General features: G+C 47.9%; 190 protein-coding genes across 190 annotated transcripts in view; 99 read left to right on the plus strand and 91 right to left on the minus strand.

Moving 5' to 3' along the window:
• The first annotated feature begins 3560 nt into the window (after positions 1-3560).
• LY89DRAFT_181611 (uncharacterized protein) lies at positions 3561-4497 on the plus strand. Its single transcript, XM_018205614.1, has 2 exons — positions 3561-3975; positions 4032-4497. Exons 1-2 carry the CDS (start codon positions 3686-3688, stop codon positions 4198-4200), a joined length of 459 nt encoding a protein of 152 aa, XP_018077764.1. The 5' UTR covers positions 3561-3685; the 3' UTR covers positions 4201-4497.
• A 3124-nt stretch (positions 4498-7621) lies between these two features.
• Positions 7622-8326, minus strand: LY89DRAFT_181632 (uncharacterized protein). The gene has a single exon (XM_018205615.1). The coding sequence runs from the start codon at positions 8167-8169 to the stop codon at positions 7750-7752; it is 420 nt and encodes a 139-aa protein (XP_018077765.1). The 5' UTR covers positions 8170-8326; the 3' UTR covers positions 7622-7749.
• Positions 8327-8748: 422 nt separating this feature from the next.
• On the plus strand, positions 8749-9409 carry LY89DRAFT_181603 (uncharacterized protein). The gene has a single exon (XM_018205613.1). It carries the CDS (start codon positions 8861-8863, stop codon positions 9248-9250), a length of 390 nt encoding a protein of 129 aa, XP_018077766.1. The 5' UTR covers positions 8749-8860; the 3' UTR covers positions 9251-9409.
• A 1851-nt stretch (positions 9410-11260) lies between these two features.
• Positions 11261-13430, plus strand: LY89DRAFT_777167 (uncharacterized protein). The gene is made up of 7 exons (XM_018222116.1): positions 11261-11435; positions 11700-11843; positions 11894-12034; positions 12089-12367; positions 12424-12662; positions 12725-12993; positions 13044-13430. Exons 2-7 carry the CDS (start codon positions 11714-11716, stop codon positions 13111-13113), a joined length of 1128 nt encoding a protein of 375 aa, XP_018077767.1. The 5' UTR covers positions 11261-11435; positions 11700-11713; the 3' UTR covers positions 13114-13430.
• A 638-nt stretch (positions 13431-14068) lies between these two features.
• LY89DRAFT_728163 (uncharacterized protein) lies at positions 14069-16342 on the plus strand (the record flags this gene model as incomplete). The annotated part of the gene is made up of 1 exon (XM_018219239.1): positions 14069-16342. One exon carries the CDS (start codon positions 14069-14071, stop codon positions 16340-16342), a length of 2274 nt encoding a protein of 757 aa, XP_018077768.1.
• A 1732-nt stretch (positions 16343-18074) lies between these two features.
• LY89DRAFT_728164 (uncharacterized protein) lies at positions 18075-18616 on the minus strand (the record flags this gene model as incomplete). The annotated part of the gene is made up of 3 exons (XM_018219240.1): positions 18075-18255; positions 18331-18471; positions 18531-18616. 3 exons carry the CDS (start codon positions 18614-18616, stop codon positions 18075-18077), a joined length of 408 nt encoding a protein of 135 aa, XP_018077769.1.
• A 1371-nt stretch (positions 18617-19987) lies between these two features.
• On the plus strand, positions 19988-21461 carry LY89DRAFT_663853 (uncharacterized protein; the record flags this gene model as incomplete). Its single annotated transcript, XM_018212730.1, has 7 exons — positions 19988-20157; positions 20376-20548; positions 20679-20710; positions 20760-20833; positions 20911-21003; positions 21099-21239; positions 21350-21461. The coding sequence occupies 7 exons, from the start codon at positions 19988-19990 to the stop codon at positions 21459-21461; spliced, it is 795 nt and encodes a 264-aa protein (XP_018077770.1).
• A 2522-nt stretch (positions 21462-23983) lies between these two features.
• Positions 23984-26005, minus strand: LY89DRAFT_573950 (cryptochrome; the record flags this gene model as incomplete). Its single annotated transcript, XM_018208712.1, has 2 exons — positions 23984-25442; positions 25503-26005. The coding sequence occupies 2 exons, from the start codon at positions 26003-26005 to the stop codon at positions 23984-23986; spliced, it is 1962 nt and encodes a 653-aa protein (XP_018077771.1).
• Positions 26006-27805: 1800 nt separating this feature from the next.
• On the plus strand, positions 27806-28471 carry LY89DRAFT_181803 (uncharacterized protein). The gene has a single exon (XM_018205617.1). The coding sequence runs from the start codon at positions 27929-27931 to the stop codon at positions 28388-28390; it is 462 nt and encodes a 153-aa protein (XP_018077772.1). The 5' UTR covers positions 27806-27928; the 3' UTR covers positions 28391-28471.
• Positions 28472-31862: 3391 nt separating this feature from the next.
• LY89DRAFT_181763 (acyl-CoA N-acyltransferase) lies at positions 31863-33230 on the minus strand. Its single transcript, XM_018205616.1, has 5 exons — positions 32927-33230; positions 32765-32847; positions 32479-32700; positions 32193-32385; positions 31863-32026 (listed from the first exon to the last, which is right to left on the minus strand). The coding sequence occupies exons 1-5, from the start codon at positions 33178-33180 to the stop codon at positions 32014-32016; spliced, it is 765 nt and encodes a 254-aa protein (XP_018077773.1). The 5' UTR covers positions 33181-33230; the 3' UTR covers positions 31863-32013.
• Positions 33231-33323: 93 nt separating this feature from the next.
• On the minus strand, positions 33324-35240 carry LY89DRAFT_777170 (FAS1 domain-containing protein). The gene is made up of 2 exons (XM_018222117.1): positions 34120-35240; positions 33324-34066 (listed from the first exon to the last, which is right to left on the minus strand). The coding sequence occupies exons 1-2, from the start codon at positions 34933-34935 to the stop codon at positions 33425-33427; spliced, it is 1458 nt and encodes a 485-aa protein (XP_018077774.1). The 5' UTR covers positions 34936-35240; the 3' UTR covers positions 33324-33424.
• Positions 35241-36178: 938 nt separating this feature from the next.
• Positions 36179-38327, plus strand: LY89DRAFT_181885 (glutamate decarboxylase). Its single transcript, XM_018205618.1, has 4 exons — positions 36179-36319; positions 36379-36617; positions 36685-37939; positions 38003-38327. Exons 1-4 carry the CDS (start codon positions 36302-36304, stop codon positions 38156-38158), a joined length of 1668 nt encoding a protein of 555 aa, XP_018077775.1. The 5' UTR covers positions 36179-36301; the 3' UTR covers positions 38159-38327.
• Positions 38328-38843: 516 nt separating this feature from the next.
• On the minus strand, positions 38844-41955 carry LY89DRAFT_713883 (uncharacterized protein; the record flags this gene model as incomplete). Its single annotated transcript, XM_018218086.1, has 1 exon — positions 38844-41955. The coding sequence occupies exon 1, from the start codon at positions 41670-41672 to the stop codon at positions 38844-38846; it is 2829 nt and encodes a 942-aa protein (XP_018077776.1). The 5' UTR covers positions 41673-41955.
• Positions 41956-42855: 900 nt separating this feature from the next.
• On the plus strand, positions 42856-43794 carry LY89DRAFT_663858 (uncharacterized protein; the record flags this gene model as incomplete). Its single annotated transcript, XM_018212731.1, has 1 exon — positions 42856-43794. The coding sequence occupies one exon, from the start codon at positions 42856-42858 to the stop codon at positions 43792-43794; it is 939 nt and encodes a 312-aa protein (XP_018077777.1).
• Positions 43795-44912: 1118 nt separating this feature from the next.
• LY89DRAFT_713885 (family 3 O-methyltransferase) lies at positions 44913-45996 on the minus strand (the record flags this gene model as incomplete). Its single annotated transcript, XM_018218087.1, has 2 exons — positions 45154-45996; positions 44913-45017 (listed from the first exon to the last, which is right to left on the minus strand). Exons 1-2 carry the CDS (start codon positions 45841-45843, stop codon positions 44913-44915), a joined length of 795 nt encoding a protein of 264 aa, XP_018077778.1. The 5' UTR covers positions 45844-45996.
• A 401-nt stretch (positions 45997-46397) lies between these two features.
• LY89DRAFT_680180 (uncharacterized protein) lies at positions 46398-47581 on the minus strand. Its single transcript, XM_018214026.1, has one exon. The coding sequence runs from the start codon at positions 47568-47570 to the stop codon at positions 46644-46646; it is 927 nt and encodes a 308-aa protein (XP_018077779.1). The 5' UTR covers positions 47571-47581; the 3' UTR covers positions 46398-46643.
• A 1473-nt stretch (positions 47582-49054) lies between these two features.
• Positions 49055-52138, minus strand: LY89DRAFT_573562 (uncharacterized protein; the record flags this gene model as incomplete). The annotated part of the gene is made up of 3 exons (XM_018208691.1): positions 49055-51163; positions 51246-51609; positions 51669-52138. The coding sequence occupies 3 exons, from the start codon at positions 52136-52138 to the stop codon at positions 49055-49057; spliced, it is 2943 nt and encodes a 980-aa protein (XP_018077780.1).
• Positions 52139-59669: 7531 nt separating this feature from the next.
• Positions 59670-61418, plus strand: LY89DRAFT_182220 (uncharacterized protein). Its single transcript, XM_018205619.1, has 2 exons — positions 59670-61258; positions 61309-61418. Exon 1 carries the CDS (start codon positions 59807-59809, stop codon positions 61031-61033), a length of 1227 nt encoding a protein of 408 aa, XP_018077781.1. The 5' UTR covers positions 59670-59806; the 3' UTR covers positions 61034-61258; positions 61309-61418.
• Positions 61419-61588: 170 nt separating this feature from the next.
• Positions 61589-62873, plus strand: LY89DRAFT_777177 (uncharacterized protein). Its single transcript, XM_018222118.1, has 4 exons — positions 61589-61686; positions 61742-61814; positions 61863-62460; positions 62511-62873. Exons 1-4 carry the CDS (start codon positions 61629-61631, stop codon positions 62742-62744), a joined length of 963 nt encoding a protein of 320 aa, XP_018077782.1. The 5' UTR covers positions 61589-61628; the 3' UTR covers positions 62745-62873.
• Positions 62874-63273: 400 nt separating this feature from the next.
• Positions 63274-63664, minus strand: LY89DRAFT_728175 (uncharacterized protein; the record flags this gene model as incomplete). The annotated part of the gene is made up of 3 exons (XM_018219241.1): positions 63274-63361; positions 63417-63538; positions 63590-63664. 3 exons carry the CDS (start codon positions 63662-63664, stop codon positions 63274-63276), a joined length of 285 nt encoding a protein of 94 aa, XP_018077783.1.
• A 1409-nt stretch (positions 63665-65073) lies between these two features.
• LY89DRAFT_182388 (uncharacterized protein) lies at positions 65074-65878 on the minus strand. The gene is made up of 2 exons (XM_018205620.1): positions 65307-65878; positions 65074-65262 (listed from the first exon to the last, which is right to left on the minus strand). The coding sequence occupies exons 1-2, from the start codon at positions 65648-65650 to the stop codon at positions 65208-65210; spliced, it is 399 nt and encodes a 132-aa protein (XP_018077784.1). The 5' UTR covers positions 65651-65878; the 3' UTR covers positions 65074-65207.
• A 288-nt stretch (positions 65879-66166) lies between these two features.
• Positions 66167-66597, minus strand: LY89DRAFT_574250 (ribosomal protein S30; the record flags this gene model as incomplete). The annotated part of the gene is made up of 3 exons (XM_018208732.1): positions 66167-66190; positions 66245-66349; positions 66538-66597. 3 exons carry the CDS (start codon positions 66595-66597, stop codon positions 66167-66169), a joined length of 189 nt encoding a protein of 62 aa, XP_018077785.1.
• Positions 66598-66940: 343 nt separating this feature from the next.
• Positions 66941-68340, plus strand: LY89DRAFT_635727 (uncharacterized protein). The gene has a single exon (XM_018211456.1). It carries the CDS (start codon positions 67195-67197, stop codon positions 68035-68037), a length of 843 nt encoding a protein of 280 aa, XP_018077786.1. The 5' UTR covers positions 66941-67194; the 3' UTR covers positions 68038-68340.
• Positions 68341-68871: 531 nt separating this feature from the next.
• Positions 68872-70374, minus strand: LY89DRAFT_550042 (uncharacterized protein; the record flags this gene model as incomplete). The annotated part of the gene is made up of 6 exons (XM_018208292.1): positions 68872-69386; positions 69437-69699; positions 69758-69938; positions 69986-70084; positions 70135-70197; positions 70248-70374. Coding segments are annotated over 6 exons (1248 nt in total), but the record flags the coding sequence as incomplete, so codon positions are not given.
• A 1424-nt stretch (positions 70375-71798) lies between these two features.
• On the minus strand, positions 71799-73735 carry LY89DRAFT_680188 (uncharacterized protein). Its single transcript, XM_018214027.1, has 3 exons — positions 73665-73735; positions 73538-73610; positions 71799-72927 (listed from the first exon to the last, which is right to left on the minus strand). The coding sequence occupies exons 1-3, from the start codon at positions 73710-73712 to the stop codon at positions 72023-72025; spliced, it is 1026 nt and encodes a 341-aa protein (XP_018077788.1). The 5' UTR covers positions 73713-73735; the 3' UTR covers positions 71799-72022.
• A 191-nt stretch (positions 73736-73926) lies between these two features.
• LY89DRAFT_777183 (uncharacterized protein) lies at positions 73927-75010 on the plus strand. The gene is made up of 3 exons (XM_018222119.1): positions 73927-73960; positions 74011-74358; positions 74414-75010. The coding sequence occupies exons 1-3, from the start codon at positions 73958-73960 to the stop codon at positions 74516-74518; spliced, it is 456 nt and encodes a 151-aa protein (XP_018077789.1). The 5' UTR covers positions 73927-73957; the 3' UTR covers positions 74519-75010.
• A 497-nt stretch (positions 75011-75507) lies between these two features.
• Positions 75508-79060, plus strand: LY89DRAFT_635734 (uncharacterized protein; the record flags this gene model as incomplete). Its single annotated transcript, XM_018211457.1, has 4 exons — positions 75508-76151; positions 76259-78080; positions 78129-78590; positions 78651-79060. The coding sequence occupies exons 1-4, from the start codon at positions 75957-75959 to the stop codon at positions 79058-79060; spliced, it is 2889 nt and encodes a 962-aa protein (XP_018077790.1). The 5' UTR covers positions 75508-75956.
• A 356-nt stretch (positions 79061-79416) lies between these two features.
• Positions 79417-81526, minus strand: LY89DRAFT_663868 (uncharacterized protein; the record flags this gene model as incomplete). The annotated part of the gene is made up of 2 exons (XM_018212732.1): positions 79417-80762; positions 80818-81526. The coding sequence occupies 2 exons, from the start codon at positions 81524-81526 to the stop codon at positions 79417-79419; spliced, it is 2055 nt and encodes a 684-aa protein (XP_018077791.1).
• An 884-nt stretch (positions 81527-82410) lies between these two features.
• LY89DRAFT_680191 (uncharacterized protein) lies at positions 82411-84140 on the minus strand. Its single transcript, XM_018214028.1, has 2 exons — positions 83968-84140; positions 82411-83804 (listed from the first exon to the last, which is right to left on the minus strand). Exons 1-2 carry the CDS (start codon positions 84127-84129, stop codon positions 82734-82736), a joined length of 1233 nt encoding a protein of 410 aa, XP_018077792.1. The 5' UTR covers positions 84130-84140; the 3' UTR covers positions 82411-82733.
• A 1930-nt stretch (positions 84141-86070) lies between these two features.
• Positions 86071-88123, plus strand: LY89DRAFT_182589 (MFS general substrate transporter). Its single transcript, XM_018205621.1, has 2 exons — positions 86071-87352; positions 87505-88123. The coding sequence occupies exons 1-2, from the start codon at positions 86287-86289 to the stop codon at positions 88077-88079; spliced, it is 1641 nt and encodes a 546-aa protein (XP_018077793.1). The 5' UTR covers positions 86071-86286; the 3' UTR covers positions 88080-88123.
• A 455-nt stretch (positions 88124-88578) lies between these two features.
• Positions 88579-91972, minus strand: LY89DRAFT_182616 (uncharacterized protein). The gene is made up of 5 exons (XM_018205622.1): positions 91629-91972; positions 89934-91579; positions 89659-89885; positions 88851-89610; positions 88579-88780 (listed from the first exon to the last, which is right to left on the minus strand). The coding sequence occupies exons 1-5, from the start codon at positions 91802-91804 to the stop codon at positions 88704-88706; spliced, it is 2886 nt and encodes a 961-aa protein (XP_018077794.1). The 5' UTR covers positions 91805-91972; the 3' UTR covers positions 88579-88703.
• Positions 91973-93832: 1860 nt separating this feature from the next.
• Positions 93833-94799, plus strand: LY89DRAFT_663872 (alpha/beta-hydrolase; the record flags this gene model as incomplete). Its single annotated transcript, XM_018212733.1, has 3 exons — positions 93833-94428; positions 94486-94537; positions 94677-94799. 3 exons carry the CDS (start codon positions 93833-93835, stop codon positions 94797-94799), a joined length of 771 nt encoding a protein of 256 aa, XP_018077795.1.
• A 3315-nt stretch (positions 94800-98114) lies between these two features.
• Positions 98115-99149, plus strand: LY89DRAFT_182686 (uncharacterized protein). The gene has a single exon (XM_018205623.1). It carries the CDS (start codon positions 98157-98159, stop codon positions 98979-98981), a length of 825 nt encoding a protein of 274 aa, XP_018077796.1. The 5' UTR covers positions 98115-98156; the 3' UTR covers positions 98982-99149.
• A 1392-nt stretch (positions 99150-100541) lies between these two features.
• LY89DRAFT_680196 (uncharacterized protein) lies at positions 100542-101217 on the plus strand. Its single transcript, XM_018214029.1, has 3 exons — positions 100542-100809; positions 100858-100913; positions 100965-101217. The coding sequence occupies exons 1-3, from the start codon at positions 100632-100634 to the stop codon at positions 101058-101060; spliced, it is 330 nt and encodes a 109-aa protein (XP_018077797.1). The 5' UTR covers positions 100542-100631; the 3' UTR covers positions 101061-101217.
• A 51-nt stretch (positions 101218-101268) lies between these two features.
• On the minus strand, positions 101269-107166 carry LY89DRAFT_713899 (uncharacterized protein). Its single transcript, XM_018218088.1, has 6 exons — positions 104598-107166; positions 104141-104259; positions 103405-103857; positions 102591-103335; positions 102407-102492; positions 101269-102314 (listed from the first exon to the last, which is right to left on the minus strand). Exons 1-6 carry the CDS (start codon positions 107157-107159, stop codon positions 101393-101395), a joined length of 4887 nt encoding a protein of 1628 aa, XP_018077798.1. The 5' UTR covers positions 107160-107166; the 3' UTR covers positions 101269-101392.
• Positions 107167-107680: 514 nt separating this feature from the next.
• On the plus strand, positions 107681-108430 carry LY89DRAFT_182733 (uncharacterized protein). The gene has a single exon (XM_018205624.1). The coding sequence runs from the start codon at positions 107866-107868 to the stop codon at positions 108376-108378; it is 513 nt and encodes a 170-aa protein (XP_018077799.1). The 5' UTR covers positions 107681-107865; the 3' UTR covers positions 108379-108430.
• A 5009-nt stretch (positions 108431-113439) lies between these two features.
• LY89DRAFT_755348 (uncharacterized protein) lies at positions 113440-114474 on the plus strand. The gene has a single exon (XM_018221348.1). It carries the CDS (start codon positions 113619-113621, stop codon positions 114342-114344), a length of 726 nt encoding a protein of 241 aa, XP_018077800.1. The 5' UTR covers positions 113440-113618; the 3' UTR covers positions 114345-114474.
• A 900-nt stretch (positions 114475-115374) lies between these two features.
• LY89DRAFT_777195 (uncharacterized protein) lies at positions 115375-116628 on the plus strand (the record flags this gene model as incomplete). Its single annotated transcript, XM_018222120.1, has 4 exons — positions 115375-115407; positions 115554-115613; positions 115663-115967; positions 116106-116628. The coding sequence occupies 4 exons, from the start codon at positions 115375-115377 to the stop codon at positions 116626-116628; spliced, it is 921 nt and encodes a 306-aa protein (XP_018077801.1).
• A 2131-nt stretch (positions 116629-118759) lies between these two features.
• Positions 118760-120140, plus strand: LY89DRAFT_182767 (uncharacterized protein). The gene has a single exon (XM_018205625.1). It carries the CDS (start codon positions 118980-118982, stop codon positions 119664-119666), a length of 687 nt encoding a protein of 228 aa, XP_018077802.1. The 5' UTR covers positions 118760-118979; the 3' UTR covers positions 119667-120140.
• LY89DRAFT_693556 (acyl-CoA thioesterase-like protein II) lies at positions 120007-121169 on the plus strand (the record flags this gene model as incomplete). Its single annotated transcript, XM_018216643.1, has 3 exons — positions 120007-120117; positions 120176-121069; positions 121119-121169. 3 exons carry the CDS (start codon positions 120007-120009, stop codon positions 121167-121169), a joined length of 1056 nt encoding a protein of 351 aa, XP_018077803.1.
• Positions 121170-121736: 567 nt separating this feature from the next.
• Positions 121737-123054, plus strand: LY89DRAFT_574468 (uncharacterized protein; the record flags this gene model as incomplete). Its single annotated transcript, XM_018208745.1, has 2 exons — positions 121737-122287; positions 122337-123054. 2 exons carry the CDS (start codon positions 121737-121739, stop codon positions 123052-123054), a joined length of 1269 nt encoding a protein of 422 aa, XP_018077804.1.
• A 943-nt stretch (positions 123055-123997) lies between these two features.
• LY89DRAFT_777199 (tannase and feruloyl esterase) lies at positions 123998-125912 on the plus strand (the record flags this gene model as incomplete). Its single annotated transcript, XM_018222121.1, has 3 exons — positions 123998-124318; positions 124365-124614; positions 124774-125912. The coding sequence occupies 3 exons, from the start codon at positions 123998-124000 to the stop codon at positions 125910-125912; spliced, it is 1710 nt and encodes a 569-aa protein (XP_018077805.1).
• A 181-nt stretch (positions 125913-126093) lies between these two features.
• On the plus strand, positions 126094-126745 carry LY89DRAFT_182810 (uncharacterized protein). Its single transcript, XM_018205628.1, has one exon. The coding sequence runs from the start codon at positions 126275-126277 to the stop codon at positions 126644-126646; it is 372 nt and encodes a 123-aa protein (XP_018077806.1). The 5' UTR covers positions 126094-126274; the 3' UTR covers positions 126647-126745.
• Positions 126746-126924: 179 nt separating this feature from the next.
• Positions 126925-128306, minus strand: LY89DRAFT_728197 (uncharacterized protein; the record flags this gene model as incomplete). Its single annotated transcript, XM_018219242.1, has 3 exons — positions 126925-126982; positions 127047-127066; positions 127578-128306. The coding sequence occupies 3 exons, from the start codon at positions 128304-128306 to the stop codon at positions 126925-126927; spliced, it is 807 nt and encodes a 268-aa protein (XP_018077807.1).
• A 990-nt stretch (positions 128307-129296) lies between these two features.
• LY89DRAFT_182802 (NAD(P)-binding protein) lies at positions 129297-130965 on the plus strand. Its single transcript, XM_018205626.1, has 3 exons — positions 129297-129568; positions 129626-130292; positions 130393-130965. The coding sequence occupies exons 1-3, from the start codon at positions 129404-129406 to the stop codon at positions 130596-130598; spliced, it is 1038 nt and encodes a 345-aa protein (XP_018077808.1). The 5' UTR covers positions 129297-129403; the 3' UTR covers positions 130599-130965.
• On the minus strand, positions 130966-133028 carry LY89DRAFT_182803 (uncharacterized protein). Its single transcript, XM_018205627.1, has one exon. It carries the CDS (start codon positions 132922-132924, stop codon positions 131332-131334), a length of 1593 nt encoding a protein of 530 aa, XP_018077809.1. The 5' UTR covers positions 132925-133028; the 3' UTR covers positions 130966-131331.
• A 3942-nt stretch (positions 133029-136970) lies between these two features.
• Positions 136971-137665, plus strand: LY89DRAFT_606300 (uncharacterized protein; the record flags this gene model as incomplete). Its single annotated transcript, XM_018210417.1, has 2 exons — positions 136971-137474; positions 137532-137665. Coding segments are annotated over exons 1-2 (624 nt in total), but the record flags the coding sequence as incomplete, so codon positions are not given.
• A 1475-nt stretch (positions 137666-139140) lies between these two features.
• LY89DRAFT_755374 (uncharacterized protein) lies at positions 139141-139892 on the minus strand (the record flags this gene model as incomplete). Its single annotated transcript, XM_018221349.1, has 2 exons — positions 139141-139702; positions 139765-139892. 2 exons carry the CDS (start codon positions 139890-139892, stop codon positions 139141-139143), a joined length of 690 nt encoding a protein of 229 aa, XP_018077811.1.
• A 2873-nt stretch (positions 139893-142765) lies between these two features.
• Positions 142766-144124, minus strand: LY89DRAFT_183063 (uncharacterized protein). The gene is made up of 3 exons (XM_018205629.1): positions 143814-144124; positions 143074-143752; positions 142766-143008 (listed from the first exon to the last, which is right to left on the minus strand). The coding sequence occupies exons 1-3, from the start codon at positions 143849-143851 to the stop codon at positions 142994-142996; spliced, it is 732 nt and encodes a 243-aa protein (XP_018077812.1). The 5' UTR covers positions 143852-144124; the 3' UTR covers positions 142766-142993.
• A 1080-nt stretch (positions 144125-145204) lies between these two features.
• LY89DRAFT_183107 (uncharacterized protein) lies at positions 145205-146408 on the plus strand. The gene is made up of 4 exons (XM_018205630.1): positions 145205-145528; positions 145595-145719; positions 145795-145879; positions 145945-146408. The coding sequence occupies exons 1-4, from the start codon at positions 145414-145416 to the stop codon at positions 146142-146144; spliced, it is 525 nt and encodes a 174-aa protein (XP_018077813.1). The 5' UTR covers positions 145205-145413; the 3' UTR covers positions 146145-146408.
• Positions 146409-146420: 12 nt separating this feature from the next.
• Positions 146421-151068, plus strand: LY89DRAFT_777205 (putative ABC multidrug transporter). The gene is made up of 4 exons (XM_018222122.1): positions 146421-146670; positions 146720-147060; positions 147091-149700; positions 149832-151068. The coding sequence occupies exons 1-4, from the start codon at positions 146455-146457 to the stop codon at positions 151030-151032; spliced, it is 4368 nt and encodes a 1455-aa protein (XP_018077814.1). The 5' UTR covers positions 146421-146454; the 3' UTR covers positions 151033-151068.
• A 21-nt stretch (positions 151069-151089) lies between these two features.
• LY89DRAFT_183129 (MFS general substrate transporter) lies at positions 151090-153230 on the minus strand. Its single transcript, XM_018205631.1, has 5 exons — positions 153180-153230; positions 152502-152951; positions 152385-152422; positions 152129-152297; positions 151090-152060 (listed from the first exon to the last, which is right to left on the minus strand). Exons 2-5 carry the CDS (start codon positions 152939-152941, stop codon positions 151148-151150), a joined length of 1560 nt encoding a protein of 519 aa, XP_018077815.1. The 5' UTR covers positions 152942-152951; positions 153180-153230; the 3' UTR covers positions 151090-151147.
• Positions 153231-155684: 2454 nt separating this feature from the next.
• Positions 155685-156838, minus strand: LY89DRAFT_183208 (uncharacterized protein). The gene is made up of 2 exons (XM_018205633.1): positions 156256-156838; positions 155685-156107 (listed from the first exon to the last, which is right to left on the minus strand). Exons 1-2 carry the CDS (start codon positions 156561-156563, stop codon positions 155792-155794), a joined length of 624 nt encoding a protein of 207 aa, XP_018077816.1. The 5' UTR covers positions 156564-156838; the 3' UTR covers positions 155685-155791.
• Positions 156839-157114: 276 nt separating this feature from the next.
• LY89DRAFT_693563 (uncharacterized protein) lies at positions 157115-158464 on the minus strand (the record flags this gene model as incomplete). Its single annotated transcript, XM_018216644.1, has 1 exon — positions 157115-158464. The coding sequence occupies one exon, from the start codon at positions 158462-158464 to the stop codon at positions 157115-157117; it is 1350 nt and encodes a 449-aa protein (XP_018077817.1).
• Positions 158465-158947: 483 nt separating this feature from the next.
• On the minus strand, positions 158948-160375 carry LY89DRAFT_183206 (uncharacterized protein). Its single transcript, XM_018205632.1, has one exon. It carries the CDS (start codon positions 160337-160339, stop codon positions 159170-159172), a length of 1170 nt encoding a protein of 389 aa, XP_018077818.1. The 5' UTR covers positions 160340-160375; the 3' UTR covers positions 158948-159169.
• A 155-nt stretch (positions 160376-160530) lies between these two features.
• On the plus strand, positions 160531-161749 carry LY89DRAFT_777210 (uncharacterized protein). Its single transcript, XM_018222123.1, has one exon. The coding sequence runs from the start codon at positions 160734-160736 to the stop codon at positions 161400-161402; it is 669 nt and encodes a 222-aa protein (XP_018077819.1). The 5' UTR covers positions 160531-160733; the 3' UTR covers positions 161403-161749.
• A 420-nt stretch (positions 161750-162169) lies between these two features.
• Positions 162170-162973, plus strand: LY89DRAFT_713916 (uncharacterized protein; the record flags this gene model as incomplete). Its single annotated transcript, XM_018218089.1, has 1 exon — positions 162170-162973. Exon 1 carries the CDS (start codon positions 162215-162217, stop codon positions 162971-162973), a length of 759 nt encoding a protein of 252 aa, XP_018077820.1. The 5' UTR covers positions 162170-162214.
• Positions 162974-163032: 59 nt separating this feature from the next.
• LY89DRAFT_777212 (uncharacterized protein) lies at positions 163033-164155 on the minus strand. Its single transcript, XM_018222124.1, has 2 exons — positions 163448-164155; positions 163033-163397 (listed from the first exon to the last, which is right to left on the minus strand). Exons 1-2 carry the CDS (start codon positions 163672-163674, stop codon positions 163133-163135), a joined length of 492 nt encoding a protein of 163 aa, XP_018077821.1. The 5' UTR covers positions 163675-164155; the 3' UTR covers positions 163033-163132.
• Positions 164156-164793: 638 nt separating this feature from the next.
• Positions 164794-165674, plus strand: LY89DRAFT_183245 (uncharacterized protein). The gene has a single exon (XM_018205635.1). It carries the CDS (start codon positions 164824-164826, stop codon positions 165586-165588), a length of 765 nt encoding a protein of 254 aa, XP_018077822.1. The 5' UTR covers positions 164794-164823; the 3' UTR covers positions 165589-165674.
• On the minus strand, positions 165609-167892 carry LY89DRAFT_183235 (FAD-binding domain-containing protein). The gene is made up of 5 exons (XM_018205634.1): positions 167360-167892; positions 166870-167294; positions 166181-166811; positions 165843-165964; positions 165609-165797 (listed from the first exon to the last, which is right to left on the minus strand). Exons 1-5 carry the CDS (start codon positions 167763-167765, stop codon positions 165630-165632), a joined length of 1752 nt encoding a protein of 583 aa, XP_018077823.1. The 5' UTR covers positions 167766-167892; the 3' UTR covers positions 165609-165629.
• A 1032-nt stretch (positions 167893-168924) lies between these two features.
• On the minus strand, positions 168925-170136 carry LY89DRAFT_557271 (LIP-domain-containing protein; the record flags this gene model as incomplete). Its single annotated transcript, XM_018208393.1, has 1 exon — positions 168925-170136. A coding segment is annotated over one exon (1212 nt), but the record flags the coding sequence as incomplete, so codon positions are not given.
• Positions 170137-172014: 1878 nt separating this feature from the next.
• LY89DRAFT_183361 (ApbA-domain-containing protein) lies at positions 172015-174767 on the minus strand. Its single transcript, XM_018205636.1, has 4 exons — positions 174470-174767; positions 174374-174414; positions 173879-174311; positions 172015-173826 (listed from the first exon to the last, which is right to left on the minus strand). The coding sequence occupies exons 1-4, from the start codon at positions 174613-174615 to the stop codon at positions 172134-172136; spliced, it is 2313 nt and encodes a 770-aa protein (XP_018077825.1). The 5' UTR covers positions 174616-174767; the 3' UTR covers positions 172015-172133.
• Positions 174768-182495: 7728 nt separating this feature from the next.
• LY89DRAFT_183389 (ATP-dependent RNA helicase) lies at positions 182496-184040 on the minus strand. Its single transcript, XM_018205637.1, has 3 exons — positions 183475-184040; positions 182759-183425; positions 182496-182707 (listed from the first exon to the last, which is right to left on the minus strand). The coding sequence occupies exons 1-3, from the start codon at positions 183740-183742 to the stop codon at positions 182659-182661; spliced, it is 984 nt and encodes a 327-aa protein (XP_018077826.1). The 5' UTR covers positions 183743-184040; the 3' UTR covers positions 182496-182658.
• A 904-nt stretch (positions 184041-184944) lies between these two features.
• Positions 184945-185982, plus strand: LY89DRAFT_680219 (Rpr2-domain-containing protein). Its single transcript, XM_018214030.1, has one exon. It carries the CDS (start codon positions 184983-184985, stop codon positions 185508-185510), a length of 528 nt encoding a protein of 175 aa, XP_018077827.1. The 5' UTR covers positions 184945-184982; the 3' UTR covers positions 185511-185982.
• Positions 185983-186076: 94 nt separating this feature from the next.
• On the minus strand, positions 186077-187058 carry LY89DRAFT_680220 (uncharacterized protein). Its single transcript, XM_018214031.1, has 2 exons — positions 186972-187058; positions 186077-186918 (listed from the first exon to the last, which is right to left on the minus strand). Exons 1-2 carry the CDS (start codon positions 187042-187044, stop codon positions 186134-186136), a joined length of 858 nt encoding a protein of 285 aa, XP_018077828.1. The 5' UTR covers positions 187045-187058; the 3' UTR covers positions 186077-186133.
• Positions 187059-187150: 92 nt separating this feature from the next.
• On the minus strand, positions 187151-188080 carry LY89DRAFT_183436 (uncharacterized protein). Its single transcript, XM_018205638.1, has one exon. The coding sequence runs from the start codon at positions 187950-187952 to the stop codon at positions 187209-187211; it is 744 nt and encodes a 247-aa protein (XP_018077829.1). The 5' UTR covers positions 187953-188080; the 3' UTR covers positions 187151-187208.
• Positions 188081-189463: 1383 nt separating this feature from the next.
• Positions 189464-191472, plus strand: LY89DRAFT_777221 (Rhamnogalacturonase A; the record flags this gene model as incomplete). The annotated part of the gene is made up of 10 exons (XM_018222125.1): positions 189464-189680; positions 189728-189827; positions 189882-189988; positions 190044-190056; positions 190110-190174; positions 190226-190263; positions 190344-190472; positions 190532-190616; positions 190668-191112; positions 191164-191472. 10 exons carry the CDS (start codon positions 189464-189466, stop codon positions 191291-191293), a joined length of 1329 nt encoding a protein of 442 aa, XP_018077830.1. The 3' UTR covers positions 191294-191472.
• Positions 191473-191906: 434 nt separating this feature from the next.
• LY89DRAFT_606318 (uncharacterized protein) lies at positions 191907-195882 on the minus strand. Its single transcript, XM_018210418.1, has 2 exons — positions 195264-195882; positions 191907-195199 (listed from the first exon to the last, which is right to left on the minus strand). The coding sequence occupies exons 1-2, from the start codon at positions 195476-195478 to the stop codon at positions 192001-192003; spliced, it is 3414 nt and encodes a 1137-aa protein (XP_018077831.1). The 5' UTR covers positions 195479-195882; the 3' UTR covers positions 191907-192000.
• Positions 195883-196442: 560 nt separating this feature from the next.
• On the minus strand, positions 196443-198047 carry LY89DRAFT_680224 (alcohol oxidase). The gene has a single exon (XM_018214032.1). The coding sequence runs from the start codon at positions 197977-197979 to the stop codon at positions 196492-196494; it is 1488 nt and encodes a 495-aa protein (XP_018077832.1). The 5' UTR covers positions 197980-198047; the 3' UTR covers positions 196443-196491.
• A 1746-nt stretch (positions 198048-199793) lies between these two features.
• Positions 199794-201371, plus strand: LY89DRAFT_728223 (uncharacterized protein; the record flags this gene model as incomplete). The annotated part of the gene is made up of 8 exons (XM_018219243.1): positions 199794-199841; positions 199980-200090; positions 200138-200174; positions 200222-200242; positions 200347-200396; positions 200454-200738; positions 200799-200890; positions 200939-201371. The coding sequence occupies 8 exons, from the start codon at positions 199794-199796 to the stop codon at positions 201369-201371; spliced, it is 1077 nt and encodes a 358-aa protein (XP_018077833.1).
• A 14-nt stretch (positions 201372-201385) lies between these two features.
• Positions 201386-202563, minus strand: LY89DRAFT_606323 (alpha/beta-hydrolase). Its single transcript, XM_018210419.1, has one exon. It carries the CDS (start codon positions 202513-202515, stop codon positions 201514-201516), a length of 1002 nt encoding a protein of 333 aa, XP_018077834.1. The 5' UTR covers positions 202516-202563; the 3' UTR covers positions 201386-201513.
• Positions 202564-203181: 618 nt separating this feature from the next.
• LY89DRAFT_728225 (uncharacterized protein) lies at positions 203182-203610 on the plus strand (the record flags this gene model as incomplete). Its single annotated transcript, XM_018219244.1, has 2 exons — positions 203182-203431; positions 203489-203610. The coding sequence occupies 2 exons, from the start codon at positions 203182-203184 to the stop codon at positions 203608-203610; spliced, it is 372 nt and encodes a 123-aa protein (XP_018077835.1).
• A 1308-nt stretch (positions 203611-204918) lies between these two features.
• Positions 204919-206039, plus strand: LY89DRAFT_728226 (uncharacterized protein; the record flags this gene model as incomplete). The annotated part of the gene is made up of 2 exons (XM_018219245.1): positions 204919-205372; positions 205426-206039. The coding sequence occupies 2 exons, from the start codon at positions 204919-204921 to the stop codon at positions 206037-206039; spliced, it is 1068 nt and encodes a 355-aa protein (XP_018077836.1).
• A 2091-nt stretch (positions 206040-208130) lies between these two features.
• LY89DRAFT_183606 (uncharacterized protein) lies at positions 208131-209180 on the minus strand. Its single transcript, XM_018205640.1, has 3 exons — positions 208958-209180; positions 208754-208901; positions 208131-208701 (listed from the first exon to the last, which is right to left on the minus strand). Exons 1-3 carry the CDS (start codon positions 209095-209097, stop codon positions 208267-208269), a joined length of 723 nt encoding a protein of 240 aa, XP_018077837.1. The 5' UTR covers positions 209098-209180; the 3' UTR covers positions 208131-208266.
• An 870-nt stretch (positions 209181-210050) lies between these two features.
• Positions 210051-212250, plus strand: LY89DRAFT_777227 (uncharacterized protein; the record flags this gene model as incomplete). Its single annotated transcript, XM_018222126.1, has 4 exons — positions 210051-210789; positions 210861-211056; positions 211120-211433; positions 211472-212250. 4 exons carry the CDS (start codon positions 210051-210053, stop codon positions 212248-212250), a joined length of 2028 nt encoding a protein of 675 aa, XP_018077838.1.
• Positions 212251-213307: 1057 nt separating this feature from the next.
• LY89DRAFT_663913 (uncharacterized protein) lies at positions 213308-214732 on the plus strand (the record flags this gene model as incomplete). The annotated part of the gene is made up of 3 exons (XM_018212734.1): positions 213308-213834; positions 213908-214511; positions 214559-214732. 3 exons carry the CDS (start codon positions 213308-213310, stop codon positions 214730-214732), a joined length of 1305 nt encoding a protein of 434 aa, XP_018077839.1.
• Positions 214733-215384: 652 nt separating this feature from the next.
• Positions 215385-217794, minus strand: LY89DRAFT_663914 (uncharacterized protein; the record flags this gene model as incomplete). Its single annotated transcript, XM_018212735.1, has 5 exons — positions 215385-215968; positions 216027-216301; positions 216354-216590; positions 216701-217297; positions 217595-217794. 5 exons carry the CDS (start codon positions 217792-217794, stop codon positions 215385-215387), a joined length of 1893 nt encoding a protein of 630 aa, XP_018077840.1.
• A 1001-nt stretch (positions 217795-218795) lies between these two features.
• Positions 218796-221468, minus strand: LY89DRAFT_606326 (serine/threonine protein kinase-like protein). The gene is made up of 4 exons (XM_018210420.1): positions 220602-221468; positions 220128-220552; positions 219464-220077; positions 218796-219415 (listed from the first exon to the last, which is right to left on the minus strand). The coding sequence occupies exons 1-4, from the start codon at positions 221245-221247 to the stop codon at positions 219058-219060; spliced, it is 2043 nt and encodes a 680-aa protein (XP_018077841.1). The 5' UTR covers positions 221248-221468; the 3' UTR covers positions 218796-219057.
• Positions 221469-222739: 1271 nt separating this feature from the next.
• On the plus strand, positions 222740-223555 carry LY89DRAFT_680230 (chaperone/heat shock protein-like protein Hsp12). Its single transcript, XM_018214033.1, has 4 exons — positions 222740-222950; positions 223003-223127; positions 223179-223328; positions 223381-223555. The coding sequence occupies exons 1-4, from the start codon at positions 222937-222939 to the stop codon at positions 223419-223421; spliced, it is 330 nt and encodes a 109-aa protein (XP_018077842.1). The 5' UTR covers positions 222740-222936; the 3' UTR covers positions 223422-223555.
• A 46-nt stretch (positions 223556-223601) lies between these two features.
• On the minus strand, positions 223602-226323 carry LY89DRAFT_713936 (HET-domain-containing protein). The gene is made up of 2 exons (XM_018218090.1): positions 225698-226323; positions 223602-225647 (listed from the first exon to the last, which is right to left on the minus strand). The coding sequence occupies exons 1-2, from the start codon at positions 226050-226052 to the stop codon at positions 224014-224016; spliced, it is 1989 nt and encodes a 662-aa protein (XP_018077843.1). The 5' UTR covers positions 226053-226323; the 3' UTR covers positions 223602-224013.
• Positions 226324-226923: 600 nt separating this feature from the next.
• Positions 226924-228546, plus strand: LY89DRAFT_777233 (uncharacterized protein). The gene is made up of 2 exons (XM_018222127.1): positions 226924-227516; positions 227803-228546. Exons 1-2 carry the CDS (start codon positions 227033-227035, stop codon positions 228093-228095), a joined length of 777 nt encoding a protein of 258 aa, XP_018077844.1. The 5' UTR covers positions 226924-227032; the 3' UTR covers positions 228096-228546.
• A 23-nt stretch (positions 228547-228569) lies between these two features.
• On the plus strand, positions 228570-229232 carry LY89DRAFT_663918 (uncharacterized protein; the record flags this gene model as incomplete). The annotated part of the gene is made up of 1 exon (XM_018212736.1): positions 228570-229232. One exon carries the CDS (start codon positions 228570-228572, stop codon positions 229230-229232), a length of 663 nt encoding a protein of 220 aa, XP_018077845.1.
• Positions 229233-231836: 2604 nt separating this feature from the next.
• Positions 231837-234618, minus strand: LY89DRAFT_183696 (uncharacterized protein). The gene is made up of 2 exons (XM_018205641.1): positions 233835-234618; positions 231837-233781 (listed from the first exon to the last, which is right to left on the minus strand). The coding sequence occupies exons 1-2, from the start codon at positions 234232-234234 to the stop codon at positions 232091-232093; spliced, it is 2091 nt and encodes a 696-aa protein (XP_018077846.1). The 5' UTR covers positions 234235-234618; the 3' UTR covers positions 231837-232090.
• Positions 234619-241146: 6528 nt separating this feature from the next.
• LY89DRAFT_680236 (uncharacterized protein) lies at positions 241147-242153 on the plus strand. The gene has a single exon (XM_018214034.1). It carries the CDS (start codon positions 241165-241167, stop codon positions 242125-242127), a length of 963 nt encoding a protein of 320 aa, XP_018077847.1. The 5' UTR covers positions 241147-241164; the 3' UTR covers positions 242128-242153.
• Positions 242154-243989: 1836 nt separating this feature from the next.
• On the plus strand, positions 243990-245384 carry LY89DRAFT_728239 (uncharacterized protein; the record flags this gene model as incomplete). The annotated part of the gene is made up of 3 exons (XM_018219246.1): positions 243990-244451; positions 244599-244933; positions 245054-245384. 3 exons carry the CDS (start codon positions 243990-243992, stop codon positions 245382-245384), a joined length of 1128 nt encoding a protein of 375 aa, XP_018077848.1.
• A 1249-nt stretch (positions 245385-246633) lies between these two features.
• Positions 246634-247962, minus strand: LY89DRAFT_755431 (alpha/beta-hydrolase; the record flags this gene model as incomplete). The annotated part of the gene is made up of 4 exons (XM_018221350.1): positions 246634-247132; positions 247189-247322; positions 247369-247835; positions 247932-247962. 4 exons carry the CDS (start codon positions 247960-247962, stop codon positions 246841-246843), a joined length of 924 nt encoding a protein of 307 aa, XP_018077849.1. The 3' UTR covers positions 246634-246840.
• A 1431-nt stretch (positions 247963-249393) lies between these two features.
• LY89DRAFT_635790 (GMC oxidoreductase) lies at positions 249394-251773 on the minus strand. The gene is made up of 2 exons (XM_018211458.1): positions 251385-251773; positions 249394-251308 (listed from the first exon to the last, which is right to left on the minus strand). The coding sequence occupies exons 1-2, from the start codon at positions 251481-251483 to the stop codon at positions 249590-249592; spliced, it is 1818 nt and encodes a 605-aa protein (XP_018077850.1). The 5' UTR covers positions 251484-251773; the 3' UTR covers positions 249394-249589.
• A 989-nt stretch (positions 251774-252762) lies between these two features.
• Positions 252763-253362, plus strand: LY89DRAFT_728241 (Isochorismatase hydrolase; the record flags this gene model as incomplete). Its single annotated transcript, XM_018219247.1, has 2 exons — positions 252763-252968; positions 253083-253362. 2 exons carry the CDS (start codon positions 252763-252765, stop codon positions 253360-253362), a joined length of 486 nt encoding a protein of 161 aa, XP_018077851.1.
• A 298-nt stretch (positions 253363-253660) lies between these two features.
• On the plus strand, positions 253661-255698 carry LY89DRAFT_713942 (uncharacterized protein). Its single transcript, XM_018218091.1, has 4 exons — positions 253661-254548; positions 254600-254717; positions 254767-254828; positions 254888-255698. Exons 1-4 carry the CDS (start codon positions 254008-254010, stop codon positions 255244-255246), a joined length of 1080 nt encoding a protein of 359 aa, XP_018077852.1. The 5' UTR covers positions 253661-254007; the 3' UTR covers positions 255247-255698.
• LY89DRAFT_184010 (uncharacterized protein) lies at positions 255397-256107 on the minus strand. The gene has a single exon (XM_018205642.1). It carries the CDS (start codon positions 255904-255906, stop codon positions 255547-255549), a length of 360 nt encoding a protein of 119 aa, XP_018077853.1. The 5' UTR covers positions 255907-256107; the 3' UTR covers positions 255397-255546.
• A 507-nt stretch (positions 256108-256614) lies between these two features.
• LY89DRAFT_574453 (fumarate hydratase) lies at positions 256615-258136 on the plus strand (the record flags this gene model as incomplete). The annotated part of the gene is made up of 3 exons (XM_018208743.1): positions 256615-256813; positions 256869-257892; positions 257944-258136. The coding sequence occupies 3 exons, from the start codon at positions 256615-256617 to the stop codon at positions 258134-258136; spliced, it is 1416 nt and encodes a 471-aa protein (XP_018077854.1).
• A 1676-nt stretch (positions 258137-259812) lies between these two features.
• On the plus strand, positions 259813-260496 carry LY89DRAFT_184039 (uncharacterized protein). The gene is made up of 2 exons (XM_018205643.1): positions 259813-260434; positions 260489-260496. Exon 1 carries the CDS (start codon positions 259987-259989, stop codon positions 260326-260328), a length of 342 nt encoding a protein of 113 aa, XP_018077855.1. The 5' UTR covers positions 259813-259986; the 3' UTR covers positions 260329-260434; positions 260489-260496.
• A 3859-nt stretch (positions 260497-264355) lies between these two features.
• LY89DRAFT_184077 (uncharacterized protein) lies at positions 264356-265221 on the minus strand. The gene has a single exon (XM_018205648.1). It carries the CDS (start codon positions 265044-265046, stop codon positions 264576-264578), a length of 471 nt encoding a protein of 156 aa, XP_018077856.1. The 5' UTR covers positions 265047-265221; the 3' UTR covers positions 264356-264575.
• Positions 265222-265245: 24 nt separating this feature from the next.
• LY89DRAFT_184048 (uncharacterized protein) lies at positions 265246-266170 on the minus strand. Its single transcript, XM_018205644.1, has one exon. It carries the CDS (start codon positions 266000-266002, stop codon positions 265445-265447), a length of 558 nt encoding a protein of 185 aa, XP_018077857.1. The 5' UTR covers positions 266003-266170; the 3' UTR covers positions 265246-265444.
• Positions 266171-267334, plus strand: LY89DRAFT_184049 (uncharacterized protein). The gene has a single exon (XM_018205645.1). It carries the CDS (start codon positions 266339-266341, stop codon positions 267227-267229), a length of 891 nt encoding a protein of 296 aa, XP_018077858.1. The 5' UTR covers positions 266171-266338; the 3' UTR covers positions 267230-267334.
• Positions 267335-268674: 1340 nt separating this feature from the next.
• LY89DRAFT_184052 (uncharacterized protein) lies at positions 268675-270690 on the plus strand. The gene is made up of 2 exons (XM_018205647.1): positions 268675-270310; positions 270383-270690. Exons 1-2 carry the CDS (start codon positions 269090-269092, stop codon positions 270527-270529), a joined length of 1368 nt encoding a protein of 455 aa, XP_018077859.1. The 5' UTR covers positions 268675-269089; the 3' UTR covers positions 270530-270690.
• A 493-nt stretch (positions 270691-271183) lies between these two features.
• LY89DRAFT_184221 (uncharacterized protein) lies at positions 271184-272538 on the minus strand. The gene has a single exon (XM_018205649.1). It carries the CDS (start codon positions 272117-272119, stop codon positions 271295-271297), a length of 825 nt encoding a protein of 274 aa, XP_018077860.1. The 5' UTR covers positions 272120-272538; the 3' UTR covers positions 271184-271294.
• A 1938-nt stretch (positions 272539-274476) lies between these two features.
• LY89DRAFT_728246 (putative extracelular cellulose binding protein) lies at positions 274477-275766 on the plus strand (the record flags this gene model as incomplete). Its single annotated transcript, XM_018219248.1, has 2 exons — positions 274477-274567; positions 274616-275766. The coding sequence occupies 2 exons, from the start codon at positions 274477-274479 to the stop codon at positions 275764-275766; spliced, it is 1242 nt and encodes a 413-aa protein (XP_018077861.1).
• Positions 275767-277214: 1448 nt separating this feature from the next.
• LY89DRAFT_713947 (Pkinase-domain-containing protein) lies at positions 277215-281453 on the minus strand (the record flags this gene model as incomplete). The annotated part of the gene is made up of 6 exons (XM_018218092.1): positions 277215-277423; positions 277475-277791; positions 277842-278147; positions 278198-279990; positions 280052-280783; positions 280834-281453. The coding sequence occupies 5 exons, from the start codon at positions 281451-281453 to the stop codon at positions 277568-277570; spliced, it is 3675 nt and encodes a 1224-aa protein (XP_018077862.1). The 3' UTR covers positions 277215-277423; positions 277475-277567.
• Positions 281454-281962: 509 nt separating this feature from the next.
• Positions 281963-282845, plus strand: LY89DRAFT_680251 (uncharacterized protein). Its single transcript, XM_018214035.1, has one exon. It carries the CDS (start codon positions 282384-282386, stop codon positions 282552-282554), a length of 171 nt encoding a protein of 56 aa, XP_018077863.1. The 5' UTR covers positions 281963-282383; the 3' UTR covers positions 282555-282845.
• A 118-nt stretch (positions 282846-282963) lies between these two features.
• LY89DRAFT_713948 (P-loop containing nucleoside triphosphate hydrolase protein) lies at positions 282964-286874 on the plus strand. The gene is made up of 5 exons (XM_018218093.1): positions 282964-284352; positions 284401-285300; positions 285350-285422; positions 285471-286212; positions 286261-286874. Exons 1-5 carry the CDS (start codon positions 283027-283029, stop codon positions 286643-286645), a joined length of 3426 nt encoding a protein of 1141 aa, XP_018077864.1. The 5' UTR covers positions 282964-283026; the 3' UTR covers positions 286646-286874.
• Positions 286875-287028: 154 nt separating this feature from the next.
• On the minus strand, positions 287029-289281 carry LY89DRAFT_635807 (malate synthase). The gene is made up of 3 exons (XM_018211459.1): positions 288521-289281; positions 287257-288466; positions 287029-287202 (listed from the first exon to the last, which is right to left on the minus strand). The coding sequence occupies exons 1-3, from the start codon at positions 288879-288881 to the stop codon at positions 287145-287147; spliced, it is 1629 nt and encodes a 542-aa protein (XP_018077865.1). The 5' UTR covers positions 288882-289281; the 3' UTR covers positions 287029-287144.
• A 685-nt stretch (positions 289282-289966) lies between these two features.
• On the minus strand, positions 289967-291857 carry LY89DRAFT_777246 (uncharacterized protein). The gene is made up of 7 exons (XM_018222128.1): positions 291616-291857; positions 291379-291532; positions 291307-291329; positions 291113-291262; positions 290758-290983; positions 290675-290704; positions 289967-290617 (listed from the first exon to the last, which is right to left on the minus strand). The coding sequence occupies exons 1-7, from the start codon at positions 291692-291694 to the stop codon at positions 290080-290082; spliced, it is 1200 nt and encodes a 399-aa protein (XP_018077866.1). The 5' UTR covers positions 291695-291857; the 3' UTR covers positions 289967-290079.
• Positions 291692-292684, minus strand: LY89DRAFT_184368 (uncharacterized protein). Its single transcript, XM_018205650.1, has one exon. It carries the CDS (start codon positions 292469-292471, stop codon positions 291926-291928), a length of 546 nt encoding a protein of 181 aa, XP_018077867.1. The 5' UTR covers positions 292472-292684; the 3' UTR covers positions 291692-291925.
• An 857-nt stretch (positions 292685-293541) lies between these two features.
• LY89DRAFT_184426 (uncharacterized protein) lies at positions 293542-294692 on the plus strand. Its single transcript, XM_018205652.1, has 3 exons — positions 293542-293646; positions 293832-294476; positions 294532-294692. Exons 1-2 carry the CDS (start codon positions 293638-293640, stop codon positions 294312-294314), a joined length of 492 nt encoding a protein of 163 aa, XP_018077868.1. The 5' UTR covers positions 293542-293637; the 3' UTR covers positions 294315-294476; positions 294532-294692.
• Positions 294693-296557, plus strand: LY89DRAFT_184407 (alpha/beta-hydrolase). Its single transcript, XM_018205651.1, has 3 exons — positions 294693-295075; positions 295133-295417; positions 295467-296557. The coding sequence occupies exons 1-3, from the start codon at positions 295015-295017 to the stop codon at positions 296249-296251; spliced, it is 1131 nt and encodes a 376-aa protein (XP_018077869.1). The 5' UTR covers positions 294693-295014; the 3' UTR covers positions 296252-296557.
• A 44-nt stretch (positions 296558-296601) lies between these two features.
• Positions 296602-297788, plus strand: LY89DRAFT_755455 (kinase-like protein; the record flags this gene model as incomplete). Its single annotated transcript, XM_018221351.2, has 2 exons — positions 296602-297162; positions 297226-297788. Exons 1-2 carry the CDS (start codon positions 296937-296939, stop codon positions 297786-297788), a joined length of 789 nt encoding a protein of 262 aa, XP_018077870.1. The 5' UTR covers positions 296602-296936.
• A 35-nt stretch (positions 297789-297823) lies between these two features.
• LY89DRAFT_606355 (phosphoserine phosphatase) lies at positions 297824-299138 on the minus strand. The gene is made up of 5 exons (XM_018210421.1): positions 298999-299138; positions 298849-298925; positions 298225-298697; positions 298042-298129; positions 297824-297992 (listed from the first exon to the last, which is right to left on the minus strand). The coding sequence occupies exons 1-5, from the start codon at positions 299092-299094 to the stop codon at positions 297917-297919; spliced, it is 810 nt and encodes a 269-aa protein (XP_018077871.1). The 5' UTR covers positions 299095-299138; the 3' UTR covers positions 297824-297916.
• Positions 299139-299262: 124 nt separating this feature from the next.
• On the plus strand, positions 299263-301128 carry LY89DRAFT_680258 (FAD dependent oxidoreductase). Its single transcript, XM_018214036.1, has one exon. The coding sequence runs from the start codon at positions 299291-299293 to the stop codon at positions 300656-300658; it is 1368 nt and encodes a 455-aa protein (XP_018077872.1). The 5' UTR covers positions 299263-299290; the 3' UTR covers positions 300659-301128.
• A 272-nt stretch (positions 301129-301400) lies between these two features.
• Positions 301401-303178, minus strand: LY89DRAFT_755458 (putative cytochrome p450; the record flags this gene model as incomplete). The annotated part of the gene is made up of 4 exons (XM_018221352.1): positions 302994-303178; positions 302832-302883; positions 302059-302784; positions 301401-302004 (listed from the first exon to the last, which is right to left on the minus strand). The coding sequence occupies exons 1-4, from the start codon at positions 303172-303174 to the stop codon at positions 301401-301403; spliced, it is 1563 nt and encodes a 520-aa protein (XP_018077873.1). The 5' UTR covers positions 303175-303178.
• A 1800-nt stretch (positions 303179-304978) lies between these two features.
• Positions 304979-306089, minus strand: LY89DRAFT_728256 (uncharacterized protein; the record flags this gene model as incomplete). The annotated part of the gene is made up of 3 exons (XM_018219249.1): positions 304979-305078; positions 305128-305253; positions 305305-306089. 3 exons carry the CDS (start codon positions 306087-306089, stop codon positions 304979-304981), a joined length of 1011 nt encoding a protein of 336 aa, XP_018077874.1.
• Positions 306090-307922: 1833 nt separating this feature from the next.
• On the plus strand, positions 307923-310587 carry LY89DRAFT_184506 (uncharacterized protein). The gene is made up of 4 exons (XM_018205653.1): positions 307923-308187; positions 308260-308286; positions 308416-309269; positions 309319-310587. Exons 1-4 carry the CDS (start codon positions 308056-308058, stop codon positions 310454-310456), a joined length of 2151 nt encoding a protein of 716 aa, XP_018077875.1. The 5' UTR covers positions 307923-308055; the 3' UTR covers positions 310457-310587.
• A 554-nt stretch (positions 310588-311141) lies between these two features.
• On the plus strand, positions 311142-313165 carry LY89DRAFT_184650 (ZIP zinc/iron transport family). The gene is made up of 2 exons (XM_018205654.1): positions 311142-311765; positions 311820-313165. The coding sequence occupies exons 1-2, from the start codon at positions 311497-311499 to the stop codon at positions 312730-312732; spliced, it is 1182 nt and encodes a 393-aa protein (XP_018077876.1). The 5' UTR covers positions 311142-311496; the 3' UTR covers positions 312733-313165.
• A 785-nt stretch (positions 313166-313950) lies between these two features.
• Positions 313951-316426, minus strand: LY89DRAFT_703952 (uncharacterized protein; the record flags this gene model as incomplete). Its single annotated transcript, XM_018217351.1, has 4 exons — positions 313951-315456; positions 315487-315543; positions 315577-315751; positions 316329-316426. 4 exons carry the CDS (start codon positions 316424-316426, stop codon positions 313951-313953), a joined length of 1836 nt encoding a protein of 611 aa, XP_018077877.1.
• Positions 316427-316908: 482 nt separating this feature from the next.
• Positions 316909-318175, plus strand: LY89DRAFT_680263 (uncharacterized protein). The gene is made up of 2 exons (XM_018214037.1): positions 316909-317801; positions 317858-318175. Exons 1-2 carry the CDS (start codon positions 317347-317349, stop codon positions 317964-317966), a joined length of 564 nt encoding a protein of 187 aa, XP_018077878.1. The 5' UTR covers positions 316909-317346; the 3' UTR covers positions 317967-318175.
• A 763-nt stretch (positions 318176-318938) lies between these two features.
• On the minus strand, positions 318939-319719 carry LY89DRAFT_777256 (eukaryotic translation initiation factor 5A-like protein; the record flags this gene model as incomplete). The annotated part of the gene is made up of 3 exons (XM_018222129.1): positions 318939-319251; positions 319379-319616; positions 319687-319719. The coding sequence occupies 3 exons, from the start codon at positions 319717-319719 to the stop codon at positions 319097-319099; spliced, it is 426 nt and encodes a 141-aa protein (XP_018077879.1). The 3' UTR covers positions 318939-319096.
• A 2840-nt stretch (positions 319720-322559) lies between these two features.
• LY89DRAFT_713960 (uncharacterized protein) lies at positions 322560-323448 on the plus strand (the record flags this gene model as incomplete). Its single annotated transcript, XM_018218094.1, has 3 exons — positions 322560-322669; positions 322726-322912; positions 322967-323448. 3 exons carry the CDS (start codon positions 322560-322562, stop codon positions 323318-323320), a joined length of 651 nt encoding a protein of 216 aa, XP_018077880.1. The 3' UTR covers positions 323321-323448.
• Positions 323449-324342: 894 nt separating this feature from the next.
• LY89DRAFT_680266 (uncharacterized protein) lies at positions 324343-324985 on the plus strand. Its single transcript, XM_018214038.1, has 2 exons — positions 324343-324639; positions 324710-324985. The coding sequence occupies exons 1-2, from the start codon at positions 324368-324370 to the stop codon at positions 324900-324902; spliced, it is 465 nt and encodes a 154-aa protein (XP_018077881.1). The 5' UTR covers positions 324343-324367; the 3' UTR covers positions 324903-324985.
• A 342-nt stretch (positions 324986-325327) lies between these two features.
• Positions 325328-326756, minus strand: LY89DRAFT_574175 (cora-domain-containing protein; the record flags this gene model as incomplete). The annotated part of the gene is made up of 3 exons (XM_018208724.1): positions 325328-325805; positions 325861-326492; positions 326544-326756. The coding sequence occupies 3 exons, from the start codon at positions 326754-326756 to the stop codon at positions 325328-325330; spliced, it is 1323 nt and encodes a 440-aa protein (XP_018077882.1).
• Positions 326757-327377: 621 nt separating this feature from the next.
• Positions 327378-328788, minus strand: LY89DRAFT_635836 (uncharacterized protein). Its single transcript, XM_018211460.1, has 4 exons — positions 328680-328788; positions 328174-328630; positions 327808-328127; positions 327378-327761 (listed from the first exon to the last, which is right to left on the minus strand). Exons 1-4 carry the CDS (start codon positions 328758-328760, stop codon positions 327396-327398), a joined length of 1224 nt encoding a protein of 407 aa, XP_018077883.1. The 5' UTR covers positions 328761-328788; the 3' UTR covers positions 327378-327395.
• Positions 328789-328921: 133 nt separating this feature from the next.
• Positions 328922-330030, plus strand: LY89DRAFT_680269 (uncharacterized protein). Its single transcript, XM_018214039.1, has 3 exons — positions 328922-329050; positions 329100-329832; positions 329891-330030. Exons 2-3 carry the CDS (start codon positions 329417-329419, stop codon positions 329985-329987), a joined length of 513 nt encoding a protein of 170 aa, XP_018077884.1. The 5' UTR covers positions 328922-329050; positions 329100-329416; the 3' UTR covers positions 329988-330030.
• Positions 330031-331024: 994 nt separating this feature from the next.
• On the plus strand, positions 331025-331276 carry LY89DRAFT_728267 (uncharacterized protein; the record flags this gene model as incomplete). Its single annotated transcript, XM_018219250.1, has 2 exons — positions 331025-331045; positions 331103-331276. The coding sequence occupies 2 exons, from the start codon at positions 331025-331027 to the stop codon at positions 331274-331276; spliced, it is 195 nt and encodes a 64-aa protein (XP_018077885.1).
• A 1199-nt stretch (positions 331277-332475) lies between these two features.
• Positions 332476-334623, minus strand: LY89DRAFT_663947 (uncharacterized protein; the record flags this gene model as incomplete). The annotated part of the gene is made up of 1 exon (XM_018212737.1): positions 332476-334623. The coding sequence occupies one exon, from the start codon at positions 334621-334623 to the stop codon at positions 332476-332478; it is 2148 nt and encodes a 715-aa protein (XP_018077886.1).
• A 1193-nt stretch (positions 334624-335816) lies between these two features.
• LY89DRAFT_680273 (uncharacterized protein) lies at positions 335817-342752 on the minus strand. The gene is made up of 5 exons (XM_018214040.1): positions 342378-342752; positions 342009-342320; positions 338359-341964; positions 336425-338312; positions 335817-336357 (listed from the first exon to the last, which is right to left on the minus strand). Exons 1-5 carry the CDS (start codon positions 342422-342424, stop codon positions 336190-336192), a joined length of 6021 nt encoding a protein of 2006 aa, XP_018077887.1. The 5' UTR covers positions 342425-342752; the 3' UTR covers positions 335817-336189.
• A 605-nt stretch (positions 342753-343357) lies between these two features.
• Positions 343358-347955, minus strand: LY89DRAFT_728270 (P-type ATPase-like protein; the record flags this gene model as incomplete). The annotated part of the gene is made up of 3 exons (XM_018219251.1): positions 343358-344213; positions 344267-347445; positions 347497-347955. The coding sequence occupies 3 exons, from the start codon at positions 347953-347955 to the stop codon at positions 343358-343360; spliced, it is 4494 nt and encodes a 1497-aa protein (XP_018077888.1).
• A 1646-nt stretch (positions 347956-349601) lies between these two features.
• LY89DRAFT_635843 (uncharacterized protein) lies at positions 349602-351708 on the plus strand (the record flags this gene model as incomplete). Its single annotated transcript, XM_018211461.1, has 3 exons — positions 349602-349750; positions 349847-351029; positions 351079-351708. The coding sequence occupies 3 exons, from the start codon at positions 349602-349604 to the stop codon at positions 351706-351708; spliced, it is 1962 nt and encodes a 653-aa protein (XP_018077889.1).
• Positions 351686-352978, minus strand: LY89DRAFT_777267 (vacuolar ATP synthase subunit E). The gene is made up of 4 exons (XM_018222130.1): positions 352913-352978; positions 352689-352833; positions 352118-352626; positions 351686-352067 (listed from the first exon to the last, which is right to left on the minus strand). The coding sequence occupies exons 2-4, from the start codon at positions 352719-352721 to the stop codon at positions 351917-351919; spliced, it is 693 nt and encodes a 230-aa protein (XP_018077890.1). The 5' UTR covers positions 352722-352833; positions 352913-352978; the 3' UTR covers positions 351686-351916.
• Positions 352979-353107: 129 nt separating this feature from the next.
• On the plus strand, positions 353108-355152 carry LY89DRAFT_635850 (uncharacterized protein). The gene is made up of 2 exons (XM_018211462.1): positions 353108-353261; positions 353317-355152. The coding sequence occupies exons 1-2, from the start codon at positions 353220-353222 to the stop codon at positions 354820-354822; spliced, it is 1548 nt and encodes a 515-aa protein (XP_018077891.1). The 5' UTR covers positions 353108-353219; the 3' UTR covers positions 354823-355152.
• A 1160-nt stretch (positions 355153-356312) lies between these two features.
• On the minus strand, positions 356313-357115 carry LY89DRAFT_728274 (SRF-type transcription factor; the record flags this gene model as incomplete). Its single annotated transcript, XM_018219252.1, has 3 exons — positions 356313-356594; positions 356647-356781; positions 356870-357115. The coding sequence occupies 3 exons, from the start codon at positions 357113-357115 to the stop codon at positions 356313-356315; spliced, it is 663 nt and encodes a 220-aa protein (XP_018077892.1).
• Positions 357116-357223: 108 nt separating this feature from the next.
• Positions 357224-358304, minus strand: LY89DRAFT_185143 (uncharacterized protein). The gene has a single exon (XM_018205655.1). The coding sequence runs from the start codon at positions 358163-358165 to the stop codon at positions 357332-357334; it is 834 nt and encodes a 277-aa protein (XP_018077893.1). The 5' UTR covers positions 358166-358304; the 3' UTR covers positions 357224-357331.
• Positions 358305-359278, plus strand: LY89DRAFT_185285 (uncharacterized protein). Its single transcript, XM_018205656.1, has 2 exons — positions 358305-359216; positions 359274-359278. The coding sequence occupies exon 1, from the start codon at positions 358443-358445 to the stop codon at positions 358947-358949; it is 507 nt and encodes a 168-aa protein (XP_018077894.1). The 5' UTR covers positions 358305-358442; the 3' UTR covers positions 358950-359216; positions 359274-359278.
• Positions 359279-360874: 1596 nt separating this feature from the next.
• Positions 360875-361659, plus strand: LY89DRAFT_728275 (uncharacterized protein; the record flags this gene model as incomplete). The annotated part of the gene is made up of 3 exons (XM_018219253.1): positions 360875-361040; positions 361095-361330; positions 361387-361659. The coding sequence occupies 3 exons, from the start codon at positions 360875-360877 to the stop codon at positions 361657-361659; spliced, it is 675 nt and encodes a 224-aa protein (XP_018077895.1).
• Positions 361660-362956: 1297 nt separating this feature from the next.
• On the plus strand, positions 362957-365680 carry LY89DRAFT_185494 (kinase-like protein). The gene is made up of 3 exons (XM_018205658.1): positions 362957-363891; positions 363942-365434; positions 365488-365680. The coding sequence occupies exons 1-3, from the start codon at positions 363187-363189 to the stop codon at positions 365564-365566; spliced, it is 2277 nt and encodes a 758-aa protein (XP_018077896.1). The 5' UTR covers positions 362957-363186; the 3' UTR covers positions 365567-365680.
• A 1378-nt stretch (positions 365681-367058) lies between these two features.
• LY89DRAFT_185482 (uncharacterized protein) lies at positions 367059-369335 on the minus strand. The gene is made up of 7 exons (XM_018205657.1): positions 369134-369335; positions 368940-369045; positions 368700-368887; positions 368347-368648; positions 367989-368291; positions 367779-367931; positions 367059-367726 (listed from the first exon to the last, which is right to left on the minus strand). Exons 1-7 carry the CDS (start codon positions 369198-369200, stop codon positions 367514-367516), a joined length of 1332 nt encoding a protein of 443 aa, XP_018077897.1. The 5' UTR covers positions 369201-369335; the 3' UTR covers positions 367059-367513.
• Positions 369336-369678: 343 nt separating this feature from the next.
• Positions 369679-370095, plus strand: LY89DRAFT_680282 (uncharacterized protein). The gene has a single exon (XM_018214041.1). The coding sequence runs from the start codon at positions 369760-369762 to the stop codon at positions 369991-369993; it is 234 nt and encodes a 77-aa protein (XP_018077898.1). The 5' UTR covers positions 369679-369759; the 3' UTR covers positions 369994-370095.
• On the plus strand, positions 370083-373844 carry LY89DRAFT_777274 (uncharacterized protein). Its single transcript, XM_018222131.1, has 10 exons — positions 370083-370666; positions 370724-370751; positions 370807-371045; positions 371196-371434; positions 371481-371522; positions 371576-371636; positions 371686-372250; positions 372305-372393; positions 372448-372670; positions 372724-373844. The coding sequence occupies exons 1-10, from the start codon at positions 370524-370526 to the stop codon at positions 373711-373713; spliced, it is 2619 nt and encodes an 872-aa protein (XP_018077899.1). The 5' UTR covers positions 370083-370523; the 3' UTR covers positions 373714-373844.
• Positions 373838-375026, minus strand: LY89DRAFT_713974 (NAD(P)-binding protein; the record flags this gene model as incomplete). Its single annotated transcript, XM_018218095.1, has 2 exons — positions 374496-375026; positions 373838-374439 (listed from the first exon to the last, which is right to left on the minus strand). Exons 1-2 carry the CDS (start codon positions 374686-374688, stop codon positions 373838-373840), a joined length of 795 nt encoding a protein of 264 aa, XP_018077900.1. The 5' UTR covers positions 374689-375026.
• A 52-nt stretch (positions 375027-375078) lies between these two features.
• Positions 375079-376504, minus strand: LY89DRAFT_635860 (uncharacterized protein). The gene is made up of 2 exons (XM_018211463.1): positions 376377-376504; positions 375079-376310 (listed from the first exon to the last, which is right to left on the minus strand). The coding sequence occupies exons 1-2, from the start codon at positions 376446-376448 to the stop codon at positions 375210-375212; spliced, it is 1173 nt and encodes a 390-aa protein (XP_018077901.1). The 5' UTR covers positions 376449-376504; the 3' UTR covers positions 375079-375209.
• Positions 376505-376586: 82 nt separating this feature from the next.
• Positions 376587-377735, minus strand: LY89DRAFT_185625 (uncharacterized protein). The gene has a single exon (XM_018205659.1). It carries the CDS (start codon positions 377313-377315, stop codon positions 376656-376658), a length of 660 nt encoding a protein of 219 aa, XP_018077902.1. The 5' UTR covers positions 377316-377735; the 3' UTR covers positions 376587-376655.
• Positions 377576-378591, plus strand: LY89DRAFT_680284 (nucleic acid-binding protein). Its single transcript, XM_018214042.1, has 3 exons — positions 377576-377700; positions 377771-377849; positions 377916-378591. Exons 1-3 carry the CDS (start codon positions 377680-377682, stop codon positions 378287-378289), a joined length of 474 nt encoding a protein of 157 aa, XP_018077903.1. The 5' UTR covers positions 377576-377679; the 3' UTR covers positions 378290-378591.
• A 128-nt stretch (positions 378592-378719) lies between these two features.
• Positions 378720-381154, minus strand: LY89DRAFT_713977 (WH1-domain-containing protein). Its single transcript, XM_018218096.1, has 3 exons — positions 380591-381154; positions 378847-380524; positions 378720-378794 (listed from the first exon to the last, which is right to left on the minus strand). The coding sequence occupies exons 1-3, from the start codon at positions 380798-380800 to the stop codon at positions 378763-378765; spliced, it is 1920 nt and encodes a 639-aa protein (XP_018077904.1). The 5' UTR covers positions 380801-381154; the 3' UTR covers positions 378720-378762.
• A 309-nt stretch (positions 381155-381463) lies between these two features.
• Positions 381464-382120, minus strand: LY89DRAFT_680285 (uncharacterized protein). Its single transcript, XM_018214043.1, has 2 exons — positions 381989-382120; positions 381464-381881 (listed from the first exon to the last, which is right to left on the minus strand). Exons 1-2 carry the CDS (start codon positions 382013-382015, stop codon positions 381651-381653), a joined length of 258 nt encoding a protein of 85 aa, XP_018077905.1. The 5' UTR covers positions 382016-382120; the 3' UTR covers positions 381464-381650.
• An 81-nt stretch (positions 382121-382201) lies between these two features.
• Positions 382202-385182, plus strand: LY89DRAFT_777280 (DNA repair protein; the record flags this gene model as incomplete). The annotated part of the gene is made up of 2 exons (XM_018222132.1): positions 382202-382380; positions 382429-385182. The coding sequence occupies exons 1-2, from the start codon at positions 382333-382335 to the stop codon at positions 385180-385182; spliced, it is 2802 nt and encodes a 933-aa protein (XP_018077906.1). The 5' UTR covers positions 382202-382332.
• A 229-nt stretch (positions 385183-385411) lies between these two features.
• LY89DRAFT_635872 (FAD/NAD(P)-binding domain-containing protein) lies at positions 385412-387349 on the minus strand. The gene is made up of 5 exons (XM_018211464.1): positions 387141-387349; positions 386979-387083; positions 386392-386926; positions 385724-386328; positions 385412-385642 (listed from the first exon to the last, which is right to left on the minus strand). The coding sequence occupies exons 1-5, from the start codon at positions 387186-387188 to the stop codon at positions 385583-385585; spliced, it is 1353 nt and encodes a 450-aa protein (XP_018077907.1). The 5' UTR covers positions 387189-387349; the 3' UTR covers positions 385412-385582.
• Positions 387350-387617: 268 nt separating this feature from the next.
• Positions 387618-389718, plus strand: LY89DRAFT_606417 (cytochrome P450 monooxygenase pc-bph). The gene is made up of 7 exons (XM_018210422.1): positions 387618-387778; positions 387834-387937; positions 388003-388108; positions 388158-388511; positions 388569-388686; positions 388737-389404; positions 389455-389718. Exons 1-7 carry the CDS (start codon positions 387695-387697, stop codon positions 389602-389604), a joined length of 1584 nt encoding a protein of 527 aa, XP_018077908.1. The 5' UTR covers positions 387618-387694; the 3' UTR covers positions 389605-389718.
• A 698-nt stretch (positions 389719-390416) lies between these two features.
• On the minus strand, positions 390417-393977 carry LY89DRAFT_663965 (uncharacterized protein; the record flags this gene model as incomplete). The annotated part of the gene is made up of 6 exons (XM_018212738.1): positions 390417-391574; positions 391626-391762; positions 391901-392243; positions 392300-392864; positions 392917-393889; positions 393947-393977. The coding sequence occupies 6 exons, from the start codon at positions 393975-393977 to the stop codon at positions 390417-390419; spliced, it is 3207 nt and encodes a 1068-aa protein (XP_018077909.1).
• Positions 393978-394447: 470 nt separating this feature from the next.
• On the plus strand, positions 394448-395462 carry LY89DRAFT_777284 (uncharacterized protein). The gene is made up of 2 exons (XM_018222133.1): positions 394448-394904; positions 394956-395462. The coding sequence occupies exons 1-2, from the start codon at positions 394694-394696 to the stop codon at positions 395378-395380; spliced, it is 636 nt and encodes a 211-aa protein (XP_018077910.1). The 5' UTR covers positions 394448-394693; the 3' UTR covers positions 395381-395462.
• Positions 395463-395799: 337 nt separating this feature from the next.
• On the minus strand, positions 395800-397980 carry LY89DRAFT_680290 (ALDH-like protein). Its single transcript, XM_018214044.1, has 3 exons — positions 397728-397980; positions 397506-397677; positions 395800-397455 (listed from the first exon to the last, which is right to left on the minus strand). Exons 1-3 carry the CDS (start codon positions 397784-397786, stop codon positions 395857-395859), a joined length of 1830 nt encoding a protein of 609 aa, XP_018077911.1. The 5' UTR covers positions 397787-397980; the 3' UTR covers positions 395800-395856.
• A 338-nt stretch (positions 397981-398318) lies between these two features.
• On the minus strand, positions 398319-400801 carry LY89DRAFT_713984 (DNA glycosylase). Its single transcript, XM_018218097.1, has 2 exons — positions 400477-400801; positions 398319-400124 (listed from the first exon to the last, which is right to left on the minus strand). Exons 1-2 carry the CDS (start codon positions 400580-400582, stop codon positions 398551-398553), a joined length of 1680 nt encoding a protein of 559 aa, XP_018077912.1. The 5' UTR covers positions 400583-400801; the 3' UTR covers positions 398319-398550.
• Positions 400802-402067: 1266 nt separating this feature from the next.
• On the minus strand, positions 402068-403897 carry LY89DRAFT_663969 (Amidophosphoribosyltransferase; the record flags this gene model as incomplete). The annotated part of the gene is made up of 2 exons (XM_018212739.1): positions 402068-402110; positions 402162-403897. 2 exons carry the CDS (start codon positions 403895-403897, stop codon positions 402068-402070), a joined length of 1779 nt encoding a protein of 592 aa, XP_018077913.1.
• Positions 403898-406677: 2780 nt separating this feature from the next.
• Positions 406678-409346, plus strand: LY89DRAFT_185769 (S-adenosyl-L-methionine-dependent methyltransferase). Its single transcript, XM_018205661.1, has 3 exons — positions 406678-406805; positions 406880-408711; positions 408788-409346. Exons 2-3 carry the CDS (start codon positions 406937-406939, stop codon positions 409224-409226), a joined length of 2214 nt encoding a protein of 737 aa, XP_018077914.1. The 5' UTR covers positions 406678-406805; positions 406880-406936; the 3' UTR covers positions 409227-409346.
• A 343-nt stretch (positions 409347-409689) lies between these two features.
• LY89DRAFT_185842 (uncharacterized protein) lies at positions 409690-410631 on the minus strand. Its single transcript, XM_018205662.1, has 3 exons — positions 410538-410631; positions 410171-410234; positions 409690-409980 (listed from the first exon to the last, which is right to left on the minus strand). The coding sequence occupies exons 1-3, from the start codon at positions 410551-410553 to the stop codon at positions 409728-409730; spliced, it is 333 nt and encodes a 110-aa protein (XP_018077915.1). The 5' UTR covers positions 410554-410631; the 3' UTR covers positions 409690-409727.
• A 272-nt stretch (positions 410632-410903) lies between these two features.
• LY89DRAFT_635883 (60S ribosomal protein L14) lies at positions 410904-411684 on the plus strand. The gene is made up of 2 exons (XM_018211465.1): positions 410904-411040; positions 411098-411684. Exons 1-2 carry the CDS (start codon positions 410915-410917, stop codon positions 411410-411412), a joined length of 441 nt encoding a protein of 146 aa, XP_018077916.1. The 5' UTR covers positions 410904-410914; the 3' UTR covers positions 411413-411684.
• A 328-nt stretch (positions 411685-412012) lies between these two features.
• On the plus strand, positions 412013-413070 carry LY89DRAFT_680296 (nascent polypeptide-associated complex, alpha subunit). The gene is made up of 3 exons (XM_018214045.1): positions 412013-412265; positions 412435-412493; positions 412548-413070. Exons 1-3 carry the CDS (start codon positions 412029-412031, stop codon positions 412885-412887), a joined length of 636 nt encoding a protein of 211 aa, XP_018077917.1. The 5' UTR covers positions 412013-412028; the 3' UTR covers positions 412888-413070.
• A 284-nt stretch (positions 413071-413354) lies between these two features.
• LY89DRAFT_680298 (ATP synthase D chain, mitochondrial) lies at positions 413355-414489 on the plus strand. The gene is made up of 4 exons (XM_018214046.1): positions 413355-413392; positions 413540-413935; positions 414001-414087; positions 414145-414489. The coding sequence occupies exons 1-4, from the start codon at positions 413381-413383 to the stop codon at positions 414172-414174; spliced, it is 525 nt and encodes a 174-aa protein (XP_018077918.1). The 5' UTR covers positions 413355-413380; the 3' UTR covers positions 414175-414489.
• LY89DRAFT_606432 (alpha/beta-hydrolase) lies at positions 414418-416086 on the minus strand. The gene is made up of 2 exons (XM_018210423.1): positions 415889-416086; positions 414418-415759 (listed from the first exon to the last, which is right to left on the minus strand). Exon 2 carries the CDS (start codon positions 415648-415650, stop codon positions 414517-414519), a length of 1134 nt encoding a protein of 377 aa, XP_018077919.1. The 5' UTR covers positions 415651-415759; positions 415889-416086; the 3' UTR covers positions 414418-414516.
• Positions 416087-416291: 205 nt separating this feature from the next.
• On the minus strand, positions 416292-418521 carry LY89DRAFT_635892 (P-loop containing nucleoside triphosphate hydrolase protein). The gene is made up of 4 exons (XM_018211466.1): positions 418248-418521; positions 417168-418161; positions 416682-417118; positions 416292-416633 (listed from the first exon to the last, which is right to left on the minus strand). The coding sequence occupies exons 1-4, from the start codon at positions 418482-418484 to the stop codon at positions 416319-416321; spliced, it is 1983 nt and encodes a 660-aa protein (XP_018077920.1). The 5' UTR covers positions 418485-418521; the 3' UTR covers positions 416292-416318.
• A 121-nt stretch (positions 418522-418642) lies between these two features.
• On the plus strand, positions 418643-420054 carry LY89DRAFT_777294 (YIF1-domain-containing protein). Its single transcript, XM_018222134.1, has 3 exons — positions 418643-419062; positions 419115-419642; positions 419693-420054. Exons 1-3 carry the CDS (start codon positions 418781-418783, stop codon positions 419852-419854), a joined length of 972 nt encoding a protein of 323 aa, XP_018077921.1. The 5' UTR covers positions 418643-418780; the 3' UTR covers positions 419855-420054.
• A 426-nt stretch (positions 420055-420480) lies between these two features.
• LY89DRAFT_185947 (uncharacterized protein) lies at positions 420481-421149 on the plus strand. Its single transcript, XM_018205663.1, has 2 exons — positions 420481-421049; positions 421103-421149. The coding sequence occupies exon 1, from the start codon at positions 420565-420567 to the stop codon at positions 420925-420927; it is 363 nt and encodes a 120-aa protein (XP_018077922.1). The 5' UTR covers positions 420481-420564; the 3' UTR covers positions 420928-421049; positions 421103-421149.
• A 1999-nt stretch (positions 421150-423148) lies between these two features.
• LY89DRAFT_777296 (uncharacterized protein) lies at positions 423149-425318 on the plus strand. Its single transcript, XM_018222135.1, has 2 exons — positions 423149-424335; positions 424390-425318. Exons 1-2 carry the CDS (start codon positions 423357-423359, stop codon positions 425025-425027), a joined length of 1617 nt encoding a protein of 538 aa, XP_018077923.1. The 5' UTR covers positions 423149-423356; the 3' UTR covers positions 425028-425318.
• LY89DRAFT_777297 (long-chain fatty acid transporter-like protein) lies at positions 425209-427580 on the minus strand (the record flags this gene model as incomplete). The annotated part of the gene is made up of 7 exons (XM_018222136.1): positions 425209-425270; positions 425450-425631; positions 425679-426595; positions 426648-426702; positions 426749-427265; positions 427313-427438; positions 427571-427580. 7 exons carry the CDS (start codon positions 427578-427580, stop codon positions 425209-425211), a joined length of 1869 nt encoding a protein of 622 aa, XP_018077924.1.
• Positions 427571-430291, plus strand: LY89DRAFT_186042 (HET-domain-containing protein). Its single transcript, XM_018205665.1, has 3 exons — positions 427571-428598; positions 428654-429409; positions 429464-430291. Exons 1-3 carry the CDS (start codon positions 427956-427958, stop codon positions 430147-430149), a joined length of 2085 nt encoding a protein of 694 aa, XP_018077925.1. The 5' UTR covers positions 427571-427955; the 3' UTR covers positions 430150-430291.
• An 835-nt stretch (positions 430292-431126) lies between these two features.
• On the plus strand, positions 431127-432257 carry LY89DRAFT_680304 (uncharacterized protein). The gene is made up of 5 exons (XM_018214047.1): positions 431127-431172; positions 431257-431310; positions 431374-431855; positions 431904-432097; positions 432161-432257. Exon 3 carries the CDS (start codon positions 431549-431551, stop codon positions 431795-431797), a length of 249 nt encoding a protein of 82 aa, XP_018077926.1. The 5' UTR covers positions 431127-431172; positions 431257-431310; positions 431374-431548; the 3' UTR covers positions 431798-431855; positions 431904-432097; positions 432161-432257.
• Positions 432258-433560: 1303 nt separating this feature from the next.
• On the minus strand, positions 433561-435235 carry LY89DRAFT_186085 (uncharacterized protein). The gene is made up of 5 exons (XM_018205666.1): positions 434802-435235; positions 434499-434741; positions 434097-434444; positions 433850-434041; positions 433561-433783 (listed from the first exon to the last, which is right to left on the minus strand). Exons 1-5 carry the CDS (start codon positions 435080-435082, stop codon positions 433708-433710), a joined length of 1140 nt encoding a protein of 379 aa, XP_018077927.1. The 5' UTR covers positions 435083-435235; the 3' UTR covers positions 433561-433707.
• Positions 435236-435960: 725 nt separating this feature from the next.
• Positions 435961-436558, plus strand: LY89DRAFT_680305 (uncharacterized protein). Its single transcript, XM_018214048.1, has one exon. The coding sequence runs from the start codon at positions 436228-436230 to the stop codon at positions 436450-436452; it is 225 nt and encodes a 74-aa protein (XP_018077928.1). The 5' UTR covers positions 435961-436227; the 3' UTR covers positions 436453-436558.
• A 442-nt stretch (positions 436559-437000) lies between these two features.
• LY89DRAFT_606444 (uncharacterized protein) lies at positions 437001-438254 on the minus strand. The gene is made up of 3 exons (XM_018210424.1): positions 437853-438254; positions 437661-437799; positions 437001-437610 (listed from the first exon to the last, which is right to left on the minus strand). Exons 1-3 carry the CDS (start codon positions 438111-438113, stop codon positions 437024-437026), a joined length of 987 nt encoding a protein of 328 aa, XP_018077929.1. The 5' UTR covers positions 438114-438254; the 3' UTR covers positions 437001-437023.
• A 1094-nt stretch (positions 438255-439348) lies between these two features.
• Positions 439349-440971, minus strand: LY89DRAFT_693618 (glutamine synthetase-like protein; the record flags this gene model as incomplete). The annotated part of the gene is made up of 4 exons (XM_018216645.1): positions 439349-439379; positions 439427-440116; positions 440165-440483; positions 440536-440971. 4 exons carry the CDS (start codon positions 440969-440971, stop codon positions 439349-439351), a joined length of 1476 nt encoding a protein of 491 aa, XP_018077930.1.
• Positions 440972-442674: 1703 nt separating this feature from the next.
• On the plus strand, positions 442675-443534 carry LY89DRAFT_573887 (NAD(P)-binding protein; the record flags this gene model as incomplete). Its single annotated transcript, XM_018208707.1, has 3 exons — positions 442675-442761; positions 442811-443362; positions 443409-443534. The coding sequence occupies 3 exons, from the start codon at positions 442675-442677 to the stop codon at positions 443532-443534; spliced, it is 765 nt and encodes a 254-aa protein (XP_018077931.1).
• A 2352-nt stretch (positions 443535-445886) lies between these two features.
• On the plus strand, positions 445887-446805 carry LY89DRAFT_186203 (uncharacterized protein). The gene has a single exon (XM_018205667.1). The coding sequence runs from the start codon at positions 445976-445978 to the stop codon at positions 446636-446638; it is 663 nt and encodes a 220-aa protein (XP_018077932.1). The 5' UTR covers positions 445887-445975; the 3' UTR covers positions 446639-446805.
• Positions 446806-447229: 424 nt separating this feature from the next.
• LY89DRAFT_680308 (uncharacterized protein) lies at positions 447230-449417 on the plus strand. Its single transcript, XM_018214049.1, has 4 exons — positions 447230-447282; positions 447354-447565; positions 447672-447721; positions 447803-449417. The coding sequence occupies exons 2-4, from the start codon at positions 447551-447553 to the stop codon at positions 449259-449261; spliced, it is 1524 nt and encodes a 507-aa protein (XP_018077933.1). The 5' UTR covers positions 447230-447282; positions 447354-447550; the 3' UTR covers positions 449262-449417.
• A 632-nt stretch (positions 449418-450049) lies between these two features.
• Positions 450050-450957, minus strand: LY89DRAFT_693620 (uncharacterized protein; the record flags this gene model as incomplete). The annotated part of the gene is made up of 3 exons (XM_018216646.1): positions 450050-450127; positions 450380-450746; positions 450812-450957. The coding sequence occupies 3 exons, from the start codon at positions 450955-450957 to the stop codon at positions 450050-450052; spliced, it is 591 nt and encodes a 196-aa protein (XP_018077934.1).
• A 1650-nt stretch (positions 450958-452607) lies between these two features.
• On the plus strand, positions 452608-453692 carry LY89DRAFT_728312 (alpha/beta-hydrolase; the record flags this gene model as incomplete). Its single annotated transcript, XM_018219254.1, has 4 exons — positions 452608-452997; positions 453077-453191; positions 453241-453394; positions 453443-453692. The coding sequence occupies 4 exons, from the start codon at positions 452608-452610 to the stop codon at positions 453690-453692; spliced, it is 909 nt and encodes a 302-aa protein (XP_018077935.1).
• Positions 453693-455105: 1413 nt separating this feature from the next.
• LY89DRAFT_663989 (uncharacterized protein) lies at positions 455106-455731 on the plus strand (the record flags this gene model as incomplete). The annotated part of the gene is made up of 3 exons (XM_018212740.1): positions 455106-455120; positions 455175-455286; positions 455355-455731. 3 exons carry the CDS (start codon positions 455106-455108, stop codon positions 455729-455731), a joined length of 504 nt encoding a protein of 167 aa, XP_018077936.1.
• Positions 455732-456998: 1267 nt separating this feature from the next.
• LY89DRAFT_714003 (uncharacterized protein) lies at positions 456999-459034 on the minus strand (the record flags this gene model as incomplete). The annotated part of the gene is made up of 6 exons (XM_018218098.1): positions 456999-457081; positions 457121-457824; positions 457878-457945; positions 458001-458147; positions 458327-458395; positions 458765-459034. 6 exons carry the CDS (start codon positions 459032-459034, stop codon positions 456999-457001), a joined length of 1341 nt encoding a protein of 446 aa, XP_018077937.1.
• Positions 459035-459473: 439 nt separating this feature from the next.
• On the plus strand, positions 459474-459771 carry LY89DRAFT_186231 (uncharacterized protein). The gene has a single exon (XM_018205668.1). The coding sequence runs from the start codon at positions 459513-459515 to the stop codon at positions 459693-459695; it is 183 nt and encodes a 60-aa protein (XP_018077938.1). The 5' UTR covers positions 459474-459512; the 3' UTR covers positions 459696-459771.
• A 1324-nt stretch (positions 459772-461095) lies between these two features.
• LY89DRAFT_728315 (uncharacterized protein) lies at positions 461096-462063 on the plus strand (the record flags this gene model as incomplete). Its single annotated transcript, XM_018219255.1, has 4 exons — positions 461096-461107; positions 461211-461355; positions 461438-461783; positions 461844-462063. 4 exons carry the CDS (start codon positions 461096-461098, stop codon positions 462061-462063), a joined length of 723 nt encoding a protein of 240 aa, XP_018077939.1.
• Positions 462064-463573: 1510 nt separating this feature from the next.
• On the minus strand, positions 463574-465278 carry LY89DRAFT_186246 (Pal1-domain-containing protein). Its single transcript, XM_018205669.1, has 2 exons — positions 464564-465278; positions 463574-464515 (listed from the first exon to the last, which is right to left on the minus strand). The coding sequence occupies exons 1-2, from the start codon at positions 465090-465092 to the stop codon at positions 463674-463676; spliced, it is 1371 nt and encodes a 456-aa protein (XP_018077940.1). The 5' UTR covers positions 465093-465278; the 3' UTR covers positions 463574-463673.
• A 2695-nt stretch (positions 465279-467973) lies between these two features.
• LY89DRAFT_574205 (SOH1-domain-containing protein) lies at positions 467974-468410 on the plus strand (the record flags this gene model as incomplete). Its single annotated transcript, XM_018208727.1, has 2 exons — positions 467974-468054; positions 468141-468410. 2 exons carry the CDS (start codon positions 467974-467976, stop codon positions 468408-468410), a joined length of 351 nt encoding a protein of 116 aa, XP_018077941.1.
• LY89DRAFT_680313 (DNA-directed RNA polymerase III subunit RPC10) lies at positions 468332-469301 on the minus strand. Its single transcript, XM_018214050.1, has 4 exons — positions 469195-469301; positions 468841-469142; positions 468507-468787; positions 468332-468451 (listed from the first exon to the last, which is right to left on the minus strand). The coding sequence occupies exons 1-3, from the start codon at positions 469202-469204 to the stop codon at positions 468752-468754; spliced, it is 348 nt and encodes a 115-aa protein (XP_018077942.1). The 5' UTR covers positions 469205-469301; the 3' UTR covers positions 468332-468451; positions 468507-468751.
• Positions 469302-469509: 208 nt separating this feature from the next.
• Positions 469510-470802, plus strand: LY89DRAFT_186324 (uncharacterized protein). Its single transcript, XM_018205670.1, has 3 exons — positions 469510-469700; positions 469793-469964; positions 470029-470802. The coding sequence occupies exons 1-3, from the start codon at positions 469656-469658 to the stop codon at positions 470520-470522; spliced, it is 711 nt and encodes a 236-aa protein (XP_018077943.1). The 5' UTR covers positions 469510-469655; the 3' UTR covers positions 470523-470802.
• Positions 470803-470826: 24 nt separating this feature from the next.
• Positions 470827-472587, minus strand: LY89DRAFT_186357 (Osmotin, thaumatin-like protein). The gene is made up of 2 exons (XM_018205671.1): positions 471852-472587; positions 470827-471799 (listed from the first exon to the last, which is right to left on the minus strand). Exons 1-2 carry the CDS (start codon positions 472314-472316, stop codon positions 470981-470983), a joined length of 1284 nt encoding a protein of 427 aa, XP_018077944.1. The 5' UTR covers positions 472317-472587; the 3' UTR covers positions 470827-470980.
• Positions 472588-473093: 506 nt separating this feature from the next.
• LY89DRAFT_186437 (actin-like ATPase domain-containing protein) lies at positions 473094-476104 on the minus strand. Its single transcript, XM_018205672.1, has 4 exons — positions 475314-476104; positions 475162-475266; positions 473741-475112; positions 473094-473688 (listed from the first exon to the last, which is right to left on the minus strand). Exons 1-4 carry the CDS (start codon positions 475845-475847, stop codon positions 473489-473491), a joined length of 2211 nt encoding a protein of 736 aa, XP_018077945.1. The 5' UTR covers positions 475848-476104; the 3' UTR covers positions 473094-473488.
• Positions 476105-479679: 3575 nt separating this feature from the next.
• On the plus strand, positions 479680-481777 carry LY89DRAFT_680317 (actin-like ATPase domain-containing protein). The gene is made up of 2 exons (XM_018214051.1): positions 479680-479759; positions 479808-481777. The coding sequence occupies exons 1-2, from the start codon at positions 479709-479711 to the stop codon at positions 481320-481322; spliced, it is 1566 nt and encodes a 521-aa protein (XP_018077946.1). The 5' UTR covers positions 479680-479708; the 3' UTR covers positions 481323-481777.
• Positions 481778-482422: 645 nt separating this feature from the next.
• On the plus strand, positions 482423-485483 carry LY89DRAFT_680318 (uncharacterized protein). The gene has a single exon (XM_018214052.1). It carries the CDS (start codon positions 482613-482615, stop codon positions 485259-485261), a length of 2649 nt encoding a protein of 882 aa, XP_018077947.1. The 5' UTR covers positions 482423-482612; the 3' UTR covers positions 485262-485483.
• Positions 485484-486509: 1026 nt separating this feature from the next.
• Positions 486510-487910, minus strand: LY89DRAFT_186636 (uncharacterized protein). Its single transcript, XM_018205673.1, has 4 exons — positions 487707-487910; positions 487622-487659; positions 487129-487569; positions 486510-487077 (listed from the first exon to the last, which is right to left on the minus strand). The coding sequence occupies exons 1-4, from the start codon at positions 487707-487709 to the stop codon at positions 486639-486641; spliced, it is 921 nt and encodes a 306-aa protein (XP_018077948.1). The 5' UTR covers positions 487710-487910; the 3' UTR covers positions 486510-486638.
• A 974-nt stretch (positions 487911-488884) lies between these two features.
• LY89DRAFT_186836 (uncharacterized protein) lies at positions 488885-489924 on the plus strand. The gene is made up of 4 exons (XM_018205677.1): positions 488885-489289; positions 489346-489426; positions 489481-489561; positions 489619-489924. The coding sequence occupies exons 1-4, from the start codon at positions 489010-489012 to the stop codon at positions 489774-489776; spliced, it is 600 nt and encodes a 199-aa protein (XP_018077949.1). The 5' UTR covers positions 488885-489009; the 3' UTR covers positions 489777-489924.
• A 2224-nt stretch (positions 489925-492148) lies between these two features.
• On the minus strand, positions 492149-493436 carry LY89DRAFT_186705 (uncharacterized protein). Its single transcript, XM_018205674.1, has 2 exons — positions 492675-493436; positions 492149-492491 (listed from the first exon to the last, which is right to left on the minus strand). Exons 1-2 carry the CDS (start codon positions 493355-493357, stop codon positions 492401-492403), a joined length of 774 nt encoding a protein of 257 aa, XP_018077950.1. The 5' UTR covers positions 493358-493436; the 3' UTR covers positions 492149-492400.
• A 1653-nt stretch (positions 493437-495089) lies between these two features.
• Positions 495090-496453, plus strand: LY89DRAFT_186742 (uncharacterized protein). The gene has a single exon (XM_018205676.1). The coding sequence runs from the start codon at positions 495254-495256 to the stop codon at positions 496232-496234; it is 981 nt and encodes a 326-aa protein (XP_018077951.1). The 5' UTR covers positions 495090-495253; the 3' UTR covers positions 496235-496453.
• LY89DRAFT_186741 (auxin efflux carrier) lies at positions 496454-499007 on the minus strand. Its single transcript, XM_018205675.1, has 4 exons — positions 498256-499007; positions 498042-498208; positions 496792-497996; positions 496454-496743 (listed from the first exon to the last, which is right to left on the minus strand). Exons 1-4 carry the CDS (start codon positions 498551-498553, stop codon positions 496674-496676), a joined length of 1740 nt encoding a protein of 579 aa, XP_018077952.1. The 5' UTR covers positions 498554-499007; the 3' UTR covers positions 496454-496673.
• A 356-nt stretch (positions 499008-499363) lies between these two features.
• Positions 499364-499384, plus strand: part of LY89DRAFT_187092 (uncharacterized protein) — a 691-nt gene continuing 670 nt past the window's right edge. The window contains exon 1 of the mRNA XM_018205678.1: positions 499364-499384. This exon is cut by the window's right edge and continues 474 nt beyond it. The gene's annotated coding sequence lies outside the window, so the exon portion shown is untranslated.

Raw genomic sequence — 499384 nt, forward strand, 5'->3', positions numbered from 1 at the left:
CAGGGGCGTCGTGCGTCGTGTTGCTTGCCAAAGGTTCGATAGCGAAGTAAAGCTAGATATGCATTCGTCGATCGAAAGATCCAATTTGGATCCACTTGATTCGTCTTTCGTAGTGGCTTCAGTTCCATGGACCCATCATGTGCCCACATTATCGCCAAGCAGAGCTGTTCTAACCAAACGCTTGCAGTAGATGTTCAAGCGTCGTATCGTTTACTCAATCGCCAGCGTGCTTTTTGCTTGTTTCGAAGGTCTTCAAACTCTCGCCCCTCGCCATGAGAAGCTGCAGTGCGTCCTTTCAATTCTCAATCTCTGGATTGATTGTCAGGATAGTTTGGTTGATGTTTAGAACATCGCAGATTGACAGGCAGAACCAGCAGCTTCAGTTTTGCGGCGCAGTTGTGAAGAATGGCGACCTTTCGAAGATCTCTGGCTTGGTTGCACTGCTATATGAGACGCTTCAAACTTCAGTAATAGGTAGATTCATCACCGTATGGTGATATAGATGTGTTGGAAGACAAAAGTGATTGAGGTAGCAGGGAACATTGTGCTTGTTGAGTCCGATTTTCTGGCACTAAACATTGGACATGACTCCCATCTCCAGACCAAGTATGGCATCAGCCTAACCCCTCAATTTCTAGCTTTGGAGATGACTTTAAGCAAGTGAACCCTCGATAGGGTCGAGTTGAAGGGGCGAGCTGGGAGTGGACAATGCTTCAAGTTGCTGAGAGAGGCAAGGAGGTAGTCGTGCAAGCTCGCAGGTGCTCCGTCGCTGCGTACATCTCCCCCCAGCTATCCAGTCAGGATACTCATCATTCAGCTCTGTTGAACACACGCTTGATGCCTCAAGACGAGAGCAGGTGTTTTGCTGGCAGAAGCATTGACGGCAGAAGGCATTCTTCAAAGTTAGCAGGCACTTCTCGGAGACCTTGCAACATAGCGGCATCAAAATGGCACGGCTAGACAGGAGGATTTTCTCGATTGATGCGTGGTATTTGGAAGACACCCTCCTCGGATGGGAAAACAAGTTGGATGACTGTTGCTTCTGAGAGATGGTGGACAAAGGTGTCGATTAATGCAGTGTTTGGCCTTCTGCGAAACAGAAAAGCCAGCGATTCGACGGGAAAACCAAACGATAGGGCGAATTGGAGTTCAGGACTTGGAGCTGAAGCTACAAGTCTCTTGAAGAAGGCAATCCTGGTTGGCTGAGCTTGTTCCTGAATCTTCATAGCACTCCTTTGAAATGAGGAAGGACATGAGGCACGGTCGGGAAACGTGGTAAGATAATGTGCTTGAGCAGTCGTGGCTACCGATGCGTGGCAGAGCTCCATCCTAGTCCCGCTCAAAATCATATCTAAGCTAAGAAATGGTGGTTTGGGCACCTCCAGCGTTGTGGAGCTCAATGTGCATCAACTCTGCTGTGAAGAATGCACATCATCAGAGCTTCTCCACCAGACTTCTGCATGCGCCGGCAAGGCTCGGGCTTATGTTATTATAAGTATGATATCTTGCTCCTTTGGAATTTCTTTCAAATTGACCTTGCGAAAGTTTTTCATTGGCCAGTCAGATCTTCGGACATTATCTCAAATGAAGTTAGGGTATTCCATTCGCCCAGCACCGATTAATCAGGCTATTTTCCCCTTAGATGAACTTTCTTCCTACTTTTGCTTTCTCCTAACAAGGACATTTCCTAGTCTTTTGTTGCTACCTCTCTTTTCCTGTTTGTTGCTTCTTGAGAACGCAAATCTGTCAGATATCACATCATACAGGTTGCCTGAGAGCACACAGTGAAGCGGCAATTCAAACTCTTGGATTGGTCTGACGCTCGACCTTCCACAAAAAAGAATTATGCCACGCACTGGGATGGCGGCACCGCAAATGGCACACTTTTTCGTACAAAGATGCATTTCGCCGAATGCCGTTGAGGATATCCTTGGTCGGACACCGACTTTCCGTAACAGCGCAATTGGCAGTGGTCTGAGATGAAAAGGATAAGAGATATTTGGGCTCCGGCCACGTTCGAGGGAAATAAAATTAATTCTAGTATCCCTTCGAAATAATATATTTGGGGAAAAGAGCTTTTGAATTGCATTATAATTGTCCAAGATTTTGACAACGTCATCTCGAACAGGATGTGCTCCGACAAGAAAAACTGGATACTCATAGCGAAGGAGTTGCTTGCTTGCGATACTTGGTACGACAAAGGATTCATGGCTGGACACTCGATCCTGGTCCCTGCATCGCCGGCGAGCTGCTTGCGATAGCAGAGGAAATCATGGATGGCTGCCTTTGGTGAGTCTGTGCGATCACTAGATCATTAGATTCACAAGATTCATTCAATCACTCATGCACTTGGAGAGCCGAAGACTAGCTATTTGTATCTTGGAAAGTCCTAGCAATCAAAGTCTTTCCGTCGCAAAGTCCTAGCAGATTTTCAACTGGGGCGACCTATGAGCACGGCCCTCTCAAAGGATTCTCAGTGAGAACTTCTCACTGCAGCCGGGCGTCTTCATGCCAGGGAGTGCAATATTTCTTAGGGATTATGGTCACGCTTGTCTACTTCCAGTCTTGGATATGCGTTTGAGAGAGCTGGTAGTGCCATCTATTGTGAGGTCTCTCGAGACTTTGAACAGCAAAGTCATGCACATGTTAGTTATCGATGTTGTCCTTAGACCGCGTTGAACCTCATAAATTTACGCTTCATCTAAGGCCATCTCCACCAACGTTGAAAAGCATCTATTACATTGCCAAAACTTGTTCGTAAGGTGAGAGAGCCTTGGGTGTGGCACACTGGATTTACTTGCGCGACTGAGTGTTTCAGTCGAGGATGTTAAGTTTTTTCTACCGCTGATATAATTTTCATTATTCACTTCCGGGCTATCTAATATGCATGACTTCTGCCTATGTCTTGGTAGGTCATTGAGGCAGAGCTAGACGCTTGAAGCCAGAACCTTCTTCTTAGTACTGCACTCCCACATACTTCGCAACAGAATCCTTCGAAATTAGATTGAAAGAGATCAAATGACTATTAAGTGTAGCTTTGGATTCAACATACGAGAGGAGACGTTCAAGGTGAGATTTAGTAGAGCACTTTCTGCTTCGTAAGGAAAGAAGAGGAGATCTAGAACTTGATGTTCAAAGACAACATGTCAGTTGTATCCGACTATTTGTAGCACAGATATCTCCACCTCCAAATCGAAGCTGTCTTCCGACTTACTCTGGAGGGGCTCAATTTGATAGACACGGACCAAATTTGTTGTCGTTTTACCCCACTACTGTATCACATACCCTCCAAAATCAAATTTGGAAGTGGAGGAGATCATATTGAAGCAATTATGACGTACCAAAGCTTCTACTGACATTTTGAATTTGGTCCCGCTTCATTTTCTGGCCCCCACTCCGCCCCACAGTCTGTTTCTCAAGGCAGCAAAGTCCTAGTAACTATTATTGGAACAAACATCCAACAACAACTACCAGCATGCAACATTCGATAGCCCAATACCAGAATGGCGGGACGACATCCCAGCTAGGCAGTCATCGTTTCACATGAGGTGTCTCCATTTCCCGCCAACATCTATTCTTACATCCACGACTGCTTCCTACACTTTGATGTATAAACATCTCTGAGCACCACAATTTCTTTGATACTGTGTTTTCGGGGCTCACTTACCCCGCAAGACTTCACGCCATGCTGGTTATCAATTCCGTTGCCGTTCTTGCATGTCTCTGGGCCACTAGACCGGTATTTTCTGAGCAATGGAATGGCGCCAATGCTCAACAACCACTACTTCCAACGTCTTCATCACCAGCCCGCAACTACAGCGTCGGGTTCAGCCTGTCATCCTCATATGGAGCAGCAGCAGTCATAATCGATGATGTCCTCGATGGAAAGAAGACCATGACATGGGTAGTGCATGGTGACACTGCGTATCAGAAAACCATGGCGAGATTATCTCTGGAAGAGTCAAGATATCTTGCGTAAGTGCTTCCCAAGCCATTCTTTCTCGTAAGGGTGCTAAAACTTCTCCTCCAAGACCACCGTATGATGATATGCAAGATTACTTCAACAACGTTCCTCGCGTGCTGGCCCGCCGAGCTCTGAAAGCCAACATGCAAGTCCTATTTGGGTATGCCATCACGAGGAATCAGACCTGGTGTCGGGCTGACCTGGTTAGGGAATGCTGTGGGACGACACAACCCTGAGTTGAATACTTCTCGCATGGATCTTCTGTTTTTCAAACTGGGTCAATGGCTCTTGGAGATGTTTCGATGATACGGATCTCATACGAGAAGTAAGCTACTATATTCTCATTCGGATTCAATCACAACCTCAATATGATTCCTGAATTCCTGCTTGCTTCTATACATTGTTCAGATCTGCAACAAGGCGCTCTGGCGAGCCAATTTCATTGCAAGGGGTTTTTCGGAGCCGTGTCCATCACGCGATAGTCCTCAACAGTTATGCCACCCGAAGCAACCTCCTCGACTTTCACCGTAGGATATGCACCGCTTATTTTCGTCTTCGTGATATAAGCTGCTTATTGTCGGCGTGTCGCGATAAGCCTACTTCCGGCCAGCGTCATACATTAGAAGGAAGGAAGAAGCATAGCTGAGGCTCCAGAATGAACAAGAACCAAGGTCCACACAGCGAGCACTAGCATATTCTGAGGCTCGCATTTCACTTAGCGCCCTAGGCATCCAGAACACAGGAGACTGTTTGGTGCAGTTAGGTGGCTGGAAGTATCATCGAAGCTTCGACGCCTTCGGTAGCGATCTTTTATCCTTGCTGAGAGGCTGATGCGATACTTGCAGGCCCTTGCAACCCACGACATGCGGGAATGGTTGGTGGCTGAGACTGAGGACACGCTTAATAATCATCAACACCCAGCCTTATTGGCCACAGCTTTCTGCTTGCAGCGTCTGAGCACTGAGATAAGGCTCAACGAACAGGCTCCAAATATACCACGGTAGATACAACGCATCCTGGCCATGAAAGAGGATTTTCTATACCCGCGCGCAACGTCTCGACAATTTCATAACATATTCCTTTCCTTTCTGTTCTCAAAAGACTGGAGGACTCGTTTGTTAAGGCCGAATCGCGTGTCATTACCAAGCCTCAGCCAACACTGACTAGGGCTACAAAAAGTTCTTGCCAGCGACAGAACCACTTCGCCAAAGATAGTGTGATTGGGCGCAAGTGGTTAGGCTGAATCGTCGCCATCATCTATCACCATCGCAATCCAGAAATAACGAAAGACACCATCACCCACAACACGCTTGATCCCAAGACCAACGCGAAGAAAGAAGCGGTTTTCTACGTGGTCTTAATACACGTTTCAAAGCTCTTCGGCTAAGAGGTATTTGGCAGCACACACAGAACCGCCTTTAGGACAAAATTAAGGCTGATAGGATCAAGCTTTGCACGCTGTATCCAAAGGTCGAACCACTCCTAGTATTAGAGATGGCAATACGCAAGAAGCGTATAAGTGACGAGAGTAAGGCGGAAGAAACCGCCAAGAGAGTGGTAAGAGAATTCTGTCTCACAGCTTCGCATATCACTGACTTCGTTTTAGACCAAGCGAAAACAAATTCAAATTGATTCAGAGCCAACGGAAGTTCTACGTGGATATCCTCAATACCCTGTTGGAGGGAAGGATCATGATGGTAAAGGAAAAATTTACGCAGTCATTATCTTCGAGAAATATAGTGAGGTAGGCTATGTGACTGCCTATGAAGAATGTTTTGATACTGGGCCTAAACAGAAAGGCATCACGGTAATCTGTTTAGAGGATGGGGAAGATTGTATGATTGATGGAGCCATTGTGAAATTTATTCGATAAGAGCCGAATCTTATTGCTCGTCGCGAGGCACATTTTGACGAAGATGTCTGTATCCTGGCCATGTGAGGCTGAGCATAAACGTATCAAAATGTATTGCTGGTGTCTCCATGTGATTTTCCCTTGATACAACGCATGACACCTGGTATTCCATATAGTCGCGGAACTCTTCCATTTGCAGCGTGAATAATGCCATCACGATCCGCACCTAGTCTAAATTAGCAAAATCAGGCGATGGGAGGTAAAGGGTTTATTACAGTCTTCATCCACATAGTTGCGATTCGAAGTGGAAGCTTTCGCTATCACATACTTTGTTAGACGCCTGTACTGCGGCCAGGTAAATACAAAGGTGCCGATTGATAAGTTTCCAGAAAATATAGACAGTTTTGGGCAGGACTCTCCACCCCCTGGTTCTCCCCTTGTTATATACAACAAGCGACTCTTCTCTCCAAGTCCTTCAAGGGAAGTGTAGAGGCCTTTCATTTTGAGGATTAGGAACTCCACGAGCGGGTGCTTTCCTGTAGCTCTGTTAATAACTGCTTGCTATTCTCAAAGTAGATAATCTTGCTTACCGCTTCGCGCCTTCGGAGTCTGAGGCAGTATTGATGGAGCAGAAATCTGCAGACTTGGAGACCATGACTGACCGCGAGAAGCTTCCGTACAGTGGCGTTGACCTGTCTCTGATCAGCATCGCATTCCTCACCAAAGATGATGATATACTCACTCGAGGTAACTGGATTATGAATAGCCTCAGAAGCTACAGGTCCACCATCCCATAAGATCGGGTCTGGCAGTTGACGTTGGCTTGTGTGTGGACTGCGATCGTGTTGTTGCGGTACACTCTTCTCTTGCCGAGTTCCTTAGAAAGATAGGTGGGGATCCGCCTCATTGAGTATTGACTCTGAGTTCAATGACTTTCAATGTGGGTCTATTATCTCAGTCTTCGTCGATAGATAGGTTTATAGTCAAGCGGAGAACAGTAAATCATTGACTTTCTTCACGGCTTTTCATCTCTACTAAGCCAGACAGAACATATAACTCTGCAAAACCCCGAATTCCCTGCAAGAGAGAAAATAAATACATCAAGGTACATGAAAGTTAATACTTACCCTACAGCATAGAGGACCGTCCGCTTTGATACTTTCACTGTTCACTGAAGACAGCTACACAAAGCTCCTGATATGCCATTATTTCCCTGCAGTACACATGATCTGATCCCACATGTCCTTGGTGACTTGCTCAAGCTGACGGTGGCTCGAAGAAGGAAGATAGGACCACGGTTTATGGATATCGTTTGACCATAAAAGAACTTCACTAACCCCAAATCCGGTCTCGTTTTCCATTCCCACCACAGAGCCTTGTCGGGCAATATACTGTTTGCCGACAGCCCCGCTACTTCCTATCATGACTTGCAGACTGACTCTGTATATTTAAAGCTTCGTGCTCGTCAGATCGCAGCACGGTAGGCTGAGGGAGGGTAGTATCGAAGAGAGGAGAGATTGACGAAGAGATTCTTCTGAAAAAGAAGATCGTGAGACATCTTCAGAGATCGTCGTTCCTGTTGGGCTCTTCATCCTACTAGATGTCAGGTTACGCTGGTGCGTTCCACGATGTTCGACTGCTTGATCGTAGATTCGTGCTATACGTCTGCTTGCCATGTGAAGGGTAGGTTGTATGATATAGCCGGCAAGAAAGCCAAGCTGGTCGTTTGCGTAGTGGTACAGTCTCGGAGTCGAAGACGGTGTTGATGAGACCCAAGGGGTTGGCTCAACGACGATTGTTTCGTCCAAACTGGAAGATGTCGCTCAGACTCTCTGCGAAACGTTTGCATCAGGACAGATGATGGAAGTTGGGTATGATGTTTGGCATAGCTGTTTCGTTCCTTGGTTCTATTCCGAAACCCAAAAGTATTCTCCTAAGTGACTTGATGCAGATTGAGATACTGTCGAAAATGTAAAGTGTTTTCTGAATCCGTGAACATCTCAAGCATGTAAGCTCGACTTTGGCACCGGAGAACGTTGCGAGGTCTGCCGCATATTTCGAAGATGACTTGGAGATCCGTATTGGTGACACGATACTCGACCGCGAGATATTTGGAGGTAGTTGATGTAATTTCGAGATAATCGAGATCAGAGAAGATTATAGTTAGCTGTATTGCCAGTACCACATCGAAGATACATGAGCCGAAAGCCAGAACGCGTTTGGAGAAAGAAAAATTGACAAGTCTGAGACTAGTTCGGATGATGGCGAGTGATATGTGTTTTGGCCCTTGCCTTTTGCCTCCACTTTTGTCTAGAACAAAGCAGAGCAGTATTCCCAGAACTGGAATTTCCATATCTTCCAGCTTACACTTCCTCCTCTTGATCCTGCAGAGCTCTCCAAGAGAGCTGATGCCAGGGGTAATGGAGCCGTTCACCCTAGAACCCGATGAGGCTTGGTAGTACGAAGATCAGGCGCAACATGATAGGTTTGAAAGCCACACCCTCACTGCCAGCCGAAGTCCTAAGGCAAGCAATCGTGGATTCGAATCATCGGCTCGGCAGCGAGCATTCCAGGAGATATAAAGGGGAGACTACTAGTCTTACTCGCAAGAAAGTCGTTGTCTCCGGATCACCGAAAGCTCTCCACGAGAACGTACAGAAACAATAATGCTTCGAATTATCGGACGGTATCCTTTGGCTTGGACGATGGAGCGTTCATTGTTTGAGCTGGCAGTCGCGGAGCGAAAACACCTTTCTCCTTCGGCCCTTCGGCGCATTTGCTGGCAAGAGCCCCCAAAAAGCATAAAAGCTCGCTCATCCATACAGGATCTAAGAGGGGAGTGATGGAGGACAGTGTTCGTTCTTGATTCGAGGGTTTAGAGACCATCACTCATTAGCCACGCGCTCGCTGCCTGTTGGTTTGAGGGAAGAAGCGCCAGCATTCCGACATCATAAATACTTGCCTTCCCCTCTGCCGTCTTACTCCTCCTTCTACAGAAAAAATCTTACTGCAACAACGGAGAAAGGATCCTAAAAGGAACCTTAATGGAACGCTCAGGGGCATCCCGGAGGATTCCCGAGATAGGCAAGCCGAATTACCCCTCTTCTTCCGCTGATGTTCGACTTCTTTTACAGAAATGCTGCCGTACATGGACTTTGGAGCTTTTTTCTTGCCGCTGGATGAGGACGGTTGTCACTTTGCTGGTCAAGTTGTGCTTGCAAGTGTTACGTGTTGGTGCACCGTTTGCAAATCCTCAGTGGGATTGGTTCAAACCCGATGTGCTCATGCAATCTATTCTCGATCGGAAAACGCCTGCAGGTGCTGGCTTCAAATGGCAAGTCTTCAGAGCGTTTGTTTCAACCGTGTGGGATGGTTCCTTGAACCTGCTCGTGGGGGTTTTCTGTTCAGGCTTCTACCACTCGGTCGCGATTTGACAGCCTGAAAACTTATTTTCTTTTTTTCACCCTCGTGCCATGCACATTTTTATGCACAGGTATTTGAACTTGAGGACAAAGAGGTCGATTTCCCCAGCTCCAAGAGTATCTTTAGTCAGATTCACGCTCAAGCTTTTGTAGCAAAGAAGTGATAGCCGTGTCAAAGTTTATGGCAGGTCACTCGACCTTCGAAATGCCTACTATCTCAGGGTATAATCACGGACAGCGACTTCGACGTGCGACACAAAAGAAAATGACTGAGGAATTTCCAAAAACTTCAAACACGGACCAGATATTTGTTTGAGACAGCAGGTCCGACTATAAATCTTCTCTTTCCTGACCACAGTCGTCCCGGTGGACTGGAGTCGTCTGGAGTAGCAGTCCTAGCGGTTCCGAGAGCGGCATGAAGGCTCGACCCGTCGAAGAATTTATGCAGCAAAGCCGGGCGTAGCTCGCCTCGCAGCAGTGCTCTATCAATTGCCATGATCTGAGCGCAATCAGCAGGCAACAAGTCAGCTGCTTGACTTCACGATGGTTGGCCGGCTGCACCAAGCACTGTTCCAATTTCTCTCTCTCGGTACAGTCGTGAGAGGCATTGTAATTTGCTCCTCGGTGAGTGTATCCAAGTGACATACAGCATCGGAGTCTCGCTTTTGTCCAGCAGTCTGCAGTGTTTTCCCTAGCAGATTAGGTCAGCCCAATAATTCAGCACTTCGTCAGGACTTGAATATTCTTAGCGACTCTGGACTCTCCTCGATATCCTTTGCGTTGTCACACAAGCTGGGTTTCCTTTCAGGAGATTTCGAGTCACTTCACGGTCTCTTACTTCAGTTGAAGCTCAATTTGCCCCCCTCACTCTGAGGCCACAGAATACTAGGTCAACTCCATGTCAATATCACGACCTTAGAGTGTGATTCTGTTCGCCTATCGTAGCCTCTTTATCACATCGTCCAGAAACACTCATCAGCTCTATGATCTCGTAGCTTCTTCGCTCGGGCGTCGACACTCTTTCTCCAATTGTATTTTCAACCTAGAAAAACATCCTGAGACTGAAAGAACAACTATAATCGGTGCACTGTCTTGGCTTGGGTGGAAATTGTATGTAAGTAAGAATTTCCAACTTCCACAGTTCGGTTGGCCATATAGCAGCGGTGTGCGGTGTCATTCTCGAGGAGGCTGAACAAGTACATTACGTTTCGCTTCTACGCCAACGACTTGTTAATGAATTCTACACTGAACAATTGACTGACGATGCAGGTAGACAACACTATATTTGCTTCAAGTATTATATAGAAGGGATTTGCTCATCCAAAAATCGCTCTTTACGACCAGAAGCTCGTCACCTTTAGATCGTGGGAAGTGAAAATACAACAAACACAAGCTCCAGCATATGGAGATCTGAAAATGCAGTCAAGTCAGGTACCGCTCGTGTGTGAAGGTAACATCGAACCTGGATCCGGAGATCCACCTCCAGTGCGTCTGACTACTTCCAGTTGTCTCTTCCGTTGCTAACGAGAGAAAGCCCCCCGACGATCCGAAGCCTTCCAAATCAAAGAAACAGCTAAAGGAGTATGGCGCAGAGAAGCAAGATTAACCAAATGAACATAGTGGTTAGCACTTTTGGAGTTTTGTTCTTGGTGTAACAAAGCGGGTCGTTCTTCTCTTTGGTGGAGGTATCATGTTAGTTGAAGTTCTGGAACAGCTTGTAATTAGAGGTAGTTTAAGTAATAGTACGAGCGAATCGAGGCATCAATATGATGTATTGTGGCATACTAAAGAATGTGAGCTTTGATAATAATATGCAAGGGACAGTGAAACGATATCATGCAATACACAGAACAGACTTTCTCGTGATGTCGCATCATTCGGCGAAATTAGCCTTGCGATCCAGGGCATGCCATAGGGAAACTTTGGGTCGCCCGTCTAAGCCTATGTGTCGTACAGCGCTTCCCTGAGTACATAAGGCCTGCCACCTCCCCTCCGAAATGTGGAATTTCTGCTTCGTTTTATCCGCCCAAATCACGCCGTCACATTGAAACTTGAACCCTGCCCTCTGGTAACCAGTCAGAGTAGGGTGAAAGTACCCATAAAATAAATCAACAGCCTCGCAGATAATTTGTGTTACAGTAATAAGCTCTAAAGGTGTCTTGACTTGATTTGTTCGTTTGTGAAAACTTCGACAAAGGTGTGTGTGCTACATATTCCAATCTTCCACGCCTCACGATACGGCCTTGGGCAGAGAATATCACCGTGATTCAGGCGTCAACCCTTTAGATGACCCATTGCATTGAGAAAAATCGCTATAGACGATATTGCGAGTGCAAACATGTCTCTTAAGAGGTCATCACGATGTCTCTTCTTGCCCGTACGACCACGGGAAGCCATGGCCCACAGCCATTGCTAGAAGCTTACGCCCCCAATCATGACAGCGCTGAAAGAGCAATCCCAGTTCCTTTACAAGACATGCAGCCCGATGTGGGGGTACGGCAACGACACCCTCTAGGACAACCCGTACAAGTAGCGGAGGAGCTCGACACTTCTGGACGCTCTGAGACGACTTTGACATCGGAAAGCAATACCTTGGGAGCTTCAGGTGAGTTATTATGCGTCACCTTATGATCAACGATTGCTCATACATAGAAGAACCCGCGTCGAAAAGTTGGTCGATCCTAGGAGCCGGCCGTCAACTTTTGTCGAGACTAACCCATCCATTCCACCACCATGATTCAGAGCCGCCGTCAATGATATGGCAACAAGAGTATGAGAAAGTCAAGCATAGGAAAAGTAAATAATTATAGCACACCCTTGCAGATTTTGAAGACTGCTCACAACCTATAGTCGAGGATTCCCCACCATACATGCCACGATTGGCGGCTTTGCAAGATAGCAACGATAGCTTTTGTATCTTTCGCAGATTCGGTCCCGCAGCAGCCCGTCTCCTATTGAACAAAGAAATAGAATTGGACGATATATCAAAGAAGTTTGACGCCCTCGACCATGCCGACGATAGTGATCCGAACAAAAGATACAGGTTGAAAGGCATCGAGCATCATGAAAGCTGGGACGATGAGCAACAGAAGTTATTGAAGGTACTCGAGGAGAAGCTCAACGTATATTGTAAGATTCATGTTCATTACTCGCTGAATTCTGGCTGACAAGATATTCATTGACAGATGATCTCTTGTTGAAATATAGTGATGTCAGGGATCTCAAGCCTGCTGGTTTTCGCAACCATCGATCTGTTTACAACTATGTCGTCAGAAATAGACCGTTGTACGAAAAAGAAGCCGCTTTCCTTCACGACGTCGACGACTTCGTCTCTATGAAGAGATCTAGCAGCAATGAGACCCATAGCAGAGTTGAACAATGGCTCGAATCATACATTGCTAGACGACCACGAACTTGGCTTCATGTAAGTTCCATACATCTTGGCGCGATGCTCTCAATAGTGTGAATCATCCTGACCTAATCCAGAACTTTCTCAAAAACAGTCCCGAAGGAAGGAAGAGTTCAAATCAACTTGTTCATGGCTTTTCTAAGAATCGCCTTGCGATACTCGCAAAAGTCGTCGTAGCCTGCTTGGCCATGTGCACGCTCTTTATCCCAATACTCCTGATGTTTCTGGCAGACCTGACTAGAACCAAGATGGCCTGTGTTCTGGCAATCTTCGTATTTATCTTCATGATTCTGATGTCGGTTCTCGTTGATTTGACCCCTCACGACTTTTTCATCGTCGTCGCAGCGCAAGTGTTCCCGCAATTCTCTCTGAAGTCTTCATGCTGATGGAACTCAGTTACTCTGCTGTCTTGGTGGCACTGCTTTCCAATCTGACTCAGGGCTCCGCATCTAGCGCCTCCAAATAGGGGAACTTTGCAGAGAGCAGCATTTTCTGCCATGGATTAGGACGGTACGTCTAGGCCTTGCTTCTCCCTGAGTAGGAAAAATGATCGAGGCGGCCCTGTTACGGCTATTGAAAGCTCAGAGATGTTGAGAGTCTGCACAGAATCGAGGTCTTTGAGGGTCTAGCGTTGAAAAATCTGATCGTTGACCGCCTTCGCTGGAAGGCGTCCAGCATCTCGGTCCTGGCTTTGTCATTATGTCACGGTTATGGAGTATAAAAGTCATGATGTTTTCGGACTTTGTCAAAGTCTTTTGATATTAGATTCCTGGATACTTGAGGTGATTGTCGTTGAAAGAAAGAGGAGACTAGTCACGAATCAGTCCCACTTGGTCGATCACGTGTTGACTCCCTTCAAGTTCCAGGTGAACTTCTCAAGTCTTCAGTTTCAAGATTCTATGATTCCTTCTTTGTATATAGTTAAATTTGGATCTAGTTTCACACGTTTCTACGGAGATCAAGAAAATCCATACGCCAAGTTGTATATTATTCGTGGAGTGCAGAAGTGCACAAGATATTCACTCCCTTTAGCGAACATGGGAATAGCAGCAAAAGTGGGGGCGGTGAGTGATTTAGGGGCGGCTAAATATATCGCCTTCCTGTTCCGATTCAGATCCTCGCTTTCCTTCAGTATCTTATCTACAAGTCTCTGCATCCACGATCCTAAGCTTGGTCTTCTTGCCCTCACGTTACATCAAAGATGGAGTTCATAGGCAGCGAACATATTACATTAACTTTCTTCCCCAATTGCTGATATGCGCGCGTATGATATCTCGTGTTGCAGGGGCCTAGTAGACAACCATGTCAAGCTATGATAGAAAGAAGTCCTTATCTCAAGTGAAGATATTTGAACGATTTCTCGAATGGTCGCAAGTTATTTCGGCCATCTTTGTACGGTCACACAATACAAAACCGCGAACATGTTCAAGAGTCGTTTGTCAAGATGCTTTTTACTTTTCGCCAGTGCCCATGCATACATTGATCGACGGAATTTCAACTCAACCTTGTTTTCAAACGGTACGCTTACAGTAGTTGACACTGGGATCGAGTATAAAGGAGAAAGCTGGACAGCGTACGAAGATCTTACCAGAATCGATGGTCAGCTCTACTTCGTATCTGCCAGCGGGCTGACCAGAAATCTCACCCGTCACCTCGAGCAATCTTATGACCCTATCCCTGGCACCGGATCAGTCCAATTCTTTCTGGGTCTCAATCAAAGCGAAGTGAACTTGGCTCTACCCGACCTTCTCGCAGATGAGTTACTCAAGGACGGTGAGCCTGTGGAAGCACATGTTCGTGATGCGGTGCCACAAGTCATTTTCACTTATCAGTCGTTTGTTGGGAACGTTCAAGCCAATGACACCATGTTCATCGATGCTTATGGATCAACGAACAACGTTGCTCCTCTCCACGGGATGACTATCCAGTCGCAATCTTACTGGAACTACTCGTATGATGGCCTTGTTGGTGGCTGGCAACCCATTGTTCGAAAGCTTTGGCGACTATCACCAGATTCTGACAATTGGCTCGAAGTCATCGCGTTCGGAGACGCCGATTCAGTTGAACCTTTTATTGTCAAGACTTGGTTCCGATCTACCCTCGTAATCGATGGGAAAATCCAGCAACAGCAATTCTCACGAGAGTATCCAGCCTCTCTTCCTGCTCGGCCCAGCCCTCAGTCTCATGATTTTTACAGTGCTTTATTGCGCTCAAGCGACTACTGGGACAACTATCTGGAGGATATGTCTGCTCTCACACTTCCTGATCAAAGCTGGGCTGACTTTACGAAACACACATTTGCAGTCGAGCTTCTTGTACGATATGGTGGCAAATATCCCAAGTATGGGTTTTATGATCGTAATTATGCGGGATCTGAGTACGATGGCTTCCAAGATATTTTCACGAGCTCCGTCATGGCCAACTTGCTCTGGGGTCGCTTTGATCAGGCGCAGGCAGTTATCGAGAACTACTTTGATTGGTTTGTGAGTGATACTGGAGACATCAATATGAGAGGACCAGAAATCCCACAATTTGGTCTTTCATTATCATTGCTTGCTGTGTACTCCCGATATACGGGGGACGCAGCATTGCTCTCCAAATACGAGGCTAAGATACTCGCCTGGGTTAGCATCCTTGAAACACTTCACGACGAGAGCTTGACTTTGTCAAAGATGGATCCGAACTACGGTCTCATCGCAGGATGGAGCGAGTCCGACTCTTGTCTCTCCAGCAACTATACCTTTTATATCGCTCCTTACTGGAATAACAATATCAACGCAGCTCGTGGTCTCAAAGACCTGAGCACCCTTTCGTTCTTCAACTCCTACACTGCAGAATGGTCAACCAGAGCATCCACCATGATCAACCAAACTATTTCCACTCTTTTAAGCGTCGTAGACTACAATATGACCCCGCCGTATGTTCCCGTCCTACCCATCACCAATGGAACTGTCAGAGAATGCATGCAAACCCAGTCCGAATGCCAACAAATGTGGTCCCATCGCGTTTACTCCGAGATGCTGCAACCTGGCATTCTTCCCGCAAATCTAGCGAACATGACAATAAACTCCATGCGCGCAAATGGGATCACATCTCTTGGCATAGTCGCCAACGTTGGTCTAATCTCCCCTGACTCCCGAGATATCCTCGGCTTTATATCTTATGGTTACGCACAAGCACTCTTGCTTCTTGACCGCTCAGACGAATTTATCTTTTTCATGTATGCTCATCGGTATCATGTCCACTCGCGCGGACAGTGGATAGCTACCGAGGTTGCAGGTACTGCTGGTGGAGTGGGAGATGAGAATCCATTCTGTGTGCCAGCTGCGATGACAGCCCCGATTTTGATGAGATTGGCACTGGTTATGGAGGATCCGGATGAGGAGATTCTGTATCTTGGGCGAGGAGTTCCAACAGCTTGGTTGGAGACTGGGAAAGAAGTTAGCACACAGCAAGCGCCAACGAGGTGGGGGAGGGTTGATTTCTCTATTCAGATGAGTGAGAAGTTGGAAGCGAAGATCAGATTCCAGGGAGCTCCGCCACTTGAAGTGCGTGTTAAGATGAGGTTGCCGAGGAACCAAACTCTGAGCTTTGTTACTGTCAACGACAACGCGACGCTACCATATGCTGAAGAATTGGTTCTGGACACGAGAGTCTTTGCAGAGCCAATTGACATTCAAGGCATTTTCCAATAGAGCAAGCATTGCAACAGAGTCAATTAATTATCCAGTCTTAGCTCAAAGGCATGGCCATGAAAGTATGACGGAAATGATCTGTCCTAGCCTATAAGGCTTCGGGCCGTGAAGGAGAAATAAGCGACATATCGAGTTACATGCTATTATCACCTTCCATGCTCTAATGATCCGAACTTAGATGTGACTAGGATGTCAAGATCGTGCTGAGTAGGGTAGTGACTGTGTCGCCAGTGTCAAAATTTAAAGCAAATCATTCCAATTATTTATGTGCAATAGGAGTTCGACTTTAGCTATACGTATATTTAGAAGTTAAGAAATTCAACAGACAGGATTCTGATTTATTCAAGAAGTACTGAAACAACGAACCTTGTAACATAAAGCCCAACATAGTATTTGTGCTATCAAGAACTGCCGTGTTTTCCTGGGTTATTTGCTGGCAGGTCTCTTCTGACCTCTTCAAATCCCAATTCCTGAACTCGGTCTGTCTTTTGTTGATACCAACTGGCCTCGCTTGAGGTGGAGCCGTTACTATACCGGCACATGGCAAGTTCCCAGTAAGACATATCTCAGCCACCAGCGCCATCGCCGAGCAACTTGGTTGCGTTTGAGACACAGTCTTAGATATGTGTTACGTACTACGTGCTATTTAAAGAGACATCGGCGCCTCAAGTCCAGGGTCTCTGCGCTTGTTCCTAGAATTCGAGATAACGCATTTCTGTTGTAATGTCTTTGATTACCAAACCTGGGGATTCTAGTGTAATTTTCTTGGTGGAGGCTAGGTCGAATATGTGGATTACTATAATAGTCCTTTCACTTACAAATCCCTCCATAATTATTTTTACTATATAAATCTCAAACAAATTTCATATGAGTTTACTATAAGATGTTTGTTATTAATGTAGACCCTTCATAGATGCTGCTGTTTGGTATGCTTTTCTTTGATACTGTAGCGGGGTAAGTGCGGGGTAATTTTCACACGCGCAACACCTTCAAATTGACAATGCGACAGTGCTTTTAGCTCGACAACAACAGCAAGCAATGTCATACCAGAACTGAAAAGTTGTTCAATGAATTAGTCTGGAGTCTGGAGTAAGATTGTGAAGCTGCTAGAGACACAGAATAGAAGCTTTTTCACCAGATTTCTCTGGACACTTCTGAACGTCTTTGGTTATCGATCTCAGGCTTAGCACATATTCTTGCAACATGTTCTATAATTACTGTGTACAGTACTTTTCGCGAAATAATTGATAACAGAATTGTTACTTATCAAGTCTTAGGTTCAGCGCATATTTTCGCTAAATGTTCTATTATTGCTATATATTTCTTACGAATCAATTACAAGGAGAGTTGTCAATTATAGGTCTTAGGTTTAACACATATGCTTGCGATATTCACGCCATATGCTCTATCATTGCTACTTACTTCCTACGAATCAATTGCAAACAATGTTGTTAAGTATCAGTCTTGAGCTCCGCACATGTTCTCCTTATATTTTCTGTCATTGCTATGGAGTCCTTACGAAACAATTCTCATTAGAATGGTTGAAAATCACAGTCAAGAATTCAAAGCGAGTGTCCCAGTACGTAGTCTCAATTTATAGTCCCTAATTGTCCGAAGCTATTTCAGGAACGGTTTCTCCTCTCTGCATCTTCTCGATGAACAAATGGCATTCAGCGACATGGCTGAGCAGTTGCTGGTAGGTGCCAGTTCCTGGGGCGGCGAGAGCGAGTGTTTACTTGAAGGACGTATAATAATCCAACGGCGGGTCGTTCTCTTGCTCCTCGTCCTCCTCGTCTTCTTCTGCCTCCTCTCCATCCTCTACTTCTTCCTCGTCATCCTCCTCGGTTTCTTCTTCGTCCTCGTCCTCGACTTTAGCAGCCTTAGTAGCACGGAGACGTGCGCGCTTAGCCTGGCTGTTAAAAAGTTAGCTATTGTCTTATCCCTGTAATGATAGAGGTCATTCAGGAACTCTGAATATCTGAACATACGCCTTCTTTTCCGCCATATCCTTGAACTTTACCAACTTTGTGGCTTTCTTCTTGTCGGAGCGGAGTTGGAACTTCGGATCCTTCTTCAGAAGCTTTGCAGCACGGTACCGAGCTGTGAGGTCGGCTTGGTGGTCATTGTATCTACAACAAACATCAGAAACTGCTCAATATCTTCCTTGATATGGATAACGGAAACATACTCCTGTGTCTTCTTGGTCTTGGACTTGCTGGCGGAGACGGAGGCGGCGCGGGTGACCGCGGAGCGGGAAGAGGATGTGCGAGTCATATTGTAAGAGTGTGTCTATCATATTGCAACCGGTCAGCTTCCGTCTCGAACAATCTCTCCTAGGAACGCTCTTTAGAAACGACGTACAATTGTTTGCTTGATGGTTTGACTTTGTGAATGACGGAACGGAAGCTATGCTCTGTCAGTCAAGCTTTTGTTCCTTGTTGAGGCGGAGTCCTACAGTTCGTTGGTGTTGAAGAAAGAAAATCCGGACTTGAGGAATCTGGGAGGTAATATAGACCTAGAACTAGTGTGAGTGCCTCGTATTGTCGGCCACGAAGTATCGCATCGTGGATGTGAGCTATGACGCGAGTAGGAAGTAAGGCTAGGCTCTTGCCCCAGACTTTGTACCTTATATAGTAGAGGGGGAACTATGACGCGAGCAGGAAGTGAGGCTACGATCCGCGGGATTCCGCTGAGTTCCGGTGCTTGAATTTCTTTTGAGACTTATCAAACAGGTATCTGTCTATTGCAGAGGGTCTGAAATACATATCTCACTGTGAGAAAATTGAGTACGACCCAAGTCGAAAGGTGTTTTGCGAGTTTGATTGGTAAATAACTATAGCAGAGTTTCTCCCACTACTGACAATAACTTCTCCTATACTACCAGTATGATGAGATTAGGATCCCGCGGTGGATTCCTGATATCAGATGTCCTTTTGAGAGTTAGAACCCGGGGTTCATGTTTGCACGGGATCCAGAAGCCCTATCTCATGGTGAGGACACTAAGTCTAGTCCAAGTGGCAAAGTATTTTGCGGATTTGAACTATAGACAACCTTTCCCATCCCCGACAGTGACTTATTCTGTTCCACCAATATAATCAGACCGAGATTCCACCCTAGATATCTGCGCTTAGGTTTTTTGAGGTTGAATATACTGGAGCTGGATTAGTACACTTAAGATATAAAATTACGGTTCTACTCCGAGGACATTGCTCCCTCAATCAAATGTGAGCTATTCTGCGAATTAGATCATAGGCAATATTACTAAAGATTTGTATGTACTTTTTTGAAGTAAACTACAAATAACCTAGGGAGTGAGACCGAATTTGAGATTCCACTATGTATCTCTCCCAATACTACAGCGGGATTTGTATTTTATCTGAGTTATAGAGTCACGGTTCTAATATGAGGACATTACCTTACATAGATAGCGGAAGAAGAACACACCAAACTCCACAGTTGTGTAGTACCCATCATCAACGTCGAAAACCCAATCAGATCAACAGCATTACATTGCAAAATCGTGATTGTCACTCCAGACGTCAAGACGCTTAGCAACACGATGGTCAAAGACATGAAGACGCTGTTATATGTTATCCAATACAATATAATGGTCAAATGCAGCGCTCTGAGGCAATTTGAAACTCGATGCAACTTTCGTTTCAGGCTGCTGTCGAGATCAATCACTGGCAGAGACACAGGTTCACGAATAGTGGCTCCAACCAACTCCTCCTTCTCATCACGTCGTACCATAGTCTCCTAGTTCTTTGGCTTCAAGTTGTTGAGGCTAAAAATCGTACTTCAGTTCCAACGATTAGGTTGGAAAGTGTATTCCGCAGAGCTGAAATCCTGTGCAAAATTACTAAGTTTTCCTTCTCCATCAACATGGGCAGAGTCCATGAATCAAGACCTAATAGATCAATGATAGTGTATACTATGTGAGGCTTTAGTAGATCCAAGACATCTGGTCGTATGGTGCCGTAGTCAATGGCTATCTCTTGCTGATCGAAAGTTGTTGAAAACTCACTAATCCCAGATTCAGGGGCTCGCTTCGCCGAAGCGAGATCCATGCTCACTTAGCTACCAACCTACCCGACGATGGAGAAGATGCTGTCCGTCCGATCACAGAGTATCTCGAGAATACCAATCGCGTCATAATTTATCAAACGACACGACATCATCTTTCGGAATCGGGGCCGACGAAACCAGGTATCGACTTTTCCTTGCTAACTCAAAATTTTTTCCTTCCCTTTCTCCTCTTCTTTTCTTCAGCAACAACAAAAGCAGTCGGGATCCTCACCCATCCCACCTCAACAGAACAAGGGCTGATATAGTATAGCTTCGTTTACCGTCTCAACGTACACAATCAGCGTAAGTTATTCCAGAACAAATTGTTCGTCCGCGGACGAAAGCTGACCAGATCCGTCTGATATTAGCAACCAATCAACTACAACATCCTGATCGCGGAGGCAAACCTCGTACTCGCAATACCTTGTAAGTTCGTCTGTTCTTTGGTTCATCGAAAAGCTCCTTGGTGACAGACAATAGCTAATTGAGATCTCCTACCGTAGGCCGGGCTCTGACCCCAACCGCGGCCGTGCTCGCACCCCTTCGCCTTCCCCTCCTCCTCCTCCACCTCCTATTGTGAGAGGTCGCACCGGCCGGTATAATACACCCTTCCTTTCTCAATCTCAGACCAAGATATAAAGCTCTGAACGAAGACGGCGATTGAAGGGAGGATAATGCTGACCATATACAGGGACAAGGAGAGAGAGAATAGAAACCAACGCCGCCACCGGGCACTCGAAAAGCTGCGAGTGACCGACGAGTACAAGGCGGCTGACGACAAGAAGAAGAAAGAGCTGGAGGAATTGGAGAAGTCGTGTGCTGACTTGGATCAGTAAGTAATTTATAACTTTCTACTTGAATATTCTCCAGACCGAGAATAGTTTGAGGTTGTATGCTGGGATCACGATTTGCGAGTCCACAAGCTAATAATTTCTGGTATAGCGCACTGGCAAAGGGAAACAGGACGAGAGAGAGAAACGCTGCCGCCGCTGCTGCCGCTGCTGGGGAGGAGAACGACGACGAGGAAGATGACGGAGAAGATGACGAAGAATGATCTCTCGCGAGACTAGCAGTAGAGCAATTGAATACCGGTTCGTGGGCCACATATTGAATACTTTGTGAATTACGGACGTGATGTGTGACTTTCGGGGACTTGAAGTGAAGTGAGGCGGAAAAAAAAGTCTAAGTTTCTGGATAATGATTCAGGAGTTTTATAACAACTACTTTGTGAATGACGGGACACAAATTGTGACTTTTAATAATAAGAAGTGAGGTAAAGTAGAAGATAGGTTGGGCTCTATGGAGACCGATTCTTGTGCCACACAATACTTCTTTTGTCAAGTACGAGACTAGAGTTGAGACTTCTAGTGAAATATTAGTGAAGTGAGGTAAAAATTATGGTCCGGTACCTCGATACCGGTTGGTGCGTCGCACAATAACTTCTTTCTCGATGACGGGCCATAATTTGTAGCTTTTGATAATATGAAGTGAAGTGAAGTGAAAGAAAGTTTTGGGTTGCTTAGATATAGATTCATGGCCCGAACAACAACTACTTCATTAATCACGGAACTTGATGTGGAATTTATGCTAAAACTATACTGCAGTGAAGCCAAAGACAGATCTAACTTCCCTCAAGACCGCTTCTCAAGCCACACAATGTGTATTTTGCTAATTACGGAAAACAAGTTATAATCTAGAATGGGGCATCCGCAATGACAGCAATATCTCAGCTATCGACTACAAGTTCTACCAAGGATTTCATTGATGCGAAGATTGAGAGAATCTCGGCCGATCTCCCCGTCAATGGCAAGTTCCAAGAAATTTTTGAAAGCGCCAAAAAACGCAAGTAAAGCGAAGCAAGATAGTGAGATCAAGTGTTTGCATACTGTTTTCTGAGCTATACAATGATTGTGTTGTTAATCACGGACCGCGATTTAGAACTTTTCCCAGCTTGAGATAACGTAAAGGAAAAGACAGAATTAGGTGCCTAGATACTAATTCAAACGCTTAACAAGGATTACTTTATCAATGACGGAATGTGATCCATAGATTTTTATATTTCGAAATCAGAGTTAAATTTGAGAATTCCCTGATTGTACTCTCAGACTTCTCACTAAGACGAAATTATCAAAATTAGCTGGGCTTTTTATGATATAGCAGTAGCTTTAGCAATGAAAATGTCGGTAGCTTAAACAAAGTTAACAACCGGGAAAAAGTTGGTAATATAAGAAACAGTTACCGATAAAGAAAGTCTTAGCAAAATACCAAAGTTGGTAACAAAAAATAGTCAAAACCAATCTAAAAAAGTCTTTAACCTGCCCATCAATCTAATAGTCAGTCTGCTTATTAAAGCTAGTGAATACTTAACCTACCTACCTCGTCCTATCCTCAAACATGTCCGACACCAGCTACCAACATTCCCCAACTAAAAAGTTCTGTCCTTGACTAAAGCACTCACAAACTTGAGTTTCTTTCATATCACTTGCGTTATTATGCACGGAATAAGTGGAAACAACGGACTCACCTTGACCATCGCATCAAAGCTTCGAAATACCTAAACAACAAACCCCGAGTAAATTGTCTGCCGTTATTTTGTACACTCACCACACTCAATTCTTCTCCAAACCCTATACTCCTTATAAATTCCAAGTCAACTGAACCAACATTCCACAAATTCCAACCATCCAATATTGTCCACTAAAAAACAACATATCACAACCACATCTTTCAACCTCTAATCACATACTCTCTTTCCAACCACCTCTTCCACCCCACCAGCGCACACCAGCAAGTCGTATACCCACTCTGAACGTCCTCCCAACTCGCACGATGTCGGACCGCAACAGAAACCATGTTACCTTGTTATGTTGGAACTAAGATATAAATACATTTAACCCACCAAACTAAACAATTCCCCACTAGACGCTCCCTCCTTTCACCCAAACCCCGTCCCCCACTTCAACTTCTCCCCTCTTTACAAGAACTATCAACTCACATCTGTCCAAATACCACACACGAACATTAACACCCAAAATCCCACATTGGATTGATGTAGAATGCATATCAAAAAATTTCAAGTCCTCTTCTCGTCTCCTTCGAACTAAGAAAGAAAGAAATTACCCCGCCTCCTTTTTTAGACGAGAGGGTCACGTGGACGGCTGGTTGTGTTTGTTATGTCAAGGAGGGAAGGAGAATTGCTTTTTCTTTGGTGAGATTTTCTGACGTATGGCAAGTTGGGTGGTTTTTGCACTGTGTCTGGAAGTGAGGAAGATGGACGAGTGAAGATATTTTTGAAGTGGAGAGTTTGATTGATGCTATGAAAGAGATTGTTTGTTCCATACGCAGAACAGAATTTGAGATGCTTGGATTGGAAGAGATAGACAATGAGCAAGATCTGACTCTATGTTTATTTGCTAAACTAAAGCCATTTGTGTTTTCATCTAGCTATTTAAGCTGTTTCATTTCCTTGCCAGACGCCCAAAATCGCGATCCCCAGCCCCAACTCCTAGCAATGCGATTATGCGTCGACACATACCTTCATACAGTATCTCCCCCAAGTGATGAGACTACTCAGACTCATTGATACTGAGCCTGCGCGTACTCCATAGTCCGAATCTCTCGATCCATCATCCCCATTCTCCTCTCATCTCTGCCACCTCGACCACCATAGAAGCCTCTAAAGTAGCCTCTCGAGGACCCATATCCACGGCCACCATAACCACCCCGATACTCACCACCTCGACCACCTCTTCCATCTCCAAAGCCACCACCGCCTCTAGGGCCTTCATTCGCACCCCCTCTTCCACCCCTATCATTCCTATCACCCTGACCCCTCTCGCCCCTCTGACGTCCAGGATGTCTTCCCCGCCTATTAACCGTAAAATCAATCCTCAACAACGGCCTCTCCACCCCCACCAACCCCTCCAATCCCAACTCCCCCCTCCTCTCCTCCGCCACCGTCCACGGCTGAAAGATCTCGCTCGGCTCGCTCAGCGCCCTCGTCTCCTCAACCCACATCTTGACGTACTCGCCCTGCGCATCATAGTCAAACGACTGCTTCACCGGATTAAAGATCCGTGCTTCGCCGCGAGGATCATTGCCTACGCCTGCTAAGTACTGCCAGTTACCCCAGTTGGACGACAGGTCGTAGTCAACGAGCATACTCTCGTACCACTCTGCGCCGATGCGCCAATCGAGCTTGAGGTGCTTGGCCAGGAAACTCGCGACGTTCTGACGAGCGCGGTTAGAGGTGTAGCCCGTGTGGTACAGTTCCCTGAGCGAGGCGTCAATGAGACCCATGCCTGTAGTACCATTGAGGAAGCGCTCGATCTGCTCTTTGATCTCTTGGGATGAGGCGCTGCGCGGTTGAGAAGGTGTACGCCAGCGTTGGTCGTCTTCTGCTTTGAAGCCGGACAGGTTGAAGAGCTTGGGGCCGAATTTGCGGGTGCAGAGACGCATGTAGTCGCGCCAGAGGAGCTCGAAGCGGATGCTGTATGTGCCGCCCTTTTCGGGCTCGCCTTGGCCGTAGCCTTCGATGGACGCGTATTCTGGGTTTGTGCCGTCTTCGAATGCGAGGAGGGAGGAGTGGATTTGGCGGGATGTGATGCAGCCTAGGGCTAGGTAGGCGGAGAGCTTTGTGGAGAAGTCTTCGCCGAAGAGGCCGTTGCGGGTAATGTGGTAGGTGGTGATGCTGCCGCTGGTGATGAGGTGGTTGAGGCGGGCTAGTGCATGTGATTCGCCACCTTCGAAGGGATGGGCAGATTTGGCTCCTTCAGGGTATGTTGGCGGATCCTTGATCAAGTCTTGGGCATTGAGAGGTTTGAGGAGGGCATTCTTGATACCGTCGAGGGTGGTTGGGATTGTGAAAGGGGAGTACTGGTTTGGAATCGAAGACTCGGATGGGTATTTCGGCAGCGAGCCCTTTTCAGGAGTAGGCAGAACAGCTCGAGGATGGTTGCGCAGAGGTTCGACAGTCTTGCGGTAGGTGGTGAAGATGTCGGAAAGTTCTTCGATGTTATCCAGGGGCAAGTCTCGGCTATTATTGGTCAATTCTGGTGGCTTGTGTGCCAGCGGCTGGTGAGAAACAAAAACTTACTCATCGATGAGATACTTTTCATCGTTGAAGAGCTTGAACTCAACGTCTGCTTCTCCGCAGGCGCTCCTGACTGCTCTCTCCTCACGATTTTCCTCGACTCCTTCCTCTGCGACCATCCACACTGCTCCAACTTTCAAGTCCGACTCGGTCAAGAACTCGTTGATGACTTTGTCAGCAAGACCAACGCGAACACAGAGGCCACTGTCAACCTTCTCTAGTCCGGTCTTCAAGTCCCAAACACACTCTGCTAAGAACTTGGCTCGATGTGGACCACAGCGCCAGAATCCGCCAACTTGACTGCGTGCTTCACGGTATGGGCTCTTAACTCCTGCACCCTCCTTCATGAAGCCAGAGGTCTCTAGCTGCTGGGCATTGAATACATACAGAGGGAGGAGGTGGGTGAAACCATGGTCCTTGTTGGTTGTGAGAGAGTGGAGGATGGGGTTATCAGACACGCGGAGGTCTCTTCTGACCAAGTAGATTAAGAGCTTCGAGTCAGACATCTTGCGTGCTTGGACGTGTTTTGTTGAGTGCAGAGCGTGGATTGGAGTACTGGTGAAGGCCCTTTGAACGCTGCGAAACATATAGCGGTCAAGTGATGCGTGTAATTGTCCTGGACAAGGAGAAAGAAGAAATAGTGATTTGTCGTATGCCGGTTGTGGGACGAACAAGGAAGACAGAGGCGGTGACTTGTAAGGTACTGGAGTGAAGAGGCAGAATACTGAGTTCTTGACGAGCTTGAAGGATCCAACAGATTGGAAATATTTATGCGTGTTTAGAAGCAGACGTGACACGTACAAGGACTTCTGAAGTACCAGACGGCGGGATGATGACGAATGTGTCAAGAGCGTGCTGGAAGACTCAAATAAGGGTAAACAAAGACGTAACCGGACAAATAGACGGATGTTGCAAATGTCCTAGAAGACACAAGCAGAAGTCGATATGGCTGAGGCTGTCCTAGAAGACACGTTCAAAGCGTGGGAACTATTGCCCTAGAAGACAAGAGTACAACAGCTTTGAATTGGAGGTGGAAGAAGAAACCAACGAAAAAAAAAATTTGGTAGGGAAGATGGACACGGAAAATAGTTATCGAAACACAAGGGACCACGATGGCGGAATGGCGTGCATGTGGGGGGTGGGTCGTGTGTGGTGGGCCAGGAAGGAGGGAACCCCGGCAGAAATTCAGTTGGTTGGTTGAAAAGGGTAATTAATGGAGCGGTGTTGGTAGGATGAGCGTACGACTACTGGTAGCTGGAAGATGGGATGGAATTGCACGACTAGGATTGCTTCGAACATGGGAAAGACGAGAGGAATACAAAGTCATGAACGCATAACTGATTGAATTGGGTTTAACTCGATCTTAGAGTACCCGCAGCTAAAGTGTACCTACATCTTCGAGTCTCCACACTTCCCTTGTATCAAGCGTATACTCTTTAATCGCCGACGACAACAAGCGCATTTAGAGGATGTTAGGTTACCAAGAAACTCGCTCGTTTCGAGGGGCTCAGCTGCACCCATTCGAGCATTCCCAAGATAGATACCTTGATGCAAGTTACTTCAAGAAACTCACTCGTCTTCATGGTATGTCTTACCCACCTTGTCTCTTCTGCATTGCGGCAGGGACGTGCGTAGACAGTTAGACACTCGCACATGCATACATACACATATATACGTACTGTACATGTTTGTTCCAATCGCAACTGAATCTTGGTACGAGTACGCGACGCTCTCCATATATGCGAATGCGACGTGCTTTCTCAATTCAGCAATATGTTCATGTTTTCATTCGAGCAGAGGCGGTCAAGCGCAACTTCTGATGGCTGTGCTAGCCTCTGATCTCCAGCCCATAATCGATGTTCTTGGAATCGCCGGACACTAACCGATCTGGGCATAGACGATCACTATTTTAGCTCGAGATCCTAGCGCCATCGGAATTCCTGATCGAGCGAACCTCTGTCACGATCTGGGCTGGGGTTGATCCAACCACGAAAAGCTTCCCTCTTCTATCCTATCCATTACTCGTGCAAAGATCGCATACCATCATGTTCTATACAAAACGAGTATGGGCAACTTTTTCCCGGCAACTTTCCCGCTTTCCAACTGAGTAATGCCTCTCTTGTGAGACAGTTCAGCCCGGCAAGTTCCTCGCTATCAGAACTTTCCTCCTCTCTGGCGCACATCCACACCACATGCGGCGGGGTTGATGCGGGTACAGTAACCTAAAAAGAGCCCTGCATCGATCGACAGCTCACTTTTACCGTCCTCCAGCATCGCAAGGCTGACAGCCTCTAGGACCCCCAGCAATGGTGACACCAGCGCCCGTTACCACCAAATGGCAGGAGAGGGACAATGGATCTCGAGGTTGTGCTGCGCCGTATGTTGCCAATCTCTACCACGCCAGAACAACTCACAAATAAGCAACAACCATGGCGTTGGGATATGCTTCCTTCCATTGGAGCCGGTCTATTCATATCCGCTGTGCTCCTGCACAAAATGCAACCTCTCTTCGTTACCATAGTTTAAAGGAAACTCCCCCACTCTACCGACGCAGAAGTGACAGATCGACCTCTCATGCAGACAAATCTTTTTCTAATCAAATCCATCAGCTGCATCCGAATTGGTTTCGACAAAGAATGCTTCTGTACAACGTCGCTACGATAACCAACCATTTCGGAACGGACTCACCGAAGGACGTCTTTTCCGCGAGTCGCACTTGGCGGCTCGTCCCATATTATTTGTGGCATATGGTTCTCCCTGCAGGATTTTCCCTTCCAGAACCCCATGACTGCCGATATGTCGCAGCTTTTTGCGCCTCAAAGGCGTATGTTTTGTATATTAGCGCCAAAGTTCGCTATTCGAGGTCGTGTCTTACAATGCCGGCGGTCTGAGAAGCATCGGAGGCCGGCACTGAGGAGTGGCTTTGCCCGGACAACACAGCATAAACTCGCATTTGGTGTATCTATTCTGGAGGTGGCTTTATATGCATATCCGAAAAGGCCGGCATCAGATAACCGTCCTTGAAACCGACACAAGATGTACCGAGCGTCTGGTTACTCCACTTTCCTGTCTCTCACAGCCCCATTGTCACTCGAGAAACTTTTCCAATGGGGGTCACCACTGCAGCCGAAAATTTTCTGGGGACTCTTTAAGCGAAGAAGCCACCGAAAAAAGGGGCGTGCAAAGAAGCGAGAACTACTCAACCTCATGTGCAATATCTCTACTATATTCTGCGCCGTATTCCGCGATACCTGAAGAACAATGCTCCTTTCTTGGTCTTCGACGATTAGGAAAGCATTGACTTGGCAGGTGCACTGCGGAATTCATCCTTGGCCCTCCACGAGGTACCAACATGGACACAGTGCAACGCTCAACGCCATTGTTACTCAAGATGGAAACCGAAACCTCGATACCAAACTTCGAGGCTACCAATATTTCAAAGGATCAAGCCACTTGACTAAGTGGCAAATAAGGTACACCCGAGCAATCAGCATGCCCTGCCTCGAAGACATTTCCATGTCTGATGACAGAGAGGGAAATGAGAGAAGAATTCCAGATTCCATGTCCAAGACTTAACCTCCTGACACGCACGTGGACACCATATCACTTCAAAGATCTATTGATCAACACTCATCACGATGTGCCTGCTGATCTCCCGCAAGGAACCATTCCCTTGGGATTCGGGAGCGTTGTACATGTACACAAGACACGGCACGGCACATGTGCTACATACTGCATCTGCATCTGCATTTACAACCACAAGTACCTTCTGAGTGATTTCGAAAAGCCACTCTTCGTACTTGGTCCTGTCATTGTCTCAATACTTCTTTTGCAGGCCCATGGTAGAGGGCCAAGCCAAATCTAAGCTGCTCCTGCATCTCTTTTCAGCTCCATCTCCGAAGCTGGACCACTTGTCACTCTTGACATAATTCATGTTCGCCATGCTCCGTGCAGCTGCTTCAGAGCCAAGACACTGCAGCATCCAGGGTCCAATGCATTTTCCTACTTTTAAACACCACAGCATAGCCAACTCTCCTCTTCTTCAACCTAGTTCCTACTTGTTTCAAGCTTCTAATATCGGTTTCAAGTGCTTCCTCTACACCCTTGATCCCTGGCTCTCGGGTGATACAACAGCGTCATTGAACCAGACTATCAAGCATTATACTTTGCCAAGTCCTGCACACGTTCTCGTTGAGCCTCGACAATGCCCACAAGTGGTCAATGTCTCGTCCTAGGTTACAAGCGTACCAGACATCAGGTCATTGCGGCGAGTTTTATCAGCCTCCATCCATACTACTTGCTATCTTATCTCTATTTTCGAGCCTCTACATCCCCTCTTTTCAGCTTGCGCATGTACGAAAAGCGCGGACATCCACTCCCGCCCTCATTCCTAGGCTGGTGATGCGATAGTTGCAGCCTGGAATGAGAGCATTGTGATAATCTCTATTATTCTGCACTTTGGTTTTGAGCATAGAGTGTTTTGTTCTGCTTTCCATGTTTCTTCCCGGGTCTCCGAGCATCAACGTATGCAAACCACTACACATGTATGCCATGCAAGCAATCATTGGCGCTATAAGCTCAGTTAATATCAGACCATAATGACGAAGTTAGAAGTCAATCTATGCTCACTGTCTACCATGGCTCCTTTCTTTCTCGCTACTTCTTACCCCTCCGCAATTCTCTCTCTATCACAAGTTTGCTTCTAAGTCAAAAACCTCCATCTCAACAAATCCCTACACCGCCAGACGAGATATGATAACGACAAAGCTGCCATTATCGCTCATTCCAACCGAACCAAACTCCATGTCAACCCAACACCACCAACCCCTCTACCTCAAGCCTCCAAGCCACCGACGCGCCTGCACACCCATCCATCCACAACAGCGTTACAAGCGCAACAGACATCAGACCATTATGACGACTGACGGTTCAGCCACGTGCAATTAATCTATATTGTGTTACCTTTCTCCACAGCAAGCACGTGCTTGTCCTCCTTCACACAGACATTCATCACACGTGCATATCCCTGGCTAAGTTAGTATGGAAACACTGTGGCAAAGTTTCGAGCCGCATGCAAGCTATTTTCGGTATGCTAGTAGTTAGCTCTGAGATCTGCCTTATAATGAGCTGAAAATTTATACTTTTTCACGGGTTTTCAACGTGCAAGTAGAGCACTTTTGGGAAGAACCTGTTCTGATTTCAGGTACAACAATGAATTTTCTTCAAAGTCTACCTAATTCTAGAACAATCAAATCTCTCTCAATCTCCATCTCCAAATTTATCATTCCTCAATAAAAACACAAACTAAGAATCGACAACAGAAAACCAGCTTTACAACAACCCAAACAACCGCACGCTCTCATCACCGCCAGCCTCTAGCCTTGAAACCAGCCTAATCCTCCACCACATAAGCAGTGTTCCCGGCTCCATGTTCCCGGCTCCATATCCTGCCTCGACATCAGCTCTCTCGACATCAGTATTCTGTGTATCTATTCGTAAAAGAGCGCTCTATTTATGGGTACGATTCCCGCTACTCACCATTTCATAACGAACTCCTTCTTATCCATTCACGCCTTTCCAACAGATCCATTCCTATTCATTCACGCTCTTCTACTATTCTTCTTCGTTTTTACACCCCCGCTGATTCACCCTTGTGTTTCGATACCACTCCTACCAAGTCCCCGGCTCCACACCTGCTCTCTGGATAGTAGGATTGTTGGCTTCTATTCGTAGAAGAGAGCAGAAAGAGAGCGTGGTCTATTTATAATTACGTTTCTTGCCACTTACCATTTCCCACTGTCCTCTTTTAAACCAATTCAAAAATTCACGTATATTCAACGTCTACTTTCTTCTTCATTCACCATTTTCCAACGAACTCCTTCTTCTTCATTCGCCAATTCCCACCGTCCTCTTCATATCAGATTCACCTCTTTTCGTCGTTTCAATAATTCACGTGATCGATTGAAAGAAGACGATAAATAGACCTCCCCCCCTCTCTCTCTCGCCAGCTTCTTTGCCAGCTTAGAGGTTTCAATGGCATCAACGTTGGTGGCGATGCGCCGGGGACAGGATGCTGCTGTCGTGACCCCGGGGCCCTGGCAAGAAATGGTGGGTTGCTGTTAAAGGAGCGTCACGGGAGGAGGGGAGGGGTGGTTTGTTGTTAAATATTGATTTATCCTTCTCTCTTTGGGGGAAAGAGCTTTGATTGTCCATCTCAAAACCAAGTCTTAGCAAGAGAGTAGTTCTTTTCAACAATCCAGACTTTATAACCAAAGAAAGTCTCTAGACACGCCAAACAATCTCTTAGTACCATAGTAAGTCTGGTCTGGTACTCATCTTTATATAAATCCCAAACCCACTTTCCAGCGAAAAAGAATATCTGTCAACAACCCAGACTTCCCAACCTGCACAAACTCTTCGTTCGCACCAGACTATCTCCCAATCCCATTGTAAGTCAGGTCCGGTGCTCATCTTTATATCAATTCCAAGATCAAGTCTCAGGGGGAGGGTATTTTCAACAAAACAGACTTCCCAACCCAAACAAAGTCCCTGTTCACGCCAGACATTTTCCTACTCAAAAGTCTAGTCCAGTGCTTATTTTTGTATCAGTCCAAAAACTAATTTCCGAGCAGAGAATATCTGCCAACAACACCGTCTCCCCACCAAACACTCCCCTCCCCCTTCCCCCCTCACCTCTCCTCCCCCGGCCTATCAAACCTCCAACACACAACCTCCCTCTCCACCTCCCCCCACCCCTCATTCTTCCAAGCCGGCTTCAACTTCACCACCCCATCACCCCTCTTCCCGCCACATTTCTGCAACACCCTCTCACTCGCCTTATTCTCCGGATCCGTCTTCGCCACCAGCCATTTTACGTCTTTCCTTTCTGCGTCCATCCATCCATCCGTCAGCCTCAGAGCAAACACCGAGAAGGGGATCGGGGAAGGGAAAGCAGAGAGGAAGAAAGAAAAAGACATACGCGGCAGTGTCCAATAATATCCAAGGAACAAAGAAAACGCTTCGGTTGCGAACCCATGGTTCCAATAAGAAGCGTTGAGACAATACCCCGTCTCCAGCCCCTGCGGCGACGGCCGGTTCGTGCCTGTGATGCCGATGCATTTCGGTTCGCCTTTCTCGTTCTTTACCGCCACTCCTAATTTACGGGTTTCTTCTACGTCTTTTAGGAGGATTGCGAATTTATCTTTTTTTTGAGGTTTAGATTTCTATTCCTTTTTTTTTTTTTTCTTTGGAAAGGGGGGATGAACCAATATCGGGATTCTCCTCATTCGGCAAAATTTTCTTCATAAACTCCTTACTCTCTTCCACGCTTTTCATTACTAACCTGGTCCTAGCAGCCTCAAATTATTAGCTTGACCCCGTTGTTAAGGAGAGAAGGGAGACAGGGAGAGAGGGAAGGGGAGACAAACGACCATTTAACAGCTTCTTCGCTTGTCCAGAGTTCGTGGAAGTCGGAGAGATGGGTTAGGGATAGGGGTTCGAGGTATATCCTTTCTGTTTGGATGGAAGAGAGGTTTGGGTGTTGGGTGTCCATTTTTGGGGGTTTTGGTTTAGTTGGGTAGTTGGGTAGAGGAAGGAGAGGGGAATTTGGGAGAGGTGATGTTAAGTGTGAGTCATGAGGATCTATCCGGGGAAAGGAGAAGGGGATAAGCGGACCCTGCATGAGGAAGTGATTTGTGATTTGAGGGTGTAGTGAAGGATCGAGAGAAGGGCGTATGGGCAGCTCGTATGGGGAAAGTGGGGGAGGGGTGGTCACGTGGGTGGTGGGGTTGAAATGGGAGCCGTTGGATTGTTCGAATGGAGTTTACTTTCCAACTATCCTATCCAATGCTAGATATCCTATCTTTGTTCGTATGAATACTCCCTAGTCAAATTTTCTCATATCCTACAAACCCTCACCCATCCACCTACAACTCCTTATAAAAAACCTCCAACCTCTCCTTAAATTCCTCCAAATCCATCTCCTCCTCCACCATCTCACTAGCTCCCCCAGGTGTCTTGGGCGGAATCAAGATACTAGACAAAATATGAATAACCCCATCCCTCGCAATCCCATCCTGGACCGCGACACCCGAGAATCCATTAATCTTAATAGTAATCCAGCCCCCATACCGCGCGACATCGATCGCGAGACTCTTATCCTCCAACAGCGTCGGGAGATCAACATGAAACCTGCCCTTTGGGATCTCTTCTCCCTCAAAATCCATCCCCTCACCCTCAACGTTCTTCGCTTTGTAAAATGCATCGGAATACAAAGTCTGGTTGGCCACAACGTGGTATTTAAGCAGAGCTTTCAGGTACTTCTCGCCGTATTTGGAGAACAGGAAAGCGTTGATCTTGGGACCGAGTTTCTTGAAGGCAAAGTTTGAGGGGGCGAAGAATGTTCCGCCGGTGTGGGGCGCTTCTTTGAGGGCGTCGAAGAGGCCGGTTTTTACGAGGGCGAGTTGCAGGGTGGAGAATTCGCCGGGGAGGAGGGAGATGATTGTTGTTGCCGGGGGAGGGGGAAGGAGGAGGGAGTCGATGCCGTGGATTACGCCGTTGCTGCCGAACTGGATTGGTTAGTTAGTAGTTGTAGTTTAGAGGACAGGGAAAAGAAGCTTACGATATTGATAGCGATGATTTTGCTGTAGAAGTTGATGTTTAGGCCTTTGGGGATACCGAACCCGACGCGCAGACGTTGGGGCTCGCCACCAAGGGCATCTTCACCGAGGATGGTGGGAATGGTGTGAGTTACCAATACTCGGCCAGCGGGGTAGTATTCGGGAGAGACGTGGTAGGCGAGAACCTTTTTGATCAATTCTTTGGATGGCTTCTTGCCGTGTTTAGGGATCTTTTCGAACGCAGCATCGGTGGGAGCGAAGACGGTGTAGTTGGCAGCGGTACCGTTCAAAGCATCAACGAGATCAGGGTATTCGTTGATGAGCTTAGCAAGCTTAGTAGTGTACTTGCTCTCTGAAATGAGCTGGTACACGGTCTTATTTGCGTGCCCATGCTTGTGGGGAGGATGACCACGGTGTGGTTTGTGAGGACGACCATGGTGTGGGGGTTTATGGTGACCATCGTCTTCGGTCCATGGAATGTCAACATCCTCCACCGTTGAAATGGCAGAGTCGAGCCAGCCTTGAGTATCGAATTTGGTCATGGAGTGATGGCATTCGAAAGTGTTCTTTATTTGCTCACCGGCCTCGGAGGCAGCATTAAGAGCATTGTCGATGGCATTTCCACCGAAAGCAACGGCATCTTTGAAGCTCTCTTCGACGTCGGACCAGACATCTTCGACGCCACCTTGTAGCCTGTCGAGGAATGTTTGAGATTCCTTTTGAGACTCGAGGACAAGTTGGCTAGCAACCTCTTCATCTGGAATGACGAAGGCAGAAGTGAAAGCCGCAAGCGGCAATAGAGTAGTGATTAACTTCATACTGATGATGTATTATCACGATTGATGAAGTTGTTGAAGAGATGGAGGGAAAGAAGGAAGCTTTGAGACGTAAGAGAATAGACTAGCAGTTGGATGACGCTTGTCGCCAGTTTAAGGTGTGATGGCGAATGAGCTGATACAAGCTTGTTTCGTCAGCTCGGGAGCAACATGATTCGCGGAACGGGAGGGACAATGCATAAAATGTGAGTATACCAAGAAAGAGATTGGTTGCAGCAGTTGGCTTCTCCTCTTTTTCGTAGAATAGATGTCTCCGAACAGCATTCCTCATCCATCATAACTTGAGGCTTCCTCAGCTTGCGCGGCTTCAACTTCCAATGGCATCGTATCATACCATCACCGACGGATTCGTGTGGAGAGGCGTTGTAGATCCCTGTTACATTACCCCTCGATCGGTGTAAACTGACGCCGACGGAAGGGATGGTCATCGTAAGACTCTCTCGTTTTCGTGTAAAAAGCATGAATACGATTGACGAATGGGAAGGAAGAGAGATGAAGTTATAAACCTTGGAAGTTGGAGATTTCATGCGACAAGAGAATGGAGACAAACGATGTGTGGAAAGACGTCTTTTAAAGGCGTGGCCTCCGTCCTTTCAATGACTTACTTAGAACAATACATCATCCCAAATATCGAAAGATGCTATTTAGAGAATGGCATGTTGATTGATATCTTTTCCTCATCCCGGAATTGCCGGGGGAGCTTTCTCAGCTCTTATCGCTATCAGCACCAAATGTGGGGGATCACCAGATAAGGGAGGGATGAAGTGGGGACCCATCAGGGGAAGAACAGGAACAGGAACAACTTTCTTCGGATCTCATATTCAGTACCAACCCATCGGATTTCATATTTCATCCAACCCTTTTCTCATCTTTTCAGCCCCTCGAAAAACATCCTCAACTCGACTCGACTCGACTCGACTCCAAAGTCACGTTTCAGACCCAGTCAGCCAACAAGGATCAGAACCAAGCTTTTTCTAGCGGGGGACCTGACATTACGTCTTGGCTCCAGTTCGAGAAAAGTAGCAAACGCCGTTGAGTATTTTGATTCGGTATGGGAGGCATTGAAGCTGCCACAGCTTGAGGGATTAGTTGTCCATAACATGCAGAATGCCACATCAGTTCCACATTGCTATGCTGTTCTGTACTCCAGTAAATGCAGCGCGTGGTAGTGGGGTTGCTTCCAAGCGATTTCCTCTGTCGTCATAAGCTCAACGCTGTTTGGACCTGATTCAAAAGCTGTTCCTACCCCACATCTCCTTTCTTTCACTCTTCGTTTTTCAGAACTTTTCTTCTTTCTCTTTCACACAGAAATAGTTGATCTCAAGAATCATTCTAGATACCATCCAAGATGTCTCTCGCAAAGCACGTAAGTTCCAGCGCTCCAAGCTCATCTATTGTATGAGATTCTAATGATTCTCCCTTCAGGTCGATCCTGATGAGATCATCAGTGGCCTCCAAAAGATGCAGATGAATGAAGGAGGTCATAATCATGCTCACACGAAAGGCGGAACCTCACACATTACACCCTACAGCACTCGCTATGCATCCAAGCAAGAAATCTCCAAATTCATTATCCCACAAGAAGGAGCTCCAGCAGATGCAGTTCACCAAATGCTCAAAGATGAGCTGGATCTTGATGGCAGACCAAACTTGAATCTCGCCAGGTATTCCACTATTCTCTTCACCTATTATATGCTTGAAGCAAGATAGAGGTCTGACACAATGATACAGTTTCGTAGGAACATACATGGAAACCCACGCCGAACAACTCATGTTCGAAAACATCTCCAAGAACATGTCCGACGCAGACGAATACCCCGCCATGATGCAAATGCACGCCCGCTGCGTCTCCATCATCTCCCACCTGTGGGGCGTCCAAAAAGGCGAGAAAGCAATCGGATCCGCCACCACCGGCTCCTCAGAAGCCATCCACCTCGGCGGTCTCGCCATGAAGCGCCGCTGGCAAGAGAAGAGAACGGCAGCAGGAAAAGACACCTCGAAACCCAACATAATCATGGGCTCCAACGCGCAAGTCGCCCTCGAGAAATTCGCCCGCTACTTCGAAGTCGAAGCACGCATCCTGCCCGTGACCCAAAAATCCAACTACCGCCTCGACCCCGAGCTCGTCAAGCAGAACATCGACGAGAACACCATCGGCATCTTCGTCATCCTCGGCTCCACCTACACGGGCCACTACGAGCCCGTCGAAGAAATCTCCCAGATCCTGGACGCCTACGAGGCGGAAACCGGCGTCGATATCCCCATCCACGTTGACGCCGCGTCCGGCGGTTTCGTGGCCCCTTTCACGCACGCGAAGGCCGGGGGCCCGAAATGGAACTTCGAGCTACCCCGCGTGAAATCGATCAACACGTCCGGCCACAAATTCGGGCTGGTCTACGCGGGCGTCGGATGGATCATCTGGCGGGACGAAACGCTTCTGCCCAAGCACCTAGTCTTCGAACTGCATTACTTGGGCGGAACAGAGGAATCATATACCCTCAATTTCTCGCGGCCAGGAGCGCAGGTCATTGCGCAGTACTACAACCTGATCCATCTGGGTTTCAGCGGCTACCGCCAAATAATGGAAAACTGCATGTCGAACGCGCGCCTACTATCCAAATCCCTCGAAGCTACGGGGTGGTACACCTGCATTTCCGACATCCACCGCAAGAAAGGCGTCTTCACATTCCCCGGCGTCTCCGCCGCTGTCTTCAGCAAAGAGAACGAGACGTCCGCTGATTACAACGCCGGGTTGCCCGTCGTCGCATTCCGCTTCTCGGATGAATTTAAGCAAGAATTCCCGCACATCAAGCAAGTGGACGTGAGCAACCTGATGCGAGCCAAGCAGTACATCATCCCGAACTACCCGCTGCCGCCGGATGAGGAGAGCACGGAGATCTTGAGGGTGGTGGTGCGGGAGAGTATGTCGTTTGATTTGTTGGATCGGTTGATTTCGGATCTTTGTGCTACGACGCAGGGGCTTATTGTGAGTTCTCAAGCCCCCCCTTTCTGAAAATATGGAAATAAGGAGAGCGCTAACAACAAACAGGATAACGATAAAGGAGACCTCTCCATCCTCGGCGGGGCAAGGGATAACAGCGCCGAGAAGAAACACTCGAGCACGGGCTCTCAGCCTCATAGTAAGGGCCAAGGACACGGTGGCAAGAGACCGATGACTGAGGGTGTTCATCGTGCTGTTTGCTAGAGCGTTGTGGCGTTGAACCGATGCTATGAGAGGAATTTGGGGGAGGAGAGGAGGGAAGCGAAGTATCCAAGAACAAAAAGCAATGCCAGATATTCCCCAATTACCTACCTATGTTCTGCCATTCTTCTTCTTGCCTCCTTTTCTTCAATGCCTGCCGAACTTATCAGAGTGTGTTTGGCTCGAGCTCGTATGCTAAAGTGCATGCACCATACAATTTGAAAAGGGTGCACTCACACAAGAAAAGCTTCGCACTTTAGGTAGCTTGCATTTTTGAAGGTACTGTACAGAACCTTTTCTCGCATCCTTGAACGCACGATACACATCTATAGTGCGGGAAAATGGCCCATTTTCGAAAGAATGCGCACTTGTTCCACTTCGTATCCTCGGAAAATGGTACTTCAAAATGCGAGCCATTAATTGGTCCTAGTCGTACTCTCAATCAACTATTTCCCTATGCACCAGCACTACTTCCTAGCTCGTTTATCCAGTTTATGCCCCTCGTTGCCGAGCTCTATTCCTATCATTATCCCCATCCGAAACTACTATTAGTAATGCTCTATCCCTTGATACTCCATACAAAGTATCCCATCACCTCTTATCCCATGCCGCGCCAATAGCAGCTTCAGATTGATCCATAAAAAGACCCTTCAGCTCCACAAAGACAGTTCCAGTACTGTGATGCCTCTCACACCAACTCAAACTCCCTCCCCTCCAACCCCATCCCCATTCCCCAAACTTGCCCCTCCATAACTCCATGCACATAACACTCCCCCACAACCTCCCACCCACCCTCTCCCCTCCCCCTGACCACAGTAGGAGTCTGCATCCCCCCAAAAACCACCACCTGGTCGCCGACCCTCGACACCGGCGGCACTACCCCAATAAACCCTTTCCGAGTAACACAAACGCGTCTCCCACCCCAACACCTAATCAACGGATGCGAATACGCCGACATCTGCACAAATTCCTCCTGTTCCCTCCTGTCCATCACCACATTCCCTCTAACCCTCTCCGGCTCCCTCGCAATATCCGCCCAGAACCGCTCGTACATCTCGAATTCCCTCACCAGGGTGGTCGGAGCAGGGTTTTCCTTCAAACTGCGATTCCCTATCATGGTCCGCCAGAAGGCTTCTCGCAAGCTTTGGTTTGGTACGCCGGAGTAAGGTTCTTTGGTCCAAGGGGACCAGATGACTAGGTCGTAGGACTCTTTGAACAGAGCTGGTTTTTCTAGGATGAGGTCTGAGGCGTTCCATTCACCGGCTAGAAATGGCGAGACGTTCCAGATGGGACCGAGCTCCATTATGTCGTCGAAGAGAATACCGTGTACGAAGAGACTCTTCCTTTCGACTCGGGCCTGCACTGGACCGGGTCCTCCTGCTTTATAATTCATCTTTTCGTTACAGAAAGATAGCGGCGATCCTTCTTGTATGATGGCCCAGTTTGGAACCCACGATGGCAGCGATGTAGTGGATTGTAGATCATTTTCGGGGATGGAACCAGAAGCAGCGAGCATCTTGGCCGCATCGCCCGAAGATACTAGGCATTCGGCTGCATTGATATAGACCTCTTCCCACGTTTTGTTGGTGCTTTCGGTTGGCTTAAGTAGTCCTTTTGGGAGACGAGAGCACATACCACGAATTGCGAAGAGCTTATCCTTAGGCTCTTGGGCAATGAAATGTCGACAGGTAACAAGCAGTTCTCCAAGCGATCGATCTTCATTCTTTTGAACAGATTGCCGAATTCGGTCCATCCGTCCGATTGTCGTGCAAGCAGCTGGTGGTGCTACTCGAGCGCCCACAGAATCTCCCTGTTCTAGCAATGGGCCACTTAGCATTGGGTTTTCGCCAATGATAGTAATGGCGTCTACCAGATGAGTCCATTCGATCTCAAGATCTCCATATAAGATTCGCAGTGAAGGCGGTAGTGCTACCTCTTGCACGACCCACATCCGTTCAAACCAAGGGTTCGTCAGAAGCTGTCGAAAAGCCTTGACACGCCAGGAAAATCGTTGCGGGCCATATATTTTAACCCAGGCAAAATGATTCGACTTATTTCTGACATTGGAGATGCGAAGATCGTCCAGAAGATCTGCCGCACCTGACACCATATGATGTTTGATCATCTCGTTCTGGTATTCGATTACACCTGGACTCGTGGCCCTGTTGGTCCATCGATCTCCTACCCAGTCACCCAGAACTTTGCGAACCTCTTCCTTGAAATCCAGCGCATTTGGATCTACTAGAAGAGCAGCAGAAACAATGTATGCTTTGCGATATATGTCTTCCATGAGCTCAATCTGTAGGGCCTTTTCGATTTGATCATCTTGATTGATACACACGGAATCGAGCCAAACTAATTTGGGTTGCCAGAAAGAACTTCGGTTCTTCAGGACCTCAAGAGCGTTTGGAGTCACCATGACGATACGTCCATTGACGGAAATACTCTTGTCTGCTCTTTTGTCACCCCAACGATATGAGATGGCCTCGTAACGGGGAACAGAGGATAGCGGAGTCTGAAATAGACTGCATATTATTGGTCCTTTGGGATGTCGTGGATGAATGAGCAGGAGACGGATAGTGTCTTTTTCTCGAATAGGTGAGCACTCGAAAGGCTCGAGTATGGTGACTTCAGGTTGCCGCCTCGTCCGATAGCGAGAAGAACGCAAACTACCCTTAGCAACTTGAAAGGTTGTGAGCATAGTGTACCAAAGGCTGGGAGTACCCCAATATTGCATCTTGTAGAACACCTTGCCTCGAATAAGGATCCAGATATTATTCAACACGTACATAAGCAGTTGGCCTAGCACGTAACGCTCAAAATTCTTGTAGAGAATTCGTCCAATCAGACGACAGATGTCGAATCGTTTTGGCCAGATCCAATCCAGAAACTCGAAGAACAGTAGTCTAGCCAGGGGCGTGGTTGCACGAGACGCAATGTGGAAATATCGCTGGACAAGGAAAAAGGATTGCAGCACAAAATCGGTACCGAACTCGGTCATGGGCAATAGCTTGAAGATAGCGATATGTCCCCAAAAGAACGTATCATTCTCAAACGTTCTGTCTATGAGCTGGTTCAAAGGCACCATAGCCAATGGAGACGAATGACGATGTAAGATGAGGGTTATGGCGAACCAAAACAGGATTGTCTTGATGAAGTCGATAGCTTCTGAGAAGGCTTTTTGGAATTCTTTTGAGTTCTTGCGATTGGCCTCTGATAGCCATTCGACTTTCAAGAGAGGTCCAAGCTGGTAGGCGATCATATACAAGATGTATACGGGATTGTCAGCCATCAGAGTGAGGGTTGTAAAGTTGGAGATATGGAGTTGGAGACACCAGGCAAGGCGGCCTAGAAGCTTAGCAGTCACTCTATCCAACAGAAGTTTCAAGGATGCGAGATGGATCAGCATTCGTAGAGACGATGGTGGTTGTATTTCCATAGACGCAGGCTGCTCCTTCATAGCTGGTGGAGGCTTCTGCATACTGGGGTATTCCTCATCTGGCGGTTGCTCCTCCATAACGACGATTCAAGGGGTCGAAACGATGCCTGCGAAGAACAATAAGAATTAGATTTTAGTCAAGGACACTCGACAGTCGTGTGATCAAATGTTGGCCATAACGAGGGAAGGTAGAGGAATCGAAAGCCTTGCAGTGGGCATTGCAGCTGAGCCACGCCATGACTGATAGCCTGACAGGTGCAACAACTCCATTTGCGATGTTTTAGACCCTGTATGACTTGAAGATTGAAGCATGACACTAAATCTGGAGGAAAACACGCAAGAAGAAAAGGCTTGATTCACTTGAAAGTATCTATGTAAAGCCTCAAGATGCGGAAAGAGCGTTGGAGCTTATGTGGGTAAGGTAACTGCCGAACACCACGTGATTGGAACTCTCGTCGTGCATGAAGGGCAATTGTTTCGTGCGATGCTTCTAGATTCATCTACAGTATCAAGTTAAAGTTCGAATATTGCGTGAACAGTTTCCCAAAGCTCTAGGGTTTCCACTGTATTAAGAACCTCAGCAACCTCACCATCCCCCGTCACAATCTCCTCATTCAAGGAAACCCCCCGTCCACCAAGAGCCTCAATCTAGATTTCATCTCTCAGCGGCTCCCTCATCTCTAAAACAAAAGCCTTCTACCTATCTCCCACCCTACCAGCCCGTACGTGTGGGCATAAACACCCAGCCATCCCAATGGATTCACTCTCGGCACTTTCCAAAGCAGAACCATCCTCCGGACAAACTCATTACCGCAGCCAGCCTCCGTCAAGAAACAAACAACGGAACGCATAAAAGCGCATCTCGGATCACGGTTCTCCATTGGGCTTCCTGCCCTGGCAGCAGATCATCGAAAATAGTGTCTGAGCGCTACGACGTTGAAGGTTCGGGTAGCGAATTAGAGGTTTCTTGCCCTTGGCCTTGCATCAATCTTCGACCCCTCCATGCAGCATCAACATGCATGGGAAGGAGGAAATTTCGAGCATGCATGGGGAGGGGGGTGTGCACGCGCCGGAGATGCATTTGTAGAGGATCTTTTTTTGTTTGGTTGAGTTGATTATTTTTCTCCTTACCCCGCGCGTTTGGTTTTGAAGTTCGTTGATTTTGAGTTTGGTTGTTCTTCTTGAATTTGTTTCTAAGCTTGATTCCTGGTTTTGGTGAGATATGTATTCCTCGTCGTAAGAGTTCTGCAAGCGAGCGAGGATGGGCGAAGCGCGAGATGGGGACCAGAATTGTTTCCCCGGCGCGTCGTCTTTCTATTCTGCTCGATTACTGTGGAAAGTTCTTTCTCAGACCAAAGCCATTGTCTCGGTGCTGAAAGCTGAGAAAAATGGAGTGAAGAGGAAGATTTCTGTTAGGAAGACGAGGACGAGAGAGTGGGTTGAGAAAGGCGGTTATACGGACCCCGAGAAGAGGAGGAGAAACGTCAAAACGAGTTGTTATCTCTGCAAGTTCGTCTCAATCCCCTCTTTCTTTCACTTGGTCTTTTCTAACGAGAAAAGATTACGCCCCTTAAACGCCTCAAATTCAACCCTCGATTTACCATACTTTTCCCCAGCAAACTATCCTCCTTACCAAGAAAGCATCACCTACCTCCCCATAACTCGTTCTCAACCACCGGCCCTACCTCGAAGATCGACGTCTCTACCCTATTACAAGATCTTGAAGCAACTAAAACGTTTACAAATCGTCACCGGACCACATCCCCCACTTCTGGATTTTCGACTCCGAGACATGGAAGAGGGATTAATCTGGCGGAGCGTTGCTGAAAACAAAGCTAGAGACGAGATCTGGAAATTGGCACTGCAAATTTCCCATGAGGAAAATTGCGTGAGGGAATTACTTCTAGCAATCGGGAGTTCGCGGGGGCGGGAAAGGCATTGTTTGCACGCATTGAGAGAACTTCGAGCACTCCTCGCGCAAGGAAGACGGGTCTGGGAAATTTCTTTCCTTTCAATCTATTTGCTCGCGTATCTCAATACCCTTCTTGGAGACAGGAGAGCGGTACGGTGTTGGATGAGGACGGCGTACCGGGTTTTAAAAGGCGCTTTGAGGGTTTTTGGTGCGGATGAGGAAGGGATGAGGTTACCGGAGATGATGATTGATGTTGTGGGTGCTTTTCGGAGGTTGGAGTTGAGGTGAGGTATTTGGAGTTGGGAAAGTTTTTGGATGACGGGCTATGTGCTCCTGACTTGTGGAACTCGGGGCGTATGAGGAACGTGGATGGGCTTTACGTTAATGTGGCAGAATGACCTTAGAAGCTCTGATCCTTGGAAGCTTGTTCCTGGGAATGCCACCAAAGATCTAACATAATGAACATAAATTTGCGGATACATTGGGAAGGACTTTTCGGTACTTGGAATAGCACAGCTCAAGTATAGACAAAATGAAGTAATGTCAACGTTTGTGGAGAGCGTTGGAGTCCCATCTGAACCCGCGAGATTCCACCATCAACTTCTCAACCTTAATGCTAACATAAGTATGGGCCAAGCTATTGGAAGTAACTTTGGCTTGCGTTTGATTGCTCTTTTCGCAGAACTTCCTCTTTGTCTTGCACTTGCTACTGGCTAGGTACCGTTCGGAAAAAGCACGAGTCTTCAGCTATTCTATCTCAAGTGCATTTGGGGTTAGCAGATTTAATGTTCGATTCATGCCTAGAGAAAGCCCCTGCTCTTGAACTGCTTAAGTCTTCCTTCGTCAATCTCGAATTGATACATTGGATCTCTTTCCTCCTTGTGAATGTCATCCTTGGCGAATTTACAACTGTCTAACTGTCTATGTTAAGCTACTTTCATATGCTGTCTTTCCAGAGGTTAGTCAAAGTGTTGTCTTTCACCTTCTCACCATTAGGGCCCCCTTCCCCTCTCATCCCTCACAAATCCATAAAATCCTGCAAATCCATTAATCTGTTCCTCTACCGAAAATGATAAGTTAATCCTCTATTCAAGCCCTATCTAAACTTCTGATCGCGCGTTTTAGTAATCGCCAAAAGGGTTGTTGCTTCACATTAGAAAAACCCAAGTTTCTGCACCAAAATTTTCAATTAACGTGCAAATAATTAATTAGCTTCACTGCGACGTGCAACAAAACTCTCTTGAGCGTGTTCACGTGAACGTGCTCAATACAGGTGGTGTGTTGGGCTGTATAGATTTCCAATGCGAAGGATGCATATTGTCGATTTGAATCGATATCTCTTGCAAGTTACTACATCCATCAAGTACGGCTTCATGGCTATGTTTGGCACAAGATTATCGACCTTTCTAGACTATGTCCTTCACCATCTGCCATGCTTTGAAATATTTCATTGAGTCCTCGAAGGCCTCCAGCTTCTTTCCCTTCTTCGCCCATTCATCAGATCCGAGACACTGGAGCACAAACACGAATGACAGCTGCAGATTCAAATTTGAAACTCAATCGAATTCAAAATTTTAAGTAAGTCAAAGATCAGCATTAACTCGAAAACAGTACATAGCATAACAGTCCACCACCTCATTCACTCACTCCCTCAACAACCACCGCAACAGCAAACCCATCCCACCCCTTCGGCCCCACCGTCTGAATAGCCGTAGCTTCCAACCTCTTATTCCCCCCCATCCACTCAAAAGCCCTCCTAACCCCCTCACTCGCCGCGTCCCCATCTGCAAGCACCTTCCCCTGCCTCACCACATTATCAACCACCACCAATGTCCCCACCTTCCCAAGCTTCACCGCCCACTCCAGATATCTCACGTTATTCTCCTTATCCGCATCAATAAACACGACATCGAACTCCCCCTCTCCCTCCTTCCCCATCTTCTCTAACGTCTCTACCGCTTTCCCAACCCTGATTTCGACTACCTCTCCAAATCCCGCCTTCTCGAAGTTCTTTCTAGCAACTTCCGCATGCTTAGGACTCAGTTCGAGAGAAACAACCTTGCCGCCCAAAGGTGCAACCGCTTTAGCGAACCAGAGCGCGGAATAGCCGCCTAGGGTGCCGATCTCAAGGACGCGTTTCGCCTTGGCGAGTTTGGTGAGGAGGTACAGGAGCTTTCCTTCGTTGGGGGCGACGTCTATGGCGTCTAAGTGGGAGGCTTCGTTGGTGGCGAGACAGGAGAGCTGGGCGGAGGATTGGTGGACGAGGGAGGTTTCGATCCAGGTGTGTGTTTGGTCGAATTTGGCGTATTCTGAGGGGTGGAATTTGTGGGAGGGCATCGTTGCGGGGGAGTTTTTGTGATGAGAGATTTGTTTGGTCTGTGATGGTTCTTTTGAGAAAGTGTTGCACTTGTGTTGAGGGTGGGTGGTACTGGGGCTTTTTGACTCTTTATATACTTCGTTCACGATGCTTCGGGTCGGAAAATACAAACATATCTCCGTCTGCAACAATTTTCCGAGGAGGCAGACAACATTTTCGTCAGCTGTGAGTCACTTGAGTTTGTCTCCATGTTTGCTTTGCAGAAAGAGGAAATGATGAAGTACGGAGTTCGAGAGAGTTGAACTCCGTACTTGGAATAACCAATTGTAGGCGAGCGAGAAAGCCCCATGACGATCTGAAATGCTATTTGCAGGAGATGGGAGATTGATAAGATAACATGACGTGACATAAATAAGCTTTCTGGAATTGACTGACGTGCAGTAGCTTTACTCTTGGTAATCCAATGGAGAGCAATTGTGATAAATTGGCAAATAAGGCGGTGTCACTTGACTCCGTGTATAAGCATTCGAGTTAAAAAGAAGTGGCATAGAAAACATGCCAAGTTCAAGCTGTAAGCAACTCTACGAGACACTCTCATGAATGTCTGATCATCCATCACGTAGTAAAGACGGCAGCACTTGGCTCTGTATACATACAATCAAGGAAAAACCAGAAGTGGTATAGAACACAAACCAAGTTCAAGCAGCAAGCAACCCAACAAGACCTCTAAAAGTGTTTGATCTCCCATCACTCACAAAGACGGCATCACTTGACCCCACCCCAACCATATCATACAACCTCCCTCCCTCCATCTCCCATCTCAAAACTGCCCCCCAATCTCCCTCGTCCTATACCTCTTAGGAACCACAAACAGCGCCTTAGCCTCCACACAAACCCTCCCCTCCAACGTCTCCAACCGCGCCGTAACCCAACACTTCCTCTCCGCCTCGCCCTCGACCCTCGGGGTAGCCCTCACCACATAAAACGAATTCGTAACCACCGGCTTCAGATAATCCAGCTCCAAATTCGCCGTAACGCCCGTCTTCTCTTTAAACCGTCTAATCGCGCACCTTCCTAGACTCTCATCCATAACCGTCGCTATCACACCCCCATGCGTAACGCCCGGCCACCCCGCCAGCGCACCACCCATCCAAATAACCGTAACCGTCTCCCCGCTCTCCTTATTAAAGAAAATCCGTTGATAGCCGCCGATGCCTCGAGCACCGGCTAGAGGACCCGTTGTCAAGCGTTTCGCGCGCTCGTGTTCCGGGAGGGAGGTGTAGGCGTCGTGGTGCGTCCAGGCGGGGTCGTTGGACAGCGATTGCACGATCGGGAGGCGCGAGGCGCGGTTCTGGATCATGGAGACCATGAGGTTGTCTTCGGCGGTGGAGGGGAGGGGGAGGGGCGGAGGGGCGAGGACGAGAGAGGTGTATTGGCCGAGGAGGGTGCCGAGGAGGAAGAAGGTTGCTGCGTAGATGTAGGGTTTCAGGGAGCGTTTTGGGGAGGGGGGCGGAGGGGGGTGGTTTTCTGGGAGGATGGACTGGAGGTTGGCTGGGTTTTGGGGGGATTCGAGAGGAGGTGAGCCGGGAGGAGGGGTGTAGAATCGGGTATGTTGAGATTTGAGCAAGAGTTGTCGTGGAGCTGTTGGCCGGGACTTAATGTGGTGGGTACATCGTATTGCAGACCTTGATACAGGTCTTGAAGCTAGAGATACTAAGCGTATCCTAGTTGGTAACCGTGTGATCATATTCGCGTTGGATAGAGCAGTGAAAGCTCTCGCGGACGTTGAAGCTTTTGATAAGTTTATCGCTAGAACTTCGGCAAAACTCAGCTCATCTCAAGCCTCACCTCATTCCCACAGACCAAAACACCGCTTCTTGTCCACTCGTCACCATAATCAATCTTGCTCAAGCTCTCAATCTAATACTTCGTTTTTAACATGATCCCCTCAATCTCCTCAACCCTCCCCTTCCCACCCAACCAATCAAACCCAACCAAATCCACCAGCCTCGCCCCAAAACTCCAATCCACTTACGCGAAAGCTACAGCCTCGTGGAAAAGGAGAAACATTTATCTAGCGAGCCATACAGAGACAAGACCGCTAAGGGACGTGGTAGATTGGTTGAAAACAAAACCCAGAGGCGAGATTACTGTTAAGTTCAAGCTTCGAGAAGTTTATGTCAAGCAGTGGATGGAAGAATGGGAACGGGAGGATGATTCTATATATGAGTGTGATATGATGATCTCCTAGACTGGATGCAGGGACTGGATTGGATCGTATATTTGAGAAGGATAGGCTGGGATGCGAGAGCTCTCGCGATATTAAGAAAGGGTGAGACTGGACGGGACCGAAACTGTCTGTGGTGACAAGTCGATACTTTAATATGACATCAGAGAGATAGTGAAGCAAGAACAACATAAAAAGATGTTCAAAAGCATCAAACCAAATGATAAAACACCACCCAAATGCACATGAAACCAAAAGACCAAAGTAGTAGGAGTGTGTGCGTTAGGCAACATCATTAATATTGATAATCGATCAACCAGATCAGCACTATATTACCCTCTCTTTCCTGTCTCTCTCCACTCTAGCCACATTCAGCCTCATATATCCATCCATCCATCCAGCACATAAATAAACCCAGGTATCTAAAAAAGATAATTCAAGGTATCATATGCTACCCCACATTCATCCATCATAAAAGAGTTTCCCAAAGCCCAAGATCCTCGTCCCTCAAGCCCCATCCTCCCTCCCTCGTAGTGCTTCATCCAAAGAACCTGGACGTGTCTATCTTGCTAGAAAGAGCATTCAAAATGTACCCCAATGCCTTGCCAGAACCGCAAGCAAAAGATCCCGAAAACAAACATCCTGCCTGTGTGAAAAAAGCGTAGCCAGAGCATAAAGCTAAGCAAACGATGGTATCAAAAGGTGTCTGTCCGAGAAAAACCCCAACAAGTAGAAACAAGACGTAGTAGGCTTCCTCCCCGTTTATAAACAATAATCGAAAAATAAGAATGCGAGCAGTAGTCGTCACCGATCCGATCCCAGCCTACCAATCAAAGCACCCAATTGCAACCCCTGTATAATCGCGCCTCGCAATAAAGATATATATCAACAACGTAGCCACCCACTCGCGCCGCGGAAAGCAAAGCAGGAAATCTTCAAAAACGCCATGCTTCCTGAGAGATGAAAGCGCGAACGAGAGGGAAGAAAACGCAATGCAACGCAAATCACAGACTCATCGTCAACCACTCCCACTCTTGAGGTCCAGTGCCGGCGCCCCCAACGCCGTTCTGGCCCATCACCATGCCAGGAGGAGGTCCACCCATGCCGCCCATGCCAGGCATCATACCTCCTGGTCCCATCGGTCTCTGTGTCATACCGAAGCCGTTTGCGAGACCCATATTGGTCATACTGCCGCCTGAACCCATCATACCCATTCCCATAGCTTTGGCCGCCTCGTTGGAACCAGTTGAATTTTCTGGAGAGTCAACATCCATACTCTCGATGGCGCTGACGCTTTTGCTGTGGCGTCTCTGCCGTTTTGGTGCAACAGCAACATTCGGTCTCGGAGCACTAGAAGCTGCGCCAGGTCCAGGAGTGGCTTTGGGCGGAGCTGCCGCTATTGGGATAACACCCTTTCCACCACTAATTCCAGTCGTGCCAACAGAAGATCCTGCAGAGCCGTGATATGAGGTTGGCGTGCTCGCTGTACTACCACCACCTCCTCCCGATCCAGAGACTGAAGGAGGACTTTGGCTTTCGTTAACGCTTCTTGCACGGACACTTGTAGGCGTTGTAGCTTGGGTTGGTGGTGCAGTAGTGGTAGTAGGCGTCACAATGGAGTTCTTCCTGGTATTTGGTCCGCTGCTCGGTGGTTGAGCGCCCATCTTTTTTGAAGCACGAGTAGCAGCGCCACCAGATCCTCCAACAGGTAAGGAGGCACCTGAGCCACGATTACGCTTCTTGATAACGTCTGTCTTCAAAGAAAGGGGACGGACAACGCCGTGGAGCTTCAAGAAAAGACCACAGGCATTGCATAACGGGTGACCCTCTGGATTTCGTCGCCATAAAGGTGTGGTTTGAGTGAAGCAGTTCGTACATGTTGTTGGAACTCCATTCTCTCCTTGTGCAGCAGCGCCAGCGAGATTAGTCGCAGAACCATGTTTTGAGCCTCCAGGTGATGATGGGCGACTTGGAGCAACAGAAGAGAAGCCTGACATGTTGCTAGCATCAGGTGGGGAATTCGGATTCGATGGATCCATATGGTCGAACATGCCATTTCTCTGACCCATCAAAGCAGCATTGGGAGTCGATGCTGTTCGAGGAATCTTCTGTCTCCTATCAGTTCTCGAGCGGTTATCCGAAACGGATTGGGTAGAATTGTGCGCTCGACCGAGTGAACCTCCTGACCCGTCCCATTCCAAGGAAGAGCCCATATCAGCAGTACCACCGATAGTGACTTGTTTCCTAGGAGGACCTCCAGGATAACGAGCAGCTTGAGTATTGAACTGTCCCGGTAAGCTGGCATCCCACTGTAATCCGCCAGGACCCATTTCCATGTTAGGATCCTCCATTGGTGATTGCGCGAAGTCGTGTTGCATCATCAGTGTGCGATCAGCAAAAGCTGCCCCTTCTTCATCCTCGTTATCGGAGTCACCACCAAACGTGAAGACATTCTCATGGCCGACATGAACTCCAGGCGACCTCGCTGGGTGATCGGACTGGAAGACTTGCGATGGATCGATGTGCTGGTTCATGAACGAACCGGGAGAGGTGTAGGAATTCGAGGGACCAGCGCTCGTAACTGCGGTGAACATCGAGCCACCGTTGGCATTATACATGTATTGTGGTGCCATTGAGTTGGACAGACTCGAGGGACCATGGCTGAACGTGTGCGGCCTTTGATGGCGCATATCCATCCCATGCTGGAAGTACATCTGCTCGTTCTCTGGAATTGGCTGCGGTGTCGAGACAGCGGATGGATAAGCACTTCCTGGAGGAGAATAATAATCATTTGAGTTCAGGGAGGAAGAGCCCATCGAGGCGCTATTATACAGGTTGGAAAATGGGCCGTGCTGCACGAGGGGGGAGTGTGTGGGCGAGAAAGAGAAGTTCTGCTGGAAAGGTCCCGCAGAAGTGATTATCGGATCGTGTTCCATATTAAAAGTATCGATATGGAAAGGCATCCCGTGATGATTGTGATGATGCATTTCAGGAGGATGTGGTTGATCGAGAGAGTATTCATTCAAATCGGCTTCATGATCGGGTTCATTGGGTATCATGATGCTGTTCACTGCTGGTACTTGGGGAGAGAAATCCGCCGGACGCTTCCGAGGCTGCTATCGTCAGTACCTGCTATCGCCAGTGGCGCTTACAAAAAGCAACTCAACAAAGTGGACAAAAGAAGCATCTACTCACGCGTCTCTCATCAATGCTCGTCTTTCGAACATGTCTTTGCACATAATTAAACTCTTCGTTGCTGCGAGGATTATGGTGCGGGACAGGTACAGATTGGGGCACGGCGAATTGGGACGACTCCTTGCGCATCTTAATAGGTATCGCAGAAGCTACAGCATTAGAAGACTTCTCAGACTCCTTCTTGGCAAGCTCTGGGGAGGGCGATGTTCCAAGCCCCGCAGGCGTTGAGATATTATCGGAGAATATAAAGTCATCGAGGTTCATGGGATCTTGGCTTTCTGTTGTCGCAGATGGTGTCTGATCGGAAGATTTCCTCAACTGTGCAATTCCACTCGGCGCGGGCATACTATTCTGCTTCAACAATCTAGCAGAACGAATTAGAACATGTAGCTTCTTCAATTGTACACCGCATATGGAACATACCGAGCAGCTTCCTCCTGTCTGCGTTTTCGCAGACTCATAGCCATCATGCGCCAAGTCAAGTTCTCCATACGCTCTTGATTAGGGAGTTGCTTCTTGGTCTTGCTATATAGTCGCCATATTTGTGTCGCGAGAGGGTCTTTCTTTTGCATCTCATCAGGACTATCGAGTTCTTCGCCAGCGGCATCGTCTTTCCATGCTGGAAAGATGGTTTCGCGCAGCAATTCCTTGCGCGCACTGTTGGCCACCGAGAAATCCAGCTTGCCCAAAGCACTCGCGCTTATCTCCCTTGTGTTCGTGCTTGTGCTGGTCGTGGTGTTACCGGGTTGTAGAGTGACGGTGGAGGAAGAGGCCTCTCCCGATTTCTGAGCGGCGGTGGGTCTTCGAGGAAAGCGGAAATCGTGCTCTGTTGTAGAAGTAGAAGTCGATGATGTCGGGTTAGACTGAGCGTCTCCACTCGCGCCTGCATTCATTGTGTCTGCGGAAGGGTGTTGTTCTGCACGATGGAGAATCCCCCCCACGATGTCATATTGGGGTGCTGCTGCGCCAGACATATCTGGGAGCGACACCACACTGGACAGTGCGTCCCTCGTCCCGTCGAACTATTCGAAGGTAGCCGGAAGCCGCAGCCAGTTTGGGGTTTTCTTCTTGCCGTCAGGTGTGAGGTCGAGATTTTTTCTTTTTTTCCTGGTGCTGCTTCTCTTCCACAAGCCGACAAGAGGAATCGTGAAGTGACGCTCCGACTCGGCGAACGAGGGGGTTTTGGCGGTTGGTTAAGTGAGATCGCGAATGAATCGAGGCTACCCGAGGTGTCTCGTCGCAATGGATGACCCTTCCCTTCCGCTGTCGAAAAGCGACTCCGGAAATCCTGTGTAACGGTGGTATTCCTGCTGGAATGGATGCGCAGCGCAACGCAAAATCTGCTCATGCAGACACGTCGGTAGTAGTCGTGAGTAAGTACAAAGTACAGTACCGTACCGTACCGTCCAGTACAATACAAAATACCGTAGGATAGGTAGGGTAGCGCAGGTGTGAAGTTTGTCGGATGGCTTGGGACGGCGAGGAGGTAATTGGGGTCTCGACCAGTGCGTCAGGATGGACCTGGCCTCATCTTGACATGGATGGGGATCGGTACGGTATGAAATGGAGATGTCGCCGCTGGAGGTCGACTTGCTTGCTTGCGTGCCCAGTGGAGTGGAGTGGTGGGGGAGGGTAAACGAACGTAGGAGGAGCTACTACAGTAGCCGCTACTTTCTCAACTACTTATTTTCTTCCTGTGGTAAGGTACTAAGGTACGACTACACGAATAGGTCCGGTCCTGTATGTAGCTGCGCTGCAGCGAGCACTTGCAGCAAGCAGTAAGAAGAAAATGCTAGCCTTCTCTTTCCACCTCTTCCACTTCCACTTTCACTTCGATGTCCTCCGTTTGCGCCAGTCATTCGCTCGGATTTTATTGCGGTGGAGTCGCTCTTATGGAGAGGAAAACCGTCTTTGCTGTCGTCTGCTCCAATCGACACGGGCTCCGAGTGTCCCACCGAGGCAAACCATGCCTGTCCGCTGTCGTTTAGTGCATGCTGCCAGTAGGGGGTGGTGTCCAGCGGCGCTTTAGTGGTTGTTGATGCAGATGCAGAAGAACATGCTGGGCTGGCACGACTGCGACTGCGACTGCGGGCATGGACAAGGGCCCAGTAGTGCCGCTGGTACAGGAGGCGACGGAGCCAGGCCCAGAACTTTTGGGCTCTTTTCTTACTACCGCCTTTTACCTTTTACACCCCATCTGGGCTGGCGCCGCGAGGCCAGCAGGTGAGACTGAGACCTGTCCTGGAGGATGGGGATGCGATGGATGGGATGGGACATTGGGATGGGGGATCGAGCGCGCTCAGAAGGGCAGCCGCTCCTGCGATGCATTGGGGGAATGGGAAAATGGGGATGGATCAAGGCTGCGGGAATGGGGAAGGAGGAAATTGCGAGTGGGATGATGAGCGTGTGAGGGAGGGGAGAAAAAGATGGGGGGCAACAGCCCGACACGACTTCACCTGCCCATCTCATGGTGAAGAAGACGAGAGATGCGCAAGCAGTCGTGAGATCTCAAGACTTCAGACAGAACCCGCATAGCCAAGCAGGTCGGATCCAACCTTCAGCGATATTGCACCGCTATGGTAGAATCGAGCCCTGATGTTCTTCGACATATCATCACATACATATGCAACGGAGCTCTTCATCCATCGGCCGAAGACAGCTTCCTGACTCGAACCTCCACGACGGCCTCCAGCATGGGAGTCGTATATCTACCGTCCCGCCTGCATTCAGACGCCGACCTTAACGATGCACCGCACAGCGTAATATATTAAGGAACGCACTTCTGATGACGACTCTAATGACAACACGGTGCATTCTCATATGGTCATGAACATCATCTATTGTTGCCGGAGAGGCCTCCGTTCGCAGAAGAACCTTATTGTTTCGCATGATGTTCCCACCAGAGCGAGAGCTACTTTTAGTGTACGCCTGTATTCCATGTGCGGAACCAGCTCGGGACATGTAATTCGCGCGGCCTCACTGGTGGAGGGGCTTTGTCTCAGAACGGAGGGGTGTGGGTGAAAAGGATCCATGCTCCCATGCTTCTTTGCAGGTGGTGGGGGCAAAAGTGGGTTGATCTGGATCAGAGTCGGAAGAGGCCAACAAGGCTTCAGAAGCACGGCTGCGATTCTCGTCGTTGGTACTCCATACCAGCTGTCACTCTGTCACCCCAGGATCTCCCCTCAATCCTCGTGCCAAGACCGACCCGAAGTATACGAGGGTTGAGGTTCTGACTCGTGCTTCACCGATTCTCTCGAGTTGAGGAATTGTCTTCCATAAATTGTACGTACTTCAGTAGCAAGATTGAAGATTTGAGGTGCCTCGAGACGAAGAGGTTAAAGAAGAGTACTACCGAACGGCATCAGGTTCTGTGCAAGAGCCACGGTCCACCTCTCGCCAGTGGTGGCGCTGTTCTTCAGGGTCTGATACGCTTGATAGGTACCGGGATGAGGGAATGGGTCTTGATTGGGCAATGCCCGCATTCTGACATCTTGGAGAGCTTCTGGAAAGGTCTTACCTCTTGCCTCCCGTCTTTCGCCGTTCGCATTAAAGGCGAATCATACGTTAAGCAGATGATGATATTGGGTGCGCTGTGTGGACGGCCGAGGGAATTTTAAGTTCACCAGTGCTCAAGAAAAAGAAATTTTCTCGATGTCTCGCCACAGACTTGAACGGCAGCTTTCCAGCTCGTGGCTGTACCGTTTTCTGATCAGTGCAGGTTTGGTGGGCCGGTCTTAGCTATCCTGCATCGGCGTTTGGAGGGGGGAAAACTTTTGCAGCCGCAGCCGTTCTCCTCATCACAGCTTGGCTCAACGTACATCAGTCCAGCGTGAGAGATGTCTTGTCACTTGTAACTTTGCGCACCGAGCTCTTGCATGTACCTCAGATGCAGAACTCGGGAAATCTCCGTGCAGCGAGCTCCACAGCGGAAGGCTAACCAAGGTTAGAAGACAAAATAGAAGCGCCGTTGAAAATCCAGAAGCCGCATCAAAGCCTCTTCAGCGAATAAACTTCAAATTTCATTGAATTTTGGCGTAAACCTTCGTGCTAGTGTGTTCCGTACACGAACAATCTGCTCTACGTAATTGTCCCAAACCAAACTTCGTACATTTCTCTGGGAGGACTATGTTTCGACGCATGGCATTATTTCGGACCTGCTCTCGTGAGGCAAACAAATATGACGGATCCCCGAAGCGCTGGATGCGCTCACAAAGTAGAACATTTGAGAGACATTGACGTCAGTATGCGCCGGATCAATTGAAATCGTGTTCGCCAAATCGGATGTCAGTTCAAACCTCGAGTTATGGGCGTGGGGTGGCCCCTGGAGATGACCCTTGAACCTGAACCTTGCGGCGATGCGTGAGGTGGTATGGGAAGCACGAGCAAGCATATTTGTGTTCCAAGACCCCTCACTTCTATTTCAGAATAGCCTGAACGGGGTGAAGCCGTGGCCTCCACGAAGCCTAATAGAACTCCAAAGTTCGGTAATTGGCGGTGTAATGCTCAACCTTGAGTCGCGCAGAAGTCGAGTGTTGCATCGACGTCTTCATCCTATAATTTCTTTCCGTAGGGTAAGAACGGCTATTAGAACGTGTGCGTGGACCTGGTACATTCGTTCCCTCGATGCTCTGCTGGCACGCGATCGGTGCAAGCCTCTTACCGTGTGGGAATGTCAGCTCGAGACGAGCTTTTGGCTCCAGGCGGGATTCATCTTAGAACTGATCGATAATTGATCGGTAATCTGGCTCGTTGCGTAGTAGTTCATGAACTATGGAGCAGTGGGTGGCAGATCTAGCTTAGTGAAGCATTAAGTCCGTGTTTAGGAACAACCAAAGAGTCAGAATCCCGAACAGACCCGAGAGTCAAACGGATCCTTCATTACGAAAGTAAGCAGTCCCGAAGTGCCTGCGAAATGTGCAAACACCAAGCCGCTGCGAGCACGCGAGTGCATCCATTTGTATCCACATTAGACGTCGAGGTTGGGTCCGCAGAGTGGTCGCAACATGAGTTTGGCGAGGCTGATGAACATCATCAACGCTGAAGAGGTGGTTTCCGTGGAAGTGGATCACTCAAGCTGACAGTGGAGTACTAGGACTAGGTAACTCCTGGCCTCGAAGGACCCCTAATTCCGGTGTATGGCAAGCATCTAGTCAGTACTGGTATTCGAGGAGTCTACGTCCTGATCATGCGCTCTGCTCTCAGTGGTACCAAAAGTCGAATCACAAGAAACAAATGCCGTGAACGTACAGTATGCTTGGCTGAGATGTGACCGATTTAGCAGGTGCCAAACGCTGAATGTTTGTAATCTGTCGATGTTACGAGTCATGTACCACACCTGTTAATTTGTATTTCCAGATTGCCCAGAAGATGGAGAAATCCTCTACGCGCAGCATGTTCTAGCCCTGAACCTGGAGAAATTGAAGTCCTGAGACCTAAATCTCCGTTCATCTCCAAGGAGATTTGACGACGAATCCAAGAGAGGATCTGGACTGTTGCGGGCCAACTGTCGGTGCTGTATTTTCGATCTTCATCCCACGCAAACCAATAGTTGAACTTTCTTGCTTTGTCGTTAGAGACAGCCACTCAGAAGACGTTTAGAGAAAGTTGCATGTGATGCTGAGGGATTGAGGCGTTTTCCGCTAAAGCGTGCGCTTCTTGAGACAAAGCTAGGATCGTGCCTTGAATGATGAGAGTTCCACCATCCACAAATTCTTTACGCAACTTCGAAAAGATTTGTTCCGGATCGGAAAATTTACAGTTCGAGATGTATCAGCCGTATGAGAAAGGTTATTCGGAGGTCGGGAAAGTGGAAATGGAGAACGTTACTCGTCGATTTCTGCGTATTGTAGAATAACCTTGCCTGATATTGGAGGTCCATGTGTTTCGCCTGCGCAAGCTGGATCCAAAAAAGCGTGGGGGAAATTCGCAATGTGGAAATAATTGGGAAGGCTCCGAGTCTCGAGCGAGATATCCTGGTAACTGACCTTGTTCGCATGCATATGAGAGCCCTGTAGCTGCGGGTGAGATTCATCATCCACTGGCGAGGTCAACAAGGATATGACTAGTTGATGTGACACGTCTGAAGAGACAACCACTCAGGAGTGTGCAATGGCGTGGGGGGTAGACCGAGCAAAGCAATTTAGAATGTCGAATTCAGATAGCATCCATCCCGCAAAGTTGCATTGTACAAGAAGGGCTAACTCTGCATGCTGCTTTTCCCACCGGAGGCGAACTCCTCTCCTCTTGTGACAGGACACAGCAGGAGACAGTGAGTTGATGTCGGCGATGCCATCCAGAACAGCACTGGCCTGAGGATCGACCTGCAAAGATGAGCCTGTTTTGGAGGACCTCTGTAGAGAAAAGCGGTGACATGAGCAGCAGCGACGGCGACGGTAGTTGACAACGGGAGATGAAGGTGTGGTGTGTGGTGCAAGCTGTTGTATGAAAGAACGTATTTCGTATGCAGTTCGAGGACAGTCGAGTCGAGTGAGTTGTCAAATCGGGAGAAGAAGCAACAGCACCGCTCACCAGCCAGATGGGGTTCACTCCATATTCTCGTCCAGAATCCATCGTCCAATAGGTAGGGTCCAGGATCATGTGATGCCAGCATTGAGATGCGTCGAGATGCTGCGGTGAGGCCAACATCTCGGATTTCGAGAAGTGTAACAGCATGAGGGGCACGCGACAACTTTATACCTGAGAGAGATTGCGTCTTATCAGGCCGGAAGGGTTTGTTTTGACGGACGGTGAACGACGATGCGATGATACCATCCTAAAGCATCATCACGCACAATCTAATCAGGGAGGCTCGCTCAGCCCTTGGCCGGACAAGGTGTTCTGTCACTTCTGTGCCCTCACTTGCTCCTCGTTATCGAATTGTCGTCGAATTGCTGACTCGCGAGTCCCACGATTGCGGTTGACTTGATTGCTCTCCGACCGCTCATTCGACTTCTCCAGGCCAAATCCTGGGTCGCGATGAGGAAGAAAAGATAAGTGAAGTGCACCTGACGCCGTGGGCTGGCCTGTGAGGAGGAAGATGCAAACGACGGCAGTCGCAATGCACGACGGGACCCTGGATCTTGAACTCCCAGATGGCTGAAACAGGAAAGTCGATGCTATCCGGGAAATACGCACCCCGTCACTTGCGCAATTCTCCCACAGATCTGGATGCTTTTGTGTATCGATATCGGTAAGTACAACATTGGACTGTACCTATCTCTTCTCCAGATCTTCGGTATCTTCTCCTAAATGGCTGCTAGTGCGGTGCAGGACGTGACAGTACCGCCGTCCTACCACGTAACAACATCAAGGATTTGGATGATACGGAGGTGTCGCCGACGGCAGACTAAGCTCGCAGATAGCGCTGCTCGACGGACCTGCTCTTTGAGACTTGGGGTGCACATCTGTGCTATCTATATCAGCTCAATTACGGTGAACGAAGTCCGTATCTGACGGGATGATAGCTGGTTCGAATCAATGCACGTGGCAGACTTGATACGGGAAAGCATGTGGTGATCAGAACTTTTCCATCCCTTATCTGTGGCTTGAGCGACCTTGAAAATTTCTTTAAGTACACCGCATTTCCCCAGATCTTTTGTGGCTTTTGTTCTTTTCTTTCATCCGTCTTCCAAATCCCGAGTTCAAATGGTTGTTGTCTGAGTGGATCCAAAACAATGGAGTTATGGAACCTCACCTCTATGGAGATCGGGACTTGACGTCGTCCTTCAGCACGTGATGCAGATATTATTACTTGGGCTGGATTCTTCTTCAACCTCCTGTTCATCTTCGGTATGGGCGAGACGAGTCGAGAATGTTGTTGTTGCTGTTGTGGTCAAGATGCCGGATGCACCGAAGGGATTATCGTCAACACGAAATATCGTCAAACTGCCTCGAGCATCACCAACATCACCAAACTACCAATGGCACTAATACAAGTATCATCATGAGAGACATGATATTTGAATACCCAATGGACTTTCGACAGACATCTCTGTCGTTGATTTAGAGAAGAGGATTGCATTTAGCTTCCGTAGGTAACTACCCCTTTCTACCGAACACCAAGGCAAAGGGACCACCTACGATTATGGACCACCATTCAATTCTATCGACGTCAGAGACAATCTTGACATGGACCGACATGCATGAGAGATTCATCCTATAGTCTTCATAGCTGGAGTATTCCGCTCTTGCGAATCTCTTGGTTGCCAACAGACAATTCAATATATAATGGCTTGCTCTTATCCGCATGGCTATGGAGTCCCTCGGCCAGAATTTCGGAATCTTCATATCGGAAATCTATTTTCTGTCTTGTTTACTACTTTGAAGATGCAAATGCGAGTGCAATAAGGGCAGCACGCTACAAAGCAAAGATGAAGCACATCCTTTGTTCCCAACCGTTGCAGTCAGACACATTTCCTTTGTCATCTCGAATCCTCTTCTGCTTGCGGAAAATATGATATAATCAAAGATGGCTTTTTGAATCATAAATCATGTTATTTGAGATCTCTGGCTTGAGACTTCCTCACTGTCTATCCTCAGCATAGCCATTGATCGTTATCAATATGGTTCGTAAAGACGGCTCCGTGAGCATGTCGATGAACATGTCGACACCTGTACTCATAGAACCTACTACTTCGAGTGAAGCCACGGTCAAAACTTCTACAGTGATTTCAGCCTCAATACCAACATCAACGAGCACCATGGAAATATCGACACAAACCTTCCTATCGACTTCATCAACTACACCAATTGGCACCACGATCCCACCTGTGAGTACCAGCACCATTCACCTCACCACAACCACCTTCCCATCAACCACCAGCCCAAAAAGCACCCTCTTACTTCCCACGCCCAGCATCCTCACCACTCCAGCAACACCATCTCCATCACCACCAGCAAATATAACAATCGTCCACCCCCCACCAACAAACCACTCAGCAGCCATACTCGGAATCAGCATCGGCTCCTCAGTCGCCGTTCTCCTCCTCGCTAGCATCCTCGGAATATGGTACGCTCACATTTGCTCAAGAACCAAAGCTCGACGAGAAGAAGAACACGAAATCGCCACCAATTCCCAAGGAACATTCGTCGGAGGATACAACCTCGCTCAGCTAAAAGCACAGGAACAGGCAGGAGAACCAGAACCGAAGCCCGTAGGCGTGAGAAGGAGTAACACACGAGAAGATGGACGGAGAAACGGTGTTGTGCTCAAAGTCGTGAATCCAGAGCCGGCACCAGCTTCCGTACCAGAAGAAATCGAGCCGTATCATCAGACCGTGGAAGGCGGAGAACGATCAAGAGCTCGGTTCGAAGCTTTCAAGAAGTCTCGAGGTATACCGACACATGCTATAGATGCCGCTACTTTATACCACCACTCCGAATTCCTGCAATCTGCGACCCAACCTCAACCTCAGCCAGAGCCAGGACCGGAAACGAACGTCGAGATCTTAGCTCCAGGGGTGAGGAGAGCGAGAAGTAAAATCGATCAGTGGAAGACTGGTGCTGTGGGTCCGGTTGTTTCGATTCCTGAAGTGAAGATAACGGCTGCTACGCCTGTTTTGGAAAATGCTGAGTTTAGGAGAGGGTTGGGAAGGGTGCGTGGGAGTGGAAGTGGGAGGGGAAGAGGGAGAGGGAGAGAGCCGCCCCCGGTGGTGAAAGGTCCAGCGACGTTTGAAGATATGGGGTTGAAGCAGTATAGGAAGGGGTTGGGGATTGATTTGACGCCGAGGAGTAGTGTTGCTGATATGAGACCTTCGATTGAGGTCAAGAGTGGGGAGGAGCAGAAGTGAGTTGATACGGGGTTGTTTTCGATGTTCTTGTTTTCAACCGTGAGCAGTTTGGGGGTTTATCATGAAATTCCATGGAAGATGCATCGATATTGAGAATGTTTGCAACTTGCTACATTCGCATACATATGTACCTATCTACTGCTCTCATCTTATCCATCGTTTGTACCATCTGAAGATGTATATGTCCTTGTGTTCCAAGGCGGCTTCTCAATCTATTCGCGATGTGTAAGTCGGCATCTTTTTGGGAAGGACCTTCCCTAACTTACAATTTCCAGATACAGAAGGCACGTCTCCAGCTAGACTTCTCTGCCTTCATATTCATAATCGTCTCTGCTCTGTCTTTTCTTGTCAACATATTTTCAACAACCATCATGACTTGAACGAGTCGCCATTGGATCATCTGCACTCGTTTCTTCTCATAGTTGAATTACACGTATACTTACTGCACTGCATCCGCCTTTCAGAATTGCCTGTTTGAGAGGAGTCTGCTGGTTAGCATTAATTCTAGGCAGAAGGCAGTTCTGGATACGCATACTTGCTACTCAGGCTCACAACATGGCACATCCAAAACGACCGCGAGCACCAGAATGGTTGTATGATGGAGAAGAAAAGTGGACCGTTTCTCCAAAGCCAGAGCGCTTGCCATTGGGAAGGTAATCGAGCGTTCGCAGGCTTGCTTAAGAATTTCTCTGATTGATCATCAAGCAGAGCCAATTCAGATGAATTTAAACCCCGCAGTCCAAGTTCGTGAGCGCGGACCTGGATACCAACATGAGGCTAGGTATGACACTTCGCTCCCAAGTTGTTCGTGTGTTTAATGTTTCTCCAGAATCAGACAACGAAACAATCTGGCGCCGGGTGGGAGTACAGTTCATGACTACAAGTCTTCTCGAGATCACTCCAGACACAATCCACGCCGCTTCGAAAGAGATCCCTCCTCACGACCAAGAGATGAAGTCTCACATCCACTTCCTCCTCCTCCCAAAAGACCTCGGGCAGATAAATTTCACCCCGGTGGTCGATCAGGCCTTCCTGCTTCCTTATTTTCTGCTCCGACTGGGCATTTCCATGGCCAACGCGATCCCAGAGGAGGACAAAAGAATCGGGAGCCAACCCCACCGCGTCGTCAACCTTCATCCAATGGTCCAAGCGAGTGTGAAGAGATAGAGCAAGCTCGAAAACCAGCACAACCGCCGAATAAACGACCCTCCCCGGACCAGCAAAATGATGTTGACCAGGAGCAGAAGCATACCGACGTGCGGGTTCAAGCAGAAGCCAGCCATCATAATGTGAGAAGCACTGGTGTATCACCTTCAAAAGATGCAATTAGGCAATTAGTCCAGCTCAAGCCTGCTTTGGAAGTATGCATAAAGATTATAGAGCATGCCCTTGAAGGGATCAAAAGTTTGCAGCAATCATCCGAATGGGTAAGCCAATGCTTCAATCTATTTCCACGTGCTGAAATTGTGCCTCACAGGGGTTAAGTGAGCAGCCTAACACATCGCATCAGACAGCTAATGAAGTTCTTGGCCCTGTGCATAAAACTTTAGAACCAGACGATCCCGGGTTTCGTAGTACTGGTGTAAGCAGTGATGATGGACTGTTATCACCACAAGTATCAATCAAGACACCCGCCCCGACACCAGGTTTGTACGAGGTGTTCTATGATTCAATCATCAATGAATTGAGCAGGAACGATAACAAGCAATAGGCAATACTTCTGCTGTCTTGCATACGTAGATGCGGTGGCTGTGAGGAGTGTTGCTGTGTAGAAAATGGACTACTTTAGCATCCTTGAATGAAAGGCATCCCTCCTGAGACCTCGGTGAGCAATAAAGAGAAAGCATACCATAGACTATAAAGAGGATTCCACATTGTGACAACCAAACAGCTTGCCATACCATGTGTCTGTTCCTGAGCACTGCTCCATCCTTTCGCTATGCACACTCTATGGCAAAGATCCCGAGCAGGGAGTCAAGTTTGAAGGTAGTATGGAGTTCGGCATTCCAGCATAGCTCACTGCATCAGCATGCATAGTCTCAAGACGAAAGAACATCTTCCGGACTCCTTGACCCGCGAACACCCAGCCGTCCTCGCGTACGAGAAGCAGCCCCATCATATCTTCAACCCAAGGTCTCCCTTAACTTCCAGAACCTAGGTCTGCTGCTGGCACGCTCTAATCCTCCTCGGCGTAATAAATTTCATCCACCTCGAATGTAACCTTGGTATTCAAGGAACCCTCACGTCTCACTCCCACCACTCCCTCTCTGCTGCCCCTGACTACCGGCAATCGTCTCCTCTCCAAGCACTTTACTCGCAGCCATAAACCTAATAAATCCTCCATTAGCCTCTCGCATGCCCCCCAGTTGCAGAAAGAACCTACAGTCCGCCGTGAAAAGCGCCCAGGCCGCGGATACTCTCTGCTTGTACGCTAGTCATTCGGAGTAAGTTCTCGAGATCGGCCAGGTTGGCGGATAGTTGGGCGAGTTGCGCATGGAGGTGTGACTGTGGGGGAGTTAGCTAGAGGAAGATGCAAGGAGGGAAGGAGAGGAGTACCAGTTGACGGGGTTTGATGCTGCTGGGGGCTGTGGAGAGGCGGGGCGCGTTGGTGGTTGGGATTCGGGTCGTCATTGTGATTGATGATTGATTGTTAGAGGAGTTGGTGGATGGGTGGGTTTGGTGCGAAAGGTGGTGTTGTTGAGTGTTGTCTTGGTGTGGAAATCGGAGAGCGCGTTGTGAAAGTAAACAGGGCACAGTGCACGGGCCACTTAATGAAGGGTCTTATTGCATTTTTGACCCCTCTTCTTTTTGCAATGTTCACATGTTGAAGACTTTAGCGAGCTGAATACCTGAATCCTATGAAGTTTCCCTTTAAAATGTTCTCTAAGGCCATGTCTTGGAGAATGTATAGTTATTCTCATCCCTTTCTGTAGCCCTCAATCAGACATTCTCCTCAGATTAAAAACTTTGCTCGGCGGGAACATTCTCCTTTCATCTCGTCTTTCCATTTCGTTTTCATTTCCATAGCTGTTAGTTGACAGCAGCAAGACTCTTGATAGCAACAGCGAACGTCTATTCCCGCTGTATAAATCCGTATAAAATCTTCGACGAATTGTGCTTCCCTAAAATTGGGAGTCCAGGTTCGTCCACATTTAGCCAAAGGAAAACGACACTCATCATCAAAGACCAAGTCTTTTGGTTGATTTCTCTCGAGCTTTCAAAATTGTGAAAGGGAGACAGGGTTCGTTTATATCGACGACGATTATTGTGGGCGCCTGGGTTATAGGGCATTACGTTAGACTGCTCTTAACATAGGATTCACGGCGTCTATTACGATTCACCGTCTCTGATAGTACAAAACAAGAATTCACGCACGCGGGATTGTACAAGGCAGACGGGTGAACCTTTATGAAGAGAAGAAGGCTATTATGAGATTTTCGTAGAGAAGCACCAGGACCAAAGTATCATCCTCCTTGATCAAACCTCTACATAGAAACCTCCCAGGACTCGTTCTCGGGCCTCTTGAGTCGTAGTCGTTTCCAGAGACAACTCATGAATTTCTTCGTCTAGAGATCTCGCTTTGACTCAAATCTCGACTTTTCTCGCGGACTTCAACCGCCATCGTGGCGCATGTCAAAATCCACCATCAATTCTCTGTCCTCCGAGCTCGTTGAAATGCCTCGACCACCCCGCCCTCAAAACAGTTGCAGTTGCCTCAGAATGCCGGCTCCAATTCCCGATTGAGTACAGAGCGTTTCGTTTCTCCTCGCCTCGAGACTCTCTCCAAGGTGCCCAAGAGCTTCTCTCAGATATCCTGGACATTGCAAGAACGCCTTCCAAACTTTGCTCTCCTCGCCTCAGGAGACATGAAGGTCCACCCAAGAGAAGAAATTGGCGAACCACCATTCTCTTCAAGTCAACGACATCCTCCTCTTCTCGGTAGCATTTGGATCCTCCTGAAGCATCCTCATCAATATACCCCTCCTCAAATGCCTCGCCCTGGGATTCCAAATGAGACGCACGATCCGTTTCTGCAGTGAGCGCTTCCGCTCCAACTCTGGCCTATTGGAGGCTTTGCCAATGGTAGCAAAATCAATGACATGGACATCGGGATGTGTTCCCGTGTGACTTTCGGTCGAAACTCTTGGTTTTTCTTCTGCCATCGCCGCGGTTGCTAGCGATTGATGTATAGGTTGTGACGAATGAAGAAGATATCGTGGGAGAAAAAGCTGGGATTTTGTGAGGACATTGACGGAAGGACTTTCAGAGATACCTTTCAAGAAGAGACAGTTTGGGGAAAGGGCAAGTATATATCCTCGCACTCGGACTCGGAAATGAAGTCCACCCTAAGGGATCTTGGGCAGGCCCACTTCGTATCCCACTTTTTGGACGGCGTAAACTTCGGGTAAGTGGCGATGACGCTGGTGTGCAGTTTTTGTATGGATTGTGGATTTTAATGCATGAAAATGTATGAAGGGTCTTTGGGCGGTAAGGAGGCTGATGCTTTTCGTGATCCACTGTATGGATTGTAAGAATGGGTTGGAGGTAGAGATGGTTCGATGGGGCACGGACGTGGGAAACCCGAGAGATGGGGAGATTGAGAAAATTCAGAATCATTGTTGGTCTGTAGGAAGAGTCTGAGGAATAGTCTTCCTTCTGGCCCGAGAATGTTGAGTACGTAAGATATGGGAAATCAATAGGAGAGGGAAGGCAATGCTGATACTCTACGATCCATCCTTGAAGATGGACCACATGCCTTGATCCTCAGATTATAAACTTAGTCCCTTGGACGCAGTAATTGTATGCCACTTCGTTCTCTCCAGAATAGAAATAATCACTCTCAACTTCTGCTCACTCAAATATACGTCCCAATGCACAACATCTAGGAGGAGATCAATATTCCATTGACCATACGCACAAAGGCAAGAAGCATTCGTAACTCAAATGTCAGATGTACAGACGCCAATGATGCATCCCTTCCTCCCAAATCGACGGTCCCATCCTGAAGCTTCCGGAGTCTTAGTTTTAGTTCCCTTCTGCTCTCGAGACATCGCTCGCCTCTGATCAGGGTCCATCTCCAATCGTGAAAAGCAACGCCCCGAAACCTCCCATCATATCGCGTGCATGGGTAACCTATGTGGTTGGGTTGGGGTTCATCTGGAGAAGGCGTTAGCATGGAGTTTAAATTGGTATAAGTGTAGATCTGCATACCTTTCGCTTGCCTCCAGTAAGAGTAACGTTCACAAATCGGCGGGTGTATGTGATTCTCTTCTTGGCACGACCCTTGGGCGTCTTCTTCTTCTCTTGTGGCTCAACCTGTATTATTTCATCAGCACTCATTCCGTGCGCGAGAATCCCAAACATATGCTTCCATCTTCCATCTCCACGTCTTAACGGTGTCTTTGCGCCTCGAAGGAGCTGCAAAGCCATCATTTGCCTCCCAACATCCATTCCACATCCTTGCCCCGCACCCCATCCTACAAGAACTATCAAAATCATCGTACCTTTGGTGTTTGAGATTTGACCTTTCCGGCACGAGCGAGGGATCCGTGGACCTTTCCCATGATTGCGGTTTATCGGTTTGTGATTCGAGATGACTTCCGATACTGCAGGTGGCAAAAGCTCGCGTTAGCTGGTGATTCTCCCTTCTCGTGAAAGCGGTTTGAAGGCCGATGACAGATTCGACGCAAGTTTGATGATGATGGCGTTGAAATAGACTCACAGGTTGGCTTTGGGTGAATTGTCGATAGAGTCGAGTCTCGTCGTCGATTAGAGGATTGAGATTTACTGAAAGTGCGGCTTCGCTTAAGCGCGCTAACGTCTTTAGGGCTCAAGTTCTGTCTCACGTGATAATCTTTGGCCAACAAATTAGAGACATCTTTCAGCTGAGATTGGCAGAGACACAAACACAGGGAGTCATCGAATTGCTATCACTTGGCTCGAAAGGAGCCATGGCTGTTCTGTGTGGAAAGTAGTCATGTGCGATAAGAAATACGCCATCCTCTTATCTAATGCCGAGCTCTCACGAGGCATTGTTTGATCTACGGACTCCGTAAGTCCTCGTTCCACTTTCAAGCCTGTCTTCAAGAAGCATCAACAAATTCTAGCTCTTGTCCATATTATTTCCTTTACTCAAGCCATAAAGCTTTGGTTATCGCAAGATGCGTTTCTCATTCTTAACCACTCTCCTCCCACTTGCCACAGCTTCAAGTCTCCCCACCACCAAAGCAGACCAACAACCACAACACATCTTTTCGAACCCCTCTTCCTTGCACGAGTCCACCTACCGCATACCAACCTCCTACGAATCCGCCGTCCTCGCCCGCAGAATCCTAGCTCTTACTCCTCTGGGCACACTCTCAACCGTCTTCCCATCCTCCTCTTCCTCGAACCCCCACGAATCCGAGAACCGCCCCTCAGGTCTCGGCGGCCTGCCCATAGGTCTCACAGACTACATCTCCGACTGCGAAGGGACGGGAGATCCCACCATCCTCGCCATAAACATAGCAACATCTTTCAAGAACGCTGCTGCGGGCTCAAACATCTCGGTCTCGCTACAATGGGTTCCTCCTTACCCGCCCAAGTCGAGAATAGGCTCGTTTACTCTTCCTTCGTTATTTTCGTGGTTTGAGAAAGCAGATGAGGATAAGAAAGGAGCTCTGCCGTTTTCTGCAGCGAATTTACCTAGGTTTAGCTTGCTGGGATATTTGGAGAAGATTGATGAAGGGGTTATTCATAATTTGGAACTTGCGAAGTGTTTTGTGTCTACGCATAAGGATGCCAAGTTCTGGTTGCCCGGGAATCCGATTCATACTAGTGAGTGGGTGAGGCTTGTTGTGCAAGATGTTTATTGGATTGGTGGGTTTGGAGATAGGGCGTATATTGGGTGGATTCCAGTGGAGGAATGGAGAAACGTTACTACGAAGGAGTGGGAGAGTGTTAGGCTGCCAGGAGAAAAGAAGGGGTGGAAGGAATGGTCTGCCGACGCCCAGTGGGAGCTGTAAATTTCAGATAGTTGGGGAAAGTGTGCAAATGCCTGGGAAGTGAAAATACCTATATACGATCACACTTTGCATACATAGTTGATTCGATGAATTATGCTATTTATTTCTCTGGTCAGAGTGGTATTTTACAAGACAGCAATTCCCTTTTCGGGAATCGGAGGAAGCAAGTAAGGCTAAAGAGGTATTTGGTCCATAAAATAGGCAATGCAAGCTCCTTCACCTCAGCATCTCCAATCCCTCCCCGCCAATTGCGGGGAAGATGAAGCTTATGCAACACCCAATTTTGTACAAAAGCCTGAATGCTAAGAATGCCATGCAAAATCAACGCCTGTCTAATGCTCCCAACGCCATGGATGATTCATAAAGCTCCAACTAAGACCGTCTTACTCTCTTCGAAGACGATGTAGGTGCTGGCCTGCTTCTAGATGACTTGCCTTGCTTCAGGCTGGCCTTAGTCTTGCCCTTGGAAGATTTCTTGGTAATTCCTTTGGGCTTTGAGCCTTTCGATTGGACCTTAGTTTTGCCTTTCGCCTTGGACACTACCTTCTTTGCCGGAGGCTTTGGACGACGCGGCATCAGACCCTCAAAACGAATACCATCTGACTCCGAAGACGAGTCATCAGAGCTCGAGATAGAGGTAAGATCTGAGGAATCTCCATCCAACAAATCTCGAGCAGACGAAGAAGATGAGATGACCGCTCCAGAGCGCTTCAGGCGTAAAGGTGCATTTTCAATAGAAGGCCGTACATCATCAGTGTCAAAGTCTATCGAAGAGTCGTTGTCACCGTGTTGCCGAGGGTCCCTTACGATGCCTCGTCGCTTGTCCATTTCTGTTGTAATGAAGTTCCATGAGCTTGCCCAACACTGGGCATTGACTCGAAGGTCCTTGTGGTGAGTACGAAGATATTTTCGCATCGTCTTCACATCCTCGAGCAATTCCTCGTCACTTCGGTGATCCATGTGCATATGTACCAGGATAGCAGTAACAATAAGCTCCAATGGACTGAAAGTGCGAACCCAGTTGACATTGGCAGTTCGTAAATACTCCGGTGCAGGGTCAAACACTGAGTTTGATTTCACTTTCCAACGGGTGGTGGTAACTCGGGTTGATGACATTTTGACAAGACCTTCGTACCTGTCAAATATTGCCTTCAGCTTTTGCTTCAAGTCCGGGTCAATGGGAATCTTGTCTTCTAGTAATCGACCAAGAGCTTGTGGACTGGCTTGTAAGGTAGGAGCTGCTGTGTTTGTATTCGGGATTCTCTTCTTCCTACCTGCCAGGACCTCTATGGTCATGGTGAAAATGGTAAGAACCAGACGGAATCCGGACGCGCGATTCTGCTTCGACACTTGCTCTCATGTCAGCTAGTACAAGATATAGAAGGACAAGAGTACTGACAGTTGACGACCAAAGCATAGTCCTCCTCAAATTGCTTTGTGAGCATTGCCCATTCGGTGGACAGAGCTCGCATCTTTTCTGCTGGCGTAAGTGCAATGCCACGCTGAACAAGTTGGAACATAGTCTCTTCTGTATCAAGATCCAATTCCTCATACTCATAACAGCAGAAGAATTGTTTCTTGAAGAATTCCTTCACGGCATTCGGCAAGATGTTTCGATTGCTGACTTGTATACGGCCATCGATTATTTGGTGACAATAATACCTATGGGACTTGTTTAGATTCTTGCAAGTTAGACCAAAAGGTCTATGCTCTAACGTACCATTTTCTTTGTGGCTGACTATTGTCGAAGAATCCGATTTGACCCTTGATAAACTTCCATATGGAAGTCAAACGCTGCTTTCCATCAACACAAATACGGGTGTATCTGGCTTCGTCCCTGCCTTCAACCTTCACCATTGTTTTCTTGACATTGAAAATAATAGGCGGAATGAAGTAGCCCACTACAAGATGTCAGAAAGTAGGATACATAACAATTAATGTAGCTTACTTAAAATCGAGGTTATCAGTAAAGCGGCTCTGACTTCATCCCAGACAACATCTCTTTGGTATTCAGGGTCAAGAATGATGGACTTCGCTTCGATACATTCTAGGTCAAGAGATTTAGCATAAACCAAATTTGTCGGGTGAGACACTTACGATACAGGTCATACAAGGATCGCTTCACAATGAAAGGCTCTGGAATTTGCCGGATCTTGAAGCCTGTAGACTGTAAATGCTGAAAGCAAACAGAGAATCGGCCTGCGACTAACCTTCGCAAACGAAATGACGGACTCCGTTGACATGAGCGATGCCCTCGTATGTCAAGTCAACATACTCTTCCCCGTCGACATCCTCAAACATGTCATCGCTAGCTTCTGGTAAACTAAGATCAATCGTGACTGTCTGTGGCTCTTGTGGTTCGGGCTTCACTCGTGGTCGACGACCTAACGAGTGTGCCGAAACGAATTGTGGTGCATCCGGGTCCTCTTTGATATAAGGTTCATCTTTTGGTTCTGGCTCTTCGGTCTTTCCATCCTCTGATTTAGGTTCTTCTGACTTTCGTGCTTCAGATTTCTGTTCTTCGGCATTTCGCTCTTCAGAACCTGCCTCTTTGGGGATGGGATCATCCGGCTTGGTTGCCGGTTCGGCGCTGGCTGTGTCCATGGTTGACTTCGAGATGAGTTTCCGGAATTTTATTCGCCTGCAAAGTTGATTAGTACTGTTTGGATTCTTAGCCGGTATAGAAATGAGAGAGGATAAGTTGGAAAAAATCGGCCAGGGGGCAGCGTGAATATAATGTGATCCGATACCAATCTCACAGTCGGAAGTGGGAGATTGGGAAGTAAAAGAAAGAATATGCAGGCAATCTCTCGGTACAGCCCACAAAGTGTATGAACAAAGCTTTAGGAATGTGTGACTCAACCAAGCCCCAAGCAGAACCGACACAAACAGTGCACAAGTCGGTGATGGGCTTCCTCTTCAGTGAACCAATAGCAGAAACAAGGGCCCATGAGATAGGGGCAATCGCCAAACAAGTTGTGCGGTGGGCAACAAGACGATTTGCAGGCCCTGAATGCTCATTTATGGAAGGGACATTGTGAAACCTAGAGACAACCATGTTCGGCTCACCAAGAGACAAGAGGTAACATGCAGGTGCAAGACCAGGAGGCTGAAGATCACGTTGTCCTCTTGTGCCCAAAGTACACTTGCAAAAGTCCCATATAGCCAGGTCTTGAGGCTAGAATACCTCAAATGTCTGCCTTGACCACCGAGCAGGTGCTAAATCTCTCTCCTTCCATTTTCCAAAAGCAAGCACAAACTGCACACAAAGAATTGCGACGCGTTGACAAATCAAGAAAACGTGTGACTGACCTCTTTTGAATGCGGTTTTTCTCAGGCTCGCCGTGGCTTGCGCAACAATATTCGCGGTATTCTATGATCCAGAGAAAACATGTGGTGTGCTTTTTGACAGTGTCTTGATATTGTAGAAGTTGTGGTGTTTAAGGGAGGGGTGCGAGATTTCGACCTGTGGCGCTAGTATTCGGCCGCTAGTGGTGGGGTTATTTCGGGTAGCTGCATTTTCTTTGTGAATTGCTTGCTGAGACGTTCAGTTCGAGGTCATGTTTTTAGAGGTTGATAAGTGATACATCTAAAGAAGTCCTGCGTCTGTTGTCTTTCTTAAGTTATGTAGGTATTTAGGTACGTAGCAGAATCTTTTTAGATCACGTGATCAAACCATAGTTCATCAACCGCTGGAGTATAGGGAGGTACTTGTGAATGCTTCACCACATGCTTGGAAGATGCTCGGTACTTAAATTACGGTTTTGATGAAAGTATCTTATCTATGAAAGGTCCTCTACTATTTTATTGGCCTGTTTGATGCTGAGAAGTACCGAGTTTAGTGTGGTCATAGAGAGGGTCTTCACTTTAAGACCTGAATTATTTGGCACTTGGAGAGGTGATGGATGCCCGAGTAGCATGCATTGTACTAACCTTCAGTGAGATCCTTGAATGTCGAAACTCCTGAACGCCATACCAGTCCTTTCTATTGGGTATCATCAACAGCACTGTAATCCGCCATTCCTTCCTTCAACACCTTAGCCAGAACAGTGGCAGCTCTTCCAGCTTCGCCACCTTCTTTCTTAGCAATCTCGACGCCAGTATTTACTGCAGCCAGAAAATTCTTCTCGAAAACTCTCTGCCTATCTTCCCTGTCAATATACATCTCTCCCTCCTCGTCCCTCGAGCTACCGAACAAGTTGAGATGTGCGAAAGCATTCGAGCTGGTAGGAATCATGAAGTTCTGAGAGTTTGCCATTGGCCAGCTCGTTCTGACTGCCTTCACAGAGAAATCATCCTGAACCTCCACCAGTCCTGCTTTCAGGAATTGGGCCAGAACAAGGAGTTGCTTCGGAAAAGACTTTCCAGACTTTCCAAATGATGCTTTGCTTGCTGCTGTCCATTTCGAGGTTGTGTTGCTGACAGCCCACCCCATCATGCTCATGAAGCTCTTTAAGGTCTTTACCCAACCACCAGGACAAGCAACAACATCGTCATCGGCTACCTCGAGGAGCCATTCAAGAACAGCTAGCGCATCTGACCGAATCTCTGCTGCTAAATGCGTCATGCCAGCTCGGATGTAGAGGAGTGCTGACTCTGCTCGATCGGCAACATCTGCATCGGGTAGAAGGCGAAGGAATTTGAGGAGCTGTGTGCGTACTGAGGCCGAGCCGTCGAGAATCAATGGGAGGAGTTTCGGCAGAATAATGGCTGTTGGTAGTGGCATGGGTGTGTTGACTGGCTTGGAAGCCAGTTGCGTGGTGAGGTAGGAGAGTGCATCTCGTCGTTGGGTGTCTGATTTGGACGAAGAAGCCAAGGAGAGGTAGTGACTGAACTGGGAAGAGGACGAAGGTGCGTTAGTCGTGAGTGATTGTTGGTTCACAGTGATTGCTGCGAGATGTTAGCTGTGCTCCAAAAGTAGTGGCGATCAATTCTCGGATAACACAAAGATAAATCGTATACTGAGAGTAGAGAACTTGACAAGCTTGTTATTGTTAAAAGGAAAGGGCTAGATGGAAAAACTACTGTGAAAACTATTCGAAAGAAACTTTCAACCACATTTGACCTTATTATTCAGGAACGATACATTGAACATAAATGGACAGTGTACGACGCTGTTAGCAACCCTCTGATTAGAAAACAAGTCAGTGAGACCTGGGCTGTGTTTAAAGGGTCGTGTGTGATACATCCAGACCTACTTATCAGATGCGGCAGAGTCTCAAAAGGTCAGGTTTGCAGCAGTGAGGACTATTGTCCGTCATATGTAACAAGAAGAAATAACCGGAATTATAGAATAGCAAGAGACAATGTTATAGTACATCGGAATACACAAGACTTCAAGATTCATGAAGACAGTGTCCAAATCGATTCAGGTACATCTCAGACCCAAATCATGGGTGCAGAAATTTAAAATGCCAGCGCAAATAGATATATTTATCGTTGACCGAAATTGAGCGCAATTGAAAGTTTGAAAACATGACAAAATGAAAGAAATTCTTACATTTGGATTTGAAGCTGGTGTCAGTAAAGTTGTCCGGCTTGGCCTTGGTCTTCCCAACCTTCAACTTCGTTTTCTGACGATATATTAGCGTCAATCGCATTAGTGCGATTTGGATCAACAAACTCACCTGGAAGTCCTTCTTCTTCTCTTTTTTCTTACGTGCGCTGGAACCCATCTTGGCAACCAACACTTATCACTCCGCAAACACCAAGAAGAAAGCAAAATGGACCGGGTAGTCGTTGTAAGTAAAATTTCTGAGCTACGGCGGCGGAAAAATATGTGGCCGATTGGTTCGTTACCAGTCTAGGCTAACCAGATTACGTTAGATCCCTCTACCGCCTATGCTCTTGCCCGATCTCCGTCGCGCTGTGCTCCAGCTTGAACAAATTGTTGTCTATCTCGCTCTGAACGGCATGAACAATGGTAAGCAGATCGTGCCTTTGATCTATATGGACATTCTCTTACTCGAACAGGGGAGCTCACCATCAGACATCGTGTCGGACACTCTTCAGCGACTATCAGCCAAAGCTGGCGTACTTGCGACTTTGGCGATAGATCGGAAATCATCGTCTCTACTCTCATACAAGGGGACCCTGAATCTTCTCTTTTCATCAACGTCAACATTGAATGTGTCCGCTGCGGCGGCCCGCACAACTGGAACATCTGCCTCAGTCACCGCGACCTCCCCCCCACCGACCGCCGCCGCGGCAGATTCTGGAACTGGTTCCGTCACGGACGAAGAGAAAATCAATGATTTCGTGCAGATGATTTGGAGATACGTCAATGGCACAGAACAAATGATTCAGGGTATGGATGAAGAGGTACGGATTCAGTGACCGACAATTTTCGAAGAACAAGTACTGATACAAAGAACAGGACGATCTCAAGCTCCTACGACTTCGAACGAAGAAACACGAACTCGTCATTGTCCCAGATTCCAAATTCATCTTTGTTGTGGTTCATGATGTCAAGTCTTCATAGCTATTCGATCTGATTTTACATGGCTGGCGTTGACGGACTCTCGAGGATACGATACCCATGCATGGCTCTGGCGATGATACCCATGAGATATGATACGATACAAAATGGGCGTTTGCACTTTCTACTTCTTTCATTGCACCAAAATGGGGTTCTTTTCTACAACTGGTTGTTTCTACGTGACATAGAGAGGTTTCTACACGCGTTGTACACATTGGCGCATATTTCCCGGCACCTTGCACTTCTCTTCCGTCTTCTGATCAGTAAAAGGAGTCTAGCATTCTGCATGGAAAACTTTCTTCTGACTCTGTTCATTTCGGCACACTCGTCTTCTGCACGTCATTCAATACTCTACTGCACGAGAAAGGGACACGGGTTGAATGGTGGAACGAGTAATGCAGCATCCTCTAGTTTTCACATGCACAAAAGAGAGCTTCGTTCTGGTGGCTGAACTAATTTCTGCGTGTTGAGATTTGGAATGAAAGCTTTCCCCACACACACTTCGAATTCTCTATTTTGTGACTTGCTGATAGTCGGTCTGTTTCAAGCTTACCTCTGCAACTAATCATAGAGCAGATGCGCAATTGAATTTCGGCTGGTAAGGCATTAAATCTATGGATGTTGAATCTTACGAACAGCCAATAGTAGACCATGCGAACAGTCTTCCAGCGGCGAGGCTGAGAAAGACGGACATACTTTCAAACATTGCTGCAGAAGCTGGGCCAAATCAGAGTCTCACGCCCAGGTACAGCGAGAAAGGAAGATCCAGGTTGCAGGGATCGAGCTCCTGGTCGTTCAGCAATTAGAAGACCGTTATCCGGGCCGACGGACTATCCTCTAATTATCTAGCTGCGCTTCTAATTGCGTCCTCTAACCTTCCTCCTGCCATTGACTGATCCACTCTCTTCATGAAACAAGGTCGTGGGAAGCAAAATCGCAGCATATTGCGGCTTGATGAGGATAAGAGAGATCTATAGATCAACCAGGATCAAGTTATCCCAGCCGATAAGCTCCCCGCCAAGCCCTGTTGTCCAACGTCGTCACGTCGCATCAGTAATCCATGTGTGCATCAGCTGGATTTCCCTTCCCCATTCTCAATACCTGCTTTCTGCCTCCATGGATCCAGGGTTATCGACTGGCTACAGCTCCCAGCAGCTTACACTGACAGCCAGGCCAGGACACGCAGGACACGCAGGACATGCATCGGATCCAGCCCGCCCACCACTGCACGGCTTTATTCCTGAGTCGTTAAAAAGTCAAGTCCAGTCCAGTCCATACATCCACAGAGCTTGCCGCATGTAGACCCCCAAGCTTGGTTCAGGTTCATCTCTTAGTATTCATCATTGCTTCTTCTGCTTTCCTTTTTGTCCATGTCCAATTACATCCATCCTAATGATCTTGAGGACTTTTCCTCCTCGTCGTTTGGCCTTTTCTCTGCAAGATGCCGCCTTTCTCCTTCCTCAAGAGCTCCAGAAGAGAGAGCCAGCAGATAGACCGAAATGACAGCGACGTCAATCTCACTCGCGATGCTCCGGAGAAGGTGCAACGGAGGCAATCCAAGCGCGAGTACTTTCGCAGCCTCCTCAGGATATCGTCGGAATCTAGAACGAATCGTCGAAGGAGCGGTCAATTGCCGGTATGAGGCTGAACATTTGCAACCATCCTTCGGGACGAGATCAATCTTTCCAAGATTTCGACCCGATCTTCGTCCTCCATTGCTTGCTATAACTGACGGTTCTCAAGAATTCCAATAGTCTCCAATCCCCTTCGAAGACACCCGAGCAACCTACCTCCCCAATGAACAAGCCATTGCCACCCCCACCTCCCCCAGGGAGCGAGACAGAACCACCGCCCGTCAAAGCTCCCGTGAAGATGGAAAGAATTATGTCTCCCATCGCCTTGAACGATTTGCACAAGCTATTCTCAGGAGCTCCGCAATTCTTTGCACGATCGGAGGGGCATCATACCGGCGCACCACACCCGTCAGTGGTTTTTCCATGGAACACAGACCTAGAGATAAGGGATTTGTCGGACCATATCCAAATATCGGATGAAGCTTGGGGTTGCGTTACGGCATGGCCACACATCACCGTCCAAGTGAGCAGGAACGCGGAAGCTACCAAGGAGCACCATGAAAAATGCAGAGCACATTTCCTTCCAAGGTGTCGAGAACGGCCAAACATGCTTAGCATGCAAGGAATCGAACGAGGGACAATGGGATACGCGGCTGCTTTGGAGTTGGGAGTTGCTGATGCACTAGAGATACCAAACGAACATCCAGACGGCGGCCCCGAGGTTATTTCCGAGCATCGAAGAAAGTTCCTTAATGGCAAAGATGGACTCAGGCCTATTACCGACTCGACACTAATCGATCGACTATTGGCTGTCAGTGAAGTCAATCATGAGGATCCTTTGAAGCATCAACGATCGACTGTCCAGCTTTATACAGAACTCTTCACCCAAATTCTGTTCCCTCCTTCTCGAGTGACAGATTCTGATGACCCTTACAGTCTTCAAGTACAAATCGAGGCCTTAATTGAAGTCCTTGCTGCTCCTTTAGTCTGGGTAGACTTCACGTTGGTCGAATGGAGAATTCGTCTTGGTCAGATACTGTGGGGTACATCAGCGGATCCAGGAGGAGACGATGAAATAGCTATCAACAACGAAGTCATACACGAACCGGGAACTCAGAAGTACTGGTTGTTACTACAGATATTACTATCTTGTGAATTATTAGTTCGACTCGACGCAATATCTGTGAACATTGATCATGGCTTAGAACTTGCGAAACTCAGTGAGATGCAGAGATTCGACAAGAGTGCCACGACCAGTGTAAGATGGTCATTACTACTTGCAAGAGCCTGGCTTGAGAATATCCGTCTCGAAAAGCCAGATTCAGAAGCTGTTCCAGAGGCCAAACCGGCTGGTTGGTTAGCAACTTTGACAGGTACAGCGCATTCTGAAGTTACTACTAGGGATGGACTAGCAGGTCTTCGCTTTCATGGCAGACATCAGGCTCGTCAATTGTCCGGTCTTCTCCACTTTGCGAACAAAATGGCATGGCCAGGTCTTGACGATCTTACCGCGAAAGTATCTTCAAATGGAATCAAGATCGCCGATAGCGTACATGGCACCCCAATCGGAACACCTTTGTCCATGTCAACAAATCGATCCTCGTCTTACTTTTCAAGCAGGAGACTAGGGGTCCGACGAGGGTTATCCATGCACAAGAACATCTCTGCCATCATTCATCCTGCTGGTTGGCTTTCAAATTCGTACATCAGTGGCCTGATATTACCAGGAGAAGGACTGAGCCATTTTCTGATTTCAACTTTATTAGAGCATGATACCAGTGCTGTCTCCCGACTTGGTGAGGAAGCGAATCTGTATGGAGGCTTCATCTATTCAGAGAAAAGCTTCTGGAGTACAGCTTGCATTGTTGGGAGAGTTTTGGCTGCCAGAAAAGGTGCTACAGAGAGCATGGGTTGGGTGTCTACAGATGTCGTTCCTCGAAACGTCAGTGAAGGTTGGGTGGACATCGATATTGATACAGAGCTTCATGATGGTATGTACTGTACGACTCTGGGACTTCGATAGGTATTGACACCAGCAGATCCGGACAAGAAAGGAACCAAACCTCGACTCTGGCAGAAGACAGCCATTGAGCGAGACGGCAACGTAATAGGAGGAGCAGATATATCTTCTGTTCTACCAGGCGATTTTGTCTTACCCTCAGATGAATCGATACAACAGCCTCTTATCGTCACACTCGAGTCTCTAGACCTTTTCGCCATGGTAGACTCGGTCCACGACACACCAACCGAAGAACAACTGCCAACGCCATTCTCAGAGGCAAGTGACATGCCAGCCATCCGCACCTACTCAGCAGCAATGCGCTTCATGGTCTCCACCACCGACGAAGAAAAGAAAGAAGTCAACATCTCCCTAACCCACGATGTCCACTTCGTCACAGCCTACCCCTGCGTCTCATCCCCGCACACGTCGATCCTCAAATCCCCCACCAGTCCATCCTTCCAAGCCGCCGAACAACCCACCCCGGACGCACTACCAAAAGGTAGATCCTTCTCCTTAATATATAACCACCGTCACAAAACTAACACTTCCTCCCCACCAGGCCACCCCCTCCACAAAGCCTTCACATACACCAAAATCCCGCTCTCCGCCCTTCTCTCCACCTCCCCCACAACCCCCTTCTCATCCCTCCTTTCCTCCCCACCAACAACCCCCTCCTCCACCTCCGTCTTCCACTCCTCAACCCACACAACCTCGTCCTCCATCCCGAAAGTCCTGGTAATAGATTGCACCGACTCGACCATGGACTTATCCTCCTTCCCGCAACGACCAATGCCGAGCCCGCACGCGAAACGAAAGGCATTCGGAAGCGATTTAGAGATGTTGGCGAGAGCGGTTTGTGCGGAGAGGGGGTGGAATGCGTTGGTGTTGAGGAGGGGGAGGGGGTGTTTGGCTTGTGCGGTTAGGGAGGCGGGGGCGTTGGGGTGGAGGGTTGTTGTTTGTGTTGCTTGATGATGGGCTCGATTGGGATGGGAGAAGGGGATGGGTGGAGAGGGAGAGTAATGGGGGTTTGATGATGAGAGGGGTTGGTTTGGTTAGAGGGAAGGAGCGAGGCAAATGAGAAGGAGTTTTCGTCGAAATTCTGTTTATGTACTTGATACCCTTACGCTAGTTATGATTTCGTTCTTCCTTTCTGTCCTTCACTTCTTTTTAGGAATAGAATGACTCTAGTGCTCACTTTAAACCAAACCAAATTAATCTTTGAAACATAGATAATACATCCATCCATTCTCCCTATTTTATACACTATACTACACTACAACCCCAACCATCCCATAACGCCTTTCCTCCCCTTCTACCCCTTCTAATCACCACCGACCCCCCAAATCCTCAACCCACCCCAACACCTCCCGTTCCGGATCCATGACCCTCGCATACTCAAGCAACAACCTATACGTATAAACCCTCATATCCTCGACCCTTAACACCCTCGCGGCCCAATCGCGGCCCTCGAGCGCGATTTTCTTGGCTAGCTGGTCGTGGTTGTGCGCGTATGTTGCGTTGAGGTGTTCGGCGTGCGGGGCACGGGTGTTTAGGAGGTGACGGCGGGATTCGGCTGTGTTGGGTGGGAGGGTTGGTTCTTGTGGAGGAGGAGGGGGAGGGGCATGAGGATTTGCGAAAGTTTCGTATTTTTCATCTTCTTTTTGGGGGGTTGAAACAGGATCTTCGTAGCCGAGAAAGAATTCCATGATACCGTAAATATCCAGGAATCGATTATCCATCGGCACGAAATGTTTCCAGGCGACTAAACGACTATCGTGCCACTCTCTAAACAAAGTAGCTTTGATCGGTAGACTGCCGCTGCGGAGGAAGTCGCGGTAGCGGCCGGAGAAGGAGTTGCCGTCTACGTCGACGAGATATTTGTGTTGGTGCTGCTCTTCGAGGTTTACGTGCGAGGAGGGGGTAAAGAGGTAGTCGTTGTAGAAACAAGTTAGTCCGTCTGGAGGTTGTGCTTCGCGCGGGAAGCAGGCGAGGTCGTTGAATCCTACGTCGACGAAGGAGTTGAGCCATTTGCCCATTGCTTCGTTCTTTGGTAGGGAGCTCTTCTCCCAGGATTCGAGGTGGAAGTCTTCTAGGGGTAGGGACTCGATGTCGATGAAGTTCGAGGAGTTGGGCATGAGGATTGCTTGGGTTCCGTTTAACATTGAGACTAAGCGGTGTCGATGGAATCCTTTCCAGTTGTCTTCTTTGTTCCTTCCTCCTGATGCTAGGCCGCGCCATACGAGAGAGGAGGTTTTCTGTGCCCATGGAATGGTAGGGGCTTCGATTGTGAAGCGAGAATCTCCTTTGTAGTACATGGCGGCTGGTAATAAGATCTCGCTATTCTGGAGAATCTTCGAAGAGCCAAATAACGGGAAGAGTTTTGGGCCGGTGGAAGCAGATATTCCTTCTATGAAGAAGCCATGTAGACCTTGAATGTCTGGTTGATGGCAGATAGAGGTACTGAGGGTATAATTCGAGACATAACCAGCGGTCGTATGAGGGAGGGTGTAATTCGTGCTTAGAATTGGAGGTTGAGAGAAATCTGTTTGTAAAGGAGCCTTCCGAGCCTCAGAATCCGGAGGACAAACAGAAGCAGCACGCGGCCATATAGGTTGCGAACCATTCCACGGATACTCCTCCGGCACAAAACCGGGCTCAGCTTCCGTGAAACCTGGAGAATGTTAGGAATGCCATCTAAGACCCAGAGAAATCCGGGGTAAACCAACCAGAAACCCCATTCTTCACCTCCTTAACATCAACCAACCTCCTCCCCCGCCCCTCCACCTCCACATACCCCTTCATATCCTCCCACGGCACCAGCAACCGCGGCTCATCCATCGTATTCATCGCGAGATCCATATCCGGCAACCACTCCGCCACCTCATTAATCAAATCCGCCCAAATCGGCATCCAAAAATGATCCCCCTCAATACTATCCACCTTCCCATTCCTCACCCTAAAAACGCGATTGTGTCCCCGCACGTCATTCAGCATCTCCCGCTGGTCCAACGCCCATAACGGCGTCAGATCATGGTATATCTGATCCCAAAACTCCTCCACGATCGTCGCATTATTCGCCCTCGCGTACTCCCACCACCGATCGAAGCCCGGCGGCGGATGGCGGCCTCGTTTCTCTCTATACCGTTCCGCCGCTGCTCTCAGATCAAACGTTTCCTTGCTGAGGAAATCCTCGAACTGCCGATCTGCGTTTCGTAACAACGCGATGATGGGGTGCGGATCAGATGCCGGCAAGGGATCGAGGGGCGCGGGTTCGTTTTCTCCTGGGGAGGGGATGAGCCAGGAGGGCACGAAGAAGAGGGATGCGAGGTGGATGGTGTGCACGTCCGGGCCGTAGAGCGTGATGCCGAGGAGGAGGAGGGTGATGAGGCAGGCGGAGAAAGGCAGGAGCCTGAGGATGCGGTGGTCTAGCAGCATGGGCGGAGAGGTCGTGGGGTGTTGTCACCGTGGATGAACGACATCTGGCGGCGCCATGAGGATGTTTCGCGGTGGATGTTGAGATAGGAGAGAGAAGGTGAAGGTGAGGCTGTTGGATTTTTGGGGACCCTGGTTGTACGGGCTGATGGTGGTTGGTTGGAGGTGCCTTGTCCTTGTAAGTACGAGTACGCTGGTTTTGCTTGCATGGGATGGGCATTGTGCCGCTTGTACACCGTGCCTGCCTTGGACAGATAGAAACTCAAAGTACGAATATAAAATCGTCATTCAACAAATTAACTTACTTACCCTCTGAAACATCTCCCCACAACATCTCAGCCCTACCTTCCTTACCCGTCTCATACCCAAAACCAATACAGAACAAAAAATATATCACCCTCATCTATTCTCGGATCCCGGAACCCATCTCATCTATTTTTTGACAAGGTGTCCAACCCCTGTTTTTTCATCCAATATATTCATCATGCTTCACGAGACGAGAAGGCATGAAATATAAATTCGATGCTTCGACATCATAGGTCCGTGTCGTTGAAAAAGGTTTCGGGATCTAATTTAGTAGCCCTAACGTGAGACCCCCTTTTGAGGTTTCGATATCGGATGGATGTTCCCTGATTCATTGTTCTTTTTGGCCCCAACAACGAGGAGATCATCGGTTGGAATTTGGTCAAATGGGTTTCAAAGTATATCTTCACGATGCTGGAATGAGATGGATCTTGAGAATCGCATCAACTTGCGAACGGAGCGATGAGAGTCACGTGAGTGGTGATTATTGGGTTTGCAAGGTCTTCCGTACTTAGGTAAGGATGAATGGAGTGATCAATATCATTTGTACCATTTATCAGTAGAGCTGTACTTGGGCGAGTTGTTAATGAATATATTCTCAAGATAGTTAAGGTCCGATCACACAGTCACAAGCACAAGACAAAACATCAGAGCTCGTGTGTATATGTTTAGAATTAGGGGCATGCTTCTAAATCGACGATCCCAGAGAAAAAATCCTAAGGAGCGTGTAGAACGGCACATCGGAAGACCAAACGAGTGTAAGACCAGGACGAAAGACCCAGTAAAAGACCAGAAAACGCGCGGACATCAAACAATCAATAACGAGACTCACTCCAAATTCCAAATTGGTTCTCTTCCTTCCTCTCAATCACTTACCCCGTGTAGCAAGACAGACTCAGATGACAGATCAAGGAGAAGCTGAACGAAGCGTAGTGTCCAGTCCATCCCAAGTCATGCCAAAGACACCAAGCAGATTCCTAGCAGCAATCTCGCCGGTCTCAAATGCACCATGAACACATCCATTACCGGTCTCGATGCAGTGCTCGCCGGCGAACTGGAGTCTGAGATTCCGATGTTCGTCCAGAGCTTGCACGAGGAGGCCAGGCTCGTCGCCTTTCTTCTCGACGGAGTATGAGCCAAAGCCAGCAAGTGGGTCGGATGTCCATGAGGTGGTTTCGAGAGAGCTGTACGATGGAAGGTCCTTGTAGGGTTCCGTTCGCATCAGCTTGAAGAGTGGCTCGAAGAATGCGTACACCTCTTCCTTGCCGGTGGGTGTTTGTGCCATTGCTTCGATGCGTTGCGTCAGGGGCTCGGCGATCTGAATACAGAGTTCTTTGCTGCCGGACATGATCCAGAGATTGCTAGTGACGGTAGCATAGGACAAGATGCTCGACTCATCGATGGGCGTTCCTGCAGGAATTGGAGTCGGGTAGTAGATGAACTGATCGTTGTCCTTAGGCCAGAATACCTCAGAGAACTCGATGAAGACCTTGCCGAGCGCGCCATAGGAGAATGCAGATATGCCAGATTGAATTGACGTCGGTAGGGATGGCGAGAAGGAGATCATGTCTCGACGAAGGCATCCAAGAGGAACAGTCACGATGACGGCATCTCCACTATATTGGTGACCGGATTGAGTGGTGACGACGGTCGAGTTGTCATAATGACCCCATTGGATATCGGTAACGACTTCGCCCTTTCGGATCATGTTGGGATCTTTGAGAAGAGGTTTAGCAGTCCATTCCACGATCTTGTCGTAGCCTCCTTTCATGTAAAGATTGCGCTCGGTCATGAAATAGCTGAGATGCTTAGCTGAAGCTTCCTCAATGGAAGTACCAATCCAAAGCTCGACTTCGCGGGTCGCTTGAGGAGCCCATTTGCGTTCCGAGGCGGAGATCAGTGGATGCTTTTCCACGAACTCGTCGACGAAGTCTTTCACAGTACGGTCTGGTGCATCCGGATTCTCGTCGTAAAACCACTATAGCCAGATTAGCACTGTATTGTCGGGCAATGCAGAAGACACAAATGAAGCCGGAAGCTGCAAAGAATGTTCATTCGTGCTTGTGAGTTTGCCCCTGAACCAACTTCCAGCTTCGAATCATCATCATGGCAGACATCAAACTTATAAAAATAGGACCAACCTCAACATAGTCGGCAAACTCGTCAGCAACCTTCTTCGCTTTGAACTGAGATCCGGCTCGACCGTCACAAGTATAATACAACGGTGTGCCATCGTCATAGTAGTACTCGATACCAAGCTTAGGAATCAATTGCACCAACTTATTCTGCGAAGTCTCGTGCATCCATGCAGCGCCTAGATATCAAATGTGAGCATAATCTTGCCTAGGAGAGGGTAAACAACCCACATTGTGTGGTCAAGCACATGGCATGTGCCCAACCACCCACAATTGAAGATATTGTCTAGTCTAGGTAAATTTACCAATGTCTCTCGCGGCCTTCCCATCCTTGCGGCTGGTGCAGATGCGCCCGCCAATCCGGTCTGCGCGTCCTTCGAGGATGGTCACGGCGATGCCGTGCCTCTGCAGGACCGAAGCCGCTCGCAGGCCCGAGATGCCCGCGCCGACGACGACGACGTGCGGCGGCTTCTTGCGCTGGGTGGGGGAGTTGGTCTTTTCAAGTGAGCCGTTCAGTGCGGAGATCATGGCAGCATGGGCGTTGGACAACTGAGTGTCCGAAATAATTCCGTTTTGATTTTGATGACGGTTTATTTCGTTTTGATTTAAAGCGCCAGGAGCTGATATGAATAGAGTTGACATACTGACTCAACATCTGCGTACGTGTGAAAGGGTTGAAATCTAGATGGAGGGGTATGAAATTTGGGGGGTCTGAGGAAGGTGCGAGAGGATGATCTCGACTTTGTCTATGACGTGGAAGACTTGATGGGAGAGTGTAGTAGCAATTGATTGTATTCTGGCAGCAGGTGAATCCAAAACTTGATGTGTTGGTGAAAAAAGAAGAAGAAGAAGAGAAGAGAGGAAAGGAAGAGATGAGGTTGAGGTTCAACGATCAAATACCCATTAGCGGCCTTGGCCGGCACCGAAATGGCCTTGAACCATGGGCTGCGTGTCAGGAACGGAGTGGAGCGAACTCTTCTTGCGAAGACATCCGCATCCAATCTGCGGACGAGTTGTCGATAGAGCAAAAGCAGGGTCTTCCCAGTCGACGTCGAGATGCGTCTCGCCGGCTGCGGGGAAAACATATCGATGACAGATGACGGTGTGGTTGGTGGGAACTTGGTTTGGTGTGTTCTTGGTCACAGCTCTCTGGACCATCTGGACGAGTATCTCTCCCTCGTCTCTTATCGCTGGCCAGTCCTCTTCGAGAAAGTGCACGCGTGGGATGATTGAGCCTCCTCGCGGGCGGTCTAGTGTTGCAGAATCACTGCACGGACCCGGAACCGGTGCGCTCCAAGTAGGAAGGTGAGAGGACAACTGCGAACAAGTGTATCTTGAAAGCCGTCACCTGAGCAGCGCCCGCAGCAGAAGCAGTCAGCTTGTGAAGAGCTGCATACATCGAGGGTTTCATGACGTAGCACGGGCGTAAGCAGATTGATGTGCTGTATGTCTGCTATCGATGTCCGACAAGTGGAGGGATATTCTGGAGAGGACAATTAATTGAATAGTGAGTGAAGGTTGTGAATGTTCATGAGATGGAGGGACATTTGGTGGGGCAGAAAGGGGCAAGCAAATGTTGGAACAGTACAGTAATAATAATCGGGGTTTGCCGACGCTAGAGATCAGATCTTCCTTCACTTCAGTCGCCGACCGATCGCTTGCATTCTTCTCTTCTGCACCTTTCAAGCTTTGCCAACCCAACCCAACCCTCCATCAGTGATGCAACTGCAACCTCAAACGTCCCCCGCCTGCTAAGGTTACAGCGTGTACATACCTCATTAGTCCTTCTTCCCGTCCCTTTACGCGTCCATCTCCCTGTACAGTCCGTCGTTTTAGGGCTTCCTCAAGGGCTTCCTACCCTTCAAGGATGCCTCGGGACTCCGGCATCATGATAGGATAGCCCTGAAGGAATCCCCAGAAGCTCAATTGCCACTCCACAGCTGCCCAATGATGGCAGTTCTCCACTGTAAAAATATGATGTCCCCGAATCTGTGGGCCTTATCAGAATTTACCAGTCTAGGATCACTTCCTAATACTGTACGGTATGTCGACGCATGTGTCTCTTATCTTCCTACCGCGCTCCAGGAATACGGTTGCTTAACATATAACTTTACAATCTTTCTTCAAGGTCTCTGAACAGTATTTACAGCAGCCATGTTGCGGTGAGATTCTGTTCCAGCTTCCAGCGATTGCTCTCTGCAAGTACTCGGGCAGGTGCAGCCGGCCCTACCTTCCTGAAGTCGCACCAAAAATTCTGCGCAAAATCCCCTTCCACTCCTTTTCGCAGACTTGCACAGAAAACACAATTGTGATTCTCGAGCAAAGATGAGTTCTACGGAACAGAGAATGGAGGATGAAGAGTGGTTGCCAGGAACCTCTCGTCTTATCGAGGAAGAAGCACAAGCTGCATCTTCCCACCTGCAACGACAAGGCGATATCGTCCTCTACCCGCAACCGACGACCTCCCCCAACGATCCGCTCAATTGGTCTTTACCGCGAAAATACTGGCATGCATTCTTGCTCTGCTTCATCACGGGCTTGACGGCTGCGACTTCGAACGATGCGGGGTCGGCTCAGGATGGCATGAATGCTGATTATGGGATTACCTACAATGCGATGAATACCGGAGCTGGAGTGCTGTTCATTGGGATCGGATACTTTACTCTGTTGATTTCGCCCGCGGCGTGGCTGTATGGAAGGAGAATCACATACCTTGTTTGTTTGACTTTGGGAGTCATTGGGGCGATCTGGATGGCTCGTGTCACAACGACGGAAGATTCCATCTGGAACCAACTTTTCGTGGGGGCATCTGAAGCTTGTGCTGAAGCCAACGTCCAGTTGTCATTGTCCGAAATCTTCTTCCAACATCAGAGAGGATCAGTGATCGGAATCTACGTCTTATCGACCAGTATTGGAACCTTCCTCGGACCACTAGTCGCTGGATACATCGCAGATAGGCTATCCTGGCGATGGATTGGATGGATGTCCGTCATCATCTCGTGTATCACCATTGCCGTACTATACTTCACTCTCGAGGAAACATTATTCGACCGTTCAGCCTACGATGGACCACTCATTGATGGTGTACAAGAAACGAAAGGAGACAATGCCTCGGATAACGAGAAGAAGGTATCCAACAAACTTAACCACTCCTCTTCGGACCCGAACCCAGAGGCTCAAAACGAGAAGAAAAAAACGTATTGGCAGCGCATCCAACTCATCACTCTCGCTCCAAATGTCGTAGGGACGGGTTTCAAGCAATATATGGCCCGTCTCCTTCATACATGCCGTGTGTTCACTTTTCCGGCCGTGATCTATTCAGGGATACAGTGGGGAGCTCAAGATGCTTGGTTGACGTTCTATCTTACTCTCGAAGAGGACAATTGGTATGGTAAGTTGAATTCCACACTATATTACTATGTTTTCTTTCCGAGCCCGGCTGTCTGTCATGTACTCCAAGACGGTGGCATCTTGCATGTGGAACTCCCCAGATTCTCTTAGCCCCCAGATCTTTCAACAAGTCACTGTACTAATTCCTTTCAGACGCCCCATGGTACTACGGCGACGTAGGCGTCGGCCTAATGAACATCCCCACCCTAATCGGCGCCATAATCGGTTGTTTCTGGGGCGGCTACCTCTCCGACCGCTTCGTCTACTGGATGGCCGAACGCCGCAACGGCATCCGCGAAGCAGAAGACCGCCTCTGGATGATGTACCCCTGCGCCATCATCTCGCCCGCCGGCATGCTCCTCTTCGGCATCGGCACCGCCTACGGCTGGTCCTGGCCGCCCTGCTACGTCGGCCTGGGCCTCATCGGCTTCGGCTGGGGCTGCGCCGGCGATCTTTCCATGGCCTACCTCATGGACGCGTACCCGGAGATGGTGCTCGAGGGTATGGTGGGCGTGAGCGTTATTAATAATTCCCTGGCGATGATCTTCACGTTTACGGCGAGCGATTGGTTGGCCGCGAGCGGGACGAGAAACACGTTTATCGCGATCGCGGTGCTGGATTTTGTGTTTGTCATGTTGACGGTGCCGATGATGGTTTGGGGGAAGTGGTGTCGACGGTGGACGTTGGGACGATATAGGGAGTTTGTTAGGATTAGGGATACCCTTTGATAGTCTGTCGATATTTTTTGCGGGTTTGGTTTTGTGTGGCTGGTTGGCGGTGTGGTGTGGTGCTGTGAAGATAGATGATGCTCAATGTTACGCATATTTCATGTCCTTGGAGTTCTGAGCTCGAATTGTGATTTTTTTTCTAATAGGATGTGATGTTGCGGCAAAGTCGCCCATTTTGTCCCTTTCCACACTTGCCTCAAACCTTCCAGTATCAGCCTATACATATTTTAAGGCTGGAATCCCATCCAGCAGCCACGAGCCTGCACCCATGTAGTGCTAAACAACGAACTTTTCCTAGCTTTGTAGACTAACTCCGTCCGGTACTGTGATTGCTGAACCTGATCAACACTTTTCGAGGTTACTTTTACTCTTAGATCAGAAATGAAGTTAAGATCGTCAGGATTTTTAGATCCCGCTCCCGAAGTCCTACTTTCTTCACGGGTGCCTGAGTTCACAAGACGTGCACGGGTTGTTGAAGATAGAGAGGATGATGTTATGTTATGTATTGAATTTCTTTTGTTTGAATTTTGAATTTTTGATATTTAATTATAACTACGTATTTAGGTAAGATATGTATCTCATCGAGACATCACGGGTATCAATCGTTTCTTTCCTTCCTTTCCATCACAATTCCCGACCGAAAACTCCAGCAATGCAAGTCCGCCCTCCATCCCAAAATAATACAAAGACACAAAGTCCAGCTTTCGTCTTACCCCCTCCTCTTCCCCCTCCCACCATCCCCCTCACCACCTCCAACATCCTCCTCCTCACCAGCCCTCCTCCGCCCACAATCAACACCATGTTTCTCCCTCGCATGACTCCTCAGATTATCGCTCCGCGTAAACGTACTCTTACAACCCTTCACCTTACACTTATACACTTTTCGCTTCTCTTCGCTTGGGTGTTGCGTCCGTTTGTGACGCCGCAGGTTGGAGGCTTTCCATTTTTCTTCGCCTGTGGGGATGTAGCCGCAGTGGCAGCGGAGAGCCGAGGGCGAAGGTGCGGGGTTTGGTGTTGGGGGTGGAGCGAAGGGCGATGTTGTGGTAGAGAAGGGTGTTGGGTGCGGTGTTGGTGGTGGACAATTCGTCCGTGATGCCGAAGAGGAGGAGCGATGGTGCGAGGTCGGTATTGCGAAGGGAGATAAATGTTGTTGGTTCATGGCAGGGAGTGATGCCGGTCGAGGAGGGACGTTGAAACTGCCATGATGATGACTAGTTGAAGCTTGGCTTAAGATTTCATCCAAATCTCTTGTTAGAGCCGTGGTTGAGACGTCGAGAGCTCCTTGACCTCGTTCCCAGTCGAGGGAAAGAAGTAGATCTTCGTCGCAGAGATCTTGCTCTTGGAGATCATGGGTTTGAGCTCCGTAATCATCATTGTAGTTTTCCTCCGGTAGCAGCCGTTTAATCTCTGCTATATCTCGGATATGGTATGCCGTTCGAGGATGCAGTGATCCTTCCGCGTAGAGGACGTCGCAGAGACTCGTCACGTGGGCCACGAACCTGCTGTAGGTTGCATCTGATTGTGAAGCAAGCTATTTGGTTAGCATTCTCCGAGGCAACATCATGTATGTTGAACTTACCTTGCCAGCAAATATCAAGTCCAGCTCCAAACCTCGAACACTCGTGATTTGTCCCTGGGTAAGTCGTCTTTCGACAGTCACCACATCTTCAATGAATGCTTCGATCCCAACTATCTGAATCAACTCATCGATGACCTGAGTCTTGGCTTTCGTTTCAAAGCTCGCTTGCTCAAAGTCGAAATCGCTCGAGGGTTCTGAGTCGTCACAGCTTCCCAAACTTTCGAACACTATTCAATGTTAGCTTTGATTTATGCTTACAGAGTGTCTCGACTTGCCATCCAGAAAGTGCTTGCAGCTTTCAAATAATAGTCTCTGCTTTTCTTGCGCTGTGTCTCGAGCCGATAGACTACTCATGCTTGAAGCATCGAGTGGCTGCCATACAGCTCGAGCAATTTGCAGATAAACCTGCTGCTGCCTTTCTGATGGCAATTCCTGAACCCAAGTCAAAGAGTCCTGGAACCAAGCTTGGGTTTCGACCTTGGCCTCATCTTGGTCCACGGCAATTGCTAGTGCGAAAGCAATGTGCATGAATGCGAAGACTTGAATGATTGCCGTAGGATTTCGGCCTTCGAGGATGCCTTGTAGCACATCCAATCCAAGAGAAACCATGGATGTTCTTGACATTGCCAAGAGTTCTTGGGTGATCGAAGTGCTAGGCAACTCCTTTAAGGCAGCCTTCGTATGCTCGATATGAGCATCCAGGACTTCAGAGAAAGATTGCACCAAGTCGGAAGCATTTCGCCAGTGTGGCGAGACTGGCTTGGGTCTTTCTGAGATGGGGCATCGACTTGCCGAATGTGTTGTGCTGGAGCTGTTGGATCGGCTTACAGTCACATCTTGACTCATCGAGATGCTGGGAATTGATGGGAAAATCGGTGGTCCTGACAAAGCGGCACCATTGGCCCAGTCTCCTGAAATCTGTCCAATCTCACGCTTCTTTCCCTTCCTGTCTTTCATGCTTCCAAAACTCTCAAGACCAGTCATTGAGAAGTCCCAGGCAGATGGAGCCGTGTATGACGTGGCACTCGAGTACCCAGAGTCTAGAGTGGAGAATGTATTCCCACTCGTATCACTCTCAGTGGGAGATATCTCCAATGCACTATAGTCGTATGCGCCTGTAGCACTCATTGGTGATATAATGGTAGCCGATAGAGGTGTGTCATCCCAAGTCGAGTTGTGAGCCAGCTTGGCATGTGTAGACAGTAAGCTGACAGGAGAGCAAGATGTATCGACCGATAATCGTGGCTTGGGAGAGTCGTCTTGGACCTTTGGTGCAGATGATTCCCACTCATCAATATACAAGTTGTCGGCCCAGTTCTCAGACCCGACGCCTAATTCAATCGGACACTCAGTACCCACCATCTCTGAGATGTACGTATCAGCAAGCTCATAAGATGCAGCAGATAGGTCTCCTGGCATCTCCCGAACAACTGAGTCGCTTGGTAGTTCTTGCGCCTGTCGAGGATCCCACGGTCCATCGAAGTTCGATTGGCTTATGTGGAGAGAGGACTCTCTGAACTCTGTATGTTCAGAGAATTTAGAGAGGTCTTTTCCGTGCTTGAAGATGTCAGAATGGTCCGATCGATGAGGTTTTGCTCCAAGCTTTGAGAATATCTTCTTGGCGACGGAAGAAATACGATCGGTCCTTGATGGAGCTCCTTGACATCGTCTACATTTGAAATTACCTACTCGCTCGGGTTTCTGGCAATGGAAGCACCAGTAGAGTCCTTTGGATAGGTACGGGCAGTTGTAGACATGCTGCAGCATGGTCTCTTGGTCCTTGAATTGTGACCTGCACCAAAGTAGAGGACATGTCCTTCGTTCGTCGTCGGTGATCGATTCATCGGTGTATTTGCGAGTGTATGCTACCCATGCTAGGAAGCGCAAATGTGATGACTTATGCTTTGGAAAGTTGCGAATACTAATCGAAAATTAATTATTGTTTGAACGACGATTTCGACATGTCTTACACGCAAGATTCATGAACCTCATAATCCGACGGATCAACATCTGAACAAGACGACCTGGCCGATGAGATTGTATCCGCTCGAGCCGGTCGAGTAAATTCAGGTTGTTGAACTTTGACTACGCTGATCTCGTCGTCCCCGTTGACGTACGAGCGCTGGGTGCGACTCCGCTTGAACATGGTGAAGTCCTTCACGATGGAGGAATTGTTTGCGTGGGTCAATGTCTGATGCCTTGCAATGAACACTGGAATTCAACCGTATGATGGCGAGAGAAACTTCCCATGTTGCCACGACTATGTATAAGTCCTCGCGCCCGTCAGGAAACACTGAGTTGTAGGACTCTCGAAGGACTTCAGATGTTGAGGTGCAGCCTCGCACGTGAATGGCGAATGGTGGGGGGGCAGCGTAAGGCTCACCGAATCCAGCCAAGTCGAATGGATGGGACTTCGGATTCCGAGCTGTGCTCACCTCACCTCACCTCACCTAACCTTAACGGATCGAGTACCAACGTGCGAATCGTAGCCTGGCCTATGATCCTGCGCCGATGTTGTTGAAGTTGCTGTGAAGTGTTTCTTCGCTGGCCAGTCCTGATGGATGCCTTGGTGGTGCACTCGCCTCACCGACAACCCCAGCAGAGCTTGCAAGGCAGACTGCTGGGGCAGATTTCCATGCCAGCGAATCTGTCCACACTCTGACTTACTGCACTCCGTCGTTGCCGTCGGAACTTGATTGCTGACACTTAGCCTAGGGGCCATGACTGCACTGAGGACTCAGATGCATAGTGACTGAAGCATCATCCGAACAGAGAGGACAGTCTCTGTCTTCACCAGCTTGTGCGTCACCAGGACTCCGAAGCAGTCGGAATCGAGAATGTGAGAATGAAAGCTGCCTCTGTGATAGACACGATCCTAGGACGGTAGTCATGGAGAAGACATTTCAGCTGATGCCTGCTGAGGTCGTGAGGTTCTTCCTCTCTGCCGGTCCATCAATGCGAGGGATGAATCCTATTTCTCTCCAAGAAGGAGATGGGCATGGCATAATATACACAGAACCCATTACTGTGTAATCCCAATCCTCTATAATTAGATACCGCATTCCAAAGCCCAACATGATCTATTTCTGTATCAAACCGCGTGCCATCTCTGTCTCAAGAGGCAAACTCGAGATGAGAGCAATCGCACCTCTCAGAATTGGAGGTCTGTGATCGGCATCGCGAAGTCCAGGACTTTGGAAGGACTCGGTGTGTGAAGGCTGCAGGACTCGACGGGAGGTTGCGTGTGACTGGCTGTGAGTGTTCAGCTGGCGCAGTCGGTGAGAAATCAATGCTCGCTTCAGTTTGCAGTAGCGGGGGAAGGTTTTCGTAAGGCTGACTTCAGATCCACACTTCAATGCGGATGAAGAATTCTCATTGATGGATCAAAGAGACCACAGTTGTTCTGTAAGGGAATGTGTTTTATTGGAGAGTAGTACAATAGAGAGAAGGAAAGAACGATCTGGACAATCTTCATCCGGCCAGTCTCAGTCCACGTGACTCATCACATGATCCTTCACTTGTGCCTATCATTTGGGAATGTAGCTTTGGAAAGCGAAAAGAAGATGTTATCAGAGTAGGATATATATATATAGTAGAGAAAAAAAAAATTAGCAATCCTTATCCCATGTTGAGATCTCTAAGTGCATCTCACGGGTAGCCCCCTGTTTCAACGAAGCGAGAGGATCAGTAACTTCACTTTACTTCCTTTGAACTGACTTTCCACAACTTCCCCCAAGCTCCACACTCGAACAATGTCTTCCGCACAACCACAACCACAACCACAACCTGAAGCCTCATCCCAACCTTCCGACTCCACAACCACAACCACAACCTGAAGCCTCATCCCAACCTTCCGACTCACAAACCCTCATCCTCCCAGATGGCCGCACACTCGGCTACGCCATCTACGGTTCTCCTCGTAACTAGCCCCTTTCTCTAATTCGCTCCCCTCGCTTCTTTTTACAAATACCACATCTGGGCTCGAATTAAATTTCATCCCTCTTCTGAAGACTCGGTTCTCAGTTCTCATATAAGAGCACATACTAACTTCCTGAAGTCTCCCCCGCAATTCCCGTAATCCTCTACTTCCATGGCTTTCCCACTTCGCGCTTGGAAGCCGAGTACTTGACCAACATTTCAAGTACCTTCCCACTCCCCGTATCCACGCACCTAAATGACACTCGCAGTCAACCACCAGTTCACCCTCATCGCGCCTGACCGTCCGGGGACCGGCCTCTCAACCTTCCAACCCAACCGCAAAATCCCAGACTGGCCCACCGACGTCCTCTCCCTCGTAAGCCACCTCTCAATCCCCACCTTCCACGTCATCGCTGGCTCAGGCGGCTCCCCCTACGCCCTAGCCTGCACCAAAACCCTTCCCGCATCCCGCCTCCTCAGCACAACCATCATCTCCGGCATCTACCCCTTATCCCTCGGTACCACCGGCATGCTCCTCCGCATCAAAGCCGTCCTCTACGCCATGACCTACCTGCCCACCTTCCTCCTCCAGCGACTTCTCGAGTGGGAATTCCCCACCACCGAAACCCCAGAGGAATTCGAGGCGAAGTTCATGAGCGTGATGGAGAAGCGGAGTGTGAGGGATAGGCAGTGTTTGGATGATGAGGCGTTTCGGAGGTGTATGGTTGGTTCGATGAGAGAGGCGTTTCGAGGGGGCAGTCTGGGGCCGGCGTATGAGGCGGGGTTGTTTGGGGAGTGGGGGTTTGGGGTTGAGGAGGTGGTGGGAAAGAAGGTGGTGCTTTGGCATGGGAGGTGAGTTTTGTTGTTTTTGAATTTTGGGGGAAGATGGGCTGATAATTCGGTGGGTAGAGGTGATGTTAATGTGCCGGTGGGGATGGCGGAGCGGGCTGCGGAGAAGATGGTAAGTCTACATATGAAATTGCCGCTCTTTTGTACGAAAGCTTCAACAGGGGGTGGAATGTCGTCTCGTTTACGGAATCTTAAAAGCTTCCAATTAGTTTTATCCCTAAGGTTTTTAATGCTGACTTGTTAACCTGAAGGAGTGTAGATTGAGGATTGTGGAGGGGGAGACACATTTGAGTTTGCCGTATTATCATATCGAGGAGATTATTAGGGAGGTATTGGGGAAGGAGAATGGAGATGGAAGAAGTTTTGGTGTTTAACGAGAATAAAAGTGCATAAGTTCGTGGCAATCGGACAGGCGTGGAACGTTGCTGCGGGAATCCGTAGTAGAGGAACACACGATCTGTACAACATAACGTGGCGAATTGCTGGTCTGCGGTTCTGTTGACATGCGGTGACAGCGGCACAGCGGGTGCAGTCGACAGTTGTTGAGCGGGGACATTGTGATGCTCAGTTGACGGATGAGCGTACGATAGCCTGTTCTTGTGCGACAAAGTATCAGAAAGTGAGATCATGAATCGGCATCTCTTTGACTCGATGTGAATCGTGTATGACAGAACATAAGTCTACGATTGTGTATCGTCAGACTTCCCGAATGTGGTTGAAGATCCTCAAAGTAGGGGTCTGCATGTTGAGTCGTGCCATCTGTAACATAAGGAGGCTGTCTATGCTTGACTAACGTGGTGGGAGGTTGGTGTAAGGCCGCAAGCAAGCCAGCTGAGCGTCAAAAGCCTGAGTGTTGGGCAACGCGCTTACCTAGTCGATCCCGGGGAGGACGTTTTCGATCGACTCGAAACCGTGAGATAGGGTAGTATTGATCGTGCTGTACCAGGGCGGGACCCATGCGTTACTGAACACAGCGTCGGGCCAGCGGAAGCGACCGCCTCGGGTCTTGTGTGGAACGTCGTGGATGGGAAGGGAATGCTGATTTCCTAATATATTGTTTCTCGCATCTTTATGTCATAATTTACTCATTAGATACCAGCGCGAGTACCGCTGGACTGGTTGCACCTGGGTCAGCAAGTGAGAAGTGACAGCTCGATATTTGATCCCGAGGTATGACAGCGGTAGAACACACCATATTCTTTGGCACAGAAGTAATCGGGCTGACAATTAGTATAGCCTCGGTCTTCTCGGATCTTGTAACGCTTACGTCTGAGCTTCCCTCCCCTGGACCAGAGTTGATATTTGGATCTTCATGAAGTCTTGGGCTCAGGGGCTTAAGCGAGCAGAAGCGATGACGGTTCATCTCAACGACTTTCTGCGCAATGGGAAGAACGGATAGTACACACGAGGAACATCGTCCCTCCAGCATTAAGAGCAGGAGTGCGAGAGATTTCAGCCTAATCTTCTTGAATTGTCTAGCAAACTCAATGCAAAGACGTACGCATTGTCCAATCAAAGCTCAGAAGTGGGAGTACAAACCTGACATTGTGGAAACGGGTAAGGTGAGATGCATCATGGCGGCAACTCTATCTCCATGTTGTCGCACACCGCCACAGTTGTACTGGTACAAGAACTTCGGGATCAGCAGGGAACTTTGTCATTTCTGTGCAAAGCATGCGGGAAGGTAGAAGTTTCTGAAGAGTCGCTCGCTTGCTAGATGTGACAGGTTTCATTCAGAGGAAAGACTAGGCTCAGCCTCATTATATTCGTGAATCCTCCGTCAAAATATGACTGGATGTGGCTGAAGTTGCATGGTTTCTGGACCTATAGTTGAAGCTGCAATGCCCCGCGACTAGCGGTTTCGGGCTGAAGAATGCAGGCCACTTCCAGCATGGGCGGTGAAACTATCACCTCGGTATTGGAGATGGCCTTCTGAAATATGGATTGCAAGCGACAATCTTTCGAATAGTTCCGAAAGCTACAGAAACACATTGCGTTGCGATGGACAAACATTGATACTATAGGCTTGGTTCATTCTTCACATATTCCTCGAATTGCCGATAACAACATCCCTTCAGCACCTCGATTGGAAAGGTGCCTTTGTGGAATGCTTATCACTCCGTATGGCCAATCGATGTTGGAGGGCTGCGGTAGCGTCTTAAACTTCAAAGCATCTCGAACCATTACTCAGGATAGTATCCAGTAGTTCGACCGATTTCATGTCGATTCTTGTGTGAAGTCATAAGCGGCCGTGTACAATACCCGTCTTATCCCTGTATGTACAGTTATAATTCGTCTGAACAGTAACACAAAGCGGGTGACTGCACGCAACACGAAGTTCGTAAGTATGCGGGATTGATCTTTCTCGCCATTCTTATACCGGTCAAGGAGAACGGTCCAGTCAGCCCTCAACAACAATGCCAATACCACTGTGACTTGTCATTGTCAGAATGGTGTTTGATATGAATGTTCTCATTGTGTTTTACCCATGGCCTGGTTCGTAGTTGAAGCTGCTGACTAGCTACGCATCTATAAAGACCCCGATCTCATGGTGGTGAGAAACGAACAGCAGACGGACCACTCCTCATAACTTTGGAAGTTTATAGATCTGCCATCTTCGTAAGTTGTCCTCATTATTCACTTTGGCATTGGACTTATTCTTTTGTGAACAAAGGACTATTCCCGTCGTGCAACATGTCCATAGACACAAATCCAGAGTAGGGCGAAGACTCGAACCTCGCCAAGCGCCTCATCGCCACTCGACCAAGAGCAAGTAACTGATAATTAAAAGTCGTTCCGAAAAACGTGCATCCAAAGAACAGCCTGCACCACTGAACAAGCCGAACCTCGCACGCATCCCTGGCGCAATTTCGAATTTAGACAAATATCTGCAGAACAACCAGAATATCGAGCGAGCTGCTCTTGGGCAACAAACACAACGATTTATTGACACGAAGACGAATTTGGACGCGTGGCAAGAGGAGTGGGATGCAATGCAAAAATAGGAGTTGAAAGTGTTGGCTTAGAGGCCGGCGCAATAAAATCAGCACACTTCTAGCTTTGTCCTACTTGTATGTGATTATTATTTATGCCAAGGCAATTCTTCTCTAGATGACCACTGGTCTCCCTCCAAATGATGCTCCACAGTGACATAACAAATAAACGATAAATTGCGCTTTGGAGACGGCAATACATGCACGGAGCCTCCAACTCGACGTAGCTAGAATAACACTGACATTTCAAAAGTTGGCAAACATGAGTGAAAGCTTAAATCAAATAGAAAACGTAAAGACTTCCTTGCAGGATACTAATCTTTCCGCACCGAAGAAGAAGACAATCTTTCATGATCATTAATTCATGGAGAGTAGATTTTAGCAGGATCAAAACAACTCGGCAGAGTGTTTCATGGAAAGTGTCCATGGAAGGGAAGTAGCGTTCGAGATGGGAGGATCTGAGAAGTGTTGACTGCCGAGCTAATATAGTGCTTCAAGGCAACAAAAACATTAAAAGGAGCAAGGACGCATAGTCATTTCACTCTGACCTTTCTCAACTCTCGATTTTTCTCGTTATGAAATGCATGGAAGGTCTGCTGCTGCTGAAGTTAGAAAGGTGGAGAAATTTTGCACGTCATTTGTTGTTGGCAGAGCAACAAAACAAACACTGCAAGTCACGACTTTTGCGACGCGTCTCCTCGTCATGCAAAGTTCAATTCGACAATTGAGACATTCAACATGGAGTCGATATCATCACAAACCTTGACCACCGATACGCATCAATTCCATCATTTTCAAAAGCTTCCTGAGCACATCCGCGAAAAGATCTGGACACATGTTGCGTACTTCCCTCGCGTGGTCAGTGTTTTGGAAAGACATTACCTGAAGAGTACCTTGGACAATGGATCAGATGAGACTGAAATGTTCCGGCTTTCACGGAATCCGCTTATGATGACTGCATGTTCCGAGTCTCGTCGCGTGGCTCTCAGTATCTATTCTCGAATCGACAAAGAAGTGTTACGATGGCCCTCAAGTCCAACGAAGCCAACCTACGTGAATCCCGACGTCGACATCATATATCGCGGAAGGACAAGCTGTCGAAAAGGAGATGCTTTTCGCATGCGGTGTCAGGAATGGGCAGTCGATCAGCTACCTATAGCGTTTACACGCACGTTGGCTGTTGATCTCACAGCATTAACTCGGCCCCGAGAGCTCTCTCACATGCCGTCTCGAGCTATTCGAAAACTTTCCAAAGCCGCGAGATCCGAGGAGGAGGGTGCACTGATGATTTCTACAATCACAGAAGCGCTCCGTAAGCAGACATATATTGACATTGGCCTCTGTTGCAAGAAGGGATTGCAGGAGATCGTCGTCGTCGTTGGGAACGACGAGGACAAGCCAGATTTCAATTTGATACCGCTCGAGCATAGTAATCTCCATGGCTCAATGCGAGGGCAGATGGCGCTGGCTGCGATTGATACTTTTTCTCGGGGTCTGGCAGAACATTGGACTGCTAAAGAGATAAAGCAACGGATACCGGATTTTCGAGCCCGGGAATGTTGAAATGTTATTCAGAGATGCAGTACAGAGAAAAATCGACGACTAGCAAGATGAAAATTTAATGTTAACTTTTTGTAGTGGAAACTTGCTTCTCAGGTTCCGCGAGTGGTTACATTCTTGAATGACCCTGAAGCGTACGATGACATAGAATTTCCTGCGAACCGACCTTCTGCTCTTGTTCATGCCTGCCATGCCTCTAGACGTTATAGCGATGTGCTCACCCTTTTCCAAAGGGTTGAAAAACCTGTCTTCTTCAATTCAGACATCGATATCGCTCTACTCGTCAGCGCAGGTGGAGATCTTCGAGAACTCAGCAAGCTCGGCCTCAAATCAATAGGCATGCGTTATCATCCATGGCACATTGACGACGACATGCTTGAAGCTGCAGACATAAAGACCTTTACTAGTCTAGAGCGAGTCTATGTTTTCTACGGTAACATATTTCTGGATGATCGAGTCGAGACAACGATAGAAGTCCTTCCGGAGAGTGATGAAGGAGAATTGTCAGATGTCACCGATGTCATCCACACTCTACGTGAAGATCTGCTGAAGGTCTCGAAAAAGTGGAAATCTTATCAGAGGCGGCGAGAGAGAGCGGGGAAGTCAAGTCCAGATTGGGTTGTTCCGGAAGTGGTGTTGGCAAGATTGCGGCCAATCTCAGAAACTGTGAAGCCGTATTCCCGGTAGAGTCTCTTGTTTGGAGTTTACCTCTTGTATGATAAGTGTATAAGAAGAACGTGAAGGACATGTGTATCATTAAGCATCAACCTTGTCATATTTTGAGCGCACATGTGATAATTTTGGAAGTAGCAGAAAGTGTAGAGCTTAAGATGGAGTACTGTTTTATGAATTGGAAGCTCTTCGCGACCCGCTCTTACAGTGAAATCCTTTTCATTTGTGCATGTTCAGCGGGTTCATGAGTCACGTGCTAAAACAGCATCTTACCTTCCATTACCTACTCACCTTACAACAAATATTTTGCATCAATACAATTCTTTATTACGTCCCTTGAAGATTTGAAGGCTTAGCAGGTGCCTTCGGAGACTTTAAAACTAAGTAGACATTTCTAAAGCAATTATGAACTGAGTACATTAGCTTTGATAATTATCCATATGGAAGCTCGAGAGAATCTTGAAACCTGGCAAAAAGTGTAGAATACTATCTAAATATAACGCTGGAAGTATTGGCTCATTAGCAACAAAGATTTCATAAGAAAGGCGTATTATTCAATGATCTTGTATTGTTTGCTCTCTCTTACTTCGAAAGATGATCATCTCCTCAGGCATTGTAACCATGGTCATTTCTAGACTCTCATTGTTGTCAAACTAGTGATCAACATAGCGGACAATCGGCAAAGCTCGTAGTACTCAAGTTGCAATACAAAAATGCAAGGCTGTGAAGCGCGGACCAAATTCACTTGTACCGAAGTATCTTGAGCAGCATGTGATACTGTCCGCAGCCTTCTTTGAGTTCATGATAGCGAATCAAAGCACGCCACGTACTGAATTGCAGGGGAGTAGTATCCATCATGATAAATCAACGAAGCTACTTCCAAGCCGTCATTGACTCTGAAACAGGTCACAATTCCCACCTCATCGCGTTTCCTTCCGCGCACATATCAACACGTACCTGACAGGGTCACTTACTTGAGTCATGACTTCGAAAGCGTCCGTACTTGGTTTCGACTTGTTGCGCTTAGACGCGGTCCAAGGGCTGCGTGCCAATACAAGAGCAAAGCAAAGCCGTTGCGAGCATCTCGCGACACAAGAAATTCAACCTCAAAGTCATATATCGGACAGCGGGTCATATCATAGTCATACAACTTCAGAAGGTTGGCGACTGCATTCTCACTGTACGAATGGCGGACTAATGAATAAAGATCCCAACTTTAAGCAAATGCCAGGACGCCCAGACAAGAGCGAATGGTGGAATTGTGTAAGTACTTCGAGTTTGATCGTTTATACCTTGTAACGGAAATGGTTATAGTGTCAATGTTGTGCAATGGTTAACCCAAGAATTAATGGTGACCTTTGTCCAGTCTGCGCACATTGTAAATGTGACTGGTATTGCACAAATTTGTAATTCAATAGGTGTCAATACAATAACCAGATCTTGCACAGAACGTCTGCGCCATGAATACCATGACTATGGTGACAATCCACTGGTTGGTAGTTGCAAATATGCTGCAGGTTGTTACCGACTCAGGATGTCCTCATATAAGAGTCGAAACAGTTACAATGGATTATACCCATGAAGTCTGCTGTACATGCATGTAGTATGACAAATATCTGATAAATGACCCATAGACTACGGTGCTCCAGCTTGGTTGAGCCAGCCCATACGGGGTTCAACCAAGAGTCCCTACATCAATTACAAGAGATCATTCGGCCCTTGTTTTGCGTCCACATTATATCTTAAAACGAAAACAAAAACATGCTATCTTCCTCCCCATGCGCTTCTGTTGTCTGGCAGCACTGAATTTTAGTGATGTCACTGTAGTCGACGATTTTTCTCTCTCTTTCTAGGGAAACTTCCTGGGCGTTGTATATGGCTTCTGGCATAGATTTAAGCCTCTCAAGCAGTGATAGCCAGGTTGATTCCGTAGCAATGTCGCTCAATTCACAGGTCCGACAAGTGATTGCCGGCATGACGAGAGGTGTATACTCGAGGTTGAAAAGTCGCAGTAACGTCGTCCGTGTCCATCCGCTACGCACTAATGGATAACATCTTAATTCGTCCTCGACAAAGTCCTCGAATGAGATATTCATGTCTTGAAGGAGCTCTCTAAAAAGGAAGAAGGACTCAGAATTTCTCATAGCGCGTGAGAGAGGGGTGTCATCATAGCGATGCTCGCGTTTTTGGTTGACCTCGAAAGTCTCATCCATTACCAGATGGAGATCCAAGCCCTGACTTATGAGAAAGCGATTGGACTTAGGAGTTCTGCGTATACCATACCCAGTTCTGCTTGTGACAAGATTATGTGCGGGAGAGAACCATGCAAGGATCTGCCTTGAATTGACATCACCTACAGCTCTGACGATTTGTGACAACACCTCGACATTATCCAGCCACATGGCCTGGGTCAGAAGCTGGGCAATTCCTCGTCCCATTGCGGGTATTTTAAAGGAAATATCGTCCCTAAGCAGTGGAAATGCCCACAAAAATGCTAAAGGACTATCCAGAGAATGAGAACATGATATGTGACTGCACCTGGCGATCATTAGAAGGCGTCGCAATCCCCAGATTCCAGAGCAATTGACATGATCCGAGAAATCCAGGTGGTCGACGAATAGTCTCAGTATATCAACGTGCTCTCGACAAGATGTTTGACCAGCGCTGGATGATTTTAAGCAGGCGTAGGTTGACACCGATCTTGAAGCTTCATCAGAATGTGTATATTTTGAGACAATTGGACTAGTGTAACTTACTCGCCCATCAGGTTGCGCGCACGAACATCAGCCCCTTGATTGATCAGAATATGACATATCTCCAACTGCCTCGCACGTGCAGCAAACTGTCATGACTTGGTTAGCTAGGTTTTGATAAGCTGGTGTGTGATGTAAATCTCTGAATTCGAAGCAAGAATGCTAGGTTCTCTTTGGTGAGACTTACAAACAGAGGAGTATAGCCTCGCGAGTCAGTGTCCCACGGCGAAGCCTTTCTGCTCTTAAAGAGTTCCTGCAGAGCAGCAACGTCACCGCTTTGACAAACTTGAAAGACTAATGAGTCATCAGGGACAGCAAAATACGTTCTCAGACTGCAATCGAGTCCCCGAAATGACTTCGACAACACTATTTGAATGCCCCAAATTATACCCATCGTAGAGAGCCACCAAGATGGATGAACCACAACAGTTGTCTGGGTCGCACATCCGATTCTCGTCTCATCATCCCCTTCCTCGACTTTCGAATTCTCTGCTGAGAGATTCGTGCTAGCGCGCTTATAGATCGAGTTATAGATCAGTAGACTGCCCAGAAAGTTGGTAATTGCGAAAGGTACTTCGAATCTGATGTTCCGGGATTCAATTCGAAAGTTGATTTTGGATGTTGAGACAATCAGCATGTTTTCCGCTAAGGTCTTGAGTCGGGTGTCGGGTCTAGGATTGACGGCTGAGTTCGCTGGTGCATACGACGTACTCGTCGAACCCCTCACACCATTTTGGGCGGAACTCCGAACACGAGTTGACATGATATGGCACTCTTGTTTTAGTTGGTCGATGTGTTCTTGACACTCAATGGTGCTTCTCGAAACCATTGCGGTCATGGCGGGATCATTCTGCGTCAAGAGAAGTCTCATGCCATGAGCAAGGACCTCTAGATCATGGCGATGCTGATGTTCTCGAATACCAAGTGTACGTCTGCAAGAGGTGATGTTAGCTAGATATACCAGACGAGTAGAAGGGTTATATGAGTAGACTAGACCTCACGCAATCGAGTTCTGCCGAGCTAAAAGCAGTGTTGTTTTCACGTCCTTCAGAGTTTCCTGAAACTTTCTAAGCCTATCCCCTTTCCAAGAAGCTTTTAAAGCTGCCCACTTCTTGAAATTCCTCTTGTGGGTGGAGAATCCTGGTTGAAACCCGTCGATTAGTGCATCTAGAGCAGCCACTCTACCCTGGCAGCTCTCAAGTGCACCGTGGGTTGCGGCCACCGATCTTGAGTACGGCATCTCATTTTGGCTCAGCATCTCTTGCCGTATGTCATCCAAGACATTTGAAACCACCTCCAGGTCTTTGACAATGCATGACACGTTTCTAGGCCCGTCTTGAACTGTTTCCCAGAAGTTGCACAGTTTCTGAACGCCACCGGCCACCTGAGCGGCCAAAGACACGACAGCAAACGCACTTGCGGCGCCTGAAAGCCCATCCATGAACGCTTCCTTACTGGACAGAAGATGAGGGTTCGACTTGGATCAGGCTCCGTTCAGGAATTCCTTGTCGTACAGCTGAACGTCTTGGATGACTGGGTTCAACAAGATTGATATCAATCAAACTTCCTGAGGGCAAAGTAAAAGCACAACAATGACACTGGTGCACGATGGAATGAGATAAATGATGAATTAGAGGAGATAGATCGGGTGGCTCTTCAACAGTCGTTATCTGGAGGTAAGGCTTTTCTGTAGGCACAGCAGGAAGGCTTTGCCCTCACGTGTTCCATGAGCTCTACCCTATCATATCGCTGAAGTCCATGGGAGTCACGATTGCATGCATCATGCTCTTAGTCTTGATATCGCAACACTTAAAATCCAAGGGCCTGGCCAAGATCAATGTGGGCTTAACTTGACGCTAGACTATAGGTCTAAAGGTGGTTCTAGATGTGGCATTGGCAAGGCTGTCGTATTTTGAGGTCCCCAGAGCTCACACATTTCGGATTCCAAATTCAAATTGCACATACCTACTGTGCACAATAAGCAAACTAAGTGTGTCTGCTCTGAGCGCACAAGTGATGGTCTCGAAGGCAGTTGACATTGGGTATCTTCTCGTAACAATACATTCTTTGTACCACTTCCTCACACAGCCTCCCACCTTCCCAATCTTCCAATCTTCTCTCCAGCATTCCTTACTATACACAGAGTTCCCTCCTTGGCAGGACCCCTTCTAATACCCTCAAGTGCCTTACTCACAACGATGCTTCCAACAGCAACTCCTTTCCCCTCGGCCAGATTGAACTCCCCAGTGGTGACAAAACCAATGAGATCTTCCTCATTCGGCACAAGCAGGTGATCATCACCATTCTTGTCCGCCGGATATTGCAGCGGTGGGTTCTGGAGGAGGGACTGCGCAAGGAGTCTTACACGTTGTGGAAGAGGTGCGTCGAGAGGAATGCGGCCCAATTTTTGGCCTTTAGTCTTTGGCAGAGGTTTGGAGTTTGTGGTTTGGGGTAGCAGAGAAAGCCAAGCTTCGCGAGTCGTAGCTGGCTGGGTGTCTGGTGGGGATAAGTCCAGATCAGATGATGAAGGCGACGATGAAGGGAGTCTGTAGATGCGAGCGCAAGGAGTGGCGACGCCGCGAGAGAGGAAGGTAATTCGGATTGTTGCTACGGAGTTTGTAGATTGTGGCTCGGCATCTCGCGAAGAAATTAAGGATGTGAAGTCCTTTCTCGACATATGTTTAATAGGGACCTCAATAGCTTTCGATTGTGTTTTGACTTCAGAGACTTTGCTCGTGTCTTGCGTAGTCGTGGTAATGTTCGACAAATCGTTGTCTGGCAGCGGCTCGATACCGATGATCTTTTCAAAGTCGCAAGCCCAGCCTCGACCAATTTCTCCTTTTCTTCCAGCACCCAAGTCAAGGGACGTCCACTCAATCCGTTTGCCTTTAGGACGTTTGGCCCAGTCTTTGTGTCTCTTCAGTCGCTGCTCGGCTTCCCAAGCAAAACCGGCTTGCGTGGCAGGATAATCTGATGGAAACCATGGCACACCTTGCTCGAAGCACACTTGCTGAGCCTCTTCTAGACCCCCGAATCGAGGATTCCCCCCGGTGGAGAGCGGATAGTGCATTAGGCCGTACCAGATGGGAAGAACACACTTCCACGGAACTAGTAAAGTCCATGAGCCTTGAGCTGCAAGTGACGACGCTCGAGATGTGAGGAGCATGGTTGGTATTGGAGAGTCATTGACAACCTTTGAAGGATAAGTACCAGGCGGTGCTAGAGCTTTCCGCCGGTTGATGGATTTCTGAGATGGCAATCGAGTCGCCTTGAATCGAGCATCTCGGTCAAATAATGCCGAAGATCCAGTCGATGCATCAATAGGCCAGGTTGATAGTTGCTCAAGCAAACTAAAACTTGCATGTTCATCATTCACGCTGGGTAACTTGATAGGCCTTGGCGGATACCTTAATCGTGGATCCATGATTGGAAACGATAATATAGAATTCAGGGGTAATGAGCCCGGATTTGTGACTCCGGCAAGTGTTCGGAATGTCTGTCCATGGATATCCTGATTATCGTCTGAGTCGTGATATGGATGCAATATACCAAGGAGTGCTTCGGTCGACCCAGGTCCTGTGATCTCAATACTGCCAATCTCAAACCGAAGATCTTCAACGTGTACTACAGGGCGTTGTAGCTTCGAGAGACGCAGTACTTCGGTCCATGTCTCGAGAAATATCGATGGATGGATTCTGATGAATACTCGTCTCATGGCAGGCTTCTTGGGCTCCTTTTCGATATCTTCACATGGATCGCGTGACTCTTGGGGACACCACAAAATTGTAGAGGGGCCAATGAGAATGGATTGATCTTTGACTTCTCTAGACAACCACCCGCTCCAACTTCTTTTGCCAAGTCTCCATTTTGTGGCCTTTTCGTCCCAAAGTCCGGGCTCAACGACGCCCACCGACCTCAGCAGCTTTTCAAGACTCAGACTTGGACCTTCCAAACCTATTGTGCTCATATAGCTCATATCCCAACCCACTGCTCCTCTGGCTACACTAGCTCTATGTGTGGGTCGATATGACTTTTGTGTAGGCGTGAGAGGTATGGCAAACCTCCACAGCGGATCTTTTGGTCCTGTCATAGTCGCTCTCTTAGCATGCCACATATGTGTAGGCAACCAAGTTTTGTGAATTTGCCTTTTCCTGAACTTCGACTTTGGTTTTGGAGGATCGTTCAACATGTCCTTCCTTAGTTTCGGCCGTGCAGCTCTTGTCTGGACACCAGCAGCTTTCGTAGGATCCCTCGCTTTCAGAGCCCTCTTCTTTTCTGCCAGTATGCCCAACTTTTTCGCTGTTTCTGCACGAAGCCTGCCTCGAGAATTTTTGGGTTCTCTTTTGCTTGCTCTAACAGTCGGTGTATTGTCCTCTCTCATCTCTCTCGCAGCTTTGTTCTGCAACCTCTTGGGCACCCGCTTGACATTGTGGCTTGCAGTTCTCCGTCGCATGTCGCGAGGGACTGATTGGAAGGCTCTCGTCGTAAGAGAACTTTTTGCCTTTTGCATGCCATTTTGAAGGGCTTTGATCTCGAATTCTCGGGCTTTGAGGAAGGATTGGAGGTCTAATTCGCCATTCTTGAGTGCTGAGTCTGCCGTTTGTGTCATGATTGATCGCGCGTCGCTGAGCTTGACGCGTTTGACACCACGTTTGGTCGCAGGTCTATACCCATCCGAGGACGACTGCGGCGGACTTTTGCGTTTCTTGGCTACATTGGAAGCTGCAGACACTGCCAAGTGCTTTTTGGGAGGCATCGCATAGTTTCAATTGTGAAGTTCCCTCAAGAGTTTAGGATATTTTTCGTATATTGAAAGCGGGAATCTGCGGCAGAATCCCGATTGGGAATTTTTTTTATGAGCCACACGCTCAGCTAAAAATGGAACAGTCTCAAAAGGTTCATTGGGAAGGGACATTCATTTTATATTATGGGCAATATTCATCTGCCTCCAAAATCCGCCCTCCCACCGTCTAGTTCTGTGGGTGGTGGTGCACCATCCATTTCTCGATGCACTCCATAATTATAATTTGTCGTTTCTGTCCCAGGTGAAAATGCAGGCGGCGGGCCAGCTGGGCTGCCATAGTTGCTCATCTCCGTCTTGGGTTGAAATTCTGTTGGGCCATTCTGGCCTTGATGCAGTACAGATGCATTGAGCAGCTCAAATTGTTCTTTTTGCTTGCGGTGTGATCGATATGCCCAGAATCCCACTCCGACACAAGCAAGAGCAAGTACTCCCAGCCCAACACCCAAGCCTATAGCTGTACCGTTGTTTGAGGAGCTTGATGCTGTTGCAGAATTGCTTGCTTGTAAGGCGCCACTGGTCGTTGCTGCTGTTGCCGAAGTTGTCACTGCTCCCGAAGTCGTCGCGGGTCCGGTGGAACTTGCGACGGATGCTGCTGATGTCGATATCAAGATCTTTGTCGCTATTGAGGGAACGATAGTGATGAAGTGAGCTTCGCTCGATGACTCGCAAGTTGTTGTGTTCAACGCTCCACACCAAAAGCTCTGTGGTCCGTAGGCTGAACCGCTATTCGAAAATGGGCAGGGATATACTAAGTCACTGGAATCAGAATTCTTTTGTTCATCTCCAGGCCGATTGGAATGCAACGGCGTCTGAAAGGGGTTTGAGAGCGAACAAGACTTACGATTTATCCACTCGTCACCAACTACGCAATTTCAAAGTCAGTGCTATGATACCGACGAGGGAAGCGGGTTACTCTTACTATCATCGCAATATGTCGGACAGTCACCACCCCAAGTATTTATACAAGCTCCTCGATAGACCAGGCCAAGACTACCATAGCATAGTCCGGATCCAAGACAACTCTCTCCTGAAAGACAGCAAGACCCTGACGTTGCAGTCGAGTTGGTGCATGGAAGATAATTGTCTGCTACTGAACCATCCTTCCAAACACAAGTCTGAGCCACTGTCGCCGTGGTCGCCATCGACACTTTCCATAGCATCAGCTGCGTGAGGAGGTATCTATAAAACATTTCGAAATATACACAACCTCGTCAGATGGCTGCACTTGGGATGAGGAAAAATGTTGGTGCCAGAGGAGAGAAGGACCACCGCCTCTAAAGACTCCCTCCGAGCCCTTGCGGTGTCCATATTTCGCTTTCGCAAGAAATTGCCAGAATCCTTTTAGAAAACCCACAACAATCTATTCCATATTTCGTGCACTTATAGGCTTTCATTGGATGTTGCTTCAAGGTTAATGCGAAGCAGGGCTCCTGATTGGAAGAGGAATGCAATTTCGCAAAACCACGCCGATCCGAGACAGGCCTCATCTGCAGGAGAAAGGCGAAGCTTCAAGCATGATTCGAATCCGTCAGCCCTAGATCGAGGATGGCATTGTGATCTGCAAATTTGAAAGCGCTGAATTCTGTGAGATGTGCTTCATGATACAGTACGTTGTTCGGATTCGGCGAATGAAGTTCAAGCATCCACCAGCTCTAGCGGCTACTGGGAACTTATTCCTCGCTTGTAGGGAGTTCTACTGCAGTCCCAAAACCTTAACCGTCGACTTCGCTTAGCTGGCCGACTTTATCACATTCGCTCTAAGTCGGCGGAAGCGGAATGCGGACGGTCGCGAAGTGCGGATACCTAAAATCGCGTGCTAACACCACTAAAAAGCGCGTTCCTTTCCTTCTCCATCGTCCGCATCCAGCGTCCAGCGACACTTCATTCCATTATGCCTCCCGATAACTGCGCCCACTACTATCTCGAAGATAGCTACAGTATCGCTAGCGATTACGCGTCCGATTCCAGCTCTTGCCCAGAGGTTGTTTCTCCTCAAAAGCGTACGAAGACTCAAAAGCGGATTGCACTGCATAAAGCCAAAAGATGGTGTTTACGGCATCCTAATGAGCCTCAAGCAATAACTGCTGTTATTTTCAAAGTCTCATCTACCTCGCTATTTTCTAGTATAATGCGGCCTGCTAAACCTCGTCTTAGTAGGCAGAATAAAATCTTGAATTCAATTACCCGAGCTCTTGTTATTCGATTTATTTAAGCATATCTCGACTGTAATATAAACTTTACTACCGAGATTGTGTTCCAATTTATTTGCAAACTTCGAATTCGAGCATTAAAAAGCGTCCCAATAATAGATTAGTTCACGCAATAGTGGAAAAGTAATAGATTTCATCGAATAAAAACTAAGCCTTTAGACATAAAGAGGGTTATTGTACAAGATAAAGAGGAGGTGAATTATTTTTTTGATGGGCCAATGGGACTACGTGCTATTATTAAGAAGTACGATGTCAAGAGATTAGATTTCGAGTAGGGTGCCCGAAAGGGGAGTATGTGATTGTACTAGTGGATATAAAGGAATTATACTCTTTTTCCCCTAAAAATCGAAAATTTATCACGATTATCGAGGATATTGTAGCTTCTAGTAAGAAGCCTATTCCACCAGCAATCGTTGTAGAAGGCAAACATTATATGAAATTATGGTACAAAAATAGGCTAAAGGGTAGGGAGTTAGTTTTATTATTTGAAAATAGCTTCACTACCGATCATATTAGACTTAAATATTTAGACCACTTTATCTAATACACCGAGTTTGGGCCAGATAAACCGTGGAAGATCTTGATTATGGACAATTATAGTAGCCATCGTACAGTTAAATTCGTTATGAAGGCTAATGCCAATCATATTGCATGCCTTTATTTCCCTTCTCACTTTACTCATGTCATGCAACTTTGCGATATTGGGTGTTTTTAATGCTATAAGCATTGGCATTCGAAGGCAGTGAATTATGCTGTTAGCACTTTGGAATTCGAGTACTTACTCTCTTTATTTTTCCGCGATCTAGATAATGTACGAGCTACAACTTTTACTAAAAAAACTATCAAGAGTGCTTTCAGAAAGGCCGGAATTTGGCTTATCAACAAGCACCAAGTTTTCAAAAATATGGAGAAATTCATTAGAGAACTAAAGCCAAAAAACTCTGATTTGCCCACGCATGTACACTAATTAGTAGTCATTTTGGAGTAACAATTGATAGAGTTTAAAGAGAAGGCTAATGTTTTCTCTAGCCCAAACAAACATCGATTTTATGACATAGCGGACCGAGCTACTGAGATGCTTTGGGAGGGCCAGAGCTACGTAGTACGCAATGAAATCTTGCACACTCAGATCGAAGAAACCCATAAGCGCAAGTCGATCTCACGGCGCCGCGTGCAAAAAGGAGGGAAAGCTACTGGGGAGATGATGCAAAAAGTGCTCGCAATTAAAGATGCGGCTGCAGCGAAAAAAGAGGCTAGCAAAGAGCAGAGGATGCTGACCGCCATCATTAATAAGGATAAAAAAGAGCTCAAAGCTCGAGGGGTGCTTGCTCGCAAAGGAGAGAAAGCGAAAGTTAACTACTTGAAGGTGCAGGGAGTAAATGAGGCTAATCTAGGTGCAGCATACTTGTTTATATCCATCCCTAATCTCGAAGCTAATGCTACTCAACCTCTGACATTGGAAGCTTAATTGCAAAAAGAGGCCGAAACTCAAAAAGCTCAAGCTCGAAAAGAGGATTGGATAGAGGAAGACGTCGTCTTTTTCATTAATATAGAAGGCCACTTGCCCCCCGCTTTAGATATTGAAAAATATTTAGATAATAGTAGTAGTGAGGAGGATTTAGAGGATTCGGACGATTCGGATGCTGAAGAGAGATTTTAGAAGTATTAGTGTAATATTTTGTGTGTGCGATAGGCGTAAATAAATGCATTGGTACTTTTTTTTGCTTATCCGCACTTCGCGACCGTCCGCATGCCGCTTCCGCCGACTTAGAGCGAATGCGATAAAGTCGGCCAGCTAAGCGAAGTCGACGATTACTTCGTCCCATCTGCTCAAACACTCCTACTCTGTCATCCTTCACTATCATACACTTATGGTTTCAAAACTCCATTATTGAATCCTGGATTGCCAATTAGATGTTAGTCACCGCTGCGAAGCCTCCCGACGTTTTTCAGCCCTGGAAATCGGAAACCAGCAGCCAACTTTATTTTCAGCCTTATCCGCCGCCAGCAAGCCACTTTGATCGGAGCTGGCGGCTATCTCACGACGTGCCTCCTTTTCGTCGCTTATTTGTCTTATCAGGTATCGATTGCATATGCTATTTGAGTATTGCACCTAGATCTCGTCTGATCTAATTCATGTCCTGCCCAGAGTAAGGAGCTCAGCTGCACGTCATTCAAGTGATGCAGCGAACCTAGCTTCATTTTGCGCCACCAAAGAGATGCATGTCACCATCGAGTTGAAACGGATTGCAAAATTTAGCAATCGTTTATATTTTGTACAGATCCTGGTGCATTTTTAGATGGAATAAGGTCCGAAAAGTTCTTGCTTCGAGCCCGAAACAAAAGGTCACAGGGAAGATGTGATGATTTTCAGAAATCTTTGACCCTTTTCTATGCGAGCAGGTCTAGAGGGAAGATGTTACAATGAGCGAGCGCTCACCCAATTTTCACAATTCTACTTCAAACAGGAATCATTTCGCTGAGCAACCTAAAAAATTCGGAAGTCATCCAGTATCTTTCTGTTTGGTGATTAAGCAAGAATGCAGTGAACCACCAGCTCGAAGATTGGGCCACGTGCTCCAGATCATATCAGAGCTCACCTGCGTTTAGGCCATACAAAAGTAAATGATATTCTCCTTACAGCTTGTTTCATATGCTGTTATCCAACCTTTCTATTCCTGCTATTACGTGTACCAATCCTCGTTTGGTCACCTCCAGCAACCCGCTCCCCTCCCTGTTTATTTCAACGAAACAGAGCTGGGACGATGTACACCCACCATGTGGGCGCAGAAGACGTCCCAACTACTTTCGCAGACATCATACCCGGACCTGGAATGCCATCCCTCGCTTCGATTATTCTAAATTCAGCAGTCCTATATCACCAAGCGTGTGGGCTGCTAAGTAGGTTCAACTCGAGATGCACACTTACTGGAATTAAGGCTAACAACTCTGCCCGGACAAACCTTACGTCTACCAATGTTCGCTCACTCGTACTTATGGTATGGAATGATGGTCTACCAGAAATCATAGGGAAAAGGAGAAGCTGTTTTTGGGGATAGCTATGGTCTTCACCATAACAAATAGACCTGGCATTCTTCGAGTCTTCGCAATCATGAGATCGTCTTTGACATATATCCTTGTATCCTCCTTTGAGTTTCAATAGCCCTCTAGCTTCATCGACACAGGAGACCGACTCAAGTTACTCAAGCGTGATGTTTTCGCGCTTAGTTCAGTAGCTCGGCGCCCATTGTGCTAAGGATATTGATACCAGATTCATCCACAAACTTGCTCTACAGTATTCCCAGGCTCATTCGTCCGGTGCTGTAAATGTTCCAGGCTTTGAAGGCGAACGAGGTTTTCAAAACACATCGAGGGTGAAGTAAAATCTTGACATTTGAGCAGTGGGGACGCCGTAGTGCCGAGATGCCAGTTGTGTTTACAGCATTGTCCAATACTTATGAACCATCTGAATAAAATGTGTACCAGGTGAGCGATCGACGCACTGAAGTTTCAGTGACCTAGGCCCTGTAACTGCCAAAAATTGGAATGTCTTCCCAAGCGGCACGGGGCGTTGCTTAGGGCGGCGATACAATAACTTTAACACAGCGTCAAAAACGCTTTCGCATTTTGTCAAGTCAAGCACCGACATCCTCATGACGCGAGAGCGTGATCAAATCGGCTCAAAGGATAAATTCCGTGCGTCGTCATATCTGTTAAGTCTTCGAAGAAGGTCATTTTCTCGTAATGAAGTGGCTCAATTGATTCGCCCTCGAGAAGAATTCGGAACGTGTCCATTCAAAACGACGACCTTGGAGATTCTCAATTCCTACCTCTTCCTCTAAAGCTAACACCACTTGTTACCTGTCTCTTGAACACTTACATGAGACATTGATTTAAGATGGAGCATAAAGAAAATCGCGTCTGGACCAGTCCTTGCTTGCACGTGGCGCTTCTGAAGCTCTCAAGACCAGGACAGCATAACTGGTCCGCAATATCAAACTTTTACGTTTAAAGAGCAAAGATGAACAAACACGCTGTTGCAAAGTCAAAATACGAGCAGCATAGCAACTGCATGCTCTCTTTGACTCCATTCCGTACATCCGCTGTCAAGAAAGAATGGAGTGTTTGCACTTTGTAACACCCATATACCTCTTCCCGGACCTGACTATGGTTCTTGGCTTTCTCTGGGGCACAGTATATAATGACTCTCTTCTCTGTATGGGCAACCTGGGTCGTCTTGCTAAGCCTTGCTCTTGTCATGGCTGCTCCAAGTAGCGTGTTCGCATCTGGTCATGCTCTATTTGGTAACTTTCAACTTGGCGCCTCGAGGGGCACTTGCACCAACGGACCAGCTCAAGCCCCAGCACTCTTCTACACGCCCAAGACCGAGAACAATGTTGCCCAACCACTCGATGTAGTCTCACTATCGTCTCCCATCGCCGAGATCGCGGCGACTGCGCTCAATCCACAGTCGTGTATGTATTGCAGAGGCAAGAGGTACGACTACACGGCCTATTTCCATAATACCAACATCTTCTCTGAGCCACCACATGAGTTGCTGAAGCTGGTCGAAGAGTCGTACCTCCAGAAAAATCGTCTGCAGAGCCTGTTGATCAACTATGCGCTACGAGAAATCCCTCAGGACAGTATGGAGCAAGCTCGGAAAGGCATGGAGGCATGGGAGACTGAGGTCAACAATCTTACCATGACGATTGGAAGTAACGAAGCTCTGGAGCAGTTGCGGTCGTGGTCAAGCGATATGATGCGACAGCTTTGGCAGCATGTGCTCGGAGTACAGAAAATGAAGATGCCTCCTGGAAGGACGAAGGAACTCACTTCTCAGTTCAGAAAGTTGTGGGAAGTTGTTTGGATCAGATGTGTCTCGATGAAATGCTCTATTCTGCAGGAGGAGACGGCGACCAATTAGTCCTCGATGGTACGGGGGACGTGCTCTTCGGGGCTGCTGTCGCCTGGTTGACTACCTCAAGCCGGAAGTGTCATGTCATGTTGACGCTGGGATCATGCCGCTCTATTTCCCGGATAAAGTCAACTGGGGTGTGTTGAGTTGAGTTGCAGATGGATCGGACGAGAACCGGTTTCCTCTGATTTGTTATGGCAGTGAGCAGAATACAACCTTGAAGTGAAACTTCATTGGGATTCTGGTGACTTGCCATTCTTTCATAGCAAACGCGCAGACTCTCTTCGTCAGTCAAGTTCGGATGGGAGAGTCCCATTTCTTGATCTCGTATCGTTGCTCCGAGGGAAGTTCTCCCTGCGATCCTACTGTGTCAAGTCAGGCGGCACGGTTTAGATTTGCAAGTTCGACCGACAGCTCGATTGTATCATCACTACTCAAAAGGGCTAATACACATACGGCAAGTGCGCATCATTGACTGCATAATGTGCTTCTCTTATCTTTCATTGATCAAAAGATGCGGAGTGATTGTTCTCCGTGCGGTTTTTACTCGTCGGAAAGCTATGGTTTCTTCGCGTAATTTATCACAGGTTCCGCCAAACTTTAGATATTGTCAAGTTTTATGGCTCTACTTTGAATTACACGATAGTATGCTCTCACTCTCTTTGCTGCTTGCAAGTGTTGATATCGTAAGACTTGTTTTTCCTCTATAAAAATGCACTCGCACTCGCACTCGGGATCCCACTTACGCAATGCAAAAGTTGCAGACCGTGTTTTGAGAAAAGGCTTGGCACTTCAGACGGACCCCCGCCTTGAACCTGCATAATATACACGCCCTATGAGAATGTGTGAAAGGATCAGTTAAGCTTGTTCTAATCTCGTGTTCGCTGTGTGTAGTCCGCGCGTCGTGAGCTCGCTACTTTAAGCATATGTAAGCGAGTCCCGCCAATCATTCAGGAGTACCACACTAATCTTGGTGACGATGGTACGGTTCATATCTACGATTTACTGTAATGCATGGGTTGAATCCTTTCGCTGCGCGATGGTCGAGCCCAAGGCTGGTCAGCTCGCGACTGTATGTTACACGCAAGCAGCTTGGCAGTCTTCTCGTATAAGCGATATTCGGGTTACTCGACCAAATTTGACTCTTTGCTCCAAGTGGATGGCCGCCAGAGTGTCTGATAATCTGGTTCAAAAATTTCTGAGCCACGGTTCCACTAGAAACTCGGTCCTAAAACAACTGTTCAACGCTCTCTACCTCGCAGAGTCATCTCAGCTCAGGTAAGTCGTGAAATGTGCTCTGAACGGTTGGGCACTGATAATGAAGCAGCTAAACCAAGACATGTTGGATCTTTCATCACCATTGTTACGGCGGAAAATCACGGCTTGCCTCTTCGTCCTTTTCTCTGCCATCTGCTTCCTTCTCACCAAGACAACCTTCAACTCTTACCCAACATTGTTGCAGAGTCTTCAACCTAATCGACCCTCACATCGACAATCGCTCTACAAAACATGGACTACCATTCCGATTACTTTTGATACCCATCCAAAGGACATTGCGGTTATCATCGAAGACCGGCCTTTATCTAGACTTGTGCCATTGTTATTACACTTCTCCAATGTCCTTGGACCAAGGTTCCCCATCGTCACCTTTACCTCCTAAGATCTCATTCCAGAACCTGCACCGTTCCGACGCGCAATAGACGAATCACGAATCATAATCAAGTTCCTGCCCCCAGGCGTCCATGCCTCTACTCATCGCGAATACAACAGGATCCTTACCACCTCTTGGATCTGGGAGGAGCTTTCTCCTGCAGATCATGTCTTTTTGTTTCAAGGGGACAGCGTCGTTTGTGCCAACTCACCGTATACGTTGGATGACTTCCTCGATTACGACTTCATCGCAGCGCCTTATGATAGATGGATTGGAGAGGATACGAGTGATGGACTGTCACTGAGGAATAGGACTATGACTCTAGATATTGTCAAGGCTGTCGACTTCGGAGATCTGACTCAACCCACGAACCCACATTTTGACGTTGTGAAGTCGGAAGAACAGTGGCTAACCCAGAAGATGAAAGATATTTCCGCATCAACATCCAGTGGACTTGGACCTCGCCTGCCAAGCAAGGACGCTGCGACGAAATTTTCGGTTGGGAGAATGTGGCATGCGAGAGCTTTTGGTTATCAGCAACTTGCTGATTTGAGCCCAATTCAAAGACAAGAACTGGATGTTTGGTGTCCTGAACATCGACTTGCGATCGAGAGCTTGCCTTTCGATCCGAGGGTTGTGTAGAGGGAGGGCTGGGCAGCTAGTCGAAAGCTCGAAGTCGGTCGACGCGATCGAGAGGTGCTGAGAGCTGGCTGTGTAGAAGGCTGGAATCGAGAGGCTAAGAGCTAGGTATTGACCTTAGTATAATGTGACGGGACACGGAACGGCATGTAGGGCAGAAGCGGTCTTCACTTAGAATACTAAGGTGAAGAGCCTAAAAAGGGGCTCTCAGAGCTATATATACAGGAATAAGGTCACGTGACGTGGAAGCAGCCGCAGAGCCTCAGGACAGAGATCAGCGCTGTCACATAATCTGGAAATAAATATATTATGATATTTGTATCCGTGTTTTTAGCGTCCACGATGTTCTTCAGCAGAAGTTCTTCTCTACGTCGGGTTGGTTGAGAACCTTTGAATTCGAAAATGACTATCCGAGAAGTATATTTTGACTCAGCATGTCACGGGTAGTTCCCTTGTTTACCCAGGTGGTTCTCAAGTCAATCCGTTTTTCGAAGCTGAGACAAACTTTTCCTTTCGAATTGAGTGATTCTAAGTGTTTTCTTGTTCTTCCTTAAGCTGTAAACATGAGCTTTATTGACTAGGCACGATCCAAGCACCAAGCATCTACCGCATTCGTCAGATATCTTGAACTGCAGCAAGGCTACTCAAGGCTTGACTACGCCACTTCCCTATTATCAAGAGTGAGATTCTCCCAGAAGATACTCAGTCTAGTCAATTTCGTGTTAGTTGGCCAACATCGCCGCTGTTGCACATATGGTTGAGAAAGCTGCATTCGGATAATATACCTGTCAATAAAAGCCGCAGAAAGACGCAGCTTACTACCTAGGTAGCTTGTGGGCCTGAGGCTGGTGCTACAAGCTGTCGAAAACGTTGACATTGGATTTCGAAAAGCCACTGTAAAACATGTTCTGGACCCGATCCTCAAGTACAAGTAAAAGCACAGATATTGCTCCTTGCTTGGCAGAAGAGCCTTCTCAGGGCTGCAAGCATATTATCTCTTGACTTTACTTCTTGTATTGTTTCGTTTGCTATGTTGTTTTCTCATTTTCATGTGGAGCTACTTGCACAGTGGCTGAAAATTTTTCCATCGCATTCGCGTTCTGTTCTGAATAGGTTGACCATAAACCAGGATTGATTCGGTTCCATGTGGATGGTACGATTGAGCAAATGGAACTGTGATTGTTTCCGAATATTGATTTTCTCGTTCCCTTTGTGGTGTTACTTAGGTACTAAGCGATCCGTCAGCTTTTGAAAAATTTCATCCAATGCACCAAGCGAAAAGTATTACGAAATATCGCGAAGCCAGATTTCTTTTGGCCAAGACACGCGTACTCACCTGTGCATGATGGTATTGAGGATTGCTGTGCCCGCTGTGCCTTCCGATTTTGGTGTGTTGCTTTCTCTATCAGCTCGTCGTAGTCTTCTTCGTATGGTAGCCCCGTGGGAAAAGGGAACAACTAGACTCACCGCTCAATTGCAGCACCTATCCTCAGCCTAGACTAAGTCAATGGGTGAAGTCTATAAAAGCAGACTGTTTCCTGGCAATGTTCTATCACTTCCACAGTGAACACAATAAAGACATCTCATAACAATCACTTCAAAGACCTTGCAACCAAAACGAGACTATACAATGCAACTCATCCATACTCTTCTTTCCATAGCCGTTATGGCTTCTACTCTTCTCACCACCGTTCATGCTGCCCCAGCACCAGACCGCGTTTCACCACTCCGAGCGCGTCAGACTATTGGTGCTGGATGCAGTGGTGGTAGCTACCTGTGTGCCAACAATAACATTGTAAGATATATCATCCGAACACTGAGTCAGTGAAGTACAATCCCTGACAATACGACCGAATAGCTCGAATGTGATAACGGCAGTTATATACTTATCGATCAATGCGGAAGTGAGGCTTGCGAATTCATCAACGGATCTCCATACTGCGTTTAGGTACGTTGATGCTTCATACTCTCACCTCCAAATTCAAACTCTAGACAAACAAAAAGAACTGATACAAGGGCAGGAGATTTCAAAGCTGGGAAATGGGCATCTAAGACATATCGACTTGGGCCTCACGTGATGGATTGGAGAGTAATGTCTGTTTTGGGAAATTCTTGCCGTGTATAGTAATCAGAATATGCACAGTAAGCATGAACTTGTGAGAAGCAACAGAAAGCAAAACTTTTCCATTCCTCATGATTTCGGGTATCCAGCAAGGTCTAAATAGCTGTATATCCGGTCACCAAAGATATATGAAGAGTGCTTTCAGCACATTCTGCACTTCTCACATGCTCTTCACACCATTCTTTAAGCATATTGAAAGTTACTACAATTGAGCACCTGCCCAAATACTGTCATGCCTTCAATTGTGCCCACGAAACTCCTAGCTGGCGTGACCGTCCCAGATACACCACTCATTGACAAAGCACTCGCCTTCGCCCGCGCTCACTGCGACGAGTTTACCTATAACCACGTCGTCCGCTCTTGGCTCTTTGGCCAATACATAGGCGATCACATTCCCGAATTCAAAGAACGTGACATCGAAGTCCAAGCAATCGCTGCCATTCTACATGATCTGGGCTGGGCTACCAGCGGCGATCTCGTCTCCAAAGACAGGCGATTCGAAGTTGACAGCGCTGAAGGAACTCGTGCCTTTTTGATTCGCGAAGGACAAAAGGAAGATTGGGATGCTCATCGAATACAACTCGCATGGGATGCTGTAGCCCTCCACACCACTCATTCAATCGCTTTGTACAAGCAACTGGAGGTCAAATTATGTTCGATGGGTATATTTGCCGATTTCCTAGGACCTGAGAGGAGTCCTGGAGGAGTCTTGACTAGAGAGGTCTGGAATGGGATCATTGCAGAATTCCCCAGACTGGGTTTCCGCGGAGAGATAAAGAGGATCTTGTGTGGTCTCTGCAGTACAAAACCTGCCACCACATATGACAACTTTGTGGCAGAGTTTGGGGTTGCTTATGTGGAGGGGTACAGCCTCGAGGGCAAAAGATTTGTAGATGTCACGGCCGTTGCTGAGGATTAACTTGGTCTCTGTGAAGGAGAAAGTGTTGAGTTCCGATTTCAGTGTCAATATCCTGGTGATCTCAAAAGAATTCTCGGTTTTCAGGTGTTGTTTTGCCTGAGTACCAAAGCATGTGAGAATAGGGGACGAAAAGCCGGGGTTATGGTACGGCGCCAACGGCAGAATCCAGATGTTGGTCCGAACCTCGGCTGCTTCCAATCTCGATACTTTTTATCAGGCCTTGAGAATCAAATAAATGAAACGCGTCAGATTCTTCACTAGCTTGCTATTGCATCGACCACCTCTCCTTCGTAAAATCCCAATTCTGAGACCACAGAGGCGGAGCTTTGTGATAGAAGCAATGGCAGATCGTCCAGACCGTCGAACGCTTGTCAGACAACCACCCCTCGATCCTTCGAAGTCAGCAATTGAGAATGTTTTAGAACTGACAGAATTGAGTGCGATTGCTCCTGTATGCCACAGACATTCATTGCACCATGATGTGCCCTCAAGCTGACGGACAATGACAGGATATCTTCACAAATACACGCCCACTATGGCACCCTCCAGGAGCAAGAGGCATCTACGGCGGCGCAGTCATTGCACAGTGTCTCGCAGCAGCTCAACGAACGGTTCCTGAGAACTTCACGGTTCATAGCATGCACTGCTACTTCGTTCTTGCAGGCGATAGCGAAATACCAGTCGTATACTATGTCGAGCATGTCCGAGAAGGGAAATCATATGCGACAAGAACAGTGCAAGCTAGGCAGAGGGGGAAATGCATATTCACGACCACATTATCGTTCGTACGAGAGAATAGCGGAGGCAAGAAATTGGTTCAACATGCTGTGTCTCTGCCAGACGAGATAAGGAGCCAGTACGAGAGCCTACCCAAAGTGGTTGAGCAAACGGGAGAAGGAAACAGTCCATTCATCAGCCATAGGATCGAGATCACGAATCGAGCCAGCCAGTCTCCCCATGAGAAGAGGACAAGACAGTGGATTAGAGCGAGAGGAAGGATAAGTGAGAAAGGGGGCCATCAAGCACACTTGAGCGCACTGGCATACATGTCCGATTCTTACTTCATCGGCACGATATCGAGAATCCATGACTTATGGAGATTCGGTGCTCCAGCAAATCAGAAGACGGACGCCGACGAGATGAGTGCACGGGAAAGATATGTGAAGAAAGTGCAAGAGTCCGAAGGGCTTGAGCAAGATCCTAATAACAGCCGAGGTAGACCAGAGGTGGGCATGATGGTTAGTTTAGATCACACGATATACTTTCACGAGCCAAGACGCTTTCGGGCAGACGAGTGGATGTTCACTGAAATGGCAAGTCCTTGGTCTGGAGATGGAAGAGGATTGGTTCAGCAGCATATATTTGCTGCCGATGGGACTTTGATTGCAACCTGTTTTCAAGAGGTAAAGTTTCCTATACCCAAGATGATAGCGACCGCTAACCAGCTCACAGGGGGTTGTGAGATTAAAAGAAGAACGGAAACCTTCTGCTTCGAAGCTATGATATTAATGATACCTTTTATGTCCTGAGGGCTGTCTTATTTACCATAGATCTAGATACTCATATATGTATGGATTTTGATGTACCCTTTGCAAGTGACATGTTTCACCTCATCAATTTCTTTGAAAAGAAAGCAATGATAGGTCTCCTGGCGGAAGAAAACTGCTTTGATTGATTTCTTCTTGTGATATACATGTTCTGCTTTGGTCAAGGGGATAACGGCTCTGGATCCCGAGCTAGCACCACTAGCGTGCCCTGTGAATGGCCTGCCACATGAGACTTCAACCACATTAGTTGCTTCACGCTCAGAAATGTCCCCAAATATGCTCTGAAGAGGAGAGCGACATCTGCAGAGATCGTTCCTACAGTCAAGCATTGTAGAGAAAGTGAAAGATCTCTGTATTTAGCCACAGATGACAGCCAATCATATCATCTGCTGCCTAAGCTCATGCCTAGGGCTGAGCCGCCAATATTCCTCAACATGAACATCTAAATTTTCAAACTCCACAGATCTCAATCATGTCTTCCATTGCAGCAAATTCCGAGCCAAGTATATTCGCGGCCATAAGCATGGCCGCCGAAATACCAAGCAGTAAAGATCCCATCCCAACATATCGAATCGATCTCTCTCTGCCTCCATCAGAGCGATATGTCCAGCTGGGCAAAGAATTTGCTCCGAAAATGCAAAAAATCACACCTCTCTTCGATGAAGTTCTTCGGCCTGCTTTTCCAAGGAGATGGATGCGCCGGTGGATTGCGTGGTTGGCATGGTTGTTTCTACGGCGCGTGTACTCGGCTGAGGAGACTGCTGAAATCAAGGGTCTCTCGAAGGCAGCTGGTGTGGATATGTATTTTCTTGTTGCTTTGAATGTCTTGCTGGATAGTATGTTAGGGTGCACAAGTGGTGCGGTGATGACAAGTCCGAAGGGAAGCAAGAGGGGGAAAGTGGGAGAGGAAGACAAGAGGATGATGCATTTTCGGACCTTGGATTGGGGGATGGATCCTTTGCGAAGTGTGTTGGTCGTGTTGGAGTTTGTTAGGTCGAAAAGTGAGGAGCCTGAGAAGGTGATTGGGAGATCAATCACTTATGCTGGATTTGTGGGTATTTTAACAGGAGTCAAGTATGCTACATTTTCGCAAAGGAAGTCTCACGTGCTGACGGATTCATAGGCAGGAATTGTCAATATCGCTCAACTTTCGACCGAATCATGAGTGTTCGACTTTCAAACTGAGGCTATATCAACTTCTCGTCCTGTTCGGCTTCCGTCCATCCATTTCTCACATTATACGATCTACAATCTTTCCGCCTGTCAAAACAGCAGCCGTACCCTTGGAAGAACTTGCTGTAACAATGAGCAAGAAGCAAACAGCACCCTGCTACCTCATTCTTTGTGATGGAACTTCGTCGACCGTTCTAGAAAAGGATCTTTTAAATGCCAAGATTCGCACTTCAGACGAGTTCATTGTTCACACGAACAATGACACCACACCGGCTTTAGAACCCGCAAAGCCGCTCCATGATGCAGACGGACATCCTGCGGTTTTGAACATTCTAGATGAGATGGGCTTGGATGCTTTCATAAAAGACAGCAAAGAGAGAAGTGCATGTGTGCAGAAGAAATGGAATGCGCTCAAGGGAAGACAGAGGAGGAAACAGCAGGCACAGTTGGTGGAGGAGAAAGATATGGTATCACTGTATGTGAGGGAAGAGACACTCGTTGGGTGGGTACGGAAGTATCCGACGATGAATGGTCAGAGCCACTTTGGATGTGTGATGGACCCGAAGAAAGGCGATATCAGGTGGTTGGAAAGGGGTGCATGCTGGCTCAGTGAAGAGTCCTTGACAATGGCCGAGGATGACCAGGATGTAGTGATTGTATCTGATTGAATGATTCATACATGATTGTATCCCGGAAGAAAGGGTTTGAATGTTGTCACTAAAAGCCTCGAGCCAATCTGTATCAACGTGGAGTGGGCAGCACGAACGAGCGAAGAGATAGAATAAACTTATAGATTTCGTTCTATTCCTGGGCATTCTGCTAACATATGTGCTTATAGACTGAGTTAATTGGTACGAATGAGTGACTAATATTATTGGTCTAGAACCTGTACACAGCATCGGACTTGCTCCACAGTTGCTATTACGAAATCTGAAGAGGCTGTAAAGATTCTACGGGAGAGTCCACTCCGCCCCACCGTGCCGTCCCCACGTCTCCACAGCCCTTCAATTGGAACCTCCTTCAATTAAACATGGGCTGACAGAGCGTGGTTCGTGCTTTTTTAGAGCATCTCACTTGCGCCATTTGTTTTGGGCCTCAGCCAACCCCTCGGGTGTCTCCCCACAGTGGGGGCGGATCGCTGCAACAGCAATTAAGCGACGAAAGGGGGGCTATCTCGCACTTTGACGCGTCACTACCGAAAATATCAGATGGCAGTTCATAAGCTTATTTGACCCCACTCTTCGGATCTTCCCTGATATTACCTCAAAAATAACATTTTCACCTTAGCAACCTTACAATTAAAGTCGTCCTCTGAGGCTAGGTGCATGGCGATTGAAGATTTCACGGAGCTTTCCTGGATCTAATTTTCTCTTGGCAAAGTCGATGTTAATATACACGTACTGCAGGTCCGAACAGACTGCGCAGCTTGGTGACGCAGTTCGTGGCAGGGTTCCGTTGTTCAAGAAGTCTCTGTATCTTTTGTGAGTTTATATAATGTGATGATGATGCTTTAAAGTTGAAGATCTCACTCATTCCGTTTCAACTTTTCAACTTCACACACTCTTTGTTTGCACTTCTCTATACCCACTCTTTTCTGCTGCCCTCTTTCCAATGGGTCGAACTTCACGCGTAGCTCTTGCTGCTCTAGCAGCTACAGCAAATGCCGCATCAAACGCCACATCCCTCGCCGATGTATGCACAGTGGCCAATGTGCAAGCTGCCCTACCCGCCAACGGGATTATTCTCGGCATCGAATTGATCCCATCGGCTGTCACGGCCAGCGCCCTGTATAACGCAACGAGCGGCATGGGCAGTACCACAACCACTACATACTGTAATGTGACGATCACCTACACTCATACAGGCAAAGGAGACAGTGTGCTTGTCAAGTATGCCTTCCCAAGCCCTGACGACTTTGAAAAGCGTTTCTACGTAGCTGGTGGAGGAGGGTTCTCACTCTCAACTGATGCTACTGGAGGCCTCGTATGGTGCCGTAGGAGGTGCAACCTCTACAGGCTACGATGCTTTTGACTACAGCTACGATGAGGTTGTTCTGTATGGAAACGGAACCATCAACTGGGACGCCACCTATATGTTCGGTTACCAGGCCCTTGGGGAAATGACCATCGTTGGAAAAGCACTTACAACTGGCTTCTACGGCTTGTATACTGATACCAAGATTTACACCTACTATGAGGGATGCTCCGATGGTGGACGAGAGGGCATGAGTACGTCAAATTCTGCCCTTGTCTTGTATTCAATCTGGGAGCCGAGATCTTCGGGATCATCCTCGCGAGCTGTTCATCAAAGAAAATGTGTCACAGCTCCTCGGATGTGCTTCTCGGCTCTTGGAACTCTATCAAAATTACGTACTGATTTGTCTATAGGCCAAGTTCAGCGCTTCGGAGCTGAGTACGACGGCGCTATTACTGGTGCACCAGCATTTCGATTTGCTCAACAACAAGTCCACCATGTATTTTCTTCCATGGTCGAGCAGACTCTCGATTACTACCCTCCGCCTTGCGAGTTGGCAAAGATCGTTAACGCAACGATCACTGCTTGCGATCCTCTTGACGGAAGAACAGACGGCGTCGTCTCCCGAAGCGATCTTTGCATGCTGAACTTCAACTTGAGCTCGATCATTGGCGAGTCATACTACTGCGCGGCTAAAAACAGCACTTCTCTTGGATTCGGCTTCAGCAAGCGGGCCGAAGGCAGCACGACGAGCTATCAACCAGCGCAGAATGGAACTGTCTCTGCTGAGGGAGTAGCCGTTGCTCAAACCATTTACGACGGTCTTCATGACTCTAACGGCAACCGAGTATATCTCTCTTGGCAAATCGCTGCTGAGCTTTCAGATGCGGACACGGTGTACGACTCGACGACGGGGACGTGGGAACTCAGTATCCCATCCACTGGCGGCGAGTACGTCACCAAGTTCATCCAGCTACTGGAACTCGACAACTTGTCCAATCTTGACAATGTCACCTATGATACTCTGGTTGACTGGATGCAAATCGGTATGGTCAGATATCTAGACAGCTTGCAGACCACCCTCCCAGATCTTACAACCTTCCAATCTACTGGCGGGAAACTGTTGCATTACCATGGAGAATCTGACCCCAGTATTCCCGCCGCCTCGTCGGTACACTACTGGCAATCCGTTCGCTCCATCATGTACGCCAACCAGTCGTCAGACGAGAGTCTCGCAGCTCTCCAGGAATGGTACCAATTCTACCTCATTCCTGGTGCGGCTCACTGCGGAACGAACAGTCTGCAGCCTGGTCCATATCCAGAGGATAACATGGCGACCATGATTGACTGGGTGGAGAACGGTGTGCAGCCCTCTCGTCTCAATGCCACCGTTTCGTCGGGCACTTATGAGGGAGAGGTTCAACAGCTTTGCCAATGGCCTACTCGTCCTCTGTGGTCTGGTAACAGCAGCACGTTTGATTGCGTCAATGATACTGCCTCAATCGACAGCTGGACTTACACTTTCTCAGCGTTCAAGCTCCCGGTGTACTAGGTGCTATTTGTGCAAAGGGGCTGCGTCAGTTAGGCAACAGTTGAAGATTGCAGCTGAGATTATCGACCATTCCTGAGGTCTCTTGATTGAGAGGCATATTCTTGTACATACATGTTCTCAAAATTTCTTCCTCTCTGTGCTCGATTTATAGTTGCACTGAGCATCCCATCCCTCTGTGAAAGTATTGTTGCTGATGCTGCAGTTTGAAAGTGGGTCAATTCCAGTTTTCTGTCTGGCACTTTCATCTGCCTTTTCGCCTCGCTTAAGCGTTCCCACACCGCTTGCTCACACACCACAGAATGTATTTGTTAACGATTTGGACTGTGCAGTTGTCCTAGACTGGTTTCCGTCTCAGCAAGGTCATGTTCTTCAATTCATATCTTGAATGTCCGTGTGATGGTTGGTGTGTCTTCGACTGCTCGTGTGATCGAAGGCGCAACATACGGCGTGATACCTTCCTTCTCGAAAAGCCACTTAATGATCTTGACACGGCCGGAACTTTCTGCACTCTGTCCCTGAATGACCAAAACCATTTTTCCTTGCATGTTGATACAATTATCCGAAGCTCATGGCCCACCATCTCGTGTCATGGAGGTATGACGATTCGGTGTCGATTTCTCTTCCTCCATCGCTGGGTGATCTTGAGTGCTCTGCCTTACTTTGTCCTCGTCTACAAGACGCGCGATGTCTTCAAAAAAAATGTTGGCAGAGTGTTGATCAGGTTCAGCGCCTGAAGCTACCAGATGACTCTGCTTCTCAGTACCATTCGAATATTCCTCCTCGCAGTGGTTATTGCTCAACTAGTCGTCCCTACGTCGCCTGCAAGTTGGCTATTCACGTCTGCTGAAGGTCGTACGCTGACACCGGGCTCTAATGCTCATCTCAATTTCTTTTCAATACCACTTCCGAAAGATTGCTCCTCCAGTGCTGCATGTTTCCTCTCTCGCTTCCTTTCTCGAATTTTGTTTTCAATCATTGTTGTCAGGTCGAGTCTCTCGGATGGTACTTCATTCTACTCGCCGACCATAGCGACAGGCCCTATTGGCACGTTCTGTTTTGCATCTTTCGTCCTTGTGTCTGTTAGCACCATGGGCTGGTAGAAATATAGGAAAAGCCGCATTAGCAGTGACTTACATGTTCCCTCTACTCTGCGACTTTGCACAGTTAGTAGTAGAATTCTTTCGAGGTACACAATACGTTAGGTCAAATTGACACTGTGTCTTATCATGATCAACTTGTCATGGGAAAACGGATACAAGACAAGAAAAGAGAAAAAGGACAGATTTAATCTGAAATACCAGGCCTCAATTCCTGAAGCTTAATTTGCAGAGTTATTCGTGCGGACTACGGACTCGTTTTACAGGAAGTCTTTCGCAGAAATAGACAAGAGAGAAGAAAGAAAGGGTCCTTTTCGCCCTTTTCCAATGTCGATGGCCTCTTAGTACATTGTTCCCGGTTCACAGCGAGGACTGTGACGCGACGAAACGCGACGTCCACCAGGTCTACTGTTGACCGCTTTTGTCTAACCTAGTTTGGAATTCTGCCCTCGCAAAATACCTCCACGAATTCCTCCAAATAAACACCTATATGCTTGGCTCTTGTTCCATAACATCACCAAATAAGCTTTCCTTCGCCTTTCTGCCACTTTTTGGGTTTCAATCCTACCACGACACCGACATTCATAAGCGCGATGGCGGTAAATACAATCCCACTCGCGTAGAACCACGCACCGCCGAATGTTTCCGGCATGGCCATAACCCACATGCTCCATGGTGCAAAGGTGTTTATTGTGCCCCCAACGATAACCCACGCCAGTCCCACCGAGCAGCCTCGGCGGTCCTCTCTCGTACACCATAAAATCCCGGGTCCCCAGGCCATCACAACGAAGGTGAATAGGCACCATTCGAAGAGACAATCAGCTCCAACGAAAGAGATGAAGAGATTCACTACGCAAAAGAATCCGGTGATTTGCACCACCACATCCAATAACGGCCTCCCAATTCCATTCCGAGACTTCATTCCCATCTTGTCATTTCGTTTGTCCTTTCTAGCACCGGCACCCCAGATCTCCTCTCTCTCAACTGTGACTGCCATATACAAGTTGAGTAATTCGAAGAAGATCCAAACTAGCAGCGCGGCGCTCATTCCGGTAAGGAACCAGTTCCAGTCATGTGTGGATGCGGCGATGAAAAGTCGAATGCAGTAGGTAGAGTCGTGGGCCAGGTAAAAAGTGTGCATCCATACCGGAAAGGGAGATTTACCTTCGCGAACCACGAGAGCAAAGGAGTAGATATATTCGATATACCCGAATGCGAAGGTGATGAGAGAGACGAAAAGGAGCGGGTAATTCGGAGGGGAGAGGCTGTAGGCCGATATAAGGTTTTCGTATGCCATTCGGTGAGTGAATTAGGACGTGAAGAGTCTTGAATAGGCTTGAATGCAAGAAAGATTTATTCCGAGGAAAGGGCCGCCGTTGACCACCTGGATAAAGAACGGAGAAGAACGATCTGAGAGCTGGAAGCTCTTGACAGCTGGAACGATGGGATATCAATCTCGAATCTGACCAAACCGGAAGTGAATGGGAAATTGTTTTCTGGAAAACTCGGGCTGAAGTGTATAGATCGTTTCTCGAAGTTAAGCACAAAAGCTTCCTCGCACAGGTCGGTAATAGGAGTGAATCACATTCACGTGCTTCTGACTTCAAAGAGTAAGATCTGTGCGCAATCTATACTAGCGTGGTTGTACAACCAACATGTTGGTTGTAGGTTCGAGATATATCAGCCTGTCGTCGTGGCTGCAGACTTCGGCTTCGACGGAATACCAAACAATCACACCATCAGGACTTACCTGAGAGGCAGTTTTCACAACGGTGGAATAACACTCTACATTGTTTGTCCAGCTCCTCGATACCTAGGTAGGTATGTGCAACATAGGTAACTTAAGAGCTGGACAAACAATGAAGAAGTCTCCATGTGTCGTACAAATTAAAGTGGAGTAGCACTCGCCTCCCCTTTTGCCGTCGTCGCGTAACGTCCCCTGTTATATCGGTACTAGGAGTCGAAGGCCGATCAGATATCTGATATGTTCTGTCCGACAATTTGACCTACATACATTCAAATGTTGGTAGACTGGCAGCCCTCTGCAAAGTCGCCGAGGTTGCGCTACAAGTCCATGATGATACACCTATTTAGAGAAGAAGGCACTGGTACGAACTCGATCTTTACAATGCTGTACACTTTTGATAGTTGTTTTTGTCTGCCTCTTGGCACCTTTTAGCTTGAAGTGTTTGCTTTCTAATACCGGACTGTCGGCAGTGGACCCGAGCGGGAACGGCAACGGAAACGGGATCATCACGTAATCTTTTGATCGGAATTTGGAGCAGTGTTCCTTTCATATAAATAGCGGAACAGACAAGGTTATTCCTGCCATTACAACAATCCGGGTTCCACAATTTGGTATCTGGTCGCACCACACTCGCCTAAATTTCCACCATGTCCTACCCATCCACAACATCTCAATGGATCTTGGAATCTTTCACGGGTCCTCCAGGCCTAAGGCTCCAGCACGATATTCCACTACCGGCACTTGGTCCGAATGATGTTGTTTTGAAAGTCCGCGCAGCATCTCTCAACTCGAGAGACAACCAAATTACCCTTGTAAGAACCTAGTATGCAATCTTGTTGGTCAAGTCCAGATAGCTTACAAAGTTGCAGAACAAATACGTCTCAGAGCCAGTTTTACCAGTCGTACCATTAAGCGATTGTGCTGGGACGATCATAGCCACAGGCAAATCCGTCAAGCGTTTCCAAGTAGGCTCTCGATGTGCGGCCACCTTCCACAGGAAATGGCTATTCGGTCGTCTCACCTCACCCTCTCAAACTTCCAAATTGGGCTCGGATGAAGATGGCGTCCTCCGCCGATATATTATCCTCAACGAAGAAGACCTCGTCGAGATTCCGTCAAGTCTGAGTTTTGCTGAAGCTAGTACGTTGCCTTGTGCAGCATTAACGGCATGGAATGCACTATTTTGCGGGAGCAGGCCTTGCAAGCCGGGTGATGCGGTACTTGTGCAAGGAAGTGGAGGCGTCAGTCTTTTTGCGTGCCAGTTTGCGCGAGCTGTGGGCGCAACGATTATTGCCACGACTGGAGAGCTAGGTGGTGAGCGGGAAGAGAAATTGAAAGCACTGGGTGCTTCGAAAGTTTTGAGTTACCGTGATAAAGATTGGGGATCCCAAGTGAGGGCTGCGACTGGCGGTCGAGGTGTCGATTTCATTATTGAGGTTTCAGGATCAGGCGATCAAGATGCTAAAGCCATTGCGTTGAACGGTCAAATCGCAGTCATTGGAGGTCTCGGGGGAGGCGGTTCTGCCATCTTTGATAGTACGTTAATTCTCCCCTTGTTTACTGAGAATCGTGAGCCGAGTCCTCGGGATTTCGGCTGTTTGACATTCTTGTAAACCATATGCTGACTTTATCATAGTGAGAGTTACTATGGCTGAGCTGAGACGCATTTTCACGGGTAGCCGGGAACAGTTTGAAGATATGAATAGGGCCATTGAAGTGAATAAGATTGGCCCCATTGTGGATTCCAAAGTCTGGCGATTCGAAGACGCGCGAGAGGCATTCGATCACGCAGCATCTGGAAAGATGTGGGGAGAGGTTGTCATCAACATGGCTGATGACTGAGTATGATTAATGGATGAAGTTTTCTTTATCTCGCAGAAGTGAGTCACATGTCTCGGTCAAGTCGTGTGAACTTACAGCTCTGAAATCACTTGCGAAGAACGAGGAGCTTCTATCCCACTCTTTTCCGGGAGACTCGACCTTTTAAAACTCAATAAATTATTACTATCTTCACAAACAATACAGCAAAACATACAGGCAGCAATCCTTGAAGGGATATCTTCAACTTAACGATCCGTTTGTACTGGGTATCCGAGAAACAAATATACTAATTCCGGCACAGGCTACATGGCAATCCCAAGGCCAATGTCCTGAGACTCCTCGACCTCTATAGGGCTACCGTAGCTCTCGTTTCTGTCGACCTGCCTCTTGATAATCTTTTGCTCAATATCGCTGCTAGCATCGATCAAGCGGTACGAATGAGACATTGGGTTTCTCTGCCCGATTCGATCGACACGACCATAAGCTTGAGATTCCGTTGTGAAATTGTCCGGCTCCATCAGCACGATATTCCGTGCTCGTGTCAGTCCCAGGCCCTTCCCCAACGCGATCGTTGTACCAATCAAGAATTTGACTTCTCTTTTGTATTTTGGCAAGTTTCTGTCGTCTTTGGCATCGCAGAAGCAGTCAATGATGAGTTGTCTTTCACTTGCCTTCATGCGCTGGGTGATGACTCCAACACGGTTCTTGTCCTCGGGGAAGTATCTTTGAATGAACTTTCAAGAATTAGCATGATTCAATTAGGGTTGAGATGGTAGATTGCGCTTACAAGTTTCAAGATAAATGCAGCTTGTGGGAAAGCCGTCAATATGACCAACTTCTCCACTTGATTATCCCAGTCTTGCTGCGTATTTAGCTGCGTGATAAACTCATACAGCCAAAGACATTTCGGGCTCGTTTCGACAATATTCTTGAGGTGCCTTCCATATGGCGTGGCTCTCTCCTTTTGATCGGGAGATCTGAAGAAGCCAATGACTTCATCTTCAGTAAGTGTCAATCGGTCGGCTTCATTCTGGCTGTGGGCAAGCTTGCAAAGCCCTGGAAATGTGGCAAGAAGTCTTGATCTCCAGGTTTCTCTGACCATGGTGTTAAACCACAGCAAAGTTGGTCTGATATCTGACAATCTCTTCTCGGGAAAATTGTCCCAATTAGCTTGCAATCTTTCAAGCATGACTTTTCTGTTCGAATCAAACAACGCTTCGAAAGCCGCAGTATCGTTAGTAGCTTTCTCGTTTCCCTTCAACCAGACATCTTGATGAACATGAGGCTTTAGTTTCATTAGTGTATGACCAAACCAGTCCGTGCTCGAAGTACGTCTGATGATGAAGTTGACCATAAAGGGCTCGAAGTCAGCGATGATTTGCGCAACAGCTGCGTCATCTCTCGTGCTGCTCTTAATTTGGGCGTCGAAACGTTTACATATGGCATCAAGCTGTTTCCACTCGAAACGCTGGAATTTGGGATCGGTTGCCCAATCAACCCATGAGTGTTTCTCGATTGCCCAAAGTACACCTTCCAGCCCTCTCGGCGTCTGTGCTATTGGTGTTCCTGAATACCCCCATATAAACGGAGTGACTGAACAATTGCGTGTTGGGAGATTTGCGAGAATCTGTGCTCGTCCTTTGTTCTTGAAAAACTCTTCATGTGATTCGTCGATCATAGCGATGCCAAAAACAAGTGCCACTCTGATTCCACTCTTCCACTCACCAGGGTTTTCTGGATCAAGGACTTGTCCTTTGCTTTCGAATCTCTTTGCGAACTTCCCATAATTCTCCTTGGTGGTTAGGAGAAGCCAGCCAGCTTGATGATCTCTCGGGTGATCGTAACCTTTTCCGCCGTTCCTGTCCTTCCTGAACACATCGGCTTTCATCCGGTCTTGATTTACGACTTTCGTACTCTGTGTATTTAAATCCTCGATTGTTGACTTGTCATTGAAAGCTGCTGGGTGATCAACTACAATCCTCATCCCAAGAAGAGGATGGGTCGTGTCAACATGAGTCTTCCATTGACCCCACCATGATGATACAAGAGCTGGCGGTACGCAAGCCATTCGTAGTCCAGGCTGCGGATTCATGCTCGTTGTTGGACTGGAAGGCGCACATGGACAGACAATCCATCCAGGCTGTCCCGCTTGCGGACATGTTGCATGAGCATTAGTCTGCCCTTCCACTAAATGCTTTCCATCTTTCAAGTCTCGGGACTTTCTCACTTCGCGCCAAAGTATAGAAAGTTGTCGCTCTACAATGATATAAGCAAGGAATGAAAGAGTTTTTCCCAGACCCATATCATCGGCTACGAAGCCACCTCCAAGAGAACGAGAGTTGAGCATCTGCCAGTATACGCCGAACGCTTGATATTGATAAATTTCGGTCTTCAAGCCAGCGATGCGTACATTTTGATCGATCTCGGTATGAGTGGGGTCACGGCCAAACATGCGGCAGCACTCCTCCCATCTATTCGCTGTACCTTCGTTGTCTTTTGGTCCATTCAATTGTGACAATGCTTCAAGATTCAAAAGTTGTTGAAGTCTTGCAGTAATTAGTATGACACATTCTCTACACATCTAGATACGTCAGAGACTTACTGGCCAGCAATACGATCTTCCTGTGTCACGCTGTCGTCAACATGCTCTTCTTCAGGTTCTACTTCGTCAATTCCCTGACTAGGGTCCAAATTGATCTTGTTGACAGTCTGTGTACCTTCGCTTCCTCCTTTTCTGAATCTCTTTCGTCCCTCTTCCTCGAACAAACTCTTGAGACGATGGCGTTGCTCTTCCCTAGTCTCGGCACGCTGCTTGGCTCCCACGGCATCGCCCACTTTCTTGAAAGCATTTTGAATAGCGAGAACTGGAGACGTCCTCTCAGTCTGACTCTGTCGTCCGTCACTAGTGTTTGGTCTTGAAGTCTTGGCAGACAGCTGGGAGGACCTTTTAGCCAACTCTGCTACTCGTTTCTCTTCCGTGGCTTTCTCAGCTGCAGCGGTTTCCTCAGCGAGCTTATCAGCTACCAATTGTTCGGCAGCACATCGGGCGACCATCTTATCGTGATGTTCTGGTTGAAATATAAATTTCATGATGTTGGATGTACCCCGATGGGTGAACAAGGAGTCAATTGCCTTCTCGAAGCTTTTCTGATTTCCAACTTCTTTATAGTCTCCTTTTTCTGTGAAATATCCGAGTCTCCCATATTTCATCCGTGTGCCTTCCGACGCCGGGTTCTCGTCCAACCGATTATCAAACACCCGGAGAAACTCGCCGTAGTCGTAAGACTTTGGAAAATCGGGTGCTGCTTTTGATTCGGGATCCGTTCGACCAATGGTAGTTATATGAACTTGCGGAATTTCGTCCCTGAGAGACTGAGCGTCTCCTTGCCTATAGACTTCAACTGCTATAGTCATCAAATTGAGGGACCGAACCGGTAACCCGCTAGGACCGCTACGATTTGTTACATCTACGGGGATATATCCATCAGGAAAGTCGGTTACTCCAGAGTCTGGCGACCCGATTGCAAACACTGCGCTGTTAGGTGAAAGCAATCCATTATCTCTGCTTCCACCCTTCAGAGTGCTAGTCAACTTTTTCCACATGTCGAATTCGGCTGTAATCGTTCTCTTAAGAAGGACAGCTCGAAGAATTTACATTAATGAAAATTAATCTCGAAGCTACGTTGGATTTGACAGAGGCGAGAATTGTTAAGAAGTGAAATGTGTTCAGGGGCTCAATTACGTGGCAATGCTTTATCAATAGTCTTTGAAGCTCGAGTTCTTTGTGGCAGCTAAGCACCTGCAGAGAACAATAAGTAGCCACGATCGAGATGCGAACGGTTGACCAAATACCACCATGAAAGACCACAAAGAAATTCCAAAGAAAATAGACTGTACTCAGAAAATGCAGCCATCAGAAGAATGAGCGAACATATACAGCTTCGGTGGATGAGCGATATGGTAAATAAAGTGGGCTGATCAGATGAGACTGTGGTTAGGACTTCGCTGTGCTCCCTGGGCGGCAATGACGGAAATCGCTTGGAAAAGGGGAATCACGTGCACGCACAATGACTTTCAGGTTGCAGAGCATGTTCTTACTAGCCACTGTCTAACAAAAGTTGAGAACTGATCACATCAAGATGATCATAAGTCGGTACAATGGAACAATTTTTGCATGGGCATTCTTTGGTAAAAATAATATGAAAAGTTGAGGTGGAAACTCGTAAGTCGTAACTGGAGCCCGACGATGCCTGAGCGTTCGGAGTCTCCAAGTCTTTAGACCGAAGTCTCATGTGTTAAAGATACTCGCTGGTACCGGAGATCTACGAACGAACTTAAGATCGTCACGCTAGGCCAAAATTAAAGAAAGGGTAGATCTACAAACGGGGCTTCTTGTGTTTCTGGCCAGGAACACAGTTGTCGATTTCAATTGATTAGGTTGCGGAGTAGTACGTGCTTTCCCAGGTTCCTGGAGATGTCTCAAGGGACATCTGCGACGAATCGATTTGAAAATACAAACAATCCTGCTAGACTTAGGGACCCTTTCACGCCAAGAGGGCTTCACTGAAGACTGCCTACTTTCACGATCATGGCTGCAAATCAGAGAAGGTATCGTATTCGCACGAGAGCGTCTGCGCACCAGAACTTGATGCCGAAACAACCTCGATTTACGGAAATTCAAAGCTTCCCCATAGAGATCCGTCTTCTGATATGGGAATTGGCCATGCCGGGTCCCAGAATGGCTTCAACCGAGCAGAGAGCTGTAATAATGACGACTGGAGAACGAGAGGAAGAACAAATCAGGCTGCCAACGATGGCAATGACACACATACGATAGCGAAGAAGGGTTACCTGGCGCTGGGAATCAGGTCTTTTTGGATAAAATGAAGAATTCGAATACCGAGATGCACATTTGATGGATGTAGCATGCAATACACCCGCGCCTGCATGTTTTCTAGCTTGTCGAAAAGCATGTGAAGTGGCTTCCAAGCATTACAAACGTACTTTTGCATGCTTCAATTTGTGGCCAGAAACGTACTTTCGATTTAAGACAGATACTCTGATTTTGGCCTTTGACAATTTCATTATTCATCATTGAAACTCATTGGAACCCTTCCTCGCCTCCTGTATAATTCCTCCTCGATGATTGGAATGGCTTCAAGGACGAGGACGCTGAGGATCTAGCGAAAGTCGAAAGATTGGCGCTTCGTATGCATTCCCGAACGGATCATCCAGAGCATAATTCTACTTGGGGATTTGTCATCCAAGATGGTTCGCAATTACTCAGAGTTTTTCGGGGTCTTACGAAGATTTCTATCATTACTTGGCTCGACAGTGGTAAGGAGTTCTCTGCAGAGGAAGAAGCAGATTTCGATATGGTTGATTCCCAGTTCGAGGAAGCTATGTCGCTCTATCAAGATTTCATACTTCGATCGGAGGATTTGTACGATCGGATATGTAGCGATTGTAGCTTTACTAATGCAATGTCGAAAGTATCATAGGCCCAAGATTTCAGCAACCAAGCCACTAAGCTAAAGGCCTTGCAAGAAGCTAACGGACACTAGAAGGTGTCCCAGACTGAGATGGTGGCGTTGGTACCTCGCGAAATCAATACAAAAGCCTGGTGAAAGAGCTGCAGATCGGATGAACAGCAAGAACGATAAGGATCAGTTCGAAGAAGGAGAAGCAGAAGCTCATGAAACGATTCAGATGGTAGAAGGAATGAAAGGAGGGATGTTTCGCACTAGCCGAGGCAGATTATCCTTCCAAAGGACCTCTTTCTCGGAACCTCGATCGGAGTGCCTTGAAATCATTGGATGAGCGGATGCTCAACTCGTGAGATGCAGAAACCGAAAGATGTTTCATTGTATCAGAGTGTTCACGGCTTCACGTGCTATTTTATCTGTGGCGGGGCGGGGTCGTACACCCCTGACTGCGCCACACTGTAGTGGCATTCAGATCTCCCGCTTTGATAGAAAAACCTGATTTCAGATTAAACTCACTCAAGCTAAAGCCGAAGCCGATTTTCTCGACATTAGTCTCATTTATGTTACGAGATACTTTCAATAGACGAGGCAGTGATCTGCAGTCATGAGGAGAAACTGTCCTTCCTTAGTTAGCGAAGGCGTAGATGTAAAACGGGAGGTCACAAAGTTGGACAGGCTTTAGCTGTGCCAACTCTCCCCTACCCTAATTCATGACGGTCATTCGTGACGCAACGGAATTTATAGTAATACTAATGTAGATGTGAATATTTGTGCCGTCATTACGTCGTCGGTCTTGATGGAATATAAGATGTTCAAATTATATCCCTTTCGCTGTTCCAAATTCTCCAGCGCAGCAGCCTACGTAACGACTGATTAACTCAAGAACACCTTTTGATCATACATATCATACAAATCGACATTATGGAAAACGCCGCAAGTGCTGTCACCAAACTGTTCGCCAAAGACCCGGCTCCTAGCCAGTCTGAGGTCGAGGGACAGGAGGTCACCGACACCACATCCGCGCCTACCTCCACGAGCAACGATGTAGACAAGACAGTCGATAAAGAAGTAGCACCCGCCGTCGAACATACGCACGTCAAGAAAGAACACGAAACCCGCGAACAGACTGTTGTAGAGAAAGAGAGACACCAAGACCACTACCAAACCACAATTCAACCTCTCAAAGATTCCGAGGTCCTACCCGAGAAGCACGATCACGTTCAAGAGACCAAGGAACGAAGCATTAACAATGATGATGGCACGGCAAAGGCCAAAGCGGAGGCTGATCGAACTGGTTTCGAGAGCACGAGTGAGCAGCAGGAGTCTGAATCTAAAACAACGGAACCGACGCAAGAGAAGGAGCATGTGCATCATCACTTGCATGAGACTGTGCAACCCGTAATCGAAAAGGGTAAGCCAAGTCCGAGGAGCAGCAAGGATTGAGCGCTTTTGCTAATACGATTCATAGAGGTCATTGACCCATCGGTCACTCACAAGCGAGTCGACGTGAAGGAGAAAATCCAGGAACCTTCCGTGAATCATGGTGTGACGACCAACTCCACGATCTCTGTGGACGAATTCGAGAAGAAGCTGGATGGCGAGAAGTAATTGTCGAGATTTATTGTCAGAATTTATTGTCAATTAATAATTCCCCACTCAACCCAATCATCGTTGTGTGTCGTCTTGGTACTGTGTTCCAGTTATGAAAATCTGCAGTCAGACGTTGCGCTCGTACCAGTACTCTACGGCTCTTTCAAATCATCTTAGGTGAAGACGTAATCACAGCAGATCGTCGCCCGACCAGCTCAGCTATTGTAAACATCTTTATCTTACCATATTAGCACGATTTGGAAACTGAATGACAATAGATGGCTTTCCAGAGTATAAAATGGTTGGCTTCTATCATAATGGGTAAACATTTCTCGCGAGTCGGTAGATGCAAAATGGGAAGGGACATTCCCACGTAAGTTTCTCTTGATGCCACTTAACCCTTTCCTAATTTACTTGGAGAAAACTTGACTGAGAGTGTGCCTCTTAGCGGATGGCGGTGTAGTTTCCATTTCTCGTGAGATGAGAGTGAAGTACAGCATTCCTCCAGCAGTAGAGTCTGCAACATTGGGAGGACACATGATATATATCATCGCAGGCTTCCATGATATTCATTGCATGGTAAGTACGTACACTTCAAATTGCTTACAACTCAATGCTAAAATCCGCTCTTTCATAGGATATGATCCGAATGCAACTCTATCAACCATATGGTCTCATGTCGGAACCAGACGAGGTACAGAAAACCCACATACTTCATTGCATAGAAGCTGTGCGCCAAGCACTGCACTGTTCCATGGACCCGACACTCATCAACTTAGGTGCGGACTGGCCCTATGTTCCTGATGGTCAGATGCATGTCTGTCGTAATACAGATGCTTTGTTGAAATTTGCAGGAGAGCATCATCATCCTTTACCAGGCTCAGAAGTACACCAGCGTTAGTGTTGGTAGGCAATTCTTGTCCTCTTCCTTGATAGTAACAATAGGCCGTAGGTGTGACGCTGGAAATGAAATTTGAAACATGCACGCACACATTCATACCCAACATTCTAGATAAGTGCTTAAGCTCTTCATCGAGGTCATTGAATTTTGTATGACAGATCATTTCAAATTGTTTTTCAAGAGTCAGGAGATGATCTGAGGGTGGAAAAGTGGCGCAGATTATTCCTGAATATGGTAGCCAAGCATGCCATATTAGAACTCAGATTTTCACTATGAAGTAATATGTTCTCCAAGCACATCTCAAGCGGTCAGGTTTCAATGTAGAGCTTTGCCTTGGATTTCATTTCTGTGTATATGCATCACCCCTCACTCTTCTGAATCTCACAAACTTGTGTACAGTAATGCGAAGGTACTAAAACTTAAACTGTTTGCTAATTGTCTCTCTCTAGTGTCTCCCGTCAAGACTCGGAAGAAAGACCTTCCAAGACTCCATTGGTTTGAAAACTTCTTTCTGCCTACATAAAAATATCGAGACCATTGGCCACTGGAAGCGGCTAATGATTCTGTAGAATATGTAGTTGTCATTCTACTTTTCAAATAGCGCCCCTTCGCTCCAAGACCATATATTGACAATTGTTTTGACACCAGAAAGCACGGGAAGGCCAGCGTGCCATGTATCATGATGTAGCCTCCGCTCTTTGTTCAAGTTCATCCAGAAAATACCATTGCCAATCGATGGCCAAAATACAGTGCCATTCCCAGTATGATGACATTCAATGATATCGCATTTGTCCTGCGGGTCAATATTAACTGCTATGCGTGGAAAAGAAGTCCCACCGCCGACTTCTGGTGCTTCCAGGTATAGCATGAAAGTAGATATCCGGTTTCCATTGATGTCAGCGGCGATGTCGTCGAAAAAGGCATCGAAGTGGTAGGTAAAGTGCCCGTTCTTGGCGTATGTCTGTATCGTGGTCTTCTCAATCCTCGTGTCGAGGCAGTTCCCTTGGAAGCGTGCCGCTCGCTGACGAATACAGTTCATCACAGAGTCTTCGTCCCCGATGTCCACAAGGCTTGCATCACGAATGTCGTTATCGAAGTTCTCCTTCTCATAGCCACGGCTGAAGTCAGCGCGCTGGAAGCGTCCTCTGCTGTGATGTCCATCAGCTTTACTGTATGCGACGTTACGTCTCACCGGGTCTCCCATACTCACCTCGCATTGAGAAGGTGTTGTCTTTCTGATGTAGTGATGAAGTCCCGTAGGTAGATCATGAGAGGATCTATTGATACAACCACCGTTTCGTAAGTATGCGCAGGACAAGCATCGCCGTCTATCCACATGTTGAGCTCATGTTCGAGACGATAGCGATACACAAGACAAGATACAAAAGCTACCAGAACGGCGATGTTGATCCAAGACCAAGTTTTGCTCCTTGATTTCATCATTGAAATCGAGCAAATCTTAGAGAGTCGAGTGAATGATTACGCAGAACTTCATTTGCAACGTGGGCACTTCTTCAAAGAACCATTACATATCTATAACAAACTGAATACTGTACTCGTAAGGAGTTGATGCAATTGGCTTGAAGCCGAGCGTTTAGGACAACATCAGCACGTATCGCGCGGGTGAGGTAGCGCACGGGGACGCGCTTGGTTAAATCCCTTACCCAGTACAGCCTTTCCTCTCAAGCAAGGACAGGAGTTCGGATATCACGTTACTTAATACAGATGCAGTCAGTACGAAGTTTTGTTCTGGAAGAATACATAGGTGGATGGTCAATTTCGTTAGAAAATTCTGTCACTGGCAGCACCACCACATTCCGAATACAATTCCCCTTGAAGTACCCTATACGAACAGAAGAATTGCACTACTTCCGAGTGACAAAGCCTCTTTCCAACTATACTCTTCCTTCTCTGTAACCTCCAAATCTTGGGACTTCCAGAACTCAAAAGCTGCGTTTAGTGCAAGAAACAGTTCACATCTACCGAATTGCTCCAAGACCCCTCGTCCAAAATCTTGGAAGAATATTCTGTGCTCGCCTTCAGACGCGAGCGCAGTGACAGCAACAGACAACGATAGACCTTTCATAACAGTTGCATTTGGCACTAGCTTGATTGCAGCAATTGCCTCTGCCACAGCGTTTTTGAGCTCGGGAACCCTAGGTCGCAAACCGCATAGCGTGCCGTAGAGATACACCTCAGCAGCACACGCCATAGCCTTGGTGATAGCCGACACCTGTCTGGCAAGCGGTGTAGCTTGAGTCGGGCATGAGTCATCGTCAGAGTGCAGACGACGAAGTTGGCGGAGTTCATTTTCTATTGGGATTGCTCTCTTCACCAACTCAACGACACTTGTAGTAGCCTCAGTTGTACCAGACTCTTTCCAATGCTGCAGCTCGGTAATGTCTAGAACATGTCTCAGTACTCTGTTGTCGCAGCCAAGAACTTTTTCGATGCACAACTGATTCTTCTCTTTCAAGAGATCGTCTTGGAATTTGCGTGCGAACGTAGGTTCAGCCGATGTTGATATACAAGATAGTAGACTCAGACAAACGAGTAAACTCTGGTAGAAGGAAACTAATAGTGCACTACCGAAATTCAAAGAATCGAGTCGAATGGGAGACAGGTGTCTTTGTAGTTCACAGACATCGGGCCAAGGTATGTGCGATCGGGCTTGCTTGGAGAATTTAGCAAACAACACAAACAGGGTTCACTTCGTAGCAAAAGATTACCTTGGATAGTATAGTCAATACTAGACAAACTTGGGCTTCGACCTGCGAAGCAGCGTCTTGTACACTACCATTTTCACGACTGATGTCTAACGAACATGGGGACAAAAGTCCGTGCGTTCAGGGCATCAGAATCATGAATTTTATTAATTAATTAGCTGTAGACCAGCCACATCGCTTAATTAAGTCGTGTACCCAGAAGTCCTGCTGCTCAATAAGCCCATTGATCCATTCCTGAGGAAATTTGTCCCATTCTTCTAATACTGCTACAACCATTTGAACCTCAGTTGTTGGCTGCCTTAGGCGCCTATGGAGAGCTTGTTTTATTCTCCTCCAGCACTTCTCAATAGGATTCATATCAGGGCTAACTGCAGGATGGGGGAATAGAGTAATACCCATAGAAGTACGCCAAGTAGCACAAATATTGCTAGTAGTCTTGTGGCCGTGAGCAGAGTTGCCGTCTTCCATGAACTGAGGGGTCTTCCCAGGCCCCAAAACAGCCGCAAAAGCAGCTAAAAAATCCTGAATATAAGGCTTGAGTACTTGAGCAAGGTAATCAGTTTGTGTAAATGCCCCACTCTTCCCAGTTCCATGAATGTTGATCAATGGACTTTTGTATCCGTAGCCTACAGCACCAAAGAAGTGTACAGGAATAGTGCCACCTCTATGCATTTGGAATTGAATGCAGTCAGGATGACAGCGTTCCTTCTTATTCCTAATACACCTCTGCTTGCATTTCTTCCCTCCAACTTGAAATGTGACCTCATCTGAGTACAGTATCTGACTCCATTCCCAAATAGTCCAAAACATGTGTGCTATCCCCCACAGCCACCGCGCATTGGCTTGGGTCTTAGTGAGGTAGGGCTTTTGGCAGCAGATACAAGAGTAGTATCCAGCTTCTTTGCAGCGGCGTTTGAGGGTCTTGACAGAGCAAGAGAGTTGCAATTCATCGTGTATTTGGATCCAATTCAGCACTCTAGTTGCATGGTCGGTGCAAATATACTCAATAATATCTCTAACCTCCTGTTCATTGAGGGATTCTCTGGGTCTCCCTGTGCGTGTAGGGCGCGCTCTTTCAGGCACATCGTATAGTAGGATCTTCCTAACTGTGCTGTCTCCTAGGTGGTAGTAGCCCTGGAGCTGTTGCAGGCCTATTTTAGCGAATTTGAAGAGCCGGCGTATGCCCTCTTTGTGCTTGGTTCTGATCTCTGCACCTGGGAGACATGGAGACATAGGTGGAGTGGTAAAAGGATCCATAATGGTGGAGTTGTTGATAGTTTAGTCCTAATGTGAAGAGTTTTAATTTCGAGGTTCTACAGCCTGAACGCACGGACTTTTGTCCCCATGTTCGTAAGTGTTGAAAGAGAAGGCGCAACTCCTCCACGGCTACTTTGACCCGGCTCTCAGCTGACTGCACAATGTGATGTTGTGGCGTTATTCCAAGCTGCTGGAGCTGTGACTGCTGTATAATAAGACTCTGTCCCAAGATGGACGCCAAGCAGCAGCGAGATATGCTGGCAAGTTGCACGAGCTCATTGCAAATGATTTTAGCCTCCGAAGGATCTAAGAATGGAAATTGTCCGTGGAAAACATTTTCCACGTAATACCAAAATGCATCAAGTTCCCAAACTTTCAGAGTGCTGAGTTGGCCAATTGATGGACGTGAATCTGTGATGAGTGTCGCACTTGGCTTGGAGACGACATCTAAGACGCTTAATCCCTGGCTGTCTGAGATGAAAAATTAGATTAAGTCAGCAAAATGTCCAGCCATCAAGGTAATCTGCAGTCGGCACACTCATTGCTATATTCGTACCAAGTGGCTTGGAGTTCGACCAGATGTCGTTTTCAGCCTCGCGAGAAGGGGTTGCTAGTGAAGGCGCTCTGTGACTGTACAAATCTAACATAGACGTTGTATCATCCGGAGCTACGTTATCAAGGCCTTCGAGGTAAGGTGAGCTGTCGAAGATGCTTGCCAAGAGAGAATCAGTCAATCTCACGCTGGATCTTTGGGGGCACGCATGAGACAAGTCGAAAGTGTCCAACGGTGTTAGGGAATCTAGGCCGGCCTCAAATACATTTGGGAAATCTATCGCAGGGACAGCATTTGAAAATGTAGAGGTCCCCGATGACGGAAACACGATACTTTTTTCTGGTGTAGAAAGGTTTGGTAAAATATCTTGTCGGGCGTTGTTTGTTCTCTGATTTGGTCTGGTACTTTGATTTACTGCTGATGATGAATCCGAAGAGAGCCTATCGTCGATGGGACTTTGGATGGCCTCGGACGTACAGAAGGATAGCCACCTTTGGCGGGGTCTTCGCTTGACAATTTCTCTAAACTCGACTGCTCGCGCTCTCTGTATAGGACCACCATCCATCCAAGCCGGCCGAGGACCATAGCCGTGACAAGGTAGTCCCAGAGAATTACAAGTTGCACAAGTTTGTCTGCTTTCATCACATCGCTTCCTGCGAGCCCTATGTCATAAATTCTTAGTCCACCAAGCCCACAGTCAATGTCATCATTTCAGAACCATACCTACAGGTCCAACACCCTGTGTGACTTCTTCCATCCATCTCAAGTGGGCTCGCGAGTCTCAAGGCAAACTCAAGTGTACTGATTCGTTTCTGTCATGTATTCTCACGAGGACTTCCGTCTTCGCTTAGTACATGAAGTCTAATACATCTTCTCTCTGCTCCATTGCGAGAAGCTTAGAAAACCCGAAGGGGAATGGGGCGATTGGTGTGACACCTGCACAGTCCCGGGGGTATGGCGAGTGCGTATCTCTTGCTTTCCGCGTGATGTTGGATTTTCTCTGCATGTTGCACAGCATTTTTCGTTGAAGATAAGAGACCCGAGGAGATGGTTTTTGGTTCGCCGGAACTTGATAATACTCGTTTGTAGTTAATGCAAGTCAACCAGGAAGAGTCCGAAAGTGACTGCGATATACTTAATTCGGCACGATAAAAGACCGAGGGGCCACCTTCTAAAAGTATGGTTGAATCGAAGAGACACTGCTTAAAAGTAAAAATAATTCGACACACGTTATCTTCACTAGGTATGTGGTTGCACACCAACCTGGGCAGAGTTTGAGATAGTCTTTCAATTCGGCTAACGTCGGCCTTAACCTTCATGAGCATTGTTCGAACATGTGCAGAAACTTGATTACTTGCATGAGTTCGTGCTACATCGTGTCAGAATCCCCTCAATTGCTGGCTGATATCGGGAAAATGTACAGCGTTCTCGTGCAGCGCGGGTCGCGCCGGTTGGACTCTACCTGCCTCATCAGTAAAACTAGGTCAGCAACAACATTCGCCACCGATGCCGCGCGAATCAGGTACCCTTCTCGTCTACCTCTGTGGCCCATGGGTATTTTCGTGGCGGGATAGGTGGGCTTGAGATGCAGATTTGTATGATTGCACCCGCAATACAAGCATCTTTGACATATCAAATATAACGTAATTCCTCCTTCGGCGCGCCGCGCGCGTCTCGCGCGCCTTCTCTCTTGGCAGGCGATGAAGTTGAGGCCCACAACGGGACAAGCTGCGTGTTACGGAGAGATCAATATGGTAACCTCCAGTGTACTAAACCGTTTGTATTCCTCAATTTTGTGCTCCCCTGGATGGACGCGGCGAGAGTGCAAGGCATTGTTACATTTCGACTCCAGTACTCACAACGACGAACCAAGCCCTGTTGCACAAGATCAATTTAGCACATAACTAGATCTTATAGCATGGAAGTTCAGTGGAACAATTGTTCTTTGGAGGTTTGAGACGCCACTATGGTTCTGTTCAGGGATGGAGTATTATCACTTCGTTTCTGGACGCCAAGTTCCGTCTTACAGGAGCCCATGGTAGACTACAAAGCCCTATCCTTCCCGAGCGAGACCGAGATGGACGACGAAGTCGAACGATTCCGCACATGGGACAATCAACAAGTACTGGTATTTGTTGTGGGGCACGTCTGTCTACTTATAGTATACTTGGCTGTCTTCGCTCTCTACGTTTGGCGACCTGAGAGCACAGCCTCTACGGCAATGCATAAAACAACTCTATATTGTTTGTCATTGAATACCGAGTTGAAATAGTACTAACGTACAGCAGCACCCGCTCAAGTGGCTATCGGCTCATACTCCGCCATGACAATTGACGGCACTGTGACCAGATACGACTCAAGGTGGAACATGTCATCGAGCTGGGTAGGACAGCCTTCACCAAGGCTAGATGCGTTATGGGATGAGTTGACACCACCAAGTAAGCATATCAATCTACTTCCGACTTTTCAATATGATGCATACTGATTGCTAACACGTTCCGTAGTACCGCGGATCCGACTTACACACAACGAAATGCTATGGGCTGGCTACGACATCCACGACGCCTTACTTCTCGATGATGGGGACCACACAGCCATCTTGAACGTTCACCACCAGTTGCATTGTCTAGTATGTGACTACGTTCCCCTCCTTTTCTCTCGTTCCGAGTATTACACGAGAGGGGCTCACCTCATTTGCTCGCAGAATGCAATCCGGAAAATGACATACATAGATTATTATACAGCATTGGGTCAACATGAAAGCCACGCTTTGGCGAAAAACCACGTTGGTAAGAAATATAATAATCCCTGCCTTCTCATTGCCATACTGATCACGAGCGATGCCATCTCCTAGACCATTGCATTGAAATGCTGAGACAGTCTTTGATTTGCTATGCCGACATTTCAGTGATGCCATATATCAAAGATGGGGAAGGTCATGTCAGACCGGACTTTGATGTAGCTATGCAGTGTCGAGACTACGACAGGATTGTTAAATGGAACTGGGAAAACATCGATCGCCGACCTCTGCCGGCACCTGTCAGCGATGAGTGACAGTAAGCGTTGCGATTATAAGATGACCAAACTAGATAGCAACCAAATTTTACAACATAATATCAAAGATTCTATCCAACTTTGATTGACCTGTTTCACCAGGATATTGTTGGATTCCGGTAGCGCCGATTGTGCTACAGACCAACGCCCCGTTAGTACTACCTCGGTACCTGCATGATGACAATATACGAGGAGGAAATTTATCCCGCGCCGCACTGTTGGAGTATGGCTCCAACATGAACTGCTCATTTCGTCCCCTCTTCTTCAGTCTCCCATCTTTTGGGAAAAGGAAAGGTTGACATACAGAATCATGATGCCTTTCTCAACTTGCAATAATGATCATAGTTTTGGACCAGCTGTCCTAGGCTGCCGAGATGACTTCGATTTTACTATCGAGTTCGAACAGCTATTCTTCTCTATCATACCTTCCGTCATTTTTATCGTACTATCGATATGGCGTATTGCTGTGCTCAGCCGCAGACCAGTCATTGCAAATGCTACTCCGGCATTGCTCTTAGCCAAGTTGGTGAGTTAGATTATGCAATCCCCAAACAAAGTTGACGATGTCTCGCTAGGGTACTATAATCACGTATACTGGAACAAACTTAGCCCTCCTGATCTGGGCGGCAAAGCGGTCTCTAATCGTAACTGACCTGGCCATCGCAGCTTCTACTCTGCGCTTGGCCACCGGAGTTTGTATGATCGGCCTGTCCTTCCTCGACCACAGGAGGTCCCTCAAACCATCGATGCTTCTAAACACCTATCTATTCATTACAACGCTGCTTGATATAGCCCAAGTTCGTACTTCGTGGCTAGCATCTGCCTTTCGACAAGATCGAGTCTTTTCGGCCATCTTCACTTCATCGGTTGTCACCAAAGCTATCATCCTGATTCTCGAAGCGCAGCGTAAGATGAAGTCAGTGAAATAGGACTCTAAAGACCATAGTCCCGAGGAAATTAGTGGGCTCTACAATTTGGGTGTTTACTTCTGGTTGAATTCTCTATTCCTCAACGGATATCGCAACGTCCTTCGGATTGGAGATCTGTTTCCCCTCGACCAAGCGTTATGTGGCTCTACCCTCCAGGAGCGTCTATCCATACATCTAAGCTACTCCAAACTCCAGGGTGATAAGTATGGTCTTCTGAAAGTACTAGCCCGTACCTTTGCAGTACCATTACTTTTACCCATTCCAGCCAGGCTTGCGCTTCTAGGCTTCACGTTCTGCCAGCCATTTTTCATCAGCAGCCTTCTAAGCTATTTATCTGCACCCGAAGGCTCGAGACCTGTCAATATAGGGTATGGCTTCATAGGAGCAAGTATCTTAATTTATGGTGGCATTGCCATATCAACATCGTTCTACTGGTACTTCCACCTTCGAATGTTGTATATGGTGCGCAGCGCTCTCGTGAGCGCCATATACCAGAAGACCACTGAACGTCGTCTTGCAGCTGGGGACGACATGGCTTCTGTGACTCTTATGAGCACTGATGTTGAACGCATCAATCTAGCCTTCAGGAATCTTCACGAATTCTGGGCCAACACCATCGAAGTCGGCCTCGCAAGTTGGCTCCTATATCTTCAATTGGGTCCTGCTTTTGCAGTACCGATTGTCACTGTCCTTTGTTGCGCGGCTGTATTGACATTCCTTGTAAGATACGTTGGACGTGCCCAACGAGCTTGGATGGGCATGGTCCAAAAACGGGTGGGCTTGACTGCAACAGTCATCGCCACCATGAAAGATGTTAAAATCTCGGGCTTGGCAACAACTGTCTCTGATCTCGTGCGAAAGCTACGGATGGACGAGCTGAAAGCAGGAGCCATGTCTCGACGACTCTCTCTGACTTCTGCAATCATTGCGTGGGTGCCTCTTATGGTCTCGCCGTTCGTGACCTTTGCCATCGCTCACCGGCAAATGGATGCACAGAAGCTCTTCACTTCGCTTTCGTATCTCTTGTTACTCTCAAATCCACTTACTCAGGTGTTCCAGAGCATTCCTCAAGTCGTGGCAGGGCTTGCTTGTCTCGGTCGTATACAAGATTTCCTCGAATCCTCGAATCATGAAGACTTTCGTGTCATTCCGGGGAAAGTCTTGAATGACAATACAGGAGCCGCTTTACTCCAGGGTGAAAAGGATGTCTCAGCGGAAGCCGGAGACGTGAGTGCCATCACAGTAAAGGATGGTCAATTCGGATGGGAACAAGGAAATATGGTGTTGCACAATATCAACATCAAGATCCCTCAATCCAAACTGACTCTTGTTGTTGGTCATATTGCATCAGGAAAATCTACCTTATGCAAAGCACTCTTAGGAGAAATACCTTATCAGCACGGTCAAGTCACATTGGTTAACCGATTCGCGCGCATCGGTTATTGTGACCAAACTCCAAGGCTCTCAAATGTGAGCATCAAGGACAATATTGTTGGCTTCTCACCATTTGACCCGGAAAGGTATGCTGAGGTTGTGGACGCCACGATGCTGAAAGCCGACTTCGAGACGCTTTCCCACGGCGAGAACTCCAACATTGGTAGCAACGGGATCACGTTGTCTGGCGGACAGAGACAGCGCGTATCGCTAGCCCGGGCTCTCTACCTCCAAATGGACCTTCTCGTGCTCGACGACATCCTCTCTGGGCTTGATGCAGATACGGAAGATCAAGTCTTCCGTCGTGTGTTCGGTATCGATGGCCTCGTCCGCCGGCGCGGCGCAACTGCTGTATTTTGCACTCATTCTGTTCGAAGCCTTCCCCATGCCGATCACATCATCGCCCTCGGGGCCAATGGAACGGTTATAGAACAAGGCGGCTTCGAAGAACTTCTTGCGAATAAAGACTACATACACAGCCTTGGCATCAACGGCTCGGACGATGCGAAAGAACGAAGAGGAGAAGATCTTGCGCAGACCATCATGACCACAAACCCCTCGCCGTTCACTCCGGCAGGAAAAAATGACGACAAATCACGCCAGACTGGAGATTTTATGGTATACAAGCACTACTTGAGGAGTATGGGCTTGGTCGCTGGGAGTTCATTGTTCCTGTTGGGTACCCTTTTAGGCTTCTTCTACAACTTCGCAACCATCTGGTTGAAATACTGGTCCGACAATGCCTTTTCCTCGAGCTCGGCTCACTCTTATGACTTTTACGTCGGCATCTACGCCCTGCTCCAGATTAGTTTCCTGCTTACATTCGGCGCTCTGGGCTGGGTTCTTCTCGTCGTCACGATGAAGAGATCAGGAGCTTACCTACATCGTGACGCCTTGCGCACATTGATGCATGCTCCGCTTCAATTCTTCACCAGGACTGACCAAGGAGTAATTACCAATCTCTTTTCGCAGCATCTTAATCTCGTGGACACCGAATTACTTACGGCTCTTCTGACTCTATTGTATACTGTGTTCCTGACCATTGGTCAAGCGGCAGTGCTCTTAACTTCTTCTCCCTATATTGCGATAAGTTATCCGTTTCTTGCAGTGTTGCTTTACATTGTACAGAAATTTTACCTTCGTACTTCGAGACAGTTGAGACTTCTGGATCTTGAGGCGAAGAGCCCTCTTTAGTAAGTGATTTAACTCCTAGGCAGTACCACAATCTACAAGCTCTCCATCCCTGTCCGTGACTTGCTCACCTTTCAGTGATTATATACAAACCTCGTGTAGAAGAAACTTTCTAACGCTTGTTTCTGATTAGCACACACTTCCTAGATACGGTCAAGGGACTACTGACCATGCGAGCTTTTGGTTTCGTCGCCGAAGAGCGAGCAAAAAACATTCAGCTCTTAGACACCTCACAACGCCCAGCTTACCTCCTGATCATGATTCAGCAGTGGTTGACACTCGTGCTGAATATGGTCGTCATGATTATGGCAGTCATCCTCACCACCCAGGCCGTGCGGCTGCGTTCCAATTCCGGCTTCGCAGGTGCCTCGTTCGTCACCCTCATGCAATTCGGTGAAAATCTCTCCGGTATCGTCATGTTCTACACCATGCTCGAAACCTCACTTGGTGCCGTCAGTAGATTACGGAACTTCAGTCTGAACATCATCCCAGAAGACAAACCAGAGATAGAGGACATTGAACCACCCGAAGATTGGCCGCAGAAGGGGAAGATTGAGATAAAAAGCATCTCAGCCAGTTACGGTGACAACTATCCTGATTCTACAATGCCAGTCTTAGCGCTACGCAACATCAACTTGACGTTCCACCCAGGTGAGAAAATAGCGATTTGCGGCCGTACTGGCAGCGGCAAGTCATCACTCATCGCGCTCTTGCTCAAGCTCCTCGACCCTCTCTCATCCGAAGACAATAACGCCTTTGTCAACATAGATGACACGCCATTGCACCGAATCAACCGAGCTACGCTCCGGCAGAGAATCATCGCTGTACCACAAGATGCTGTCTTCCTTCCCGACGGCTCTTCCTTCAAAGCTAACTTGGACCCCATGACAACGGATGCTACTAGCAGTGCCGCTGACTACGAGTCTGTGTTACGGATTGTTGATTTGTGGGAACTCGTTGAGGAACGCGGTGGCCTTGACGCTGGTATGACGCCCACTACACTCTCACAAGGCCAGCGGCAGCTTTTCAGTCTTGCCCGCGCGGTGTTGCGTAAGCGGTTGCGAGCCAGGGGTAAAGGTGGCGGTGTGCTATTGCTGGATGAATTTAGCTCGAGCGTAGATCGAGAGACTGAACGTGCGATGCGGGAGGTAATCCGCGTGGAGTTTCGGGAGTATACAGTTGTCGCTGTGAGTCACCGTTTGGATATGATTATGGACTTTGATACAGTAGTTGTTATGGACAAGGGTGAGGTGATCGAGGTTGGTAATCCTCGGCAGATGGCGGCGAATGAAGGGACTAAATTTCAGGAGCTGTGGAGTCTGGGTAGTGGGTAGAGATTCTAGTCCATTCTATGCAATATATGATATACCAAGAGCCATCAGGTCCCAGTTGAATCGCTCCTGCTCACCCTTCTTGAATACTGCTTAGCAGGTCTACCGGCAGTCGTTTCTATTCTTGAGATGTATCCTCTTCACCTTTATCCGGGACTCGCACGAAGAGAAGGAGGGTAGCAGTAATGACAAGGAGAAGAGCCAGACCATAGTACGGAAGTCCAATCCACCCACTCCCATACTTCATCCCCAACGAGAACAATCCAGCAAGCATAGAATGAGCATACATGGCCCCAATCACCTCAACCATGCCGACCATTCCGAAAAGGCGGGAGCGATGTGCTGGGTCGACGTAGAGACTCATCAAGCTTCGGGTGAGACTACTGCTGCAAGAACCTAGAGCGAGGAGGACGAGTCCGAAAACAAAAAAGAGCAGGGTTGGCGCGAAGCCCAGGATAAGAGCAGCAACCATAATTATACCGTATGACCAGCGGGCAAAGGCCAGATCCCGATGATGATCATCGATAGGCCGGATTATGGGGGAAGTTGACCTTTTCATTACGAACTTGGAGAGCCAAGGTAAAATGATGAGTGACTGGATCATTTGTGCAATGCCGTAGGCGGATTGGATGTAGCCGCTTTGGTATAGTTTGATATTATATCGCTTGGACAGGAATTGTGCCATGAACGAAGAAGTCGAATAGAAAATGGGCAACGAGCACAGACATGTGATCAAAAGGATGATCAACGAAGACGATTGCAGGATTGATAAAGACTCCTTTAAGCGATCCACCAGGTGCCGTACTTTTGAGGTCTTGTTCGCCGTTTCATGTGGTTCGGGAGTTCGTGACTGTTCTGCTTTCAGTGTCTCCGGAATGAAGATTGTGGAAATGGTAGCTGTGGCGAATAGAGCAACACCAACAGCTGATGGCGGCCAGGGGCCTGTCCGTGCCATCATGAGGGAAGACAGTGAAGGAGCTAAGAGGTTGCCACACAAGCTGGCTACGTGTATACGCATGAAAAACACGGCTCTGTCATAAGTCAACAGCCATCTCATTGCCTAGTCAGGTAAGGGGTGAGCATCAGCTGGAGAACTTACCTCTCCTCCTCAGTCGTTACATCGGTTACCATACTTAATAGCAACGCAACGAGAATCGGAATGCCACCCCCAACAAGCTGACCTGCCGACTCGAGCCAGATCAGTTGGAGTGGGAACACATCACTGAACCACAGGACCAATACTGTCCATATGACACCAAGAGTCATGCCTTTCAACGAAGTTTGTTAGTAATAAACAAAAGGTAGTCTGAAGACCAGAGCAGATAAGGCACAAAGCACAGGAGGCGAGTACTCACCCATAAGATTTATACCAAGCACAGGTTTGCGACCAATTCTACACTGCTTGTTAGTTTATCGAATGATATGTAGTGACAGGATCGAAAATAGATCAGACAAATCAAGCCTTCCCGTACCTATCAGCGACAAGACTCCAGGGAAATGCGGCGATAAAACCGATGATAGCGCTCAAAGCGCTTTGAATAGCTAGAATAAATGCGAGTTCGCTCTGGATTGATTCCAACTTGCACATATCCTCGTCAATTGAATCTTTACCATCGAGAGCTTTCATTTGTGCTTTGCCGACGTCGTAATACTTGTGACAGAGCACATCCTCGATAATTCGGGCCTGTGGGATGCCCAAGAAGCCGCCCGACGAAGCTGCCATGAACATGATCAGACAAGCTAAGTTCACGATGGCATTCTTGTGGCGGGCTTCTGGGATGTGGACGAGAACGTTCGTGTTGGATGTCACAGATGGCTGTCGCACTCGACGAGGTTGATCAGACAAAAGAGGAGAGGATTCGCCGCCGTCAAGCTCACCGGATGAACTCGAGTTGCGATGCTGATCAGCCATGTTGTTGACACTATTAAAGAATCAGTATTCAACCCAGCTCAAGTTGCAACCAATTCAGATCTCTACTCGTTTCTGTGGTCGGAAAGAGTGCCGAGGCTGATGAGGCTCAAAATATGCGTGCCTAAGGTATTAAGAAGGCCGGGAAAATGGTCTGGCAGCCTTGTAAGCTCTCACTCTCACCACACCCTCTGCACTCTTTTTAATAAGTGATGCATTTACTATAAAAAGGGCCTTCTACAAAGTTGCTAATTTAGATTTTTAATTTAGAGCGCTGTGGTTGCGCAATAAGGGGGTAGCATTCTTAAATTTTGGTGATTCTCTAAAAAAAAAAGTACTGTACAGAGATAGGCATGGGAATAAAGTTGTTCCGGGGTTTCCTTGGACTGGCGACAACATAAGAAAATTTTCTTTGAATTATATCAATTATTAAACTCTGATTTCTTTTCAGGATCTAGGCCTTCAGGCTACCATGTACTATTTTAGAGCATGGGAGCAATCTACGTGATCTATAAATGTACCTGAGGTACTTCGCGCCCTCGCTCGCACTCACTGCTGCACTAAGGTGGCCATTAAGTGGGGACTTTGAGTATTGACTTTGAGAGTAAAGCTCGACGTAAACTCCAAGTGAGAACTTTCTATTGAGATGAGAGCCCGGATCAAAGACGGCCGCTTGTTTAGTCAGCTGATAAAGTTTTTCGTTCTCACTTGCCTTCGTCTTGTCAGCTGACATTGGACCTTCAGATCCCACCCGCAAAAAATCCTCCACGCTTAATCCCCTTACCAAAGGTTTCGGGAATGGATTTGAGGAACGAAGTTTCAGGTACGTCAACACTAACGTGGGAAGGATTGCTCATGAGTATGGCGTTGTACGTAGTGTGTTGAGTGCAGTGAAGTTGGAGTGGAGATGTGCGAATGCGATTGGATGATTGAAATGAAGTATCAACTACCGAGACATCCTTATTTAGTACAAGTTGTAGTACTCCTTACATGAACTTTATCAGTAAAGTGATCGATAATCTGACACTACTGGCAAATTGATACAGTACGCTAATAAGTTACCCCACTTGCCTCATTAGGCAAGTGGGGGACATAATCTTTTTCTTTTGAGCAGAGAGACACTCAAGGAATTGATTTTAGGCCTGGAAGGATGCCTTTGCCTTCATTCGTGCGCTGTGTACCGAGTCCCAGCCCTTAATACAGTTGTGTCCCAGAAGATGCTGTTCTTTCTTGCCCTGCTTTGCGAACCCCGTCCCAAACCTCGAGCATTCCTGTTTTCAACCTCCTCTTAAATACCTGCAAGATCATTCCCCACATATTCTAAGACTCCCATGTGTATTGAAGATATGTAACTCAAGATATTGATATCGCCGATGCGTTCAGTGAAGATGATGACGAACATGTTCTTTACTCATGCTCTCTATGTAAGTGCAGAGGCTCATGAGGAGTGAGGAAATTCGCAGGTAGCTTGTTGTTTGTGCTTGTGGTGTGTGGCCACAGACACTGGTAATATATGAAAGAGACTACAGGTGCTGTATTACTTAGTTGTTTTGACGTAGAAAAAGATGTTTTGTTGAATAGTTGTCAATTCGAAGTCTCGAAGACAACAATCCGTAGTGACATGCACAAAGCGGATCGATATCTCTAATCGCACTCCGCATGAACCTGCTTCCTCTCGTACAGCAACACACCCGACAGCCTGAGGATTTTGTTGCTCTTTGGGCGACTCCAGGGACATCACCCCTGTAATGCTACCATCTTCTTTTGTTTTATGACTTATTATCGTCGCTGAAGCTCTCACGATGGTCCGGACATTCACCAGGTAGGTTATGAAAATTTGAGACTAGCCAACTGGCCCTTCGGTCCCCATTTTTCTGCTTCCCACCTAGTTAAGTCCCAAGCAATTGGTGCGATCCGGGATGTGCAGCCCGCTGAGCTGCGTGGTGGGCACAAATTCCAGAACTCGATCTCAATAAAATCCCAACTCTTTCGAACTTAGTTTCTAAACAATCTTGTTTCCTACTTACTCAACCTTGGTTTTTCCAACCTGTCTCCTCGTATTATTACCTTCGAGTATTTCTCGCCGAGTCTCAATCTCTTTGTTAATAGCTGCGATATTGGTTCTCATTTCATCGATTTTCTTTTTCTCTACTCACGACAGTCAGACCCGGTCATACAATAGATCCAAACTGGAGAGGGCATAATTGCGACATACAAAGACATGTTATAGACTTTTGTCCCCATACAAACGGTCGTCATTGTTGAAATTGCAAGTGTGTATCCTAGACCTAGAAGAGGAGACATTTTGCGTCAATTTCTCGATCTCGGTGGAGAAAGACGAGATGGGCCTTTTTTGTCTTGGATTGTATCAAGGTCAGCTTTCCTCCTAGCTAATGTTTCGTTCAAGTTTTTCTGCTCTCTTAACCTGATCTTATTAGCCAAAAGCCATTGAGTGAGTAGGAGAATTAGATTTACAGGTCTATGGTAATGGCACCGTGGATCAGGGCTGTGAGGCTAGCTATGCCAAAGCACAATCTATTGAATATGAGGTTTGGCTGGAGGCATGAGATCTTTGACAATTGCAGGAGACGAATTCGAATTTTGCTAGACGTGATAAGAGATTTCTTGAGAAACAAATAAGTTCTGAGTACGACATTTTGAGTGGGGACGTGTGGGTGTGGTCGAAATTGAAATGGGTCTGAGATATAGCTCCCGTACCGTATACCGCTCTCTCTAAGAAGGGGAAGGCTAGCAAGTTGGTAAGTCCCGTCTCACTCCAGCTCTCCAAAATTAATAACTTGAGATCGTTGAAGCAACGATCTCCCCAGTAATGCTGTGTGACAACCGCACTTCTCAGGGCATTCGATATGCTTCACTGTCAATCATCGTAACGTCGTCGAGTTTTGCGAAGAAGGGGATTTTTGAATTAATAATGGCACAGATGAGATACGTCGTGCTCCTACCGGACTGCTTGCTGGACCTCCTCGTCAAGATGCCTAACTTCAAAAACCGATGTAACATATCCCAGAAAGATTTCGTGAATCCGGCATGGTACTTGTGCGCATCAGGCAAAGATCTTTCATAAGGATGATCCATTTGCCGGGCACCGTGGACTCTGAACGTCGCTCGAAGCTCCTCCACTCTCTTCGAGAACTTGGGCATGAGTGTCCTGGATTATCATATTCGAGTCAGTATACTCTTCAGAAATAAAGGAATAAAATCTAAAGTTGCCTGCCCATGTTAAAGCTCTGCAGGCAGCAAAACTCACGAGACAAATTTGAAAGGGGATCTCAACTGAACATAAGTCGCTAACTCACCATGTGGGCCATATCTCTGTTTCTTCCACGAGCAGAATATCCAACTCGTATTTGTGCTTGAACTTCAGACGTTCAATGGCGCCAAGGGTTGCTGAATGAAATTGTCGGTTCACAAGCAGAGTAGGATAGATGGAGATCCGAGAGCCATGGGAGATGTGTTGAACATGGCGGCATTCCGAGGCACCGGGAAAGTCACGAAGACGCTGGCGGAGATTCTGGAAGTCGCGACCGGGGAGAGGGGTTGAGACGATGTAGTCAAGGATTTGGTCGCAAATTTCGTGGGGAAGGGTGAGGATGGTTGGTGCCATCTTTTGAGGCAGATGCTTGCTGGAGGTGTGTAACTGCTGGATTGTGTCAAGAACTTTCGAAAACTCCCTTCGGAAGCTTTTTAAGCATATTGGACTGCCAATAAGTGAATTAACAATGGAATAAGCTAGTTTTAGCGAGGCACCAAAAGGAAAAGTGCGAGTGATACTTTGGTACCGGCAAGCCTAGCTCCCGACACTACTCATAGACGTGACTAGAGGTGCGTGTATACTGAAAGCCCCATCAAAATAAACCTTGTACCATTTCTTTCTTGCCTCTACTCATTTCAAATTGCCGAGTCTGACTGCTGCCCCAAGACCATGGTATTCCAGCTGTCTTGAGATGTATCGTCATATGATTTGACATCTGCTTCTCGACATGGTGATTCGAGGGTATGTAAATAGGTAAGGGGAAGAATGATATCAAAGATGGGTGCCCGATTATGGACATTCAATAGCAAGCTACTTGATTCTTCTGGTGACCAGCTGAAGTTGCTCGCTTCAGTGTTCTGATTGAGTGCCACCATAGTTAGGAGTAAGTAGATTCAGGTTTGTTATGTCGCACGCCGCTCATGCTCCAGCACAAAACCGTTGACAAATTTATCATCCACCCACTTCGTGAACTTGACACAAGGCTCATCAACCAGAATTGTGCTCCAGTTCGCCAACGCCAAGGCAAGTGGGAGCATACATGCCCACGCCAATAGATACGCGACAATATTCCAGAAAAACCCATTGATCTCTACCAGCTCGATCTCCGGCTGGTCAGGAGCTCGATAATGCGTGCCGAGAACATTGAGGATCTGCTTGCGGATCGGACCGCCTAGGATAGTTCCGATCATACGATGGGTAAGATACAACATAAAACTGATCTTTCCCAGATATCGACAGAATGGCCGCTCGAAGAATCGACGCAAGGTGGTGAAGTGGGCAAGCCCCCAGATGATCATGATTCCGGACCAGCACCAGAAGTAGCGTTGTCCGCCTTCAATATCCTGCCAGTTTGTGGGAATCCAGTTGTCGGTCCACTCGTAACCCGGACGTTCGTACCACTCACGTTTCCCTGGGATGCCGCCTAGCCAACCACCAACAAGGAGGACAAAGATCCAGAAGAGACGAGAGCGACGACTCATGTGATCGGAGAGCTGTTTGAAACCACCAGCTTGCTTAACATAATCTGCGAGAAGGATTCCAGTGGTGAATAGCCAGTAGTTCCATTTTGCAGATAGACAACTGTAGATGGGCACCATAGCTAGAATAATGGTTCGTCTCGTGTAGCTTTGTATCCGGCTGACCATCAGCAGAACCATGAACACGACCAATGACCCGGCCCATTCCACTGGCATGGTCCACATCGTATGATTATACTTGTGCAGAACTTCCCAATTGGTTCGCTCCAAGTGAAAGGGATTTGAGAAGCGTTCGCACTCCCAGAGGTAGTCCAAAAGCTGGGCAGAAAAAGAACTCCTCCTCGTTATGGGTAGCTCTACCAGGGCAAAATAGAACTGTAGCAAGGAGAGAAGTCCGATCAAAAAGCAAGGCAAAAATAACCGCATCCACCGTCGGAAAGACGCAGAGCCCAGAGATTGTACGAATTTCTCCGGTCGTCCTTCGCGGATCGAGGATAGGCTTGACCAACTTAGGACGAATCCAGAGAGCACAAAGAAAATGCCGACTTGCGTGTGTCCCGAGCACCAGATGATCCGTAGATACGGTAACCTCCAAAGTTCCCATGGCTGTGTATTTGGAGCACCGTAAGGCGCTTCAGTGTTAAACTTGAACATGTCGAGATGGTAATGGTACACCATGACTAGAAAGGCTGCCACACCTCGCAGCCCGTCTAACCACGCTGTTTCCCGTAGTTCATCGTCCTTGGAAGCCGTAAATCCAAATACGGTCCCCATCACACCTCCAGTACCGTCAACTGTCGTCTCTCCGGGCTTCAGCGAACGGTTGACAGTACGCACGACATTGCGCAGAGCGAAGAGTAGACATCGATTTGTCGCCGAGAGGAAGGCACCCAGTCCAGTACTGGAACCCATAAACGTCCGCAGTTTTGTACCTCTAGGTCCTCTCTCTTCATCCTCAATATGAATCAGCTGTTCCAATTCTACCTCCCCGCTGCGGGTGGCATCGTGCTGCATCTTTTCTTCCACTTCTATCATATAAATCAGATCCGGTCAGCGAAGAGCAAGGAACATATCGGTTGGAGACCAAGGAATTGCGACCTGGAAGCTTTTCTAGGGCTTCTCACCGCACGTGCGCCTCAGGAGTGTTTCAAGTCGAGTATATCTTCGTTCTCGACGTTTCAAATGTTTCCATGTCTACTGGCTCGCTTAAATTAGTTTATGATCGGACGTTTCGACATCGCAGACCCATTTCTGCTGCGACTGAGGTTGTTGAGCTTTCTTGACGTGTTTAAATCAAGACAACTTCCATGGTCTCTTTGGTCAACGATGCCTAGGACATTGTAATATTGCAGCTTGGATGTGTTCTCGCCAACGCGCAATTAGATCCCTCTCCTCATTGATAGAGGGATCATCTGGCCTTGTAATCAGTGCCTCTTGGATCGCAGCTTCCGCTTGAGTAAGCATACAGTAAGTAGATCCTCACCAAATCGGCAATTGACTGCTTTTCAAAGTGAGCTCTGCCATTTGTTGGGGTGTTGGCCGCCAAGTACTTCCAGGGAATTTGTTCATTGTACTCGCTGCTTCGAAAACAGAGTCGGAGACTTTCAACCCAAACTTATCCATAGCCCTTTTTGTATAAGCATGCCCCATGCACAAAAGATAGTCTTGGGCCTTGTCGGAATTGAGGTCGAAAGACAACGCTGACAATCGGTTCAAGAACTGTAACCCACCACGTTCCCTTATCCCTTGACAATTATCGTCCTGCATGACTCGTTGTATTTTTGTCAAAGCCTCATTCCAGTATTCGCTAGCTCCTCCCGTAGGATCGTGAAAGAAAAGACGGCTGCTGTGGAAGTACAGGTGCCCTTCGGCTTTCAAATGCTCCACTTCTCGGATGACGCTTTCTGGATCAAGAGGGAAAGGACGTTTGATTTCTTGCTCCGCGGCAAACTTTAGATCCTGCGGAATGGCGCCCTTGATTGTAAAGTGTGGAACATCTCGGAGCGCAGCTCTATAGGGCGCCATGAGCTTCTCTTGTAGTCCCCTTGAGAAGAATGGTTCATGGTCCGGCACCAGGCTCCCTGCTGATGGATCGCAAATAGTGACAATGTGCGACATCAAATCGCGGTGTCGCATGTGTTCTGGACATCCTTTTGCTATTGCAGAACAGAAGCGCTCTAGATCGCGATACAGAATGATGTAAGTACACCAGGTACTCAGGTCTTCTTGCAGCGGCTTCGATAGGTTGATCACATGAGATACCACAAACGACTTGAAATGTCTGTAGTACTTCGGTTCCAATTTCACAGCTAGTGTGAAGTTTCTATTCATGATATGCCCACACTCCATAATCAGAACTCGAGACCTTATCTTGATATAGAGATTTGACTTTAGCAGGATGGATTCAGCTTCTGCCTTGATTGAATGACAAGTCTGTAGGATTTGTGTCTCAATGTTGAATCTCCGGCGATTGGTCTTGGGACGGTTATTGGCTTCTTCTTCAACACTGTTTGTTGGTTTTTGTGTTGGGTGCAAAGGCTCTGCGACAGTAAGAAGCTCCCCATAAATTTTGTCCCTAATCTCCCTCGGGAGATCGAGGAAGGGAAATGGCTTAGCAGATGGTCTGTAAGGTAGAGAAACGGAGGCCATGGCTAGCAAGAACGTGGTGCGGGTCGAACAAGAGGTGTAAAGGTTGATGTTGGAACGAAGAAAACTGAACGCGACCCGCGGGAAAATGGTGGCGCATGCATCCCACGTGATAGCTCGAACGCATTTCAGATCATCTTGCGGGAAGCGCATAGGCTGAAGTGTATTCGCTTTCAAGAATGTGATACAGGGCAATAATATAATTTCGATAACTTTCTTATAAATCTATTTTATCATAATTCACGGTGTTCAGAGGCGCATCTTCTCACTTGTTACCTCGCTTAATCGTTGTCCGACCTTCAAGCTTCCAGGTTGACTTGGACGCCTAATCTCGACCTCGACTCAGCTGCAAGTCCATCAATCCAACTCAATCTAATCTCAACACCAGGTCATCAAAATGGAGAGCACATACCAGAATTTCACTCTCTTCCCTCACCTCCCTCCTGAACTTCGAGACAGAATATGTCTCCTCGCTCTCCCCATCCAGCCTCGCCTGATCCCCTATGCCGCAACAGAAACACCATCCCTCGCATACGTCAACCACGAGTCACGTCTAGTCTTCCTCTCCGTATACACAAAATGTTTCCTCACAGCGGACTGTGCCTCTATGCAAGTCCTCCCATACCCCATCTCACCCTACGCAAACTTATCCATCGACACGCTGTTTCTATTCTGGGACATCCGGCCTAAGGATCGATATCCTTTTCCGTCATCGAAATGGATGACTCCAGAGGGCCGACGGAAACTAAGACACATAGCTGTCGGGCTAGGGTTGTGGATATCGCTGCGTGGGCACATGCATGAATTTGCGGGCCTAGAGAGCTTGACGTTCGCGATGGGGATGACGCTTCCGCATGAGAAGTTGCGGAATCTGAGGAATAGGGGGTATTTGCTTGAGATTGATGAGAAACACTATCGTTGGGAGGAGCATAAGGATTTTTGGGAAGAGTTGAAGGGTGGTCTAGAGGATTTCTCTGAGGAGCTGAAGCACATGTCGTTGGCGGAGGTTGTGGATCCAGAGGAATTTTATCCCTCGCTCGATGCCCGATTTCTTCTTAGCTTTTGATTGGGGTTTTCTGTTGATGCTAGAATGATGTTACTTTCAAACCTCTGAGGTTTGTAGCGTCACGTGCTCAGTTATGGAATCTGCACCATCTGCTGTCTTGCTTCGTTTCAGGCTTGAACATTCCTCTTCTCGTTACTCTCGTGTTCCATTTCTGCAGCTTTTGCTTGTGTTTGAGTTATGTATGTGCATCGTGCCCAATCGGATGTATCTTCCTGAGACAGGTTTCGGGAGTATGGGGGAGAGGTACCGTCAAAGGACAACTTTTGAGCTGTGTAGCCTTATAAGGTAGCATCTCAAACTTGGAAAAAAATTCAGCAGTTGAAAGTCAAGTGTATATTACAGGCTCGGTCTCTTCGAGACACGTCTTAGAATCTTTCACTGCACAGGAAGAAGACTCATGTGGACAAAGCTACCAATGTCTAGTGAGACATGCTTTTCAGCTAGTGCACTCAGAAGATCCCTCAAACATGCACGTTCAAAGCTGTGTCAACGCATGAGATCCCTTGCATTCTATAACACATTTAGCACTAAAAGTGACAAACTGAGCAGCTGTACTATGGTGTCTCTCGAAATGTCTAGACAGCCAGCGTGGATTCTTGTCGAGATAGCAAAACGAGACAAAGAACGAGTTCCTCCATAAGGTAAGTATCTGATACTTCAAGGACATCCCCATCTTCTCAATGTCCCCAATCTGTTTTGCTTTTCAGAGCAGCTTGCCCTCCCTCAAGTCTTGAACTGGCTTGATCCAACTTCCGACCTCTACCATTGTCAGATCTATCCCCGACATTCTCGCACCTCTCAACCCAGCAACAATGTCCGTCCTCCAAGAGCTCGCAAAAACCCTCAACTACCCTCTCGACCTCGCCCGCGTCCCCTGCTCCGGCCTCAACAATACAGGCAAAAAATGCGGAAATTTCCTTTCAGGAGTCAGCACCATCAAAGCGCGGGGAAAGCTCGAGACGCTCTCCAAGATCGAACACACAACTTTCAATGGACAAACTGCTGAACTCCGAGATTCCGCTACATGTACGTTCTGTCCTACGCACCAAGGCGATGCGAGGGTAGAGGTTAGGATCAAGCAACTGTTGGAACTTATGGGGAAGAGTAGTGGCGGTGAACAAAGACGTCAAGTTCCTAAACTCGTTTCTGTGCAATACGCTACACCGATACGAGCCCCGGCAGAATCACGAACTCCTGCTCCTGCTCCTCCCTCGCCAGCAATAGCGATCCCCAAAGCACCCGCGAATCTCGACACCATGATCCGGCAAATCCGTATCTGGACACAATACCCGAACCAAAAAGTCGTCGCCTACGTGACTTCCACTCTCGAAAAACTTGTACTTGACGTCCAAACCGGAATCCGAGAGCTTGAGGCTGAGGAGCGTGCGGCTACGAAGAAGAAACGATATGCTGTACCACCAGGTTGGCTGCAAGCTGCAGACGGAAAGTTCGAGAGGGAGGAGGGCTGCGGTATGACGACCAGATCCCAGAGGGTGGATTTCCCGCCAGGTTGGTTGAAGGGCTCGGATGGGACGTGGGTTGAGGGTGATGATTATTATGAGATATTGTAGTGCGAATTTTGGTATTTGGACCGATTGTATTGCTTGGGAGGTTGGTTTGAAGGATTATTGCATTACATTAAGAGGTTTTCTGGTCTATATGCTTAACAAGAGTATCGTACAAACGTTCATCGTAATCATACAAGCTCTCCGTGCTCAATTAACAACTAGTCAATTCCTACTTGATAACACCGGATTCTCATCCACCTTGAAATTCTTCTCCATGCCCGGCATCGCTACATACGGTGCCTTTTCATCTGGCTCCGTCTCTTTGCCCGGACGATACACCTGAACAGTACCGCCATAATGCTCTCTGTGCACGACTAACCGCTTGCATGCAGAGCAATGGTGGTCTACGTCCGCGCCCCAGTGGAAGACATATGGCATCCAGACGCCTAGGACGCCGAGCGCGCAGCAGCACCCTAGTGCTATTCGACTGGCAATACGTTAGCAAGGAAGCATATAAATGGGAGGGAAGGAAGGTACCAGGTGGCATCTGTGTCGGTGTATGTTACTGTGCTGCGTCCTCGAGCTAGACAGAATGGACATTCGATGTACGCCGGGTCTTTTTCGAGTCGTTCTAGTGGGATTGGGTTGTTTTGAGGGACACCATTTTGAAGAAGGGTTGGGCTCGGAGCTCTGGATTGAGCTGCGTCTGTTTGCGCGGGATGGAGACCTGGCATGGCATGCTTGACTTGGCCAAATTCTGCCATAATGGCGGTAGTAGTTGTGCTAGATGTAATTGGCAATGAGGTAGATTTTTGAAGTGAAGCTATATTTGGGGATTCGCGAAAATGAGATGATAGACACGGAGACAATGCTTCAAGGTGTTGTAGCTGTCTATATATCACTTCTTGGAGCTGCCTGGAATTCTTGGCCCTCGTGTTTATCCATGCTTGGCCTCTGATTCCCAGGGTTTATTTGTGAGGGGATCGATTGGGGCGCAGTGTCTGCAAGATATTCGCTTGTTCCCCAATAGTGCATTCGCCATCGTGTGATGCTTCAGGGGTTATACTTTCCTTACGAGGCTGAGAATGGAAACGATGCATCTGTAAGAGGAGATTGCTCTGTGTAGCGAAGATAATAAACAGGTGAGTGACTCAAAGTAGATGGACATCTCTCAGATGCGTCACAACGAAACACCGCAACCTCGGTTCATGGACCTCATGGTGAATGTGCCCCTAGGCATCTTTGCGAACTTGGAACAATTGAAAGTTCACAACGCGCAGAAGAATAGAAAAAATGCAATGGTAGTACGACATGTAATGCGCTGCATACAAAATATACGAAAAGCATTCATCATCGAAAAGTCTCTGAAATGAATTTGAACGCCACTTGAGTGAGATCTCACAACCAACATCGATCATGCGCCAAGACATGTTATATTGCGGCACCCCACGAACTTCAAGGCTGAGGTTCCATTTGACTACTTGCAGGTGCCAGATTCAACGTTGCTTTGAGTGGAATCTAGCGTTAAGTTGCATTGTACGTTGCGATTCTCAGATGGATAAATTCGATGCTGACAATGGTGGTCTGTAATATGTTCGTCTTGCGGTGCTGCCATGTCTTCAACCATGAGACTTCCGTGAGAAAATAGAGCTCAAAGCCTCAGTATCCAGAGTATGCAGTAGACGCAACGTTCAATTATTGGTTCTTTTTGTACAGAATGGACCGTACTCGGACAGACGATGTGCTGACCAAGACAAATGGAGGTGAAGTTAGAAATAGAATTTGGGGTTAAGGTTTTAGTGGGCCAACTCCGGTCCGACCCCTGAATTTTTAGTGCATCGACCCTGAACCTCGCTTGTAGAGCTGCTGAAGCTATTCTTAACATTACATCGAAAAGCATCCCATCGACTCGGATGAGAACGAGCTATTCTACAATGGAAAAGCACACTCCGTATCATGGCTCTATTCCTGCCACGATATTTACCTGCTTCTTGCAACTGCCTCTAGAAATGCGCCGCGAGATATGGCGTCAGACCATTCCAACACTGCCCCGCTTTATTCCACACTCACCTCACCAACAACTCGCTCGCGCGGATCCAGATCGTGGCATATACTTCTGCATCAACAGAGAATCTCGAAGCGTCTACCTCGAGATATACACTTCAATCACGTCCCAGCTTAGGATCAGTAGCATTCGAGGCGGCTTGGAGTCCACTTCCCCTCACGCGAACCTCGAGCACGATATACTATACCTCCGCCATGATGCATATATCGGAAAGCTCTTGCAGTGTAAATTTAAGCCTGAGATGATGGACGGGATAAGACATGTAGCTATTGAGGAAGAACTCTTTAGGGAATGTATACCGGACTTTTGGGGAGACATTCTACTCGCTTTCGATTTCGTCAAATACATACATAGTTTTGAGAGGCTGGACACTTTGACCATTGTGGAGATCGATCATGTGGTCAAAATGTCATTGAATGGCGATTTAATTGCGTACTACGTGGAGCTTGAGAAACAGAGGAACTTGGCTGGTCGAGAGATGGCCTTTATGGGCTGTGAAGGCAAAACGGAGATCATGAGCTGGTGGACGAAGATGCTGGAAAAGAGTCCCGATTGGAAGGCTCCAGACCTAAGATTCATGAGAATCGGACCAACATTGAAAGCACCGTCTTGACGTTTTCTTAAAGAGATATCTATCAATCAATACCACAACGTCTAAATACGACATAATTTATTGTCAACTTCCGCCCAATTCTCATTTCCAACGCAAGGCGTACACCACAGGACATCATCCGGATCAATTGCACGTTTGATCGTCAATAGTCTGGCATAATTGTCACCCCAGAATGACTGTTGCCAATTCGGTTCATAACGCCCAGCACCCTACTTCAGTCAGCTACTTGTCAGATTCATCAAGCGTTTACTCACTTCGTTCATATACGCTCCCATGTCCGGACTCAACTCTCTCAAGGCATTGGCAAAGCCGTTCGTTGCAGCAATAGCATCCGTCTCTGCCGTCTTGTTCACAGGTGCAAAAGCTTGATTCGCCGCTGCAAAGATTATTAGTTCCCATAATCTCCGTTCCAATTATCTTTGCTCCTCGCGGACGTTTAATCAAGCCCAGAGAGATTATTTATCTGCATCTGGAACATGTCGCAAGGAAAATTGTCCCGCCACCTCAAGAACATTTCCATCACAATCTGAGAAGGGAATTGTCCGTCCATCCAAGGAACATTGAAACCAAAGATTTGCAAAGGACAACTTACTAGCATGAACAAGAGTCTTCCTCCAAGCCGGACAAACTGCATTACTCCCACCCCTAGGAACCGCCTCCTTAACCCCTTTCCCAGCAACCAAATACGCTGTCGAGATACCCCCCTCCGTGAATTTCTCGAACGCCACCTTCGTCGCCGTCGTATTTCCACTCAACGCCTTCTCGTCTAAAAGTCTTGATCCCATCACATTTTCATACCCTACTGGCGAAGAGTCGTAATTCTCTTGATACCAAGCATAGAATGAGGGGTAAAACTTTGGTTCTGCTGTGAAATTGAAAGCCGGGGCTGGCCAAGTGGTATTTATATGCTCGAAAATTGGACTGAAGATATTCATTATGGCCGAGGAGTTGGTGGTGTTGAGCATTATCACTTTTCCTGCTACGCCGGAAACTAGAGTTTGTCCACCATCGAGCGGATTCGGTGTTCCTTTGAGGATTAAGGGGTACCCTGATATTCCTGCTTCTGCGAGAGCGGGATACTGGTCCAGCAGATAGGCGACCATGTCGAATGCATAAGGGTTAGAGGCTGTTGTTAGAATCGAGAAGTCGAGATTCATGACTTGAGGACTCGGGTAAGTCTTCATGGTTACCGAAGTCATGATCCCGAAAGTCGAACCACCTCCCTAACATTGACTTAGCACTTTTCCTCTCCAAAAGCTCGGAATAAAGAAAAAGACATACTCCACGCATAGCCCAAAACAAATCCGTATTCTGACACTCGTTCAAAGTCAGAATCTCCCCTTTCGGCGTCACAATCTCCATCTCCAACACCTGATCGCTTGCTAAACCATAATGCGGACTCAAAATACTATGTCCAGCACCAGTAACATACCCACCCAACGCAACAGTCCTCCCATTACCTCCAACCACCGTCTGATTAAACGCATCCAGCCCCGCATACGTCTCCAACATCTGCGTTCCGCCCGCTGCGGTCACAGCCGCGCCGCCAATCTCGAAACTGCAGTTCTGCGGCTGGAAAGAAGTAGCGTGGAATTGCATCCCTTTCATATGATGCACCCAGATCGACAACGAATTCGGTCCACTCGAGCGGCCAACATAATCATGTCCACTACTTTTCACAATCAACCTAATGTTGTATTTCCTCGCTAAGGTCTCCACATCAGCACATCACATCACATCCCATCACCAAAAACAAGACGAAATTACTCACCAAAATCCACACCAGCCTTAACATGTTCCCTCGTCGTGGCATTCACAACATAAACCGGGTACCCGGCCGCCGAACAAGGAAAGCTGGCGTCGGGGAGACACGAATCATTGTTCCAATTATTCCACTCCGCGGAGATGGGATCGCGCTGGTGGAAAAACTCGCTGGACCATGACAGCTGGGCTTCGGTGCAGAGCGTCGAGTTATAGGTTGGATGCGTGGGGTGGCAGACTGCGCCTGGGGGGACCGGGAGGAGAAGGTTGCCGTCGAGGGTGCTGTTCAGGACATCCCAGGTCGAGGGACTGGGCCAGGTGGGGTCGCTGGGGGTGGTTTTGCAGGTTGTTGTATTTATGGAGGCTACAAGTGTGAAGAAGAGAGGGAGGAAGGTGAGGAAGGGAGAGCGTGCCATATTGTCGGGGGGGTTTTTTTTTCAAACACGCTGGACGGGAAAGGAAACCATCACAAGTAAGACACAGCGAGCACGCGAACTTTTCTTCACGACACGATACGGTCCCAGAAAGTGGTCTGAACATCATATCTAGCCTGATCTACTCAACTGAACAATCAATCGTCTGATAACAACCCTTCATTCATTCATTCATTCAACAATGGAACTCGGCACATGGTGAAGAAGCATATTGAACTCGGTACCAGTGGACGGCACTCACCCACCCCCACAATCCATCCGACGACGATAGCAGCACACAAGAGGCAAAATACCTCTCTTCACCGGCCCTTCATTCCTCCACTCCCTTCCACCATCAAATCTGAACCCCGAGTACGTAACTTCCCCTTTGGGTAAATAAACCTCATGTCCCGGATAAACGACCCAAAATAAGCAATCCATGTCTCGATTCAATTCGATTCGAAACCCCCAGAATTTTTCGTTCTGTGTAACGGTTTAGCCTTAATCAATGCATGGAGCGAGCGAGGGAGGGGACCCCTATATTACCGAATGTATGATTCGGTATATAGAGGGCAGGAAAGCTTATCGGTCGTCGGGGAGGAGAGGTGTGGAACGCGGGGTTGGCGTGATTGATTTTCAGGGACCATGCAGGAGAGGAACGTTGGGGAAATGCTAGTTAGGTCATGTGGAGGATGTATTGTACTGCTGCTATGTAGGTACTCTCTCAACTGCCATGAAGGCATGAACGAACGAAGAATAGCAAAGATTGCGGTTCAAGATAAGTCTAAGAACGAATTTCTCTATCTTTCCAGCATAAGTATATTTAAGAAAGATCCGAGAAATGATCCTCTAGAACAACCCCCGACCAAAAGCCCCCAAAACATCCAACCTGTTCCTCTCCCCCTCCAACCTCACAGGACTCAAAACAACCGTCCCATTCGCCTCAACCGTAACATTGACAGGCAACACCTCAACCCCCCCATCAACCACTGCGACGAATTAGCATAGTAAAAACCTGAAATGTCAACGAGAGTCTCTAGGAGCTAGGAGCTATCTCGACCTTTCAACGGAAATATCTCGTTCGCATATATCTCAGCTCTGCTCTGCTCCCAGAACGCCCCTATAAAGAAACAACATGCTGGGAAAGGGAGTTAGACATACCCGTAACATTAACCGCAATGGTAACATTCACGATCCTACACCCCTTTTCCGGCATCTCCACCAACGCCCCACTACTCGTCTCATTCGCACTCTTCCCATCCAACACCATCCGCAAAAAATCCATCGCCCTCGCTCTCCCCTGCCACAACTCCTGATTATGGCCCCCGATACTATTCCGATGATACAGCACATTCGCACCTTTCTCACAGAAGCCCTGGACCAGTGCGTCCGTTTCGTTGACAGCGCTCATCTCGTCCTGTATCGCTTTGTAGATAAACAGCGGCATATCCGGCGTCCCGTGCCGGCCCATCACCGCGTCGGATTCGTACATCTGCGTCACTCTCGGATCATGAAAGTCTTGTTCGCCGCCGAGGAAGTAGCCGTATACGTCCTGGTACATGTAATTGAGCAGCGCCTGGACGCCCGTCATGGATGTCGCGTCCAGGAAGCCCGTTATGTTGAATTCGCCGGTGGTTTTGAGCCGCGAGAGGAGGTAGGCGCGCGCGGTGGCGTGCTGGGACGTGATGCCTACGATGCCGGCGACCAGGAGGCCTGCGGTGTCTTTCCCGTTCATGAGTTTACCGACAGAAGTGATATTCGGCACCGTGCCACCCTCAACGACGCCCGCGAGGTGGAGGTCCGGGGCATAAGAAGCAGCCAGCTCGGCCGCAAATCCAGTAGCCATCGCACCACCACTGTACCCCCACAACGCAGCCTTAGCAGTACCATTACTGATCCCAAACTCACTCGCAACCTGCAAAACAGCGCGCACAGAATCAAGCGTCGAGTGCCCGGACTGGACGCCCGCGCAGTAAGAAGAAAGAGGTCCCTCGTAGTCAGGCACAGAGACGAACCAGCCGTTCGCGAGCAGGTCCGCCATCTCGCCGTACGGCTCGCCCCATTGGAGCAGGTAGCTGGGAGTCGCGTCCGGATCGGCGCTATCGTAGGGGATCTCGTAGGAGACGATGCCGTGGGCGCAGGTTTCGGGGCGGGAGGCGGTGCAGTTGGCGTGCGAGGCGGGGATGAATTGCGTTGCGTGGCCCCAGGAGGCGTTGTTGTGCGTATCTGAGGTTCGATACTGGACTTGGAAAGTATCGATGCAGTTTCGGATCGTGATGTTTGTATAGGGAGATTTGCGTACTTTTAAGACGGTGCCGGGGGCTTTGGATTGCCAGTCCGCTGGAGGTTGGAACCAGGGGTCTTGGCTTGGAGGGGGGAGGTAGGTTGAGGTATTTGCATCTCGAGGGTCGAGGTGAAGTTGAGGAAAGGCGAAGATGTGCACCACGAAGGTACTCAGACCGAGCAGGAAGCCCTCGAAAGCACGCATCCTCTCAATTCTCGAAGATAGGAATCCACGACTCAAACTTGGCAATGATCCTATATAGCCCCAAACAACCAGATTGACCGAGGTGGACGCGAATCTCATCTAGAATCGGTACTAGATCTCCCGCACGTGTTCGCTCCAGGTTTCGTTTCCGGCTGTAGGTACGGGCCGACAAATACGTCAGACATATATCCGCCTTAAATTCCAATCAACTCGAGCAGTGAAATCTAAAGACTTTTCCGACAAGGTACAGCCTGAATATGAAGTAGATTCAAGCGAAGTATAGAGAGATATGGTAAATGATCAAGATACGTGGCTATCCACAACAGTGCATCACTCAATGCTACTCTGATTTACTGGAACCATTCAAATAACATTTCTTGATCTTCGAGACATGAGCTTGTTGTTTTCGATAGAAAGCAAGCTCGCGATGCTTCAGATTATCTACTTATTAAAGGGGGGTTTGATGATTATTCTTTTACCTAGAAGCTCTTGGCCACCGGGCTTATCTGCAAGGTCATAAACCAGTGAGAACAAAATCATCAACTCCAACTCTAAAGTCAAACTTCAAGAACCATATCCTCCTCCGACCGAGCAAGTCTTGAACTTCTCGCAATGGCGAGGATGATTGAAATGACCTACAAACCGTACTGGTGTATAATTAGATAACATATCTTACCAGCAGTATCTTTCACTCAGAACCCTTCAAAAGGTAGAAAGAACCATCATCAGATTGCACCAATTCACACTCCTCGTAACTGAGAAGTCTGGTAATGATCTCCACTATATAAGGAAGTTTCATTTTGCTCTTCCAAAGCTCGTATAAATAAATAAAGACATCAAAACAATTCTTGAAGTTATTGATGGGCTAAAGAAGATATGTTGTTCGGAAACGATGGTGAGAATAGACGAAACTAAACATCAGCAAACATAACGTCACTTATACTCGTGCAATGAAATATCCAGCGGTCCATCGGTTGAACGAAACAGAAACTCGATTCGAAGCATGTAATAATAAACAAATAGACTTTTAAATTCTGCACAAACAAAAGTCTCTCAGCACTCGCTGTCTCAATTGACTGGGCAAAGAAATCGGAAGAGTCACAAACGCGAACCAACCACCAAGTCATAACTAACGTCCAAGGAACTCTCATATTTGTTGCTGAAATAACTGCCTGCCCTAGGATGTCCTCATCCTAGTAGCAGAAAGCTCAGGTCTCTATACAACTCCATTTCTCACATAATTCGAGACCTCTGATCTTCGCCTTCATTCCTCCACCCATTCCCCCTGCCTTCCCTGATCAATACACGGCCCTAGCAACTATCCTCAAAGCCGGCCAGTAAGTTGAAGCCTCCATTTATTGTTTGCTGAAGACCTCCCACCGACTCAATCAAAGAAGCGACTCGAAATTCCTGAAGAAGATTGCATGATCCGATGCTGTGTCTTCCGCAGGTGCAAAGTAGAATTATATGCAGAGACGCCGACCCCAATGCAATATTACCAGAAAAGGCAGAACAAAACAAGAATGTGTACGGTGAGCCGCACCAGCGTATGTACGTCCACCCTGAGAGGTGACTACAAGCAATTATGTGTATCGAAAGCCCAAATGTCTAATTCCCGGTTTTCATCATTATTCTCCATGAGGTAATTGTTTCTCGTCGATGCTGGCCATGTTCTCTCCCATCTCCAGTCAAAGCCTATTAAAGCAAAGTAGAAGTGTATATGCAAATTTGAATTCGATGAGGCCGTGAATGAGAAAGAAGACGTTCGTTATGGACAGCATTAAGTGTTGAATAGAGCCTTGGTGTCCGCAAGTTCTCTATCAGTGAAATTGGTGCCGTGTGCTGCACACGGCAGTTGGTGAGGGTACGTGGGGTTCTCGAGTCTATCTCACGCCGATCGCTGGTCGAGGTCCTAGACTGCTCTGGCTGCTATGAGCGGAGGGTTCGGAGTCGATGTTGGCGCTGTCACCACTCCCCGCGCTAGCGCTCGCACTACCCGTCAGACTTCGAACGTTCACAGGTCCTTTGGGTGGATGAAGGGCGCTCACCCCTGCATACTGCTCAACTTGTTGCGGTGCAACCGCATTTCCTTGTCCTGGCGGATGACGAGGCACTGGCTGCCGCATACCTCCAGGAGGCGACGGTCGACCATTCATCGGAGGACCCATATAACCATTTGGAGGTGATGGTCTCCCATTTCCTCTCCCCATCTGTGGGCTGTAAGGGTTGCCAGGCGATTGGCTTGCTCTTCGAGGATATCCGTTTCCATTCGGAGGTCCAGGAGGCCCTGCTGGCCCACCACCGTATTGAAGCTCGTCAAGACGTGCAGCAGTCAATGAGTTAGTCCTCGAGTCCATACCCATCTGAGCTCGATCCACGTTTCCATATCTGTTTGACGAATACGCCATCAGCGGGTCGTCCATCAAATTGTCGTGTGCACCTGGTACTTGACTTATTATCCTAGCACTCGACCGATTTCTGTTATACCCAGGGCGCATAAAGCCACCTCCTCTTCGTGGTGGAGGAAGCCCGTCGTACTCAGGGTTTTTCCGAATTTGACTGGCATTCGGCATATTCTTCCTGTTTCTTCGAGAAGTCACACTCATCATATCGAAATTGTCTGGGTCAATCATTGGAGGTGGAGGGCCATCTGCAGGATCAACAAAGTTATCATCATCGTCTTCATCAAATCCACCCCCTCCATTTCGGACTGAAGGTGTGGGAGGTCCTCTACGAGAAAATGGACCTCGTCGGGGTCCGGCGCCCTGGCCCTGGAGACGTAATTCTTGCTCTCGCAGTGCCAGTTCTCGTTGTCTCAACATCAATTCGCGTTCACGCAGGGCAATGTCTGGACCATCCCCACCATAATTGGACTCTCCGGACTCAGGGATATCGTCATACAGAACCAGATGGCTGAATTCTTCGAGATCGTTCCCTTCAAGAGAACCCCTTCTGGATTGATTTCGAGGAGGTTGATAACCATTGCCCGTCATGGGTCTGCCGTATCCGTTGGGCGGTCCGCCGTTAATAGGTGGTGGTGGTCCTCTGCGCATTCCTGGTGGAGGCCCATTCATGGATGGTGTTCGCCCTCTGCCTCTTGGTGGTCCCATAGGCCCATTGCCATTCACAGCTCCATTCATCATAGGTCTAGGCGGAGGCACTGAAGGTAAGCGGACTGGCGGGTTTGCTGCAGCAGGAGATGCGAGTGGAATGTCTTTCCTCTGTTGATTGACGATGTTGAGGTTGTGAAGTATGGCGTATAACGTTTCGATCCTTGGAACCTTCACTCCCACGCCTTGTGCCAGCTTTATTGGAGATCCGAGATATGTTTCGACTTCCATGGGTCGCTTCGCGTTGAAGTCCTGGTACATAATGCTATTGGCTTCTGTAGGTCTGACCATTTCTTCCATCACTCTTTGTTTGAAGTCGGCCGGAAAACTACAGCTCTGGGCATTTGCGATGCTAAGTAATTCATCGAAAACATCCGAAACCAATTGTCTAACACCAACTTTCTCCAGTAAGGCAGCGTGAGAAGCAGTCTCGAAAATGACACTCAGAGGATGGAAAGCGATTGGTCTGTATCCAATTGTTAGTGAATTCCTCAAAACCTTGATTTTAAAGTGCTTACCCGATCATCCGCTCATACTGCTGTTGCCGAATATTGCTCGAAACATGACAATCCACTTGCCCACTGCTGAGAGTCATGGCCAAGGCATCTGCCATATCACCTTGTATTGTGCTGGGCATCGATGGATTCTTGTTCGCTGGGCCTACCCAAACCTCTGTTGACCCTTTGTGTTCGAATTCGCTCGCACCTAGCTGTGTAATCTCCGCGCCGGAAACGAGTGACAAAACTACATTGCTTGGGAACCTTGATTCCAGTTGTGCTTCAACCCCTAAAGTGTGTGTGGTGTTGACAAGAATACATGTGTGCTGTGGTGTAACGACTGATTCGATGACGGCTGCAAGATCATAAACATCTGGAAGGGCTTTGACGCAAAGAAGAACGTAGTCGAAGGCACCCTCTTTATTATTTGCTGCTTCCTCTGGGGCGCGCACAACTGTTGGAGGAATATGAATTAGCCATTGTCTGGGACACGAAATCTTGTCATAATTTACATACCATGTCGTGGTTTGAATCGCTCATTGCCAAAAGATGTTGACCTATGACAATTAGCATTCCGCCCGTATCCATTATTCCCACCAGTCGAAAACGTACTTGAACGATATGCCATATTGATATACTGCATCGAAACCCGATTTCCAGACCAATGTCACGTCGCAAGCGTTCGTGGCTTGAAGCCGCCAGGAGAGGAAAGCAGAGACTGCGTTACCACCAACTACACACACACGTATTAGATCCATCTCGATATGAAGAATTGATGCATCAGCGCACGCAAGATAAAACGAAGGACAAGGTGCGAAGATATTTGTTCCAGCAATTCCCCTTCTTGGAAGGGAAGGATTGTGTGGAGACTATATTTGAGGAAATGGACGGGACGGGATGGGATGGGATGACCAACCTGAGAGAATCCGTAACCTGGGAGGAGACGGAGCCATCTTTGCCAAAGGGGGTATCAAGTCGTGGTGACCAAGTCTGAGAGCTGCAGTAGCTGTTGGTTGTGGCCCCTAATGCCGTGAGTGTGATGTTCACGACCGAGTCGCCTCAGGTCGTCGCCAAAAAGTGTCGTGAATGGCTGTAACTTTTGCTGCAATTGCCTCCTGTCTCGGCACCAAACGAGGGCTGATATGCACCAGTACTGAATAATCCTAGGTCTGCTTCTATAACGAGCGTGACGCCGCAAGAGATAAATGCCGATCTCAAGCTGCGAATGGGGGTGCCGGAATGATGTGCAAAAGAGTGTGTTTGATGGCTTCTGGCTGAGAAAATGGGCGTGCAAGAAAGAGCACGGATGGTTAAGGTGTCAAGGCCCTCGCGTAGGACGCCTGAATGGTGTGGACGTGTGGGATTGGCGAGCAGTGTTATTACTTAACAGCACCAGGACCTGATCAAGCTCCGTAATCCCTGACGGTTCTGCTCTGTCTGTTCGCGCGTTGCTGCACGGCGCGGCGGTGGCTCGGTCGGTGGTGGTCAGAAGAGGAAAAGGGGAACGAAGACGACTGCACTCCTCAAGCCCATCAAGCTATCCGCGTCTCGTCCGGGGTATTGGGTTCGAGATGCGCAGGAGGTATGGAGGAGAGGTCGCGGAGGACGAGGAGGACGAGGAGGAGGTTGTCGATCGAGAAGCCGGACACGAGAGGATGTTCGCGAGGTGAGGTAAAAGGTGAAAGAAGCTTTGGTCGGGTTCGGTCTTAGTTCCAACGTCTACGGCAGACGGTGAGAATGAACGATGGGCAGCAGAGGAAAGGGGAGTCGGCGTTCGCAAGGCGTGAGGGACGAAGAGTGATTGGGAATTCGAATGGAATTTGGCCCTGCGAATTGATTGCTTGCTTGATTGCTTGCTTGCTTGTACCGGTGGAGGTGCAGTGCCAGTATTATTCCCTGAATGCCTGAGCCTGGATGTTTTCTTTCGTGCTTGGCCTTCGCTGCCCCCCAGGAATTTTAGAGTGGGATGACTGCACGCAACGCTTTCTCATCCTTCCACCGAGGCGCGCTTAACCGGATCGGGCAGTGGCGACTCCAGCAATGGATCGCTATCCAAGGAAAAGGAGATCAAAAAGTATGGCACTGCACCGCAACTCACAGTGCAGGCGGCATGGGACAGGGCAAAGAATGATTTCTGCCTCTGAATACGAGTATTTCGCCAGGCAGCAGGATTGGTTCTTAAGAGGTTGGTGACCGCAACAACTTTCACGTTCCCTGGAAAACTGTCCGCATGGTAAATTGTAAGTGGGCAATGCCAAGCTCAATATCATTTTTTATATGGGATCACGTATAGCTGGCCATGACGTTTGACGAGCTGCGTGTATACGCTCAATCAAGTATCGTTTGGTATATAGTATATTTTATATATTGTATCTCTCTCTTTCTCTCTCCCGGTGTCAGACTGCGGTACGAACATCTACGAGCATCTGGCAGCAGTGCAGCGAGAATCAGGCGTTCAGGGTCCTTTTCAAATAAACTTCGAGGCGTGATAGGCGTATTTCTGAACCAGCGTTCAGACAAGCTGAAAGCACACGTTTAGGGCAATGCAGACGTGCATTAGTTGACAGCATTCGCGCCTATCCCTCGTGTCTGCGGCAGCTTGAGGTGCAGTTCCGCTCTTTGTACTGTACTGTACATAGGTAGCTACATATCACAGATATATCGATCCGCCGCAAGTTGAGCAGCAGCGACAGGTGCATGCAGGAAGTAGATGCCGCATCCCGCCAATTCTTACAGCAGCATTCCAGACAGATGTCAGATGCAGATTCGACGTCACGCAGCGCTGCTTCGAGCATGAAGAAATCGAGGAATGCATCACGACGTGGGCAAGTTGTCTGTCACGCTTCACGTGGTGATATTATTTTTATGTTGAGTTGAGTTGAGGGTACTGTAAATCTTGCCTTGAGATCGTAAATGGCGTTCGCGGTGCGTCAACATCTGCAGTTCTAGTAGGGGTCGGCATGAGTGGGGCAGAGGGAGCTGCGACAGGGAAGAACAACAGGCTGTGCAAGATTTACAAGATTGCGATGGCAGGGGAAGAGAGGCAAGAGAGGCCATTCTCGACGTTCGCCGGTCATCAAGCTAATTTGCATTCAATCTTTCCAACTCCAACTTTCTGCTCACCTTGTTTTGCTCTTGCTCGTGCTCCTCCGTCTGCTTCCGCTCCCATCAACCGACCCTTGCCCAAGCAGGAGTGACATTACAGTACAGTACAATTGCTTGGTACTTTTCCTTCTCGTACTCTGCCTCAAGTGATAGGCTTAAAAGTACTCGCACCGCGTATTCCACGTACGGAACTCGCATGTTTAGACACGCCGACGCTATCAGTCCCGATCTCCCAGTCCACGCGTTCGATATGATTTGTCCCACTTTCTCCCCCAAGCTCACATTCCCAGCAATGATTCGAAAGCTTGTTGAACTTTTTTCTCTCGGTGCTCCACAGCCGGGTCTTCCGTCGTCGTTGAATCGTTCGTGGGCCATCACCGCGCCTTTCAGGGCCAAGCCAGGAGGATCCCGTTGCTTGAAGACCGTTGAAACCGCTTGCAGCTTCCGGTGGTAGACCTCCCACGTTTGCCTCTTCCTCCTCTCTTCTTCTTCTCTTCTTCGCAACCTCACTCTTGTCGACACTCGTTTCTCGAGACGTAGGGAGTTTGTTAATACAGAGGCACTGATATCGATGACGCCGTTTGTCTTAGATTTTTTGGTTGGGGCTTCAAACCGTGACAGCGCCGTCCTGCAGATTGCCCGTGCGTGAGGCACAGATGTCAATTTGATATGGAGCCATCGGTAACCAGGATCCGCCCACCCAATCCCAGGGCCCCTTCCATGGATATATGGATATTTCAAGGGTAAAATGCGAATTTTGGGGATGGAAGCCTGCAATATCTGCAAGTCAAACCCGTCTGCCCAATGGTCGAGTGGGAATCAAGATAAGCAGCACTAGATAAGATATACACCCGAGCCCCTTTTTCATAATGTTAGGCCGGATGTCCCGGAAAACATAAAATATCGAATTTCTTTGATTCGAACCCGAGCGACGAAAATGAAAATCCTCACGCTGTCGCAGCTCGCTACCAGAATGGATCAAATGGAAATAGGAACGGTGATAGCGCAAGTCTCAGCAACAGCAGCCGTGGGAAAGAAAGCCAAGAAAAAGGACGTATGACGTTGGCTCGTTGGCTATGGAGAAACCTCCACCCCTGTGTGCATCTCTCTCGTATGATGAGCGCGACCGTGAAAGCGAAACCGCCTGTGGCCACAGCGTTCGTCGCGTCCCTCTCCACCTCTGCTGATGACAAGCCACGAAGGACGACGATGACTTCTCCCGCTCTCTCTTCGCACAGATCCGCTTCTGAGCTGAGAACAACCTCTAGTCAGGGAGCGGAAGGGTTCTAGAAATGATTTCGGATTTCGATGGGCGACTAAACAGACGCTTGACGCGTTGCTGGAAAATATTTTCGTTCCAGAGTGGATAATAAAACAACAATAATAATGCATTTGAGCTTAAGAACATCGGGACTTGCACAGCCGAGAAAGGCTCATTTCGGGATGGTGTCTAAGACCAGTCTCTGGTCTGTCTTGTCTATTTTTGTTTTCAGTACAAGAATCAACCCCTGATCGTACAGTACCATGGTATGATTAAAGATCTGTCTCCAGGATTCCAAGTTTTCGAATGGAACAAAGAAGCAACATTCTCGTCAGCGCCGACTGACCGATATGAAATGAATTGCTGACACGACGATGAAAAATCTTAACATGAAGCAGAAGCACCGCATACCGTACGAGGTGTGACCGAAACAAGGCAGCGGTACAGCGAGAATGCCATATGCTTAAAAGGCTACCAACATTCGGGAGTACCTTACAGTTGGGCCCTGTCACTCATCAATACCTATACCTCAAATACAGTCTCCAATATCTACAATGCCTCTCCTCCTCCATGCCCCTATCATCTCCGTCCAAGCTTGCAAATTTCTCGCGACCCCTCCTATCACGAGCATCAATTGAATCTTCCTCCTCCCAAAACATCCTAGTGTCTTGTAGCATGTCAGAATTCCCATCTGAGCCGAAAGAAAGTCCATGCTGTCAAAATTGCTGCCAAGAAACGCTTCACAGGCTCTGACCGGGGTAGAGCCACAACGTCCACGAGCAAGAAAGGTCTAGGGCAGAAGCACCCCGATCGACGATATAATGTCCGATGATAAATTACTTCACCAATCAAGTTCCAAGACCGGGTTAAACACTTGGCCCTTCCCAGTTATTCTTAGCCGCAACGACATCACCAAGAGCCAGCCCGCTGTGAGGGCTTGCCGAACCGAGCCGCCACACCAAGCTCGCGTGGCGACATCCTTCCTTTCTCCCTCCTTTTCCCAAAAGAACATCAAGTTACAGAAACGAGCCACGAATGACCTCCCCGTTCCCAAGTGGCTGGATCTTGACAAGTTCACTGGACTGTTTGGCAGATAACGTGGTCACTTCGAAACAATAGCCTAACCTTAATTCCATGTCCGATCCTTAGAAGGCTCTGCTCTACTCAGATATTCCCCCACCCGTACCATCGAACGGGAAGTGTCCCGAGATGAAGAGAGAGCGCCAATCCTCTTCGTCTTCTCAATAACGGCTCCTACTATTACTCTACATGCCAGCACAGATATTCTCGAAGATCACGAGAAAGACATTCTGCAACGCAAAAAATAAAATATGGGTGATTGGCGCTGCATGAGATTTGCCTCCCACTCCACTCCACTCCTCAAGCCTCACCAGCACAGCCTTGAGATCTTCTGTAACGCTCGCAAAAGCACATCGCCTCCTCCCCGCATTCCTTTCCTTCCGATAGATATCCCAGACCAGACCGCTATAACGATTCTCCGGACCCGAATTCTCCGATCCTAGATAGAGATCTCCAACTCCAATGGACTTGTTTGCCACTTACCACATCCAGCATTCTTTTCATCGATTGTCAACTTCACCTTCTGCTTTTGTTTCTTTCCTGTTCTATTATTGTTCTCCATCATCGAAGCTATCTGAGCTCAAGCGCCTACCCTGCATTTATTTGCCCCTGACTAAAAAAAGAACCGCATCTCGCAACCCATGATACCCGAGACAAGTTCGTGCGGGCAACAAATAATACCCGAAGTATCGACACAGCACCAGCAAATCAACACCTCGATTCGCCCCATCATAAGTGTCCCAGGACTATTGCATCTATACGCTATGTCACCTAAAGTCTACCTTAGCCCGCACGTCAAAGCCCACTCTCACTCTGTCTCTTCCTCGCGTGCTCGGGGAACCTCCCCTCCTCCATAACACCATCATCCTAACCTATCAACTCCCTCCCTTCACCTCCATTATCAGCATGGGAAACTTCACATCCGCATCCCAGCCCTGTACACCCCACCCAAATTCATCCTTCTCAAAACATTTCGCCTCATTTACCAAACACCAGGAGATCACCAGTGGCAATCCCTCTTTCCAGTTTCCTTTCCGCTGCTCTCCGTCTGTCATCCATCATTCAACATGCTATTTTGGAAATGCCATCCCCTTCGGACCCCACAATGGGGAATGGAAGGAAAGCTACGAGATAGATCGCTTGCGGGAAGGTAAACTTCCGAGAAGGGTGATCAAACATGAATCTCCTTCGCTTGCATGTTGTTTGTTTCGCCGCTCTATGTTTAGGTTGATATGCATATTTGATTTTCAGTATTGTTATTGTACTCTCTATTACCTTTCTTGTTGCTGCAGCTATCAAGGTCGAGGAGTTTCCAGACACTGAACATTCCCCAGCGTTAGTGAAGGAAGGATTCGAAGAATATCCTGCCATTCAACCCTCCACTCCCCCTCCCGAGCAAAACTTCCCCATCCATCACCTGTATGTAAGTTATGTACCTCAACCCACAACCCTCCCTCCTCAATCCCGTCCCGCTATTCGTCCTCACCCTTTCTCGGTACCAGATCTCATCTTTCCGGAGTTTTCCTCTTTTCACTCTGTTGCCAAGAAGTAGTACACGTCAGGTACCTCCTTTCATCTCCTTCTTTCCTCTCTGCTGTCCCCGATCTGTTTCCAGAAGTCAGTGATACTACACTACCTTCCCGGCAAGAAGTGGTGGATTGGTTCCCCTTTCACACCACTCACCCACCCTCTCCCGGATTTAGAACCCTATAGGCTAACCCAGAAGCTGCAATGGGACTTCATCTCATCTCATCTCATCTCACCTCCTACCATCTCTTCTGGTAAAGTGGTAGGCTAAACGGGGTTGTGAGCTCGTTACCAAACACTTCCCCTCGGCGCCAAACGAAGGGAACCATCTTTCCTTCTCCCTTCTTCGTAGCCAACGAATCCATCCCCTCCTCTTCTCTTTGCCTTCCACTAGAACCAGAAACCCCTGACCGACGAATCCATCCCTTTCCCTCTTGCTGATTCTCCCCATCCACCCCTTTGCCTTCCCAGAACAAGAGCCTTTACCGTAGCCCCCTGCGTAACTCCCTCCTAGACCGGATTCTGTTCCCCCTTCGAGTTTCCAGAACCAGAGACCTCTTCCTTACCATGGCTCTCCCACCACCCACCACCTCCAGAAACTCCGAGCCTGACCCACTCGTTCGTTGCCTGCGCCAAACTCCATCCCTTCCATCTCTCCCATCCCCCTTCCACACTGATACCTCTCCTATCCCCATCCCATCCCAATCTCCGCAACCCCACATCCCACATTCCAAACCCTCGTCCTCAAATCCTCATTTCCCAACCCCAAACCCTCATCCTCCAAAACGTAACACAAACACGAAACACACCCATCCAGAACAGCCGTCCCCCCCGACTCCCAACCCTTAAGCAGAAGAAGCGAACAGCGAAAGGAGGAAGAGAGCCAGATACCTTAGCCGCAGGAGCTTTCCCTCCGCCTCCGTTCCTCTCTCTATTCTCAGCCAAGCAAATACTTCCCTCCCATCTGAGCCGCATCAAGCTTGAAACATGATGTGTTTCTTGCACGCTGCTTCAGTGTCTCTTCCTCAAGGCTGCTGTACGGGAAAGAGAGGCATGGATGAACAAGAGCTGCAAGAACGTAAGCTTGTCAACGAGAAAGAGAGGTCTGAACAAGAAACAAAAGGGCAAGGGCAGAGAGGGACTTGAATGAACTTGGGAAGGGAAGAAAGAAGGCTGGCTACCTTCTGTACATGCAGCAGCAAGTGAATGTGCAAGAATGTACGTTTGTCGAGGGCAGAGAGAGGCGCTTGGACATAAGAAAGAAAGAAGTAGGGACAACACTTTTCTTTTCTCACAGGCGGAGGCTTCTCGTTGGAAGATAGGCCTTCCTCCATTACCTCCACAGGGTTGGGAGAAACGATAAATTTTGTTTAAAAGACACAAGAAGAATGGCACGCATCAAATCACTAAATCATCATTTCTCAAGGAAAAACTTTTTATTCATTGCATGCATACCAGCCAGTCCTTTATCGCGCATGTCTGTCTGGTTGACTATCTGCTAGCATTTTGCCATCGTAACACCACCACCATTTTTGACCACCTCGATAGAATTGAAGACCTTTGATTTCGATTTCGGTTCCACCCATCTTCCAACCAAATCCATCAATCAAATCCTCCTCTACCAGTTGGCAAGGCAGTAGCAGAAGCAGCGGCAGAAAGTCGAAGAGTTCTTAGGAAAAGTGATTACCACAAACGCAACCAGCCCGCCAGGAAACGAAAAGAGACGATAACGTCGAGACCGGTTGACGACAAGTACACGATTTTTTGGGAAAGGACCACCCAGGTTCGTAAGGACAACGTGAGGGGCACGATCTCGAGAAGAGTTCATCTAACCGGACATGTAGGTGGCGGCATCGATACCTCCCTCAGGGAACTCTCTGCAATCACAATCAGTACAGATTTACATCAGTTGAATAAACATAACTTACGGAAGAGCAACCTCGAAGCGCTTCTCAATCGACTTCAAAACCTCTTGGTCGGCCTCGCTGCTGACGAAAGAGATGGAGAGACCCTTGGTTCCGAAACGACCAGCACGACCAACACGGTGGAGGTACGAGTCGGCATCAGCTGGAAGGTCGTAGTTGATGGCCAAGTTGATACGCTCAATGTCGATACCACGTCCGAAGACATCAGTGGCAACACAGATACGCTCTTGGAAATCCTTGAATGCCTTGTAGCGGCGAATACTGATGCATGTTAGTCGAGATCCGAACATAATGTAGAGTGAAATATACCGCTCATCCTGGCTGACTCCGGAATGAACAGCAACAGAGGGGAAGTTGCAGTCCGTCAGAAGTTTGTCAAGTTCAGTAGCTCGGAGGGTGCTTCGGACAAAGATGATGGCCTGGTTGAATTGCAACTCATCAAGAAGCTCATTCAACTTGCGGTTCTTCTCCTTCTCATCAAGCTTGATGTAGTATTGTTGAAGACCGTGGAGAGTGAGCTTGGTCTCATCGTCGACGTAAATCTCAAGAGGATTCTGCATGAACTTCTTGCAAATAGGGCGAACCTCTTGGGACAGGGTGGCGCTGAACATCATCACTTGCTTCTGGGTAGGGGTAGCTCTGAAGATCTCCTGAACATCACGACGCATGTCTATATGAGTGTTAGCTTCAAAAGGCCGATAACAGATGTGCATACATACCGATCTGGTCCAACATCTTGTCACACTCATCAAGGACGAAGACCTTGCAGCTGCCAAGTCGGAGGTGCTTGTCTCTGACCAAGGCGTTCAATCGACCAGGTGTGGCTACGATGATGTGGGGATGAGTCTCCTTGTTCTTGATGATCTCAGCATCCTTTTGGATGGGAGTTCCACCATAGAACACGGCAGTCTTGACCTCTGGCATGTACTTTGAGAATCGAGCATACTCGTTCTTGATTTGGTAAGCCAACTCGCGGGTGTGGCACATAATAAGGACGGATGTCTCGCCAGCGACTGGGTCGACTTGTTGAAGGGTGGTGAGGACGAACACAGCTGTCTTACCAAGACCGGATTTGGCCTGGCAGAGAACGTCGGTACCAAGGATGGCTTGAGGAATGCAAACTTGCTGGACTGTATAGTAAATCGAGCCGATGTTAGATTATGGTTCTCCAAAGGTAGAATGATGTGCAAGGTATCGCAACGTCCGTCCATCTTCGCGTTATAGATCGAGAAAAGAACGAGCCCATATGAAATACAATCGTGCCAAGATTGTCTTGAAAGATATATTATATACCGCCGCTCGAAACGACCGTTAGGTGCTTCTTTCCGTCGAAATCGAGTCGATCCTGGATGTCTCTTGGCATCGGTGCTTGCCCGGCACCTTGCTCGTAAGCGCACCAACTCGAGATTGCCGCTTGCGCGCATATCTCCCACCACTCCACTTGCTCACTTTCTGCGTCGTAACCAAAGAGACATTCCAGGACCGATCGTGATTTGATGAGGGACGCGCCGATGCATGTTTTCTTGCTTGCGAGATGGACGGACGCGCGGCAAGAACGATAATGATGAAGCTTGGGGATAAAAGTTATGACTGACCCTCCGATGGATGTTCAAAGCCGCAGTCGGTGATGGCACGTAGCAGCTCGGGCTTCAAAAGGAAATCGCGGAAACCCGTGGAATGGATGCCGACGTAGGAGCCTTTCTTGTCCGCTGTGCCTCCAGATACCGTAAGATCTCCCTTCTTCGCACCTCCATTTGCATCTACACCAGCAGCTGGCGCAGCTTCATTGGTTCCAAGCTCCTCATCGGAGTAATCGATGAGATCTTCTTCGGCAGACATGTTGGCGGTCGAAAGCGAAAGCTTCGGAAGTTTGTAAAGGTAAGTTGAAGGAGATGATCTTTTGGATCTCGTTGAAGTTTCGAATGTAGATGCGCAAGGCGCTGTACGAAAGGCACTCGAAGACTCGAGTCGATCAAAGAAGGAAGAAGATGGGGTAGGTGTTGCAAAATGTGGAAGAGGTTGAAGGAGGAACGTTGAGGCTGAGCAAAGGACGAAGTTCATATGGAGGGCAGCGCAAGGGCTTTTGACGCGGCTAAAACACGCTAGCCCAAATAGGTCTAGTAGTAATACCCCTGCCGCCAGCCTTATAGTCACAAAAATACATTTGAGAAAGCACCATATAATTTCAACGACTATTGAAAACACCATCCACATTCAAGAACTCAGTATGGCGAAAGCGAAGACCTCCAAGGGAGCTGTCAAGGTACCCAACAAAGCTGTTCATAGTAGAGTCTCATTTCTCTTCCAAGCTGCATCATACTTGGCGACTCAGCATTCCGAACCGTCTGGCACGAAACAAACAGCTGCTGAAGCCTCAGAGACACTTGAAAAACCTGCCGAAAAAGTTGCCACGAGACCCCTATCACGCCGGCTTGCTTCCGACTTGCGCTCAGTCACACTTAAAGCTCAATTGCGAATTTCACCGCAAATGAAGCGTAAGATATGCAAAAATTGCGACACTATCCTCATTGACGAATCCACCTGTATGAACGAACTGGAGAACAAAAGCAAAGGTGGCAAGAAGCCTTGGGCAGATATCCTTGCGCGGAAATGCAATACTTGCGGCGTTGTGAAGAGGTATCCTTTGAGCGCGCAAAGACAGAAAAGGCGTCATCTTCGAACACAAAATGGGGATATAGCTGCTGAGAGCGCACAACAGAATAGTAACACATCAGAGGAAAGAAGCTTGAAATGAACAATCAAGAGGCATGGTCGAAGAGCTCCGTCTTGCAGATACTAATGAGAACAGCCCTTGGAGGGAAGACAGCGCGTCAAAGGGCCGCCGGTTGGACCAGCACTACTGGACGCGTTCTGATCATATACGATCTTACTGGGGAAAGGAAGTCCTGAAAGAAAACAGCATTTGCCCAGGTACAACTCTTCCTCGAGGAGTGGAATTCAGGCATAAGATTGCTGCAGTACCGGGGGATATCTAGCAGCTGGGTTGCAGCTCATGGTCAGATCGAAAACATGGTGGTTTGGAGGAGGAAATATTCTTCTGAAAGACGAAAGCGGCCGCACTTTAACCTTGTTCTTATACTCCTACGTAGGTTGAGTTCTCAACCCGAGGAAAAGCCGGAGAGAAAGCTGCAATTCCTTGAGGACAAATGCAATGCACCTTAATTCTTACTACAAGACAGTCTACGCAATCATAAGGTGTTTGATAGCTACTTGCACATAAGAATCCTTTACCATGTTTGTGATTAAGTGAAACGTGAAGTCCCCTTTCTGGGGAAGCTCAACAAGATGAAACTCATTTGTCTAAAAGTTGTCGATGGGTATCTATGATTGTTCATTTCTTTAGTCTTTCTCATACTCCTAGCCATCCTCGTCTTCCACTTCCTCCATCATTACAGCCCTTGGATCTTGCTGCGCAGAATTGCTATCCTCCACACTATTACTACTTGCTTCTTTCCTTGTACCCATGTAACCTGCCTTCTCAAGCCTATCCGCTTCTTCAGGTTCAACCAATCCCCCAACGCCCTTTGACTTGTCTAACTTGGTCCTAACAGCCGCAGGAACGAAGGCTACGGCCTCCTTCCTTAGATCTCGCACCATCGGCTTTGCCTCATAGACAGTCTTTGCAGCCTCCATAGCAGTCGCAGGCTTAGAATCACCTTGTCCAAACACTCTGCCATTATCCCCAAGTGGAGTATTGTTTGCATTCGTGCCTCTCTCCTTAGCCATTTTCTCTCTCCTCTTTGAGTACCATTTATCAAGCACTTCCTTAGGTATTGGCGGCGGAGTATCTCTTGGCATAGGAATGCTCTTTACGTCTTCGGGTATATCTTCCTCCTCACTCTCACTCTCGTCTCTTCTCCTCTTGCCTAGAACTCCACCGCCTCTACCTCCTCTGAATCCTCCTCGATCACCATCCTCTCTGGGTCCACGGCTAAATTTTGGTGCCGCATCACCAAGCGCTTCTCTAGCTTTCTTGACAGCCTTCAGATCTCGCTCGAGTGACTCAAGAACGGTCTTCTCGTGGGAGGTCAGCGTGCCACCGCTAGTTGTTATAGCTTTCAACTCATCGACCTGCTTTTGCAGACGGTCTGGGTTCTTCTTGGCAAGCTTGTCATTCCGCCGCGAGGCTGCTTCCGCTTTCCCTGCAGAAAAGTTAGAAATCAAAAGGCACAGAATCTGTTATTCGAGGGCTTGCCTTTCTTGATCGCCTTGGCTTTCTCGGCTTTCCTTTGGGCTTGCGCCGGGTTGATAGATCTCTCTTTCGGCATCTTGTAGTTGAACGGCGCAAAGCATCTGAGATATTAGGAAGTCGAGGTTCAATATAAATTCTGCCAGAATCTTGCTATTTTGAGCTTACCGCTTTGATCACGTGCACGCACTTTATTTCATGGTACCCATTTTGTGGATCTTGTGCATTTCATTCATCGAGCTATTATTTTACAGATGATGCTACAGAAGTGTCCGACATTCGTCTCTCCCGATCCTGAAGACATCCATTGGCCATGTCATTGATGACAGAAAATGTCAACTGCCAGTAGCTGACCTCTCCCAGTGGAGTTTCTCTCATGTGGCATCTCTCATTCCAATCTGAAAACCACCAATGATTTCTGCATCTGTCTCCTTGGTCCAAGCACGTCAACAATGGTACATTCCTGCTCCTGACCTTCGACTCCGGTGACCTGTTCCCAGACAAAGGTTCGAATGCCCACTCGAACAGTTTAATCTGCTCGAGGCCTTCGGGAAGTTGCTCCGTGCATCCTGATATCTGGAGCTCTCTTAAGTTTTCGAATTTGATCAACTCCAAGCCTTGATTTAGCCGGAAGGATGAATCAATGACCATGTATTTGAGCTTCTTGCAGTCATCCTCGACTTGTTTGATGTGTCGAACAGGCTTACGTCCGAATGTCGCCCATTGGAACGAAGCAGTGTCAAGCTCAAAGCTAAAGTATAGCGGTGCCCGAGATTCCAAGGATGTATTGAAGGATGGTTGATATGTCTTCAACCCTTCACGTCGTGCCTCTCTGGAGACATGCAGTATGGTCGGGACGTCCGAACTGATACATTGGCGAAGCCGTCTGGACCACTCGATGTTCACAGTTCGAGGCTCGATTGCAAGGGCAAAGATCTTGAGCCGAAGCTCGACTGGAAGCCGAGGAAATGATTCGAAAGTGGCCATGGGTTGAGGATGTGCGGTATGGATGTTTAGTGGATAGTCGGACTGGCCGAAGATGTAATGAGACGATTTTTCCGGAAGTAGTAAAGAAGCTGCGAAAGTTTGGATGGACAGCTGAGCGATCAGTACATGGGCAGATACATATGGCCTTTGATGTGGCTCAAACCAGCACGTGTGGACTCACGTACGGCCGTTGAAGGCCTTTACAGCGTTCGGTCTCCATCTTCGAGCGGATGAATTGATTGCGAGCTGGATTTGATGGCGATTTTGGAAATCCACCAGGAGGCTCTCCTGAGAATGTTTTCCCGACTTGTACGTCCGTACGCTAAGTCGGCGCATTTCATTCGCCAGAGGCCGTGCTTTGCCTCACTCCGACACAACACCTCCAAAGGCTTAATTCACATCCGAGCGGCCATTAAACTTGACCCAGCAGCTCGGATCTACGCCCGTACCAGGAGATAGTTGACCCGCTCCCCAGATTCCTCCACGCGTTTGATCTGTGTTTTGGTGAGCGAGGAGGCGTTGCTCACGAGACCAGATGGGGGTTTTCATGGCAGCCACGTGATGGTGTATTACTACCTAGGTAAGCGTCTTGTCAGACTGGACTTGGAAAGGTCAACTGTGGAGACACTCTAAAGTAAGCTTCTTTTCCAACTATCCTGGTTCATACCGGTATCCAACACGGAAAGTCGATCTGAGAAGTGCGGTTGTGGCGCGCAAAAGGCGCTACCTTTGAGGAGGGTTGTCAGCCTTGCAGGTTGCACGACAGATGATCCCATGCCAAGACGGCGTAACTTCTGCTCACACCCTTCAGATCTTCTCTCCACAAATTAAATAACACTTAAATTCTCCGTCTGTCTGCAGGCAATCTTTACGAGAGGAACCTCGTATGGGACAGACTTCTACCTACAAAATACACTGGATGTCCATACCACGGGCATGACCCCTTATCATACCGAGCAGGATCATTTTCGCAAATTAGGAAGCCTTATATTACTTCTGAATGGGGCCCAATATATTTCAAACACCTCTCCAATTTTGTTTTGCGCGCGGGCCAAGTCTCAATCAATGTGTTATCCTGAGAAAAGGAGTTGTCTATGTCTTCAAGTGCTAGTCTACGCTGCGTCGCTTCCTCTTCGATTTTCCCTTCTAGTGCAAGAATTGAGTTCTTAGATACGCATTAGGCAAATGTAGTCTCAAGAGGACTCCCAGACGACTACCGGCTCCATCCCGTTCCCCGCATTCTTCTGCTGCAAGTTCTTCCTGTAACTTGGCCAAGAGGACCCTTCGCTTGACCCCTGTTCTACATGGGGACTTTGTATTCGTGGAATCCACAGCAGTTTACCGCAGAAACGATGTTTCAATCTTGCAATTTCCGATAAGGAGATGTTGTGCTGGTCAGATCTCCGCACCGATCATGGACCTCCATAAGAGGTTGATAATCATAATGTTGCGAATACTTTCTTCTCCAGCGGTCTGATTCATTCTTTCTCAGTTCAGTCCTCCTGTCCAAAATGAAGCTCAATCTGGTTTCTCTTCTTGCGACTGTTCTTTTGTCGTCAACTGTGAAGGCACAGTTGTCTGGCACAGTTGGGCCTACTACGACTCGAGCTGCAAAAGAAGCTGTCAAAGTTTGCAATGTCCTTGATTATGGCGGAGTCGCATCAAAGACTTCTGACATTGGACCACCTCTTGCATCTGCATGGGCTGCTTGCAAAAGCGGAGGAGAAGGTAAGCATTGTTTGTCCCTGTACTTCACTCTAACTAAGAACGCAAAGTCTACATTCCATCCGGAGACTATGGCATGGCAACCTGGGTCACATTGACTGGTGGAACTGCCGTTTCCATTCGACTCGACGGTATCATCTACCGCACAGGGTGAGTGATTGAATGAAATTGCGACATCGGTGCTCTTTTCTAATGTTTATGTAGTACTGCAGGCGGAAACATGATCTTTGTCGAGCATACAACCGATTTCGAAATGTACAGTAGCACATCGAAAGGGGCTATGCAGGGCTATGGATATGTCTTTCACGCTGGTGAGAGCAACCCAGCTCTACATATTACGATATATACTAATGGCATAAACCGCAGAGGGTGAATACGGGTATGTTGGGCTGAATTCAGAATGAGAATTTCTCGCAGCTAACCGCCACCAAGCCCCCGGCTCTTGCGCTTATATGAAGTTGTCGACTTTTCTGTTCACGACATTGCGTTGGTCGACGGTAAATCCCAGCGTTTTCTGATCCCAGAATGACTGGCTGACTTTCGTGTAGCACCTGCATTCCATTTGGTGATGGACACTTGCTCCAATGTACAACCCCAACATTTCCTCTTCACCCAGGAACTGTGCCAGGAGAAAGATCAAAAAACATTTGGCTAACGGAAATGTAGGGCGAGGTGTACAACATGATAGTCCGCGGCGGAAACGAGGGTGGTCTGGACGGGGTTGATGTTTGGGGAACCAATATCTGGATCCACGATGTCGAAGTGACGAACAAAGACGAGTGTGTTACTGTGAAGGTAACTCATCAGCCTAAGCATAGTTCTCTAGCTGGTGCGCTGCTGATCATCTCAACCAGAGTCCATCTAGCTTCATTCTCGTTGAAAGCATCTATTGTAACTGGTCTGGTGGATGTGCTATTGGATCTCTCGGCGCAGACACTGGTATCACATCTCTCCTTTTTTCAAGTACAAAAAGACTAATCCTTAATCTAGACATCCACGACATTGAATACAACCACATCTACACTCAAAACAGCAACCAAATGCTAATGATCAAATCCAACGGCGGCTCCGGCTCCTTCTACAGCGCCTCCTTCAACAACTTCATGGGCCATTCCAACGCATACACTCTCGACATCGACGGATACTGGTCAGGACAGTCGGTCGCCACAGGAGACGGCGTCCTCTTCTACGACATCACATTCAACCACTGGCACGGAACCTGCGCCGCCGGCGCAACACGCGCTCCCATCCAAGCGCTCTGCCCCTCCGGAGCTCCCTGCTACGACATCACGATCGAGAACTACTACATCTGGACCGAATCCGGCAGTGAGGTGCTGTATAAGTGCGAGAATGCTTACGGAAGCGGTGGCTGCTTGAATACTGGTAGCTCTTACACCACATATGCTGAGACGACTAAGACTGTTACTTCTGTTGCGTAAGTTTGCTCTTGATCGAAATAAGGAGGTTTAGTGCTGATAGATGATAGGTCTTATTCTGCTACGACTATGGCTGCGGACCTTACGGCTGGCTTTGGACTCACGACCAGTATTCCTATCCCTGCTATTCCTACAAGCTTTTACCCTGGCTTGGCCCCAAGTAGCGCCCTTCTGGGATAGAACGACTTGTAGTGCGAGCAGATCGAGGGGAGGGAGGGCAGTAAGTTAGGTGTATGTGTGTATGAAACTCCATGAGTCGATTGGAGAGACGATCTTTCTTGTAAATACTTCTTTTCGTGTTGTACATATTTTATGTTTCATGTATATACGATTTGAAATCCATAAACATTTCTTGTTCGGGGAGAATTGCAAATAATCCGAACTGAAATTGCATTGTCTTCTAGTGGGTAAGGGCTGTTATTTCGGTTCAGAAGATGGCACTTCGTATTGATACATTGATCACTGGATGTCCGAATCACCACTGGACACTACGGCATGAGACGTAGAAAGCCATTGTTTAAACAAGATACGATACACGATCTTGAAACCTTGTCCGTTCCCTGGTTAGAACCTCAAATTGTCAGGAAACCCAAGTTATGAGGTGAAGTTGTCCTTAAACATTTGTAATTTGAAACATATCAGCATGTGCTTTTCCAGCATTCAGCGCAAGAATAACAATTAGATGATAAAAAAATAGCAGTCAAGTTTTTAATTCACAACTACCTATTTATGTGCATTTCCATCACATCCAAAAAACCCCCTCCACCGACGTTCATACACGCAGACCCCTGTACGCCACGCTCTGCCCATCTAATAATAATAATACACATCTTTGAAGTACCACCGCCATTTTTCCAGATATGTGCAGTATCAAGATACCCTTCCCTTCAGTAAGGTGGCTTGGCTACATTGCCCCTCTGATCCGCCCCACTAGCATCGATTCCCTTCAACAAGCTTTCCAAATCCATGACCGGCGTACCGTCATTGCCCCATGAGGACGAACCTTGGTAAATGAGGTTAGGTCTGCCCTTCTCTGACCGTTTGACGCTTCGACCTTTCCGTAGCGTGTCTCCTGCTCCAAGGTCCGTGTTTGCAGTCCCCTCACCAGTAAGTGACGATGGAAGAGGTGGTACAGGAGGAACTGCATCGAGATCTTCATCAGACTCTCGAGGCACACTCGAGTCTGCGAGCAGTACTGGATGAGATGAAAGGGGGCGGGAATGCTCCCCAGCACTGGCAACTCTGTCGCGAGATTTTGATCTGGATCTTTCGTTCGACCCACGCATGGAAGCCGAACGCTCCACAAGCGGTACATTTGGCATCGGAGGGTTGTAAGACACCTCTGAAGCGGTGAAGTCATAACTGACCATACTCTCGCTGCTAGCATCGCTATGAACACCCATTCTGGTCCCAGGTGCACTGCTTTGCTGACCTGAAAGCACTCTCTTCAGCGCATCAACGCGAGTGACAGAACCGCGGCTCGAGTCGCTTGCTGGGCCCAAAGATTGACCATTGGCTTTTCTGAGCTTCTGCAAAGCTCCAAGACCACCGACAAGACCGTACGCAGAAGAGCTCGGTCTACCACGAGTATCGACGTTGCCATGCCCTTTCGGCGATTGAGATCCGCTGTTCGTGACTCCATTCTGGTTCCCGTTGACATGGAGGAAATTGCGATGTCCAGAAGTGATGTTTGTGCCGGATCTGGAGCCATTGAGCGAGACTGTCTTACTCCCTTCCTGAGCAACAGCGATCACGAAGTCCCTGCTCCACTCTGACATCATTTGGTCTTTGACCTTCTCTGGAATAGTGTGTGTGTTTTCACTGGCCGTACCTGTCGTTCCTAAGATGGGATGGCTGAAGCTACGGCCAGGAGACGTGGGTGCACTAGGTGGTGGCGTCGCCAAGTTGGCTGAGTACGATAGAGCGATTAGGGTGACCATCTGATATCGATCATCGAATGGCCGCAGTGCTTCCGTTTCAATTTCTTCAAGTGGCAACGCCCGAGGTGGAAAGCTCTCGCCAGGAGTCCCTATCTTCCCAAGACCAATGGGAGGGCAGCGCACTCTATCAATCCAGAACAATTTATTTTGACGCCGGCGGATCTCGTTTTGGATTGCTCTGCCGATTGGGGAAGTGTCGAAGTCAAACTTCTCACTCAAGACCCAGAAATACCCATGACACAGACTGCCCATTCTGATCTTGGCAATGGGAGTATCTGCGTCCAATATATCTTCTTGGAGGCGGAAGATCATGGGTAAACCATTTCGCACGGCATTGACACCAAGATTTTCGACAAGCTTGGCAAGCAAGAGATGTAGAAGGACAATGTCTTCTTCGTATTCCACGTACTGGATTGCGTTTTCGTAAACAGCAAGATGAAGCAATTGTAGAAATGTGGTCCGAGAATGCTTCACTGGCTTCTCTCGGTGGGAAGCATTGGATACTGCACGTTTCGTCAAGTTGGTCGCAGAATCGTTCCGATTGCCTTTGGACAGTGCTTTAGACTTTTCTTCAAAAACACGAAGATCAGCTCGAGTCATCTCCTTCTCTAGCCACGTGAGCAAAGCATCGACGTAAGCTTTTCGAACTCTTCCATCACTATCTCTCAATAGCCATTGCGTTCCTTCCCAGACCCGCACGGGAACTCTGTTTCTACCCAAACTTCCAACGCCAGTGAGCGCATTTGTGTGACTTGCGACAGTGATTATAGCTTTGATAGCCTCTAGCGCCATGAGCTTTGCGGTGTCAAAGGAGAAGAATCCATCCGTAGTGGGGTCTTCAGCGAGGTTTCCAGAAGAAGCGATGGCTGCTGTAGCACCATTTGGATTCTCAATCGCAGCCACTGCATTTGGGATACTGGACATCGTTGGCGGTTTTAGTCTCAGCAGGACGGCAGCAACCATGTCTGATATTTGATCCGCATAGTAGACGTGAGTTGCCAAATCGCCTATACACTCTTGCAACCTGATTGTGACTTCTCTTCTCAATTCAGTTGGTGCCATTGCAGCTCCTACAGAAGTCGTGCTTCCAGATATGTCTTGGTTCGCCGACGATCCATTGCCTTGTTGGGTATCCAATTGAAGTAGCTTCAAAACTTGTTGTATCAAGCCAAGTAGCACATCCATAACACTCAACCCGATAAGATTAATGTCCGACTTGAGAAGAGAATCAATCATCGTCGCCAAAACTAATTGTTGTTGCAAGCTTTGTTCAGCAATATCCGCACGAGTCAAGGTATCCATCGTGGTTACAAGAATGACATATCGATCCTGGACTGGTGTCCATCGAGAAATCAACTCATAGACTCTGGTCGCCCATCCTCTCCAGTGCCCTGTATTCGACTTCTCGTCGATAACCTGCTCGTGCTGAGAAACTCGTTCCGCGATGAATCTTAGTGTCGCCAACGTAGCTCCATGAATTTGAGACCGGTTGTTGACCACAAAGATCTGTTTCAGACACTGCATAGCTAGCACCCCTATGTCTTCTTCTGCCACTTTATCCGCATCTGCAGTAGTTCCAGAAAGGGCCGCAGCATTTGCTTCCGTGGCAGTCTCAGCCGTTCGTACAGTTGCGACACTCGTTCGCCGTCGCAATAGCTTCTCGGTATCTATTTTCTCCTCCAACTGTACTCGGTGCTCAAGAACGTCAACAAAATCTTCGTTATCGGTCCACAAGTTTTCGAGTAAAATCGGCACTATCACATTCAATTGTCTCCCTGCAAGTGATGCCAAGGCTTCAGACGAGGCAACGCTCTTAATGGCTTCCAATCCCACATTTCTCCATCGCATAGCTACTGGAGCACTAATGGGTTGTTTTCCTGGTTGCTGTCTTGTAGAAGCAAAGGAGGCATACATCCGGACAATTTCTTCATACTGGTGTAGATATTCCTGGTCTGCCGAAAGAGACGCTCCGTCATGATTCTCGCAGAAAGCCTCGAATGTCGCAACAGAAGACTCGACCATAGTGATATCGCGCGAGCGGAGTATGATGCTTAGGATTTTGAGCACGTAAGGCGCATAGAGAGGTAGGTCTCTTGGTGCCTTCTCTATCAAGGCAGCCAAGATTTGGAGCGTAACCTGAACATTTCTGTGCCAGCATCAGCTTGCAGCTCACCAAATATAACATGAAAGACTATGAGATATATGTATACCCTATACGTGCCCGCCAGACATCGCTGGCCGTCTTCTTCTCTAAAAACGCGCCCACTTTCTGCACCTTGCTTCGGCGTGTTGTGGCATAGTATAGCAGGTAGCTCAGCTCACTGGAATTGGGCTTCACGTCAACCGCTCCTTTTGTAGTCTTGGGATAGCATTTCAGTATGAGGACTTGATGCTTTGGGCGACATTTCTGCCGTATGGCGTGCATTTGTTATGGCCGCGTCAACACCGGTTGAGTTCGGATTTCGCAGGTTGCGCGATGGATCGTTGGGAATTGGTTGGTGATGCTGATAGATGATCGTGAAGAACATGAACATAAACACTGCCCAGGCACAGTGATTGCTTGATCTGCGACTGTCGCGGGTATTTCATGAAGTCCAGGGTCAGCTTAGATGATATCGAGAGTGAGGTGGTGAAATGATTGCTGATACCCGTCAATATTTCTTGGTCCGGGAGCCACGTTTAAGGATTAAGGCAGCCGGACTAGCGCCTGTTGGTCCGAATCAGCACAATGACGCGGGTCCCGCTTCATCAGCCTGTCTCTCTCAAATCACACACGTTTCCACGAGACTGGATGGCGACAACGATCTTTGCAGACAGCAACTTCATAAATCATCACATATCCACAGAAGTCGCGCAAAGATGCATGTGCCGATATCATTTGAAGTTTGTTTAGCCTTTTCGCGCTTCTCGAGGACCTGCGTTGCGCCTCCTGAGCACCTTATGACTTGAGCGTATGATCTCACATGTTGCCGGCCTTAGCTTCACGGTTTAGAAACGAGGAGCACCTTTCTGGTAGCTATATTTCTTCCTGTGCCTTGGGATAGGCTAGATGACTCAAATCGAGATTGAAGACTCAGGTACGAATGTTTCACATATTCTGGAGAATTCCTGTCGGTGAGCAGGAAAACTATCCCCACTCCAGACTCTGGCGCAAGGACCATAAGTGCTTCCTCTTCCTTGATGCACTACATCTCGCACTTGTCACTCGATTCACGGATGTCGAGCACCGCACATGTCTAACGTCGAGCGTGTATGGAGAATATCTCCTATTCACTTGACGTGCGAGCTCATGTAGGCATTTGAGGTGACAGAGTTCACCAAGACAACAAGAGGTCAATGAAGGCAAGCCGACGAGCTGCTTAGACTGTACGCGCAATCACTTATACAGAACGGCTATTGCTAAATCATAGGATCCATCACTATCACATCATTCCTTTCTCAGCGGATCGATGTAATTCCGACTTTTGCAGTCAAATGATCCTCCTTGATAATGTCCGCTGCTCTTTCAGCTACCGCATACACACTCGCTTGAATATTCCCTCTAGGTATCATCGGGAAGATACTGGCATCCACGATCCTGAGATTGCAAGTGCCATACACGAGGAGATGCTCATTTACCACGCCTCCAAGCTCCTTTGGTAACATAGAGCATGTGCCTGTAACGTGATAGTGGGAGACGAAGGTCTCTTGGACGATTTCTTTGGCGGTTTCAAGATCATTTACTGGCTTCTGGGCATGGATTCGGCGACCATCTTTCTTCAGCAATGATGCCATAGGCTCAGTGGCCGCAATAGTCTCGAGCCATTGAGTGTGACGGCCATGGAGTTCTAGATCCAGCGGATGAGAGAAGTATCGAGGATCAATTGTCGGTTGAGCTTCTGGCTTTGCCGAATTAATATGTACCGTTCCTCGCGACAAAGGATGATTCAGTACTGATACGATACTGATATAGTTTCCATCCTTGCCCATGCCGTAAATGCCTTTGCAGTGAGGGCCGTCTCTTGGAACAATCTGGAAAGGTGCCATAGTATATTGTCCAGAGGCATCGAGAGGGTTCAAGAGCATCTCTCGAATGATCTCAAATTGTTGTTTCTGAGAAGGAATGTTTGAATATTCATGCTTGTCAATGTACGTGTCGAGAAGTTGCTCCATATCAGCTTTTTCCAAATCAACCAAAGGCATGAACGCAGACACAATGGGTACTCCAGACAGCGGGCCTGCTTTAGCCGCCTGATAAGCTGCCATAGCTGCGCCAGCGATCTCCGGGTTGCGGAGGACGTCACCAGATATTTGGTCATCTGCCACCTCCCAAGAGAATGGAACGTATCCGTGGTCTTGCAGATTCTCTCCCACGTTTGAGTTGTCGATCAGGGTTTCGATTCCATAGGTTTTCAAAATATTTGAATCGCCAATTCCAGAAAGCTCTAGGAGCTGGGGCGACTTGATCGTTCCGGCCGCAAGTACTACCTCATGACCTGCTAAAATGTCTTTTCTGCTGCCATCCTTTGTTTTGACTTGCACGCCACGAGCAGATAGTTCGTTTGTTGACGTCTTTTCGAGCAAGATCTTCTCTACCAAGACCTCTGTTAGGATGCGGAGATTTGATCGGGTTGCAACCTCTTTACTCAAGTAGTCTGCACCAGCGTGACTTCTCGCTTTGGTAACAGGATTCACGATACCAGGATTGGTAAAAGCGCCGTTAGCAACTCCAGAGATAGGATCGCCTGTCAGTTCATGCTTCAAAGTTGAAAATGTCTTTGGCCAGGCCTTATTGAATGGTGTGTATGCATCTGGCTCGCCAAAGGATAGTTGAATAGGTCCATTGGTGCCTTGGAGCTTCTTGTCCACATACTTGAGAGCAAGGTCTTCTTGGGCAACTTCTGATGGCAGTGTCAAAGTATGAAATTTCCTGAAATACGGAGCCATTTTGTCCCAGCTCCAGCCTGAGTTGCCAAGCTTCTCCCATCCATCGAACCCAGACTTTGATGGATAAATCTATGCAAAGAACTTAGCCAGTGCTCACCGATGGACGAAGCACTCGTGCATGATCAGTCGGGAAGCCCATTGTACTACTTACCACCATACCAAGGTTTATAGCAGTTGACCCTCCAAGAACTTTCCCCTTCGGCTGTGCGATCTCGCGGCCCTTGAGGTACTTCTGCAAAGCGGTTTAGACCGGAACTCTGTCACGTGCGAATCTGCTTACCTGTGGAGTGCTCATAAAGCACCAATCAAAGTCTGGATCATCATACATACTAGCTGCCAGACCAGGGGTGACAATTCTGGGGTCATGAAGACGATTGGCACCCGCCTCGAGTACCAAGACTTTCACATTTGGGTCTTCTGTCAGGCGAGATGCAACAACGAGCCCGGAAGTTCCACCACCTATTACAACAAAGTCGAACTTTTCTTTGTCTAGAAAGGCGGTGAATTCCGGAGGGACGATTGAGGAAGACATGGCAACTCAAAAATCAGGTTTGGGAGATGTGATGGATTGCGAAGGTTAATGGCTTAAACTTTCACGAAATGCAGGAAACGAAAAGGAGGAGAGAAATGTGCTGCGTGGAGATATTCCAAGCTATCTCGGTTTTTGTCTTCAGGGTGCTCTTCTCCTAGGGCAAAGATACACGAATCGGCTCACACGCGAAACAGGCAATTTAATGACTCGGGGAATCCACTTCTTCTACCATTTTCAAGATCCATGTAATCCTTAGCTTCTGTTTATGCTAACCATAACCGCTAGTCACGATTATCCTACGAACATCGAACGAGAAGCATCAAGCATGTCGTTGGCCACATCCAATCAAAAATGCGCGAGATTTCGACTCTGAATGGTGGGTCTATACGGCCATTTCCGCTGTCAAATGGGTAACTGATTGGTCCATATCTATCGCAGAAGCAGAATGCTTGAGGAACAAGTGGAGAAGTCCCGCTTCCCAAGCCACTAAATATGCAATCCTCAGACGTGATAATGCATAATCGCCATGGCAAATCCTGGGATCTAGGATAATCCCACAGCTTCATGAGGATGGCGTGCCCCCTGACTTGATGTTTTGATCGTCGCTGCTCGACCCGCAGACGTTTTCTTCTGCATATCATTCCCAATTGGTCCTTTGTATCAGTTATTAGCTCCCTCTTGGAGGCTGGTATGAAGCCGTTGACCCGTCGCTAGCATGCTGTGCAGGAAAGTCAACGGGAAAGCTTTGTGACGGTTCGACTATGATGAGTCAGTAGCTGCTTGATCCGTTGATCTGCTTACACAAGATTCAAGATATAAACTTCGTCTTGTTCGCAGACAGACTCTTCCAAACTCACCTTGTTGTTCGTGTTCAATTCATTTCCGCCGCGGCGCATCTGCTTAACTTCCACATCTCCTGAGGTTTTGGCTACATTTAGTACATGACTCGTACCATCTGGCCCCTGCTTTTACAAACTTCAATACCATGTCCATGGCACAAACCCTGAATCCTTCACAGACAAACGCAAAGGGTCCACAAATATTGATGCTGCGAGCTGCTGATCATGCAGGAGAAGAGAGGAGCAGCGGTGTTTGAGCATGGGAAGCATGACATGATCGAAAATTAACGAAGATCTTGGTGAAAAAGTCGGCGGAACGTCGCCATGCCCAATGAAAGCTAGGTATACAAGACTCTTCCTCTAGTTCTGGAGGTGGTTTGACTGCTAGGACTTCTATTTCTCACGGTTGACGACATTTGTTAGAGCGTGGTGGTAGAGTGACGATGGCTTACGATTTGAGTGTCGCGACTGCACGAAATCCTCTGATCGCGGTATGTTCAACGCTATCCTCCGCCTCATACCTCCTTGGAGTCAAAGCTTTCATGGGAAACTTTCTCAGGGCTGGAAAACCCTGAATAGGACATGATCCGGCTTTCAAGAGATAGAATTCAACTGATTTGGATGTATAGATCACAGTCTTCGTAGCGATTGCAATTGCTACTACTGCTTTGCGGTTCGAAGCAAGGCGGATGAGAAAAGTTCCTTTGGCGGCTGACGATTATCTGCTACTTGCTGCTCTTGTGAGTCTAGCCTATCCATAGCCACATCTGACGCTGACACTTAAAAGTTCTGTTTATTCATTAGTGTAGGGGATCAGTATGCTTGTATGTATGATCTAAACAAAGTTTCAATGACAATGCTAAGTCTCTAGGTGTCATTGCGGGCGGAGTTGGTGAGTTTCCTCTTAGCATGTATGCGGAAAAGTCTTCCTGTCTCAGACATGGTGCTACAGCTTCGTATGCAACTCACATTGTTGTTATACTAACCCTTAGCCAGGACGACACACAGTGGATGTCGACCCCTTAGATGTAGTGAAGACATTGAAGGTAAGTAAGCTCATATTCTGGAAAGTTGGGCCGATTGCGACTGCTTACACAATCAAGCTCATCCTCCCATTCGAAGCGCTATACGGCATTACCCTCTGCCTAATCAAGAGCTCTATCATTTGCTTCTACTTCCGAATATTTGGAAACACGAGATCTTTCCGTATATCCGCATACGTTGTACTCGCTTTCATTGTTTGCTGGGCTTTGAGTGTCGTCCTCGAAACATTCCTGCTCTGCCGACCAGTAGCGTATAATTGGGATACCAGTATCAAAGGAACATGCGGAGATAGAAACACTGTCTACGTCTCTGCTGGAGCATTGAACGTGATTACTGATTTCATGGTAAGTACATTGATGATTGGTCCTGTGGCAGATATAGAGTTCGAAACTGACAATATGCAGGTCATGTCCCTACCAGTACCCCATATTCTCACCCTCCAACTCAAAATGAAGAAAAAACTTGGTCTTCTCCTTATGTTCTCTCTTGGACTTTTGTATGTTTCACCCGTCTGCTGTTTCCTGCGTACACTCACAAAACACAGCATAACAATCATATCTATCATCCGTATCAAATCCCTCCAAGTAATATCTTTTACCGACCCCACCTATACCCTCCCCATGGGCCTTCTCTGGACCACACTTGAGCCCTGTCTCTGTATCATCAACGCAAATCTACCAATGGTTCGCACCTGCCTCGCTACATATGCCCCAAAAGCCTTCGGCTCGACCAACGATCAAACTTCGCGCAAAACACCGCTTCCAGGACAGAGTGGGAGTAGATCAGATCCTTTCGATTTGATCAGAGATGATAGATTCGGAGCAACCGATATTAAGCTGGGACAGATTGGCACGGAAAGTAGGATTCATGCTGGGAGGAGGAGTCAGCCACTTGGAGATAGTGATAGTGAGAGGTATTTGACGAAAGGAGATAACCATATCCATGTAGGAAGGAGTGTGGATGTTGAGTCGCTTTAATGATTGTGTATTGTTTAGTATAAGATGTAAATTGTGGGTAACTACGAACCGTGGGTACGAAAGCGGACTGTATGGACTGCATTTCATGTATACGATAGACTTATTGGCTTGGTTTCAGAGACCATAATAGATGGGAAGCATGTTAAATAGCAGAGCCTGCGCATGTCTCCAAGAAATCAACAAGATCATCAATCTGTTCAGGGACTTTGTACCAATGACCCTCGTCATACTCTTCCCACCTGACTTGCATCCCTATTACTCTCAGTATCATCACTATGTCGAGTCCCAGAGCAATCTTAACTTTCTCGTCTTTCTTTCCATGACCAAGAAATACCGGAGTCTTCAAACAAAGAGGCTCTATTGACTCCAATGGTGACATCTCTATGTTCTCACGAACAAAATTGCATACTTGCATTGACAGAGAGAGCTGACATCTGTGTGATTCGAAAACAGCGCTGTCCCCTTCATCGTCAGAAGTGGCAAAGGGGTCATCATCTTCCTCGTCTTCCCCAGCCTTTTCAATCATGTCCTCCGACCGAATTAAGCCCCGAATATCCTCAGCAAAAGGCAGCCACCCACTCATCCCAACAAAACCACCTAAAGAGCCCCAATCTCCATTCCGTCCCTCCTCCCTCGGCTGGTAACTAAGCAATAGATGCAACGCCATCGCACATCCCTGGCTCAAACCCCCAAGAAACACATTCTTGGCCCCCACAGCCCTCACCTCCTCATCAAGCAACGGGTTCAGAAATTCTGCCGTCTCAGTCAGACCCTCGACTTGCCACTCAATCTCCTCCCTACTCATTTCTTTGCTTTGTTCATCGATAGGAACATTGTCAAACCATTGGCTGATTAAAGCTCGCTTGTACCATTTCGCACGACGTTTCTTTGCGGTGGGGAAGATGAATTTCATGCCGGGGAAACGCTCTTGAATGGTTTGACCGGTTGCTGTCTTTGAGGCCAAAAGTTCTTGTCCGAATTTCTCGCCGTTGCTTCCTCGGCCGTGGAGGAAGAGTATTGTCTGTGTATGGGCGGTTGTGGGGGGTACGATGAATGGAGCGGGGTACATTTCGGGTTCCTTTTTTCGCTTTCCGCCTGGGTTTGGGGGGGTTCGCGTCTCTACGGAATCGTCCATGATACCCATTCTTCTGCGCTTAATTTGCGACTTGAGTTCTCCATTGTTGACACGTTGGTAATTCTGGTAACGCAAAACTTTTGAGAGACGCACTCGCAAAAACATAATTGTTGCCTGAGGTTTCAAACGCCAAGCTTTCGGCGCTAAGCTGGTGAAGCGAACCGTAATGTACCATAAATCAACATATCAAGGTAGAAAGCTACATCATGACACCGTACTAAAGTAGTCGTGATATCATGCACCCATCCTAATCTACGTGTCATTATGATGCGTACATATAATTCATAATGCCAATACCGTAGGGTAACATTATATATAGCAAGGGTTCATCACCTCTTAATAAATCAAAGCAATTCCCCAGTATCATCATTGCAACACGTAAGCTTCTCCTATGTTTTACATTATCAGCGACTGTTAGATTTGCAAACTCCCGAATCCGTTCTCCATTTACCAATTCGAAAGTATCAAAAAAGATTGCCAACCATGATAATCCGTGAGATGCTTAATCTTCCTTCATCATCTTGAAATGGCACTAATGATAGTCTCTCAGTTGAGGGGGCCGAATTTCAATGCAGCTATACCAGACCTGATATACCATATACCATATATGTCGGCGATAGCTATCATCTCCTTGTTCCCCGAGAAGTCCCCAAAGTCCACCCGAACTTCCCCACTATGCCAGATCCTCCTCAGCGGTATAAACTACAACTTACGGACTTCTGGGCCAACGAGTACAGGAGCAAATACAACTCGGAGCCCAAATATCATTACAAGGATGTGATGTTCGGATTGGAAGACGATGAAGTCGTCGTTGCTGGCATTTTGTTAGGCAGTGATCTTGTCCCACATTGGCAGTTCCGCAACTTGTTCCAGGGAGACAATCGCAATATGATGGATACATCTTCCAATGCCAAGGCTACCGTTGGTATGATGCAGTTCGATCTGAGCACGACAGCAGTGCGCCCTAACGCTTAAACTAAAGTGGGACATCTGGATGGCAACTTGGTATTTCTGATTGTGCTTGTGCCCTACAAGGATAGCGTCTCGTTCCAGGGACCGAATTTTACAGGTGGCCAGAATAGTAATGAGAAAATGAATAAATAAGTGTCTTCAGCCAACTTATCGAGAAACTTGAAACTGTATCTCGGATTTCCATAGTGGGAAGAAGGCGAATGTTCTTAATATTTCAGTCTCAAGAAACTATCAAGTCATCAATGCTGTCTTAGCATTGTAGTGTCTTGCTGCTCTCCTTCTGAGATTTAGCACTGGAATTTAATTTTGAAATGTTCGTCAATGGCAATACAAATATCTCATCCATAAGCGGCGCAAGCTCTCTGATGGTGCTCTCATAGTGTTCATGGACTTGTCACCAGCGCCCTCGAGCAAGTTCTCTATCTTCTCCATTGTTTATGCTCAAGTTGACGGCTACCTCAGAGAATTCTGAGCGAGGCTGTCCTTTGTATCCCCTTCTTATTATTTTGTTCGAAAAACTCTAGGTCATTGCCGGAGAGCATCAAATTATTTCTCCACAAGAATACAATGTTTTGGTAAAATTTCACCGCAAATCGCGCAAATCGCGGCAGTCGCGCGAATGGCGCGAATAGCGCGAAATGCGCAAGACGTGCAGAATGCGCAAAATGTGCGAAACAATTCCAAACTTTTCTTTCCTACTTGACTTGTTACCGCCAGCAAGCATGATGACAGCCTCGCAGCGCTTCAACTACAAACGCATCTCAAGATACTTCACGCTTCTTCAACCGCTTCTTCATCCTTATGATTACTGGAAAATCAAGTTCTCAGGAGATTAATACAGGAGAGGTAGAAATTGCTGCTGCGCCGATAAATCTTGTCAGACATTTACCCCACTAAAGTGTCTCCAGACGAGAACAGACATTTGGTTTGAATGTGAAGAAAACAATTCTTGCCTAGCAGTGCGTTCTTCAACTTGAAGTACTTCAGAATACGAGGACGATGATGAGCGGTGAGAAAGTAACGATGTCGATACTTACGCGCAATCAATCAAGTAGTTTGAACGGCTGATAACAACGGCAAACATTTCGTACGAAACATTCTCTTTTCTCACGAAGGACTTTCAATACGATGATGCAATGCCCATAGTCAAACGAATTGCAGCGATGTTGTGAAGACCATTCGAATACCTCCTAGTAAATTTTTTTTTTTTTTTTGGAGGGCTGAAAGCCAACTCAATAGAACATGCGCCTCAGGAGTGGTGGCTGCCAGTGCAGCAACCCCTATTCGCGATGTTCGAAATTGGGGGCTTGATAATTCGTCGTATCTCGAGACATTGACCCCAATTGATTGAAATTCCAAAAAAGCTTAATAAGACCGCTGCCAAGATGTTCATTCTTCTTCATCGACTTTGTCTGCCTTGAGTCTCCCGTACTAATCAAGATGCAAGTCTCAACCTTCCTCCTTTTCCTCACTAGCTTGCTACTCTCACTAGTAGCTGCTGGAGGAAACCCCGCAACATTCTGGTCAGACTACCCCGCCTGCGAGGATAATTGCCATCAATCAGTATGGGCATCGCAGTCATGTACTCTCTCCAACTCCTGCTCCTGTTCTGGCTGTCTCTGTCTCGCTGATTCCTGTCTTTGCGAAACTGCTTCTTGGCTCACAGCTGTTGCGCAATGTATAGGGGCGCAGTGTGGATCTTCGGGCGTCATCAATGCTGCGGGTATTGCTTCGAGCGCTTGTGAGGGTGCTGGGTTTCTTTTGGTGCTTCCTTCTGCTAGTCTTGTCAGTATTGGAATGGCTGCTTTGCCAGCGGCTACTACGCAAGGAAGTACTGCAAAAAGTACTACAGGAAGTGGGACAGGAGGGAGCGTGGTTCAGGGTGACGCGACACGTGAGTTTCCAAGGCTGAGTTTGAGGAATCTGATGCTAAATGTTGCACTGTAGCTACTGTGACAAGTACAGCCCCCTCGCAAGCTGGATCTACACAGGTGACAACCACAGCTGTTTCGACCACAGTTGGCTTGCAAACCAACCCTTCTACAACACACCACCTGTCTTCGGGAACGACACTTCCATCTACCTCTTCGGACCTTTCTTCTGGAGCAAAAGCAGGGATTGGCATTGGAGCTGCTCTAGCTGTTGGCATCATAATTGCTCTGCTAGCATTTATATTCTACCAGCGTCGGCGACACTCCAACAATGACGTGAGACCCGAAAGGAGAGCTGCATCTTTGGGCACGTTCGAGTTAAGCGACACAGGAAAACCGATCTCGGGCACAAAAAGGAAACCCATCGCCACAGAAAGAACAAGACCATCCGAACTACAAGGCGGTAGCAGCCTCTCTTCAAAGACAGAAACAGCTACATTCCCAGAAGGGGAGAGGCTGTTGAACGTAGCCGAGATGCAAGCACCCTTAACGGTAGATGAGAAACAGGAGCTGCAGCGTAGAAGGAGAGCAGCTGAACTGAGTGTCACTGGACCTGATATCCCGGTTGCAACTGGATTTGGTGAGAGGAATGAGTTAGAAGCCAGGAGGAGGGTTTACGAGATGGCTTGAGTGGGTTTGGTATCTTTGATTGCAATCTATGTAATTTTGGACTACCAAATCACACGCTTAATCCATCCTTTGCTCGATTTGTTGTAGGTTCCGGCAAGAACACTGGCTGCTGTGTTTGTGGCTCGAGGAGCAGGGCAGGTGAACCTCGAGTCGCATGCATGATCGACCATTCCAAAGTTCTCTCCCTCGATTCAACTCAACAGTTGATAATAGCAGAGCTCGACCAATATGTACTTTGCTGACTAGCTATTATCGCCGCCGAGTAACTCCAAAGCCGTGTCTCGAAAACATCCCGGATTCCCCCATTTCTTGTACTCATCGCTCGAATGCTCGTCTAGCCTAATAATTTGCAAGTGGTTTCCGCGCTGATGTTCCATTCTCGCCATGCGTTGCCATCTCGGTCCCATAGCCTTAGGTCCTTCGTCCGAGAAAACAATGATGCTCTCCACATCGGGTACAATCAAATCCAGTTCTGATAGAGACGAGCAGATCAAAACACGTACTGGAGATTCAACCTTTGACCAGGTCTCCAACAAGGCTTGGCGACTTGTCATCGGACTGTCTTCGTGGATAACGCGAAACCATTGTTTAATGTTCCGCCATTCCGCAAGATCTTCGAAAGTGCTCTCCTTGATGAGGTCCAAGAGGCCAGTTGCGAGGTCTCGTTCCTCAACCATGATTAGTGTCTTCGGGCAACACCATAGTAATCGCAGCGCATTTTGTAGAGAACGTATTGAAATTGAAGACGGTCGTCCATGATTGCAAGGGAATCCGGTCCTCCATCAAGATTCTTGACCGAAATGAAGATATTTGGCCGATCGAGGCTCTTGAAGTAATTGCTGTCTTGTGGGTCAGACGAGACGATTTCGTGAACTGGCTCTTTGGCGAAGGACTTGCAGTGCTTTTTGTGAATCTTCCAGATTTTCTTTTGACACTCTCGGGAGCAGTACTTGTCGAACATGCATCTGGAGCATAGAAGTGTGGCTGGTTTCTGGCACATATCGATCGCGTTGGCGCATAGGTACACGGCCAGGGTCATGTATTGGAACGTTCCAAGGTGTCGCGCATTGAGCCGCCTCTCTTCTTGGGTCTCCCATGATGTTCGAAGGTTTTGGAATTGTAGAATTTTTCGTTGCCAAAATCGAAAACATCAGGACCTAAAGGAGTGCCTTTCAAGTTCAGCCACATGCGGCGATTCTCGTGTAGCGCTTAACCTTGAACGAGAACGCGGTATCGCGAAACTAACACGCTATTTTCTCATGATCTTTGTATTGCAGCTCTACAACTCAAAATCCTGGTTCCAGCTACTTTCGTTTTCAGGACATAGTAAGACTTAAAAAAGTCCTCTTTCGAACGGACTTTCAAGACGGGCCAACGTTTGTGAACTCACTCATCCGAGAGTTTTCACGTCACCAAGGAAGCGATGAAAGGCTTTGAGACTTTGCGATCGACATACGACTGGAAATCTTTGAATAGCAGTGACCACACATTACCATCTTAGAATGAATCAAATTGAAGTGAAAATAGAGGAACAAACACATGAGTAAGTCTCCTTGGTCCCGAAAGCTTTAAGTCCAGCATCCTGACCTCATTTCGAGATGCTCTCTTTACAGTTCATCATACCCCGGGAAGAAGTCGCCTACCTCCTCAGGATACCATAGGGTACTCGGCCGCTTGTTATCCGATTCCCACCATCTTCTCAACGCCATTTGCCTCTCCTCGCAAGGAAGTTCAAGGAAATGCAATCCCATGATAGCTGCGCCTCGGCTGGCCAGGAATCCTTCTCCCATCATCGTCAAAGTCTCGTTAACGTTGAAGATAGCTCTCAGTAAGTCCCTTTCGTAGTCTTTAACCCTCCACGCGCCGTCTTGATCTTCTAGGACGCAAGTGAAAGCTTTCATCCGCGCACGCCGCTTCTCGTTCCACGCATGCAGTTCTTTCTCCGTAAAGATCATGCGGACGGCATATGGTTGTGATAGGCTAGGTAGAAGTTTCCCAAAGGCGGACTGAAGGATTGAAAGAATTCTGGGGTTGAGGGAAGAGGGTCCCTGTAGAACGAGGCGGAGGGAACGGTCAAAATCGTCGTCAATCTTTTCGCGGTTTGTCTCATATCGGTATTGATTTCGTCCCAGAAACTCAAATATTCACTGTCTTTATCTCCTCCAGAAACGTCTCCATGAGACTCCCCAATGGCAACAAAATGCCTCATCTCTTCCACGTTCCAGATCTATTTTCCAGTGTACAATTTAAATACAGAGAGCGCAAGGATGCTTTCAGTATAAGTCACCGCAATGACTTCCTCGACGCCGAAAGGACCCAGAAGGCATTCTGCAGCGGATATATTTCTCCCTCCCCTGGAAGGGAGTTGAGATAATCTTGTTGCTAGTGTGGATGCTATGATCGAGTCTTCAATATCGCCACAGGAAGACAGATGAAGTGATGCTTTGCCCAAAGCGAGCTTGATCTCCAATCTGACTGCTTCAGGTAGGAAATCTGGGGTGGTAACGGTGAGGTTGCTGATTTGTTCTTGAAGTAATCCTTCCGTCTGTGTCTTCATGCCCTGTATCAAAGCTTCAAGATCTCGTTGGGCGGAATCGGCGTCGCAGAGTTCTGTGAGATTACTGATTGCTGTCGAATTTTGTGTTCTCACTCGTAGCTCATTCTGGAAATTTGTCAGGGCTCTAGCCAAGTAACTCGAGCTCGAGCCATGTCACCTTGTCTGATAAAGCTGTATATCTCGACATACTTTGATTCAGGCCCTCAACTTGGATCCTCTGCAAAACACAAGCTTGGTACGCAGGTCCAGCCTCGAGACGGACGATATCCATAAAAGAGCCATTTCCGAAGGCTACCGTTGCTGCTCTATCGGAATGTTAGGCAACTAAGAACAGTGTGATCGCTTTAGCTTGGAAGCAAACCCATGAGTCATCCCAATATCAAAACCCACGACGATGTCTGGACGATCATCTTTCGCCCAGCAAGAAGCATTCGGGTTTGCATGTACCGCATTCACGAACATCCACAAGACAAGTATGAAACCCTCCATTTGAATGTGCATTAATGAGAGATTTAGCAGACTTTAACTCAGGAGTCAGATCACCTTGTAGAGGGACCTGATAATACTGTTTCTTTCATCGGCTCGCTGCGGTTTGTTGGCGTTGGTGTTGGTTTTTGCCTGCCACTTGCGTTTCAATCGGCCAATTGGATTGATGCTCGTCAACCATATCAGAAACCCACTTGGTGCGACTTACGGAGTACAACAATACTTCGCAGCTCTTCATCTTTTCGGTTTTGACATCTGACTCTTCGAGTACCTGCAACATTTTGATTTATTCCTCGAGTGATTGGTTGCCTCGTACGCCCCATACAGCACAACATTAGTGCGATGTGCCCAATCGTGGTTCGCGTTCGGACTACACCACCCTGCAAGCTCTCCCATGCTGCTATCGGAGAAGTAAAAACGTGAGATAGCTCATCCAGCCATTCGGAATTTATTCGCTTATTCACGTTCTCGGTGGCCAATTATGTTTTCGTCTGGTTTCTTGAGCCAGGATAATGAGGATTACCGACATCAGCACTAAAGGTTATTTCCAGCTGGACTCAGGGGCTCTCAGCTTTGCAATGTCTAAGCGGTCTTCGTCAGAAACAGCTGCTTGAGAGAAGTGCGCTCTTCATTGCAGCCGTGAAAGTATCGTATCTTGCTCAGCAAAAACTGCTTCTCCGACTGATGTAAGTACAGTATATCATTGCCATTCTCAACTACTTGATAATAACTTGCAGGATTGTCGCAGTCGGGAGCCTCAAGTTTAGCTCTTACGATGGTATCCACACCTTTGCTTGACCTTGTTACGACTTTGAGGTGATCTTCAGCCTTACTGTAAATGGCATCGGCGTTTGGCTAAGCCTCCTACATATCCTCACACCTCTCGCTCTTCAATTTCTCGACGAGCAGTACCTGACAATTTTGTTTTCTGCTGTGGGAGCTCTTTTGCTCGCCAATCAGTCACAAACATGTCGGACAATTCCACAGTCTATATCGGAACCTGGATCAATCATTCAAAGGGGACGTTTCTTGGCGCAACGCTCACATTGCCGAATCTACACGGACTTATCTTGATATCTGGTCTTGCCTTATTCATCACATTTACTTCGACAAGGACTTGGAGCATCCTATGTTTCTTCGTCCATCAAGTTGGAACCACTCGTCGTCCTCGAGATGGCCTCTACCACCAGATCCAAACAACGGTACGGAACAATAGTTCTGATCTGCAGTCAATGTGGCATCTGACGAAAATGGCTTGGAGATGGGGCTCACCGCGTTCGAGGAGCTTTCAAAAGATTGTCGGTATCATCATCCTGGCGTTGGCGCATCTGGCCATTTTCACCATTCTCGGTCTCCTGTCATCTCGTCTCATCACTCATGGAGACGAAGTTCTCGTTCGAGCACTCAGTAACTGCGGCTCGAGGGACCTCACCAAAAATATTTCGGACCCTGATATCGATCCTTCGCAAGCAATTCTTGATTACTCCACTCATCGGACAATTAATGCAGAGTTGACGCGACAATATGTGCGAGATTGCTATATTGGGCAGCAATCATCGACGGAATGCAGTTCTTGGAAAAGCACCCAGTTGACATATAGCACCACACGCAACGCGTCCTGTCCCGTTTCCGAATCGATGTGTTTGGGACCTGCGAACGGAGCAGTCCAATTCGACACTGGACTGCTTGACTCCTGCGATGACCTGGGTATCAACGCCGTGATGGGGATCGGGTCCAGTTCCGGAAGGTGATGACCTGCTCCCCGATCACAACCGAAGGTTACGTTGAAGACGGGAAACTCGTCTTCGATGGCCAGAGATATAATTACTCTGTTGGATATTACGGTGTCACAGAAGCCCCATCTCCGGATTGGCGTCCTGATGTGGGGTTTTCAAATGCGACATTTTTTCTAGGCGATCCAGAAACCCAGTTTGACCATGCTGTTGTTGGCAGCAGGATTCTATACAATGTGAAGTAAGTGAACTACAACCAGATTCAAGTAGCGCTCATAAAGCTTATATGTGATTCTTTGTACAGCGAAATCACTGCCTACCCTATTGATGGGAACTCAACAATCCTACCTTGCGAAGGATTCATTCCCATTCAAGAACTAGCATCCGTCAACCAAACCTTGGCCTTGTTATACGTCACGTTCAAAGGAGCCTACTCAGCACCAAGCGATGATCTTTGGTGGCCCGCTCATCAACTCGGCAGTCCTTTCTATACTTCACTTCGAGGTGTCGCCAATGCCACACGACCGACTTATACCTTGGACAAGACTGTCAACGTTCTGGCTTGCACAGAACAGCATCAATTTTGCAATCCAAATCACGGACAGAACAAAGACAAATGTAACTTACTCCTCTGACGTCTCCCGACATACTTGTAGGCGCATTCCGCGGCCTCAACGATACGGGTTACTTCGAAGGTGTACTCGACAACGACAGGCAGATCAGCACCGCAGAGGTTATAATGGGTGCAGCGGCGGAAGCTGCATTTGATATTCTTGTCCCTACTTTCGTCGAACCCCCTCTGCTGGATAGTGACCAGCACGGGACGACAGTCGCTCCTGGCCTTGCCGATGACAATTGGATCCAGGAGTCAATCCATTTGTTCAACATGAGTTTAACCACCGTTCAGCGCTACATGGTGGAATGGGCAACAGGACCTGCTGAACCTTACAGCATATATACATATGGTCCACCCAGCGAGCTCGACCCTCTAACTAAGTGGCAGTGCGAGAACCAGATCATCAGACAGAGCGGATACACTTCTTTCAGTTCTCTTGGTCTAGGCCTCATCTTCGGCCTCGGTGGATTGGTGATTTTGTCCAGTCTCTGGCTCGAGTCGATCGTGGGCTATTTCCAGAAACGCTTTCGTTTCGGGCTCTACCAACAAGTTCGCTGGAAGCTGGATTCAAACTTACAACTTCAGCGCATGGCTTACGAAGCAGCTGGGCTGGGCGAGTGGAAAGACGGCACTCACGAAATTCCTGTCACTGTTGTTAGGAATCAGGAGTTCCAGATTGCGATGGAGTGGGACGAAGTGCACCCGAGTATCAAGGCAAGGGCGGATAGCGATTTGAGCAGGACAAGAATGATGGGCAGTGAGCTTGTGTTCGTTGATCTGAAAGATAATGGCGCCGACAAGAGGACTTTAGTAGAGTGAGATTAATGATAACCCCTTCTGACTCTCTGTGGAGAGTAATTGAAATTTTCAAGGTATCATGTTCATGACATTGGCCAATGAAGAAGTACTTACGACGCGAGAGGATATGATTTCCAGTTCTTTATTTTCTTTAAGGTACTAGGTGGAATACGTACCTAGGTAGGTAAAGGCGGGGTAAATTTTGAGAACTGAGGAAATTCGAATTGACAAGAAGCCTCTCCAAAGTCGAAGGGACAGAATAGGACATGAAAAATGCTTTAGTTGAAGCATTGAATTGCAGTTTGTAAGAGATACGTACCCGCCAGACTGCTCTCACGTCCTCTCGCTTAAGGTTAAGGGGAAGCCTCCTCCAATCAATGAAGCTGCACAACTCATGTTTGGATCATCAATGACTTTTACACGTAAATATTCAACACTATCATCATGTTATAAATTGTACGTATTTTCAATTTGATCATGTCGTAAACTGTAAGTTGCGAGCGAAACTGGTTTTAGCGGATATCGATTTCTTTTCCATGCTTGCTTTTGCCAAAGTCTCAGTATGGGCTGCTACATCAGCAGATTCACGAGTATTGAAGCCTTAAAAGGCTACTTTGACCATCGCAGTATCATGAGAATTGATGACTACGCTCGGACTTAAGTCAATCTTATCAGTTCATCCCAACACTTTTCCGCATGTTTTCTGAAGATTTGATCTGCTGCCACCTTCTTTGGCATTCCGGGAGAAGGATGGTTTGACCCATGATCAAGCTCTATGAGACTTTCGCGGGACACTTTCAGACTACCTACTATCACGGTAACGCGCCAAACGCGCGAGGCAGCCTTGTAAACGGGCCATGTCTTTGAAGCTGCTGGTGACAGCCTGATATCAAAATCACCGCACTGCACCAGTATCGCCTTCATGGGCTGTCCGTAGTATCATTTCATAACCTTGGCTATTTAGATTCACTCAACCCACTTCACTCTTGGACTCAAGAACATTCAGTGTTCATGTCAACTCAAAGCTATCAAGCCCCAAGCTCCCAATTATCCTTTGAAGTACTTCAAATCTCGAGCCATGTTTTTCAATATCTCTGAAGGTCCAATGCGTACTATATTTCGAGGATATTTCATTGTGGCCCTGGCATTGCTAGGGCTGATCGGCGACCAGTGCTGCAAACGCGCAGCCAAGCTTCAACTTGCTAGAGGGAAAAGCGTTTCACTATCACGCATGACAGGCTGGGTTAGATTCATGGATATTGCAAAGATAGTCTTCAAACTTCGTCGACTTCCAGGCGGACCTTTCCTCGGTAGCTTCATGCTTGGTTCCGTTATTCTTGCTCTGGTGGCTGATTTCTCAGTCACTAACCTCGTTCTATGGACGTATGTGCCCTCAAGATGCGTGTTTAATCCTGGAATTGTCCTCAGTACAACTCAGTCCAGTAAATGGTCTGCCCCGCCTGCCGATGAGTATCCTGTACTGGTTGCCTCCAATGCGCAAATCACAAGCTATATCAATGGGGGCATGACTGGCATCTACCGCAAAGCGAACAACGATTCAACTTTCATGTCGCAGCCAGAAGATGTCTTGGGCAGTTGGAACCTGTACGGAAAACGGGGAGCTAACTTATCCTCCCGGATATTCTACAGACAAAATCGAGGCAGATCTGCATTCCAGAGGCATGCTATACTCCAATGGCTCAACTTACGACTACATTGATTCTGCCGGCAACACTTCATCAACCTTGATGATATGGTCAGCTTCGGTTCCAGACGGTGCCAAAGGACCCTTTGATGTCACAATCGCATTCGACAGATATGCTTCTTGGATAGATGGAAAGACGATGATAGGCTGCCTCTGTGCTGTTTCTAGCGAAAGCGAATCCGACTTGAACGATATCAACGAGATCTTAAGCTGGATTGTAGCGAACGACACTTTATGGCAATGGATTACCTGGCTGCCACCGGCTGTCTATACCGGTGCTGGTTCCAATGCTTCAGACTACTCCTTCTATAATTTGGCGCAAATATTGAACAGCCTCACCATGGTCGAGGGTGGCGGCGATCGAGCTTACGACATTCCGTCTGACAATGCAACCCAAGGATGTTATATCCTTCAAACTTGGGTCTCGTCTTTCATCTTCGCCTTAGTCGCTATAACGGCTTTGGCATTGATTCTCATGTTCGCATATCTGCTTCTCCTCACTATGCGTTTGGGAAGTAGAGATGACACCAACAACGACGCACCAGTGTCGAAACTTATCCCAGACGGACTTCTTGGCGTAAGTTAAGATGTGTATGTCTCTAATAATCACTAAAAATTTGGCAGTGGATGTTGGAAGCAATTCGGGAGAGTGCTCTTGGCGAATACCCTGAAAGCGCTGCGGCTGTATCCAATGAACAGTTTGCTATCAACAATTGGAAGTTCAACACCGTGAACGACTCCAGAGGAAGATATATGAAGCTCTCAAGGACAGACATCGCTTTGGTCTCACACGAGTAGCTTGAGGTCACGATGTAATATTCAATGATGAAAGCGGATTTTGCACAACCGTATGTATCGGCTTCTAGTCCACAAGAAATGTCATGAGGTGTAGATTCATGGCAATCTCAAGTATGAATTGACGAAAATCTGAGAGGATATTAGAAACTCAAATCCTAGAAACAAGACGCTAGCGACGCTTCCTTTCCAAGCTTCCCGGGCACCCATTTCAATCTACTAGCGAGACTCTGTTTGCTAGTCTCCATTCTATTTTGCGGCTTTGTTTTGTGTTGAAGGGAGTGTGTAAGAATTTTTTACGGGATTTCTATCTTATCACATGAAGTCATCCAGGTATTTTTTGGCGAACCTTAAGTTCGTCCTATCAGAATCGGATTGAGGCAAATCCTGAATATATTTCATATTTTAGTGCTCTTATGGCCAATTGGTTGCCACTTTCCTGCCGTGTAGTAAACTGTGCGTTCTTCACAGACTCTCTGGTGTAGATTGAATGGTGAAGATGTCATGTGAGATAAGTCACCTGCTCTCATAGGTTCTCTGTGACTGTTGAAGTAGTTTATCCACTTTTAAAATCTCAATCTCTGACAGACAATTATTACACAGTAAACACAGTAAAGACCCGATACTCCATCCACCCCAACTCCAATACCCCAATCTACGGCAGCATAGTCCAATCGCCCATAAACTCCATCCAGTACGCATCATCAATAAAATTCGCTTGCTCGCCCATCATCGTCACATCATAAGTCTGATCCTGCAGCGCACTCTGCGTCGAATCAGACATGATCTTCGTCTCGTACCAAGTCTTGATGACCCCCATCGCACGCGCACATCCCGTGAAGAACGAGTTCCTGCACAGCTCTTGCTGTCGTCCATCTAGATCGGCGCCAACCTGCTGGTACTTCGCTAGGAGTTGCTCAAAGTAGAATTCCAGGTTGGCTGTTTGTCGGACGAGGCTTAGATCCCAGCCTGCTTCTTCAACGAGACAGAGCTTGAGAAGACTGGAGATGGCTCGACCGAGAGGTGCTAGGTCCGCGACACATGTCCCGTAACAGGACCAGAGTGGTTGTTTAAGGTATTCGTCGAGGAGCTTCTTGCATGCCATCATACAGTTGTGTAGGAGGTCGATTCGTTGTGATGTGTCGTGGCCACATGATGAAGTGGAGGGGAATAGGCTTTTGTACAGGCTCGGCTCGTACAGGAAGATGAAATTACTGTCGTAGCTAAGACGCATAAGGGCTGATGGCGGGCAAAATGTCAGATATTTCAGGGTAAGGAAGGGGGGGATATAGCTCACGATGTTGCTGAATGCTGTGGGAGAGGTTGACCCAAAAACGTTCCATATTTGTGCGGACTGCTTTTATGTGCATTGAAATTGGCGCTCTGTAGTCATCGGCGAAGGATTTCTTCGTGAGGAGATTGTCGACGGGGGTAATTATACATTCGAGTCTCACGAGTGAAACGAGTAGAATGTCAGATTCGTGTTCTGCCCTTTCCTCGAGAGTTTGGGCACAGAAGTCGATATACGGCGAGAAGTTTAAGCCCTCTGTTCTCTTTACACACAAGGAGTAACTAGAAGTGTTAATTCACTACGCTAGAGTGATATGACATATTGGCTACTTACACAGATCCAAGATAAAAGCAACAAAGAAGGGCTCTGCATTCATCAGAAGTACGTTTAGCAGTATCATTTGCAGAACAATCGGGAATATTCCGAGTTTGACACTCAGCGAGCATCTCACCTGGCCCGTCATATTCGCGTATGGGTCTCGTGAGCTTCAGATCAAACAGCAGGCCAATTGTTAACTGGTAGAGAGCTGTACTCTTGGAGGATGGAGGAACAGGAGAGACGAAATAGGCCCTAGTAATTCCAACGAGTCAGCGAATTGTGCTATTCGTATATGGAGTTTCTTGCTCAAGAAGCTGTATGTTCTCGATAGTGCGATGCTGTGCTGCATCGAAAGTACATACCATGCATTAAGAAGAATAAGACATTCAAGCATGTCCAGATTTCTTTCTCCCCGTACGAGCATCGATGTTGAGATATCGACCATAAGATCCTTGCACATGTCAATCTGGCGTGCTCGTTGAGACTGGTAGGCGATTGTCCATGTGGCCTTCAGCACATATGGCTTCCGGGATTTCATTTCCGAATATTTCGAGAGAAGCATGATGAAAGGGAAGTGAAGCAAGAATTGTTCTTGAAACTTGACGAAGAGTTGTTCCCCTTCTTGATCCGAAAGCTTCCATAAATTGGAGGAAAAGTGCTGTTTAATCACTCCGGTCAACGATATGTCCGTAGGTAAAGTGGCCGTGCCTGGAAACTCGGCAGGACGCAGTGATATTGGAGTAATACCAGATGCTCCAACGCTCTGTGCCGGGAAGCCGGGCTCCCAACGACCCAAAGGGCCTACCATGACCGGAACATCTTCGGCATGTTGGGGGGCAGGAGACGGTTCGCTGTGAGCATTGCTTTCAGGGGGTGTAAGTTGATCTAAATTTACTCCTTGAGCGTTGGCAAGAAGATTTACAAGACTCTCAATTTTCTGTTCTAGTTTTGCCGTATTTCTAAGAGAATATATTAGTATGATCTTCGTAGGACAGATCAAGTGACATAGAGACTTTATTTCAAGAGTTCAGACATAAGTTAGAGATCTTGAAGCAGAAATTCAAGTAGAGCGTGCATTGGGCACGCTACGGTCGGCACTTCTCAACCGAGTCCCTCGCTTTAAGGTAAAGTGGCGTTCAGACAAAGGTCTTCTCCACATCAAAGAAGCGGAAGTACCCCTTTTCCATATCGCTTACCTATGTTTGGTGGCGTGGAGAAAATTCACATCAAAACATCAAGAAAAACATATAACTCACGTAGCAACATTTGGCGACCTTCTCTTCCTCACTGCCCGAGGGACCACAGTACATTCCTTATTGAGTCGGTAACATCTTGCGCATCTATTATCGGTGGCGGCGCTTGACTGCGTAACGCATTTCGCCTTGGCTCGCGAGCAGTTCTGACACGCTCGAATGGACACACTTCCGCGCGACGACGATTCCGAGACATCCGCCATCGTTGAGTGGTAATGCCGAGCAATCTGGGAAGAATTGCCAACTTCCGTCGCGAGTGAGAATGAGCAGACAATTTGGTGGGATGGGAGGAAGGAGGAGATATTGACCGGCCGGACACGGCGTTTATGAAATTCCCGAGGCTCCGTTCCAGAAATGACTGCCTATACCAGAGGTGGCGTTCGTAAAACGATTCAACACTTGCAGAGGAGTGCGAATTAGTTATCAAGCAATTATAGACAGATATCAAGCAAAGATCCGTATTCCAACGCCCATATTGATGCGATACCAGATGATCACATGACACAACCCTTTGGGGCGTTCAACATGACCGTGGGAGATGCTCTTCAAATAATCCGAGAATCACTTCAAGAGTGTACCTTGTAAATGCTTTCAACTTACAATGCTCAGCTCTGTCCGAATCTGCCTATGACTTCTGACGAATCCAATGTTAGCAAATGGCCATAGGTACGTCCACAACGTTTGGCCCTTTCCTTTTCTTCAAGAAATTATAGAAATAGATCAGGCTCGTCAAACATGTCAATCTAAACCCCATCTTCCAACCCCTAACCAACAATACCCATACCCAGAACCTCAACCGAAAGTGAACAATCACCTTTCCGCCCTCCAGCAAATCAGCCAATCACAGCCCACGAATAGTTTTGTTGCACATCGCATCTCTGTCAAATGCCGGTGTCTGGTTATCACACAACAAGGGTACTCTATCAAAAACGTGGAAAGTCCGAATGATAATTGCACTTATGGTCAGCCAATCTGAGGCCAGGGAATTTTTAGTGGGTCCTTGGGCGGGAATTTGGAGTTACGAGTAGGTGAAGGAGGGGAGATGGAGTGCAACCACCATAGACCAAGGATGAAGAATATCGTCATTTTGATTACCGTGCTAAGTCTCTTGATATGTGCTGTTTCAAACACTTTATCGAAACAATCGTCTTTGTCAATTTAGAGGTTTTCATTTCACGGTCATGGTATCTTGTAAATCTCTTATCTCTGGTGTCATAATCAGTTCATCAATTGTATTCGTCGCTATTAGTACAACAGCCTTTCATGAGCAGCATGGCCTCGCCATCTTGAACTCCAACAGTGCATAAACAGTAGATGTAATAAGAATCAATCAGCAAAGACAACCAATGTAGACCCGTCTGAGTGCGCACACGCCAGACACCACCATCTTCAATGCTCCTTTACGCTCTTTCAAGACCCTAACGCGAAGATAGAAGCGAAAAAGCCATCAACTTCGTAGTCATTCCTCATAGCATCGTCCCGAATGTTCCATCAGTAGCAATTGCTTTTCTCGGGCTTGACTTGCTACCATCTTCAGTCTTGCGGTGTCTGAACGTAAATCCAACAAACAAGCTCTTGCTCATGGGATCTTCCCTATCGGCCATGTTCTCCAAGGCATTTTGTTTCTCGTGGACTTCCTTGTACTTGGCCATATCAGCTTCATTGCTGAAGTCATCAAAGTAGCCAGCATCAGTCTCAGAGTCAAGTTCGGGTACAAACGGAGCTCTTTGAGAACGAAGAGTGGTCCAGTCAACCTCGGCGAAATAATCATGCTCATAGACTTGCTTGATGGAAGAAAATCGCTTCGACTTGGAGGCAATGCAACTATCTCAGTCAGTACATAGAAGTTCATATAGGGTGAAATTGACTTACCTGGTGATGAAGTTCCAGGTTCTGTTGCTAATGAAGTAGTTTGGATCCTCCCAAACTGGTCGCTTCAGAACTTCTCTCCAGTGCTTCAAATTCTTCCAAGTCTCGTCGACTGTAGCACCTGCAAAGGGTGGGAAACCGGTCAAGGCTTCGAAATGCATACAGCCAAGACTCCAGTAATCGACTGAAAATTCGTACTCGTCGCCTTTGAGAACCTCAGGAGCCATGTAGTCAGGCGAGCCAACGATTGACTTCGCATAGTTGACATCCTTTTCTCTCATCGATCGGTATCCTTCTCGACGCTCTGCAACAGTACGCTGGTCCATCGGCTTACCGAATGGTACATAGGTCTCTCCAACTTTCTCAAGTTTAACACGCATAGACTCAATCTTGCCAGGAGCAAGAAAGCCAGCTGCCAATCCAAAATCTGTGAGCTTAACATGACCGGTTGAGTCGATGAGGAAGTTCTCAGGCTTGAGATCTCGATGGATATAGCCAAGTTGGTGCAAAGCATCGACGGAGCAGAACATCTCGGCAATGTAGAAACGAGCGTGACGATTAGCAAGGACACCAGTATTGTTCAGCAGGGTTCGGAAATCGCCTCCAGGGACATATTCCTGAATCGTCATATCAGCCTGGTGTTCAAAGCTCCTTTCAAATTACTCACCATCGCCAAATAGATGCTCTTCTCGTCTTGGAATGAGTACAACAGTCGTACAAGCCATTCACTCTTGGCAGTAGTCAAGATGTCGCGCTCAGTGAGGACGTGCCTAATTTCATCAAGCTTGAATAACAACTTCTTGCTCATGACCTTCAAAGCACAAACTTCTCTGGTATCCTTCTTCTGGGCAAGGAAGACCTGGCCATAGCCACCCTGGCCAACCTGTGTGAGGATTTGGAAATCGCCTTGACGAAGACGAACACGACGCTTGCGGAGATTGGCACGCTCTCTACCGACATATTTCTGCCATACGGGATTGTAGGTCTCCTCAGGAGTGGCTGGAGGTTCAGGGAATTCGGCCTTGAAGTGGTTGAGTCGATTTTGACGAGCTCCAACGTAGGTCAGAAGATCGAAGTAGTAGTCTAGGAAATCTGCAATGCATGAGCAGATATTTTTGCTTGTTTTTGGGATCCTACTTACACAATTGAGTTACATTGGCCAGTCGTTTGACGTTTGGCTTGTTCAAGATCTCCAATTCCTCTGCAGTCAAACCTCGTTGAGTGTTGTATTTCTTGGTCGGCTTTGCTTGCTGATCTCTCGGCTGGTACAGTTCTTGTCTGGAAATAGCAGCTTGATTTTGAGCAACAGATTCAAGACCTTGCCTGGAAGCCGGAGGGGTATTCTCCTTTCCTTGTTTCCGTAGAGGACTGCCTGGGGAGACAGCGGATTTGTGTATGATGCTATCGTCGGTATTGCCTGCTGCATTGCCAAAGTAAGACTCGTCCATTGCCAAAGCGTTGCTCTTGCCAGGTGACAATGGTGTTACGGCTTGTGATCGTCCAAGTTTTGTAGGGCTGCCAAAGGTCGATGTAGGATTGATCTTCATAGCATTGTCGAATGCAACTGGCAGATCGTTGGCACCAGGAGGGTTTCGATTCTTGCTCGGGCTTCCTTGCGGGGTTGACACTGGTGTGATGAAACTGTTTCTGGTGGGTGTGTTGGGTCGTTCGCTGAAGGCTTCGTTTTGGCTCGAGCGAGTGTGAAGAGGTGGAGGAGGGACAGGGAGAATATCGTCGTGTTTACCTCCCTGGGAAGAAGGAAACAGGTTTGTAATGAAGCTCGACATGTTGGGCGCTGGATGCTTGAGGCTTGGGATTCAGATTGATTCCGCCAATGACTACGACAAAGTCGGTGAGCCCCTGAACAGCAATGGTCTGCGGCGGCAGTCGACGACGAATTGCAAAGAAAGGAATTGCAATTGCAGAAGATCAGGCTGTATGGCCAGGTACGATTTTATGATGTGTGGCTGCAGAGAGATCTCGCAGCTGGAGTCGGTCTTGAATGCAGCGTCAGGGATTTGGGTGGGGTTTGTTGACAACGGAAGTCGCATAGCAACGAATTTCGCGTTCTATTTTAGCGCGCTTGCCCGGAAGCATTGGGAGAACTTTATTTCGGGTCCGCAACTTCGTAATCATTTGTTGATGTCCGCGCAGAGCAATACGTGACTCAAAACTTTCCATTCAAGTAAGTGATGGAGTTTGAAAATTATTTTCAAGGATTCAGTTCTCATTGTATTCCTTCAGAGACAGTGTCTTGAAGAATGTCTAGGTTCCATCGAGTTTCCAGAAATTGTGGAACATTGCACTTCAATATGTTTGCTGTCCGCTCATTTTTCTACGAGGTCATATTTTCTGGGACTTGATTCCCCTCAAGATCTTTCGGCTTCTGAGCTCATAAAACATCCCAGTGTGGCGTGCTCAACAAATGCTGGGCTCCTTTCGTCTTGTCTCATCCTCTCTAATAGCTCGCAATGCAAGTTTGACGTTGTTATCCTCTTCTCTCCAGTTATTTTCCTGACATTTCCCTCCCAAGGAACTTGTCGTGGCTCCTTCATGATCTGCTATGGTCTCGATTGCTGCAGGCCGGTTTGCTTCTGTCAGGGGGGTACCAAGTTCTACGAGGTCAAGTGATGAAAAGAAGGCATATATACATGCTCTCCGACGTCTTCGGGCGCTTGACCCCATTTACTTTCCGAGCTCCAACAAACAAATCCGACTGCAGACAAACAGACAGGATGTTGGATTTGACTATCACGTGAGGATATGTGGCGACCACCTTGGAAAGGCTGAAGTGTGATATCCTGCAAGTCTCCGTCCTTGGCAAAATGAGTGGCTCATATCCGTACCACCTGACAACTCTTATTTTCCCCTGTTGAAATTCCAGAAATTCCAAATGACATCACATATTTCGTTTCACGATGACATCACACAAGAAGAGTTCAGCAAAGTAGGACGAGGCAGAGGAGAAGGCTATGAGAGTCTGTTTGGATATGTCTCGAAGCGGCGGAGCTTTTCATCCGTCTGTCAAGGATAAGTTATTGGGACAACAGGGTGTAGAACTTTCTTTTGATCTGCAAACAGGTTCACATGGAAATCTGCAAATGCCACTTCGCTTCAGCATGACGCTAATTTAACTCCTCCATGTTTGAAGACCCCTCTTTCAGACTGACGCGTGCTTTCCTACCAGTCACGGTCAAGCAAGATGACAGGCAACTGAGGTTAGCCACAGCAGCCCGATACAAGTGTGGCGGGTGATGCGAGAAACCGTTCCGCCATGACGTTCATACTCTACCAGCTGCTGCATCTGTACAGATTGCCAGAATGCAGCAGGCAGATTCCTTGGCCCGGCCCGTTTGCCTAATCCTCCCATTGCCTACATAAGAGCTTTCATTTCCTCCTCTTCTTCTCACCAAACTACAGCTCATTCCACAAATACAACACTTCTACCAAACTCTTCCAAACTCAAATCAATCAACATGTCTGATTCCATGTATGTTTCCATCCAAACACCATCTTGAGTTCCAAGTACTGATCTCTGGCAGGCGCAAGGGTCTTGGTGACCAGGTCTCGGAGAAGGTTACTCCAGATTCTCAAAAGTCTACCACCGACAAGATCGGAGAGAACATCACCGGAGCTACCGACAAGGTTGCCGGTGCCGTTCAACCTGGTAAGTCCTCTTGAGCATGACTTGACTGATCTTACATTGACATGTCTGCAGAGGGCGACAAGTCCACCACCCAAAAGATTGGTGACTCCACCCGCTCCAACGCCGACAGTGCTCAAAACGAGGGCGGCTCTCTCCTCGACTCCACCAAGAACACCCTTGGTAGCGCTGCCAACACCGTCTCCGACACCCTCTCTGGTGCTGGTATGTACTATCCCTCTTGCTTGCAAAGCAGTAATAGCTAATATCCCCGCAGCCGACTCTGTCACTGGCGCATCCAAGGATGCTACCAAGTAAAGCTATTTCACCATGATACCCCCTTCTTCGATTCTCGCGGAACCTTGATGGAAAGAACTTTGGGACGAAACAATTTGGGATATGATCAGGGATATGGGAATGCAATTCTCGTTTGTTATGTATGTTATGAGGATGATAGTGCCCTGAGGGCTAATGACACTTATTGTCAATATTGTTCTTCCAATCTTGTTTGTTGTGAAGACTACGATTTGGTGATATGTAAGATCTCACGTTCATTCTTTCCACTCGGTTTGAAATTACTTCCGCTTGAAATTAGCATGTGAGAGTCCGGCGAATGGTCACATGCTTTTAATCATGTCACTTCAACCAAACTTAGGTGCTCTAGTCGTTCGCTTCCAAGCAATGATCTTTCCTCTTTATGCCTTTATCTCTAATTCTAATTAAGTTCAGCTCCACCCTACCATAAACCATGTCCAGTTACATTTCTACCTGACTTTCCCACATAGGAACAGCTTCAATGTCCCAGCCAATTGACAAGTTCAACATACCGGAAAGTAGACTATCGACCGGAAGTCTGTTCTGGTGTTGATACGGTGGATTTTGACTTTGGGTTCTCCGATTAGACCATTCTTCAGACAATAACTACAATCCTCGAAGGCCAATCATCAGCCATCCCCTCGTCCTCCGGAATCTGCGCCATGCCGATACGACGGAATTCATTCTCAGCATTCCCAGTGGGCTGAAGCACCAAGGCATGAATCCCACGCACATCAGCCCTGCGGTGGAGATCGTAGTTGCCAAAGCGGTTGATCTGGAGGTATATTGCATCTTGAGGAAGAATATCAGCTGCAATGGCCGCGCCGTCGAAACGTTGGTCCAGAGCCAGAGCGATCTGGCTTGGCTCTGTGAAGCGATATCGATACACGTCTATGAAACGATGCCGTTCGAGGATATGACGCCGTTTCTTGTAGGTTTCCAGAAATGGCGGTGGCTTATCAGGCCATACCACGCTCCTCCATGGTCCTTCAATGGTTACTTGGCCAGACTCAGCTTGTCCGAAAGGGTCGTTATTGATGTTTTTGACTTGAACATCAAACACTTTCGCTCGAGCATCTTCGAGTAGCTGAGCACTTGATATGCCGTCTCTTGTATGTCCTCTCACAAACTCCTTGCAGTCAACGATTGCCCAGCTCCATGATGGACCTCTGCTGAGATCAACTCCTACCCCTGGAGCCGCCCAGAGCAGGCCACCCAGGATATCTTCTTCCCACAGGCCACATCTGTACCTATACCCCATCCTTTCAGCAACCTCCTTGGCCACACCTGCAATTGCTGGAAGTCTGTCCGAGATAAATGTGATTTGACGACCCAGGTAATCATTCAGACGTTCATACCACCACCCAAGAATCTCCTCTCGGCGGGCAAGCTGCTCATCGCCGCTACCCACCACTTTTGACATCTGAAAGATACTGTGAGGATCTGTTTTGAGGCCAATAATCCTTTTCATTGCAGGGTCATCTTCTGAGCAGGAACGAATCGTCTCACATGACCATTGAATCCCATCACCAAGATAGCGGACTCTGCGTGGAGAGAAAGTACTTTCTTGAAGGACCCATGCACGTTCTTGGAGTGGGGTTTTGATTTGCGAGGAGAGTACACCTCTAATGAGAGAGACCTCGCCCTTGATCTGTTCTCTCGAACTTCGACAGGGCAATGTGATGACAGGTTCATTCAAATGCCGCTGGGAATCAGCACTTGCAAAGATACCATTTTCTGTATCTGGACATGCATCTGCCGAGATATTCAAAACTGCGTTGCGGTAGACCTCTCTCATGGCGCTTGACTCTGCGAGCCAATCTGCTCGACTGTCTTGAAGTATACAAAGGGAGTCGATCCATAGGTACTTGAAGCCAAGTTGACGAGTGATTTCAACGGCGTCCCGAAATGTAAGTGGGAGATTTTCCAAAGCAATTCCTTGACTTCGAAGGGATAGCGTATCAGTAGTGGTCGTCAAAGGTGGTTTCGAGCCCCAACAGTGGCTCAACGTGACCCAAGCTCCTCGCTCTCCTTGTGTGACCTGGAGGAAAGGAGTAGCAGAATGGACGTTGATAACTCTCGTGGGCAACATCGCGTCTGGGCTTCTGTAGCAATTTGGATGATTTTCCAAGCACTCCTGAAGCCAATTTCCTATTGTCTTGAAACTGGCATCAGAGGAGGATCTCTGTTCCATGACCCTCCCTCTCACAAGATCCGACATTGGGTCATCTGCAATCTATCAGCCTCACAGCCCAACACTGCACGAATATATTTCTCACCTTCTTTGACACAAAATGCAAGGAATACCCAGAGGAAGTGAACCTCAACCACGTCCACAGGACGCTTCTTCAATAGAGCATGTTGACCAATCCGAACCCAATAAATGCCACGAATGTTCTCTTTCCTGTCGCAAGCAAAACATTGGATTTGCCTGTCCTCGGGCGGTAGACCTGCGTCAAAATCATCTGCAAGCTGTACACGGCGCGATGACTCGTTCTTGATGCAGTGGCATAGCTCACATCCGGATGCTGCGGAGGCGCATAATGCTGTGTAGCTTTCGTGGTGGTCGTACGATGTCTCGCTGGTGGGGAAGACGTCGAGATCTAGCATGCCTTCGCACTTGGCGCAAAGCATATTGAGGAGACAGAAGCTTCGAACCAAGAATCGCCGTTCTGGGGGAGAGCTTGTTTGTCTTTCGAAGTTATAGAAAATTGATCAAGAAGTTGGTACTCGTGACAATGATTTTTATGTCAAGATGTTTTGCTTTGCCCCTCAACCTGTAGGCAAGATAAATTGCTTACTCTGTAGAGAGCTGCCTCAAGCAGAGAAAATAAAAGAGGGAAATTTGTCGCTCGACTTCCGTTGATGTGAGGTGGTTTCATCAATCACGTGGTTTTCATCCCATTCTATTACCACCTGCTCAATGCGAGATATTTGCGCAAATTGCACTGATCGCGCAAGCTGCGCCGGTTGCGCTCTTAGCGGAGTATACTGCACCAATATATCTTCTGTATAGCAAGTCTCTCTTGCGCTACCTATCTCTGCTTTGCGGATTATCCCAAACGATCTCTGCAAACGAGCTAATCATTAATACAAACTAATGCCGTAACATCGATTAAAGATCTCCACATAGGATGCTGTTTTCGAGCTTGACTTCCATTGTTTGGAGCCGCGTACTGTCACGTGAAGTATCATGTGGTACTTTCCAGTTGCTGTTTCAGCTCACCTCCACACTGTTGTCGCATGAAGTAAGGGAACAAGTACTATCAGTAAGTACACGTTACCACTAGTTCTACAGTTTGTGTCAAATCCAGCGCTTTCCCATTCTACCACGTGCTACATGATAGACGCTTACCTATTCAGGGTAAGCGCGGACTTGGAGTATTCGAAACCCGTTTGTCGGTCATCAAACTTACACGCGCTCCGTGGAATCAGATACTGTATCAAGTTGCTTCACGTATCCACTCGGTGCTTTCTCTGGTCACAAATTGACACTCCCGTGACCAAGATCCTGGTAAGTACCTGCTGCAACTCTCTAGATTTGTACCGAAACCCATAATTACAGGATTTCCCACGACCTATGGTGTTCATTGCTATATCATACTCCGAACGCCATGCCTGTCATTGATCCGAGCTTGATATATGCGCAAAGACCTTTACAGGTAACTTGTGACCGCTGCTCCACGAGCATCCGGTCGATGCATTACCACTATGTTCATTGCGAAGACTACGACATCTGCAAGTCATGTGCTTTTAAAGGCATTTATTGTGTAAATGATACCCATGAGTGGCAGAAGATGGAATTCAGTGATGGTGGACGTTGGCGGGTTGGGGCCCAAATGTCACCAATGGGTGGAAAGATTCTTCGCTCTCAAGAAAAATCGTACCCCTCTGTGTTTCAGCCTCACGATAAACAAGCGACGCCGCAGTTTTTATTTGAAGATGAGCATCGATATATCAGTAAAAAGAATCCTCGGGAGATCATGATTTATACCGATGGATCCTGCTTGAATAACGGGCAGAGCGAGCCAAAGGCTGGCTGCGCTTTTGTCCACAGACCATCTGCATATGATCATGCAGGAGGACTCACCCACAGCGGTACGACCGCCTTCCATCTAGAAGTAGAAGGTCCAACAGGTCAAGTCTATAAGCACACAAGCAACAGAGCGGAACTTCGTGCTGTGATCGCTGCTTTACAGTTTCGTGACTGGAGTACCGACTGCAACAGATCGTGGAGACGCGTTGTCATTGCTACAGACTCTGGCGCGTATCCCAGATAATCACTTCCGCTTCATCCTTCTCTTGTACCGTATCATTTTCAGATATACGGTTGATCCCAAGTCCTCAGAAAGCAATTGCTGACTTTGTGACCACAATCCTCTAGAGTACGTTGCAGTCAATGCTACAACACGAGTAGAAAAATGGGAGAAGGACAATTGGAAACTTGCAGATAGAGTTTCGATTGTCAAGAATCAAGACCTATGGAAATTACTACTGAAGGAAATCCGTACACTTCTAGCGAAAGGAGTGGATGTTTCTTTTTGGCGAATTCCAAGGGAATGGAACGAGAGAGCAGACAAGTTTGCCCGGACAGCGACCCAGGTAGAGGGACGGGAGCGTTTTCATCGAATTGTACCAGATGGCCCAATAGTACTGAGCAACACTTATAGGTGCTAGCTTCCTAACATCTCCAGGCGGTAGACTGGACTGCTACGTACTTTCGGCTGCGGCAGCTCGGCCAACCCTGTATTGAGACAGTCATGGCCAGCAGTATTCAATATCTCCATTATCATCTTCGTAGCAACTCGCGTCATACTATTCCACCAAAAGCCGAATTGAAGATAGAGCCAGAAAAGCGTGAAGTTTTGATAGCAGTGGCCAAGGTTCGTTCAGTCGGAGCCTATTGATAGCAGTTAATGCCTCTGGATCATTAGCATCTGCCGCTCATCTACATGCGAAGGGTCTCCTTCATCCACTTGAATTCCCTACTGATTCACACACCACAGGTCAACTCGTGAATCGTCTGGTACGAATGATTCTCCACATCCACTCATAGCATATAACGGAATTTCGTCAGTTAAAGCTGAAGCACGAACTTTCTCACACTCCAGACCACAAATTCGACAATCTGAAACTGACAAGACTTCAAAAATGGCTTCCACTTTCCACTCCTTCGGCCGACTTCCCGTTGAGCTCAGATTCCATATTTGGAACGATGCATTTCCCCTATTCCCTCGCATCTTCGAACTGGTTTCCCATGACGAAGAGCCTGGAGACCACCCCGCAACAGGCGTCTCCCTTCCAAATTGTAACTTGAGAGTTAACCGTTCTCCAACCTTGCTACTCGTCAACCGCAAAGCTCGAGCAGAGTTACTACCAAGATACAGCCTCAACTTCAACCCTCGCGTGCCCGGTCCATTCGTTGGCTTCTGCCCCTCCATCGACATGCTATACCTTACTTTTCCTGGCAGCGGACCGTCTAGAAACTCCACTTCGAATGTTTTCCGAAATGCCTTTGGGAATGACTACGATAGCTTCAAGTGCTCAGTCAAATACTTATTCGGATTACCACTATTCTGGCCGACGTTCCTATTCTTCGATGGAACGGAACAATTAAGCGCAATGGAGAACTTGAAGGCGTTCGTTTTGTTGCACGACGGTCCAAATGCTATCGTCTCCGAGGTATCTCATGATGCCGGTTTTGGGTTCAAAACGAAGCTTAAGGGCATTAGTGGTATCAAAGACCGGCTTATGCGGAAGGAGTTGAAGGAACTGATTGCTGTGCATATTGAAGCTAGGGCAGCGTTCAAGTGAGAGGCCATACGGTATTGGGAGTGATAAGCCGTGTCGAGAAATGCAAGGTTTTACAAGTAAGGCGTCCCAAGGATGTGTTTCGTACTTCACTTCTATTGATCTAGTAAATCGTTCTTCATGGATGTGATACTTGAGCTCCCTTCACTGAGTCTTTAGCTCTATATAATGAATCACGAAGAGATCGAACGAATCAATGAATATTTAAGCTCTTTCCACTTCGAATCCTTTTACACATAAACACCACTTTCGAACCCATAGGACCCCACTACCCGACCAGCACTCCTCGAGCACCGCCATATTTATCACCACCCTTACCTTCAATCTCATCCAATAATCGTCGAAACCAATCTAACCCTAGCGGCAAACCCTCCGCAAGATCCCTAATTCACATCCTCGAGCCCCTCTATCGCCTAACATTCCGCCACCATAAACTCTACCCTACCTTCATCTCGCAGCAACTAAACACTCCTCCTCTATCCTCACAAGGTTCAGACAGTCAACGCGCTCTCTCCATCCAAACTTCCCTTCCTCCCCACTCTTCCCCAATACCAAACTTCATATCTCATCCGTGGCAGGTGAAGACTTCTCTACCATGATCCAAGATATCATTGACGAGAAATGAGATTTCTGGCTGAAAACGATAGGTGCTTTTGGTCGGGGTAAACAAGCTTGCTTCGGACGAGTCTTTAATTTCGAAATGACTGGTCGTGATGTATGTGAGAGGAGACTTGCTGGATTGTGAAGGGGAATGGACGTGTTTTAAAGGATCTGGTGAGGATATATAGAATGTATGTCTTCCCCTGGACTGAGCACCCTCGAGCTTTTGAACAAAGTCAACCAACGAAGTATGAACTTTTGGGTTACAAAAATTCACACTTAATCATCTGAGACTCATTCACCAGAAATCCAATCAGCACTCCAGTGAGAATTCGATAGCACGTGACCTCGACACTTCACCAACCCATCCTCCACGACATCTCAAGCCCAAGCAAAACTATTCGATGCCATCAAAAATGCCTCGAGGTGCTGAATCGCCTCCACACACTCCCCTCTCGCCTAATTGAGGACATCACAAAACCGAACGAACGAACCCCTTTCCATCTCGCTTAGCCCCAACCCATCCTCAGAGACAATCTCAGAGTTTCCACTTACCCTTGATAGCTATCCGTCTCTCCACTCATCCCGACATACATACTTTTCAGAAGCATCAAGCCGCCACACTCAAGCAATGCTCACTCTTCAATCCAATAAATGTCAAAACGTCAATCAGCTCTCCCCGGCAGGCCAAGTCAGCGTATAACGTTCCAGAAAACACACATCCCGCAAGTAAAATGTGAATTCTTCTAACTCCTTCCTCTTCACCCGACACACCACTCTCCAACATACATCTCAATCCTCGGTTCAAAGCTTATATCCCCATATCTTCCTCTCACCTACCCGCTCACAACCCCCCAACCCCCAGCTAAACCAAACCTCCAACCTCCCACCCTCCACCCTCCACATCCACATCCACTCTCCACCACCCAAAGACGCCACCACCCCTCCACCCCCCAACCAACCAAAAGACAGCAAACCCGCTGCCACTCGACCCTCACCCGTGCATGCAGACCTCTACAACCGCAGCAGCCACCTAGGCTAGACTAGCACAGGCTTCACAGGCTTACAAGATGCAGAAATAAAGAGAGAGAGAGAAATAAAGAATGAAGAAGTAAAGTACTTCCTTCCCTTTTCGAAAGCAGAATAGCTATGCTTGACAACCTCCCTCAACACAAAGGCAGAGAAACCAAGCTAGAGAGCTACCATACCTTCCCTTCCCTTCTCCCTCTAACAAGTCATAAACATACAACTATACAACTACGCCGCTATCGAGGAACAGAAAATAAACAGGAAAAACTGTAAAGCTACATACCTGCCTACTCATTCTTCCTAGAGCCCTTGGGTTGTACTCCCTACAACAAAAACTTCACCGCCAGGATACGTCCAGGGAGTCCAGGGAGGAACAAGCAAGTCAGACTATCCATCCATTCATTCACCCATATATTTCTCTTGGGACTTAGTATTTAGGGTGAAGAGCAAACAAGCCTGCCCTGTCCTCGGTGTACTGTAGGAAAAAAGGATGAGGACGAGGAGACTTCTCACATCACATCACGTGGCAAATACCAACCCCTGTCCCACTAAATAAGCAGCCTCTGATTGGCTCCACAGTCAAACCAGCACTCACCTACATCACAAGTACCACAGAATCACACAAAGTTCACCCGAGACGGAGAAAACGAATTGTCCACAAATATGCAACCCCATTGCATTCAGGAATCTCTCTCTCTCATAGCACCGAAGATAATATGTGCTAGCTAGCAGCTGCGCCTTTACCAGCCCACCACACAAACTCCAGTCCAGTTCGATTACAGCGATCCCGTTGCACCTGATCACATATTCATGTCGCGCGTCGAATGCAAGCAATCAACTACTAGGTAACTTAAAAATCATTTCTCCTTTCCGTTCCTTCCCTTCCCTCCTTTGCTCAGAACACCTAAACTTACAAGCGCGGCTTTCGAGTTCACCGTCGGCGCAGATAACCATGCCCATGTGCAAAATGCTCCGCTCCAGATCCCATCCATCTATGGAAGGTTTTACCAGAATTAGACTCCAAAACAGTGTGGTGTGTGTTATGTATGGACAATTCTAGCTCCCGCCCGATGATGAGATATGCAACGCAACGAACGCAGTCCAGGCAATGTAAATGCAACCCTGATGAATAGAGGCCCCGATTTTGGAACAAAAGAAAATATTGGGTACTGTTATGACAATTGGTGTGGTGGTGAAGACTATGTATAGGGCGAGGTTATTTTCAAAAGTAATTAGAGGATTCCCTCCCACATGCCTGGCTTGCCGAAACCAAGTGTTGGATGATAATGTTGGGGTAGTCCCCGAGTAGCTTCTGTTGAGCAACAGACTCTCTTTCGTCCGAGAGACGCATTTGACGTAGAGCGAGAAATAGCAACTTGGGCGTTCGAGCTAGTGTCCATGGCTCGCGAAGCGCGAGTACGGACAAAGTCATCAGACCAGTTACTCTCGCTTGGATGATAGCGACCGCTCAACATCTCTCTAACATTCTCCTGAAGAGTATTGTCAATAGAGTGTGTTCGGCTACGCTTTGCACCAGCTCTGCTTGGAGAATCCACAGATCTTGGATGATTGTGAAGTTCCTGCAAGGCACGTGCTGCTTCCTCATCCTTGGAGAAGTAGTCATCTGCTTCTCGTCTTGCCAATGGGGTGTCCAATGACAAGTCGAGGAAATCTTTCCCAACAGGTCCGGTGTAGGACTCTGGTGATGAAGTTGGGCCATTGTCGCAGTATGCTTCGGGAACTGTAGCAATGATGGTCCTGTTCTGTCTCTCACTGCAGAGCTTCGCATACCGGCAGCGCGCTTGGACGTCCAGCTTGGACGAGATGGGCGCGCACGCGAGTGACGAAGCCGACGAGATCGAGGATGAACGAGACGATCGGGACGAGTTATCCGATACCATTGATTCTGGCGACGACATCGAAGAGACCGAATTGGCCAGTGACGAGCGACGTTGAGAGACGTATGACTGAGGTGAAGATGACAATTGTGGTTGCCACTTCTCGTTGACTTGCGCAGCAGAGATGCTGGAAGCTTGGGCCATGGCATACCCCATGGAACTTTTGCTGAGCATGTAGGAAGCGGCACTCACTGCAGGAGTGTTGAATCCGGTGCTCTGTGGAGTCAGTCTTGGTGTAGGTAACAGACCAAGAGCGGGCGCAGGCTTGCTAGGAGGGTAAGCAGTGGATGGTGATGGTTCCATCACACTGGGTGTATAATATTTTGGAGTTGGAGTTGATTCATTGGAACCATATCCAAAGGTGTTGCGATCGGTAACCATAGGCACGAAAGATCGTGGGCAGGTCGCGCTAATAGATTTGACATTTGCCTTCGCAGATGTCGATGGTACAATCCCATCAATGTTATCCAACTCGGGGTTGAGCCTAAGAATGATTGACTTCCAATCAGCCGATTGTTCAGCGAGGCCTCGTGAACAACCGGAGCCTGGAGAAGGTGGTTGCGTTGGTGTGTATTTAAGAACGATATCGGCCCAGCGTTGGAAGACGGGTTCGGTTATGTGCAACTGCCAGTTGACAGCTAATAAGAATGCCATTTCGTTTTGGTTGATCTCCAGAGTGTTAAGTCCTGAAATCTTGCTCCACGCGCGAGCGGAGTAATTACGATCCTGGAGATACTTTGAAGCGAGAATAAGAGCTGCAAGGAACATGCGACGGCCGCACTGCAGAGCACGAATGGAGTGTGCATCGTCAGGCTGCTCCATGGTAAAGTCGTGTTTTGGAACGTGAGGCTTGATCAAGATCAGGTAGTACAAGGCTACTTGCAGGGTCGAGTAGCTTGTCCTTGATCGTCGAAGAGTCTCTTGAATGAATGTACGTAAAGGAAGAACCCCTTTGTTTCCCATCTCGCTTCTGCAAGGGACGGATGAGAGGGGCCAGATTGCCTCGACAATCTGGGCTGAAGAATCTGGGGATGTTATTGAGTGGGGGCACTTATTGGAGGATTTCATCATGTCTTACCGACGAGGCTGTCGACAAAGCTGACCTTACGATCGCATTGGCGGACTAACGAAGGTGGACACCCTGAACGTGCTGTGACACTAGTTCTTCTAGGGTGTTGTCGCTGTTCTTGTCCAACTTCGACATTGGTGTTGTGCTTCGGATAGTATGCCGCAACGGCAATAACTTGCTCGCAGGCATTGCTGGAAGTTGTAAAGGAAGGTGCTGGCTGACTTGAAGTCAAGCAGTATGTTTCGGAAAGGTCTGGGTCGGGATTTGAGGAGTCGTCCGAGGATTGGGAGGAGGCATCGGACCAGATAGAGGCGGTCGAGGAGGAGGCGGAGGAAGCTACAGAAGAGCTGTATGGACCATTTTGATATGCAGATATGTAAGGCGGCGAATCATTCTCGCCGCAATTCATCTTCGGGGTGTTCGAGGGTGGTGAAGTTGTGATTCGTCAAAACTCCAGTCGCCGTCTGTACAAAGCCAAACCGATAAACCGTTATAGACTGTGAGACCTTCTGACTAGATACAGGCTCATGCAACAGCAGACGCCGTTGCGGAGCGAGATGATCGAGGGAGGAGGAGACAAGCTAGAGTGAAGAGTCCGTAGCGGATCCTTCACGTACGATAAAACCGGTTGACGATGTAAGACTGGCGACTGGGGAAAATTCGGCGGGGACGAGGAGCATGGTGACCTTTTCGACGGTGGAAATGGTACTTGTTGAGATGAATGGTGGGCTAGTTGCGAATACTAGCTACCATCGAGAGAGATGTGCCGGGTGGAGGAGGAAGGTATGTATTAATTCGAAGAGGGCGTGGGGTTCGTAGGGTAGGTCGAGGAGGGAGGTCGAGTTTTATTATTAACACGTTACTGAAGGATTGAGTGGAGTGGTTGGTGGGCGAGAAAGGTGTTCTTTGGAGATGTCGTTGGGACTGCGTGGTAGGTAGAGTCAGAGGCACCGAGTGACTGTGTCTCCAAGTGGCAAGAGCTAAGGAGCCGCCGAAATCGCGACCGCAGGCAGTGAAGTCTGGTGCTGCACACAACAACCAGGCTTCCTCCTCCTGCTGGGTATCAAAGGGATAAAAGAATAGCAAACAAAGGATGCGCGTAAATAAAGAAGCGTGGCGAGGCAGTCGAATTCAGGTTCGTTGGGGGGAAGAAAGGACGTGTGACTGTGACTGGGTGGATGGAGTCACTGGGGGGGAGGCGAGGTGGTCGGTCGCTTTTTGTCGCAGCAGCAGCAGCAGCAGCAGCAGAACAAGAGTCGGAATGGCGGGTAACAATCAGGATTGGGTATTCGAGAAGGTTTGAGGAAAATCGGGAGTGCAGATGTATAATAAAAAAGGTGAGCAGATGTTTGATCAGAGAGCAAGCGGCGTTTGGATGGGATTTCGAGTGAAAGAGCCCTCTATTGCATCTTTGGATCGTACATTGCTGCGTTGAGGTAGAAAGGACTGACTGCGGGCATGGCGATGGTTTTGTTAGGAGTGAGATGGATGGGGGAGGAGATGGCTCATGGGTGGCCGTGGCCGTGGCCCCTCAAGCGACGGAACGATTTGCCTGGCCTGGTCTGTCTGGCCACTTGCGCTGCTTGTGCTTGGTGGGTGGCTGTTGGTCTCTGCTGCTGCTGCTGCGCTGGGCTGCGCTGGGCTGCGCTGCACGGGAGAGGAGAACTACGCGAGAATTTCGAATAATGAAGAGTCACATCTTCGACACCTCCGCCACTCAACCCAAGGGACCAAGTCGTACCAACCATGCGCATCCTTGATGACCAGACCTCCTCCACTCAAACATTATTATTATTATTACTGTCTGGTTATTCCACTTCCGTCCAGTCCAGTCAAGTCCACTCCAGTTCAGACAAGATTCAAGTGAGTCTCCACCCAGCACAGACCAGCAGCGATATTATTATTCGCCTCCTCCATGATCCCATCCATCCCATCGTCCTATCCCAAATGATCCTGTCTCCATCCTGTACCATCCATCCATCCACCCATCTCGTCCCCTCATCGCCTCTCTTTTGCCTTCGCCTTCATTTTCGGAGTCTGGCACACCCCAAACCAGCGCCCGGCGACGGGACCCAAACCCAACTCGTCCAAGACTATCATCATCATCATCTCGCCCGCCAGCCTACCACGCTCCACGCAATGGCAACCTGAACATCGTGATCTCTCTCGCTCTCTCCCTGTTCCTGTCAGGCCAGCCCCGAACTGGTGCTGTGCATCGACGACGACCACTTTCGACAAACTTTTTACCCAGCCTCTCATTCATCCATGCGGCAAGGTCATTTTCTCGCAGTGACTCGACAAAGGCTGTTTGATGTTCCGGCTCCCCTTCTACAATAGTAACAATACGCACCTCGCACTTACACCTCCCTGGGCCACTCAGGTGGACGCGCTCCCTCAGCCGGCCTGTAAACAGAAGTGTACACATACGCAACACAGCTGGACGTGTAGCACAGCCTTGCACTGACTGACTTCACGGCATCAAATCTCCCCCTTTGCGATCTAGATGAAAGTGTGGAGAAGCGACACGAATCTCTAAAATTCCCCTATCTTGTGTCCTATTCTGTCCTCCATCTCCATCTCCATTTCTGACAGACTCATCTGGACGTTGCGTATTTTCAGGTCTGCGGTGCAGTAGTCATGCAGCAGCAGCATGAGCCGTCCGCTGTGCTGTGCTGAGCTGTGTTACGGCATATTTGGGATCTGGATCGAGAAAATAGAACATGGACGGTTCAAAATGGTTGCTCTCAGCCTCCCCGAATTGCGACTTTCCCAAGCAGATAATTCGTGTCCTCAAACCTTCCCGTACAGTACGCTTGCTGGACCCATGGTTCATGCTTCGGGCTTGGGTTTAGGCGTGCCCATCTTTGGATCGTCCAAGATTGATGTTCTTATCGCCACGTTGCCGCTTCATCATGATTTGGGCTAGATTGGGTTCACGGCAATGTATCCACAGGTTCGCCTTCGGCCTGAAAGTTACTCAGAGTTACTCACGACACAAAACCGCCAAGCTGGATAATGCAACTGCAACCCACATCGAGGCGATCGATGAGGGCGACGAGGGGGTCGACAACCCGATATCCGTGTCATCTACATCTCATGAAACTCAACACACCACTAAGCACGTCAGCCCCCTCTAAGCCTGGCTGTTCAGGAGATGTCGAGTCAGCCTTCTTATTCTCCCAGGCACAGGAACGTCCATCATGAACAACCTCCAACATGAGACTCAAAATACTCGGGAGGATATATCGGCAGGACCAAAAAGATTCAAGGCATCCAAGGCGTTCAGCTCCTTCCCACGTAATCCGGTGCATATCCTCTCGATCGAAGGCGCAACAAGCAAAAAGAAGGATAATCAGTTTCTGGATCCCATCGACATCAAAAAATGTTACATCCTTGACACACACAGCCATTCAGCATCGTGAAGGCTTCCCCGCTCTCAGATGAAGACGGGCGATGATTGGCTTCACCCGACAGCAACATCGGCATCATGCTGCAGCTTGCTTCATGCTCGCCCCGGCGCTGCTTCACTGGCCCGCCCAATTACTGCAATAAATCCTTCCTGTCGCCAGCCTATCTATCTCTTTACTACTACTCAGCGGCAGCATGCCACGCAGCAGCAGCTTTCCCCTCTTCTTTCTCTCCAAAGAAGGAAAAACCTACATCTGAAGCAAGCTTTCCACCACCATAGAAATTTCTAGAGGAATCCAATCCCCCAGATTCCACTTCGGTGGGTTCGTTCGTGATCGAACAGCAAAACCCTCCCAATCAAGAAAAAAGTGCGAAGGAATGAATCAATGACTCAACGTAGCCTTGCTCACTCATCCATCCATCCCTCCTCCCTCGCTCGCTCGCTCGTTCCAGGCTGCAAGCGTCAGTCAGTCAGATGTAATACAAACCAGACCCGCGAACGGGACGCCAGCTCTCGTATCACCGAGTCTGGAACAAACAACGACCATCATCACGAGCCTCGTACAGAAAAATCTCGTACTCGATTATGAGCTGAAAAGTCAAAATTTTCATCTCTTCAAGTCACGAAGCCTTTCCATCAGGTGACGGGAGACAGAAAATCCCTCGTCGCCGAGAGAATACAACCCTCCGAAAGAAACAAAGAAACATCAATGACTCTTCCATTAACCCCCATGAACAGACTTTGAAATACGGTACCGTGATCCGCCCTCCTAACCGCGCGCTTTCACCCTGAAACCACCAGATCTCACCAAAACATCACGCTGACTCACAAAAAATTTTCCTCCCTTTCAACCATCATCTGCTGACATCCCGATCCTTCCTCGTGCCAAACTCCGAAACTAGCCGGCCCACCCACTTCCAAGTTCAAATCTGCCGGTTTCGGTTCTCGGTTTTCGCCCCCAGACAATAGATTGGGCGGGAAGATCTAGACCAGAATGGTAATATTCTAGAATATCGCTAGGCTTCCGTCGATCGTTGAGGCCGGTTCCCCGATCCTTTCTCTGCAGACCCGACATCAGGTCTGGAGCAGAACGAAACGAACGGAGCCGAGGAAATAATGAAGGCTTCGTACGAGAAAGAAAGAACACTCTGCAAAGACTTCTCCCGAGCCACACCCCTCAAGGCCGTAAGAGAAATGAAAGGGGAGGAACAACATCTCCCCGAATCCCGAGAAAGGTAATACGAGCTTGTTTATTGGTTACTTGCTTAGTTAGCTAGTTTAGTAACGGATCAGACAGGATGAGATAGTTGAGTCATCGGCAACGGGCGGAGGTGGGGTTTGATGGTCTATGATCGCGTACACACACTCGCCACTGTGGCGTGGGCATTTCCGGGCGGGAATAATGATTGAGCGAGAATTTATGCGTTTTGCATAATTCACCTAAGTAATTTTCATAATTTGGTATCTAGAAAGGAGTGATGATGAGAAAATCTGTAGAATGTCTCACTCCCTTCTCTCAGCTCAGCCAATCGATGCTATATCGTGTCGTACAAAGCACACTCGGCCCCCCAAGCAACCGCGGAATAGGCAGCAGCCTCTCATCTTCACCCGCCCGAGCTCAAAATATGTATGTCATGCAGGCAGGCCATCGGTTGCTGAGATAGGATAGGCAGAAGAGGGGACGCCACATACATACATATTTACTTGAATCAGGCTGGCTGGCAACGGATCTTCAGCTATGCGGTTGCAATTTGGCAGCCTTGCATCACGAATTCGCCTTACCTGACCCTCCTGACGTTTGTTTGTTTGTTGGTTTGCTGGCAAGGAAAGGCTGTAGGCTGTAGGCACTAGGCTGACTTCCTACCTATCTATCCTTTCTAGTATGTATGTATGTATGTGCTACGTGATGGATTGGTGGTGTGATAAGACGGAGTATTTCATTCATTCAATCAATCAGTTGTTCATGCAATAGGTAGGCAACCGAAGCGAGCGAGGCAACGAACTGTGCCTGTTTCAGTACTGTTCTGGAAGAACCTTGGCTGGGCTGGGATTGGTATGAGTCAATGGTTCGCACGTAATGAAGGTGGTGTCACCTGCTCGTGAATGAGTGGGGAATGATGATGGGCGGACGGGAGGATTTGGTGATGATGGAGATTAGTGAGATGGAAGAGGTGGTGATCAAGTGATAATTATTGTGCCAGAGTAAGTGAGTGATGATTTGTGGCAGCGGTTGGTGATGGCTTAAGGATGGAAGGAGTGATTCTGGTAGAGGGAGTGAGGTCTGAAATCAGAGATTCGTCGCGGAGAAAGGGAGTTTGGGAGGTTGTGCGTTGGTATTGATGTGCCTTAAGTTAAAGGCTGCTTAAAGGGAAATGTAAGCATCTGGAGCTGAGGCGGTAATGCGTGAATTCGTATTTTTGTATTTTGAAAGTGTCCTGCTTTTGCGTTTGCTCGTTTCATATTTCTACTCCTCGTTATCGACAATTAAATGCTTCAGTAGTACGAGTTTGAGTATATGTAGGAGGTGAGATTGCTTGTAAGACACCGAGTAAGTTAAGGGAGAATGAGGAAGTCAATCAATGTGTGATCTTCGCTTTGCCGCTGGAGATACATGTTTGTACGAGTCAGCGGCTCAGGTATTGGTCTAGAAGCTCGTTGTTGTGTACGTTGATGTGTAGACGGAGGGCAATATCCTGAGATGCTTTTCTTTGAAATGAGACCTAGCTTCGCTGTGACTTCAGATGTTAATTTCTAGTGCTTTCTCAATTTTGTATTGGCTGCAGGTTGTTGGTGTCTATGGAGTAAATGGAAGGTAGAGTCGATGAAATGATTTGCCAATGGATATTGAGAGACTTGAAGGTGTTCAAGATGGAAATGGGTATGAGGAACCTTTTTTGTGAAAACTATTTGGTTTGCGCTTGCCGGTTTCTTGTCACATCATGGCAGATCTGCCCTATCATTGGGAAATGTTTTCTTGAGCTGGGGACAAAGCGCAATCGCGTTCTGTCGTTGTTTTGGTCAATGATTCTGTTTGTCCGTCTATGGTCTTTTATGGAATGAGAAACTTGTCATTTGTAGTATTAACTTTAGGTACAGATTTGCGCTTGCGTATCATCAGAAATTTAGCACTTGCCTCTATATCACCTCCCTCTTGTCCTCCTCGAATGCGCTTTCGTTTCATTGGAAGTAGATATCAATCCTGTATGTCCTCCTTTTCCTGCTCTAAACTGAAGTGGATCTGATACTGCAGCGGGGCAGAACACTAGCAAATTTGATCACTGCTTTACCAGAATTTTGGCCCTCAGAAGTATTTAATTTCACAGCTCATTACGAAAACGACGACATGAGCAGTAGTATTCTTGTAGTGGTATCGGTGTCCGTATGATCTATGGCGTTGCTGTAGTTGTTGTGAGCTGTTGTGATCACAGGGATACGTTCAGGTTTCCTTTCCCTTCGGGACGCCTTTTTAGCAGACTGGAGTGCTCGACAATCTTGAACTTCTTCAGTAAGTTGGAGATACCTGGCGTTTTATTTGTTGATCTGCGCAAATGCTTCAGGCTCTGTTTGCCTGTAGTGGTTTTAAATGCTGTGCTCAAGAACTTCTTCTCCTGTGGGGTGAGGCATACTATCTTGGAATAGGAGCAGCCAGCGTTGGGCTTTGAGATGGTGGGGGTTGTCATAGAAGACAGCATAAATTTCAGAGAATATCCAAGTCCCACCACCTTGGCTTTGCTACTTGAATTTTTCCTAAGTATTGAGAGAAGCCCGTACATACTAGTGCCCGCGAGGTTTGTGCCCTAGAGGTTTCGCGTCACAAACATGTCGTCCTCGCGTCATGCTTGATCCGACTAGCGTCCCAGGGCATAAATTATCACGCCTTTCCACTTCATGAGAACACAGTCTCTCCGGAAACACAAAACACAGAGGGAAATGACTACCTCCAAGGAAACCTCCGTCCAGGAGCTTCCTACCGACGCGGAGCCTTCAAAAAGCGAAACGTCCACCTCCCTCAAGACTTCCGCTCAAGATCTTCTTACCAACATGGAGTCGTCAAACTTGCGCGACGAAGACTCTGGCAACATCCCCTCCACCGATGTACAGGAAGTTTGCGCTTCTGACGATCCCCTCTTCGAATACTTCCCAGATCTTCCCCTCGAACTCCGCCAGAAGATCTGGAAGCACGCAATTCCCCTCTTTCCACGTATCGTCATGTTCGACCTCTCCGACAGCAATCGCAACCGAGCCATGATATACACTCCATCCACTCAAGACAAATGGGTCGTCTCAGTCAGCTCTCCCGCGACACTACTTAATGTATGCCACGAAGCCAGAGAGGAGATTTTGCAGTACTACGACACTCCTCTGGTTGATCATGGAACCACGCTACGTCCTAGTTGTATCCTAATCAACCTCGAAATCGACCTGCTGTTCTTTACTTCGCTTGATACCTTTGTCAAGGCTAACTACAGAGAGGGACTCTACGATTGCATTCAGCAAATCTTCGGTCCTACATACGGAAACAAGATCAGAGAAGAATTGCGCCACCTTGCGATCGATCACAAATTGGCACTGAAAATCTGTGACCCAATTTCGCTCAACCCTCCTTCCCACGCAGGTTTCAACTTGGAGTATATGGAGATTGTGTTTGATTTGAGCTACAGGAAGATGCCCCGTCGGAAGGTGTATCGTGGGGACGGATTGTGGAGAAACCCGCTATGGAACGATTTCGATGAGGATCGACAAGCTCAACTTATGAAGTGGGGCGCTGTGGATTTTACAGAGGGGCGGGGTGCGGTATTGGTCAAGGATGATACGGACTCGGAAGTTTCTTCATCAATCTCTCCCTCCGGAAACCTGATTCTCCGTGCATCCAAGCCAGTATACGTACTTTGAGATGATGGGAGATTGACGAAGCTGGATCAGATAGCTGGTAGTACATTCAAGAAGGATTCTTCCTGAATATCAGCCACTTTTTTCAGATAACCAATGAACTGAATGACCTTCTTCAACACCGCTCTTCTCTATGTGATCTTCTACCAGCAAGGCCCTGTATATTTTCGGATTGATCGTACTCAGTGCCATTACTCATCTATCTCTCGAAGAACCCACTTCTCAGACTTGTATTGCCCCACAGAATTTGGAACAACATTATCTTTCATTCCATTTTCTAAGATATCCTTTGCTCGTGAATCCATACATTGGCCGCCACCTGGCAGGTCGTATAGCGTTAAATACGCATTTTCCTACCCTCCAATCGACCAAATACGAGTATATGTTGCCATGCGCCTGGCGCAGGTGGTTTGTTCTCTCTTTTTTGGTTTATTTTTGTTTGTTTTTTTGAGGGAGAAATCTAGGCCGTAACGAAATTTTCGCTACGAGGTTTAGCCTATGGAGATGCAAGGAGGGAGTGAGTTGTGTTGTACAGTGTATCTGGTCATATGTTAGTTCTGGCTCCTTGACTATTTTACTTCAATTTAAAGGTGAGAGAACTTACGCCACTTCAAAGTACTTAACTACTGACAGACTTTAATCTTTATGCAAACTCTGCACCCTCAGATTAAAGTATCATGCATCCATATTTCTGGCAAACTGACATATGATCACGGGGTACGAAAGGGGGACCGTAGCGAGATTCTCGCTACGGGGTTTAGCCGGTCTTCGATTTAGGGAGTGGAAGGAGGCAAGTGGATTGTGATATATGCAGTAAATTGCGGGGTTGTGAAGATGTGGAGATGGAGAAAGGATAGAATCGTATATTAACAGTTACTGTATGCTGGGAAGTACTGGAATAACGCCGAGATGATAATATTGTAGGTAGCACGGCGAACGACGATCTTACGACAATTTTGGCAGCTAATTGACTTGCTAGAGATCTGGTAGGTGTATTCTGATGAAGGATTTACCTCGGTATGATAGAACAACATTCTTTATCTGATCCTATCATGCTTCTCACCAGTCTTCCAACTTCTTTGATACCAGCTTCTCTTTTATACTGCTTTCAAGAATGTGTATTAAAACCTAGTGTGTGTTCTGGTATTCAGGAGGAGTTCATTGTTGGAGGAGGAGGGGGGGGAGATATGTGTCTGCTTTCTTCGACATTCGGTATTCTTATGAATTCATTAGCAATGCCTTGTTGGGGTGAATTCGAGTAACTTACAACTTAGTATTGCGCCCTAATAGCTATTCTTGCACTCACATTTGGCTGTTGGACTACAACCTTGTTCCAGAAGGGGTCATCGAACAACGAAAGCAGATCGGAGAGCTGTGGCCAGATAGAAGGAGTTATTGATTCCAAGATTCGTACAATGTGTTTTAACAGGAAGCTCGAAGCTTGAAGCTTGATTCCTCGACAGGCTGGGCAGATTACTGTGGATGTTATTAACTTGGCGCTACGGGGAAGGAAAATGTTGAGGTTTACCTGTGAAGACATCGAATCTCCTTGGAACCCCTAGTTGGAAAAGAGCTTCCGGAACTTGATGTGCATTTTATTGGGCGGTGCTTCTGCTGCGTCTGAATTAAGTTTTGCATTGAATTCAAAGCCACCGGTCAAAGGAATCCTCAAGAAAGACAGCTTCGTAGACACTCCACCTCTTTTCTGGGCACCTACCGCCTTATGGCAGTACATATTCTTGCTACTGGCACCCTTCCGTCAAAACCCTTGAGAATGAAAAGCCGATCTCCGCTTTGTTTTTAAAACCTCATCCTCCTCAACAACGCAACCGCCACTGAATGTCAATCAAGCATTGATTTTAACAATGACGGAGCGCAAGGATCTCGAAGATCTCAATGATGCCAATGTCGCGTCCAGCAGCGAGGGAGCGGTCACTAGCACCTCTACAAAGACAACAAACCTCGCCGCGATCTTCTCCGAGAGCCACTATCCAGCTACGATGATGCGTGTCACAGGAACTTCGTCTACGTCCTCTGCTTTTACAAGAAGCAATCGCGACATCAAAAGGAAACGTGTTGATGAGTACGTTAACATGATGATGATGGATTACAGCATTGGATCTTCCTCTGGCAGCAACGAAAAGTGTTCCTTTGAAGAGGGTTATACCAGTATTGAGGAGGAGGAGGATGCGAATAGCACCACTGATACAGAATCGACAAGTAGGGCTACGGTAGCTTCTTCCGCAAGAGATACTCCTGTTGATGTGGAGATCGGAATTACCTTCCAATACTTCAAGACGCTCCCCATTACGGTTCGCCAAAAGATTGTACGTATAACCTAACTCCATACGTATTCTTTTGTGTATGAGGGGCGGAGCTGCTGAGACCTGCTCTGAATGGTTTCCTAAAGTGGCTCTGTTCCTCCATTCCAAGGCTCCTGGTCCTTCCTCAAAGTCCATACTAAGTCCTTCTAGCTGCGGAATGCAATGCGGCTGTTCCCGCGGATTATAGAATTCAGGAAGCCTGGTATCAGAATGAAGGATGCCAACGGTTTCCCGCGCGAAAAGTGGATTGTCTCGGCCAGCTCTATCCCAACCCTGCTCTCTGTCAACAAGGAAGCCAGAGCTACCCTCCTGCCTTTCTACAACACGTTTATCTTCGACTTCCTGGTAGAAGATAACGAGCAACGACTTGCAAAGAACCTTCTCATGAACTTCGAGCACGATACCCTATTTATTAGGGCCCGAGAGCTTTGCACCAGATACTACGATTCGGAGCCTCTTTGGGACTCATTCAAAGATATCTTTGGGTATGTATAAAGCTTCCCTACAACTACCATATCATCGAGAGACGAGTTGCTAGAAAGTTTCTGCCAGCCGTCTAATGTTTCCTGTTCCGAAGTTTTGAGGATGTCGCTGATTTCGTCTAGTCTCTCATTCCAGTCTATTCTCAATGACAACCTTAAATCCCTAGCTGTCAACACGAAGATGCAACACATCATGAAGTACGAACTTGAGCAAGGTGTTGAGGGTCTTGAGAAGTTCCTGGTCGTGTCTGATTCCTTTCCACGCGCTTGGTACAACACGCAAGGAAGAGTGGTGGAGTTCAAGCCTCGTCAGAATACTGAGCTGCGCCGCGTACCATTTGATACGAAGATGATACAGTGGGAGGATGTTGAGTGGGTTGGCGACTTTGAGCAAGTGTCGTGTGTTTGGAGCAAGGGAGACGGTGCGCTGGATGATGATGAGTACAACTACTGATCAGTGAGGGATGAGACGATATGGTATCCATGGTTGACAGCATAGATTGAATTCCGGCGACATTAGCTTGTAATTCGAATGTTGAACCTTCCATGACAGCTTTCATGGGGAAAGGCCACCAATACGTTGACCCATTGCTCAGACACTGTGACTCTGACTCCGCAATGTGCCCCAATACCCGACGATCAACGACATGATGGGTGTTCCTGATCGCAGGTGCTCCTGTATCTTAGTGTTCGCAACTTCAAAGGAGCAAAAAGTCGCTGATCATATCTTTCCGTCTTGTCTTTGAATTTGTAACTTGCGCTTTTCACTGTAAATGTGAGGAAACCTTAATCCACCAACGCTTTGTTTTCTGCTTCAATACTGAAATCCAAAGTCTCCAGCTCCAGCCCATGTTCCCTTCTTGATTACGGCTGACCCTTAAATAGAAAGAAGGATTCGTCTGACAACATGAAAAACAGAGCGATTTGCTAAAAGATAAAGAATAATTTGTTTAGAAACTAGTTTAATTTACTTACTTACAAGAGATCTTGTTCATATCATTACTTACTAAAGCACTACTCACATCAATACTGTAGTGGGAAGTATCACATTCCGAACGTTTTTCCTTTTCGTTGCAAACCGTCGCCAACCGACCTTCCCGTGACTTTCCCCCTTTTCAACAGACTACAGGTACTCAATACTTCCGTCTAGCAATTTACACTCAATTGTCAACAAAGGAGTAGTGACGAATTGAGCATTAGCATTCAAGATATGTTCCAATCTTTGATGCATGCTGTGAAAACGTCCACAACACAGTTCAAAACTAGTGTTGCTTTGAATGTGGACTCAAGTATGTATCTTGGTCGGGGTGTCTGCCAGCACTCCATTCTAGCTGGTCACAATCTCTAGCATTCAGATTGACAACACAAAATGCAATATTGCAGTGGACATTGACGACATTGGACCAAGTCTTCAAAGTATTCACAGGCGTGAAAGGAAACGTCTAGACAAAGGACACCAATACATACATGTCCATGACTGCGACACATAATTATCAGACTTCGTCGAAGATCACACATATAAGATTCCAAGAAAGAGCCTCGATACGACCACAAGCACTGCACACAGATGCCAGTTCTTGGTCACGGGGAGGATGAATGTAATTTTGGGGCCAGTGTCTAATTTAGAGATACCTTCTTGATTCGTGACATGGACCCTCCGAATGTTGGTTTCGCAACCAAAACATACACGAACGATATAGGGTATTTTCTTTCAATCATGGATGATTTCAGCGAACATCATATTAGATTGAAGTATAGTTTGTAGAACAATCTCGAACAGAACTTTCGACCCTCGAAAGTCCTCAGAGTCCCGAGTTATGATCAAGTGGCACAGCACCTGGAGCGGGAGTAGTTGCTGGGCTCCCTTCACAATTGGCATCAAACTTGCTCAACGGTATCATCTGTGTCATCTAACCGTTCCACGCAAACTCGATTGCATCACCACCTGGAGCATAGGCATTCCATCCCTGTGCCGGCAAGCCATTGACAGGATCTTGCATGAAAGCAAGCCAAAGATCTTGCATGCGATGCGAAACAGCGTATTCAAATGCCGTCGATGCCGAATGTGCGATGTCGTGGGTACCGAATATCAGTGGCAGTTCGGATGAATGGTAGGCACCTTCCCATGTGCGAGGAGAGATATTGGAAAAGTTTCCAGTGTAGTAGTAGCGAAATGTTGTTGTATTTGCTGCGTAGTGATTACTAGAATCATTCAGTCAGTCAAGTCGAACTGTGGAGGAGAGGGAAAGAATGCTGACTGAGTAGTCTGTTGAGCCCAACATGCTCGTTGTACAGTATTGATGTTGGCTGCAGTTTCATTGTAGGTGGTTCCGTTGTTGATCCAAGCAGTGAGTGATGATCCTTCATTGTTGTTCGTCCCGTGAATAGCGGGCTTTAAGAGTTAGCATTGCTGATCATGATTTACAAAATCTACTTACCACTTTTGAAAAGTTCCCAGCCAGAGCTCGAGCTGTGTAGTTATCGAATCGTGTGATGTTATCCACGATAGGAGTAAAGCTGATGGTAGGAGCTGTTCCAGCATCCTGGTAGGACTTCAAGAACGCCTCGATATGTGACTGGCTGATATTTTTCATGCACGCAAGCTCAGCAGCAGCAGTCAAGTTTCCACAGCCAAGATTACCGGCAACAAACGTAAAGTTCAAACCTTGTGGGTCTGGGCTGGGTGCTGCTCCAAGTGCTGAGGATGAATCCATAATCATGCCCGAGATTATAGGATCAGTTGGATAAGCGAAGTTGTAGTAATCAGTGGAACCGGCTCCAGCAGACTGCCCCCAAAGGGTGATTCTCGATACATCACCTCCGAAGTTTGCAATGTTTGAGCGGACCCATTCGAGAGCAACCCGTTGATCAAGAAGTCCGAGGTTGAGCACGGGATTGATGCCAGCTGCGTGAGGGTTTCCAAAAATGTTAAGACGGTAGCTGAAACAACGTTAGGTTATGACCATGGGATAATCAAGAGATCTACTCACTTAATTTGTACCACAATATGGGCCTGGCTTCTCTGCACCCATGATGTAGGTATCTGATATTCAATTTGAGCTCCGCCAGTCACCTAGCCCCACCATAAATCCACACAATGACAGGTAACTTGTCTGTGCAGTTTGTCTTTGAGGTATACGGAGCCCATATACTAAGTGTGAGGCAATGTTCGGAAGTAGGACCTGAAATCAAGAAGTCTCGCGAGTCAATCTCATATACTGATGGAATTGACGTATCGTATTCCGAGAAATTGAGCAACATCTGGATGGGTTCCATTGACCAAGCCATACACAGTGCCCACTGTAGTGTCTACTTTCAAAGAACCGACAGCGGCACAAATAGGGAGAGTCCATGCAATGACAAGAAGAAAAAGGCTGCCTTGAGCGAGACAATGGTTTGACATCATCAGGGGCAATAAGATGATATTCAGAAACATATACGGTATTTGCGAAAAGGAGAGAATGAGATCGAAGATATATATCGCATTGCAGTCATCAGTGAATATTCAGAGACTCCACTTTACGTGTAGAGCGAACATTGCCAAGAGATATAGCCTTTTTGGCCCTGGTTGCCCACTCAATGCGGGGTAAGAAACGACCAAGCAATCAACCAAACCAGAGTGAAAAGCATGCTGAATAGGCCCGAAATAAAAGACCGTCAAGCTCGTTAGCTACTTGAAAAATCGTTGCCAAGCCGGAAGTCTGCTGCCCTGTAGACTTGAGGTCAACTAAAGCTGCACAATCCATAGCTTTGTGGGGATCTTTGCAGAGTATCGCTGTTGCGGGGAAGCGCGGGGCACTATGGCGGGGTAACTCCAACCTGAAAAGCTAACTTTCGAGGTGCAGCAATTTTGCGGAAGAGTAGAAGGTCGTCGTAGGTTGAAGGAAAGGTAGAAGGAGAAGCGACGGATATTGACATCCGGCAAGATCCAAGTCCAAGCCCTTCTCAGAGAAACTGCAAACCTTTGAAGTAGCTCTGAGGTTCAATATCGTCGTGAGAAAAAGGCGAAATATCTCTCATAATATCCTGGACGGTAGGGCTCAGAGTTCAAAGCATCAGGAGGCAGATAATTGTGCGTGAATGTTATGATGATTGAACTCCTGTGTCATGTTGGAGTGCCGAGGATGCTGCAACGTTTATCAAATATTCAGAGGATTCTTTTGTACTTATGTAGTGCTTCATACTTGTGATTTGTCATCGCCACGATGTTGTTGGAATTGTAAGACCTTAGAATTCAATGTCCTTAAGAAAATGATGTAACAAGTATATTCTCAACATGATTAGCGTGGTTTGGACGATTCAACGTTAATGTATCAATGCTTCCTTACCACTTCACTTGGACACCCTTCACAACCTTTGCGCTCTTCTTATCCTTCTTTCCATCATGATGATCAAGCGCGCCAGTCCTTCAAACCGAGCGGGGCCATACGAAAGTCTGGTTCTATCATTAACATGATTCCTTTATTCGTATCCTCAATATCTTCCGTATGTACAAATGTCTGGAGGCTCTAATCTGCTTGCGCTAACACAAAATCACAGCATCCATTTGGTGCCTAGATTCCAGAGTCTGGAGTAAATCGTCGTTAGAAAGCCTATCTACCCTCATACAGTCATTCCGTCATTCCGTCATGTCCTCAATCGTCCTTCTAAATACCGAAACTACGATCTCCCAGCATCGATGATAATTTCCGCCGCCATTTCAGCAATTCCATAAACAGCAGTCTGCATATGTGCAGAGATCAGCACAGGAATGATACTGGCATCGACGACTCGGAGGTTTGTGGTTCCATAGACCTTCAGCTGTGGATCTACAACTCCTCCTTTTCGTTTTGGAAGCATGGCACATGTTCCGACTGGATGATATATGGTGAGAGTGGTGTTGAGCGCGAACTCCCTCCATTCTGCATCGGTGTTCACAACATCGAGGCCTGGTTCATATTCGGACACCCACACATCTCGGAGCGGAGGAATCAATGCTATCTGGCGGGCTTTCTTGATCGCTACAATGGCAGCTTGGAGATCATACTCATTGCTGAAGTACCTTGGATCGATGAGGGGCTTGCCAAGAGGATTAGTCGCATTGACGTGGACAGTTCCACGACTTAGAGGATGCATAACGACTGCGATAAGAGAGAAGAAGCCTTTTCCATACAGGGTCGTATTGACAGCTGGGTATCCCTTGACGCCTGTATAGCCGTCGCTCATGATGACCTCAAGTTGAGGAATTGTGTCATCATACATCCACTCAAGCTTTTTCTTTTCGGCAGGATGCGTCGAATTCCCAACAGCAGCTTTAGCAAGCTCAATGAGGTAAGAATCATTGCCGGTGGCTTGATTCCAGGTCTGGAACGTGTATGCACTTCCCGTGTAGTCATACTGGGAGTACTTGCCCTCGAACCATAACTGAAGTTGCTCAGCAGCATATGTTGCGTTATACCTGAACGCATCTATGGATGTATAGTTGTCCTTGAGTTGGTACGAGCTTTGTATCCGAATATGGTCTTGGAGATTCTCGCCCACTCCTGCGAGGTCAATGAGCTGCTCAACACCAGCGTTGCCAAGGACTGTTTTGTTTCCAATACCAGAGAGCTCCAGTAGACCAGGACTACCAAATGAACCAGCGGAGAGAATCACCTCACGAGAAGCTGAGATGAAAGTTCCATCGGCCAAAGTGACACCAGTCGCTTGATATGCTCCACGCACTTTCGTCATGTTGACTTTGACTACTGTCTCTTCAGTCATAACTACTAGGTTCGAGCCTGCGAGGGGAAGGTATCCATTGACACTGTATGAACGATTGTAGTGCGTTGGGTCAATACTACTCGACGAGTATGAAACACCAAGACTGTTGCCACCAAGATACTCTTTGTTGGTTTCTATTCCGAGGCTGTTGAGTACAGGAACCCATCCGTCCTGGTGGGCAGGAATGTACCGATTGATAGTTCCTCGGACAGGACCATCGGTGTTAACTCCAGCATCTCCATACCACTCAGAATTCGCACTGGTGAAGTTTTCCGACTTATCCATCATGGCCAGCATTGTAGTGAAGTTCCAGCCATGGTTACCTACCTCTTCCCATCCATCATACTCCTTCACCGTAGACCTATCATAGGTCAAAAGATTCAGTGCAGACGATCCGCCTAGGACTTTGCCTCTGTTTTGCGCAAAGATTCTGTTTTTGGCATTTACTTGAGGTACTGTCGTGAAGTTCCAATCGTATATCGTCCCAAGGGTCGATCCTTTCTTCCCAGGGACATTAATACCAAGCTCGTCAGGAGCTGCCGGTCCAGCTTCGATGACAAGAATCTTTGAATCTGGTAGACCTTGGCTGAGCCGCGTTGACAGTGCAACTCCAGCCGTTCCACCCCCGACGACGATCTTTTGAACAGTCAGACGATATTTTCTCCAGGTTTAAAGCATGGGACAGGTCAAATCTCATCCCATTAACACCTACATAATCGTACTCAGCTGAAGCTGTCCTCCTTGTTGCTCCGAAAGAGCCAGCAGTGTAGAGGCATATGCCGAGCAGTATTGTTCTGACACCGAACATCATGTCTGTATTGCGGGACAAGAAACTGTTGCCCAGGGCAATCTCTTTCCACTCCACCGAGTTCTGGGAATACAATTCTCAAACACTTAGATCGGAGGATAGTCAGCCTCGAGACAATGTACAACCACGATGTTCACTGGACGGCAAAATGGACCAGGTCTTTCAATCTCCAAAGCTGTACAAGCTGGCTACGACGTGCAAGATAGAGACTGCAGCAGCGCCGCAGCTCTTCAACGATTTCTCAACGACCAGCCAAGAGGAGCGGGGCTTATCAAGAACAGTAGCCAACTCCGATTGCTCAAAGTCCACTGCAAGCTGTAGGGATCGTCATTTTCCTGATGCGGGGTTGTCCTTCTCATTGGGACCTGACTTTTAAGGTCTAGTATATGCTCTCAAAAATAACGAAGATCCAGGGACGAATAATTTAGATCCGATTTTTGCATTTTTTAGAAGTTTTCATTCGTACGTCTACTGCCCTGCTGCTCGGTACCAAACTTATGTAGCAAGTCGGCCTGGACTCTGCATAAGGACAGCTAACCGATGCTGACAGCAGCAATCTGCAGGCCTTCAACGGATTTGACATTCAGCCTGGGACGTCGTCCCTGCTCCTCCCCGAGATCCGCCACTGAAGATCTATCCTCGCGGAAGATAGTGTCTTGTAGCGAATTGGTCGGTGAGCTGGCAGACCGCTCTCTGATGCAAATCACATGGTAAGGCTTGGCGTTAGTCTTCGGCCTGGGATCGCTGAAGCCTCAAGGAACAAAATTGATTCGATACCTACACACAACCAAGCGAGTTGTCGAGTTGACCAACAGGGCGGTCCCGAAGAATAAGATGGTCTGAAATGGCGCATGACGCAGGCGAGGCAAAGCACTTCTCCGGGTCGTCCCTTGCATGTAGAAAGGGATCCAACCACACCCATTTCCCCTAGTGGGTCTCCTTCCTCTCTTTCAAGCCATCTTGAGAGTCCTTTCTAGATCGACGTTCTGCGAGAAGAGAAATATTGAAGGCATCTCAATGAGTAGGTGGAAAGACGCTGTCGAGATATCGCAGAAAGACACTTTAATCTCAGGTAAGACGGAATTAAGAGGTGATAATACTCGCTCGAATCCGAGATCCACCGTATCCACTACAAGGACTTAACAGATGGAGTTAAACAGAATGAAGGGAAATATCTTCAAGTATAAAGATTCAGTCGAGAAGTAGCAAACTTCCTGGCTCAGAAACATCCTTCTGCATTCTCTTTTTCACTCCTACTTCAGCAATCCGACTCGCCTCAGCGATGGCACGGCCAATCAACAAGAGTCAAGCTGCCTTCCTCCTTCTAGACTACCAGAATATGGTCATCAAAAGAGCGAACGCTTCGGAATCTTTTGTCACAAATGCAGCCAGGACGATTGCGACTGGTCGCGAGAATGGTCTTCCTGTTGTTCACTGTCGAAGCGCGTTCCAAGGCTCAGAGTTTGCAGACGTCCCTTCAACTAATCTGTAATTCTCACAAATGAAAAAAAATCCTGCATTTGTCGAAGCATACGGGATTGACCATCCTCTATCTCAATTTGCGCCTCAGCTTTCCCCTCAAGATGGCGACAAGGTCTACAGAAAGACTCGAGTAGGCCACTTCTTAGCTAGTCCTTCGACTTCCATGCACACAGACTTGCAAGACAAAGGTATCAATACCTTGATAATCGGTGGTCTGGTTACTCAAGGCGCTGTGCTCACGACTGTTCGAGAAGCTGCGGATTTGGATTATTGCATATATGTCGTCGAGGATATGTGTCTGGACTTCGATGCAGAAGTTCATCGTGTTTTGATGGAAAAAGTGTTTCCGAGGCAGGCATATGTGATCAAGAGCGAGGATCTCGATGGCCTTCTCAAGTGATGGATTTGCAAGGATGGAACGATTGATTCTCGGGGTTTGAAACAATGATAGTGATAGGCGTCGAACAGTCTGGGGAAGGAAAGGTCATCCCGAAATGTTCTTTAGCGAATCATGCCTACACCATATTGTTGGCTGTCATTCGTCAAGGTTGGAATCCTGCGCTGTGGTCACTATGCGCAATCTTGGAACGCGATTGGATGGCGTCCCCAAAACAGAAAATGATGAACGAGCGGAACCTGTTATGTTTTAGGGCAAAAAAAACCCGGAAGCCAAGTGCCTTCCCCGGGCTGGGCCCTGTCTGTGCTTCCTAGCCATCCTCAATATGCATCAAAAGAACTGGGGTATCTTCATCTTAAAGTCACCAAAGCGACTGTCACGGGGAATTGAAATCTAGTTGCGACGTTTTGGGTGAGAGGGTTAGGTAAACGATCCCTTCGTTTCCATTTCTTACTCTAAGAGCTTCATATCCTTCATAGCCTCTTCTTAATCCACATTCATTCATGAGCAAATAGCTCGGCAAGATCCCCACATCAACCCTAAATCTTTACTCACTTGGCACTTCTTGGAGTATCTTCGGATGAGTTGGTTGAGGGCTCACGTCGATCCACATACTGTTAAGACGAACCTTAATTCTAAGACACTGTCATGTCTGGGCTCGCCGACAACAACAATCTTCCACGTAACCAAGATGTAGGGCCCGTCCTCATGGCTGTAACTGGAATCTTCGCCGGTCTGGTCCTCATAACAACCTCTTGTCGAGTATACGTTCGTATCATGAGCCGCGTCTTTGGCTGGGACGATGCAATGATATTAGTCACTGTCGCCTTTGCACTCGCAAGACTGGCTGTCGAAATCAAGCAGTCACAACATGGGAATGGGAAGCACAGAGTTTATCTTTCGACGTACGACTATATGATGATTAACATGTGGGGATGGTATGCTCAGGTCTTCCTGTTCGCGGCAGTCGCATGCTTGAAGGTCTCAATCGGTTTCCTGATCCTTCGCATTAAAGATACCAAGACGTTCAAGATCTTGGTTTATACGTTAATGGCTGGAGTGTGCTTCACCAACTTTGGAGTTGTGATCATTTTGTTGGCTGAATGCAAACCCGCTGGATTCTGGAGGGGCAGTGCTGCGAAATGTTGGCCAGATAAGATCCGCATATATTCTATTTATGCCACAATAGGTACGTCTGAGTGGCATATGTCAAGCTCTGACTGACTTTGAAATCGTATAGCTTTCTCGGTCACAACAGATCTCTTTCTATCGATCCTTCCACTCTTCATCGTTTGGCGAGTACGAATACCATTGCGAACCAAAATTTCAGTGTGCTGCTTGATGAGCTTAGGCCTCTTGTATGGAAATCATCTTTACTGGAAGATTCTTTTTGCTAACTATGCGTAGGGCCACTGGCTTTGGCATCGCCCGAGCAGCTTCTCTCAGTATAATGACAACTGATCTTAGCTGTAAGCGCAGTTTCCATAACCGACCACCCACAAATCGCAGATGTCTGACTTGTGAATAGGGATGTACTGTATTGCGGCACTTTGGTCCAACCTGGAATTGTTCCTCGGCATTGTTTGCGCCAATCTTGCCATCGCTCGATCTACCTACAGCTATATCTTTGGTCGTAAAGAAACGCCGCAAAACGACTCTTACCATAGTCCTTCATCGCCAGTGCCGTCTTCACATTCAAGGTTCACGAATAGGAAGCCTTCTAGAGATGAATTCGAAACCAGGAAAACTGCAGAAGAATCGAGATTCAGAGCCCCATCGGAGTCTAGGAGCGCCCGTAGCGATATTCCATTGGTCATACAGAAGACGGCTGAATTTGAAATATCTTTTGAGGAAGAGGAGATGAAAATTGATCGCCAAGGAGGCTGAAGTCAAATTCAGCATCATCAATGATTCAAAACCATATGGGAATGCCATGACGCATTTACCAACTCAGAGTGGTACTGGCCCGACATCATGAGCAAAACATGATTGCAAAGTCATTGCGCGGAGGCTACCATCCAGATTACAACAGAGAAGTACAGAGCCTTACGATCATCAGCATTTTGGGAACGCTAAGGCTGTTTGAGGGAGAAGAACCAGTCGAGTTAATAAAATAAGAAAAATCTACGATAAGGAAAGGAGACAAATGGGCACCAGAGCTGTTGTTCTGGCTAGCGTCTGATCGAATCATTTTTGCCCTGGGGAAATAGTCTCAGGTGCAAGAGAGAATGAATATAAGTTGGGTGGATGAAGACCAGGCACAGAGACCTGAATCGTCTGAAAACCCTGAATCTGTAGCGAAACCAGCGCGAATAGCGCATATTGCGCCGAACGCGCTGGGTGCGCTGGTTGCGCTGGTTGCGCTGGTTGCGCTGGTTGCGCTGGATGCGCTGGATGCGCAAATCGCGTGGAAAACACTGCTGAAAGAGAAGCTTGAGTCTTGAAATTATTTGTGAACCATTCAGTTATAGCATACCTATTTACTTGCTCAAAGTGGAAAAGAGAGATTGAGTTCCATAACATTCTTGAAAACTGGCACTGAAACATAATCCAAAGTGGAACTCGATGAAGATAATAATTTGAAAAGACTTGATTTTGCGCTCACCAGGCTCTTAGCTTCTCTTGATCTTAAGATACTTTGCTCAATGATATGAAGCCGTTAATGGTACACTAGTCCTTTTGAAGCTTCCATAGTGCCTTCTTTCGAGTCCAGTTTTGGAGAAATTCTTTGTCAATATCAAATTCCTCCCATTCACCAATTTGTCTTCAATTGCTCGACGTCAAAATTGGAGGGATCGGATCTCGTTCCGGCTTTCTCCGTTCGGCAGCGGCGCGTTTCCGACCTCAGCACTTTTTTCCTATTATTGACTTACGCCGTGCAATCTGACAGAGAACCATTCAGCAACCCATTGCAAATATCTCAGACCCTTCATCGACCTCAGACCTACCTTTGCGCCTTCAATTGGCCTATTCGACCCTTTGTTGACACTTTCCCGAGGTTCCCAACCCGCAATGACGCTTCGGTCGGCAAAAGGCGCCTTTGCAGCTCCGCTGTCAGCTGCTAGACCGAGGGCAACAGCTCATGCGGTTCTTCCTTCCTCATGCAGAGCATTCACAAGCAAACCTACGAAGCCTTCTTTCTATCCAGCATATACAAGCAGGCCTTGGTCTCATTCGTCCTTCTCGGCTACGTATAAAAGCTCCGAACGCCTACAATTCCGCAACTCGAGAAACTTCCACGCTACATCGTACAATATGGCAGAGACAAGAGCAGAGACAGATGCTTTTGGGGAGGTTCAAGTGCCGGCAGACAAGTACTGGGGCGCGCAGACTGAGAGATCTTTGGAGAACTTCAGAATCAATCAGCCACAAGACCGCATGCCTCCACCTATTATCAAAGCCTTCGGTATCCTGAAAGGCGCGGCAGCAACGGTTAATATGGGATTTGGCCTTGGTACGACAATCCCTACGAACTACATTTCGAAGAAGACAAGCTCACCATTGGACAGATCCTAAAGTTGGCAAAGCCATTCAACAAGCTGCGGCGGAGGTTGCGGACCTCAAGCTCATCGACCACTTCCCCCTCGTTGTCTGGCAGACTGGCTCTGGAACACAATCAAACATGAACGCAAACGAGGTCATCTCAAATAGAGCAATTGAGATTTTGGGAGGCACAATGGGTAGCAAGAAGCCTGTTCACCCAAACGATCATGTCAACATGAGCGCCTCCTCGAATGATACTTTCCCTACCGTTATGCACATTGCGGCTGTTCTTGAGATTGAGCACGAACTTATTCCTGCTATCAAGTCTCTCCGCGATGCGGTCCAGAAGAAGGTTGACGAATTCGAAGCCAAGAACATCATCAAGATTGGAAGAACACATTTGCAAGACGCAACGCCATTGACTCTTGCCCAAGAGTTCTCTGGATACGTAGCACAATTAGACTTCGGAATCAAACGTGTGGAGTCTTCGCTCCCTGACCTCCGACTGCTGGCACAAGGTGGAACTGCTGTTGGCACTGGTATCAATACCTTCAAGGGCTTTGCTGAGAAGATTGCGGAGGAAGTCACCAAGATGACTGGCACTGAATTCAAGACTGCCCCCAACAAGTTCGAGTCTTTGGCTGCTCACGATGCTATTGTACAGGCTTCTGGATCACTCAACACTCTTGCCTCATCACTTTTCAAGATTGCGCAGGACATCCGATATCTCGGCTCTGGACCTCGTTGCGGACTTGGTGAATTGGCCCTTCCTGAAAATGAGCCGGGAAGCAGTATCATGCCTGGCAAGGTTAACCCCACTCAATGTGAGGCCCTTACCATGGTATGTGCTCAAGTCATTGGTAACCACACTGCAACGACCATTGGTGGCATGAATGGACAGTTCGAATTGAACGTATTCAAGCCTTTGGTCATCCGAAACCTGTTACATAGCATCAGGATTCTCAGCGACGGGATGAGGAGCTTCGAGAAGAACTTGGTTGTTGGACTCAAGGCAAATGAGGAGAAGATTGCGAGCATTATGAAGGAATCGTAAGTTTCCCCACCTTCAAACTTATCTGCGCATATACTGATTCGAGAAAGTCTCATGCTGGTCACTTGCCTGAACCCAAAGATCGGATACGACATGGCAAGCAAAGTCGCCAAGAACGCCCATAAGAAGGGCTTAACACTAAAAGAATCGGCTATGGAGCTCAAGGCTTTGACCGAGGAAGAATTCGATGCACTTGTACGTCCGGAGTTGATGGTTGGTCCTGAGGACTACAAGGGTAAATAGAGGAGGTAAATAGAAAAGTTTCTTGCACATACATTTGGGACAAATTTTGGTGAGGAGTACTCATTGATCCCTTGACATAGTTGGGCATGAAATGAATGTTGTACGAATAAGCAAATACCTTCAATCAAGATCTCGATATTACCAAGTGACTGTCTCCTAGCATGAAAGTTACCACCATCTATTGAAGCAGGTTACTGGAAGTAGGGTAGACTTGCTCCAACCTTGCGAAGTCTGAGAATGGACAAACTTCAAGAGTCAACTGTACCGCCCGGTATTCAAACTAACCTCATTTTCCATCACTTTGCACTGCACGGTTTCTCAGTGTCGATAGTGACGACCTACATGCCCGAACTTCCGGAGGAGCTATTCTGAATAACCTAACAAACCATTCTTTCGATTTTCTGTTGACGTACATCCATGGCAGCGTAGCAGGAGGAAGAAAGCAATACCGACAGATGGAAAGTCTACCTTTTTAGAGCATTATGGAGACATCATGGGGCTGACCAAAATCTATACCAAAGTTCTCAATGACCACTAAGTCTTTGAGTCCATCGAATATCACACCCAAGGTAAGTTATATTACCGGATCAGTCTCGTTCCTTTCGGCAATTCCCCTTATATTAAATCCGCGTGTTTTATGATCCCGGTCCCAGCATTATGGGAGGTATTCCTTCTCCGGAAACTCACTTCTTTTTAGTTACATCATCTCACTGTCGCTCGGCATGGCTTGCGGTATTCCACTGGGTCGGTCATCAGACCATATGAATGAAGTTCGACACCAGGTCATTTCTCAGAGGACGTCGCCAGAGGATGACGGGTTGAGTAAATCAGAGAATTCCATCTCAGCTTGTCCAACATTCGTCTTTGATTCAATGTCCCATCCCATGATTAGACTTTGAGGTTTCAGGAAGTTCGAAACGCTTTAGATAATGTTCTTCAAGTGAATACCCCGCCTGTCATCGGACTTTTCCATATTGTTAGTGAATTTTCCCCGCTCTGCGGTTTTCGATCGAAGGCAGAGCGACATTGCGAGTCCTGAGGTTAGGACGAGAGTAGAAATTCGATATAGTGCTGCTGTGTATTTGTCTGAAGGTCGGATTAGTACTTTATACACTACGGCCCAATGTACCAAGGTGGGGTACGACGTAAGGATGAATGTGGTAGTTATTCGAATGGTGGTATGGTCGAGTCGTAATTGTGAAGCACAAACAAACTATGCCCTGGTGTTGAGCAAGCTTTATTTGCCATCTGCAGTCTTCTTGTCGATAACACACATTCACCACTCTTCAATGTCGGGTTTCAAGTCTTGAAGCGTGTTAACACTTTGAAAGTTTGGATATGAAATGATGCCAGACACCGACAAGTCGCGAGCGATTATCTTCCTCAAAAACTTCAAAAGATTTCCAGATATCGAGAAATCTGAGCCTCAAAATTGAATGCCCGGCATCCAATACACGACTAACAGCACAATCTCTAAATCCAAGCCAGACAAAGATCTTCATCCGCAAATCTAAATGGTGATCTCCAAAATAAAATCGCTGTATCGACAAAAGAGAGTAGAGAAAAGCAACGCTAAGTCCAAATTCTGCAACATGCAAGGTCTAGACATATCACGTTGAACTTGACACCGTGATACTTCTCAAGGCTTTTCGAATCTCTAAATAAGTTTTGCAGGTGGTCAGTCTTTTCGAGAACTCAAAAAACTTATTATCAACACCATTTAGTTATCCAGAGTTCGGGAATCCGTCCCTCTTTCTCCACAACAGCTAAGTGCCGCATCGGTTTTCAGGGTGGAAACATTTCTTCTTCCCAGCAAGAAGTCCCTTGCTCCTCACCCGAAAAAAAGGGAAATGTTTCTTGCTATCATGAAGCTCAACATACAAGGCTCTTACTCCCCGCCGTCTATGGCAAATACTATATACAGTCTCGTACTCGGACTTCTTTTCGTAAACCTACTACATAGGATCACGAGGAACCCATCCAAGCGGGACACGATTCGGCTTTCATCATCCAATGCCTTACTGGATTTACCTCCAGGTCACAAACTCCAAACCACCATCCTCAACCATCCACCTTCCTCCATCCCCATCCCCCAAAAATTCCAAACCAATCCACATCCTCGGTACCGCCAACCCGGTCTCGCTCTCCTCCTTCCCATCAATCAGTCGCTTCGGCCCGACACTAAATACTAAGCGACGAAATGACTCGCTAACCAACACCTTAGCATTTTAGCTTCGGGGTCTGCGATGGTCTGGACTCTGGATCCTGGGTTTTGGGTTTTGGGTTATAGCCGGAAAGGTTAGTTAGTTAGGGCATGGTTGTGAAGATCGGGACCTATGCTAATGTGACCCGGGTTCTTGGGATCGATGTTGGGGTTCGGGGTCTGGGTTTAGGTTTGGGTATTTGGAAGAGTGATGGATGGGAAGTTCAGGCGGATATTGGGGAGAGAGAGTGGACGGATTTCGATGGATGGATGAATGGGGTTATTGATCTTCCGGGGGAAGAAAATGATCGAGTCAACTTTCGGGATATGAAAAAAGATTCCAGGCATGAAACCTATGACAGCGGTGTGCCTGCTCCCCAACATCGCAGAATCAACATCACAACCCCAACTCCTCCCGGCGGCCATCCATCCTCACCCATGAAATTCCTCGCCGTCGGCACCTCGGGTCACACGGCTCCTCGCTCGCTGGCTCGCGGTAAAGTAAAAAGCAAAACTACACTCACTCGGGAGAGGGAGAAGCGCGATTATCACAGACAAGACATGATAACACGGACAACCGTTTGGGAGTTTCCGTGTCTCTGCCAGAGTGTGTAGATATTGAAAAGGCTCGGGTTAAAAAAACGCCCCTTCCGAAAGTGATGGATGGTGGATGGATGGATGGATGGGGGTTCGAGACAAGACAAGACAACCGTTGCTCGTAAAATGTGGAACAGAGGGACGGACGGACGGACGATCTGTGAAAGAATTTGGAATTGATAGGTCTAGATGGAGAGATGAACGGAATGGGGTCATGAACGTTCGATTTAACGGACGTTTTTTTTAAGGGTCTTGGAGGAAAAGAAAGGTTTTTGTCTCGGTACTGAGTTTGAAGTCTAGAAATGGTCGCTAGAAGACCTGCCTCAACATAGGGGCAAAGAGAAGAGAATATTTGAACTCGGCATTATGTGCCGGTTATTGCTCCTATCCATTGTAGTGTTTAGAAGTGAGAATTTGTGCTTCATGACAAGAATCCGGTAACCTTGGCTTTCCGTTGACGTTCACGCCAGTGGGATTCTCAAGAAGTGGCATCCGAAGGCTTGCTTTAGCGGCCCAGGGCTGAATGAAAATAAACTATTGGGCCCGCGACACCTGCACATGCGATGGATGTGATGGCTCTTCCAAAACGGCAAGAAGAGATCCTGGTCGACGATGTCTCTCGTGGTGGTTGAGAGGAAAAAGCAAAGAGAATCAGCGGGAGGCTTTCCTGAGCCAATGGAACGGGCATTTGCTTTGAGAGAGAAGGAGAGAAGTGGGGTCCAGAACTATGGACGGTTGCGTGAATTGACAAATCGAGGATGTGGATGGTGTGGCTGGATATGGATACTCTCCTAACGCCTGCCACCACCGCCGTCCCGCGTCGTCGTCCGTGCAAACGTTAATGACTCGAGATTCAATGATCTGATGCAGAGTTCGAAGCAGCAGAAGCAGATCAGGGGTCTTGTGATGGTATTGTACCAGTGCTCCGTAGTATAACGTCTCGAGATGATATCTCTCCATGGGTGTTGCTATGAATAGCACTTGCAATCTACACGTTTCCGTTCCGGCAAATATTGCCCCGTACTATCGTTCAAATCGATAACGTCCTTCAACTAACCGTCTTCAGATATGTCATTGTCTTGCCAAGCTTCGTGACAGAGACGTTGAACGGTCCTGGAGGATTCAATGGATAGGACTTGGTCCTCCGGTTGTCTTAGTCTCAGTCAATTGAGAAACAAGAGAGTTGGAAATATCCAGTCCACATCCTAGCACTTCGGTAACAGAGAAAGATGCGGGGAGGTTTACCACGACCGTTCTTGTGAAGCGGGTGGTTTGCTTGCTTCTTCAGGGGTCCGCCATTTCTCTCTCGCCAGGCTCACTCACTCACCTGCAGAGGCGGATAAACTGAAAGCCCCCCGGCAACGCCGCCACTGGCTCGTGGGAGAATCCGGAGGGTTGAGTAGCACAAGCGAGGGCCTTTGGATTCAGATTCTGCGGTCGCCCGCTGGATTGATTATCCTCTGGGTCGGAAGGCTTGACGAGACATTCCACCTGTTGTGCTGCCATACAGTACAGTACCCTATCCAACATATTCCAGACTTTGTTCCCCGAGAAAAAGAGTGCTGTACAACGGAACTGTTCTGTCCACCTCGACAATTCTTTAGGGAATCCAGTGGCCTGGAACTTCCTTCCCGTGTTCTATTCTTGTATCGCAATTTGGACTTCTCTTACTGGGGTTTCTCCGCATGGCATGCTGCATGTACCCTCCAGGGCCAGCATCTTGACCACTTATGGCTGAATCTTATCTCGATTCAAGCTTCGGTTGGGTTGGTATCTTCCCAGGCCTGAGAGGTCATGTTCCAGTACAGTACATGGCTGGCAAGCCCTCATGTCGAATTTGTGTCGTGCTTGGATGCTGGTGCATACAATGTGAGATATGGATTTGGAAGCAAGGGTCTCACACATTTCAGCCAAACCGGCTGCAGTTGGCTGATGGTGGAAACACCTCCCTCTAGTGCGGCTCTGTGGGCCCACCGGCATGTCACTCGTGCTGGCGTTTTGAAATGGAGAGGCGCTGAACTCGGGCGTTCGAGGTTGAGGCTATGGAGCAATATCGTACCTCGCACGATGCAGGAAGGGCGAGATGAGGCTCGAGTTAGAGTCTAGAACCTGGTTTTGAAGAACGATAAGGAGCTTTGTTTGGAGTGACCTCGATCCGTGCAATACTTTTGGGCTTTTCTGTGCACCCTCGGAACGCGGGCTTACTCCCGCTGCAGCTTGTCCCTCCTTCCCAGCCGTTCGGGTGTCCTCTGAACTCGCGTGGGTGCTGCTGTGCTCCGTCCTGCTGAATGCTTCGGCACGGCGCAGTATCGTCGGTGGTGGTATTGGGACTTCTAGAAGAATGCACATGTCATACTCCGAAGGTTGTGCTTACTCGGACCAGGACACATTCTGATGACACATCCCATTTTCTCGTCTATGCCTGCTTGCTTGCTTGCTTGCAACGCCGTGATCCTTCTCGTGTCAGTGATGGTTACAGTATCTGCGAGTGATAAGCACGATCCTGTCTGCTTGCCATTCTAATATCAGAAGCTCGAGTAAAGTGGCCGAATGTGGACAGGTCGCAATGAGCATCTGCAACTTGACGGAGCTGAGCTCGCTCTACCTTGCTCCTGCTCTACCTTAGGTTGAGGAAACTGGGTGAGTTCCGTACCCCACGAGCTCGCTTGGACTCAGGAGACCACTCAGCATCCGAGGACGCACGGCTGGGACCCTCGCCGGCACACCTCCAGCCACCCCGTGCTGAGGCAAGCATTATTGAAGCATGGCAGCGCGCGAGGGTCACAAAAGGCGGTCTGGCGCAGCGGGAAGTCGTGTTGTTGTGAGGTTTGGAGCGGAAGGGGCACGACGAAGGAGACGAAAGAGAGGGAAGAGCAGCAGCAGGGACGAGGGTGCGATGACAGGGTTACAGAGGTACTGTAGTCAGATACAGTAGGAGCAGGGCGTAAAATAAGGTAGGCTGATCAATGCCCGGTTCAGCATTTCGCAGCAGCGATGGCGTCCGAAGCGACGGTGGGCGTCGAAAAGAGGCGGCGAGCGTGGGAATGGCGCTGTGAGCTTAATGTCAGAAGCGGTCTTGGCGCCGCGGTCGTATTGCGTACTTGGGACCAATAACTCGTGCTAGGCCTGCGCGCTGGACTGGGGTTGAAGTGTATTGTTCTCGTCCCACGTCCAGTTCTAGTTCTAGACATCTGGGACATGTTTCTTGCTCCTTCTGATTAGCCTTACCGAACACTTACCACGCTCCGTTATACAAATCGTATATTGCCATCATAACGGTGTCCTTTTGTCCCACGGCATTGCACGAGACATTGTTTCTCGTACAGCACACCTCTCGTACTCCAGCGTCCGCACTGGCCGGTCCTGGTTGCCGAACACAGAGCAACTGTGCGCTGAGACCCTCTCACTCACTCTCACACGCAGCATGCCATGCCCATCTCAGCGTCTCCACTTTCCTGCTCAACTGATCTGGGCAAATCGTGCCTCCAAGCTTAAATGTCGGGATGGAAGGGGGTGGCGACTTCAAGGTTAACGGATGGCTTTGAAGCAGGGGGAGAGGAAGCGCATCACGAATCGACAGGCGAATGGCCAGGTCTAGAACATACCTACGAAAGGGGGGGTCGGGTCGAGTTCTAGTCTTCATTCGGGGATACTAGACGAATGAAATGCTGTCCGTTCGTGGCCCATGGAGAAGAGAATAGAGAGAAAGAGAGAAAGCAGACGCGGGACGACTTGCAGCAGAACAGACAGACAGACAGACAGACATGACTTGGTACAGCTTATCGTTCTCGTGGAGAGCGTGCATTTGCTGCTTTGAGGTTCTCGCAATTCAGGCCAACATAACCTTACCGTCTCACGAGCGCGCCAATAGACGACGAGCCATTTCGTGATTCTGTGCTTCTGCTTGCTTGCTTGCTGCTTTGCACCCTCTGGCTGTCCCATCCTCCTGCCCTGTACGCCTTCCCATGCAGTGGGCTGATGAAGGGTCGCTTTCGGCCCCTGTGGTGGTGCTTGGCATTGAGATCGCACCCTCGCACCCTCGCAGCCGGATCGTGTCGAGTCCTCCAGCATCTCCATGAAGATAATTTCCAGGCCGCATCGCAGCTGCATCGAATCTGGGATGGAGAGGATTTATTTATGGAACACCTTGGATCACAAGGCTGAAATAAGCTGTTCCTTACTCATGCTACGGTGATATGCATCGCGGCAGGAAGAGAGTGTGAGATGAGATGCCAGAACTGTCGTGCACCCGTGGGAGGGGAGCCAGCACGCACGAAACCTTACCGCAGGCCCTGGACGCTGAAGGGTCTGGTATGGGACTCTGGGTTTGGGGGTCGGGGTCGTGCCTGCTTGCTTGCTTGCTTGCTTGCTTTGCTCTCTGTCGCATTTTGAGTCCAACAATCTCCTACCCGCTGTCTTGGTCCTGGTAACGCAAAAGTTTCTATTTCTGACCATCAGTCAGGCTTGGTTGCGCTTCCATGAAATCAATAATACCAATCATCGATCCTTCATCCACGCAACACCAACACCAACCAGCGAACCCGTACCGTACAGTACAGTACCGCGAGGACGAGGAGACTTCGATGGCCGCGTCCACTCCCTTCGTCCTCGCTTGGTGACATCGTCCTCGATTCCCTACCGTCCATCCATCGGAAGGAAGTACAAGGTCCAGGTCGTCTGGATGCGCTTGAGCTTGAGCTTAACGCTGGATGATTCCGCAATGCAGATGCAGATATTGAGGCCCACTCCACTCCACTCCACTGCAAACCACAACAGTGCACAAGTAAGCTCGGCGACCTGTTGACTAACTCGTAAGGACGCCAATCAGATGCAAACCCCTGGGAGATCGTTGGTCCATGCACGGCGCCGGAATCCCAGAAATCCAGATTTCCCAGGAGCGAGGTGTGCCAGCGCTGGGGATGGTCCTGGATCCGTGATAAACGTGCGGGCCAGCGTAAGAGGCACACCACCACCACCACCACCACCACCACTTGCACGACACGCTCACCACGAGACGTTCCCCTGTCGCCATTCTTCTCCAGACCCAGAACTATAACTATACCCATTTGGAAGATATCTTCCCTGGCCTGCTACGAGCCTCGAGTTGTTGAGCTCTTCAAACTTCATGCCTCTGTCTGGATTCGGATGGTCTTAGCTAGGTCTAGAGCTAGAGACTGCTTACTCGTACCGGCGCTCAGGCGAGTAGCACAGTAGCACAGTAGCAAGCCAGATCTCGTCATCGTCATGATACTTGCTTGACCAGACAGATGCATGGGAACACCTTCGATAGATAGATACTCCACTTGCAGCAGCAAAAACGAAGAAATAGATGAGGAGCAAGTTACGGACGTAACCATCTCACTCTAGGAGATACGGTAAGGAATGACAGCCTGGTGGTACAGATGCTCCTCTATTCCCTTCTGGGACCCTTGTTCGGACATAGCAGTGGCCCATGCAGCATTGTCCGTTTCAAGGTGCAATCAAGTCGAGGAGAACGATGGCGACTGCGACCCCAATCTATCGTCAACCCGAGCAGAAGAAATATATATCGCGACCACAGAAGAAGATGCGGACGGATCAGTGATCACAGACCACTCCATGCCCCTCTTGGCCCAATAGCCAATAGTAGGTGGGATGTCGGTCGCCGCGCAGGGGAACGAAGAATTGGAATCTCTCGCCCCCATGTCCTCGCCGTCCCAGCAGTGCAGCTCACTTTACTTCAGAGTTTTGGTTCTTTGTTCTTCTGCGTGCCAGTTCTCCAGTCCCAGTGCTGTGCAACCACACTGAGCCCCTCCCAGACATCACATCCGCGCTGCATCTCATCTCGTCCCATCCATCGCATCCCAACCAGAACCCAATCCCCAAACTCTCTTGTTCTCTTGCTGTCCCCAAAAACCCAACCAACCCCCCCTCCACTGACTCTCCCCCCTGCCGTCGGTGGTCTTCCCCAGCTCGGCGCTAGCCAGCCCTCAGTGTCCCCTGTCGCCTCTCCCGCTCCAGGAAATGGGCAGAAATCAGCAGGTCGATGCGCGCCTGGCTGCATTTTAGCTCGGCGGCTTAAGCCTAGAAAAAGCCTCTGGGCCGTCATGGGCACCCGCATGCGTCGAAATGCCTGTCAAAGACCAGCCCTTGCCACACCTGAGGACCAGCGTTACTTACCGATGCCCCCATACCGAAAGGAGGGGAGAAGAAGAGGGGCCACAGCTGTGGTGCGACCGGTCCTCGAGAGCGAAAATAACCACACCCAGCTGCGCGGAAAAGCACCACGCACGCAGGATGGATGCATGTGGTAGGGGGAGGGTAAGTTAGTCGAGGGGAGTCGAGTCGAGTCCCCGGACAGCCGAGATCTCGACGGAGCCAGACCCAGAGGAAGAGGAAGAGGAAGAGGAAGAGGAAGAGGAAGAGGAAGAGAAAGAGGGCATACCCGCGACCACGTCTTTCTCGTCACAAGTCATTATTGTAGAATCAATCAATCGATTCCTGGATCAGCCGCGATTGCTCCTCTTCCTGCGTTCTGTTTCTGCTCAGATGCAGGTGGGGGGGTGAACGGGTTTGGGATGTGTTCGTAGTTCGTGGTAGCTCGAACGTCTCGCACATAACCTTATTCAGATACACTGTCTCGTGGAAGCCATCATAGTAAGAGCTGCTGCTACTGCTGGCCCCAATAATCCACGCCCCCTCAACGCCTTTCCCAATCATCGCTGTCTACTGTACCGGTTCCTCCCTGTGTTTAAGCTTCTGCCCCCAAAAAGCCCATTTTCTTCATTCAATCGCTCGTGCAGCGTTGCACCGCCATCAGTCGCGGAGTGAGCCTGAGCCTTTTCTCAGTCGCGCGCTCTCTTCCCGTTGCTCTGGGTCCAGGGTTCGAGGGGAAAGAAAACCAAGGGAAATGACTGAATGAATAAATGCCCGATTCGTCGTGCTCCCCTAATATTTGTGTGCGCTTCGATAATGGGTGGTAATATTGTGTGGTACGACCTGATTCGCAGTCCGGCTGCTGCTGCTGCTGCTTCTGCTGGGCCGGCAAGCTCCAGATTCCAATTCCAGTCGCGAGATACACCCGCACACCAACACCAGAAGAGATACCATCGAATCGAATCACAGATCACGGTCCGGTTCCGTCGTCCTCATCTGGTGCTCCGGCATGTCCCCATTTTCTCTTTCTCCAAAGCACGCATCCTGGTCCCCGTCCCCGTCCCAGTCCCAGACATAGCGTCGCGATCCCTGGAACATTATCTATCTAGGAAAATACTCTATCGAGCGAGCGAGGAGAAGCTAGAAAAAGGACTAGAAGTCGAGCCTAGACCCTGGGAGGGCAGCTAGAGAGAGTCGAGTAGCACCTCGATCAAATCTTCTGCTCCGTGCTCTCATTCTCTCTCTCTCTCTTTCTGTGCTACACTCTACTCCACTCGACTAGGGAAATAATAATAAACAACAGTACACCACCCCAACCTGGTCTGGTCTGGTCTGGCCTGACCTGACAAACTACTACCTCTGGGTCTAACCCGATCGCATCCCTTCTCACTCATCCTCGTTCCCTGCCCTACCCTTCCTGCCTTCCTCCCTCCCTTCCCTCCGGAACTCTCCTCGCTCACTCACATGGCGTTGGCGCATTCACCTCACTACTGTAACTAACAAGCTACCAACGACCCAGGTGGCCTCGACGAGCTTAACCTTAGCCCTCTGCACTATTTCTGCGCTAGACCCCCCTCCCCTCGTCTCCCCTCTGCCACGCTTCCCGCCTGGTAATCAACACCATCCAGCCAAATCCTGGCGACGGGACACAGACCATACCCAGACCCAATAAGCTACATATATCGACAGACGCCTCCCCGGCCGCCATCCAGGTGATCGACGCTCCACATCCACCACCATACTCTATTATCCAGGTCTGACTTCGACGCCGACGAACTCTTCACACTTCAAGGTCAACATCGTGAGATTTTTCCACTCAACGACGCTCAAATACGTGGCAGAAGACAATCCCCATTGTTCTTCATTCTCCGCTTACCCTCCTACTCTGCAATACCGCCGTCCTGGCTTTACTACGCTCGACGCCTCAAGTTCTCTCGTCCCAAGGACCCCACCAAAACTCGAGTCTCCTCTCGTTGTTTCCGACTCGACAGGCATCGTGGACTTCGCAATCATCTTCCATGATGGAGACCGCCCAGAGCTTTACGGCTCGAAGGTCCGCAGCCTCCAATCTGCCCCAATTCTCACTCCCTCCACCAGATCACCTCTCGCAAATGCACAAATATCCGGCGTATGCTCCCAGCACCACGCAGCCATCATCAGCAGTGGTCAGCAGTGTTCTCACACCTCCAACCGGTCTGCAAAATGATCTTAGTCCTTTGGGCGCGGCCAGTGTGAACAGCCAGAGTTCTAGCAGCTCAGCTGCGGGAGTTCCACCATATCAACCCATGGGTGGTTTCTGGCCAACTCCTGGAAACAACTCGTATACGTACAGCCAGGCGCCTCCAATGCCTCCAACGTTCGCGCAAGGACAAGGACAAAGTTACATGGGACGCCCACTGTATTCTCCATCCATGAACTACCCAAATCGAAATACACATTCTCCTGCGTCTGGTGAAGCACTACCTCCACCTCCGTACGATATCAACCTCCCTTCATTTCCTACCATGTCTGGAGGACAATCACAAAGTCTGCCTCAACTCGCTCCTCAGCAGCAACAGCAACAGCAACAGCAACAACAGGCGCAACAACAACCGCAATCCCAGCAACAACAACCTCCTCCGCAGCAAAATCAACCTCAACATCAGCAACAATTGAGTCAAAACAGCATCAACTCCCAGCAAGCAGTCTCACAGGCGCCACCACAAGGCCCACAGCATGCGCCCAATAACTATGGCGAACGACCTCCACCAACACCTACCAACTACTACACGCCCTCCTCCACGCCACAGCAATCCTCCTTCCCAGCCTACGCCCAGCAATCCCCAACCCAGCAATCTCCAAATACCTCTTCCGCTCCCTCGAATCGCATCTCCCCCGTATCCGCGCAACCTCACCCGTCAATGGCTGCGCCGCCAGGCTATCCCCGACCATCCTTCAGCGGCTACAGTCTCCCAGCCATGGCCGGTCCCATCATGTCCAACGTCCACAGCCCCGGCAACCAAATGGCCCTCGTTGGCGGCATGAACATGCCCTACCCAGGCCACCAAATGGGCGCCCAGATGTACGGCCACCACCCTCAACAACAGCAGCAAAACGATCGTCCCTTCAAATGCGACCAGTGCCCGCAATCCTTCAACCGCAACCACGATTTGAAGCGCCACAAACGGATCCATCTCGCAGTCAAGCCTTTCCCATGCGGCCACTGCGAGAAGAGCTTCTCCCGAAAGGACGCTTTGAAGGTTCGTTCTTTATCCGATTTTAACCCCCTCAAGCAATTGGTAGCAGTGATTCAAAGCTGACTGAACGAACAGAGACACATCCTCGTCAAAGGCTGCGGGAAGCCGTCTAATGGCAGTGGCGCGAACGCGGGCGGGAGCCAGTCACCTGTTGATAAGACCGAGATCTTGAGTGATTCGACCGAGGGCGGCAGTCCGGAGGTGATGAAGAAAGAGGTGTAGATGATCATCTCTCTCTCTCCTGCCATGACGCAACATCAAGTACACGGAATGATGTTGTTCGTCTCTCGTCTTTTATGGATGGCGTGGATGGGGGCGTACGAATCTTAAACGGGGAACGGGACTGGACTGTAAATCTGTTTGCTTGTTGTTGTTGTGGGTGTGTCTTTTCCAGGAAGAAAGAGAGAAGAGAAGGAGAAGCGATATTTTTTTACTTACTGGAAGTGCTCCAAATACCCGGCCGGCAAGCGAGGCAAGGCGTTACGCGGTATAACTATTTTGTTGTTTGTTTGGTTTGGAAACTTGGGTTTAATGAAGAGGATCGATGACATGGGATGAAATGCTGGAGTTGGGTTTGCTGTGGTGGTGGAAAAGTGATGATACGAAGCAAGCGCATCTTTGTTGTGCTAAGGAGCTATTTGTGTCTGTTGTTTGTTGTTATTTTTTTTGTCGTTCTGTTTTTGAGAGCAGCTTCTTCTTCTTTTCTAAGCAAAAGATATCCGATACGCATTTGAGAGGGATGGAGGAGAAATGGTATCTTGTTTGATGACGATGTATTTGTATTATTCAACCTGCCTATGAACCAATAGCTCATATTGACGAAAGAATGAGAGAGGGGCTTTGTTGCCTACTTAGTTACTTGATTCTTATCATGAATTGCGTGAAAAGAGACCCTGGCTTCGATGAGAGAGAAATGTCGGATTGATTGCATGCGAAAGCGACCAACGATGTGACTTGAATGCGAGAAGCATATATATTATATGAACGTCAAAATAAACACCACCAAATCGTCTCCAAACGAGTATCCCTCCCCATTCTCCACCTATCTGCAACACACCCGCAAATCCCAATCCCAGTCCTAGTCCTAGTCCCAGTCAAAGATCGACCTTCAAACGAACGAAAACTCAAAAAAAAACCGTAGATCTCATCCCCTTTTCCATTCCCCACATACAAGGCAAACAGCCGACGATCCTTGCCATGCCATCCCTCCATCCACCTGTCAGTGCCAAACCCCAAACCAAACCCTCGGGCGCCCTGTCGATCTCTCCCTCTCCCGGGCAGTTCTCCAAAGCCACCACGAAACGAAACCCAGAGAGTCGGTAAGTAGCCCATCAAAAAATTGCTGGCAGATCCAAATTCCTGGGGGGCGAGGAAAAAATAATACCACCGGTGGCCCCCCCGAAGGCGTTCTCGGTTGGCGTCTCGGTTGTGGCGTCGTCGTCGCTGCGGCATGGCAGGACAGGGAAGAGGGGAGGGAGCGTAACGTAACGTAACGGCTATCACGGCTGCGGGCAGGGATGGGGATCTGGGGGGGGGGGGTTTCCATATCCCGGGGTGCTGGGTCGGGATTTGAGGCGTGAGGATAGGAGGGAGGGAGGGAGGAGGGATTGGGGTACCGGTGGGTTGGGTGAGGCTTTTGAGGTGGTGGTGGATTGGATGGGATTGGTGAGTGTGGATGTTTTGAAGGGGATGACGGTGCAGGGGTGTTTTATAGGGCTCGTACGCAGTTTCGATGGCTGGTGAGTTGGATTTCTGGATTTCTGATCTGTCTTTTGATTTCTTTCGTTGGTTTTCTGAACTCGGCTCCGACATTCGATTCCTCAATCCAAGATCGACATTGCAGGACGATGGGTGTTTAGCTTTATTTACCGATAAATAATTGGGGAGGTAGAATGTACGATGTTGTTCTCGAAGCTTGGACTGACCTCCAAGCTCGACACGAGTACAAATTCTAGAACGGACGGGCGCCGTCTTCTTGATTCTTCAGTCACAATTCTTCAACTACACACTTCAAAGCAAGCAATCCTTCAGAGAACATCACACATCTAGTTCAACGTCGAAATGGCTACCATCACTAACAGCACCACCGAGGAGGAAATGTAGGATACGGTTCTCGGTTGAGGGGTTTTAAGGTTGAATTATCGTATCGCGACGAAAGGAAAGTGCTGCACTTTGAGGAGAGTTTGAAATTCGGAATTAGAGTCACGACTTTCGAGGATGGAGATGTGGGTTGTTCATTGTGCTTGATGTAGTACGTAAAGTTTCTCTCAATGTCCGTACTCAAGTTACTGAATTTATGCGATTCGAATTCCGATAACGCAGTTTGACTGCCCTTGAGAGCATCATGGCTCTCGTCCACCATCATTGTTCTCCAGACAGAGGTAATCGATACATGGTTTCGAAATTGAGGTTACGATGCTAAGTCTTGATGGAGTTGCTTCAGTCCTGGAATTTCGTACGATACTGAGCTTCGTCCAGTTCGTCACGAGTCTCTGATGGATAATGGCCCAGATCATCTTCGAGTGATCGAGTCGAAGGTCTTTGCCGTAGAGCTTGCCTTGTTCCGATTAGAGCTACTCAGAACAATCGTTGCCCCCAAAATATTCGATTTACAAAGATTCAGTGACAATGGAAAGAGCTTGGATCGAGGCAAAAAGGTGTTCTTCGGCACCCGAGATGTCTACTGCAGTCGAAACTCATTTACTGGTGGCACACTATGACATCTGAGATTCTGAATGCGAGAAGCAAATGATGAGAGGAGTCCGGAAGGAAGAAGTGTCTGTTGTGTCTATGAAAGGAGAAGGACTTTAAGAAGATTGAGCTTGTTCGAGTCACTGTTCCTTCTAGATTCGCTCTTGTCATCACCATGCAGCCCTTCTTATTAACAGTTTCGAAGTTACGGAAAGGGCAGGCATGAAAAGTGCATGCATTTGGACCTGCACTTGGGCGATACTTTCTCTCTTTTGCGGCACTGCTTGATCTCGTTACTCCCTGATCACTTCCATGTTCCTCTTACAGCAGTTGCGTAACTCTACCTCCGTCATGTTTCTTGATACGAAACGCTGAGAGACTCTTTGTTTTACCCTTCTTTCTTGTTTGCTGAATGTCGGTTTCAAGTGTCGAATATCTTGTCAATTGTCCGTGCATTCAATATCTGGCCTGGTCTTCGAACTCGAGGGGTTAATTTCTCTCAATTCTCTGAGAAGTCTGACTCTATTTTCAACACTAAATATTTTGCTGTGTTTTCGATCTTTCCAAACATAACTGGTTTGACAATTTGACTTTGAATCTTGGATTGTATACTCATTCTTGAGGGCTTCGACACAGAACAGCTCTTCACGATGTCCAGCATCAGTTTCAAGATTGAGCTTACTATTGGAGACTTACTTAGTAGTGATCCCGCACGAATATCGTAGCTGGAGAGCTTCGTGTCAAACGCAGATGATAAGCCTGGCCTCTTTCAGAAAACCGCCTTGCATACGATCGTTCAAAATGTCTGAATGAGTCTCCGACATTTGGAACTGTTTCGATTTGCAAGTTTTCCAAAGATCGACTTAGCATTACTAATGTATTTATTTTATTGCATTCATGACAAGCTGCATGAGGGTGTCGAATCCGTCAAGTGACTGATTGTGCTCTTCGAAAGAACATGTGACACCCCTTTTCGCAACTTATCAAATTGAACAACTCAGGAACACAATTTCTATGACGAGTCAACGGCGAAGATTCGAAGATCACTACTGTTTCGGAAAACATCCGAACCTCGATCTAGGTTTTTGGACGAAACTCCTCACGGATAAAAGTGAAGCATGGCTAAATCCCCGCAGAAGCGATCGTCAATATGCGGAGTCGACAAATCCGTCAGGGAGAACTTTATCCATTACCTCCCGAACTCCATCTGGGTATAGCTAAGCTTTTGCCAAGCTATTATCCCCTCCTGTCGAGCAGATACTTCGGATGGGTGTTCGACACAAATAGATTTATCCGGTTACGGAAGAACAATGTACTGGAGACAAGGAAAGGACCTACGTTATCACTATGTGCTCGGGAAACCGGCCGAGATCCTTTCACGGTGAAAGGTTTGAGCGTAGACATATTAAGAGCTATTGTTGTACCTGAAGATTCTACAAACAAGAAGGAAAGTCTGTGAGACTGAACAGCCTTGAAGTATGAAGTCAATAATCTTCAAACTTCAGGCACTTGCCATATTAAGCAGCTTGTTTTGTACAGTCGCATCAAAGCATTGGGTACAAAACCAATGTAAGCCATTTCTCTACTCCGAAAAAATAGACACTGACATCAGAACAGGTCATGTACCAATAAACTTGACGCTATACAACAACACCAAACTTCCAGATCCTTTCACATTTGCAGGTGGAGGCGCAAAAACCAGCAACGCATCGCAATGGGATTGTCGACGAAAACAAATCGGTGCTCTACTCCAAAAATACGAACTTGGACACCTCCCACCAAAACCAGCATCCCTGACTGCAAACATAACAACCAGCAATGCCACATATTTGGGAACCAACTACACTACCAACAACCTGAACATCCAAGTCACCGACCGCAACAAAACCATCTCCTTCTCAGCCTCGATCATCTGGCCAACAACAGGTGAAGGTCCCTGGCCCGCAGTCATAGCCTACGCAGCACCCAGTATCCCCATCCCCTCAAACATCGCAACCATCAACCTCGACAACGACGACATCGCCCAACAAAACGACGCCTCCTCCCGCGGAATCGGGAAATTCTACGACCTGTACGGCATCAATGCCACAGCATCCGCAATGACAGCCTGGGCATGGGCCGTTTCACGGATTATCGACGCTCTCGAATCCCTCCCAATCTCAGAAGCGAAAATCAACACCACCCGCCTCGGCATGACAGGCTGTTCTCGGAACGGAAAGGGAGCTCTGGTAGCAGGGGCTTTTGAACCTCGTATCAGACTGACTATTCCGCAAGAGAGTGGTTCGGGAGGAGATGCGTGTTGGCGACTTTCGGACGCTGAGCAAGCTGCTGGATATGTTGTGCAGACTTCTTCCGAGATCGTGAACGAGAATGTCTGGTTCTCTACCGAATTCGATAATTTTGCTCAGTATAAGACGGATCTATTGCCGTTTGATCATCATATGCTGGCTGGTATGATTGCGCCAAGGGCTATGCTGGCGATTGAGAATACAGCGTACGTGTGGTTGAGTCCTCAGAGCAGTTATGGATGTATGACGGCTGCGAGGAAGGTGTGGGATGCGCTGGGGGTGAGTGATAGGATGGGGTTTACGCAGGATGGGAATCATAGCCATTGCGCGTTTTCTGCTGATCAGCAGCCTGAGTTGACGGCTTTCTTTGATAGGTTCTTGTTGGATGCAGAAGGGGTCAATACCACTGTTTTCAAGACGACGAATGAGACGTTTGATGAGGCTCGGTGGATTGATTGGACGGTGCCAAAGCTGTATTGATGGATGTTCGAGTGTATTCAAGATCAGCGGAGGAAAGAAGACACAGGATGGAGGTGTAAATAGTCAAGAGATATAACCAAGAATATTCTCTAAACGCCCCCGTTCCCCGAAAGTTCATGCTCACTTTTTGACCTCCTAAGGCGCCAATAGAAAAGACAACTCCAAGATAAGATATGCGACCCTTGAAAAGGAGATTTTTGGGTACACCAACCTCCATACTAGCCATCATCCCCAACAAAGAAAAAGAAGAAAAAACAAGGTGCTCAAACAGCACCCCAGAGAAAACAGAGCAGCCTCTCGTCTCCACCCGATAAGCCTGGCGCTCGAAAATGCTGAAACGGTCGACAATCGCAACATCGTCAGCATGCCTGCCACTTGCGTTCCATGTCAATCTCGATCTACACATTGTATGTATACCGCACTCACTTCTGTTAGATACATTGGCTAGGCTATGCCAGCCGCCAGGAGATACAATTTCCGGAGGAGCACTTTCTCGGTGAAAACGAAGATACAAAAGCGCACCGATTTCTGCACCAAATATCCCTCTGAAAGTTGCACAATCGAAGCGTCGAAGATCGATTCCTAATCCGTAGTCCCATTTCATAGCCAAATCGTAAGCCTCTTTTTTCTCCATCTCGTCAAGCGTTAGAAGAAACTTATGAACGTACTCCCGAACGAGAATTGGTGAAGCGTCGTCGGCAAGTACAACTTGGCGGCCCATAATCACGGTGTTATGACTTCGTTGTTCGCTTGATGCCGTGAGTAGAAGAACTCGAGATCAAACTGCAGAATTTGCTGGAGCGGCTGGTGCAGGTTCATATATGTGGCAGCATATTTGGCTATGCATCCAAAGATTCTCGTCTCTGAAGAGAAAGCATCCAATTGTTCGCGTGTATACAAGAGATCCTTGAGAATCTGGATACCTAGCTTCTATGAGAAGATTCGCTATCTCGAGGAATTGCTCTACCAAATTTCTCAAAGGAATCTAATGTGATAACTAGCAAACCAATCCCTTTCAGGTGCAGTGACGCAAAACCAACAAGAACTCACAGCCAACCAAATCCTAGATGTGCGAGTCCAAAAACAAGGAGCAAGGCTTGAGGATATGATATATCAGAAAACTCTTTTCTTTTGAAAATATCTCTGTCTGGGTAAGATGCAGGTTTCCCGTGGTGTTTCAACTCGTCCCCCGCACCAGTAATGTTCGACTCCAGATAATGTTGTACTACACACCATGAGGCTGAACTTCCAGGCATGAGAAGATTTTGAAATCCTTCCAATGAAAGATGAAATGTCAAGGGATCTGAGACGATGTTTTGCAAGCCAATTCAACCTGCCTTTCATGAGAACTTGCTCTTCAAGGACTAGAGGCTCTTTGTTCCTCACCACAATCGTGTCACCGGCTCACATCTCAAAGGTAATGAGACTTGAATCTAGTCCTCACATTTCACTCTTCTAACTACTCTATCCTATACACACAGCAATCACGCTGTTGTCTTCTTCCACCCAATGCTCTCGAATTTCTTGTATGTTATCCTACTTCTGACAGTGCAATACTCTACATACCCTCGTGATCTACGACCACGGAGAAGATTTTATGCGACACAATTGGGTTGCCATTCAAATGAACGGTAACATCAAAATTGCTAAGAGGACCCTGACAAATGTCAGTACCAATAAGCTGAATGTAGAAATCGAGGTTGCTTACATCGAACACCCCGCACTGCATCTTAGAAGCTAACGTCAGACACATGCAGCATTTCAGCCTGCGAAGCAGTCATCGCTGAGAAGTTGCTGTGTTTCAAGAAGAAGTCAAAGTCTTGATCATCCTCTTTGACTTCAACTCGTCTAGAACAAGCAGTTTCTTGACATGGAGCACATTCTCCAAAGTATCGAGAACTTTGTTGAAACTGCTTGCAGCACCTTGTTCCTGAGTGAAGCGAACGATGCTGAGTTGGGATCGCTTTCCGTGCTCGATGACAGTCATGACTTCTGCAGCGATTGAGACTTCCTTGATGTCAAGATCTAGTCCATATCAGTCATGCTCACACTTATCTTCCCTCAATGTGACTTACAATTCTTCGGGCCAACTTTAGCGAAAACAACATTGCGTCGCTTGTCGACCTGGATATCACGCATGCCATACTTCTTCCAGTCCCTGAAAACAATGACTATTTCTTTGCGAGCTGTACGTTGAGACACCGAAAAGCATAGATATCTTGCCGCAGGCTTGACATGGAAGAGTTTGGCCAGCCAATTTCGTTGAGGTGCAATTTGGCGAGTTCCTGCATCTTCATTACCGGCAAAGCGTCCAGCAAAAGATTTGTTGAGATTGGCCACGGAGTCTCGCAAGCTTGCTTCGTCCTCAAAGATATCGTGGTCTAGGATACGTGTTAGTGCTTTGACGTCTAGATGGGTCTCATGTACTTACTAGCAACTTGCATGTCGGCTTTAGATCGCTTCTTGAAAAGTTTGCCAAATATACCTTTCTTCTTCGGAGAGGGTAGTGGCGGTTGGGGCTTATCATATGCGCTTCCTCCCCGGTCAGAGAGGGCCGTCTTAGCACCATTTCCTGACTTGATCGATTGTTGAGTTTCAGAGCCAAGATTAGACAACCGGGAATCATCGCTAGCTTTAGAGTTGCGTCTAAACCAGCCTGATCTCTTTCTGACAACTGTACCTGTGTTTGACGGAGCGGAGGCATTCTCGTTGATTTCTGTCTCTTCGTCGTAGTGACGTTCAGTGATTGGTGTCAAGCTCGGAACAGCACCTCTACCGGCCATGTTATATTGCTGACGCAGGCTGGACTCCGCAGGCTGATAACTTGAATAACAACTCTCCCATTCGCTGCCGGTATCATCTGTCAAGGGAGGCTTGGGTGCTTGGGAGCTCTTCTTCCTAATAGTAAGAGGAGCTGGCATCTTGACAGGGCTTTCTGATGATGACGGCGGAACCACTCGAATAGTGTCTCTGAAGGACGAATCTGGTTTTGTGAACCGATCATTCTGATAGCGATTCATGTCACGAGGTTCAGGAGCAGAAGCAATACGACTGTTCTTAGCGTCACTTCGATGATACCGGCTTGATTGGTCTTTGCGTCGTGGTGGCGAGTCTTCACCACCAGTCTCGTGGATCGATGGCAATTGCCTGGATTTCTGCCAGGTCTCGAATGGAGCGGAAGATGCACGCCGTTCTCCCGTAACAGATGATGGCGATCGCATCAGCTCATCAAGATGCGTAACCATGCGGTCCAGATGGCCTTGCGCAGAGGGACCTTCAAGTTCCTTTCTAAGCTCGAACTGAAGCTTCTGCTGCGCAAGTTCAATCTTGACGGATTCGGTTCGAGCTGGTGGTGGAGGCAGTGGGCGAGTATCTAAAGCGTTGGGCTTGGACTTCAAGGGTATCGCATTGCTCCTGTTGGCGGAAGATCGCTCCGGATGGTAGACAGTGAGGTCAATGATAGTTTCCTCACTGGTCATTACCGAACCCCGATTGAAAGCTTCGTCACAATCCTTGGCCAAGCTGCTGCTAAGTTGGCGCACATCTTCACCCCATATGAGACTTGCGCGGACAGCCTTCTTTGCAGGACTACCATTCTGAGAGGTCTGAGCCTTCCTAGAGCGGATATAACGAGAGGACGGTGAACCTTTGTTCACTGGGCGCAAAGTATCTCCACCATCATCGGTGACTTCGGTATGGTTACTGTGTCGGCGAGGTTTATGAGCCTTCGAAGAAGCTGGAGACGGCAAGCTGCTAGTAGAGACTCGTAAATGATTAAAGCTCACACCACGCTTGTATCGACCCGCAGCACGCGCGTAATTACCACTAGTACTGCTCTTCACTGAACTTGCTAGCGAGCTCCTCGTCTGGCCGAATTTCGGTGGGGCTAAGTGTGTAGAGGGCCGTAACGCCAGACGGTCGTTGCGATGAATGGTGACTTTGGGACCAGTGGTGCCCAAGGAACTGAGTCGTTGAGGTCTCGAAGCTTTGAAAGGATCATAACTCTTCTCCGTCTCTGCACTGTTGCTGATGACCGTGAACTTGGATCCCTGTCGTTTGTGGCCAACTTGGGAGAAGTGACGTGTCGAATATGTCTTCCTTAATCTTGGGGGTCTGACATGATGATAGTCGCTAGTCGAGTACTCTAGTTCGGGCGTGTAATCTTCCAACTGAGCGTCTCGATGTCTGCTGAGAAGAGCATAAAAGATCTTCTGATCGTTTGGTCTGGTGTGAATTAGTAAGACTTTCTCTGGAATGTACTTTCATCAGTAACTGCATGACTTACACCTCATTCAAGAGTGACTCGATCAATTGCTGCTCAGATAATGTATGCCACATTGAATTGAGCTGACGGACGATGTCTTTGTCAATCTCACTTCTCCGAGAGACAGGATGCCCATAAGCCTTCGCGCTTGGTGACTGTGGATAGAGCCCTTTTCCTAGATCATCTAGGTGATCATATGCTTGCATCAGAGGATGTCTCCAGATCTGGGCAATAGTGATTCTATCCTTAGGGTTCACCTGGAGCATCTTTTTGATCAAATCTGCTGCGGCCGGACTGATATCAGGACTCATGGTGTATCGGCCCTTGCTGATCATCTTGAGCACGGTGCCAATATCGTCAGTCATACCGCCATCGAATGGCAATCTCCCCGCCAGCATCGCATACAAGATAACTCCCATGCTCCATATGTCCACCAAATTACCTCGGTATAGATGGCCTTTCACGAGCTCAGGAGCGGCATAGTGAGGACTACCACAGGATGTTCGAAGTTTGAAGTCTGGTCCTTGTTGTAATGCCGCCATGCCGAAATCAGCAATCTTCACATTGCCTTCGGCAGACACGAGTATGTTCTCAGGCTTTAGATCTCGATGACATATGTTGAAGGAGTGACAATAGCCAAGAGCACTGATGAGTTGTCGGAAGTACTTCATCGCTTCCACTTCTTGTAATCTTCCCTGGCTAGAGATGCGCTCGAACAATTCTCCGTTCTCGAGGAATTCCAATACCAAGTAGCTGTTTTGAAGTTAGCGTAAAGACCATCTGATTACATAGATAATGCTTACATCTCTGTTCGATTCTCCCATATATCATACAACTTCATGATATTGGGATGTTGTATTAACTTCATGATAGCTACCTCTCTCTCTATGCCAACCGGCATGCGCTTGATGCCATCCTCTTCTGGGTTGTTCAGGTCTGCTTTTTCAAGATCCGCAAGACTTCCTGCTTGAGAAATGAGGGCGCTCTTCTTCGCAATGATCTTAACGGCTGCTACTTGTCCTGTCTGAATATGCTTTGCAAGTCTGACGCGAGCCGTAGCTCCGTAGCCCAGAGTACGGCCCAGTCTCCAAGGGCCAACGCAAACCTTGATTCGACTGTTGGCTGAACTGGTGGAAGCTTGCGAAGTCCGCTTGGACGATGTTGCTTGGTCATCCTTCATAATCTCAGAGAGTCGATTTGATACCGGAGGTGCTGCAGATGATTTTCGTGTAGAATTAGGTCGGGAAGGTGGGGGCATCGCAGCATTGTCTCCGAGCTGTCCATTGGCGCCGCGACTTTCATGATGCGGCATCGAGGGGGCCACCTTGGACGGTGGAGCCATGCTGGTTTGTGTATTATTGACCCGACCAGTCGCCTCCCCAAGAGCCGGTCGGCGCGTCTGCTGCCGCGAAGCACTGCTCATCTTGTGTATGATTGAGTTCTCCTTCTAGAATGACAAGAACATTGCCAACAAGTACGGCGCGTAACCTAGAAAAAGTCCCTCTACAACTGTGATATTGTAGACGGTAGGTCGCGGATAGGCTGCTTGTTCGAGTTGCCAAGGAGACGCGTTGTTGCGCCTTCACGGACTCGACCGAAGGCTGAGGAGAGTTCTCTGTATTAAAAGTCAGGATGAAATGCGATGCGTTTGGAGAAATGTGACTTGCACTTATTTGGAAACGAAATATTTTGGTTTACCGCGAGAGCGAATGTCAACAAACGAATGAGCTCGACTCCCAACGGAGCGTGTCAGATGCTAATCGAGAGCGAACGAGAGAATGACGGAACGAGTGATTGAAGGGGAACACAAAAAAATGCTATGCAGTATCTTGAGGTGGAGCGATTTGAATGTCGGAATGCAGTTTTTTGGTCGGCAAAAATGGTTTGTTGACGTTTGTCCGTTCTAGGCGAGTTCCCAAGCAAGAAGGAATGCGGACAGACACTTAACATAAAATCGGCCCGGAATTTATTTCTCGAACAGCCTTCTATAACTAAAATACAGGCTTCATCGAAATTTGCCCATGAACCACTTTCAAATCTTTCGCCAAAGTCACATCATAAAATTACATATGTCTGTTCTCCTCCATATTACAACCTTCTAGCTGGCCGCATGGCAAGGATAGACATAAGCTTTCAAGTGCAAATCGATTTGATCAAGAAGCTGCTCAATCAAATAAGCTCATCGTCCAATGCCGAGTTTATGATCATGCACGTATCATCAAGCACAATGTCAAGGAACAGAAGCTGGCATCATGGCTTCGTTGAAAGGGACGGCATCCTCCAGATCCTTCTCACTCAGATGAAACGATTTGCATTAACATAAGGGAAGACTTCTCGAAGTTCAAGAAGCAAAATGTGGAGTGCAAGGAGTGCAAATGACGGCTACATGCTACGTGCTTTGAGATTAGGTACTCATCTATTGTTTTACCTATCCTCTTTGACCGACTGGAATCATCCTCACGCATTCATGGGACAGCATATGCCCAGTATGTTCTCGTCACAGCCTGGAGGCCACACCACGTGAGGCCAACAGATTCGTGGAGGTGGAGGTCTGTATAGAGTCAGAACTGAGCTTACAACACCCTATGCAGACTCAAGCAAGGTTGGACACAATATCCGTGAATATCACTGGAGGTTATAACAGTATCCCGAGTGAACATTTCAAGAGCTTGGAATCTTGCTGTTTGGACCATTCCCTTACCACTAGCTCACCTTTCCCTAAGATCCCAATACAGCCCAGAAGTGGAGACACCAGCTCAGTTGTGCCACCTTTTTCTACATAGTCGGGTCGGAGTACCATTGGGATGAAAAGATTGATATTTCTCTGAACTTCGTTGTCGTTGACTTCTCGGAAATCGCTTTCCCCGCTATACACGTGATCTAGCTAAATTAGGTTACCGCGAATCGTGAGCTCAACGCGTCACGCGTTCCCTTCCTTTCAAAGGTCTGAGACAACGAGAACAATTTCAACCACCCTGCGATTGCGTTTCAACAAGATGCCGTCTACAACGTCACCTCCTCGCCGTCGACAGCGTGCCGATATCGAGAGCGACGAAGAGGCTGAAAATCTACGAGCCTCCCAGCGATCGACGCCTTCCACTTCATCTGGAAAACGCGCCCGAACAGATGACTACCAGAGCGACGAGGAGTCTGTAGCTCCAGCAGTTCGATCTGCGAATGGATTTCGCAATGACGACGATAACCTCTCCGATGATGAAGAAAGCGGGGAGGGGAACTCGAATACATTCCAACCAGGCGCTCTTATTCGTGTGAAGCTCACCAACTTCGTCACGTACGAGTCTGCCGAATTTTTTCCTGGTCCGAATCTCAACATGGTCATCGGTCCAAACGGTACTGGAAAGAGTTCGTTGGTTTGTGCCATATGCCTGGGATTAGGATGGGGCCCTCAACATCTTGGTCGTGCCTCGCAAATTGGCGAATTCGTCAAGCATGGTCTGAGCGAGGCATATATTGAGATTGAGCTTCAGAAGAAGGAGGAAGAACCCTTCAATCACGTCGTACGAGTGCGTATTATCCGAGACGGCAACTCCCGAGAATGGTTCCTTGACGGAAAGAAGACTTCATTGAAAGCTATACAAGCATTAACTGTTAGCTATTCTATTCAAGTCGATAATCTCTGCCAATTCTTACCGCAAGACAAAGTATCAGAATTTGCAGGACTATCTCCCGTCGAGCTCTTGCTCCAGACCCAGAGAGCAGCGGCACCAGAGGAGATGCTCCAAATGCACGAAGCTCTGAAGAAGTACCGGAAGGACCAGAAAGTACTTGATCGTCAAAATATCAGCGACAAAGAGGAATTGGAAACACTGGAGACTCGCCAGCAGAGCTTACATGCTGAAGTTGTGAAGCTGCAGGAGAGACAAGAAGTTTTACTTAGGGTCAAGATCTTGGAGCACACTCGGCCTTTTGTGGAATACCAGCTTGCCCTTGCAGAGCATCGTGTCTTCAAGGAAAACAAACGTCTAGCCCAGAAACGCTATGAAGAGTTGAAGACGACAGTCGAGCCCACTATGCAATCGATCGAACAGAAGAAAGAGTACGCAAGTCGAATCGATTTGGCGATCAAAGATCGCAAGGCAGCTTTGACTGAGGCAGAACAAGCGGCTGATAAGAAAACAAGAGACATCGGAGGGTTAGATGAGGAGATTACGAAGAACGAGCAGGAGGTCAACGCTGTCTACAAACAAAAGGAAGGCAAGAAACGAGAATTAGACAGAATTAAAAGAAAGATACTAGAGTTGAAGGCTGGTCTGAATGGTGAGCCAGTCGTCTTTGATGGCCGAGAGTGGAATGAACGCATTGTATGTTGGCCCACCTATTTCTGTGGCATCGCTAAACTTTTCATCTAGAGGGAGAAAGAGCACGAGCTGAGAGATGTCAAAGCCGAAGTTGCGTCAACGCTCAGTAGCCATGACGAACTGAAAGATAGAGCTAGAGTTCTCAGGAATAGGAAAGATGAGGCGCAACGAGATCTTGCCGCATTTGACACGCAAGAAGGTCAACAAATGAATAACCTGGAAAAGAAATCCGCACAAACTGCCAAAGCTTGGAAGTGGGTTCAAGAACATCTCGAAGAGTTTGAGAAAGAGGTGTACGCCCCTCCCATGATCTCTTGCGCTATCAAAGACCCTCGTTACGCTGCTGCAGTTGAGTCGATGCTGCAAAGGAACGATTTCCTCGCTATCACCGCACAGACTACAAACGATGCGAAGATATTATCCGACCAACTGCATGGGACTGAGAAATTCACTGATGTCACTATTCGAACCGCGAATGATGATCTAGCTTCACTACGCCAAAGAGCCCCTCTTTCACCTCAAGAAATGCGGAATATCGGCATGGAGGGCTGGGCTATTGATTTTATCGATGGCCCGGAGGTAGTCCTATGCATGCTCTGTAACAGTCAGAAGTTACACCTGGCAGCTGTCACTTTGAACGATATCACCGAACCTCAATATAACTTGATTGTCACAGGTGATAAGCTGATCAAATGGACCACGGCCACTCAAAGCTACAAAGTCTCCAAGCGACAGGAGTACGGACCTTCTGCTGTATCGACTATTACGAGAGCATTGTATCCCGCCTCGTACTGGGTTGATCAACCTATTGACACTTCAGCGCGTGGGGAAATTGAGGTAAAGATGAAAACTGCGCACGAAGAAATGGCGGCATTGAAAACACAAAACGAAACTTTCAAGTCCGAATTAGTAGACCTGAGGACCAAGGAGAAGGATCTGGAAGAAAAAATTGTGAGTCATTTCCCGAGAGTAAAGTAATGTCGGCTAACCAATGGTACAGCGTGCTCTCAAGTCAGAGAAAGAGGGATTGCAGAGAGCCTATGGCGCATGGAAGGCATTGCCCGAAAAGATCCGTAAGTTTTTACATCTCCCTTCAGAACTCCGATCTAACCTCATTCCAGGTGTGGAGGAAGACTCATTGCAAGCCCGGCAAAATGCAAGTGCTGAGCTGACGAAACAGATCAAGAAACTGCAAAACCAGCATGATCTTGCAGTCGTTCGAAAATCAAAATACGCACTTGAGTATAAAACTCTAGTGGAAAAGATTCGAGACTGTCACGACGAGCTCCTTGAAGCACAGATCAGACTTATCGAAGCTCGGTCAGATGTGGAGGCATTGACGGCACGCAACGAGGATATCGTCAGGCAGCTCGAGGAAGAGGAGGCGCGAAAGAAGCACGCAGAACAAGAGTCTAAAAGAGTCCAAGACATTGCCAAGAGGGCATTGGCAATCTGCAAAGATATTCTTGCAGATGAAGAGAATGCGCCATATGAGCAGGAGTTCACACATCCACCGGCAGATATGACTCTTGAATCTCTAGACATAGAGATCGCCGCGGAACAGTCGAAACTCGAGTACATGCAGTTGAACAATCCCAACGCCCTTAGACAATATGAGTCACGCCAAGTTGAGGTTGATAAGCTGAAGGAGAAGGTCACTGCGACCGAGACCAAGCTTGAAAAGCTCGAGCAACACATTAATAAGATTCGTGGTAAATGGGAGCCACAGCTTGACGCTCTCATTGCTGAGATCAGTGACGCCTTCTCATTCAATTTTGAGCAGATTGGTTGTGCTGGGTCAGTGAGTGTACACAAGGATGACGACTTCGACCTTTGGGCCATTCAAATCAAAGTGAAGTTCAGGTAGGTCTTCTTCTCAAGCGTGATATAATCAACACTAACACTTCACAGGAAAAACGAAGATCTTCAGATCCTAGACGCCCATCGCCAATCCGGAGGAGAGCGTTCGGTATCAACAATCTTCTTCCTCCTATCCCTGCAACGTCTCGCAAGAGCACCTTTCCGAGTCGTCGATGAAATCAACCAAGGTATGGATCCTCGAAACGAGCGCATGGTCCACGAGCGAATGGTAGAAATCGCCTGCAACGAGCATACTAGTCAATACTTCCTCATCACTCCCAAGCTACTCACAGGCTTGAGATACGACAAGAGAATGAAGGTGCTCTGTATCGCAAGTGGAGAGTACATGCCCGATAAGTACCAAAAGCTTGACGTCTCCAAGATCATCGATATCCGGAAGACAATCATGACTCGGGCAATCATGGCGAGAGCTTAGTTGAGACCGGGAACTGGCGTATTTTGGAGCAAGGTTACAGGAGTTAGGTGGCGTCTGGGCGCTTTTTATTGCGGTATCACATGGAAGTTAAGCGTGAGGCAACTCGGGAACAGGAAGGCATTGTCTGGAACCAGGTGCCGGGTAGGCGGTCTTGTGTGTAGAACTTTGTATCTGTACAATTACCTATTTGCATTTGGGAGCTTTGGCTTCTAAATGAAAATATCCTCAGTATGTTCATGTCAATGTGTGCTCGTGCATGACGAGTGTTGTTCAAGATGGCGCCCGATAATGGAGTATAATATATAAACGAGAAATGAGCACAAGTGGCAAGAAAGGGGTCTCGCTTATCCTTTAGCAGATCACCAAGTCGAAAGATAATTCAACGCAGCATTAATGTTCAGCTCATCGATTCATATACTTCATACAAATTTGCTTGCGAGTAATGTAACAATCTTCCTCTCCTCCCCATATTTTTCTCAACCCTCAACCTACTGAGACCTCACAGCTTCGAAGCCGGAGACGCGGAACCGACTGAGGTGATTTCGTTGTATAGCAATCTGTTCATATATAATCAGCTTACGAGGATGAAAAAGAAGGGGGGGGAAACTCACGAAGTCAAAAAATCAGCATAATCCTCCCCAGTAACCTGGCCCGAGAAATACTGCGCCGCGAGATGATACTTATTCCCCTTGGCCGCCTTCCCCGCCAACTCATCCGCCTGCTCCCGCAACAACTTCAGCGCGTACGCCTTATCGACCTTCTTACCCTCCGCGGTCGACACCCCGTGCTTAACCCACTGCCACAATTGGGACCGGCTCACCTCCGCTGTGGCCGCGTCTTCCATCAGGTAGTTAATCGGCACGCACCCGATGCCCCGCAACCAGCCTTCCATGTACCCGAGCCCGATGTTCAGGTTCTTCCGGATGCCGTCCTCGGTGATCTGGCCCGGCACGTTCATGTTCAGCAGGTCGTTCTGCCCGATCTTGACGTCTTCGCGGCGCACGAACATCTGGTTCGGCGTCGGCATGTGCTTGTTGAATACCTCGGACGCAATGGATGCTAGAGCTGGATGCGCAACCCACGTCCCGTCATGCCCGGCTTTTGCTTCGCGCAGCTTATCTGCGTACACGCCCTCCATCGCCTTGTCGTTGGCGGCCTTGTCGTCCTTGATGGGGATCTGGGCCGCCATGCCGCCCATGGCGTGCACTTGCCGGCGGTGGCAGGTCTGGATCAGCAGCTTGACGTAGGCGTCCATGAACGGGACGGTCATGGTGACGGCGCTGCGGTCCGGGAGCACGAAGTTGCTGTTCTGGCGGAACTTCTTGATGACGCTGAAGATGTAGTCCCATCGTCCGCAGTTCAGGCCGGACGAGTGGTCGCGGAGCTCGTAGATGATCTCATCCATTTCGAAGGCGGCGAGGATGGTTTCGATGAGCACGGTGCCGCGGATAGTGCCGCGGGGGATGGCGATGAAGTCTTGGCCGAGGTTGAAGACGTCGTTCCAAAGGCGGGCTTCGAGGTGGGATTCCATTTTCGGGAGGTAGAAGTAAGGGCCTGTTCCTCGCTTGATGAGCTCCTTGGCGTTGTGGAAGAAGTAGAGGCCAAAGTCGAAGAGGGAGCCCGAGATGGGCTCGCCGTCTACGGTGAGGTGCTTTTCCTCTAGATGCCAGCCTCGAGGACGGACGATAAGGGTTGGGAGGGTTCGGTCGGTGCGGAGCTTGTATTCCTTCTCTCCTTGCTTGAAGTCTACTTGTTTGCGGATGGCATCGTAGAGGTTGACTTGGCCATTAATCATGTTATCCCACGTTGGGGCGCTCGAATCTGTTTGCACATCTTGTCAGTATACAGCTATTGTGCGGTAGATGCAGCACTTACCTTCGAAATCCGCCATATAAGTCCAGACATTCGAATTCAGAGCATTGACAACCATTTTCCTATCCGTGGGACCAGTAATCTCCACTCTTCGATCAATCAGACCTGGTGCAGGAGGAGCACCCTTCCACGCATCATTCTCTCGGATATTCTTCGTCTCTGGCAGGAAATCTGGCAGAGACCCCTTGTCCAACTCTGCTTGTCTGATCACTCGTCGTTGCAAGAGATTTTTTCTCGTGCCATTGAAAGATCTGTGCAGCAGCGCGAGGAAAGCAAGAGCTTCCTTACTCAGAATCTTCTTGTTGAAATCGGTGACCGTCCCCGACACATTCACGCCCTGAAGGATAGACTCTGTGCTCGCCATTTCAAATTTTCTTGTTATTCTCCTCAATTATGTTTGTCTGCAGATTCTTATTTCGAAGAATGGGAGGAATTTGTTGCGCGCGGGGGAGTAAGAGTGGCGGTGGTAATTATATGCTTCTTTTTCTTTCTGGGAGAGCCACGAAATACGTCAGCATCAGGTAAAGAGGAGTAAGGTCGTTATGAAGGGGAACCGGCAATGGGGAACTAATCGGCAGAGACGACAGAAAAGCAGCACGCGGTCGGGTGGAGGGGAAGACTAGCTTGGGGCAAGGCGAGGCTTGTGAATGTGGGGAAACCCCAGGATTCTTTTGTTACCAACGAACTGGGTGGTCGCCGCTCTACGATGTGAATTTTTGGACTATATTATAGTCTGACGCTGATCCCATTCTGTGATATAATTGTATCTTCATGCAAAAAAAGATTTTGTTCGTGTGATGCTTTTCAATTCTGTTTTTGTTTGCATTGGCATGTGCTCTCTATCAACAGCTCACAAGCGAGAGATGACGATGATTGATTGTGAAATGCAGCTCCGATAATGCTGGACTTGACCTCGGCAGCTTCCTCCCAGCCGGACTATGCCCCTTTTTGCCGCATGAGTCCGCATCTGTCCGTCATCCCGGCCAATCCCGATCAGTCTCGTGATGAGCCGAGGCTCAATCTCGTGGGCGGGCCGGGGATTTGACTGCCTGATCCGTGTGGAAAATCCTGAGGATGCCAATGACCTTCGTAGAGTTTTGCTATTCGTATGGATTCAGTTTCCCGAGCCGGATTAAGCATTGCAGACCTCCGGCGTCTTGTTGCTAGGTACTCAACGTACTCCTTCATTTACGCACTCTCTGCTTGCAAAATTTTCATGATCACGAAATGTCCAGCTCTTTGCATTCGCTGATTCTGCACTTCGTATCGTTGACCAGACGTCAGATCTTTGTACATGCGATAAAAATTACCGTTAAACTTGGGCTACAAGATAATGTTATTCCAGAATTTGTAGAACATTATAAGTGCGCAGAGTCCAAGCTGGACAAGTCAATTAAAATATGAAGGATAAAATCTCCAATCTCGAGAATGTACTTTTTCTACCTATATCCCTAAAGCTCTAGTGCAATATTATCTTATCTCCAATTCCGACAGTATGCAACTTTTAATCCGAATTTACCTCGATAGAATACGCCGGGGAAGCGTAAAGTCCTGTGCTAAACTCATGCCCTAATATTCCTCCGACTAGTCCCTTCCGACACCGCCTGCCTCTGCTCTGCACCAGATCCCCAGATCTGAGTAACAACACCCATCCCCCTCTCCACTCCCCCCATCTTATCCCTCTCCCTCGCTTCTCTCCGTCTATCCTCATCTCTCAATGGCATCATATCATCCTCCACTCCTCTCTTTCCATCTAATATCGACCCTCCGTCTTCTCTCCAACTCGGTGCCAGACTCTTCCTTCGCTCTACTTGGATTGAAACTTCCTGTTTCGCATTAAGCATTATATCTCCATCTCTTTCTCTTCCCGCTGAACCTTTGTAACTGGTTTCCGTCCGCCACGCAACGTCTTGGCTGACGCCGAAGGTCTTGGATAGTTGGTTGGCCACGAGATTGGGGTGTGGTTTGAGAGGAGTGGAGGAAGATGCGAGGAAGTGTAATGTAGTGTTGTTGTTTGCGGAAATCTTGGCGGGAAGTTCCGCCATTGACATTTCGATGTTGAGTTTGACGATGTATGCTAGAGGATGGATCTGCATATATCTGTGGAAGGTTGATGTCAGTAGGTTTCATGTGGAGAATTGAGGAGAGAACACTCACACAAATGAATTACTAAGAGACATCATGCCGCTGAAGGATAGTTAGTGAGGTGGCAAGGGCGGGGTGGAGAAAGGAGAACTCGCATAATCAGGCAGTCCATAGCTAGTGACAGACCAATTATCCATTGATTGAACCGAACAAGGCGATTGTACTTAACTAAGCCTTGGCTCACTAACTTCTCTCGCACTGTTTTGATGAACAGCCAGTTCAAGCAGCCATCGACAATAAGAAAGATGATCTTTTCGCATCGATCCCAGATGCTGTTGATGTACTCATACCTGGGTGAAATCTGTAATCTCGAGGGGATCCCTAAGTAAAGATAATCAGCGCAATATAACATGTGAGTACCTGGAGGATGTGACTCGATTTCTCACAGCGGATTCTGTCGTCAAAAAGGCAATCCACTAGGAAAGGAGGCAATCTTGTTGGGAGACATACATATATTGTAAACAGAAATGTTAATCGCCGTGATGAGTACGGCCACTCCAATTTTTAATTTCAGGGCTTTCCGGCGATTGGTCAAGAGCAACGAAATTCTGTTGATGATAATCTGAAGGAGGAACTGCACTTGCAAACTCCAAGCAGTTACTACATGTTGTCAGCGCCGAACAATCTCACAGTCAAAAGCTTACAGATGGAGAAGAAGAACACAAGACTGAGGAACATTAGTAGAGCCTCTATCAAAACATCCAAATATGCCATACCTCGGTGGAATTACACCTGTCAAGTGGAGCCAGCAGATGATTGCAAACACCAGGCAGGCAAATATCTCTCCCCAAATCATCCACACATAAGGAGAGTTGAGTTTGGCTGCTCCATATCGTCGATATATTGCTACAGTCTGTTTGATTGCATGCCCTTCAGAATCAATCAGATATATTTCTTGATCAGACACTAGACCGACTTGCACGTTATAAGAAATCCGAATCCAAGATTGAAACCAAGGGCGATAGCAGCAATGATTAAATCATCTTGGGTGACCACCATTGGCATGAAATTAGGGCTCAGAAATGTTTTCATGATGATTCCCAGCAAGCTGACAAGAATTGGATACGGGCAAAAGGAGAGAACGGGCCAACTTGCAAAAGTGTATCATGGAGCAACGGAAGTGGAGGTGCTGTAGAAGACATATATTCTGACTCGAGACGTAGTGAAGGGATGAACACTAATCCGTCCTAGTACGTGTACCCCAGATATACTTTGCAGAATGCCATTGCGGGCATGTCCCTGGATCCCGACATTCTAGGTTTCCTATGGGTTCAACTGCCATGGAGCCAAGACTAGCAGCCGACTCGTTGTTGTAAGGTAGGAATCGGGTAAGATGCAGGATCCTAGAAATATCAGGCATGGCTGCTTCCGCGTGCTAAGAAGTTTATTCCAAGAACGTTCCGGAAAATTCTTTAAGCTGAAGGTCAGGATACATACGGCAAGATCGACAACCCGGAAGAGCATCGGAAAAGTATAACATAATCTATGTTTCAACCCTGCCGCATGCTGCCTCATTGGGAGAACACTCGCCTGCCAGAAGTCTAGAGAACCCCGAAAGATTTGGTACTTTGGTCTCTCGAATGTGTGACTCCATCCCGTCGTCTTCTCCCAGGGATATTGTAGGGAATGCCCATGTCTATATGGGGTGTCCCGGTCGATCCGCGTGCTTCTCCGTTTGTGGACGGCATGCAGAAAAATTGGTGAATTGAAACGCGAGAAACGCTGCGAAGTAGAATTACCTCGAGAAACTGTAAAAAAAAATGTAAAATAGACGTGCCACAGGGGGGAAGGTCTTTCAAAGGAAACCATTGTTCTGGCAGCACTGGATAATAACGTGGAGGATCACTGTGAACCCACTTCACATCCGTGACGATCTGGAGAGAGTGGATCAAATTTTGCACTCGCAAACAAGGTCCAACGACAAGCAACAAGGAGAGTATCTGTGCTCCAATGGGATCGCAACTTCTCTCGCAAAGGTACAATGACTCAGGAAAGTCCACTCTGGCTCTCACTATCCATGACTCGTCCCTAGTAGGAGTTCGTAATGCCTGCACGGCAGCGTTTGGGTTTGTTCCAGCACAACCTTATTTTCACGTCGAGACTGTTTGTCAACGTTGAGCGGGCCGATCGCTTTATCAACTGTGCGCACATGCATCAGATATCGGCTTGATATCGACGTTGATGCGGATGGTTGGCCAGACGCTTTGTAAGAATGTGGAAGCTTTGTGGACGCTGGAAGAAAGGAGTAAAGAAATGGATGTTAAAAATGGGCGGATATGATCTGACAGTAGCCCCTAGTTTAAAAAGGGTGTTCTGATATATTCGCAATGTGCGTGCTGACACGGTATATCCGAGCACTTGATAATCCTTGCTTCCCATGGTCCTCCTCCTCCTCCTCCTCTTCTTCCATTCCTTTCTCGAGCAATATATCATTTTAGCTCCGCATTGTCCAGCATGTCGCTGTCATGCTCCAGCAGTTCAATTGCCTACCAAATTTCATGCCTCTATCCGTCTCTTCGATCATTCCGCCGTTCTCTCCACAGCAGCATGACAGGATCCCGATTTGCTTTTTCCCCCATCATTTTTTATCGAATTGGCACAATCCCACTCATTCGGGCTTCTGCCAGACAGTCTCGCGTTCATTAGTTCATCGTAAGCTTCACATTCCTTGTTTTACACTCGTGCTCACTTTCTTGCCACGATGCTTTGAATACATTGGGTTTCAGTAATTCTTGCTTCATTGGCGTACGCTCATGTCAATCTGTGAGTGGTTGATATTCTAACACATGGAATATATTTCTTCCTGTCGAAAAGGGAAATAAGGTTTGAATCTTGTAGTGGGGCTTGCTTTTGGGCTGTCTTTGATTTAAGCCTTAGCATGGTTCAGCCACGAGGCCAGAAGTCACAAAAACGATGTCCAGATTTCAGGAGGTCAATGAGTGTGCTCATTACATTTCTTCCGGATTATCCTTTGAATGTTCATTGTGCGTGATAGGTTTTCTCTTCATCTTCTATGTTGAAACTTTGTCTTCATTTTAGGCTAGGCAATCAGTAAGTCTTTAGATTGACGACTGTTGTAACCCTTGTACTATCAATAATTCTCTATCATTTGTTTCAGAGCCAGGGCTTTCCTTCACCTCGAAATTTCGCAAGCTCAATCAAGACTCAGTTTATTTCATTCGTTCGGAAAGAAGATTCTCCTTCGAAAGGATATTCAGTCAAACCCATCGCCTACATTTTCCCTCAATACTACCCTTTTGAGCAGAATAACCGACTATGGGGCGAAAACTTCACTGAATGGGATAATGTCAATAAAGTCACGCACAATGGATTTGGGTTCGAGACCGTTCGTCAGCATGAGTCCATAGGATATTACAATGGGCTGGAGTTTGGGACGAGACAACGACAGTGTCAACTCATCCGCGAGAATGAATTTTATGGCTTGGCATACCATAACCACTGGATGGCAGGCACTCCTATGATGGACCATATTCTTCAGGCGATGCTACTCGTCGGGGAACCAAATACGAAGTTCATGTTGAGTTGGGCAAACGAGCCCTGGAAGGCGACGTGGGATGGACTAGATTCGAGGAAGGTCTTGATAGCGCAGGATTATGGAGATATCACGGATTGGAGGAAGTACTTTGAGTGAATGTTGCCCTTTTTCCGTCATCCGAATTATATTCGTTCTGAAGGGAAGGTTCAATTTATTATTTACTTTTCCGGACATATCGACAGAACTGCGCCTGGAGTTAAGCATGCTATGTATACTGCGTGGAGAAATTGGGCTACGGAAGCAGGTCTTGGAGGCATGGTAAGAAATTCCCAAACTGCAGTGATGCCAAAGTTTTATATCATCTGAAATCTAGGATATTATCGAGACGCGCCACCCTGCCAACCCACCATTTACAGCTTCTGACGCAGTCAACGAATTCCAACCTCATTCCGGTGGGCTGAACCAAGAATTCCACCATCTGATTGACAGAATTTCGAGAGTCTACCATCGTGGTAGCATGGTACTGTATGCTGGGACAGTACTCCTCGCCATGCAACCGATGGAAGAGCTTCAGCCTGGCCAACTTGCCATCCTAGAAGTTGGCAATCACTGCTAATGCGATTAATGGGAAGGATAAAACAAGATCCCAATCCTCCCGGTGTTGAGAATTTCCTTTTCGTCAACGCACTGAACGGTAGGTACCGTGCGGGTTTTTACCGGCTATTAATCAACCAACGTTGCAACGCCCGACGCTCCTGCATTTTCATTTTCAGCACCACCTCTTCCACGTAGAAATATCCTGCGTCCATACTCACTGTGTCTACGTCTATCTTCTCGAATTATCTCAGCAGCCACAATGTTTGGCTCTCCGCCTGCCCCTACCACCGTGAGCCTCGTCTTGTTCGGCTTCAAAATTGGTACGTAGCAATGTTCAATGAGCTTTTCAAATTCAATGTGCTGATATGGAAATGCAGTTCTTGCAGCCATATCAAGGCTCCTCACAGCTCCCTTGCGCTGGCTCCATTGGAACGGCGCTCCCGTCTTGTATCGAGATATCTTCTTTGCCGCTATCCGCGCTATGCTCTCTAATTTCACCATTACCGTGTCTCGATATTTGGGAATGACTACGACGCAAGTGTATGAAAACTTCTGTAAAGAAGTACACCAGGAGCCCAAGACAATAAACTTGACGGAGAATGACGTGACAGCGCATTGGATGGGCAAGCCAGATGCTACCAGAGTGATTCTCTACCTCCATGGTAGGTTCTTCGACTGTGCTCGAGCTTCAATTATGGTTAACACTCGCAGGCGGTGGATATACCCAGTCATGTTCACCTCAACACCTGGAATATCTTCATCGTCTAGTCACGGATCTCAACACGTCAGATAGTACGACATCTGTCTCTATCCTGCTTCTTGCCTACACTCTGGCTCCCGAAGCCCAATTTCCAACCCAACTCCGACAAGCTTCCGCTGTGCTTTCATATTTGTTGAATGAGGGGAAGTCGCCAAGCGATATCCTAATTGCTGGAGACTCAGCTGGTGGCGGCCTCGCCTTGTCTCTGCTCTCTCATCTCCTCCATCCACACTTAGACATCCCCAAGATACAACTCCTAGAGCCACTACGAGGTGCTTTCCTGTACAGTCCTTGGGTCAGCTTTGACACAACTCATGACAGCTTCGAAAGAAATGCCCAAAAGGATGTCCTGGTGCCAAACATGCTCCGAAAATGGGGAGGAATGTACCTGGGAACTGTTGATGGAGAGACGGATCCTGGTATTACAACAGGCGGCAACAACTATAGTGAGCCTCTACTCAGCAATGCGTCCTGGTGGCGAGGTATGAACAACGTCGTCCGTGATATCTGGATCTTCGCTGGTAACGATGAAGTTTTTGCTGATTCTCTTCATGCATTTGGGGTGAAACTTCGTGATGGATGGAAGGATGGCGGTGGGGCGGAAGAGAATGTCGTCTTGGAGTTCGGCGAGGACGAGGCACACATTGGACCGATTCTAGATGTCATGCTGCAATACAAGGAGAAAAGCGGGACACAGCTGGGTCTTGAAAAATGGCTCAAGGAATGTGTCGCATAGTGGTCGCATGATTCCGGCATAACCACGGTCTTCATTCAACGGCCATATGTTCATGCTTCTTTGGTCGTTCGCGTTGACATTTTCTGCAGTAATCAAACACATCCCTTTACACAATGTATCTTGATCGTGAACTGGTCTCTAATTCTCCTTAGTTGTATTTTTTATGTATTGAAACTCTTGACTGTGAAAACTCCATCTTGTTCGTGAGATCTGGAGCATCTCTTCTTCACATCTACATCAGCTCGTCAAGAACATTCTCGAGAGATCGAAAACTTTTGATTCAGGTCATAGATGACTGGCTAGGAGGTGTATCAAATACAGTACGTAATTCGATGTTAGCTATGCATTTGAAGTTACTAATTCGAATACGTTAAGCTTCTAAAGCTCACAAAGGAGGCGCCAGGGAAGACCGAGTTCGACAACGACTAAGATGCCATCATATTACGTGCCAACGGTGTTGAGCCAAAAGTATTGGTGAATCGCGATCTGGAAGCAAACACCCATGGGATATTAGCAGAACGCGACCTTGCATCGCCTTTGTATGGACGATTCAGGAACGGTCTCTTGTATGCTTATGTCCCTGGCCGAGCATGCCAGCTTCAAGACCTAGCCCAGGAAGAAATCTGGAGTTGTGTTGCGGCCAAATTGGGTGAATATCACGGGAAGATGCCTCAGACAGACGAAAATGTCGGCTTCAGCAGGTGCGTTGGTTCTATGTTCGAAAGCTGTAGTGCAAGACTCACAAGGTGATAGCACAAACATCAACGATCCAATGCCAAATATTTGGTCCTCGATGCAACGATGGATAGATCATCTCCCATCCCGAACAAGCGAGGAAGCCAGACGACGTCAAGAACTTCAGAATGAGCTATCGTGGTGCTACTCAAAGTTGAACGAGAACAGAAGCACGAGTGAACAAACCGTCAGTCACCTTCTCCTTTACTGGTTCTCGAACTCTTCGAAAGTAGAGGTAGCTAATATGCGTTCATTTCAGCACATATTTGGGCACTGCGACCTTTTGTGCGGAAATATTCTCATCCTCTCAAACGACAAGCCAAGAATAGACAGACCCGATGCCCCAGAAGAACGAAATCGAATATCTCCGACTGAAGTTCGCTTCATAGATTTCGAGTTTGCAATGCATTGCCCTGCTGCCTTCGATATTGCAAATCACTTCTCCGAATGGGGTGGCTTTGACTGCGATTATAATATGCTACCCGGCAGGGTCATACGTCAGAAATTCATAGACAAATACTTAGCGAGTTACATACAGCACGCAAACATTACATTGCCCGATTTCGCATCGGCAGCAAGCAAGCTAGCTTACGAAGTGAATATGTTCAGAGGCATCCCTGGTCTCTGGTGGGGCATACGTGGCTTTGTGTCGGTCCTGGAGTCCAAGATTGACTTTGATTGGATTCCGTATGCGAACAAAAGATTAGCTGAATATTGGGGATGGAAGGCGGAAGCAGAGGGACTGCGCGACAGAAACGGAGAAGAAATGACCTTAAGAGAGAAGATGTGGGATCGAGACTAGACTAGGAGCACGACAAAAGCAATGGACTTGTTGATCTGAATTCATAGCCTTCGATGCAATAGTGAACTTGCAAACTTCGAACTAATTTTCTATTTGACTAACCCTTCCTGGATACTCTTGTCTTCGTATCAGATATGGCTGTCGTTGCCCTCTAAAACACCACGGTTCTGCTCAATTACTTGTCTCACTGATTTGCTATCATGACTGCGCCTCCTTTAGTATGTCATTCGTATTGGGTCTCACCTTAGCTCACTATAAGTCTTGGGTGATTTCCAGAATCTCCTTCCAGTTTTTGAACTCGGTAAAGGGTATCTTTTGTTGCTTGCAGTACTTAACGAGATCTAGGATGAATTGCAACGTCAGTTTCCATCTAGAACGCAAATGTGCCATGCAATATGCGCGACTGAATCAGGAATATGTATTTGGTTGAGGACACACTTATCCTCGCCCTGCTTAGCAAACAAGAGATCCGTTTCCTTTGCCGCACTCAGATCACTCACACCGTCACCTGCATACAGAAGGATTGATTTTTCATGCTTCGGCAATCCTTCTCTGTGCTTGGTGTAGGGCTGAATCGCACAAGCCTTGTCGTGCCCATATATGTTTTCATCGTGGAATTGGACTCTCCAAGCACCACCTTGGTCGTTGAGCGATTCGAAGCCGTTTCTGACTACCACTGAGTTGGCAATGATTTCAACGCCGCGGAGCTCGTGGCCAATTGCTCGACCCAAAAGAGCTCGGATTATTGGTGTGAGGCCTCCTGAAAGGATAACGAGTGGGATCGAGGCCGAGATGCACCATTCGTAGAAGGTTATGAAATGCTCATCCAACTCGACATGAGTTAAGATTTTCTCGATGCATTGGTCGAAGGGTGTCTTTATGCTCTCAAATTGCTCGCAGCTGACTTCACTAGCAAGTCGTAAAAGACGCAAAATCAGATTGGTAGATGATGGTACAAGGTTACAAATTTGTGGAAAACGACAGGGAGGAAATATGACTTCCGAATTTGTTTTGGGGGCTAAGGTTTGCTTTCATGATTTGAAGAGAAGCAGGCACGAACCCGTATGTTCTTTTTCCATCATATACAGCTTGAAAGCCCTCTTGCATCTTCGCGTATCCATAGCCCTCATGCTCAATCTGTTAAGTTTTACCTCATCAGTAAAGGTGATCGCCAGACTTTGCGTAAGAATATGAGCCAGGAGTTACTTGCCAGCCAGTCGCAAGAGTCTTGGTTACTGATCGTGCCATCGAAGTCGGTAAAGAAGATTATCTTCGGTTTCTTCTCTATGTAGTCTGGAAATGGCATTGTATTTTGTTTTGCGATTGGTTGCAATTGCTCTGCGACGGAACATAGGAAGTAGAGGAAATTAGTGCAGGATAGTTGAGTCTCTCGGAAATAGGTTATACCGAGCCACTAGTGCGGCTCTGCATTCCGAGACAATCTTAACAACAGGAATGATGTCTCCTGTGTAATCTGTCCAACAAGCTGGATCTTTGCACAGATGGCAGCAGGTAGGCAGGGAGGATTACCATGTCCCCATCCCTCTGCCTCGTTCTGGCATTCTGAGCCCAATGCCTTTCTCCTCAATCACGCAACATCAGAGCTCCCTGATTCAGCTGACGTTGTGATCGTTGGAAGCGGTATCACTGGTGTATCTGTGGCTCGCTACCTTGGCGAGGATCCTAGCGCTAAAGCCTTATCGGTGGTCATGCTCGAAGCAAGAGAGATATGTTCCGGCGCAACAGGACGAAATGGTGGCCATTGCAAAGCCGATCTACTTGAACAAAGCCCAGAAATAGCTAGATTTGAGATGAAGAACGTAGAAGCGGTTAGGTCATACATCATGCAGAACGAAGTTCAATGTGAATGGGAAAACATCAGTGGTTGTCTTACCTATTGGAATGAGGGGTTATTTGCGCTGGCAAAAGCAAGACATCACGACCTGAGGAAAATCGACCCCGACATCGCCAATCTCATCGGCATTTCGGAGGATAAAGAGGTCATGCGAAAATATCGAGTTAGACAAGAATGCGTGGGCATAATAACAACACAACACGACGGACAGCTATGGCCCTACAAATATGTCACATCTATAACTCACACTCCTGTCCTCAATGTCGAGTGTACAGAAAACACGCGGATTGTGCACACCCCTCGAGGTTCGATCAAAGCAAAGTGTGTCGTTCTAGCCACCAACGGCTACACCTCCCGCATTCTGAACCAGTTCAACGATTTGATCGTGCCGATTCGGTGTCAAATGTCGGCCTTACATCCACCGCAGGAATCGCCAAGATTGCTCCATTCATACGGCATGGTCGGTTTTGGCACATCTGACCCTGAAACCGATGACTACCTTATTCAGCGTCCGTTTCAACACATTGATGGACGCTTCCGGGGCGGGCATCTCATGTACGGAGAGGGAAGAAGCAATGCCAGGTATGAGACCGTTGGTGAAAGTGACGACGATATAATCGATTCTGGGGAATCCGAGTATCTGAGAAGAGCTCTCCCACAAATGCTGGACCTGGGTGGTCTCGAGACGAAAGAGCTTGTAGCAAGCCATGAATGGACTGGCATCATAGGAAGGTCAAGAGATAATGTGCCTTGGGTTGGCAGAGTTCCTCAGAGGAAAGATGAGGCAAGATGGGAAGATGGACTTTGGCTTTGTGCCGGTTATAGCGGACACGGGATGCCTAATGCGTCCTTGTGTGCCAAGGCTATCGTTACTATGATGCTAGAGGGAGAGGACAATTACGACACCGTCTCTGAAATGTTGATCCAGAGCGGCGAACTGCCACGGCCGTATTTGATCACTCATGAAAGACTCCAAGAGGCTCGACGTCTACCTCTGGTGGCTGGAGTGCAGTGACTTTCTGAGCCCAGAATACTTTTACAACATGCTTACCACTCAAGTCCTTTTGAAATCTCTTCAGTTCTCATGGTTCCCAAGGACATGAAAGAGACTTCCAAATTAGCTGGAAAGTATTCAAGGAACATTTTCACAAGTGGCATGTTGATTAACTTGGCGACTGTTGAGATAATTTAGGAGTGACCGTCACGGCTCTGTATCCTGCAATCTTGATGTTGGATGTTGGAATATGCGCTCTTAAGTTGGTACAGGGTATCCGAAGGATACTTTCGCTGATGGAGCATGCCGGTGCTCTATCGAACTCGAACCTTGGATATTCCAACAGATATATACTTCAGATCGTCACTGCCAAGCGCGGGTTTTTCTTCGTGTTTGCTATAGATAACAAGATTGAAGTACCTAGGTATTCTCTGCTGCAGGGCCGCTGTGAGAAAGTAACAGAACAGCCCTACAACAACGAGATAGTCATCATTGAAGAATCTCTTCAAAGTCTTTCGACGGACTGCATATATAGCGCTGGCTTGTATGCAGTTCGCTTGTATTACAACGTATTGTGCAACCACCCCTTGTCTATGATGACGCGGGCATGCGTGTGCCGAGCACGATAAGCTTGCATATGCAAAGTCCATGTGTGTTCCATTTCATAGCTACCTTTTCTCTGCTAACTATTGGACAATATGTGCTAAGGCTGTACTCATTATTGAGTGCCGATAATGGATGTTGGATGGCAAGGGTATTTCCATTAATGAGTGCAGGACAGGTTACGAGGCTGCAATGAGACCTTGACGTCCGTCCCCGGCAGAGGTCTACTCAACCCAACCGTCAGCAATAGTTGGTCAACCTGCGGTTTTGTCGCCCCAACCACCTGCATGTCAAAGGCGTGCAGCATCAACGCTACGAACAATAGAGCCTGCTGAAACGCGAACTCTCGACCGGGGCAATAAGTTGAACCACTGCCAATGGGCCTGAAGCTTTTACTGCTCGCGAGCTTAGGATCGTCTTGGAAGCGAGTTGGCGCAAAGTCTGCCGCATCACAACCAAAAACTTCCTCGTCTCGATGAAGCTCGGTCACTGACAATATGACTGTGCCGCCTTTCCGCAGGGTTATGCCGTCCACCTGGATGTCTTCTTCAAGTCTCCGATATACGTGATCCATCTTGGTAAGCCAGAGGGTCTCTAAGTAGACTGATTTGAGAAGAGGACATTGGTGGAGTAGATAGCTGGAATCAACTTCTCCTCCGTGCATAGCCGGTAAGATTTGCCTTTGGATGTCGGCGCAGAGAGTCCCATCGAATAGAATATGCACCAGCATCCAATATGGAAGTTTGGCCACATTCGATACCGCACTGTACCGCCCATGTTAGGAACACAGCTTGAAGCGTGAACAAAGGAACGCTTACACCCAATAAACCATCACCAGAACTGCAGCGCTGTCGTCTTCGTTTATTGAGAATTCACGGTATTGCTTGATGAGATTTCCGAGCAAAGGTGACTCTTTAGAGCGCAGTCTCTGAGGCAGCCTTTGGTACTCCTTCAAGGCATCGTGATATCGCTTAAGGGTTTTCTTTTGTTGAGTCGAGTCCACAAAGGAGGTAGGATCCATCAACTTCCACATGTCGTCGGTGAATTCCATCATGCCTGTTGTCATTCCAGGTTCAATGCTTTTGATGATTGGATCGAATAGACAATTATGCATCGATTCGACCATGGTAGCAGTGCAGAGCGTGTAGAGCGAGATAGGCTCTGTCTGTGTAGCAGTAGCTAGTCCCCATCGACCAGCAAGTTGCTTGAAAGAGAGACAATACTTGAGCGCGACTTTGTGATTATTTAACAAACCAGAAAGATGGGGTCCAGAAAGTAAAGCGTGTTTATAGATGTCTTCCGTAACATGTACAAGGCATTTACCCTTTGGGTTGCCCTGGGACGGTGATCTCTTCTGCCAGAACGCATCCAATCTGGCCGGATCCACACCAAACCCTGAAAGCGCCTTGCCGAGGAAGTAGTCGAAGTTGAAAACCAGAGGCTTGGAGTAGACGAGGTGGGCACTACCGGGCGAAGTGACAACGTAATGTAGCATACCAGCAAGAACGATGGCAAATGGCTTCCTGGTGCTTGAGAAATACCTCCTGGGTGATGTGAGTATCAATATTGTTCATCTCACGGTTACTCGTACCGAGCTTTTGATATAAGTCCGTGTGAATCTCGAAAGTAAATGTAGGAGTGACCTGGTGCAAGTCATGAGAACGATGTTACGAAACAGCAACAGATGACTTGCCGAATACTGGAGAGCACGTTAGTGTTATTATTCCGCTGCGGTACTCTTGCTTTTACTTACTTGGAACGAAGTAGGGATACGGTGGCGCATCGAAAGGACGAAACCATGGGGTAATTTTGAAAGACCAAATAAACCAACCAGACCAAAGCAAAAGACAACAGAAAAGTACCTTGGAGGCGAACAGCCCAATAGTCACGCCTTGGAGGCCGTCTAATGGATCAAAGAGATTGAAGCAACACATTTCCGGTACTCAGCTTACAATTTTCAACCAAGACTGAAGTGGAGGACTCAGAGGGACCGATGTGCGGAGTTCTCTATGGTGCTTGTGTGGAACGAAGGAAGGAACAACCCCGAGTAAGTCACCTTCGAATCTATCAGTTAGGTCACGTGTAGTATACTAAGTAGGTAGACCCTTCTTTTTGGTGTATTGAGTCTCAGCTTGTCCCTTGTGAATTCTACAGCCATTTCCGTTTGATAAAAGTATTTTCAGCCTCATGGTTGGATGTAGCATCTGTTATGTGGCCAGGGATTGACAAGGAACTCTCAGCTAAGGGGTGCCACTGCCCGGTGATACTTGTATTTGATCTATCTGCGCCTCGTACTTTCTTTTTTGGGCATTTTGCGTTCTAGCTCGCTATTTCGGGCTGAATTTGGAATATCTCCAGCAACGAATGAAAGTCATGAAAACTGCACCAGCACCCAAGGCTGGGTAAAGACCAGGAAAGGCAAGTCACCAGAAGTTTCATCACCAAGCGCTGAGAACAATGTATGCTCTGGTTTCATATCTGGCATTGATTTCAGTTCATCGCTTTACCGCATGGTTTTAAACCGTATGTTATTCAAGGCTCGATCTGGCCGAGGGCTTGCGGACTATGCAATTCCCCCCTGATTCTTGCTTTCTAATGTAATTTTCTTGGAGTTCAACCAATCCATGCCAAATGTGAAGGGCAGCGCAACAACTGTCAGTGCAATGCATAAATACACAATTCGTACAACTGCGGTGCTCCAAATTGTTTGAAGAATCTGAAGCACGTCTGTGGTACCTGCTATTGATGGAAGACCTGTAGCTCCAGCGGCAATTGCAGTTTCACCTGAAAGGCCCGGTACCATTTTCGGCACCAGGTCAAGAAGTGTATTGATGGCAATAGCTTGACCAATCGGTACTACAATCGCCCTAAGAAGAATATCAGCATCTATGAAACTTGCTCTATTAGTAGAACTTTACACTCCAAGCTGCCATGAAAAGACAGCAATCGCTACGTCCAATATTGGCGTTTGCGCTGATGACAGCCGAAGTACCTGACTCGAACACCATGCTTAAGTGGCAATGGGTGTTGAAAAGGTGTATAAGCTTAATGGAAAATGCAATGTCTATTTCAGTAATGTAGAAATACAAGTTCATCAATTCAGAGGCTCTATTTCCTAAACAAGAATAGCAGTCTGTTCTTTGGTTTCATCGACTATCGCAGACGAGCCATCAGTATGTGTTCTTCAGCGAACTCATGGAGCAGGCAAGAATACTTTGGCTTGCCTACTCCGTACTGCTGCTGTTCAATCCCGCTTGAAAATACGTTATCTTCGTCGGAAGCAAACTTTCTAACAAATCACCCTTCTAGGACGAGAACGTCTGTTCGTATAGGTACCTACTCATTTGCAATGGGGTCACGTGCTTGCTGAGAGGTCGGGAGGTAAAGGTAGTCGAGGAGCGCGGGCCGGGGCAAAGTTGGGTAGCTAAAGCCTAAAGACAAGCATCTTCCTCTATCCTTCACCACCTTTTCCATCTCTTCCCTGTCTGTCATATTGCCATCCTTTTGTACTATCATGTAAGTGCTGAAGATTACACTGCATTGCAGGAAGCTAACAGAAGCGCGCTCTGGAGCAGACATACATATTTTAAGAAGAAAGGAGGGAGGAACTATCTGAACAGATAAATGAATGTGGTTTTGCATTTCACTTGACAGACTTCCTGGGATTATCCTTTGCGAGTTTTGGGATTGGCACGACTGACTGAAGACTTATTTGGAAAGCTCTAATTCTTTGGGTCTCTATTCATTAATCCTATCAGTCCTGGCTAGCTTGTATTCAGGACACCAATCATCCAAAGGGGTCATATGCTTATCAGCCGGGAACCACCTGGTAGGTTGACTGCGCATAGTTATTAGCTTGAGAATTCAATGGAGGGGCATTTACTCACTGCAAGCCCAAAGGGCTAGGGTAATCGATCGTCTCCACTGCGAAGGTCCTTGCAATTTCCATTGAGGGCAACTTGATCTTGCTTTCGCCTAACTCTTCTATGTCTCTGGCGATCAAGTCCTTCATTCTGTGTATGGATTAGACCCACGAACAAGTAGTGCAGAGTGCAGTCTCTCACCTAAAGTAATACCACTGATCTTCATATCGCGGATGTGGGTTCTTGCTCCAATCATATTCCTGCAGAACCCTTAACGTTGTACTCCTCCTTCTTAGACTCAATCCACCATTATATCCCTGTCCCCACTGCGGCGAAATGGGAGCCCCAATCAAATCCCACTCGAAGAAGTCCTCGACGCTGCGAACAGAGTTGGAACAAAGCACACTATCGGCTTGAAAGACGAGAAGATATTCAGCTGGAGCGAGATCGCGCCACATCCAGGGTGTGGTGAGGAAATTGGATACGGAATCCCAGTTTGGGAAATAGAGGCCATCTGCCAAAGAGCGTACCACGATGCGTCCGTTGGCTTGGTGTCGGAGGAGGGCTTCGGATGTGCTGAAGCTACCGAAGTTCTCGGCGCTGGTGTAGATGACGATGGGCCAGTCGGGGCCGAGGACTGCACTGAAGTGTAGAATGAGAGGGATAATCGCTGCCGATCTGCGAGTTTCTATGATGACTGCGGCCTTGATGCTCGTCGTGATCTCTGCAGTTTTGATCGTGGTGTTGGTTTTAATGTCATCTTGGGTGGATCCAGTGAGCATATCATAATACTCTGGGATTGCTTTGATCTTATCTGCGATGCTGGTAGTGATATTGACGAAGGAGTCGGTGGTGTTCGTGGGTTGTCCGCCCGAAGGAGAATGTCTGCTGTATTCGGTGGCCACGAAAATGATAACAATACATAACCAGATGACTGGCCAGAACAGTTTCTTGACCGACAGACCGCCGACGCCAGGAAGGGCCATTCTGTCAATTGTTTCCTCTTCGGTCAAGGAGAGAAACTGGCAAAACTTGAAAGCTCCATCTCAGTCAAGTCTCGAGACCAACGTCTCCTGTCTCCTGAGAGGAATGTAGATGACTTTCTTGGGAGAGACATTTGTCTCAGAAGGGATGTGGCTTGCATTTTCTTTTGTTCATTCTTGAGAGAAGTTGTGGCCGAATGAGGCTTCTCAGCCGCTGGTCGCTTGAATTTGAATCGTGATGTGAGATCCTGATATTCACTTGATATACCACGACATAGAGCCTCATTTGAAAGATTCTCCCTGTGCTAGACTTCTTGTCAGAAGTGTATTCACCTCAGAAAATTCGGACCAGTAGATTCGCAACATCTCTAGCTAGCGAGGACGCAGAGAAGCAGGAAAGGTGCCGCAAATGACATGTTGCTGTTCCAGGATCAGGCCTGGGAGCTTCAAACTGTGGTCAAACCCTCAATTCGACTATATCGTTGTCCTTTGAATGATGTCTGTCCATTCTGAAGTTTAGTGAAGCTTGCTCTTTCCTGATGTTGTAATTAAGCCCTGTCACATGCCGTCTTGGCACGGCTTGTTGGGAAGTGGGGCTGACAATAGGTAACCTTATATTTACTCCGTGTGGTTTCTGTTCCTCATCTGCATTCCTTTCTTCCATTTCTCTTCAATCTGAAAACCTTCATCGCTCCAGTGAGGTGTATTCTCAAACTGCAGATGATGTTACATGGGTCTTGCGGTCAACACGCAAAAGCTAGATGCCACCTCTCAAGTCCAGCTCAAGAACCACAATCGCCTGTCGACAAACGAGGCTCTCTCAGTGGTCTTCTTCACACGAATCAGACAACTTCAAGGTTAGAACCTTTGAAGCGAAAGCGAAAGATTGTGCAGAGTACGTGCCACGCCTTTTACCATAATCGTATCCTTTGATTTCACATGGTGGGGTCCAACGGGAAACCCTTCTTGCTGCTATTCGTTCCGATCACAATGATGGAACGATTCCCGCAATTACTGATGCTTTCGTGATAGAACTAGAAATAGAGTTAAGCATGTCATGGAGAAATGGTGATGCGATTGGTGGATGTCATGCCATGCGTGCCTCTAAGCTGCCTCGTCCGTCCGATTGTCGAGTCTTACACCCATGAGGAACGGATAAGCTGCAGATAAATGCTACCGTCTTCCATGGCTTCCATGCAGATTCTCTGCAACTATGCTGCACAGCACTTCGCAGGCCGAATTCCTTCCGGAATTGGTTATGTGCACTGCACAATAGAGGAACGAGCACCACCATCACTAACGAGGCGACCCTATCAAAAGCTCGGATTCCCGACACCGCAGACAGCAAAGGGAAACCCACTATTCTAACACACCCGTCAGCAAAGACTCTTCATCGATCAGGACCGAAGAGCTTAGGCGGGTTGGAGATAAGCGTCGAAATACCCGCAATTAGCCAGATTAATACGAGTCCGGTACTTACTCGCCAGCGCGCAGCCAGCGAATAGGCACCTGTCTACCGTATCGGAAGATCACTATGGCGGGAAACCTGCAGAACATATTCTTCGGCGCTACAATATGCACCAGCCCAGGATGTCCACGGTCAGCAACGTGCGACATAGATTTCCTATCATTTTTATGCGGGGCATATCACAACGGAGGGGGCCAAATGCAAGGCTGCATTCATGGAGCAGAGTTGGTGTGAGGGTTGCGAGATGCGTAAGGACTTAAGAACTGGTTATCATCTGGGCAAACCTATCAACAACTACTGCAATCCCAAGTCAAGTTTGGAATTGCTGAGAACAATTCATTTCGAACAAAGCGTTCCGAGCTTTGCTGACTCTCGAAACCTCTCTTCCGTGGGACAACCCAACAAGTCCTCTTTCCCAGTGTAAGAGTGAAATCTCCTCATATTTTCGAAACGGACACAGGACTTTGCTGGTTCAAATTAGATAGAATTTCCACTACAAATATGTCTTCAGATTTGAAAGTCTATGTTGGCTTCTGGGTCAACTACTCGAAAGGGGCCATTCTCGGATCGACTTTGACTCTCCCAGAGCGTAATGGGGTCATTCTCATTGCGGCTGTTGCCATATTCATTCAGGTCAGTAAATCTCTACTTTGCCTCCATCCTTGCTTCATTCATGGAACAGGATTTAGCTAATCTCGTTCACAGCTTATCGGCCTCCAGAGTTGGGGCATTGTAAGTCAAACTCTGCCCTTAGTTCAAAGAAACTTTGAGATCCGAGCTCTTGAGATAGTCCTCGAGAGATATTGACTCTCGTGTCCTCCAACTGCGTCAAAACACGTACTAATTTCTTTTTCTGAATAGATCCGTTTCATCACACACCAATTCCGTACAACCACCCAGGCCAGAGACGGCTTGTTCCATCAGCAGCAAGCAATATTGAGAAATGACACTTCCGATATTGGGACTGTTTGGTGGTTTACCAGGATGGCTTATGCCTGGCGGTCTCGCACCCAGAAAATTTCACGGAGGTCTATCGGCGTTATCTTGATTGCCATTCTACATTTGGTAGCTTTTGGCGCTGCCAGTGTTTTAGCGTCGCACATAACGACCACCGATGACCAGGTCCTCGGAGTACGAAGCCCTTATTGTGGAGCATGGGCACTAGACACTTCCGATCCATTTGACTCCAGCACTTATATTCCGTATGCGACCTATATGGAAACCACTATGCAAACTAGCGACAAATACGTCCAAGACTGCCTAGTTCAAGGACAGTCGCTTCCAGAATGCAAAACATTCAAGCAATTAGGTTTCAACTGGACTTCAAGCACAAACCAACCGTGTCCTTTCGACGACATGTGTCTGGGCTCAGGTGATAACTCTCTTCATCTTGATACAGGACTACTTGACTCTAGTCGAGATTTCGGCATCAATGGAAAAGCTGAAGACCGGATTCAATGGAGGAAGACCGCAACTTGTGTACCTATCACAACAAGTGGGTATAGCAAGCACGGCGCAAGTACCATGACTTATGATCGCTTCAACGATAAAGGCACCAGTAATTTCACTTACACGGCCGTGTTCTATGGACCTAACGCTGATTTCAATCTGTCGTCAATGGGGATTACCGATCCTAATTTGATCAACTCCATTTACATCTTGACGAACTACCAGGACGTGGAAATAGTATTAACAAGCTCGATGTATGATTTAGTGTAAGAGCTTCACCACCAATGGTCTGTATCAACGCTAAAAGATGCATAGAAACTTTGTGGCAGAACCACCAGAAGATGAAGTAGAGGTGGATTTCTACGCCATGCCAGCATTGGTCGTGCCGGACACTACCTTGACATTAGCTTTTGCGTCTCTCAAGGGAGGCTACACCGAGCCCAGCAATGACCTATGGCTACCAGCTCACGTCGAATACAACCTAACCTACAGTGGCAGCACAGGGCAGATCAACAAAACCATATATCTTCTCGATAACTCGGTTTCTGTATTAGGCTGCATCGAACAGCACCAATTCTGTAATCCCTCTCCCGTTTCCAGCAAAAATGCAACCTGTACACAGATGCGGTCCATCACACATACCTTCTCGGACGAAGAATTCGACGTGTTTGATAACAGTCGTCAGATATATATAGCGAATTTACTCTCAGACCAAGCAGCAAATTCCCAATTCACTATAGCTATGTTCAATGCGCCACTGCTAGCGGAAAGCTTTGCTTCCGTCGGATTCTCACTGCCAATAGCTGCCGATCAATGGATCCTGGAGGTAAAGAACTGGTGGACTGTTAGTCTCGCCGGTACGCAACGTCTTCTCACAGAGATTGCCATTGGACCAGCGTCCAGCCAATACAACCAGTTTATCCCTCCAAATCAAGCCAGTAACGATACAGACCTGGCTTTCTTCTGCGATCATCAGATTATACGACGCGATGACTACACCAACTTCTATACTCTGTCCATCAGTTTGATTTTCGCCTTGGGAGTTGTGCTGTTTTTGGTCAATCAGTGTTTGGAAACTGTAGTAGGATGGTACCGCTCAAAATTCAAGACTGGACGCTGGAGGCAGCGAGCATGGTGGGCTGAAGGAACGCTGCAATTGCAGAGACGAGCCTTTGAAGGCATTGGTATCAAAGGCTGGGAGCGGGACGAATGGGACCGTGTGCCAGTGACGGAAGAAAGAAAGATGTTCAGCGCGCTGAGAAATTGGGATGAGATGTTGCCAGTGGCTGCAGACCACAAGGGTACAAGTATTGTGCACCTGGAAAAGGTGCAGTCTCCAACCTCGTCGGAAGAGTCGAAGCTGAGGAATGTGATTGTGCAGGTGCACTCTACCACTTCTTCGACTTCTGGAGGCCTGAGCGCAGGCAGCGATGGGAGACCACGTTCTGTTTGAACGAGTGTTTGTTGGTGAATTCGTGTGTTCAAAGGGGTGACAGCTCGCTTCGTGAAGAAAGTCCCCAGTTGCAGTGCAGACAACGCAGCAGCTCTTTCATGTCCCAACTCGAAGGTGGATATATGGCATTCGTCTCAAGACTTAAAAGTTATCTCAGATGGATTTGAAATTTGGTAGTCTTCTGCAGTACATCTTTCACTAAATGATGTTCGTTTCCTGCATAGGTCGAAGCTTGAGAGGAGATCGTCCATTTCAGAACTTCTAGATTTCTAGATGAATAGACCCGCAACCCTTTCCCGGGAAACGGCACGATCCTGCACTGCTTGCGAGTCTTTGTTTGGAGGTAAACGAATCCTTCATTCTGTTGGAGAAAACGATGAATCCCACAAGGTGCGGAATGCTGATACCTTGATGGCTACTTCTAAAACACAATCCACTTGTGGAACCTCTTCGAAATTTGCTGTGGAAAAGTGATTGTTTTTGTATATCACAATGCCAAGACATTACACAATTCCCAGCAACTTTGACAGCTGCTGCGGATGCAAGATGACTATTCCGCGGTGTCGATTGCTTCACCCCCTTGCTCCAATTGTTCAAAATCAGTACACACCTTGTGGGTATCAGCGAAACCTTGCAGCAGTAAGAAACTGGCACACCAACACTCAAACAGGAAATCGCTTTCGCTTTTGCCGGCGCACTTGATAATAGCAACCTTTCTTACTCGTCAAGAAAGTGATGCTTATGGCAGGTGTTAAGAGGCTTTCATCATCGCTTTGAGCTTAGCGTGACCATCAAGGTAACGGCCTAACTCCACCCTCTCACTTCACCAAAAGGAAAAAACGCGCACTTCTGTGAACAATAAAACATCCTTCGTCGAACAGGATTGGTTTCCAGGATCCTTTTGGCTGCGTGAAGAGATCTTCTGGTCAAAGACGCGTCTGGATAATTTCCATATAAAGAGTCGTTCGCCTCGGCTCTTTTCCGTCTGGTGCCAGAGCCTCCTCCAACAAAGCAGCAACCAAGAACAAATAACTGCGAAGATGACGGCCGTCTTTGATCCGGCAAATGTCAACTTGACGGCTGCTGACCCGGTCGATATTATCTGTTACCTTGCCCAAAGTCAGAACGAATACAATGGCAGTCTGGGAGCTCGTATCTCGTCCATCTTCGTCATTGGACTTGTTTCCACAGTCGCTACCTTCTTCCCCGTGTTGGCTGCTCGAGTACGATGGCTGAGGATTAACATCTACGTCTACCTCTTCGCTCGCTACTTCGGAGCTGGCGTCATCGTAGCCACGGCCTTCATCCAGTACGTCTCTACTTCTCTTCCCTTTCCTAGCAACATTCGCTAACCCATCCACAGTCTCCTCGACCCAGCCTACAGTGAAATCGGCCCCCAAACATGCGTAGGCATGACCGGCCACTGGGCCGACTACTCCTGGTGCCCTGCCATCGTCCTAACATCCGTCATGATCATCTTCCTCATGGACTTCGGCGCCGAGCAATACGTCGACCGCAAATACGGCCTTGCCCACGGCCCCAACGTCGAGACCCTCATCACCGACAAGCCGGGCACGACTGAAGGCGCCCTCGACCACCATCACCCTCGAACCCGCTCCCTCACGCACAACCAGCTGCATTCGGGCGACCAGGACCAAGCTATGCACGACAACATCGCCTTCGCCCAGACCTCGAAAGACCTCCTCCCCTCTGAAGACAACAAAGACGCAAGCGGCGACTCGGAAAAAGGCAAAACGGCCTCGGCGTACGAAGCCGAAGAGATGTCCTTCCGGCAACAAATAGCCGCCTTCCTAATCCTCGAATTCGGCGTCATCTTCCACTCCGTGATCATCGGGCTCAACCTCGGCTCTACCGGTTCCGAATTCTCGACCCTGTATCCCGTTCTCGTCTTCCATCAATCGTTCGAAGGTCTCGGCATCGGGGCCCGTATGTCAGCCATCCCGTTCCCGCGCCGCTTCCGCTGGCTGCCGTGGGCGCTGTGCGCGAGTTACGGGGCGACGACGCCGATTAGCATCGCGATTGGGCTCGGGCTCAGGTATACGTATGATAGTGGCAGTTTTACGGCGAATGTGGTGAGTGGAGTCCTGGATGCTGTTAGTGCGGGGATTCTGATCTATACGGGGCTGGTGGAGTTGTTGGTAAGGGATTTTCTGTTTAATCCTGATTTGACGCGGGATCGGAATCGGTTGGTCTTTATGGTTGTTTGTGTGTTTTTGGGGACGGCGGTTATGGCGCTTTTGGGGAAGTGGGCTTGAGATTTGTGGAGGGGGAGAGGGAGGGTGGTGTGTGCTTGAGGGTGGCAAATAATGATGTTGGAGAATAGATGGGATGATAGTGGTATATGCTGAGGTAGAATGCACACCATGCGTTGGACTTCTTCTTTCTTTCTTTCTATCTTCTTATTGTAGCACTACCATTATGAAATGTTAACAAACCACAGCAGACCTCCACTAACAAGCATCCATCAATCCACCCATCCATCCACCCACTCAACCACGAAACCACGAAACCAACCCCCATCAAAACACCAACAAACAAACCAACCAACTCCCAACAATTCCCTAAACTAAAATCCCCAATCTCGTTCTCAACCTCAATCTCAAACCACCTCATTTGTCCCAAACAATAAATACCCTCTTCCTCCTTCTCCTTCTCTCTCTCCTTCTCTAAAACCATCAAGGCCGTCAAATGGAAGGAGTTATAGAGTTACTTACTTACTTACTTACTTCGCCCGAAGTCGTTGACGAGGATCAAGGATTGAGGATCGGGGATTAAGGGTTTGGGGTTTTGTATCTTTTTTTGTGGTTTGGTTTTGGTTTTGGTTCTGGTTCTGGTTCTGGCTCTGGTTTTGGTTCTGGGTCTATGTTGGTAGAATGACGAAGGATAGATAGGTGTACCTTCTAACTATTAAATAGAGGACGGGGTTTGAGATTATGATCGATCGTAGCAGGAGGGAGGAGGAGGAAATGTTGATCAAATGTTGGTTATGGCTCTATGTAGATTTCTATAGAAATAAAGCCCCATGTACTCTCCAAGCGAAGTTGAAACGTCGTCTTCAAAGTCCGGAGCTGGGAGCTGGGAGCTGATTTTGAGGGAGGAGGAGTGGGATTTGATTTAATGTTTAGGTTTGGATTGTTTTGATGGGGGTTGGGATATAAGGGCCTAGGGAGGGGGTTGGTTTTAATATATGATTGATTGTCCTTGTGCAGAACCGGACTTTGTCACACTGTAAGTGGGGACTGGGTTTGAGACGCTCCCGTCAACATTCTTTTGGAGACTGCGATATGCAACGACACTTTGTAATGTCCATCCTCGGGACTCAAGTTTCATATAAAATAAAATGAAGAATACAATTCACACATCAAGAACTTACGACATGAAAACCCCCCATCTAATCATCCCTCACTTACAGTACACAAAATCAGTGCAGCATTACTCCCAACCTCCCTTCCTCCCCACACCTCTTCCAAAAATCAAGCATACCCAAACCCCTCCCCATGAACCCAAATCCCCATCGCCCCACTCCCCTTACACGCCCCCCTCTCATCACTAACCACACAAACCTCATTCCTCACCTCCCTCACCATCCCCCCCGGCCCACAAACAACAACCGCCATCTCGCCCTTCGCTTTCTCGGCTTCTTGCCTCACAGTCTCTTTCAGCGGCGGCCTTCCGGTTTGGAAGGAGATTTGAGGGCGATGGGAGAGGGGTTGAGAGTACGAGGTTATGGTTTCGTTGTAGGTTTTGTCGAGGGATAAGGAGGAGGATGAGGAGGGGGAGGTCCGTAGTGGTGGACGTGCGGAGAGAGAGTTAGAGTCTGGAGAGGAGGATAGGATATGGAGGGCATGTTCGCGCTTTTCGTCTGGAGAAGGGGACGAGGAAGAGGTGGTATAAATGTCGATCTCGAGCTCAATGTCCATTCCTTTCTTTTTCAAGTCGTGGACGGTGAGGAGGGCGTTTTCGAGATGTGCGCGGAACCAGGATGTCCAGGCTGAGTGTTTGAGGACCCAGATGAAGCGGATGCGGTGGGTGATAGTGGCGTTGGGAGGCGGTTGGAGGAAGATTCCGGATTTTAGAGAGGATGAAGGTTGATTGGATGAGGAGGATTTGGACCAGGTTTGGACGAGGTCGCGGAGCAAGGGGACGGTGAAGGTCGCGCCTGTTGAGCCGGCGATGAAAAGGACACTGGAGAATTGGCGGAGGGGGCGGATGCGAGAGTATGGGCCATCGATTAGAACGGTTCTTGTTTCGGTTCTTTCTTCGTTGATGGATGACGCGGATGAGTATGAAGGGAGAACTGGAGCTATTTTATCGGCGTATTTGAAGAATTGTCTTGTTGCTCCTTTCTTTGCGCGAATGACGAATTCCATAGTGTTGTCGGTAGGTAGAGAGGCGATTGTGAAGGGGTGAGAGGAGAAGGGGGCGAGGACCGGAACGGAGAGGAAGACGTGTTGGCCTGGTGTCCACGAGATGGGCGGATGGGCAATGGTAATGCGGGTGTGGCATTCGTCGAGAGGTGTGAAGGTTGCTTTGCATGCTAAGACACCAGAACTTCTCTTATGGAAGAGAGAAAAGTTGTTGTAAATGATGTAAGCCAAACGAGTAAGTCGATCGAATCCCCAAAATGCGATAGGAACGTAGATCCAGCCTTTATTTTCGGCTGGAACGTGCATCCAAAGAGCAGTTATGAAGGCTATCCAAGAGATGATATGTTGTGTGACGAAAAATTCGTATGATACTCCACGAATTGGTGCAGCTGATGAGATGACGATCCAGAGGAGGATACCGCCTGCGATAAGACCTTTCTGAGTAAGAGGGTCCTCCTTGATTTTCGTGGCCGTATAATCGTATTTGTCCCATTCTTCAAACCAGAAGAAGATATGCAGAAGGACGGTGAATAGAAGAGAGTGGGCAATCCAACGATGCAACCAAGCAAGACGTTCATAGCCAACTCCAGTGAGAGCACCGATGATATTACGCTTTCCGGCAAGGAGAATGATAAGTGAAACTTGAGAGACAGCAATGAATCCTGCTCTATAACCAAGATCTTCCCATTCTAAGAGGTCCTCAGGATCGAGTGCATATAACGTGCAGCCTACTACGGCTAAGAGGTACCCAATCACCAAAGTTGCAGGTCCTGTGGTGGCCAGATAACACCATTTTCCTCGGATAGAGACTGATAATGAATAATTGCTGTATTCTCGGATGATTGCAGAAATTGTTGCTTGAGCTTGGAATATTAGCGACTTGGGTTTTGCAGGAGCTGGGCTTGATCTGGCTGAAGTGATACGCTGGTAGCAGATGATCTTGTTGATGATATTTGCAATTGCCGCGATTCCAATGGTCGTTCCTATGAATGCCCAGAAATATGATTGCATCTGAAAGAGACTCGGGACGCCAGCGCCCATAGACATACCCGACATGCTCCCACCACTGTGGACATGTCTAGAGTTGATTGTCGACATCTTGAGATAAGATTCTGGTCTAGACAGGACAGTCCAAGGAACTGAGGATCTGCATGGAAACAATAATGAAGGAATGAGAACACTTCCAGCGCGTACTCTATCACTAGATGGAGCGGACAAGATGAAAGATATGAGTGTATGCAAATTGGGAAGAAAGGCATTGTCCACTGGGACCACGAAACGGGCTCATCTTCTCAGAAAGTCAAGCTTTTCGTTGCTACACTGCCAAGATAAGTTCCAAAGTCTGACAGTGAAGTGAGTAGAGTAAGATGAGCAAAAAGACGCAGTCAATGAAAGTTGAGGAAACCATCTCAAAACTCAAAACAAGCTTGGAGGGGTATAATGCAATACATGCAAGTGGTGCCGTGGGTATGTTGATAGCGTACATCTGATGTACCAATCCGGTGGCGATTGACTCTTTGGAAACAATACAGTCGTAACCCATGAGAATACAGCTCTCTCGAAGCGTCGAGATGGTGATCATGATCGGACGTCGAGATGCCGAGAGCAATTGACTTGAGAGTCGAGACTTTTCCAATTGAGCAAGTTTGTCGTCGAAGAAGATGAATGTCCGTTGAAACGACCAACGGCGTGCACTTCGGCAGCAGGGATATCGCGGGCGAGACCCGTTTTGGAAAAGCTTGGCTGAAAGCTGCTTTAGCTACCACGCCTCACCTTTCTTTTCCTTCGCGATTCGGCCACGATTGAAGCATGGTGTTTGAGGTTGCGAATCTCCAAAGGAAACATCCTCGTGCACATATGGCGATGAAGATATTCCAGATCAAAACTGGTAGGAGAAAGCAGGTCATCACAGACCAGGTTTCCCATAGAAAACGCCTCAGCACGTGATAGAGCTGAGGAACACAAAGCGGCAGCAGTTTGGATTTAGGCTAGTCTCGAAGTCGGCAAGCGCGAGCGAATATGAGAGAGTTTCTTGCAGCATCAGACTTTCAATGCGGCTTCCCACCAGAAGTGTCCCCAGTGTCTCCCCTCGCAAATCCGTCAGTTCGCAAGCCACCATGAATGGGATTCGCTCGCGCTGACCACCGTAAGTGATCTCTCTCTCGCTCTCTTGCCATGTTTGGCCCATCCACTTGGTCGAGCTACCTAGTCTCCTAGTCCTAAACATGCGCACCTCGGGACCGCTGCTCTGACACGGCCCACTCTCTCTTTCCCTCTCATACTCTCTCACTTCCTCACTCGCAGCTCCATTCAACTCTTCCTTTATATCCAACCTGTGCGCCCAAATTACTTGCCAAGATCCAGCTTACAACCAAGACCACCTTCAGCCTCAATCCATTCACCACAAGGAAAAGGAAAATCCACTTCTCTGCACATCAAACTTCGACTACAGGACAATACAGTACAGTACAATACAATAGGATACAATACAACACCGCCACCATGGACATGAGTTCGATGACCGACACCACCACCATGAACACGACCGACATGTCCATGTCCATGATGACCATGGCCTTCTTCACCAGCACCACCACCCCGCTGTACAGCACAATGTGGATGCCGACCAGCGTAGGAGGATACGCTGGGACATGCATCTTCCTCATCACCCTCGCCGCCATTTTCCGCTCTCTGTTAGCTGTCAAAGCCTGGAAGGAGACGGCCTGGCTGGACGCTGAATTCAACCGCCGATACGTGACTGTGGCCGGCAAGCTGCCCAAATCAGAGCGAATCGCGAGCGATACGGATAGCAAGCGCATGATCTTGACCGAGAATGGCGTCGAGGAGGATGTGGTGGTGGTCAAGAAGAGGAGTATGGGTGTGAGGCCGTGGAGGATCACTACGGATCCCGTTCGCGCTGCGATGGATACTGTTATTGCTGGTGTTGGATATCTTCTGTAAGCCTTTCCACTCTCTACTATTTTCTACAGTACTTGACTAACAATCCCGTCAGCATGTTAGCAGTCATGACCATGAACGTGGGCTATTTCCTATCAGTACTGGGAGGGACCTTCTTGGGCAGCTTGTTACTGGGACGCTACGTCGCGAACGAGAACCACTAGATTTCTTTCTACTACCGTACAAAAAGTCACGATGGATGAGAATATGAATGAATGGCGTTCGGACAACTGCAGCGGGTACTGCGAGTCATACAATTTGGGCAGGCAAGCGTTGAATAGAACTTGGGGGATGCGAAATCTTCGTCAGGTTGTATTTTCGACATTGTATTTAATATTCAACCTGACAAATGTTGGTCTTCGTTCACACACAGACATCTTTGAATCTCAATCTCAATCTTCACCTCTTCTAACCTTCACCAACCCATCACCAACCCACAAATCCATCCATCTCACAACACACCAATCCCTCGAAAGCACCCCCAAAACAGTCCGTCCACAAGCACCTCAGATCAACCATCACGATAACCTAAGAAAGAAGCATATTCATATCCATATCCAACGTTTCAAATCCCCATACCCATACCCGTACCCAGCCCAGCCCAGCCCAGCCCAGATTGGATTGTTCCAACTCTCCAAGCCGCTAGCAAGCAGGGGAGGGGTCTTCATGATCGTCCGTGCCGACACAATAGAGTATCATATCGTATCGTATCGTAACGTATCGTAATGGAAACCTTCTCATTTGAACTCAATCGGTCTCGTGGGAAACGGAGAGGTGCTGCTCTTGTGGGAGAGGCGAGGCGAGGTGTGGTTAAGTTTACCTACCTATGTTATGATGATTAGGGATGGGAGGAGATGAGGCTAATAAAAAAGGTTAGTGGGGGTTGGTTGGGAGTTTGGAGTTCGAATCTGGGAATTTGAGGATTTGTTTCTTCGTGCTGTTTGTTTTTGGTTTGGTTTATCGGTTTATTTGAAGAGTTGATTTGGTTATATTGCTGTACATTTGAATATCTTCACTCTGGGTTTATTGGTAGCTCTCTGTCACGTTCTTGCCCAGTGGCATCGATATATTGTTGTATATGAATTTACCCCTACGTTCTCATCAACATGATTAAGATTTTTTTTGAGAAATATTCTCAATTTTCAGGAAATCTACAAAAACTCTACGAATACACTGCAAGCGCCATTCAGCCCCCTAAGGACATAGAGGAAAACCCATCAAAACACGACAGGACAAAACCTCTACGACTTGCCACACACAAACTCAAAACGCAGTCAACGAAGCTCGAGAACATCTAGTCCTCATTCCCGACCTTCGCATCCACGCAAAGCTCCTTCCCCATAGCAGCGAGGATCGTAACACGAACTGGCTTATCCTCGGCCAATAGTATCTTGACCTTAGCACCAATCTCGTTCTCAGGCAGCTTCACATCCTGCTTCTCGCCACTCTCTCCAAAAAGGCAGAGATATCTACCACACCACCACACATTAGCCCTCTCTCTCATACCCCCAAACAAACAAAAGAAAAGAAAACATCACTCGCCCATCCCGCCCCACATGGCTAACCTCCCACTCACTCTTCTTCACGACCGGCACCATCACACTATGCGAACTGGGCCACGAATCCTCGACCGCGACGCCCGAGAAGATATCCCGGCCCCGCACCAGAGTCTTGCCGTGCCCGTGCTTGCCCGGCTTGGCGCTCGTGAGCTCGAGGATGCGGCACGGGTGCGATTTGAGCATTGCGTAGCCGCCTTTGCGGAGCGCGGAGGCTTGGACCGGGTACGTTAGGGAGGTTTCTGCGTCGCCTGTTGCCTGTGGGGGTTTTGGGGTTAGTTTGAGCTGGAGAGGGGAGGGGAGGGGGAGGGGAGGAGAGGAGAGGTACCTCGGGGGCGTATTGGTCTTCTTCTGGGGACATGTTGGGTTTGTTGGTTGTTTGGTTGTTTAGTTGTGTTGTGTGTGCTCGACTTAGGAGCGGAAGGCGAAATATCTGAGGAGCTCTTGTCGCGAAGTAACTCTTCCTGACATTTGTGATTGTTGGTTGTGGTGAGTAAGAGAAGAAGAGAGGGAAGGAAGGAATGACTGGTTTTATAGAGGGAATTTAGGTTTGTGAATTGGACTGGAGGACGAAGTTTGGGACCTAAGGTTAGTGGTCTCGCTAAACCCGTTCTGTCTCGGCGATAGGACCAAACAGTCAGGATGGTGTGGTTGGTTTTTTTAATTAAAAAAAAGAGAGTGTGTCTTTCTGACGTAACCTGAGAAAGGAAAGTTTGATGCGGAGAGAAAGAGCGTTCGCCAAGATGCTGCTGCAGCCACGTGACCACTAAGGGGCTAAAAATTTAGTATCCAAAAAAACCCCCCTTCCCCCCCTAACCATTCAATTAACCCAAAAGAATCAGAATCGAGAACCAAAAACTCAGATCTCACCTGTCGAAGAGGGGAGATCGTAGAAAACGTGCTCGGTGTCGGGTGCAGTTTTTGAAGTCGCGATTGTGGCGTAAACTCGTTATGGCGTGCCTAAGTCCGTCTGGAAATCTGTCACTCGAGCTAACAAGATATTAGATAACCTTTGGTTTTCCGGACTTAGTGGTGGGGATAGTACTTATTTTGGTTTATTGGGGTAATGTCTAGGTTGGCGAGGAAGGGGTGAGAAAAGAGTGACTGACGTCGGTTTGGCGGCGCGATGTTGGGTTCGAACGATATATATATGGACGCGGTGGGAAGTTTTTGAACCGAGATATGAAGGGGTCTGGTTGGGATTGTCTTCAATCTATGTTTGAAGTATGACTTTAAGTTGTTCCAGGAGTTCGAGTACGTTTTCTTTATGCATGACTTGGGATATACGTTATCATTTGCTCTCTTTCAAGCAATTTCCTGATACACAACATCTGCTTCAAAGGTTTCGTTTCCCTTCCCTTTGTCACAATACCGAACCTGCTCCTCTGCAGTGATGATCACCTTCTTTGGAATGTGTCAACGTACAGAACAGCGTCAAGGACGACTATTCGTTGAAGGTCTAAATTTTCTACCAAGAAGGAAGAGTTCTTTTATTTACATTGCATCTAGGCTAAAAGTAGGAATCCAAAGCTATATCATGCTTTTCAGCCTCATTCAACCTCCTCACGCCACAGACGGTGGGTACGGAGACGGTGACGCGGGATAATTGGTAGGTGGCGGTATATCCCATGAAATCCGGTTGCAAGAAACAGACTTGGCGTTATCCTCTTCTGCCACTTGCAATTAACCCACACAAGTTCAAGCTCAAGTATTGAAACTCAATCTTGGATGTCAAGTACAGTGGTACAAAGTGCGGGGACAACATCGAGTTCAACAGCAGAGAGCAAGCCGAATCTCTCAACGGGAGCAAGAATAGACATTGGAGTCGGCGCAGCTTTAGCTGCGTTATTCGTCGCCGTTCTGGTGGGAGTAGCACTGTGGAGGCACAGGAAGAGACGACAAGCAGCAATAGACCAAAAGCAGACGTCTGAGCAGTGGAGGAAGAGCGAGTTGGACAACACAGGAGCCGAGAACCCGACTAGAGTTCAACCCCATCATAATGTCGGTCTGATGACGAGTTCGAATGAGCTTCAAGGCGTGGGTAGGGTAGAACTTGCAAGTAGCTACTTGTACGTTGAATAATGACTCATCTTCGGCATTGTCAATGATACAAACTATATGGGCCAAAATATAGCTTAAGGCACGAAAGGGTGTTTAATTGCCAAATTTTTTTTTGGAATACGTTCCCGATGAAGTTACCCGGATTAGTTGACTAGTAACCCTATTGGCATCAGCGTGAATACTTAAGTTATGTTTACTTTCATCTTTGAGTTCATCACTAATCACGAGTCAGAGATGCGCAATCAGGGAAGTATATGCAAACCGATACCTTTCTCACCACAAAGCATCTTAATCGATGCGAACCGCTCGCCAAGTTCATCATTCACATCTATCTGCTTCTAGACCGTCGGCCATACTTCGTATCCGTAATTTTCCGTTTCTCGATCATCTGGTAAAGTTCTTGCCACGAAACAAGCGATGAAACAGAGTCTAAATCTTCACTTTCCCCGCAAACCCCAACGATATCAAATTCCTTTCATTCCTCGCCGCTCTTACCTGACAGGATCAAACTTTCGAGGCTGTTTGCGCAAAACTTCGGATCGAGATGCCATTCTGTTTCGAAGACTGAAGACAAAAGACGCACATCCATCTCCACGCATCTGAAAATACCTTCTCATTCACACTCTCATCATTCATGCTTCTCTCTCCTTCGTCTACAACCGTTTTCTCAAACCTCTACCGCCTCAAGAAAGCCCTCGCGAAATATGAGGCTGTTCACACCATCTTGCTCATTCTTGCTCTGCCCAGACATCAAATAATCTTGGCTTCCTTGGCACGTCATCATTTCTTCGGAGGAAAAGGTAGGAGCGAGCATAGATGGACAGAGGGCTTTGTGCGGGACGGAATTTGAGCCTGTTTTATGAGTTGAGGTTGGGATTGAGTTCCCTTGAGATGGAAGATGCGAGGGCAGAGGTCTGCATGGGATGGCCTTGGCTGCTGTGATGGAAGTCTTGGGAGTGAGGTTCTTAAATTTGGTGGTATCCGGTTGTTCTATACTTTTTTGTTCAGTTTAGTTCAAAAGAATCATCATTTCATTTATCTCTTCTCGTTGATCGATCGCGCGATTTTTATTCTTTGTTAATAATTTTTGGTCTCTTTCCCATTTAGTTCACTATCATCATTTTTTGAAGACAAATCAAAATGAGGACTGCTACTCTTTCTACCTCTACCGCGCTGGTCGCGTTTGCGTCACTTGCGAATGCGCATTTTAATCTTGATTATCCTGCTGCGAGAGGCTTCGATGAGGACGTGTAAGTGTTTCCCCCGCCTTCCACCAATACCAAACACTAATTCAATCTCTTCCCAGACTTGGAACTTTCCCTTGTGGTGGCCAAGATACAGTCTCCTCGAATCGCACCTCATGGCCATTAAGCGGAGGCTCAATAGCTTTGACAATGGGACATATAGATGCAAATGTCGAGGTTCTGATAGCGGTTGGATCCGATCCTGGCTCTGCGTTCAACACCATCATTCGACCTACTTTTACAGAACAGGTAGGTCATATCCAAACATATATATGAAGTATAGAGCTGACGCTCACTTCACAGGGCCTCGGAGCCTTCTGCATGACAGGCTTCACCCTCCCCTCCTCCCTCAACATCTCCGACGGCACCGAAGCAACGATCCAAGTAGTAACGAACGGCGACCCAGACCGTGGACTTTACAACTGCGCCGATATCACGTTTTCTAGCACTGCTACAAATCCTGATTCAAGTGTCTGTAAAAATGCGACTGGCGTTACAACGACCCAGGCGAGTGTTGCGGGCAATCCGAACGTGACGAGCTCAGAGGCCAATGGGACGACGAATGGGGCGGAGAGTGGTGCTGTTGGGATGAGAGTTGGGGTCGAGAATTTGCTACTTGCTGCTTTGACGGGCGTAGTCTTGTCTTTCGCTTTGTAGGGCCTGTCTTGATTTGAGGAGTAAACGTGGTGATGACTGGATATTAAAGGGTGGGGCTTTTGTTGTGTGTATGAAGAAGATATCTCTGATATACATTCATTGGGATAGAATCAGTCTGCTGACGATCAAGGTACTGTTATTTGATTTGAAACCGTTTCCAAGTCAAGGACGTTTCCTATATGTAGTTTATTTTCACTCCCGTACCGAACTGGCAAATCGGACGGAGCTCAGCCCCTGAGACTAGCGCATCTTGGCTAAGCGAAAGCCCCTTTTCTTCCCGATTTTACTTTCTCTACACAAGCGAAGTAAAAGAAGAGGAAAATCATGGACTGAGTACACCGAAGGATCTCAGCCAGAAGGAGAGTCCAGTGTCTCATCTGAACCTGAATCAGGAGTTACCACAGTAAATCTGTCCTTATCTCCACCATTCCCAATCAAAAACTCATCTGACTCCTCGCTTGGCTCGTTAAAGTAATTCCAAAATGTCTCTCCCCATGTTTCACTTGTTTACCTTTTTTCTTGCTCTTGAGAAATTTTGGAGAATTTGTTCCCCGCCATGTCAACTCTCTCTTCTGAGCCCCTAGACAAAAGGGCAATGGGCTCCATATGATGTCATTCCAATATTGGATTGAGAGTCTAACTACTTGCAAGACAGTTCGAGGATCATGTTAGCGAAGTACGAGTCACTACGGCACCTTCGGCCATGGTTGCGTTGGTGATACATCTTACTCATCTCCATCTCCTTATTCTCGATCCATCTTTTGTTCGTCCGCCATAAACACCTCACCAGCAGCCCAGATACCATCACAAACGATGAATATCATTCAAATCAAAAACCCGCAAATTTCTCTTCCACTCGCCCCATTGTCCTTCCACATATCCCAACCTCAACAGCACCAACCCCGCCAGAAGAGCAACCACCCCACAATCCTCTCCCAACAAGACGAGTACATCGCCATCTGCCTCTCCGTAAAAGACCAATCTCGCGACCTCCCCGAATTCCTCACCCACCACTACCACCACCACGCAATCCGCCCCTTCTACATCATGGACGACGGCTCCTCCCCACCGCTCTCCACCTTCACCTACCCCGGCCTCCCCCGCTCCGCCCTAACATTCACCTGGCAGAACCGCACCATGCGCGCCGGACCCATGCAGCTCGTGTTCTACAACCGGTGTCTGGAGCGCTATGCCGCCCGGCACACCTGGATCGCGATCTTGGATGCCGATGAGTATATCGAGACGCCTGGACCCGAGACGTTTAGGGAGGTGCTGGAGAGTTTCGAGCATAATCGGAGCGTGGGAGCTTTGGGGATTAAGTGAGTTTGCTATTCCTCATCTATAAAGAAAAAAAAAAAATGAGCTGGACTGACATTTACCTCCTCGAAGCTGGAAAGTGCACACCTCATCGGGACTCAAGACCCGACCATCTTCATCCCGCAAAGCATTCACCAGCTGTGCGTTCGACGGAAACGGCACCATCAACCAATACATCAAGTCCGTAGTCAAAACGTCTTTTGGCGCCACGGCTGCGAACCCGCATAAATTCCGGTTCGCAGGCAAGGCGGTGACGGTTGGGTAGGATGGGGATGTGTTGGATACGGTGGCGTTTCGGAATCCGGTTACAAGGAGGAGGGTGGGGGTGCATCATTATGCTGTTAAGAGTTTGGAGGAGTTTGAAGAGAAGTTGGGGAGGGGGAATGGGATGTCGGATCCGCAGAGTAGGAAGACGTGGGAGAAGGTTGAGTATGAGATGGAGAAGGTTAAGTGTGAGGAGCTTGTGAGTTATGAGCCATGATAGTAGAGTCATCACAGAGTATCGTTCTTTTTAGGCAGGTACTTTGATGACCAGCCCTTACTCAAATGAAAGACACAAAAAGACATGAGAGAGAAGACTTCATTCATCATGAGAGAAGTATACCATCTATCAACTCGAAACACTAAACACCTACTCCACCTGTTATGACAATCCAACGCCCTTAATGCAACTAAAGGTATATCATAAAACTACACATGCTTCCTCGCTTGGTGACTTGCCTGCAAACGCGCTTGCATCGCAGCTTCCTGTCTCTGTCTTATCATCTGAGCTTTCATCTCCTCCATGGCAGCCAATCTCTGCTCTTTCATCTTCCTGTGTCTCTCTCTCGTCTCTGCTCTTCCTGCTTCGATCTCCCTGTGTACTATAGCTCTGTCCAGATCCTCATCTCTCCAATTTCGGCCTCGTCGGCCGCCTTCACCCCACATGCTTACACGCTGCACTTTTCGGAGCTTGGTGAGCCCGTAGGTACACACGAAGGCGGAAAGAACAAAGCTCCAGCCTGCAACGCCCAAAAAGCCTAGGTCGGATTCCTCCATGAAGTTCTTCAGATTCATGCCGTACAGAGCGGCGATGAATGCTCCAGAACCCATACCCAGAGTACCGATGGAGAACTTGAGGTCTAGAACCATAAGGGAATTACGGTTTGCGTCCAGAATTGCTTTTACGCTGCAAAGAATTAGTAGGTATAACGATGGGATGAAAGAGATAAAAGAGAGCTTACATCTCTTCTGTATTGCGAATATTGGAAACCAAATTCCCGGACTCTTGTACGATTTCGTCGCAAAGCTTATGGTAGGACTCAAGTAACATTTCAACCTCCGTGTGGTCATCTTCCCCCCGTAATAAATCATGGCTCTTTTCCGTCAGGTACATGGCGGCAAGATCATCATCTGCCTCCAACAGTTCATCTATAGCATCTCGAACCAATTTCGCTTTCTGCTCGAAAGTGCCCAGCTTCTTGGAGTAGATCAGGAGCATTCGAAGCTTGTCCCTGTCTATATCCTCTTCTAATTCCCGCAGCACTCGCACAACAGGCTTCCTGACACCCTCGAATTCTGTCTCTAAGCTTGTAATTACTGAAATGAGGACGGATTCGAGAGCACGGAATTCGTACGGTAAGCCACCTGCTGAGGGTGAGTTCTGCTTCTGACGAAGCTTGTCTTCCAAATCGTATATAAATGCAGATTGGTTGTACGAATCTGTCGTGCCGTAGGCATCGAAGACCAAAACTCGATTGGACTTTATCAGGACTCGAAGGTGGAGGAGGTTAATTAGGATGGCTGAGGGTCGGACAAGAATGTGAGGCAGTAGACTGGAGTCGATCTTCCTAAGATCTCGAGGAAGAAGTCCATACTACAATTGCCATTAGCATTGCCACGCAAAAGTCTAGGAAGTACCCTATACCTTTGCAATAAGCTCGCTCTTTTTGAATTCCCCGCTGGCCAAAACCACATTCCCATTCTCATCCAACTCCGTACATCGTAGTTTAGGTTGCGCTGCAGCTTTGGCAGAAATGTGCCTCCCAAGACTGAACATCGAAGTATCATTTCCATCGTCCCCACCAAAGTTCCGGGGTAAATCATCTGGTTGTAAAGGATTCCAACCCTTCGAAGACATTGGCCCCCATAGTTTCTTGTACCACTTGTTATGATTCCATTTCTTCGAGCCTGTAGAAGCTGGCCTCTGCGTTGTCAAGGATGCTGCATGCCCAAGTCTCTTGTTCCTCGATGTGCTGGGACTTTCATTCGCATGCAGCTTCGCCGTGGAACCATTTGCCTTAGCCCAGAAGGAGTCTAACCTTAGGAACCCAGCTTCGACAGTGGCTCGTCGGGGTACGGTCGTGGACAGACGTCTTGTCCTAGAGCTACGAGTAGCTAACTTTGGTTTTCGGGATGCATGGTCGTGGCAGATGGCTGTGCTGGGACTGAAGAAGCAGATGTCGGATTGGATACGGAGGTACTCTAGGAGGGAAGAAGAAGGTGCACGTAGAGCGGACCGCATAGCAGCGTGAGAGAGCCTGCTTCTGTGTTTGTGTGGTGCTCTGCTGCTGGAAGATATTTCTCACTGTCCAAGCTGGAATGGGTGAACTTCGGGCTGGGGATATATGATCATGTGACATGGATGTTCATACCCAAGACTTTGTCAGACAATCGTTGGAGATAGCTATGGCATTTCGAATTCATAGAGGGTAGATGCACAGGAGTCAATATGATTTCAAGAAGAAGAAGAAGTCATATTGTGCAATAGACAGGGTGTTCATTTTCTAGCTTCAAAATCCATAACACCGTAATTAGGCTCCGAACTGTATAAAATTGTAGCAAGTGTCTCTGACTTCGAGATTTTGACAGCCAAGTCATACTTCTCATTGTCACCTTCTTGCTGAGCCTCATCCATCATGTCCGCAATCTCCTTCTCGATGATCCGAGCTCCCTTATTGTTGACGGAAGGGAAGTTTAACATCCACAGCTGAGTGATGACGGCAAACTTATCGCCTCCAGCATTTCGCAGAGCGTATACCATTAGGTTGACATTGAGCTCCACTTTCATACCCACCCATACAAGGATTACGATTGCACGACTATCACCGAAAGTAATAGCTTTCTTGAGTCCCTCAAGCCCAACCTGTGAGGGTCAGAAGGCAAGCTTTTGGTATTGAAAGGGGGTTTACTTCTCCGCTTGTGGTATGACACCAGTCGATACTTGCTCCCGACGTTATCAACCAAAAAAGATACTTGAGGGTGTCTTCATTCCATGGGCCAGAGAGCAACGAAGAGGGTATTTCTATCGCATCAGCTACATCAAAGTTGAGACCCAAGTGGCAGTAATCCAATAGACAGCCATCACTCTCTTCCCAGTTCAGAACGACGTCGGAGAAATCTTGGAAGTCTGTATCGAGGTGTTCTCGTGCTGTGATTTTAGTAGGGTTGTCTGTTTCTTCTGCTGAAGAATCATCATCGTCCGAAGGCGGATTGTTGTCTGCAACAAACCCTATTGTTCATTAGTATTATAAGATAATCAAAGTACAACTACTTACAAACAGGTTTGAAAACCTTATCCGTAGCAAATCTTTGTATCCACATATCCTTGGCATTCAACATAACAGGTAGAGTTGCCCAGCGACAGCGTAGAATAGCAGATTGAAGTACTGGATCGCCGCCTCGATCCTTTAGACCAATTGACTTTCTACCATGCGAGCTCGCCCAAGTAGGACCGAATGCAGCCAAGAGAGTCTTGTTGTATATGATAGGACTGCTCAATTTCCCAGCAATCACAGGACTTGCATTGGGTAGGTTGATATTCAAGCAGAAGAGGAAAATCACCTCGAGGATTTCGGTTGGTAGTTTCTCGAGGTCCGACATTTTGCGTCGAGACTTGATGCTCTTCAGAGATCTATTCTTCCGCTTCTTCGAAGTAGGTTCCGAACTTGCTGAGCTTTGGGTCTCGTCACTTGGATCTAGAAGCTTTAGAGGTCTTCCGGAAGACGGCCTCTTCTACAAGATGGTTAGAAAATAGGGTTGCAAACACAGGGATATTGCTTACAAGTGGGTTTGTCGTTGCGACAGCTGCCTTCGTATTGCCGCGCTTTTTCTTGCCAGGTACCTTAATGGCTGTCAGTTCCATGATAATCTATCAACCAATTCCCAAGGACGATGTACAAATTCGGGTTCAGCTGTGGGATAAAGTTTTTCGAGAATTAGTAGCCTTGCATGACGCTAGCAGGGAGCTTAGTGCGTCATTGATATTCTCACAGCCTCGCTCCGCACTTTGGATTGAGACCTTCACCATATCATATTAATTACTACCTACGACAAACATTCTACTAATGGGTGCGACAATGTCTTCGCATGGAGAAAACTCCCATACTAAGAGCGTGCGTTCTCTAACTGCGCCTCTATTCAAATGGAGAAGATGTATGACCTTGCCTTATTTCCATGACGAAACTGACATGCGATCTCAAAGTCGACGATAAGATTCACGATCTCAATATCACCATCGAAAGATCTCCTTCCCAGTCATCTCCATTGTCGAACCTACCTTTAGAACTTCGAGAACAGATATACAGCTATGTATTTCATGATCATACCAACAACCAAGACTGCGAAGACTTCCACCTCGGGTTGGGCAATCTAGGTTGCAGATGTGGGAAAGGATTATCTCGTTCGAATTATTTCTTCTACAACGAGACTCGAATCCGATATTACGAATGTGCCAGATTTGTCTTCACAACACCTGAAGCCTGTAAGAATTTCCTCGGAATTGGCAGGATCACGAAAAACATGGGCAACCTCTCGATCGCATACAAGGATGAATATGCAGAATCGTCTCTGCTTCGGCCGATATTCAAGGAGCTAGTATTTTCCTCCAGTTTGGAAAGTCTACACCTGCGTATCAAAGAGGATCCGCTTCTGAGAAGACGACCTTTGCCTCCTATATATATGCCAACCGTTGACAAGGCTTTGCAAGCTCAGAAGTACGACCTACTGTTGCGTCCCTCGAGACATCCGTTGTCGGACCTGAAGTGTCTTCGAGCACTGGTGGTGCAAGGCCAGCCCCAACATGAAATCGAAGAGGCCCTTCTCAAGCTAAATTTTAAGATCGAAGATCTAGCGAAGAAGGAAGGAAAGTCTCTCCTAACAAAATGCCAATGGCGTCCAGCTTTTGGAGAATGGTTCTATGAAATCAAAATTATCGAGTAAGGCGCCTGCGTATTTGCGAATTCCCGTGGATCTGGATCTGATTATATCTTAAAGCCCCATCCATGGACGACACGTCAGCCCTTTCGACGACCCATTATTGGATCAAACAGAGCCTTTTGTTATCGAGCAGACAAGCTTCGCTTTCAATTGACAAGGTAGCTGTCCAAGGACAAAGTCTATATTTGCGGAATAATTGCGATTGGACGGAATTTGAGACCTCTCGTCCGATATTTGATCAAGAGGCTGGGATGCTCGGCAACACCAAAATTGCCATTGTCACCAGTTTCCATCATCTAGGAAAAAAGACCTTGGAAACCAGGTCTAGAACTTGTTCTTACTTAATTCGGAGATTAATCATAGCTGAGACAATTTAAAAGCCTCATTTCAAACAAATCTCCCATGCAAGTTGAAACTCTATCAAAAAATTTATCCGCCTACGTCATTCAATTCGGCATTCACGTCTCACTCTCGACTCATGCGACAGACAACTTCTTATCTTACAAACGGTAACTGATGCGGGGCAAAACATCCGACTGATTCATCCGTATCCACACGAGTCAAAAAACAGCAAAAATCAACGCCCCGATCACCAACTCGTGATAATGGTCTGACCTCACCAGCCACATCTCCCCATCTTTCCCATCACCTTAGCCTGTGGCGCATCGACGATCTGTGGCTGTGAATCCCGATCCCCATGTCAATCCATCCGTTTTCGTACCTCTCCCTTCCTTGATTTCACACACCACCTTAATTTCTCACCGACCAATGCGCCTCCCCAATCTGCGCATCCCGGTCCTCAGGAATGCCATGTGTCGAATAGCAACATGGCATTTTGCGACGTGTGACATGGAACATGGCTACGTCACCTAAAGTATCCCTGCTTTGACTGCTGTTTTGGGAAGATGGTGAGCGGGTGAACAACATGAGAGCATTGTTGGCTATGACGACGGTGCTCGATCTCCTTATCGTTATCGGCGGGCGGTGATTAAGATTTTGCTACTTATATGCGCGCTTCCTTTCTGAAAGTTTTCCTCTGCTTTCGATCTATCCATCTACAAACAAACCAAACCAAACTCTCTCTCAATCCAATCCAATCCAACTCGACTCAAGATTTCACGTCTTGACTCTTCTTCATACCAAACACACACTCAAACAAACACAAAGCCGTTCATCGCACCAACCGTCAAAATGGGAGCCGTCGTCTCTTGTGTACGTCTTGCCTCTGTCTATTTGTTGTTGTAACGCAAAGCTAATCAGACCCCATAGATCGAATCCATCTGCCGCACCATCGGTAACTGCCTCATGGCCATCGTCAACGGCATCGCCTCGGTCCTCCAAGCAATCATCGGTGCCATTGCCAGTCTCTTCGACATCATCATCTCGTGTGTCACCTGCGGCCGCGGTGGCGGACGCCGAAGACGCGGTACGAGTCACGTCTAGTCCTCGCTCGTTCGCTTGTTATTCACCATCTTCGATCTTCAACCGGGCTGTGGAGGGGAAAGGGTCAGGATGATGTTGTTGATGAGAGATGAATAAGGGGATGGATTGATGGAGGATGGGCGGTGGTTCGCGTTCGTTCTCGTTTTCTGGAAGCAAATACCCGGCATTGAGGCCACTTGTAACTGTACTCATGCAGCACGCGTCACGACTGGGGAATATGAAAATACAACTTCATGTTCTTTGCATATCAGTTCCTCTTGTCTATGTGATTGTGAATGATTTCTTTACCAACCAAGGTACAAAGTTTAACGCGTTTGTTATCAATTGCATACTATCAATGGCAGCATGTCACTTATTCCACTTCAACTTCTCATCTTCAGCTTCAGACTGAAACTTTATTCACACGCCTACAGCTTTATTTTAGAGAGATAGACAAGGTGAATCAATACCAAACTACCATTATTCACCCATCTACCACACTCCCCCCACCAACAAAAAGTGAATCAACACCAACATCAAAACCAACACCCAAACAACATTCACATTCACACCCTCCACAATCCACCCTCCCAAATGTCCATCACCCGAAAATCAAAAAGATAGTCTTTGAATCTACCTTCCCAGGACCAACAATCTTCATCATCCTTATCACCACTCTAATTAATAAACACTCCCCAAATTACCAACCCACCGCCGCTCTGTGAGCAAGTTTTTGAGGAGCATGATTTGATGTTAATAGCTAGGGTAGTAAGCTACCTTCCTAACCACACTATTCTGTCCGATAGAAGAATGATATCTGGGCACACGGAGCTCAGATTGTCGTGCTTGGGCTCTTTGTTCTGTTGTAGTGGTGGTGATGATTTTTGATGTTTTCGCCTCATTATAAGCGAGGAGAAAGGAGGCGGGGCGAGGCCAGGGAGATACAATGAAATCTTAATAACACCATATTCAAAAGTTAGGCAGCAGCTCGTCTGTCTGTCTCATTAGAAATCATAAATACCGAGTCATTGAATGAGAATAAAGGTCGTGATATATGCTCGTACACAAATCCAATACTAATCACAAGTTTTGGAACATCCTATATTACCATCCTTCATGAAATCGTAAAAATTTACTCTACACCATCCCCTCCCATCCCATCCCATCCCATCCCTCCTATCCACAAACAAACGAAACCTCCTCCCTCCCTTCTCCCCCCTTTAAACACCCAACCAATCCCTCCCCTCCCCCTCCTCCTCCTCCGCCACCCCTTCCCCACCCCTCAACCTCCTAACCTCCCTCCTCCCCTGCAACTCCCTCAACCCCCCCAGCGCCCCAGCAATCCCCCCCAACATCCCAATCAAAACCTCATTATCCCTCTCGATCCGCCTCACCCTCTCATCCAGCTCCCTCTCCCTCAGACTCGCATTCCTTTTCACCCTCCTCTCCGCCCTCCTCGTCTCCAGGACACTGTTTCTTAAACTTCCTCCTCTCTTCCGAAACGTAGGACTAGTTGTTGGCGTCAGGGAGGAGGACCGAGACGAGAAATGATCTGGGATCGCGGGGAAATCGTCTAGGGTTGGGGAGCGGGGCGGGGTATGTGCGTGTGTATGTTGTCTCGTCGCCGTCATCGTCGTCGTCGTTGTCGAGGAGGATTGTTTTGTGTGGAGTGAGGGAGAAGGAGAAGGAGGTAGGTCCGCTACTATCATGACGCCGCTCAGGACATTGGCCGTTCGCGATGAGTGTCGGAGGACCCGTTTCGGGTTCCGCTGCGGAGGGGTGGTGAGGTATGTATTCGTATTTGTATTCGTATCCTTGGATTCCGACAATGGTGGTCTAGAGATGGAGGATTTAGACGAGCGTAAGGCTTCTATATCCCGCTGTTTTTTCTCTTTGACGCGCTCGCGTCGGGCGGAGGGTTTCTTTTCCGTCGTTGGAGGAGAGATTCGGGGCCGTTTGCCGATGGGTAGGTCGGGGAGACATTTATTTGGGGGAGGGGAGCTGGTTGTTAGGCGCGAGGAGCGCGGGGTGGTGCTGCGGACGAGGGTTGGGCCGTCGCTGTATTTGCGGACCATTTCTGCGGTGCCGACTACTACCAATGGTGGTGAATTCGAGCTCAGGCTTTCGTCGCCGGGTTTGAGTGGGGAGTTTGGTGGGGAGGGGAGGTCGTTGGTGTTGGAGGATTGGGCGAGTTCGGCTTGTATTGGCTTTGCGATCTTTGACATCGAGGAGTTGCGGGGAGGTAAGTCGAGCTTGAGGCCTGGGATAATGGCTATGCTGGTTGCTGTTGCGCTTGGGGCGGTTGATACCGAGGAAACTTGACGGGAATGGCCTACGTTTGGGGTAGCGATTGAGATGGTGCTGTATACCGTTCCGCCTGAGTGTCTGGGGTCTGCACTCCGTTGACTGTCTGCTCTTTGCATAGCTGTTGGAGAGACAGCTACGTAGCTTTTGGACGGTCTTTTAGGATCGTGCTTTGGTGCGTTGCTGGGCTCGATGCGTGGTTGAGGTCTATAATTCAGATATGTTCCTCCCAGTGTAGGTGATTGTCGAAGAGCTTCGTCTGGTGGATGACTGGCTAGAGGGTTGATGGAAAATTCGGGGATGACAATGACCGGTCCATTGCTGCTTCTCGGTGGAGAAGTAATGTGAATCGAACCCGATTCCCTCAGCTCATGCAACGGCTTCAGCACATGAACAGCAGCTCTATCCGTCCTCTCCCTCTTTCCCATCCTCGTCTCCGGCGTCGGCGTATCACTCCTAACAAACTCCATATGATCATGAACCAACGGAATCGAAATGGCAATGTGCCTCGCCCCTCTACTTGTCCTCGCTGCAACGGCACTATCCGGCAGCCGAAGCAGCTTTTGTTGTTTTGATTTCTTCTTCTTCTTGCTTTTTCCAAATAGTTTATACGCTGATCTCTTGAAGGAATTGAGACTTTTGTCGTCATCCGATGATTGAGCCGAGACCCAATTCGTAGGAGGCGGCTCTCTCGTCATAAGAAAGTCTGAGAGGGCTTTCATACTCTCTCTGTTGCTCTCTAGTAGATCTGGGTCTACTGAGCTCCTTCGACGTCCCATCTCAGTTCGCATTTGAAAGAGAGACGATTTCTCTGAGTTCTTAGACATTGAATTCCAGCGCGTAACTTGACCTGCTGATATGCTGAATGGCCTAGAAATCGCACTCGCGGGTCGCTGTACAAGCGACGGTGGCATGGGCGAATACATAGATCTCTGAACCGGAGGAGTCGGGACCCGACTCGAGGTGACCGACACCTCTTTGGAGATATGTACAGAATCATTTGAGAAGGTCCTCGGCAAGTCACCTAAGTGTGGAGGAGGTTCTGATCGGACGGAAGACTGCATCTTTTCGTGTCTGAGAACGTCGTGTATATGTTAGTTCTGCATGCAGCTCGCCGTCTGGGTAGCACCAGAATGGGCCCAATGATTTGCTCTGATGACTTACCAGGGTTTCATGATCCTTCCCCTTCTCTCGAAATGCTGTCCCCTGGCAATTCACTCAACGTGGCCGACCTCTTTTCCGCTGGTCACGATAACTGCTTCATTGGGTCGGGAGTCGTTTCCAGAATCGAGTGCGACCCAGAGATAAAATGTGCGACGTGAGCGCCAAACAAAATGACAAGAATCTCAAGACTCGAAGAATAGATGAATGGTCTGGCGAATGGAACGACGTCAACGCCGTTATTGTACAGAATAACAAATTGACCGAAAAGTAACACAACGAGTACAGGGCTTCTGGTGCGACAGCAAATCGCCCTTTCCTTTGCCCTTGTATAATGTATATATCTTCGGATTATTAAGGTAAGGAAAGGTCTGAGCTTCCAAACAGAATCAGAATAACGAGGGCAGGGAAACAGAACTCGAAATCGAAAAAGAAAAAGACTGGGGGGAGCTAGACAAAGACAAGGAGCCATCCAGCCGCAAAGAGTTGTTCAGGTCAGAAAAAGCCCCCTGCGGCGGCGGCGGCATCAAAAAGTGATATCCCAGTTCGACCAGTCCAGTCCCGCAGAAGATCCCATTGATCGCCCCCCCCTGACATCTTTTTGGCTTCAGACTAGCGCACCGCTTCCACTCGACAGGTCAAAATTCCCGACGACCGCTGCATCTGATCGACAGTCCCTCCATCTCTTCTGAACACCACTCCAAAGAGCAACCACGGAAACAGATGCAAGATTTGCTTCCCCTGAAATGTAACCACTACTCACGATCACGCAGTCACGACATTACAGTCCTTGTGTTTCGCTGGTGCAGCCGGACGATTTCTCTCGGGCATTATCCAGCATGCAATGATCTGCGCGCTAATACGTACGTTGATGGCTTTTCGGGGCTTGACTAGCCCCAGCCGATCATCCCCAGCTTTGGATGTGAGAGTTGAAAGAAGCAATTGTTGAGGTCAGTGATCGGCGCGAGTGCTTGCGTCAATGAAAACAAAAGTGGACGAAGAAAGAAAACGAGCGCCGTTTGGCATAGATTGATAAGTATCAGGGTTGTGATGTCTTGCTGCAAAACATATTTTGATTTTGATAGGGAATTGCGAATTTTACTGCTGGTGGGGAGATGGTTGCGAGGCAAATCTGTCCAGGGCAAGATTAGCGAGCGAGCCCAAGCTTCAACTCTAATCCGACCCGTGCAGCTCAATTGTCCCAAGCAAGGTCCCGACATTCAGCAGTCGTCCGAGATCATGGCGTTGACCATCTCATTATTTTATCAGGTAATCACCAATTCAAGAAAAATGCTGGTGGTGTCACTTCGCTATCTACCTCTAATGCTGCTGCGGAAAAGCATCGCTGAACTGCAACGCCATAGAGACCGACAATGAACAGTAAACTAATGTTGCGCCTACAATGCACCATTTTCCCTTCCTCGATGTCCCATGCTCCTTCAACTCCTGAAATGCAATATATGTCGGACCTACCTCTTGGGGGGCGGTTTCCGCTTAATGAACGGATCTGCCGCCGGTCTTTTTCGAGGAGGAGCTACACCAGGCGGACGTGGAGGACGAGCAGTCTGAGCAGCAGCCTTAGCCTGTTGAGCGCGAAGTGCAGCATCGAGATCAACAGCCTTTGGATCCTTTGCAACCTGTCCGACATTGGTTAGCATCATTGTTCCAAAAAAATATCCGGGACATTGTAGTGGAATTATTCACCTTTTCCGGCCCCGGACTTTCATCACGATTTCGCTTCCCAAATGTATTCAACTCATTGGAAGCCGTGCTGCTTGCATCAGCTAAATCAAGGCGAGGTTCTTGCTTCACCGTGGGTCTCTTGACGTTTGAAATACCAAGAAGATTTCTGGCCTTTGGCCCAGTGGCCGTAGAGCTAGAAGAAGACTTTCGAGACTCCGAGGGACCAGGAGCATCAATCATCTCAACCTCGTTATCCTCGGCCTTTGGTCGAAACGACGTACCGTTTGATCCTGATGCTGAGCTTGTCGACATGGTTCTAGATGGAAGACTATTCGCAGGAAGTAGGGGAGGTTCGGCTTGGACAGGACCTTGATTACGTTCTGTCGGTCTCGAAAAGAGCTCCATCACGTTCTCACTCGTATACCGGCCACGCTTTTGGGCGTCCAGAATGAGCTCGTTCCAGAACGAACCCTGTTGGAGAGCCCTTGAATCTCCAAGCACCCAGAGCGAGGATTTAGCTCGAGTAAGACCAACATTCATACGTCTGATGTCGCCCAAGAAACCAATACCACCAGTCGCCTTTGCTCGAACGCAAGAGAATATGATAATCTCTCGCTCACGTCCTTGAAAGGCATCAGTTGTGTTGAACTCGATCTCATCAAAGATCGCATCAGTGTATCTTTGAGCGAATCTGGCCTTGAGCTCGTTCAATTGTGCCTTATAACTGGTGATGATACCAATCTTGCCCCTGAAGTCAACTTGACTGTAATCGGTCTTGAGACGTTGATAAAGTTGAAGAGCAGCGTTAAGCTCAGGAACGTTAATGAATGAATGTCCTTGTGCTTGCTTGGTCTGAAAACCCGCAACATCGAAGAAGCGATACGGACCTAGTATCGTGCTTGCGTGCCAAGGTTGTTGTCTTAACTGAGCCATACCATCACCATCGACCAAGCGACTATTGTAGAATTGAGCGCTTGGGAATCGACTGATCTCAGGATGCATGCGGTATTGCGTGTCGAGCAAGTGAATATTGTTAGGGTGGTTCTTCTGCATGCGGACGAACAAACTCTGCTCGTATCCAAAGCTCTGAGCAGATCTGGACAGGACAGTTGGCGGAAGTTGCTCTGGATCTCCAACGAGGATACATTTTGAGCATCCATACTTCAGTGGGATCAATGCACTCAATTCAATACATTGAGCGGCCTCATCAATAATGACTGTCTCAAAATCGACGTCGAGATTCTTGAACATATCATGACCACTACCACTGAGAGTGGAGCAAATAACGTGAGCACCGTCGATGATTTCTTGCTGGAATTTTCGTCGACTGATCTCATTCTGACGAGAGACTGTCATTCCACTCTCCTTATCCTCGTCGATTTTAGAGCCCAATTGAGCTTGTCGGCGTTTCAATTGGTCGAATTCTCGACGCAGATTCTGGATTTTGGTGGGGTTGTCATCTTTCTGCGCCTCATCCATTTGTGGTCGAATAACGTTCAATCGCTCCTTAACCTGTGCTGCCTCTTTATGCAAAGAGTCGCGAGCCTGGAGAAGCTTGTTCTTATCGCTGTCATCGCCTTCAAGCTTGATTCGGACCAGTTCGTCAAGCATGACGTCCTTCACAGCAGCATTGATAGCATCACTTCTACCGATACGGATGACGTTGATCTTCTGTCGAGGTCCATTGAGGGGTTGAATACCTTCCTTCAATCGTACGACCAACTCGTCGACGGCGGCGTTACTGGGTGCGCAAATAAGAAGCTTCTTCTTTGGTGGTGGTGCTTTAGCAGGCTGTCCATTTGTCGGAGCTCGTACCCGGGCCTGGTCTGCTTGTTGCTGCTGCAAAGTGGGAGTCAAAAGTGCTCCAACCATTGCGACGATAGTCTTCGTCTTTCCAGATCCGGGAGGCCTGTAGAATGTTAGAACTATCATAGAATGGACATGTTTCTACTTACCCTTGAATCAAAGTGAAGCCATCATTGTCATTAGCAGACAAGATAGCTTTGGCCTGACCACGGTTAAGACTGTATTTAGAGGAAATGGTAGAAATCTTCTCTTCTGGATACTTCAGCAACGGGGACGGCTTTGCTTCGAGCACCTCCGTGCACAAATCATAATACTCCAAACTGCTCAAAGCCGCAAATTCTCGCTGAGTCGTAGTCATGTCGCAGATCTTCAGAGCAAAAACCTTGCCATTTGGCACGAAAGACGGCAAGAATGTTGGATCAACATCTCTGCTGATACGGTACGTGATCTCAATTGCGTCTTTCTTGCGTGTAGTGCGATCCACACGAGCAAGGCAGTGCGGTGCTTGAGGACTGTTGAGTGGATCAGAATCTTTGGAAAACAGAACAATGTCTCGTTCGGACATCTTGAGATCTTTGTTGTAGGCAATAGGCATAGTTGTGCTGACTTCCAAGAACTTGTCAACGCTAACGCGGTTGAGGACTTTGACCTCGACAGCCTTGTAGTTGTTCTCGTCCTTAGCTGTGACAAGAGATCGCCAGACTTCGGAGATGAGCAGTGGACCGAAAGTTCTCTTATAGAGATCGAGATCTTGATACTTGTTATCGATCTTTCGGCACTGATTTTCACCAGGTGGAGCATCGCCAGGGTGGAAGATGTCCCAGTTCAGGATCTCCAGGTACAGCTTGGTCATATCAGGATCTACACGAGCACGTTGGTCTTTGGCCGAACGCTGGATTTTTGTCTTCTTGACTGGTCCTTGCTGTGCCAATTGAAAAGCGCGGCGTTTGCTCTCCTCGTACTCAGTAACCTTCTTAGAGGTCTCCTTTCGTCTCTTGACCAAGGCGTTCGTCTCGTCCTCATCGTCGTCCTCATCAGATTCTTCGTCAGAAGAGCCGACCATGATTTCATTGCGAGCTGGTGCATGATCTTTGCCAGCCACACCGCCAATGTCCTTAAGACCAGATCCCTCTCCCTTGATAATAGCGCTGGGGCCACGAAGAGCTCTAGCCTTTGCAATAGCTTCCTCCTTTCGTTTCTGGGTCTCTTCAGCGTCTCGTTTACGGTTCGACATGAACTGCTCTTTCTGTTGTGCATTCATGGCTTCTCTAGCTTTAACCATCTCGAGATGCTTCTCTACATGCCTGTTGATAGCTTTTGATCCTGGAACGGCTTTCTTTGTTGGGAGCTTTGGCTCATGTTGTTGGCCATCTGCTGACTTGGTCCACGACTCAATCGTACCTTGCTTCTTGGAAGCTGTGGGCTTGCTGACCTCGACAAAGTCAATACCAACATTTTCATCCAGTGCTCTCTGTAGCTCGGCCTTTTGCTGAGATGTTAAATTGGTTCTGATAAAACCTCTGTCGGCTTCACGCTTGCATGAATCTCTGATATAACTCGAAGCAAATTGGGTCACTTCAATATCGTATTCTCCAAGACAGCGAAGGAGCTTCCCGATTAGACTCGTGATGACACTGATGAGATATGCATCTCTCAATCTGATCATCCGCACCAAGCCATTGATGTTCCGGCAGATGACTTCCAAGACCTTCTTGTTTCCGGCCTTCTCAGATGTTGATTCTTCCGACTCTGAATCGAACTCTGAAGAACTGCTCTCCCTCAAAACGGAAGCGATGATGGAATGGTTGTCGAATAGAGATTCCGCAAATTCCATACAATCGCGAAGAAAATTTTGCATATATGTAGTAGACTGGTCAACTCGAGGAGCCCATGCCTCCGCCTGGGAAAACACAACATCGAGAGCATGCCATAGCATAATCCACCAACCCAGAACTGCACTCTTTTCCTCTTGCTGAAACATCGAACGACTGCGGAGTACACCTGTGGTTCCACAAAGACCTCGAAGGATATCCCTGTTACTCTTGATCATGTGTGGAACTGGTCCAAAGGTTTTCGAATTGCTAACACGTTTGATAGCTGATGTCATGTAGGTAAGAGTCTGAGCCAAGTGCGTAGACAGCAGGTTTTCGAAAGCGTCGCTCTTGCTCTCTTGATCTGTCATGACTTTGATAATCTCAACCGCAGCACCACTGATACCCTCATCCGCCGAGATCAAAGATGCAATCAGGGTGCGAGCAGTTGCGTTATCCTCCATGAGCCGATACAAATGTCGGGAAGAGAAATCGCTCAAACGTTCAAGGACTTTGGCAATATTATCGAACAATTCTCGTAGGTCCTTGTTGAAGGCTTGGTGGTCCTTTGGCAGTCTTTCGGGATGGCGTTTGTCTTCAGGCCTTAAGATATCGACACCAGTGAGTGGTATAAGCGCGGGAAGGATGCTCTTGACAAGCTCGAGGTTACCAGGTCTGAAGATATCCAACACAGCTTGCCAAATCTCCTGGGAATCGGTCCTGTTACCACGCTGAAGTTTTCTACCATTGTCCAATGCGTAGTACTCGGCTCCAATAGCTTTGCAATCGAGAGCTAGAGCATCTTTGATATCCAACATACCCACTTCTTTCAGTTCGGATGGTGTTGCAAGATCTGTGTTCAAATCCAGGTCGGCGCATCCAATGATCGTGTCTCTGAAGTGATGTACCAAGCCCATAACGTTGCTTATGGTGATCAGGGAATGAGAAGCATCGACCTTGTAATCTGGCGTGATAAATGTCTGCAAAGTAACATGCAATGCTTCCAAACCAGCTCGGCAGCAAGCAAGTCTAGTCTCTTCAGCAAACTTGCGCTCATTCTGGAATTTGAAGAAGAGGGTGTCGAGCAATTTTCGGCAAGCTTCATATTGGGAATCTGGACCAATAGACCTCAGTAACACAGGGATCCAGGAAACGGCTAGCGAATGTTCGAAGACATCCCACGACTCGGGATTGTTGAGCATTTTCTCAAACCCTGGACTCTGAAATATCAGATCGACGACTGTATGTGCTGATATTGTACCCAGAGCTTCCCAAAAGTCTTTCGGGGCCTTGATGAGGAGCTTCCGTAAAGCGTTGACGACAAGGCCAACAATTCTCTCAGAGCTGCTAGCGAGATGTTGAAGGGCGAGTCTGTAAACGTCCGGCTGAACCTGCATGGCTCGAAGCCACTCCCTAATCATGTTTTCATTCATTTTCTCAAGTATAGACAGAAATCCGGCCCAGAAGCGCAGAATGTCCTCCGGGTCGGCATGAGGGTGAGAAACCAGAATGATAGCTTGCTCGAGGACATCATGAATGACCCATTCGAAAATTGGCTCTGTGAGTGTAGCATTCATCTTCATCCACGCGTATGTAGCAAATTTCTGTCTGACAGGGTTTCTGCTGAAAAGAAATCGAGCCATAGCAGGTAATATATCGCCAATCCGGAGGACTTTCTTGCCCTGTGCTTGCTCGAAAACGTAATCGAAATGCTTTGCGAGTCTGTCGTCGTCTGAATGGTAATTGATGCAGCAGAGCGCCTCGTAGAGAGCCAACAAAGCCGATGTATCATGCTTGGCCAAGAGAGCTTGATTGCGTTGAGCTGGTTCGGCCTTTCTAAGGAGTTCCTCGGCAATTGCGAGACCTCTATCCAATCTTTCGAAGTCTAAACGATCCAGTCGACTCGAAAGTGCGGCGACAATGTATTCGTCGAATTGACTGTCCCTAAAAGATGAGCGATTGAGCCAGAAAATGAGGATGTTACTCACCCCGAGAGTTCCTTCAGGTATGCCTTCCTTCCCAAATGCCAGTTGTGTACACACTTGTCGCAAGAGGTCAGAAGCTCATTGAGTCTCTTGGTATATGCGTCAAGCAACCTCCCAGAAATCTCAGCCCCCAATCCAAGGATCAGGGAGTATTTGTATGCAACTGCTTGCCGGCTCTTCCAGTCTGCTATGAGTTCTTTCTTGGTCTCGAAGCTCATATCCTCTTCTTCGTCAGGGTTATCGTAGTCGACTGGATCGTCGTCATTGCGTCGTGGACAGAACCAATGGGCTTGGGGGTCGAAGCTCTTGAGATCCCTAGGGAATGTGTGTCAGTAGTCTGCGACGAAGGTGGAACGTAAAGAGAATACATACCCGTCGAGCCCATGGATCTCGTCCATGATCTCCGCTTCCTCCCTCATCTTGATCGATTGTTGTGTCCTATAAGGACCTCATCGGACAATGTCGACGGACTATCTATGTGCGATCTAGAGCAGAAGCACGGAAGTGAGAAGAAGGACGGAAGTTGCGACGAAGATTCTGTCTTTACAGGTGACGGTCCTAAATCTGGGTAAGTATTCGTTGTCCTGCGGAATGATTAAAAAAGGAAGGAAGGAAGGATGGAGAAAGGAGTAGCGAGAGGTCAAGTAAGGAAATCTCGGAACTAGGCGAATGAGTGAATCACGCCGTAGTCACCGCCTATGTAGTGTTCAATTTTGGAGGTTGTAGTTGGAGTTCAGAATCTTTTACTTGCCGATGTATCTTTCGGCGGACGCGAAGAAGCGTGAGACCCCTGTACAACGAGTGTCAGCCTTGTGACGCTAAAGTGCACGGACAAGGCTGACAACTAAGGTGGTGTTCATTACTTGCACAAGGTGTTCACTTTTATAGAGCATTGGCTTGGTTATTGATATCACATCATATATTCTTTGGATCGCAATCTTGTCTTTATGGCAAATGGTGAACAAAGATCTCACGTTGAAGGGGCCAGAAAGCTATAAAACTTAGTGCATTATCCGACTCTTCTACTCTTATATACAGAACTCATTCCCGTCCTCCCCCAGTCACCATCAGCCTTCTTACAACCATCATCAGAGAAGGAGATCTAAAAGTATCTCTCAGAGAGGCGCATGCTAAACCCAATCGGAATTCACCTGCCGGGGCACAAAGTCCTCCGGTCTCGTTATAACGCCTAAACACCGCTGCATGAAAATCAAATGCAGAAAACCAGATCAGAGATCACTCATGCAAATCGTAATGCTTTCGAGATCTCTTTTTATCAAACAAAAGAGACTGTTGTGTATTGTACAAACCTCGAGGTTCTCGAGGTGGAGTTCATAGTCGTGGGATGGAGCTTATGTCCTCCTACTTTGTGTAGGTCCAAAGGAGTGGCTTGACTCCAGTCGAGTCAACATAGCTGCCGAAGTGAAATCGCGACTTTGTTCGAAAGACGGTCGTATACGATCCATCGAAGCTCGTATTCTATCGTACGAAGGTCTCGCTCGGTCCATGGATTGTCGAACGGGTGGTAGTTGCTCCATAGAAGCTCGATGTCGCGTGAAATCGGTGCCGTCGCTGCCGTTTTGACTTCGAGGGTTGTGGGTGGTGGCTGTAGCAGCAACTGAAGGTGGGTAAATCGGCCTTTGGTCTTCATCAAGGCTCGGATAGTGGGTGTGCTTACTCGGCTTTGCGATGTCAGATGATGTTGTAGAAGGATCTTTTGTGATGTCGTCACCGGCACTATTGTCCACATCAAGGTACGCGAACTTCCCTTGACGGACTTGCTCGCGGATGATGTCGACATCGTATGGGAAATAGATTTTCTGAACAAATTTGATGCAGAAACGAGGCATCAGGGCGAGAATCGTCGACAAGAACGTGACTGCCCAGAAGGACGCTTGCGCAAAAGCTTCAGCAGCTGCCTTGTAGAAGTAATCTGATGATTTGAAAGCCGAGTAAACCCCAGTCCAAAACCATACAAGGAGGACACTGATGGTCACGAGCAGTACCATAAGCCAATCCCATCGATAGGTGTTGATCAGGATATAGACGTTGATGACCATGAGAGCAGCAGGTGCAATGTACACGCCAAAGCGTTCTCGGTCATCGATATTGAGGCCATTTCCAGTAACAAAATTGGCTGGACGGAAGAGTAGCCATGCCATGAAGAAGCAAATGACTGACTGGTACAGTCCGTCGAACATATAGAGCCTAAACTTTATTAGTGCCAACTTAAATGAAGTCAACTTTTGGTAGATACTCACCAGAATTTGGTCTGTGTCCATTCTTTGCGCTCAATGCCGCGGCGGTAGAGTTGAGGAACTGCTAGAGATACCTTGTCATTGACATCTTGGTCCAATACACCCATGAAGACAACCGGTACCGATGTAAATGCCAAGTTGAAGAGCAAAATGTAGGTGTAGTCGTAGAGGTAGGTCATGTCGAAACTACAGAAGATCTGGTACCAGAAGATCGTGAACGTCCACACAATGTTCTTGTAGAAGAAATTGGCAATCATCTCCCCTAATCGGCGGTATGACCAACGACCATGTACAAGTACCAGTCGTTGAAGGAATCTGAATTGACCAATGGCGTAATCAGCAGACATGACAGCTTGTCGACCTTCTTCGCCTGCAATACCCACACCGACATCAGCCTCCTGAATCATCGCGACATCATTTGCTCCGTCTCCAATCGAGAGGGTCATCACATCAAGTCCAGTCTTGACCATAGCGACGACAGCAGCCTTCTGTGCTGGACTGACACGACAGCATAATACAGACTTGCACTGTTTACAAAGTAGAAGAAACTTCTGGCGCAATCGTTCATCGAGAACGAGCTTGAGCGAATCGCCATCGATAACAATAGCATGCGTTGGCTCTGGTGGAGCATGGCTCTTCCTTGCAATAGCTAGTTCGTGGTCAGATCCAGTCATGTTGAAAGTGGCAAGATGTTTGTCGAGCTCCACGTCAGCGCTGTCCACTGACTCATCATCTACTTTGAAGATGATGAGTTCCATGTCATTGTTGAGCAGGTTGCAAGAGAAGCCAATGTTGATAGCGGTCTCGACCTTGTCACCAGTCAGGACCCAGAGCTTGATACCAGCCTCGGCGAGAAGAGCGATGGTATCTGGAACACCCTCTTGCAGACGATCTTCGATAGCTGTGCCGCCTAGCAATGTCAAGTCACGCTCAATCAAATCCGAGACAGCTTCCAGCTTGTCTTCTCGGTCGGAAATAGCGGCGGCGGCAATCTCATGTTCCCTGTTCCACTCTTGATATTCGTGCTCTCCTAGCTCTCTTTGTGCTATGCAGAGAGTTCTCAGACCTTCACGTGCGAACATTTCAAGGTGCTCTGCTGTGGTTCTGCGTAGTTCGGATTGTTCTCCTTTCTTTAAGCGAGAATATATGATGCTATCAGCACCCTTACAGAAGAGAATGATCTTGTTGTCGGGCATTCGGATGATAGCACTCATTCTCTTTCTGGTTGAGTTGAATTCTAGAGTGTTCAGGACCTTGAATGAGCGATCCTCTCCTTGAATGTTCAAACGAATACCATCGTTAGAGTTGCCGAGGACCGTGTAGCCTACATCACGAGCGGTGGCAACCAACGCGGCCTCATCAGGAGACTGTGCCTTGAACTCAATTCGTGGTGGTTCAGCAGGAATGGTCTCCGCGATGACTGTGTGACAGAGAGCGAGCGCTAGCATGAATTGCTCATTGGCGAGTTGTTGCTCTCGTGTTGATTCACCGGCCAGATCAGAGATGAAGTCTGGCGCAACGAACGTCAACTCATCATCATGGAGATAGGGGTTGTCGTAGAGTTTCCTTATATCAGCCAGCATCTTCACACGTGCCTGTGCAATTTGCTCATATGCTCGGGCAGACTCCTTCTCGACATCAATGCCCTGTCGCTTCTGCATACCGGCCTGTGCTTCTGTGTAAGCTTCTCCATAAGGAACTCCATTGATGGTGGCTTTCTTGAACTCCATGACATTCTGGGTCAGAGTACCAGTCTTGTCGGAAAAGATGTACTCGATCTGGCCCAGGTCATCGGAGATGTTCCAGGACTTTGGTGTACAAGGATAATCAATCTTTTCGTAGTACATCTCAGTGTCGCTGTAGATGAAGAACGCCTGGCAAGTCTTGACGATTTCGATGGAGATGTAGAGAGAGATGGGTACCAAATTCTGGAACAAAATAACGGCTGCCCAAAAGGTGATGAGTCCGTCCAAAGAGGGTTTGCCCCCGATAGACCCAAATTCGAAGAAATCCAATGAGTTATCACCCTGGCCCCAATAGACACCTTCAATCAGTCCAGAAACAAGACACATGATGAAGAGGATAATGAAATTGTAGATGACGTTCCAATTCAACTCTCTAGCAATTCTTGATCGCTTGCTGGGAGTGATACCAGAGTTCATCATGATTTTTGTGTCGAAACCAGTATAGACGACAACACCAAGGATCCAGTCAGTGTTTCGTAGATTGCAGCCTCGGAGGAGGAGGTTGTTGATAGAGATAGGTTCGGCCATATCCTCGCCTTCCGAGTCGGGATATCTGGGATTGTGCTGTGTCCAACGTGCAACGGCACTGTACTGGTAGAGGTTTGGATGTGGCGGCTCACTCTCAATGACAAACTGTGTTCGCTCACAGTCTCGTGCATGTTTGATCTTTCTGCCACTCCGAAGTGCATGTCTGACCTTCAAATTCGTTTCTCCGTCCAAATTCTTTGTCTCAACATAACAAGCTCCGTCTGGATCAGAAGTTGACAAGATAACGATGTCCGCTGGAATTTGATCATCGTTGTAAATTCGCACAAAATCTCCGACTTTGACATTCTTCCAATAGTCGCTGTGGAATCGAGGCCCCCCAGTGACTGGAAGGGTTGGGTTGATCAGGTTGCCAAAGTTCTTCACAACGGGGGCGTCCCCATCACCAGCTTCGTAAGAGAATGCTGTCTTTGGGCGGTCTGCATCAGGTACTTGCAACCCATCGTCTCGAGGCAGTCCAGGTGACGGCACTGGTGTCATTTGGATATTTTCTCGAGCAGATGTGAATGAGGTTCGCTGAGTATGGGCAGAAAATGCCGACACACGTCTGTCTGCTGTCGCTCTGGTTTCATAAGATTCTCTGGGTTCGTCAAGGGCTCGTTCAGCGTAATCTTTTCCCGGAAGTTTCTTATTCCTCTTGAGTTTTCCCCATACAGCAACAACACCACGAGTGGATGCTTTCTTGAATCTTCTCCATAATGATACATCGTCTTCGCTGACGTTGACATTGTTCCAGTCTACCAGTCTGTGTACCGGCGAATTATTCAACTCAATGTCTAAGATTGTCCTCCGGTAATCCTCAATCGCATCTTTTATAGCGGTTATAACAACAATGACGATCAGTGGTACGGCGTTCAGTCCGGGGTTTGATGCACCAAATATGCCAAAGAACTATAATGATATTAGCACAGGAGGAACAGAAGTGGCTGTCTCCGGACTTACCGTCAAGATAATCAAGAAGAGGAAGTAAACATTAGCGATGTTGTGGAACTGATACCACAAGTTCTTCGGTATGAAACTGATAGGGGTGTATTTTGCGGTCCTGATCTTGTTTCTCCGGTAATGTTTGAGCGGATGGCCCTGTTCGTCGACTGCATCTGGCGGTAACGCTTGATTGAAGTAGACTGTTCGAGGACCCTGTCCATCGCGATCACTGCCAGAAGTTTCCGTCGCTCCTTCATTAGGTTCTGGTTCCTCAGTGATTCCACCAAGATCAGTACCCATTGAATCTGCGCCAGCTGAATCTCGTTTCTTCTCGCTGTTCTGCGAGCCTCTGTGACCTAATCGGCCCAAGATGGACCCTCGCTTTTTACTCCCACTCTTGCCCTTCAGCCTCTGTGTTGCCCATCTTAACTTCTTTGTAGGATTTGGCGCATTCTCGGGATCCGCAGAGACAGCCATTTCGGTGGATTAGGAGGTGAGTATGGGCTTCGCCCCCTCGGGGATAAACAAGTTGTCCTCCAGCGTTCTCCTACCCCAACCCTCAAATGTCGTCTCACTGCGAAAATAAAGTTGTCAAGCCAGCATGTAAGTTATCGAATGCTCTTTCACGGATGAGGCAAAGCTTTATTTGGGCGCTGTCGCCGTCGAGTGGAAGGAAATTTTGTTGTTGGAAGTACTATGTCCGGATAGAACGGGATCGCGTAGAAAGCTGGGCGCTTTCTTCTAGCACATTGCAGAGCGGGCGAGGACGAGGACGAAGAGACAGCAAAGGCGAGTCGGCTGTGCCGTGAGTGCGACAGTTGGCGGAATGGTCGGAATAGCGATGAAAGTACTGTAATTGAATTATGGAATCGATTGAGCGGATCAGGGAAGTTGGTAGGAGCGATGAGTGTTGTTTCTCCAAGGGATCTGCTGGGGGGAACCTTACTCAGCCAGAGCCTTACTCAGCGGCTTTTGGGCGAGGGGACAACGGAACGCGATCGACGAAAAGATATCGGCCGCTTGATATTTCCTCGAGCGTCTGTGGCTCTGGAATTATATTTTTGGAATACAATGGGGACCAACGTTCGGCTCTTTTCGATGGGCGAGTGAATTTCTTACACAAAGCAGAATCCTCAGATCAGAGGGGAACGTTTCTACGCAGCGTTGAGGGGACGATTACTTTTCAGATGGGCCGCCGAGATGTGGCTCAGTAGTAAGCAAGCATCCTAGAGATGACCTCAATACGGGCGTGGTTGATTGATAATGTCCAATTACAGCAGCCGGAAGTTACATGAAACCTTGGGAGTGCATTCGATGGAATCGCTGCCATTTCAGCCGTTCTTCCTCCCCTCGCTGGGCTGCCATCCAACGCCGAGTGCCTTTCGGGAAGTTCGACCTACTGTACTTGGCCTCCTGATAAATATATAGGGGTCGCTTTGCACGAGAGGGGCCTTCCACGTAGACATCAATATTACAATCATGGCCGCATACCAGAATGGGTCTGCCGAGAAGTCATCGTATTCTTCATCTCGTTACGGGCGTCTAAAGTCCGAAGCCGCCGCGGCGGGGGAGAAGTGAAGAGAAGGCCACGGTCTGCGGTCTTTGCTCGCTGTCCCTCATGCCAAGAGGACTAGGTACTGTATGTCAAGGTCGCTTGCTCGGTCGGACATCGAACAATCATCGCCATCCGAACTGCGGTTTTGCTTTTTCTCCTCCCACTCCCAACCCAGAGACATGAGGGCACCCAGCATTGGTGACTTCGTTCCCATGTGTGGTGCTGAGCAAGCAGTGCGCAGGCCTCGCCGGGAGCAATCTCAAACCGCAGAACATATCTCGCGAAATATGACCAAACGCCTATAAAACAAGGAGTCAGGGGTCATGCCGTGCCACACACCGCCCGCCTCAGCCTTGCCTACGGTACGGAAGTGGAACTAAGGTTATGCTGGTTCATAATTTATTCAAATAATGCATTTCTCGCTTCTTTCCAATGAGATAACGTGACTCGGAACACGTCAAATCCACGTCGTCCCACGTCCAACGCGTAGGGAGCCGTGTACGGAGCATCTGATAGCTCACTTTCCCGAATCATGTTCACCACTTGATGCGCATCCTATTCGGGGACCATGGCTGCCAATAATAAACCCAATAAATCCATTCTGGAATTCTTCAAACCGAAACCAGCCCAACCTGTCTCGAAGCCTTCAAATGCGGCACCAGCGCGGCCAACATTTCAAAGTTCCTCAGCTTCCAGGACATCCCCCGCCCCTCATGTGTCAACAACCGTAGCACCGACAATGAGAGCCTCAAATTCACCCAAACCAACAGTTCAAGCGCCTCAAATGGCTCGGACACCATCAGACGATCGGAGTCACACTTTGAGCCTGTCTCCAGCACCAAGCACTGATCTGTCAGAACCGCCCTTTTCCCCCCGAAAAGAGGATATGCCTTCCAAATCCCAGTCGAGCGCGGAAAAAAGCTCTGACCGCGTCATCGAAAATTCGGACGACAACGACGATGACTCAAGCAGTGAGATAGAGGATTTGAGAGTATTGCTGGCCGCAAGAAGTTCTGAGAGAGCCAGACAAGCCAGCAATGACAAGACACCCTCAACCCCGGCTGCCTCGAGACAGCAGAAAAGTTTCAATTTTCACTCTTCGCCGTTGGCCGTACTACCAAAGTACAAAATCGACATGAAGTCGCTTGTCAGTTTTGCACAAGACGATGAAGCAGCTGAAGAGAGCTCAAAGAAAGTCAAGGAAATGCTTGCAGCTCGAAGAGAGGATGGAGATGATGTCCCCATATTCCATGATGAGAAGATGGCAAAGTCTAAGCTTGACCATGATGCCTTGCTGGACTCCGTCGTTGCAGACAATGAAGATGGTGGTGCTCATAAAGTCAAACGTGCTTTAATGAGAACCGAAGCTACGGCCACAGAAACTCGGTGGTACTTCTTCGATACACACTCTGTACCCCTGAAGACGACACAAGATTCTTTTCCAGTGTCTAAAGTCCCAAAGAGTTGGAAAGCTGAGCTTGGCGAGCCAAGAATGAGGCAACATACCTTCCTGTCTGGGTTTGCTGAAGATATGGTTGGATTTGGCAAGAAGTTACCAGATGAGCTCTTCCTTTGGATGCTGGATGAAATATGCTACGAATCCAGCGATCCCCTGCGAAGTGCCTACATCAATATTCTAAGAGCATCATCAGAACAAGTGGGACGTCTTGTTGACCCTTTAATGATTCAGACTCTGTTCGTCAACCTCGGAGCTGCATCTGGTGCAACAATAGTCACCGAGAAGATCAGACTTGTCAATAAACTCCCTGCTCCATATGCACATCGGAATTGGGCAAATCTACTCTCAGTCATCAAGCTTCTTGGCCGGCTTGCCAAATATCTGACCTCGGCAGCAAAGATGTGTACCATATGCATGCTACTACGAATGAGCATGGATAAACTTGTGGCCGAGAACATCGACATCTTAGATGCAGTCCAAGAGACCACCAACCGACTTTGTCTAAGCATCACCCATGAAACAGAATGGACAACATGCGTAAGTTCCTCATTTTCCTCTCATCATTAAATGCTGACAACTCTACCAGTGTGCTCAAATATGTACTATTCTATTCGGTGCTGTCGAAGAATCAACCCTCCGCCTCCAAATGGTCGAAGTAATCTCATCAATCCACCCACGCACCCACGACCTCCGCAGAAGACTAGCCATGTGCTTCTACTTCAACGACGCCACATATGCCAAATCCCACTCTCACACCCTCATGGACATGGAATCATTCATCAACCGCCTGCACAGCCCTGACTTCGACACAAGTCCCCAAACAGACTACCGAGAATTGACTGCCCTAATCCTACTCCTGGACATAGCACTCGACGACGGCCGTTCTACGAAGTTAGACCTGACGGATGCGGCTGTGGAGAAGAAATTCAATGAGGATGTCGATGCCTTGCGTGTTGGTATCAAGGAAATTTTCAATAGCATTGGCCATCCTGGAACTGCGTTCATTTCGAGGATTGAAGCTAAAGAAGCGTTGGAGTTGGTTAGTCAGAGGATCACGGATACAGTTAGGACCAAACGCAAGCCTAGACACACGTGGTTTGACCAAGACGTGGGCAAGAAAGATGAGGACTTGCAGTCTGAGAAGAAGGGCATGGCTGATTTCGTGTCGAGGATGAAGGGTATAGGTAATGGCACTAATGGCTCAAAAGCGAAATAAATATATTCAGGAAGATACCCCAGACTTGTAGATGTAGACCAGTAATTATAGAAGTGAAGCTTCCAAATGAAGCTTATGGAAAAGTTCATTTTATCATACACTTTCTACAATCTCTAGTGAAACCGTCAAACAATGTGCAGCAAACCCATGCTCAGCAACCCAATGTCCTTTCATGCCACAAGCTCCCAATGCCCAATAGATGTCCCACTTAATCATAGAACTTTCGGTTCTCGTTCTTGCCGAAGAGGGTTGTTCGTACCGCTGGCAGAGCAGTGTCTTGCAACAGCTTCAATCTCTCCTCGAAAGTATTGTTGATATCAATCTTTCCACCACCCCCAACAATAGAGAGACCACCAGAACTATTCCAAATTAGCCTCTCCCCGACTCCAATACAAAGAACACAACTCACCTTCCCTCAGGCAGCGGATGCTCCTCATCAACACTCGCCTCAATATCCTTCTTCAGATTCTTCGTATACTCCTCACAAGCCTTCTTAATCGCCTTCTTCACGACCTCAAAATCCGCCTTCCTCGCACGAACCTGCACCTTCCCCTCATTCAAAGCATAAAAGCCCTCCAACGCCAGATTCTTCAGAATCCCCTCATACTTCGCCTTATCCTTCGTCGCCTCCCCCAGCTTCTTCTCCGCCGCCTCGAAGATGCCGTCCAGGAGCTCCTGGCGCGCGCTCAGCACCTTGAGCCGCGTCTTGTTGGAGACGGTAGAGCGAGTGATCTGCTGAGACATCTGGGCCTGCTTGAATTTCTTCTCGTAGGTGGTGTCGATGGATTGGGTTTCTTGGCGGACGAGCTTCGATTTCTCGATGTTGAATTCTTCGTCGGCTTTGAGTTCGATTTCGCGGCCCTTTTCCATGGCTTCTTGCTTGATGAAGGCGGTCATTTTCTTGAGCTCTTGTCCGACCTGTCATGGTTGGTGAGGTTAGCAATTGAATAACTGCTAGAAAGAGGGTAGAGAGAACATACTTGATCGTCGGACAAGGCGTGGGACTGAGACATCTTGGAGGTTGGTGTGGTGGCAGCTTGGAGGGAAGCTGGTTGCTGCTGAGCGAGGAGCTGTGATGTTGAGAGAGCTTGAGCTGCAGGCGATAAGAGAAGCTGCGATCTAAACCTTGAGGGAGATTAGCGAGTCCGTCACCTGACAGCTGTATTGAATCTTGGGTTGCACAGAGAGATCAAGAGATGATTACTTGTATTACAAATGGAGAAGATGTATTGAAGTTTCTGCTGCAGGGTTCGAACCACATGCATCTATTTTAAAGTTCTTCTGGGTGAGTTTCCATCCAGTCTAATGAACATGCCTTCAAGCGGCTGCACCCAAGCGAGACGCAGGTCATTCGACCTGACCGCGAGGTCCTGAATGACCCAAGTCCTGCTGAACATTCAACTCACCTCTCACAAAACCCTCAGCCATATCTCCACAATCCGGCAATCCTCAGCTCGCAGTTACACCACCGATTTCCTCCAAATGAAGGCTTGCGACATTGTGACAGCGTGATGGGGAACCTTGGCGACTTGTCGCCAGAAGGAAGCGTAGCAGTAAAAATCCCTTCCTTGTACCTCGCATTTCAAGACATAAATAACCTGTTCTTAGATCGGCATCCTCGTCGGGCTGATATCTACGAGTGTCCAAAGTCTAGGCCTTACTCTACAACGAAAGTCCCATCTCCTAGAAGACGAGAAGGAAGACTACGATGTACGACGACCACCCTACAGACGGCGGCGATGGCAGCTTGGAATGGGAATGTTCATCATATCAAACTTGGTCGGGAGCACAATTCAGATAACGACATTACCTCTGCCCGTTCTTTCGACACTACAAGCATCAGGATTGGTCTTTAATTCCATATGCGCCACCGTCATTCTTGGGGAGCCTTTCACAAGGTGGTCTTTAGGAGGAACAGTTCTGGTTTCAAGTGGAGCGGTATTGATTGCAATTTTTGGAGCAATCCCAGAGCCGGCACATACTCTGGATCAGCTGCTGATTCTACTTGGTCGAAAGACGTTTGTGGTGTGGATGGTACTACAATTCCTCTTGGTGGTAGCTATCATCGCAATAGCAGGATTCCTCTCTCGAATTCCAAGCATATCCTCAAGTCCTCGAATACGACTCTTTCGAGGCCTAGCATACGGCTGTATCAGTGGCATATTATCAGCACATTCCCTACTTGTCGCCAAATCGGCAGTCGAGCTCATTGTCCGTACAATAGTTGACCGAGTCAACCAATTCAATCACTGGCAATCATGGGTGATTGTCCTCTCCTTAATCGTTCTCGCCCTCACACAACTCTATTACCTACACCGAGGCCTCAAATTGGTCTCTACCTCCGTCCTCTACCCTCTCGTCTTCTGCATCTACAACATAATAGCCATTCTCGATGGTCTCATCTACTTTAAGCAAACTGACCGCCTCTCACCTCTCGCCGGCGGACTCATTGCCCTCGGCACAGTCATCCTCCTTTCTGGGGTCTTAGCCCTTTCCTGGCGCCTCTCCGACGAACAAACACAACCAGCAGTTGCACAAAGTGCATTGGCCCCGGGTCTCGGCTTAGTGGAGGACACCGACAATGACGAGTATTCTGACTCGCTAGGCGCAGACGAAGAAGCAGCCATGGGAGCCGAGCATCAAGCTCTACTGAACGGGGAGCCAATGACTCCCAAAACGAAAATGGACACTGTCCTTGGAGCAACTCGCAATGTCCGAAAATCAGTCCGCTTAACAGAAGCAGACGAAATATGGGGCGAGCTCGAAGACGATGATACGAAATCCCCTTCTCCCTCCCGACCCCCTCGAAGCAGTTCCAACAGCCTCCCAGCTCCCGCCATAAGACCAGGAGACAGCGAAGGCGACATCCCAGATGAGACCACAGCGTTATTAAGACGAGATACCCTGGGAAGAAGGAAACGGCGACGCTCAACAGGATTTCCAGGCTTCACAGCCCGTCCTGTAAGAAGAAGAACAACACACTCCCAAGACGCCACAGGCGGCTTCTGGAAAATGAGATGGTGGAAAGATCGGAAAGGAAGCGGGAAAGGACCTCCCAACTCTCCGGGACCAAATCCTTCCAACAATGGTGGAGAGGGGCCTTCGACCTTATAGTTATACAAGAGGAGCATGTGTGTGTGTTATAGATAGACCTGTACTCTCATATCCGCCACGAGAACCGAATTTGCTGGCTCGGGCGTAGAACCATTCGTCTTCCTTTTGTTTGTTCGTTCGTTCGCATGGCGTTCTGGGTGGATGGAGGGCAGGCAGGGAGGATGGAGTTGTGATGTATGTATGAATGCTATCTACCTAGGATATGATGGATGGCCGTCGACTTGAGACTTTGAGAGGGTTGTGTGTGTGTATAAATGAATGAACCCTTAGTCTCACGTACATACTTTCTGTTCACATGATATCCAGTCCCCTGAGCAAGTTAACAAAGGCTTTCATCCCATCTTTCCTCGCTCTCAGCCCTATGTGCACACCTCTCTATCCATCATCAATCTAAAACTCACCCCTCCTCCTACCCTCCCTCACTTTAGTTACACAAGCAAACAAACAAACAAACAAACAAACAAACATCTAATCCCTCATCCAATCCACGGTCCACCTTTACCTTCATCCCATACCTCTCTCAATTCACGAACCCCAGCACCAAACAAACATTCACCCCTATCTCGGCAAAGAAAAACGTTGCCCCTTTTAACGACTACGCGCCGTCTCACCGCATAACAAAATAAAGTAAAAGCTGTACTGCAAGTGCCGCAATCCTACACCTACCTATCTGGATAGGGGAAGGGAAGGAAAGGGATAAGCTACATACATCCTGCAGGTGCGTGGCATGCACAGGCACAGGCACTATTACTATTCACACCGTGGTCAGAGAAATCCTTGATTTTTGAACGTCCAGTCCTAAGGGCTCGCGTGAATGGAGAAAGAAAGGATGAATTTACATGGAGGAAATATGAAAAAGAGAAGATTCCATGACATGAACCAATAGATGAGAATAATCACAGCAAGGCGTCACGCATCAAGACAAAGAGCAAAGAAAGGTAATTTAGTGATAGATCACCGCATTCACCTCGCCATATAGAGATGGCCAAGGGCCTATTTTACTGTACAGAGAGAGAGTAACACTGAACAACCCGCAACCATCCATCCCAACCGAGAGCAAGAGAACCCCTGACCACAGCATGATAGACTTGCTAGAGGTAGAGTTGAGCAAGAGCAAAGAACCCCCAGAAGACAATGTGAGAGCGACAGTTTGAACCCCTGTCACTAAATCACATGGTTACCCACCCCGTCGACGCTCAAATCACCCCCGCATGATCCCAGTCAAATAATCTCTCCCCAGAGAGATCAAAGAGAGGAAGATTATTCCATTATTCGCATTTAGGTTTCGCATTTTTGTAAAGAAGAGCAGAAAAAGGACGACGTTCTGTGCAAGGAAAGGAAACCCAGATGAATCGACACCAAACACCAATCGAACAAGTAACGTTTTGAGGTTCGAGACCCGCAAGACACGAATGGTATTATTGTGTCGGGTATCAGTGTTAAAGACTAGCTCGGCCCTCTTCCGTATACTAGGGATGCAGGATGTCAACTTATGCTTGATGCGAATGTTGTTGAGGAATACCCGCTTGAGGTGGCATTGGGTAACCGCCGGTTCCTTGTTGTTGCGCAACATAGTTTTGGTACGCCATGGCTTGTCTTTGTTGCTCCAGAGTCGGTGGCATATATCCTCCATGCATGTTTTGTGGTTGTTGAGGCATACGATTTTGTTGTGGGAGATGTTGCGGGGTAGGCTCCTCGGGCGAGTCTGCGGTGTTTTGATCGTCGACACCGTTCTCGCCATTCGAAGGAGGCTCTGGAGCATTAAGACAGGCCTAGCACAAGTTAGCGAATGTTCTTGTAAACAACGTAGATTCTCCACCATACCTGAATCAAGTTCTTACCCTCTGCCTTGGTGACAAGAGGTTGGAGTTTCGGTGTTGTGAAGGTATAGACCAGACCAGTCTCAGAGACAACGAGGAGAAGAACTTGTGTGCCAGTAAGGACTGAAAGCTCGTAGGCCTGGATGTAAACAATCAGTAGGGGTTCATTAATCAAAACGCGACAGTATTCACGCGCCGACGCGTGCGAAAACAGGATTGAAACGTACCTTCTTCATGATACCAGCCTTGCGCTTGGAGAAGGTGATATGTCGACGCGACTTGTCAGTGATGAACTTGATCTCGATCTTTCGGCGCTCGCGACCGGGCTTGTCATCATCATCATCGTCGTCGTCGGCCGTCGAGGGACGTTGGCGCTTGACACCGCGACTTTCAATTGAGTTGCCATTTCCGACAGCATGCTCATCAAGGGCAGAAGGCGAACCTTGGTCGTGTTGGTCGGTGATATCGGCCATGGTGATAAGGTCTTGTAAGGTATGACGAAAATGACTCTTTTGAGATACGTGCCGATGGCCTTACTGCTTATGGGGGGTGGAGGCTGTTGTCCTGCTTTGTCGCAGATACCTGGTCGCGAAAGACTGGATCGAGGATGGCGTGAAGGGAGGAACCGAGTAAATTCAGCCAACTGTTTGGATGTCGGCTGGATTGGACTGGAGGCGTTTGGCGACCGGTTAAGATAGGAAGATGTTCCTGGAAACCTGAATAACAAACAGTGGAATTAATGATTGATCAGGCAAGGTGAGGGCTGCGGTGCGGGTGCGGGATGACAGAAAGAAGAATAGATTGAGAAGCACAGGCGAATAACTGCAAGGAAAGATGAGCGGAGGCTGGGGCAGAGCAAAGCTTGGGCTGGGCTTGGACTTTTGGGGGGGGAGTTCGGCGGTGGACAGCGGTGGTGCGGTGCAGTGCGACTTGACTTCTTGAGGGCTGAGAGGGCTGCTGGAGAACTGTGGAGTGGGACTTGGCTTGGGTCGACCAGAGAGACAGAATGTGCGGTTGCGGACCTGTCTGCGGCCGAAGATTTGAAGGGCACAGGGATTGTTCGGAATTCTTCGCGGTGGTTGGCTCGATGTGTCTGCGATTTGATGACTGCACTTGCGCTCCGTTTTGATGTGACTGGATGGCCGAGAGTACCGAACCGGTCTTGTAGAGAAGTGGGCTGAAGGTAGTGGGTGCCTCTGCTGCTGGTGTTGCGATGCTGCGCCGAAGCTGTTGTGGTTCCTGTGGATAGAGATGTGGTACTGCAATTGCTTGCTCTGCCCTTCGCACGCTGCTGCTTTGGTGATCGTGCACCTTGTTTCTGCTGGGGTCGATGGTGGAGGAACGGAAGACCCCTCGGTACGCGGTGCTGGGTCTCTCTGCTGTGCTGTTTTGAGGCAGAAGGCAGAAGAAGGCTGGTGCGAGAGATGCAACCAACGGTAATGCGCTGAGTAGATTGAGGGCGCACGCGAGACCGAGCCCACGACCTCGACCTCGACATCGGACGAAGCCTCAATTAATAGCATCAACCACCCCCAGGGGCAGGCAAAGATTAGATTGGGAACGGGCTTGTGTGACTTCCCAATATACCCTCAATTAATCTGGACGAGGGGCTGCACTTGCGATACTGCACTTCGACCGAAGCAACTGCTTGCGATCGCGACTCGAACAAACCACAGCCGCACATGCGATTGTTTTGTTCGAAGTCGTCTCCCGATATCTCATCTGGCTCTCCTCGCCCCGAGCGGTAGAGGGGTCGCACACCATCCCGGTCAGGGGAGGTGATCGCCATAATGATACTCGATGAAGGAGACCTGCCCCATAAAGGGTTTGGGTCATTCAATGGTTGCTGCTGCCACAATTGTTTGTGCGCAAAGGCGACGGCAGTGTCGTGGTGCTGGAGGGGAAAGAAAGGTGCCAGTGCGACCGACGGACGGAGGTATGGGAGATCGCAAAGCAAAAGAACGACGACGTACGAACGTACCTGTCTTGTTTGCCGTCGGTCGTATGGGCGCACGCTGGGCTGGCACGTTAATTACTTTTCGGTCAAAATCGAATACTGGATCAGGATCTCGACCTCGAATCGAATTGCTTGTGCTGCTTTGCTGTCGCCGTGCAGGGATGAATTGGTTGCTCTCGGGTCTGTCTCGACGCGTTTCAATGCAAAAATCCAAAGGGCACCAGAAGAGGTTAATGGATTTCTGTTTCGAGAGGAAGTCGCCTTTTAAGAACCCTTCAGGGCAAGCTCGGATGGGGGGCGCTAAAATGAGTAAGCGTAAGGAACAACGATACGCCGATACCGGCACGTGATAATGGCTGCAGATAGACCAGGATGCGGTGGAGAGTGGGGCTGCGGCGGCCGCGAGTGCCGGAGTATTTAATACTTCTGGACAGAGGTGTCGAGGTCCAAGTTGAAAAAGATTGAGCGAATTCCAGTTCAGAAGCTTGAAACTAAATCCGATCTGATAAGTGAGTCTGATAGGTGAGCTATTTATGCTTGCCCTTCTCGATGTTTTCGTCTTGGCTTGTTCAGTCGAGTGAATAATGGAATGAAGGCCTGGTAGGGCTGTGTTCCTGGTAAGGCGTTTTGTGGGTGTGGGAAGATTCGGTGAACGGACTCTAACACTGTAAGAGACCGGGGCTTTCTTGTCGGCGCTATGAGATGCTCACCGACACGTCCAACAAAGCATATGTTTGATAAGCAAAGTCAAAGATATTGTGGGCTGGGACTGATAGTGATAGTGATAGTGAGTACTGGTCCATAGACTATGTAGACAATTAATGGGATAGGCAGAGTCTATGTTTCTCAAGTGAAGTAGCCATACGGATTCGGCAATTTTGACCCTCTCCACGCCCAATATTCACTTCGGCACTGGCCAAGGAATGAATTAGATCTCGGATTGAATATAATTAACTTCCCCGTATCTGTCCCGCTACACCCTGAAATCTTGTATCCGCAGAATCTTCAACAATAGCTTGGATCAGGTAAGTGAACTTGCTCGCTTCTTCTTCCTCCACACCGTAGTGAAAGCTTAATCTGGTTACCTTGAACGCCTTGCTCAAATCCTCGACAGAGCCATGACCATGCGATTCTCACCGCAATTCGAGGAATATTTATGCAAATCAATTTTTCCGTTGTCTATTTCTACCAGAATTCCCTTCAATCTTCCTCTTTTCGAGAGTACAATGGCCTGCAGTGTAACAAACAATGTCTACCGTTCCATTCTCCCTCCCGTTTCCTCAAATTTCCCGCCCCTTTCTAGACGAAGCCTCCCGAAACTTTAAGCAGCCACGCTGGTTTTGACACCTATATTACCCATATTAAGAGTAGTTCATCTCGAGTTGTTTCATTAATCTAAAACTCATTTGTCTACATTGTCGTCACTGTGCATTCTACTACACCGGCACCATTCACAACATCAATGCTCAGGTGCAAGTTCAATCCGAACCGGATCACGTGCCACGAAACATCTCACGTCTCTCTGTCTTCGTGCGTACCTCGTCGCCACAACGGCTTCCTGAACGACTTTTAGGAACACATCGAACCATTTCCACAATTCATAAGGCGAGCCTGCAACAGCCTTTGCCACGCCAAACGTATGCGACGTCCTTCGAATCGAGTGGTCCACGCAACCCCAGCGAAGATCACGTCCTCAATTAACCGAGAGCCCTAAATTTATCTTCCTCCTTTCCCATCCACCCATCCTCCTCTCCATCACGACGACATCTCGTGGTGTATTTCATCGGCGCCTCCTCCAAATGGGCCCAGGTAGCCGGCACTTCCTTCAGGACGGCCCTGAAACTGCGTACCTGATTGGCCCGTGCCTTTCGCTGTCGCGAGATTTTTGCCTCAGAGTGCGTGGATGAGGCAGGACCTGACACGCCTGCCGTCGCGGATCTCCCAATCCTTACAGATCTCAACGTCCGTAACGATGGGCCCATCGCCGCTGCACGGTCCCGGCCTCACAATGCAAGTGTTTCCTTATACTTTCTCTTTCTGCGTACCGTCTGTCCCTATTGTTTCTCGTTAGTCTTCAATTCAATTCGATTCTCTGTTGCGCCTTCCTCGAGTAAGGTTTGTTCTTCACTTAAGCGCTTTTCCCGGTCGAGGTTCTTTTTCGACGACACTCTCTTTCGCACGCCTGTTTTTTTGGGGAGGTTATTTGACGCCGGTCGTCGTTGAAAAAGGGTTACAGAACGAATACCAAGGAACGAGAAGTTAAGCCGCAGTCAAGATGAGGGACAACATTCTTATGACATATGTCCTCGTGGATTTGCTGTTCGTGGCCGCTGGAGGACTCCTCATCATCTTCGCCCTGGTCACCAAGTCAGAGATCAATGGTACACCTAACATCGACGATGTCGCCCACAACATCTTCTTTAGCATGTGCCCGTTGAACGGTTGGTTCTCCCTATTGTCAGGAAGGAATGGCGTGAAGTGCTGACAAAATACAGCTGCCATCGGAAACGCAGTCATGATCTTCTTCACTTTCTTAATGACCGTCCCAGCAATCGTTATGCCAATGACCAGAGGCTGGCTGAAGTTCGGAGGCTACATGACCGTCATCTGCGCCATCTTCACCATGGTCATTGGCCTCGACATCTGGTTCGAGACTCTCAAGGCTCGAAAGAACCTCGGGAACATCTGGAACACCCTACCCGCATCAACACAGAGTCTGCTGCAAACAAAGGTCCGCCGCCCCATTGTCCACCTGTTGTCTGAATCATTGCTGATGAATTGAAATAGTTCGATTGCTGCGGCTACGCCAACTCCACCTCCCCTCTTTTCGTCACCGATACGACCTGCCCGAATCCCCAAGCCGCTGCTGCTCAAGTCGGTTGCGTAGGCCCCTTCTCGAAAGAAGCGAACAGCTTCCTCGACATCATCTTCACGGGAGCATTCGGTATTGTCGGTATCGACGTTGCGTTGATCCTAGCTACCGCTATGCTGCTCAAGGACCGCAAGGAGAAGGAGAGATACCGTCACATTGATGAGAAGTCTGGTGCCGGTGCGTTTTAGAGGGGTAATGAAGGGTTTAGAGTTGTTTAGAGGGTTGAGAGGGGGGTTCGTTCAGTTCTGTATCTATTCAACATTGTGTAAGCGTTGCCTGCCGCCTTCTTTTCTAGCTAGGTCTAGTATAGAGTATAAACTGTTATGAACATCTTTAGTGCTTGAGTGTGTCTGTTGCTGTATCGTGTTTTGGGAGGAAATTGTTTGGTGTCCTGTCATCATCTCATATATTTGGGGCTCAGCCTTCAACCCATCTGATACTCGACAACTTGAATAATTCTACACAATAGAGCTGGGGTTGATTGTTGAGAGGTGTTTGTGTATAGTGAGTAATGGAGTGAGTTGTGCTGTGCTGTAGTAGAGATACGGAAGGGAAAGGGGAGAGCAGAATTCCGCTATTGTGCTCGAATGAACTGGTCCATTGCATTTTGTGCTGCCAGCGTATGTGAGAATATACTAGTTTATTCCTCGATGGAGAATTGGACAATTTATCCTTGTAAGTATCAAATAGATGATCGCGTTTATTTGCCTCGCAGATCGAAATGTGTACAGTAATACATTCGTTCTGCTACTGACAGCTCTATCATACAGGTTCTAGAGGTGTAGCAGACTCTTGGAAGCAATTCGGGTGTAGTGAATGAAAATCTCAGGAGTTGCAGCTGGGTAGCCTTCCTACCTAGCCTCTTGTATAGCTTGACGCACGAGGGAGAGAATAATAGGTTTGGGATTGAAATTCAGCCTTGATAACTTGCAATGCCAATTCGTTAAGAATTCACATATGCAAGAAATTGAAGTATGACATATGATTAACGGAGCAAATGCTGGCCATTGGTGATCATTGATCATCGTGCTCGGAGATTTTGCAATTCTTTCACAGTCATGTTGGTGTTCAAGTCAATCTTACAAAGATAAGAGGAGGCCCCACTTATATCGAGGCTGCAGTGTTCCGGATCGTGTTCAAGTCCAGCCTGAGAGTTGCTTAAACCTTGGCCTGAAAACAAGGACGGAGGCTAGGCATCAGCTACAGTACCGAAGTTTGTCGTTTCTACCGCCAAAACATTCTTCCATTGCATAAACGAGAGCGATTCCTTTCTCAAGTCACCACCTCGGTCCTTCTTCTTTGCACGCGTTCCTTATTGTTGAAAAGATGTGTATTCAGAATGGAATTTCTAGTAACGCCGCTTACAGGGTCGATTGATGCATGGAAAGCTCCATGCAGATCGGAATGCCCTATGCGCTTAGCTGTCGATGGGGGCCAATAGCTACCTGAACGCCCCGTTTCTGCAGCCTCGTCGAGCTCAAGGTGAGCTCAGGCGCCTTCCCTCTTCTTCATCGTGTTATCTATTCTCCAGTCTGTCTCCTTGTTCAAGCTCATGACCGAACATTTCGACACGTATTCAACAGCTTGCTACTACTTGAAAATAGCTCGAAGGAGCAGGATTTCTCCAAAGGCTGTTACTGGGCCTCATGCGCCAACGGCATTGACCGAGTATACGAGCCTGCCAATCTGGGCCAATCTCGACGGGTCGTACAGAGATGCAGAGTTACGGGGATGCCAGGGGGAGTAATGGACGTTTGGAGGACCTTAAAGTGGACAATTTCGATACGCAAGTTCAAGATGCTTCTGACAAGGCTTTCGAGCTGTCGCAGAGGGCTTCGGGATTCCTACGACGAGAGAAGATCCGTGCTCGTCTCGGTGAAGCTGTGTACAACAAAGGATGTCCTCAAGCAGAGCAATTCATAATTCCGCAAGATCTGCATGAAATATGGAGGCCGCAGATACTGAGAAACTTTCTAGGTGTCTTGGGCTACAGTGGAGAAGAAAACCTGGTTCAAACCGTACTGGATCATTTGATAAAGACAATCTCGATACTGGTATACATCAGATGGGAAGAGTGGTCAAGGTTCGAGTCTATATTTTTCCCTAACGGTTGGGGAAAGCCTGTCCGCGAAGACAGAACGGATGCAAGGATACCTTACCCCGATATTATCCTCGAGGAAGATCAGTTTTTAGGGAGTGGAGACGCTGCTGCGTCGGACTTTTTCAATCATCAGAACGTGTACATTCCCAAGATCATCGAACAGGGAAAGAGGATTCTCATTCCAAAGACTACTCCTCTCCCATTCATCAAGAAACAACAAGAGAAGATAGCAGTGGGAGGGTATGGAGTTGTGACCAAGGAGGTCATTGCAAAACATCACTTCCGCCCGAAATCAAAGTTTGGCTCTGATCCGATAAAGGTGAGTGAACACTTCTCCTTCAACTGCTTCGATATTAAACTTATATATAGCGGGAATTTGCCGTAGCTTGCAAAAAGTTTCAAACCAGGGGAGATTTCAGAGCAGAAGCCAAGAACCTAGACAATCTAGCTTCAGCCCTCTCTAAACATGAACGGCTTGTCAAACACATTGCATTCATCACTATCGGAGATGTACATGATCCAGGGGCCACTAAAGAATTCAATATTCTTCTTCCAATGGCTGACACTGATCTCAAAAGGTTGTTATACCTGGAACAGTACAGTCCACAATGTAGTGACGTTGTCGAACTTGTCAAAGAAGCATCTAAAGTCTTCGATGCTCTTGCCTGGCTACATCAAGGTCAAATGGTGGAGGATAAGATGCAGGTCTTCTGTCACATGGACTTGAAACCTGCTAACATTCTCGTCTACGAAATTGGAGAATACAAGTTTCCCGCAGGTTGTTGGATGATCTCGGATTTTGGCATATCATCAATGACAGAACGCCACCAGAATACCCAGTTTCTCAATACATTTGAGAAATCTCCTGCAGGGACTCTGGCATCAATCCTCGGGGCAGATTCCGTCTTGACCAGTAGGAAGCGAGAGCCTGGAATTTATTCAGCCCCAGAGGCCCACAAACTTAATGGCAAGATCGGTCCTGCGAGCGACGTCTGGTCTCTTGGTTGTATCCTCTTTCAGGTGCTTCTCAGGGGTGTCGGCGGAAGTGAGGGTATTGCAGACTTGGTAAAGTATGACGAGAAGAGGCGTTCCAAGGAGCATGACCATTTTTGCCAACACACAGATGGCGAGGCACACCTCCATCCTGCTATAGAAAGGTGGCTTGAGAGCACTCACCTTCCAGGTCACATTGCAATACAGGACCAGAAGATGATCATGGAATGCAAGAATGTTATCAAACAGGCTCTGATCGTCGATCCAGACAAAAGAGCGACAGCGGCAAACCTCCGAGACAGACTGTTGCTTATTTGCGAACGGGAAGAAATCTCTAACGAGAGCGTGGCTGGGTCTCCTATCACTTCAAAACCCCCTTTCCCCATGGAGACGTCAAGTGCGATGCCATTACCAGATCGGACGACCACCAACTTCCAACCTACTCAGCCCAATCCATTGGAAGAGACAAAAGACCTTCGTCTACAGCAGCCCGAATCAAGCGCTCAACCTTCTCAGGTAGCTGCGGCAGCGTTTACACTGCCACCTAAAAGCTTCTCTCCAGCACCAACAGCAGCTCCACCAACTCCCCCGGACGACCATCATATTGCCCACGATCTTGATACCACAGATAAGCTGAAGCATGACACCACAGGGAACAATCCATCCACCCAACCAGAGAATGATATTCCACGAAAACAGGCAAAGCTTCAGCCTCTAATTCCAGACCGAGTGTCATCTCATACAAGAGAGACAGCGCTCCCAGTGTCAAAAGAATCTACTCCGGCAGTCATCGAGCCTCCACCTACCTTTCCCAGAGAAAGTGTACGATCAGTTGATATTGGTCCTTTTGAGACTAGACATCGAAGCTCGTATCCTACATCCAACTCAACGGTTCAAGCTAAGCCGGCTGACTTGGAACAAGGACGCTCAGTATCGGTATCTCGAGGTCGTCCATCGTCCGCCCAAAATCTGACAATACCTCCGTCTGCTTCTCCAGTTGAAGAATTGCAGCTCGTACAAAGCACAGGCACACTACCGGGCAAGTCATCTAACGGACAGATGAAAGACAGTGCATCCAAGAAACCTCGCAAGTTGTCCCCGTTGGGTCTTGCCATGATGAGATTTACAGGGGCCACAGAGAAGAATCGCAGTCTCTCTCTTCCATCACTGAACACTTCCGCAAGTCAAGAGGATAAGAATATGGCGTTTCAAACACAAGAACCTTCTTTTACACCTCATCATCGACCCACAAATAAATCGACTTTATCAGACTCATTGGTGCTGTCCTCCCAGAACTCCAGGCCTTACGTCCCGCCTTACGCCGAGTCCTTAAACTCTTCACAAGATGCAGCAAATGACGACAAGGATGCATCATATGACCGAGATACTTCTCTGTGTGGCCCCAATGTACCATCCACGTTTCCAGTCCAAGGCGAAGATGGTCGAGCTAGCACAAGCGCAGAAAGAACTTCGCAACCGGAACAGGCTCCTCTTCCCGTGACGAATTGGACACAGATTAGTAACAAGCAGCAGTCGGCTAGGAGCCGATCATACAACCGAGACCCTTCTCGACGTGGCCTTAGTGTACCATCAGTCGAAGACAAAGATGGTCAAGCCAGCACAAGCTCAGAAGCAACATCTGGACCGCAACAAAAACCGCTTGATATGACGCATTGGCACGAGCTTCATATCACGCAGCAGTTAGCTAGAAGCCGCTCTGGTCATTCTGTTCCATCTGTGCACGTGGGCGAAACAAATCCTCATAACTTCTTGAACATATCGAGAAGCACGAGAATGACCCTAGTCTCGTCTACGGCCGCTATGATTGCATTCGTTGCCCCAAGCCGCGTCGATATAGCTACCCTATATGAACCGAATTGTCAGAGCTATATTGCAGCTCCCAGTGATGTGGCTTGGGAGACAGGAAGATTGGCTGGCAATTATTTGGCTGTCCGAGGGTACTGTCGACCATCAAAAGATTGGGTATGCACTTTCACCAATACCGTTCTTCATTTGCTGATGTCTTGCAGATCCTTCATTTGTACCAGTTGAAGCTGTCTGCTTCAAGTGAGCCCCCTTATATTCAACCAGTACTTAATTACTTCAAGAAGGAGCATGGCAGGCTCCCACCTTACGAAAAGTTTGATGTGTCCCGAGACGGGCAACTTCTCCTAGGTGGGCTCGGCAAAATTTATCTTGCAAACAAACTGTAAGAGCGCGCTGTGTCCTATCCACTAGTCTACTGCTAATATGACGTGAAGTCATGAGGAACCATTTGAGCTCGAGCCAAACTTAGAGGATAAGTTCAACCTTCAACGAGTCTGGTTCAGTACAAGCGGGACAATTGCTTTCGCTTGGTCTTCTGGGCCGAAGAATAGGCACCGTGTGAATTGGTGGCAAGTAAATGACATCCAACGTTATGGTCGTTTGAAATATCAGGACGTAAGTATGAATCATACGCGGCCTTGAATACAAACTTACAAATTCACGTAGTCTGACGGTACGGTGACGGCATCCACGATCAAAGTCATTCATTTTCCCAAAAAGCCTCTTTGTCTTCTATGGCAGGATCATCATATTCACCTACTCCAGGACCCAGAAAAGCCACCCGCTTTTCAGATACCTCCATTACCACTGGCCAATCTTCAGGCAGTCGTCGTGACTCCCGATGAACACCACGTTGTCTTCATTAGATCATCAAACACAACTATTTTCAGAAAACCAGTCTCTAAGATATGCTTTTGTCGTATCAAGAAAATCGGAGATTTCTTCTACCTCGACGATTGGAGCAATCCAGAGTCATTGACGCATCACATCAAACAACATGAAAAGTGCGATGTAGTGATTGAAGAGTACGAAGGTTCGAAGAACACTATCAAAGTCTTGATTGCTCAGTGCGATGGTACATTTGAGGTTTCAAAGATCAATCTACAAAGTTGAGCAGGCACTCATGTATCCTCCGATTCTCCACCAACGGACGCTTGTCTCCGACGATCTACCCTCTTTTGCTTTTGTCTTCTGCGTGCGACGAACATCCATGATCCAACAGTAACGAATGTTAATGGAATTGTGATAAGGAGAAATACCCAGAATTGTCTGGACACTTTAAATCCAGAACCCGGAGATGTTTGAAATGTGAAGAGATTCATTCCTAAGAGAGACTTGGTACATTCCGTCAGTTTCATCTTCTTCGGATTAGAGGTAAGCACGTACTGTTACGAAGGAAGCTGGCAGGTATATTAACGTGACAACAGTGACCACACGCACCGTTGCAGAGTCATCCACTGTGTCTTTGGTCAGGCTGAAGATGTTTCGATTGATCGACAAAGCGGTAGATTGGCCTCTCAGATTGAGAGCTACTGCCAACTATGATGAAACTGTCAGTCAGACGAGGATCTTTCATTCTCTGGACATTCCGCTTACCAAGCCTACAGTCTCCTGTATTTTCTTTTCAAGGAGCGCTACAGTTGCTAGATGTCCTTCGGCATGAGCTTCATATGTTTTAAGCTCATCCAGAATCTTGACGGAATGACGTTCGGTATATAATGTCTTTCTGCGTAATGTTTCATAAAGCGTTTTCAACGCGGTAACAGTCCCAATGGTAGAACGTAAACGGGGAGTTATTGGCGAGATCTTCATCAGCAGTGCGTGCAGACGTTGCATGATTTCTGTACCTTTCGTATGGTCTCCAGTGACAGAGAAGTCGTAGGATATAGCAATAGCAGCCTGCATTAATGTTAACGAATTTTGCTTGAGAGTTGTCTTCATTGGCCAAACTTGCCATCAACTCAACTTCTCCATTCAGGTATTTGAGATACCAGCGCCAATCATCAAAGTAGGAAGATAGAATCAAGATGTGTGTCATCTCCCATTCATCCAAAGAGCCGCTCCTTCCTTCCCACTCCAACGCACAGTCCTGCAGACGTGTGTGAACGGTTGAATCTGGTCTTGGATGAAGAAGGATCCAGATATTGCCAGATCCATTGGGCACATGACGATGATAGACACCTGTTTGTCTGATAGCCCATGTGCTACTGCTCTTACCAACAATCTCTTCTGCATAGCTGAACCGATACTGTATTTCTAGATTGATGTTCAAAACATTTCCGGACAATGGCATGATTTGAGACTTACCATAGGAGCCATCAGGAAAATTCTTGATGCTCAAGTTCCCCGGCCCTGCTTCCGACTCATTCTTTCTGGTGGCAAACGAGAACAGCAGATCAAGGAATTGTGAACCAACATTATGATGATTGAGTATGGAATATACACCAGCTTCTGTGATTTTAAGAGGTCGAATGGAGTTTATTGCAGCAATGGATCTTGTTTGGTCAGCAGGTCTCGCTTGTTCCTTCATGGGTTGTACAATCTCACATGAATCTTGTGTGAAAATCATTTCTCTCTGAAAGATACTCATCGAGATCCGAACAATTGCTCACTGTTCTACGACGAGTGTGCATCCCATGCTCATCAGGGCAACCTAGTCGTTGGTCAGCAAAGCCCTGGTAGCTCCTTCCAGATTGAGAAAAGTTTTTATTGTACTCAAGATATTCAACACATCGACTTGCATTTTCTCTTCTGCCGCAAACAACCCTTTCTTCTCCACCTGCAAACGCCTCGATCTACCCTCGACATTGTTCGTGAACAAGCTGTCGCCTTTCACGTAGTCGGCCCAAGTGTCGAAGATCGTGGCAGCGCTGTCGCGGTGCAACAAGCTCTTCTCATCCGCGATGTCCATTCTCACGGGGTAAACTTACGATAGAAGCAGCAATACAACATCTACAAATGCATCTTTGACCTTATCTAGCACTTCCTTTTCGCCTCAATGTGGCTCTGCTACCATACTCGGCCGATCCTCAAAGACAACACACACACAGCGGTCTGGACAGGCGTCACCTGATTTTACATGTCTTCCAATTGTTCGTGGCTTTTGCATAGCCTTCACACCAGATGCAAGTGCATCGGGGGTAAGGCCAAATTCGATTATCGCAACGCTATCCTATGGAATGAGAACTTCAATAGCCGTCTGCAATGCACTCCTCTCAGCCATCGCTGCGGCACAGCGCCTGCATGTTCTCCAGAGCCTGACGCCCCAATGGCGCTAACAGAGCCTCGCCATGCCCATCTTATCCTGTTGTGGGACGGCCTTGGTCGCTCACTGATCTGTTGAAACGTTGATGTTAGCAAGCTTCAAATGTCCAGCCTGCTCCTGTGTGTAGCTTTGTGGATGTTCCAGGCAGCTCTGAGCGTAATACGTACTCGATCTCGTCCTAAGCTGGTCAGTTCGAGTGATGCGAGCTTGGTGGGATTCTCAAGTGCATACCTCTGTGAGAAGGCGTGGAGCCTTGAACACAAAGACTTCATTCCTCTCCTTGGCATGCATAGTCAGTCATGTTGTATACAAGCATCTGATTATGACCGGGGCTGATGAGGCTCGGAGATGCTTACAACAATAGCGATAGGTCGCCTGAAGAGCTTTTTCAAGAGATCTTCTAGTTTTTTCCGGTCGACGTAGTGCGCCTGAGCGGGCAATATCGTGTTTTCGACTAGAGGCATCGCGGCGGTACGTTGAATGGTGTGATGCGGGTCGGTTGATGCTTTGGAAAACTATGAGGATGGTCAGTGGAGAGGGACCGCCCACCGAGAAGCTATATACCGGGCGACATGTGGGACAAGCGTGGGGTCCTAAATTGTGCTACCAATAGACGCCTCTCTGAAAGCAGTATTGCTGCTTTTTTGATGCAGACAGCCATCACGCTGGCCTTGTCGGACTAGCACATGTTGGGGCCGAAATGGAGTGTGCCTGCATGTAAACCTTGGTACGGGGTAGCATTCTCGTAGCCTCACTTTGATACTCAGTAAGCAGCCGGGTGAGTGTTTCCAGCCTCATTTTGAAGTCTTTCAATACGAGACGTCTGTTCCTCCCTTCGAAAGATTTTTCTCTGCAGAGCATTCATCATGTCGCAGTCTTTCAAAGAATTCGCCTTGGGAGGCAGTCCGAGCATCACGGAGAGCGAGATGCCTCCACGAGCAAAGTCCTTGAACTTTGAAGGCAATGATAATTCACAGCCTTACACGACAAGGAATCATCATAGAGTTTAGTCAGTATTACCACTTCCCTAGACAAGATCATAGACTGACTTGTTTGCTGTTGACAGTAAGCACTTGAACCAGTGGCATATTCTCGTTCGTTTTCTCCCTCGAATTACTATATGAACGTGGCTGATGAAGTACCTAATAGTTGATTACGATTAGCGGAGTTATTGGAATGGGTCTCTTTGCCAACAGTGGCGAGATTCTCAGAATAGCTGGACCGATGGGTGGCATAACGGCCTACCTTATTGTTGGCATATTCGTCATTTGTGTGATGGAATGTATTGCGGAGATGGTTGGTCACTGGCCTATTGCAAATTGCATGTTCGAGTTCGTTGCCAAATTTGTGGATAAAGACTTGGCTGTAGTTGTTGGTATTGCTTATTGGTATGTGTCTGTTCACAGCATTTCTCCTCCACGTTCTGCTAGGTTGTCGTTCGTGTAGCACTCATCGAGGTATCTCGTTCTGGCTACAACCCAGAACATTCATCAAAGCCAACCAAGTATCTAGACTCCGGTAGGGACTAACTTTGTTAGGTACTGCTATGCAATTGGCTTTGCTACCTTGATCGTTGTTGCCGCAAACCTGGCAAGCTTCTGGACCTGGTCAAGCACCATACAGGACTTGATCTTCACAGTGGGTATAATGGCAATACTAATAGCAATCAACTGCCTTGGTGTGCTCTGGTATGCTAGAGTAGAGAGTGTACTAGGCTGGATGAAGATCTTGCTGGTCGTTGGCTCTTTCTTGACCATGCTCGGTATCAATCTTTCAGGTAAGACGGGACTCGGAAGAATTTGTGATCGTTACTAATGTATCAGATACTGGTGCGGACACGCCTAATGGCAGGATAGGGAAATCAAGTGAGCTGCTTCTCAATTTTGATTGTTGTTATAATTGTTGACTTGCTATTTAGACATCGATGATGGCTATCAACACGATCCAAATGTTGCCAGGAACACCGGAGTCGCCGTCCTGTACGTATTGTGGCAAGCTCCAATCTACAATCACTGACCAATGCTACAGAGTCGCCATCCCTATTGCAGCATATGCATATTGCGGTGTCGAAATCGTAGCCGTCACCGCACTCGAAGCTAAAAATGAGCAGTCATTGAAGTTTCCTGCGAAGTGGATAGCCTGGATCACCACCTTAGCCTACGTCATAAGTGTAATTGGGTTCTACTTGAATGTGAGCTGGCTAGATGTCGCGCTCCCAATCATGGAAGGACGAAAGAACGAGATGTCCAACAACACAATAACAACTCCGTCAAACTCGACAACCATGCAAAACACTGCTCTGGTTATCATTGCTACTCTGGAAGCAAAAGTACCTGCATTACCAAGTATTCTTAACATTGGTCTCATTATTGCGGTGCTAAGTACTTCAAATACGTGCCTTTACGTTGCTTCACGGACACTCTTTGGCCTTACTCGAAAAATCGATAAAAATGATCCAATCTGGGGATGGATGTTAAGATTCAGTCGAACGACTCCTAGGACGAGAATCCCTGCTTTTGCTCTGTTGTTCTCGGCGTTGTCGTTCTGCTGGGTTCCGTTCTTGCGTTTTAGCAAGAGTCTCACCAACCAGGAAGTAAATTTTCACTCTACCCGGTATTGTGTTACCTGTTTCTGACACTTTCAATAGCTTCAGGAAATCATGAGCGCAATAGCAACTGTTGGTGTGGTTATTGTCTGGGCTGCGCTTTGTGCTGCTTTCATTCGATATCGTTGGTGGTAAGCGAAGTTAACTTTCAGTCAAGTGGTGTATACATGTTAATATTTTGACAGGTTGAAGATGTGGGAGGGGGAACTGGTCGGTCGTTATAAAGAATATAACTACTGGCTGATAGAGAATAATACTGTCCCTTTCAGAACGGTTCTTGGCGGATACCAACCTGCTCCTGCTTGGATAGGTCTTATTTCGTGTATCTTGATCATCCTCGTCTTTTCCACTGCTAGTTGGTGGGATAACGAAGAGAAGGGCGACGCGGTTGTTGCTGCGTTGGCTGGGGTATGTGGCACTCAAATCTATCCTTGCTCCTTTAGGTGACTGACTTAGTATAGCCATTGATCCTGTTCGGCATTTGGGGTGTTCGGAAAGGTTTCAAATGGCGCAGTGGTCGCGTAGAGTGGTATGTAAAACTGGGTACTTGGGAGGAACTTAAGAAAGTTCTGGACCTACTGCGAGGATCAAGAGAGAGCGACGACAATAATGATGACCCAGCAACCGACCAGCCCGTTCAACAAGAACATTCAGTGGCATCACCGTCATGGAGAGCACCTAATTTCCCCAATTTACCCACGTGGTTAGGTGGGGGCGGGAACGTGTTCACACCACTCTCTGACCAGGATCCAGTCCACGATTTCTATCGTGGAAATAACAGTGGAAATGTATCACCGGCTACTAGACCCGCGTACGGATCCTTAGGCATCCACGACCCGAACGGCTTCGAATTGGTTCACAATCCCTCACATGGATCCGAAGCAGGACATACAAGAGCCTCTGACCTATACAGGGTCTCGATTCCAGGTTCCCCGAGACGAAAGCCTGTACCTAGTACAGGCTCCATTTCTGTTCACAGTGAACTGAACTTGGGCGACTCAATGCAACGACTAAGCCCACCAACGTCAGCAGCAAATTACACGCAATTCAACTCAGCGAGAAGCCTGTCCCTCGCAGATATCTCACCTGCGGTATCGACAAGAAGGAGTAGCAATACGCTACTTCCTCCTGAACGCAGCGATTTCTTGGGACCTGGGCTGTCGAGACCGGCTCTGGTTGATGAGCGAGATCTTTCTCCGCAGGATAGTATGAGGAGAGTGGTCTGGGGACAGCAGTTGACGCCACAGTCACCAGGGGAGCGGATCTCAAGAAAAGCTGTCAGTGAACCTGATACGGGACCCATGCGTACAGGAGACAGGCAGAGATTGCAGAGGTCGAGGGAGAGGGAAGGATTAAGGGATGAGGCGCTGAGGGAGGGATCGATTCCTGCTCCTCCGGCTCAGTATCAGCCTAGGGGTTCTGGCGATATCGTTGATGAGGCTTTGGAGTAATGGGAATGGATCAAATTGTTACCGGAAGATTGATATATCCGAGCATTGGCGTCTTGGTTTAGCTATTATCAATCTTTTCTTTCTCTTTCGAAATATCCTCAGAATATTAGGGCAATAGAACTTCTCAAGGCAAAACCTCCCCTCCCTTCCAATCCCAACACCTCCCCCTCCCCTCGATGCCCACCCCCCTCATAACCTCCAACATCTTCTCCACCGCAAACCCCACCTCAAACAGTTTCCCCTCCTCCACATTCCCCCAAAACTCCCTACTAAGCCCCGTCTTCACCGTCCCCGGATGATACGCTATCGCCATCGCCTTCTCCCCCGCTCTGGCCGCCAAATACAAATCCAGACTCTTCGTAAACGAATTAACCCCTGCTTTGGACGCGCGATACGAATACCAGCCTCCCAATCGGTTATCGGTCGTCGAGCCGACGCGCGCGGACATGTTGAGCCAGGTTGCGTGGGGTGGGAGGCCTGGTGATGAGGGGGAGGGGAGGGAGGTTGATTTCTTGGGGAGGAAGGGGGAGAAGTGTTTGGAGAGGAGCATGGGGGCTATTGTGTTGATTGCGAAGGTTTGGAGGAGGTGAGAGTGCGTGAGTTGGCTGGGTGATTTTTCGGGGTGCAGGATGCCGGGGATGCAGAAGGAGAGGTGGAGGTGGTGGTTTGAGGATGGTGGGAAGAGGGAGGCGGCTTTTTGGGCGGCGGCGGAGATTGTTGCTTCATCTTGGATTTTGTGAGTTGGAAGAAGGGAAATGAGGGGAATGAGGGTGGGTTATTACCGGTGACGTCTACTTCTAGTACTATGAGACGAGAGGGATCAACGTCTTTGAGGTCTGATAATATGTTCTTTTTCACGCTCGTGATGTCTTTTCTAGCTGTTGCTACGACGGGGATTGTAGTTGTGAGGAGTAATTGTCGTGTTAATTCGAAGCCGATTCCTCGACTTGCCGGACAGATTAATGACCATGCCATCTTGGATCGCTATATGAGAAGGATTCATACCCAGTGTGAATTAGGAATGTGAGGGTTGAGAGTGAAGATTGATATTGAGGGACTTCAATGACAACATGAACAGGGATCTTTGATCGTCGGAACCCTGGTCTAGAGACACTAAATGCGGGAGCCTTCCCGCTTCGACGATAGTTCGTGGAAGGGTGGACTTCGAGCTGCAATTTTGAGCTTGTAGTTCCAGAGAAGGGCTGTCGTATTTAAGAAGCCCAAGAATAGACAGGGTTTGACAGTACAAGTAAAATGGAGTGTCTGTGGATACTTAGGAGATGTGACACCGCTTTTCCGGTGATCCAAAAGAGACCTCCAAGCCACTTGGCTCTTGAGCAGCAATTTTCTGGCTGAAATTGATTTCCAACGCTGACACTATTGTCATTTACACACACAACATAGTATAACTACAAGGCAAGCCAGACACCATGCCGTCTAGAATGTAATGCAGCGATCGAAGGCAGAACTTAGGTATATTGTAGCAAAACACGCAATTATAGAGCAACGTCTTGGAAACTCGAATGACCAGGTGTCTGAGAACCAGACCCATTTCCTTCTTCGGCAGTTTCCCTCCCCTTTTCTTCTGGCTCGTCTGGTTCGTCTGAGTCTTCAGATGCAGGTGCTGCTGGCCGAAGTGCTACCTTGTGCTGATCTCTGTCTTCAACTCTGACTTTCTGCTCGTCTGGAATAGCTGTCTTTTCTTTTTCCTCTTCCTCATCTCCCTCCTCTTCGCTGTCCTCCTCCTCCTGGTTAGGGACATCCTTGGCTGGTGGCGTGGGAGGAATTGCTTGACTCGAACCATTCGTTTGTCCATTGGCCGGAGGACTGGTGGGAGGCGATTTTGGTTGTTCAGTTGGTGGTGCCTGTTGTGGGATTTCGGCTTGTGCAATTTGACGTTGTCTCGGATCAGCATCAAGATAATATTGTCTGACTCCCACGATCCGTCCACCTCGCTCACAGCCTTCAACCCATTCTGGTCTTACGACTGGAATATTCATCTCGACGGCCTTCTCCCAGTCTATGCCTCTTCCTTCTGTGGTGACGAAATGTGTAGTGTCAATCCTGACTGAAGGTGCAATCTTTGCTCCTATTCTCTCAATTGCCTTCGTGAGACTCTCTTTGAGTTGCGAAGGCAAGATACCAGGCGTGACTGTGATACCACTCAGATCCGTCATCTTGTGCGTCTTGACAACCACCTTCTCACTGCTGTATGTACCGGCACTCGTTCTCAACACCAAGTGAAATGTGTATTCCGTATCAACTGCCAAGCCACTGATCTTCGTGCTCTGCATTTGTGTTGGTCTTGGAATATTGCCCGCCTTCTGCCCGTTGCGGAAAAGGGACAGTGATATACATTCTGCAGTTGCCGTTTCAATTGGGTCCCATTCGAGGACTACAGATGTTTGGGTCGCATTTCTGCATCGGAGGACTGGCGCAGCAGGTTCGCTTTCACCAAACGAGGAGTAGATGGCATCTTGGAGAGCGTGGAAAGCAGCTTGGGATTTCTGCTCGGAGGCGACGTTGCGGGCGACAGTAATATCGACTATACTGCCCGAGGAGATATTAGGAGGGAGGAGAATCGAGGGAAATTCAATCTAGATGAGGTGTTAGAGGTATGATCGTGTGCAGGGACATTGTTGAGTTTGAGAATGGAAACTTACAAGTCTTTTGTCCTGAGTTAGGAGGACGGCGACGCCTGCATCGACCTTGCCGACGGTCAGTGAGATCAGCATCTTTGGTCTCTAATGTGAGGTTCGGAGTGTTCGAGAGTCAATACGTTGCGATAACTTTCAAGCTTGCGAACGCGACGAAGCTCGGACCCGCTGTGTGCTCTTGATTGGTCAAAATGCAAGGCTGGCAAATGGTGAGACCATGAATGAAATTGAGTGAACAGTTAACAGTCGCTGACATACAAATAGAGCTTAAATTGTAGTGGAATTTTATGAGCTTTGATATCTAAAAATCGCTCTTTCTGTTCTTACACCTGGGTTTGGTCCACGTCCTTGTGATCCCCGCTTATATACACCTTTAGTATGTACATCTGTAGCCTCGTGGCCATTCGCCTTCTGCCATCGATCCCTAGAATTCACCCAGATCATATGCTTGACTGCAGCATCCGTCTGCTCAATCAAAGCATCATTGTTTATCTTCAAGATTGGTGGCGTTGCTCCAAGCATAGCCGTCCCGATCATCGGTTGTCTCCTCCTCGAACCAGGTAACGTGGATCCATCTGGTGCGAATCCCTCTTTCCACAATGATTCCGTGAAAGCGTTTCTCAACCTTCTTGCACACCAGCTCCGTACCGTTCTCTTTCCAACAGCCATGTGTGAGAGGGCAGACCACCATAAAGAGTCTGTTCGTTCAGCCCAACGTTTGAGATGTATTGAGGACAAGATCGCACTTTGGACTTGCGAGTTCTCTGTCCATCTCATTGCATTGAGGGTGTAGCAATGCTCAGCTCTGAATTTGAGGCTTATGGCTGCTTCTCCTTTACGGACTTTTGGCGTGAAATTCAGCAAGGCATGGTAATCGAGGATTGTGTTTCCTTTGTTTGAAGCCTTTGGGCGAAGAGCTGCCGGTAATGTTGTCCGTCTCGACATGGTAAGGACTGGAAGGAATATTATGACAAATTAAAGAGGGTCTTGGTAGTCATAATGAGCCATAGCTGCTCACGCAGATTGGCGCAGCATCGAGGACGTTTCGAGGACTCTAATGAGTAACAATCGTATTGCAAACTCGACCAGTTTTCTCGCTTGGAAACAAAGGAGCCCAAACACTTTAGCGGCGATCCGCATGTGACGCACAAGCCTAAAGTCCACCCCGCCAACAATCCACCAGTCCATTTCACAACCACAACAACTTAAAAGCCCGCCACAACTCTCAGCGGACTTATCCAAATAACTTCAACTTCTCCAACAGACATTCAACAACTACGCCGCAAGCCTACACAGTAACTCAGTCACCATGCCTAAGAATAAGGGAAAGGTAAGCGCCCAAGACCTCGCCACGGCGCAGAGCGCAACAAAGGCACAAAGCTGACCACATCCACAAACAGGGAGGAAAGAATCGTCGTCGTGGAAAGAACGAGAACGACAACGAAAAGCGTGAACTCACATTCAAGGAAGAAGGCCAAGGTACCATCTGCCCTCTGTGAAAAAACCCGCCGAACACGCCTGCTAACCTACTCTCTCTCTGTCCAGAATATGCTCAAGTCCTCAAGATGCTCGGAAACGGCCGTCTCGAAGCCCTGTGTTTCGACGGCTCCAAACGCCTCGCACATATCCGTGGTAAACTCCGCAAGAAGGTCTGGATCAACCAGGGCGATATCATCCTCCTCTCGCTCCGCGACTACCAAGACGAGAAGGGAGACGTGATCTTGAAGTACAGCGCCGACGAGGCGAGATCGCTCAAGGCGTATGGAGAATTGCCCGAATCTGCGAAGATCAACGAGACGGATACCTACGGACAAGAGGGCGACGGAGACTGTAATTTCGAGTTCGACGAGGACCGGAGTGAGAGCGATGATGATGAGGAGGGCGGAAAGGGCAAGGAGGTCGATGTTGATGAGATCTAGAGGGTCTGGGGTGTAAGACTGTCTTCTCTCTCAATCTCGTGGATGCAACGCAGAGTCAAGATCTAGACTTACGGGCCCATCCTGAGAACCTCGACAGCAATTTTACTTTGTTACTCGACTGGTTAATGGATTGCAGTGGGAGAGACGTTGCGATCCATTGGCTAGGACTTTTTCTTTCAGATGTTTTTTTGTTTTCCGAGTTGTCTTGATACTTGCGGTCATGGTCATTGGGCATTGACGGCTTTGCATCAAGCATCCTACATAGACTAGAATACACGCAATGCATTTACATATCTTCACAGTCTTCAGGCACTTTTGTGAACTCTTGCGTTGATTATATTCAACTATAACCACATTACCTAACTCCACGAGCGAAATGCCTTGACGATTTCTAACCACCGAGTCAAGAACAAGTCGCTAACTTCACAACGCCGCTTGCACCAAAAGGTCTTCATCAGAATATAAACCTTTTTCTAATCCCAATCATCGTTGTCTCCTTCATCATCTGTACACAGTCAGTATTTTGAGTAGACCCAGAATTTGAGGATACAACTTACCACTAGCACTGACTTTCTGCTTCCGCTTGTTCAAAGCAGCCGCTAAAGCATCAGCCAACCCACCGCCTCCACCACCAGATGCCCCAGCAGGAGGCAATCCGCTACCAGCAGGTCCTGTGTCAGCACCGCCAGGAACTATAGCTGCACTTCTATCCCTGACCAAACTCTTGTCGACTTTCTTAAGAGCTCCGATTCCACCAGCCTTTTGAATACCAGCCAATAAGTCTGCTCGCTCGCCTGTGGGAGCTGGTATGGCTGGTACACCTGATTGATAGCCTGAATCTCGGTTTGGTGGTGGGGGAGGAGGAGCAGGTGGTCCTCCAAAAGATGGTGGGGGTGGTGGAGGAGCGGGAGGGCCATTGGAAGACGGCATTGGCGGAGGAGGAGGTGGGGGAGGAGCATTTGATTGGGGGAGAGGCGGAGGTGGGGGTGCACTGGACTGAGGTAATGGCGGGGGAGGAGGTGCACTTGATTGCGGCAAAGGAGGAGGTGGCGGGGGCCCGGAATCTCTCGAAGGAGGTGGAGGAACTGGCCGACTTGATGCAGGCGGTAGAGGAGGAGCATAGGATGTAGGCGCTGAGGGTGTCTTCGGAGGCAATGGAGGCGGAGGCAATCCGCTTGGAGGTACCGCATGAGAATAAGAGTTCGAAGTATCTCGGGCAGGAGGAGGTGGTGGGACGGCTCCTCGAGAGGGTGTTGGAGGCGGGTTTGTCTTCCTTGGTCCTAAGAACGGAGGAGGTACACCAAATTTTGATCCCGACTCCCCAGGCTCATATTCCTCGTTTGGAGTCTTCGGAGGTCTTGGAGGAGGAGGCGGACCTGGGTTGGATAATGATGAAGCATGATTTCTAGCAGGAGCTCTGTCGATATTTGCAAACTTTCCTGCATCTGGTAATGGTGGGGGAGCAGCAAATCTTGGTGGAGGTGGTCCTCGAGGCGGGGAAGGTTCTCGTGGAGGCGTTGGCTCTCGAGGAGGTTCGGCTTTCGCTGCAGATCGTCTTGCTGGAGGTGGTGCCGGGGGAGCACCTCTGCCACGTCCCGATGGGACCTGCTGAGGGCTTTCGGATCTAGTCCTCGTTGGACCTGCTGGAGGCGGAGGTGGGGGTGGTGCTTTGACCCGTTGATTCTCTATTCCATTTGGAGATGAAAGGTTCTGTGCAGCTTGTTGTTGTCTGATATAATCTGCAATGAAGTCCTGGTTGTCCCGAATCAAATCATCCGTGATTCCCATTTGCTTCAAGTCATCTCCCCAGGTCTCCCTCCAATTCGCATCGATGGCATCGAGTGCAGCAAATTGAGATCTTCCACCATTGATACTGCCACCTGACATCCGATGATTATTCGCAGGAGGAAGGACATAGCTCGGCGAATCGGGTGGGGTAGGTTGAATGGATGGAGCAGATGAGTGTCGATGTCCGCCAAAGAAACCTCCCAGTAAACCGTGCCTATGTCCTTGCTGAGGAGCTGAACCACCAAATGGATTTGACTTTGTCATCTTGCTAGCATTCTTCTCTCGATCGTTCATCTTCTTGAGAAACTGCTTGGCCTCCTTCTCGTCTACGAACGATAACCCAGCTAGACATTCCTCAGTCTCGAAAGTATGGAAAAACGTCCTGTCCTGATTATAAGACCAAGTATCGTAGATCTCTTGGTCCCATATTACTCCTCGATTCGCAGGCTGTCCATAAATTAGCAATCTTTCAACGAGTCAAGTCACAGCGGCTTGACAACGAGGGGCACATACCGAAACATCGACGAGCTTCAACCAGTACGTATTACCCACGAGATCGTTCGCAAGGACAGCCGCACCTTGCAGACCAGTGTAAGTCCATCTGCTGCGATTAGGGTATGCGATATAGAGTCTAGCAACGGCCACCGCCTGTATCTTGTTCGTAGCCTTAGGAACCTGCCGCTTGACCGTTTCCTTATCTTCGTCGGACAATATCGAAGGCATCTTGACTCCTCAAACGTTTCTTAGCCTCGAGGGCTCAATACAAGATCGTGCTTTCGAGTCGGATCGTTCCGTTTGTCGTTATAGTTTCGAAACAAGAGTTGGGAGATTAATACGAGCCGATGGCACTGCCTGAGCGCATTGGACCATGTAATGAAGGACAACTTCGTCGTTGATGGAAGGACAATCAACCGAAGTCCTGACTGTGAATGAGTGAAGTGGCCTATAGGCAGACGCACGAAGCAATGATTCCATTCACACGACCAAAACGTCGAAGCTGCGGGTTTGTGCTGCAGTGCTAACGACGTAAATGCCAAATGCCAAGGAGGGATTTGCGAGGATCAAGCGCGCTTCAGCCACACCATACCGCCGACCTTTTCGAAGCCCACCGAAGGCGGCAACTTTTGGTCGGATATCAACGCGCGTTCAATATCTGAATGTCCGAGTTCAACAGGTAGATAAATAGATTCTCATTCGAATTGAATGCTGCCTGTATGGTCGTCACAGTCATTACCCTATCTACCTAGGGTCACTTCATCACTGCTCACTGTCAAACTTTTGATCCAATAATAGGGTCCATGTCAATCCATGTCACTGGCCCAACGATGAGCTCATTCAGCGTTTCAGTAGGACAATACAACAGTTGGTATCGAAGTATGTGTGTTCATGTGTTCATGAGGCCAGACTGATAATGTATCACTACAACTTAGCTACTCCATGAAGCTTTTTTTACAAACATTCTTTGTCCATGATGCTACACTCAATTCCTCGTCTCAAATCTTAGATCCTCTGGTTCCTGTCAGCAAAGGTTTTGGGCCAATATAAGCACTACAACAAGCATACCAGAAAAGCATTACTTGTTCAATGCCTGAGCCTTTGCTTGACGCTCTTCCTTGGTTCCCTCTTGTTGAGCACTGAAGTTTTCAGGAATGGCTGGACCTGGGTTTGCTTCGTGGTGGCGGAACTCGACTTGTTCTCCCTTCGGTGGTCCTTGATCATGAATTGGGTGATCACTAGCATTCGACTCGGTCTTGCTCGAAGCATTCTTCATGACATGCTCCGTGGCAGCGCCAGCGCCGTGGTCCTACTGTCCAGTAAGTATTATAAACTTGTGAGCGCTTTGAGTGCTGTAAAGCTTTGAAGCTCCCATAGCACAATGTAGCAAAACTCTAGGGTGTAGGAATAACTCACATCAACATCTTCTTTACCTGCAGGCATGGTGAATTGTTATGTAGAAACTTTTAATGGACTTGTCAAATACAAACTTCTTGAATTCTTGAAGAGGAGAATAGAGTCAGATGGGACATTTAGAACTTACCCCTCTGCCATTTTATGGGATTGCCCCTCCATTAAACCCTATGACGTTGCGAATCGCGTGCTCCCAATCATCCCGCCTCGCTGCCTAGTTGAAACGTACTTTTTGGACGCGTTTTTGAGGAATCAAGATTATCCTTTGCGAACAGCCGAATTACTTGTCGCCATCCTTGTGCGACTTTACACGTCGACGCTCTGGATGACGATGAGTGCCTCTGAGAATGAGCGCGAACGGTGACCAGCAGCCTGTGAAGCTGTCCCTCCCACTGGTATTCCCCACACGGTGTCCCTTTCTGCGTCTATCCTAACAAAGGCAGAAATATCAACAAGAGCTTTTCCAGGAGCTGCGTGAAAAGGATGAGCTCGTAGTCATTGCCCGCGGGCTTGGCCTCCTCCGTCTTGTCACGAATCTCCTCCATTCTTACGATGCAGCCGGGAACAACCTAATACTGGTGGTGGGGGCCGACGACAGAGAGAATGGATGGCTTGGAGAAGCCCTGGCGGAACATGCTGCGATCAGCATGGCGCCGAAGGCCAGAGGCCTGAGTGTTGTAAATACAGACGTGATGAGTGTGGGGACAAGAGAGAAGATGTATGCGCAAGGCGGCATATTCAGCATAACTTCGAGGATTCTCGTGGTCGACCTTTTGACCAGTCTGCTGAACCCGGAGACTATTACTGGACTTGTGGTATTACATGCCGATCGGATCGTGGCCACTTCTTTGGAAGCTTTCATCTTGCGGATATATAGGCAGCGGAACAAGGTTGGTTTCCTTAAAGCATTTTCAGACAATCCAGAACCCTTTGCAACTGGGTTCGCGCCACTCTCTACAATGATGCGCAACCTATTTCTTCGCAATGTGTCTCTATGGCCACGATTTCAAGTGGTGGTCGCGCAGGCATTAGAAGGCAAGAAGAAAGCGGAAGTTATCGAGCTCGAAGTTCCCATGTCCGACTCCATGCGGGACATTCAAAATGCTATCATGGAGTGCGTGGAAGTCAGTATTGGAGAACTCAAGAAGAGCAATACGGGTCTAGAGATGGAAGATTGGAACGTCGACAGCGCTCTTCACAAGCAATTCGACATGGTCATCAGAAGACAGCTCGATCCCGTGTGGCATAGAGTCAGTTGGAAGACCAAGCAGATTGTCAATGATCTGACCGTCTTGCGAGGCATGTTACATACACTACTCACCTATGACGCTGTCTCTTTCAACCGACATTTAGATACTATCTTGGCTGCGCACTCCCCGCCCCCAGGATCTACGAGACAAAACCAGTCTCCATGGCTATTCCTTGACGCTGCCCATACCATATTTGACACCGCCAAGCGAAGGGTCTATACTGGCAAAGCCCAAGGAGACAACCAAGATGTTGAGTCTTTGCGACCTGTTCTTGAAGAACAACCTAAGTGGGCTGTCCTTGCCGAGGTTCTAGATGAGATTGATCGGGACCTCTACTTCAATCCTATTGTCAGAGACGATTCCAATGGAACGATCCTGATAATGTGTACGGATACGGCGCAGTGTCGTCAACTACGAGAATACCTTCAAAATATGCACGTACGGCCAGAACAGTCCACTGCGGAGGATGAAGAGGTAGACGATGAACCATCTGCCGCTTTCATGATGAAGAGGAAGCTCATTAATTATCTGAAGTGGAAGAAGGAATTTGCAAAGATCAGCGCAGCTCTGTTTGCTGAGAATCAGAAAGAATTGAATGGTACGAGCACCACTAAATCCACGGCGAACAATAGCTTCCGAGGGAAAGCTCCGGCGAACAAGAGGAGACGAGTCAGAGGCGGCGGAAATACTGGATCTGGCTCCTCTCGAGCTGCAAACGGCAGCATTTTGGCCTCAGAAGATAAACCTCTTGAGGTTGCAACGCTTATTTCAGAAATACAGCCTACCGGAGCAGAGACTGCTCAGAAAGAAGACATAGTAGCAGATCCGTTGGATGACATGGAGGACTACTATCAATTATACGATATGCAAGATCTGGTCGTCATCCATGCTTATGATGGAGACATGGATGAGCACGTCCTGGAGGAGGTCAAGCCTCGTTATATCATTATGTACGAGCCAGACACTTCTTTTGTTCGCCGAGTGGAGGTCTACCGGTCATCACATAACGATCGCAATGTCCGGGTGTACTTTTTGTACTACGGTGGTTCGGTAGAAGAGCAGCGTTATCTTTCATCTGTTCGACGCGAGAAAGATGCGTTTACGAAGCTAATTAAGGAGAAATCGAGCATGTCTGTAGTCATGACTCTTGACGCACATGGCATCGAAGACCCCCAAGAAGCCTTTCTACGGACCATCAACACTCGCATAGCAGGCGGTGGCCGTCTTGCTGCCACGGCTCAACCACCTCGGGTGGTTGTTGATGTGCGAGAGTTTCGTTCCTCGCTACCCTCGCTTCTGCATGGTCGTTCTATGGTCATTGTGCCATGTATGCTAACCGTTGGCGATTACATCCTCTCGCCCAGTATATGCGTTGAAAGAAAGTCGATTAAGGATCTGATTTCGTCGTTCAAAGATGGACGTCTGTATAACCAGGCAGAGACCATGCAACTACACTACAAAAGTCCTATGCTCCTGATCGAATTCGACCAAAACAAATCCTTCACTCTCGAACCTTTCGCCGATTTATCGGGTTCTTTGTCCTCTATGTCGGCCTCAAACGCAAGTTCAGATCTTCAATCTAAATTAGTTCTTCTCACGCTTGCATTCCCTCGACTTAAGATCATCTGGTCATCATCGCCCTATCAGACAGCGGAAATTTTCGAATCGCTCAAGACCCAGCAACCAGAACCGGATCCCATCGCTGCAGTCAAAATTGGTCTCGAAGGTGGCCAGAGAGCCGAGGATCAGAGCTTCAACAGAGAACCGCAAGACATGTTGAGGATCGTGCCCGGAGTGACAGGAAAGAATATCAAGAACTTGATAGTTGAGATAGGAAGTCTCAAAGAAGTTGCCAATGCTACTGTCGAGGAGCTAGAGCCTGCTGTTGGCAAAGAAGCTGGGAGGCAGATACATAGATTTTTCAATAAGAGTGTGCTAGATGGCTGATGGAAAGCCTTGATTTTGGAGTTTAAGGATGATCTCTCTCGAAGATATCTAAGAAGCATTGTACGAATAAAATTAACAAAACAAGAACCTGATTCTGGTCACATGATATTTACTTGCTCAAGAGTCCGTACTGCCTCCTTTCAGCATACTGTGGCGCCCAATAGCATTACTCCACCTCTGAGCCGAAATTGCGAGGCAAGTGCCGGAGGTGGTGAGACCTAGTGTGATGAAGCTAGGAAGGTTTGTGGTTGTGAAGTCCTGAATCATTTGCAGTGGCTGCACGTCTTTCATTAAGTTCAGGAGAGAATAGCTTAGAGTTCTTGGGATACTGAGATATCTTCGGTGTCCCTTCCCGAGAATAGCATACTTGATTTGCAATTCTTTCCATCATTCGAAACATCTATAATTTGCTCCCAGCCACAGAGCGTCCTCGAGCCAAGCTGTTCCAGTGCTTCTCGACCTAAGAGGAATTAGTCAATTCCATGTCAATCGACGGAAATAATGGTATAAAGTCAAAGCAAGGAACAACACGGACACTCACATCCTGCAAATGATCATATCCCAATAGCTTCGGAGCCAACACAGGATCTCTCCAAACCAAAGCTTCGCCCTCTTCCATGTCAGCATCAGTTTGTGCTGCTCCGTTAGCTCTAATCTTCCTATCTCTTTCCACTTGCTCATCCCCATCATCAAGATGATACAAAACTTGCTGCACATTCCCCCTCTCTACAATCATCTCCGTCCTCTCTTTCCTACACGCTTGATAAACCTTCAAGGCAAATATCTTCTCGTCCACACTCTTACTCTTCACCTTCCCCAGACACTCTCCCAGCACAGCAGCATCCTCAAACGACATCCCAGCTCCAGAAGCGAGGTAGGGTAAGGTGGCATGAACAGAGTCACCTAGTAAGACGAAGCTTCCACTAGGGTGGTACCAGGTTTCAAGAGGCTCGACTATGCAGAGCCGCCAGCGCTGGACGTTCTCGCAGAGGGCGAGCAGTTTGGTTATTCGTGGGTCCCATCCTGTAAAGAGGGAGCGCATTTCTTCGACATTGCCAGCGATGGTGGAGGGCCCGTCTTCGGGCATGTCGTCTGGCACGAGAAGAACCATATTGCAGAGACTTGAATCTCGTAGCATGTATGTTACTATCAACTTTATTAGTATAATTCCCAGATCTAGGGCATGGAATTGCTTGAGCTCAGACATACCTACATGAGCACCGGGCCCAATCCAATAATTTACCTCTTTATTCAATACAAAGGGTGCCAATTCTGGATCCTCCTTCAACTTTTCAGCATCCAACAACAACCTATACGCCAAATCTCCCGTCCTCTTCGGCGGCTGTTTCCTCTGGACCAGCACCTCTCGCATTCTCGAATGAATCCCATCCGCACCAACTACCAAATCAGCCTCCATCTCCCTCCCATCAGCCAACAATACGGTCGCTCCTTCCTCTTTACATTTAACATCTACCACTCTAGCATTACACTCCATACTCGCCCCCAATTCCACCGCTCTCTCAATCAACACTCGATGCAGATCCGCCCGATGAAAATCCCAATAACATGTCCCCGGATATTTCGCCGTACTGGACCCGAAATCTAAACTACTTAACGGGATCCCTTTCCAGTTTATCAAATTTGCGGCTTTTGGATGAGAGGCGTGGGTGAGGAGAGAGTGCTCTAGACCCCAGTACTTGAGCACTTTCGAGGAATTGGGGAGGACTTGGATCCCGGCTCCGATCTGAAGATTTCTTAGACTGGGTCATTGAGAGGACTGGGAAGGGGAAAGTTACTTCTCCTATTTCGCTGGCGGATTCGAGGATGTGGACCGAGTGGCCTTTGAGAAGACATGATATTGCTGCTCCTGCGCCTCCCAAACCGGCACCGACTATGATTATCTTCACTTTTTGTTAGCAGCTAATTTGACAGAAACATTTTATGACCAGAGGACGAACTTTAAGTTTAGCCTCAGTGGGCAACTCTCTTTTCATTTGAGTGGCCATCTTGAAAATGTGTTGATTCCGTTCTCGCTATTCTCCTCCTTTCGGCGATTATGGGTTAAGGAATCAGTGTGTAGCAAAATTCATACAGGACACGAGAACTTCAGGGCTAGAAGTTACCGAATAAAATACTTCCACGGAAACGTCAACGAGATACCACCTGGTGTACCGTCCCGCAATTCTTCTTCCCCACCTTTAACCATCAACCCCACTATTGCAGTCCCTAGTCTAGACTCTGGCATAGCTGCTGAAAGATAAGAGCTGAGTTGAGATACCGGATTCAACGGGAATAACGGCATTGGTTCCCTCATTGTTTGTCCCCAGCTTTTTGGATATGTAATATGTAATACACAGTACCTGCAGCTATGGGATAAGAGTTGCAGAAGTGGGGAGACGCAAGACGAGGGTTGGGGATATATCTCTCCCGCATCTCGTTGATAAGCTTTGTCTTTCGAGAAATACTTCTGGAATTTACTTTTGTAGAGTTGTTTCCGAAGCTCTTGCACAACATGAGTATCTCGGAGTTTGCCTACAATGCTACGTCCAGCATCCCCCTCTGGGCCTGGGGCAGCATTGTGTTCTCCCTCTTTGCTGTAAGTATAACCCACATACGAGCATATCGTTCACCTCCTTACTTATTCAATGCAGGCTTTTTGGATTTATCCATACTCTCAGAACATCAATGGCCTCAATCGCTTCCCAGGGCCCGTGACTGGAAAGTTCTCTGACTTATGGATGCTACTACAAGCCAGGTAATATCATTATGATGCTGCGATTTCCATTGTACCAGAATAATTCAATCATTAACATCTTCCAGAAAGCATCGAATCTCCCTCACCATCCACGAGCAACATCAAAAGTATGGAGACTTCGTACGCGTCGCTCCAAACCACGTCAGCGTCGCTCATCCAGACAGCATTAGAGTACTACCACTTCCTCCTTTCTTTCAAATGCTTTCTAAGTATGCTTTAGGATGTCATGGGCCATGGCAACGGCTTCCTGAAATCCGACTTCTACTACGCGTTTGACAATATTGAAGACAACATCTTCACCACTCGAGACCGGGCCAAGCACAGCCGGAAGCGCAAGATCGTTTCTCATATGTTTAGTCCTAAGTCCATGCTTGGTTTCGAGCCATATATCACCAAGGCGTTGACGGTGTACGGGCATCAAATGGAGCAGATGATTGAGCACGGAAAGGCTGGGGCCTATGTCGAGTTGGGTAAGACTGATAGTGAGATCGCGAAGAGACAGAATAAAGGAGAGGCGGCATTCGATGCGGCGAAGTGGTCTGCGTTCTTGGCTTTTGATATCATTGGCGATTTGGTGAGTGTTGACTGCAGCTAATCCTGAGAGTTTGAGCTGATCCGGGAATTACCTCAGGCTTTTGGAAGTCCTTTTGGATTCACAGCTGCTGGCTTTGACAATGTAGGTTTCATCGTTAAACTCCGTGATCGTGGAGAGTGGTGCTGTACTGTGGGACAGATGAGTTGGATCAAGAGTAAGTCATCTATTCCTCCCACAATGCGCGAGCTCATACGATCTTCACAGCATGGACACCTTATTTCTTTTTCGATCCCTTCTTCAGCACCGGCTCCAAAGCTGCCGCAGCTTTAGGCAGAATTGGAATCGCAGCCGTCGAAAAACGGAAAGCAATCCCAGCAGACCCAAGCCGAAAAGATATCCTACACTACCTCTTCTCAGCCACTGACCCAGATACGGGGTCTTCACTCCCAGACAACGAAATCAAAGCCGAAGCCCTGACTCAACTCATTGCTGGAAGCGATACAACGGGCAACACCATCACGCATCTAATCGACATGATGATGCTATTCCCCGACAAACTCGCAAAACTGCAAGCAGAACTTGACACAGCCTTCTCATCTCCACTCCCGGCCGATTTCGTAGTCGAATGGCCTGATTGTAAAGATTTGCCGTACGTGAACGGTGTCATATACGAGACTCTTCGTCTCCGAACCACTGTCTCGGTTGGTCTACCTCGAGTAGTGTCTAAGGGTGGGATGAAAGTTTGCGGGGAGTTCTTTGAAGAGGGAACGGTGTTGAGTACGCCTACTTATACTACGCATCGAGACCCGAGAGTTTGGGGCAGTAATGCGCTGGAGTTTGTGCCTGAGAGGTGGGAGGGGGAGAAGAAAGCTGAGCTTGAGAAGGCATTCTTGGGGTTTAGTTATGGGCCGAGGGCTTGTATTGGGAGAAATGTGAGTCCTTCTTTATGACGGAAAGTGGGAGAGTACTGACAAATGAATAGGTTGCGTTTATAGAGTTAAAGAAGACGGTTGCGACGCTGTTCAGGAGATTCGAGTATCGAAGAGTCTTCCCTGATGATGGTTCGGAGATCAGAGAAGGGTTCCATTTCAAGGTGCAGGAGTTGCCGGTGTTTGTCCGTCGGAGAGCTTGAAGTGTTGATTGTGCACCAAAATAAGCAAGCTATGATTGAGCACCGACTGTCCATCAATAAATAGAACAGATATCAGCAAAATATATGATGTGTCACCAATGCCGAAAAGGGAGGCTCTATATGATCAAACTGCCCATGCTCCTGTTATGAGAAAGTGATGGCATCTCGGTACCGGAAAAGGGGCGCGCGAGAACCTCGCTTAGCAACCCCGCTCCTTGTCTATATATGATTAAATAAACACTCTTTTACACAACGACAAAATAGCTCAGCGGGAAACTTCTAGCTACATTCGACTTGGCAAAGTCTGTGTGACATTTCGTAAGCCGCCGTCCAGATAAGCTCGGTATTATGGGCATGTACCTTGTAGCTGTTCGTTCCTCGCAGTAGTGTTGAGCTGATGCGTAGATTAATCTGTCGAATCACACATTTTTTCTTTCCTTGTCGATTGTTTTACATATCCGAGGGTATAAAAATATCTTGCCAGGTATTGTGGATATTGTTTTTGACACTTGATCCCGGTTATATGATGTTCTGAGCTTTTGCGATCCCTGTGAAGCCCTCGAAACCCTCGTCATTTATCCAAAGTGACGTCAAAAGTTTGTATGCATTCTGGAATTGACTGAGATATTCGGGATATCTATGCAAATATGATGACTGTGTGTAAAGAGAGCCAACTATCCCGAACTCGGAAGTACCATAGTATTGTTACGAGAACAGACTGAGCAGCTTGTGAACAACCTTCAAACGGGTGTCAATCCAGATACTAGAGTTTTGAGACATACGAAGATTAGGGAGATTCCTAGCCTTTAGGTTCATTCCCCGTCAAGCCCAACCTCATCCTCACTATAGACCAACACCCCGCATTGTGGACAGGTATTGATTTCCTGTAGCCAAGCAACTACGCATGTTTCATGGAACCAGTGGGAGCAAGGCAGAACAATGATGTCCGAGCCTGCAGGTATATGCGTCAAACAGACTGCGCATTCTCCTTTCAAATTCGCATCGTTAATTTGTGCCATCGACACAGGATCTCCAGTTGCTATTTCCTCCAAAGTTCGTCCATCATCTTCGAAGAGGCGCTTGAGGTAGTCGTATGAAGATGAGATACCTTTTTCCTGCCAAGTAGAATGGTCTACAGCTACACTAGCTCCATCGATATGTTTCAACCCGATGTCCACTCCTCCCCAGAATATCATTGGATCGACGGAAAGCCTATTCATAGCTTTGAATAGGCGCAATGGAAGGTAGAGATACTGCTCCGCTTCCGTCAGTGGGTCAAAGTCCCAATCTTTCGAGTACAATCCTGCAATCATCTCAGGGGAAAGTTTCGATATTTTAAGGCTGAAATCAAATCGACGCCGTGAGATCCTGAGAGGATTTCGTGGGTGGCCGGACTTGCTCGATATCTCACCGAGATAGCTTACCGCCATGAGGAGCGCTTGCTTTAGATACCATTCCCTGTCGAATGCAGAGAATTTCATCCAGGTTGTATATACTGCAGAGGGAAAAAACTCGATAGTTTGTCGTCCTCTCCGAACGACGTCATAGAATATGGCATATGCAGCCTCAAGTTGTTTTGGAACACTCCGAGTGGCGGCGGCTCGCTGCCCTGTTTTCCACACTGCTTCCTCATAGAAAGAGCAAATGTCCGTTGCTAGAATACTGGTAGGTTTCAGTTCCATATTTAACTTAATTAGTGCTCGCCGTACATAGCTCTGGATGCAGAAGCTATAGAAAGCAGAGAGCCACCAAGGGCGGCGGTTCCGTAGGTTCTCTCTTTGGAAGAATACACGGGAAAGTTCTTTATTGTACAAGCGAAGATGTACATTCAAGTTCCTCACATCGTCGAGTTTGGAATTGTGTGATTCGCAAATACTATGCCAAGGTGTGGAGAGAAGCCCGGAAGCTTGGGCACGCAAAGCTTCCGCACATACACGAAGACATATCAAAGATTGTGCAATCAATTGATCCTACATATAATCAGCCTGATATTCGAACGCTCACGACATTTTTACGCCTACATCTTGTTGTTCAGCTTGGTAGACTATGGCCAAAGGCAATAGTTTCCCAAGTTCGTCTAAAGAGCCTTCTTTGTTGAGGACCTGACGTGCCTCAGGGCAGCGAAGAAAATGACAGAGTATTGTGAGAGCACACTGCTCTGAAAGTTGACAATTACAAGTCAGTATACTTTGGACAATAAGGGACTATGCTGGGAGTTGTTTGCCTGGACTGAAGTCGCGCAGCGAAAAGAACGAAACAGTGACAAAGAGGGTATAGCTCTAGAGCAGTAACGTACCAAGAGGTGCTAGTTGAGTCAAGGAAGTGTTCGAAAGTTGGGACAGTGGAGGTCTGTGCAAGTGCAAATGGAAATTTTGCAGGACTCGATCCTCCTCAATAGAGCCAGAAATGTCGTCTGACCTCACTTTCTGCAACCATCTCTCAACGTCAGCCGCAACATTAAGTGATCTTATCTTAGATTCCGTCACTTCAATGTCTGACTCCTCTGTAGCAATTCTTGCAAACGGGCTTGGACAAAGTCTAGAGCCTGGAGGTTGAAAATCTCCACGTTTACAACCAACCTTTGCCCAATTGGATCTTTGATCACTTGGACACAAGACACATGGATCATAAATATCACACTAAACACAGTCAATATGGGTATCGTTCAATGTTATCAATGCTGAGGAATACTAACTGATTTTTTGAGTACTTTACACCTCCAGCAAGCACCGACTTCCTTCAGGGCGTGCATTCCTGCTCGAGCCAGTCGACTTAAAGGTCCTCGTCGTCCAGAAGTGACTGAAATACCAGAGCTGGCTGAATTGGCAGACCTAGCAGATGAACGAGCAGAATGGATGGATCCTGAATCAAACACAGATACGCTGAAACCTTCGGCATTATCGCCACTGTGGACGCTCCCTTCTCTGCTGTCGTTACGAGAAGTCCTACCACCTCCGCTATATATGCATGATATCCGATGATTAGTCAGACTAATTCGTCGATCGAATGATGCTTGGCAAGTAGAACAGTAGAACCTCGCCTTCGCGTCGCGGTGTTCAACTTTTCTGTGACGGTTGATGTGCTTTGAGCTGAAATATTTCCTTGGACATAGATCACATTCATACGGACGACGTGGTCCAACGCCGTTATCTGACGTTTCGTCGGTGCTTTCTGAGGTCTTCGATAATTGGGAATTCTTCCTCTTGCGTTGTAGTGACCGAATACAGTTAGGCAATAATGAGTGCTCCTCTGTCCAATCTCTGACTGAATTAGCATCATTCTGAACAGTGAATGATGATGGGTCAAACATACAAGTTCGTAGCTTCTGGAATGTCTGACACTGAAGCCAGGCCTTGTGTGAGGACATGCTCTCGCAAATGTAGCTGTAGATCGACCGATCTTGAGAACGTCTCCATACAGTCTCCAAAATGACAGACACTCAATTCATTTCCTGAATGCACGACAGGTACTTCGTCAAAGTCCTGTAGCAATGGTCTCACATTTGGGCTCGTCGGACACTGTTCGTGCAGCGATGCTTCATTGGGCACATCGTCAAGACTAGATTGGGGAAAGCCCTCACTAGTATAAGCTTGAGGTGCACTTGTAAAACAAGTGCAAGCATAGTTGTGCTGGTGGCAAAGTATACACTCTTCGGGCTGTGCTTCTCCTTCTCCTACTCCCTGGAGAGAACTTGTGAAAGACTCGATTTGGTTCATCTCAATGCGGTCAACATGTGTCTCATAGGCACTCCAAGGTTCAAGATCTCCGCTCATGCTATTGCTGAACTCCCCGCTAGGAGCGTTTGCGCTTATACCTTCCCTGGAAAGTCCGTCCTGCTGATAGTGATTATTCAGTTGTCGATCTCTTAAGTTAGGCCCAGACATGGCAGTGTTTTCAGCATGGTCTCCATTTAGCCAAGGTGAAGTCATTATTTCGGGACCGGAAATGAACGAGTTGTTATCGTATCCATTGCTTTCAGGAATCAAATCGTTCGGATCCAACGCCTCGGACTGAATACCATAATCTCGAGCTGATATATCATTTTCCATTTGTCCAATCTGTAAGTCTTCCAAGAATGATATGTCTAATGAGGTTGGTCGACTGATCCTTATGACTTTCGTAGCAGCGGAATATTCGTACTCCAACAATAAACTATGAGCAATCGCCTGCAACGTTCTTTGCTCAGCATTCGAGCGATGGAAAAAGAGGACTTCGTCTCTGCTTGAATCATTCTTGAAAAGGAGAACCTCTGAGTATAGCTCAAGGTTCGCGGCATTGTTCATGTCTGTATCCATTTTAGACATTCGAAGAACAAGAAGTCTTAGAATTAGAGGAAACTTACCAACTCCGGCCAGATTTCCCGACAGCGACATGTTGTTCAAATTATCCCGAAAGCCAAAACTGTAGCTTTACATCCATCTATGCTAGACCACGAGGTAGCACTGACCTGCCAAGTACCCCGCCAGTCAATAGAAACGAGATCTGAAAGGGCCTTCTCAATAACGATGAATTCGAATGTCCAATGGCGCCGCTCGAAACAAAATCTCAAAGTTTCTATCAATAACGACGAATTGCTATAAATTGTCCCTCTGAGAAAGAAAACAGATTATGGAAGAAAATGGTCCAGAAAGAAAGAAAAAATCTCTCCAGCCTTGCGGTCCTGTCTTCTTGGGCGGTCATCGTCTTCGGATGTTGATTACTATTCTTCTCCCCAAATATGATACGTGGCCACCTCCTTTTTCAGCTGAACCGACGCGGTCCTCCTCAATGGAGACTCCAAATACTCGGTTAACCTCTCCTGAATAATCCCTACACCCCTCACCCTGCCTCTAGGCTAAACCCAAAAAGACGGACCGCCTCGGCATCTCAACATAAAACCGTATGCCTGTCAGCCACGCCCTACATGACCGCTGTCGACATCTCTGCATTTCGAGGGACCGCACAACCAGCACACGAGAACCGCTCTTTTCGCAAACATGCTCGGAACCAGTACTAAAGGGCGGATATTCTGCCATTATGGTTCTGCTCGTTGGAAATATTTACTTGAATTGTTTCCTTGAGTTCGAAATACCGACAGCCAATTCAAAGTATGACTTCTTCTTCACGGAATGCTGGAGATCGAGAACATGGAAATGGTACGACAAAGAAGCAGCAGCAACAGTCAAAGGTCCAGGCAAACTCCAAGGACAAGCTTAGACATCACGCCAATGCCACGAACCCTCCCATGCACGAGTGCGAATGCATGACAACGAATAACCACAAAGTACCACATCGTAGAAAAAGCGCCCGCCATGTCCCTCGTACGGACCCTCCTCAAATCTTCAATACTCCGTAAGTTAACCTAGATCCAGACACATACACCCCCTTCCACCACCTATCACTCGACGCAATGGACGGCTTGCCAGACGCCAACATCCACGAATTCGGCAACGACCCAGAACATGATGACCACGAGGACATCGGCGACGAATCCACCACGATCCTCACTCCAAGCTATGACACCAACTCGACAATCCCCACCTACTTTGACGAGGACGACGAGTGCACGAGTCTCTTCAATACCCTGAGCCCGTACGCGCGCACTACGCACGATCTGAGGTATATTGGCCATTGGGTAGAGACACAAGAAGAAAGTAATTATGTGCTACCGAGCTATGTGGATGCAATAAGTATTGGACGTCGGTATTCTTCGCGGGTTGATGTGAGGGACGCGATGGTTGGGATTGAGGTTGCGTTTCCGAGTGGTGCTTATGAGACTGTGCATCGAAACAGGTGAAGTGGAATTGGAGTCAATAACTGAAAGTTTAATTGAAATAGTAATGATGAATGCATGACTTATGAACATGAAGACTTGAAGCTTCGAGATAGACAAGTATGAGTGCATGAGTTATAAATATAAAGACTAAACGACTTGAGACAAGCAAAAGTGAATGAAAGAGAATTGTCCAGAAACCTCAAAGTCAGACTTCTGACAACTGAGATGTTGTGAGTAGGTAACAGTGCCAATTGTTTTGTGAATATTTATATATCGTTGAGCAGGCGTTGGAACATTAAATGTAGGGAAGAGAGTTGAGATGTAAGAAATTTTAGCTCCTCTCAAGAGTGGAGTATCATTTAGACTTTCACGTGAAGCTCTAGTTTCAAAAGAGCTTGGGACATTCAGAGGTCAAGTAACACAGACAGACATAATTACATATCTTCAATTATGGTATTAGCAAGACAGACGCTCCTATCATACACACCACAGCCCCGTCACGAATTCCTCCACATCCTCATAAGTCCACCAAACATCTTCCGGAAAGTTACCGAGTACCCGATTTCGACCACTGCTCTCGTGAACTCATATCCTTTTCTCGTATCCGGAATTGGATATTGGATCTGTTTCGGTATCGCTGTCTGGATGCCCATCCAACCCCATCGGTCCTCGCAGATAGCTTTGATATTGCACAATCCTCTCAACCCCTCTTCACCTGCAAAGCGTCCGTATCCACTTCCGCGGTTACCACCGAATGGCAGCTGAACAGCGTAATATGCAGCAAAGTCGTTGATCGCCACCATACCAGTCTTGAGATGCGAAACTACGGCGTCCAATTGAGCGCCTGATGTGCCAAAGACAGATGCTCCGAGACCAAAGTCAGGCTTGTTGGCAAACTTAGTTGCTTCTTCTGCGTTCTTTGCTTTCATCACCACGCAAATGGGTCCGAAGCACTCTTCGTTGGCAATGGCCATTTCTGGAGTAACATCCACGAGGAGAGTTGGTTGGAAATAATGTCCTGCATGGTGAACAGGATGATTGTATCTCTGTCCACCAGCGAGAAGTCGCGCACCATCCTTGACTGCAGCTTCTACGAGCTTCTCTAATCGTTCAAAAGAGGCGTCCGAGATCATGGCTCCCATGTCAATCTTGCCATCTGTCGAATCGAGGATTGAACCAACGCGGAGGGCTTTGATTCGAGGTTCGAGAGCATTCACAATGTCGTCGTAAACATAAGGTGTGGCAATGATGCGTTCGATACCTATACAGTTCTGACCTGCAGCTTGAAATGTACCTCGAAGTAAAATTTCGTTGATGCGTGGAAGGTCGTTTTTCGCCGTGTCTAATACGATTGCTGCATCTTTGCCTCCCAATTCAGCTAACACTGGCGTAAGAGATTTTGCAGCAGCAGCCGCAACTAGCTTGGCCACCGGTTGACTGCCAATAAAGGTAATGTGTGATATGGAAGGATGAGACGATAAATGATTAGCAGTTTGAGGCCAAGTAGTGACAAGCTGAACGAGATTTGTATCGTGTTTGCAGGCCATCAGGGCACCTCTAGCAATATTCGCAAAGTGTGTAGCACTCCATGCCGTGCTTTCGGAAGCTTTCACAACAATAGCATTCCCAGCGAAGATGGCGGATATGATAGGTCCAAGAAGATTGTGCAGAGGGTAGTTCCATGAGACCAGAGCGGCAACCACACCCAGAGGCTCGTAAATCACCTTGTTCTTCTTGTACATCATAAGCATGTTCGTCGGGCGTTTCGAAGGTTTCAGGGCCTTCTCTCCGTGTTGAATCGTCCACTTGAGTTTCTCAACCGTAACTAGAATCTCGCCCAGTGTAGCATCGACCATGGTCTTTCCAGAATCTAAGCATGCAATGCGGCAGAGATCTTCCTGATTATCCATTATGTATGCCTGCATGGAGCGAAGAACCTGTCTACGCTGCTTGAACGTCGTGCGAGACCATTTCTCTTGTGCGATTCGGGCTTTCTCGACTGCGCGATCGATGCCTTCTGGGGTCGTAGGGTTGATGAGTCCTAAGAATTGTCCGGTTGCTGGAGCGTAGCATTGTATCGCTGTCGAGCCAGAAGCCTGCAGACGTCAGTTCCAGTAGTTCATAAGTGTTGGTCTGGAAGCTGTACCTTGATTGAAGGCCTATCCAGAATCTGCACATCTTCTGGGGGTTTCAGGGTGCCGAACTCGTATCTCTTGATCTCCTCGCCTTCTAGGCTCTCGAAGAACTGGATCGCGTAGTACATCCAGACTAATATGAATATTGTACCACCGATTGCAACCTGACTCAAAAACCACCAGCTACTTGAATCAGCATACTGTGTCCTGAATCTGTATCTTCAAGTGCTTACACCTCATCTGGCTCCCAACCCTCGAAGAAGAACATCCGCGACTCCATTGACGATCCCATTTTGTCTATGTTCCCCTTCTCTCTTTCAATTTCAAGCTTCTCTTTTGGCGAGACCCACCACAGCAATCGCAGTCGAGTAAATTGGAATTGGAAACTGAGCTGAGAATTACGGCAGACAATGCATCTCTTATACTTTTAGATGTTGCCACAGGGCGAATGCTGTGAAGCGTACGAGGCGTCGATAGAACAGAAAGCGTGGCCTTCGCGCGTTGATAATTTTGAGATCTGGGGAAGGCGAACCCCTGCTAGCCTCGTGTGCAGTTCAGCCTGAATGCACTCGGTCCGCTAAGCCCGGCTCGTTTGCCCCTTTCGGGTGGCCCGCACGTGTAAAATAGGGGGGGTTAAGCGGGGTCTTTGTTGGTGGAAGTCCAGAAATGTTTGGGAATTCTGCTTTAATATATTACTTTACGGACAGTATAATCGTTCAATAATCAAAAAGAGTCCTTGCTATTGTATTTGGCACAGAATGAATACACTAAAAGTAAGCACAACATATTATGGAGAGCTTCAAGTCAACGATATTTGTATTGAGCTCAACGCTATTCAGCTATGATACATGTTATGGCAAAGCAAAAAGTCAAGCTGACGCTTTTGTTAGCAATACCGTGCAAGTTGTCCACCATCTTATCATACAGTGCTCCCGTCCAGCTAAACACCATGCCCAAGCAAATGCCACGCCAATCTATGTAAAACCATGCAGAAGATCAGCCATAAAAAAAGTCTGAAATCACCTATCGTCACTCATCACCTCAAATTCAGTCATCTTACTCGTCATCTTCTAGATCATCAAGCTCTGTCAAATCACTCTCCTCGGCTTCCTCGTCATGCGTCAAGCTCTCAACCTTCTTGCCCTTGGACTTCTTCATTGGACTGGCAGTCTTGTCTTTCATCTTTCCAGTACGCTTGACCAGATGCTCAATCGGACACTTAGCAGTCTCCCAACCCTCCGAACCAGGGCCGGTTCCAGCTTTGCAACGTGGACATGTCTTACCATGCTTGATGAAGAGCTGGTGAAGCGGATACTTCAACTCGTCGGGGATCATGACCTCGCAGTGACTGAAAGTCTTGTCTCTAGTTGCCGTCTCGGGAACCCATCCAAGCCACTTGCAATGACGCCAAACGTGAGTGTCAACAGCAAAGCTAGGTCGCTTCATGCAGAAGAGGATAACACAAGAGGTCGTCTTGACACCAATTCCGGGCAGCTTTGTCAACTCCTCCATGACTTCGTCGGTAGTGAGCTCGAACAGGTAGTCAAGTGTCAGCATGTTGTCCTTGAATCGAGCAAGCTCCGTGTCCTTCTGCTTTTGAGTTTCATGCTCTGCACCTAGAACTTGAGCTGTCTCCCCAGTCTCCTTCTCTTTGGTGAGAGCATTGACACGGGCGAGGTTACGTTCGTAGACTACGTCAAGAATTTTCTTGATGTTAGTGCCCTTAGCTTTTGCCAGTCCACCACTCTTGATCGACTCGATAACCTTGTCTAGGGTAGCTTCGTGTACACCCTCCCAGTTAATGCTACCTTTACCAACACCTGCAGTGCGGAGACCGAAAGTGTTCTTCAATCCCTGAAGCGCCATGTTGGAATTCTTGCTGGTCGTAGCCGCACTGAGCAAGGTTCTTAGAAGAGCATCAAGCAGATCAGGGACTTCGCCACAGCCAGTGACTTCCATGGAAGGTGGAGGTATGACCTCGGGAGCCTTCACTTCTCCGTGCAACTCGGCTAGTAGTCGATTGACTTCATAACAATCTTCCTTGGTGGGCTTTGCATGATCGGGAAAGGGGGAGAAGCCAGGAGTCAGACCGTATGGATGCTTCTTCTTTCTCTGCTTCTTCTCGACAGGACCCAATGCATCGGTGGCAGAGTTCGTCTCCTTCTTGCGAGGCGATCGCTTCTTTGTCGGCTTTTCGTCCTCAACATTCTCCTCCTTGAATTCGTCATCGTCAGTCCCAACATTGGCCTCTTGTTCTTTTCGACCCAACTTTCCTTCGATATCTTTCAAGAAATCTGCATCACCAAATGCCTCCGTCTTGATATCAGCCGGGGTTGATTTGAGGTCTTTACTCTTGACAGCTTTGCCACGGCGAGGTCGCTTGGTCAGAGAAACTTCAGATTGAGATGCAGTGTCGCCAATGTCATCCTCAAGATCGCCCTTTCTACCCAGGCCGTGAGGGAGGACGTCCCAATCTCCCTTCACAGACTCCACAATCTTTTCACTCTTTGTCGTTCGTTTTCTCTTGGTGGTGACTGGTTCAGAGGGAGTTGGTGTTTGAATCTGAGAGATCATTGCATTCTTGTTCATGACAGCTGAGTCTGCATCATCGAAAGGTGTGAAAGTTGGACCTGTTAAAGTCTATAGTCAGTAAACTGTACAAATACAAGTGTCGTTTGTTGGAGAAAGCGTCAATGTCCCTGCTTTTGTTCCGACTCTTCATCTCCGAAAGTCGTCTTGTTTGGCTGAACGTTCACTCATTTTGGTTGTTCTATCCGGTGTCGATTATTGAGGAAGTCAATTGTCGAGGATATCGACGGTTGAGGATGTCAAGAATGCAGGTAAGGGAATAGGACACCGAAAGACGATAACAATACAAAACAACAAAACAATTAAAAAGGTGCATAAGTACTGAAGCAATGATGATTGAACAGGACACCCCAAACATTCACGCAAATTCAAACAAAATCGAACCATACATACCATTTTTGACACCAGCCGGAGTACTGGGCGGGGAAGACAGAGTCAACGCAGCTTTTTCTGCAGCAAGTGCTTCCGCACGCTTTGCAGCGCCCCGAGTGGTCGCCATGGAGAGCTGAATGCTGGAATACCACAACAATGCCCTGGAATGGGAAGGGTGGTTCTTGGTCCAAATGTGACGCCGTGAGCTGCGGACGATGAACAATAGCGCGTGAATCTTTGAATAGGAATGTAAAGATGTAGAGACTTAATTTCTTGAGTGATACGGAGAGTAAATTTGATAATGAAATGCGGGGTATCCTCCTTGAAGGTTGGTTGTGAATCGAAGATTGTTCTGGTGAGAATATCAATGACGATGTCAACAACAAGGCTGTGAGAGCGAAGCCGGCAGGGAAATATTTTAGCGTTGCCGCTAACCGTTTCAGGGGCAGACCTTTGCATTGAATGCAAGGCTGTGAAATGCAGAAGGAACGAGCCTGTGCGGCCGATGCGGCCGTATATCCGAGAGTATTGACTTCGTTTTCTTCTTGGATGATTGTAAAACACTTCCAGATATAAAGCAAAAGCAGTGTAAAAACCTTCCGAGAATATGAGCATGAAAAAAGCTAAAAGTATAAACCATCGAACGAATCTCGATTGCGAGCGCAAGCCGTGCCGAGAATTTGAGAAAACAGTCATTTGAACAGAAGTTGACTACGGATCGTACACATTGCTTTGTTGTGTGTGGTCAAGTCCTGTTTCGACCTTAAGGTTTGATGTGTGCGGATTGGGAATTCTCGATTATTTCTTCAGGAGCCAGTGCCAGAGTTAGTGGCGCATGTGACGTCTCGTTGTGAACAATCTCCTCGAGTTCTAGATTCGAGCTTCTGCATTTTTCCTTCAAAGATTCAAGTTGCCTTATCAAGTTGTCATCAGAGACGACTTTGAAGATTTCTTGTGACAGAAATGGTGAACAGCAGTGTCTAGCTCCAGCACCGAGAAAGCGTACTACGAGTAACGTCTATGACAAGCTTAAATTCTTCGTTGATCTGCTAGCCTTAAATTCGCTGGCCCTTGTTTGTCTCCCCTGAACTTCTCGCTTGCTAGTTCGAGCCATGACTTCTTACATACTAGCCTTGCTATCATCCCTTTCAGACCAAGATAGTTGAGCTGAATCGACACAGAGAGCCGAGAAGCATCCATAAAGTGTTTGAGAGCATGAAGATCACTCTGTCCGAGTTGAGGATAGAGAGGTTTCGTTGGCTTATATGCACCTCCAATGTAGAGAATGGGGGTGGGAAGGTTGACTCAGAATAAGAATAAGAATAAGAATTGTGGAGCCATCTTCTAACCTTAAGTGATTCGGAGGCAGAAATTCAACTTTGTTTCGATCGGTAGCATGGTAAACTTCAAGCGTTCTAGACTTGGTGGATTATGTTCAGCCCCTCATAGGCAAGGAAAAAATTTGTGCGAGATTTTCGGTAGGCATAAATATGTGATTTGACTCGAGGTTTTATTCGATGTTTTATGTGCAATGTAGTTTTAAAAGTGATACAGCCTCCCCATGCGCCTTTGTCCAATACATTTTTCATCGCTTACCTCCTGGAATAGAACCTCACTCATAACCTCTCTGAGGCTCCGTAGCGAAATTGTGCAAGCTAGACGGAGATTAGTTTTTGTTCTTCCAGCTTGATACAAGAGCTACATACCTGATATCGTGACGATCTCTGACTGGCGGGGTCCCGGATTCTTCTCGCTCTCTTTTCCTCTTCCCATGCCCATTAGCATCACCGTTGACCTTGAGACCATTCGTGCCGTTGTTAGCTGGGACAACTTGGCCGCTCTCATTGACTGCCACTCCGTGTGTGACAATTTCAAGTTGTGTATCGCTAGCACAGCCATGTAAGATAGCATCTTTCGCGGCATCAAGCACCTTCAACTTCTTGGTCTCTCCGCGAACCTTCTCTAGCCTCATGAAATAGTCGTCATCAACTGGGGTAACATATTTGCCACAGAATACACCGACTTCGAACTGCTGAGTAAGACCTCGAGGGGATTCCATGGCGCAAGCAAGTTTAAGATCGTCAAGCGACTGGTAAATGACTTCTTCGGCGCCAATGTGCTTGGCAATAGCTTTCCTGTCTCGATTGTGGGCTACGAGCTCTTGTGGTGAAGCTAGATCGATGCCGTAAATATGGGCATGGGTGATGGGTGGAGCGCTCGAAGCAAAGATAACCTTCTTTGCACCAGCTTCACGAGCCATGCTGACAATCTCTCTGCTTGTGGTACCACGCACGATACTATCATCCACGAGTAGTACAGTACGACCAGCGAATTCTGAAGGGATCGCGCTCAGCTTTCGCCGAACTGACTTCTGACGAGCTCCCTGTCCGGGCATGATGAATGTCCTGAACACGTAGCGATTTTTGACGAATGCTTGACAGTATGGAATCCCAAGTTTCTCGGAGAGACTGGCGGCTGAGGTGTTCGAAGTCTCCGGAATAGGAATGACAACGTCAATCTCTTTGATAGCCTCTGGGCCAAGGATGTTAACAATCGTGTCTGCCAATTTGATGCCCATGTTCTGTCTGGTTCTGTGAACACTCATGCCATCGATGATAGTATCAGGACGTGCAAAATAAACGTATTCGAAGATATCTGGTGAGTACGCCAGCTGAGGAACAACTTGTTTGAAGACTGGAGCACATCCTTTGCGAATGATCACGGCTTGTCCAGGCAAAATGTCGACGATATTCTCGAATCCGAGTTGGTTCAAGGCGACCGATTCAGATGCCATCATGTAGTCGATAGTCCCTGGTTCTGTCCCAGAGGGTCGAGAACCTAAGACGAGAGGTCGAATGCCGTATGCATCACGAAACCCGAGTATTCCAAAGCCAGCCAACATTGCTGTACAGGCCCAGCCGCCAACACACTTTCCATACATCCTCTCAAGAGCACTGAAGATATCTCCTTCATTAACACGAGCCTTGCCAGTCTCATTGAGCTCGCTTGCGAAAACGTTTAACATCAGCTCGCTGTCACTGTCGGTGTTGATGTGTCTGTGTGAGGCCTTGTCGAGATCGTCACGGAGCTTCTCAGCATTGATGAGATTGCCATTATGTGCGAAAGTGATGCCATAAGGGGAGTTCACGTAGAAAGGCTGTGCTTCGGCACTGGCACTGCTACCAGCAGTGGGGTATCTCAGGTGTCCGAGTCCCATGAAACCAGGAAGATCTTGTACTCGAGAACCGTCGTGAAAGACTTTGGCAGCCATGCCATTGCCTTTGCACTGGTATATACGTCCTCCGGAAGCACAGGTGGCTATACCACACGCGTCTTGTCCCCGATGTTGGAGATAGTATAGAGCATCGTGGAGGTCGGCTGCTGCGGTCGCGGAAGACGGGTCGTCGATATCGCCAAGAATAAGACCAAGAATGCCGCACATCTTGTAAAAAGATCGTAGTAGTAGTGGCAAGGTAGAGGATTCTGATCTCCGTTGTCAGTAAATATGCTAAAGCATTTCACGGAGCGCAATTGAAGTTTGAAAGTATGTGGGGTTCATTCAGTCTCAAATATTTATCGCCAAGAGTATGGTCCGAAGTCTAACATCTTTTGGATTTTGGATCATCATAACTACACCTTCAAGGAAAGAAGAGGCAATTGCAAAAGAAGAAAGGGGATACATACATGTTATGGAGATCTGGTTGAAGATTTCACCCCGAAGAGCGAACGCGCACGAGAGACTTGGATAAGAGACTGATTCGGAACGATAGCGGGATCTACTTTAGTGGTAGAAATGCTGGATCTTGCTCAGCCAAAAGGAGACGAAGATTTCGAAACTAGGATGGGCTTCTGCCAGAACTTGTTATGCGACGCAGCGCCGTGTTGATTTGACGGTGGAGGATACATTTTGGAGTTATTTCATCCCACTTCAAAGTTTTGCTGCGACCTTAGAAACATTTTTTTGGGTTTCGGCTAGCTTAGCCCACCATGTCTTTCCGCCATAGCGGAACACTGGAGCAGCCACAACGGTCACGCGCTGGACTGAGATTGTTGCAACGACTTCATGATCCGTATATGGAGGAATTGAGATATCTTTGATGATGAAGAGTTACGAAAAAGAAGCTCGCACCACTTCAAGCGGAGTTAGATGAAATCACGTTGTTCTTGCAGCACCTTGCATTGCCCTCACTTGTCATTGGCCAATGCTTACCCCGCCAGCATAAATTGTGCATTTGATTCAGCCACGCAAAGTCAACCTTGTTTCAAAGAAAGAAATACCGTTCTCGTTGGTAATCGACTATAGCTCCTGTCTTTGGTTCGTTTTGCCATTCAAGGCTTCATTTCTCAGTCAGACATCGAGTGTGTTGAAACAGCCCAAGCTGCTGGCGAGGCCTATGCTTCTTCCTTGACTGTTCTTGTAAAGCTACTTTCATTTGTAACAGCGGAGTAACAACTATCCATTGCCTATCAGAATCCTCCGTTCTTGTTTTTGATCTTTTATTTTTTTGTGCTTCAGCTGCAGTACGGTTCTGTTGCATTGAAGACCTCTCGATCCATAGTATTAGCTGTTTCTGTCGGATGCCTCTTGTGGTGGTGGTTGGGCTGTGCCATTGGAAGTACATCAGCCTCACATTTCTCGTTCCACACCGAGTCTTGTCTCAGCGTTTTACTTTTTGATTCAATGCTGCAAGTTTTGTCCTAGCCCTAAATCGCACAATTCAGTGATCTCGGTTATTCACTAAGATTATCACATCGGCTTGTTGAACCATATTGCATAGCTGTGCTTCGAATTTATCAACATAAGACTTGAACAGCTCTAATTTGTTTTCTCGGTAGGTCTTCACGTTTGCGAATGGTGTGAGACGTCTACCTTATTCTGATAAACCCTAGCTGATCAATTCCTATTCAGTTCTCTGTCACAAATCACACCGACAAGTTGAAAGAAGCAAATAAACCCTGCTTTTTTAACTGCCTACCTGCACTATGACTGACTAGCTTCAATTCTCCTCTTCTTCAAGCTTGTTGTCCCTTCTTGTATGGTATACTATGCTCGAGTAGCACTGGAAAGCTCTCGCATTCTACAAGACTGCAAGCACATAAGTAGCTTTATGCATTTTCTTACCCTTTTTTTTAGAGATCAAAGTGCGGTACAAAGGCTGGACAAGAAACCACGACGTTGGCCTTCTTCCAATTAACTTGGAATCCCTGCAGACACCCATAATCTGTCCAAAAGATCTCACCTTGTCTTCCTGCAAAGAGCACACTTTGTACCTTTATTGATATCATTACTCTTAAATGCCAGTTAAGATCCAGCGATAGTGATTGAGAGGCAAGAAAGTATTGGGGTGAGCGTTTCTTGGTCCAGAAGTGAGTGAAGCATGGAAAATACAACAAAGATTGTTGTAGATATATTGCCCAAAGCCTTCCGGTCTCCTGAGAACTTTTGCGAAATCGTCTTGATAATTTCAACACTCAACGCAATGTTATGGATCTGTGTCTTCTAGTGCTAGCCAATTTGGAGAATCACTTACGGCTCGGAGATTCAGCTCTGCAAAAGCCCACCGGTCCACGCATCTACTACTTACGATCCGCTATTATTCTCGAGTTCCTCTTCTGATCGCATCGAACATAATGGATTTGTTAGAGAGGGACGGAGTCATTGTGATTGAAGATGATGTTATTGTCATTGATGACGAAGAAGGGACTGGTCTCCAGATCAAATATTTGAGTACGTCCTCGTCCTTGACGAAAAATCCAATATTCGACTGCTTTCTACTTTGCCAAGCAACCGCGAGCTTGATTCTTTGCGTTCACGTTTTTTCTTGGAAAGAATTGTAGAATAATGCTTGAGCCTTATATCGAGAAGTCTCTAGAAGGACTTGATGTGCTTTCAACCTCAACTACACTGCAATGACTAACATCTATACCAGGCTCCTCTACGTCTAGTAAACCACCAACAGTGACTTTGGTACCGCAGCGTTTGCCGAGCTGTGTATCAATACTCACATTGTCTGACGACGAGCAACCACACATCATGCCACGACTACCAATAGTTGAAAGCCACTCGATCGAACCTCGATTTCGAACGCCGAACTATGGTCCTAGAGGCTCATGTCCGACCAATCGTGCATCTTGTGCCAGATCGCCAAGGTCGCAACGAAGGATCGATTCCTTGCCGACGCAGAGAACAAGCCCATTCGCGAGTTCTTGCACTTCACAAAGTGCTAGCAACGATCCAGGTACTCGAGCTGATCCCATCGAACTTGATTCTGAGAATGATGACTACCCTCCGATTTCTAGTGTACGGCATTCCATAAAAGTTGACGACAGGAGACACGGCTTGAACATTGGTACGCACAAAGAGCTAAGCATTGATGAGTCTGGAACATTGAATCCTAATAACGTTCTTGAGCATCCTCTCCAGGTCGAAGAAGCAGAACAGTCTACTCTCCAACGAAATCTTGCTGAAAATGTACAAAGGATGGATGTCATTGACTTGGATGAGCTTGAGGACGATCAAGAGGATGAGCTTCGCATTCTAGCCGTGCAGAATATCCGCCCAGAAGAAGACCAGTTACAGACGCAGCCCAGGGCGGCTAGAGTTGTTAAGGTTCAGCAACGGAACCCAAGTATCGTCCAGCCATGGAGCAAGTGCCCTGGCTACCAGCATGAAAACCTGCTACTGAAGCCAAACAAGACTGTGGAGCTTATTGATGGCGACTTCCTTCGTATCCGAGATATTGTGTACAATGCACAAACACAAGAAGTTCGGGTCTGCGGGAATAGGTTCCAGCGAACACGAGACTTGAATGGACTTTTGGAAAGGAAGATGAATGAGCTGGTCCTGTTTCTGGAGGTCGACCTCGACGATCCTCGTCCTCATCTGGAGCAGTCTGCTGTCCAGATTCCACTGATTGAAATCAAGAAGATACGAAGTCTTCGTTTAACAAATCAGAAATTTCCCTTGGACAGGAATTTGCAACCCAAAGACTTTCGGACCCGGCACGACATCACTCATGAAGGAGGCTTGACTTGCCGATGGAAGTATACTTGCACGTACTCTACTGGAGCTGATAGATATCAGAACGTCCACAAGGAAAGGAGACTGGAACGAATCAGAGCAGACGAGTGTACGGGTGCCAATGTACTCTCGGATGCTGATCGTCGTTCGCAATGGCGGGAAGAAACTATTCCTGGAGGAGCTTACAAGCCTTCTCTTATGATCGATGCAGCCAGATCCCCGTCCATCATAGATGAAGGATTTCTAGATTCTGTTGGCAGCTCATCAAACCAAGAAGATCACAATGTTGAAGTAATCGCTACACATACCTCCACTGCTCGAGTTGGAAGGAACAGAGAAATGTCTGTGTCAGAAGTTTTCTGGCCAATAAAGACAGAGAAACGCAAGCATAGCGATACGGAAACGATGTCTCTCAGCATCCAGGAGAGAACGAAGCGACCTCGATTTGATGGAGAAGCAGTAGTCGAAGAGACTAGACGACGTCTGTCGATTTATACACTTGGGAACAACATCGAAGAGCCTGACATCTTACTTTCTCGAAGAAAGGTTTCTGAGGTTGTGATATCCAGTCAAACCATAGACTTCTCTCGAGATCCAAAGTCCTCCATATCTGAGCCCATCAACCTCATGTCCTCGGATCTGTCAACCCCACCGCCATCAGGATCAATACATACATCGGCTCTCATCCCTGTTGAACCAGTCCATCGTCTCCCAGGACAGAAACTCACCTACAGCGACGCCTTTTGCGGCGGCGGCGGTTCAACCAGAGGTGCTGTCATGGCAGGATTCCAAGTAAAATGGGGCTTCGACTTCAACAAACACGCGTGTGAGACCTGGAAGGCTAACTTCCCCAACGCAAACTGCTACCACGAATCCTCTCATGACTTTGTATCTCGTGTCCAGCATTCCCCCAGAAAAGAGCGTTTCAAGGTCGATATTCTGCATCTCTCGCCTCCTTGTCAGTTCTTCAGTCCGGCACATACTGTGGATGGCCAAGATGATGAGATGAATGTCGCCAGTCTTTTTGCGGTGCAGAGCGTGATCGAGGCTGCTAGGCCGAGAGTCGTGACCTTGGAACAGACATTTGGGATTGTGAATGAGAGGTTTAGGTGGTTCTTCAACGCGCTGATACAGATGTTCACAAGCCATGAGTTCTCTGTTAGGTGGGCTGTAATTCCATTGCAGCGGTGGGGATTGCCACAGCACAGGAGGAGGTTGATTATTATTGCTTCTTGGTAAGTCGAACCCTTTTCTTGACCTTTTTCGATATATCATGATAACCGGAGAAGAGTTTTGCTCACAAGAATCTAGCCCAGGTGAGGTCCTTCCCCGAATGCCTGATGCGACGCACGGCGAGAATCCTTCACTTGGTGATACGCTCAAACCTTACGTCTCCGTGGATTCAGTCCTGGCATCCATCCCAGCCAACGCACCTGATCATGATCGTCTTGCTGTCCGATTCGCTGAAGACAAACGCATGGCTCCATGGGACGGCTCCAAGATCCTCCCACGAGCAATGACCACCAGTGGAGGACAGAATTACCACCCGAAGGGATTTCGAGACTTCACATTGAGAGAGTATGCTTGTCTGCAGGGCTTTCCTGTATGCCACCTTTTCAAGGGGAATTATGTCAAGAAGCAGATTGGGAATGCGGTCCCGCCTGTCGTGGCGAAGGTTTTGTTTGAAAGTGTGAAGAGAGATTTGGATATTGCGGATGGAATTGTGGAAGGAGTTGAGGTTTTGGATTAGAGTTTGTACGATTCAATTTTGATGTTGCGAGTTTTGTTTAAATGAGTCTTCCTCTGAAAAGGAGTGTTTTTTGATTCTAAAAGGATATCTGGTTGGAGGGAAGGAAGAGACATTTCTGGGATCTCAAAATAGAACGGAAATGGAAAACAGTAAGACGTAATCAGTCCCGTATTTATAAATCTGACGACAAGGCTACATGATAGATTTCACTGAGCCTGATGCGTCGTATGTCTTCTGCGAATGTTTGGATACATCCGAAGCGTTTTATGGAAATTCTTCGCTGGCTTCTTGTCAAGCGAGTGGAAATTAACGATTATTGAACCATGGCACAAATATTTGAATAAGTTTCATTGGTTATCTGAAAGCATTCGCTGCATGCTTCTAATGCTAAATGCCCAGACAACAAGCGACGAGGACATATCGTGACACAACAATTCTCCGCTTGGAGGAACGTTTCGCAAATCTATATTGAGTACCGTATCGAGCAGTCGAACCTCTGTATCATTCGTACCTTATTCTAAGACATCGCGATGACTTCATACTGCGGAGTTGTCCTTCGGCCCACGGAATTTTTGACCGACAATTTCGAGTTTTGTTGCACTTCGATCGGTGCTCATTGATGCCGCTGACCGACCTGGCCTTATTCCATAGAGAGGCTAAACTTCCTTCTTCAACATTTATGGATACCCAGAGCGAAGAACTCTTGCCCCGGACATCGAGGTTCGTTCGCAGCGAGATAGTATATTTAGAGTTCCTATGGTTTGCAGGTTAGCAAGTTGCCCCAGTATGCGTTTGGTACGAGGCATCTATGATATGTAGTTGTATAGCTCAGTGATCTTGGTTATGAATAATCAGGACTTCGGAAAGTTCATTATTTTCAGTGCGTTTGTTGTAATCATTGCAAGGGAATATGTGATATGTATAGTAGAAAAAGGTGCGCTTACCATAATGCCGGGAGTGTATCGGGAGAGAAGGGTCTGAGAGAGTCCGGCACATTAGTCGTGGATACTGCTTTGAATCAACATGATCAGAAGGCCCAGTCTCTGAAGAGTGATTTGAGAGTTTGGCAACGGTAGGGTCACTGGACTAGATTTCTTCACGAGGTCAGCGAATCATCCCGAGAAAGACAGGCATTGATACTTTTGGTTGAAGAGAAATTCAGAATATGTAAGATTGAATGTCATCCACTCGAACGATATAGCGACCCCGGCGAGGGTGCCACCGAACAAGGTCAATCGCAAATTATATCATCATAAAAGGATTGGGAAAGCAAGCAGGTAGTTAGGGTTCAGACTTACCATTATTTCATACGAGGGAAAGGAGTCATTGCGAATATGTTGATGCCACTAATGACTCCTAACTGAAATAACAACAGAGTGTTGCAGCAAAGTGCTGGTGTTGAGACACTGCTAGGAAATATCATGAAAATGAAGAAAAGTTCTTGAAGTTTTGATGTTGAAAACGGAGCTTGGAGAAGGCTGCGGCCCTAATCCTGCATAGCTGCCTTACCAGGCTACCATAGAAAAATTTAGGGTGCGTTTCGCTAATCACACACAAACCAATTTTGGCGGAAATCGATTTCTACAGTACAACGATAAATTTCTCGACAACCCGCCCAGTACGTCTTTGAAAGCTCACCGCGTTTTCGCAGACCCTCAGCTAATCGTATTAATTCAGAATCATTCACAATGGGTGACGCAGAGATCACGGCATCGTCATGGAGATTGGTCGAGGTTGGCCGAATCGTCCTCATCTCAAAAGGACCTTCTGAGGGAAAGCTGGCTACAATCGTCGAGATCATTGACCACAAGCGCGTATGTCATGCTTGACTTGGGACTGGAAGCAAGGCGCATTTACTGATTAAGATACAGGCTCTCGTCGATGGACCATCAACAGACACCAAGACCGCCTGCCCTCGCCAAGCAGTTGCCCTCCAAAACGTCATCCTCACTCCTCTGGTCCTCGAGAAGCTCCCCCGTGGTGCACGAACTGGTGTTGTCAAGGCGCAATGGGAGAAGGCTGGTATTGAGGCGAAGTGGCAAGAGAGTTCGTGGGCCAAGAAGCGTCAACAAAGAGAGCGAAGACGAGCATTGACCGATTTCGACCGATTCAAGGTTATGCGATTGAAGAAGCAGGCACGATTCGAGATTCGAAAGTCTTTGTCTAAGGTCAAGGCTGCGAAATAGAGGATTGAAGGGTTTGGGCTTGCTATCATGACTGCGTTGGGTTGCTGGATTCCTTTGCTTCTCTGGGAGCTTTGTATCCTACGTCAAATTTGACAGGCGTCAGAGCATATGGACTTCATAAAAGACAAATGGAGTGCTTTCCGAGAATTTTGCTACGGGTGATCTGGTTCTATGTGTCCATGTTTGTGTGTTTAAAGTTTTGGGGATAGAAGTCCATTGTGATATTCAGCAGCTCCAAGAGCAAAATCGAAAATGCCCATGAAATATCCGTGAATATCGCGTTGATCCAAATCATACCTATTCACCGCTGAAGCTCTGCGTGCCTTCCTTCTATGTTCTGCGATAATCCTAATACGGTAGTCTAAATTACTAGCGAAAGCACAACTCTATGCTTTGCTGTCCGTGAACATTCAATATCGCGTGAACACTACCACTCATTCTACATTTCGTACTTGAGGTAAGTTGAACATACGTTCCATAGGAAATCGCGACAAGTCTTTTTTCGAGGTTTCTATTCCCTAAGAACCTGCGGGGCTAAGCGCACACTCGAAATTTCTCAAATAAACGAACACACAACAACCTGCTAATAATTTACACCACAGACATACCGCCCACCATGTCTAACCCACGCATCGAAGAGCTCCCAGACGATGAACCCACCAAGAACGTCACCGCTGAGGACGAGGGATCCGAAAGCTCTGACTCCGATGTCGAGGCCGGCGAAGGTGGCATTCCAGCAGGAGGAGCAATTGTTCACTCTCGCAATGAAAAGAAGGCGCGCAAGTCAATCATGAAGCTCGGGCTCCAGAAGGTTCCTGGTATCACCAGAGTTACTCTGAGAAGACCAAAGAACGTGAGTGTGCCTTTGCGTTGGAGCTTCCTACAGGCTGCGAACATTTCTGCCAACCACGACGTCACAAGCTCTGTGGGACATCGATATCGAGCCTGGCCGATGGAGCTGCAAGAAATAGAGGACTTTGGCCTGTTTACAAGTACAGTGTGCTAATAATTATATGTTGCAGATCCTCTTCGTGATCAACAACCCCGAGGTTTACAAGTCTCCCTCAAGCAATACCTACATGTAAGCACACCATATCTAAATTCCACACGTTTAGCAACTGACACAATCTAACAGCGTATTCGGTGAGGCTAAGATTGAGGACTTGAACTCTCAAGCACAAGCTTCCGCTGCTCAGCAACTTGCCGCTCAAGAGGCTCACGACCACGCCGGACACGATCACTCTGGGCATGACCACTCTGGCCACGACCACGGCAAGGGCAAGGCTATCGATACTGGTGATGACAAGAAGGACGAGGACGAGGACGACGGAGAAGAGGTTGACGCTTCTGGTTTGGAGGACAAGGACATCGAGCTGGTTATGACACAAGCTAGCGTTTCTCGCAACAAGGCTATCAAGGCTCTCAAGGAGAACGATAACGATATAGTCAACTCTATTATGGCTCTGAGCATATAGAGTCTATAGTGGTGGTCTTGCATGGCAATGCTGGACTGGCTGGAGGGGTTGTCGACAAATTCAGACGCTGATACTGCATCCAAAAAGCAATGTATTCTGAAATGCAAAGATTGGACTTGCAATCCAAAAATCTCTGGACCTCTATGTATGTGAAGTACTTGTTTTTGTGATGTTCTGGGGGCATATAAATCTTGCTCGTGCAAGCAAGTAACATCATGGAGTGATTTCAGTGTTTCCCAATGCTTTGACATATTTTATTAAAACCAGAAAAGTCCCCTTCTGAAGCTCTAGCAGCTAGCTTGTAACCTTTATTCGAATATTAACAAGAAAATCGCATATTCTTTTCGCTCGTCTCATAAAGCTGCTCGGCGCGTGTTTCTGAACGCCTCATTATCAAGGCACCAACACCGGCCCGGCAAGAAAGCTCTCTGAACCTTCAACAACTCAAGACAACTACATCTCTCCCCTCATCAATCGCCCCAATACCATCACAATGGCTGCCGGAGTAAGTTCAACCGCCCAATTGCTCATTACACCCTCCTGCGAGCTGTTTCCACTCTGCAATACCTTCCAGGCAGTCCTCCACGTCTCCGAATTGTGCCGAAAAATCGCAACTCCTGTAAATCCATAGCTAACCCATCTTCTACTACAGCGAAGCGCAGCTCTGAAGCTCGACTGGGCAAAGGTCACTCAATCCCTTGGTCTCCGTGGCCAGACCGCCACCTCTCTCCAAGCCTTCAAGAAACGCAATGAGGATGCTCGTCGCAGAGTGCAAGTGCTGTCCGAACAGCCATCGAAGGTCGACTTTTCACACTACCGGTCCATCTTGAAGAACCAAGCTGTTGTCGATGAAATCGAGAAACATTTCAGCACTTTCAAGCCAGCGACATATGATGTTGCTAGACAAATCAAGGCCATTGAGGCTTTCGAGGCACAAGCTGTGAAGAATGCTGAGGAGACCAAGGGACGTGTTGACATGGAGTTGAAGGATTTGGAGAAGACATTGAAGAACATCGAGGAGGCTAGACCGTTTGAGGACCTCACTGTGGTATGTCTTACCGTGGTAGAGTTTTGGATAAACAGGGATGGGACTAATCTGCTGTGTGCTTATAGGATGAAGTTGCTGCTGCTCGTCCGGACATCGATGAGAAGACCTCCCAACTCGTTTCAAAGGGACGCTGGTCTGTACCAGGCTACAAGGTACGTAGTTAAACATACATCTCTGTGGTATTTGCATAATCACTAACTATTCTACAGGAGAAATTCGGCGACCTTTCGATTCTCTAGGCAATTGCCTCGCATCCTTTCCTATGTCTGTACTTGTGTAAATAGCGGACCAGTAGAAGACGAGATCAAGAAGGCATATTCACAAATATTGTAGCTTCTCATCATTGCGGTGACCAATGTGCGAAAGTTGGTCTTATTTTTACTCATTCAAAATCGCAAGTGTGGATTATCAAGTTTTGTCTTTATGCCAAGTACTGGGAACAGCTCCGTGTTCAAAATTGTACAAAGCAAAATAAATCATCTAGAGTGCTATCAAGTCCTCTATGTTGCTTCTCAACGCGAAGTCTGAATAGAATCCGGACATCGAACATCTCTGTTGAGCAAGTCGAAAAGCTTGTTCTCTCATACATTCATGAATTTCTTCTCAAACTCCTCATCGGTGAAAGGCACAAAGTCTCCTGGTATCTCTGGTCCCCAATTAGATCTAGGCTTCTTTGCTGGTGGGACTTCACTCTCAATCAGCCACTTTAAGCCCTCTATCATATCGTTCTCAGCCTGCACTGCTCTTTCCAATAAAGGTGCTTTCAACCAGAAAGTATGTGGCCATCCCTCCACCACATCCAGCTTCACGTCAATCCCCGCTTCTCTCAATGCTTCAGCATAACACACGCCATCCGAATAGTAGATATCATTCGTTGACACCTGGATCCAATGTCTCGGTAGCTTACTCAAGTCCTCCACTTCCAACGGCAATGGACTTGAAGTCCTATTCTTCGAATGCAGGGCAGAATTTGCTAGCAGCGAAGTATGAAAGGCCTCATGCATCGACGTATGTCTCGCTCTCAACTTCTCGCTAAGATTCGCTCCTCCATTGGTAGCATCACAGGTAACAGGGCCCCGCAACAAAACACCATGGATCCGTTTATCTCCTTGCGGAACAGCAAAGGCTCTATATTGCTGCGAGATCTGAGCTGCTAGTTGACCACCTGACGAACTGCCCATTATGATCAAACGGCTCCTGCTTCGCAAAGATACGATGCCTTGGAAAGCACGTAGTGCGTCAGCGAGTGCATCATCGGCGGGAAACTCTGGCATGAGCCGATACTCGACCGAGTAGACTGTGCATTGCAACTCTTTGCAGATTCGACGGCAAGTCAAGTCTTCGCTATCCAAGTCACCGACGTGTAGACCTCCGCCATGGTAGTAGACGACAATAGGATGTAGGGGCTCTCTGGGAACAAAGCTTTTGAGATCATATGGTGGTGGTGATCCCTCTATAGCTGGAATAGCACTGTAGCTTCGGACTGGAATTGTTCCGATGCTTGTGTCGTGGATTTTGATGCCTTCTGCGAGGTGCTTGTCACGGCCGGTAAGAAGTTGGGCGTTGAGGTCTTTGCATCGTTGGCTGTAAAGCGCTCGACGCTCTTTAGGGTCGGTAATCGTGGGCTGAGGGGCGAATAGGTTGGCTGCTTGTTCGTGAACGAGCCAGGCTGGGTCGAGAGGAGGTGGGAGTTTTGGAAACATGTTGGGATCCATTGCCAAAATTTCCTTTGGAGAAGTGATGACACCTCTTTAAGGTAGCGGCGTGGATAATTCGAATATACTGTGTAAAAAGGAAGCCTCTGACTGTCTTCATTCAGTGTTACTGTCTTTGGTAAGCTTTGAGAAGTTATGAGAGAGAGGAGCCATTGAAAGTAGCTTTGAAGGTTAACTTGTACGCGCGATCTCCGGCTAGATCTTGGACTTTATAGTTTGGAAGATTTGGGGAACATACTTAAACGCTAGAAGAATCGCCCAAAAAATGCTTCCTTGCCTCGAAACATCTCACAAATGAGATACGATTTCTCCGGGTATAGGATAGCATCAGGAGGTATGATGTCTTATGTGATCTGAGACCCTAGTATCCCACTGGATGCTATCTGCTCTGAGAACGACAGGTCCCCATCTTGTACATTTCAAGTCTATGTATAAGAGCTGTTCTAGCATATAAAAGGTTCTGGAATGAGTAAACATCTCGAAGCTGGGCAATGATGCGAATTTAGCCGGCTTCGAATCACGTGAATCTACTATACCCCTATCCGATCACGACTGACAAGAACCAGCCTTGTCAAACGGAGCATATATGTTTAGGTGCGAAATTACAAGCCTGGTAATGAGGTTGGCAAAGTTCTGTGAAACCAAGTCGATCGCAGTAAATTATTAGATTAATTGCTACTCATTAACTTCTTGAGGGCCCATTGAACCGAGAGGCCTCTGAGATCGTTGTAGTGCTGACCGGTACCTACGAAGAGAACGGGCACATTGGTAGCATGCACCATGCTTACCAACGTACCAACCATATCTCCTACAGTATCACATTTCGAGATGATGAAGCCATCAAGACTTCGCCCGTTGCCAAATGCCGCATTGAAGTTACGAGCTTGGGCAACAGAGTCTGTTCCAACTAACGCTTCTCCGACCATGAGAATCTTATCCGGTTTGGCAAAGTTTGCGAACTTTTCCAGGGAAGACATGAGTCGCTGAATGCTTGTTAGTGATTTGAACCTGGAAGGAAACATAAAACATACCTGATCATTGTGTCGTCGACCAGCGGTATCGATCAGGACTACATCATATCCCTCCTGTGCCCCGAAAGTTACGGCATCTTTAGCAACGTTTGCTGCATCCTTTCCATAGCCCTTCTGATAGAGCTCCACCTTGCCGGTTCCCTCCCGAGCAGTGAGTTCCTTCAAATTTCGTACGTGAACGGCCAATTGCTCAACCGCGCCAGATCTGAAAGTATCACAAGCAACTACGAGAACTTTGAAATTTCTCTGCAGCAGGAAAAAGCATATTTTCGACAAGTTCGTCGATTTTCCAACTCCATTTACACCCACGATTGAGATGACATATGGTCGCTGCTTCTTGATAGCATTTATCTCCAACACAAGATCGTGAGAAGATGTTGGAGTAAGCATTTTTTGCAGTGACGATTCCATTGCGCTTTCGATTCTGGTTTGTATACCTGCGCACAAATTAGCCAATGTATAAATTGAAGTACTTGAGATACTGACTCTCGAAGTTTTCCGTCTTCACTCCGATCAGCTCTCTCTCCACGCCTTCACACAATCGAATAGCTGCTTCACGAGCAACGTTCTTCCGCAGTAGGTGATCTTCCATTGCCTTCATAGGCTTCTCCAAATCTTCTTTTGTCAACGTCTTTCCTCCGACAATGCTTCTAAAATATCCACCAATAGCACTTATGCTCGAGCCCACAATTCCTGTGGACGAGGTTACTGTATCTGTTTTCTTTGCAGTCGCTGACGCCAATATCGAATCAACCTGGTCGTCTAAATCCTTTAAGAAGAACTCTCCCTTTTCGTTCTTCCAGCCCCAAGACGATTGGTCGATTTCCTTCATGGCTCCTGGTCGCTCCTTGATCTCGTCTTCGCCGGAAGTAGCACCATTAGCAGGCGCAGAATAATCCAGGGGTGTATCGCTATCCTCGTCTGCTAGGCCATCCGCGTCCCATTTTCTACCTTTCTTCGCTACTGCAGGCTTGCTAGCCTTATCCCGCTTGGATTGAAGCTCATCGCCGGATGAAGCATATGCTGTAGGTGTGTTGGCAGCTTTGCGTGCTCTTCGAGACCCTTTTCCTCCCGGTCCTCCTTTACCTGTCAATAAGTGACTCGCTGGGGTGCTCGGTCGTGAGGTATCAGGCGTCGCAATAGGAGTGGATTCGTTGGAGGTGAGATCTTTGTAGTTGTTCTTGGAGGCGCCTCTAGACAGAATTCCAGGTAGAGGAGGCGGCTCATTCCCGAAGTCCTGAGTTACTGAAGCGGGAGCTTCTGCACGCAAAGCAGTTGATTCGGCGACCTTTGTATCTCGGTTCAAAGCTGTCTTCTCAAGCTGTCGAATTTGCTGATCGAAATAATCGTCGAAGGCGCATTTGACTATGGTGGTGTGTGGTTTTCTTAATTGATCGCCATACAACTCCACAAATATGATCTTGATATTATCCACAAGTTTATCAATCCAAGATAGGTGCAAAAGAGATCGATAGACAGCCTGCAATAATTTTAAGTCAGCCAAAGCTTTGCTTAGGGAATTCTGCCAGAGGTAGGGTAGGCCGTCTGCGGAATTCGGCGACGCACCACGAATATCAAACCTAGCTCTTTGACGGTCGTCCATTTGCACGTATGTTGGTCGTACTTATATGGAGGATTGTTTGCGGCAGAGATATCGTCTGCAACTCCAGCTCCAGGAAGTGTGCGCTCCTCGATGAAGACACTGGTTATGAGACTGTTGATGATGGAAGGACTGGTCGGCGCATACGTTTTCGACCATAGGACAACACCAGAGGTTGTAAGAATCTCGAAAGAATCCAACATATTGGCAGATTGAATATGGTAGATTATGAAAAAGAAGTGTCCAAAGCCCAGCAAGACATTGAAGAATGCGGTTCGCCGCGATAAGGATTAGCGCCGAAGTTTAAGCGGCTATCAATAGGCTCTTCAAGTGGAAATCTGTTCGAATAACACCTTTTCAACTCGACACATAGCCAGGCCTTCCTCTTCAATTATCCTGCCTTTTCAAAGCAGTTCAAGCTGCTGAATAAAATTCACCGCCTCTTCAGTCCACTTTCCACAGATTTGAGGCTCACAATCACTTCATTCTGATCATCAAGATGCAACGAACAGGTTATGGGAACCCCCCTCCTGCGACATCGCCGCCGCTGCACCATCCAGTGCCTCAGCATATTTCTGCAGTTCCCCAGCTAAGGTCTCCTCCTCCTCCAGCTCCTCAAATTCAACATCAAGCCGGCTATGGAAATCCATACCAATCCCACCCTCCGCCGCAAGGCTCATTTGGTGCATATGGCAATTTCATGTCAGACCCTACGGCGCAAATGGGATTCCAGGTTGGGCAAACAGCTTTGAAGCACGGTACAGAATACTTGGAACAAAATGTTAGCAGGAGAAATCTTATTCCATGCGAAGCTGAGACTGACTCCGAATCAGGTTAACCGTTATGTCAACATATCCGCGATCAAACACTACTTTAATGTCTCGAATTCCTACGTGGTAAACAAACTATTCCTGGTACTTTTTCCGTGGAGGCACAAGCCCTGGTCGCGCAAACAGTCTACTGGCCCCAATGGCCAAGAAGGGTGGTATCTACCTCCTAGAGATGATTTAAACAGCCCGGACATGTACATTCCATTGATGGGTTTCGTCACATATATACTCCTTTCAGCAATGGTGGCAGGTCTTCGAGGCGAATTCCAGCCAGAAATCTTTGGATGGACTGCTTCAGCAGCTTTTGTCATGGTTGCCGTGGAACTTTTACTCTTGAAGCTCGGATGTTACCTTTTGTCTATCTCGAATGACTCCCAGCTCCTTGATCTTATTGCCTATTCGGGGTACAAATTCGTGGGAGCTATTGTGACTATCGTGCTCAGCGAAATCTTGAATGGAGGCAAGGGAACTGGTGGATGGATTGGATGGACAATATTCACCTACACATTTATGGCGAATGCTCTATTTTTGGTAAGCCATGTGGATTACTACCTTTGTGATGGCTATTGACTTGTTCAAAGCTCCGGTCCTTGAAGTATGTTCTGCTTCCCGAGAATCCCAGCGACGAAAGAGGAACCATGCAAACAGTAGCTCGATCCCAAAAGATGCAAAGAACGTACTTCTTGGCTGGGTACTCGTATGTGGTACAGCTGGTTTTGATGTGGTATCTTACGAGAGTGTAAAGCTTTGGTGGGAGCGGCGTTGTGTTGGCGTCTGGATGTAAGGGTGAAAACGGTCAAGGCCTCCCAACGATAGGCATCGAATCATCGCGTCGGAGGGGAAAAAGAGCCTTGCCATGGAGCTATGGCGCTCATGTGTACCATACGATATTAATGTAAATGCAGATGACACAAACCGACCGTCTTTTGCATCATGTCTGAAGGGGGTTTCTTGTGAGTACACGAATCAATGATCCCCTCCTTTTAATTCATCTTTCGCCTTCTTTCTCTCGTCGAATTGTACACACTTGATAAACCTTGAGGGTTGCGATCAAGATCCTGATTTCATTTCCTACCGCTGGATGCCAGTTGCACCTTCCTTCCCACATGCCACTATGCAAGCTCACATGTCGCTTTCTCGATTCGTGATTCTTTTCTCCTTTCATCCAACACTTCATATCAACAAGCATTGCCAACGTCTCGATTTTGATCACCGTTCATTCTCAAAGTTATCAATACATATATCTATCTTGCTTCCTCCCGTCAAGCGCTTTAGGACGGATTGACGATGTCGGAGAACATTCCTCTTGTGGCTATAGCTGGCAATCATCCCAGGACGGCGTCGTCCTCTATGGATACAGCGGCAGCGAGCAATCCTGCCACACTTCTATCCGTCACGGACCGAGAAGGCCAAGACGAAGGTACGCTCCCCCCCCCCGGCTTGGCATCGTATTATGCTAATTGATGCAGAGGGCGAGACAGATTTTGGGGAAGGTTCTCGTCAAACTGAATTAGCCTACACGAATCACCAGAATCTCTTGCCATTATGTTGGCCAAGCATAATTTGCTGGGGTATAACGTTCGTCCTGGAGGTTGTTGTCTACATCATAGTTCGCATATTCGAAGAAAAGCCATACGAACAAAGTACTTTGCAGCCCATCCTGTTCATCATGCGCAGTTGGATAATCCTACTGGCATTTGTTTCCTTACATACCTTCAAGGTCATGGCACTTGATGCTCGCTGGTTATGTTTTCGTGCTCAAACAGTCGAAAACACAGATGTATGTTTCTTTGCGTTTGATCGAAGCCTCAATTAATACGTGCTTAGGCAGACATTCTCAGGGAAAGTGATAACCCTTTCACTGTACTCTACAGAGCCTGTATAAGCAAGCGATTTCAGGTTGCGGGATACTGTGGTTGGTTCCTTGTGTGCATCTTGGTAACTTTCTCAGCAATTTCAACATTTGAGATCACGCTACTAACATTGGTCAGGTGGCTCAGTATGGCGTGGTTTCCTTGTTCTGGAAATGTTCTACGATTGCAGCTAGTCAAGACGTTCTCTGGTCCACCCAGCATGGATCTGTGTTTTATCAGAATCTAACCCTGGCCAAGGTCTTCGCTAATTCTACTGGGCTCGAAGAAGATTATTCTGACTTCAAGCGTTTGTCTGGATTCGACGAAGACCCTTATCATTTTGGGCGATTCTCTATGGTTCACCAATATGGAATTGTTGGAAGTCGGTATAACACACAATCCGTCTCGCCATTGAAGAATATTGCTGGTACTATAGCGGATCAGAAACACCCCGTACTGGTAGGACAACTCTCCGATCGCTTGCTACAGGCGTGTTCCAGAGGTGTTATCCTGGTCGACCACACCCGTCCCTTTTACCGTTGTCGCCTACAGTAGCATACTGACTATTTATCTCAGTGGTCCGATGAGGTTGCTCGTTGGAAATATATATTCACTGAAACCTCAGTCCTACATCCTTCTCATACATCGCTTCCGCCATCGATCTACAGCTATGCCAACATATCCTCTGAAGCATCTTGTTCTACGCCGCTATTCAAGATGCGGCGACCGAGAGACGATGCTCCTGTTTTAATCGTCGCAGACAGCCAGTACGACGAAATTGTCGACGACATGGAGCAAACCTGGGATTGGAATTATACTGCATTAGATTCTCACCGACAGTTCTTCCCTGCAGCCTTCGAATGGAGAGGTACTGTGTCCTACGTCACGACACTGGACGAAACATACGCCGAAGGCAGTTGCGGTCTAGGCTGTAGTAATGTCAAAGTTCTGGAAAAGGTAGCGCCTGATCTCGAGCCTGGAATGCCCCTCGATGGATCAATGCAAACCTTCTACTTTTATGACTGCAATATTACTGTACATCCCGTGGACAGCCTTATCTCTTCAGAGAATGCTGCCGTCGCTGCAAAAGCCATTGCGCTTTCTGAATTTACATTATTCTACCCCCACGACGGCCCTTGGATAGCAGATAAGGCCAGACTCTTCACTAGCAGTATAGGCTACGATCGAATGGACAATTCTTCAGGACGCATGGCAAGTTATCTTTCAAAACACGCTTCGGGGGTTATTGCAGCCGCAGCTGCAACAGTCCCACAAGAACAACGAATTGGCCCTGCTCCTGTACAAGGCGCGCATTTGAAAGTAGAGGGCATATTTTACCTCGTCCCCTTTGCTATCGTGGCATGCCAAGCTCTTCTGCTCTATCTTCTCCATAAGTATGTCATGCGCAAAATCAGGATACCTTATTCTGTAGGCAATGTAGCACTATCACAGCTTCAAGAACGTTTCGGAATGGCCCAAACGGGAGGCAATAGATTGACAAATTCATCTGTTGGACGCGAATGAGGAGAACGATTTATCATGTGTTGTGTTAGTCCGATGGGAGATCGGATGGGGTTGTAAGAAGAGTCTTGGTCATCATCCTTACAGCGAATGTCGCATGAAATTCATCATTTCATGGCATAGCGATACAAATTCAAGCTTTTAGCTTAAACTAATGACTTGCTCGCATTTTGATGTTCGTGTGCCATTTTTCAATTGAGAACTGCAACTTGAGTGCAAGGCTTCTAAACCGAGCCAGCTAAGGACGTTCAGAAGCAAAGGAAAAGTAGCCCCTTCCAAAGAAGCCCATTCAAAGTATCTTGGTAAATATAGAATCAAGGAACTCACGCAATGACTTAGCCACTTGAACGAAGCCTTTCCAACCAATTCACGGCTGTATCTAGCTCACATCGCGTTCAACTTACTTCTAAGAGAGAGCTGTATAAAAAAATTCCCACCTTCAATTGTCAATGTGGGTACCCCACGACAGCCTTGCACAAACCTCCTCAACCAAACCCACCCGACCAATGACCACCTGAAGCGAAGCGAGTCAATATTGAATTCCCCCTTGTTTAAGCATAAGTTTATAAATAACTTTAGCGAGTCCCTCCCATTGGACGCCAAAGCCCAAGCTCTCATGTCTGAACCTCGCGGTGGCTTTCGACCTGAATGCTGGGTGGTTCCCTCGACGGGAACTTAATCCTACTGCGGGAGTGGGGAGACAACCTCCTTTCCGACTTGGGACGGTAAATGGGACGTTGATGCTGGATGTGGCGGTTACAACAGGACGGGATGGGAAATCATGGCATGGGATGGTCAGGAGTACCCTTTCCCGTTCTTTCTCTCTTGTCTTTCCTTTCGATAATCTTTTTGCCTTTGGTTAAAGCCCACTATGAGGAGGCTTGAGTTGTCGATACTTCTCGGGCTGTTTGTGGGAGATGGCATGACCGCGATTGTATATGTCACCGATCTTCCCGTCTACTCGGCGCTCGCTCCTTGTGCGCAATTTGCGGTCAGTTATGAGGTTCAGCAGTTGACGGAAAGCGAGTGTGTAGCGGGCGTCACGTCGTTAGAAGCGTGTGCTTGTACACAGGATCAGAATTCTGCTGCGATTTCATCCAGTATCTCCAACCAAGTTCTCTTCTCGTGTGGGAAGACGGCTACAGACGATGTCTCGAGCGCATCTGTGGTTTTTTCTGCATATTGCAATCAAGGAGGAACGGTCGCGACGGACCCTCCAGGACCAAATGCTGTTACTCAGTACATCACCGATTTATCGGCCTACTCGGATCTCGCACCATGTGCGTCTGGGGGACTGTCCTACCTGATCATGGGCATGACGAACAGCGATTGTAATACTCTCGGCCCCTCAGCATTGGCTAGTTGCGTCTGCTCGAAGAACCAGAACTCCCTCGCTGCCAGCGAAAGCCTCAATGCGCAAATTAAGTTCACATGCGGTTCGACACATACCGAAGATATTACCTCTGCGCAAGCAGTTTTAGCAGGATACTGTGGCCTGGCAAATGGGACGACATCCTTCCCAACACCATCGTATCTACCGGGGAGCGTATCTTACTATATCACCGCGTTGCCGCAATTCCAAAGTCTCGCAAGTTGTGCTCAGGAGGCGCTTTCGTATCCTGTCCTCGCGCAGACATTCTCTGATTGTCCGTCGAATCCGCAGGCGCTGGTATCATGTCTTTGTGTAAAGGACTCGAATTCGCAGATGATGACGAGTAAGATTAGTGGGAGTGCCAGTCTGTTCTGCGGCTCGACTGCGAGTGCGAATATGGCATCTGCTTTGTCTGTTTTTGACTACTATTGTAGCGTTGGAAAGGGACTGGCAACTGTGGCAGGACAGCTATCATCAGGTAAGGACTAAGATTGTGTCTGAAGGGAAAATAACTGATGAGATGGCTTCGCAGTGGCAACGACCCCATACGGCTCGAAGACAGGGAGCCAAGCAACGGCAACAGGGAAATATTCCACTCCAGGAGCAACATCGACGGGGTCTTCAGGAAATGGGGGAGGTACAATTCTATCGAGTCCACTTGGAGGAACTAAGGATGGCGTGCCTGTAGCTGCAATCGCTGGAGCAGCAGCTGGCGCCCTTATACTTATCTGCTTGATGTTGATCGTGGGGTGGAGATACAGGAGACGACGTTTGAGAAATCGGCCTCTTCCTCCACCGGTTATGGTCCAGCCCGGTCCACGCCCAGGTAACCGACCTGACTGGTCGAAATCAGAGCTTGCGAATACTGAGACTTCAGCGATACCCCCAAAGAGCTCGACTTTGAGAAAGCCAGTGCCGGTACCTATGTCGCCTGTCTCGCCGATAGATAACAGGCCCAGCCTAATTCCAAGTCCACGACCGAGACCAGCAGAAATGCCAGTGCCGCCACCTCCGTTTCGAGCGGAAGTACCAGGCGGGCCAAATGCGCATGAATTACAACTTAGTGTCCCGCAGCATGAGGTGCCAGGGTCGAATCAGCATTCCGTGGAGATGGGAGCGAGTCTGAGCGGACCATTTGAGATGGCTGGAGATCCACACTGGCGATCTTAACCCGCCGCCTCCCTCTGCTTTATTCTCATAGACCCTGAAGTATACGTTAGATAGTAAGGAGGCGCTTATTGAAGCATTCCCTGATTGGAGTATGGAGTTTCATGTTCTGGAGTTGGAACTTGTATGATAATCATGAACTTCTGAAATATATATTGGTCTAGAATGTATATCTCTAAATGGTTTATAGTTTGGCCCTACCGAGCTTGAGATCTTCCCACTGGTCAACGTGAAAGTCGACATAGCCTGGGTAACATCAGCACTTGTCCATTCGAGTCGCAGACGAGGATGAAGATCCGATTCTTTTTTCCAGTGGTGGGTATCAGGAGCGACTCTGTGCTGACAGAATGTACGAAGATAAATCAAGACATCCGTATCTGTATTGACGAATTGTGAAAGAAGTCGAAGAACCGAGAATGACTTACTGTGACCCTTGCCGTTCTCATCAATCCATAAGACCTTGTCCTCTAATTTGACCTTTGTTGGGTCAACGCCCTCTTCTCGAAGGGGAACCTTGTTCTGCTTGTTGTTGTGGATGGGCGTCATCTCCTTGACAATGCGAACAAAGACAGGCACGGCGTATCTTGGAAGATGAACCCTCGCATATCTGAGTCGTATTAGCTCAGTGATCTCAATTCAAGCTTGATCACTTACTTGAGCAGTCCAGCGTAATCAAAATTCTTCTTGACAGCAGGATCGATGTAGACTGCAGCACAGCCTGCTTTACCGTCATGAAATGGTAGAACCACGCCATATACGTTTGCTTCAACAACTCCTGGGTATTTCCCCAGGACCTCGGCGACCTCGGCCGTACTGACGTTCTCGCCTTTCCACCTGAAAGTATCTCCAAGGCGATCCATGAAAAACCATCGTCCATCTAGAGTTCTCCGAAGTGCATCGCCTGATCGATACCACAAGTCTCCTTTCTTGAAAACGTTGCGTTCGAACTTTTTCGCAGTGGCTCCTGGATTGTTGTAATATCCAGGGAAGAATTGCTCGTTCGGGACCTGAACAATCATTTCACCGCCTGTCTCATATGGTTGTCGATAGGCGAAACCTGTTTTTGGATCTCGAGCAATCTCTCCAGATGCTTGATCGATCAGGACTGGGACCATATAATCCTTAAATCGGTAGCGCAATATTGCCCCGTGATGTCCAACACAAGTTGCAAGGTAATCACCTCTGCAATTGTTGATGAGACCGAACACGCCTTCAGAAGAGGCGAAGAACTCAGACATCTCACTAACGCCGAATCTTTCGCGAAATTTGAACCAAACGTCAGGTCGAAGTCCATTGCCATACATACCACGGACGTGGTGATCTTTGTCAAGCGGTGATGGTGGAGCAGCTAACAGATATCGAGCTGTCTCTCCTACATACGTGATCCATGTTGCACGCGAATCATGAACGTCTTGCCAGAATTTGGACGTGCTGAATCTTTTGCCAATGCAAAGCGTGAGACCGGTCATCATACAAGACATCGCTAGAACTCCCCCTGTACCATGGTAATATGGCATGCAATCATACCAACGATCGTCGTCAAGCTCATTGGTTCTTCTTCCGGCAGCACGCTATGGTGGATTAGTCTTCCGTTCAACTACAGGCAAATCAAGCTACACTTACCTCATACGAACGCTCAACGGTGTATGGAACGCCTTTGGGCATGCCGGTAGTGCCACTACAAGAATGTTAGCTTTGAAATCTACTACGTGTGGAACACCCACCTTGTGTAGAACAAGGCCATAGGCCACTCTCCTCTCACACCTTCTCTGTATACATCTGCCGGCCTCTCCGGCTTGACAGCACGGATTGTGTTCGTGGTGGCTCTGTCTTGAACACTGATTTTCATGCCGAGATCTCCCTCAATTTGACTACGGACGTCATCAACTCTTTGCCTGAGTGCTGGCTCCTCATCGGCCAACAGCAACTTTGCATTGCTGACTTTCAGACAATGAATTAAGGCATTTCCCGCTAAATTATAATTGATCATAGCAGGAGCGGCACCAATAGCCCAGAGCCCCAACCATGCGAAGATGAAATCAGGGCTATTGGTCAAATAGAAAGCCACATAGTCGTGAGGCTTGACTCCCTGCTCTAGAAACCAATTGGCCCATTGGTGGCTTCTCTCGTACGCTTGTGTCCATGTGTAGCATCCTTCTCTCGACCATATACACTCGTCGTTGGGTTTACGTTGGACGGAAGCTTCGAAGAAGTAGTACAGCGAAATCCGATTCTCTTTGACTAAACAGCTGTTAGATCGATAAAAAGCAGCGGCTTGGAGTATTTACCATGCGCTGCGTACAACTTTTCAATGTACTTCAGGCGCCTCAATGAGTAAATGTCCTTTCTTAAAGCATATTTCCCGTCCAAGTAAGCTGCAGCTCCCAATGTGACAGCAATTGCTACAGCAGTCACTGATCGAAGGTGCCATGTTAGCAAAGGAAAATCGTTGCTTGGGGTAGGACGTTGAGAGAGTGGAAGCATTTATGAGCTTGGTGAGAGTGGGGTGTCACGAATCACGGAGTGGGGTGTGTTTAGAAGCTTACCGAGTGCCATTTTATGCCCGGTCAATTCCGAACTCTACAACATATAATTTGAACCAAGATATTTAACAAAGATCAACAGGAGCACGTCCTCACTCTCTCAAGCTGGACGAGAGTAATTTGGAATCTTTGTTTCGGTGCTTTTGTCAACACCGAGGCACGTTCAGTCAACTCCCGGATTTCCTACTGCAAACCCCGCGCTCTGGAAGTTTGGTCATTGGCCACGATGCCGAACGCGTGAAGCTTGCGGGAGACTCGACATCTTGCCGTGTTCCGTCAAGTGGCTGTTTGGTGGGATGAGCTGCATTATTCAGTATCTTACCGACTTCAGAATGCTCCCAGACAGAATCCTCCACTGTCCAATCGGAAATGAAGCCTGGTGGGATTGATGGGATTGACGATGGACATTCAACATCTCCTTAGCTCGTCCGAGTCGGTCAATACTGTTCCATCATCAAATCTCTGTCAAGATTGCCGTCACATTTTCAATCACTGGGATGAAGTGCTTGAGGACGATTACAACGCAAGATTTCCGCATTGCCAGAATATATTTGGGCTCATCGAATCAGCTGCAAGGGGATGTTATCTGTGCAACCAATTCCTGAGAAACTTGGAGATAAGAGGCATAGCGAAAACATTGCGAGGCCTCACAATCGACATCTTGAATTCTGCGGGAACGGGATACAATGGTTACATTGTCGTGAACTCGTTTGAGAGGATCATTTCTCGAGGTCGAGATCACCATAAAGACTGTTGGCTGTTGGAGTTGAGATTTCGACCGCCTGACGCGCTGTTTGACGATGACGACGACGATGATGAACAGAGCGATGAGGAAGACGACCTTCAGGTAGACGAAACCGATCAAGATGCAGACGAAGATATGGAGACCTCCGACCCAGTTCCTACTGGCGACGATCTTGATGATTGGCCTAAAGATGGCGGAGTGTTCAGTAGTTGGCCACATGAGATATCTCGAGACATGTACAGCTGTCGAGCTGTTTTGGTCCCAAGCTCCATCTCACGTATGCATGGTATGGTTCCCCACCCCTCGTGTACTTAAATCTATCTGATACCAGCATGGTCTAGATTTCAGAACCAGCAGGTTATCACCGGATAGTAGAGCAGCGTTGTGGCAAGCTAGAAGCTGGCTTGAGACTTGCAGTCAATCTCACCCTCAATGCTTGCTCAAACAATCATCTCTACCAACCCGACTTTTATGTCTCGATGGAAGTCGGGTCCGAGTATGTACATCGAAGTCACTTGATTCTCAGGAGCCACCTGCATATGCCACGCTCAGTCATTGTTGGGGCTCACTTAAGATTTTGCAGCTCACGAAAGAAAACCATCCCTTGCTCGTACAAGGAATACCACATGCAGCACTTTGCAGGACATTTCAAGACGCAATACAGATCACACTAGCGTTGGGCCTTCGATACATCTGGATAGATTCCTTGTGTATTGTTCAGAATGACCCCAAGGATTGGGCCAGAGAAGCTACACGGATGAGTGACGTCTACTCTGGTGGCGCTGTCAACATAGCTGCTAGCAGTGCATCAGATGGCAGTGTCGGATGCTTCTTCAACCGCGACTCATCCCATGTCTGGCAGCATACGGTAGCTGCTCGTGTCAACGGCCAGAACCGCATTTATGATTGCATTGAGGACGGAATCTCAGACGCCTGTATTTTCGAAACTCCTCTTGCCCGTCGAGCTTGGGTCATGCAGGAACGACTTCTTGCTCCTAGGACATTGCACTTCAGCTCAACACAGATGTTCTGGGAATGCAATACTCTCAACGCATGCGAGGTATTTCCTGAACAGTATCCAGCTACACTGTCGTATGGTGACTTTTATCTACAAAAGCAACCCGTGTCTCGCAGCTTATGGTGGAAAATAGTTAAACTTTACTCGATATGCGACTTAACATACCAGCGCGATAAATTAGTGGCAATTTCAGGCATTGCTCGGGAGATCGTAAAGAGAGATCCTCAAGCAAAATATGTGGCAGGTCTCTGGGACAATGAGATAGAGAACCAGTTGTGCTGGAAGGTCAGAGCACCAGCAGAGAAAACACTTCAAGCCCCGTCTTGGTCATGGGCTGCCGTCAATGGAACGGTCAACCTAGCGACTGTTTCGCAGTTCGAGAACTTTGTTCGTGTCTTGGAAGTGGATTTGCAAGGTCACGAACCCTTTGGAGAGATTCTCACTGCCACATTAACCATCGCTTGTCAAGAGATATTCCACATCTCAAATATGTCCGCGCTGTTGCCACTACGCTGGTCCACAAGCCTGACCATCAGCTGGGACTACGCGATCGAATCAGCTCGCACGTTCTTGCTACCGGTGCAGAAGGGAGTAAGTCTAGGATCAGAATATATCTCTGGACTGTTGTTGCAGGAGACGAAGAAGTGTCAGGGAGAATATCGACGCGTCGGCCATTTCGAACAGCTTGCCGCTGCATGGGAGAGATTACCAGAGCACCTTCTGAGAGTTACGACAAGCAACGTTAGAGGAAGAGACCCCTGGCACCTAGGGAATTATGCAGACCTCAGCCCTGATAGCAAAATCATCTTGCTGGTGTAGGACAACAAGCGGCATGGTCTTGTGCAACAATTGGACAGACAAGTCTTGTGTGCGGATCTAAAAAGGAGCTATCATATCAGAGTCCTCCAGCTTCCCAGCCATGGCAATATCACCAAACCGCTTCTGCTCACCGAGAGACCGTCGTACGACGTTGATTTTGTTTTCGGGCAGTTGCAGAGTTGGAGGCGGGTCACAGCCTATGGCAGCCTACGAAATAACTCTCGGAGATCGAGTGAGTTTCCGGTAGCCATCGATCATCGTCGATCTACTACTCGGTGTCGTTTCAAATCAAGCAGTTGCTCTTTCTTGGTCGTACCTTCTGGTGGTTGATTTGTTGAGGCTGGCTTCCAGGCTCCAGTGATGTTTGGCGATATTGATTTTTATATGTTTGTGGCTTGAACTTCCGGGATCCTGCCGGCACCACAACATGCATATCCGATCGAGCACGATCAAGCACGACCCTGAATATGGTTGTCACTCTCTCATTGTGGTTCGCTGCAGGGCAAGTGCCTCCCCGTGCGGGCACCGTGCAGTTACCATTTCCAGTTGCATGTGCAGTCGGGTATTCCATCAACCCGGTTAAAGACTCGGCCGGACTCAATGACCTAGCGAATGTCGGTCTTGGCTCGGCTGCTTGTGATTCTTCGCGGCCCGAGACCATCCTTTCCTCTATCTACTATCTCTTCCCACTCCTCCTCTCTCTTCTCGTTCTTCATATCATTCTCTTCTGCTAATAATCCCCATTATTGAGGTGCCAGACTAAAAGAAGCATTCAACAGCTTTAGGCCCAACGAGAAATCGATGATATACCTATCGATTTAATTGTTGGTGCAGGAAAAGCTGTTTGGATGGTTCTTTATGTCTGGCACCTAGGGGCGTCTTATTAGAACATGTCAAAAATGCTCACCTCCTGACTCCATCATCTATTCTACTATTCTACTACTTTATCTTTTCAATGTGCCAGGTCTTACGTACGCAGAACGAAGGCATCTCGGACTCTTCATCTGCAACCTCATTGAAGAGGTAAGTCTGTTTGAAAGACTTAGACCTTGAATGATCAATCAAATACCTACTCGATGTTTGTAAACTAGCTCACAAAGCCCACAGTTCCCATGCAATTTCCTTCGAAATCCTCTCGGTGGATTTGGATGTTGTTTTATAGTGTGTTTCCATCAATGTCTACGTTCAATTTACCAAAGACTGTATTAAATCTTGCTCGTATAGAAGATCTAATGTAGATATCTGTTCAACGGGGAATCCTTTAGCAAGCTTTTTGATAGGCTTGCATACCATCGAAGAGCTGGTCAAAGACCCTCAACGAGATTACCAGACAAGGAGCTCTGGAGTGTAGGAGTTGTCTGGATTGTTTGCAGTGGCGACATTGGTGCAACCAGACGGTATGGCTTTGCCGAATCTCTTGAGCGGGCAGATGGTTGATTCCGCCCACCCATTGGACCTCATCTGCGAACGATCTACTTCCGATTCGAGCAACTCTATCGCAGCTGAAGCCCAGGACCGAGCTTACTTCTACTTTTCTGGCCTTGCTGTGACGGATGTAGGGCACTATCGACTGCGAGTAACCCTCATGCAGATGGATTATGTCTCTTGCCCTAAGAGTGCGCCCGATGGGGAGACGATTGAAGACTAGCATATTGAAAGCAATCGGTTCGAAGCAATAGGCGCACCAGTAGTTGCCTCGAGACCAAGTGAGTGAGGTGCTCTAAGCAGGCTATCGATTATGCTAATAACAACAGCCGCAGAAGAGCGTCATTACTTGACACGACTGAAGAACGACGGCAAAACTGTGTAATGTGACTGGAGTGAAGCTGGACGATGGGAGATGCGGAGATGATTTCGGCATTTCCCACCTAGTATCTCCAACATGCCCAGCACATATGAGTTCTTCTTGGTCGAGATATTACTACTAAGTTAGTTTTTGATTGACACTGTGAGTATATTCAATATATTTACAACTTGAATCTTGTATCAAATACTAATTTAGTAGTAATAGCTCGACCAAGAAGAACATGCCACGAAACCGTAGACTAGCGCTCCAAGTAGCGAATCGAGCATACATCGAACTGTACCGGCGACTTCGAAATGGAAAGCGAGTTCGTCGACGTCGAGATAGAGGAGGAAATCGATAATCTAGGATATATTTCACAAGATAGTGGATGCGAGGAAGGATTAAGGCAGAAATGTAAATGAAGTCCCTTGGATGAGACGACGACTTCCCACACAGGTAGCCGCCCACAGAGAAGCCGTGACTTTGTATTCGAGGTTAATACCGTGCCCTCTTCTGAGCCACTGGACGAAGAGATGAAGAAGTCTGGATCGCACACCCTTCTCCATCACCTTCCGTTACCTTTTCCGCCTCATCAAGCGACCTCAAAAACGAAGACGAGTGCTTGGCCATCGACTTACGTGTGCTCAGTATGCCCATCTTCCTGCAGATTGTCAATGGACAGCCTTGCGGAAGAGGAGGAAAGGGCAGAGCCGAGCTACCCAAGGAACGACTCCAAGGTCGTAGGCACCACCGCTTTCGCCACCGCCTCCAACTGTGCAGCCACGTAAGGCAACAAAAAGGAAACCCACTTGCTTAGCCACACCAATACGATTACAATCCCCGCCTATTCCGACGAAAAGGAAAGCTGCAGTGCATGAGATGTCGCCGAAGAAACCGCCAAAGAGGGTCCAGCTTTCGCAAAATGTCGATGGGCTGGTGGCTGATATCTGTGGGAAGGAGGCACTCCTACCCCCTCTAATACTTATCATCTTCCTGACGTTTCAAACTCTTCTCCCTCCGCGAGTCAGAGCTTTATTAATGGGTCTGGCTTGCTCCTTCTAATATTCGAAACACTGGCAAAGACTACACTACAGCAAGTTGGAAAGCCAGGAATATGCATCGTCGAGATTACGAGTCGGATACACCGTAGCCTCATTGATCTGAATCGAGACATAACGACCAGGAACTCGAAAGACAATTCGGTCCTAGTCGAGCGACTATCCGCCATAGCCTATAGAGTCTTTGAGACACATGAAGCTATTAATCATGGAGGATTCCTTCTGATCAATGGATATATGTCGGAGAAGGCTTCGGTAAAAGCGAACGACTTCTGAGACGAGGGCGGATTTTATTTGCTTGGCTGTGCAAACAAGAGCGAGTACTTCAAGACGCAATCGAGGTGCGTACGGTCGAAAGTCGAAACCAAAGGCAACATTCCAACTGGGACTCGGGGAGCGAACTTGCCACAGAGTGGGCATATGTACCGGACGGTCAACAGTTTCAAGCACATGAAGTCGTGCAAAGTCCTGATTATTATGGCTTGGCTAGGGGATATCATTTGGACTAAGGGAGTTTCATAATAGATGCAGTTGATACGTGGGAATTCGATCAGCCTCATTATCCCTCGATTTTTGCTTGGTTAAATTTGCTGATCCATAGTTGATCTCTAATTATATGCTTTCATCGCTCTCACAACATTGTCCGAGTGCCGCGACACCCGCTGCAACATATCTTGCACCTCCGGCGATTCCACATTTGCATTTTCTATCTTCCTATACGTTTTCAAGAAGTTCACCACGTACTCGGGGTCTGAACCAAGCTCTGCTTCTCCCATTGGCGGACTCATTCCTTTCCTGATTTATCACGTCGTCAGCGCTCTCATGCTTGAAAACTTGGAGTGACAGGAATTCTTACCATTGATCCCATGTCGTTCTGTTATACGGCTTTCCCAGCATTTCTGCGTACCTGTCCAAGCGATCGTAATGCACCCCAGCGACCTTGGAACCAGTTGGGTCGGCGTAATTGAATTTGTGCCCACAACGATGTGTGATCAGATCTCGAATATCAGGGTTCGTGGTACAGCAACCTCCCCAGCATTCGCCCATTCTGCCAAGTTATCTGTCAGTATTCAATACAGTCTCAGCTGCCAGACTCTACATACTGTTGCATAACTGACTGTGTGGGATGCAGTCGCCTCGTCGAATCAATGATTTTCATCATCGTCGGGATAGCGACTTCCTGAAAAACTCCAAAGTCATTAAAGAACGCAGACAAGAAGATCCAATCAGCCCAAAATCGTCGAGGGATTAAATATATATCCGACCATCCCACGCAGAATTCTCCACCCGGATATGGATAGTTGAAATGCTGGATAGCTTCGATAGCTCGTCTGGCATGGATATGGTTCTGATATGGCGGCTCGAAGAAGACCCATGGCGCCCATTCTTCTTTGTTATTCATGCATCTGAAAATACCTCCAGATCCTGCATCTGTCTTGAGTCCATCTGGGCTAGAGTATCAAGTTAGACATTGTTCGCTGATCGAGTGAAGGGCGGGAACTTGCCTATGCGGAAGCCACATCTGGTCGAAATTGTCACTAGCAAAATCCATCGGATCAATCCAAGCATCGAAATGGAAGAAGAGCAGCGAGTTGATGTCCGATTCTGGAGACCCTTCCGGGACGTCGAGAATGAATTGCATCGCCACGGCCACTTCTCGATAGATGGTATAATCGTCAATAGCGTTGTCGTTATTCAAATCTTGCCATCCTGAAGGGTAACCGGGAACGAGGCCAGGCATGCTGTAACTGCAGACAGAAATCCGAAGTCAGCATCACGGACGTTGATCGGAAAAGGACTTTTTGTACTGCACCGTGTGGAAGAATGGCTCGTATTTCTTCAACATGAACATCCTCTCGCTTCTTTGTTTGTTCGATCGGATTATGGCCACCGTCTTCTCGAATGGTGATTTGAGGATTGGTGGGGGATTTAGAGAGTGCCCGATGTATTGCAGGGTGGGTTTCTGATATTGCGGAACGAAGAGCCAAATGATGGCCAAGATGAAGGCTGCGGAGCTTACTCTCACGACATTGTGATGTTGTGACCATGCCAGCACGGGCGCAAATATCTGTTGAGTCGGGAGTTGCATTGCATTTACTGTTTTGCGAGTTGTTTCTGAAGGTTGATATCTTGAACGCCAGGAATGTACCCCGCGTGTACTTCGGCATGTGTGCCAAGGGAGAGAGAAATGCAGATACCGTTACATTAGCTTCGCTTGGATTCGAGCAATTGAAAAGAAATCTTTCGTATTGTTCTGCTAGTTGTCCATTTCAAAGATCACCCGAAATAACATCACCCAATGCAAAGGCGGCCTGCAGGTGAAGCCACAGGCACCCCACCGAGACTCACTCACTCGCGCATGAAGAAGCGGCACTAAGAGTAGTGACAGATTCGAGATTTAGTCAATTAGGATCGATTTCATGATTATGGCTTACGTATAAATCCAAACCATATAACGAAAATGGCGCACTTTGGGACATTTTCCTACTTATATATTTAGCTGCAGCAAAAACCCGACAATTGCACACATCTTGTTACGGATCAGAAAGCTGACATTGACTTTAAACCTGTCTCAATTGGATTATTCTACATCATAAGAATAAACGCAACATCTCACGACGTCGTGAAGTAATCACCAGCCACGCCTCGTTTATTTTCAACCTTCGCTCTCAAGTCGACCAACGAGAACCTCCTCGAATATCGTTCAACACCACGAACCGGAGCTTCGGAAGTTCTCCCATGATTGAATACTTCCGATCATTGCAATCTAAAATATCATCTGTCCAAAGCCAAAACCCAGTCATCACAAACAATCGACCAATCAAAAGTTCGCAAGATCCGCTTGCAGGACCAGCTATCTCGAGATTTCGGACACCCTCGCTTAAGGAAAAGGTGCCATTTTCTGCTCTTCACAAGGCTGGACGCGGTTGAATTGGCCTCCAAACCCCTAGAATGGGATTTAGAATAGCCAATCACAACTCCTCAAAGCGACTATACAGCACCAGCTGTTCTGAGATTTCCAACACCTCGCTTACGGATGGACCAATTCCGTTCAACCCGTCACCGTGAAGCCCGTTAGATTCGGCCTCCACATCACATAAACTCAACGACTAGCAACACAGCTTAAACACCCAGCAACATCGCTATTATAAGCAGCCCTATAGTTAGCCTGACTTTCAATCTTTGACTTCCAAATCTCAAATAATAAATCCCAAATTCCCAAGATTATCCTCTATGATTTCTCGCGAATTTCGACCTCGACTCCTCTCTCCTCAAAGCTCAAAGACGCAGACAAAGCCAGCCAATTACAACCCTACAAACCTTTCATATAGCAGTATCCCTTTTGAAATCTCGAACACCTTTTCGCCTGCTCCACTAATTGAATGTTCGTCATACGAGGAAAGACATTCGCTCCTGGCCTCCAAGTTGCGACTTATCAGGCCGACTTACAGACATTGAATCTTCCTCGAGACTTTTAGAAGGTTTCATAGGAGCATGACTTTCTTTCTCACTTTACCATGATCTCAAAAACGGACTTTCATCGAAGTGGTTCGTGGTGGCGATATCGAGTGATATGCAGGTTGGTGAAAACAACTAATCACAATCCCTCAAAGCGACGATGCAGAACCAGCAGTGTTGGAATTTCCAACACCTCGCTTAGTGGCTGTTCCAATCAATACTGACTTTCTCTGTTTTAGTGAATTTCTTGGCCTCCAATCTTCAGCCGACGGTTTCGTGCTCGTGGTGGCGATGTTGAGATGCAAGGCAGTGAGAACAACCAATCACAATCCCCCATAGCAGCTGTACTGAGATTTTGAACACCTCGCTTAATAGCTACGGGATAAGATTCGCTGAGGCTCTGCTTGATTCAACCCCGAAACGCCCTCCAATCTGCAAGTCACACGCCTAGATTTGCCTCATTTGCCTCAAAGTAGAAAGATTTATCATTAATTATCCCATTCTCAGCAGGTTACTATACAACACTTTATACTATCCTCCCCTCTCCTCACCCACCACACCTTCCACTCTCTTAAAAGATATTTCTATCTCCAGGAGGACTAACCTCCAAAATGCCCACGCCAGAAATAGTATTCTCATCCGAGACCTTAGTGCTATTCCCATCCGCCGTGCTAAGCACAACATACACCTGTCCGGTAGGAGGCAACATGCCCGCCATGCCAGCAGGGATCATATCGATCTTCAGATCACCGCTGTTGCCTGCCGTCATTCTGGTTAGGACGTAGTAAGTATCGAGTCCCGAGAAGAAGACTGCGTAGACGGGAGTAGAGCTAGTGATCAAGCCAGCGGACATGGCGTTCTTGTAGGCGTGCGTGAACGTAACGGGCGAGGAGCCGGCCGTGTAGGGATACTGGCTAGCTTGGATGGTGAGGGGAGGGAAGGCCATGAATGGGAGAGCGGGGTCGCCGGGCGCGAAGCCGGTGATGAATTCCGCGGCCAGGGAGAAGACTTGGTTGAAGTCGAGAGGGGTGTCGAAAGGCTTTGGGAAGGGAGATTCCTTGAGGGCGGCGCGGATGTAGGAGGAGTGACGGGATTCGACAGTGAGGATGGAGCCGGCGACTGTGAGGTAGGACTTGTCTACGATTTCGGCGGCAGCGCCTGGGTGGTGTTAGAGAGGTGAGTAGGAAGGAGAGGGAAGGGTAGCTTACCAAGGTAGGCAGACACACCGACTCCTTCGAGGACGGAGGAGAGAGCTACGAAGGATGCAGCGTCTGTTGATGGGAAGGAGTAGGTAGCTTCGTGGACAGCGGCTGCTCCTAGAGCACCAGCGAGGAAGCTGACGTGGGTCTATTGTGTCTCTGTCAGTCTTCACCCTTGCACTCGAGCAGAGAGCAACGTACCTCTTCATCAAAGTAGATCTCCTTCAGGTTGTCATAGAAGGGATCGGGAAAGCCAGCAGCGATGAAATCTGCTTGGGTGTAGTTGGCAAGACCCTCCATGTAGAACTTACGCTCGAGGTACTCGAGAGTAAGAGCATAGTTGAGGATGGTGACATCTCCTCCTGGAGGTGGGTTGTAGTCCTCGACAGTAGCACGCTCTTCGATCGGAGCAGCTGCAGCCAAGCTGGCAGCGAGGACTGGGAGGAAAGTTGAGTAACGCATGATGGAGGTGAAGCTAGATACTCTTGGTGTGTTGAAATGAAGAGAAAGCTGTGAGGAATAAGGGGGAGAAGTAGAAAAGCTGCAGGCAGGGAGACTTAATATAGGAAAGCTAGGAAATAAGGGAGGTGTGCTGAATGCGGGGGATCAACATTGTGATGATGAGAGAAGACACCATTGTAGCTATTCTGATCAATGAGACTGCCTCGTGAAGGCATGTTGACGCTACCAAGAGACACTGTCGACCTGGAAGCTAGACGTTCCGGGCGATGTCACCATTGATTTTCATCACAAAGGACGCTGTTCCTCGTCCCCGACAATATTCAGAGCTGTGATTCGCTGAATGAGACCGTTTGTGGAGACCAAACCCTGCATGGGAATTGAGTTTTCTCCAGAACCTCGAGCTCATTTCTTTACCCATTGCCTAAGGTCCCTAGCCAAGCTGCTGGTATAAATGTTCGAGGTGGATCCTGGGAAGTGTTCGTGATATGGGACGGCGTGGCGCGGATCCTGACGACATGGCGGGATTGTGTCTAACCCAAAGGAAATCAGCTAAGTCAACTTCTGCCCTCTTTTCAGTCGAGACGGGCAACATGCCCAATCATGAATCCAGGAGAATTTCATCTCTCCTCATTTCAAGAATTGCGCCTTGCCTAACTGGGACCCACACTGCACAAGCTTAACTTTAAGCTTCGCGTTAGCGAAGTTAGGGTCCCGCGATCCGTGCTGTCAGCCCGACTGCGATCTACATCGCAGCGGATTCAGGAGTATCCGAATTCTGGAGGCGCGGATCTAGATTTCCTGTGTAAGATTATCGATTTCTTCCCGAACTTCCTTTTGGCATGATGAATCCGATAATCACAGACCTTTGCCGTCATCTGTCTTGGCCAAATGTCTGGAATACTAGACATTTCAATTAGTCAGTGCAGAGGAACAGCCAGTCATCAATGCGTGCTCAAGACCTTAATGGTGCGAGAAAATAAAGAAGACTTGTCGTCATCAGTCTTTCCCCTCATTCTCGTGTCTTGTCTGTTGTCATTGCTTTAGTACTTGGAGCTAGGACAAAGTCAAGAAAAGATCTCGTCTTGGCTGGTTTGATTTCAAATTTCCAAGTAATAGTGATGTGCCGCCATTCATCGCGAGGATAGCGGCTCACTATCCCAGCTATTGAATACGTTGTACAGAATTGGTATAGTGCGCAGGGGAAAGCAGATGCAGCATGCAGTGTCTCTAGAACATCACACAGTCTCGATGTATCTCCGTACCTCCCTGATCGGAAATTAGTATAACCCATAGAGCTCACCAGATGAACATACCAGTCTGTTACAGCTTCATCCCATAAGCGAATCTCATGCTCTCTCGTGCCACCGTAATGTTCCACGAACTCGTCGCCGAAAACCTCTCTTGCTACACTTTCGGGTCGCATAAATCTTTCTGTGGCCTCCTTCAGACTTTTCGCCAGTCTTACTCCTGGATCTGCCTTTCCTCCCACATCTTGACCTTTGCCGAGAGGACGCTGTTTAAGCTCCAATTTCTTTTCGACGCCTCTCCAGCCCAGTGCTAAAATAGCAGCAAGCACGTAAAATGGGTTTGCATCTGCACCAGGAACTCGGACCTCGAAGCGTGTAGCTCCTGGTTTCGACGTTGGAGGAGCGATCAACCTGATGGATGCTGCCCGGTGCTCTAATCCCCAAGAGACAGTTACAGGTGCCCAGAAATTCTCGACTAAACGTTTGTACGAGTTTACGGTGGGCGCAACAAGGGGCATAATATCCGGCAGACCTTCAAGAAGGCCTGCGAGAAAGTGCCTTCCCATATCCGACAGATTCGCAATGTCACCCCACTCAGCCTCCGTGTCCTTTTTCTCTCGGAAGAAGAGGTTCTTGCCATCCTTATCAACCAAGGAGACATGCATATGTCCACTGTTTCCTGGAAGACCTTGCCGTGGCTTTGCCATAAAACAAGGTGTGATTCCATACTTCGTTGCAACTGATTTGACGACGTATCTAGAACCAGGTTAGAGAACCCTTCGGCAGATGGAGATGGACACATACTTGAATAAGCCAGCTTTGTCTGCCATTTGCTGAATCTCTCCAAAAGAAAGCGCAGCCTCAAATACTCCCGGACCACTTTCTGTATGCCAGCCTTCTATTCCGCAATTGAACTTCTCGCATGCATCAAATATGCCATAATAGTATTCTTGATTATGTACAGGTCGAGTCAAGCTGTATCCAAACATGCCCTCAGTCAACGATGGTAAGGAATTGACAGGATTGTCTCGCAGGAACGTCGCGGTAGAGGAATTATTTCGCTCTGACAATGGTCCGTTTGAGTCTGCGGATGGGGCCTTGAACTGGAAGAATTCGTATTCAACTGTCAGGGCAGTCAGCGACTATTATACTTTGACATCATTGAAGGAACCTACCTCCAGCCATTGCACCCAAGCCTTTTGCTTTAATCTTATCTACTGTTGTTTTCAAGAGGCCTCGTGGGCATGCACTGATCGGCTTTCCATCGTCTGGGTCGAAAAAGGATACTAGGAAGAATGGCACATCATCCTCCCACGGTATCCTTCTGAAGCTGGACAGGTCTGGAATAGCAATCATATCGCGGTATCCATTCTCAGCATTACTGATCTTCAACTCTTTAAAGTATGTCTGGTCGTGCATATCCCATCCAAAGACCACTGAGCAGAATCCAAATCCTTCTTTGGCAATACCCAAAAACTTCTTCTTGGATACAAGCTTGCCTCGCAGAATTCCATCCGCATCGATACCCGCGAGCTTGACCTTGGTATCATTCTCGAGGATCTGCGGCAGGGACTCAAGGGTGACCTCTATCTCTTCCTTCTTGTCTGGCATCCTGGCAGATCGTAGGAGAATGGGGGGATTCGAGAGTGAGGAAACGAGGGATCTGGCTAGTAAATCGTGCGCAAATTGGGATAGTTGTTCGCTGAAGAAAATTAAGTTCGATGGCAAAAGATTGATCCCAAAAATTGAGTAGATTGTATTGGAGAATGCACGAGGGGAACTTGTCGTGTGTGTTTGGAAGAGGGGAATGCGATAAGAGCTAAGAAATCTAGCGACAGTGGGAAAGCAAGATTCGAAGCTCCCCATGTCATGTCACAGCACAGCTCCACTGAACCGCCAATGAACGGCCGCGTGTCAAGCCCCTCCGTAAACCCGCACGCAACCACCACAATCATCACTCACCTAAGACGAACAGTAACATAAATACCTCTGAGGGTCCCGTAGATTAGATGTGGGAGCATTCTGCTTTTATATGGGCCAATTCCCAAATATCTTATTCAGAGACCACACCAGCATGCTCCAACGAATACAGTATCATGGTCCCGAGTACACTAGGACCAAGGACCGAGGACCGATGCAGGCTCGGGATTTTGATACGATTTTCGGACGATAATCCCTTGGCCTCAGGGGACACCAAAAGCTCGACCCCGCGGCGGTACCACCGTTGACACATTGTTGTCTCAAAACATAGCAAACGACCAGTGATGACGACGACAGCCATGTTGGTTGAGCATTGCCTCTGAGAAGGGGAAGGGTCTGGTGATGGTGCACGAGTCGGTCAGGTTTCGGAGTACTTGTCTGTGGTCGAGTCCTGGTGCTCACGCTTCTCGTCTGCTCTTCTTTGATGGAGACGCTTAGATAAGAGAATGCTCAACGACCGAGAACGGACCATAGCCCTCCACACCTCATTTTCGAATTTGTGTCATCAATATTTTGACATCTTAATCTCGTCTTCACCGCAACTTCTGTTCAATTTCATACTCTCGTCGTCTTCAAATCAATCGCCGTCCTTATCGCCTTCTTTTTGAGATATCTGTAAGTTCATCTCGACTCTGCATAATCGCTGCTTCCGATATCATAAGCGAGCATTCCAGAAATATATTATCCCGGAGCATCACGAAGGGGTCACTTTTTGTAGACCATAACGTTGACTTCGGTTCTCAGAATCTCTCTTTCTCAAGCCAAATTCTCTTCTTCTCAAATCGTCAAGATGGGAGATTCTTCTCGAAGCAGCAGCAGTGGCAAAGTCCATACCATCAACAGTATCGGCATGGGACGGTTGATCGGAAAGAACGCCATTGTGACTGGAGCAGCAGGGTGAGTAACACATCTTGTTGACTGAGATATTACGGACAATTTTTCATCTGCTTGACAAGTGTTACGATCTCACATGGAGATCATCATCATCAAATTCCACGTGATGCCGTCATCCTCTTTTACCCCTCGTTTGTCTTGCCTCTTCGATATCCCAGGATCAGAAGGCGAATGAAACGTCTTTCGAAGATGCATTGAGAATCTTGTTGAGTGCTACATGTGTGGTAAATCAGTAAAGAAGCTACGGATATGCCGTACAAATGATTCTCGAAGTGGTCTTGGCAAGCTACTGATTTTCCATATACAAAGTTATCGTGGATTTCTTTTTGTGTGTGGATTGGCTTTTGATGGCAGAGACGATGATCATGAACTGACTGTGATTCAGTGGTATTGGTCTCGAAACATGCATTCTCTTTGCCAAGGAAGGTGCCAATGTTCTCATGGCCGATATTTCGGAGAAAGCTCTCGATAAAGCTTCTACCAAACTCAAACAATTGGTTCCTTCGGCCCACAGAGTTGAGATTAAGGTATGATTCTTCAGAGCCCGTCCAAATTCACGTGCTTAACATTTACCAGGTCTGCGATGTCTCCAAAGAGACTGATGTGAAGGCGATGGTCGAGCATCTCGATTCATGGGGCGGTGTTGATATCATATTCAACAATGCAGGTATCATGCATGCAGATGATGACGATGCTATCAACACCCCAGAGAAGATCTGGGATCTCACACAAGCCATCAACGTCAAAGGTGTCTGGTTTGGCTGCAAGCACGCTATTCTATCCCTAAGAAAGTTCAACAAGGCCAAAGGTTCCATCATCAACACTGCTTCAGTCGTCGCCTTGGTCGGATCAGCAACCCCACAACTTGCTTACACTGCCAGTAAAGGCGCTGTATTGGCCTTGACCAGAGAATTGGCCATCGTGCATGCGAGAGAGGGCTACCGCTTCAACGCATTGTGCCCAGCACCCTTGAATACTCCATTATTGCAAGACTGGCTCGGTGACGACAAGCCAAAGAGACTTCGACGAGAGATCCACTTCCCAAGTGGTCGTTTCGGTGAAGCTATTGAGCAAGCACAAGCAGTACTATTCTTAGCTAGTGACGAATCGAGCTTCATCAACGGACAGGTACGTATGCTGAGACTCACCGAAATGTCAATGCTGACTTTCCCAGGACTTCGTCGTCGATGGTGGTATGACAAAAGCCTATGTAACCCCAGAAGGACCACCACTCGCCGCGCCAAAGAACAACGCCCTTCTTTCTGAGCAAGTCGATGCTATCCGTGGTACTGGAATCTAAATTACCTCAAGATTGAGCTGGCAGGTTATTACTTTGGCGAATCAGCGTTGGTTTTGCAGGCATGACTTAAATTGACATCCACCATACACGACATCTCAGCAAAGGCGTCGAGGAAGATCATTCATAGATAGCACTGCTTTTAATGCGGAAATCAAATGGCTCTACTCCTCATTCCTCCCATTTTGTGTTCAGTTCTAGGACATTTCCCCTTCGAAGCCACAAAGTTTTGTTGTATATTGTAGGCCTCAACAGGATGGCTACACAAAGCCCATCCTTTCAAGTTTCAAGAACCCCACCTCTCTATTCCACAAAAATTACAATGTTAGTTTCTTATCCGAGCAATGGAATTTTTCATTATGGTCTTGACAACCTTGATGCCAAGCAGCTTGAGGATTGGATTTGTGGTTATTGAATAATCTATGATTCCATTTTTAAGATCTTCATATGTTGCGCCGTTGTCCTAAAACCCTGGGCCCAGGTGCTAGAGTGCAGCTGAACTCGACGTGATTTCGAGTCACGTGAAATGAATCGACTTCAAACTTTTTCATCGTCGAGTGTTCTCTAACCTCGACGGACATTAAGTGTTAATTCACTAATAAAATACAATGATTCAGACACCTGGCCAAAAATCACCCAAGCAGGATAATTTTGAACGAAAATGAGGCGAAACTTTTCTTGCCGGGCCCGCTTGGCATGAAAATACCCAGGCACTTCCGTCAAAACCCGCCAGACAACATCATCAGTCTCCTTATTCCCCACATTTGGCGCCCGAGGAACCTTGGATGAGAAAGGAGAACCAATTTGAGCGACTCCTTTAGCATACTTCAAGTCACCATGTAAGTACTTCACCCTTGCAACTTCGGCATATGCGGAACAGGACTCCGCGAGAAGTTTCGACAGGTGAGCTCTTGGGCAGTATGCAGGATGGAGAAGGTTCTTCCTTCGTGGGTTCTGGTGGGGATAGTGGAAAGATACGGTGATGTTATTCTAGAGCTTGTGAGATAATGTAAATGAGAAAAGCAAATTCTTTGGGATAGGTGAGAATTTGCGTCGTAATCTGAGCCGTTTTTACACCTTATCCCTCAAAGCTTAATTCATACTTAGAATTTAGCCTACTAATGTTATCTCACAAAGTCTGGGAGAATATTATCTTATATCCAATCCTTTCGGTAGGTAGAGGAACTTTGGCAGCTGATTACCAAGTGCACGCAGAGATATGAAGCCTTGTAACTCTCTTAGGTGAAATGGATCAGAGCTGAATGTCAGATACCCAACGATGACACTGGCCATGTCTCCGACATCGACCTCCGTGCATCACTGCTCCAGCGTAGCCTCCCAGCCCACGAAAGTAAAGAAATCCGCTCCATCACAATGTTCACATCCTCTATTGACCTCCACAAGGCCGGAACTTGGAGGCCAGGCATCCACGAAAATTTTGTCGCCGCGAGAAAGAGTGTAGGAAATTCACAATAGATATAGTATTCAAGCAACCATTTCAAGGCTTATCATTGGTATACGGATCTGCTGAAAACAGTAAGAAATCACACATGTCGTGATCTACTGTGTCGTGGATCTTGATAGGTCGGAAGGGACACCGCGGCGAGCTTGTAAGGCTGGCGCTAATGCAGGAGTTCGGACGCGAGACTTTCTTGTGAATAGCGAATTCCGAAGCTTGCGGAGGACAATTCCCGGCCATTGTATGAGATTGGTGAATAGCTCAAATGGAAAGTCAGGTTCAAAGCCGATGATTTTGGGGGCCATCCTCGGAGAAATTACCCGCTCATGCTGAGATCTTACTGATTTGGAAGATCTTGCGTCAGCAAAACTAGCGCTTTAAAATAATCTCCGACCTATTCCTACAGAGCTTGTTTACCACATAGGTCCTCTCTATGTCTCTATGTATTGTCGTCTAATTACCTGAGATGCACTGGCTTATAGAAGCTCTTTCATCTCAATTCTTGCCGAGAAGCTAGCACTTCTCCTAGCGGCTTTGATAGAGGTTCATGCCGAGCTAACGAGGGGTTACAAAAATGAGCCAGCGTGGTTGGTGCGTCTTGGATTAACTTCAGGTTCAATCTTCAGCCTCGTAAGCTTTACTTGCGTACTCGAGCTCCGGGCCCCGTGTGCAGACCAAGTTCATCTTTGATACCATACTTCTCCCTTCTTCCAACGTCGACTTCGCGCTCATCGCGAATCTCCTCAATAACGCGCAACTCTTCAACAACGCGCAGCTCCTCAACGACGCCCGGCTATACTCTGACATGAGCCCCGCTGTTCTAATGGCTACAACCAAGAAGAACCGGTTCTCAACTCGAAGATCCTCAAGATTCCGATAGGCACGCGCGCAATCTCCAGAAGAGGCTCAGGAGCTCTTGTATTCAACAGGCAAAGACTTGGATGCTTTTACGCCCTTCCCTAGACTGCCAATCGAGATTCGACTTATGATCATGCGTCTGTCCTTCCCACGAACTCGCAAGGTCATCCTCAACGCAGGTTTCAGGCACCTCCCACTTGATTCGTTCGGTGTAGAGCGTCGTCGATACTCCCCACGTCTCCTACCTGCCCTCCATATCAATTCCGAGAGCCGTCGAGAGGTATTAGAGAGATACTCGGTTGTTACAAAAGCAGACTTCGAGAAGTGGCACCTGACCTCCTTCGGCCCGCTGTTTTTTGACCAGGCGACAGACACATTTCAACTTCAAAGTCGTGGGAAGAGTTTTCCAACATTTGCTTCTGTCAAAGTGGTGGAATCGATGTTTCCAGAAAAACTAGCGCAAATCAAAAGGATCGAGCTCCTCTTTGACTATCCTCAGGTTACCTCGTGGAGACATTTCCTGAGAGATTCGATATCGAGCCCACTGAGAAGTGACCATCAAGGAGATGTTGAAGGGAAAGAGCAGTGGATCCCATTTGAGGGTCTTTTGCACTTGAGCGGCCTTGAGCGTGTAGTCTTCTCTATCTTCATATCCCGCTGGGATGCGTTCGGCCACAATGTCGAAAAACTTTTTGATGATCTTCAAAGTCTTTTCCAACAAGTTCTCGAAAAGCGAAAGTATCGGTTTGCCCATGGCAATGCTCCGACTGTGAAATTTAGGAGAGTCTAAATTAGAGTTGTTGGAATCCCTAGCGATTGATAGCTCAGCAATTTTCTGATGGTGGAGATTGAGGCTGATGAAGTTGCGGTTTTGCAAAAAATATGTATGAAGATAGCTGCTCGTTGCTGGGCGTTTTAGCCAAGAGAAATTACATCGGTGTCTTGAAATTAGCGGAATGTTAACACCAAATTCTCATTTGATTAAAATTCACTAATCTAATGAGATCTGTTTCTTACGCCATGTGCTTAGCACGTGCTCATACGCGCTCGCATTATCTAGGGTTAGTCAATCGGGATAGAAGCCTCAGTCCTGTATATATTGTCCTCAGGCTTATACAAACTAGGCCCTCAAGCGTTTTGCCATATGCGACCGCCCTCACGCTACCTATTCAAGCAAACACATACCCTGGTCTTTTCCTGCTGAGCCCCTTCTCCCCTTATTTTGTTTCCATCAACTAGGCAGCTATTCTTGCGTGTGGAATCATAGACCAATCAACGTGCTTACATGCCCACAGGGGGGATTAGCTTAGTTTAGGTAATCATGAACAAAACAACACTTGACCGTACTTTCGGCGGTGCAATTTATTGAATGACTGTATCAATAATTGTGCCTGGGTCTACCAACATTCAATTTGAGTTTTGTTAAATTTCTTTGTAAGCAAAACATCGAATGTTGATGCCACATTGTGGCAAGAAATGTTAGAGGATTTCTAATCGGCCTACAGTTCGGCCTCAGGTGAATACATCCGAGAGGGTGTTAAAACAACCACAACCACGCCGGTTTTCAGAGTTCACATAGCGGTATATGCAGCTACAACAAGGTTAGGCTGCAAGACATTTATGTGCCCTTTGTCGCTGGGATGGGAGGTACCACACGTGACGGAAAGAAACGCCGTGTGAGCAGACCAAAAGTCCGAACAGGATGTACAGCTTGCAAGTAAGACTTCTCACCGTTTCCAAGTCCTTTGTTATACACTAGGCAATGCTCTCATGACTGGGAGAATTCGAGGTTTTGTTCAGAACGTAGCGCAGCTAATTCCTAGGTCAGGACTCGGAGAGTAAAGTGCGATGAGAACAAGCCTACATGTTATCGGTAAGCACTGGGAGTGACTTGTTTGAAGTAACCGACTCCAAATTGTGCTTAATCAGCTAACCATTTATGTTTCTTCTACAGATGTCAAGAATACGGAGCATTCTGCGAGTACAAGTCGCCTCAACCCCGCGCTGCGGCACCTGAGCCTACCCCACCTCAAAAACGTTGCAGGGGGCTCGTCCCTATTCAGCCTCGTCCGCTGCAGCTTGTCCCTAGCCCCTCAGATCCTTTTCCAATGGATGAGGTGGAAGGTCGCTATTTTCGACTATTTCACGAGAAACTGGCCTTTGATTTGAGCGGTTATTTCGAAGCTCCCTTTTGGACACGGGTCATACCACAACAATGCCATCACGAACCAACGATCAAGCAAGCAGTTCTTGCTTTGAGTGCTCTATACAAATCTGCAATATCGTCTGAGACTTCTACTGTGAATGTGGACGACGAGCATGTTAAATTCGCTTTGGTCAAGCACAGCGAAGCCATCAGTTCCTTACGAAAAGCACTGTCCAGTGGAAAGCCTCAGATGAGGCTTGCTCTAATAGCTAGCTTGCTCTTCTCATGCTTTGAGAGCTTCCACGGCAACTGGGAGACAGCGACACAGCAGGTGTATAGCGGGCTCAATATTCTGAAGCACCTGAGCGAAGACGAGAGACAGCACGCAACCGATAGCTTAAATGATATTTATCTTGAGGTTGGCTTAACGTTGCGCCGTCTCGAGATGCAAATATTATCATTTCTCGCTATGAACCCGATATTGGAACATCCCTTTGATGACCTGTATGTCGAGGAGATCATATTGGACATTCCAGATCGGTTTACTACCTTCAATGAAGCTTTCACAGCATTAACTTACTTGGCTGTCTCTATTCTTCGGCATTCCAGGGCATCTGCTCGATGTGGAGATGAGCCAGGTCCTCGAAACTCAATTGCACAACAACAACTGCACCTCCAAGGCTCGATGGATCGGTGGAACAGGGCGTTCGAGCCCTTCTTTCTCGAAAAATGCCAGAATACTGTTGGCCGAGAGTACCTTGGGCTTCTCCAGGTTCGAATCTGCGCCTGGAAACTGGAAACAATGATCGCTACAAGCACATCACATACAGAAATCGTCTTCGATGGTTTCATAGCCCAATTCCAGAGGATTACTCATTTTGCACGGTATCTATTTCGGAAAGACCAAGAAATTCGAGAATCGGATGGCTCCATACTACAATATGGCATGGGATTGATAATGGCTCTATTCTACACGGCCACTCGGTGCCGGGACTTTACCGTGCGCAGGGAAGCTATCGCCATACTCCGTGAGTGGCCTTGCACAAACGGGATCTGGCACAGCTTGCAGGCAGCAAAAGTTGCAGAGTGGATAGCCAGCATCGAGGAAGATTACTGTTGTGGGCTGGAAGTTATTCCTGAGAACTGTCGGGTACAAATGCACAGTTTGAAAGTGTCTTTGCAAAAGGGTGTGATTACTGTGGAATGTGTGCAATCTTCTGTTGATGGCGTCTTACAATCCCGAAGAGCAAATCTTGAATGGCCCTGAAAAGATTTGCACATTAGAAATAACAGTCTCCCAACCCAACAAACCTAGAATCATCCCAGTTCTCGCCAAATGGAAGTTTGATTGAAGCTCAGACAATCTTCATTGGCTATGTGAGAAAGCGGTCCTTCCCACCAATTAACCTGTAAGCAAGGCGAGTAAACTTACTGGTTTGTCCTAAAGCTAGGAACTAAGAAAAATATTCTTTGAATTTTTAATTAACTGGAAGGTATTCCAAATGCTGCCGCGGGACTTCGACGCAGATCATGCTGCTTTCTTGGCATGCATAGGGGCTAAAGCTCGCTAAACCTTGCCCGCTTAAAAAAGGGGGCGATTACTAATCTATGTGACACGACACTCCAAGCTTGTGGTTGTGCAGAGAGACCGAAAGAAGCCGGGAAACCTGGGGTATTCGGTGGTAAAAGAAATCGGTTTCCTATGGTGCCCGTACAAAACGCGGTAGAACATAAGAGCTCGGTTGCTTCCTTGACCAAGAGAGCTATTCTCCCTGATTCTACTTACTTCATAAGTATAGCTTTAGGTAGTTGAAATGAGTAGCTGTCAATACCAAATTATTTATGTTATAAAAAGTAAAAGAACAGCATATAAATGGGTTTGAATTGTATGGAGAGAATGAACTGTATGGTGAGACATTAATGTTTGGTGAGATATTGATGTATGGTGGGACGTCAATAGCAGCCTTCCACGGTTTGAAACTGGACAGAGCCGAAAATCAAAGCACGACCAAAAGTTTCCAGATATAGTAGATAATGCCATCCCGAGAAACAACTTTAAATCCCCGTCACGATGTCGAAGATCCGATATCCAACGGCAGAATAGTGAGGCACGAAGCTATCTCCCCAAGGCTCCTGCCACGAATCTGTCACAAATCGTCTCATTAGCATCCATCTGATATGTAACAAAGATGATAACAACATGGATAATTACTAACCATAGGTTGAGTTCGGTTTCATGGTGGCGAGCTCCACAAACGTCGTATTAAGTCCGGGCAAGAAATTCAACTTTGGATAGGCGGCAATGACGGTATCATACTCCTCAGTTGTAAGGTTATAAGCTTGCCCAGTCAAATCAATTGACACACCCTGTACCAACGCTCTCACGGTCGCCTGCTTGTACAAAGAGAACTTGGACTCCGAGCTCAGCAGTACCGAGTCGAAAAGCAGCTGCAAACGGTGGGCGTCCCAAGCAGATTCAGCATCGCCATGTGCCACTTGGTTCTCGACGAAGTCGGTTGTCGCGAAGGCACTGTCGACTTCGAAGCGGCGGTCAGAGCTGATGAAAGAAGCGTTGAGCACCAAGCCGAGGTCATGCAGCAAGGAGCCGACAGCGTGCACTTCGTAGTCGACAGTTCTTTGTAGTGTGGTGTTGTGGCTGATTACGAGTGCGCCGAAGAGCCAGGTCCGCATAACGTGGTTGAAAAGAAAGTCCTCGCTGTACTTCCGGGCATAGGCTTGGGCAGCGCGCACGCTGATGATAAGAAAATTAGTGATAGGCTTGGATAGTGACAAATCTCGGGGCATAGTTTGACTTACAGAGGCGTGTCAATGACTGTGACATTTCCGATCACTTGCGTCGGCTGCTGGTTGATCCATCGTGGGACTACATGCTGGAAGCCGAGGGATGGGTCGACATAGAATGACACTAGCACTTGAACAATCAATTTGAGGTTAAGTTTCATGGTTGCTAACTATAGGAGCAGAATCTATCTGCTTTAGTGAGGCGATCGAGCTTGAAAGTTTTGCTAGTGAGGATGTCCGGCCGTTATATACTTTGAGAAGAGCTTCAGTGTGACTACCAAGACAACATTCATGCACTCTTCACAACTATCTTTTGTCTAGAAGACAGAATTCCATGCTAAAACCTTTTAGGGTGAAAACTAGGACAGCACAGACCAAATATATTTGAGCAAACTCAACACGATGAGCAATATTGAAATCAAACCAACAAGACCCCCGCTTGGCGCGGCTACCGGCTCCACAGACTAAACCAGATTGGTCTAGAACATTTAAGTTTTGCGGATTAAAAGTGCTGGGCTATGGAGGCACAGCGGTTAAGTGTTGCTGAAGCGCGAAGGAGCTGGATGACTTTGCAAAGCCACTTTATGCACTCAGGCAACCCGGCTGGACGTAAGCAATGTAACGATGACTATTTCTCAGTCTTTAGGAATTATGGTTCTGGTGACTAGCACTGGGGCGTCTTTCCTGGGGGCTTGTGGTCCACCGAGTCTGCTTCGTAAGCCAACACTTGCTCGATCGCTCAGAAAGTCCCACCTCACGCCGTTCCCCTGCTTTAATGTATCCATTCCGACTGTACTTCTTTCCCCTGCCGAGCACTTGTAGTCGGGAAATATCCACACCGTTGCTGCTGCTCCTGCAATTCGCAATGAATTTGGAACGAAACATCAAGAACGAAAGCGAGCACGGAAGCGATTGGATGGAGAGTACGGAAGCGATTGGCTAGACAATACGGCAACGATTGGCCCTCTTACAAATATCCAACATTGGAAGACTCGCGCGTTACGTTCATGGTATCTGCCATTGTGCGGTATACAGTGATCAATCTGGTGCGACCTCCGGTTCTCGAATCACGTGAAGACCCCTACCCCTCCCTCCAAAGGACTATCCCCAGCTATTGCATGAGATTGTACAGCCATCTCGGGGAATTGTACTCGATCTTGCAAGATACATTATTGTTTCTTGCGCCAGCATGATCGTGTCCTTTGAAACTCTTATAGCAGTGCAGATTAAAGCAGACATGAGTTTCAGATGCAATTCATATTTGATATTTATGAAGCTGTGATAGATCGAGCCGAGTTTATTCGATAACATGAAGTGGTTGCAAAGTTTTGTTTTTCTGTGGGGATTACTGTACATGCTGTGCCTCGAAAAGTCAACAGTGGACGGCCTGCGCGCAAAGGGTTGCGTCCATGGCACCATTGTGCGTATACTCTCTGCTGCATGAACTGTCATACCCTGAATCTGCGGTTCTTCCATGTCTTTTTAGAAGATTTAATTCAATGTTGCTGCAAGAGGATTATAAAGATGGTTGGGGTTCTGCTGAGGAAGGTAGATGCTGAGGCGCAAAGTCGAAAGATATTGGAGGCCGGTTGACGTGGCAATCTATAATTCACTAGATACCTAGAACAGTCTTTGCACTTTTGGATTACCATGTTTTGACAATTTGCGCTATGACGTTTTCCATCGGATGGTGGGACTTATAAGGAGCTTTATCCGCTCAAAGCCTCTGGTTAGGATAGATAGATCAATCAACGCCGAAAGTATCATCGCAAAGACGGAAACCTCTCAACTAATTGCACGAGACAATCAAGATGCCAAGAGAAGATATTGCTTTTCAAACTGGCGATAATGTCACTCTCCGCGGCTGGTTTTTCACGCCTGAAGCAGCCTCAGCTACCCCACTGCCATGCTTGGTGATATCTCATGGCTTTACAGCCGTCAAAGAAATGGATCTCGACCGCTTCGCTGAACACTTCACTTCTTCTGTCCAAATCTCTTGTCTCGTGTATGACCATCGCGGTTGGGGAGCTTCAGATAATCACCCATCTGCTCCTCGTCATGAGACAATCCCTTACTTGCAAGCTAGCGATATCCAAGATGCGATCACTTACGCTCAGAGCAGAGAGGATGTCAATAAAGAAAAAATTGGGATATGGGGTGTAGCCCTCAGTGGTGGACATTGTATTAGGGTTGGAGCTGTTGTATGTCTATGAGTCTGCTTATTTATACTGGCCATTCTCTCGACGTTCTTTGGCCGTGTTACTAAAGTTATATTCATAGGACAGGAGGGTAAAGGCGGTCTTGACTCTGGTGCCTGTGGTGAATGGCTTGGAGAACGGTCGTCGCTTGGCCAAACCGGATTCTGCGCCTGTCTTCAATAGAATCTTCGAAGAAGGTTAGTGGAGCTTGAAGTGATCCTTCAATGGTTAACATTTGGCATGAAGACCGAGTGGCCAGAGCAGCAGGGAAACCAGCCGCCACAATTCCTGTTGTTGGTCTAGACCCGAACGGAACTGCTGCGCTTGGAACAGTGGAAGCCTACGAGTGGTTATCCAAGTTGGGAGGCAAACATTGGAAAAACGAAGTGACTGTCAGGACGTAAGATTGCCCTGCTCCTAGAACTCGCTTTGGCTGACAAGGTGCAAGAATGCAAGAATTTCAATCATACATTCCAGAGGCCTATATCAAATACGTATCACCAACTCCCTTGCTGATGACAGTTGCGGAGGACGACTATCTGATGCCAACCGATCTGGCTCTGGCAGCGTACGCTAAAGCCCTAGAGCCCAAGGAGCTGCAGATAATTCCAGGCGTCCACTTTGGTGCTTATGGTCCACAGTTCGAGCAAGTTGTCAATCGTCAAATCGAGTTCTTGAAAAAGACACTCCTTGCTTGATAATCTAGCCAGCAATTTTGTTGAGGCATCCTCAGCCGTACTCGTGTTCTCATTGCCTGCAATTCTTCGTATTCTTCTATAGTCTGGTCGAGTTGTCGAACAAGATCAGCAGGACGTCATGATATCGAAGCGATAGTTTCTCTTGGCATAGTTATAATAAACTCTTATTCTTGATGTAACTGCTTCGCGGCCGCGATGGTGCTAAGCCTAGTATGGACGAAAGCCTAGGGATTTTGCATCATTCTTACACTACTTTGTCCTAATGTTTTACTTTACACATGAGATTTAATCCACTTATATTGTCTCACAGACTGTGGAACAATATAATCTCATTTCCCTGATTCGATCGCATAATCTTAACCCATAGAATTTTTGACTAATATAGTAGCAATAGCGCAGATGTATTTAAAATATAAAATAATCCTAAAAATTTGCTATATGTTTTACTTGAATTTTTTGCTCCTCCGAATTCTCGAGCAATGCCTAAAATTTTCACTGATTCATCATGCTGGTTCCATCATAATTCTTCAAGAAATCAATTCGCGTATGCTGTTAATAGCTGAAAGTGATAACATCGCGGTCCGGGGAAAAGGGGTCGCAAGAATCTCGCTTACTAGCGCCGTTGTTCAACGATATAAATTTGAATACACATTATTCTGGCACCAACAAAAAATTCTTCGCTAGCTCAGTTGGAAAATTGTAAGTCCTCTCCCCAAATTTATAATCAGTTTACTTCGATAGGTTACTGTGTGGGCAAGACATTTCGTAAGCCGCCGTTCTGATAAGCTCGGTACTTGTACCTTGTAGCTGTTCGTTCCCTGCAGAAATGTTGAGCTGATACACAAATCATTCAATGATTCAATCATACAAATTTTTTTGGAAGTTTTTTTCTTTCTGAATCTATGGTTGGAGCAGATTCTGCGAATTATGTCAGAAAATTTATAGTTATCGTTTGATTAGTTGAGTATTCCTTCAGAACCCGTCAGATGACAGCGTCCAGTCTTTTTTACCTCGCGTTGAGCCGCCCATAAGATTAGAGATACAGTTTAATTGTCTATGTATACAGAAAGTTCCGAAGCCTTGATTCTTGGTTCGAGGTGTCATCGTGTTTGACTTGGAAGTGATTGAAAATAAGATAGAAACTATTGATGACTTCGAACTTATGGGGAATTCGTGATATATTGCGAATAGTACCGTCTTGAGGATAGATTATTTGATAATAGAGCTTTCATTTTATTATGAAGATAGGATGCTATTGTATGTGGTTTATAATTGGCCTCTTTTCAATTTTTTATATGGGAATAAGGCCAAGCGGGGCTGGATCCGCTTCAAGTAAACAAAGCAACTCCAACACTTTTCAACGAGTACGATAGACACAACCACAGCCATCCTTCCTCCACAAAATCAAGCACTATGGATCAATCTCAAGTAAGCGCTTAACAAACACAACACATGATGATAAGGCTAAGAATGTGTCTGCAGCGCCAAATGCAACGCGCTGTTCCTGCAGCGAAAGCTGCACTGCTTCGAAGCAAGAGAAGAAAGCTCAAGGATGTTGGAAAGATGCAGGAGGAGAAGGCCGACATCAAGAAGAGTTAGTGAAATCTTGAATCTGATGCTCAAGCAATCATTGATCGAGGATGATGTTAACAAATGCCATAGTCATCAAGCACAAGAGGAAGAAGCGCATCATGAAATCGCGAATTGTTAGGAAGAAGAGGCGAGAGATGAGAGAAAGATGGAGAAATGAGCACTGGGAGGGAGAGGCGAAAATGCAGCGAGCATTGGCAGGCATGGGTTTCGAGGAGGAGCTGCGGGATTTCGAGCTGGACGGAGACGATGGCTGGAAAGCGGGAGCTGGGTGGGATGATACAGAGCATCAACATCAAGTCAGAGAGGAGTTTGAAGAAATGGTTGAGTATGATGTTATGGAAGAGTACGAGGTAGAGGTGGAGGTCGAGGATGATGAAGAGGGTGCAGCAGACACCGATGACGAGGAGCGCGACATGTATGTTTTGTCGGATGACGAGAACAAGTGATTAATGGAGGCACCATTCCAGATGTAAACACCAAGGCTATGCTGATAAAAGAGAAAGAATCAAATAGCATTACCTTGTATTACGATTTCCTTACTTACAGCAGTGAGATATTTTCTTCAATGACTAACTTTACAATCATTGATCCAACGCTCAAAGCACCTTTCTTTGTAGCCAAATAAATGCAATTATTTTCTTTCCAAGCTCCTCAGAAAAGCTTTGATAGGGCCTGGAAAGAAGTCGCAGCACTTTATTCGTACACCAGAATGAGTTTGCAGATTTTAGTCACTTCTGTTTTTTGTTCGCACAAAGGTGTTCTTGACTCCCCTTTTCGAACTACTACTTGCTGATGTATGCACAGAGAGTGCTCTCGCTTGATCCACCCCTTTTTGACTTACTCGGCAAGAACCAATAGGAATCGTCTCCAAAAAAACACATTGGAATGTAATGCAGCTAGCCAGGAAATTCTAACAGATCCAGGTGTTAAGGATTGTGAATGTTCCCGACAGAAGTCGTCTTGAGAGAAGCATCACTTCTTAGAAGTCATCAGACAATAATCCACATTCACCCTTTGGCAAATGTGGTTTAGATACATCCGCGCCCACAAAAGCTTAACTTTCAGAACACTGTTACTCTCAAGTCTGCACATTGTACAATAATATCGTTGAGTCAAACTGTGCGCGGCTTTCCCAGTTGACTCTTCCAATCGGATCAAACAGAAGCAGTAAACTCTATTACATATATGTTGCCATACGAGATAATGTCCCCCTCTTTCCATTCTCGAATTCCTTTCGCAATCACTAAGTCAGTAATGGGTAATCAGTCGTCAAAGACATCAACGAATTCTGCGTTGCAAAGATTCAAGTGCTGCCAATGTTTCAAGAACACGAAGGGCGTATTTATAGGTGCTTTCCCTGATAAATGCGATCATTGCGAACATGAACCTTGCCATGGCTGTTGGCTGCTCAATCAACCTCGTTTGGTGAATAGGAAGTCGGGCTTGTGGCTTGATGAGGGGGAGGCCAGGGAACGGGGTATGGGAGTTTAGGTTTCAACTGGATCAAGTACTGAAATTATTGCTTTTCCAACATGGGTGGAGCGGAATTCAGAGCCTGGAGGATTCTTATCAGTAAGCTTCTGTGTTTTCTTATGCCACACAGCAAAGTCGATTTTAGCACTAGGTCGAAGCCAGAACTTCCGATAATGCAACTTTGATCGTCATTCTATTGCTGCTAAGTCAAGAGTCTTTGATAATACTATAGCTCATCGCTCAGAACTTCTTGACCATTCTCTGTCTCTCGATTTTCGAAACAGCGAGTCGGCTCTCTACAGCCCGGCGGACTTGCCTGAGCCCTTTTCGCAAATTCAGCAGCACCCTGAGCCGCAACATACAGTGGATCTCCCTGTTCCCAAAGTCTGACACTGGGTCCACTTCCAGGTTCAACTTGAACAACGCGTCCTGCACAATTTTCACAAATTCAGAATGTCCCGCACCTTCACCCAAAAGTAGCGGCGTGTTTAAAGGCCACTTGGCCATCTGCCCAAAACCCACTATAACGTCGCGTATCCTGTCCCAATACGCCTCTTCTCCCTCATTCTCCAGGCCAAGCTCGAACCGCACACTCTCCGCTTCATGATAGCTCTGAAACGCAGATTGTGTATACGTATACGCTGCGCTGAACGACCTATTAGTCAGGCTGAGCGCTAGGACATGCAGGAACGGCATATCAGCCTCCTCGACCTCGCACTGGTCGCAATTTTCGGGATGCTCACACAATCCAAAGCCCATGCCTGCAAGCACGGCACTGGTCTCCCAAACGTATCCGAGGTGCTTGTGTGTGACGAGGGTGCGAAGACCAATGTGCTGTAGGGCGTCACGGAGGTCTTCTTCCTGGAGGCCGGGGAGGCTGGGCATGGTAGGGAGGACACTTTTGGTGGTACCAGCGCCAAGGTGGCTATCGGCGAGAGTACGGAGCTGGGACATGAGGTTCGCGAGGATGCCAACATCGCGGGTTGCGGGACGACCGCAAAGCTTGTTGAGACGTCTTTTTAGGTGAAGATAGGAGCAGTGGACTTCTTGCCAAGTGGTGCTATGGCTGAGAATTGTTATCAGTTTTGGTTATTTCTGTCTCTTATATGGCTGACTCACCAGGAGATCTTCGTAAAAGGGTCGGACAAGCGCTCGACAAGCTCTTTATACTCTTGATTTGCCTCGACCTTCACACACATCAGCCTCTTATTGCACAATTGTAGCGGAGTCTTTCACACTCACTTTTCCTAAATTCAGAGTCGACTTATTGTGATATCTAATCGCTGCAGCCCCGTACGAATCTGTCAAGTCAAACCCAATGCCTGGTGCGAGCGCATCTTCGCGCCCAATGCATTCCGAGCATTCGGGCAACGGTTCAAAGCGGGGGGTCTACCAGCCGTTACGAAGATGGCAAGGAGCAATAGAGCGATAACTGAGATTGAAATATAATCAGTAACAAATTCATATCGTTTGGATGTATTCGTGATTGTGGAAGAGGGTATTGTTTGGCGAGAGGAGGTCGTTGGTAAAAATATTGCCACAGCCTCGAAGGATTAGTTGGTTCGTACGAAAATCTTGGCTACACTTGGGCCGGACCATAGCCCGAACGTCCAAAAACGAACCGCATCATTAAGACCCTGTAATAACGGTAAAAATCATGATACTTAACCACGAATCATATTTTATAGTCATCTTATTCCGGAGTAGTGACGTTCTTTATTCTTTTCTAATTGAAATTTCCTGCCTTGTTTGGCATTCTCAGTAGGAAATTAGATAGGAATAGTACTTATGCCCATAGATATTTTAGATTGTGAGGAATGGTCTCAAAGTAGCTTGATTTATTATCATGTCTTGGCTTAATACTAACGTATAAATATCTCAGTTGACGTGATGGCATGAACTGTGCTTGTCTGAAACGTCTAGAAACCATACTAGCAACTCATGATCTGACAACAAGACTCTTCGGAAGGAGCGAATCAGTTATGACATCTCTCCCAAGGACGTACAATCTCTTTGCCTATAGCTTGATCCCGAATCTCCTTATCAAAAGTTTCCTGTTGAGTCTCGGGGTCCATGTCCACAGGAAGGTATTCCTTGGTATTCCAATAGATACACACCGGACACCAATCATGCAGTTCTCTCAAACCCGCCATATCGTAGCCGTTTTGGCATTTGATCCAATTGTCGCCACGGGCGTCTGGTGAGTTGCATCGTTTGATAAGTCTTCGGCGAATATGCCGACATGGGCCGTGAAAGTATCTTTCTTTGCTGCACATTGTGATACGTCTATGTCCGGACAGGAGTCTGAAGCTTATTGGTGAAGGTGAGTACTGAAAGCAAACACTCGAGGTGATATGTAGGCGATGGGAATAGGGAGTAGAGCTGCTGAGAAAACCTTGAAATACCTTCGAGAGCGTTTCTAGGCATTGAGGACAAGCAGCGAGACATTCACGCAGTATGACCATTCAGATGTGAGCTATGCTATCATTGAGAGTCACCACAGAATTGAAATGATTCAAATCATAACACTTGATAATTTGGAGGGAGAGAATTCGTCTATAAAAAACCAGTCTTTTTCTCCAAAAGTGGAAATGACCAACATCGACGCGCAAACTACATCCCAGATATCAGCATATCAATACTCGACGAACAAACCATCCAAGAACAATGACAGATCAAACTTCATTGTCAGAGAAGGCGATGATATGGCTGAGGGCCGTAGAATGTTGCCAGTGCTTCAACGAAACGAGAGGCATGTACCAAGGAGTTAACCCTACAATCTGCGAGTTCTGTGGTCATCGTATGGGTAATGGGATAGCACCGAATAGACATTGCATCCCACGCCACTCGATCAAGTTTGTGGAAGAAAAGGATAAGCACCAATACGAAAATTCAGAGGAGCCGTGTCCCTGGGTCAACAACAGATGCCGAGATTGATATGTGTACATTGAGTGTAGCAGCTCGGAGCTGATGTTATACGAGAGGTTGTTGGTTGTATTTCGAGCCTGGCTGCTCATTGCCACTATAGGATCAAGCCTGATGTTAGAAAGCAAGAATGAAAGCATTTAAAGCCACTTATTTACTCTAGTAGAAGCAATGACAGTGTATCTGCTTGATAGACATCACTAAAGTATCCCTCATGTGAGCCGCAAGTATGAGACATATTGTGCTAGACCATACTTTCCAGCTTTTGCTCCCTCGATCATGTGCGGGAAGTCTTACAAGTACTAACTGAAATCTACCACTTAGAGCCTAGGAAAGTACCAAGTTGACTTGAATGATTCAATCATGGAGATGTCCCTTCCCAGAACGAGTTTAGACGGAGTGCAAATGGAGTGAATGGATCGGGTTGCCTCTCTGAGCATACTCACAGAGAATCACAAGCGGTGCCTGAATCAAAAACTTATATCATGGAACCAATCACCAGCATCCTGAGACAAAAAAAGTACTACATCTTCCTCTTCCTCTTCAAAATTTCTCCATCACCAGTCTCAGCCCCAACTTCAAAGAGACCAGACATCGAGATCTAACCAACAATTCCCAACTTGATCAAGAGCCAGTACTTTTCAACGTGTAGCTATGATGATACAATGGCTTAGATGGCTACAATGCTGCCAATGTTACGGGGAGACTGGTGGTATGTCAGAGTTCGATCAGCCGAGTCAATGTATGCATTGCGACCACGCTGGCTGTGACGGATGCTGGACGTTCACACGTCCTGAGATCACTTGAGCGTGCAAGTCGGTGTGGTTGAGAAGCACACATCTAGAATGCCTACGTAGTTTGGCTCGCTTAGTATTATTGCTTAGCTTCTGTATAAACAACTTTAAGCAAAACCATAATCACCGAAAATCGCCAAGTCTAGCTGGCTCAAGTGGTAAATTACCACTCCGTCCCCTCTTCGCAAGAACAGTTAACTATCTATAGGTCCCTGTGTGGGTTCCATGTCGCTTAAGACGTTGCTCGTATGCTCGGTACTTGTACCTTGAGACTGGTCGGCCACGCATGCTTCATGGAACTGAAACACAAATACAATATGCTATGCATAAACAAAATTTTTTTTGGAGGTTATTTCTAATTCTCATTGTATGATGCCATTCCTTTTCCTTGGTTGTGGTCGGGCTTCTCGTAAGTATGCAGAGTCGGCGATATTGAAGGTGCGCCTTTTTTTCGAAGTTGACTACAGCTTGTATATGGATTCAACTTTACCTTGGGGTAATAATTTACGCTTAAGCGAGCTCTGATTCTCGCGACTTGAAGTCCATTGTTTACAAATATTTTGTGTCATCACAAGTTTAGTTCGTCACCATATTCAATTCGCAGAATCATTAATCACGATGGCATCAGAGGTAAGTCTTTCTTGAGGGAGATGAACGGTTGATATGTACTTCATTCCTCTTTGTTCTAGCCAATATGTATCTTTCGAGAATGATGCTAATCGTTGGTGTTTAGCGACAAGTGACTGCGGATAAGAAGGCGGAATTGCGTGAAGGAAGATCAGAGCGAAAGAAAGCATTGAAAGCCTTGAAGGCTGATGTTGCTGCTGGCCGTGCTAGTTCGTTGAACTCCGCTGCTAGCATCGCAGCTCCTCCTAAAGGTATGTCTTCCTTGAAGACTTCCTATGAAGTGTGCCTCTTGGTCATCGGTTACATGTCACTGACGTGACATTCAAATCCCAGAGCATCCAAAGCAGCATTACCACGTCAAGAAGAAGAGGTATATTCGGAAGTGGCAGAAGCAGGTATTCAAGTCGTGGAGACCGGAAGCATGGAGTGGGGAGGCTACATATCGTCGCTGGGTCAGAGAACAAGAGCGTGTCACTGAAGCACCAGCAGCATTCGAATTGGACGGCGAGGATGGTTGGGAGGCAGGGGATGGTTGGGATGACCATGAATTCGAAGTTGAGACAGATGTGGAGGATGAATTGGTCTGTTATGAGGAGGAAGTAGAGTGCATCATTGAGGTGGATGAAGATGGGAAGGAGATATGTGTGATTGAAGCACCTGGTGAGGATGATGTCGTGATGTATGATGTTAGATTTTGACAAGTCAAGATTCCTGTTCTCCATCTCTCATCTCTCTTCAGCTCACTTTCACATGGCGGTATTGTAAAGGAGTTTTGTAGCCCAGTCAAATCCGGCGGAGAATGGACTGTCGATTTAGCTGTGTGTCAACAACAAGACGATCACATATCCTGCGGTCTTGCTGTATTAAGAGCTGTGGAGACTCTTCGATGGGGAGTTCATTCCACCGTTTGGAACTGCCCCCGAGTACTTGAGGTCAAGATATCTCCACATGCTCATTAGACAATTTACAACCTATGCCGGTCTGTTCCAGCCTTTTGTCAAGTCCTTTGATCAAGAGCATAGCGAGTCTATCGCTGCAGGCACGAAGCAAGTCGAGTTGTATCAATAGGCTATGGCAACAGTCAAATCAACACCAGACCTTTTCACGATTGAGGGCCAAAGACTGAGTTAGGATCTTCTGGGTTCGACCTGAGGAGATCCAGCTTCTGGTCCTAACGCGCATATGCCTCGCAATTCACCCACTTGCCACTCATAATTAAAATCTCCAATTTTGCTTGCGCTTTCTCCCACTTGCTCTTGCAACTCCAACGCGGATTCTGCCTAATCCTGCACTTTCTGTAAGCTAAGATTCTAGCTCAGCTATAGAATGAAGACATAGAAACTTAACAATACTCTCTGTCCTTACACATACGTGATAAAGTTACTATGGTGTTTTCGTGTTCGCCCACCATGATCAGCTAATAATATCCGATGTACCCCCTGATCATATATTAGTTTCTCGCCACTCAATCATTCTACATTAACCTAATTTAAAAAAGAGACAACTCATACTACTTTAAAATACCGAGTCACTGACGGACTTTGAATCGAATCTTGATACAAAGTCTGAGTCTGCTTGTGTACTCTCTTCAAGTTGACACAGTATGCTTCTATTTCTGGCAAGCTAGGTAATATATGATCAGGGGTTACAGGACACTGGAAATACATTTGATACTGTAAGTTTGACAGCCGCTGTACCCAATAGCCTAGATAGAGACTTTTATTCATATATCTTTTCGAATGCCCGGGAAGCGGCCCAGTATTCGGCCCACTCTAATGCTGGACCTCTCGTCCTGACATTCATCCTCATTCAGAACACCAACCTCGCCCATCACAACTCACCAAACACGACACCCAACTCGGCACCCAGCCAGCGTACCCAGAGCCTCAGTTCAATTCAGTTCAATGTGGAGAAACCCACGCTGGTAAATGAGACGAGGTGTGGAGACACCCATTCCAGCCCAGTCCATCAGAATCTAGATGTGTTCCAGGGTGGTTAAAGGAAAGATCTAGATGTTTGACGACGATGTGCAACAACAATTCTCTATCTGCTTTACACGAGACGAGTAAATATAAACGCAGAGTCACGGGAAAGGAGAGATGGGAAGGCTTGTTCATCAATTCGTTGCATTTCTTTGCATTTAGTCCAGTCCAGTCCATCCATTCAATTTGCCACCACCATCTCCCCATAATACCACGTCTCTCTCAAAGACGTCCTTTCATCCTCACGATTGCTTATCGTCTCATCCCCCACTCTCACGAAGGAGAAAATCAAAAGCCTTCCTGTACTAACGCCCTTTATGCAGGAGTTGGGCCACTCATCAAAGAAATTACACCGCCCCTCCTAACATCTCCACCAGTGTGTGTCTAAAAGAAAATCATAGGCCCATTGTGCCCCATTGGTATTGGAAATCTTCGTTGTTCCGCTGTCAGTACAGCGAGAACCAAAGCAGAAAGCGTGATTCGAAAAGAAAATAGTTCATAGGCTGCTGGCCGTCGCTGTATACTTTTGCTGGTTCATTTTTCTCGAGATCTGTGCTGGTACAAGTCGTGGCTCAGATGTGCCTGCTTCAAGCATCTTGCGCTAAAGGCTTCTCAGCTCTAGGCTTGCGTGGTCCACCCTTAAGAGACTTCACTCTCGACAGAAAGCCACCACCAATCTTTGGAGCAACAGATGGCGGCATGTCACCACTACCATCGCTTGTAACTCGCCGCTCAAGACGTTCACCAAATCCTCGTCGAGGACTGCTGGGTGCGCGAGCGCGACCAGTTCTTTCTGGCTCAACAATTGTGATACTCTCCTTCTTGCTGTCGTCGCCCTTGGAGAATTCGTTGAAGAATGGGTTGGATTCGACCTTTGTACCTCCTGGTGTGCGTGCCTCGGGGGAGTATACACCATCAGGGCTAGTGATTCGACCAGATGGACCAAAGTCACGTCGAGTGTTGACACCACGAATTCTTTGAGCCAATGACTTCTTTCGTCCAAGACCACCAGCTTCAGTTGGGGAAGTTTGTTGTTCACTCTCACGACGTTGCAAGGCTGCTCTGGAAGCTGGAGCACCTTCGAGGAAAGTAGACGTACCCAAACCAAGGGTTTCTTCCCCGTGGATAGGCTCAACTCTGGTGGTTGCACTCAACACGTTCAGCTCCGACTTTGGTGGTGCACGAATAGCCCCGTTGTCATAAGGTTCATATCCATTGAATCCTTGACCACCTTTGGAATAGTCCTTGAAAGCTTCTTCATCGGCCTGTCCTAGGAAAGTTGCGTGATCAGGTCTTTTGTTAAGTGGTCCTCCTCCTCCCAAGACATTATTCAATGAGTCTTTAGGGAATGCTTGCATTGGGGCACGTCTGCTGCCTTGTCGGTTGCGGTGAGGATTGCATGCGTCGAACGGACCGTCGTGATGGAATACTAGAGCACGTTAATTCTAATTCCTCTTTCACAGTATGGTGTACCTACATCCAGTGCCATAAATACTAGTAACATCCAACTTATCGATGATATCCAGATTCTTAGGTGGTTTTCTGTTCTTGGGATCCTTGGCTTCCTTCTCTCTACGTTCTCTACGCTCACGTCGTCGTCTCTCTTGTCGCTTTCTATCCTCCTCAGGATCCAAAGACTTGCGATGGCCACTCAGAACCGATGAATCGGAATTTCTCCTCAATCTGGGACCTGGCTTGGAGGATGATTCGATCGGATCGGCAAAGATGTCTAATTCTTGACTTGGGCGCGATCTGCTAGAGGAACCTTGAGTGGCAGCTCTGCGAGCACGCATTGCCTCCTCTTGTGATCTAGATGGACGGTGACCAGGTGGACCTCGAGGGGGGACATTTTCAGAGCGAGAACCTGCTGAGTATGGGGGAGGTGCCTTTTCACCAGTGTTGGATCGGGGAGGAGGTGGTCGCATGCCATTCTTGGTAGAAGGGGGCTTGTCATTGAGAGTCAGATTGTCCTGTACGGCCATGGTCAGCGATGAAGTAATTGACATTGTTGTCTGAATGCATGTGGTTCAATTGATGAGACGACTCTGGGACAAGAGTCGATCTTGTACTCCATAAAGGGGGAACATGTTCTTTGGCCCAAAATAGAATGACGTACAAATAATTCGGCCGCATTGCCAGTCAATGCAGGTCTTGGCGGTGCTGTAGCGTCTGTTGCGAAGGACATCTTGTCTGGTGAAGTGCCTGGTCGTGCAAATGTATCTTGAGAACTCGCGTCGAGAAAGGGATTCCGTGACAATGGTCGTGGCGGCGCTTCGAAAGGAGATCGTGAACCGTTGGAGAGAGCAGGCGAAGCAGCACGATTGCGAAAGGGATTGTTGGAAGAGAGATTAAGTGTGAGGCCTGGGGATGGTTGAGAACCTAAAGTACAAACAGGATCTTCTTGTTAGCCGGCGGGTTCATGCATGTCCATGACGGTGGATTGGGGGGATTTTGAAACAGGGCGATTGCCAACTTGATACGCCCAACCTGATGATAAGTGGAGAGGGGGTCGGTGATGTCGAAGCGCGCCCAAGGGATATATTGCAGCATTGGACAAGGAAACTGACCTGCTTGACCTGGTTGGGTGAGCGACATTGTGGCAAAGCTCTGGGCCAGGATTAAGATTTGGCGTCGTAATGGGGATCGTCCGGTCGATGTCGTCGCTGCAATGCGCGCGTTGATAAGGAGGTGAGGTGGGCAGAGGGAGCACAGATCGCAGGGAGAGGGAGATGTTTTCTGTAAGGTCGGATGGAGGAGAGGAGGGAGATGGGGTTTCGAGGGAGGTCTGCGATCTGTTTGGATTTGGACTGTCTGGGACTGGGATGAACACGAGCGGGCAGGCGAGCGAGGAGCGGCGTTACGGGTACCCGCCAGTAAATTCCTTAGCGACCGAGGCCGATTGTGCCTCTCGCCTTTAGCAGATCGCTGGTCGAGGAACGCGTGTGTGCCGGTATTTTTGTTCGACTCCTGATTTGATTGAGTGATTGAGTGATTGCTTGATTGATTGATTGTTGCTTGGCCTCGATGTGACACTCGAGTGTGCAGTGTAACAGCGCGTCTGGGACGGCGGGAGGTCTAGATGCGATGCGAGTCTGGGAGCCCACGTCGCGGTCGAGTTTGGAGTTGAGCGTTGTTGGCAGAGCGGTGGGTTGGCAGTGGGAGACAAGTTTGGACCAGATGTTCCGTTTGCCAGTGCTCCCGTCGAGGTCCAGGTGATGATTGATGAACGGCTGCCAACTCGAAGCGGGGATCCGGTGGCGCCCCTGGCTGAATGAAATGTCTTTCCGTTGATCCCAGGTGATCAGAGAAAATCGTTGTCTTTGTTTGTACTTTGTACCTGTCCTGTGTGCTGTGTATCCAAATGTCGGAATATGACATACGATGCCGTAAGAAGTACTATTCCTAGGAGGTAGATAGAACTAACGATTGGGTGTGGTACAGAGGAAAGGGGAGGAGAGGAGAGGAGAGGAGAGGGAGGGAGAGAGACGGGGATGAGGTGGTATGATAGTATCAGTGTTTATTTCCTATCTTAAGAAGTGGAAGAAGGAGAAGAAGAAGCTTTCTGTTCATCTCTCTAAAGTGAAGGAACAAAAGACGTTCTTCATGCCGGTGGACTGCTGGAACTAGGTACAGTACTAGGACGCGCTCCTGCTCCAAATGGCAGGACCCTGAGGATCTGAATCTGAATCTGGTCTGGGAAGGAGCCATCAGACCCATCACAGCAGCGGCGCCGTGAAGGCATCCCGTTCTCGTCCCAGTTTTACGGGGAACCTTGTTGAGAGTCGTGAAGTGCGTGGACATCACTGCATTATTTTGCATAATTCTACAATTTTACTCATGAATAATCCTCTGCTCGCAAGGCCATTGGTGGATCCACGGGCAGCCCCTGAGGAGAAGAAAGCCACTCTTCACCTTTCCTGGTAAATGGTGGTAAGAGTGGGGACGAAAGCTGAGGAGGGGTCTTTTCAGGGGAAGGGAAGCCATTCTCCTGAGCCTAAATGGGTAATGGAAAGGCCACCTCCTGATCTTTGTAGGACTCATGTCGTGAGCCGCTGGCATGTTCACGGGACGATGAGAGAGGACGAAGCGGTAGACAAGCCGCAGGAGAGTTCTGGTGTTGTGCCAAAGTCCACAGAACGAGAGAGCTACGCCTGGAGCAGTAAAGGTCTCGTAGACTTTCTTTTGGGACCTCAACTAACCTTAGCTCAGAACCAACGTGGGGTAGAAAGGTACTGTAGTTTCGTCTCGTCTTCGTGATTTCCAATCTCACGGTGCTCGTATCGGAAATGCTTGGGGGAGTATCAAACAGTAGGTGGATACAATTTGATCATTGATCTTCATGAAATGACTCGGCCCATCTTTGTACGAGGCGGTGAGGTACATAATCTGCGTGCATGATGCCGTAGAACGGTGAAAGGGGGAGCAGGGTTCTAGATCTTGGGCAGCACTGGACACCGCAGGATAGATTAACTAGAGATGAATCTCTATAAAAAAGTACAGAGTAGGGCCGTACTATACAATTGAAAACATCCATCGAGTGATGCGAGAACTTTAAGACGATCCAAAACGTAATAGGCCTGTTCGGAGACTCCTCCTTAAACCTTATCGTAACTCAAATTGATTCACCTGCAGAAAGTACCTGCGCATATCAGGCCGGATTATACACTTATGCAAGCCATTATTATCATTGGAAGCACGTGGTGGTGAATAAATTTAAGCTGTTTTGTGCCAAGCCAATGATCTACATCCCCTTCTCAGCCTTGTCCTAGCTTCCAAACATCGCAACCGTTCTCAAACTCAGCCTCAAGTTCAGCTCGTCAATAATCTGATCTATTGAAACGAAGAAGCATCGAGATGGCTGCTGATTCTTCAATGCATGATGTCGACATGGAAGGCAATCAGACGCCACCGCCAATCCCAGAGGAGCCCAGGTATGGTGGTTTCAGCAGATTCGAGATTGAGCTTGAGGTATGATCACCAGACTCCATACACTCACTCGCAAGAGACTTGCGCTTCGCTTCAATAAGCTTGAGCATCTATTGATTTGTCTATAGTTCGTCCAATCTCTTGCCTCTCCGCTCTACCTCAATCATCTGGCGTCGATGAAATATTTCGAGAATCCTGCCTTTGTAGCCTACCTCAGCTATCTACAGTACTGGTCACTTCCGCCATACACCAAGTACCTTGACTATCCCGGACCGACACTCAGAAATCTGGAATTACTGCAGCAAGAGAGATTTCGAGCGGATATTCTAAGCCCTGACGTAGTTGCCAGACTGTTCGAAGAGGGTATGAAAAGAGGAGCGGAGGGGCCACCTTCTTGAAGACAAGAGAGATGCATACACGAAAGCTATCAGGACAAGACCTGGCACCGAGAGTCAACAGATTTATACAGTAGATGCTGGTTATGGAGGATGAACCTTATGATACCCAGGACACGGCGTTTTCTGGCAAATGGAGGCAGAGTGGAGTCTGCAATGTATTGGATTGATATATGGGAGATCTTCATCAATGGAGTATCTCCTTGCATATCCGTGGTATCCGCCAAGTGACGCCTTGAATGCTTCCCATACGCCTCGCTGAATTGCAAACAATAGCAAAGTACCACCTCCCATGCACCTCCACTCCAAACCATGATCTGCAGATCCTCCACTCGACACGAATATCAGTTCTCTCTCCACCGATTCCCACAAGTCATACACTATATCCAATCAGTCTCTATAACAGCTTCTAAAAAGCCCGTCCCCAACTCACCTTATAGAAACCCGTCATAGGTTCATCAGCACTCCGAATCTGCACCTGAAAGAACGCCGCCTCATCCCCATCACACCCATCCTTCGGACACTGAATCTTGATCTTATCCGCATTATCCCAAGCTCCAGGCCCGCCAAACACATCCTCCCTCTCTTTCCTAACAAAAGCCCTGCGCTCGAAGTATCGTTTCGTGATGATATACTGGTACGGACAAGTCTGGCACTCGAGGCGATTGACCGGCGTCTCGTCCCCCTCAACAGAAATCTGGCTCACGGTGAGGACATTGCTGCAGGAGGGGCAGACTGTAGTGGGGTTAGTTATCAATTTCTTCTGAAGAGAGACGAGAGCGCATACAGAGTAACATCTTGACTTTGATATCCTGAACGTAATTTAAGTTCGAATCGAAGGGTTCAAAAATTGTTCGTTCGATTCACAATGTCTCTGCGCAAGAAACACAATTGTTCAAATCCTGACTCAAAATAGTTTCCCCAGCGAAACCCAAAAATATATCGCGGGAAAATGAAACACCGATCCGACCCCTCGCTTCCGAAACTCGACTTTCGAAGCGCCTTCTCAGCATGAAGCTTCATCTTGTCCGCACAGCCCTGTTGCATTCGCAATCCTGCTCCTTTTACTCTCCCTCCCCTAAAATCGTCAATCCGATTTCAGCGCCCTCTTCATTCTCTGCCATTTGCTACCAAAAAGTTCGATTTACAGCGCTGAAACCTACTACGTCAACCAGGCACGCGCCTACAAGTCCGCGCACGCGCTGAGAAGAGTTCAAGAAGTGAACAGAATAAGGAAGATTACACAAGATGGCGGATATCAGAGCACATCCAGAGCAAGACGAGGAGCATGAGGTTCGTTCTATCTCTCTACAAGCACAACTAAAACTACCCCACCATCCCGAACATCCAAATCTCACCATGATACTAACATTCTCAACGTACAGGGCGCCTCCCCAGGAGAACTCCTCATCGAAGCCGCCCGCCGAAACAACACAGACCTGCTAAAAGAAGTCCTCTCATCCTGCAAAAGCGAAGACGAAGCCGCCAAGCTCCTGAACGAGACCAAGTCCGTGCTGGGGAATTATGTCTACCATGAAGCTGCATTACGCGGGAACTGTACGTCTCCCTTCCCTCCCTTTCCTCTCCCCAAATTCCCCAGAACTGACTGTTTGTTTGATAGACGAAATAATCGACACCCTCCTCGACCAACCCGGCTTCGAATGCGACCCCATCTCGCGCATCGAAGGCGACACGCCCCTGCACTCCGCAATCCGCTACATCAACAGCCACTTCTCCACCTCGCCCACGAACGCCGAGCTCTCGACCTTCGCCTCGGAGCTAATCAGCATGATGATCGAAGCAGGATCGGACCCGAAGTTAAAAAACAAGGCGAACCTAACACCGTACCAGCTCGTGGATCCGCGGAACGAGACGCTGAGACAGCAGATTCAGGACGCGGTCGATGTCGAGATGATGAGAGGGGATTATATTGAGGAGCGGGAAGAAGGGGATGGTAGGGGGGATGGTGGGGGGGATGGTGGGGAGGATGGAGAGGAGGATGGCGATGTGGGGAGTGGGAGTGATAGTGATTTTGATCCCGAGGAGTATAGACGGGAGAAGGAGCGGAGGGATAGAGAGAGGAGGGCGGCGGCGGGGGCTAATGGTGGTGCTTGATAGAAGACAACTAGAAAGAAGTAAGCGAGAGAGAGAGAGAGAGAGAGAGAGTTGGATGGAGGATTTGATAGCATAGCGCGGTCGGTCGGTGGTTTCTGCCATTTCCTTTCCTTGCAACGACAGAAAGCAGTCCAGCAATCGAGCCCGAGATGCAGGGGTGGGTAAGATAGAGATAGGCGTATGAAAAGGGGTTCCTTGCTTGATTTTACATAGGTACTTGGAAGGAAAGGATAGATAGCATTGCAGCACGAATCGAAGATCTAAGCCTTGATGCACACACAAACATCTCCAGAAGCGGAAGTTGGTCATGATATGATTCATTCGTCTCATAAAGTAAAGTCTAGGTACTGTACTGAATTGAACTGTAATAGGGGTATCGTCTCGCATCACGTGGGTATCATAACAGATCTGCCTCCTGCCTCGAGCCTGCTCTTCTTCCACTTGTCCAACCTGCAAATCTACCAAAGCACAGCCCAAGCAACAACCACCACCAACGCCCCAAGACTCCCACCAAATCTATTTGGTTCGCCTCTGGTCCTCTCGCCACCGTTCTTAGAACCTTCGTTGATAATGGTAATATTCATACAATCAGCCAAGATCTCTTTACTGACTTTCCCGCCTCCTTGACTTAGCGCTTCTAATTGCTGTTTGAACGTCGCCAGGATATTCGTACTCCTTCCCTCGGGACAAAAAGTGATTTCCCACCCTCCGCCTGAGGGAATGATGAAGGTCGACGTTTGATCGTCGAAAGCGTACGAATAGGCGTCTGGACAGACAGCTTTTGCGGATGTCGCGTAGAGATTTGGTGAACATTTCGACGAGTCGTCATAAGCGCCCGTGCAGCAATCTGAAGGTGAATTGGTCTTAGAACAAGCAGAGAGGCAAGGATCGAAGATTGGACGTTGGATGTTATCATCTGGATATGGATAGACTCCATCACCTGGTTTGGTGGGCTGGGTCACTTGAAGATCCCAAGGACACCAAGAAGCAACCATAGCATTGGTTTGTTTGCTCTCGAATGGTACTGGGTACGTCGAATTGGTTGAGTTGCCATTCTCTCCAGATGGAGATGGATCAGCGAGCCAGCCCGCTGTTCCAATGCAAGCGGGGTTGGTCAGGTTTGGAGGAATATCCTGAAGTGAAGCACTATCGCCAGGAATGTAGGTTATGCCTAAAGGGATGTTGTATCCATCGACGAGAGAGATATCGTAGAACGTTTGAGTGCCTCCAGTACCACCCGCAAGATCAAATTCGGCCAGAGTAACAGGAGTTGCGCCCTGGCAAGTGTCAGTACAGATCTCTCCCCCTCAATTGAAGTGATTCACTAACAGTGAGGACACAGCTTAAAACTCCACCACAATCTCCCGTTGAACAAGCAGCACCTGCACCATTGTTGCCGTTCAAGTTACTTGCTCCCGTCCCTGCAACATTGAAACTGCAATTCGTTCTTCCCCAAACTCTGCCTTGCCAATCTGGGCTCACTGTCAAGGCCTTGCTGTCTCCAGATGATAACTCAAATCCACCAGTGCCAGCGCCGGTGCCTGCTTGAGTTCCAATGCCTGGCCAAATGGTATCTCCACAATTATTGCTTATGACAAGAGGTATGGAGCCATCTCTCTTCTCTGGAGGGCCCCATCGAGCAGGTCGAGGTTTCGGATTCGAGTTCCGGACAAAGAATGGATTCGTGGTATAGGCAGAAGCTTTTGAAGAGAAGTCTAGAGCAAAGAAAGCAAGTAACAGTATGAGTAACGGAGGAAACACGCGCTCGGTGCGAGCAGTGTTCGTAGGGCGCATCGCTATCGTTGAATCTTGAAGCCGTTATAGCTCAAGTAGTTGCTTGTTTGAAACGCTATCGAAAGAATGAGGAGGACCAAGACACAAGTATACAAAAGTATAGACCAGGTCCCGTCTAGGAGGCGTTAAACTCAATCGCCCCCGCAGCCAGCCAAGATCTATCCAAGATCAAGGATGCGGGAGGCCCAAGGAACCAAGGAAGGTCGACAGCTTTTGGCACAGCCTTGCTGGAGGGAATCGGGCTGGTCAATCAGCATCCTCTGATCCAGTGCTCCAACAGATCAGCCAAAGTGAGAGACGACCTGCATCTCTAGTGACGTAGAGTTGTCGCCGGCGAACCGTTGGAAGCGGCTGAGCTGGGGTTCGTAGGAAATGAGGTTGAAGCAAGGCAATATCCCTGTCGACGCGGACGGAGCCTTGTGAAGTTCGTGCAGGCGGCAAGATAAGGAATCGATTAGGGTAGAAGTCGAAGAGGAGAGTGAGGAATGAGGTTTAAATGATTGTGGTTGCCATGTGTGGGCGTGAATAGAGCGATTGAAAAGATGTTTGGTGTTTCAGGTGAAGCTTCAGTCATGCATTGTTTGGACGACCAGCTCTTGAGAAACATTCACAAACTCTCCTCGATGACGCAGCTTCCCTCCTTAACGTGGTGGATCTTCGGTTACATCCGAAGTGGGGGAAGTGAAGGCACGATCCTAGCTGTGTACCTTGTTTTAGAGTTCTTGACGTGAGGTTCGAATGTGAAGGTTTGACAAACGACAAGGAAATAAGATAAAAGCTTCCTTGATTTATTGACTTCAAAGTCGGTGCAAAATAGACTATATACTATGCTCCACTACAGATGACATAAACAAATTCCGACTTTATGACTCGACAACTCCTGTGCAAAAGAAGGCTAAACATTTATCAAGTCTTTAGACTATGAGTCAATCGATTCCATTAGCTTATGTATCGTCCAGAAGCATATTTATTCACGCCAGGCATGTCCATCTTCCATCTTCCCCTTTCGCATCAAATCGCTATCAAACCTTCTGAACCTTTTCTGCTGCTCCTCATATATCAGGAGATCATCCAACCTCCATCTATCTCCACAACAATAATCATTCATAGTCATATCTCGCCCTCTTGGATGCAAGAAAGAAATTCGTTTGGTGGTATCATTTTTGGTGCGATCACTTGAATCTTGACGTGCACCGACCCATGACCTCGCCCTGGCACACTAGCTCTGCGTTGAATTCGGATCCATCGAGGGTCAAGTAGATGTCAAAGTATACACGATAGAACGTCCCTTGAGGGGTATCCATTCTCTCGAAATCTTTTTCGAGGTTCTTACGTGATAGATCTGAGGTGAGAGTGACAACTTCCTTAACGCCTAGGAAATAAGTTAGTTCGAGTGTTACCAAACATAGAACAGAGCAACTTACGGGGATCTTTGGTATACTCGGGGCAAACATCGTCGTCACAGGCATACAGGATATCCTCGTACATCAGAGTAGCACCAGGAGCAACCTGTCTAAAGAAAGAAACCTTGACAGGCTCTCCAATCTTGACTCTTTGGCCTTTCTGTACAAAAATCTGTCGAGTGAACTTGCATCGATCCTTGCCATCCAAGGACGGAACACGGTAAGCTTCTGGGTGGTGACCCTCCTTGAAAGGTTGGAGAGTAGCCATAAGGTAGTGGCGACGAGCGACACGAGATGTAACGACTCGCTCAGTGATACCAGCAGTGACAGCACCCTTGACAATAGCAGCAACGGAATCCATGGGTCTAACCACCTTGGCCTGGAATTGAGGGGGTACGTGAAGCTTGATCTGCTGGAAGAGATATTCAGAAGCACCAAAACCACCAACAACCAGGACGTTTTGCAGGGTTCGGTTCTGTGCCTGGATGGCGATGATTTGGTTTCTGACCAACTCCAAAATTCTGTTCACTACTGGCTCGAAACATTGCAGAATTTCTTCGTTCGTGAAAGTCATGTAACCTTCCTCAATACCAGCTTCTGGGAACTCTGCCTCAATACCAACATCGACAGCCCACTTCTGGTTGTTGTTCCGGAAATCGGCCTTGATTCTGTTCTCGAAATCCATGATACACTTTGCGTAGACTCTACCAGCTGTTTTTGATCCATCTGGAAGTTTCATTTTTCGGATCTTGGTTCGAAGAATGTTGCTGAAATTTCGGTTAAGAGCCGTCGACCCACAAGAATCACCAGAACCTGCTGTACACTCAGACACTGTGAATGGAGACTCTTCCTCAACTTCGTATGCGATCAAATCGACAGTTCCTCCACCACAATCGACGATCAGGACTGCATCATGAACCTTGAGGTTCAGGAGACCGGCTTTCGAACAGAACAACGCAGCAGCTTCGGGCTCGGTGATGAGTGTTAGTCTGTTATCATTCTCATCACGTAAGAAACCAGCTTGAATAGCAGCAGCGCGAGTTGCAGCTTTTCCAGCATCGTTCCAGATAGCTGGGACTGTGAGATAGTATCTGATGTTTCGCTCTTCTCTGTTGAAAACCTCTCCAAGTGTCTTTTGCAGTTGACTTCGCATCGCTTGTCGAAGCTTGAAGAGATAATCTGCCGCTACGTCGATTTCGGACTTTCCTGGTGGAAGCGGTGGGAGGTTAATGGGGTCGATATATGTGTTACCAGAAAGCATGAGTTGGAGCTTGAACCACTCAACTTTTTGCACTCCTGGCTTTGGATAACCGGTGGGAGCCAAAGCATCAGCAATATCAGGTCCCCAACCTACAACCTTCTGGTATTGATCGTAGTAGAGCACAGTAGGAATCTATGATTGTCAATATTAAGTCCATTTTCAAACAACAAATCACTCGTACCTTTTGCTTCGTATATGATCCCGCTCCTGGCCATTCTGTAATGATATCTTCCTTTGCTTCTGTGTTGGTTGCGAAGGCGAATGCGACACCGGAGAAGGTGGTTCCCTACTGCAAATTAGCCCAGATCTCTTGGTGCGATAAGGATTACTTACAAAGTCGATACCGACAATTAATTGTGCTTTGCTTCTTCCAGCTCCCTCGACTTCGACTGCATTGTTTCGATTTGCGTATTGTTGGGCCGCAATGCTGTTACCGATTGGAGCTGGAGCACCATATCCAGGAGGACCATACTGAGGAGGGCCACCTGCTGGCGGTGGTGCACCCATTCCGCCAGCTGGATGTCCAGGAGGATAACCACCTCCAGCACTTGTATTGATGGGAGGTGGGCCGCCCATCACCTGCGACGGCGGTGTGCGAGGATTGCCTGCCATGGGACTCTGTGTGCGGCCGACTGCTGCAGGAGCAGGAGCGTAGTTGTTTGTATAACTCGGTGGACGCCCACCAGGACCTGGATGGCTCATAGGGAGGCTGGTCGTCGAAGATGAAGCAGTTGAGGGGAGAACGGGTCTGCCAGCAAGTTGCGGCGCAGAAGAGGTGGGGTTCTGGGCGATCGTGGGAACGTTGGCGCTCGATTTGCGTTTGGAACCGAATCCAAGGCCTTTAAAGCGGGAGTTCATAGAACTCATATGGTCGAAGGAGGTGTAATCAATGCGAGGGAGAGAGAGGAGGCGGAAGGGATTATTGTGTTCGACTCGCCGCGCTGTCAGCAGCGTCAAACAAATGGGCGCTAGTGCGGGCGGGCTGAGCTCTCGACGAGGGGGACGAGGTTGATACAAAGACAACCTTGTGGAAGGAATGAGAGTGAGGGTCCGGCGACATAGGACGCTGCAGGAACGGGAGAGAGCCGCTGTGGGATGTGTGAATAGCAGCAGTCGTTTATCAAGGCTAATTCAGGTAGGACTCGCGGTGGTAAGTCGCAGACTGGTGCAGCTTGGTCGTTCTGTTCTGATCTCTCCGTAATCTGGAGGCGCTGCAACAAGAGGCTGGTTGCGTTCGTTCGGGTGTGGGTGAATTAATTGGGAGAAGCGGGCGACGAGCTGAAGGAATCCTTCTCGCTTTGTTCCAGATGCAAAGTCCTTTCCTGTGGACAGTCGCAGCAAAAGCCACCAGTACCATCAAACAAAGCACGGGAAATTGGAGATGAGCTTTTCTGGACGAGGTCACCGAGAAGAGGACTGCAGCACGAAATATGGATTGTTCGATCACATACAGATCACATCCAGATTCACGAACAGCCAAGTAGGCGGGATGCGAGTGAGAGGCGGCTGCAGGTGTCTTCACTCCTCACTCGCAGACAACTACGACGCTCTGATGCCGGACCGCGAGTGCAATGGTAATGATCGTACTATTGCAAGGACTGTCTTTGGTTGCTTTTCGCAGCTTGACTCTGGATGAGAGACATCCGGTGGCTCTGCGATTTGAACTTACTCAGCCTCACTCCTCCGCTCTTTTCGCCCGCGCTGTTCTTCACGGTCCACCAGATTAAAGATTACCTCAGGCCTAGAGTTCCTATCCCAGCCTTGGCCCCGCAGTCAGGCTGCCCCTCTCACGCAGGTCTGCCCTACATCGCTGCAATGGGTATTAATGGCACCATGGCTTCGTTGCGAGTGGCCATAAATAGAGATAACCTTACACTGCACTCTGAGCGGTCAGCAGTGTGAAGCGAGTCCTTAGAATTTCACACATAAGTCCTGAAGAGTCCTGCCTCTTCTGACGCATAATGCATCATCATCAACATCAGCCCCCAACAGCACTTCTGAAAGACTTTTTGGCAACGTGTTATCTGATTGGTCGTGGATGGATTCTTCCACCTTGCCTCCGTAAGATGACCGTCAGCAGTAGAACATTCTGTCGATTAATGTGGGACCTCGTCAGCAACTCATATTTAAGTGTTGACTAGATATAGACCATGATTCCAGCATCTCAGCTGGACGTCTTTCAATAGAAACCGCATTCGAAAGTCAGTCAAGGCAAATCACGTGACGGATATCAGATCTGACGGCGACCCAGGGATGTTGAGGAATCATGTCTTGATCGCTCTCAAACTTTCTCGAACATGGCTGTGGCACTCGGTGGCATAGTCGATTGAAGGAGGTGACTGTCTCTGTCTCTCAGTACTCCACAGAAGGACTCCATACCATAATTCGGTGGTCTGACATGCCACCACCTGGGCACTTTCAACATCTCCACAGCTCACGAGAATTGAAAAAGTCGATAGGGAGTATTTCGATGTCCCATGGGTCTGTACAATAAGATCATCCTTTAACGCCATTCTTGCAAGCAAAAGTCGGTCATAGGCGAAACCATGAATGGAAGCGGCGAGAGCTGTCTCTTCTCATTCTTCATACTTTTGCCAGCTTGACTTTAGTCAACTCGAATATGGTGATATGAACAGCTCTTGGAAAGATATGCTCCAAGCACAGAGTCTCAGAACCTCTAGGGTATCCTTCCCGGGGAAGATCTGATGTGCAAATAAGGTTGTCGATGATCAGGTCCAACGAGACATGAGAAAGGATAACCTAGAGTCGCGGATGAAATGCCGAGACTGGATTGTCTTGTGCCTAGCTGTCTGAGACACTGATACGCGGAGGAAAGCAAACAGTGTGAGGAGGCATAGCTCGTCCTTCCTCAACAACCGTATCGATGCGTTGAAAGAGTTCAAATTGGCTGAAATGAAACGCTGACTGTGGAGTCTCGAGCAATTTAAACAGCAAAATTCAATTTCCTCTTTTCCCCATAGAAGCTCGCACTCCTTGCATGGATTTGCCGGTGTACAGTGCTCCGCGAGAACCTTCAAAAAAGCCAGGTTGTTCATAAACATTGGATGGAAACTTTTCCCGCGGCATTCGCAGTGCTGGGAAACTGGAACAGATCTAAGACTAACCCCTCATCAAAGGTCACAGCGTGCCAGCGAGGACTAGTGTTTGAATCATATAAGAATGCTTGCCCGCCCCATTGACGAATGAAGGATGGATGAAGCCACTTTTTATATATCTCTACAATACATACTGAAAAGACCATTACAGATATCAAGCTCATACATCGTCGACGACCAACTCATCTCATCGGAGATCTGGAAACCCTACTAGGATCGACGCTTCTACGAACGGACACGATCAAAGAACTCTCGTGGTAACTCGGTCATTGTCGGCCATTCCCCTTCGTTCTTCTCCATCTCTCGTCCGGTCCCAGGTCAGGGAGTGCAAAATCAACGTCAATTGCGGATCTCTCGCTGTTATCTCGCCTTATTCAGCGTGACAATTTGGCCGAGAGCCTGCAGCAACTTCGCCGGACGTTCCATTGTCTGGCCCAGATTGCGGTTCTGAACGGTCCCCAGTTCGAAAATCTGCATGCACGAGATCTGCTAGAAGTGCTGCAACTGCACGCCCTGACGACATCAGCGCCGCAGCCCGCAGCTTGTCTCCATCGCCAGACGAGAGAGAACCAGGAAGAGTGAGAAGAAGCTGCAGACCGAGAAGCTCCTCCTCCTCCTCCGGCCCAACCCACCTTTCCATTTCCCTGGCGCGGTGCAGATTAATAACAGATCCTTCTTTTTACATTACCTGATACCGCCGACAATTTCCCTTGGGCCTCACTCCTCCTCTTCTGGGACAACTGCGTCACAGCCCAGCATCACGCATCGCCCAGCCCATGAACTGATTAAATTCTTTTTCGTGGTCTCGAGTCGCACGGCATACCGGCCCTACTCCAATCCCTAAAATCCCTACTCTCACCTCACACCCAAACCTTCCAATCCCTACAATTCCCTCCTCCCAGCGACGAATGGTTGAGGGGAATCTGCTGCCCCTCCCTTTGCATCCCGCCTCAGTCTCCTGCCCCGCCAATTCTGGCTTTTGGACTCCACATCACCAAAACGTCGTCCCTCACTACAAGACGGGCCCATTCGCCCAGGTCTTTACCTTCTCGCACTCCTTCACTCCAACCTGCTGCAACTGCAACTGCAACTGCCACTGCACCTGCCACTGCACCTGCCATTGACGAGTCGAATCTTTTCAAAGCCCACAAAGTGTCGACGCCAAACCCTATCAGCCTGGTCCACGTCGTATCCATTGCGGCACTAGCCATCGTCTTAGTTAGTGGGCGCGCACAATTTCTGTTCGAGTAAAAGACTAATCACATGCATACAGATTGTACAGTTTCTCTTCACGGATTCTCCTGCAAGCTATTCTCGAAATTCAAAGCCTTACTCCCCCACGTCCTTCTCACCCGTTGCGAACCTCGTCGAGGGCGCCACCTGCGAATCCCCGCCTCCATTTCCTACCGAACCTCCAATCTCGAAACCACACACAATGGCATTGCTAGCTGAAGCAAAGCGGGTAGCTGCTGAGTTTGAGCTCACAGATCAGGATGTGCAGAAGGTGGTGGTAGAGTTTCTTGCTGAGATGAGTGCGTACAACCAACTTTACCTACAGAGGACATGATTTTGACGAGGCGCAGAGGAGGGGTTGGAGAAGAATGCTACAACCATGAGCCAGATCCCAACATATGTCACAGGAGTACCTAATGGCACAGAAAAGGTAGGCAGCCAGGCGAAAGTCGAGAAGCGCAGCACTAATTGCATGTAGGGACTCTACCTGGCAGTTGATCTTGGGGGAACCAATTTCCGAGTCTGTTCAATTCAGCTCAATGGGGACACGACATTCAACCTTATACAATCAAAGGTAGCAATACCAAAGGAGCTCATGGTAGCAAAAACTGCCAAAGAGCTTTTCGCATTTTTGGCGAAGCAGATTGAGCTGTTTTTGAAGACCCACCACGAGGATCGTTTTGCTGCGCATATTAGAAGACGCCAGACAGCTAGCACACCTGAAGGATATCGGGACGAACATATCTTCAGACTCGGCTTTACATTCAGCTTCCCAATTCACCAGATTGGCATCAACAGAGGCACACTGATGAGGTGGACAAAGGGATTTGATATTCCAGATGCCGTTGGACAGGATGTTTGTGCTCTTTTGCAAAAGGAGATTGATGCTCTCCACTTACCTGTTAGGGTTGCAGCTTTGGTGAACGACACAGTTGGGACTCTCATGGCTCGTTCATACACCTCACCAGGAAAGACTGGGACTCTCCTAGGTGCAATTTTTGGAACAGGTACCAATGGTGCCTATGTTGAGAAGCTTTCTGCTGTTACCAAGTCCATGGAAGGAGACTTTGACAAGTCGACTGGTGAAATGGTCATCAACACGGAATGGGGTTCTTTTGACAACAACCTCAAAGTCTTACCTACTACACCATACGATGCTCAACTTGATCGGGATAGTGTCAACCCAGGCATTCAAATGTTCGAAAAGCGCATTTCAGGAATGTTCTTGGGTGAAATCCTTCGAATTGCCCTTACCACAATGATGAAGAAGCCCGATGTCTCCCTCTTCGCCGACGCCAACTCCTCACACAACGATTATCGCTCCACGACTACCATTGATGAGACATCGTGTCTCTTCACACAATGGGCAGTCGACAGCAGCATTCTCTCCATTGCCGAAGCAGACAACAGTGTAGGTCTGCGAGCTCTGAGACAAGAGATTGAGAAATCTCTTGGGGTCTCAGCAGCAAGCATTGAAGATGCTCAAGCTGTCAAGGAAATTGCACACGCAGTTGCTAAGCGTGCAGCTCGTCTCTCTGGTGCTGCCATCGGCGCCATTGTCATTCACACCGGACGACTAAACCCTGGGGCATCCGGTGTCCCTGGTCCGAAATCTGCAGCAGCCATCACAGAAGACATCAAGAATCTCAAGATCAGCGAAGCCGTCTCTGCCACAGCAAACAAGCTCGCTGATACAGCAGGTTTGGCCGTCAACGAAGACGAGATCGTCGATATTGGTGTGGATGGAAGCTTGGTCGAATTCTACCCAGGCTTCGAAGACTACATGCGTGATGCCCTGCGGATATTGCCTGAGATCGGAGCAGCAGGCGAGAGAAGAATCCGAATCGGCATCGCGAAAGATGGATCTGGCGTCGGTGCAGCGCTCATTGCGCTCGTGGCTGCAAAGATGGAAGCCAAGCAAGATTATCTCGGCGACCTGAGAGCTAGATTGGCTGAAGTGGGAGAGGAGGAGAACGAGAGCGCTACTTCATAGAAGAGCGAGGATAGAGCGTCTGTTTGAGTTACGATACATACCAGAGTGGATGGATGAGTCGCGAGTGAGAAGGAGAATCTTGTACCGTGTCTTGTTGGGAGCAAACGCAAATGGAGCACATGTGTCTGCTGGGTTCTGGTCTGGTCTGGTATATTGTCTCGGGAGTTTCTCTTCAGAAATTCTCCTCGACGTTTGGTTGGTTTTTCATGCATGCATAGCAGGTTTAACTCCCCTTGAATTGAACAATCAATCCCTTTCTTGCTTTCAGTATTGCCAGGACCCATTCTTACATGCATGGTACCTATTTAATCTGACTCCTAAAGTTGCCCATCTCACGTTAATGAAGGAGGCTTTGTTGCAAGTCGCGAAATGAGCCCGTGTCGAGTTTCCGCTTTTGGAGGGGGTAGAGGGGATGTGTATGTGAAGGGTGGTGAGATGAGGTGAGGCGAAGCGAGGTGAGGTGGGGGTTTGGTGGAGGGGTAGGATAGGGGAGGTGGTGCCGAGTCTCGGTTAGAGTTGGGGGTTTTTGTTTACTTGGGGGCGAGTTTGGGGATTTGGGGAGGGAGGGGTAAGGAGGGACAAGTGAGAGTGAGAAGGGAGAATGGCTGGGACTCAATAAGAGGGGAGGATTTAGGTTGAGATTCTGGACTATTAGTGGTGGGTTGAAAATACTGAGATTGACAAAAGGACACCCATCTTTGGCAATAGGCATCCAGAAGCGGGTTAGACAAGTTCTCCCTCTAGGAAACAAAATTTCGGTGTTTAGGTTTAGGTGTAAGTGATGAGGGGAGTCTGTGAAAGAATCGTTTTGAGTCTTTCTAGTTTAAGACTGGGATGGATAAGTAGGTTGGAGTTGAGTCAGTAAAACAGATATTCATGATGCTCAGAATCCTTTTTGGGGGAGAAGTCTTCTGAGGACTCGTGGGTTCCTGATTTGTAGTAACTTTAATGTCTATTATAATCTTGGTTTGAGATGATGTCTTTTCAAGTAGGAGATGTTGAGGTGGGGTACATTTAAATAGGAATAGGTGTGCCCGTAGTCATAACCCGCACTACAAATCCATTACCTCCCGAAGCGTTCCTTCAACCTTTCTCCATCCCATTGTACAATTTTTTAGGTAAGCGCATCTCAAAGAAGAAGTCGAGCTTCAAGGCATGATGAGTCACCAGAGTGTGATTGAGGTCTGCCGATTCCTCGCATACCTTTCTTTCAGCTCGTTCCACTTTAACCTGCAAAGTCTCGCGTGACTGACACCTCGAGCATCGTTTGAACTAAGCCCGTCCCTTACAATGGAGTTCTTGCTCTTGCCAACTCATCGTGGCGATCCTGAAAAGGTTATCCAAGTCCCAACCACTCCATATGTCTGCACAGAACGATATGATGGCGGTTCCTGGTTGTCGTATCCAGCTCGCAATGGCATGGCTGAGAGGTTCAAGGAAGGACGATTCGATATCTTGGTGTATGAACGATACGAAAAAAATAATCCTATGCCGATCAAGGAGAAAGAATCGTTCTTCCAGACTTGGCTGTACTTTGGACTGATTGCAGAATTGCTGGGAGCGAATTCCAAAGACAAAACCCGTGACCCCACCGCGAAAGAGTTGATCAAGACTATCTACAAGAAGACTGTCGTCGAAGATGGTGATAAGATCTCTGTCAAACTTGATACTGCTATTTTGGATGAGTTCCTGGATCTGGGAAGAGCTCGGATGTCTCCTGATCCTCAAGTTCGAAGAGAGCACTATGAGCATATGGTACAATGCCTCGACTGTGTCCATATGTTGATTTCTACTGTTCCAAACGATTTCAACTGGTCAGTCAAATCGTCAATAGCGGCTCTGGGGGAACTGTTCACAATTATTATGCAGACTGTTCTCCGGGCTCTCGAGGCCCCAACCGATTTCAGCAGGATGTGGGGCGTGAGGTTTCTGAATGATGAAGCTAAAGCATCAATGAGGGAGCATGGATGGTGTAGGAGCGATATTGCAAGAGCTGAAGCAAAGTATGACAAAGTCCAGACTTTGTATATTGCTCGAATGCTCGACAAATCACACCCTATTCGAGACCACAGTCAATGTACGGATGCTAGTTGCTACGCACATCAAAACAATATGTCTCAGTACGACGTCCAACACCAAAAACTATCATGCTCATGTACGGAATTGGTGATGGAAGAAGAGAGCCTCCTATCAATGGTTCTAGAAGAAGGACACTACCCTCTGCTCAAGTTCGAAGGTCAGATGGATAATCTTAGCTGCGAACCAGTGAGATCTGGTTCCCAGCCTTATGTTGCTATTAGCCACGTCTGGTCTGATGGGCTAGGAAATGCTGAGGCCAACGCACTCCCCAAATGTAGGCTGTATCACCTACAAAAATTGGTCGATGCTATTGCCGACGCAGATTCAGGTACCACTCCGAACAAGAAGGAGAGATATCTAATCTGGCTTGATACTCTTTGCTGCCCTGCCAAACCCGGTATTGGCAAGGACACATCGATAGAGAAGATGAGAGTTGTCTATGAGAAAGCCAAGTATGTGCTAGTTCTAGATGCAGGACTAATGGCGTATGATTCTGAGAGCCAAGACTCTTCTGAAATCGTCTTTCGAATTTTCACTTCCAGTTGGATGAGGCGACTATGGACCTTGCAAGAAGCAGCTCTAGCTTCATGTTTGTTCTTCCAATTCGCAGACAAGGCAGTCAATCTCGTGGATGTGCTCAGGCGCACGTGGTCGAAGGCAGCTTCTTCTATGCAATATGTAACATTTCAACCAGATTTGATACGCGAGACTAAAGGTATCGCTGCATTCTTCCACTCTCCGACACCGCTTGAATTCGCTGACTCGCTCGACAATCTCGACCATTCGCTGCAGTATCGAGGCGTCAGCGTACCGTCTGATGAACCTCTCTGTATCGCAACTTTGATGTCTCTCAAGCTAGAGGACATTGTGGAACTTGAGACACAGGAGTTACGGATGGCAAAAGTATGGGACATCATAATGACCAAGAATGGCGGTATTCCATCTCAGATCATTTTCTTTGAAGAGGAGAAGCTCTCACAGCCCGGGTGGCGCTGGGCACCAAAGACCCTCCTGAATACCCAACGCGGAATGCGCCCTCTTAAAACGCGAGTTATCAGATGGAATGATACCAATATCGCTATCCGAGAGCATCCATATGGTCTACGAGTCAAATATCCTGGTGTTCAGATATTTGTGAAATCAGACTACGGAGATGGAAAGCCACGAAATCCATGGATAGGCGCTCCACGTCTTGGAGAAGACTGGATTCTGTACCACAGTCTAGACGACGGGCGTTGGTACAAGATAGCGGATACAAAACTCATGGTCTTGAGTAGTTCCTGGAAAACCGACGAAGAACGGAGGGAACATAACAAGCGGGAATTATTTCCCCTCCACGAGGTTGCAAATACAGGGAGAAGTGTTCTCGTTCTTAACAATCTTCCTGGAATGAAAGAAGCATTGTTTGCAGAGAAAACCTCGGATAAGGATGATCTCGTCGAAGAAGAGGCTATCGCCGTCAACACCAGGCTTAACACCATTGTTCAAGATCTTGGAGAAGAGAGCTACATCTATGATGTTGTTGAGAAGCTTGCCTTGGCTGTTAGAGCAGACGAGGTCACAGACAAGCACTTGGATCTTTGCCAAAGACTGAAGATCGACGAAAATACAGCGTCAGAAAGGTTCAAAGACCTGCTAGCCAATCACGAGGAGTTCATTGCCTCAACTGCGAGCGTAAAAGGCAAGGTGCAGGAGAAGCTCGCTCAAGCAGTTGCCGAGGACGAGGAGTTTGTAAGGCTTATCAATAAGTTTTGGGATGAGTCATACCAGAGGGATTTTTGGGTTGTGATTAGGAATTTCTTTCATCATGATTATGTCGGGAAACGGACTGGTGAGCAGCAGCAGTGGTGGATTGATTGAGTGTCATACCTCCAAGTGAGTAGTAGTATGCCGCGAATTTCGCGCCTCTCCTCGAGCCAACAAGTGTCTAATGTGCAGTGTTGGAGATAGGAGGGATCAAATATACGTCTTTTTCCTGGTCCTCGGACTTGAGCTTTCTCTCCTTTATAGTCTGTGCATGTTGAAGTGAGAGAGCCGAAAATGCGTTGACTGGGAATGAGAAGAAGTGGCAGAACAGTTAGGCGATTAGCACTGGAGGTTGCGCAGGTGAGATGGGGATTGCGCAGCGTGTGATATACCCGAAATTGAAAAGAGTGAACGGGTTCGAGTGTTAGTGGTGAGCTGTGATAGGACATAGATCAATGGAGGCGAGACAAAGTGAGGCCATATAAGAGAAGGGGTGAGAGTCTGTTTTGCTGCAGTGAGACTGATGACAAGAATGGGGCAGTATGAATTGGTTGACCATGGTTATCAAACCATTATTACATTCATCAGGCACATGCAAGAATATAATCACCGGGGTCTTATGTTTTCATTGTCTATTTCCTATTGCCTATGAGGTAGAATGCACCAAGGCCGCTACAAGTGCAATCGAAAAACAGGAATGAAAGTAGCAGGATCAAAGTCCGCGGGTCTGACAAAATTGCATAGGAGACTCGGTGATTGAAGAGAAATGATGTTCGAAATGCCAACCTTCTTATCAGGCAGCGTGAGTTGCTGGGCAACGGAGAAAGATGTGCGATTTAGGAATCAGGACCCAGATGCGCAGAGTGCGAGCTCGAGGAATCGAAATCGAAGAGTGTAGAGCAAACAGATCCTCTAGCTTCAACGGCTCAGGGGATGAATCAGAGGAACTCGAAATAACCTTATGCGGGCGGCGACCCGGTTTCGAGGAACGACGAGATGACTCCAGGGTATAAGATTTGGTTCATGGGCGACGATAGCTTGGTGGCAATAAATCAAAGTAAAGCCTGATGGAAGTATGCCCAACGGGATACCCTTGCAAAAACCACCTTGCCATCTTTGCCGATTTCGAATCTTGATATTCCACATTTGCAGTCCTCTTCTCCCCTGATCCACGAAATTCGAGATACTCGACAACCCCAAAGACTTCGAAGTAGCGGCGGAGGCGATCTTCATTCATATCAGTGGCTACGTTATGCACACTCAGCCGCCTCAGATGATTGTTGGCGTATTGAGCAGTCGTCAGCGGTTGGATAGTGTCCTTTTGTGGTGATCCCGTCCGCTTGTACTTTTGGGCTCGTGATACGAATAAAGTTGTCGCGCTTTCAAATAGCTCTGCTACGGTCTTAAGCATCGGAAGCTCCTCCAAGCTGTACATTATTTGTCCATCAGCCCCTCAAAGGATTTTGCAAAAATCCGTCAGCTGATCGGGAATCATATTCTCATAGATGATGAGCAGCGCTTCTGCTTCTCTTTCTTGTGCTCAGTCTCGCGTATGAGCAAAGAGATATTTCTGCGGGCCTCAGAAAGGCTTTGTACAGACGGATCTGGAGGGACAGTCGGTGGCAGAGAGCCAGAACCGCGTGTTGGGTGTGTAGTGACTGGGGCCGATGGAGAAGAAGTCTGGTAGGAAGAGGGAGAAGCAAGACCGGGATCTGGATTAGAGCAGATGACTGACTCGGAGCTTGGAGGGTTGGAGTCTAGACCAGAGCTGCGAATTGATTCAGAGCTTGGAAGGTTGGAGTCGGAACTAGAGCAGGAAGTCGACTCAGAGCTGCAAAATGGTGTATCATTCTGCGCTAGTGCGTTGTTTGAGGTATCTGGTACATCGCGAATCGGATCCGAGTTCTCTGTGGCAACAACTTCTACAGTCCTTTGGATATGTCAGAGTAGGCAGATGTAAAGTATGAGGGAGTTAGCTTACCAGGGATGAGCTCGATGTGGGGCATGTTGTATTGAGATCAAGATAGTCTCTGAGCCTTGACAGCTTTGCGTGGATTGTGGGTTGGCATTGTCAGACTTATGAGCGATAATGATCCCAGTGCCTTGAGAGCCTTGCGCAGGTTGTGCAATGGTAATGATAGGCTTATGAGCAGCGACGGTCTCATTTTCGACATAGGGCACGTAAACGTCAGATGGAAGGACCTCGCACTTCTCCAACTTCTCAACTATGTACGCAATCTCTCTGGAGACTTGAGCGAGAATCTCCGAGAGGACCGTAACGTCATGGCCAGATTGGACTTGTTGAGTGATCGTGGCTAGAAGTCGAGATGCGTGGATGTCCAGCTCGCGCTTCTCCTCCTCAAATGTCTTTGCGAGACCGCCAGGTACGCTGGCGCCGAGTTGTTGTTTATCCATGGTGTAACTGTTTCAATCTTCAGTTAGAGAGCGCAAATTTGGCAGATAAGGTTACCTACCGTGGCTCCTGATGTTGAGAGGGTGCTGAGGGTACGATCTGTCAAATATCAGCAAGGCGCAACCATGTGTTGACGAGACTCTTACCATGCGACTGGTCGACGAAGATCGAGTGCGATGTGGATTGCTATCTTTGAAGGTGTAGAAAGAGAACAAAAGGTTGGGGTTGGGTTTTGTGTCAGAAACCGTCCAAAGATGAAATGAGAATCTGGCGACGACGAAATTCTGATAGAGTCTACCAGGCGGCCGCTACGAAGCTAAAAGGCCGCTTAGGGCTCAAGCCCTATGCCTTTTCGGCTTTTGCCGCTTCTCAAGGTCCACTGGGATGTAAAAGATTTGAAGTTCGCGCCTAGCTCTTCTTCACAACTCGAGCTTCCGCAGCTCCACGACTCCAACTCCCCAACTGCGTCAACTCCCCTACATATCCTCTTCTCCCTGATACTGTTTATTCATAAATCAACGCGATTCATTTATCACTGCGCAACTTGCCTGCATGTTTGGACGTGAGGTTGACATTGTTGATTTCAACATAGCGCGGAATTGGGACACACACTGGGTGATCTTGGGAAGTTCGTTTCAAGTCGGAGAACTTGTTTCAGCATTTATGAAGAAGAGATCCAAAATACTCCATGATCTTCAACTCCATTTCAGCCTAGTCACAAGTCAGCCTGAGCAATACCTAAAGTCCTTCAGTTTGTACAAGTCCCATGGCACCAAAATCGCTCTGAGATAGCCGGACTTTCAAGCTACGGGCCAATGACCTTGGTGGGGGACTTACTTCATTCAAATGTTCCACTTTAGCATCTATCACGAAATGTGCATATCTTTCAGTTCCATGACTCGACCCCCTTCAATTATGTCTAGAAGCCATACAACAGCATCATGACATCTCGAGCCTTCTATACTCCCACAAGTGTGGGGTCATTGTCCGTCCAAAAGCAGATGATTCATGGATTATGTCTCTGCATTTCTATGGTTATAGTATTGAGTTGGATTGTCTTTTTCTTCTTGTTGAACACTCTGACAAAAGTCCGTACACTGACCCAACTTATGGTCAGCTGAATGTACGAGCTTTTCTGAGCCTTCCCAATATTTATTTCCTTGCGGTTCTTACCATTCTGATACTGGTCATTGACCATGAGCTAATATGCTGGCTACCACTTTCGAAGCATCTTTGGGTTTGCTTTAATGGTTATATCTCGATCTCTCTTCACTTTTCATTCTCCGAACTCCCGGAGTTGATTTCCTGGACTGTGATCTCGTAGAATCGTACGTTGTTTGTCATCCCCTACATTCCACGTCACATTCCCCAAATCCCTCTGCTTAAATCGCAAAAGGCACACAATCTTCACATCCTTCAAAACAATCTTCACTCATAAATCTCCCCATCATGCACTACGCATTCCTCACACTATGCCTCCTGGGTCTCACCCTCCTCACCCTCGTCGAGCCCATCCGCAAGAACACCAACAACCACGCCGCAGCCCTAGCCGACGAGGCCCAAACTTACCACGACTCTCACTCCGCAGCTGAGAAGTCGAACAAAAAGGCCGAATCCTTCGGCTCCAGACTCACCGACGTCGTGTATAGCTACGCAGGCCAGATCCACCTCGCGGGAAGCAGTCCAAATGATCTTGGTCTCGTGGACGCTAAATGCGCGGCTGATGGATGCACGTCTTCTCTCCCCAACGTAGTCGCTGAAAGAGTTGTGACTAACACAAACAAGTGTCCTGTAAACATCAAGACACTTGCTGCAGCAGAAAATGCGAGCTAAATACCTGTCGACCAGCATGTGTAGCAGATGCCTGTAAGATGAACTTCTCCGGCCCGACTGCGAATGGCGCAGAGCTGATGTAACAAGTGTCGTGTGCCCATGACGGTACTTGCTGCAGCAATAAATGCGAGTTGGGCACTTGTCGACCGGCTTGTGTGGCGTATGGCTGTAAGTTCCCACTCCCCGTCCTGGTTTATTGAGGGTTTAACAAACTGATATCAAAAGTGCCGTGTGCCCATGATGGTACTTGCTGCAGCAGCCTCTGTATAAGCGGCCAATGCCATCAGAATCCTTGCGTGAAGAAGGGAGGTCCTTGCTCGGAGGGCTTGCAGTGTTGTGCTGGTTTGACCTGTGCTGCTGATGAGACTGGGACTTGTATCTGAGTTTCTTGATGAAGTGGGGGTTTGCTGGAAGTTGGATTTCGCGGTTGATCGGTTGGAAGCTAAGAGATCCCAAGAGTTGGTGGTGAGAGGAGGCTTTGGTTTGTTAGTCAGGTGCTGAAATTGTCTGGTGTTAAAAGTGAATCTTAGGACTTTGGAAGAGTGTCAATGTCCGACGTTTTTCAAAGGTGCCAAGGATCTAAGGCTCTTAATTTGCAGTGAGGAAGTCTGGGTTCGGGAGTTCACTGCCGGGACTAAGATCTAGTCCAGTCCGGTCCCAAACAATTATATGCAGAGTCTAGTAAGATGAATTTTGATTCGAAGATATCAGATTGTCGCTCATCGTAAAATCGTGCCCAGGAGCTAAGGCTCCCGAGTATCTGGTAAGGTTGTGGCTAGACGTTGGAAATGAGCTGATATCGATGCCAAGAGCTTGATATTCAGTACAGAAGTTTGCTTGTTGCGTATCGTACTTTTCCGTCCAGGAGCTAAGAGTCCCGAGGGTTTGGTAGAATTGTGTCTGGATGTTGGAGATGAGCTGATGTTGTGGTGTTTCGAGGTTATTGAGCATACGTAGGGTTTTGGGCGGTCTAGATCTTGATGCCGACATGAAATCATGGGATTAGATACGTACCCTTGTATATATATCTGCAGAATCTTCCCACCAACGGGAAGCCTCGAATTTGAAAGCCTTTCAATAGGATACTGACAATGATTGACCAGCTCCGGGACATTTGTTTCATCAGCCAAGTCTCTTGGCAAAAGTCCTTGCCCCGGCCAGCAAACCTCATCTCAACGTCCAACACAAGACTATCTAACATGCAATGCATTAAAAGTCCAAGCAATTGCCGCACATCGCAGTCTACGCCGAGACAATTACCAGCCCCCTATCGGTATTAAAACGGCCCTATGTCGGGTCCTTGGTATATACTTCGCTGTCACACGCCGCTGCCGAGTCGGTACTGACGGCAAGGAAGGATGCTTCCTTCTTGACTCTTGTGTCACTCTGCTTGAATCGTCTGAGAAAGGGTATCTTTGTTGCATTCGCCAAGTCAGTAGGGGTTCTGTTTATGGACTTAAGACTGCGTTGGCGAGATCTCATGGGGCTACAGCTTCCGAAGCAGAGCTATTCTGTGGATTGAGAGGGCTTAATGTTGCACATCGTATTTCTTGCCAAGTTGAGGGGCGTTGATCTAGATGATGGTTGTGGTGTGATGTCACTGAGGCATCAGGGTTGGGTTGGCGAGAGCGCTCTTTTTATTTAGGTGCGGTGTAGGGAGTCCATTGACACGTGGCCCGATGTCGGTGAGAGGGATTCTTTCTGAAGATGTTGTCGATGAGGAATTGAAGAGATGGGAAGAGGAAGTCTGTAATGATGAAAGATCATCTAACAAGCATCAAAACTAGGTTTCGACCTAGTCTCCTTCAAATATAAAGGGGGAGAGTAAAGGTTAGGCTTGGCTTAAGCGAACGGGTTTTGCCCAGTTGAGGAGCATCCTTCCATCATCCAAGACAATCAAAAGCATGTTGTGCACGTATTCTCCGTCTGTAAACGCCTTTCCAACATGTTTGTTGCTCATCGCACTTTGTGCCCAGCAACTAGTAACGAAGAAAGTCCGCCGGCGAGTGACGGCGTACCACGAGGTAAAAAGGGGTACCTATTTACATGACGAGCTTTGTCCACACTTGACGGTACCAACCGTCCGGAACCGACGGGAATTGCCCGGGGAAGATGGCCGGGAAGAGGAATGTCACTCGGTTGACGCAAGCTGTTGACGAATTAGAGCGGCAGACTAACATTTTGTATGAGGGATATTCCAAAAGAGTCGTTTTGATGCATGTCGACGTTTGTGCCGAGAGATTTGGTGCTGTATTGGGATTGTGAGTGAGGCGGTCTGGTGATGGGACGTCCCTAGGGCTGAAGACGGTGGATGAGAGGCTTCGTTCTCACCGACTTGTGATGACAAGATCCAAGGCGAAATGGAGAGGTGAGCTTGGAGACCTTTCAAGGGCCCACGAGTCTGAGGAGATATAGTAGTAGGAAGAAGGATCGTGGGGCAACCAGGGGACTGGAATCCAAAAGGGGGCATCATAGGCTTTAGCGAGGTCCAAATCCAGGACATCACCAGGCGGTTCTCAAGACCTCGTCATGCGTGAATATCAGCTCCTGTGAGTATACCTCATTCAAACGATGCTTGTAATTTTGCACATCAACATTTTCGCCCAGCCTTGACCATCTGCTCGCCGGTCCCAAAGTTCAATATATATGGGTACTGTACACTTGCAGCGGGTTTTGCTCGGGGATGAGGTCACGGGTGGACAGTGCTGAGGAAAATCTCCGAAAAGGAGGATCATGGGAGCTGAAATTAGTGCTGGAAAGGTGTTCCGGTCTGCTTTTAACAGCATTTGTTGCATCTCGCAAATGTCATGCAGGATAGTGGATTCCCTTCATCGTCGAGATGGGAAAGTGGGGAGGTTTCGGCCTTCTTCCCCCTTTATGCTCAGGGTCGGGATATATTTTGTTTTGGTGCACTGTGACGACTATTTCTGGCAAATCCCCGAGACCCCTTTCAGCTCTTCCCCTCATTATCTGTCTTAAGGAGATACTTCCGCCCATTCACAAAGGTTCAAATTCTTTTGTTGCACACCGTAGGTTGATGATCGCCATCCTTGGACCGTTCGAGATGGCGTTGGCCCAAGTCTGTCATGCGGCTGTTCCTGCTGTCGATTTTAGCCTCCGACATCTTGCATCCTGCAATTCCCACGTTCCCAGATTCTAGGTACAACCGTCTCAACGACCAGTGGGATAAATAGGAAGAATCAATTGTTGCTCATCGCAGTTTCGACCCAGCTGTCCATGGGTCTAAAGGATGCATTTTGGCGCGTTCGAGATTGACGCACGTTAACATATTGAGACGGGGGGCCTGGGCGTTGGGTATTTGAGCTTCCGAACCTCCAAGTACCGGACAGCAATAATTACTGAGGAAGATACCACGAGAAGGACGAGGAGGCTTTTTGTTGCATGCCGCGAAAAATGGATCGTCGCAGGCCTTGACAGGTTCAGAATGGATTGTGCTTTGAGGCTGTCTCCGGTGGCTTGTACCCTCGCTCTCTTCCATCTTACCCCACACGAAACTCTCGGCCGACGATGTGACCCTTGAAGGATGTGGATGTTTCGGGCTCATCTCACGATGCAAAGGGGAGGCAGGAGAGCTGTAGAGGGCGGTTAAGTACATGTTTTGTTGCGTATCGTAAGGGGATCGCCGGATCCTAGAGCGCTCCAGATTCTGCTGTTGGAGGTTGAGATCGTCAACTCCACGACCAGCCGCACGGCCATGTGCATTAAGTAACATCAAGGGAAGATCCTTCAGACTCGCATCCAAAAGCCACAAAGAGGCAGATGTACAGGTTTTGTTGCACACCGTACAGAGATCGTCCTCATTTGGAGCATTCGAGAAGTCTTTTTTAAGGTGTCTTGTGTAGCTGCTCAACCCGCCTTGATCCGTCTCACTCGATAGAACGTGCCTTCTGCAGAACTGCGGTACAGTAGCACCAACATTAATGTAACCAAACGAGGCCAACATAGACGAAGAGCACAGTCAAACCGACCTCTTTTGGAACCTTTCACAGATTTGTTGCACACCGTAAATGATAGCCCAGTCCGCCAAGAGGGCCAGAACATCCCCAGACAGAGTGAGGTCGACGATCTTCCCAACCTACCACCAAGATTCATCCATGTAGACTACGAAGATCCCGCTATCCGAACATCTCGCTGAAACCGCAGGAACTTGCCTTTGATCGTACTTAGAACAACTCGGTTTGTTGCATTTCGTAGAAACCGATCGCCCAGCTCAATGCCCACATTCGGATGATTTGGAGCATTCGAGACCACGGGAAGGTGGTATGAGGCGTCAGCCCCTTGACCCCACGATGCAAGCCACTTAGCCAACAAACGGGTTCCGCCGTATTGGAATCCTCCGCTCGTCAAGAGAAGCAGGTTTTGGAGCAGCAGAGACAATGTTTGTTGCTCATCGCACTTTTCGGGATCGACATGTTGATGGCGGGTGGCCGTGATCTGGACCGTGGGAAAGCGGTCTTAGATGAGCCCTTCACGATGTATGCATGATTTCGGGACTGGTCTCACCCACAACATCTTGCTCCCGACGCACCTTTAGCCATTCCAGCCGTGTCAGAGGAGACGATTGATTTGTATTAATGCATTTGTTGCACATCGCAGTGGGATCGACAGCTGCCTCATTTGGACAATGAGTCTGTGTTGGGTTTGTGTTTGGTTGGAGTGAATTTGATACTGTACAATCGATGTGCATTTTCGATGCATCTAGACTTTGGGATCGCCAGACTGTGCCAGGAGGAGTGCTACACGTGATGAGTGATTATTTTTAGAGGTAAGAAATGTTGGAAATCGCAATGAATAAGAAGAAGATCACTTGATCCTGAGTAAGGAGAGGCAGAAATCTATGCGATGCTGAAGGAAAATCGTGTTGTAGTTTGAGCTGAGTCTCTTGGGAGTATTCTTGGCAGGGAAGTCTCGCTTCAAGATTTTGATGACTTTTAGGCGCATCACGACCTCGGCTTCTCATCAACAACAGCATTAACGATGTGACATTTCAACATTCGGTGGTTACTCGACCTCGAATCTCTTTCTTGTACATCATTACTTCAACTGCTGTGTTTGATTTCATACCGTTCTATGAAGCATTTCTCATGCGTCCAATTTCCACGATTTCCAGCAGAGGCGGCGTAGTGAAGCGTATCACATTCCATTATTCTTTCTTGTTGATACTTGCATATAATTTCTCTACACGAACGGGACGCGATGATTGAGGTAGATCATTCCACTCTTCCTCAACCAGAGCCAGAACCTGCTGTACCTATTCTGGCGTCTCATCTTCTGCAGCTTGAGGAGAAACAGAGAACTAGGTTCACTAAAGACGGTCGACCTGAACGGCTGAGCACACATTGTGAAGATATTGATGAGATACTCGGAGGAGGGGTTGAGAGAGGGATTGTCATGGGCATCAGTGCTGAAGGCACAGAAGGACAATTGGTGAGTCAGGTGATACGAGATTATGTAGGATTTCATGTAGCTGTCTGTTTCCGATCTTATAGATGCTCTTACTCTTCTACCCATCTGTTATATGGCTCATTCAGTTCTACACCCGTTTATTTGACGCTCGCTGACCAACATATAGATCTCACTCCACCTTCTAGCATCAGTTCTCCTCAATCACCTCTCACCAACCTCCACCGCACCACCCAGCATCAAAGCAACCATAATCGACACAACGGGATCCTTCCCTCTTCCCCTCCTGGCCCAAGTCCTCAAATCACGCATCACAACCACCCACTCCCTCACCACCAGAAATGCAATCCAAACAGCAAACCACCCCGTCTCACGCCCGGATCGACCCCAAGTAGATGCCGCCAGCATCGAACAAGAAGTCCAACAATGCCTAGAAATGATAGCCATCAGCCGCGTCTTCAACATCGAAGGCCTCTGGGAAGTCCTGGGTGAAATCGGACATGAAAGTCCACCGTCCCCTTCACCCACATCTCTCCCTCCCCTCCCGGACAACAAAACAGACGGCCCCATCCAATCCAGCCCCGACTGGCCCGAAATAGTCGACAGCCAAGCACCCTCTCCTCTCTCAGATCCAGATCCGCCATCGCCTACTCTCCAAAAAGAAGACGCAGACCTGGACATCGGCCCAGAAATACTCCTAATATCCACCCTCACGCAAATAATAAACAACCTCTTCGCCCGCAAAGAAACACCCTCCACCGACGCGCACACCCTCCTCTCTTTCCTCTCTAGACACCTCGTCACGCTATCCCGCACACGCAATATCCTCACCATCCTGCATAACTCCACTACCCCCTCCTCTTCTCACTCCTCTTCCTCCAAACCCTCTTCCACCTTCCCCAACAATCAAAGCGCCCCCGAAAAGAAGAAAAAATCAAACCCGCAACCAACCTCGGTTTTCGCTTCCAACCCGCTCAAACCAGCACTAGGCATTTTATTCGGGCAGTTCCCCGAATTACACCTTTTCGTGTCGCCGATGCCGAGGGGGAGGAGCGATGCTGAAGTTCTATATAGTGGAGAGAGGGAGGGAGGAGAAGTGCGGTTCGTGAGCGTGGTTGAGGTGCTGAGGGATGAGTGTCCGGGTTTAGGTCCGGACGAGGAACGGGGAAAGGATGAGAAGGGGAAGGGAAAGGGGTTTGGGTATAGAGAGCAGAGGTGGTGTGCTGTTGAGGTTTGTGATGAGGGAGCGGGAGCGGGAGCGGAATTGAAGGGCGCGTTTGGGATGAGGGGTGGGATGAGGGGGATGGGGATGGAGAGACGGGGGATTGGACGTGGGATTGGGATTGAGAGGGGCAGTACGGAGACGGAGGTGGGGAATGTGGCTAAGGTTTGGGGGTTTGGTGGGAGGAGGGTTTAAGTTGCTGTGTGTCATGGGCATATAGTTGGCCGTCTCAATGACAAAGTAAGATACAAAGTAGAATACAAAGTTGAGCTATCACCTCTTCTTCACAATAGTACGGGATTGCACAATAGTAACAAGTTACTTTACATCTCCTGGTATCGTATCATACCTCATTTCCTATTTTCTGCGTCTTATGTGCAAAACAAAAAGGGGATATCATCTATGTTCAACCGTATGCACAATTTCTCCCCTTCGTGTGTGTGTCCGTACTATCTCACAAGTCCATTCCAGCCACGCCAGTCCAAGTTGCCCCAAAACGCCATGCTGTATGATGCTTTGCCCGCCTTGCTATTGTGTGCATTTATGACCCCCTTCTTATCCAGTATCGATACAAGATTACCACCCTATGTACTTGACAAACGAAAATCGATGTTTTCTAACTACTTTGCATGAATTAGACTGCTTGGGCCCACTCGACGACTTCTAGGGCGCACATGACGAGGATGAGTGTTGAGGGGAGGATCCTATTATAAGTTAGTTGGTGAGAGGAGAAAAAGGGTTAAGCGACATACCAAATAACATAGCTTTGGAAAAGCAATTTACTCATGACTCCCTCGTACACACCATTGATCTGGCAGATCTGCGCTAATTGCAAAGCACTTGGTGCACCGGTGAGTAAGAAGCAAACGATGACGAAGATTGGGTCGTCGACAATGCTGACTGGAACGTATTTTGCAATGAGTGCGAGAAGAGGTGCCATGATGAGGGTTGGAAGAAGCATTCGTGAGATGAGAGAGGCGACCAGAAGTTTCGTGCCGATCTGGTTCTCTTCCGAGTTCTCATCGAGAGATTCTTGAGGTAAGGTATTGCGAGCTAGATTTGCTCCTAATACAACTAGGATCAGTGGGACGGCAACTCCACCAGATTGGATGACGGCTCGCGTCACAGAGTTAGCAATGAAGGAACCATCTGCAAAGAAGAGGTGCTGGAGTTTCGGGATCGAGGCGACGACAATGGCGATCAACATGGCCCAAAGAGGTGGGTTCATGAATTCCCAAAGACCAGCAAAGAATCGACCGAGGGCGGCTGTAATCTTGCTGAGAACTGTTTGGCAAGGGCTTGGCAGAGAGTGGAAAGCTTTTTGTGAGGTTCTCTCAACCTTCTGACTGACAAAACGGACCCCACGTCTAGTCTTCAGCTTGATCATAGGAATGATGCCCTTGTAACCCTCTGGGATATCCCATTCATCAGCTGCAGAAGGTGTGCGAATGCTTGGGAAGGAGGTGATATTGCCATTCGATCGATCGCTGGGGAAAACATTTCCGTTCGCAGGCGTAGGTAATAGATCTGGGATCTTTCTTGGTTCTTCTTCGTCTGAATCCACTGAGCCTGCATACTGAGCACTAGTAATAGGGGTCCTACCACCAGACTCAAAAGAATTTGATGAAGCTGCCCCATTTCCATTTACTCGCTCATATTCTCCTTGCTCTCCATCTAGACCAGGAATCAATTCTGGGTTGTCTCGGTATCTTCCTCCTTCGATGTCGGTACCGTCACTCTCATTCTCGTACTTCTCTGGAGGCGCCAAAAGAACATGGTAACCCCAGCTCCATCGTACAAGTTGTCCAAGCTGTTGGAAGATCAATAAGTACAAGATTCCTCTTGCTGCCACCTCGTCATCATTGTCTCCTGGAATATTGTCCCAGTGTAATCCGCTGATTGTCTGCGAGAGTGAAATAACAAGTGAAATGGGCAGCGAATTCGAGTTTCCGAAAACCTGTGAACGTTAGCATTCAATTATACCACAAGAAGATATACATACTCCCATAGCAGTCACAAAATTTGCAGGTCTCTTGCCGAACCCAAAAGCTCTAGAAACCCCTATCGAAACCAAGTATGACACCATAGTCTGAATAACGAAGATGACTGGAATGACGGCCAGCTCCAGCAACTTATCCGCCGTCAATTGCGACGCCAATTTCGTGAAAACTATCTCTGGTCAGCATTCTCTCTTCCCCGATGATTTCAATACATACTCAGACATGGCGTGAAGAGAGCCACATTCAAATTGGCCACAAACTTCTGATTGTCCGCATCGAACATTCCCTGCCTCGCAACGATATAACCTGGCAGACTGACACAGACAACTTCCATCACGGCCTCGAAGACCAACAGGATCAGATGTCCCAACGGCGGATGCGAATCGTGGCCATTTCCCCTCGCAGCAATGTTGGAAAACAGTTTGAACGAACGGGTGGCGATGGATGGAGCAGCCTCGTTGCCCGCAACTATGGCATTGAGCCGGAAGGACGTGGGTGTTGAGAAGATGGCCATTGTCGCAGCAGCTCGCCGTGTAGGACAGGTCCGTACCGATGCGTATAAGTGCGACAAGACGAGAGATTGAGGGTGCACCCTCTGTGGTGTTTATGAGGTGGTACGAATCGGTGGCCAGCAAGGTGTGAAGGTACGACGACGAAGTTGTTTGTTTGCCGGGTCCGTGAAAATGCGAGACGAGACTTGATAAGACCCGCGCGCCGAAAAAGCAAGGAACGGCTGAAGGTGGCTGGAAAAACGTGGACGAAGAAGAATATTTTCACTCTGCACGCAGTAGAAGGGGAAGGCCTTGATAAACGTTTCTTCGATGATGTCTCAGTTGATGAAGAGAAAGAGAAAATTTCGAAGCGCTGCGCTGCAGTAGTAGAATCTTTCTTTGGTGGGTGATTCGAAAAGTCTTTTCCTTTCACTCAAGCGTCCCTTGGCCCTCTACACCCGCAACGCGTGTTTCTTGCAGATTTCGTGATTGGTACCTGAATTGCGCAGTCGCAGGCAAATATCGAGCAATGGAGGAATGATGGCCTGCCAAGAGGGTCAGAGTACAAGACCGTTAACGTGGCGCTCTGTGGTGGGTCTCAATCACTTCTTACACAATAATGGGGATTTGCTGCTGAACGATTCACATTCAAGACAGAGTGATGCGTGGTGGTTCCCTCTCTGACAGTATTGATTTCGAGATAGGAGATACACATCTGAGGCCTACGATACACATCTATTTGTAGAGGCTAATCTGGGGGGCCAGATTATGATAGCTCATGAAGCTATTCGGGTGTCTGTTCACGAGAGCGTTTGCCCAGAGATTTCCATTCTCACCCAGATATTTTGTGATAA

This window comes from Mollisia scopiformis, assembly GCF_001500285.1.
Source record: "Mollisia scopiformis unplaced genomic scaffold LY89scaffold_2, whole genome shotgun sequence".
NCBI classification, from domain to species: domain Eukaryota; kingdom Fungi; phylum Ascomycota; class Leotiomycetes; order Helotiales; family Mollisiaceae; genus Mollisia; species Mollisia scopiformis.

What these genes read in the sequence shown, in the direction of transcription:
- LY89DRAFT_713977 (XM_018218096.1), bottom strand. Translation starts at nt 380,800, where the DNA reads ATGCCTTCGATATTGTCCGACGAAGATAAGGAAACGGTCAAGCGGCAG. An exon ending in TGAAGCTCGTCGATGTTTCG is followed by an intron (nt 380,525 to 380,590) that starts GTATGTGCCCCT and finishes ATTTATGGACAG; the next exon opens with CCTGCGAATCGAGGAGTAAT. An exon ending in GCAGAAAGTCAGTGCTAGTG is followed by an intron (nt 378,795 to 378,846) that starts GTAAGTTGTATC and finishes GACTGTGTACAG; the next exon opens with ATGATGAAGGAGACAACGAT.
- LY89DRAFT_183361 (XM_018205636.1), bottom strand. Translation starts at nt 174,615, where the DNA reads ATGGATCTAATACGTGTGTGTGTAGTTGGTGGTAACGCAGTCTCTGCT. An exon ending in CAATATGGCATATCGTTCAA is followed by an intron (nt 174,415 to 174,469) that starts GTACGTTTTCGA and finishes TAATTGTCATAG; the next exon opens with GTCAACATCTTTTGGCAATG. An exon ending in GCGATTCAAACCACGACATG is followed by an intron (nt 174,312 to 174,373) that starts GTATGTAAATTA and finishes TTCCTCCAACAG; the next exon opens with TTGTGCGCGCCCCAGAGGAA.
- LY89DRAFT_680196 (XM_018214029.1), top strand. Translation starts at nt 100,632, where the DNA reads ATGACTTCGAAAGCGTCCGTACTTGGTTTCGACTTGTTGCGCTTAGAC. An exon ending in TAGTCATACAACTTCAGAAG is followed by an intron (nt 100,810 to 100,857) that starts GTTGGCGACTGC and finishes TAATGAATAAAG; the next exon opens with ATCCCAACTTTAAGCAAATG. An exon ending in AGAGCGAATGGTGGAATTGT is followed by an intron (nt 100,914 to 100,964) that starts GTAAGTACTTCG and finishes AAATGGTTATAG; the next exon opens with TGTCAATGTTGTGCAATGGT.
- LY89DRAFT_680230 (XM_018214033.1), top strand. An exon ending in TGCCGGTGCCGTTCAACCTG is followed by an intron (nt 223,128 to 223,178) that starts GTAAGTCCTCTT and finishes ACATGTCTGCAG; the next exon opens with AGGGCGACAAGTCCACCACC. An exon ending in CGACACCCTCTCTGGTGCTG is followed by an intron (nt 223,329 to 223,380) that starts GTATGTACTATC and finishes ATATCCCCGCAG; the next exon opens with CCGACTCTGTCACTGGCGCA.
- LY89DRAFT_186042 (XM_018205665.1), top strand. Translation starts at nt 427,956, where the DNA reads ATGGGATTGACGATGGACATTCAACATCTCCTTAGCTCGTCCGAGTCG. An exon ending in CTCCATCTCACGTATGCATG is followed by an intron (nt 428,599 to 428,653) that starts GTATGGTTCCCC and finishes AGCATGGTCTAG; the next exon opens with ATTTCAGAACCAGCAGGTTA. An exon ending in TCCAGCTACACTGTCGTATG is followed by an intron (nt 429,410 to 429,463) that starts GTGACTTTTATC and finishes GGTGGAAAATAG; the next exon opens with TTAAACTTTACTCGATATGC.
- LY89DRAFT_680263 (XM_018214037.1), top strand. Translation starts at nt 317,347, where the DNA reads ATGGACATGAGTTCGATGACCGACACCACCACCATGAACACGACCGAC. An exon ending in GCTGGTGTTGGATATCTTCT is followed by an intron (nt 317,802 to 317,857) that starts GTAAGCCTTTCC and finishes CAATCCCGTCAG; the next exon opens with CATGTTAGCAGTCATGACCA.
- LY89DRAFT_755348 (XM_018221348.1), top strand. Translation starts at nt 113,619, where the DNA reads ATGACTCTCTTCTCTGTATGGGCAACCTGGGTCGTCTTGCTAAGCCTT.
- LY89DRAFT_713942 (XM_018218091.1), top strand. Translation starts at nt 254,008, where the DNA reads ATGTCTGGGCTCGCCGACAACAACAATCTTCCACGTAACCAAGATGTA. An exon ending in TTCTATTTATGCCACAATAG is followed by an intron (nt 254,549 to 254,599) that starts GTACGTCTGAGT and finishes GAAATCGTATAG; the next exon opens with CTTTCTCGGTCACAACAGAT. An exon ending in AATGACAACTGATCTTAGCT is followed by an intron (nt 254,829 to 254,887) that starts GTAAGCGCAGTT and finishes ACTTGTGAATAG; the next exon opens with GGATGTACTGTATTGCGGCA.
- LY89DRAFT_635790 (XM_018211458.1), bottom strand. Translation starts at nt 251,483, where the DNA reads ATGATGTTCGGTGTCAGAACAATACTGCTCGGCATATGCCTCTACACT. An exon ending in CTTCAGCTGAGTACGATTAT is followed by an intron (nt 251,309 to 251,384) that starts GTAGGTGTTAAT and finishes ACTGTTCAAAAG; the next exon opens with ATCGTCGTCGGGGGTGGAAC.
- LY89DRAFT_680308 (XM_018214049.1), top strand. An exon ending in AACAAGCCTACATGTTATCG is followed by an intron (nt 447,722 to 447,802) that starts GTAAGCACTGGG and finishes TTTCTTCTACAG; the next exon opens with ATGTCAAGAATACGGAGCAT.
- LY89DRAFT_184039 (XM_018205643.1), top strand. Translation starts at nt 259,987, where the DNA reads ATGTTTCTTGCTATCATGAAGCTCAACATACAAGGCTCTTACTCCCCG.
- LY89DRAFT_185842 (XM_018205662.1), bottom strand. An exon ending in GATACACTCCCGGCATTATG is followed by an intron (nt 409,981 to 410,170) that starts GTAAGCGCACCT and finishes TGCAAACCATAG; the next exon opens with GAACTCTAAATATACTATCT.
- LY89DRAFT_186085 (XM_018205666.1), bottom strand. Translation starts at nt 435,082, where the DNA reads ATGCAACTCCCGACTCAACAGATATTTGCGCCCGTGCTGGCATGGTCA. An exon ending in CCATTCTTCCACACGGTGCA is followed by an intron (nt 434,742 to 434,801) that starts GTACAAAAAGTC and finishes TTCTGTCTGCAG; the next exon opens with TTACAGCATGCCTGGCCTCG. An exon ending in AGAACGACATGGGATCAATG is followed by an intron (nt 433,784 to 433,849) that starts GTAAGAATTCCT and finishes AAATCAGGAAAG; the next exon opens with GAATGAGTCCGCCAATGGGA.
- LY89DRAFT_777212 (XM_018222124.1), bottom strand. Translation starts at nt 163,674, where the DNA reads ATGGCAGAATTTGGCCAAGTCAAGCATGCCATGCCAGGTCTCCATCCC. An exon ending in ACCGACACAGATGCCACCTG is followed by an intron (nt 163,398 to 163,447) that starts GTACCTTCCTTC and finishes ACGTATTGCCAG; the next exon opens with TCGAATAGCACTAGGGTGCT.
- LY89DRAFT_680304 (XM_018214047.1), top strand. Translation starts at nt 431,549, where the DNA reads ATGGCTTTGCCGAATCTCTTGAGCGGGCAGATGGTTGATTCCGCCCAC.
- LY89DRAFT_680296 (XM_018214045.1), top strand. Translation starts at nt 412,029, where the DNA reads ATGTCTAACCCACGCATCGAAGAGCTCCCAGACGATGAACCCACCAAG. An exon ending in CTCTGAGAAGACCAAAGAAC is followed by an intron (nt 412,266 to 412,434) that starts GTGAGTGTGCCT and finishes TATATGTTGCAG; the next exon opens with ATCCTCTTCGTGATCAACAA. An exon ending in CCCTCAAGCAATACCTACAT is followed by an intron (nt 412,494 to 412,547) that starts GTAAGCACACCA and finishes ACAATCTAACAG; the next exon opens with CGTATTCGGTGAGGCTAAGA.
- LY89DRAFT_680318 (XM_018214052.1), top strand. Translation starts at nt 482,613, where the DNA reads ATGGAGTTCTTGCTCTTGCCAACTCATCGTGGCGATCCTGAAAAGGTT.
- LY89DRAFT_635883 (XM_018211465.1), top strand. Translation starts at nt 410,915, where the DNA reads ATGGGTGACGCAGAGATCACGGCATCGTCATGGAGATTGGTCGAGGTT. An exon ending in AGATCATTGACCACAAGCGC is followed by an intron (nt 411,041 to 411,097) that starts GTATGTCATGCT and finishes ATTAAGATACAG; the next exon opens with GCTCTCGTCGATGGACCATC.
- LY89DRAFT_182616 (XM_018205622.1), bottom strand. Translation starts at nt 91,804, where the DNA reads ATGTTCAAGCGGAGTCGCACCCAGCGCTCGTACGTCAACGGGGACGAC. An exon ending in GAGGTTCATGAATCTTGCGT is followed by an intron (nt 91,580 to 91,628) that starts GTAAGACATGTC and finishes ATTTTCGATTAG; the next exon opens with TATTCGCAACTTTCCAAAGC. An exon ending in TTGTGGGCGGAGGAGGGCTG is followed by an intron (nt 88,781 to 88,850) that starts GTGAGGAGGAGG and finishes GTAAGACGAAAG; the next exon opens with CTGGACTTTGTGTCTTTGTA.
- LY89DRAFT_183696 (XM_018205641.1), bottom strand. Translation starts at nt 234,234, where the DNA reads ATGAATTGCGGCGAGAATGATTCGCCGCCTTACATATCTGCATATCAA. An exon ending in CTTTGTCGACAGCCTCGTCG is followed by an intron (nt 233,782 to 233,834) that starts GTAAGACATGAT and finishes TAACATCCCCAG; the next exon opens with ATTCTTCAGCCCAGATTGTC.
- LY89DRAFT_777246 (XM_018222128.1), bottom strand. Translation starts at nt 291,694, where the DNA reads ATGAAAACATTTCTGAGCCCTAATTTCATGCCAATGGTGGTCACCCAA. An exon ending in TGTGTTCTTCTTCTCCATCT is followed by an intron (nt 291,263 to 291,306) that starts GTAAGCTTTTGA and finishes GACAACATGTAG; the next exon opens with TAACTGCTTGGAGTTTGCAA. An exon ending in TCTCTTAGTAATTCATTTGT is followed by an intron (nt 290,618 to 290,674) that starts GTGAGTGTTCTC and finishes AACCTTCCACAG; the next exon opens with ATATATGCAGATCCATCCTC.
- LY89DRAFT_182803 (XM_018205627.1), bottom strand. Translation starts at nt 132,924, where the DNA reads ATGCTCAACTCTCGTTCTCTTGGAGGTGGCTTCGTAGCCGATGATATG.
- LY89DRAFT_606432 (XM_018210423.1), bottom strand. Translation starts at nt 415,650, where the DNA reads ATGGATCCCAACATGTTTCCAAAACTCCCACCTCCTCTCGACCCAGCC.
- LY89DRAFT_185625 (XM_018205659.1), bottom strand. Translation starts at nt 377,315, where the DNA reads ATGTCGAGACGGACAACATTACCGGCAGCTCTTCGCCCAAAGGCTTCA.
- LY89DRAFT_680188 (XM_018214027.1), bottom strand. Translation starts at nt 73,712, where the DNA reads ATGGGTTCCAGCGCACGTAAGAAAAAAGAGAAGAAGAAGGACTTCCAG. An exon ending in AGAAGAAGAAGGACTTCCAG is followed by an intron (nt 73,611 to 73,664) that starts GTGAGTTTGTTG and finishes ATATATCGTCAG; the next exon opens with AAAACGAAGTTGAAGGTTGG. An exon ending in CACCAGCTTCAAATCCAAAT is followed by an intron (nt 72,928 to 73,537) that starts GTAAGAATTTCT and finishes AACATCTCGCAG; the next exon opens with CAATCACTGTGAACCAACAA.
- LY89DRAFT_186742 (XM_018205676.1), top strand. Translation starts at nt 495,254, where the DNA reads ATGATAGCCATCAGCCGCGTCTTCAACATCGAAGGCCTCTGGGAAGTC.
- LY89DRAFT_635807 (XM_018211459.1), bottom strand. Translation starts at nt 288,881, where the DNA reads ATGGCGAGCACAGAGTCTATCCTTCAGGGCGTGAATGTGTCGGGGACG. An exon ending in TTATATGGCGGATTTCGAAG is followed by an intron (nt 288,467 to 288,520) that starts GTAAGTGCTGCA and finishes ATGTGCAAACAG; the next exon opens with ATTCGAGCGCCCCAACGTGG. An exon ending in TATGCTGATTTTTTGACTTC is followed by an intron (nt 287,203 to 287,256) that starts GTGAGTTTCCCC and finishes ATATATGAACAG; the next exon opens with ATTGCTATACAACGAAATCA.
- LY89DRAFT_777267 (XM_018222130.1), bottom strand. Translation starts at nt 352,721, where the DNA reads ATGTCTCAGTCCCACGCCTTGTCCGACGATCAA. An exon ending in ACGCCTTGTCCGACGATCAA is followed by an intron (nt 352,627 to 352,688) that starts GTATGTTCTCTC and finishes CAACCATGACAG; the next exon opens with GTCGGACAAGAGCTCAAGAA. An exon ending in CATCCGCTGCCTGAGGGAAG is followed by an intron (nt 352,068 to 352,117) that starts GTGAGTTGTGTT and finishes AATTTGGAATAG; the next exon opens with TTCTGGTGGTCTCTCTATTG.
- LY89DRAFT_184049 (XM_018205645.1), top strand. Translation starts at nt 266,339, where the DNA reads ATGCTCCTCTATTCCCTTCTGGGACCCTTGTTCGGACATAGCAGTGGC.
- LY89DRAFT_680317 (XM_018214051.1), top strand. Translation starts at nt 479,709, where the DNA reads ATGAGCCAGATCCCAACATATGTCACAGGAGTACCTAATGGCACAGAA. An exon ending in TACCTAATGGCACAGAAAAG is followed by an intron (nt 479,760 to 479,807) that starts GTAGGCAGCCAG and finishes AATTGCATGTAG; the next exon opens with GGACTCTACCTGGCAGTTGA.
- LY89DRAFT_181885 (XM_018205618.1), top strand. An exon ending in CCAAACTTGAATCTCGCCAG is followed by an intron (nt 36,618 to 36,684) that starts GTATTCCACTAT and finishes ACAATGATACAG; the next exon opens with TTTCGTAGGAACATACATGG. An exon ending in CTACGACGCAGGGGCTTATT is followed by an intron (nt 37,940 to 38,002) that starts GTGAGTTCTCAA and finishes AACAACAAACAG; the next exon opens with GATAACGATAAAGGAGACCT.
- LY89DRAFT_680251 (XM_018214035.1), top strand. Translation starts at nt 282,384, where the DNA reads ATGTGGAGTGCAAGGAGTGCAAATGACGGCTACATGCTACGTGCTTTG.
- LY89DRAFT_680191 (XM_018214028.1), bottom strand. Translation starts at nt 84,129, where the DNA reads ATGCACGAGACTTCGCAGAATAAGTTGGTGCAATTGATTCCTAAGCTT. An exon ending in AGTTTGCCGACTATGTTGAG is followed by an intron (nt 83,805 to 83,967) that starts GTTGGTCCTATT and finishes ATCTGGCTATAG; the next exon opens with TGGTTTTACGACGAGAATCC.
- LY89DRAFT_680305 (XM_018214048.1), top strand. Translation starts at nt 436,228, where the DNA reads ATGATTTCTCGCGAATTTCGACCTCGACTCCTCTCTCCTCAAAGCTCA.
- LY89DRAFT_184407 (XM_018205651.1), top strand. Translation starts at nt 295,015, where the DNA reads ATGTTTGGCTCTCCGCCTGCCCCTACCACCGTGAGCCTCGTCTTGTTC. An exon ending in CTTGTTCGGCTTCAAAATTG is followed by an intron (nt 295,076 to 295,132) that starts GTACGTAGCAAT and finishes ATGGAAATGCAG; the next exon opens with TTCTTGCAGCCATATCAAGG. An exon ending in AGTGATTCTCTACCTCCATG is followed by an intron (nt 295,418 to 295,466) that starts GTAGGTTCTTCG and finishes TAACACTCGCAG; the next exon opens with GCGGTGGATATACCCAGTCA.
- LY89DRAFT_182767 (XM_018205625.1), top strand. Translation starts at nt 118,980, where the DNA reads ATGCCTTCAATTGTGCCCACGAAACTCCTAGCTGGCGTGACCGTCCCA.
- LY89DRAFT_182733 (XM_018205624.1), top strand. Translation starts at nt 107,866, where the DNA reads ATGACTCGCAAGTTGTTGTGTTCAACGCTCCACACCAAAAGCTCTGTG.
- LY89DRAFT_680273 (XM_018214040.1), bottom strand. Translation starts at nt 342,424, where the DNA reads ATGAGGGAGGAAGCGGAGATCATGGACGAGATCCATGGGCTCGACGG. An exon ending in GGCTTCACTTTGATTCAAGG is followed by an intron (nt 338,313 to 338,358) that starts GTAAGTAGAAAC and finishes AACATTCTACAG; the next exon opens with GCCTCCCGGATCTGGAAAGA. An exon ending in AAAGTCCGGGGCCGGAAAAG is followed by an intron (nt 336,358 to 336,424) that starts GTGAATAATTCC and finishes AATGTCGGACAG; the next exon opens with GTTGCAAAGGATCCAAAGGC.
- LY89DRAFT_186437 (XM_018205672.1), bottom strand. Translation starts at nt 475,847, where the DNA reads ATGAGTTCTATGAACTCCCGCTTTAAAGGCCTTGGATTCGGTTCCAAA. An exon ending in TAATTGTCGGTATCGACTTT is followed by an intron (nt 475,267 to 475,313) that starts GTAAGTAATCCT and finishes AATTTGCAGTAG; the next exon opens with GGAACCACCTTCTCCGGTGT. An exon ending in CGAGTATACCAAAGATCCCC is followed by an intron (nt 473,689 to 473,740) that starts GTAAGTTGCTCT and finishes CTTATTTCCTAG; the next exon opens with GCGTTAAGGAAGTTGTCACT.
- LY89DRAFT_182686 (XM_018205623.1), top strand. Translation starts at nt 98,157, where the DNA reads ATGGAGTCGATATCATCACAAACCTTGACCACCGATACGCATCAATTC.
- LY89DRAFT_184052 (XM_018205647.1), top strand. Translation starts at nt 269,090, where the DNA reads ATGATGGAGACCGCCCAGAGCTTTACGGCTCGAAGGTCCGCAGCCTCC. An exon ending in CCCGAAAGGACGCTTTGAAG is followed by an intron (nt 270,311 to 270,382) that starts GTTCGTTCTTTA and finishes CTGAACGAACAG; the next exon opens with AGACACATCCTCGTCAAAGG.
- LY89DRAFT_181611 (XM_018205614.1), top strand. Translation starts at nt 3,686, where the DNA reads ATGCTGGTTATCAATTCCGTTGCCGTTCTTGCATGTCTCTGGGCCACT. An exon ending in GAAGAGTCAAGATATCTTGC is followed by an intron (nt 3,976 to 4,031) that starts GTAAGTGCTTCC and finishes TTCTCCTCCAAG; the next exon opens with ACCACCGTATGATGATATGC.
- LY89DRAFT_185482 (XM_018205657.1), bottom strand. Translation starts at nt 369,200, where the DNA reads ATGTCGAGGGTAGATCGAGGCGTTTGCAGGTGGAGAAGAAAGGGTTGT. An exon ending in GATTTTCACACAAGATTCAT is followed by an intron (nt 368,888 to 368,939) that starts GTGAGATTGTAC and finishes TGACCAAACAAG; the next exon opens with ATCCATTGCTGCAATAAACT. An exon ending in TTTTCCTGATGGCTCCTATG is followed by an intron (nt 368,649 to 368,699) that starts GTAAGTCTCAAA and finishes ACATCAATCTAG; the next exon opens with AAATACAGTATCGGTTCAGC.
- LY89DRAFT_186636 (XM_018205673.1), bottom strand. An exon ending in TCTCAACATCAGGAGCCACG is followed by an intron (nt 487,570 to 487,621) that starts GTAGGTAACCTT and finishes AGATTGAAACAG; the next exon opens with TTACACCATGGATAAACAAC. An exon ending in CCACATCGAGCTCATCCCTG is followed by an intron (nt 487,078 to 487,128) that starts GTAAGCTAACTC and finishes ACATATCCAAAG; the next exon opens with GACTGTAGAAGTTGTTGCCA.
- LY89DRAFT_606323 (XM_018210419.1), bottom strand. Translation starts at nt 202,515, where the DNA reads ATGGGTATCATGGACGATTCCGTAGAGACGCGAACCCCCCCAAACCCA.
- LY89DRAFT_635892 (XM_018211466.1), bottom strand. Translation starts at nt 418,484, where the DNA reads ATGTTGGATTCTTTCGAGATTCTTACAACCTCTGGTGTTGTCCTATGG. An exon ending in GAAGACGGAAAACTTCGAGA is followed by an intron (nt 417,119 to 417,167) that starts GTCAGTATCTCA and finishes ATTTGTGCGCAG; the next exon opens with GTATACAAACCAGAATCGAA. An exon ending in GTCGACGACACAATGATCAG is followed by an intron (nt 416,634 to 416,681) that starts GTATGTTTTATG and finishes ACAAGCATTCAG; the next exon opens with CGACTCATGTCTTCCCTGGA.
- LY89DRAFT_713948 (XM_018218093.1), top strand. Translation starts at nt 283,027, where the DNA reads ATGCCGTCTACAACGTCACCTCCTCGCCGTCGACAGCGTGCCGATATC. An exon ending in GGCATTGCCCGAAAAGATCC is followed by an intron (nt 285,423 to 285,470) that starts GTAAGTTTTTAC and finishes ACCTCATTCCAG; the next exon opens with GTGTGGAGGAAGACTCATTG. An exon ending in CAAATCAAAGTGAAGTTCAG is followed by an intron (nt 286,213 to 286,260) that starts GTAGGTCTTCTT and finishes AACACTTCACAG; the next exon opens with GAAAAACGAAGATCTTCAGA.
- LY89DRAFT_183063 (XM_018205629.1), bottom strand. Translation starts at nt 143,851, where the DNA reads ATGGATGGAAGAAGTCACACAGGGTGTTGGACCTGTAG. An exon ending in ACAGGGTGTTGGACCTGTAG is followed by an intron (nt 143,753 to 143,813) that starts GTATGGTTCTGA and finishes TTTATGACATAG; the next exon opens with GGCTCGCAGGAAGCGATGTG.
- LY89DRAFT_182220 (XM_018205619.1), top strand. Translation starts at nt 59,807, where the DNA reads ATGGTTCGTAAAGACGGCTCCGTGAGCATGTCGATGAACATGTCGACA.
- LY89DRAFT_713899 (XM_018218088.1), bottom strand. Translation starts at nt 107,159, where the DNA reads ATGCCTCCCAAAAAGCACTTGGCAGTGTCTGCAGCTTCCAATGTAGCC. An exon ending in TTGCTGTTGGAAGCATCGTT is followed by an intron (nt 104,260 to 104,597) that starts GTGAGTAAGGCA and finishes CCTATAGTCTAG; the next exon opens with CGTCAAGTTAAGCCCACATT. An exon ending in GAGGCTATACTCCTCTGTTT is followed by an intron (nt 102,493 to 102,590) that starts GTAAGTCTCACC and finishes AAGTCATGACAG; the next exon opens with TTTGCTGCACGTGCGAGGCA.
- LY89DRAFT_184010 (XM_018205642.1), bottom strand. Translation starts at nt 255,906, where the DNA reads ATGTTTCAGTGCCAGTTTTCAAGAATGTTATGGAACTCAATCTCTCTT.
- LY89DRAFT_181632 (XM_018205615.1), bottom strand. Translation starts at nt 8,169, where the DNA reads ATGGAAATTCCAGTTCTGGGAATACTGCTCTGCTTTGTTCTAGACAAA.
- LY89DRAFT_183606 (XM_018205640.1), bottom strand. Translation starts at nt 209,097, where the DNA reads ATGCACATTCAAATGGAGGGTTTCATACTTGTCTTGTGGATGTTCGTG. An exon ending in GATATTGGGATGACTCATGG is followed by an intron (nt 208,902 to 208,957) that starts GTTTGCTTCCAA and finishes ACATTCCGATAG; the next exon opens with AGCAGCAACGGTAGCCTTCG. An exon ending in ATACAGCTTTATCAGACAAG is followed by an intron (nt 208,702 to 208,753) that starts GTGACATGGCTC and finishes ACAAATTTCCAG; the next exon opens with AATGAGCTACGAGTGAGAAC.
- LY89DRAFT_183206 (XM_018205632.1), bottom strand. Translation starts at nt 160,339, where the DNA reads ATGGCCTCCGTTTCTCTACCTTACAGACCATCTGCTAAGCCATTTCCC.
- LY89DRAFT_185494 (XM_018205658.1), top strand. Translation starts at nt 363,187, where the DNA reads ATGCAGAGTTACGGGGATGCCAGGGGGAGTAATGGACGTTTGGAGGAC. An exon ending in TTGGCTCTGATCCGATAAAG is followed by an intron (nt 363,892 to 363,941) that starts GTGAGTGAACAC and finishes ACTTATATATAG; the next exon opens with CGGGAATTTGCCGTAGCTTG. An exon ending in GAGACTAGACATCGAAGCTC is followed by an intron (nt 365,435 to 365,487) that starts GTATCCTACATC and finishes ACTTGGAACAAG; the next exon opens with GACGCTCAGTATCGGTATCT.
- LY89DRAFT_777233 (XM_018222127.1), top strand. Translation starts at nt 227,033, where the DNA reads ATGCCTGTCATTGATCCGAGCTTGATATATGCGCAAAGACCTTTACAG. An exon ending in AGGAGGACTCACCCACAGCG is followed by an intron (nt 227,517 to 227,802) that starts GTACGACCGCCT and finishes ACAATCCTCTAG; the next exon opens with AGTACGTTGCAGTCAATGCT.
- LY89DRAFT_183389 (XM_018205637.1), bottom strand. Translation starts at nt 183,742, where the DNA reads ATGTGCCACACCCGCGAGTTGGCTTACCAAATCAAGAACGAGTATGCT. An exon ending in CAAGATGTTGGACCAGATCG is followed by an intron (nt 183,426 to 183,474) that starts GTATGTATGCAC and finishes ACACTCATATAG; the next exon opens with ACATGCGTCGTGATGTTCAG. An exon ending in CGCTTCGAGGTTGCTCTTCC is followed by an intron (nt 182,708 to 182,758) that starts GTAAGTTATGTT and finishes TTGTGATTGCAG; the next exon opens with AGAGTTCCCTGAGGGAGGTA.
- LY89DRAFT_635872 (XM_018211464.1), bottom strand. Translation starts at nt 387,188, where the DNA reads ATGGCCACTCAAATGAAAAGAGAGTTGCCCACTGAGGCTAAACTTAAA. An exon ending in TGGGCCCGGTGCTCATGTAG is followed by an intron (nt 386,329 to 386,391) that starts GTATGTCTGAGC and finishes TAAAGTTGATAG; the next exon opens with TAACATACATGCTACGAGAT. An exon ending in GATATGATCATTTGCAGGAT is followed by an intron (nt 385,643 to 385,723) that starts GTGAGTGTCCGT and finishes AATTCCTCTTAG; the next exon opens with GTCGAGAAGCACTGGAACAG.
- LY89DRAFT_186246 (XM_018205669.1), bottom strand. Translation starts at nt 465,092, where the DNA reads ATGTCAATTACTTCATCGCTGACCATGGCCGTACAGGACAATCTGACT. An exon ending in TAGTATTTATGGCACTGGAT is followed by an intron (nt 464,516 to 464,563) that starts GTAGGTACACCA and finishes AACGTGCTCTAG; the next exon opens with TATTCCATCACGACGGTCCG.
- LY89DRAFT_186705 (XM_018205674.1), bottom strand. Translation starts at nt 493,357, where the DNA reads ATGTTGGCCTCGTTTGGTTACATTAATGTTGGTGCTACTGTACCGCAG. An exon ending in CCCCGTCTCAATATGTTAAC is followed by an intron (nt 492,492 to 492,674) that starts GTGCGTCAATCT and finishes AATCGACAGCAG; the next exon opens with GAACAGCCGCATGACAGACT.
- LY89DRAFT_185285 (XM_018205656.1), top strand. Translation starts at nt 358,443, where the DNA reads ATGAAGGAGACCTGCCCCATAAAGGGTTTGGGTCATTCAATGGTTGCT.
- LY89DRAFT_186203 (XM_018205667.1), top strand. Translation starts at nt 445,976, where the DNA reads ATGATCATGCGTCTGTCCTTCCCACGAACTCGCAAGGTCATCCTCAAC.
- LY89DRAFT_635836 (XM_018211460.1), bottom strand. Translation starts at nt 328,760, where the DNA reads ATGGAACTGACAGCCATTAAGGTACCTGGCAAGAAAAAGCGCGGCAAT. An exon ending in TAAGGTTTTCAAACCTGTTT is followed by an intron (nt 328,128 to 328,173) that starts GTAAGTAGTTGT and finishes AATGAACAATAG; the next exon opens with GGTTTGTTGCAGACAACAAT. An exon ending in GTCATACCACAAGCGGAGAA is followed by an intron (nt 327,762 to 327,807) that starts GTAAACCCCCTT and finishes TGACCCTCACAG; the next exon opens with GTTGGGCTTGAGGGACTCAA.
- LY89DRAFT_680284 (XM_018214042.1), top strand. Translation starts at nt 377,680, where the DNA reads ATGCCTAAGAATAAGGGAAAG. An exon ending in TGCCTAAGAATAAGGGAAAG is followed by an intron (nt 377,701 to 377,770) that starts GTAAGCGCCCAA and finishes ATCCACAAACAG; the next exon opens with GGAGGAAAGAATCGTCGTCG. An exon ending in ATTCAAGGAAGAAGGCCAAG is followed by an intron (nt 377,850 to 377,915) that starts GTACCATCTGCC and finishes CTCTCTGTCCAG; the next exon opens with AATATGCTCAAGTCCTCAAG.
- LY89DRAFT_186231 (XM_018205668.1), top strand. Translation starts at nt 459,513, where the DNA reads ATGTACCAAGGAGTTAACCCTACAATCTGCGAGTTCTGTGGTCATCGT.
- LY89DRAFT_777296 (XM_018222135.1), top strand. Translation starts at nt 423,357, where the DNA reads ATGAGGAGGCTTGAGTTGTCGATACTTCTCGGGCTGTTTGTGGGAGAT. An exon ending in GGCAGGACAGCTATCATCAG is followed by an intron (nt 424,336 to 424,389) that starts GTAAGGACTAAG and finishes ATGGCTTCGCAG; the next exon opens with TGGCAACGACCCCATACGGC.
- LY89DRAFT_184650 (XM_018205654.1), top strand. Translation starts at nt 311,497, where the DNA reads ATGACGGCCGTCTTTGATCCGGCAAATGTCAACTTGACGGCTGCTGAC. An exon ending in GTAGCCACGGCCTTCATCCA is followed by an intron (nt 311,766 to 311,819) that starts GTACGTCTCTAC and finishes ACCCATCCACAG; the next exon opens with TCTCCTCGACCCAGCCTACA.
- LY89DRAFT_184221 (XM_018205649.1), bottom strand. Translation starts at nt 272,119, where the DNA reads ATGTCGGAGCCGAGTTCAGAAAACCAACGAAAGAAATCAAAAGACAGA.
- LY89DRAFT_182810 (XM_018205628.1), top strand. Translation starts at nt 126,275, where the DNA reads ATGTTCTTCAATTCATATCTTGAATGTCCGTGTGATGGTTGGTGTGTC.
- LY89DRAFT_186836 (XM_018205677.1), top strand. Translation starts at nt 489,010, where the DNA reads ATGCACTACGCATTCCTCACACTATGCCTCCTGGGTCTCACCCTCCTC. An exon ending in AGCATGTGTAGCAGATGCCT is followed by an intron (nt 489,427 to 489,480) that starts GTAAGATGAACT and finishes TGATGTAACAAG; the next exon opens with TGTCGTGTGCCCATGACGGT. An exon ending in GGCTTGTGTGGCGTATGGCT is followed by an intron (nt 489,562 to 489,618) that starts GTAAGTTCCCAC and finishes TGATATCAAAAG; the next exon opens with TGCCGTGTGCCCATGATGGT.
- LY89DRAFT_183245 (XM_018205635.1), top strand. Translation starts at nt 164,824, where the DNA reads ATGAGAACGAGCTATTCTACAATGGAAAAGCACACTCCGTATCATGGC.
- LY89DRAFT_777284 (XM_018222133.1), top strand. Translation starts at nt 394,694, where the DNA reads ATGACTTCTTCTTCACGGAATGCTGGAGATCGAGAACATGGAAATGGT. An exon ending in AAGCGCCCGCCATGTCCCTC is followed by an intron (nt 394,905 to 394,955) that starts GTACGGACCCTC and finishes ACCTAGATCCAG; the next exon opens with ACACATACACCCCCTTCCAC.
- LY89DRAFT_777205 (XM_018222122.1), top strand. Translation starts at nt 146,455, where the DNA reads ATGATGCCTTTCTCAACTTGCAATAATGATCATAGTTTTGGACCAGCT. An exon ending in CATTGCTCTTAGCCAAGTTG is followed by an intron (nt 146,671 to 146,719) that starts GTGAGTTAGATT and finishes ATGTCTCGCTAG; the next exon opens with GGTACTATAATCACGTATAC. An exon ending in GAAGCGCAGCGTAAGATGAA is followed by an intron (nt 147,061 to 147,090) that starts GTCAGTGAAATA and finishes TAAAGACCATAG; the next exon opens with TCCCGAGGAAATTAGTGGGC.
- LY89DRAFT_184077 (XM_018205648.1), bottom strand. Translation starts at nt 265,046, where the DNA reads ATGCAGCTGCGATGCGGCCTGGAAATTATCTTCATGGAGATGCTGGAG.
- LY89DRAFT_606318 (XM_018210418.1), bottom strand. Translation starts at nt 195,478, where the DNA reads ATGCACGCCATACGGCAGAAATGTCGCCCAAAGCATCAAGTCCTCATA. An exon ending in GTCTGGCGGGCACGTATAGG is followed by an intron (nt 195,200 to 195,263) that starts GTATACATATAT and finishes ATGCTGGCACAG; the next exon opens with AAATGTTCAGGTTACGCTCC.
- LY89DRAFT_181603 (XM_018205613.1), top strand. Translation starts at nt 8,861, where the DNA reads ATGGAACGCTCAGGGGCATCCCGGAGGATTCCCGAGATAGGCAAGCCG.
- LY89DRAFT_183436 (XM_018205638.1), bottom strand. Translation starts at nt 187,952, where the DNA reads ATGGCCACTTTCGAATCATTTCCTCGGCTTCCAGTCGAGCTTCGGCTC.
- LY89DRAFT_680180 (XM_018214026.1), bottom strand. Translation starts at nt 47,570, where the DNA reads ATGATCACACGGTTACCAACTAGGATACGCTTAGTATCTCTAGCTTCA.
- LY89DRAFT_185769 (XM_018205661.1), top strand. Translation starts at nt 406,937, where the DNA reads ATGGATGTCATTGACTTGGATGAGCTTGAGGACGATCAAGAGGATGAG. An exon ending in TTGATTATTATTGCTTCTTG is followed by an intron (nt 408,712 to 408,787) that starts GTAAGTCGAACC and finishes ACAAGAATCTAG; the next exon opens with CCCAGGTGAGGTCCTTCCCC.
- LY89DRAFT_184368 (XM_018205650.1), bottom strand. Translation starts at nt 292,471, where the DNA reads ATGGTTTCCTTTGAAAGACCTTCCCCCCTGTGGCACGTCTATTTTACA.
- LY89DRAFT_680298 (XM_018214046.1), top strand. An exon ending in CGTTTGAGGACCTCACTGTG is followed by an intron (nt 413,936 to 414,000) that starts GTATGTCTTACC and finishes GTGTGCTTATAG; the next exon opens with GATGAAGTTGCTGCTGCTCG. An exon ending in GGTCTGTACCAGGCTACAAG is followed by an intron (nt 414,088 to 414,144) that starts GTACGTAGTTAA and finishes ACTATTCTACAG; the next exon opens with GAGAAATTCGGCGACCTTTC.
- LY89DRAFT_680219 (XM_018214030.1), top strand. Translation starts at nt 184,983, where the DNA reads ATGGCGAAAGCGAAGACCTCCAAGGGAGCTGTCAAGGTACCCAACAAA.
- LY89DRAFT_606326 (XM_018210420.1), bottom strand. Translation starts at nt 221,247, where the DNA reads ATGTCGAGCTTCATTACAAACCTGTTTCCTTCTTCCCAGGGAGGTAAA. An exon ending in GGCCAATGTAACTCAATTGT is followed by an intron (nt 220,553 to 220,601) that starts GTAAGTAGGATC and finishes CATGCATTGCAG; the next exon opens with ATTTCCTAGACTACTACTTC. An exon ending in AGAGCATCTATTTGGCGATG is followed by an intron (nt 220,078 to 220,127) that starts GTGAGTAATTTG and finishes ATGACGATTCAG; the next exon opens with GAATATGTCCCTGGAGGCGA.
- LY89DRAFT_680236 (XM_018214034.1), top strand. Translation starts at nt 241,165, where the DNA reads ATGACTACCTCCAAGGAAACCTCCGTCCAGGAGCTTCCTACCGACGCG.
- LY89DRAFT_680313 (XM_018214050.1), bottom strand. An exon ending in CTATGACGGGTTTCTATAAG is followed by an intron (nt 468,788 to 468,840) that starts GTGAGTTGGGGA and finishes GATTGGATATAG; the next exon opens with TGTATGACTTGTGGGAATCG.
- LY89DRAFT_777170 (XM_018222117.1), bottom strand. Translation starts at nt 34,935, where the DNA reads ATGAAGTTAATCACTACTCTATTGCCGCTTGCGGCTTTCACTTCTGCC. An exon ending in AAATCATCGCTATCAATATC is followed by an intron (nt 34,067 to 34,119) that starts GTAAGCTTCTTT and finishes TAACCAATCCAG; the next exon opens with TTCGGCAGCAACGGCGTAAT.
- LY89DRAFT_777294 (XM_018222134.1), top strand. Translation starts at nt 418,781, where the DNA reads ATGCAACGAACAGGTTATGGGAACCCCCCTCCTGCGACATCGCCGCCG. An exon ending in CAGAATACTTGGAACAAAAT is followed by an intron (nt 419,063 to 419,114) that starts GTTAGCAGGAGA and finishes ACTCCGAATCAG; the next exon opens with GTTAACCGTTATGTCAACAT. An exon ending in TGGCGAATGCTCTATTTTTG is followed by an intron (nt 419,643 to 419,692) that starts GTAAGCCATGTG and finishes ACTTGTTCAAAG; the next exon opens with CTCCGGTCCTTGAAGTATGT.
- LY89DRAFT_186741 (XM_018205675.1), bottom strand. Translation starts at nt 498,553, where the DNA reads ATGGCCATCTTCTCAACACCCACGTCCTTCCGGCTCAATGCCATAGTT. An exon ending in TCTCTTCACGCCATGTCTGA is followed by an intron (nt 498,209 to 498,255) that starts GTATGTATTGAA and finishes GACCAGAGATAG; the next exon opens with TTTTCACGAAATTGGCGTCG. An exon ending in ATTTTGTGACTGCTATGGGA is followed by an intron (nt 497,997 to 498,041) that starts GTATGTATATCT and finishes TAACGTTCACAG; the next exon opens with GTTTTCGGAAACTCGAATTC.
- LY89DRAFT_606417 (XM_018210422.1), top strand. Translation starts at nt 387,695, where the DNA reads ATGAGTATCTCGGAGTTTGCCTACAATGCTACGTCCAGCATCCCCCTC. An exon ending in CTCATCCAGACAGCATTAGA is followed by an intron (nt 388,109 to 388,157) that starts GTACTACCACTT and finishes AGTATGCTTTAG; the next exon opens with GATGTCATGGGCCATGGCAA. An exon ending in ACAGATGAGTTGGATCAAGA is followed by an intron (nt 388,687 to 388,736) that starts GTAAGTCATCTA and finishes CGATCTTCACAG; the next exon opens with CATGGACACCTTATTTCTTT.
- LY89DRAFT_680258 (XM_018214036.1), top strand. Translation starts at nt 299,291, where the DNA reads ATGGCAGCAGGTAGGCAGGGAGGATTACCATGTCCCCATCCCTCTGCC.
- LY89DRAFT_182589 (XM_018205621.1), top strand. Translation starts at nt 86,287, where the DNA reads ATGAGTTCTACGGAACAGAGAATGGAGGATGAAGAGTGGTTGCCAGGA. An exon ending in CGAAGAGGACAATTGGTATG is followed by an intron (nt 87,353 to 87,504) that starts GTAAGTTGAATT and finishes AATTCCTTTCAG; the next exon opens with ACGCCCCATGGTACTACGGC.
- LY89DRAFT_186324 (XM_018205670.1), top strand. Translation starts at nt 469,656, where the DNA reads ATGGCGGATATCAGAGCACATCCAGAGCAAGACGAGGAGCATGAG. An exon ending in AGCAAGACGAGGAGCATGAG is followed by an intron (nt 469,701 to 469,792) that starts GTTCGTTCTATC and finishes CTCAACGTACAG; the next exon opens with GGCGCCTCCCCAGGAGAACT. An exon ending in AGCTGCATTACGCGGGAACT is followed by an intron (nt 469,965 to 470,028) that starts GTACGTCTCCCT and finishes TTTGTTTGATAG; the next exon opens with ACGAAATAATCGACACCCTC.
- LY89DRAFT_635860 (XM_018211463.1), bottom strand. Translation starts at nt 376,448, where the DNA reads ATGCTGATCTCACTGACCGTCGGCAAGGTCGATGCAGGCGTCGCCGTC. An exon ending in TAACTCAGGACAAAAGACTT is followed by an intron (nt 376,311 to 376,376) that starts GTAAGTTTCCAT and finishes CACCTCATCTAG; the next exon opens with ATTGAATTTCCCTCGATTCT.
- LY89DRAFT_777274 (XM_018222131.1), top strand. Translation starts at nt 370,524, where the DNA reads ATGTCGCAGTCTTTCAAAGAATTCGCCTTGGGAGGCAGTCCGAGCATC. An exon ending in AGGAATCATCATAGAGTTTA is followed by an intron (nt 370,667 to 370,723) that starts GTCAGTATTACC and finishes TGCTGTTGACAG; the next exon opens with TAAGCACTTGAACCAGTGGC. An exon ending in TTGTTGCTGCGTTGGCTGGG is followed by an intron (nt 372,671 to 372,723) that starts GTATGTGGCACT and finishes GACTTAGTATAG; the next exon opens with CCATTGATCCTGTTCGGCAT.
- LY89DRAFT_713936 (XM_018218090.1), bottom strand. Translation starts at nt 226,052, where the DNA reads ATGCTTTGCGCCAAGTGCGAAGGCATGCTAGATCTCGACGTCTTCCCC. An exon ending in TGCATTTTGTGTCAAAGAAG is followed by an intron (nt 225,648 to 225,697) that starts GTGAGAAATATA and finishes GATAGATTGCAG; the next exon opens with ATGACCCAATGTCGGATCTT.
- LY89DRAFT_185947 (XM_018205663.1), top strand. Translation starts at nt 420,565, where the DNA reads ATGCTAATTGATGCAGAGGGCGAGACAGATTTTGGGGAAGGTTCTCGT.
- LY89DRAFT_606355 (XM_018210421.1), bottom strand. Translation starts at nt 299,094, where the DNA reads ATGCCATTTCCAGACTACATAGAGAAGAAACCGAAGATAATCTTCTTT. An exon ending in TAAGCAGGGCGAGGATAAGT is followed by an intron (nt 298,130 to 298,224) that starts GTGTCCTCAACC and finishes AATTCATCCTAG; the next exon opens with ATCTCGTTAAGTACTGCAAG. An exon ending in GAAATCACCCAAGACTTATA is followed by an intron (nt 297,993 to 298,041) that starts GTGAGCTAAGGT and finishes AAGGAGGCGCAG; the next exon opens with TCATGATAGCAAATCAGTGA.
- LY89DRAFT_777183 (XM_018222119.1), top strand. An exon ending in TTCAGGGTATGGATGAAGAG is followed by an intron (nt 74,359 to 74,413) that starts GTACGGATTCAG and finishes TACAAAGAACAG; the next exon opens with GACGATCTCAAGCTCCTACG.
- LY89DRAFT_680285 (XM_018214043.1), bottom strand. Translation starts at nt 382,015, where the DNA reads ATGCCTGCAGGTAAAGAAGATGTTGAT. An exon ending in CAGGTAAAGAAGATGTTGAT is followed by an intron (nt 381,882 to 381,988) that starts GTGAGTTATTCC and finishes ACTGGACAGTAG; the next exon opens with GACCACGGCGCTGGCGCTGC.
- LY89DRAFT_680269 (XM_018214039.1), top strand. Translation starts at nt 329,417, where the DNA reads ATGGGCAACCTCTCGATCGCATACAAGGATGAATATGCAGAATCGTCT. An exon ending in TATGAAATCAAAATTATCGA is followed by an intron (nt 329,833 to 329,890) that starts GTAAGGCGCCTG and finishes TATATCTTAAAG; the next exon opens with CCCCATCCATGGACGACACG.
- LY89DRAFT_183208 (XM_018205633.1), bottom strand. Translation starts at nt 156,563, where the DNA reads ATGGCACCAACCATCCTCACCCTTCCCCACGAAATTTGCGACCAAATC. An exon ending in ACAGAGATATGGCCCACATG is followed by an intron (nt 156,108 to 156,255) that starts GTGAGTTAGCGA and finishes ATGATAATCCAG; the next exon opens with GACACTCATGCCCAAGTTCT.
- LY89DRAFT_182802 (XM_018205626.1), top strand. Translation starts at nt 129,404, where the DNA reads ATGTCCTACCCATCCACAACATCTCAATGGATCTTGGAATCTTTCACG. An exon ending in GAGACAACCAAATTACCCTT is followed by an intron (nt 129,569 to 129,625) that starts GTAAGAACCTAG and finishes ACAAAGTTGCAG; the next exon opens with AACAAATACGTCTCAGAGCC. An exon ending in CGGTTCTGCCATCTTTGATA is followed by an intron (nt 130,293 to 130,392) that starts GTACGTTAATTC and finishes ACTTTATCATAG; the next exon opens with TGAGAGTTACTATGGCTGAG.
- LY89DRAFT_777167 (XM_018222116.1), top strand. Translation starts at nt 11,714, where the DNA reads ATGCAGCCCGATGTGGGGGTACGGCAACGACACCCTCTAGGACAACCC. An exon ending in GGAGAAGCTCAACGTATATT is followed by an intron (nt 12,368 to 12,423) that starts GTAAGATTCATG and finishes ATTCATTGACAG; the next exon opens with ATGATCTCTTGTTGAAATAT. An exon ending in TTTTTCATCGTCGTCGCAGC is followed by an intron (nt 12,994 to 13,043) that starts GCAAGTGTTCCC and finishes GATGGAACTCAG; the next exon opens with TTACTCTGCTGTCTTGGTGG.
- LY89DRAFT_635850 (XM_018211462.1), top strand. Translation starts at nt 353,220, where the DNA reads ATGGGGAACCTTGGCGACTTGTCGCCAGAAGGAAGCGTAGCA. An exon ending in CGCCAGAAGGAAGCGTAGCA is followed by an intron (nt 353,262 to 353,316) that starts GTAAAAATCCCT and finishes ACCTGTTCTTAG; the next exon opens with ATCGGCATCCTCGTCGGGCT.
- LY89DRAFT_183129 (XM_018205631.1), bottom strand. Translation starts at nt 152,941, where the DNA reads ATGGCTGATCAGCATCGCAACTCGAGTTCATCCGGTGAGCTTGACGGC. An exon ending in TGGAGTCTTGTCGCTGATAG is followed by an intron (nt 152,423 to 152,501) that starts GTACGGGAAGGC and finishes CAAGCAGTGTAG; the next exon opens with AATTGGTCGCAAACCTGTGC. An exon ending in GTAACGACTGAGGAGGAGAG is followed by an intron (nt 152,061 to 152,128) that starts GTAAGTTCTCCA and finishes GACTTATGACAG; the next exon opens with AGCCGTGTTTTTCATGCGTA.
- LY89DRAFT_183107 (XM_018205630.1), top strand. Translation starts at nt 145,414, where the DNA reads ATGACAATTGACGGCACTGTGACCAGATACGACTCAAGGTGGAACATG. An exon ending in GGATGAGTTGACACCACCAA is followed by an intron (nt 145,529 to 145,594) that starts GTAAGCATATCA and finishes CACGTTCCGTAG; the next exon opens with TACCGCGGATCCGACTTACA. An exon ending in TTTGGCGAAAAACCACGTTG is followed by an intron (nt 145,880 to 145,944) that starts GTAAGAAATATA and finishes GCCATCTCCTAG; the next exon opens with ACCATTGCATTGAAATGCTG.
- LY89DRAFT_680266 (XM_018214038.1), top strand. Translation starts at nt 324,368, where the DNA reads ATGGACGACGGCTCCTCCCCACCGCTCTCCACCTTCACCTACCCCGGC. An exon ending in GTGGGAGCTTTGGGGATTAA is followed by an intron (nt 324,640 to 324,709) that starts GTGAGTTTGCTA and finishes ACCTCCTCGAAG; the next exon opens with CTGGAAAGTGCACACCTCAT.
- LY89DRAFT_680282 (XM_018214041.1), top strand. Translation starts at nt 369,760, where the DNA reads ATGTCCAGCCTGCTCCTGTGTGTAGCTTTGTGGATGTTCCAGGCAGCT.
- LY89DRAFT_181803 (XM_018205617.1), top strand. Translation starts at nt 27,929, where the DNA reads ATGGCGTTGGGATATGCTTCCTTCCATTGGAGCCGGTCTATTCATATC.
- LY89DRAFT_181763 (XM_018205616.1), bottom strand. Translation starts at nt 33,180, where the DNA reads ATGCAGGGTCCGCTTATCCCCTTCTCCTTTCCCCGGATAGATCCTCAT. An exon ending in GAAGAAGCTGTTAAATGGTC is followed by an intron (nt 32,848 to 32,926) that starts GTTTGTCTCCCC and finishes TGAGGCTGCTAG; the next exon opens with GACCAGGTTAGTAATGAAAA. An exon ending in ATATTATTGGACACTGCCGC is followed by an intron (nt 32,386 to 32,478) that starts GTATGTCTTTTT and finishes GGATGGACGCAG; the next exon opens with AAAGGAAAGACGTAAAATGG.
- LY89DRAFT_680290 (XM_018214044.1), bottom strand. Translation starts at nt 397,786, where the DNA reads ATGGGATCGTCAATGGAGTCGCGGATGTTCTTCTTCGAGGGTTGGGAG. An exon ending in GGTTGGGAGCCAGATGAGGT is followed by an intron (nt 397,678 to 397,727) that starts GTAAGCACTTGA and finishes TGATTCAAGTAG; the next exon opens with CTGGTGGTTTTTGAGTCAGG. An exon ending in TGGATAGGCCTTCAATCAAG is followed by an intron (nt 397,456 to 397,505) that starts GTACAGCTTCCA and finishes TGACGTCTGCAG; the next exon opens with GCTTCTGGCTCGACAGCGAT.
- LY89DRAFT_777177 (XM_018222118.1), top strand. Translation starts at nt 61,629, where the DNA reads ATGATGGAGAAGAAAAGTGGACCGTTTCTCCAAAGCCAGAGCGCTTGC. An exon ending in GAGCGCTTGCCATTGGGAAG is followed by an intron (nt 61,687 to 61,741) that starts GTAATCGAGCGT and finishes ATCATCAAGCAG; the next exon opens with AGCCAATTCAGATGAATTTA. An exon ending in GGATACCAACATGAGGCTAG is followed by an intron (nt 61,815 to 61,862) that starts GTATGACACTTC and finishes ATGTTTCTCCAG; the next exon opens with AATCAGACAACGAAACAATC.
- LY89DRAFT_184506 (XM_018205653.1), top strand. Translation starts at nt 308,056, where the DNA reads ATGTCTTCAGATTTGAAAGTCTATGTTGGCTTCTGGGTCAACTACTCG. An exon ending in CTGTTGCCATATTCATTCAG is followed by an intron (nt 308,188 to 308,259) that starts GTCAGTAAATCT and finishes TCTCGTTCACAG; the next exon opens with CTTATCGGCCTCCAGAGTTG. An exon ending in AGCTCGATGTATGATTTAGT is followed by an intron (nt 309,270 to 309,318) that starts GTAAGAGCTTCA and finishes AAAGATGCATAG; the next exon opens with AAACTTTGTGGCAGAACCAC.
- LY89DRAFT_680224 (XM_018214032.1), bottom strand. Translation starts at nt 197,979, where the DNA reads ATGGCTCCGTATTTCAGGAAATTTCATACTTTGACACTGCCATCAGAA.
- LY89DRAFT_713984 (XM_018218097.1), bottom strand. Translation starts at nt 400,582, where the DNA reads ATGGCGACCACTCGGGGCGCTGCAAAGCGTGCGGAAGCACTTGCTGCA. An exon ending in TCCGGCTGGTGTCAAAAATG is followed by an intron (nt 400,125 to 400,476) that starts GTATGTATGGTT and finishes AGACTTTAACAG; the next exon opens with GTCCAACTTTCACACCTTTC.
- LY89DRAFT_777210 (XM_018222123.1), top strand. Translation starts at nt 160,734, where the DNA reads ATGGAGAGCACATACCAGAATTTCACTCTCTTCCCTCACCTCCCTCCT.
- LY89DRAFT_183235 (XM_018205634.1), bottom strand. Translation starts at nt 167,765, where the DNA reads ATGGCACGCTCTCCCTTCCTCACCTTCCTCCCTCTCTTCTTCACACTT. An exon ending in TAAGGCTGGTGTGGATTTTG is followed by an intron (nt 167,295 to 167,359) that starts GTGAGTAATTTC and finishes TGGAGACCTTAG; the next exon opens with CGAGGAAATACAACATTAGG. An exon ending in TGTTTTGGGCTATGCGTGGA is followed by an intron (nt 166,812 to 166,869) that starts GTATGTCTTTTT and finishes AGTCAATGTTAG; the next exon opens with GGAGGTGGTTCGACTTTCGG.
- LY89DRAFT_680220 (XM_018214031.1), bottom strand. Translation starts at nt 187,044, where the DNA reads ATGCCGAAAGAGAGATCTATCAACCCGGCGCAAGCCCAAAGGAAAGCC. An exon ending in AGCCAAGGCGATCAAGAAAG is followed by an intron (nt 186,919 to 186,971) that starts GCAAGCCCTCGA and finishes ACTTTTCTGCAG; the next exon opens with GGAAAGCGGAAGCAGCCTCG.
- LY89DRAFT_182388 (XM_018205620.1), bottom strand. Translation starts at nt 65,650, where the DNA reads ATGATTCTGAATTTTCTCAATCTCCCCATCTCTCGGGTTTCCCACGTC. An exon ending in AAACTGTCTCTTCTTGAAAG is followed by an intron (nt 65,263 to 65,306) that starts GTATCTCTGAAA and finishes ACAAAATCCCAG; the next exon opens with CTTTTTCTCCCACGATATCT.
- LY89DRAFT_606444 (XM_018210424.1), bottom strand. Translation starts at nt 438,113, where the DNA reads ATGCGTTACTCAACTTTCCTCCCAGTCCTCGCTGCCAGCTTGGCTGCA. An exon ending in AGATCTACTTTGATGAAGAG is followed by an intron (nt 437,800 to 437,852) that starts GTACGTTGCTCT and finishes GAGACACAATAG; the next exon opens with ACCCACGTCAGCTTCCTCGC. An exon ending in CGGTGTGTCTGCCTACCTTG is followed by an intron (nt 437,611 to 437,660) that starts GTAAGCTACCCT and finishes AACACCACCCAG; the next exon opens with GCGCTGCCGCCGAAATCGTA.
- LY89DRAFT_186357 (XM_018205671.1), bottom strand. Translation starts at nt 472,316, where the DNA reads ATGCGCCCTACGAACACTGCTCGCACCGAGCGCGTGTTTCCTCCGTTA. An exon ending in TTTTAAGCTGTGTCCTCACT is followed by an intron (nt 471,800 to 471,851) that starts GTTAGTGAATCA and finishes GACACTTGCCAG; the next exon opens with GGCGCAACTCCTGTTACTCT.
- LY89DRAFT_635727 (XM_018211456.1), top strand. Translation starts at nt 67,195, where the DNA reads ATGCGTTTCTCATTCTTAACCACTCTCCTCCCACTTGCCACAGCTTCA.
- LY89DRAFT_184048 (XM_018205644.1), bottom strand. Translation starts at nt 266,002, where the DNA reads ATGGGTATAGTTATAGTTCTGGGTCTGGAGAAGAATGGCGACAGGGGA.
- LY89DRAFT_185143 (XM_018205655.1), bottom strand. Translation starts at nt 358,165, where the DNA reads ATGCTATTAATTGAGGCTTCGTCCGATGTCGAGGTCGAGGTCGTGGGC.